The sequence below is a fragment of the Chionomys nivalis genome, chromosome 22 (assembly GCF_950005125.1).
Source record: "Chionomys nivalis chromosome 22, mChiNiv1.1, whole genome shotgun sequence".
Lineage (NCBI taxonomy): Eukaryota > Metazoa > Chordata > Mammalia > Rodentia > Cricetidae > Chionomys > Chionomys nivalis.
In genome coordinates, this window is record NC_080107.1 from 44,936,498 (window position 1) to 45,497,179 (window position 560,682).

At 50.1% G+C, this 560,682-nt stretch overlaps 19 protein-coding genes across 42 annotated transcripts; 11 read left to right on the forward strand and 8 right to left on the reverse strand.

Annotated features, from left to right (window-relative positions):
* Positions 1–2,573: 2,573 nt before the first annotated feature.
* Positions 2,574–13,602, forward strand: Set (SET nuclear proto-oncogene). Of its 2 annotated transcripts, XM_057754770.1 has the most exons (9): positions 2,574–2,682; positions 3,105–3,229; positions 9,288–9,345; positions 9,915–10,057; positions 10,212–10,315; positions 10,410–10,523; positions 11,075–11,245; positions 11,343–11,489; positions 11,900–13,602. In XM_057754770.1, exons 2-9 carry the CDS (start codon positions 3,121–3,123, stop codon positions 11,921–11,923), a joined length of 870 nt encoding a protein of 289 aa, XP_057610753.1. In that variant the 5' UTR covers positions 2,574–2,682; positions 3,105–3,120; the 3' UTR covers positions 11,924–13,602. The 2 variants fall into 2 exon arrangements, with proteins under 2 accessions (XP_057610753.1, XP_057610754.1); XM_057754771.1 differs by lacking the exons at positions 2,574–2,682; positions 3,105–3,229 and adding an exon at positions 7,517–7,960.
* Positions 13,603–20,906: 7,304 nt separating this feature from the next.
* Positions 20,907–36,762, forward strand: Pkn3 (protein kinase N3). Of its 4 annotated transcripts, none has more exons than XM_057754768.1 (22): positions 20,907–20,953; positions 22,898–23,126; positions 23,338–23,483; positions 23,723–23,834; positions 23,904–24,031; positions 24,214–24,397; positions 27,517–27,663; positions 27,741–27,850; positions 27,961–28,104; positions 29,445–29,520; positions 29,603–29,765; positions 29,854–29,953; positions 30,032–30,099; positions 31,054–31,117; positions 31,346–31,437; positions 32,250–32,426; positions 33,632–33,694; positions 33,816–33,892; positions 35,634–35,776; positions 35,858–35,965; positions 36,096–36,176; positions 36,278–36,762. In XM_057754768.1, exons 1-22 carry the CDS (start codon positions 20,927–20,929, stop codon positions 36,488–36,490), a joined length of 2,652 nt encoding a protein of 883 aa, XP_057610751.1. In that variant the 5' UTR covers positions 20,907–20,926; the 3' UTR covers positions 36,491–36,762. The 4 variants fall into 4 exon arrangements, with proteins under 4 accessions (XP_057610751.1, XP_057610748.1, XP_057610752.1 ...); XM_057754769.1 differs by lacking the exon at positions 20,907–20,953 and adding an exon at positions 22,025–22,136; XM_057754765.1 differs by having other exon boundaries at positions 23,723–24,031.
* Positions 36,609–39,216, reverse strand: Zdhhc12 (zinc finger DHHC-type palmitoyltransferase 12). The gene is made up of 5 exons (XM_057754772.1): positions 39,091–39,216; positions 38,185–38,315; positions 37,750–37,827; positions 37,415–37,581; positions 36,609–37,300 (listed from the first exon to the last, which is right to left on the reverse strand). The coding sequence occupies exons 1-5, from the start codon at positions 39,188–39,190 to the stop codon at positions 36,979–36,981; spliced, it is 798 nt and encodes a 265-aa protein (XP_057610755.1). The 5' UTR covers positions 39,191–39,216; the 3' UTR covers positions 36,609–36,978.
* A 3,596-nt stretch (positions 39,217–42,812) lies between these two features.
* Zer1 (zyg-11 related cell cycle regulator) lies at positions 42,813–83,901 on the reverse strand. 5 transcript variants are annotated; one of them, XM_057754493.1, is made up of 17 exons: positions 83,703–83,901; positions 78,252–78,312; positions 57,734–57,982; positions 55,904–56,054; positions 55,360–55,796; positions 54,914–55,090; positions 53,457–53,571; positions 53,163–53,309; positions 52,717–52,890; positions 51,561–51,776; positions 49,210–49,251; positions 48,982–49,101; positions 48,345–48,460; positions 47,499–47,702; positions 46,500–46,597; positions 45,719–45,821; positions 42,813–44,339 (listed from the first exon to the last, which is right to left on the reverse strand). In XM_057754493.1, the coding sequence occupies exons 3-17, from the start codon at positions 57,889–57,891 to the stop codon at positions 44,282–44,284; spliced, it is 2,316 nt and encodes a 771-aa protein (XP_057610476.1). In that variant the 5' UTR covers positions 57,892–57,982; positions 78,252–78,312; positions 83,703–83,901; the 3' UTR covers positions 42,813–44,281. The 5 variants fall into 5 exon arrangements, with proteins under 5 accessions (XP_057610476.1, XP_057610477.1, XP_057610478.1 ...); XM_057754494.1 differs by lacking the exon at positions 78,252–78,312; XM_057754495.1 differs by lacking the exons at positions 78,252–78,312; positions 83,703–83,901 and adding an exon at positions 69,102–69,543.
* A 91-nt stretch (positions 83,902–83,992) lies between these two features.
* Tbc1d13 (TBC1 domain family member 13) lies at positions 83,993–101,600 on the forward strand. Its single transcript, XM_057754497.1, has 12 exons — positions 83,993–84,128; positions 84,975–85,048; positions 86,987–87,027; positions 87,550–87,611; positions 87,698–87,797; positions 89,672–89,754; positions 91,816–91,975; positions 94,908–95,118; positions 95,544–95,707; positions 97,850–98,010; positions 98,212–98,269; positions 99,010–101,600. Exons 1-12 carry the CDS (start codon positions 84,106–84,108, stop codon positions 99,073–99,075), a joined length of 1,203 nt encoding a protein of 400 aa, XP_057610480.1. The 5' UTR covers positions 83,993–84,105; the 3' UTR covers positions 99,076–101,600.
* A 6,956-nt stretch (positions 101,601–108,556) lies between these two features.
* Positions 108,557–110,877, forward strand: Endog (endonuclease G). Its single transcript, XM_057755207.1, has 3 exons — positions 108,557–109,174; positions 109,836–109,945; positions 110,549–110,877. The coding sequence occupies exons 1-3, from the start codon at positions 108,683–108,685 to the stop codon at positions 110,829–110,831; spliced, it is 885 nt and encodes a 294-aa protein (XP_057611190.1). The 5' UTR covers positions 108,557–108,682; the 3' UTR covers positions 110,832–110,877.
* On the reverse strand, positions 110,735–118,056 carry Spout1 (SPOUT domain containing methyltransferase 1). The gene is made up of 12 exons (XM_057755206.1): positions 117,994–118,056; positions 117,527–117,572; positions 117,277–117,402; positions 115,052–115,211; positions 114,192–114,281; positions 114,055–114,104; positions 113,840–113,970; positions 112,823–112,895; positions 112,627–112,725; positions 111,980–112,082; positions 111,729–111,876; positions 110,735–111,017 (listed from the first exon to the last, which is right to left on the reverse strand). The coding sequence occupies exons 1-12, from the start codon at positions 118,027–118,029 to the stop codon at positions 110,949–110,951; spliced, it is 1,131 nt and encodes a 376-aa protein (XP_057611189.1). The 5' UTR covers positions 118,030–118,056; the 3' UTR covers positions 110,735–110,948.
* A 3,245-nt stretch (positions 118,057–121,301) lies between these two features.
* Positions 121,302–154,132, reverse strand: Kyat1 (kynurenine aminotransferase 1). 5 transcript variants are annotated; one of them, XM_057755203.1, is made up of 15 exons: positions 154,023–154,132; positions 141,468–141,554; positions 140,194–140,406; positions 136,541–136,599; positions 132,930–133,077; positions 124,847–124,996; positions 124,678–124,764; positions 124,255–124,383; positions 123,785–123,905; positions 123,393–123,469; positions 122,960–123,049; positions 122,692–122,878; positions 122,527–122,606; positions 121,799–121,885; positions 121,302–121,717 (listed from the first exon to the last, which is right to left on the reverse strand). In XM_057755203.1, exons 3-15 carry the CDS (start codon positions 140,293–140,295, stop codon positions 121,652–121,654), a joined length of 1,383 nt encoding a protein of 460 aa, XP_057611186.1. In that variant the 5' UTR covers positions 140,296–140,406; positions 141,468–141,554; positions 154,023–154,132; the 3' UTR covers positions 121,302–121,651. The 5 variants fall into 5 exon arrangements, with proteins under 5 accessions (XP_057611186.1, XP_057611184.1, XP_057611183.1 ...); XM_057755201.1 differs by lacking the exon at positions 154,023–154,132 and adding an exon at positions 153,595–153,740; XM_057755200.1 differs by lacking the exons at positions 141,468–141,554; positions 154,023–154,132 and adding an exon at positions 153,595–153,740.
* A 12,600-nt stretch (positions 154,133–166,732) lies between these two features.
* Positions 166,733–195,775, forward strand: Lrrc8a (leucine rich repeat containing 8 VRAC subunit A). Of its 3 annotated transcripts, none has more exons than XM_057755093.1 (4): positions 166,733–166,862; positions 169,720–169,828; positions 186,537–188,689; positions 193,916–195,775. In XM_057755093.1, the coding sequence occupies exons 3-4, from the start codon at positions 186,545–186,547 to the stop codon at positions 194,189–194,191; spliced, it is 2,421 nt and encodes an 806-aa protein (XP_057611076.1). In that variant the 5' UTR covers positions 166,733–166,862; positions 169,720–169,828; positions 186,537–186,544; the 3' UTR covers positions 194,192–195,775. The 3 variants fall into 3 exon arrangements, with proteins under 3 accessions (XP_057611076.1, XP_057611078.1, XP_057611077.1); XM_057755095.1 differs by lacking the exon at positions 166,733–166,862 and adding an exon at positions 167,329–167,471; XM_057755094.1 differs by lacking the exon at positions 166,733–166,862 and adding an exon at positions 167,413–167,540.
* Positions 171,560–171,838, forward strand: LOC130864542 (small nuclear ribonucleoprotein E-like). Its single transcript, XM_057755096.1, has one exon. The coding sequence runs from the start codon at positions 171,560–171,562 to the stop codon at positions 171,836–171,838; it is 279 nt and encodes a 92-aa protein (XP_057611079.1).
* Positions 195,776–198,938: 3,163 nt separating the features above from the next.
* Positions 198,939–222,882, forward strand: Phyhd1 (phytanoyl-CoA dioxygenase domain containing 1). Of its 3 annotated transcripts, none has more exons than XM_057755090.1 (11): positions 198,939–199,093; positions 201,655–201,813; positions 214,782–214,857; positions 215,000–215,047; positions 216,693–216,748; positions 217,589–217,651; positions 218,206–218,227; positions 221,041–221,184; positions 221,266–221,370; positions 222,310–222,439; positions 222,540–222,882. In XM_057755090.1, exons 1-11 carry the CDS (start codon positions 199,061–199,063, stop codon positions 222,583–222,585), a joined length of 882 nt encoding a protein of 293 aa, XP_057611073.1. In that variant the 5' UTR covers positions 198,939–199,060; the 3' UTR covers positions 222,586–222,882. The 3 variants fall into 3 exon arrangements, with proteins under 3 accessions (XP_057611073.1, XP_057611074.1, XP_057611072.1); XM_057755091.1 differs by having other exon boundaries at positions 221,056–221,184; XM_057755089.1 differs by lacking the exon at positions 221,041–221,184 and having other exon boundaries at positions 198,940–199,093.
* A 2,920-nt stretch (positions 222,883–225,802) lies between these two features.
* On the reverse strand, positions 225,803–227,844 carry Dolk (dolichol kinase). Its single transcript, XM_057755258.1, has one exon. It carries the CDS (start codon positions 227,554–227,556, stop codon positions 225,946–225,948), a length of 1,611 nt encoding a protein of 536 aa, XP_057611241.1. The 5' UTR covers positions 227,557–227,844; the 3' UTR covers positions 225,803–225,945.
* A 100-nt stretch (positions 227,845–227,944) lies between these two features.
* On the forward strand, positions 227,945–286,640 carry Nup188 (nucleoporin 188). The gene is made up of 44 exons (XM_057755310.1): positions 227,945–227,991; positions 240,412–240,466; positions 242,173–242,246; positions 244,135–244,219; positions 244,346–244,426; positions 245,306–245,350; positions 247,235–247,327; positions 247,642–247,761; positions 253,458–253,669; positions 255,026–255,140; positions 255,850–256,050; positions 258,041–258,130; positions 259,596–259,661; positions 261,617–261,736; positions 262,334–262,460; positions 265,533–265,685; positions 265,881–266,007; positions 266,207–266,294; positions 266,392–266,468; positions 267,313–267,427; positions 268,199–268,319; positions 268,416–268,482; positions 269,629–269,757; positions 270,946–271,085; positions 272,514–272,620; positions 274,629–274,835; positions 274,920–275,089; positions 275,823–275,892; positions 276,252–276,319; positions 276,818–277,013; positions 278,901–278,978; positions 279,419–279,504; positions 279,632–279,777; positions 279,988–280,169; positions 282,574–282,774; positions 282,890–282,982; positions 283,692–283,850; positions 284,096–284,233; positions 284,718–284,792; positions 284,912–285,157; positions 285,286–285,417; positions 285,639–285,712; positions 285,814–285,943; positions 286,051–286,640. Exons 1-44 carry the CDS (start codon positions 227,960–227,962, stop codon positions 286,225–286,227), a joined length of 5,268 nt encoding a protein of 1,755 aa, XP_057611293.1. The 5' UTR covers positions 227,945–227,959; the 3' UTR covers positions 286,228–286,640.
* A 667-nt stretch (positions 286,641–287,307) lies between these two features.
* Positions 287,308–302,297, reverse strand: Sh3glb2 (SH3 domain containing GRB2 like, endophilin B2). Of its 6 annotated transcripts, XM_057755135.1 has the most exons (13): positions 302,149–302,297; positions 298,442–298,583; positions 297,784–297,912; positions 293,204–293,337; positions 292,964–293,056; positions 291,811–291,822; positions 291,124–291,186; positions 289,677–289,700; positions 289,040–289,129; positions 288,828–288,928; positions 288,502–288,516; positions 288,150–288,390; positions 287,308–287,865 (listed from the first exon to the last, which is right to left on the reverse strand). In XM_057755135.1, exons 1-13 carry the CDS (start codon positions 302,209–302,211, stop codon positions 287,758–287,760), a joined length of 1,215 nt encoding a protein of 404 aa, XP_057611118.1. In that variant the 5' UTR covers positions 302,212–302,297; the 3' UTR covers positions 287,308–287,757. The 6 variants fall into 6 exon arrangements, with proteins under 6 accessions (XP_057611118.1, XP_057611119.1, XP_057611120.1 ...); XM_057755136.1 differs by lacking the exon at positions 291,811–291,822; XM_057755137.1 differs by lacking the exon at positions 288,502–288,516.
* An 8,705-nt stretch (positions 302,298–311,002) lies between these two features.
* On the forward strand, positions 311,003–340,712 carry Miga2 (mitoguardin 2). Of its 2 annotated transcripts, XM_057755164.1 has the most exons (16): positions 311,003–311,105; positions 315,571–315,806; positions 316,866–317,076; positions 319,467–319,579; positions 320,292–320,409; positions 320,606–320,742; positions 327,922–328,039; positions 329,050–329,150; positions 329,646–329,761; positions 331,523–331,595; positions 331,709–331,795; positions 335,179–335,277; positions 335,494–335,628; positions 337,134–337,187; positions 337,741–337,857; positions 338,076–340,712. In XM_057755164.1, the coding sequence occupies exons 2-16, from the start codon at positions 315,711–315,713 to the stop codon at positions 338,280–338,282; spliced, it is 1,782 nt and encodes a 593-aa protein (XP_057611147.1). In that variant the 5' UTR covers positions 311,003–311,105; positions 315,571–315,710; the 3' UTR covers positions 338,283–340,712. The 2 variants fall into 2 exon arrangements, with proteins under 2 accessions (XP_057611147.1, XP_057611148.1); XM_057755165.1 differs by lacking the exons at positions 311,003–311,105; positions 315,571–315,806; positions 316,866–317,076; positions 319,467–319,579 and having other exon boundaries at positions 320,293–320,409; positions 327,926–328,039.
* A 4,275-nt stretch (positions 340,713–344,987) lies between these two features.
* Positions 344,988–352,854, forward strand: Dolpp1 (dolichyldiphosphatase 1). Its single transcript, XM_057755148.1, has 8 exons — positions 344,988–345,149; positions 348,282–348,382; positions 348,581–348,665; positions 348,762–348,861; positions 348,960–349,058; positions 349,487–349,615; positions 349,970–350,059; positions 351,465–352,854. Exons 1-8 carry the CDS (start codon positions 345,074–345,076, stop codon positions 351,499–351,501), a joined length of 717 nt encoding a protein of 238 aa, XP_057611131.1. The 5' UTR covers positions 344,988–345,073; the 3' UTR covers positions 351,502–352,854.
* A 936-nt stretch (positions 352,855–353,790) lies between these two features.
* On the reverse strand, positions 353,791–369,427 carry Crat (carnitine O-acetyltransferase). 2 transcript variants are annotated; one of them, XM_057755508.1, is made up of 14 exons: positions 368,895–369,427; positions 366,445–366,648; positions 362,678–362,796; positions 361,475–361,528; positions 360,827–360,992; positions 360,511–360,685; positions 359,822–360,000; positions 359,327–359,427; positions 357,884–358,003; positions 357,669–357,791; positions 357,425–357,560; positions 356,988–357,050; positions 355,818–355,955; positions 353,791–355,108 (listed from the first exon to the last, which is right to left on the reverse strand). In XM_057755508.1, exons 1-14 carry the CDS (start codon positions 368,919–368,921, stop codon positions 354,893–354,895), a joined length of 1,821 nt encoding a protein of 606 aa, XP_057611491.1. In that variant the 5' UTR covers positions 368,922–369,427; the 3' UTR covers positions 353,791–354,892. The 2 variants fall into 2 exon arrangements, with proteins under 2 accessions (XP_057611491.1, XP_057611490.1); XM_057755507.1 differs by having other exon boundaries at positions 353,792–355,108; positions 366,445–366,708; positions 368,895–369,426.
* Positions 369,428–369,602: 175 nt separating this feature from the next.
* On the forward strand, positions 369,603–403,265 carry Ptpa (protein phosphatase 2 phosphatase activator). The gene is made up of 10 exons (XM_057755126.1): positions 369,603–369,873; positions 375,802–375,899; positions 378,132–378,218; positions 386,429–386,554; positions 389,134–389,251; positions 390,967–391,066; positions 392,113–392,237; positions 394,120–394,220; positions 398,082–398,189; positions 401,881–403,265. The coding sequence occupies exons 1-10, from the start codon at positions 369,843–369,845 to the stop codon at positions 401,956–401,958; spliced, it is 972 nt and encodes a 323-aa protein (XP_057611109.1). The 5' UTR covers positions 369,603–369,842; the 3' UTR covers positions 401,959–403,265.
* Positions 403,266–424,763: 21,498 nt separating this feature from the next.
* On the reverse strand, positions 424,764–427,440 carry Ier5l (immediate early response 5 like). The gene has a single exon (XM_057755222.1). It carries the CDS (start codon positions 427,249–427,251, stop codon positions 426,031–426,033), a length of 1,221 nt encoding a protein of 406 aa, XP_057611205.1. The 5' UTR covers positions 427,252–427,440; the 3' UTR covers positions 424,764–426,030.
* Positions 427,441–560,682: the final 133,242 nt, after the last annotated feature.

Sequence of the window (560,682 nt, forward strand, 5' to 3'; positions counted from 1 at the left end):
CGGGAATTGAACTCAGGACCTTTGGAAGAGCAGGCAATGCTCTTAACCTCTGAGCCATCTCTCCAGCCCTGTTTTATATTTATTTATCATGTATATGTGAATGTGCACATGAGCCACACCTTGCATCTTTGGTGTGGTTTCCTCCACCATGTAGGTCCTGTGGATCAAACCCGCCGAGCCATCCTGCCTTTGAGACAAGGTCTCACTCTGTAAACCAGCTGTCCTCTATGCTGCATCAGTTCTGTTTCAGCCTCCTGGGCAGGTGGATTACAAATGCGGTCCACCAAGTCTGGCCTGATTCTGTAAGTTATGCAAATAAGACCCCACTATTTACTATTTGTGTCTCTTGTCCTCCATCCAGCATTGTTTCTAAGCTTCATTCTTGTCTTTTGGCAAAAGCTTTCTTTACAGGTTGGGTGCGCAATTATGAATCCTAATGCATGAGCCTTCGCAAGCATTTGGGCATCTCTGCAGGTACTTCTGTTGGAGGCAAAGCGGGAGTGGTTGCTAGGACTGTGTTCATCTCCAGCCTCTGTGACCCAGCGCAGTTTCCCAGAGTGGTTCCACCAACCTCCCATTGGCTGAGAACTCCTTGCCTGCCCTTCAGCTGAGAACCTTCAGGATTGTTGCTAGTTTTTTCCTCTGTGTGTGTGTGAATGTGTGTGTGTGTGTGTAAGAAAGCTTTCTGTAGCCCAGGCTGCTGGCCTCAAATTTGTGAGGCACACGTACTCAAGGATGACCTTGAGCTCCTGTTCCTCCTGCTCCAGTTCCAAGTGCTGAGATTACTGGCCTTGGCTACTACTTTTTTTTGAAAGTATTTATTTTTTTTTTATATGTATGGGTGTCCTGTTTGAATGAATGTCTGTGTACCTCTTGCGTGTCTATTGCCCTGGGAGGCCAGAAAAGGCAGTCAGCTTCCCTAAAAGTGGAGTTAAAGACAGTTGTGGGTGCTGGGAAAGAAATTTGCCATCTCTGCAAGAGCAAGGAATGCTTTTAATCTCTGAGCCACCTTCAGCCCCTTCTCTTCCTCCTCTTCTTTTGAGACTGGATCTCACTGTGTTCCCTCGGCTAGCCTGGAACTCAGAGATCCACCTGCCTGTGCTTTTTTGAGGGCTTGGGTTAAAGGTCTGTGCCATCATGCCTAGCTTGAACTATATTTTAAAGATTTACTTTGAGCCGGGGTTTGGTGGCACAGGAATTTAATCTCAGTACTCCAGAGGCAGGTAGATATCTTGAGTTCAAGGCCAGCCTAGTCTACAGAGTAAGCTCCAGGCCAGCCTATATTGTGAAACTGTGTCTCAGAAAAATTAAAAAAACAAACTGTGTGATTGTGTGTGTGTGTGGTGTGTGCACAATCGGTGTGTGATGAGGAAGTAATAGGACTACTTGTGGGAATAGAATTCAGTTCCTCAGGCCTGACAGAAAGCACCTGGAACTGCGACCCAACTTCCTTGCTTCTTGCTGTTTAGTGTGCTTTTCAATTGGTAGACACAAACTCTACTGCTGAGCGGCACGCTCCTCATTTGTTTGCTTTTTTATTTACTTTTCTACTCTTTTTTTCTTTTTTTTTTTTTGGTTTTTCGAGACAGGGTTTCTCTGTGGCTTTACTCTTTTTTTTTGTTTTGTTTTTTGTTTTTTGGAGACAGGGTTTCTCTGTGGCTTTGGAGCCTGTCCTGGAACTAGCTCTTGTAGACCAGGCTGGTCTCGAACTCACAGAGATCCGCCTGCCTCTGCCTCCCGAGTGCTGGGATTAAAGGCGTGTGCCACCACTTGCCCAGCTTTATTTACTTTTCTAAATAAAATAGTTTCTTTTTTTTTTTTTTTTTTGTTTTTCGAGACAGGGTTTCTCTGTGCTTTGGAGCCTAAAATATTGTTTCTTTTTTTATTTACTTTTTGCTTTTTTAGGATAGGGTTTCTCTGTAACAGCCCTGGCTGTCCTGGAACTCACTCTGTAGACCAGACTGGTCTCGAACTCAGAAATCTTCCTGCCTCTGCCTCCTGAGTGTTGGGATTAAAGGCCTGTGCCACCACGGCCCGTCCACGTTTGTTTTTTATTACCTGGGTATGTGGCACCCAAGGTAGATGCTCTGGAATCCTCCCTGCAGGAGCAAGGTGTAGCTGAGCGGTAGTGTGTGTGCTCGCTGGAGGCCTTGGTTCCATCCCCAGCACCACACACACACACTTTTTTTTCTTTTAGTTTTTTTTGAGGCAGGGTTTTGCACTCTAGTTCAGGCTGGTCTGAAATCTGCGAACCTCCTCAACTTCTGAGTGCCAATATTAGAACCTAAAAGGCTGTGGTAGTGCACGCCTTTAAATCAGCACTCCGAAGGCAAAGGCAGGCGGGTCTCTAGTTTGAGGACAGACTGGTCTAAAAAAATGAGTTCCAGGACAGCCAGGGCTACATAGAGAAACTCTGTCCTGAAAATTCAAAAAACAAAAAGACGACAGACTGAGCCAGCGCATTTTACTTCTCTGATTCAATCCCTTTTGGATAGATGGAATAGGTGCGCCAAGTCTTTCCTCCCCTCCCCCGCCGCAATTTTTGTAATTCTCTCCCGGGAATCCCTTTTCTTCCAACACTCATCTGTCCCTCCAAGCGGCGATCTGCAGGCTCGGAAGGAGTCTAGCCAGACGCACGAGTAGGGGAGTTGGGAAGCGTGAAGAAGAATGTTCCAGGCCGAGGTGAGGCAACAGAACGCATCTAAGTCTGCTGGAGACCAAACTGGGGAGTGAAGGGAAAGAGGAAGAACTCTCATGGGGGCCGGGCGCATAGCGCAGGGGCTCTTTGGGCGGGCAGGGCCACCGGCCGCGGCCTTCCCAGTGCAATCCGGGGTTCAAAGGCGGCGGGGCGCTGCTCTCGCTGAAGCCGCCCCCTCCTCCAACGCCGGGAAGCCCCCGCCGAGAGTAACTCAAAGAAGTTTCTGCTGATTGGAGGGAGGGCGAGGAGGCTGGGAGAAGGGGCGTGGGGGTGTGTGTCCCACTGTCATGTAAATATCCCCCGCGGGCAGGGCGGCTGCGAGGCCGACTTAAATCTCCCGCACCTGAAACCGCCTCAGTTCCTGCGAGTTTCTTCCTGCTCTCTGTTTCTGTCCTCTGGCCTCTAGCCACTTCCCTCGTGTCATGGCCCCGAAACGGCAATCTGCGCTTCTGCCTCAGTCCAAGAAACCCAAATCGGCTCCTTCCCCGAAACTGGAGGACAAGTCTGCCTCTCCCGGCCTGCCGAAGGGAGGTAAGTTCCTCCATCGCTTCCTTGCTGATCGACTCTGTGATTGGCTTTTCCCCGATCCTTCTGGAGATGGGACCCCCCACAAACTCTCCCGAAGGGCTCTCAGCTCGGGGCGGCGGGGAATGAGGCGGATGTGAGAGAAGGAGCGGAAAGCGCGGGACTGGGGAACCCGTGCACGGGGGACTTCCTCCGGCCCGCGACACCACGTGGGACCCAGCTTGCTCTTCCCAACCCCCAAACTCTTATTTGGAGCTTCTGCGCGGGTCGATGCACCACCAACCATTTTGAGGCTTCCCCATCCCTCCAATTCCGAGGCTTGGAGGTTCAAGCCCTCTTAGGTTGGTCTCCCTGTTGCTGCAGCCGCCACCCACAACTCTGGCCTGAATAACTGCCACCTCGTGTTGCTCCCAGCTTCCTTCTCCCATCCTGCCCGAGCAAAGCTCGTCACGTGACTGGCTCCCAGACTTGTGAGACAACCTCTCGGTTGCCCTCCAGGTACAAACTAAGACTTCCGGTACCGAGGACCCTGCCCACTTGGTCCCCACCCACTTCTCCGGGTTCCCCACGTGGTGGTCTTCCTCTAGCATTTTGAATGCTAACCACCTAGACGCTTGGATGTTGCTTTCTCTCATCCCCGGCCCTGGATACCGACTTGTCCTCTTCAGGGAAACCGGTGTCTCCCCCACCCTGGGGTGGGGGGAGTAGATCGCTCTCCAGCTTCTCCCTCAGCCTAAGCTCCTATCAGAAGCTACTGTTGGCCGCGTCCAGTGACACCCCTCATTTTTTCATTCAGATCGTCTTTTTTTGTGTTCGTCTTCCTCTGTGACCGTGAGGGCTGCGTTTCCTAGATGCGACCCCGAGTCGTAGTATGGTGGAGTCCCCGCGCGCTTTGGGTCTGGTATAGGGTGGGGAAGCCGAGGGAAAGTGTTTGGCTGAAGTTTCGTGCCACGGGTGGAAGGAACACTAGGCACCGAATGAAGCGGACATCTCAGTACTTCTGTGGTCCTGTTTCCCTTTGCTGTGGTTCAGTCCGTCGCCTTTCAAATGGCAGAGAACTGCCCTATGGCACAGGAGTGATAAAGACACGGGGGTCTCCGTGTGCAGCCCTCCTTGGCCTGGCACTCAGCCTGCCTCTGCCATGCTGGGATTAAAGGCAGCATCATACCTGGCGTTTTTCCTTTTTTTTTTTTTTTCTTTTTTTTTTTTTTGGTTTTTTCGAGACAGGGTTTCTCTGTGGTTTTGGAGCCTGTCCTGGAACTAGCTCTTGTAGACCAGGCTGGTCTCGAACTCACAGAGATCCGCCTGCCTCTGCCTCCCGAGTGCTGGCGTTTTCCCTTTTTTTAAAAGAGGAAATCTCAAGTTGGTCTCAAATTTGTCAGTGAGGGTGACCTTGAACTTTCTGATCCAGAGGGGTTACTTACACAGGCGAGCACCTTAATGCCCAGGTCCAAACTTGCTGCATGGTCTTCCATTTAGTTTACTGGCAAGGGATGGGAGGGTGCAGCCCCCAGTCCTCCGGAGTGTGCTTAGTGGACACTAGTGGCCTGCCAGGCCCTGTACCCAGAGTCAGATCACAACAGCCCTTGGGTGCTTGGTGACTTCCTGATAGCGTCCATGCCAGGCCTCTCCCATATTTATCTCTCACCGTTCTGCGTTGTTTTCCATTTCCTAGTGAACTTGCATTCATCTTGAAGGCCAGTGCCTGATAAGGCCCCTAGAGCCCCTTCTGTAGAACAGGTACTTCATTGATACCTGCTGTGTGGGGAACAGTACCAACCCACCGGCTAGTCTTTGTGGTTAAAAACATTGGTTTTTCAGACCAAAGTTCTTCCTACGAGTGGCTCATTAAGTCTGTGTAATGAGGTATATAGCTTGTAGTTAAAAAAGGAACGATTGGGCACAGCTTTAATCCCAGCACTCGGGAGTCAGAGTTATAATACAGAGGGAAAGAAACTGATCTATCGTTCTTAGTAGGGTTGTATTTTGTGCGTGTGCCAAGTACTGCTGTCAGTTGTGTCTTTTAGGCCACATTTAAAACATTGATGGTTTGGGGTGGGAAGAACTCAAGGGCAAGACCGTGCTGGTCTACATAGCTAGGTTCATTCCCCCCTCAAAGAAAAATTTTGATCCCGTTTCTTGTAAACTTCAGTTAGGGGTGAGGCTTTGTGAATGGGAGGCAGACAGAAGCTCAGCAGGCACCAGGACTGGGGTTCCAGTTCCATTACCTTGAGTTTGAGTAAAATGTACTTTGTATCTTGTTCTATATATGTGTTCAGTTTGAGGCTGGGACATGGTTGGGTGATAGGGGCTGGTCTAGTAGGCACCAGGGCCTAGGTTTAACTCCCAGAACTTAATATCTATAAAACCTACTTTATATTGAGTGAGGGTTGCATGAAGATATAGCTAACTAATCCCAGCCATGACCCATAAAAATGCCCTAGTGAGGTGGCCGTCAACATTTTTCCCTTTTGAGACGCTGTTGCACACTATCCCAGGCTGATGCTAAGTCCTGCCACGGTCTCCTAAGTCTCCCTACTTGCCTGGTTTTGTTTGTGTAATCCCCCCCCACCCCAAGTCAGGGCTTTTCTGCAACAAACCTTAGCTGTCCCAGAACTTGCTCTGTAGACAAGGCTGGCCTCGAACTCTGAAATCGGCCTTCCTCTGCCTCCCGAGTGCTGGGTGGGATTAATGACAGGTCACCACCAACCAGCTGTGTGGAATTTCTTGCAACTGTGCCAGGACCTCACAGGACTATCTTGAAGTTACCCATGCATGGTAAAAGTGTTACCAGAGATTTAGCAAATGTCACAGATCACAAATTTTATCCCTCTGCTTTTTATTTCATTGTTAGGTATTATTTCCCTTTTTAAGGAACCTGTCCATAGTTGTATGTGCTGGAGGTCTCTGTGTTTGGGAGCTGTGGGAGTCTTTAGTGGATGTTGACAGGTTTTTTGTTTGGTTTGGTTTTTTGAGACACGGTTTCTCTGTTGCTTTGATGGTTGTCCTGGAACCAGCGCTGTACACCAGGCTGGCCTCGAACTCAAAGAGGGCCACCTATCTTCCCAGTGCTGGGATTAAAGGTTTGCGCCACCACCGCCATGCTTCCTTAGTGGCTGTTGACAGGTTTAAGTTTACCAATTGCAATAGATGAATGGAATTCATTGAGCATAAGGTACGCCAGAAGGCTTAGATGAATCTCTTGTAGTTTGTGAAGACTGTATATGGTGTATCTTTTTATTTTTACATTTATTGATCACTCGCCATGAATGTCTTGACTATTAAAGCCACACTGCTTTATCTTTAAGAGCTGATAATAAGACGGGGATGCTGGAAGGTGGGTGAATAACTCAAGCAGAGCACCCGGGTAGAAAGAGGGCTTTTCCAAAACCACGTGTTGAAGTACAGGTAGACAGAAGAGAGCTGCTGTCTTTTCAAGTCGTGGAAAATGGTTTAAGCAGAAAAGCCTCCTCCCGACATAGTACTTAAGGGCTTTTTAATCTAAAACTGGCTTTTGCTGTTTGTTTACCCTTTAAGAGCCTATGAACATTTCTCCGTTTGTCGCCTCCAAAACTCATCTCCTCTGAGATGGGCTAAGTCGAGCCGAAGGGCCTGTGGCAGAATGCCGCTTCCTACATTCGGAGGACTCAAACTTCAGTGTGAACCTTTTTAAGTAGGACGTGTGACAGCTTTTCAAATTTGAGAGCCGAGTGCAGAGACGCTTGACTTGGCCCAAGGGTACAGCAGGGCCCTGGGAGTAGACTGGATAGATGAGCGTTTAAGTTAGGTCCGCAGCTTCTCCATCTAGAGAAAAGGATGGAGGTGTCTTTCCCACTAAGAGGAAGATCCGACCGTGCCCGGGGTGCAGGAGTCAGGCGGGTGTGTATAGTCTGTGAGTTCCCAAGGCCTGAACTTCTGAGGGGCTGCGCTCGCCCCCTCTCCGGCGCCCCCCGGCCGCCCCGCGAAGGGAAGCCGCTCAGCCACCACGTGATGCGCGGGTATTGGGGAGAGGAGGCCCCGCCCCTCAAGTCACCGCGCGCCCGCCGCCGCGCGCAAACGTCCCGGGTCGGCTGGAGAAGGGGAAAGCGGGGGAGGGGAGCGCCGCGCGGGGGACGAACCATGCGTCGCGGAGCCGCTTCCTCCCGCCTCTCGTCCAGGCCCCAGTGTCCCCACCACCGCCACCACCACCCGCCACGGCCCCGCCCCCTGGCCCGCGGCCCCAGCCAATAGCTGAGCGGCGCGAGCGTCTCCGGCCGGGGGCGGGACTTGCGCAGGCCTGGCGCGCCTGCGCTCTGCCGACTGCCCCTCGCCGCGAAGAGGAGGAGGAGGAGGTGGAGGAGGAGGAGGTGGAGGCGGCTCGGGGCAATCGAGAAGCGAGCCGGAGCGCGGGGCGCGAGTCGGAGTCCAGCCGAGCCGCCGCCGCCTCCCCGCCTTCAGCGAGAGCCCCGGCCGGGGGCCCGCCACAGCGCGCCCGGGCCTGCCTCGGCGTCAGGCCCCGCGGGCAGCGCCAGGCAGCCAGGGGAGGGCGAGCAAGTGAGCGCCGGGAGGAGGCGGCCGGAGCGAGCGGGCGCCGCGCGTGTGGCGTGAGGGGAAGCCGCTGGCCGCCCCCTTGGCCGTCCCTTCGCTCCCCCTCCCCGCTCCCTGCCCCGACCGCGGAGGGCACCATGTCGGCGCCGACGGCCAAAGCCAGTAAAAAGGAGCTCAACTCCAACCACGACGGGGCCGACGAGACCTCAGGTGAGGACCGGGCGCGGCGGGGGCCCGGCCGCGCCGCCATCTTTCGGCCCGGGCCGCGGGACTGCGGGGGGCGCGCGGGGGCCCGCGGAGCCGGCGCCCTTTTTTTGTGCGGCGCGGGACCGGGGGACCGGGGTGGCGCCGTGGCGGCGGGCGAGGCGGGGGCGCTGCGGCCTGCGCGGCGGGCGGAGACCCCCCCCTTCCCCCGCCCGCGCTCTCCTCCCCCTCCCTCCCTCCCGAGAAGCCTCTCTTTATTGTGCTCCGCCATGATGCCTCGCTCCCATCAGCCGCCGCCGCCGCCACATGGTGCGGCCGGACGCAGCCCTGCGGCCCGGCCTCTCCCGCCGTCCTGCTTCCCGCCCGGAGCCGGCGCCCTGGCGGGACCGGGAGCCTGGGTCTGGGGCGGGGTAGCAACGCGGAGCCGGCGCGAGGATGCTCCGGGCTGCGCGGCTCGCACGCCCCACGTGGGGCAGCCACACTCGGCCGCGCCGGGCGCGCGAGGGATCTGGCTCGGAGGCCGAGACTCGCAGGGCCTTCCACGGACCCTCAGGGCGCCCAGCCCTCGCCGGGAGGCTCGTTCTTAGCGTAGGGCAGCTGTGGAGCCCGGGGCTGGTTACCGGAAATGGACCGCGCGAGCGGGGCCCCCTCACGCCCACTTGGCTTTGTAAAGGCCCTTGCAGTGCTCACCGGACAAAAGGGCACGAATCTGGAGCACACCCCCTTTCCTCCCGGTGCTTGCTAGTTTGGGGGACGGCCTTTTCCCAGTAAGTGCGTTCAGAAATCGCGCACGGCCGCGTGTGATGACCAGTCTTCTCGGGATTGGGTTGAAGGAGTTGGAATCGGGTCCCCGATCTCCCACTGCAGAGGCGGCTCCGCTGGACTGGTGGCTGGCTAGTCTTTGTTGGTATATGTTGATAACCGGAATAGGCGGTGGTATTCTGTTTTAAAGCCGTTGTACCAGTTGGTAGTATCTGAATTTGTCATGGATTAGTTTCCACATTCAGTTAGCAGCTGGCACATTCTACTGCAAGTGTATAATGTGATTAGTAATAAACACGAAGTATTTCTGAATGAGCCTTAGCCTCTCCCTCACCTTTCATAATGAAGGTCGATGATTGAAGCCTTAAACTCTTAAAGTGATCCAGTAATGAAGCATTTTCCTGAGTAGGCTAGCAGATACTTTAATTTAGGGTCAAGTAACGAGAAAGTAATTTGTCAACTGCATGCCTGAACACGTGGGGAGCGTGCTTTGCAGTAAGCACATTTCTAGCACATGTCGGGAAGTGTAGCTTGTAATTTTATTGAGTCTCGTTCCTTTTTTGTTTTGCAGAAAAAGAACAGCAAGAAGCAATTGAACACATTGACGAAGTACAAAATGAAATAGACAGGTAAATTTATTTAATTCACTTTATGGAAGTTTTCTTGAGGATCTGATTGGCCTGCAGTCAGTCAAGGAAGGTTTTGGTGAATGTGTCCTGTTTCTTGGTCTAGTGATAACTCCTGGTTAAAGTAAACATACCTCAACCTCCCAGATTCAGGGAGACTGTGGGTTGGGTTTGATTTTGGAGGCTACAAAATTGCCTGGCTACCTGGATTTTCATGGATAGTGTGGCACCTTCACTTAATACTTTCTGTTACTGGGAGGCCCAGTCTCAATAGCCTGGAAATGAACTGTGCTGAAATACAATGTTGCCAGGACTGGAGATGCCCAGTTGGTTCTGTGGATTTGGTTCTCAGAGAGGCCTGGGGGCTGTCCTGCCACATACTAGGCCCCTACGGGAGAATAATGTTGCTAAGATGTGTCCGTTTGGATATTTAGCATTACTGTCTTCCGGGATAAACTGGGGAGTCTGCTTCTATATATTGTTGTATGCAGTCCTGAAGCCAGTAGAAATTTTGTGGTTGTAAACAGTTGTATCTGTCAGCCATCACAGTCAATGTGCCTTCGTTGTTTCAGACTTAATGAACAAGCAAGTGAGGAAATACTAAAAGTAGAACAAAAATATAACAAACTCCGCCAACCATTTTTTCAGAAGAGGTCAGAATTGATCGCTAAAATCCCAAATTTTTGGGTAACCACATTTGTCAATCATCCACAAGGTATGTGGGGGGTTAGCAATAATGAAGGTTATTGGGGGGCATTTGTCCAGGAATTGGGGCATTCTGGGGGCACAGTCAGGACAAAGTCAGTGGGTTTGTCAGCAAAGCTGTTACTGGACTTGTAAAGTGGTCATTAAGTGAGTTGCTTCTCTAGTGTCTGCACTGCTTGGGGAGGAAGACGAAGAGGCTCTGCATTATTTAACCAGAGTTGAAGTAACAGAATTTGAAGACATTAAATCAGGTTACAGAATAGATTTTGTAAGTATCAAACATCCAGTTTGCCACTGAGAATGAATGTATACTTTGGCTATGAGAGTTGTTTATTGATTGCTAATCTTTTGATTTATTACAGTATTTTGATGAAAATCCCTACTTCGAAAATAAAGTTCTCTCCAAAGAATTTCATCTGAATGAGAGTGGTGACCCATCCTCAAAGTCCACTGAAATCAAATGGAAATCTGGAAAGGTATTTGGTAGATTGTAGTTTAGCTGAATCTGATAGTGCTCAGTGCCTTAGATCACTGGGTGAAAAGTGCAGAAATTCTGGTGTGTAGAGGTCAGATACAATACTAGTTGTACAAAGTTTGCATAGTGTAGCCAGGCGGTGGTGGCGCACGCCTTTAATCCCAGCACTCAGGAGGCAGAGGCAGGCGAATCTCTGAGTTCGAGATGCCTGGTCTACAAGAGCTAGTTCCAGGACAGGCTCCAAAACCACAGAGAAACCCTGTCTCAAAAAACCAAAAAAAAATAAAAATAAAAAAGTTTGCATAATGTACTATATCTTCCTCACAGAGATTTGTTTTTCAATATTCTTTTGGAGACACGGGTCTGACTTCTAGGTCTATAGTGGAAATGATTTTTATAAAATCAGATAGGCACATAACTTCTGTGAAAGCACACTTGACATGCACATTTTATAATTGTTCTTAGTAATTGCTCTATAGTGATCTTTAGTGCTTTGGGGGATTTGGGTGTGGTAGAAAGCTAATAATGGGACATATTGATGTTTTCATTTAGGATTTGACAAAACGCTCGAGTCAAACACAGAATAAGGCCAGCAGGAAGAGACAACACGAAGAGCCAGAGAGCTTCTTTACCTGGTTTACTGACCACTCTGATGCAGGTGCAGATGAGTTAGGAGAAGTCATCAAAGATGACATTTGGCCAAACCCCTTGCAGTACTATTTGGTGAGTTGGTTGATGTTCATTCACTTGACTTGAGGGTGTTAATATGTCCTACAAAATGAGTTCAGTCCATAAAGGAACATTGCCTGGTTTTTTTAAGGTTCCTGATATGGACGATGAAGAGGGAGAGGCAGAAGATGATGATGATGATGATGAAGAAGAAGAAGGCTTAGAAGATATTGATGAGGAAGGAGATGACGGCGAAGAAGATGAAGATGAAGATGATGATGAAGGGGAAGAAGGAGAGGTAAGGAAACTTGTTAAACCCCTTAGTGACTTTGGAAATTATATAAAGAATATAGTAATAAATAATAAAACTGCAGAATATAATTAGAATGGGGAGATGAGGTATTAACATGTGAGACTTTTTCTCTGTTTAAAGTTTAGTCTACATGTCTGTACTACATGTGATTTATCTGCAAAGATCAAAAGAGGACACAGGATCCCCTAGTACTGAAGTTATGAGTGATTGTGAGCTGCTGTGTGGGTGCTGGGGTCCTAAAGTGCTCTTAATCCAGGAACATACAGACTCTTCCTGCCAGTGTTTGCTTAATGAAGATTCATACTTCACCTAGGAGAACTAGGTTCTCTGTGGAGTGTTGTGTGTGAAAAGTCTTAGAATCTGCCCCGTGGTTGACTGGTCCCTTACTCTTTCAGGAGGATGACGGCGAGGATGACTAGCACAGAAGACTGATGGATTCCGACTCTTTTTTATTTTCTTTTTATTTTTTAAATTTCTCCAGTCCCTGGGAGCAAGTTGCAGTCATTTCCCTCCTGTCCCCAATCCCTCTTGTGCTCAGTCGCCCTGTTTCTGAGGTCTCGCTTCTCAATACCATGGTTCTCAACTTATTTTTGGGGAAATGTCTTGAGCAAAATACAATGGGAAAAGAATCTCCACTACTCTGTTCTACATTCATTTTTATCTTTTCTTGTCTTGAACTGTGGATTCAACACCACCACCACCGTGCTCTGTGGGAAAAAAGAAAAGCCCTCCAGCCCCTTTGGCTCTGCTGGAGGCTGGGGGGTGCTAGGCCCCTGTGTAGTAGTGCATAGAATTCTAGCTTTTTTCCTTTCTCTGTATATTGGGCTCAGAGATTACACTGTGTCTATGTGAATACAGACAGTTAGCATTTACCAACATGTATCTGTCTACTTTCTCTTGTTTAATAAAAAAAAAAAAAGAAAAAAAGGGGGGGTTAGAAGGTCAGCAAGGGTGGGTTTGAAGTGTCTGGGGGGGTAAGTGGGCATTGTGACAACATGGCTTCTCCTTTGGCATGTTTAATTGTGATGTTTAACAGACATCCTTGCAGTTTAAGATGACACTTTTAAAATAAAATTCTCTCCTAACGATGACTCGAGCCCTACCACTCAATGGGAGAATCAGCAGAACCTGTAGGGGTTTATTTGGAGTTCACATTCTCTGTTGTAACTTTATTTTTAATTTTTTTTTTATTTTTAGTTTTTTGGTTTTCACTGGAAGGAAAAGATGCTCATTTTAAATGTTGAAGTGTACAAGTTGCTTTGTTACAATAAAACCAATGTGTACACAAAGGACCGGATGCTTTTCTATCAGAACAGATGCTCAACATGACCTTCCAAGTTTGACCTGCATAATGACATCATGTCAAACTTTGTCTCCCTAACTTCATATTTTTTGATACGCACTTTGCAGGATGACCTCAGGGCTATGCAGATTGAGTTAAAGGGATGTGAATCATGTCTTAATGTCTCCGTAACTGGGTGATGTGGGTACAGTTTGCTGCAATGGACTTGTACCCATGATTTTTATCTCAATTTGGCATTTTTTAAACGGGCCTTTAGTTGCCTGGATATTATGGCAGCACCTGCTCCCACCATGTCACAGACCTGTTGCTCTAATGCCATCTGTACGAAAGACAGCTGCTAGCGGGTCTTCATTGGCAATTTGAACTGACCAAGGAAATGGGCTTTCAGAGTCAGCAGTCTTTGGGGTGGTTGGGAGTGCACTGTCCCAGGTATGTAGCAAAGCTCTCAGACTCTGTGAATCTGGGTGGATAAAGAAGTTTTGTCTGCTCAACGCCATTGTGCAGAGAATAATGTTTTGGAAAGCTACCTGATACATAAGCTTTTTAATGCTGTAAAATAGAGCTAAAATTAAATGCCACTTTTTCAGAGATGATTAATGGACAGCCTGGTCAAATTCAAAGCTTTTTGATGTATAAAACTTTATAAATGGAACTACTCCATCAATAGGCAAAGTGTAACCAAATCTGTCTAGATGGATAGTGTGTAATTTCTGCACAGGACTCTGTTTAGTAAATACATCACTGTATACGTCAGGAATCTTGCTCCAATAAAGGAACATAAAGATTTTTTTTGGACTGGGGTCATTCTCCTTGTTTTGTAGAGATTTAGAAGATGTACTAGTGGTTGGGGTATTGGGGCTATTCATTTGGTGGTGATTATGGCCCAGGTACAAGTAAAAAGTCGAGGTGTCTACCAGATACATATACACTTGGTTGTAACACTGGGCGGTGTGGTGATTGAGGGAGGGTGCTGGCCTGGAATTCAGTGAATCTGACTTCAGGAATCAAAGTGCTGGGGCTTGTGTGCTGATTTAATTAAGATTGTAGCACTAAGTCTATGTCCCTTACCCCCTTCTTACTTTGTTTTACTTTTTTCACTTTTCGAGACAGGGTTTCTCTGTAGCTTTGGAGCCTGTCCTGGAATTTGCTCTGAACCAGGCTTTGCAGGTGCTGGAACCACTGCCCTCCCGCCTTTTTTTTATTATTGATAATTGAGCTCTAAGTTTTTCTCTGTTCCCCTCCCTGCCTCCCCTCCCCCCAATCCTTCCCCATGCTCCCAATTTACTCAGGAGATCTTGTCTTTTCCTACTTTCTACTTCCCATGTAGATTAGATCTATGTAAGTCTCTCTTAGTGTCCACATTGTTGTCTAAGTCCTCTGTGATTGTGGTTTGTAGGCTGGCTTTCTTTGCTTTATTTATTTATTTATTTATTTATTTATTTATTTATTTATTTATTGGTTTTTCGAGACAGGGTTTCTCTGTGGCTTTGGAGCCTGTCCTGGAACTAGCTCTTGTACACCAGGCTGGTCTCGAACTCACAGAGATCCGCCTGCCTCTGCCTCCCGAGTGCTGGGATTAAAGGCATGCGCCACCACCGCCCGGCTCTTTGCTTTATTTTTAAAAAACACCCGTGAGTGAGTACATGTGATAATTGTCTTTCTGTGTCTGGGTTACCACACTCAAAATGATGTTTTCTAGCTCCACTTTCCTGCAAAATTCAAGCTGTCTTTTTTTCTGCTGTGTAGTACTCCATTGTGTAAATATACCACATTTTCCTTATCCATTCTTCGGTCAGGGGCATTTATTTAGGTTGTTTCCAGGTTCTGGCTGTGACAAACAAAGCTGCTATAAACATAGCTGAGCACATGTCCTTGTGTCACGGTTGAGCGTCCTTTGGCTATATACCTAAAAGTGGTATTAGTGGGTTTTGAGGAAGGTTTCCTAATTTTCTGAGAAATTGCCACACTGACATCCAAAGGGGCTGTGCCAGCTTGCATTCCCACCAGGAATGCAGGAGTGTTCCCTTTTCCCCACAACCTCTCCAGCATAAGTTGTCATCAGTGTTTTTGATCTTAACCATTCTTACAGGTGTAAGATGGAATCTCAGAGTTGTTTTGATTTGCATTTTGGAGATCCTCTGTCTGATGTCCCACCTACTTTTTAAAATTAGTATGGTGTACCTTAGTTTTACATTTGTACCATGTGATTTTTTAATTTTATTATATTAAAAATTTCAGCTTCCCGCCTCCCTTTTCCCTCCCACGCCCCACTCCCCTCCTCCTCCCCCTCCCCATGTGATTTTTTGTAAAGTCACTTTACAATAGCTAGCTCTGGGCATTTCCTTTTTGCGAAGTATCGCTGAGTTGCCCTGGAACTCTAGTCCTAGAACTTTTGCATACTCCAGTCTGAGTTTCCCCAGTATCTAGGATTATTGCACTTCTTGAGGGGATAGATAGTCCTATATAGAGAGAAGAGTTATGGCAAGGTACCAAGCCTGTGACTCCAGCATTCGGGAAGGCGAGGTGCTACATGTGAGACCTTGTAACACATTTTGCTTGCCTTTATGTCTGCACCAGTAGTTCTCTGGAAGGCCAGCAGAGGGTCCCTGGACCTGGAGTTCCTTGGTCCTCTGGAAAGGTAGCCAGTTTTTTACCTTTCCAGTTCGTTGAACTTGACCAGTGATTCTGCCTTCTAGGTGGGACTACAGGTATCGGTTACAATATGTAGTTAGTTCTTTGACTAACTGGGGGCTGTTCTTGTTTTGGGATCTTTGAAGATAATTTGACCTTAAGTTATTTTTGTCACTGTATTCTTTGAACATAGGACTCTTGGACTGGGATGAGAAAGCCTAACAGCTTCCTGGGCTGGCCTGACGGGGGTATGAGGCACAAGTGGGCCATACCATACTGTTTAACAAGGACTGGGCTGGAAAACCTTTAGGAACCTCAATAGATCATCCTGTAGTTAGGGTTTCCTAATTATCTAACGTAAAATACTGGGTGTGGAGACCTATGGCTTTAATTCCAGCATTCTGAAGATGGGCATGTTGAATTTGAGGCCAGTTTAGCACACAAAATGAGTTCCAGGAGGGTGCACCTGTCTCAAAAAACAAGGGGAAATGTTGGGTTGTGAATCAATGATAGGGTGCTTGCCTAGCATGTGTTATGCGCACTGTGCCAGTACAGAGATACATATCTTCTGTCTGCATCAATTCAGAGTCCCACAGGACAGTCGGACTACTGACCACAGTGGCGCTCCCTTTAGCGCATAGCCATCCTGGGAGACAGGCAGACTAGCCTACATGCACAGACCCTGTCTCAACTGCTTTATCTGGTAGAAGACAGCCTGTCTACAGAGAGTTCCAGGTCTACCAGAATGTAGCCCGTGGATGTGAAAGGTTAAGAGCACTTGTTATTCTTGCGGAGGACGAGATTAGTTCTCTACCTACAGAACCACTGGTGTCCACCAGCAACTCCAGTGCTGAAGCCTCACGTGTGACGCTGCCACGGAAGCAAAACATCCATAACAAAATAGTTTAAAATTATTCTGGCTGGGCAGTGGTGGTGCACGCCTTTAACCCCAGCACTTGGGAGGCAGAGGCAGGTGGATCTTTGTATGCGTGTTGTGTTTTTAAATATACTTAATGTGTATGATATCCATATGTGTATACAAACCTTTGGAGGCCAGAAAAGGGCACTGCGTACTCTGGACCCGGATTTACTGGATGTTAGCCATCTGACGTGGTGGACTCAAGTCTGAACCTCTGCTACACAAATGCTTATAAGCAACACATTGGCTTTATTTTTAGGCAGGGTCTAATAGACCTGGCTGACTGTTCCTAGAATTTGGTACGTAGACCAGGCTAGTATGGAATTTAGAGATCCGTCTTCTGAGTGCTGTGGTTAAAGGCATGTTCTACCATCCCCCAACTCCAATTTAAAATCAGGTGTAATGGATTGTGCTTAGTTCAAGTGAGAACTAGTGATTGCAGGATGTTTGCCAGCTAGTGGGGAAATGTCCTGTGAGGAAGCTGGGGTACCTTCAGGTTGCCTTAGGTAAGTCCTGAAGTTAACTGTGGAGCTGCATGTTGGAAGTTGGACATATGCAGTGTCTGCCTAAGGATTTGAGCAAAGTTTCATCAGCAGGTGCAGCTGGGCTTTCTCCTTCCAGATGCCTTAGTGGATAATACAACCTGGGCTCCTTTTCCTCCATGTGAGGTACTGACTGGCTCATTCTGCTTCCTGGTGCAGGGAGTAGACCAAGGGTTCTGAAGCAGTATTACATGCTAGGGCTGGGGATTTGCCTCATTGGTGGAGGGCTTGCTGAACACATGCAAGATTCAGCATTTGGCCACAAGGTGGTGGCACATGCCTGTCTTTAATCACAACACTCGGGAGGCAGAGGGTCTCTGAGTTTGAGGTCAGCCTGGTCTACAGAGCGAGTTTCAGGACAAGCCCCATAGCTATTGAGAAATGCTGTCTCAAAAACAAAACAAAAAACCAGAAAAAGCAGCATTTGGCTTCAAGCACTGCAGAAGAAAGCAAAGAGCACCTAGGTACTGAAGCCACCTGCAACTACTTCAGGGGATCCAGTCAATGCCTTGGAGTGGGAATGGGGAGACTGCAGACACACGTACAAACACTTTGTTGATTATTTTCCGAGACACAGGGTTACTCTCTGGCCTTGGCTCTAAACATTAAGCTTAGGGCCCCACCTGTTTCTGTCCCCCAAGTGCCGGGATTAAGGGAATGTGCTGCCATGCCTGGCTCTTTTTTTTTTTTTTTTTTTTTTTTTTGGTTTTTCGAGACAGGGTTTCTCTGTGGTTTTCTCTGTGGTTTTTGAACCTGTCCTGGAACTAGCTCTTGTAGACCAGGCTGGTCTCAAACTCACAGAGATCCGCCTGCTTCTGCCTCCCGAGTGCTGGGATTAAAGGCGTGCGCCACCACCGCCCAGCCCAGCTCTGGCTCTTCTTTTTTTTTTTTTTGGTTTTTCGAGACAGGGTTTCTCTGTGGTTTTGGAGCCTGTCCTGGAACTAGCTCTTGTAGACCAGGCTGGTCTCGAACTCACAGAGATCCGCCTACCTCTGCCTCCCAAGTGCTGGGATTAAAGGCGTGCGCCACCACCGCCCGGCAGCTCTGGCTCTTCTTGAGATGGTGTTTTACACTGCATCTCTGGTTAGCATAGAACTCCCATTAGATCAGCCAGCGCAGGATGTCCCATCTCCACACCACACTTCTTTGTCTTTTATTTTTTTTCTCAGTTTTGTGATAGGGTCTCCTATCCCTGGCTATCTTGGAACTCTGTGACCAGACTGGCCACAAGCTCAGAGATCCGCCTGCCTCTGCCTCCCCAGTACTGGCCTAAAGGCTTGTGTATTACAATTTTCAAGAATGTGGAAGAAAGCTGGGCAGTGGTAGCAGGCACCTGTGAGCCCAGCCCTCGGGAGGCAGAGGCAGGTCTTCACTCTTACGTGTGAGAGCTGAAGAGGGGATTTGGATGTAGTATAGTGCTTACAAAAGGATGTGAAGGAAGGGTGTATAAAAGAAAAAACTGAATTTGATTATTACATGTTGTGCATATGTTTTGAACTATCCCAATGAACTACATTAATATGAAGCAAGCCTGGACTACAGAGCAAGTTCCAGGACAGCCAGCACTAGCTAAAAAAGCAAACAGAAAGTGACTAAAAAAGTTTGTGCAGGCATGAGGCTCAGTGGGCTGCTGTGTGAGTTGGTTCTCCATCTGTCTTCATCATTACCAACAGCAAAACTCCTTTACACACGGAACCATTGGTCCAAAGGAGAGTTCTGAATCAGATTATCTGTTACCTTCTAGGGGCAGCAGTAGGAGTTCTGATTTTTTTTTTTTCCTTTTTTTGAGATGGAAGCCCAAGAGCTACCTGAATGCTGGAATTACAGGCATGTGCCACCACACCCTCTTAACCGGTGAACTGTAACACTGGGCAACTTGAAGGGAAAAATTTACTAGTCTGATTCATGGGTTTTTTTTTCAAAGATTTATTTATTTATTTATTTATTTTTTGGTTTTTCGAGACAGGGTTTCTCTGTGGCTTTGGAGCCTGTCCTGGAACTAGCTCTGTAGACCAGGCTGGTCTCGAACTCACAGAGATCCGCCTGCCTCTGCCTCCCGAGTGCTGGGATTAAAGGCTATTTATTTATTTATTACACATACAGTGTTCTGCTTGCATGTATATTTACAGGCCAGAAGAGGGCACCAGATCTCATTACAGATGGTTGTGAGCCACCATGTGGTTGCTGGGAATTGAACTGAGGACCTCTTAACCAGTGCTCTTAACCTCTGAGCCATCTCTCCAGCCCCATATATATATATAAACTTGTAACCTGGTGTTGAAATGGAAGATGAAACTATGTATGGTAATATTTATATCCAGGGCTGTGTATTAAGACCTTGGCTGAGCCTGGCAGTGATGGCACACACCTTCAATTCCAGTATTTGGGAGGCAGAGGCAGGCGGATCTCAGTGTGTTTGAGGCCAGCCTGGTCTACAAAGTGAGTTCTAGGACGGCCAGGACTGTTACACAGAGAAAACCTGTCTCAAAAAAACCTTGGCTGAGTTGGGATGAACCCTCAAAACACACATAGAAGAAACCCCGGCTAAACAGTGCTGAGCACCTGTAATCCACAGGATGATGGAGTGGTCAGGGCCTCATCATCCTGAGGCCATCCTGGGCTGCAGGTGATCCTGTCTGAAAAGTAATCAAGTGGGGGTTGCAGAGATGGGTCAGAGGTTTGTACTTGATGCTCCTGAGAAGGACTAAGGGTTTGATTCCCAGCACCCCCGTAATGTTCATGATTGCAGTTCCAGGAGAGCTGATGCTTTCTGATCTCCAAGGATACCAGGCATGCACAATGGTGCAAGTAAAGAAATCCTAGCCAGGAGCCAGGCTGGTCTACAGAGCTAGTTCCAGGACAGCCACAGCTGTGACACAGAAAAACCCTGTCTTGAAAAACCAGAAAAAAAGAAATCCTAGCCGGGTGGTGTCGCACACCTTTAATCCCAGCACTCAGGAGGCAGAGGCAGATGGGTCTGAGTTTGAAGCCAGCCTGGTCTACATAGTGAGTTCTATAGAACAGCAAGGGTTACACAGAGAAACCCCGTCTCAAAAATAAACCAAAAAAAAAAAAAAAAGACAGCAAAATCCTAATTAAAAAATAAAAGTAGCCCCCTACCTGGGTGTGTTGTGCCACACACTTTTTTGTTGGATTTGTTTTTGATTTTTCAGGACAGGGTTTCCCTGTGTAGCCCTGGCTGTCCTGGAACTCGTAGACTAGGCTGGCCTCGTACTCAGAGATCTGCCTGCCCCTGCCTTCTGAGAGCCGGAATTGAAAGCGTGGGTATGGTAAGCTCTGACAATGCCAACCAGTTCAGTCTGGCCCTCTCTACCAGGCTTACAAGGTCTTCACCGCCCCTCTCCCCCTCATTTCTTTAGCAAGCACCGCAATCGCTATGTTCCGGGCAAAACCCATCTTCCTGAGAAGTCAACGTCTCCTGGCCTCTAAAAAAAAAAAAAAAAAAAAAAAAAAAAAAAGGAAAATTATGGGGATTGATCCTTGACCTTGCCTTGCAGCATTTTATTGAACTCCCTCCCCAGCCCCTTCGGACTTCCTCATGGTAAAGTAAGAACCTTGGCTCCGGTTGAGTCAGCAAACTCATTTCGTAACGAGCCTGAGTTTGTTCAGACTTTATTTGTATCTGACCATCATTTGGATCAAGATTTATTTATTCCGCACCCGGCCCAGGCCCGCGGCGCATGCTGCGGGCAAAGCTGGAGCAGAAAGAGACCCGGCCTTCCTATCTCCAGGAAGATCAGCTGTGATTCAGAGCTGGAGCCACAAAGTCAAGAAAGGGAACCCGGGATCCGCCGAGCTGAACTCGGAGTCGGTCCGGGGCGCTGCTCCGTGCAGCCGGGAGGGGGCGCTGCTCCCCAGCACCTGCCGGGTGCGCGGGTCTCGGGAGGGGGCGCCCGATCCCGCGTGTCCCGCGTCGCTTCCCGGGAAGTTTCAAGTTTGAAAGTCCTGCGCAGAGGCCGGGGCTTCCGGAACCGTAGCGAAGGAGAGAACTGGCCGGCGCGGCGCCATGGAGCCGAATGGGGCGGCGCTCCAGGTGAACGGAGCGCGCGCAGCGGCCGCGTTGGCAGCTCAGGGCACCCCATGCTCGGGTCTCCACCCTACTCCGGCCTCTCTGCTGGTGACCCCTGCGCGGGGCGGGACCTGAGCCCTGGGTTAAGACGTCTGGTCCCCGGAGTGACGGAGATCCAGCCAGGCAGCATGCCTGAAACCGTGGAATGTACCTTCAGGCTGGGTCTCGAGTTCCTTAAAAAATCAGTCTTCTAGAGACTTTCAGGCAGGTGGGCATTTGCCGGGAGCGCAGAGGTTGGAATGCCGGCTAAGAGGAGTCTGGGGGTAGCGGGGGTGGGGGGTGAAGACTGTGCGGAGAGTTGGGAGGGAAGGACTGAGCTCTTGGTGGGCGTTGTCCACACCACACCACACCCACGGGCAGGAACACTTTGGCCACTAGAGGCACCTGGCCCAACAATGCGCCGGGAATCCTCCGGTCCACCGAGAGGTCCACGATGTTGAGGGATTCCAGTGTCACTTAAGAGCCGAGAGAGGTAGTGTTCTACCTCAGGGCAGTTAGAGGTGGGGCAGGACATTTCTGTACAAGATAGCGTCCAGGCCGGGCGGTGGTGGCGCACGCCTTTAATCCCAGCACTCGGGAGGCAGAGGCAGGCGGATCTCTGTGAGTTCGAGGCCAGCCTGGTCTACAAGAGCTAGTTCCAGGACAGGCACCAAAGCTACAGAGAAACCCTGTCTCGAAAAACCAAAAAAAAAAAAAAAAAAGATAGCGTCCAGTGCCAAGTCAAGACACGAGGTGTGGGTGAAAAGCAGTAGATACGGGCATCTCAATGGGTCAGGCAGCCTGCAAGGCTGGATCTCACTCCTCCCAGTACCCTTCCTCCAGAGATCCCTCTTGGCCTGGCTAGCAGCGGCTTGTACACATTTTCCGATTTCCTGTGAGCCTCCGCCCTGTGGCAGCAGCGGGGTGACTCAGGACCCTGGTGGCCAGCAGGCCCCCAGCTCTGGAAGAGCTTTGTTTTCTCAGGTCTTTGGCTCTGGCCTTCTTGCCTGGGGCGGTCAAAGGATTTCCTGAACCTCGCCCTCACCCTCACCCTCTGACAGCTAAGGCACAGACAGCCAGCCTAGCTGAGGCCTGGAGTTGGGGGGTTAGGGGCCCCTAAACTGAGTAGCCATTCTTTTATGGGTCTCAGGAGATGGAACACAGAGAGGTAAGAGGGATAAGATAGGATGGTTGCCTCGATCCTTGGGACGGGAGGCGTGTCAGCAGGGGTTCCCCGGGGCTGAGGTCAGCCTCTGAGAGGGAAGGTTCCTCTCCCTGCCTCTAAACTGGTAAGCAGTTTGGGGGTCTCCTACTTCCTGCTAGAGCTGAGCTGTCAGAGCTCCTCAGCTAATTGGTTGCCTCTGCTTCTCACCTGTCTACCACACTGTGTAAGGTAGAAGAAGCAAGTTTTAGTGGCTTGGGCCACTGGCTGCCTCCTGCATGTGACCTTGAGTAAATTCTTTGCTGTTTTACCTCCCAGATTGCACTTGGTTCTCACACCTAGAGAAAGCTGTGTAGTGTCTGGGAGACAATGGGGGTCGCTGTCCCTCAGTACATGATGGTCACTCCTCTGTGTTGCCTCTGTGAGCAAGCCGCCTAACCTCTCTTTGTTCTTTGCTCCTATATAAAATGAGAATGAGAAGTAAGCGTGAGGCTCTGTGCTCTACCTTAGCATGTTCTGTGCCATGGGGTCTTTCCCCAGTACCGCAAAAAACCAATTGCACCGCAGGCGAAGGGAATTCAGTGTGTTGTTAGAACTCATCACCCAGCAAGCACCATGGGAACCTGATCTGTCACCTCTCCCTTCTCGGCAAGGAAGACGGAAGAGCGAGAGCTAGCCACTGCAGAGTTCCGAGACACCCCAGCTCCGCCTGTTGTGTCTGTTCCCCGTTGGAGGGGGATGGGCTATGACTTCTCTGTCCTTTGCAGCCTGGGACCAGCCAGAGGCCCCCTGAGGATGAGAAAGAGATGATCCGTCGAGCTATCCAGAAGGAACTGAAGATCAAGGAGGGCGTGGAGAACATGCGGCGCGCGGCCACAGACCGCCGCCACCTGGGCCATGTGCAGCAGCTGCTGAGGGCCTCCAACCGCCGCCTGGAGCAGCTGCATGGCGAGCTTCGGGAGCTGCATGCCCAGGTCTTGCTGCCAACCTCGGCTGGTGAGTGAGGAGTCTGAGGAGACCCCCAGGTGACAGGAGATTCATGGACACCCTGATCCTGGCCTTGGCTCTGACCACTGGGCAAGACCATCTGCCCTCCCTGTATCCACCATGTTGCTGCTATGGCCAGGAAGGAAGGGAAGAGAGAGCCCCTTTACGGAGGCCTGGGCTCTGGTGGCAGGCTCATGCATCCCTTGCCTTCTCTCCACAGAACCAGTGGCGTCAGGACCCATGCCGCGGGCAGAGCAGTCGAGGGCTCGGCACTTGGAGGTTTTACAGAGGCAGCTGCAGGTCGAGCTGAAGGTAAAGCAAGGAGCTGAGAACATGATTCACACGTGTGCCAGTGGCACCCCCAAGGTGAGTGTTGGTGCCTGACTGGAGGCATAGGCCTGGCATCTGATGTGGTGGGAGAGATCGAGTTCTCCGGTGTCAGGAGTGCAGCGCCAGGCCCTGCGCCAAGAGGGGGATGCTACCCAGCCCCAGCCCTTCGTCTAATGATGAAAGTAGAGCACGGAATCTGAGTTGGGGAGCTCAATTCCCAGTCTGGTGGTCGGCCATAGCCCTGATCTGACGGGGCAAATGTCACGTCCCTACAGGAGAGGAAGCTCTTAGTGGCTGCCCAGCAGATGCTGAAGGACAGTCAACTGAAGGTTGCCCTGCTCCGGATGAAGATAAGCAGCCTGGAGGCCAGTGGGTCTCCAGAGCCAGGTGAGTCCTCTGAAGGCAGGGAGGGTGGCACCCCATGGCCAGGGCTAAGGCTCTACCCCCTCCCTGCAGGCCCTGACTTGCTGGCAGAGGAGCTGCAGCACCGACTGCGAATTGAGGCCGCTGTGGCTGCAGGGGCCAAGAACGTGGTGAAGCTTCTTGGTGGCCAGAGAATACAGGACCGCAAGGCACTGGCCGAGGTCAGGCTGTGTCCGCCGGCCCACGGCTCTTCTTACAGCTCTGCCTGTCTCTCTCCACCCTGCAGTGGTGCCCAGCGCTAACGGCTTGCTGCCTGTGTGGGGTGGCAGTGAGGAAGCCTACGGCATAACCTGTGCCTTCCACCCGTACCTCATGGCTGTCCCTGCCTGCATCTCCTCTGTAGGCCCAGGCCCAGCTCCAGGAATCCTCCCAGAAGCTGGACCTCCTCCGCCTGGCCCTGGAATCGCTGCTGGAGAGGCTGCCACCCACCCATGCCCTGCGCAGCAGGGTGACCCAAGAGCTGCGGATGGCCGTGCTCCGGAACCCCCAGCCTCCGGCGACACTTGTGAAACCCATCGCCTTGACAGGTCTGTAGAAATGACCCCCTCTTGCTTCAGGGGCCTCATCCTTCGGGGAGGATCCCGAAGAACTCTGGGAAAGCGTTGGGTCCCGACCTTGGATAGCTGACACTCCCATTCTGATTCTCAGTTTATCCATCTGTAACATAGGAATGACAGTGGACGGTCATGGTGGTCATGGCTTTAACTCCAGAACCCAGGAGGCAGAGGCAGGAGGATCTCTGTGAGTTCTAGGCTAGCCTGGTCTACAGAGTGAGTTCCAGGCCAGCCAGAGCTACATAGTGAGACCCTGTTTCGAAGTAAATAAATAAACGAAGGATAGAAACACTAGCAGCACTGACTCAGGGATTGCTTTGTGAATCCAGTAACTTGTGCTCCTTCAGCATTGAGCACAGCCAGGGTTTGGCCAGTGTGATGTAGTTTAAACAAGTAACCGGAAGTAGGGAGTAACGCGGTAAGCAGCTTTCTGCCCCGCCAGCCTAGGAGCCAGCCATTGGCAGCATGGGCTGCCATGAAGTTTTCTTTCTTTCTGTTTTTTGTTTCTTTGTTTTCCAGCCAGGGTTTCTCCATGTAGCTTTGGCTCTCCTGGAACTCACTCTGCAGACCAGGTTGGCCTCAAACTCAAGAGATCTGTTTGCCTCTGTCTGCCTCCTGAGTGCTGGGATTAAAGGTGTGCACCATCACCATCTGGCCAGAAAAGTCTTTCATATCCTGAGCTGCAAGCCAGAGCCCACTGGTGCCTGCTGCAGGGCAGTGGACGGGGCTGGAGGTGCAGAGCAGTGGACGGGGCTGGAGGTGCAGAGCAGTGGACGGGGCTGGAGGTGCAGAGCAGTGGACGGGGCTGGAGGTGCAGAGCAGTGGACCGGGATGGAGGTGCAGAGCAGTGGACGGGGCTGGAGCTTCAGAGCAGTGGACGGGGCTGGAGGTGCAGAGCAGTGGACGGGATGGAACTGCAGAGCAGTGGACGGGGATGGAGCTGCAGAGCAGTGGACGGGGATGGAGCTGCAGAGCAGTGGATGGGGCTGGAGCTGCAGAGCAGTGGACGGGGCTGGACAGGGCCCTGCTTCCTGGGGGCCTCTACTTCGTGTATCATCAGGGTTCCCAGGAGGAAGTGGAGGCTGAGCCGAGAGGTCTCCTGGGAGTGCTGGTGTTTGAGTCAGCAGGTCTGGGAAGGCAGAGGGACTTCTTGCTTAAAGGCAAAGAATTTAAGATTAAGGATATAGCCGGGCGATGGTGGCGCACGCCTTTAATCCCAGCACTCGGGAGGCAGAGGCAGGCGGATCTCTGTGAGTTCGAGACCAGCCTGGTCTACAGAGTAGTTCCAGGACGGGCTCCAAAGCCACAGAGAAACCCTGTCTCGAAAAACCAAAAAAAAAAAAAAAAAGATTAAGGATATAGCCGTGGAAGGCAGCTGGTAGAGTCCGTGTCTAGCAAACACAAAGCTCTGGTTTCGATCCCCAGCACCTTATAAACTGGGTATGGTAACACACACCTAAAATCCAAGCCCTAGGGAAGTGAGCAGGAAGATCAGGAGTTTAAGGGCTTCTTTAGCTGTGTGCAAGTTTGAGGCCAACTTGGGCTAATGAGATCTTATCTAAAAACAAAACCAAGGCTGGGCAGTGGTGGCTCATGCTTTTAATCCCAGCACTCGGGAGGCAGAGGTAGGCGGATCTCTTGTAGTAATAGGAGCGGCGGGGCTGTGTTCCGCCACCCGGCTGCCCGCACGATTAGCTTATGTCCCAAAATAATTACACGGAAACTGTATTCTTTTTTTTTTTTAATTTATTTATTTATTATGTGTACAATATTCTGTCTGTGTGTATGCCTGCTAGCCAGAAGAGGGCACCATTACAGATGGTTGTGAGCCACCATGTGGTTGCTGGGAATTGAACTCAGGACCTTTGGAAGAGCAGGCAATGCTCTTAACAGCTGAGCCATTTCTCCAGCCCCGGAAACTGTATTCTTTTGAACATTGTCTACCCCATTAGTTTTAGCCTCTTATTGGCTAGCTCTTATATATTGATCTAACCCATTTTTAATATTCTGTGTAGCACCATGAGCTGGCTTACCAGGAAAGATCTTAACCTGCGTCTGTCTGGAGTGGGAGAATCATGGTGACTCATTGACTCGGCTTCTTTCTCCCAGCATTTTGTTCTGTTTACTCCACCCACCTAAGGGTTGGCCTATCAAATGGGCCTAGGCAGTTTCTTTATTAATTAACCAATGAAAGCAACAGATTAATACAAGACCCACCTCCATCACTCTCTGTGAGTTTTTTTTTTTTTTTTTTTTTTTTTTTTGGTTTTTTCGAGACAGGGTTTCTCTGTAGCTTTGGAGCCTGTCCTGGAACTATTCTGTAGACCAGGCTGGCCTCGAACTCCCAGAGATCCACCTGCCTCTGCCTCCCGAGTGCTGGGATTAAAGGCGTGAGCCACCACCGCCCGGCTATCTCTGTGAGTTTGAGACCAGCCTGGTCTACAGAGCTAGTTCTAGGACAGGCTCCAAAGCTACAGAGAAACCTTGTCTCAAAACAAAACAAACAAAAAAAACAAAACCAAAAACACCATATCCTAAGATGAGTACCCTGCTGGATGCCACCCTTGGGATCTCTGTAAGATCTCTACATATTACCTGCAGACCCAGCCTAGCAAGAAAGTCTTCCAAGACTCATCTTATAGCCTCAGGGGCTGCAGGGTCCCTGCTTCCTCTACCCTTTGAGACAAAAACCCCAGTGGTCTCAGACAAAGCATGTTTCTTTCCTATTAAATGGGGCAGGCAACCGTGGGGCTGCTTGTGGCCCAGGCTCCTGTGCCTGCCCATGTGCCCTTGAGGCCATGGTGCCCTCCAGGCCTTGTGCTCAGGGCAGCAGCCTCCCTATCCTCTGGCTCCATGCAGCTCCGGGGGAGGTCCTGCTCAGTGGCACTGCTGTGTCTGCCACTGCCCAGGCGCCCGGGAGGAAGAGCTGGCAGGGCTGCTGAGGATGAAGGGTGGCTTCCAAGGCCTAGCGTGGGCAGGGTCTGGTCAGCTGATCCTAACTCTGACCCTCGTAGAGCAAGTGGCATCCCTCAGGGGTTCCACGGCCAAATGGCGGTGGCTTCTGACTAAGTGCCCTCCCAACTCCCGACCAGGGACTCTGCAGGTTCGCCTCCTGGGCTGTGAACAGCTGCTGATGGCCGTGCCTGGGCGTTCTCCCATGGCTGTCCTGGCAGGTAGCCCCTCTGAGGGCTGGCTGCGAACCAGGTCTAGGCAGCAGCGTGGTGGCAGAGAGCTGGCCAGTGAGTAAGGAGGAGCTGTGGGAGGGGGTGGGGTCCCTGCTCTGGACACGCTCTGAGTCCCAACGTTGGCACCGCAGGTGAGGTGCTGGCTGTACTGAAGGTTGACAACCGTGTTGTGGGCCAGACAGCATGGGGACAGGTGGCTGAGAAATCCTGGGACCAGGCTTTTACCATCTCCTTGGATCGAGTAAGCCCGACCTTTGTATGGTCAGGGTTAGCTGCGGGCTGCGTGGGGGAGGCCACTTGGGTGGAGGCTGATGCCAAACCCAATTCATCAGCCTGGTCGTCCCCACATAGGCCCGTGAGCTGGAGATCGGGGTTCACTGGCGGGACTGGCGGCAGTTGTGCGGTGTGGCCTTCCTGAAGCTTGAAGACTTCCTGGACAATGCCTGTCACCAGCTTTCTCTCAGCCTGGTGCCGCAAGGAAGGCTCTTTGCCCAGGTTCCCACTGACACTTTGGCTGGGGAGATCAATGGATAAAGTGTGCTTGCTCTGCACAGTCCCTAGCATCCATGTAAAAACTAGGTGTGGAGGTGCTCGTCGTAACTTCACTGCCGGTGTACAGAGACAGTTGGATCCCCAGACGTTGCTGGCCATTGTTTCTAGCTGAAACAGAGATCCTGTCCCAAAAACTAAGGTGGAAATGCGGACACCCCGTGTCAACCTCCGCCTGCATATATATGTGCATACAGAAAGACTGGCACCCCGTCTAAGTGTGGGAGCTGAGTGTGAGGCAGTTCCACAAACGGCCAGAGAGAGGCTCGCATCTCCTCCTTGACTTTGCCCTGCCTCATCTCATGTCACTTTGAATAAGTGCCTCTTCTCTGGGCCTCAGTTTCCCCACTGGTGCCAGTGAGGATGTGTAATCATCTCTGGATTTTTTTAGGGTTTTTTTTTTTGTTTGTTTGTTTGGTTTTTGTATTGTTTTGGTTTGGTTTGGTTTGGTTTTTCGAATCAGGATTTCTCTGTGTAACTGCCCTGTCCTAGAACTATCTCCTAGACCAGCCTAACCTTGACCTCACAGAGATCCTCCCCGCCCCTGCTTCTGACTCCCCAGTGCTGGGATTAAAGGCATGGCCACCGCCCTGCAGGTCCTTTGAGTTCTGCCTCTCCTACTAGTGCATTCTGTGATAAACACGGACCAAAAGTTACTTATGCGAGAAACAGATTTATTTCAATTTACAGCCAGTCTTGAAGGAAGTCAGGGCAGTAATTTACGCAGAAACCATGGAGGAGCCCTGCTTGCTGGCTTGCTCCCTGCCTCCCTCCCAAGCTCGGGGTTGGCTAGCTTTTTTAGAGAGCCCAGTACCAACTGCCTAGGGATGGCACCACCCACAGTAGGCTAGACCCGCCTATCTTTTTTTTTTTTTTTTTTTGGTTTTTCAAGACAGGATTTCATTGTAGCTTGTAGTTCTGGAGCCTGTCCTGGAACTAGCTCTTGTAGACCAGGTTGGCCTTGAACTCACAGATCCGCCTACCTCTGCCTCCCGGGTGCTGGGATTGAAGGCGTGCACTACCACCACCACCCCACAACCCGCCTATCTTAATTAACAATCAAGACAATCCCCCCATACACACACACACACACACACACACACACACGCCCACAAGCCGTGTTTTCTAGGCAGTTCTCAGATGATTCTGGCTGTGTTGTGTGGACTGACAGAGCTCATTAGGATGCCTGCACTAGTTGAGATTGAGAGCTGGAACTTGGGGCGTAAGTAGCTGGTAAGACGGAAGGTGGCCAGTCCAGGTCTTCAGCCCTGTTCATGTTCCTTCAGGTAACCTTCTGTGACCCTGTCATTGAAAGGAGGCCTCGGCTGCAGAGGCAGAGACGCATTTTCTCTAAGCGTAGAGGTATGCGGGAGGGGACTGTGTGAGGAGGGGGCCGGGGCTGACCACTGGGATGCTGGGACTGAACCCCATCTGCCTCCTCTAGGCCAGGACTTCCTGAGGGCTTCCCAGATGAACCTCAGCATGGCAGCCTGGGGACGCCTGGTCATGAGCCTGCTGCCCCCCTGCAGCTCCCCAAGCACAGTCAGTCCCCCTAAAGGGTGCCCCCCAACTGCAGCCTGTGGGACCTCCAGGTCTGCTTCCCCCAGGTGAGCCGCCTGGCCCTCTGTCCTCTGCTGTAGCTGTGCCCCTCCCACCGCCACCTGTCCTGGCTCAGACATCTCCTTCTTCTTACAGTCATTTCCTGCCCACGAAGACCCTCTCAGGAGAAGACATGAAGCCTCCACCCAAGCCCCCTCGTCTCTATCTGCCCCAAGAACCAGCCCCGGACACTCCTGTGAGGGATTCAGGGATGGGGCAGGCGGGAAAGTGGGCTAACATGTTGGCTCTCCCCTGAACCCCTCTGTCCTCACAGTGTACCAAACGCCCCCACATGGATCCTAGAACTGGAGTGGCGCCCACCCTGGCAGCATCACCCACCAGGTACTCACTGGCTTGCATTGATTTAGAAACTTTTATTTGTATTTTAAAGATTTGTGCCTGTGTGTGTCTGCACATGCATAGGGACCCAGGCAGAAGGCGGAGCACAACCTTTTGGGAGGCAGCTCTCCCAGTCCACTTCATTCTTTTGTTTTGTTTTGGTTTTTTGAGACAGGGTTTCTCTGTGTAGCCCTGGCTGTCCTGGAGCTCACTCTATAGACCAGGCTGGCCTCAAACTCATTGAGATCCACCTGCCCCTGCCTCCCGAGAGCTGGGATTAAAGGCATGGGCCACTATCTCCCGGCTCCCACTTCCTTCTTGAGGCCGTGTCTCACTGTTTCTGCTACTGTGCTTGCTGCTCATATACTTGAACTTCTCTCCACCTCCCATCTCATCTCAGGAGTGCTGGGGCTGGAGCTTTAGACCTGAGCCAGCCACTGAGTCTGGCTTTTTTTTTTTTAATTTTTATGGTTTATTTAACTTTATTTTATGTGCATTGGTGTGAAGGTGTCAGATCCCCTGGAACTGGATTTTCAGACAGTTGTGAGCTGCCATGTGGGTGCTGGGAATTGAATCCGGGTCCTTGAGAAGAGCAGTCAGTGCTCTTAACCACTGAGCCATCTCTCCAGCCCCGAGTCTGGCTTTTTTAAAGTGGGTATGGGCATGGAACTTAACCTGCCTGAGACTTTACTGTATAGCCCGGGCTGGCCTTGAACTTGTGATTCTCCTGCCTCTGATCTGAGTGCTGGGATTACCAGTGTGCACCGCCACTCCCTCATTGTACACATTGATTGCTACCTCATTCCCTGGCTCCTTGAGGACACAAGCTGGCTTGCTCAGTGCTTTCCTTATGTGCCGAATGCAGTTGTTAAATTTCAGCCTTGGGGACAGCCTAGGCTGCAACAGAAGGCCTGATCTTGGTTCTCTTCAGCCCCTTGTGCCCTTTCTGTCTTGCAGGAAATCCCCCCGACTGCAGGACTTTCGATGCTTGGCTGTGCTGGGCAGGGGACACTTCGGGAAGGTAGTGGGTTGAGGATGGTGCAGTGGAGTTAGTGGGTGGGTGAGCCTCGGCACACTAGCTGGGAGATGCTGGGATGCGGGAGATGCTGGGATGCGGGAGATGCTGGGTGGAGAGATGCTGGGATGCTGGAGATGCTTAGTGGGGAGATGCTGGGTGGGGAGATGCTGGGATGCAGGAGATGCTGGGTGGGGAGGTGAAGAAGTCCTGTCCTGCCCATCTGGTTCCCAGGTTCTTCTGGTTCAGTACAAAGGAACAGGAAAATACTATGCCATCAAGGCACTGAAGAAGCAGGAAGTGCTGGGCCGGGACGAGATTGACAGGTATGTATGATTGAGAATTATCTGACCCCGGAGGAACCTCTGGGTGACTAGCCTGGACTCTAGAAGGCAACTCAAGAGCCCAGAAGCCAGATTCAGGTTTTCTTTTTGGCACTGGGAAAGCTCTGGTCTTTTAGAACCTCAGGTTGCTCTCCTATAAATAGGACCGTGGTAGTTCTTGCAGGTTTTGTTGTTAGTTTTGTTTTGTTTTTGTGAGACTGGGTTTTCCTATGTAACAGTTTAGCTGTCCTAGAACTTGCTCTGTAGACCTGGCTGCCCTCAAACTCATAGAGACTCCCTTGCCTCTCCCTCACAAATGCTGGGATTAAAAGCATGCACCACCATCGCCCGGCTTTTTGTTTCTTTTTTCTTTTTGGTTTTTCAAGACAGGGTTTCTCTGTGGCTTTGGAGCCTGTCCTGGAACTAGCTCTTGTAGACCAGGCTGGTCTGGAACTCACAGAGATCCGCCTGCCTCTGCCTCCCGAGTGCTGGGATTAAAGGCGTGCGCCACCACCGCCCGGTGGCTTTTTGTTTCTTGAAGACAGGGTTTCTTTGTGCAGCTCTGGATGTCTGGAACTAGCTCAGTAGACCAGATTGGTTTAGAACTCAGAGATCTGCCTGCCTCTGCCTTCTGAGTGGTGGGATTAAAGGCGTGTGCCACCACACGTCTAGTTTGCAGGTTTAACCGTTCCCTGTGTACAAACCACCAGCTTGACTTGTTAGCTCTTTGAGCACCCATGCAGCCAGAGGTGCTGTGTGGGTGGGTGTCAAGGCACAGCCCATGGAGGTTCCATCCCGTCCATCCTCCCTTGCAGCCTGTACTGTGAGAAGCGGATCCTGGAGGCTGTGGGTCGCACAGGGCACCCCTTCCTGCTGTCTCTCCTTGCTTGCTTCCAGACCGCTAGCCACGCCTGCTTTGTTACTGAGTTTGTGCCTGGAGGAGACCTCATGATGCAGATCCACGAGGATGTCTTTCCCGAGCCACAGGCCTGGTGGGTTCCGTGGTTACTCGGTGCTTGCTCCCTTCGGGTAGGGGGTACCCGGCAGACAAATAGCACAGGGTTCAGGAGCCTTGGTGGAGCTCTTCCAGCATGTGGGGATTCTGTCTGCGTAGTTGCGGGTGGGTGGGATTTACTATCACAGTTTTGTAAGATGTTGCAAGGATGAGAGCGAGCGCAGTGTGGCAGCTGGAGATTCAAGTCTCAGATCCTCATTTGATTGTATGTGTGGCTGTGCTTGGCCATGTGCATGTGAGTGCAGGAGCCCTCAGAGGCCAGAAGAGGGCACTAAAGCTCCAGGAGCTAGAAAGACAGGCAGTTGTGAACCTGATTCTAGGAACCAAATTCAGGTCATTTTCAAGAGTAAGGCTCTCTTAAATGCTGGGCCATCTCATCATCCTCTCAGGTGCTGATTTGAGTAAAAGTCATGGTTATCCCCACAGGCTGCTGGGGAGATAGTCATACAGAGTACTGACCCCAGGGCTCTACCATAGCTGCATCACCAGCCCTTTGTTTTTTTCTTTTCTTTTCTTTTTTTTTTTTTTTTTTTTTTTTTGGTTTTTCGAGACAGGGTTTCTCTGTAGTTTTTTTGGAGCCTGTCCTGGAACTAGGTCTTATAGACCAAGCTGGCCTCAAACTCACAGGGATCCACCTGCCTCTGCCTTCTGAGTGCTGGAATTTTTTTTAATGTTTTCTTTATTATTTATTATGTGTACGGTGTTCTGCCTGCATGTACACCTGCAGGCCAGAAGAGGGCACCAGATCTCATTACAGATGATTGTGAGCCACCATGTGGTTACTGGGACTTGAAGTCAAGACCTTTGGAAGAGCAGTCAGTGATGTTAACCTCTGAGCCATCTCTCCAGCCCATCGTGGGTGCTGGAATTGAAGGCATGCGCCACCACTGCCTGGCTGGGTTTTTTTTGTTTGTTTTTTTGTTTTTTGAAAGAAGGTTCTAGTGGTATAGACCAGGTTGGCCTCAGCCTCCCAAGTAGCTGGGGTTACAGGTCTCCACCACTAGACCCTGCGGTCCTACCACAGCTGCTCGCTGGAAGGTCATTCATAGACCACAACACTGGGATATATGGGGACTCCCAGCACCATATTCATTTGTCCGGTATCATCCATGCCTGACTCCGGCCAGGACCTTCTGGCACCTCCTGGTGCCTGGCCTGACTTCTCCCTGTGCCACCCCTCAGCTTCTACCTGGCCTGCGTGGTCCTGGGGCTGCAGTTTCTGCATGAGAAGAGGATCATTTACAGGTAGGCTGCCTGAGAGAAGCGGGGTGGGCCTTGGTAGGCCTTGCCCTTTCCCTGTGCTGTTGCTGTGCCCTGGGCCTGAGCCCCTTCCAGCCCTTTTGACCCTGCACCCCTCTGCCATCAGGGATCTGAAGCTGGATAATCTCCTGTTGGATGCACAGGGTTTCCTGAAGATTGCGGACTTTGGACTATGCAAGGAAGGTAGGGCCCCTCTCCTGGGATCACATCCTCTTGCTTTGCCCAGGCCAATAAGAAAGCAACTCACTCATGGGCACCTGGGCTCCCTAACCACTGGAGAGGGCTCCCCAGCCTTAATTCCTGACCAGGACCCTTGTTTAGGAGGACAGCTGAGGAGAATACTGGCTCTTCCTAATTTGTAGTTGATCGGAGAATCTATAGTTAGGACTACAGAGGACATTGTTCTGCACGTGAGTTCGCAGGTTTAGCTTTCTTATAGACACTGCTGTATGATGGCCTGGGCCAAGAGTCTACAGCACGACACTGCAGACCTTGCTAATGGGTACCATAAAGGCTGCCACATTAGGGCGGTGGTGGCGCACGCCTTTAATCCCAGCACTTGGGAGGCAGAGGCAGGCGGATCTCTGTGAGTTCGAGACCAGCCTGGTCCACAAGAGCTAGTTTCAGGACAGGCTCCAAAACCACAGAGAAACCCTGTCTCGAAAAACCAAAAAATAAAATAAAATAAAGGCTGGAACAGATTAATAAATATGAATCTACATACGTATGCTACGTATTATGTATGCATGGATTTGCATTGCTGGGTTTTGACCCCTGGTCTCACAGTCCATCACTCTCCACCACTGGCCTAAGAGCTCTGGCTGGCCTTGAACTCACAAGAGATCTGCCTGCCTCTGCCTCCTGAGTGTCCCAGCTCAGGATTAAAGACGCGTGCCACCACCACCTGGTGATTTTTTAATTTTTTAAAAAATATGTATTTATTATGTATACAGTATTCTGTCTGTGTGTCTGCCTACAGACCAGAAGAGGGCATCAGATCTCATTACAGATGGTTGTGAGCCACCATGTGGTTGCTGGGAATTGAACTCAGGACCTTGGAAGAGCAGGCAATGCTCTTAACCACTGAGCCATTTCTCCAGCCCCTTAATTTTTTTTTATATTTAAAATTTTTGTGCCGGGCGGTGGTGGCGCACGCCTTTAATCCCAGCACTTGGGAGGCAGAGGCAGGCGGATCTCTGTGAGTTCGAGACCAGCCTGGTCTACAGAGCTAGTTCCAGGACAGGCTCCAAAACCACAGAGAAACCCTGTCTTGAAAAACCAAAAAAAAAAAAATTTGTGTGTTCCTCCCCCTATGCACTCCCCCCTCCCCTGTCCACTCCCTCTCCCTTCCTTTCAGAACAGTGCAGGCCTTCCCCGATATCAGCCAGCCAGGGATAGGAGGGGAAACTGTGATTGAGCTAGAAAAAAAAAGAAAAATACAAAAAACATTTGTGGGGCTGGAGAGATGGCTCAGAGGTTAAGAGCAGTGCCTGTTCTTCCAAAGGTCCTGAGTTCAATTCCCAGCAACCACATGGTGGCTCACAACCATCTGTAATGGGGTCTGGTGCCCTCTTCTGGCCTGCAGACATACACACAGACAGAATATTGTATACATAATAAATAAATAAATAAATATTTAAAAAAAAAAAAAAACATTTGTGACATGGGTGTTTTGCATGCATGTGTGCCTATTCACCAGATGTGTGTCTAGTGCCTGTGGAGGCCGTAAGAGGGCTTCAGGTCCCTGAAACTGGATTTACAGACAGCTGCAAGCCACCATGTGGGTACTAGGAATCCAAGCTGGGTCCTTTCTTAGCCACTGAGCCATCTCTCCAGGCCCCTTCCCCCACTGATTGTTATAACCACAGAGGCTAAGTGAGTGAGCCATACCCAAGTAGGCATTGGTGTGGATGTTGGTTTGCAGGGATTGGCTTTGGGGACCGGACCAGCACCTTCTGTGGCACCCCAGAATTCCTGGCCCCTGAAGTTTTGACTCAGGAGGCTTACACTCGGGCTGTGGACTGGTGGGGGCTTGGAGTGTTACTTTATGAGATGCTAGTGGGTGAGGTAAGTACGAGGGGGCCTCTAGGTCTTCGGGGTGGGAACGGTGGGATGACACACACAGCCGCTGAGCCCCCATCTTCACAGTGCCCATTCCCGGGGGACACAGAAGAGGAGGTATTCGATTGCATCGTTAATGCAGACGCCCCGTTCCCTCACTTTCTGTCGGCTCAAGGGCTTGAGCTCATTCAGAAGGTAAGTCCAAGGTCCAGGGCTTGGCCGAAGCTGCTTGTGTGCTCCCTGACACCACCTTGTAGGGTACCTGTGGGGCAGCCAGCACCTGGAGTGGTCACCCTAAGTTCCCACCTGCCCTGCTTTCTGCCAGCTCCTCCAGAAGTGCCCAGAGAAGCGTCTAGGGGCAGGAGAGCAGGACGCAGAGGAGATCAAGGTCCAGCCATTTTTCAGGGTAAGGGATCCAGCAGTCCCCATTGCCTGTGAAGTTGGAGGGCTGAGTGTCCCCTGGGGTCTGCTGTCCCACCTTCTCAGACTCTCCATCCTTGTCCTCAGACCACCAACTGGCAGGCCTTGCTTGCTCGCACTGTCCGGCCTCCCTTTGTGCCCACTCTCTGTGGCCCTGCAGACCTTCGCTACTTCGAGGGGGAGTTCACCAGCCTGCCTCCAACCCTGACCCCACCGGCACCCCAGAGTCCCCTCACCGCTCGCCAACAGGCTGCCTTCCGGGACTTCGACTTTGTGTCTCAGCAGTTCCTGGAGTCCTGAGGGTCTCCTGGCCCTCTGCCTCCCTCTGCCAGGCTGTGAGAACTGTCCTTGTCCATGTGCCCAGGGCCAAGGTATTTAATGAGGATGTGGGTTCCAGGGAGAGGCCATGGGGCTGCTGGAAGCTTTCCTCAGGGTTACTGGGTGAGCTGTGTCTCTAACCCTTCTGCTTCCTGGCAGTGCCCAGATCAGGAAAGGCCCCATGGCAGGACGGTTTGTCTTTTTAATACTTGTCTTTATAGAGTATTAAATTAATAAAACTGTACATTTGAGGTAGCCTGGCCAGGGGTCATGGAGTCTGGGTTCTCTTGGTGTCCAGTGCCCTCTCCCCTCACTCATGTCCTTTTCCTCTGTGTCTTCCTTGTGTGGGGTTCTATCTGCTGAGGGTGGGAGCCCCGGGATGGAGTAAAGAGCTCAGGCTAACTGGGCTGACCCCTAGCGGCACAGCCTCCGGTTTTTAGGCACCAATGGCAGCCTTCTCTCCAGCAGCCCTAGACAGCCTGGCTGCTGCCTTCCTCCTCTTCTTCAGCCCAGAGGGTCTCCCAGGGTCCAGAGGGCCACCCACAGAAAAAGTGGGCCAGGTTTCGAGTCAGACCTCGGTCAAAGGGGTTGCTGGTGCGCTGACGGAGGTAGGCGATTCGGTGAGAGGATATGAACTCCCAGGTAGTGGTGTTGCTGGCCACCAGGTAGAGGTGTGAGGCCAGCAGCAGGCTGACCACCAATGAGAAGAAGGAAAGCAGCAGGAAGGTGGCAAACAGGAGCCCAGTAGACCGTAGCCACAGCCCCCAGGGCCGGAAGAATTGGAGGCCGGACCTAGAGGGACAGGGATGGAGGAGCTGGGGGGTGGGGGTGCTGCGAGTCCCACAGAGTCCTCTTTGTAAGCGCCTATTCGGTGTGCATGCTGCCCACACCCCCCGATTCACCTACCATGCCAGGCACAGGCCCCATAGGAGAACCACCAGCTGCAGAGCCAGGTAGGCCACAAAGAGGGGGTGGTTACGTTCACCCACACAGTTCTCCATCCAGGGACAGTGGTGGTCATAGCGGCGAACACAGCGGCGGCAGTCCCGACAGTGGCGGGCTCGCAGGGGTTGCTGTAGGCACAGAAGGGAGTCCAGGCTCAGTGCAGGTTCCCCCAGTGGGTGGAGAGGGCCGAAGGCCACAGTCTGGTCCCGAATTTGGGAGACCTTCCTGGAGGAGAGGCAAGGAGTCTTAATTTGGTCCCAATTCTTCCTACAAGAGGATGTGTGTATATCACCTACCAGCACTAGGCAGTGTCTGCACCGCCGCAGTGGGATTGCCTGAGGAACCATGGCTGTCTGTTCCTCCTTGGGCTCCTCCTGAAAATGAAACAAGGCGTATAAGATGGGGGGAGGGGTCCCCTTGGGAGGCAGATGACACTGGGGGCACCTCTCTTAGGAGCCACCTGGTTCTGGCTTTGCAGGATTTGGGGCCCCTCCCATGTACAGGGGTGGTAAGTACACGGTAGAGCACTGGACACTGTGCCTTTGCAAGGTGCTTGTCCTCTCTTGGGCCTTGGTGATTTCCTCAATGTGGGAGCAAAAACATAGGGTAGGAAAGAGGCCTCACCAAGACGCCCCACAATGTAAGCGGCTCACAGCTTCACACGGACAGTTCTGAGGGCTCATTTCCCTGTTGGCGCAAGGAGGGGTTTGGATCCCAGGGTCCCTGTTTACCTGAGGTTGAGTAGCCACATAGCCCGGGTCCATGAGTGACACAGCCAGGTAGAGCAACAGGGAGCCCAGAACCAGGAGCAGGAAGGTGAGGGGCAGGAACAGCTCCCCTTGCTCTTCCCACTGGCGTAGCTCTGGAGAGGCCAGAGAACAGTGAGGCCCATGGCAAGAGGATGGGGTAAAGAGGCTAGCCTGCTGAATGCGGAAGGGGAAGGGTTCCCTACGGAAGGGTCAGCCCTCAAAGAGGGAGGCCTAGGGAGCCCAGGCCAGGAAGGGCCCAGCATGTTGAAGCCCTTGGTGGTGAAGATCTGGAGAGGTGGGGGAGCTGAGAAGTGAGAGAACGCGGAGACACAGGCCAAGCTGAGTGCAGACAGCTCTAGTACCCTTGGTTGGAAGAGCAGCAAAGGTTTGGAAGGGAGTTGCTGATTGCTGGTGGGGAGCCTGACGATAACGACAGTGGAGGAGGCTGAGCCTCGGTGGGGGCTGTGTCTTTGGGCGGGGAAACCTGGGAAGGGGGTCGCTGAGTGGTCTCATAGGATTTGGGGAGCTGAGCAGAAAGCCAGTTTTTCAATCTAGTCGATTTCTTAACCTAATTCAGGGAGAGGCTGGGAGGCAATTTCTGGAAGGATGGGGTGGAGCCCAGGATCAGGGGACTTGGCGCCTCTAATAGGTCCTCGGATTTGGATGAATTTCCTGTCGGTGACAGGAAAATCCCGGGATTAATTAGGGACCAACTTGGGTATCAAGGAGTGGATGGCTCTAGAACCAGCAGATGAGAAGGACGCTTGAGGAACTGGCGGAGATGAGGGTGAATCTCAATGTAACTGAGGATTAGGGGGACCGGGTGAGACCCACTCGAAGGGAATCAAGGGATCGGGTGGGCTCGGGGTCGCGCGGTGTCCGGCTCACCGGTGTCGTGCAGGAAGAGCACCAGCGTTATTCCCCAGGTCAGCACGGTGTGCCCGGTCCGCACCAGGACCCCCGGGCTGAGCAGCGCCCAGAGAACCATGGCCTTGGCCCCTGTTCCAGCCCACCCGGAAGAAGCGCGCGGAAGGAGGGGCCATGGAGCAGAGGGGCTGCGGCAACGCGGGGATTGGTGGTTCCGCATTGGGGGCGGGGCCCATGCGGCTCAGGGAGGCTGTCTATTGGGTGACAGGCGCGGCCCCTCAGGCCAACAGGTGCCAGAGTAGGCCAGGGGCGGGGCCGGCGCGCACACAGACCGTAACTCCCTAACTCCGCCCCTACCCCACCCCACCCCCGTGGGCCAGGTAACTTTGCAAAGGCCAGGAGGCGGAAACCTCGGAAAGCGCCCCCTCGCCCCTCCTTTCCCCCCTTTCCTCATGCGCGAACTCGTGCCTGTTTTTGCTCCCCCACCCCCACCCACCGCCCACACAGAGATGTGGTCTGTAATGCCCGGAGACCACGCAGTGCTTGCTGCCAGGGGGTGATTGGCAGGGCTTGCTCGAGGGTGCGCCTTGATGACACACTTGCCTCCTATTCGTTTTTCGATATTGCAAACGAATGATGGGAAAGAGGAGGGTTCTGGTGCGGATTCTGGACGCGCTTGGCACTGCTTGGAGTCAGAGACATCCCATGCCTTCCGAGGCAAGTCGCTGAACTCTGATCTCTCTGCCTCTCAGTAGGGTTGGCGACAATACCCGTCTCTAATACAGGTGCCTGTCACTCGGGCTACCACCACTGCCCAGCTAGACTTTCTTTCCTTGTGTCCTAGGACCCTCCCCATTCAGCTGACCTTCCTCTGATTGCCCGCTTCCAGCTCCATGCTGTTGGTGATTTGTTTTAGTCAACTAGATATTTTCTTTTTCTGTAGAACTGACTTTCCAAGGCCAGAGTGGTTTGTATGTGTATGTGTGTGTGCGCGCTAATCAGAACCATTTTATGGTATTACTAAATAGGGCCTGGGGATTAGCACGATTGGCAGAGTGCTTGCTGGATTCAGTTCCCAGAATGGTATAATAATAGTATGGTGGTACATGCCTGCAGTCTCAACATACAGGAGGTACAGGTAGGAAAATCACAAGTTCAAGGCCATCCTCTGCTATATATATATATATATATATGGAGAGGATTCAAAGCCAACTTGTGTGGTATTTTTGTCTCAAAAACAAAACAAAAAACCCAAAAAGGGTTTGGAAGCCAGGCAGTGGTGGCCCACTCCTTTAATCCCAACACTCAGGAGGCAGAGGCAGGCAGACTCTAAAGAGTTCCAGGACTGCCAAGGCTACACAGAGAACCCCTATCTTAAAAAAAGATGGTGGTGGTGGTGGTTGGGTCGCCCACATCTTTAACCCCAGCACTGGGACAGAGGCACACCTTTAATTCCAGTGTTTGGAACACATAGACCGGCTGATGGCTAGCCTGGTCTACAGGGCTGCATCTGCGTAGTGAGGCTCTGTCTCAGGGGGGAAAAAAAGACAAAAACAAACAACATACACACACCCCATTTGTGAGTCTGTGTGTTCAAGCACACACTTGCGTGCACATATGATGTCCATGGTGTGTCCATGAAAAAAAAGGTTAATCCTACCTGTTGGTTCTCTCCTTCAGCTATGTGGGTTACAGGGACTGAAATCAGGTCGTCAGGCTTAGAGCCTGGTGACTATTTTTGTGTGTGTGTGAATGTTTTGCCTGGATGTATATCTGTGCACCATGTGCGTGCCTGGTGTCTGCAGAGGTCATAGGAGGGTATCAGATCCTCCGGAACTGGAGTTACAGATGGCTATAAGTACCATCTGCTTGCTGAAAACCAAACTCTAGCCCTATGCAAGAACCACACTGCAACTGGGTGTGGTGGCCACGCCTTTAGTCCCAGCATTAAGCGGGTGCAACCTAGTCTACACAATTTCAGGCAGGTCAAAAACTACACAGGACAGGCTCCAAAACCACAGAGAAACCCTGTCTCGAAAAACCAAAAAAAAAAAAAAAAAAAAAAAAAAACTACACAGGGAGACCCCATCTTGAAGGAAAAAAAAAGGTAGCCCAGTGGTGGTGGCCACACCTTTAATTCCAGCAATCCTGAGGCAGAGACAGGCGGAGGGAGACCAGCCTGGTCTACAGAGAGAGTTCCAGGACAGTCAGGGCTCCACAAAGAAACCCTGTCTCGAAAAACAACAACAAAGATTAAGGGTATTTATTTGTTTTGGGGGTGGGAGAGGTTGGGGTTGCAGTATCTGATACCATCTTTCACTGTGTGGGTCCTGAGAATGGAACTGGTAGTCAGCCTGGGAGGAAAGACCCCTTTCCTGCTAAGCCACATGTCTGGCTCAGCCAGTAAGTTTTTAGTAAGAGCCCTGGATGGGCAGGCTGGAGAGATGGCTGAGTGGCCAATGCTCACTACTCTTCAATGAGGTTTGGCTCTCAGCACCCATGCAACACAGCTATGAGTTGTTGCCATCTTCTGGCCACCATGGGCACCACACACAAGTAGCGTACACTCTTATGAAGTAACTAAAATGAATCTAAAAAGAGCCCTGGATGTTGGGTGCTGTGTGTGGAGCCTCGGCACAGCCCTGATGTGGTGTTCACATTTCCACAGGAATGGAGCCAGGCACTGTGACGGGCTGAGCAGGAGGCAGTGTTCTAGACACCCGGAGCAGCAGGTACCCGGGCTAGGAGTGTGTACTGTACTAGGGAGCCTGCGCCCCTCCTTTGCTGTGGTAACTTGGGGTGTAAGAAGGCATCTCACCTTTTGAGTCCGGGTTCTGTGGGTTGTTCTAAGGACTATGAGGACTCGGAGTGCACACAAGCCACGCCTAACCCCTCCAGGACTTGGCTGATACACTTGGCTGACCTCCTCCGAGTTCAAGGGCAAACCACGGTGTGTGCTCACCCAGGGAAGAGCCTAGTATGGGCTCTGCTGAAGAGGAAGAGGAGACCCCTGCTCCACTTAGAAGTGTGCAGACAACAGGCCGGCTCCCAGACTGTTAAATGTGACCCTGGCACTCTGCCTACACCCTCCGCATGGTCTGGAGAGCATCAACTACTCCGGCACACCAGGACCCAGCTGTTCCACGGGCTGGTCATTTCAGTCTGTTCCAGCTGTTTAGCTGGGTCATGTTCCTTTACAGGACCGCTCCCCATGGAACTCTCCCAGTCCGTCATGGCAAGGCCTGTTGTCAGAGCTGCTAGCCCTAGCAGGCTCCACTTTCCCACTGGGTTCAGCTTAGCCTTACCTGGAGGACCCTTTGCTGACTCCTCCCTCTCTTCCCTCCTCGGGCAGTCATATAACGCTGCTTAGCAGCCACCAGACTTTCCGAGCCACTTCCACCATTCCCAGCAGTGGCAGGGGGCTTCTTTCCTATCTTTACTGCAGAGTGATGAGGCTATATTTACCGTGTGTCCCTCCCAGCAGGCTATGCTCCCAGCAGAGTTCCTACCAGTCTAGTGACCAGCCATGACCTCAGTGTCTAGGCACAGATGTGGAAAGAATGTCACAGATACTCACCTCAGTGTGACCCCTGTCTACAGCCTGCAGGCGCATAAACCCACAGCAAAACCACTTGCCCTCCAGGGTCTTCCTGGGAGACCCCGACCAACCTTCCTGATCACCCATCCCCAGACCAGTATCCCCCAATCTCCTCTGAAAAAAGAAAAAGACCACTCTTCTGCACTTTGCACAAAAATGTATTTCTGTGACACCCCAAAGTACAGACATTTACGCAGACCCCAGGTGGTAAGCGATGGGCTATGAACTCTGCTCATGGTCTGGCTGCTGCCAGAAGGGCTGGGGTGGAAAGGAGGGGCTGGGGTTGCCCAAGTGCTGCATGGGAGAAGCACATGATTAAGCCCTCTAGCCTGGCTGGGGAGACAGTCTCCTCAGGAGAGGTCAGTTACCTCTCCCTGAGTTTTGGGAACAGCCGGGCCACTTCTGCCTGGAAGCAGGCATGCCAGGCCAGAAGAATCAAAGAACAGGCCCAGAGAAGCAAGAGGGGAGAAAAAGTCACAGCAAAAGCTGCCTCCCGGGTGAGCTGTGCTCTCTGTGAGCACAGGCCTCCTCAGCAGTCCTGTGTCAACAAGAAGCAATGCTGAGATACAGTGGGAGGGTGTAGGAGACACCTGGAGCAAGGCCTGTCACACAACACAGCAGCTTCTCAGGGACAGCCTGAGTGGGCTGGAGGGACAGAGAATGGCCCAGTGCTGGTCTGTAGGCGGCTGTCCGCTGCCACTGTGAAGGGCTGGAGTAGGGACCTCCTGCCTTCTACCTTCTGGGCAGGGGGTGGGCTCAGCTCTGCTGGTGGGAATACCTGGGCACTGGGGTGCTGTGGGCAGATGAGGGCTACAGAAAAAGAAGCAAGACCCTGGTCCTGGAAAGTGCCAGCTACCAGAGCTGGGGTGGGCTGGGGCATGTTTGGCAGAAGGGGCAGTGGAATTGCCCCTGAGTTCTGAGCATCTTGGGGCTGGGGCCTGAGGGAGACGTGAGACAGTCTCCATAGCAGCATGGCCACAGGCAGGCCTGGCCAGAAAGCAGGGGGCCAACACAGCCCGGCTTCTCCAGGGTTCTCTGGACAGGAACTGCTTAGCCTGAGGCCTGGGAACAGCTTCCTCTCTGACCCCCATGGCTCACAGCCTGGAGCACCAAGGCTTCTGCGAGACTCAGCAGAGCTGGTCTTAATCCCCAAACCCCATCAACTTCACCTGGGAGCCCAGACAGGGCACTCAGGCAGACACCAGGGATGCTGAGCAGCCTGGTAAGGCCAGCTCCTCCCACGACAGACAGAAGCCAGGCCAGGGTCTGAGCTCACTGGGAAGGGACTGGACACTCACAGCATTTGAGGCAAGCCTGGCTGGGGCAGGAGTGAACATGGCAGCAATGAAAGTTTGGAGGCGGGCTGAGGGTGGCAAGGAGCTGCGGAGACTTAGGAGAAGTCATACACACAAAACTTCACACTTCCTAACCAAAAAGAAAAAAAAATATATATATATAATATATATCTCACTACCATTAAGGAAAAGCGTCAGCTGTGCAAAAGTCCTCACTGTCTCTTCATCCAGTGGGAGGCTCTGCAAGGGACCTGCCCACTGGACTCCAGCGCTTCCTCCGGTCCTGTGGTCCAGGCTGTGTGGCCATGGGTGGAGGCCTCTATCTGGACGTGTCCATGTTCTCCTCTCTAAAGTTACTGCAGTGATCAATCACCTTGCTGGACACAACAGGGGAAAGCATTGGATGGTGAGCGAGAGAGCTGGGAAATAGCGCCTGTGGTCATGCACACCGCCACTGTCCTACAAGCAGCCAGGCCTGAGCTTCCAAACCTGCTGCTCTCCCCGCCATTTTCCCTGTACCCCAGCCCACTCTCTCGGCAGAAGTCCACTAGGGGGTCCCAAACAAGCACCGGACTGGAGATCTGCACAGGCAGCCATGCTGGCTCCAGGCCTTAGTGTCCCAGTCACCCTGCTCCCTGAGAAAACTGTCACCCATTGCTGGCGTCGTTGCCTTTGACCCTGCACTGTTTGCCTGCAGGTTTGGGGGTTCACTGCAGCCTGAATTTGCTAAGAGGGTGCATCAAGGCCTTTTGAGATGGAAATGCCCAAGGCCATTCTTTCCCTGGTGCCAGAAGGCCCTGCGGGCTCAGACACATCTCAGGTCGGTGCCTAGAGGGCTGATAAGTCCCACCTAGGGCCTGGCAAGTCCTAGATCCTTGTTTAACATGGTCAGCCCCAGGCCTACTGGTAAAAAGTCTGCAGGTGAGGCCCATTCCATTCTAACACTTTCCAGGAGACTCCGAAGACTGAGCTAGAGGACAAGTCCGCCAGTTAATACTGAAACAGTGCCTTCACCAAAAATAATGAACGGCAGAGCCAGCTGGTGCCCCTATCCAGAAGGGCATATTCTGAGGGTGGGGGTTGTCTGAGCCTCAGGCTACACTGTGCTCAGAATTATGATAAAGGACGACCCTCCCAACTAGAACAGATCGGGAAGAGGAAGCCAATCCAACTGATACTAACATGTTACGTGTGTATTCTTGTGTCCACATCAGAGCTTACGCTTGACACTCAACAAAGAATCCCACGGCCACAGAAGTTCAGTGAGGACTCTGGCATACCCCACCCCTCACACTGGTAATTTGTGTGTGTGTGTGTGTGTAGGTACGGATGGATGTGCGTGCACGTGCACACATGTGTATGTGCTATGGACGCTAGGCATGTGCTGTACCACTGAGCTTCATTCTAGCCCATCGAAGGGCACTTTTCCCCCTGGGGACTTTCGCCTTCATAGTCGTGTTCAGAGAAACTAGCACTGTGCACGCGGCCTCTAGAATATGCCTCAGCACACAGAGTCCTTTCTCATTGGAACTGTGGTCAAAATAATGCAGAGCTCTTGCTGGCGCTGAGCAACAAGGAGGTGAGAGTCACAGGAAGCCAACCGAGCCGCTGAGAGCAGAAGAGCTCTGCTAACGGTCAGGCTCTTGTCCACTCCACATTCAACCCTGAGTGGCTCCTGGGAACTCTGGCCATTCCCACTGTGCCCTTGCCATCCAAATCAAGGTACCCAGCCAGGAATACAAAATTTGTTTCTTACCGGGCCATCTCCTTGGTTTCCTGTCGGGCAGTGGCCATCTTGATCAAGCCCCTCAGCAGGGGCATCCCACCTTCTTTGATCAGCAGGGGGCAGTATTTGTCAGCTACAAAGCAGGAGCAGGTAGCTGAGGATGGGTGGCCTTCTACAGGTCTGTGCCCCAGATACCACCCAGAACTGCTCTACAAAGGACACTGCTGGGCAGGGACAAGCCATGTCCACCCCGGCCTCCTGGGCCCACCTGGACGGGGAAATGGGGCAAGCCCTTGAGAAAGGCACTTCCCTATTGTGGTCCAAAGTTGTTAGTTTCCCTAGAGTTTGTCCTAACAAATAAATTAAGAAAATACCATCCCAAGCACAGGCCTCAGAGAGGCATCACAAGGATGATACCCTCCTGAGAGGTTTGTAGGATGACACAGGTTCCCAGAGAGTTCTGGAACTGGAATCCCCTGGGCAGCAGCTTGCATTTCTGATATTGTTAGTAAGATACCCCCAGGTACTGTGTAACAACCCAGGCTGGGGACGCAGGTGACAAAGACTGGAGAAAGCTCACTCACAGCTGGGGTAGGAAGTGTGAGGAAAGGCACACTGGTGCAGGCTGGGATGCTTCTAATGGTACAGTGGGGTTACCATCACACCAGCATGTCACTAATGCCAAAGTGCCCAGGACTGCTCTGAGACACAAGGCCAGCAGTAACTCTAGGTGTCCCCTCCTGCATGCCAGCTCCCTGTGGACATGCTGTGCTCTGCTGAGTGTCTGAACTAAGGGAGGGGAGGCACTCACGGTAGACAGACACAAGATTGTATAGGGCCCAGGTGGCCCAGTGCTGGCTGACTGGAGAGATGCCCTGAGGAAGGAGACGGAGAATGGGCTCAAAGGACCTGGAGAGAAAGAGATTGCTATTATGCCCCACCCTCAGACCTGGACCGAGACCAAGACCACCAAGACAAGAAGGATGTGAACCAAGACAGGGAGGATGTGAGCCTTTTCTCCTCCCTGAGTTCTCCTTGCAGGGTCCCACATGGGCAAGCCTGTGGGATGCCAGGGGCCCTGCTCGGGCTCCGCCCAGGAGCTCACTCTGGAGAAGGTCAGAGTAGAGGAAAAGGGCAGAAGTCTGGGGGTCTCAGCAACCCCCGAGAGAGAGGCAAGGGGAATCACTTACAGGTCAGGCTGAAGTTCCAGCCCCCAAACCGAAAAATCAGATCAGCAAAACCTCAGGGGGCCCCGAGACTCACTTACCTGAAGGACCTCTCCACCTTCCAGCAGAGCGATGGCCTGCCGACACCCACTCTTTGTGTGCAGGGTAGAGGGCACAACGTGGGAGCAGGCCCATGGCCTGGGGTGAACGGGAACTTGGGCGGGGGAGGGGGACGACACACAAGGACACAGGAACAGGGAGGGCTAGCATCCTGTCTCCCAGGGACTGGGGCGTGAGAAAAGCCCCACAGCTTCACCCCCTTTCAAAGGGGTATTCAATGAATGACCAGCTGCACACTCAGCACAGCAGGAAGAAGGGGATTGACTGGGGACAGCAATCCACTCACAGTACAGTAAGAACTGAGTCAGCCTGATGGGGACAGGATGACAGGTGACTTGTGTTTTAGTGTGGGTTTAGTTCTGTATCAAGCATGCATAGAACACAGGCCTTGGATACACACAGGTGTTAGTAAGTGGGAAATGTGCCCATCACACACTGGATGCTTTTGGAGGACAGGAGCGGGGCGGAAAGCTCTCATCACAGCATGCTGGGACAAGCAGCTTCTGACTCTTCATGGTGTGTACCTTCCCATCTCAAACCTGTAGTTGATATTCCTCCGGGAGTTGATGTCCCAGCTCTGGATGGCTGCCCACATACGCTCTTCCACCTCGGCCCTCTGGGGCTCACAGACACCCCAGGCCTCAGGCCCATCGTACATGATGTGGGACAGGACACCACAAGCATTGTAAGAAACCTCAATGCCATCAGCCTTGCTTTCCAGCAGGTTGCTACCAGGAGGAAAAAGGAAAAATCCATCATGTAAATCAAGGATGATAACCGAGACACACGATGCCAGAGACGCGATTACTGTGACTGTTGGCTGAGCCTCCTGAGCCCTAGGATTGCAGGAGTGAACTACTGGGGCTCGGCTGTAAGGACGAGGCTTCTGATTGTTTCTGAGTCAGGATCTCATGCAGTTCAGCTGGCCTGGAACTTGCTATGTCTTCAAGATTCCTGCTTTGACACCATGTGCTGGGACTATAAGCTTGTGAAACCACATCTAGCCACCTGGTATTCAGAGTCCTTCCAAACTGGATATGACTGGATTACTGCCACCTGTGGCAGGTTGAAAGAGTAAGAAAGCACTAGGGGCTTGAGAAATGGCTCAGTGGCTCAAAGCACAAACTGTTTTTTCAGTTTTTGAGTTAGGTTCCAGCACACATGGAGGCTTGCATCTGCCATACCCTGCAACTCCAGGAAAACCCAAAGCCTCTGGCCTCATGGGCACATACCCATCCCTTCACACACAAAATTAAAACAAAATCAACTGGAAACAAAAGCCACATACTAGAAAGAAAGCAGTACCAACCACAAACCGGGAACACACACTACTGTATTCTGAGGGTCCTGGCGACTGAGGCAGCACCCACCTGAAGACGCTGATGAACTGAGAGGTCATCAGCTGAGGCCGCAGCTCCTTCACCTCTGCCACATTCCCCAAGAGTCCCAGCATGTTCCGGTGCAGCTCCTGCTTCTCTGGGAACTCCTGGGCAATGAGAACCAGCAAGGCCTTCCTACTCAACCATTTTATGTCTGCTACTGCTGCCCTCAAGGCTTTGTGGGCACCTGTCTGATCGGCCTTCTAGACATAGGACAGGTACAGTAGGGACCCCAACTTCCCAGTGCTCCCAAGACCTGTGGGACAAGTGGGGCTCCATTTGCCACAGCTTGGAAGAGTCCTTTGGGGAGCCCCTTGGACGCTAAAGCAGGAAAGAGAGACCTACTACCCTCTGGGCAGACCTGTATCCAGTGGGAAGGGAATGGTCTGTGGGTAGTCAGAGCAGACTGCTGTGAACACAGGCTGGGCTCCCTGGCAGAAGGGATCTCAGGAGGCCCAGCTTGGTGGCATGGCTGGGGTGGGGGGGTCCCCTGACACTTCTCTTAGCGGCAAACACTGTGTGTATGTGTGGCCCTGAGATTCTCATGCCACGTGTGTCCATGGGAAGCTTGCATGGGATGGAGCCGGTGGAGGGGCAGCCTGTGGGGTGGTGGCAGCCTGGCTCCTACCTTGAGGCAGTCAAGGAAGAGCTTCATGCCATTGAAGCTGAGGAACATCTCGCAGTTGTCGGGTGTCTCGTCTGTGATGTTCCACAGGGCACTCCATGAGAACTCCATGACCTGGTCACACTGCGGGGGGGGGGGGGTGCAGCTCAGCTGTGTCCTCTTGAGGACACATGGCCAGCTCCTGGCACAGATGCCTCTGGGATGAGGCAAAGTATGTGAGGCTCTCCTTACCGTCTTGTCCAGCAGCTTCTTCTGGATCAGCTTCAACATGGTCTGTGGGCAGAGGAGACAGGCTGCCTGAGGCCAGGGCTCCCACAGCCCGGGAGCTCAGCAGAGGGAGTCACTGGCTGCTCCAGGTGACACAGCCTGACAGTGCCCAATGCTACAGACTTTTATGGAGGCTGTTTGAAGGTAGTCAAGTATATACCCTGCCCTCCCCTGCTATGGTCTGCACGTCCCCAGGGATAAGTGAGGGTGGCAATGGATCCATCTAGTTCCTGCCTTTTCCTTTCTTTCCATATTTATCCTGTTCTGTGCTAGGCTAAAAATTTCTTCAGACTAGGCCGGGAAGGCACAGTGATAGAAGGGCCAACCCTGGTCTTTTCCACAGGGATTACTGCATGGAACTAGAGGAAGCAGTTTAAAAACAGAGGCCAAACAATCATAAGCAATAGTCACATTAAGAAATTCTTCTGGGGGCTGGAGAGATGGCTCAGAGGTTAAGAGTACTAACTGCTCTTCCAGAGGACCTGAGTTCAGTTCCCAGCAACCACATGGTGGCTCACAACCATCTGTAATGAGATCTGGTGCCCTCTTCTGGCCAGCAAACATACAGACAGACAGAACACTGTATACATAACAAATAAATAAATCTTTAAAAAAAAAAAAAAGAAAGAAATTCTTCTGGACCTTTTGGGTACCCACAGAAAAACCACCAGCCTGCCCAGGGCACGCACGCTCTCTCTCTCTCTCTCTCTCTCTCTCTCTCTGTCTCTCTCTCTCTCGTTCCTGTGTTACACACCTGAGGTTGGACTTCTCGTTAATGTTCCATGAGTTTTCCCCTTATAATAAAGAAATATAATTGGAAAAAGGGGCGGGGGGGCTGGAGAGATGGCTCAGTGGTTAAGAGCACTGGCTGCTCTTCCAGAGGTCCTGAGTTCAATTTCCAGCAACCACATGGTGGTTCACAACCATCTGTAATGAGATCTGGCACCCTCTTCTGGCGTGCTGGCATACATGAAGGCAGAATATTGTATACATAATAAATAAATAAATAAATCTAAATTAAAAAAAAATTCTTCTGGGGGGCTGGAGAGATGGTTCAGCAGCTAAAAGCACTATCTGGTCTTCCAGAGGACCCAGGTTCAATTCCCAGTGCCCACATGGCAGCTCACAACTGTCTGTAACTCCAGTTCCAAGGGATCTGACATCCTCACATAAACATACACTCAGGCAAAACACCAATGCACATTAAATAAAGTTTAAAAAAAACTGTTTAGAATTAAAAAAACACACACACAAAAAAAAAAAAGAAAGAAAAGAAATTCTTCTGATTGTCGGGCATGGTGGTACAGGCCTTTAATCCCAGTCCCAGCACTTGGAAGGCAGAGGCAGGCAGATCTCTGTGAGTTAGAAGCCAGCCTGGTCTACAGAGCAAGTTCTAGGACACAGGGCTACACAGAGATACCCTGTCTTGAAAAATAAAACAAAACAAAATTTGCCTGAAGTGGTCATGGTGGTGCATGCCTTTAGTATCAGCACTCAGGGGGAGGTAGGTGGATCTTTCTGAGTTTGAGACCAGCTTGGTTTACATATCAAGTTCCAGGTCAGCCAGGACTACACAAAGACCTTGTCTCCAAATAAAACAAACAAACAAACAAACAACTCTTCTGCAGAGATGGCTCTGTGGTCAGGAGAGCACACTACTCTTGCAGAGGCCCCATGCGAGACTGCTATGTCCACCTACTGCTGTGGAATAATGCTTTTGTACACTATAAAGATCTGTCACTCATACTGGTTTAACAAAATGCTATGGGCCAGTAGTCAGGCAGGAAGTATAGGTGGGACAACCAGACTAGGAGAATTCTGGAAAGAGGAAAGGCAGAGATTCAGTCACCAGCCAGATGCAAAGCAAGTAAGATGAGAGTGCCTTGCTGAGAAAAGGTACCAAGCTATGTGGCTAAACAGAGACAAGAATTATGGGTTAAGTTGTAAGATCTAGTTAATAACAGTTTATAATTAATATAAGCCTCAGTGTGTTTATTTAGGACTGAATGGCTGTGGGACCGGGTGGGACAGAAACTTCCATTTATAACCTGTAACTCCAGCTCCAGATGGGTCAAACAATTCTGGCCTCTACTAGCACCCACTGACACACATGACTAAAAATAAGCAAAGGGGAAGAAAGAAAGTCTTCAAAGGGCTGGGCACTTGCCTAGCGCATGCCAGACCCTGCACTCAATCCTTAGCAATCATCTCCTCCACCCCACCCAGGGTCTCCCCTCCCCCTCCTACCCCAGTCCAGGTCTCCTGAGGCCTTGCTCACAGAGGACAGTCTGACAAGGGCAGACAAGCACACGTACCACGACGAAGCCCATCTTGCCCACGGCTTCCTTGTGGTCATTGTCCACCTGACAGACCAGGGCATTACACAGGTGCACAGCAATGCGCTGGATGGACTCGTCCTGCCGGGTGGGGCTGAGGATGCTAAGCAGAAGCTCATTCACCCGGCGGTACTGGAACTCCAGTTCCTCGGGGATGCTGAAGTTGCAAAGGGTCAGACAGCAGTTCCGCTGCACCTGGGCCGGGTGGGGAGACAAGCGGAGCCGGTTCAGGCACAGATTTAGAATAAGGCTCCAGGCCAAGGCCACCCAGAGCTGCGGAGGCCCTCCAGAGGAGCAGGCTACCAGGCTTTCTTGTTTGGAGTTTTTTGAGATGGAGATGGGGGTCCACATGACCCAGGCTGAATTCAAACTCACTAGCTTCGGCTCCTACCCTCCCTGTCTCAGTCTCCCAAGACCTAGGATTACAAGTGCGTACCACTAGGCTCAGCTAAGGCTTGTTGTCTTGCTTTTCATTTTTAATTTTATTTATTTAGGTTTTTTGAGACAGGGTTTCTCTGTGTATCAGCCGTAGCTGTCCTGGAACTCATACTGTAGACTAGGCTGGCCTTGAACTCACATAGATCCACCTGCCTCTCTTCATTTTTATTAAAGTTATTCTAAAAAAGCTTTTAAAAAAATGAAATTTTAGTATAGCATATAATTATAACAAAATAGCCAGGTGGTGGCGGTGCACACCTTTAATCCCAGCACGTGGGAGGCAGAGGCAGGCGCAGGCAGATCTCTCTGAGTTCGAGACCAGCTTGGGCTACAAGAGCTAGTTCTGGGACAGGAACCACAGCTACAGAGAAAACCAGTCTCAAAAAAAAAAAAAAAGTATTAGAAACAACCTCCCCATCAGTGATAGGGACAGGGCAGAGGAGGTGGCCCATCTGGATAGAAGTCAGAGGGCAGAGGGGGCAGAGGTGGGGTGGCCATGGCAGTGGGCTACACTTGAAGCTAGCTTCTGGGGCCCTTATATACCAGGGACAGAATTCTGGGACAGTGGATATGCCAAGGAAAATGGAAAAGGTCACCTAAGTTCAGGTAAGCCTGGGCGACATACGTGTCTGGTACCCTGGGAAGCAAGAAGGGTTACTGGGCCAAAGCGTGCTGGCCACAGTAGGCAGGAGCTCACCGTCACCTCCTGGTAGGACTCCATGCCATTCAGCACCACCTGGATGACCTGTCGGCGCAGTCTGACACTCTGCTCTGAGCGGTACTCAGAGTTGGTCAGGTAGAAGAGGGCGGCACTGCCAGTCACTTGAATGTTCTTGTCATACTTGTGGCACTTGAGGGCTGTGATGACCAGCTGTGTGAAGACAGGGTGGGGGCTGGGGCTCAAAGTCCTGCCTGAGGCAGGCAGGGACAGTCTAGATTCTTAGTCACCATGGCTCCTCTGGGGAAAGGCCGATCCTAGCCCTGCACTCCTGGGTAGACGTGGGGAGAGCAAGAACTAAGGCAGGGCCTGAACAAGTTGGCAGAGAAGTCAGGTACTGCCAAAGGGATCAGGAGTGAGTGAAGAGGGACAGAGAAGGAGGGCAGGGCTGCCTGGGACCCTGAGGGCTCGGGATTTGAGCTGACCTTCAGGGCCCGCAGAAGCTGGTTGCAGCGCTCAATACGTGCGATGTCAAACAGCAGGTTGATGGCCCTGGAAGTGATCTCAGGCCGGTGTTCTGTGTAGGCCTCGATGGCATTCAGCACTTGTTCTTCATTCTTGTCACCGCTTACCTAAGATGGAACATGTTGAGGACAACCCAGAAGAGGCCAGGTAATGGAATCCCCAGGCTCAGCCGTACCTGGCCACTTCCTTTCTTCCCCATTTCCCCTTCCCCCCTGCCCCCCTCCCCCATCTCCCTCTAACCCCCCACCTCTTACTTTGTAGGCTGGAATGTGTGTGAGGCGACACAAGGAGGTCTCAAAGAGCCCAAGGAACTGCAGTGGCCTCTTCAGAGCCCGGAAAGGCATGATGCTGCTCTTGGAAGGCTCAGTGCTGGGGAGAACACGCCAGGGTTGGCAACCTGGGCAGACCTAGCCAGGGCTCCCCTACAGACTAGGTATTTCCTTGATGAAGAAACAAGGCTTCTAGCCTCATCCTGCCCTACCCAACTCACTAAGCAGCTAAGACTGGCCTTGAACTCCTGATCCTCCTATCCCCCCACCCACCTCCCAAGTGCTGGGATTACAGGTACGTGCTACCACGCCTGTTCTATGTTGTGTTGGGGATGCAGCCCAAGGCTTTGAACATGGTAGGCAAGCACTCCAGCACTGAGCTACATTCCCAGCCCCAACCTCTTGATGGAGGAGTAGGAAGGGCAAAATGTGGAAGGAAGAACACGGGATGGGAGCTGCTACCATTGCCACCACTGAGAGGTGTCCTTCTAACAGGGACACGTTTCACATGCCACTAAATATGGCTGAAGGAGGGCAGGAGGCCAATTATAGTGGCTGGACTGGAATTAGATCTCACCACAAGCCCAGAGGCACACATCGGCCATGTACACACCTGAGGAACAGCAGTCCAATGTCTGGCCTTCCCGCCATCCCATCGTGCCTGTGCTGTTTCCCAGACACACTACCTGTGGTCCCCAAGCCTTGTGCATGCTGACCCCACGCTGCAATATGATCTGTTCAACAGACCCAGAATGGCTTAGGGCAGCCCCAAGTGTGCATTTCCCAGGCCAGTGCCCAGCAGCTCACATGGGCCATAGTGGGCAAGGCCTGACTTGCTTCTTTTTGTAATTTATTCAGTGTGTGTGTATGTGTGTGCTTGTGCATGCTCACATGTGAGCACTCATGTGGAAATCAGCAGGCAGTTTGTAGGACTGGGTCCAGAGACTAAACTTAGGTTGTCAGGTTTAGTGTCAAGCACCTTTACCATCTTGCTGGCCCTTGACTTTTTTTAAAAAAATTATTTTAATTTTATGGGTATGGGTGTTTTGCTTGCATATATGTTGTACTCTATGTGTGCCTGAGGCATACAGAGGCCAGAGGAAGATGTTAGTCCCTTAGAAGCAGACTTACAAATAGGCTGTGAGCCATCATGCGGATGTTGGGACTCACACCCAGGTCCTCTAGAAACGCAACAAATACTTTAAACTGCTCAGCCATCTCTAGTCACCCCAGCCCCTTTCTGAAGCTATGTAGCCCAGGCTGGCCTTAAACTTGGAGATGAGCCTGCCCTGTCTCTGTGTGCTGGGACTAAAGGCATACATTAGCATGCCGGCCTCACGAACCTGTTTCTTATCTCCAGCACCAGCATGGTCCTTGGCACAGGGTTCTTAGCTGGGGCTTAGTGAATGACAGCCTGCCAGCAGCCATAGCCAGGCACTCACCTGGTCTGCCCTGCCTCCTCCTCCATCTTAGAGATGCTGCAGTTCTCTAGGATCATGTGGCCAGAGATGTCTAGGGACATCAGGTTCCCCAGCTTCTGCACCAAGAGGCTGAGAACCTTCCGCGTCAGCTTGAACTTGTAGTAGCTGGAGAGGCGGTCTCGGGAGATGTCCAGGTGGCTGGAGGTCAGACAGGGGCCAGAGGTCAGGATCTGACTCCTTCAGGTCACAGCAGGGGAGGACCCATGCCTGCCACAACTTCTCCAGGGAATTCTGGCGAAAAGCCCTGTGGGACTTAGGTGCCTTAAATTGCTCTAATCCAGCAAGAAATGTGGTCTAGGGAGTGGGGTCTCTCTCTCTCTGTTCCATGCAAGGGTTCCCTCTCTCTCCCACACCTCTCTCCTACCCTCTGCCCTCTCCTCCTGCCAAGGGCAGAGTGAGCAGCTCACCGCAGCTTGTGCAGCTGGACGATCACACGGATGTGCTCATCCGAAAGATCCATGTTGTAGAGCACAAGGGACATCAGACTGTCCTTCCACTGTGTTAGGAAGGTGGCATCACTTGTCTGGATGCCTGAGAGGTCCAAGGCAGCCAGTGAGTTGAGTGGCCGCAGCAGTGACTCCACAGGGACACCATCAATCATGCGGCCCAGGTTGAGGAAACGCAGGCGGCTGAAGCCTTCAAAGGTGAAGTCCTTGACCAGCACCTGGCAGGTGGGGTTGACGAGACACTCGTCCTCGCAGCCCCCTGGGTTGTCCTCCTCATAGAAGATGTTGGAGCAGCCAAAGAGGCTCAGCGACACCAGACTGTGGCTGAAGCTCCGCAGCGTCTGCAGGCTCTTGGCAGACAGCTTCTCGCAGTTGGTCAGGTACAGCTCCACCAGGTCCTGAAGTAGCACAGCAGCCTCAGTTCCTCTGCCTGCCCTGTGCCACCCCAGGCCTGGCTTCTGGGAACGAATGGGCGGGGGCTGCACAGTAGGGAGCGCGGCCTCACCTGCTTGCGAATGGCCTCTAGGTCCTGGTCCTGCACCAGGTCCTCACGGAGGTGGATCCGAGTGAGGCGGGTGCTGCGGGGGTCTGAGAAGAGGCTGAAGAAAGTCTCGTGGGGCTCAAAGGTGCAGGCAGCACTGACCAGCTCCACGTACCTGAGAGAGAAGCAAGCCTAGCTCAGGGAGTGCCTAGGAGCCTGAGCTGCCTTCTGTGCCCACATCAGGTGCCTGAGGGCTGATATCACCCAACAGCCAGCCTAAACACAGCATGGACACCTCTCTTCACGGGCACAGCCCATCTGCAGATCTGCACTACCTCAGCCACAGCATCACCATGGTCCAGTCACGTCTTTGCTTTTTTCTTTTTTGTTTTTGTTTTTCGAGACAGGGTTTCTCTGTAGCTGTGGAGCCTGTCCTGGCACTAGCTCTTGTAGACCAGGCTGGCCTCGAACTCACAGAGATCCACCTGCCTCTGCCTCCCGATTGCTGGGATTAAAGGTGTGCACCACCACCACCCAGCTCAGACGTGTCTTTTCTTAGCAGCCTTCTGGCATCTTATCAGCCCCTTCCAGAGCAAGCAAATTAGGTAAAATGGTTTTGAGCCTTCAGTGTAACCCTACCTAGCTAGGACACGAGTTTGTGCATAATCTGGGCTAGGGGTTTGGAGAGATGGCTCAGCTGTTAAGAGCACTTGTTCTTAGGGACTGAGAGGAGTGGAGGGAGGGGAAACTGAGATCAGGATCTAATGTATGAGAGAAGAATAAAAAAAAGTACTTGTGCCGGGCGGTGGTGGCGCACGCCTTTAATCCCAGCACTCGGGAGGCAGAGGCAGGCGGATCTCTGTGAGTTCGAGACCAGCCTGGTCTACAAGAGCTAGTTCCAGGACAGGCTCCAAAACCACAGAGAAACCCTGTCTCGAAAAACCCAAAAAAAAAAAAAAAAAAAATACTTGTTCTTGTAGAGGACAGGTATTAAGTTCCCAGCACCTACATGGTGGCCCCTTTAAAAATGGAAAGAGCCAGACACAGGTGGCTCTCCGAGTTTGAGGCCAGTTCAGTCCACAGAGTGAGTTCCAGGTCAGAAGAGGCTACACAGAGAAACCGTGTTTGGCTCAACTGCTCGCAGCTGGGAAGCTCACATGTAACTGACCCTCCTAGATGTCAGTGTCTTCACCTGGGAAATGCACTTAGCTCTGGTGCTGAGCTGACAGTGTTCAGCATCCTGCCTGGCCCATGTCAAATGCTGAGAGCACCATTCCGAGCTCAGTCCTTGGTTCCCATGTGGCTATGAAACTCCCTGATCTAACGGTTTCCCTTTGGGATAACTGGAATATACCTCAGTGTTCTGGGAGTGCAGACACATGTGCTGTAGGCACCCAAAGCAGTGGTGGAGGGGGACACCAGAAGGCTGCATAAAGATCATCTGGGTGATTCAGTCTCTGAGCAGGTCTGTTGTTCTGGTCTTAGCACACATGTAAACACACATGTCCATGTGTCCTTAGTTCAGAAGTGCAGGCACAGGTGTGAGCACATACACAGGCAGCACACAATGTCCTGACTTAGATGTGGGATTTTATACTAACTCATCCTAAACACACATGTTCTGTGCTGCATAATCCTGTAATTCCTATTCTTTCACGTGTCCCACCTGTGCACACACACCAGCGCCTACAACCGTTAACTCTATGGTAACATACATGCATGACTCTTGTCCCTCACTGTCACACTCACAGGCGTTTCCCCTTGTGGGGTCTGAACAGAGCCTGGATCATCAGCTCACACTTCATCCCCCACACTTGACTTCAACCCTGCCCCCGTCCTGGGTCCCTTGCTCACTCATTGACCAGCTGGTCACAGATTTCGCTGGGCAAGAAGATGTCTGGATGCAGCCGCAGGGTCTCCTTGTCCAGCAGGTAGCCCAGGGTGCCATCAAGATTCCGGAGACAGAAGTCAGTACAGAGGGCCATCAGGGACTCAGGTGTGTCGGACGCCATGCTGGGAGAAGGCAGGTGGCCACTCTAGGGTGGACCCACAAGGGCAACTATAAATTCTCAACACTCACAAGATCATTGGCAGAGCCACAACCTGGGAAGAAGAGAAGGAGAAAAGAAGCCAAATGAGCTGCAGAGAAGAGTGTACTCTCTGTGTGGGGAAAGGGAAGCCCCACCATCGCACTCAAATCATCACCTTAACATGTAGCATGAAGCCAGGGGTGGTGGTGCACGCCTTTAACCCCAGCACTCAGGAGAGAGGCAGGCAGATCTCTTTGAGTTCAAGGCCAGCCTGGTCTACAAAGTGAGTTCCAGTGCAAACCTGTAACCCCAGCACCTCGGAGAAAGGCAGAAGCAAAGGATCCAGACCAGCCTGAACTACAGCGAGTCTGTGACTCACACAAAAGCTGCATGTTATCCAGTCACAGAAGTTCTTATATAACACGGGGCCACGCTAACCGAAGAAACCAATTATGAAGGCTACAGCACAGTCTGTGGAAGGTGCAGCCACAAAAGGTAATTCTACACAGAGACGGGAATGGGAGCGATTGCTTCTGGAGCTGGGGTTTCCTTTGAGGGATGACAATGATGGGTGGACACTGTGGACACCTGGATACTTTAAGGGGTTGGAACACACGGCCTGTGAACTATACTCAAATTGTTACTTTACAAAGGGTTGGAGAGATGGCTTAGCGGTTAGGAACATTTACTTCTCTTGCAAAGGCCGTGGATTGAGTTCCCAGAACCGACATGGTAGTTCACAACTAACCAGAATTCTAGCTCCAGTTGCATGTAGTGCCCACAGAGCTCAGGAAAGAAATCAGATCTTCTAGAACAGGAATTACAGACGGTTGTGAGCTGCCATGTGGGTGCTGGGAACCAAACCCAGGTCCTCTGCAAGAGCAAGTAAGTGCTCCTAACCACTGAGCCAGTTCTTTAGCCACTCTCCTAAGATTTCTTTTTTTTTTGTTTTGGTTTTTCGAGACAGGGTTTCTCTGTGGTTTTGGAGCCTGTCCTGGAACTAGCTCTTGTAGACCAGGCTGGTCTCGAACTCACAGAGATCCGCCTGCCTCTGCCTCCCAAGTGCTGGGATTAAAGGCGTGCACCACCACCGCCCGGCCTTCTCCTAAGATTTCTTTTCTTTTTTTTTTTTTTTTTTTTTTTTTTTTTTTTTGGTTTTTCGAGACAGGGTTTCTCTGTGGCTTTGGAGCCTGTCCTGGAACTAGCTCTGTAGACCAGGCTGGTCTCGAACTCACAGAGATCCGCCTGCCTCTGCCTCCCGAGTGCTGGGATTAAAGGCGTGCGCCACCATCGCCCGGCTCTAAGATTTCTCAACAGGCCTTAAAAATGTCAACCATAATGCAGGGCTTGGTGGTGCGCACCGTTAACCTGAGCACTCTGGAGGCAGATACAGGTGGATCTCTGAGTTTCGAGGCCAGCCTGGTCTACAAAGGCCAGGGCTGTTACACAGAGAAATCCTGTCTCGAAAATCAAAAAAATCCCAAACAAAGCAAAAATGCCAATCATGAGAGAAAAAAGGTTAAACTGATATGCACTGGAGTGAAGAAATTTCTGTCACACATACACAGAAGTTAATTCCACTCCAGGTCTAAAGGAAAGCAAAGGGTGGGAGGACACTAAGGGAGAGGATGACGAAGCTCCATTCAAGTCTAGACAATTAATGGAGATTCAGGAGGGAGGAAGGAGGTGGAAGAGAAGGAGAACACAGACTACAATGCATATCTGGTCCTTCCTCTAAGTGGACCCACAGGTGTCTTCACTATGAACATTCACAGGTATGCTGTAATTCAGTAGAGATTAAAAATGGTTGGCACCAGTCAGGTATGGTGGTGCACACCTTTAGTTTCAGCACTTAGAAGGCAGAGTTAGGAGGATCTTTGTGAGTCCAAGGCCAGCCTGGTCTATATAGCAAGTTCCAAGTCAGCAAACAAAAACAGGATTGGCAGCTGGGCAGTGGTGGCACACACCTTTAATCCCAGCACCCCGCACTCAGGAGGCAGTGGTGGGTAGATCTTTGTGAGTTCAAGGGCAGCCTGGTTGAGTCCAGCCTGGTCTACCAAGTGTGTTCCAGGACCGGCTCCAAAGCTACAGAGAAGCCCTGTCTCAATAAAAACAAAAAACAAAAACAAACAAACAAAAACCCACAATTGGCACCAATGAAAGAGGCCCACACTTGCACGAAATCTGGACACATCCTGGTGACAAGTCAGTTCATAGAGACTCAACACTGGCTGCAACAACTGCAAACTGAACCTTCATATTATACTTAGGCGAACAAGAAACAGTTCCTGGTTTCAAGCGTTTCTGTAGGGAACCTGCGTTTGCTTCGCTGTGTAGCTGTGTAGGCTCTGTACAAGTACTACACTGGGCACACAGACAACCTGTGCATTCGTGGATTCTGGTACCCAACCCAGGAATCAATCCCCTGTGGATACTGAACTTCAGAAGTCTCAGTGTTCTGGAGACGTAGTGCGGTGGGAGAGCCCATCTTACTATGTATGAGACTTTGGGCTCAATCCCTGACATCCCCCCAAAAGCACAGGTGCTGTGGCCAGACAGAGAGATCTCTGCTTCGACTTCATTCTGTAAGTCACTGGGAAACAATGTCACCTCTCCAGACCACAGTGTCCTCATCTGGAAAGATGAGGATGACAATCTCCTGCCAGGGCTGGGGGAGACAGTGCTGGGGAACGCTTTCCAGGGCACACAACAAACAAGGCTTGGGTTATGCCTGACAGACAGGGCAACTCAAGCTCAAAGACTCAAGGCTACCCTGTACAAACTAGTCTCTTTGGCTCCATCACATCATCTGTGAGAACAGTGGATCTTAACCTATAGGTCACGACCCTTTTGGGGGTCAAACAACCCTTACACAGGGGTCACCTAAGACCATCTGTAAACACAGATGTTTACATTAACAGTAGCAAAACTATAGTTATGAAGTAGAAATGAAAATAATTTTCTGGTTGGGGGTCACTGTAACACGAGTAGCTATATTAAAGGTGGGCTCAGCACTGCCCAGTTTCGGGGCATCCCGGGTCCACTCCTAAACCTTCTAAGTTATTCAGGACATGGAGCAAGAGGCAACACTGCCTGCACTAGGGAGGCTGAGGTAGGAGGATCACAGGTTTAGGACCAGCCCGAGACACTTAGCAAAACCCTGTGTTAATAAAATAAAAACGTGGGGTAGCTCAGTGGTAGAGCACTTGCCTAGCATGTATGAGACAGTGGGTTTCATCTTCAGGAGGAAAAAATTTAAAATCAGCTATTCTTTTGCTGTTGAAGGTTTTTTTTTTTAAGATTTCAAAGATTTCTTTTTTTTTTTTTTTTTTTTTTGGTTTTTCGAGACAGGGTTTCTCTGTGGTTTTGGAGCCTGTCCTGGAACTAGCTCTTGTAGACCAGGCTGGTCTCGAACTCACAGAGATCCGCCTGCCTCTGCCTCCCGAGTGCTGGGATTAAAAGATTTCTTTTTTTAAAAAAAAAAACATTTATTTATTATGTATACAATATTCTGTCTGTGTGTATGTCTGCAGGCCAGAAGAGGGCACCAGATCTCATTACAGATGGTTGTGAGCCACCATGTGGTTGCTGGGAATTGAACTCAGGACCTTTGGAAGAGCAGGCAATGCTCTTAACCACTGAACCATCTCTCCAGCCCGATTTCAAAGATTTCTTTCTCTTTTTTTGGCGGGGGAGACAAGGTTTCTCTGTAACTTTGGGGTCTGTCCTGGAACTAGCTCTTGTAGACCAGGCTGGCCTCGAACTCATAGAGATCCGCCTGTCCACCTGCCTCTGCCTCCAGAGTGCTGGGATTAAAGGTGTGCACTACCACAGTCTGGCTTCGTTTTATTTTATAGACAGAATCTCACTACATAGACCTGACTGGCCTGGAACTCTCTAGGTAAACCAAGATAGCCTTGAGCTCACAGAGATCTTCCTGTCTCTCCTGGAATTACAGGCATGTGCCACTATGCCCACCTCTAATATTAACTTATGTATATGTATGTGGAGGGAGGGCATATGCACGAGTCCAGGTACACATGGACCTAGAAGAGAATGACAGAGCGTCCCTGTGAGCTGCTTGATACAGGTGCTAGGAATTGAATTCTGGTCTCTAAGAATAGCATGCACGTGCTGGAGAGATGGCTCAGAGGTTAAGAGCACCGGTTGCTCTTCCAAAGGTCCTCAGTTCAATTCCCAGCAACCACATGGTGGTTCACAACCATCAGTAATTTGATCACGTTCCCTCTTCTGGCCTGCAGACAGAATACTATATACATAATAAATAAACTAAAAAAAAAATAGAGTCCACTTTTTTTTAAAATCAGTTAAACTTTTTTTCTTAGATTTACTTATTTTAGACATATAAGTGGTTTGCCTGCATGTATATCCATGCGCCACAAGCATACCTGGTGCCCTTGAAAGTCAGAAGAGGGCAATGGATCTCCTGGAACTAGAGTTATGGATGTTTGTGAGCTACCATGTGGGTGCTGGGACTCAAACAAGGGCTCCTAACTGCAGAGCCGCCTCTGTGACTGTACCTCGCTTTCAGCTATCATGATTCTCACCCTACCTTCTGCCAAGCTGCCCTCACTTCTCTGTCAAGCAGGCTCCCCATAAGGCCCATGTTTCAGCAGTCCTAGTGACAATGGCACAAATGGTGGGGCTGCCTGGACCTCGGCACGACCTTCTTCACTTTCAGGCCTGCCAGACTCAGGAAGGAGCCTGGCCTTCTCCCTGCTGGGGACCAGTTTTCTGGTCTCCTCAGTTCTGTCTGACCCCTCTAGCCTACCTCATCCACTAGATGGCAGGAAGCCGTAGGCCTAGTTACCTGTAGCCCTTCTCGTCTACTAGAGCTGTCCCATTTCAGCCGATGATGTCTTTACCTCAAGAGTGCTCCTCTGTACTACCCAGCCACACTTGTGTCCTGTCTTCACAAGGCAGCTCCTGGCCACTCAACACACTCTACCATCCCAGCGTCCAGGAGGCATTGCTGCCCTGTTAGGATATTCCTGCTGAGGGTCCCATGGGTTCAATCCAGATTCCAGTTTATCCCTCCTGATTCCATGGAAGACAGAGGGCAGATGCCAGGCTGGCTTTTTTTTCCTTTTTCTTTTCTTTTTTTTTTTTTTTTTTTTTGGTATTTTAGGACAGGGTTTCTCTGTGTAACAGTCCTAGTTGTTCTGGAACTAGCTCAGGCTGACCTCAAACTCACAGAGATCCCCCTGCCTCTGCCTCCCAAGTGCTGGGATTAAAGGCATGCGCCACCACTACCCAGTTCTTCTCTCTCTCTCTCTCTCTCTCTCTCTCTCTCTCTCTCTCTAAAGATTTCTTTATTTATTATGTATACAACATTCCTTCCATGTATGCTTGCATGCCAGAAGAGGGCATCAGATCTCATTATAGATGGTTGTGAGCCACCATGTGGTTGCTGAGAACTGAACTCAGGACCTCTGGAAGAGCAGTCAGTGCTCTTAACCTCTGAGCCATCTCTCCAGTCCCATTCTCTCTCTTTTTAATTTTTTTCTTTTTCGGAGACAAGAGTTTCTCTGTGTAGCCCTGGCTGTCTTGGAACTTGCAGACCAGACAGGCCTCAAACTCAGAGATCCGCCCGCCTCTGCTGCCCGAGTGCTGGGACTAAAGAGAGTGCCCCCACCGCCTGCAGGCTGTTTCTGCAGTGCTGCCCTGTAACTATGAACCTAGCCCTGGACTCCTGAGGATATGCCAGGTGTGAAACAGAACTCTCAGAACATACCCAAGTCCTGCCTGTATGAAACATCCTGGAGACGGCCACGTAAGAAGAACACAGATACAGTCACATGGCTGGGACAGTACTCTGAAGGACAGGGAAGGGCCTGTGTCCACTCTGAGCTGCAGTGTCGGGGCAGGTCCGACGTAGCTAAGACCCCAGAGAGGAGCCCTAGCTAGCCCTGGAGGCGGGAGGAAGGAAGAATGTAAAGTGGCTGAGAGGATGGGGTGAAGGGCGTGTGGGCACCAAGAGCCCAGACCCATGGCTACAGGTAATGAGCCGAGGTGGGTACAGAATACCAAGTGCAGGGCCTGAGGGAAGGGAAGGCTCAGCAAATGCCATGGCAGGAGCCACAGAGGACTTGCAGGGCATGAGTCTCATGAGGCTGAGCGTGAGTTCACTGTCCCCAGAACACTGCTGAATCCCTATGTGGCTGGCTGAGAGAAAGCCACCTTTTCTGCACGGCTGACCCTGTTCTAGCTGGGCTGCATACATGGAAAGGACACCGCAATATCTGTTGCCCAGGTCGCCCTGTTTGTCCTCTTTGAGGAGCTGACCCTGCACTGTGGGGGAAGGGGTGTCCTGGGTGAACTGGGGCGGAAGGAGCTGCCCTCACCTGGCACAAAGCCTGAAGGGCTCAGAACACCCTACCTCTCCACTCCTTGGAACCTTAAGGATCTCCACTCTCGTGATAGGTTCCAGCCATCTGGAATTCTGGCAACTGGGGACTCTGATGCTGATAGACTACCAGAGGAGAACCCTGTGTCTCTTTTCTCACAGGCTCTTTAGGAGGTGCAGGGGAGAGGCGGTGGAGAAAGACAGCAGCAGCCTAGGCAGCCGCCCCGCTACACCAGCTCCACGCTGGGTGCTTCCAGAGGGACCCAGTTCCTTCCAGGATTTACTTCCTACAGTTTCTTACTTAACCAGCCAAACATCACAGCGCAGTACCCTGTACCAATAGAGAGCTATTCATTTGCATAACAATTTGTCTATGACCCTCCCCCCCAGCTGCCAGCTCTGGAGGACCGACTGGCGGCTTGCACCCACACCCACATCCTTGGTGCCTACTAGTGCCTGGCATTTAGGCGGAACAAAGGTTTGCTGTTGCCAGGATTACCTCACGATGGTACTCTGAGGTAGAGACTGCCAATCATTTGCGGATGAAGACACCGAGGTCCACAACTAAGACAAAAGTAGTCTGAGATAGCAACTGACTCTGGGGAAGGGGGTAAAATCTAAACTCACCACCACACCCTTCCATTCATCCAGTCAACCAGCTAGAGAAAGAGTGACCAATGTCCCCAGGAAGGAGCAAGGCACTCCGCAACATCCTGACACCTAGAGGACAGAGAGTCTGGGGAGCAGTACCCACCCTGTGACATGTCAACTCATGAGCTCCCCAAACAAATGCCCTTTCCAGGAAGGGGTGGCTCCTCGGCTGGAGATTAGGGCAGAAGGCTGCTGTGAAGACAGTCCAGACATGAGCCAGGAGACTCCAGCGGGCAGAGGTGCAGGTGAGGACTGGGGATAGGAGCTACAGAGACTAAGTCCGCGGGTGATTGTGCTGGGAACACAGGATGAGGGAGGGATGCACATTCCCACTGGGCTGCTGGTATCTCTCTTGATAAAGAAACAATGAACAAATCCTGAGGTGGAGGCAGGGGTGCGGGGGCATTGGGACAAGCTGAGGACCACACTGCTTGGGTTGTCTGTGCAATCAAATTTACTAATGCCCGCCGGGCAGTGGTGGCGCACGCCTTTAATCCCAGCACTTGGGAGGCAGAGGCAGGCGGATCTCTGTGAGTTCGAGACCAGCCTGGTCTACAAGAGCTAATTCCAGGACAGGCTCCAAAACCACAGAGAAACCCTGTCTCGAAAAACCAAAAAAAAAAAAAAAAATTTACTAATGCCCACACTGCTCAGCACTAGATATGCACCAGCTCCCTTTATCCTCACAGGAGGTGGGGGTCCTATCTACAGCCTGCAAGTGGGCAGCTGAGGCTGGGTGCCAAGCCGTCTGCACGGCTGCTCTGTAGATAGATAGCTCTCCACTCATTGGGTCAAGACCGAGTGTTTCAAGCTTCCCAGCTATGTTCTCAGTGGTGCCGCCCACGATGTCTTATGCAAGCCTCACCTTCCTTTCTGTGCTATCGCTACTTCCTTACAACTCCATGCATCCTTGCACACCGACCACAGATGATCTGGTTGTGTGACAGTGATTCCACGGGCACCGTGGACCAGAGCTAGAAGCTTCAAGTAGGCACCCTGTATGCATCTCAGGACCTTCATCACAACAAGTGAACCACAGGCTAGCTGGACCTCCTGTCTCTGTCTCTGCATCTCTGGGTTTACAAGTGCATGTTACAATACTGCTTTTTTTTTTTTTTTTTTCCTTTCCTTTGGCTTTTCAAGACAGGATTTCTGTGTAACAGCCCTGGCTGTCCTGGAACTAGCTCTGTAGACCAGGCTGGCCTCAAACTCGCAGAGATCCACCTGCCTCTGCCTCCTGAGTGTTGGGATTAAAGGCGTGCCCCACCATCATTCAGCTACTATATTGTTTCTTATGTGGGTGCTGGGGACAGAACTCAGGTCCTCATGCTTGCAAGGTAAGCATTTTTACTGTTTGAGTCATATCACCAGCTTTTTGTTCACTTCTGAAGCCAGAACACAGCTGCAGTGAGTGGTTTGATGTTAATCCCGAATAGCTGACTCCACAGGGGTCTCCGAACTTCATTTCTGGGGTCAAGAACAGTTAAAGCAGCGAGGCTAAACAAAAAACAGTGAAAGCAGAGGCCATCGAGATGGCTAAGTGGTTAAGTGGTGTCAGCTACCAAGGTTGAAAACCTGAGTTTGAACCCCAGGTTCTTCATGATAGAAAGAGAGAGCTGGCTCTCCTACGTTGTCCTCTGACCTCCATACGTGTGCTGGAGTACTTCAATAAGTAAATGTTAGAAACAAGCACACACCTGGAGGCGAGGAGCGGCCCTGTGCCTAGTGGGCCCTAGCTGCCCCTGGACTCTGACAGGAAGTGCTTTTCACTGCGAGTCTTAGCCAAGGACCTCTACGTCTCCAACCTTTGTCTCAGTTCATCCTCCCACTCTCCAGAGTCAGCAGGGCAAGAAGACACCTTTCTCAGTGGAAGATGGGAAAATCGAGGTCCACGGGGAACAAAGGATTCACGAAAGTATATACAGTGAGCATCTGGCATGATTGTGCTAGACCCTGGTTTACCAGCTTGCTGTTTTGGGGCTCTGGTCATAGATGCCTTCTGTCATCTAGGCTCTAGTCTTCTGAGTGTTTGAACTTTACACATTTACATTTTATTTTGTAGAGCACAGGATGGACTTTATGGCAGGTAAGGATTCTATCACTGAGTCACACCCCCTGTCCCTTGCATTTTCAAATCCTCGGTCCTGCTCAGCCTATGACCCAGGCCTGATGATGGAGTCACGCTCGCCTGAAACCTGACCACATGCTCGATGCCACAGCAGACTCAACACACAGCGCCCTTCCCAGGCTGGCTGCAGGTTGGCAAGCAGCACTCACACCTTACATTATGAGACGGATGGGAATCTTAGAGCTTGACTTTAAAAGTCCTCACTGGGCTGGGCGGTGATGGCACACACCTTTAATCCCAGCACTCTGGAGGCAGTGGCAAGTGGATCTCTGTGAGTTCAAGACCAGCATGGTCTACATAGTGAGTTTGAAGTCAGCCTTGTCTACATGCAACTGCCTCAAAATAAACAAACAAATAGAAAGGTAAGGGGCACCAGTTACAGTTGGTGGCCCACGTCTGCAGTCCCAGCATTTGGGAGGCTGAGGACTGCTGTGAATTCAAGGTCAGCCTGGGCTACACACGAGTCAGTCTAGCTACAGAATGAGACCTTGTTTAAAAAAAAAAAAAAAAAAGGCCAAGCTCTCAGGCACCCTGAAGGACACACCATTACTTTTACCAGTGAGGGGTGTCATAAGATTCTATGTAGCCTCCTCCAGTATTCTACAAATTCTATGAGCTGGAGAGCCAGGCAGAGAGGGCGATACACCAATTGGTGGTAGAAAGCAGGGCTGTGGGGTAGACAAACCTTACTGTCATACACCCCCCCACACTGCCCCCCCCACACCCACACTACCTTAGCAGTCCTATTCCACAGATGAGAAGAATGAGGCACAAGGCCACTTGCTCACATTCTAACAGGCAGGAAACAGTAGGGTGACATGACTTGCCTGCAGAGCTGTCCTTCGAAAGATTTCTGTCACTGATGGTCAGCACAGATGGCAAAAGAGCACTCAGAACACAAGGCCAAAGTACAACGGCCATTTGTCACCTCAGATCAGTCTGCATTTTCTCCAACATTTTAACGATTACAAGTCAACCCTGCATCACAGGCAGCCCCTAACATGCTCCCTATGTTTTCTGTTCCCAGTTGACTCCCTCGCCGCCCACTCTAGCCCATGTAGGTTCTCCTTAGGACCTTTGCACCTGCTCCTGAATGTTGTGCCCTAGATAGCTGTAATGGTTTCCTACCTCCCTCATCTCTGCTCAGACTGCAACCCTATTAAATACCTTCTCTGACCATTCCCAGTCTCTGTTCTCCACGATCCTCCCTGCTTTCTCTTTCTCCGTGACAGCTATTACTATTTTACATGTTGCGCGTTCATTTGCTGAATAAGTCCAAGTGCACAGACCCTTTCATCTGACAGCCCCCTCTGGGTCCAAGTATAGCTTCCTGTGACCCTTTTCAACGCTAGCTCCCATGGTCACTCTAACTCGAAACCTAAAAGAGAAGCATTCTGTCAGAAACATCACTGAGTCGGCTTTCCCCAGGCATTAGGTGCGCCCCCCCCCCATATTCTCTCACAAGGCACAAACAAACAAGGTAAACCTCTGACTCTGGTTAAAGAGCAGCCAAATCAAGTTCCACCCAGAGCTGGGTTGGCCAGACCAGTCAGCTTCGCTTTCACCTCACCTATGGGCGCCCGTGGTCTTCAGCTTGAGAGCCCACCCGCCCTTTTTCTCCCCTGTTGCACCCTCTCGCATCTTGCCATCCCATTTTGGGAGCTGGTCCAGAAGCCAAGCCATCCTTAAGCTTTTAAGTAGCACGGCTTGGGTTTTGGAAGGAGACCTAAGCTCATCCAACAGGTAGGAGGGGCAGAGGCCGGCCTTGTAAACCCTACACAGATTCCCCCATCTTGCACAATCGAGCGTCGTTCTCCTTGTGGAGAGAGCTCAATTTTCAAGGCACGTTTCTCAGACCTGGGCGGGAGGCGACGAGAGCCCTCCCAGCCTTGGTCGAGGTGGTCCTGCAGGGGGTCGCCGAGGCACTGCTAAGATCCTGAGGCGGGGGAGGAGGAGGATGCAGGTACGTCTGTTGGCTCGGCAGCTCGGACATACCCTGGGAGGGGGCGGCCCTCAGCGGGGAGACGGGATGCTTCGCAGGCTTACAAGCAGAGGCCGCGGCCCTGGGGAATCCGCTGCCAGAGCGACGCAGGAGGTCGGATCCGGTCCGGGTCCGGTCGGTGGGGCGGGGCGGGGCAGGGCGGGAATGCAGCGGCCTGAGTCGCGGACGGAGGCCGTTCCCTTGCCCTCGGGCCGCTAAGGGCCGCCGGCTGCTGGCTCCGGGCCCAGCCCCTCCCCCCGGTCCGCTTCGACCGCTTCGAGAGCCTGTGGCTGTCGGTGTGCTGTCAACAAAGCGTCACTTCCGGGCCGCCCCTTAGCAACAGAGGAGGGGTTCCCCGGTCGTGTCCCGCCGCGAATGTGGGCGGCGGCGGCTTAAGGTTCCGGGCCCTGTGGGCTGCTCCTGCCCGTGCTGAGGCCTGCGTCCCCCAAGTTAGCCCCCAGGGTCCCTTCCAGAGAAGGGCTGTCTCGCAGGAACAGGGCTCAGGACGGGACTGACTCCACCTTCCCTCGTCAGCGCTGACTCACGCGGTGTCCAATCCGACGCCTTTTGGGCTGTCTCCATGCAGCCACCACACTGCCCCTCAAGTCTGCTCCTCCCTCCCCTTCATGACAAGGGCCACTCACCCAGGAGCTGTCAGACAGCAAGCTTGAGGCCTTCCTTGGCCCCTGCATTTCCTTCTAGTCACCAATAATCTCTCTTTTTTTGTTTTTTTTTTTTTTGTTTTGTTTTGTTTTTGTTTTTCGAGACAGGGTTTCTCTGTGGTTTTGGAGCCTGTCCTGGAACTAGCTCTTGTAGACCAGGCTGGTCTCGAACTCACAGAGATCCGCCTGCCTCTGCCTCCCAAGTGCTGGGATTAAAGGCGTGCGCCACCACTGCCCGGCACCAATAATCTCTTGCTTCTCTTCCTTCAATAGTGCCCAACTTCTGTCCATCATTTTATTTTTCAAAAATGCTTATTATTTTTAATAGTGTGTATATGTGAGTGGGGTGTATGCACGGGACTGCAGGTGCCTGTGGAGCTGAAGTTACGGGTGGCCTTAAGTTCTCCAGCGTGCTGGGAACAGAACTATCTCTCCTGTTTATCCTTTTCATTCTTTCTAAGATAATTTTTTTTCCATTTATTTACATTTGTGCACGTGTGTGTGCATATGTAGGGGTCAGAGGACTGTTTACTAGAGATGGTTCTCTTTAAGTCCATCATGTGGGTTCCAGGAATCGAACCCTGGTCGTCTAGCTTGGTGCCAAGCACCCCTATCTGCTGAGTCATCTCACTGGCGCCCATCACCATTTCTCTTAACTTCTGCCATGGCCTCCTTCCACAATCCCCCTCATTCCCTCTGCAGTCCCACAATCCAAGAGTGGGTTTCCCAAAAACATAAATCTCATCAGGGCATCCAGACTTTCTTGACCTACCCTCTCTCCTTACCCAGTCTCTCAGTCAGTTGCTTCCTTCAGCTCTCCCGTTCAGATAGTTCACAGCTTAAATCAGTTTTTGTTGTTTGTTTGTTCTTTACTCTTTGGCTCTGCCACCCAGCTCCCAAGTAAATCATACATGGAGGCTATTCTTAGTTATAAACGCCCAGCCTTAGTTTGGCTTGTTTTTAGCCAGCTTTTCTCATCTTACCCCTACTACTTTTTGCCTCTGGGCCCTTTCCTTTTCTTAACTTCTGTGTATCTTACTTTCACGCTCTCGGTGGCGGGTTGAGTGACTGGGCGGCTGGCCCCTAGCTGCCTCCTCTCCTCCTTTTCTTTCTCCTTCTTCTCTCCTCCCAGATTTCTCCTCTCCCTGCCAGCCCCACCTATCCTTTCTTCTGCCTCGTCATAGGCTGTTGAGCTCTTTATTAGACCATCAGGTGTTTTAGACACAGCTTCATGGAGTTAAAGAAATGCAACATAGCCAGGCAGTGGTGGCGCATGCCTTTAATCCTAGCACACAGGTGAATCTCTGTGAGTTCGAGGTCAGCCTGATCTACAAGAGCTAGTTCCAGGACAGGTTCCAAAGCTACAGAGAAACCCTGTCTTGAAAAAACAAACAAAAATGCAATATAAAAAAATGCAACACATCTTTGCATCATTAAATGTTCCACAGCATAAACAAATGTAACACATCTTAAAATAATATTCTACAACAAGTTTTTGTTCTTTTCATCTCTCTCTCTCTCTCTGGGCTCAAACAATAAGTTGGTGAAATTAAACTTTTTTAAAAAAAATTGGTTTTTGCCGGGCGGTGGTGGCGCACGCCTTTAATCCCAGCACTCGGGAGGCAGAGGCAGGCGGATCTCTGTGAGTTCGAGACCAGCCTGGTCTACAAGAGCTAGTTCCAGGACAGGCTCCAAAACCACAGAGAAACTCTGTCTCAAAAAAAAAAAAAAATTGGTTTTTGACACAGGGTTTCTCTGTGTGTAGTCCTGGCTGTCCTGGAACTCACTCTGTATATCAGGCCGGCCTTGAACTCAGAGATCTACTTGCTTCTGCCTTCCGAGTGCTGGGATTAAAAGCATGCGCCACCACCACCTGGCTGAAAAACATTTTTCTAACTGCTATCCATATCTGATGTACAATACTTTTTTCTTGAGGAACTCTGGGGGATGGGAGTGGGGAGGAAGGTCCAGGTCCTGAGGCATACAAGAATTCTACCACTAAGCTATAAGCTTTCTTGTCAAAACATAAAAAGGATGCATATGCCTGGCAGTAGTGGAGCATACCTTTGCTCCTAGAACTTGGGAGGCAGAGACAGGCTGATCTCTGTGAGTTCAAGCCCAGCCTGGTCTACAGACTGAGTTCCAGGACAGCACAGACAGCACAGAGAAACCCTGTCTAGATACCTTAAGCAGGATGGTAAACAACTCAAAATATTTTCAGGAAGCCCCTGAAACTAACCAGCTTCACTAAGCCCCTCCCTGCCAGAGTAAACAATAAAAAGCTGAGAGTTCCTGTCTGAGCTGCAAAGGTTCTCAGAGAAGAAAACAAGACTCAGACCAGATCAGACCAGCTGCCTGGAAGAGTTTTGGAGCAAGGGAAACACTTGGACACCTGCCTGTTGAGGGCGTGCAGACTACACAGTGTGCTCCAGGTTCCCAGCTTTGTCAGCTGTCACCCCATGCATGGGTGGGCCTTGGTGATGCAGCTGTCACTGAGTCATTTCTGTTCCTGTGAGTAACCCCTCACCCATATTCCTTTAACCCCAATAAAACTCAACAGTTCGGTTGGACCGTGGTGGTGTCTGCACTTTGGTTTGGCACCAGTTCCCTATCTGGAGTGGGTAGACGTGTGTGTCGTATCTTCCCAGAAAAATTTTGTCACACAACATGCTTGCCTATGGCAAACCTAACACAACAGCATATTGAAACAATTCTACATCCATGAGTGTCTTAGTTATGGTTACGATTGCTGTGCTGAAACACCATAACCAAAGGCAAGTTGGGGAGGAAAGGGTTTATTTGGGCTCACACTTCCACATCATAGTCCATCACTGGAGGAAGTCAGAACATGAACCCAAACAGGGCAGGAGACTGGAGGCAGGAGCTGATGCAGAGGCATGAAAGGTGCTCCTCATGGCTTACTTAGCTCTCTTCTTTTGTTATTTAATTTTTGTATTTTGAGACAGGATTTTCCTGTGTAGTCCTAGCTATTCTGGAACTCACTCTGTAGACCAGGCTGGCCTCAAACTCAGAGATCTGCCTGTTTCTGCTGGGATTAAAGGCATCTGGATTTGCTGGGCAGTGATGGTGCACGTCTTTAATCCCAGCACTCGGAAGGCAGAGGCAGGTGGATCTCTGTGAGTTTGAGGCCAGCCTGGTCTACAGAGCGAGTTCCAGAACATATAGGGCTACACAGAGAAACACTGTCTCGAAAAACAACAACAACAACAAACAAAAACAAAAACAAACAAACAACAAAAGCTTCCTTCCTTACCTGAGGATCATCATGATTAAAGTAGGAATGTATTTTGTTTTTGTTTTTCCAAGACAGGGTGTCTCTGTGTATCCCTGTTTGTCCTGGACCTCACTCTGTATCCCAGGCTGGTCTTGAACTCACAGAGATCCGCCTGCCTCTGCTTTCCGAGTGCTGGAATTAAAGGTGTGCAACACCACTGCCCGGCTCAATACCCCTCTTTTGTGATGAACCAATTCAGGCTGTAGGTTCTCACCCTGTAAATGCCTCTGATCACAGTGCTTGGCTAAATCAGAGATTGATCTAGGCGACCTGAGATCCTGTTCCCACAAACAAACACTCTGAATTTGAGGCCTACCTGGCCTACCCAGAGAGTTCCAGGCCAGCCATGGTTACGTGGTAAGACACTGTTTCAAAAACCAAGCTGAGCCGGGCAGTGGTGGCGCACGCCTTTAATCCCAGCACTTGGGAGGCAGAGGCAGGTGGATCTCTGTGAGTTCGAGACCAGCCTGGTCTACAGAGTTAGTTCCAGGACAGGCTCCAAAGCCACAGAGAAACCCTGTCTCGAAAAACCAAAAAAAAAAAAACAAAAAAAAAACAAAAAAAAACCAAGCTGAACAAACAAAAACTCTCCATTAAGTTAGGACAGGAGAAAACTTTTCAATACCATGAAGGCCAAATGAAAACTCAAGTTGACATCATACTTGTGAAAAACTGAAAGTTTTTACTCCAAGATCAGGAAAAAGGCAAAGATGCTCATCACTTCTTTCTACTCAGCACAGGACTAGACATCTTCACCAGAGATTTAAAAAAAAAAAAAAAAAAGCGTGGCTAGAGCACTGGCTGCTCTCCCAGAGGACCTGAGTTCAATTCCCAACACCCACATGGTGAAAGACCCCCCGGAGTGGGGAGACTCACTCAAGTCTTGGGATAACACGACCCCACAGGAACTCATGAGAGACCCTCCTTGCTGCAATCACACAAGGTTTATTGACAGGTCAGGAACCAGTACGCTGGGGCCGAAACTCATTTCCCACGCTGGGGTAGAGGAGTTTGACCCCAAGTAGCTGGGAGAGGGGGAAGAAACCACAGCCCAAAGGGGGTAGGGAGGGTGTCATTGAAAAATTCGGAAAATGCCAGTGATCATTGGAAAATTTCGAAAATACCAGTGATAATCACAAGAGAGTAACTCCCCGTTTCTCAAGATTATTCTCAAGATTATAATCTAACTTTATGGTCAGCTAGTTCCTGGAACAGAGTCACTGAACCAGCTAACCTAGATTTTTGGTTCTTCTCTCCCTGCTAGATTTTTGGCTCTACTCTTTCTGCTAGAGGGGTCTGGATTTATCTGGGTCTTTCAATGGCAGCTCACAACTGTCTGTAACTCCAAGATCTGACACCCTCACACAGACATATATGCAGGCAGAACACCAATGCACATAAAGTGAAAATAAACTTTTTAAAAAGTACAATATAAAACACAAAATCTGTTGATTGTTCCATACACTTGAACAACCTGAAAATATTTAAAAGTATGATAGGCTTATTGGTACATGCTTTTCACCCAAGAGGCAGAGGCAGGAGGATCTTTGTGAGTTTGAGACCATCCTGGCATACATAACCAGTTCCAGTCCAGCCAGGGCTACATAGTGAGATTCTGTCTAAATAAACAAATACATTTTGTAAAATGAATTGTTGTGGGCCAGGCATAGTGCCACATGCCTTTAATCCCTACACTCCTAAAGCAGAAGCAGGCAGATCTCTGTAGGTGCAAGGCCAGTCTGGTCTACACAACAAATTCTAGGACTGGAGAGAGAGAGAGAGAGAGAGAGAGAGAGAGAGAGAGAGAGAGAGAGAGAGAGAGAGCACGCGAAGTGTCTGCTCAGATGCCAGAGGCTGATGCTGAGTATCTTCATCAATCACTCTATTTTTGGAGACCCTGGAAGTTCATCAGTTTGCCACAATTCTAGATTTTTCCAAAGGTGCTAGGGATCTTAACTGCAGTCTTCAGTTTGTGTGGCAGGCACTTCTCTCAGTGAGCTACCTCTCTAGCTGGCCACACCAAGCATGGTCCTGGAAACCTAACGGGGCAGCAAACCAGGTGGCAAAGGAATGAAGAAAGGGCAGAAATACATTCAGAAAAGCTAGGATTGTTTGGGATGTACTCAGTCTGATGGAGCAGCAGCTGGGCACAAACCCAGAACCTCAGCTCTTCTGTTATGTATGGCACACAGGAAGGGAGTAACATTAGCTCTTCTGTTCCATACAACACAGGAAGGGGGTAACCTCAGCTCTTCTGTTAAGTACAGCACACAGGAAGGGGGTAACCTCAGCTCTTCTGTTCCATACAACACAGGAAGGGGGTAACCTCAGCTCTTCTGTTATGTACAACACATGGGAAGGGGGTAGCCTCAGCTCTTCTGTGTAGTGAGGAGCAGCGGGCCGCTTCCCGCCGCCAGGCTCCCGACTAGCTTTACCCAAAATAATTACATGGAAATTGTATTCTTTTAAACACTGCCTGGCCCATTAGTTCCAGCCTCTTATTGGCTAATTCTCACATCTTGATTAACCGATTTTCTAATAATCTGTGTAGCACCATGAAGTGGTGGCTTACCGAGAAAGATTCTAGCCTACATCCCTCTCGGGTTGGAGAATCACGGCAACTGCCTCACTTCTGTTATGTACAACACATGGAAAGGGGGTAACCTCAGCTCTTCTGTTATGTACAACACACGGGATGGGGGTAACCTCAGCTCTTCTGTTATGTATGGCACACTGGAAGGGGCTAATTGTCTGGTAGGAGGTCTCTGTAGTCCAACAAGTTTCTCTGTGTCCCGGTAGCTACTCCTAAATAACCACTCAGATATTTATTAATTATAAATGCTCAGCTGATAGCTCAGGCTGGTTACTAGCTAACTCTTACATTTTAAATTAACCCATATTTGGGGGCTGAAGAGATGGCTCAGAGGTTAAGAGCACTTATTCTTCTTCCAGAGGTCCTGAGTTCAATTCCCAGCAACCACATAGTGGCTCACAACCATCTATAATGAAATCTGGTGCTCTCTTCTGGTGTGCAGGTACACATGCAGGCAAAATACTGTATACATAATAAACAAATCATTAAAAAAATTAATCCGTATTTTATTCTTTCTCTCCCTTTTAAAATAGGATTTTCCTGTGTAGCAGCCCTAGCTGTCCTGGAACTAGCTCTTGTAGACCTGGCTGGCCTCGAACTCACAGAGATTCGCCTGCTTCTGCCTCCCGAGTGCTGGGATTAAAGGCGTGCGCCACCACCGCCCGGTCCCGTATTTCTTTTTTTTTTTTTTTTTTTTTTTTTTTTTTTGGTTTTTCAAGACAGGGTTTCTCTGTGGCTTTGGAGCCTGTCCTGGAACTAGCTCTGTAGACCAGGCTGGTCTCGAACTCACAGAGATTCACCTGCCTCTGCCTCCCAAGTGCTGGGATTAAAGGCGTGCGCCACCACCGCCCGGCTTTTTTTTTGGTTTTTTGAGACAGGGTTTCTCTGTGGCTTTGGAGCCTGTCCTGGAACTAGCTCTTGTAGACCAGGCTGGTCTCGAACTCACAGAGATCCGCCTGCCTCTGCCTCCCGAGTGCTGGGATTAAGGGCGTGCGTCACCACCGCCGGGCTCGGGTCCCGTATTTCTTATCCTCTCCCACCTGGCCACACGACACATTTATCTTGCTTTTCCCAGCATCCTCTCAGTTTTACTCTCCTGCCTAACCACTGCCTGTCCAGCAATTGGCCAGTCAGCTTTTTTATTAACCAATGAGAGTACTATCTATTTCCAGAGTTCAGAGTTTGTTCCACATCTGTCCAGTTTTTGCACACACTGCCAGCACCCCCCATGGACAGGAGGAAGGGCATTTCTGAGCCTGACGTGCTGGGAAGGCTTTCCTCCTCCCAAGGTCTGAGCATTGGGTCCTTGATGTGACTCATGCGCATGTCAACAACACGCAGTCACTCAGGGCTTCCGCAGCATTCCACAACAGTCCAGAAAGAAGAAAAAAAAAACGTAGTTTAAAATTTTACTTTGTGGGTGTGTGAGTGGGTGGATGCCATAGTTCATTTGGGAGATCAAAGGACAACTCTCAGGGGTGAATTCTCTCCTTCCACTGTGGGATTCATAGACGGAACCCAGGTTGTCAGGCTTGCGTGGCAACAGGTTTTACCTACCTAGCCACCTCACCAGCTTCCCAAGGAGAAAAAATTCACACACACTAGCACTGGAAAGAACGGAACATGTAAGAATAAAGCTAGGACCTGGAGAGATGGGTCAACAGTTGTTCTTACTGAGCACCAGGGTTAGCTCAGTTCCCAGCGCACACATGGCAGCTCACAACCATACATGAACCAGTGCCCTCCTCTGACTTCCTTGGGCACCAGGCAATGTATGCGATGCACAGACTCACACGAAGGCAAAACACTCATACAAATTAAATAAATAAATAAAAACTAGCCAAAGAAGTGAAAAAAAACATACATTGAAAACTACAGCCAGGCGGTGGTGGCTCACACCTTTAATCCCAGCATCTGGGAGGCAGAGACAGGTGAATCTCTGTGAGTTTGAGGCCAGCATGGTCTACAGAGCAAGTTCCAGGACAGCTAGGACTGTTACACAGAGAAACACTCTCTCAAAAAACAAGAACAAACAAACAACAAAAAAAAGCCAACACCCCCAAAAGTACAAAAGAGTGCTCATTACAGAGAAATAGATAGAAATGTACCCCATGTTCATAGGCAGGAAGTATAGCACCGTTAGGATTCCAGTATTACCCAGATTGATCCACAAAGTAAGTATAAACGCTTTCAAACTCCTAATAACAGTTTTAAAAAACTGCAAAACTCATCAGGCATTGTGAGGTGTGCTTGTAATACCAGAACATGGGAGGCAGACACAAGTATCCGAATTGCAAGCTATCCTTGGCTGTATAGTGAGTTTGAAGTCTCCTGAGCTACAAGAGATCCTGTCTCAAAATAACCAAGAAAAGAAGGGAGGAAAGGAGGGAGGGAGCAAAGGAAAGATTCACCTTAAGGTGGTGGCATACGCTTTAACATCAGCAATCAGACGGCAGAGGCAGGCAAATCTCTGAGTTCGAGGCCAGCCTGGTCTACAAAGTGAGTTCCAGGACAGCCAGGGCTACACAGAGAAATGGGGGGGGCATTCATAGAAACAAACAAACAAACTTGAAAAGATGAACCAAGTTGGTGGATACACATGCAAATAAAATCACAATGAGAGCAGGAAAATGAGGAAAATGAGGAGAGGCAGCTCAGCACTTACATGGCAGCTCCCAACAGTCTGTAACTTCAGATCCAACACTGTCCTCTGGTCTTTTTCAGCACTGCACACATGAGGAGCACAAACATGAATGTAGGCAAAACACCCACCCATCCACATAAACAAACTCATAATGAGACACCGCTTCTCCTGTAAGGATATGATTTCTTTTTAACACACCAGTCAGCCATTCTACTTCTCAAAGTCGGGACGAAGAACTGTACGTTGCTGTCTATTACAACAGCCAGAAGGCAGAAACGGTTGTCCTTCCTGGTGTGGTTGTCTCTGCTAAACATGCTGGATGTCTCTAATGACTCCTGCAGTGTCAGCAGCCAGGATCTAACACCTACCTCAGTCCACTGATAAACAGCAATTCCTCGGCCACAAATAATGACATTCTTTTACATGCTCTAACAAGTGTGAACTTCCAAGTCATTACACTATGCAACATGAGCCAGTCACACAAGCAGAAGCTCACAGCTTGAGTCCACTTGAACAATGATGTAAGAATAGCCCAGCTTCAGGAGGGGGAGAGGTGGCTCAGTGGTTAAGACCACATATTACGCTAGGCAGTGGTGGCGCACGCCTTTAACCCCAGCACTTGGGAGGCAGAGGCAGGCGGATCTCTGTGAGTTCGAGACCAGCCTGGTCTACAAGAGCTAGTTCCAGGACAGGCTCCAAAACCACAGAGAAACCCTGTCTCGAAAAACCAAAAAAAAAAAAAAAACACATATTACTCTTCCAGAACACTCAAGTTCCATTCCCAGAATCCACACTTGTTGGCTTACAACCTTCCCTATAGTTCAAGCTCCAGGGGTCCAGTGCCTCTGTTCTCCACTGGTCCCTGCAGTCATATCCACCCCCCCACATAATTAAAATAATAATAAAAACATAAAAAGAAGATTGAGTTAATTATTACCAGGAAACATTTTACCCATTTAACTTAGGCTAATAGAACATGAAAATAGCATAGATGTTACTAGAGTCTGTGGGAGACAGGGGATGGCATTTTTGTATAATGGACTGTGAGCCTCTGAGGGGAGGACGAGGTTGGAAAACAGTGCTGACTGCTGCATGCTATTACAAAGTAACCAATGTTGCTGAAACAATCTGAAATCATTCAGATGGAAAGTTTAGGTTACACGAATTTGGCTACAGTTTGAATACAATCTACCCTGCTGGGCTCTCTGACACCATGGCCAGCCAAGTAACGTCCCAGGGAGACAAGAAGGCAGTTTGGTTCAACAGGACTCAGTAGCAGTGCTTGTTCAGACTTCAAGCGTCTGACCTCGAGTAGCTTATCTTAGGTATATTCAGTCACAGCACAATTTGGTAAAATGTTTCCTGGTAATAATTAACTCAATCCCATGTGTACAAGCTTAAGACAGGACTACACCCAAACTCTTGGTAAAGCAGAAGGCACATCTTCCATAAAGTTAAAGTCTATAGACGACAGAGAAAACAAGCTCAGAGAAAGGGTCTGGGGAAGGAGCCGGTGTGGTTTCAGCCACACAGACAGTGCAAAGGTCATCAGCCTATAAAAGTACATCTGCTCCCAGCCTTCTGGGTTTTTGTTTTGTGTTTTAATTAATTAATTTTTTTTCTTCAGCTTTTCAAGATAGTGTTTCTCTCTAGCTTTGGAGCCTGTCCTGGAAGTAGCTCTTATAGACCAGGCTGGCCTCTGGCCTCAAACTCAGAGACCTGCCTGCCTCTACCTCCCCAGTGCTGGAATTAAAGGCCTGTGCCACCACTACCACCCAGCCCCTTCCCAGGTTTCTTTTTTTTTTTTCCCCCGAGACAGGGTTTCTCTGTGGTTTTGGAGCCTGTCCTGGAACTAGCTCTTGTAGACCAGGCTGGTCTCGAACTCACAGAGATCCGCCTGCCTCTGCCTCCCAAGTGCTGGGATTAAAGGCATGTGCCACCGCCCGGCCCTCTTTTTTTTAAAATATTTATTTATTATTATGTGTATAGCATTCCTTCCATGTGTGCCTGCAAGCCAGAAGGTGGTGCCAGGTCTCATTATAGATAGCTGTAAGCCACCATGTGGTTGCTGGGAATTGAACTCAGAACCTCTGAAAGAGCAGTCAGTGCTCTTAACCTCTGAGCCATCTCTCCAGCCCCCCTTCCCAGGTTTCTGAGTGAAAAACAGCTTATACATCCCCCTTCCCTTTGAAGAGACAACCCTGTGTGTTTAATATTCCTGGTTCCTGTATTTATCTATGAGTACAGGACCCCCATGCCTATTACACTACCCAAATAATTTTTAGTACACTTGAAAATTTTATTTTTCTTTTTTTTATTTGTGTGTGTGTGTGTGTGTGTGTATCTATGTGCCCTTGCCCTCCAGTACCAGAACAGGGCACCAGATCCCCTAGTTACAAGCAATTGTGAACTGCCCAATTGGGTGCTGGAGCCATCCAAACTCAGGTCCTCTAGAGGAACAGAAAGTATTGTTAACTCCTGAGCCATCTCTGCAGCCCCAGATTCATACAAATCTTTTTTTTTTTTCTTTTTGATTTTTTGATACAGGATTTCTCTGCAAAGCCCTGGCTATTCTGAAACTCACTCTATAGACCAGGCTGGCCTCAAACTCACAGAGATCTGCCTGCCTCTGCCTCCTGAGAGCTGGGATTAAAGGCGTATGCTAACACTGTCCAACTGGAGTCATACAGTTTAAAGGAGGGAATTCTTATACTATATGAATTTATCTCAATGAAACTCTTTAAATATAGTCAAAGATTGGCAACATTAATTATCAGTTAAATGCCTCTAAGAGTCAACTTTACTAGCCATTCATTCTCAGAAAATAAATCTTTGTGGGGGTGAGAGTGGGGAGAGAGCTCAGAGGATAAAAGCTCTGGTTGCTCTTACAGAGGATGGGCATTCAGTTCCCAACACCCACATGATGACTCAGATCATCTGTAATTCCAGTTCCAGGGATCTGATGCCCTCTTCTGGCCTCTGCAGGTTCTGCATGTGGTGCACATACACAGGCAAAACACATTTATAAAATTTAAAAGCCTTGGGGCTGGAGAGATGGCTCAGAGGTTAAGAGCATTGCCTGCTCTACCAAAGGTCCTGAGTTCAATTCCCAGCAACCACATGGTGGCTCACAACCATCTGTAATGAGGTCTGGTGCCCTCTTCTGGCCAGTAGGCATACACACAGACAGAATATTGTATACATAATAAATAAATAAATAAAAAAAATTTAAAAGCCTTGAGAAAAAGTTTGCATCCTTTAAATATTTGTTTCTGCATGTTACAGAAATGATTTGAAGTGTTCTGCTTGGGGGCTGGAGGGATGGCTCAGTAGTTACGAGCACTGGCTACTCTTAGAACTAGGGTCTAGTTCTCAGCTCCTACAGCGGCTCACAACCACCTGTAACTCCAGCTGCAGGGACCCAGTGTCCGCTTCTGGCTTCTGCAAGCACTAGCTATGCACATGATGTACAGATATACATGAAAGCAATAATAAAGTAAAATAAAGGTGATATGTTTGGGTGTCAAATTAACAAAGGGTGATCTTGGGTTGCTTAACTTTGATGAACTAATTGATTAGATTAAGAAACTCCAAGGCAGTGTAGAGAGATGGTTCAGTGGTTAAAAGCACTTGCTGTAGCAGAGGTTCCCATTTTGATTCTCAGAACCCCATGTTGGGCAGCTCACAACATCTGAAACTCCAGTTCCAGGGGATCCCACACCATCTTCTGGCCTCTGCAGGAACCTGCAAACCTGTGGTATACATTTATACAGGTGCGCGCGCACACACACACTCCTAAGTAAAAATAAAAAAATATTAAAAACGCAGCTCATAAGCATTTCTAAGACATATTTCTGGGTGCGTCTGTGAAGATGCTTCCAGAATTGGCTAAATGACAAGAGGAATACCCACCCTGACTCTGGGCAGCGGCATCCCATGAGCTGGACACTCAGAACAAAGGGGAAACGGAGGAAGCTACCTGAGCCCCATCATCCCACCTGCTTCCTCCCTGCTCTGAGCTCCTTGCCATGCTGGACCGGACCGAACCCTCTGACTCCCTGAGCTGAAATAAACAAAGGTTGTCTGTGTCAGGTATTTTTATCTCATTGACAAAAAGAAATGAATGCAGGTCTGGAGACGTGGCTCAGTCAGGAAGGACACTTGCTCTATGGGCATGACAACTGGTGTTCAAACACCCACCACCCATCCACAAAGCCATGCATGGTTGCATGGGCCTGCAACTGCAGCACTGCAGACACAGGTGGACCCTGAGTGTTCATTGTCTGCCTGGGCGAAACAGCAGGGTTCTTGTTAAGGGAGGCAGCATCTCAAGGCAGTAAGACAAATAGTGATCGTGGTGATTTAAAAGAGAATATCTCCCAAAGGCTCGTGTATTTGAAAACTTGGTTTCAGTCCATGGTGCTGTTTGGGGAGGCTTAGGAGGTGTGGCCTTGCTGGTGGAAGGGAGTCGCGAGGGGCAGGCTCTGAGAGTTTAACCATTTCAGCCGCCTTTAGTTTGAGCTCTCTCTCTTAATTTTCTCTTTCTTTTTTTGTTTTTTGAGGCAGGATTTCTTTGTGTAGTCCTGGCTGTCCTAGAACTCAGGTTTGTAGACCAGGCTGGCTTTGAACTCCCTGAGATCCACCTGCCTCTGCCTCTGGAGTGTTGGGATTAAAGGTGTGCACCACCACACCTCGCTCTCTTTACTAAAAAATATTGTATGTGGACTGGAGAGATAGCTCAGCAGGTAAGAGCACTAGCACTGGCTGACCTTACAGAGGTCCTAGTTCAGTTCCCAGCACCCACATGATGGTTCACAACTGTCTACAGCTCTGGGTCCAGGGGATCCAACACCCACTTCTGCCCTCCAGGTAGGTAGAGCTACATAGACATAGACATAAATGCAGACAAAGCACCCATCTACATTCTTAAAAAAATTGTGTGCATGTGTGTGCAAATATGCGTGGGAGCATGTATGTGTGTGTGTGTGTGTGTGTGTGTTGGGGATCCCTGATGGTCAGTTGTCTTCCTTGATTGTCTATTTTATTCTTTGTGGGCAGTCTAGGAAGCCAGTTTTCCTGTCACCATCCCCGCCCTTCCTGTCAACTCTTAGGTGAGTTCTGTGAATCCAAACTCCAGTGCTCACGCTCGCGTATATCGATCGCATACAAGCGCGTTATCCCCTGAAATAAGTGCGAATTCACTTTAGCAGAGGATGACCTTGAACGTCTGATCTTCCTGTCTCTACGTCTCAAAAGCTGGGCCAAAGCATGCATCCCCCGCCCCCATATCCAACAAGTGCTGCTGGATCAGAAACGCAGGCACGCTAGGCAAGCGCTCTACCAACTGAACTACACCCTCAGCTCCTGTTTTTTCTTTTCTATTGCTTTGGAATTGTGAAATTACAGAAATTCTACAGTTTATAAACTCCCAAAGGCAAGGAAACAACGAGCTGTACTCCAAGCGGTACTTACTGAGCCACACGGTCATTTCCATAAGGACTCAGTATTGAACAAGACCACACCCGGGGACTGGATCCAGTTCACCAAACATCTGGGCCGCGGTAATGGCGGGGAGCGAGGGAGATTGACAAGAGTATCGGGTAGCTGAGGCACTGAGGCAGAGGGATTCGCAGCCAGGAGCTCACGGGCTGCCCTGGCGCACGGCGCAGGGGTTTGCCTGACCTTAAAGAAGTCCCGCGTCACGTGATCCCGGGGCGGAACCAGCGCGGTCCGGCTCCTGCGGAACGTGCACACTCTCGGATTTTGCTTCCCGCCGGAGACTTTTGCGGAGCTCCCCGGGTCCCCGGAGGGGGAGGGGGGCCAGTGGCGGCAGCTGGGGCTACAGAAGCAGCCCGGGGGTCCGGAAGTCAACATCATGTCGAGTCTGCACAAGAGCCGGTAAGGAGACCCGAGGGCAGGACTGTGTCTAGACCGCTCCGGCCGGGCCGCGCCTTCTCCCTGACCGAGCCTCTCAGCGCATGTGCGGCCAAGAATAGCCCCCACCGCCGGCGGAGGGTCCTCTGTGCCCACTTCTCAGCATCATTGCCTGTGTGGCAGTGAAGAGAAGCAGAGATGCTTCTCTAACGTTGGTGTCACCTTTTTCTCTCTCTCACTCTGGAACCCCATTCTCTAGTGTCTTCCTCGTCCAGACCTATATTACCCTCCCCACTTCCTGGCTCCAGGATCCTCTTCCCCAAATACTCCTGTCCCTGTGCTCCTTGCTTATGGGAAACACTGGAGAGAACCCGGGGTCCCTAGTCTAGCCTCTTAATCGTGTCTCCCCCCCACACACACACACACCGCAAGGCTACATCTTGCAGCGTCGGCTAAATTTTGCTCACTCCAGGACTAAGTTTTAGTCTTTTGTCCTTGCCTGAGGACAGGCCCAAGAAGTCTGTGCCCCCTCCCCCTTTCCCAGCCAAGAGAGCTGTGGGAATGGTGGAGAAACTGTTCAGGGCCCCTGTCTGTAGATCAAATTACTCCTGGTTGCGAAGCTTGGTTGTGTGAATTCAGGTAGTGCTGTGATGTGGACTGGGCTTGGCCACAGCAAGTGCCTAGGAAATGCCAGCTCACCAACAGTAGAAAGTGCTTAATGTTAAGGTTTCATACCTTTTTGACTAGAACACCTTTTGCTCTTTGTTGACTTTGCAAATGTTAGAGGATTGTCCACCTCCCTAAGCTTGGGGTAAGGGATGTGTGAGCTGCCTGTTTGTTACCTTGGGGTTTCCTTTGCTGCCCTTGAAGGATTGCCGATTTCCAGGATGTCCTGAAGGAGCCTTCCATTGTGCTGGAGAAGCTTCGAGAACTCAGCTTTAGTGGTAAGGCACAATTTTCCTCGCCGTTTCCTTGGAATGCGTTATGGCCAAGATGAAGGGGAGAGCATCAAGACGATACCCAGAGAGAGAGACTGATTTCATAGAGCTGCCTGGATGTCGTAGGAGTGGTAACCACCCTTTGGCCATAGATAGGACGCATCTGATTCCCCAGACTCCCTGATGTAGCCTGCAGATTGAAATAGGGGTGACCTTTTGAGCCTAGGCGAAACGTTTGTCATTTCTCAACTAGTTTCCTGAGTTCCAGAAGTTGCAGGGTGGTTCCTGATTCCTCTACCTGGCTTTGAAGCAGAGCTGAGAGTGACCTTTGGTTAATGCTAAAACTCAAGCCTTAGAACACCAACTCTAAGGAGCTGAACATCAGCCCCATTTGACTTTGCCCTTCCTCACATGGTCAATGTTCCAGCACAGAGATAACTGGGATTTTACTCTGTCTGTAAAAACACCCCAAGGTGTTTGTATAGCTCTTTGTGGCACTGCTCTGCCGATAACTGCCAGGAAGGAGTTGAAGTTGCCTGGTCACGTAGATTCTGAGGTCACGGTGCCAGGGAAACCCTCATCAGAACTGTTCCTGGGAGATTGGGGCAGCACTGCAGAAGTTGCCTTTTCTTTTCTGGAGCAGTCTGTGGTGCTTATGCCAAGCTGGGGCTGCTCAATACACCTTGGCCACTCTGTTTACAGATGAGTTTCTCTATCTGTGAGCGAGGCTGCGGGAGCTAATCTTCCTACTGACTGGAACTAAAGTGGGAATTAAGTGAAGTCACGGCTATCTGGCACAGGGCTTGTAACCTGACAGCTTGGTTTGCATTTCACAAATGTGGATGCCGTTTGTGACCTGTGTCCTGCGCTAGGCCTAGGTGTGTCAACAGACAAACGTGCTTCCTGTCTGTCTGCGCCTCTCCATTCATAGACGCTACACACATTGCATTCATACTCAAGGTTTCGTATGTTTCCAGTTGTGATGGGTGTCATAGAGAGCCATAGAGCCATTGTTCATAAGCAGAGACACCGATGCCCAGCATAGTGGTTCACAATTTTTTTTTTTTTTTTTTTGGTTTTTCGAGACAGGGTTTCTCTGTGGCTTTGAAGCCTGTCCTGGAACTAGCTCTGTAGACCAGGCTGGTCTCGAACTCACAGAGATCCGCCTGCCTCTGCCTCCCGAGTGCTGGGATTAAAGGCGTGCGCCACCACGCCCGGCAGTGGTTCACAATTTTAATGCCAGAACAGGAGGCAGAGGCAGGCGGATCTCTGTGAGTTTGAGGCCAGCCTGGTCTACAGAGTTACAGGACAGGCTCCAAAGCTCCAAAGCTACACAGAGAAACCCTGTCTTGAAAACAAAACAAAAGAAAACAAAAAAACAGCCTTCTACATAGTGAGTTTCCACGCAGCCAGAGCTATGTAGTGAGACCCTATCTGAGGCTGGGCATATTGTTTGGTTCATAGAGTATCTGCCTAGCATGAACAGAGCCCCGCCCGCTTTTGATTCTTAGCACCCATAAACTAGACATGGTGGCCAAACACACCTGTAATTCTGCTACTTAGAGGATGGAGACAAGAGGAACAGAAGCTCCTCCATGGCTCCATAGTAAATTGGAGGCCAGCCTGGGCTGCATGAAACTCTGCTCCCTCTCCCTGAGTAAGAACTGGGCTTTGACTAAGACTTGGTGGTTGATGATGGCCTCCTTGAAGAAGAAAAATCAAAGACGAGAAGGTTCAGAGAACATTCAGATAGATGAGGTTCTGGGCTGGGGGACAGAACTGTAGACAGAAATTAGTTAGCATCCTGCTTAGACGTTTCTTTGGTGAAGAGTGGTCCCCGAAGTGCTTCCTGCTCACTCCACTTCCTGCCAACTGGCTCAAGGTGTAGGGCTGGGGGGTTCTGAAACTCTGGCTTGGGGTGACCTTTGCCTGCTGTGTCCACAGGCATTCCCTGTGAGGGCGGACTGCGGTGCCTCTGCTGGAAGGTGGGTGTGCCTGGGGTGGGGCTTCTTGGTTTTGAGGTCTCCTGGGTCTTGCATGGTCCTCCCCAGCCCCTCTTCTCTGCTCCTTTCCTTGCTTGTCTGAGGAAGGGTTTCTGGAAGTTGAGGGGTGCTGTGTTCTCTTGGCATCCTCTCCAGGATTCATTTGGGGATGGACCAATTCATAATGCCAGCGAAGAGTTCCACTTCCTGGTGCATATGTGCATTGGAAGGGATGCTGATTGGGACAAGGCTAGTTTCCCTGAAGCCACAGCGTCTGTTCCTGGTTCCCAGCCCTTCGATGCCACCACTTTCTCTTCTCATTTAGAAGAGTCTGTGTGGAAAACAGAGGGAGGGACCAGCTAGGGCTAGGAGAAGGGGGGCCACTCTTCAGACCCGAGCTCCTGGGTCGCAGCCACCTCGCCTGTTGAGGGTCTCATGAAGCCTTTCTTCTGAGGCCTGCATGCCTCCACTGCTGTCTGGGATGGGCAGAGGGATGTCGCCAGAGCTGTGCTGTTCTCTGTGCAGATCCTCCTGAACTACCTCCCTTTGGAGAGAGCCTCATGGACTTCCATCCTGGCCAAGCAGAGGTGAGACCTGTGCACTCCTACAACCTGTCTGCTTCCTGGGGGTGCGTCTCTGGACTCATCATTCTCTCTGCTCTCCTCTCCGGCAGAGGGCTCTATTCTCAGTTCCTGAGGGAAATGATCATCCAGCCTGGCATCGCCAAGGCCAACATGGGTGTATCCAGGGAGGACGTGACCTTTGAAGATCATGTAAGTAAGGTTGGCTTCTAGGGCTGAGGGTGCACAGAGAGAGGGCAGAGGCTTGGGCCCAAGCGCGGACCCCTTGCTGAAGGACAGTCCTGGCAGGTCTTCCCGCTTCATTGGGTCGCCCGCTCCTTGGACACAGCAGGGTCTCCCCGCTGTTTCTAGGCACATGGTAACCACAGCAGCCCTACGCCTAGTTGGGAACATAAGTGATGGCCATTGTCCTGAGGGTGCTGTGAGAGTCACCCTGCTCCAGGAGCTCTTTGGTCATGGCCTCTGGAACCCTCACCCCAGTGCGTTATTATTATTATTATTATTATTATTATTATTATTATTATTATTATTATTTTAATAAAAGATTGATCTGGGTGCCAGTGGCACACATCTTTAATCCCAGCAGAGGCAGGCAAATCTCTTGAGTTTGAGGCCAGGCTGGTCTACAAAGTGAGTTCCAGGACAGCCAGGACTACACAGAGAAACCCTGTCCTTAAAAAAGACAGTCTTGTGTATTTCAGGCTGGCCTGGAACTCAATTTATAGCCAAGAGTGACCCTGAACTTAACATTTAAAATTCATTCTTTTTTTTGTTGTTGTTTGTTTGTTTGTTTATTATGTGTGCATACCTGCACCCCAGAAGAGAGCACCAGATCTCATTACAGATGGTTGTGAGCCACCATGTGGTTGCTGGGACTTGAACTCAGGACCTCCGGAAGAACAGTCCATGTTCTTAACCGCTGAGCCATCTCTCCAGCCCTAAAATTCATTCTTAGTATGTCTTATTGGTATGTGTATGGATGCCGGTGAGGGTTGTGTCAAGGCGCAGAGGGAAGAGGATAGTTTAGAGTCAGTTTCTGCCGTTCCTGTGTATTTTGGGGACTGAACTTAGGTCTTCAAGCTCATGCGGCAAGCACCTGTACACACTAAGCCAGTTTGCAGACCCAGAGTAGATTTTTTGGTGTATTTATTTATTTTTTTGAGGTAGGACCTTGCTATGTAGCTGAAGCTTGCCTCAAACTTGGACTCCTGCTTCAGCTTTCCTAAGATCTGGGATTTATCCCTGGCTAAATGTTCATTTGTTTGCCTTCTTACGGGCTTGGAGGTTGAGCAGAGGGTCTCAACTGTGGTAAGCAATCACTCTGCCACTGAACTACACGCCTCTCCTCACCCTGGGTCCTTGAAGGAGGTAGCAGGATTGTATAGTTGAGGAAAGCTGGGCCGAAGTTAGGCTGAAGCAAGTGCCTGTCTGAGACCTGGAGAAAAATCCCGTTTTTTTTTTTTTGTTTTTTTTTTTGTTTTTTTTTTGGGGTTTTTCGAGACAGGGTTTCTCTGTGGCTTTGGAGCCTGTCCTGGAACTAGCTCTGTAGACCAGGCTGGTCTCGAACTCACAGAGATCCGCCTGCCTCTGCCTCCCGAGTGCTGGGATTAAAGGCGTGCGCCACCATCGCCCGGCGAAAAATCCCGTTTTTATCTCCTGTCCTGAGCTTCTTCATGTATACTTGACAGGGCAGGAAGTGTAGCCGGGCTGGCCTCAGACCCATCCTCCCAGACAGGAGTTGACTGCTCAAAGAAAGCCCTGGTAGATAATGAGATGACATTCTTCGTCTGCCCTTTCCACGGTGCTCAGTGACTGCTGTGCGCACACTTTGTCTGGGGCACTGCCGAGAACACTGCCTGCCATACAGGATGTGCTCAGAGCAGACTGTGGTGTGGAGTGCCTCTGCAGAGCCTGGGAAGCCTTGGGAAGCCTGGGCAAGCCTGCGCTTGCTGGGTGGACTGAGCCTGTCTGTAGGCCAGAGCTAGGTCTGTGGGCATTGGGTGTGAGGCTGCTGAGTTGCAGCCCTGGCTGGTCCCTGCACATAGCATCTGCTTCTCTCTTCACAGCCCCTCAACCCGAACCCTGATAGCAGGTGGAACACGTATTTTAAGGACAACGAGGTGCTACTGCAGATTGACAAAGATGTCCGGTAAGAAGCCCACAGGGGCTTTTTTCTACCGGGGGCCCTCACAGTCGGGTACCAGAGGGCACTGGAGCTTGGCTGGCTGGCTGGCTGGCTGGCTTCAGGACAGCTTCACCACTTGGCTGTTTGATCCTGGGCAAGCGACTCAGGCTCTCTGAACTCGACTTCTGTAGAAGTAGAAGTGAGATGGCTCAGATTGAGGGCATGTGCAGCGTGGGTCTTCACATGGAATCTGGATTGTTGTGCTGGCTTCAGCCTACTACAGAGGCTTTTGAAATGATCAGTTGCCTTTGGAGAAGGACCCTGGGAGCTGAACCCTCTCACTTGGAGCAGCCTGACTGTGTCCTCTCTGACACCCACTCCTCGTTTAGACAGGAAACTCATGCAGAGCTACTCAGTGGCATTCCCAAGGAATCCTGGGGCCAGTACTGCCGGCAACAGCACAGGCCAGTTGCACCCATGTGAGGAGGGCTGGAGGTTTCCCTGAGGAGACAGATACAGATGCTCAACCTGTCAAAATGTATGCGATTGCAGAAGTTGTGAGCGCCGTGAGGGAGGAAAAGCTGGTGCTGAGGGAAGAGGGGCCTTATGGGCGGTGACTCAGCATGAGCTGCCAGGCGAGGGGAGGATGGGAGGCGTGGGGCTGTGTGGGAAATCTTCCTAGCCTCAGGAACCAGTGCAGGAATGCCCTGAGGCTTGCTTGGGCTAAAGTCTGTAGGAAGATCCTCTTCCTCCCCAAGTGCTGTGGCTCTGCCCAGACCCCTCTCCAGACTCCTCTGGATGCCTGAATGGGGTGGTACACCAGACCCTTGGTGCCTTTCTTCTCAAACTGGCATTGGAACAGCACTACCTGTGAGATGCTGTCCTAACCAGGTTTAGGTCGAGAGTGTCATCCTGTAGTAGTTTCGGGGAGGGATTAGGGGCTCAGGCTCTCTCTCCCACTGGTGTTGGCAGTAGGGTGTCAGTGTTTGCCGAGGGCCAGTACGCAGTGTGCTGTGTCTAGGCGGTCTGAGACGTATACATGTCGTGCTCCAGATGGTCCTGCGCGCCGTTCCTTGCATATCCCTTCATGTCAGCAAAGGGTGTTCTTTCCTGTGGTAAATGACCATGTTAATCCTTGTGCACATCCATGCATCTGCAGACAGATGCGTGTAAATATATATAATGTTCTGTTGGGGAGTGAGCTCAGGACTTGACTCCTTATGAATATCAGATGTACTTTTATATACATGTATACATAGTGCTTACTAGGCACATACTCTATCACTAAGCTAGATCCATAGTTCCTAGACAAGTAGACAAGTGCTTTTGTCATGGAAACATGTTTGTGGTTTACGAGAATTAGCGTTTTTGGTTTTTGTTTTGTTTTTTGGTTTTTTTTTTTTTGTTTTTTCGAGACAGGTTTTCTTCTGAAACCATTCTAGCTGCCTGGATTTCACTCTGTAGACCAGGCTGGCCTTGAACTCACAGAGATCCACCTGTCTCTGTCGAGTGTGACCTAAAGACACTTAAAAAATGCACACATGAGCTGGGCGATGGTGGTGCAGGTGGTGGTGCAGCACTTGGGAGGCAGAGGCAGGGGCAGGCGGATCTCTGAGTCTACCATAGCTAGTTCCAGGACAGGCTCCAAAGCTACAGAAAAACCCTGTCTTGAAAAACAAAAAAAAAATTAAATATAAAAAATGTACACATGTTCCTCTTCATAAACACTTATGAAATGAGCATGTATTTGTAATTTCTACTGCCTTTATAAAAACTGTATTTTGGGGGTTAAATATTTTAGTTTTTGATACAAAGTTTTGCACTGGTCAAGGCTGCTCAGGTGCTCACTTTGTAGCTGAAGCTGGCCTTGAACTCCAAGTAGTTGATTACAGGGTGAGCCACCATTCCCAGCTGAAATGTTATGATTACAAACAAGCAAACAGTTGAAGAGTAGCTCAGGTGTAGGGCACTTGTCTAGCGTGGACCTCGGTTAGACCCCAGCACTGTAAGATAAATAAAATTAACCACTTGTAAGGATACCCAGGGCTGCCACCCTGAGTGACAGCGTTCTTTCCATTCCAACAGGAGGCTGTGCCCAGATATATCCTTCTTCCAGCGAGCGACCGAATACCCCTGCCTCCTCATCCTGGACCCGCAGAATGAGTTCGAGACCCTTCGGAAACGGGTGGAGCAGACAACACTGAAATCTCAGACAGTGGCCCGGAACCGGAGCGGGGTCACAAATGTAAGAGCTAGCCTGGGATCTTTTTCTTTTTAAGACTTGTTTATTTTATCTGAGTGTTTGTCTGCCTGTGTGTGTGTTCCTAGACCTAGAGCCGCACTGAAAGCTCCATTTGCCATTTGTATCATGGGAAAAAAATGAGGGTCCCTATGGCTAGGAGCAGCGAGATAGCAGAGGGGAGGTGCCAGCGGGTCCTGTAAGAGCTGGTGCGGGGAGGTCCGACAGGGCCCTTGTGCAGACTGCTGGTGGGCTCTTGGAGGATTCTGAGCAGGCAGCAACTTTTCGTTCAGGTGTCCTTGGGCTATCAAAACAGATGGCTGCATTTGCCAAGGTCAGAATTTGCTGTTTGGTTAGATCTGGAACACATAGAAGAGGGTAAACTCTAAGGGTTTTCGAGCTCCAGAAAAAATAGCAGACCTTGCCACTGTGGCAGCTGCTATGCCCCCCAAAAGGTGTATGACCTTATATCTCCATTTAGACCCACTGCTTTGGGAGTTGTAGTGGTTACTTGTTCCTACTTGTCTTGGGCTTTCACCAGCCGGAGAGCCCTCCTCTGCAGCCTCCCCAGCAGGGAGTGGAGGATCACACAACTCTTCTCCCTGAGTTGTTGATGGGCAGTCAGGCAGATGCAGTCACTCCTGGTCTCGTGTACCTGCCACGAGGGTAGGGTCCACCAAAGTTGTGAATAGCCCAGGCGTGGTAGTGAGGGAACCGTGGCTTGGTTTTTGTGCACCCCTCTTGGCATGGATGCTGATAGCCTTGAAGGCCCAACAGTGCTAACCCTTTGACTGTAGTGTTGCACGGGAGGGTCAAGCTCTACCCGTTTTACCTTTGGATCTGATCCTGACAGCCCAGGATCCAACTGAAGCTTCATCCCCAGGATTCTGGACCTGTGGTAGGGTGGCTCAGTCAAGTCAGTCTTTGTCTTCTGTGTGAGTCTGGGCAAGGGATACCGAGCTGCTGTTTCTGGGCTTTTCCTCCTCCATATCTGGACATGATCACTCCTGCCCTACCTGGCTGTGGAACAGCCAGAAGGAAATGAGGTCATGGAAGGCAGGTTCTTGGAAAGCTAGAGGCACTGGGCTATCATGGGAGAAAGCCTGCTGCAGCCACTTGGCGCACAGCCTCTGGGCTAGTCAGTCCAGGTTCAAGTCTACGTGAGCCTATTTCCTCATCTTGAACTGTTCAAAGGTGGTACTGTGGCTCAAAGCCTGTAATCTGAGGCAGGAGGATCAACTCAGGGCCATCCTCAGCTATCTGATGAGGACCAGCTCAGGGCCATCCTAGGCTATCTGGTGAGGACCAGCTCAGGGCCATCCTAGGCTATCTGGTGAGGACCAGCTCAGGGCCATCGTAGGCTATCTGGTGAGGACCAGCTCAGGGCCATCCTCGGCTATCTGGTGAGGACCAGCTCAGGGCCATCCTTGGCTATCTGGTGAGGACCAGCTCAGGGCCATCCTCGGCTATCTGGTGAGGACCAGCTCAGGGCCATCCTTGGCTATCTGGTGAGGACCAGCTCAGGGCCATCCTCGGCTATCTGGTGAGGACCAGCTCAGGGCCATCCTAGGCTATCTGGTGAGGACCAGCTTAGGGCCATCCTCAGCTATCTGGTGAGGACCAGCTCAGGGCCATCCTGAGCTGTATGATATGTTTGGAGTTCAGTCTGAATACATGAAGCTCTGTTGTGAAAGAGAATGGCTTTGAGAGCAGACTGGAGGAGTGTGGTCTGCTCCTGGGGTGCACGTGTGTGAAAGGTATGTGGAAATACCCTGGGCTACCTGGACTCCTAAGAAAAGAAAGTCTTGTGTAATCCATTGGGGTCTCTTCTTTTTTTTTTTTTTTTTTTTTTTTTGGTTTTTCGAGACAGGGTTTCTCTGTAGTTTTTGGAGCCTGTCCTGGAACTAGCTCTTGTAGACCAGGCTGGTCTCGAACTCACAGAGATCTGCCTGCCTCTGCCTCCCGAGTGCTGGGATTAAAGGCGTGCGCCACCACCGCACGGCTTGCATGGGGGTCTCTTCTACAAGTCCCCCAGCTCTGCAGCCACTGCTGGAGCAGGCTGAGGGCAGAGCCCAGGCACCCAAATCCCCTAAATTTCCTGAGGTTCTGCAGAGCAGCTGATATTGTGGACACCTTTTCTTGTTTTGAACTGGTTTTATGTAGTCCAGGTCAGCCGAGAACTCTATATGTAGCTGAGGCTGGTATTGAACTCCTGATCCTCCCGATTCTACCTCTAAGTGCTGGTATTTACAGCCTACATCATCACCCGCAGCCAAGTCTTTATTTTCAGTTGAAGTGCGTGTACTTACAAATGCACACATTTTTATGCGTGTTGCTAGATCTGTTCTTCACGTGAGTGCACCTGTGAGCTGCCCGTCACCATCAGGACTTCTTACTGTGCAGGAGGGCCCTTCTTCCTTTCCCCATCAGGTCCTTACCACAGAATCTACCTCTTTTGTTTCATTGGTTTTGATTTTTTTGTTTGTTTGGTTTTGTTTTGTTGTTGTTTATTTTTCAAGACACGGTTTCTCTGTAGCTTTAGAGCCTGTCCTGGAACTCGCTCTGTAGATCAGGCTGGTCTTGAACTCACAGAGATCCGCCTGTCTCTGCCTCCCAAGTGCTGGGATTAAACGCATGCGCCGTCACCACCTGGCTTCTTCTTTTTTTTTTTTTTAAGACAGGGTCTCACTATGTAACCTTGGCTGGCCTCAACCTCACAGAGATCTGCCTGCCTCTGCCTCTCAAGTGCTAGGACTAAAGGAAGTGTGACCTCTTTTTTAACCTGGTTGTCACTCAGTGTCTTCCTACAGCATCCACCTCCTCTTCCTCGTCTGACATGTTCCTCCATATCATGTCTTGGTCATAAACTAGGATGTTAAGGCATGTTGGGCTTCATGGGAACATTTGACCTGCTAACAGGTTCTCATCTTCTCCCCAGATGAGCTCCCCGCACAAGAACAATGCACCACCAGCCCTGAATGAGTATGAGGTTCTACCCAATGGCTGTGAAGCCCACTGGGAGGTGGTGGAGCGGATCCTGTTCATCTATGCCAAGCTCAACCCTGGCATCGCTTACGTGCAGGGCATGAATGAGATCGTGGGTCCCCTGTACTACACTTTTGCCACTGACCCGAACAGCGAGTGGAAAGGTAGACAGGCTCTTGGCTGCCCGAGCCTCCCATTGCTGGCTCCCTAGAGAAAGAGAATGGGGCTCCGGAGCCTCATCTATTTCAGATGTCTGTGGCCATGTCAGAGCAGGTGCTGTCTAGCTCTGCCTCGTAGAATACTGCTCTTCACTGATCTATTGACCCTTGGAACTTTCTGTGGGATAGATGTTCATGGCCAGCTGAGAGATGAGACCCATTAGCATAGGGCACGAAAGCTGCTGAGCGGGCTGTGTGTCTAGAAGATGAGGTAGAAGTGAGGGGTAGACGGGGCCAAGGTGGGGGACCCATTCCAGCCTCTGCAGGGGTATTAGGTGACACATTGAAATGGGGCATATGTCCTGTGGGTGAGGTGGGACTCAAGAACACCTCACTCCCTGCGTCCACCCACACCTCATTCTCTGTCCCAGAGCACGCTGAAGCTGACACCTTTTTCTGCTTCACCAACCTCATGGCTGAGATCCGGGACAACTTCATCAAGAGCCTGGATGACTCCCAGTGCGGCATCACCTACAAGATGGAAAAGGTGTATTCCACCTTGAAGGATAAGGATGTAGAACTCTACCTGAAACTGGTGAGGACCAGGCTCACAGCTACTGCCTGAGTCTGGGGGCTGAAAGTGGCTGCAGTTGAGCAGCTCAGAATGCTGGCCCACCAACACATGGGAAGCAAAGGCAGAAGGCTCTCCTTGTTTGAGGCTAGCCTGGTAGCCTGGTCTGTCTCAAAATACAGAGAGAGACAGAGAGAGAAAGAGAGAGAGAGAGGGAGGGAGGGAGGGAGGGAGAGAGAGAGAGAGAGAGAGAGAGAGAGCGAGAGAGAGAGAGAGAATAATGCTGCTAGTAGATGGCAGGTGAAAGTGTTTAACACCAAGCCCGGCCACCTTACCTCGTTCAGCCCCGACCCACATGGTAGAGAAGAGAACTGACTCTCACAAGCTATTCTTTAACTCTATGTACTTCCCTCCAGCAGATACATTAAAAATGCAATTTCAGCTTATTGTAAAGCCATCAGTGTGTATTTCATAAAATAGTTCAGTTTAAGCTAGACAAGGAAGTGCATCCTAAGAGGATATTCAAGCCAGTCTGGCCTACATAGTGAGTTTAAGGTCAGTTTACATGAAAACCTATTTTAAGAATAAATTAAGGGGCTGGACGGTGGTGGTGCACACCTTTAATCCCAGCACTTGAGAAGCAGAGGCAGGTGAATCTCTGTGAGTTCAAGTCCAGCCTGGTCTACAAAGCAAGTTCCAGCACAGCCAGAGCTACATAGAGAAACCCAGCCTCAAAAATATAGATGATACACTTGGGAGGCAGAGGCAGGCGGATCTCTGTGAGTTCGAGACCAGCCTGGTCTACAAGAGCTAGTTCCAGGACAGGCTCCAAAACCACAGGGAAACCCTGTCTCGAAAAAAACCAAAAAAAAAAAAAAAAAAAAAAAAAAATATATATATATATATATATATATATATATATATATATATATATATGATAGGTAGATAGAGAAGAGAAGATACATGTTTCTATATAAATTGCGAGTGCTGTGGGATGGGGACGTGGCTCAGTTGATAGAAGGTTTGCCTAACACGTGTGAAGGCCTGGACTCCATCTGGGATCCATTCTCTGTGTCGTAGCCACTGCAACCTCGGCTCTCAGGAGGTAAAGGCCAGGGTATGAGGGTTTAAAGTTATACTTGGCTTCATGGTGACTTTGACTCTAACCTGGGCTATTAAAAAAAAAAGAAAGAAACTGTGTGGCCTTTATTCCCAGCACTCAGGAGGCAGAAGCAGGCAGATTTCTGTGAGTTTGAAGCTATCCTGATGTAATAGTTCAAGACCAACCAGGGTTATATAGGATATATGGTGAGACTCTGTCTCAGAAACAAGTTTTTTTTTTTTTTTTTTAAAGATTTATTTATTTGTTATGTATACAACTTTCTGCCTCCATTAATACCCATACGCCAGAGGAGGACTCCAGATCTCATTACAGATGATTTGGAGCCACCATGTGGTTGCTGGGAATTGAACTCAGGACCTCTGGAAGAGCAGACAGTGCTCTTAACCACTGAGCCATCTCTCCAGACCCAGAAACAAGTTTTTAAAATGTTTTGTGGGAAAAAAAAAATATACAGACACATTTATTCTTACTTTATTTTCATTTTTTTGTTTTTGTTTTTTTGTTTGTTTGTTTTAGACCTGTTTTTTCCTGGCTCTCCTGGAACTCACTCTGTAGACCAGGCTGGCCTTGAACTCAAGAGATCTGCCTGCCTCTGCCTTCCCAGTGTGGGATTAAAGGTGTGCACCACCACCATTCCTAGCTTAAAGCATCCAATTTTAAATGAATACGGAATGCTGTTTTTACTTAGTGATGCATATTCTTTCTGTTAATAGCCTCTGTGACTCCCCAAAGTGTTCATTTCCTGGGGATTCCTGCCTGTGGGGTTGTTCATGGGTTCGTAAGCTGAGCACAGGTGCCGTGCCCGGGGCTGGTCCTTGTACACGTCTCCAGACAGGGAAGTTCATGTGCTGAGCCATCTTCAAGTCTGAAGGGCTGATGTAAAATCCAGGGCTTCTAGTGTGCCTTGAAGAAATCAAAATTAACATTGATTGGACTGCAGCAGCGGCTGCCCTCTTAGTGGCCCCTTTGAGGCCTGAGCATGGTTTGCTTCTAGGCTACATTTTCTTTCTGCCGCTGACACTCATTCCCTGCTGTCTCCCCAGCAAGAGCAGAATATCAAGCCCCAGTTCTTTGCCTTCCGCTGGCTGACACTCCTGCTGTCTCAGGAGTTCTTGCTGCCTGATGTCATCCGGATCTGGGACTCACTCTTTGCCGATGACAACCGCTTTGACTTCCTCCTCCTGGTCTGCTGTGCCATGCTCATGTAAGTGGGGCCATGATTTGCCCTGTCCATAAAGAAAGCTGGGGTGGGAGGGGGCAGTCCTGGAAGGCGGCCAGAGCAAGCCTCTGGAACTGACCTCCAAGCGGGCCTTGCTGAGGGTGGAGGAATCAGCGGAGAGCCTGCCTGCAGGCCTGCTCCTGGAACATCCAGGTTCCAGCGCTAAGGCTGCTTGTTTCTCTGCAGACTGATCCGGGAGCAGTTGCTGGAGGGGGATTTCACCGTCAACATGCGGCTTCTGCAGGTAATGGGCACTGGGCACTGGAGGGAAGGCCAGTTGGTCTCAGCAGCAGGGCAGACACTTCACCCTGCACCAGCCACTGTTGCAGACTGGCACCAGAAACAGGAGCACATGCTGTGGGGTCAGGGTGCAGACTCTGGGTTTGAATCTGAGTTGAATCCTGGTCTTCACAGACCTTGAGTGTTATCCTTGGCCCTCCAGGACTCTGGGCCACAAGATCAAGGCAGTGAATGTTGCTGCTTTTGCTCTGGTAGGGAGTTATGTGTCGCGTGGGTCTGTCAGCCGTCCTGAGGTTCATGTATGTTCTGTTCTTTTCCTCATGTAACTTGAGCCAAGTGACATTCTCCGGGCCTCAGTGTCTACCAACACCTGGCTTTGGGTTTGTTTTCATTAACCTCACTAGCCAGGTCTGTGAGATGGATGTAATCACAGCACCCCTTCTCGGGGTTCCTCGGGGGACTGGAAGACTTAGGGCTATACCAGCAGAGCTAGTTCCAGGTTTTTCATGGGTGTGCCTCCAGATTCCACGGCCGGAGCTGGGAGGGCTGAGGCCACGGGCACTATGGTCCTAAGACGGGCTGTGAGACCCTTTGGACCTTAGTGACATGCAGTGTTTGGGGCGGGATACTTGGAGTGTCTGGTATACCAGGTCCCTGCTGCTGGTGCCATGCCATGGTGACAGAGCTGTGTGGAAAGGCAGTGGGCGCTGCTCCAAGAACACATGTGATTTCCTTGGTGTCCAGGATTACCCCAGCACAGACGTCTGCCAGATCCTACAGAAAGCCAAGGAGCTCCAAGACTCGAAGTAACCTGGTGGCAAGAGGCCCAGGGTTGGAAGAGCAGCCACCTGCACCCTACATCTGGTTTGTGGGACACAGAGGAGTCAGTGGGAAAGCAGTGAGGACAAGCCACAGACCTGGCCAGCTCCAGGCTTCCCAACCTGGCTCCCGCGGTCCAGGCTACTCCTGGAGCACACTGTGCTGTGCTCCTTCCCAGTGCTTGGCCCTGCTGCCCTCCCTGCACTTGAGTCCTGAGGCCTCCACCCAGACGGCTGAGCAGCGCGGGAGCTCCTGAATGGGGTTCCTGGGACTGGGGCCATTTGAGGCACAGGCGGCTGGCAAGGGTCCTGCCATGCCTCTGCCCAGTAGCTCCTTACCCTTTGTGCTCTCATCTTCCCCTGGGTCCTGGTCAGGGGAGGTAATTGGCTAATGGGCCAGAAACCATTTCTGAGCATTGGTGCTCAAGCCACTTGGGGAAGGGACCCCAGAAGAGCTGAGAGACTGCCAGTTCCAGGTTCACCTTTTGTCTCCCCTGTCTGGTGCATTTGCTCATGGTCGGGGTGTCACCCAGGTGTCTCTGCTCCAGTGTGTGTATGTACATGTGTGTTCACACATGCCCTGGAAGTGGAGTAGGCATGTTGGAATCCCTCTGAGGTCCTGCTTCCTCTCTTCTGTGTCTCTACCTCTGCTGTCTCCTTCTTCTTCTGCCAGAGGTGTGTGTGGCTCCTGCCATTCCTTCCTCTCCATGTCTCTCTACCCTTCGCCTGGAGCACCTTACCCCAAACCTCTTCCTCTCTCCTCTCTGCTTCCTGAGGCCAGCAGTCAGAATGAGGAGTGTGGCTTAGTAAGACCCCTGTAGGCCATCCTTGGCTTATGCACCCTGTTCCCATCCCCAACCCAAGGTTCAAGGTCCCCTCACCAGAGAGGGAATCACAGTGGTTCTTCAGAGGGCCTGCTCTGCTTGAGGAAGCCAAGTGCTGCTGGCATGGTGGCCTGCGACACTTGGGGCCTCTTGCCCGTTGTTTGCCCAACTGTGGAGAAAGGAGGGAGGAGGAGTCTTGTAAGGGCCTCCCTGGAGACTCATCATCTCAGAGACCAAGGACATCCCGCTGGGCTGTGCCTGGGAGCTGGAATCTGAGCATCTCAGCAGAGCTGGCATCCCTTGGCTTCCATGTTCCTGCCAGGGTAAGTCTCATCAAGGGCAAGGGACCAAAGGATGCCTCTCTGTGGCCAGCGTTGGCTAAACTCGAGGGCCTGGAGCTTCTCAGTGCCAGGAGAGCTACATCTGTAGCTGTGCTCCTGCAGGGGCTGCAGAGGTGCTTGGGCTGTCTCCTGGCTTTGGGGACACAGTGCCTGAGCTGCACCCTGTTCAGCAAGTAGACTTTTCCTAACCTTGCCCCTCCCTCCTTTTCTGTGGAGGCCAGGTGGTTTGAGTCCTGAAGGCAGGTCGACAGCAAGGGAGGGGGGTCCTCACCCTCTCAGACTGGCCAGCAGGAACTAGGCTCCAGCAGCTGCCACCCGAAGCCTCCTGAGACCAGTTGCAGGGCTCCCTGCCTTCCCAAGCCGCTGCTCTAGTAAACTTCCTTGGGTGCTGCTGGGACTCTCTCTGTCTGCCTTTTTGCTACCATCTCCCCCAACATACAATATTTGGGTGATTTTTTTGTTTTTGTTTTTGTTTTTCGAGACAGGGTTTCTCTGTGGCTTTGGAGCCTGTCCTGGAACTAGCTCTGTAGACCAGGCTGGTCTGGAACTCACAGAGATCCGCCTGCCTCTGCCTCCCGAGTGCTGGGATTAAAGGCGTGCGCCACCATCGCCCAGCTGGGTGATTTTTTTTTTTTAACTATTTATTTAGACATGGGCTATTTATTGCAGATTGGCAAGTTAGTTGGGCTGTGGGCGGGTGGTAGTGACTGGGGTGATAGAATTGGAGGCATGGATTGTCTTAATTTCCCAAGATTAACCCTGGCACCCTCTCCCGTTCCTGGCTGGGAAGGCTGCCAGCTCTACTAGAACTGAGTACAGGGGAGGCCCGAGCTGGTGCATTTGCTGTACTCAGAGATACAGGGCATACACTCCCACCATCTTGGCCTCCCCTTAATGTAGGGCTTGTCAGCAGGTAGTTCAGCCCCAGCATTGACCTCTTCATTGCCTGGAAGCCAGCAGACACTGCCTGGGACACCTACTGCATTCATTCCCTCTTGCCAATCCTCCCTCCCTCTCTTCCTGGGACCATGCTACTGGAATCACTGTATCTGATTTGTTTCTGTGGGAGACCTGCATCCTGTGCCCACTCCTTGACCCTGGAGATGAAGGCCAAGGGCACGGAGGCTGTCTGGATAGAGTGGCTCCCCCAGTCGGGTGCTGCCTGAGGAAAGGACTTGCCTGTGGTGATTCTTAAGGGAGAACCAGAGTCTGAATTCAGCAGCTTCCACGTGGGGTGGCCCCAGGAGCTTGGCAGGTCACCCCGGGGGACCGGACAGCAGTGGCTTTTGTGTTCTCGTCCGTTCTCTGAATCAGTGCTGTTGATGAGTTGTCTTTAATAAACCGTGTGCTCTTTACCATGTGTATGTATTGGTGCTTCCATGGCTGGACCTGAGACTTTGGAGCGAGGAGAAAGTCAAAGTCCCTTATCCTGGTCTAAGGAAGACCAAGAACTGCTTGCCAGGAAAGCCTGACTCCTCCAGTTCAGCTGCCTCGCCCAGTAGGAGGCAGGTGGGCTAACCCAGTACCCACCGCTTTGTTACTCGCTTCAAGTTGTATTTATCTGTGTGCGTCCTGCAGGTTGAGAGGTCCTGCCGGAGGGAGTGCAGTCAGGTGGCGAGCACCTCCACCCACTGAGCTGCCTCACCTGCAGCTACTTTAGTTGGTACTTAGTTTAGACGTAAGAGTTTGCTATGTAGTCCAGGCTAGCCTCAATCTCTGTTCATATACTCTTAGCCTCTGAGGCAGGACCTTCTGCCTCCTGAGTGTTGGGATTAAAGATGTGCCAACACACCTGGCTAAAAGCCAGGTCTTTTCTTTTTTGTCTTCCTCCCTCCCTCCCTCCCTCCCTCCCTCCCTCCCTCCCTCCCTCCCTTTTCCTTGAGACAGGGTTTCTCTGTCTCAGAGTAAGTCCTGGAACTCACTCTGTAGACCAGGCTGACCTCAAACTCAACAGAGATTCCCCCTGCCTCTGCTTCCCGAATGCTGGGATTAAAGGTGTGCACCACCACGCCCGGCTTCAGGAGTGTTCTATATGCTAACTGTAAATCCTGAAAATAATAAAATGCTGCTTGCAATACCTAGCAGAAATTACTTAGGAATTTTGTGCTGGTCATTGAGCCCAGGCCCTCACACACATCAAGCAAGCACTGAACCCCTGAGCCAGAACCACAGCCCCAAGAATACTGAACATTGTGAAGCCTTGGGAAAGTTGAAGGAGGTGCAAAGAAACAAGGCTCTGCAGTTCCAGGTTGGAAGAATTTATCTCCATTCCCAGTATCTAGAATACACCATAGGTTCTAGTATGTATAGCTGAGTGGATGACCCTTCTCCAGCTGGTGAGAAAATTAAAATTCCCCTCCAGCTTAAGCAGCTCTCAGCTAAACAAGTCCAGCACTGGGAGTGTAGGAGGAAGGTGGCATAGGCTGCCTCCTCGGGGATTATGGGATGGGAGGAAGGGTTCCAGCTCACTGCAATTTAATAGTGAATGAACTGGGGGTCCATGAATAAATGTAGTCCCTATCAAAATTCCAGGATGGCCAAGTGTGGTGGCACATGCCTGTGATCTCAGCACTCCACAAAGAGGTTCCTGGCAAATTTGAGACCAGCCTGATCTGTGTAGTGGGTTTCAGTCTCCCTGGGGCTACATACTGAGGCCCTGCCTGAAACAAAATTGCTATGACATGGAGATATAGCTCAGTGGCAGTGTATGCTCTCTGCTTGCCCGAGACTGGGTCCTAACACACTCTAATACTCTAACACACACACACACACTATATATATATATATATATATATATATATGTATGTATGTATATACATACATATATATATATATATATATATTTTTTTTTTCCCCACAGAAAAAGGAAAGAATCTGAAAATGTGTTAGGGAACCATAAAAGATCCCAGGTGCCTGACATAACTGAGTAAAAAGGACAAAGCTGGAGGCCTTACTTTAAAACACCAGCTAGTGGTGATCACAGCAGCATGGTGCTAGCAGAAATACATCACATCTGCATTTATTCCCCCCAGCTCTCAGGAGGCAGAGGCAGGAGGATCTCTGAGCTCGAGGCCAGCCTGGTCTACAGAGTGAGCTCCAGGACAGCCTGAGCTGTTACACAGAGAAACCCTGTCTTGAAAGAAGAAAAAGAAAAAGAAATATATGACATCAACCAATAGAGTTAGACAAAAACCCAGAAACAGGCAGAAATCTTACAAATGATTTTTTTTTTAAAAGAAAAAAAGATTTTTTGTGGTTGTCGGTTTTTTTTTTGTTGGTTTTTCGAGACAGGGTTTCTCTGTGGTTTTGGAGCCTGTCCTGGAACTAGCTCTTGTAGACCAGGCTGGTCTCGAACTCACAGAGATCCGCCTGCCTCTGCCTCCCAAGTGCTGGGATTAAAGGCGTGCGCCACCACCGCCCGGCTGTCGTTGTTTTTTGAGACAGGAATTCTCAAAAGCTTGTATGTAACCTTGGTTGTTATGGAATTTGCTTTGTAGACCAGGCTGGCCTCAAACTCACGGAGATCACCTACCTCTGCCTCCAGAGTACTGGAATTAAAGGCCTATGCCGCCACCACCTGGCAAGAAACCATTTTTTCTTAACTTATTTTATGTGCATGAGTGCTTGCCTGCTTTATGAGTGCCTGGTCCCAATGGAGGCCAGAGGAAGGCACCAGATCCCCTGGAACTGGAGTTACTGATGCTTGTGAACCACCTTGTGGATGCCGGGAACTGAACCCAGGTCTTCTGCAGGAGCAGCCAGTGCTCCTAACTGCTGAGCCAGCTCTCCAGCCCCTGGAATCAGTTGCCTTTGACAAAGGAGGCAAGAACACACTGGAGAAAAGACAGTCTTCGGTAAATGGTGCCGAGAGAACTGATTCCACACACAGAAAAGTTAAATGAGACTTTTACACCACACCACATCAAGGAATCAGCTGCCAAATGGATTGCAGGCGTAGTCCTAAAGCCTGGGACTGTAGCTATCAGAAGACGGGTGCCTTTTAGACATGGCGCCCAAAGCACTCTCACAGTTACGATAGTCACATTCACAGGAGCCAAAAAGTCTAATGTCCATTAGTGGATGAAGGGACAGAGGACACGGTATAGACACACATGGAATGCGAGGGTTGTGTGTGTGTGTAAGGCAGTCACCGCAGCTGGCCTCAGGCTCCCTAGTGCCACGATGACAGTCACTATGCTCAGTCATCATCCACTAGCCTTTATATGATGGTGTGTGTGTGTGCGCGTGCACATGCTTAAGCTCATGCCATCCATGCACAGGGACATACATGTTGAGGTACGGGCTCATGAGGCAGCTCCCTCCTTCCACTCTGTTTCAAGGCAAGGTCTTATTTCGTCCACTGCAGTGCAGTGTAGGCTCCTGCCTCAGCCTCAAATCTCAGTTTGGGGATGCCGGGATTACAGATGTGAGCTGTTGTCTCTGGCTCCTATGTGAGTTCCAGGGATGGAAATCATGTCACCAGGCATTGCTTTTCCCACGGAGATGGCTCCCCACCACCAAAAATGTTTTTTCCTCCTTTTTAACATTGATTTATGGGTTGGAGAGATGGCTCAGCCATTAAAGGCTAGGCTCACAACCAAAAATGTAATATTTAGTTTTGTGTGCGCCATGGCACCTGTGTGGTGGTCAGTGGGCAACCATAAACCAAATTGCACAAGAGACTGAACTCAGACCATCTTGCTGTCCCCTCGTTTTTTTATTTATATTTTTTATTTCAGGGCAGGATTCCATAGTCCAGGCTGGGACTCACTATGTAGTGCATGGCCTTGAACTCCTGACCCTCCTCTCCTACCCCTCCAGAGCTAGGGAGTTACCAGCACAGACTACAGACATAATTCTGCTTTTCTTCTCTCTCTTTCTCTTCCTTCCTTTCTCGCCCCCTCTCTCCCTTGTTCCCTCCCCCACTCTTTTTTTTTTTTTTTTGGTTTTTCAAGACAGGGTTTCTCTGTGGTTTTGGAGCCTGTCCTGGAACTAGCTCTTGTAGACCAGGCTGGTCTCGAACTCACAGAGATCCGCCTGCCTCTGCCTCCCGAGTGCTGGGATTAAAGGCGTGCGCCACCACCGCCCGGCTTCCCCCACTCTTTCTTTCTTCTTCCTTCCTTCCTTCCTTCCTTCCTTCCTTCCTTCCTTCCTTCCTTTCTTTCTTTCTTTCTTTCTTTTTCTTCTTTCTTTTGAGACAGGGTTTCTGTGTGGCCCTAGCAGTCTTGCAACTCGCTCTGTATACCAGGCTGGCCTTGAACTCCCAGAGATCTGCCCGCTCTGCCTCTCGAGTTCTGGGATTAAAGGTGTATGCTACCAACCCCCGGCTCATATTCTGCTTTTCAAATGAAGGAGATTCATGCCAGGCACAGTGTTAACAGTGGTATGGTAAACATGTCTCCTATACCTACAATCTACAGAAAAAATACTGATGTCAGTCTTTTCTTGTATCACAGGTTAGCTTTGAACTTACTATATAGCTGAGGATGACTTTGCAATCCCAGTCTTCCTCCACAGCCTCAGTGCTGCATGCACCATCACATCTGATTTGTATAATATTGCAGATCAGATACAGGGCTCTGAATATAACAGGCACGCACTTGGTCAGCTGCGCGGAATCCCTCACCATAAACTCAGCTTTATCATTTTTACTTAATATGTGTGTGTGTGTTTCTGTGTTCTGGAATATTATTTCAAGAGTGTTACATTTGGGGGCTGGAGAGATGGCTCAGTGGTTAAGAGCACTGACTGCTCTTCCAAAGGACCCAGGTTCAATTTCCAGCACGCATATGTCAGCTCATAATTGCCTATAACTCCAGTTTCAGAGGATCTGAGCTTCAACAGACATATATAGCCAAAATCCCACTGTATGCCAAATAAATAATCTTTTTTTAAAAAAAGGAGTGTTACATTTGTTTATGCTGTGAACATTTGTTTAATGATGCAAAGATATGTTTCATTTGTTTAACTCTGTGAAGTTGTGTTACTTTGCCAGTCTAAAACACCTGATTAGTCTAATAAAGAGATGAATGACTAATAGCAAGGTAGGAGAAAAGATAGGCGGGGCTTGCAGACAAAGAGAATAAACAGAAGGACATAAAGAGAGATCTGGAGCCGGGCAGTGGTGGCGCATGCCTTTAATCCCAGCACTCAGGAGGCAGAGGCAGGCGGATCTCTGTGAGTTCGAGGCCAGCCTGGTCTACAAGAGCTAGTTCCAGGACAGGAACCAAAAACTACGGAGAAACCCTGTCTGGAAAAAAATCCAAAAAAAAAAAAAAACAAAAAAAAAACAGAGAGATCTGGGAGGAAAGGAAAGAGAAGACACCAGGGGCCATCCAGCCACACAGGAAGACATGGAGTAAAAAATAAAGAAAGGTATATAGAATAGAGAAAGGGAAAAGCCCAGATGTAGGAGTTCCTTCTGTTTGTGTGTTGCTTTCATAGGATAATGAATAAAGAAATTGCCTTGGCCTAGAGGCAAAGGCAAATGGGATAATTAGTTAAGAAAATCTGGCTAGCTGGGTGGTGGAACACTTGGGAGCCAGAGGCAGGCAGATCTCTGTGAGTTAAGGTCAGCCTGGCCTACAGAGCAAGTGTCAGGACAGACTCCAAAGCTATACAGAGAAACCACCTGGAAAAACAAAACAAACATGTAGTAGGAGCTACGGGCTGTGTTCCGCCGCCCAGTTCCTGGCCACCGGCTAGCTTTATACCTGAAATAACAACACACAAATTGTATTCATTTAAACATTGCTTGGCCCATTAGCTCTAGCCTCTTACTGGCTAACTCTCACATCTTGACTAACCCATCTTACCAGGAAGATTCTAGCGAATGTCCGTCCTGGGCTGGAGCTTCATCGCGGCTGCCCCAGAGAGAAGAGGCATGGCAATTAACTAACTTCCCTTCTGCCCAGCATTCTGTTCTGTCTACTCCACCTATCTAAATCCTGCCCTATCAAAAAGCCAAGGCAGTTTCTTTATTAACAAATGAGAGTCCTCCATCACAAACAAAACAAAGAAAATGAAAAGATGGCTAGAAATAAGCCAAACTAAGACCAGGCATTCATAAGTAAGAATAAGAGCCGGGCAGTGGTGGCGCACGCCTTTAATCCCAGCACTTGGGAGGCAGAGGCAGGCGGATCTCTGTGAGTTCGAGACCAGCCTGGTCTACAAGAGCTAGTTCCAGGACAGGCTCCAAAACCACAGAGAAACCCTGTCTCGAAAAACAAAAACCAAAAAAAAAAAAAAAAAAAAAAGAATAAGACCCCATGTATTTATTTGGGAGCTGAATAGTAAGTCCACCAAAGAACCAGAATAAAACAACAACAGAAAAAAACAAACCAACTACATTTCTGTGTGTGGGAACACCCATGTATGAGTGCAGATGGCTGAATAGTCTAGAAAGTATTGGATCCCCTAGAGCTAAAGTTATAGGAGGTTGTGAATTGCCTGTAATTGTAGGAATTGAACCTGGGTCTATTAACAAGAGCAACAAATGTTCTCAATCACTGAGCCAGGCCTCCAGGACCTGTTAATTGCTGAACCCTGTCTCCAGTCCACAACGTTGACTTTTTTATATTTTTTTCCTTTTTAAATAAAATTTCACATGCCAGTGCGGTAGGCAGGTTGCTGTCTTAAAATAGTCATAGGTTAAATACTGTTCCATGTGCAGGAAATATCCTTATCTACCCCTTAGTTTTGAGGATTTTGTGTATTCCAGCTTCTATGGGCAGGAAACACTGTCTTACACAACATACTTCCCAGGCTCATCCCTTTAAAAGCAGGTTGAAAGGAGCGGGCAGTGGTGGTGCAAGCCCTTAGTCCCAGCACTCGGGAGGCAGAGGCAGGGGGGTATCGGTGAGTTCGAGGCCAGAGTGAGTTCCAGTACAGCCAGGGCTACACAGAGAAACCCTGCCTTAAGGGGGAAAAAAAAAAAAAAAAAGGAAAAAGAGGTTGGAACGAATGACCATGACCATGACTCTAGTGTAGGCATTTCAAGCCGCTTTCTATAGCCTTACTAGCAAGCTTCAGCCCCGGGATGCTGTCAGCAGCTATAGCCTGCAGTTGGGTCCTTTTGCCAGTCAATCTAGAGGAGTCTTTGGCTCATTTGGTGGCTCAATTATGGGTGGACAGGAGGGGTCTGACAGACCTGGGCTTCTGTCCTGTTCAAGCAACTCGATTTCCCGGGCCTGTGTAAAGGTTAAATTCGCAGTCCCTAGGGCGGCGCTACAGGCCTTGCAGGAGGCCAGGTTTCCGGAGGCTCACGGGGCGAGGCGGAGCCAGACTTGGCAGCGACCAATGACAAGCGGGTACGGCGGTGTCAAGCCCAGGCCGTGTCTCAAAAGGGCAGAAGAAAGACTTGGAGGACACTCGCACGGGCCGGTCCGAGGCTCCTGCTCCTAGCACCTCGATCGCGCTCGCCCTCCTGGAGGCCATGCGTGCGCTGCGGGTTGGCCTGACCCTGGCGCTAGGCGCGGGACTGGGCGCCGCGGCAGAGCACTGGCGGCGTCGGGCGGGGGGAGCGCCGGGGCTGCTAAGCCGGGTGCCAGTGTTGCCCGTGGTGGCGGCCGATCTGCCCGTGCTGCCGGGAGGGCCGGCGGGCGGCACCGGGGAGCTGGCCAAGTACGGGCTGCCTGGCGTGGCGCAGCTCCGGAGCCGCGAGTCCTATGTGCTGAGCTACGACCCGCGCACGCGCGGTGCGCTGTGGGTGTTAGAGCAGCTGCGGCCCGAACGACTCCGCGGCGACGGCGACCGCAGCGCCTGTGACTTCCGAGAGGACGACTCTGTGCATGCGTACCACCGTGCCACCAACGCGGACTACCGCGGTAGCGGCTTTGACCGCGGCCACTTGGCCGCCGCCGCCAACCATCGCTGGAGCCAGCGGGCGATGAACGACACCTTCTACCTGAGCAACGTGGCCCCGCAGGTAGACGTGGTCCCTGGTCACCTGCCTGACTTCAACGCCTAATTCTGACTTTATGTGTGCACCGTTGCGGGAGGGAAGAGCCCAATAGTCAGACAGGGTTTGAGTTTACACGAAGTACTTACTGGGAGCATCCCTCTCTCCAGCCTCCTGTGGGAAACTGGCTGCAGCAATGCCAGTCAGTAAGATACCCGGTGTACTTCCCGAGGGAACCCAGGAGGTTGCCTACTCTGTACCATCTGGCCTGCAGCAGCTGCCAGGAAAACAGCTGGCACAAAGTTGAGCTGTTGGCATGTCACATCACTCTGAACACATTGTTAACACTGCACCTGCTCCCAGTAGGATCTTGATATGTGAACCAGGATGGACGGGCATGGGGCATAGCCCCCCCCCCCCAGCGCTTGTTCTGAGGCCTGGCAGGCTCAAGGGGCCTAGGGGATCTCTAAAGGATTAATCCTCTGTCCTTGGTTCTTTAGCCTAGGAAAGGATGGTGTGGCTAGTAGTGGTCCGCTCTATGACACACAACCTCTGAAATCACAGAGCCTCAAGGAGCGACCCCTTTGAGCCTCTGTCCTCCACTTGCTTGGCCACCTCCTTAAGATCCAGGGCATTCCTAAAGGAAGAAGGTCCCAGTTATCGTCCTGAGCCTTGCTGCTTCCACCAGGTGCCGCACCTCAACCAGAATGCCTGGAACAACCTGGAGAAGTACAGCCGCAGCTTGACTCGCACTTACCAAAACGTCTATGTCTGCACGGGCCCTCTTTTCCTGCCCAGGTAAGCCTGGGCCTCCCACTTACTCTCCGCCCTTGGGCTTTCTGTTTCATGGTGGCCAGAGACCTTTGGGTGGCCTACAATGGCCTTGTGCCCACAGTTGCTAGGCCCCAAATCTGCCTTTGCCACCGTCTTTTGACACCGTGGCACCTCTCTAACCCACGTTGTACCAGGCTCTCACCTTTGCCTTCCTGTGCTGGAGGCATTCCTTCCCATGTCAGTCCTGCCAGGACATGAGAAAACCTTGAGATGGGCACAGGCTGGGCAAGGCAGCTGCTGAGTCCCAGGCCCTGCCCTGGGACTATGCCACTGTCACAGCCCTCACACCTCGCTTGCTTGGTGTCCTGCCTATGGGGACAGGTAGTAGTCACATGTCCACATGGGTGCTCTAGCAGCATTTATTGCCACCCATTCTGTCTGAAGCAGCAATGGACAGAAAAGCGTAGGATTAAGCATTGGTCCCCACCTTACGGAGTTCCTAGACCCAAAGAGACAACCAGGCATGGCACATAAATTTCTTGTTGAAAATCAGGGAGAGCTTCCTGGAAGGGGTGGCCTTGTGTCTAACCATGCCCCCTGGCCACATGTGCCTGGGTCTTTCCACAGGACGGAGGCTGATGGGAAGTCCTATGTAAAGTACCAGGTTATTGGGAAGAACCACGTGGCAGTGCCCACACACTTCTTCAAGGTGCTCATCCTGGAGGCCACCAGCGGGCAGATTGAGCTGCGTTCCTATGTGATGCCCAATGCCCCTGTGGATGAGACCATCCCTTTGGAGCGTTTCCTGGTGCCCATCGAGAGCATTGAGCGGGCTTCAGGACTGCTCTTTGTGCCCAATATCCTGGCTCGAGCTGGGAACCTCAAGGCCATCACTGCTGGCAGCAAGTGAGGGAGACTGGGCTGGCTCATATTAAAGGTGGTTATTTTTGTAGACACGTCTTGACCATGTTTGTTCCTCGTGATCCTCCATTCTCTGCTGCTTCTACATCCTGGATCCACAAGGCTGTCAGGTGGTCTGGGAACCTGCCTGGGTGAGACCAGGTTGCAGGGCAGCCAGGGAGATGAGTATGGCTTCCTGGAAGAAAAGAAGTTGGCTGTCCAGCTCTTCCTTGTCTTCACAGCCAGCTGCCCAAGACCCAGGAAGGATAAGAGGATGGGCGGGGCCTCAGGAACAGGCAGAGGGGTTGTCAACCTGCAGTCACCATCCCTGAGGCTGGTGGAGAAACAGCCGCTGCCTCCCTCCCCTCATAGTAACCCATAGGAACAGCAGTCCATGGTGGCCTCAGGGACGGTTACACAAATCCCATGGATGTTATGGTCTTGTGGGACATTTTTCCCCAGCACAGAAATGTTGACATCCGGAGGGACCTAAGATACCACTAAGGAAGCAGAGGCCCTGAATGGGCACAGGCAGGTAAACTGGGAACATAAGACTACTACAGGCCCAGGACTTGCAACCCTATGGCTCTTGTATCTTGTGCCTGCCAACAGTTTGCTGTGTAAGGGCCCCATCTTCAGAAAAGGTATTTAGGCTGAGGCTGGGGAGATGGCTCAGTGGTTAAAAGCACTGGCTACTTTTCCAGAGGTCCTGAGTTCAATTCCCAGCACCCACACGGTGGCTCACAGCTGTCTATACCCTGTAGTCTCATGGGATCTGATGCCCTCTTCTGATGTGCAGAAGTACACACAGACAAAACATCCATATATAAAACACATAAATAAATCTTCAGAAAAGATACCTAGGGTGGGTTACCAGGAGAACTGAATATCTGTGGCTGTGGCTCACCTCAGTGCGGATAGTACGGCTGCCCTGGCTGGGGCATGTGTTGACATAAAAGTCAAAGAGGACACTGGGTTCAGACACTTCCAGGTTGGGGTCAGCATCCACTCCAGCTTCCAGCCCTTGGAGGCCCCCGAACACCACAAGAGCATGCCTGGTACCAGAGAAAGGGAGTCACTGACTTCAAGGCTCCACAGGAGATACAGTCCCCACCCCGTGTACAGTAGGGCCCAGTCCCTGCCCTAAGCAGCACGCACCTGAAGCTGGGCAGCTGGGCAGAGGCCACGTCAGAGCCACGTTCTGATGTCCCAATGGTCAAATCATACCCATCCTGGAAGGGAGCCTCAGCAAACACAGCACCTGGGGGTGGGGCCAGCTCAGTGGGGTCCTGCTCTTGGCTGTGTGTCTAGCACATCACAAGGGCAGGTAGAGAGAGCTCAGTAAAGGAAGTCCTCTACTGCTCTTGGGAAGCTGAGGGCAGGGAATGGTGGAGTTGAAGCCTGGCTGGGGAGCACAGGGTGGGCAGGAAGAGCTCCCAAACCCTAGACAATGTTCAGCGGCCTCACACTTGCTTCAGAGGGCTTTCTTGGTCTGGTGTTTGAGACAAGGTCTTACTGTCTCCTGAGCTAGCCTCAGGTTTACACTGAGATTCCTGTGTAGGCCTCCTGGTGCTGGGAACCAATCACATCCTGCTCTGGGATGGAGGCTGGGAACCAATCACATCCTGCTCTGGGATGGAGGCTGGGAACCAATCACATCCTGCTCTGGGATGGAGGCAGGGAACCAATCACATTCTGCTCTTAGGTGTTTCTTAGCATTCACCGGAGATGAGACCAGAGACGGCACCACCTAAACATACCACCTACTACAGAGGGACATTCAGGGAAGGAGCTTCTGTCCTTACTGAGACAGGAGGCCAGGCGGACGGTGTAGCCCCAGTAGAGACCGGCTTTGGTGCGGGGGTCCTGTGAAGACACGACTGTTCCCTTGTATGTCTTGCATTCTGAGGAACAGAACAGGCTATGAACACCAAGGAGACAGGGAGGCAGGAGGAGGCTCTGAGCCAGGCAACTGTAAGGGCCGAGGAAGCTTCCAGATACCCGGGAGCTGCTTTTGGTTCAGTCGCACGGTCACCCGAAGTCCGGGCTCCAGTTTCTTGTCAATCTTCACCTCCTGCAGAGAAGCTAGAGGAAATGAGTACCACACCTCAAAGGAGCCAACGTTCTCAGAGACCCAGTGGAGGAATCTGGTGCCAGGCCAACCTGCCACCCTGCTACTGGCACTGAGTGGGGCCTGCTAAGAGGGACTGTTCATGCAGAATAATTATCACAGGGCACTGGTCAGAAAGAGAAGCCTGAGGCTAGGACATGCAGTCAGTGTCTACAAAGAGATGAAGTCGCAGGTTTCCTCCACGTGGTGGCTTTGCCACTTATGAGCTGTAGGAGTCTGAGGGCAGTTAACTCCTACGAGCCTCGGTTTCCTCATCTGTGGAATAGCAGACTATAAACGGGCTGCCGGATCTACAAGATGGCTCACACGCCATCCCAGGCCTGATGACTAGAGGTTACTCCCCACAATTCCTCCTTGGCACGTGCACGCTTACCCACACATTCACACCCACATAAAAAGGAAAAATTTAAAGAATCACCTAACCCCAAACCAGCAAAGCTGAGAATGTACTTCAATTATAGAGCAAATTAGATCTCCCCAACAAAAGTAAATAATAGACAAACCGCCCGACAACACTGGGTTTGGTCCTGGCTTCTCTCTATCATTTCTATTTCATGGGTATTTCGCCTGCATGTTTGTTTGTGTATCATGTTCACGCCTGGGGCCCATGGAGGCCAGAAGAGGGCACCAGAGCCCGTGGAACAGGTGCTGGGACCTGAACCAGGGTCCTCTGCAGGAGCAGCCCCTGCTCTTAACTGGTGAGCCAGCTCTCCAGCTTCTTTGGGTTCATCTCTCGAGCCCTGCTTTGGGTACTTCTCTGGTCCAGTTAGCAATAACTGGTGTTTCACGGCAGGCTAGAGGCCAGGTCTCCCTATTCTTATGTCCCTGCCTGTCCTCCACAGCTAGTGGGTGTCCTCAAGGTGTACTCAGCCCGCCTCCATTCCTACCTTCTTCATCCCACAGTTGACCAGAGAGCCGTGGCCCGCCTTGGTGGGCCGGTCCACCACCACGCCTTCTCGGAACTCCGATTCCTCGTCCTGCCGCATGTGGTGAGGGCTGTCCAAGGGGTTGAGGATCCCTGAGCAGGGAATGGGAGGGGGGTGATGTCAGGTCCAGACCCCACTCTCAGTGCCTAGGGATGAGCCAGGCACACCAGCCATACCTGCGAACTGCAGATCCTGGTGTTTGGGGAAGAACGCCTTTCTCAGGTACCTGGGGAAGAACGCAGTTGTCAGGCCTTCCCTGGGGAGCTGCTTCCCCACTACATCCAAGGGGACACCACCCTCACCCCACACTTACTGTGGACACTCCAGGTACTGCAGGATGCGGGCCAGCTGTACACATGCCTGCCCCTTCTTGCCAATTCCCCTGAATTCCCCTTCCACAGTCCTGGAAAGATAAAGACAGGGCTTAGGATGCAAGAGCTGGGCTGGAGAGGTGGCGTATCCAGTTGAGGGCTCTTGTTCCCAACCCTGAAAACTTAAGTTCCATGTCCAGAACCCCCATGAGGAAAGAACTGACGACCTGACTCCACAAGTTGTCTTCCTTATGGTTTCTCTATGTAGACCAGCCTGTCCTCCAACTCAGAGATCCGCCTGCTTCTGCCTCCCCAGTGCTGGGATTAAAGGCGTGCGCCACCACCGCCTGGCCTAAATTGTCATTTGATCTCCACAACCACACTAGTGTGCGTATACAAGCACCATAAATAAATATTAAACAGGCACAAAACGAGGTCTTAGAGCTGAATGATATGCAGCTTCAGTGATAGAACATGCGCAAATCCCAGAGTTAAATCTCTAGCACCACGGGAGAAAAAGATGCAACTGCAGCTGCCTCTGAGAGTTCCTCCCACCCAGTGTGAGTGTCCTTGCCTCTGAGAGCTCCTCCCACCCAGTGTGAGTGTCCTTGCCTCTGAGAGCTCCTCCCACCCAGTGTGCGCATCCTTGCCTCTGAGAGCTCCTCCCACCCAGTGTGCACATCCTTGCCTCTGAGAGCTCCTCCCACCCAGTGTGAGTGTCCTTGCCTCTACAAAGTAAGGATTATAATGTGGGTACTTTGAAAGAGCCAGGCAGGTGACAAGGGACAGGACAAAGTCACAGCCAAGTCTGGCGGCCCTCCCCTCCCCTCCCCTTTTCTCCCCCCTCCCCATGAAGACTCACTTGATATCTTGGCCCTCTTCATCAAACACCACAATCTCGTCCACACAGAAGATGGTGCAGGCTCTGGCAATCTGGCCAGCCAGGTAGGTGCGAAGCTCAGGTGACTGGGCGTTGTCCAGGATGGAGCCTGGCAGGGCCACACTCAGAGTGTAAGGCCGTCCTAGCAGGGGCAAGGGGTGCACCTGGTCAGCCTGACATGGCTCAGAGTAAGAGGACTGTCTAAACAGGAGTTTCAGTCTCTTCAGGAAGAACTGGACCCAAGTCTCCAAGGCTTCTCAGAGTAAGGCAGCCCGGAGAGCAAGGTCAAGCAGTGGTCAGCAGCACTGGCCTACGTCCAGATCCTGGCTCAGCTCTGAGATACCTTATTTACCAGCTATCAGATGTAGATGAGACCCATTAAAATCTGGCTGTTCTCACACAGGCCCTAAGATCGATTCCCAACACAACTGTCTGTAACTACAGTCCCATGGGATCCGAAACCTTCTTGTTTTCAGAAGTACATGCAGACAAAACACCCATATATGTAAAATGAATAAATCTTTAAAAGACAGCAAAAATATAAAAAGCATCTGATGTAAGCTCCAGGAAGCATCGTCTGTCCTCTACCTGTAGGTTCCATACCTACGGATTCAATCAACCCAGACTGGAAACAAATATATACACATATTTGTGCACACGCATACACAACATGTATAAATCACCGGCTTGTTGTAGGCTAATCTTTTTGTACACTGTGAAGATGTGTCTTTGCCAAGGCGCCTTCTGATTGGTTTTAAAAAAAGAGCTGACTGGCCAATAGTTGGGCAGGAGAGGCTAGGTGGGATGGGGAGTGGGAAGAGGCAATGAGTCTGGACTCTCAGGAGACGCCTGTGAGCCACAGACCAAGTCGGATATCCAGAATGGAGGAGAGATAAAAATGCCACGTGGAAGAACGCAGATTAACAGAAGCAGGTTAATTTAACTTACAATAGCTAGTTAGGGACAAGTCTAAGCTAAGGCTGAGCTTCCATAATTAATAACAAGTCTCAGGGCTGAGAGATGGCTCAGGGGTTAACTTCACCAACTGAAGGGCAGGAGCATCTACAGACTGTGTTATGAAGACCAGCGGAAAGCTCCTGAAATCACTGTCCTTCATTTACCTGAGTGTGCTCTGTCACCCAGGAAAGTCGGCTAAGTGTTCTGCCTGCAGGGACTAAGGTAGGGGAGCTGAGATATGAGCTAGGTCGCCTTGCTGTAGACGAGCCTCGTTTTCTGTCCCTCCCGGGCTTCTTTATCTGAACGAGGTGACACATAGAACAGAGGACTTCTCAGCACCACCCAGGCCAGCAGCTGAGCTCTACAAGGGTACAATGTTACCACTCCCACACACCCACCACTGAAAGAGGATACTTTTGGTTTTGTTTGTTTTAGACACGGCTGCACTACTTGCCCTGGACTAGCTCTTAACTCTCTCTCTATCCTCCTGCCTCAGAGCCCCAGGTATTGAGATTCTGGTATCACAACAACCAGAAAAAGGTAGTCTGTTGGGGGAATGCACTACCCCGGGACGCTCAGGGAAGTAACGTGAGAGGAAGAAAGAAAACCAGGTCCGGAAGCATATAAGCAGGACTCCTGGCTGTTACACCGTACACTGTCCGGCCACACCACTAGTCATAATGTCAGAACAAGCCACAGCCACAGCCTGCTCAGTTTGTCTTTTCTTTCTTTTTTAAAATTTATTTAACTTTATTTTATATGCCTTGCCATCAGATCCCCTGGAACTGGACTTACAGAGAGTTGCCAGCTACCAAGTGGGGGCTGGGAAGCGCAGCCAGTGCTCTTAACCACTGAGCGATCTTTCCAGTCCCCAGTTTTTCTTTTTTCATAATTTTCTGGACCATTTTCAGCGTGTATTAGATACAATGGGAAGATAAATATTATGAAATTAAATTAAAAATATAACCAAAGCACTCAGAACGTGCTCAAGAGGTCTGAGCCAAGAGTAGGCTGGCGAGTGAATACTCGCCTACTATGAATAAAGGCTCTGGCTTTAATCTTTAGCCCCTCACTTAAAGGGGAAAAAAAAAAGAGAGAGGGAGGGAGGGAGAAAAATGAAGGGAAAGAGAGAAAGAGGAGGAGAAAGCAAAGGAGGGACAGAGGATAGAGGCGCAAGAGAGGGCAGCAGATTAGGTGTGAGGGTCGGCCGCAGGCCACGACCTATGTCCTCCCCAGGATCCAGCGCTTACCCTGGTCGCTACTTTGGGCAGCAGCCTCCTCCTCCTCCTGGCGCTTAGCCTGTTCCTCCTGCGCCCGCTGCCGCTCCAGTTTTTTCATCATTTTGAGGTCTTTCCACTTCTTTTTCTCCTCCTTCTCTGGAGAAGAATTGGTGGGGGAAGAGGGCCCCATAGTGAGATTTCCCTCTCACTGAAGCAGCCTGGGCTCGGCCTGCAGGGCATTAGGTGATCTGGGGAAAGGGAGGGCTCAGCCCTTACTTACTCTGCTGCTTCCATTTTCGCCATTCAACCCTTTGGCCGTGTTCGCCCTGGAAGAGCAGGAGGGAGAATGACAGCCTAAACGGTCACACATCGGCGGGGAGCATCGTTGCCGGGCTCCAGCCATCTGAATTCCCCAAACCAGGCAGGAGCACAGGGATTCGCTGTGCTCAGAGCCTGGGGTTAGCCTTGGCACAGTAACCAGCCGGAAAGTTCAGAAATAAATTCCCATAGGACAAAAGAAGAAACTGAGGCAAGGGAGGAGCGGTCGGGCCACAACCTAGGAATCAGAAGCAAGTCAGGAAAGGGCTCGGCAGCGTGAGCACCGCCGCCCTGCGGAATGTAGCCCGGGCCAGCTAACCTCGCAAGCTCAGGCCCCGGGCGAGCGGCAAGGAGGGAGCCCCCAGACTGACACCGGCGAGACGCCGCGGCGCCCCGGCCTTGTCCGGAACCCAACCCGCTGCCACTTACTGGGCCACACGGACGCTTCCTCGGGTGCTCCGCCATGCTTCCGGAACACCACGCGCTTCCCAATCAGCCCCGCCTCTTCCAGCCACACCTCCGCGGAGCTGCCCAATCGAAGGCCCCGAGACGCGTGGGCGCGCAGCCTGGGAGTCATTGGGAGGTGGAGCGCGGACACTCGTGGTGCAGGGGCGCGGGCCGCGGTGTTGGTGCCTCTGCAGGACAAATGGGTTTCCAGCAGTGTGGTCACTTAGGGCCCTCCCAATCGGTAACAGGACGACATTCAGCTTCCATGTTGTACGTAAGGAGACCCTACTGGAAAATTACTTTAGGAGTAGTTTAATCCAGTTCTACAATTAGTTCATTTGCACTTTCTTTGTGTTTATAACGTTCATTCATTTTCCTGGGACTCCAACTGAGGGCCTGACTCCTGCTAAATCAACCTGTGACCAACAGTCCCGCTAAAACAAGTGCTCCACCTGTGACCTACATTCTCAACCCTGCCCAGACTTTATTCTTTATGACTTTTAATTTTTTAGTTTGTGTGGGGGTCTTCAAACTGAAAAAACAAAAAATTGAGATGGGTTTTACTATGTAGCCTGGACTGACTTCAAATTCAAGATCACCTTCCATCAACATCCTGAGTGCTAGTACTGATTAATTTTTGGCAGTCTTGGGGATCAAATCCAAGGTCTCCAGCATACAAGCCCTCTACCACCGAGCGACATTCCTTGTCCCTTTTAAAACAGTATCAGAGATCCTTCTGTCTCTGCCTCCCAAGGACTGAGAGTAAAAGGGTATACCACCACGCAGAGCTTGTCACAAGATCTGGTACTTAGTCACAGTTACAGTCAGAAGATACTGACACATGATCAACCAAACAACATTCTCCTTTGACTTTTATTTTCTTTTTGTCTGTTTTGCTTGCTTTGGTTTTGTTTGGTGAGATAAGTGTCCATCCTCCTGCCTCATCCTCCCAAGTACTGAAATTGAAGGTGTGCAGCGCCATGCGCTCTGGGATTTGACGTCACTTATTTTGTTTTTATGAGTGTTTTGTCAGGATGTATGTCCGCACCACAAGCTTACCTGGTGTCTGAGGAGGCCAGAAGAGATCCCTGGATCCCGTGGGACTGAAGTTACAGGAGGTTGTGCCTAACCTTGTGTCTCCTGGGAACTGAACCCAGGTCCTCTGGAAGGACCTCTTAACTGCTGAGCCATCTCTCCAGCTCCCAGATCACTTCTTTGAAGTGGGAAGAGGGGCAACTCAGAGGCTCACTGTGTATCTCATACAGGCCACTTGACTCAAGATCCTCTTGCCTCAGCCTCCCTGGAGTGCTGAGATTAAAGACGTGTACCACCACTGCCCCGCTAGAATTTTTTTAAAAAATATTTTTTTATGTTTGATTTAACTTTATTTTATGTGCATTAGTGCAAAGGTGTCAGATCCCCTGGAACTGGATCTTCAGACAGTTGTGAGCTGCCATGTGGGTGCTGGGAATTGAACCCGGGTCCTCTGGAAAAACAACCAGTGCTCTTAACCACTGAGCCATCTCCCTGCTAGATTATTTTTTAAGGTTTATTTATTATGTATACAGTGTTCTGCCTGCACACCAGAAGAGGGCACCAGATCGCATTATAGGTAGTTGTGAACCACCATGTGGTTGCTGGGAATTGAATGCAGGACCTCTGGAAGAGCAGCCAGTGCTCTTAACTACTGAGCCATCTCTTTAGGCCTGGATTTTTTTTTTTTGGTTGTTTGTTTGTTTTTTAAATATTTTTATGGTTTATTTAACTTTATTTTATGTGCATTGGTGTGAAGGTGTCAGATCCCTGGAACTAGAGCTTCAGACAGTTGTGAGCTGTCATGTGGGTGCTGGGAATTGAACCCGGGTCCTCTGGAAGAGCAGCCAGTGCTCTTAACTGCTGAGCCATCTCTTCAGGCCTGGATTTTTGTTTTGGAGACAGTCTCATGTATCAGAGTTGGCCTTGAACTCACAACGTAGCAGAGCCAAACCTTGAATTTCTGATCCTTCCTATCCCACCTCTGGAGTAAAATAATGGGGTATGCCATCCTGCCTGGCCTTGGTTGCGGTGTTTGAAATGAAGGATTCTGAGTTTACCCTATACAAGACTCTATCATCCTGCCATGTGGTGCAGCGAGCTGCTTCAAGCCTGAACCCTTGAGGTTGAATTTGGTTCACAATCCTCCCTCTGCATCAGCAGCAGTATTGTGTGGCTTGAAAGGAAAAGAAAGGGAGACACCGTATGTTTTCTCTGACACCAAGTATGTTTCAGTGACGACTCTTGGCTGGGATACAGCTCGAGTTAATAATGCTTGCCTAGCATGTGCGAGACCCTGGTGTGAGCCCCAGAATCATGTGTACGCAAAGCTCACAGAGCCCAGAAGACAGCGCTGGGTCCCTCGGAGCTGGAATTACAGGTGGTTGTGACCTGCTATATGTGGGTGTTGGGAACTGACCCTCATGTCCTCTGTTAGAGCAGCAAGTGCTCTTAACCACTGAGATGTCTCTGGCCCATCAAACTCCTCCCCCCTTATATCTGATTCTAGAACTGCAGATAAAAGTCAATTAAACCTTTTAACTAAATGTGTCTTTTGACAGGTTTATTACCTATGCACATCTGATTCAATCACTGGCTATGGCTGGGGATGTAGCTCAGTGGGATAGTGTGGGCAAAGCCATGAGTTCAAGTCCTTAGCACTGCCAACAAAATAAAACACAAAATCAAGCCAGGACTGATGGCTTAGGTTTATAATCCTAATACTCAGGAGGCAGAAACAGGAGGATTGCCATGAGTTTGAAGCCAACCTTGGCTACAGTGTGACACTGACCTCTCCTGGTGACCTCCAAGAAGAAAAATATCATTGGCCTTGTGATTGAGCTGAAAATCCAGTCCTACCCCCATTCCCTGAGGAACCTCGAAACTCTTACGCTGACCCCAGGTCCAAAGGAGCGTTTTATGATTAGCCAAAATCACTCCTATCTATCACAAAACTTCATGTTTTAGGAATTCTGTTTCAGGAGAAAACATTTTTTGAAGGTCTTAAACCTTACGTCCCCATCATTTCTCTAGGTTCAAGAGAGGCTGTGAGTGAAAGTCCCGAGGTGGCTCTACCGGTGGCCAGGCACCTAGTGTGGCCCTGTGACTTCAGATGAGTCCCTGGTTCCCAGTGTTCACATGCAGACACACTCTCTCCTCTCTGTCTCTCTCTTCATAGGGAAGGTGAGGGGTCTGAGGTTCTCTGGGGTCCCTTCCAAATGGTTTAGCAGGCAGTCCAGAGGAAGAGAGAAGCTGCCTTGAGGGCTCTAATAACAACTTTATTAGGAACAAAAACAATCAAGCCCGAAGCAATATCTTGAGGTCACATGAGAAGAGGTGGGGAGCCCCTGGGCAGGGCTAAGTTAAGGCTGGGGCTCCAACCTGATACTCCATCCTTTACTGTCCCAGGCAGGGAGGCCAGAAATAACCACGACCCTAAAATAACCTACAGGGGAGTAGAACATGACCCAATCCAAGACAGCAGTCCAGATACTGTGAGAAAAGATTGCTGAAACCCCCAAGTCAATGGCCTCTTTCCTGGAGGTAAGTCCAGTCACAGAGCGGGGCCCTCCAGGGCATCCCTGTGACAGGGCCCAGCTGAGGAACCTCAGGGCTGGAGCTCCTTTTTCCACTTCTGTAGCCTCTTGTCCATGGCCTGGAGTGTGGCCTCATCCTGCAAGACACACACGGAGCCTTCTCTCGCCCTACCCGGTGGCTAGCCAGGCCCATCGAGGGTCTCCCAGCCTTTTCTCACCTTCACGAAACAGAAGCGGATGTAGTGGTCAAAGTCCTTCTGGTGAGGTTGACTGAAGAAGATGGAGACAGGGATGGCCACCAGGCCCTGGGGAGGAGGAAGCCATGTCTGCATATAGTCTTGAGACCCAAGACCTCAGCTTGGGGGGAGACAAGGAGTAAGGGTTCGGTGTGTCCCCTCCACCTGATGTAATGGCCAGGAGAGAGACCCCAGGACATTAAACTAGGTTCCTCCCAGGGTGCAGGGTGTGGGGAGAGAGGAGAGACAGTGCAGCGTGCCAAGGCAGAGCTGGGGAAGAACTAAGCTTGAGCTGGAGTGGTCTGAGCAGGGCAATAAGAGCAAACGGGCTGGATTCTCTGGTATAGGAGAGACAGTCAGGCTCAGAAAAGGGCAAGAGCTCCTGGAACCGGCATGGCTGCCTTGTGCAGGTGAAAAAGAGGCTGTGCAAGCCGGGCAGTGGTGGCGCACGCCTTTAATCCCAGCACTCGGGAGGCAGAGGCAGGCGGATCTCTGTGAGTTTGAGACCAGCCTGGTCTACAAGAGCTAGTTCCAGGACAGGCTCCAAAACCACAGAGAAACCCTGTCTTGAAAAAAAAAAAAGAAAGAAAGAAAGAAAGAAAGAAAGAAAAAAAGAAAAAGAAAAAGAAAAAGAGGCTGTGCAGTGAGCCCTGGAGCAGGAGTCTTGCGAAGGTCGGACATGTGCCGGCCCCACAAGAGCCCCAGCCTACCTTGTTTTTGATCATCCACTTGGCAAAGCGTCTGTCATAGGGCTCATCCTCAGCACCAGGTAGGTCGGGCATCTTGCTCTCTGGGGCAACAGAAGAGGTCCTGCTGAGTCCCGGCCAACTTTGGTGTCTCCCCAGATCCTGGGTGACATGGCCAGTGCCACTCACTGAAGTCCGAGATGTCTGCAATGAGGAAGTAGCTGCCCTGGGGGATCAAGGGCTTGAGGCCCACTGACTGCAGGTTGCGGATCATGTGGTCTCTGTTTGGCTTCATGGCCTGCGGGAGCTGCAAGAAGTAACTGCTGGGTTGTCCGAAGTGTTGTTGCTCCCGTTCAAAGCACTGGGCTACTGCGGCCTGGACAGGACAGATGAAAGGCCAGGTCAGCTGCCATCGGTCCCTGTCGCCTTCCCCACCTGGTTTTCATACCCTTCTCACCTGGGCCTGGGTGGGACAGTGAAAGATAGAGTTCTGGTGCACAGTCCGCAGGTGCTTCAGGATCCGATCTGGACCCATGACCCAGCCCACCTGGACGGGACACAGTCAGTGAGGGTCTCAGCCAGAGGAGCCTTTCTTTCTTTCTTTCTTTCTTTCTTTCTTTCTTTCTTTCTTTCTTTCTTTCTTTCTTTCTTTCTTTTTAATATTTATTTATTATGTATACAATATTCTGTCTGTGTGTATGCCTGCAGGCCACAAGAGGGCACCAGACTTCATTACAGATGGTTGTAAGCCACCATGTGGTTGCCGGGAATTGAACTCAGGACCTTCGGAAGAGCAGGCAATGCTCTTAACCTCTGAGTCATCTCTCCAGCCCCAGAGGAGCCTTTCTTAATCCTCCCGCTGCTGCCCCCTGCCTAGGGACCACACTTACCTTCCAGCCGGTGGCACTGAAGCTTTTGCCTGCACTGCCAATGGTCAGGGTCCGTTCCCACATGCCAGGAAGGCTGGCTGCCCGAGGACAAGAAGAACAAATGCTGAAACGGGGAAGGTATGGGGTGGCGGGGCAGGGACAAGCACAGCCTTTTAACTGAGGACTCGTATCTTCTAAGCTACTGATGGAACCATTCCATCGCCTGCTCCTGAGAGCCCCAGGAAGCAGATGCTACTGCATTTCCCAGACCTCAGGGAGGGGACATCCCTGCCCACGGTCACACCAGTGCACAGGTCTACAGCCCTGGGTCCTGATCACCAGGCCTAGGCTGCTCCCATTGGGCTCAAGCCCTGCTCAGGTGTCCAGGGGAAGCTGTGGCAGGCCCTGCTCACCGATGCTGACATGCTGGTACCCATCATAGACTAGCCACTGGTAGACCTCATCAGAGATACACAGGACATCGTGCTGCTGGCACAGGTCGGCCACCAGCTCCAGCTCCTTCTTAGAGAACACCTGTGGGATCCAAGGTCACAGGTGTGCAACTGGGACCGTCCCTAAGTGCAGAGCCTTCCTAGAGGTAGAGTGCAAGACCAGACCAGGTCCTGGGGCTTCTCTAGATCATCCCTTTGACCAGCTCGGCAATACTGGCCCTGTGGGATCGGTTATCTCTGGATCCCACTGGACAGGGAGGTAAAGACGCTGTTCCAAAGCCACCAGGAAGTGGTGAGGCGCTCAGCCCACGCACCTAGGCCTACATACCTCTGGGAGGGTTGGGCCCTCAGAGTTCAAGGCATACTGCCCTCCCACTTCACACAAGGAGGGAAACTCAGCTTGCGGAGGTCTCTGGATGGACCCCTGGTACCTTTCCCAGAGGGTTGTTGGGTGTGTTGAGGACCAGAGCCTTGGTACGAGATGTGAACTTGCTGGCCAGTTCTGTAGGGTCCAGTTGCCAGTCATTGCTGGATTCCAACTGTCCCTTAGCAGCAGGGCTCTGCAAGAGGAGGGGGAGAGGCAGCAGGAGCTGCTTTCCTGACAGCACCTCCTGTCCCGATATATCTGCCTCCATTTCTCTCCTTTCTGCTCTGGACTGTACCCCCACACGCTCTCAGCTCTGAAGAGTCCCTTCCCTTGTCCCATGTCCCAGGATCTGGTCCATCTCCTATCTTCATCCCTCAACCCACCCATAACCACCCAACCAGCATTGTTTACCAACCTTGACCAACCCATAACCACCAAGAATCCCTTACCGGCCTTGTCTGGCCCCTAACCACTCAGAATCCCTTACCGGCTTCAGGGACACAAACACAGGTCGACCTCCAGCCATGAGAGTCATGGGTTCATAACAATCAAAGGCAGGCTCGATGATGATGACCTGGTTCAATGGTCAGATTAGCTGGGGTCAGCACAGCCCTGGGCTAGCACTCAGCCCTCCCCGATTAGGTTTCACTTCTCACCTCATCTCCTTCGTCCACCAGGGCCTGGAAGGCTGTGAACAAGGCCCCATAGGCACCCACTGTCACCAGCACGTTCTTAAGTGGGTCCAGCTCCTGTCCCAGCAGCTTGCCAAAGAAACTCGCCAGGATCTTTGTCAGCGGTGGGTAACCCTGCCAGGACAGCACGCAGGATCAGCCGAGACTCCCAACTCAGTTGCACCCAGGCTATCTAGAACCTTCTAGCAAAATCCGCCTTCTTGGGCTGAATGTCTCATCTCCTCCAACAGCCTCGGCTATGGAGTCCTACCCGGAGCTGGGATGTAGGGACAAGAGAACAACAGGGCAGCAGGAACCTCACACTTCCCTATGTGACTATAAGGTACATTTCTGCCTACCTGACCCCCCTTTAGCAGCCCTGGAGCCACAGATTATTTATTTGGGTGCATTACTGATGTGGGAGTGTCATACATCAATCTGTTGCTTTTATTGGTTAATTAATAAAGAAACTGCTTGGCCTGATAGGTTAGAACATAGGTGGGTGGAGTAAACAGAACAGAATGCTGGGAGAAAGAGGAAGTGAGGCAGAGGCCAGATGCCATGCTGCTCCTCTCCAGGGCAGTCTCAGTGGAGCTCCAGCCCAAAATGGATCTAGGTTAGAATCTTTCTGGTAAGCCTCCTGGTGCCACACACATTAATAGAAATGGGCCAAGCAGTGTTTATATGAATACAGTTTGTGAGCCGGGCGATGGTGGCGCACGCCTTTAATCCCAGCACTCGGGAGGCAGAGGCAGGCGGATCTCTGTGAGTTCGAGAGTTCGAGACCAGCCTGGTCTACAGAGCTAGTTCCAGGACAGGCTCCAAAGCCACAGAGAAACCCTGTCTCGAAAAACCAAAAAAAAAAAAAAAAAAAAAATCCAGTAATGAATACAGTTTGTGTGTTGTTATTTCCGGTAAAGCTAGCCGGTGGCCGGGAGCCAGGCGGCAGGAATGCAGCCCACAGCTCCTATTACACATTACACAAGAGAATCCCCAAGAAACGAGCTGTCTCTTGCCCAAGGTATTAGAAAATGGTATACAGGAATAGCCTTTTTCTTTTCCTTAAAAAAAATTGCCTGGAAGTGGTGGTGCACACCTTTAATTCCAAAGCTTGGAAAACAGAAATCGTCTGATCTCTGTGAGTTCAAGTATAGCCTGGTTTACAAAGTGAGTTCCAGGATAATCAAGGCAGTAAACGGGAGAAACCCTGTCTCAAACAAAACAAAACAAAATTTGCCAGGTGGTGGTGGCCTTTAATCCCAGCACTTGGGAGGCAGAGGCAGGCAGATCTCTGTGATTTTGAGGCCAGCCTAGTCTACACAGTGAGTTCCAGAGCAGCCAGGGCTACATAGAGAGATCCTGCCTCAAGCAAAAATTATTTTGTGTGTGTGTACGCGCACGTGCCCACAGATACCATAGGTCAGAGGACAACATTTAGTTGGCTCTCTCCCTCTACCATGTGGGATACAGGGACCATGTTATCAGGCTTGGTGGCAAGTATCTTTACCACGGAGACATTTTACAGGCCCCTGCTTTGTTGTGGACTATTCCTGTACACTGTGTGAAGATGTGTCATTGTGACTGGTTTAATAAAGAGCTGAACAGCCATTAACTAGGCAGAAGGAGGTTAGGTGGGACTTCTAGGGACAGAGACATCTGGGAGAGAGAAAGGCGGAGTCGCTAGCCAGATGTGGGGGAGCAGGATGGGCAAAACGGAGATGAGGTAACAAGTGTATGGAAAAATTAGATTTAAAAATATGGGTTAATTTAAGTAATAAGAACTAGTTAGGAACAAGCCTAAGCTAAGGCTGAGCTTTTTTTTTTTTTTTTTTTGGTTTTTCGAGACAGGGTTTCTCTGTGGCTTTGGAGCCTGTCCTGGAACTAGCTCTTGTAGACCAGGCTGGTCTCGAACTCACAGAGATCCGCCTACCTCTGCCTCCCAAGTGCTGGGATTAAAGGCGTGCGCCACCACCGCCCGGCTAAGGCTGAGCTTTTATAATTAATAATAAGTCTCCAGGTCATTATTTGTGGGCTGGCAGCCCCCCCACCAAAGATCTGTTTATATATGGCACCCAATGTCCAGCCACATATGTCCGCATAAGGCCTGAGAAAGCTTTAAAAAGAAGCTTGGGACATGGAGTCAAATGCAGCTTCCTGGTGACCAGGTCACTCAATGCCGTACAGAGACGTGACTATCGGCTGTTCCTGCAGGATGGAACCAGCTGCTGGTGCCATGCACTAAGCTGAGCCACGTGGTGGCTGACCTAGCAGTTTAAGATTTGCCTTGCAAGCCGGGCGGTGGTGGCACACGCCTTTAATCCCAGCACTCGGGAGGCAGAGGCAGGCGGATCTCTGTGAGTTCGAGACCAGCCTGGTCTACAAGAGCTAGTTCCAGGACAGGCTCCAAAACCACAGAGAAACCCTGTCTCAAAAAACCAAAAAAAAAAAAAAGATTTGCCTTGCAGCTGGGTGGTGGTGGCACACGCCTTTAATCCCAGCACTCGGGAGGCAGAGGCAGGTGGATCTCTGTGAGTTCGAGACCAGCCTGGTCTACAGAGCTAATTCCAGGACAGGCACCAAAGCTACAGAGAAACCCTGTCTCGAAAAAACAAAAAACAAACAAACAAGGATTGGCCTCATGCAGTCAGAGGATGCTGCGGATGCACAGTAAAGACAGATCCAGATGGAAAAACCTCCACACAGGTTACAGTGTGTTTAAAAATGTGCATAGGCTCAAAAAAGAAGAGAAAATGGATAGAGACAGTCATAGAAAAAATAGTTCATAAATAATAAGATGAAGTCTTTAAATAGAGAATAAAATAATATAAAAATGATAAGCCATGTAAAAATGAGAAATGCACAGAGAGTCTGGATCTTTTATATGGTGTCTTGTTGACTAAATTTTTTGATTACTGATGAATGAACATTAGCTGATGGATTATGGAAACTACTAAATTAAATCAACCTATATATTTTAAAAATGTCTTAACTTGGGGGCTGGAAAGATGGCTCAGCGGTTAAGAGAATTGCCTGTTCTTCCAAAGGTCCTGAGTTCAATTCCCAGCAACCACATAGTGGCTCACAACCATCTGAAATGAGATCTGATGCCCTCTTCTGGCCTGCAGGCAGACACAAAGACAGAATATTGTATACATAATAAATAAATAAATATTTTAAAAAATGTCTTAACTTCAAAATGAAAGTCAAATAATATGTTGTATTGGAGAAGAGGTTATAATTTTGTTTCCACAGAAAATGAAAGGTTGTGGATTCATTCAAGGTTGATAAGAGATCAGCTTTGATAGGGGAGACCCCCTGAAAATCCTGGACCATCTCAGTCAACAGAGGCAGGTGGATCTTTGTGAGTTTGAAGTCAACCTGGTCTACAAGAGCTAGTTCCAGGACAGCCAAGGCTACACAGAGAAACCCTGTCTCAAAAAGAAAAAACAAACAAACAAAACAAAAATCCAGAAACAAAAACAAACAAAAAGCTGAAATTAGAAAGGAAATTAGATTCATGGACCTCTTTCTGAAGGGAAAAAAGGGGGAGTATGATATAGAAACAATAAGATCACAGGGTAGATTATTATTTTTTTTAAGATTTTTATTTATTATGTATATAGGTTTCTTCCTTCATGTATCCGGCAGTACAGAAGAGGACACCAGATCTTATTACAGATGGTTGTGAGTCACCATGTGGTTGCTGGGAATTGAACTCAGGACCTCTGGAAGAGCAGCCAGTGCTCTATTCCTCTGAGCCATCTCTCCAGCCACCCACAGGGTAGATTATTGAATCTACTTTCAAACTCAAAATCAACTACTAGTCTCAAATACTTTACATTGGTATATTTTTGTATATTGACACAAATTTAAGATTATTTGGTTATATTGTATATATGTTTCTATTTGTGTTTAAGGTATTATACCTATCCAGATCATTTAAAAATTTAATGTAAAGATTTTATTCTCGAAAACTATTTAGGGGGCTGGAGAGATGGCTCAGTGGTTAAGAGCATTGCCTGCTCTTCCAAAGGTCCTGAGTTCAATTCCCAGCAACCACATGGTGGCTCACAACCATCTGTAAAGAGGTCTGGCGCCCTCTTCTGGCCTTCAGGCATACACACAGACAGAATATTGTATACATAATAAATAAATAAATATTTTTTTTAAAAAAGAAAACTATTTAGGATAATAAAAAGATATAGGTTGAATGTTAGTCATCTATAACCATCAAACTAATAGTCATGTTAGGTATGTTTTTAAGGTCATACAGAGATACATTTTAGATAAGTGCTCTTCAAACATTTCAAAGACCTGCAGAATATAGCATTTAAAATGTTATAATAATATAAGGCTTTTTGTGACAGTAAGACACGTCTGCTCCTGGTTGCACTAATCTACTTCAAAAAAAGGATAATGAGCACCCTCCATATGAAGTTTGCTTTCTTTATGGCAAAAGCTTGTCATTTGGGCAAGAAACTGTCCTTGCCTCAACTGCTGACAGTATGCAGTCCAACCTGGACAAATGGGACACAAAAGAAGGCGACTGCTGAACTTTGCCAAGACAGGCAGGACAGTCCTTCAAAATTCCTGCTTCACAGAAAAGCCTGTAGGCCAAAGATGGACATCGAAACATTGTAGAGGAACTTTTGGTCATTATCCAAGCAATCAGATGTTGCTGTCATTTCTTAGATTTGGAAGTTGTTTGCTCTGCACTTCCTGTAATTTTTTTTTAAAGATTTATTTATTTACTATGTATACAGCATTCTGCCTCCATGTATGCCCGCACGCCAGAAGAGGGCACCAGATCTCATTATAGATGGTTGTGAACCACCATGTGGTTGCTGGGAAATGAACCCAGGTCCTCTGGAAGAGCAGCCAGTGCTCCTAACCACTGAGCCATCTTTCCAGCCCTGCACTTCCTGTAATTTAGGTAATATTATATCCTTCTGGGGTCTTTGATGCAGTTGAAGACTGGACAGTTATAGTTTTCTTTAGTTGTGATAGAGGGTAAATTAGGTACAAAACTTTGGATTCACCAAGATAGGATTCATAGTGGAATATTTTCTCTCAATTTGCCAAATACAAATGAAACGGATATTATAAATTCTTACCTGATTATTATTCTTATTGTTTATAGTTTTTATATGCTATACTTAAAACTTTTCTTTTTATTTAGATGGAAATGGGGAAATGTTGTGGAATGTTCCTTTACACTGTGTGAGGCTGTGTCACTGTGACTGGTTTAATAAAGAGCCGAATGGCCATTAGCTATACAGGAGTTGCCAGTCAGATGTGAAGGAAGTAGGATGGGCAAAAGGGACGCAAGGTAATGAGCACATGGAAGAACATAGATGAAAAAATATAGGTTAAGGGCTGGAGAGACGGCTCAGCAGTTGAGAGTACTGCCTGCTCTTCCAGAGGTCCTGAGTTCAATTCCCAGCAACCACATGGTGGCTCACAGTAATGAGGTCTGGAGCCCTCTTCTGGCCTGCAGGCATGCATGCAGACAAAATATTGTATACATAAATAAATTTTTTAAAAAATATAGGCTAATTTAAGTTATAAGAACTAGTTAGGCCTGGTCTACAAGAGCTAGTTCCAGGACAGGCTCCAAAACCACAGAGAAACCCTGTCTCGAAAAAACAAAAAAAAAACAAAAAAAAAAAAAACAAAAAAAAAGAACTAGTTAGGAACAAGCCTAAGCTAAGGCCAAGCTTCTATAATTAATGATAAGTCTCCATGTTGTTATTTGTGAGCTGGTAAAAGTCTGTCTACACTACTTCTCCCTCTGAGCTCTGATACAGGCCAACTGACTTGGTGCCTATGGTGCACAGTTAGGAATAATCATCCTAACTAGACTTGGAGGTAGAAGCATGGGGCAGGCAGGCAGTTAGAACAGTCAGGTGTGCACACAGTGTGAGCAGTCAGGTGTGCACACGGTGTCAGCAGTCAGGTGGGCACACGGTGTCAGCAGTCAGGTGTGCACACGGTGTCAGCAGTCAGGTGGGCAGGCAGTTAGAACAGTCAGGTGTGCACACAGTGCGAGCAGTGAGGTGGGCACACAGTGTCAGCAGTCAAGTAGCCACAGTGTGAGCAGTGAGGTGGGCACAGTGTGAGCAGTGAGGTGGGCACAGTGTGAGCAGTGAGGTGGGCACACAGTGCCAGCAGTCAGGTGGGCACACGGTGTGAGCAGGCAGGTGGGCACACGGTGTGAGCAAGCAGGCAGGCAGGCAGTTAGAACAGTCAGGTGTGCACACGGTATCAGCAGTCAGGTGGGCACACCGTGTCGGCAGGCAGGAACCATTGAGAGAGGGTGAAGACATGCACAAAACATTCAAGGTAAAGCCAAGTGGCTAACAGAGAGACTAGAACTTGAGTCAATAACTTATGTGCCTCCCGATGTAAGAACAGGAAGGTAAAGCTGAGCGTGGTGCTGCATATGGAAAGAGCACCGTATCTGTAAAGAATTAACCAGAACAAAACAGCCTAGAGACACTGAAGTGACATCATGGGAGCACAGTGCTAACACCCGCAGATACACGGGGCTCATGGGTCACAAAACAGCCTGTCCCCGCCTCTGCTGGCGATCAGACCCAGGGCCTTGTGCATCACACACAAATGCTCAGTCACCAGTGGAAGCCATCTTCATCTTCATTGTTAGTGGCTTTCTTTTGGTTTACACAAAGAACCTTCTGAATTTCTTTGAGAGCCTCTTGGTAGGATGTCAATGAGCAACCCTAACTTCTAGGGAGTTTACCAAGACATGTCAACCACGTTTAACTGTATACAGCCTTCATTAATGTTTTTAGACAGAGTCTCACTAGGTGGTGTTGGCTGGCCTGAAATGCCTTATGTAGGCCAGAGTGGCCTCAAACTCACAGACTCTGCCTCTGCTTCTTAGATGCTGGGATCAAAGGCATGTGCCACCACATCTGACTTTCAAGTCATTAATTTTACCTGAAAGTTTATCTTAAGGGGCTGGAGAAATGGCTCAGTGGTTAAGAGGTCCTTGCTCTTTCAGAGGACCTGGGTTCAATTCCCAGCACCCACACAAGGCAGATCACAACCACTTGTACCTCCAGCTCCTGGGAAATCTGCCACCTCTGACCTTTCAGGGTACCGGCACTCACGTGCACATACACATATACAGACACACACATAATTAAAAGTAACAAAAATAGATAGAAAGAATATATCTTAGAGAAATACACGCTTTTAAAGATAAAACAGTGATGTTTATAAAAGATGTGGAAAGCAGTCCACTAATGTGGACTAAGTAATGTGGACCACTAATGTGGTACATCTGGGCAATGAAATAGAACTAAATAGCCATTAAAAGGTGTGAGGGGGGCTGGAGCAATGGCTCAGAGGCTAAGAGCACCGGCTGCTCTTCCAGTGTTCCTGAGTTCAATTCCCAGCACCCACATGGTAACTCACAACCATCTGTAATGAGATCTGGCGTCCTCTTCTGGCCTGCAGGCATACATGCAGGCAGAACACTGTATACATAATAAATAAATAAATCTTTAAAAAATAAGTTAAAAGAGCTAATGGGACAAGCCTAAGCTAACACCAGGCATTCAAAATTAATAATAAGCCTCTGTCTTTATTTGAGAGCTGGTTTGTGGCCCAAAGAAAAATCCAAATACACCAGCCTCGTCTACAGAGTGAGTTCCACCCAGAAGGGCCCCACAGAGAAATCCTGTCTCGAAATCCCAGTCCCCGCCAAAGGCACTCTTCCACTCCTATGTTGGCAACTATATATATTGTGTGGCCCTTAAAGAGCAGATGGGGTTTAGTCTAATGCAACCAGCAGCCCATCTTTCAGGGGTTGGCTGAAGCATCGCCTCCTCCTAGAAGCTTCCCCTCCCTGGACCAAATGCTGTGGTCATAAAAGGTTTCCCGATCTGCCTTTTGCACTGGGATCTGAGGTACAGTACATAGGGGACTCTCAGTAACTGAAGGATGTGGAACTCAACCCACCGGGTTGTGCCCCATGAGCCTTCACACCTATGTGGTGTTAGTGCCTGTTCTCCAGGACCTTCGGGAGATGCGGGAGACTCACAAATGCCATGGTGTACTGGTTGAGCATGAAGTCCCCACTGGTGGCCTGTTGAAAAGCTTGCACAGCAAAGTCCGGAGGTGAGAAGTCGGGGAAGCCCTGGCCCAAGTTCACGACATCATATTCTTTGGCCAGTCTGGTAAACTCCACCCTGGCAACAAACAGAGAGTCAGCCCCAGGTCACCTTCCAGGAATACTTCTGCCTGTTTGTAGGGCAGGGTGAACATGCATGGGACGACTGTAGAAAGACCGACAACACACCCTACCCCCACCTGTGCGAGTCCCGTATTTTAAGGCGGTCAGGCCCTGTACCAATGATATGACTCAGCCCAGGAGACTTTAAACTTTGACCATGCCCCACAGTAATAAACATTTATATCCAAAACCATGTGAATGACAAGTAGGAGACTCTAGGGTGTCACATGCTCCAACCTGTCCTATCTGACCCTAACTCTCTCCCCTCTGTGCTGGAGAGCAAGCCAGGCAAAGCTCCACCCCGAGCTCCACCCTAGCTTCCCTTACACTGTAGAGGCACCTGTTGGACGGGATGTGGTGACGTGTGACTCAGGCCCCAGAGGGATTTCCTAGCCTGTGATGTACCTGTCCCCAGCATAGTGTGAAACACTTGGCTCACATCACCTCCTGGTGGCCTGTATGACTCACTGTGCTCTGGGCCACTCCGAGCACATAGAACTGAGTGTCAGCCAGTGCCAGGCTCCTCCTTTGTATCTTGGTAATGGCCTTCATAATAAGCTGGTGAGGTCAGTAGAGCACATTGGGTCCTGTGCACTACTCTCTCTCTCTCTCTCTCTCTCTCTCTCTCTCTCTCTCTCTCTCGTGCTTCTTGGTTGTCAACTTGGCTATATCTGGAATTAACTAAAACCCAAGTGGCTGGGCACCCCTGTGAGGGATTTTTCCTTAATTAGACCATTTGAAATAGGAAGACCCACTTTTTTTTTAAAGATTTATTTATTATGTATACAACATTCTGCCTCCATGTATGCCTGCATGCCAGAAGAGGGCGCCATATCTCATTACAGATGGTTGTGAGCCACCATGTGGTTGCTGGGAATTGAACTCAGGACCTCTGGAAGAGCAGCCAGTGCTCTTAACCACTGAGCCATCTCTCCAGTCCCTGGAAGACCCACTTTTAATCTGGATCTTTGGAGGTGGGAAGAGCCACCCTTAATCTGGGGCACACCCACCGCTATAGGCAGCCTATAGAAAGGACATAGAAGGAAGCTTTTGCTCTTTGCTTATTTGCTCTCGCTCTCCTTGGCAAATCCATTCCCTCACTACATTACCGTCTACTTCTTTGGGATTCTGGTGTATACTGAAGACATCCAGCCTCATGGACTAAAAAACTACAAAACTACTGGATTCTTGGACTTTCAGTTAGTAGGCAGCCATTGTTGGTTAACTGGACCAGAGTCTGTAAGCCGTTGTAATAAAGTGTGTGTGTGTGCGAGTGAGTGAGAGAGAGAGAGAGTGTGTGTGTGTGTGTTCATTCTACAGTTCTGTTCCTCTAGAGAGCTCTCTCATCCACCTCTGTAACTTTTCAAGTATATAGCTCTGTCCGTGCACCTGGCTTAATGTGCACAGGGAGAAGAGGCAAAGCTCTTTTGAATAACTTCCCACTGTATTTACTGTAACAGTGATAACAATACACAAACACACACAATCCTTCCATATCTAAGTGTATTAGAACACTAGCATGGAGCCCTGGGTCCCATCCCTAGCACCGAGGTGGAAATATTGGCTTGCATCATCCTTCCTTCTCTTTTCCCATTGTCATGTGTATGTGCGTGGTACGCACGTGTGTACATGCACGTCTGCATGTGTGGGTGTATATATGTGAACTCACGTGTGTGTGCAGGTGGAGGAATAAGATTGAAGTTGAGCATCAGACTCTGTTGTTCTTCCTCCTGATTCGAGAGAGACCGGCTCTCTCAGGGAAGCCGGAGCTTGCCAATAGGGCTAGTCTTGCTAGCCAGTTTGCTCTGGATTCCCTTATCTCTGTCTTTCAAGGCTGGAATTACAGCCAAGGAGCCATGTTTACCAGGCATTTACATGGGTTCCGGGGATCTGAACCCTGGTCCTCATGCTTGCATGGCAAACAGCTAACCACGGAGCCATCATCTCCCCAGCCTCTGTATCATACTTTCTTTTGTTTTTTTGTTTTTCGAGACAGGGTTTCTCTGTGGTTTTGGAGCCTGTCCTGGAACTAGCTCTGTAGACCAGGCTGGTCTCGAACTCACAGAGATCCGCCTGCCTCTGCCTCCCGAGTGCTGGGATTAAAGGCACGCGCCACCATCGCCCGGCTCATATCATACTTTCTTAACTTATCACATTTCAAAGCACCTGTGAAATAAAATGAAGGCTGACCCTTAATATTTGTGGAGATGGGAGGTGGGGAGGAGGCGGAAAATTTTTTTTTTCAATAAAAAAAAAAATATTTGTGGAGAAATGGGTTTCAGACCCCCCTCCATCCAGGATATCCACATTGGCCCAAATCAAGTCTTTCTCTCTGTATCCGTATCTCTCTCTTTTCGAGACAATGTTTCTCTTTGTAGCTTTGGTGCCTGTCCTGGAACTCACTCTGTAGACCAGGCTGGCCTCTGCCTCCTGAGTGCCGGGATTAAAGGTATGCGACACCAATCGCCCAGCTGCAAGTCTCTTACCATAGCATTTACACATGATCTGAGCCTCCTTCCCACATCCTTTTCTTTTTTTCCCCCATGATGGGCATGAAATCCAGAGCCTTGAACACACTACACAGTCACTGGAGTAGTGAGGTCCGTCCCAGCCCTTCCTGTACACCTCATCTCTAGATGATTAGCTTCCAGTCACCCTACGTGCCGTGTAAACAGCTGTTACACCGCATTGCTCAGTGACCGAGGGCAAGAGGAACCGTCTTTACATGTTCTGTAGGGGTGTCTTTCCTTTTCTGTGCATGTGTGTGTGTACAACATGTGTGTATGTGTGTATTTTTGTTGAATGTACTCATGGACATGCATGTGGAGCCCAGAGGAGGTGGGCAAGTGTTTTGATCTATGACTCTTTCCTATTCCCTTGAGATAAGATCTCTTACTGAACCTGGAGTTAAGGCACTTGACAACAAGCCCCAACAACCCTCCTGCCTTTGTTCCCCACAGCACTAGGGTTACAGACAGGCATGGCGATGCCCAACTTTTTAGAAATATGAGTGCCAGGATCTGAATCCAGGTACCCTGGCTTATACCACAAGCACTCATACCTGCTGTGAACCATCTTGCCAATCACAAGATGCATTTTTTAAGAAAATGCTTTTGGTCTCCTTTGGTTGAATCCCCAGGGTGTGGAAGCCATAGGTATGGAGCAGGGGATCAGTTACCACCCGTGGGAGCCATGGCCTGGTGCCCGATTTGGAGCAACTGTTGCTAGTTCACAAGGCCCTCCAAGGCGGTAAAATCTTCTCCATTTTGAACCAGTGTGTCTCTTGCTCAGCACCACAGCCACGCAGGGGAAGGTTGAGATTTGAGGCTAGCCTGCTACCTTGGGTCTTGCCTCTCCCATGCTGTGGCTGTCACTACCCATCCGGGACACCCAGACCGCGTCCCATCCCGCCAGCTCACCAGGGGTTGTGATCGATTCCATTCAGCCTTCGAGCCTGCAGTTGTTTGGCCATGATGAGCTGGAGAGACAGAAGGGAAGTCTACTGTGAGAATCTTGTGTGGCGTGGGAGCAACACCAGACAGTGGCTTTAAGGCTCCAGCCCCACCCTCTGCTTTTCTGGACTGGGTGGAGCCCCCCAGGCTCAGGAAGCCAGGCTCACTGGAACCTGCTCTCCCAGCCTACTCTTGCTGGCTTCCTGCAGGGCTTCATCACACTTCCATCCTCTCCCACACACTGGGGGGGGTCTGTGAGGGGGGGTACACCAGTGCTGACTCTGCATGTCCTGAGATACAGCCGTGATGGCCAGGTTACAGGTGACTCCCCAAGGGCTGAGGAGTAAGGAGCGGAGAAGGGTGGTACCAGCAACAATGTTCCCTCGCATCGGCAAAGGTCACCCTAGGCTTGTACATACACTTAGGACGATTGGGCTGGGTTCCCTGAGCAGAGGAGAGCTTGCAGTGGGCATAGGGGGTAGTGTATTCAAGGTCACACAACAAACTGACTGAGACTTCAAACTCTGGGGAGGGGGTTGCTCATTCAGGCCCAGGAGGGAGTGATGCTAGGTCACTCCCACGCTTGAAGGCCACCCACTGTGACCAGTAGAAAATCATGACTGTGGGTCAGGATCTGCTAAGTTCCCACAGCAGCCGCCAGAGGTGACCTGCTCATCTGTGCACAGCACATGAAGACACGAGGCACACAGGGGCCTCAGAGGAGAAGCTAACGTGGATCCTGTCACAGCGGTTGTGGCAATAATCTTGGCACCAGGCCCTGCCCTGGAGAAGCCTCAGCCCATGTGTGGCGTGTAAGGTTTCCCAGCAGCCTGAGCCTCGTGGGGATGGGAACAAGTTGGGGCCTGGTACACGGCATCTCGGCAGCCCTGTGCCCTGCCCTCCACTGACTCCTGGACGGTGTCACTGGGGCTGGTGCTCAGTGTCGAGCACCGAGCTGACAAGAGCATGTTCCTAAGGAGACGACCTCAGCACAGTCAAATGTCAGGGCTGACTCTCTTTAGTATGTTGGTTAGCAGACATGTGAATTTTTCTTCTTTGTAATTATTGCTTTTCAATTTATTTATTTATTTATTTGAGACAAGTTCTCACTATGTAGCCAGGGCTAGTCTAGAACTCTGTAGACAGGGCTAGCCTTGAACTCACAGAGATCTGCCTGCTTCTGCTGGGATTGAAGGCGTGCACCACCACAGTCTGGCATATTTTTTCAAATTTTATAAAACAAATTTTCTGCCGGGCGGTGGTGGCGCACGCCTTTAATCCCAGCACTTGGGAGGCAGAGGCAGGCGGATCTCTGTGAGTTCGAGACCAGCCTGGTCTACAAGAGCTAGTTCCAGGACAGGCTCCAAAACCACAGAGAAACCCTGTCTCGAAAAACCAAAAAAAAAAAAAAAAAAAAACAAATTTTCTTTGATTTTTTTTTTGTAAGGGGGAAGGTACAGGATTCTTACTCTATAGTTCAGGCTGACTCAGACTTGTGAGCCTCACTCTCCCAAGTACTAGGATTATAGGTATTTTTTTGTTTGTTTGTTTGTTTGTTTGTTTTTTCGAGACAGGGTTTCTCTGTGGTTTTGGAGCCTGTCCTGAAACTAGCTCTTGTAGACCAGGCTGATCTCGAACTCACAGAGATCCGCCTGCCTCTGCCTCCCAAGTGCTGGGATTAAAGGCGTGCGCCACCACCACCCGGCGGATTATAGGTATTGACCATCATGTTTGGCTATATATTTTATTATTCTTGTTGCTATTGTGTTCTGAGACAGGGTCTTACTTTGTAGTTCTGGTTGGCCTGGAATTTGTAAAGAAGTTCATGCTGGCCTTGAACTCACAGCAGTCCTCAAGTCTCAGCCTCCCGAGAGCTGGAATTACAGATGTGAACCACTATGTCCAGCTAAATATTTTATTTTTATGATTGAAAAATGTAGGAGACATCCATAATTTAGAAGAATGTTAGTGATACAATATACCAATACCAAAAACCCGAGGGCAGGGGCTGTAGCTCAGTGGCTGGGGTGTTTGCCTCCCACACAGGAAGCCCTGGTATGTTCCCCAACACTGCATAACCAAGCCTGGTGGCTGGGACCTGTCATCCCTGTACGTCAGCGAGGGAAGTAGTGAGTTTGAGGCCAGCCCGTGCCACAGGACACCATGTCTTTAAAAATAATAAATAACTAAGAATCCCTGAATACGCATGCATCTGTGAATGCATGTTCGGTTCTGCCATCACATGTAGGTAGGGTTAAAGCTGCGGGAAGGAAGTCACCGAGGGGCTCGCAGAGCCTTTCTTATGGGGGCTGTGGCTCTGCCCCCAGCTCGCTCTTTTTGCTTTTCTACTTCCCAGTTCATATCTGGTTTTCTATTTCATACAGAGATCACATTATTTGATTGACTGGGGTTTAGATTTCTTTTTGTTGTTGTTCTGTTTTTTTTTTTTAATTTTTATTTTTTTATTCGAGACAGGGTTTTTCTACGTAACAGCCCTAGCTGTCCTGGAACTAGCTCTTGTAGACCAGGCAGGCCTTGAACTCACAGAGATCTACCTGCCTCTGCCTCCTGAGTGCTGGGACTAAAGGTGTGCGCCACCATACCTGGCTTAGTATTTTTTAAAATTATAGTTTATTTTGGGGGGGCACACGTTACAGCATGTGTGCGGAGGTCAGAGGACAACCTGTGGGGGTCGATTCTTAGTTCCTACGACGTGAGCCCCAGGCATCAAAGTCCAGTCGTCAGGATTGGTGGCAGGCACCTTCAGCTGATGCGCCATCTCTCAGGCCTTGACTGTCTTATTTCGGGCTCTTTTGCTTGTTTGTTTGTTTTTTTTTTTTTGTTGTTGTTGTTGTTGTTTTTTCGAGACAGGGTTTCTCTGTGGCTTTGGAGCCTGTCCTGGAACTAGTGCTTGTTTGTTTTTGATTGATTCTAACAAGTGCATCCTTCACATTGCATCTCTTCTCAATTTGAGTCTGTCTATAACTTAGAGTTCTGATTTATTGGCGTTTTTCCAAGCCATATTTAGGAGCGGAACTTCTCCCTGTTGACAATGGCATAAACTGGGATGGAGCGGAGAGCGAGAGAACAAGGGTGATGTGAAGGACTGAGGAGGCCTGATAGTGCGGGTGTTGAGGGACAGAGGCTGGCCTGAGGGAAGTTAGGCTGGGGTGGGGAGGTGTGGAAGATGCAGGGGACAAGGGAACAAACTTACAGATGAACAGAAATGAGTGGAGTTGAATGGCTTTGAGAAGAAGAAAAAATTAATTGGAATTCCACAAACTTGGGGCTTCAAGAGGGGGTCTTTGCGAATGGCCGTCGGTACTGAGATCGGAGAGCAGTGCTGTTCTCAAGCTCTGCACAACGCAGTCAGCCAACCAAGATGTGCTGTGTGCCTACTGTGTGCTATCAGCTAGGCTGGGCGCTAGGATAATGGGGGGCAGGCAGCAGCTGACAAACCAAGTGTCCATGCAAAGCTGAGCCCCAGATGAGAGAAGCAGGCCCAGGGGAGGTGACAGGACAGATCGGCTCCTGGAAGAGCAGGCGCATGCACGGCTTTACAGGCAGGACCAAGCCAGCTCCCAGGACCCCCAGCCAGGAACGTGGTGGAGAGCACTTACAGTCTGGTGCAAACACCGGGCGAGGGTGAGCGAGGCTCCGGCCTTCCTTTCCCAGAGCGGCCACACCAGGGGAGCTGAGATGGCTGCTGCGCTCCTGAGCATGCCTCCCAGGTCCACAGGCACTGCAGACTTCCCCTCCAGGGTAGAGGAGAAAGGCAGACAGCCTAGGCCCGAAAACGGCTCCAAGCCAGGATTTGTGTCCCACACACAGGTCTAACAACAACAATAAAGTGTCACTGTGCACCAGGCTGCAGCCAGGTGCTTTACTGCCTGGCTCTTCCCCTTAGTCACCTCTATCCCACTCAGTGCCCTTTAAAATTCCCATCACCTCCAGGGGCAAAATGACCCAGGTGAAGGTCACCAACAGGAGACAACACAGAGACCAGCAACCCAGACTCCCGTTCATTCCAAATCAAGAAACATACATATGTGCGCACGCGCACACACACACACACACACACAAAAGCATTCCTGCTACCACAATAAACCTAGCCTGGAACCTAACCCCCCCCCCCCATTGGATTGCCACACATACCACTGAAGAACCTGGTAAATGACACCACAGAGTTACAGCTCACAAACCCAAACTGACAGAAGCTACACAGCCAGCAACTCCATGTCTTCCACAAATCAAATGTAAAGGAAGAGAAAGGCTGGGGGAGCTATATGGTGGTGCATACCCCCAGCACCTGAAAGGAGAGGCAAGAGGATGACCACCACCAAGTTCTAGGCCAGCTTGAGTTATAGAATAAAATCTGTCACCGGGCAGTGGTGGGCAGTGGTGGAGCACGCCTTTAATCCCAGCACTTGGGAAGCAGAGGCATGCGGATCTCTGCGAGTTTGAGGCCAGCCTGATCTACAGAGTGAGTTCCAGGACAGCCAGAGATACACAGAGAAATCCTGCCTCTAAAAACCAAACCAAACAAGCAAACAAATAAATAAATGTAAAAAACAAAAATAAAAAACCTAAAGCCAAAAATCCACCAGCAAACATAAAGCCTAACAGACAACTCTGGGAAGGTTGGATACATCACTCCACATCATTTCAAAGCTCACTACAGAGCAGAGCTGAATGACCAAATTCTAAAATAAAAATAGTAATAATAAAGCGAGAGGGGACTGCTGAAGAATAGGCATGCAGAGCGTCGCATCAGAACAATTCCCAAATCAACTCTCTCGTTCCTAGAGAGGTCAAGACCATTCAATGGGCAAAGATAGTCTTCAACTAGATCAGCTGGACATAAACACTGGCCTGAAATGACACCGAAGCTCACCCTCAGGCAAAAGGTGTTTACGTGGTCTGTTGATGATGCAACAGCAGCAGAGGAGGGCCCAGGAGGAACTGGACTGTGTTCTGAGCACTGGAGAAAAGGACAGGGTTTTAAAAGACAAAAAAAAAAAAAAAAAAGAAAAAAAAAGAAAAAGAAAAAAAAGACAGATGGTGCTGGCACACACCTTTAATCCTGGAACTCAGAGGCAGAGGCAGGCAATTATCTGTGAGTTTCAGGACAGCCAGGACTACACAGAGAAATCCTGTCTCAAAACACAGACACAAAACAAAACTGAACCAGGTGGGCTGGCATATACACATAACCCCAGCACATGGGTAAGTAAAGGCAGGGGGATTGCTACAAATTTGAGTCCACCTTGTCTACATAGCAAGTTTCAGGCCAGCCAGTACTATAGCAAAGTATGATCCTGTCGCACACACGCAAACACACACATGCACACACACGCATGCACGCACACACGCATGCACACGCCCACACTGGCACACACCCCGTCACACTACAAAGTGTTTTGCATAATTCTGACTGGAGAACTGAGGCTGTAGCCCCAGATCTACTGTGGACCGTGAGGCTGTTGCACGGGCGAGGCCTGAGAATCTGTAGTCTCTGTGGTTTGGCCCAGGTGGTGAATATTTAATGAAGACCATGCAGGGCTTTTTTTTTCCCTCAAAAGCTCCCCGGGTCCATGTGAGGAGGATGAACCAAAGAATTACCATTTCTGAGACTTCTCTTAGAATAGCTACACAGAAAAGAATGGCCGTGGTGTTGCAAGCCTGTGATCCCACCCCCTGGGAGACTAAGATGAGAAGATTGAAAGCCTGACACCAGCCTCGACTGTCAGCTTGGACTACGAGGTGAGACCCAGCCTCAAAGTTAAAAACAAACAAACCAAACCTTACTTGACATCATATATCAAAATGAACTCAGCAACTCATAGGAGCAAACGTATGAGCTAAAGCAGCAAAAATCTGAACCAGGAAGATTGCAAATGTATTTATGTTTTCTGTGAATGAGTATTTTGTCTACATGTAAGCCTGTGCACCACATGCACGCCGTGCCCAAGGAGGCCAGAAGAGGGCGTCAGATCCTCATCTTCTGTAACTGGAATTAGAGATAGATGGTTCTTAGCTCCCAGCTGAGTGCTGGGAACATAACCCCAATGCAAGTTTAGACAGTTCTCCTAACCACTGAGCCATCTCTCCTTCCCTGATTGCAAATTTGAAGTTGGTTTGGACTATATAGTGAGATCTGTAGAACATAGCTGGGAACAATACCGGTCTGGAATACCCGTATTCAGGGTGCAGAGAGACAAGAGGCCAGAAGGGCGTACACACTAACTTCTACTCCATCCTTGGCTACACAATAAGACACCATGTCTGCATTTATGGGCTTGTGGTGTGTCCCCACCTGATGCTGACATTTTTGGCCACTGTTTGGGTACAACAGGAGGAACACAGCTGACTGTGGAGTCAGGCGAGGCACCTTTTCTTCCTAAGCGCTCACCCAGATCAAAGCCCACGCGACCACGCACTTCATTAGAGTCTCTGTGAGACCACCTGTCCTGGCCCACGTCCTGCCACCGTCCCCCAGGCACACGCGTCCTCACGCGCATCTGCTAGCTCCTCCCGGGTGAGATTTGTCCTTCTCTAGTGGCATCAGACACCCAAAGGTTCATGATGAAGATTTCAGAATATACATATGTTTTTCTCTTCTCTTTCCTTCCCTCTTCCCTTTCTCTTTTCTGCTACCTCCACCTTTTTGTATTGAGCAGGGTCTTACTACTGCAGCCCAGGCTGGCCTCATACTCGTGATCTCTGATCACAGGCATGGACCGCCACACCCAGCTAAGCATTTCACGTTTATGGCTTCCAGACATAGATTTACTTGTGACCTGGCAATTCCACTCCTATAGCAAACTCTAAAGAACTGAAAACTGACATCCAAGTGAAGATCTATCAAGAGCCTTTCTTTTTTTTTTTTTTTTTTTTTTTTTTTGGTTTTTTCGAGACAGGGTTTCTCTGTGGTTTTGGAGCCTGTCCTGGAACTAGCTCTTGTAGACCAGGCTGGTCTCGAACTCACAGAGATCCGCCTGCCTCTGCCTCCCGAGTGCTGGGATTAAAGGCGTGCGCCACCACTGCCCGGCTCAAGAGCCTTTCTTAAAAAAAAAAAAAAAAGAATACACAAGCTTTTCTCAAAAGAGTGTATTAGTTACCATTAAAATTTTGTTTCATTATTGTATTGATTTGAATAAAAAGGAATAGTTTCTAAAAAAAAAAAAAAAAGCCTTTCTTAGCAGCGTTATTTCTACGCAGTACTGGTGACTGAAGACTTCATGTCACAGAAGCGTGAACTCTGCCACCGAGCTACACCTCTGCCCTAAGGCAGCATTATTCATTACAGTTAAAAGGTAGAAGAGGGGGCTGGAGAGATGGCTTAGTGGTTAAGAGCACTTGCTGCTCTTGCAGAGGGCCCCAGTTCAGTTCCCAGCACTCCTATGGTGGCTCCCAACCATCTGTAACTCCAGTACCACAGATACAAGCCCTCTTCTGGCCTCCACAGGCACTGCATGCAGATAAACAAAATAAAATACATCCTTTTTGTTTGAGTCAGGCTTTCTGTGTAGCCCTGGCTGTCCTGAAACTCAGTCTGTAAACCAGGCTGGCCTTGAATTTAAGAGATTCACCTGCCTCTACCTCCCGAGTGCTGGGATTAAAGGTGGTGGCTCCCAGCACTCGGGAGCCAGAGGCAGGCGGATCTCTGTGAGTTCGAGGCCAGCCTGGTCTACAAGAGCTAATTCCACGACAGGAACCAAAAGCTACGGAGAAACCCTGTCTCGAAAATCAAAAAAAAAAAAAAAAAAAAAAAAAAAAGGTGTGAGCCACCACTGCCTGGCAAATACATCTTTTTAGAGACATGTAGAAAATAAACCTCAAGGGCTGGAGAGATGGCTCAGAGGTTAAGAACACTGATTGTTCTTCCAGAGAACCTGAGTTCAATTCCTGGCAACCACATGGTGACTCACAGCCATCTGTAAAGAAATCTGGTGCCCTCTTCTGGCCTGCAGGCACTCATGCAGACAAAACACTGTAAACAAAATAAATAAATCTTAAAAAAAAAGAAAAGAAACCTCAAATGTTCATCAATGGCTGAGTAAACTACAGTGCAGCCACACAGTGAGATCTACTACTGTTGCTCTAACTGTATGAACCTATACTGTGCTGAGTTATTGTGAATGTTTGTTTACACTGGGAAGATGTCTTTGCCAAGGTGCCTTCTGATTGGTTTAATAAAGAGCTGAATGTCCAATAGCTAGGCAGGATGAGGTTAGGCAGGACTTCCAGGGACAGAGAGGACTTTGGGAAGAAGAAAGGCAGAGGAAGCAGCATGGGCAGTACGGAAAGAAAGGTAAAAAGCCATATGGTAAAATGTAGATTAAAAAAAAGTATGTTAATTTAAGTTATAAGAGCTAGTGGGGCCGGGCGGTGGTGGCGCACGCCTTTAATCCCAGCACTCGGGAGGCAGAGGCAGGCGGATCTCTGTGAGTTCGAGGCCAGCCTGGTCTACAAGAGCTAGTCCAGGACAGCCTCCAAAGCTACAGAGAAACCCTGTCTCAAAAAACAAAAACAAACAAACAAGAGCTAGTGGGACAAGCCTAAGCTGAGCTCCGTGTCGTTATCTGTAAGCTCACGACCCAGAGAAAAATCCGATTATACTGAGTGAAAGATACCAGTCACACAAGGCCACACACTGCCTGATCCCTTTTATATGATGACTCTAGAACCCAACCAATGTAGAGGTGGCTGCTCACCCGATGTGGACAGGGGGACAGGAAGTGATTACATGGTTCAGTGTAGGGCCCTTGACTGGCATGTTGCAGGCCCTTCTCTGGGACCTCTCCATCCTGAGAACAGCTTTCTCTCTGCTGTTAGTCGTGTCCATCTGGGAAGCTCCCCTCACTGCAGCCGGAAGTTTTGATAGAGACAGCTACAGTGCTCCTGTAGTGTCAGCTCTTCTTCCTTCCTTCATCCACTCGGTCCCATGCAAATGCGACTGCCACATCCTGGTCCCTCGCTTGTCCGTACTTGTGTCTCTGCTGGCTAACGCTCTTCCGATAACCCACTGCGTGAGACACTACGTGGGTTAGCTGGTTTCATCACTTGGTGACAGCACGCTTCGCTGGCTGTCCCTGAATGAATACAGTGACTAATCGGCAGCCGGCACGGGGGCAGGGGCATGAGAGGACTGGTTGCCACTTACACGCAACCTGTTATTCCACAACCTGTCATTCCTACTGAGATCCAAGGGGGAGGAACGAACTACAAAGTTCATGTTACACAACTGCCAGTGATTAACCCATGGCTACGGACATCTGAACTGTGTCGTTGAGAACAGCGCTGTTTAACTGCGTCTGGACCCCAGCAACCTGCTCTAGTCAGAGTGGGGCAGTGAGGGCTGCTTATGACGAAGGAATGGCTGTGCTGAAGAACGTCTCAAGAGACTACTGAATTATAAACACTGGCTTTGGAGACTCGTAGACTTGCATACAGTTTGATCTGTGAGTGTGTGTTCAGTGTGTTTGTTCATGTGGGCCCAGGAGCAGCGTGTGGCTGTGTGTGTGGGCTAGAGGATAGCTTTGGGTGTCAATCCTCAGGAACCCTCTTCCTTGTTTCCAGGAGGCACCACAGGTGTGCCAGGTTTATTCTCTCACCAGAACTGGGAATCAAACTCAAGTCCTCATGCTTATGCAGCGAACACTATGCCAACTGAGCTATCTTTTAAGTCTCCTGATTTTTTTGAAAAAAAAAAAAAAAAAATTAGACCATAGTGCCAGAGATAGGGTTTGTTCGTAGAACATTTGTGTGGCATGAGCGGATCCAGGCTCTGTCCACAGTAAGGGCTCCCAGACACTTGAAGAAGATGAATGGGGGCCTGAGGTTGGAGGGGGTAGGGTAGTGAGGCGTGAATGAGGAACGACAGCCACAGGCCGGGTGACTTTTGGCCACAACTGGATTGTGGTGACAATGGCAAAAGCGTGAGCATTTCCTCAGAACCATGAAGAATCTGATGGGAGGTAAAATCCACAGGGTAGGCGTGGGGCGGGAAGGGTGGGGTAGAGAGGGAGGCAGAGACAGCTCAGAGGTTAGGAGTGCATGGTGCTCTTTCAGAGGACCTAACTTTGGTTTCTTAGCACCCAAGCCAGATGACTCACAGATATCTGTAACTCCAGATCCAGGGGATCTGACACCTTCATCTGACCTCTGACCACACACACACACACACACACACACACACACACACACACAGAGAGAGAGAGAGAGAGAGAGAGAGAGAGAGAGAGAGAGAGAATTAAAAATTTTAAGTGGCCAGGTGGTGGTGGCTTATGTCTTTAATACCAGTTTGGGAAACAGAGGCAGGCAGAACTCTGTGAATTCGAGACCAGCCTGATCCACAAAGTGAACCTGTCTGAAAAAAAAAAAAAAGGAACAAACCCCCCAAATAAATAGAAAATAAAATAAGGGCTGGAGTGATGTCTTGGAAGTTAAGAGCATTGGCTGCTCTTTCAGAGGACCTGGGTTGGTTCCTAGCACCCACATGGTGTCTCACAATCGTCTATAACTCTAGTTCCTGGGCACTAGAGTCCTCTTCTGTTGTCTGTGGACACTGCATGCACATGGTGCACAGACATTTTTCTGGCTAATTTTATGTTAACTTGACACAAGCTAGAGTCACTGGAGAGGAGGAAGCCTCAATTGAGAAAATACCTCAATTTGATCAGTCTGCAGGCAGGCCTATAGGGGGCTTTTTTCTTTATTTCTAGACAAGGTTTCTCCAGGGCTGTCCTGGAACTCACTTTGTGGACCAGGTTGGCCTCTAACTCACAGAGGTCTGCTGTGGAATAATCTTTTTCTACACTGTAAATATGCATTACTCTCATTGGTTAACGAAGAGCTTACTAGTTGATAGCTGGGTAGGATTTTCAGGGCAGGGAGAACTCTTGGAAGAAGGAGGGTGGATTGGGAAAGGATGCCAGGAGATGCAGAGAGAAGAAAGATGAACATGCCATGCTAAAAGAGGCTAGATAAGAAATATGGGTTAATTTAAGTTGTAAGAGCTGACTGGAGGCAAGTCTAAGTTATTGGCTAAGCATTTATAATAAATAAGTCTGTGTGGTTATCTGGGAGCAGACTGGAGGGACAGAAAACTCTGCCTACAGAAATCCACCTGCCTGGGGCTGGAGAGATGGCTCAGTGGTTAAGAGCATTGCCTGCTCTTCCAAAGGTCCTGAGTTCAATTCCCAGCAACCACATGGTGGCTTACAACCATCTGTAAAGAGGTCTGGCGCCCTCTTCTGGCCTTCAGGCATACACACAGACAGAATATTGTATACATAATAAAATAAATAAATATTTAAAAAAAAAAAAAAAAAAAAAAAAAAAAAAAAAAAGAAATCCACCTGCCTGACTCCTGAGAGGGTGTTTGCTTAATCAGTGACTGATGGGGGAGGGCCCAGCCCATCGTGGGTAATGCCACCCCTTATCAGGCTGTTCTGGGTTCTATCAGAAAGTGGTCTGAGCAAGGCGTGAGGAGCAGGTCAGTAAGCAGCACCCCTCCAAGGCCTCTGCAACAGTTCCTGCCTCCAGGTTCCTGTCCGACTTCCCTCAATAATGAACAGCAATATGGAAATGTAATCCCAATAAACCCTTTCCTCCCCAACTTGTTTTTCATGGTGTTTCATCACAGCAACAGAAACCCTAAGATAGATATCTGATGTGAATTCCCCTCTGTATGCTGTGAATATGTTTTATTACCATTGGTTAATGAATATAGCTGTTTCAGCCAATGGCTTAGCAAAGCAAAGCCATGTGGGAAATCCAAACAGAGACACAGAAAGTAGGCGGAGTCAGAGAGATGCCATGTAGCTGCTGAAGGAGAAAGCCGCCAGTCCCTAGTCAGAACCTTACAGGCAGGCCACAGCCTCGTGGTGCTTCACAGATTAATAGAAATGGGTTAATTTAATATGTAAGAGCTAGCTAGAAATACACTTAAGCTATTGGCCAAACAGTGTTTTAATTAATATAGTTTCTGTGTGATTATTTGTGTCTGAGTGGCCAGTGGGGGGGAATAAAGAGCACAGATATCCTGCAGACAAAAACACTTAAACACACAAACTAGAAATATCTAAGTAAATAAAATAGAGCCAGGTGTGGGGGTGCACAGCTTTTTTTGTTTTGTTTTGTTTTGTTTTGTTTTTTTCGAGACTGAGTTTCTCTGTGTAACAGCCCTAGCTGTCCTGGAACTAGCTCTTGTAGAGTTGAGCCTGACCTCAAACTCACAGAGATTTGCCTGCCTCTGCCTCCCAAATTCTGGGATTAAAGATGTGTGCCACCATGGCCCGGCACATGGTATACACCTTTAATCCCAGCATTTGGGATGCTAAGCAAGTGGATCTCTGTGATCTTGAAGTCAACCTGGTCTACACAGCAAGTTCCAGGCTAGTCAGGGCTACACGGAGATACTCTGTCTCAAACAAACAATTCGCAGAGAAGTTTTGCTGTGGGGGCAGCTAAGGTGCTTAGGTACACTAAGGAGACAATTCCACCAGGGCAGGGATCAGAGGGGCACCATGTGACCTTTACAACACCTTTCTACAAACTGTGTCTCCTAAGCATCTACAATGTGAGACGTCAATGTCAGGCCAGGTGCTGGCAGCAGGTGCCCTCCCCCCTCCACACCTCCCTGAGCCTGGACAGCTAATGGCCAGAAGCCTCACCAGAAAGTATATGGGTGACCCTCGGACACCAGGCATGCTCCAAAAACTTGGTGCTGATGTCAGCTGTGCCCTGACTGCTGACCCCACTGGACATGCTTGGACGGTAGAGAGTGTTGACACTGGAATGTTGACACTGGTACAGAGCCACCTCAGCCGGCCTCGGGTTGGATGAGCCCTGGCTCTGCAGCCTCCATGTTCTCCTTTCGTTAGGACATACAGATTCTTTGCTTTAGGCATGACCTGACCCACAGGGGTGCCAGCTCTGCCCGATGCCTTTCATGCATCCCATGCCATTCACTTCGCTGGACTCTGCCCAGCTCTGCTTCTTCTTAAAGCCGCTGCCCAGACCTCCCTCTGAACTCACAAGGGACTAGCTATGCATTGGCACGGGTGTGCACTTGTGCCCTGGTGTGCATGGAAGCTGACTGTGAAGGGGTCTGGCAATCAGCAAGATGGCCTGGAGCAGCCGCCCACCTAACATGTCCATTGTGTAACATGCCAGAAACTGCACGTGGGCAATAGTACAACAGCAGCCCAGTGGACTAATGAGATTTGCAGCACTAAAGAGTCCCTCGTGACTAAGTGATCCTTAGGGGCATATGTGTACCTCTGGCACTACCCCTTACTGTGGGTCACCAGTCTGAAAACACATAGCACTCACCTATATGAGCCAACACTAAGTCTGCTCCCTGGCAACACAGACTTCGGACAAGAGCCCCCTCCCATCCTCTGTGGGGTTTTATTTATCTATTTAATTGGCTATTCTGAGACAGTCTCATTCAGCCTGTAGCCCAGGCCGGTCTGGAACTCACTGAATCCCCTTAGCTTCCCAAACATGATTGTGGGCATGAGTTTCCATGCCCAGCTTATAAGGCTGGCTTTGAAAAAATAAAGCCTCTTCAAAAACTAAAACAGCCGGGCGGTGGTGGCGCACGCCTTTAATCCCAGCACTCGGGAGGCAGAGGCAGGCGGATCTCTGTGAGTTCGAGACCAGCCTGGTCTACAAGAGCTAGTTCCAGGACAGGCTCCAAAACCACAGAGAAACCCTGTCTCGAAAAAAACCAAAAAAAAAAAAAAAAAAAACTAAAACAAACAAAATAAAACCCTGCCTTTTGCTGAGTGGTGGTGGTGGTGCATGCCTTAATCCCAGCACTCAGGAGGCAGAGGCAGGTGGATCTCTATGAGTTTGAGGCCAACCTGGCCTACAGAGCAAGTTCCAGAACAGGCTCCAAAGATTAAATGACTCAGCTCCACCATTAAATTAACTATGGAACATGGATCCCCAGGGCACAGCCTATAGGCTCAGTTTACCCATCTGGAGCATGATAAAGAATCAGCACAGCAAGGACAAAGGCCTGGACTTGATCCCCAGCACCACAGATAGTCTAACCCATGACACGTCATGCTCCTTATATGCATGCTGTAACCTGCAGTTAGCTAGCAAGAAACCAATTACCTCTGAAACCTACAAACTTTCCTCAGAAACCTATTCCACAGGACTAGGGAGACGGCTCAGTGGTTAAGAGCCACACTGCTTTTGCAGTAGACCTAAATTTGATCCTAGCACCCACACCCGGTGGCTCACAACTGCCTGTAACTACAGCTTCCAGGGAGATCTGATGCCTCCACAAGCATCTATACCCATGTACACACACACACACAAACAAAAACACACAGTGATACAATCACAAACTATTAAAATTAAAAATAAATCTTTAAAAAAATCTATTTCATAACACAAGATTTTTTTCCCCCACTATACCCCTCCCAAGACAGGGTATTTCTGTGTAGCCTTGGCTGTCCTGAAACTCACTCTGTAGACCAGGCTGGCCTAGAACTCACAGAGATTCGCCTGACTCTGTCTCCAAGTGCTGGGATTAAAGGTGTACACCACCAATGAATGCCTGGCCCAGCCTCCCCTTCCCCCGCCCCAGCTTTTAAACAATAAAAAAGAGCTCCCATAATATAGACATTCCCAAGGGAAATGCTGGCCTAAGAACTAAACAACACAAGAATGGAGACCCAGGCTCTTTGACCCTGGACTGGGCTGAGGAGAAAGCCATGACTTCTGCAGCTCTGACTAAAGGTTCCCAGCCCACAGGGACCTGTAGCAAAGCCAGGTGTGACAAACAGCAGGCAGTTTGTTTCTTGTTGTTTCTTGTTCCCTTTGTAAGGTTGCAGATCCAAAACTGAAATCTCACTCCCTGGGCAGTTCTACATAACAGGGAGGTAGGGGCCTGCCAATTGTGTAGGTAGAGAAGCTGAGGATTGAATCAGGTAAGGAATTTACCCAAAGTCAGAGTCCCAGCAAAGGACAGGAAGTTCCCAGCTCACGCTTCCACCCCTGGGTAAGGAGGTGGGAAACTTTCAGGGGCTCCCTGGGTCCTCCAGGAGTCCTTCAGGTCCAGCGTCTGCTGGGATAGGCCTAATGAACCCCTCTCCTGCTAAGCTGAGGTGACTTGGCCTGTTGGTCACAGAGGCAGGAGCAGGCCTTTTTTTTTTTAAAAAAAAAAAGCTTAAGGGGGCTGGAGAGATGGCTCAGCGGTTAAGAGCATTGCCTGCTCTTCCAAAGGTCCTGAGTTCAATTCCCAGCAACCACATGGTGGCCCACAACCATCTGTAATGAGGTCTGGTACCCTCTTCTGGCTAACTGTATAAATAATAAATAAATAAATATTTAAAAAAAAAAAAAAAAAAAAAAGCTTAAGTGTCCCTGTTCTTTGGAAATTTGAAAACTCAGCCAGTAACAACAACCAGGAAGCCAAGAGCCCCTCCTCCTGAGATGTGACACCTTTATTTGTTGCTCTGGGGACAGACTGCAAAGACCTTGCAGGTGGGCAAGGTAGAGAACATGTCATTGCTCTGAAGCCTCCTATGGTCTTCTGTCACCCCCATCCGGACTGGTAATCAGGAGCCAGGTCCTGAGGTTAGGGAGGTGAAGTGGAGTGCACCTGAGGCTTGTCCATAAAGGAAGGTGTGCATTGAGGCCAGCCTGCAGGTCTCCAACCTGCACTTGCTCTGATGACAGGCACTTTTCCAGTCACGTGGGACCCTCAGGGAATGCTGGGCAGTCATTCTATAGACTTCTCTATCACAGATGAAAGGTCACTAGAAGTCCCCTCTGACTCCACCCAGTCTGGTTCTTTGTCCTCTGCATGGGTTTTCGACACAGGAGCTGACTGCTCTCATAGAATCATGGGATGGGAACAGTACATGTCTGTTCAGCCCTAGACTAGTGTGCAGACTTTGATGCTCCCAGGAAGCGGACGGAGGGATGTGGTGTTCTCCATGCCTCCTGTGGATGGGTGGGAAGGGAGTGAGGGCCTGTGTAGATCTGCTTTCCAAACTCGGTGCCTCGCCCACCGGAAAATAGGGCTGAGGTGTACGAAAATGTGGAAGTGTGGGGCGACTTGGTGTCTACCGCAGTGGTCATATCTGTTAATGGACGATGGCCCAGGTCTACCGACTCCAGGGTGGAAAATGACCAGGACTTTATCGTGGGCTCTGTCGCTGTTCTGTTCATCCTCTCCCTTGGCTAGTCAAATGGCTCTTCCTGTCAGACCCCTTTGTCCAACAATTCACGCTGCATGTCTGTGCTATGTCTGGAGGTATGTGGGTTGTGCACATCTGACCAAAGCAGGTTAAAAGCCCCTGTATTCAAATTCCAGTTCCTTCTTCCCTAATACCCTAGCTAAATCCTTTAACTTCCCCTATCCTGTCGCCTCCTTTATTAGAGGGAAACAAGACCGTTAAGAGGAGCCCCGAACCTGGGCATTGGCTCAGCAGATAATTTCACCTCTTCCTTTTGAAGAATCAAACCGCGCACACAGTCGTTAAATTCCTAGCCTTGTTAAATTAACAACGTGTGCATATTAGTAGAAAGCTGGCGTGTACGCGAACACTCGAACGGCAGCAGGACTGAAGGCTACACTTTCTGTCCCTAAGTATCTTGGAAGTTGTCTCACATTAGTACTTTAACCCAATTGCCATGACTACTGTCAGCCTGGGAATCGTCAGAAGAACGCACGGAGACTGTTATTGGCGCCAGCTCTGCCGGGAATTCTCCGTAACCGCAGTCTTCATCTTCTTGGCCAGGGCTACCTTGGGCGAGTGGATGCGGATGCAGAGAGAGCTAGCTAGACTGGTCCCACGGCAGTGCAGAGCTGCCAACCGCGCGCGTAAGTGTTTCCCGGGGGACCAAGCCTTCTTTCAGCGAAGCTACACATCACACACAAACAGCAGCACATGCATCTAGGCTCACAGCACTCAGAACCCTCTGGAGAACCTGCCGGCTTCAACACACGATCTCGGTAAAACCTCGCACCGCGACCAGGTACTGACCTGCTTCAGCGAAGAACTGCGACCCCAAATGTAGTCCCAAGGTTGCAAACGTCTGTTCCTTTAAAGAGGCGGAGCCCTAAATGCTCTACTTCTGCCCAGAAGCAACATGGCGCCAAGAACACCCTCAGAAGCTGCGGGAAACTCTACGTTCCCTTTAAAAACAGGGTGACACCCTCCCCACCCCCGGCGGCCCCCGTTTGCGCCCGGTGACATCACTTCCGGGGCGGATACCTAGGAAGCGGTACAGTGACGGGCAAACAAAACAAGGCGCCAAAGACCTACCGCGTGAGCGGCTATGAGAAGCGGGAATCAGGACGTGCGGCCGGGAGCGGCGGGCCCAGGCGAGTGGGTCCGGTGGGGAAAGCGACGCGCGCTGTCACCTCACGGAACCCACTCACTTGCGCTCGGCCTCCGCACGCGCCTCTCACCCGAGTTTCCGCTGCGCTTCCCACATCCCACTTGCTGCCCTGGTCCACACAGACACGCGCCCGCGTCTGCTTCCCTGTGGGTCCCGCTGGGCGTTCTCTGGACAGCACCCCCATCAGCAGCTCTCCCGGTTCTCAGCCTTGGGCTTCCCGGCGCCAGTCTCTTTCCTTGGACCCCTCCCTCTTCCTGATCTGCGGGACACTTCTCTGCCGTGGGGGCAGGATCACCCGCTTTAGGGACTTCGGTCTTTGGACTGGGGTTCCCCGAACTACCGGTTCTTGATGTGAAACTCCAGTTGGTTCTGCCCGTCTTGTGCATCCAGCAGCGGGAAGGAGTATCAGATCCGTGAAGATGTGCCGGAGGTCGGCAAAGATGCTCCCAGTCTGAAAAAACACAATGAAATTGGAAGCTAAATTGTGAAAAACGGGATGTAAGACCTGAAAGTTTTAAAAGACCTTCCACCTTGGAAAGGGGGCGATGATCCCTTTAACCCCAGTTGACTGTGTTCTGTTCTCAGGAGCACACAGAGTAGCAGACAGCACTGGAGGAAGGGAAGCAGAATTTAAGTGTGGTCATAGGTTTGGGACAGTGAAAATGATCGAGACACACTTATCAGTGAGGTTAAGTTCTCCTGTGGCAGCCCAGGGGAAGGAAGCAAGGACTGTGGAGGAGATACTGGGGTGATGGTGACTTGACTCCCTGTCTTCCCAGTCTTCCCAGTCCTATAGCTTGTTGGGGTTGAGGGGTGTTGATACTCAGGACCTTCTTGCCTCCTAGGGTCTGTAGGGCATAGGATAGGAGATCAAGAAACGTTGTGATGGCCCTCCTCCCTCCCAGTGTTGCTTTTGTCTGCTGAGGACACAGGTTAGAAGGCGGGTTGTAGAGAGTGGGGGCTTCGAGGGATTGCCCTGTGAGTCAGGATGTGGGCAGGTAGTGGGTTTACTTGCTGCTTGAAGGAGCTTCAAGGGAGGAACCAAAAGTGATTCCAGGTTTTCATGTGGGGACACCGAGGCACAGCCTAATAGGCAAAGACCCCAGAAGGACCCAGATGGGCTCCACATGGGTACCTGGAGTCTCGCTCGCCACCTCTCCATCCCTGGCCTCACTCACCTGCCCTGCCATAATGTTCTGCCTTGGACTGGCATTTATGCTAGGAAATGTGTCCCTGGCCTCCTCAGCACCGCAGTCTGAGGGGAGACAGACATCAGGCCATAGAAGCTGAGGACTGAACACTGTTAGGACAGAAAGAGCCCCATGGTAGTCCAGAGGAGAGGATGCATGGATGCATGGACAGGGTTGCCGAGGGACACTTCCAGGAAGAGGGGCACTGGAGGAGCATGTGAGTCTGGAGCCTCAGTTCTGGTCCCTCTACTGTGAGCAAGTGATTGCACGGCCTCAGCAGGTGTCCCAGTCCTGACTGAGGAGGAGGCAGTGCAGAGGTGGCCTGGACAGCTTCTGTATCTTTCTGGCTCTAGGTGCTTTGCCGCTGGCCACTCATATCAACTTCTGGGTGCTTGCACTGCCCCCCAGCCACAAACTGGATCCCCCAGTTACCGCATGTTCTATAATCCCTCTTGGACCCATGCAGGCCCCAGAATGTGTCACCCCCTTTGTGGCTATCTCCTGTCAGTACTTTGGCCTTTCCTGTGGCTGGGCCACACTCCCAACTCCGGCTGTTTCTGCTGTCCTTCCCAGGTCTACAGAAGCATCTATTTTACACTTTACATCAGAAGTGGACAGTTCAGAAGGAAAGGGATCCTGGCAGTCGGGGGCCAGGGAATAGCAGAGGTCATAGTAAGTATAGCAGTTTACAGCCCTGCTCTAGGGAAGGTTTCCCCGCGGTGACAGCTCTGCTCCTGCAGGAGAGGGCTTCCCAGCCAAGTTGCTACAACTTGGCTCTGCTCTGCTAGGGGAAATTTCCCCCATGAAAACTATTACAGTCCTGCTCCATTAGACTGTGCTTCTGACTTCCCTGCTAGGGGAGGGCTTCTCCAGAGAAAATGTTACAATCCCGCTGTGCTATGCTCCAGCAAAAGGTCTTCAACCAAACCTTGTTCAAGAGATTTATTGGGAGGGAAGAATCCATGAGAGTGACTGCCTCTACCAAGGTGGAAGAAGAGCAGCCAGAACCTGAAGAGGCAGAGGGACTTATATAGGACTTCTTAGGGGTGGAGTTTTTCCAGAGAGAGGAGGGATTGGTTAGTTTAGTTTATCAGGGCCAGAAATGGCTGATTTTAGGGCCAAACTGTGTTTCTTTCACTGGCCTTTTGAGGTTTTTGGCTCTAGTTTTGGGGCCAGGGCATATTTCTTTCACAGACTCTAAGTCTAGGGACAAAGTATGTTTCTTTGGCACTGGTTTCAGAGACAGGGTGCATTTCTTTGGGTCTGGGTTCGGGGCTAAAGCATTTCTTTCACTGGCGCGGGTCTCAGAACCAGGGTGTGTTTCTTTGGCTGGCCCTTTTACCCTACATTACCACCTTGTCTCTGGGCAAAGTGCAGAACAGAGTGCTCCCTGTGTGGTGATCCTGGAGCACTTACTCATTGTGGAGAGTGTGTCCTTGGTTTTAAGTGGAAGTCCTTGTCCCAGCACTGTTACTCCTCCCTTGCCACTTCCCACCTCCAGGGGCAGCATTCTTTGGATGGCTCGTCTGCCTCATGCTGAGATCACTCCTCCCACTGTTTGTGCCCCAGGGACACTTACTCTCCAGAAGCCTCCACTAACTCCACAAAGACCATTAACTGGTCTGGGTCTAAGGTTGGTTCCTAGATCCCCAGCAGGGTCTGGCTTCAAGACTGCAAAAGTTGCCTTCTAGTATTGCAGCATCCATGATGTCAAGGGAGATATCAACTCTGCACAGATGGTCAGGGTCAGCCTTAGCAGGACAGCCAACATGCAGGTAGCAGAGCAGAGTCTCAGCCTTACTCAGCAGCCTTCCCCAAGAGGAGCAAAGGTCAGAACCATATCCTTTGGGTCCTTAACGCAGGGACAGAGGATATTCTGCAGTGTGTTGGGCAGTTGAGTGGCATCTGCTGGCTGTGCTCTTTCAGTCCAAGGATTTTATTTGGAAACTGTTTATTTTTCTCTCAGGTCTTCTCAGTGCCTGCTGCTGACACACTGCTAAGCAGTCTCTGGTCGTGTTGGTCAGAAAATTCTGGTCGAATGGTATCTTTGTTTTGGTGTTGTTTTTCTTTGTTCTTTTCAGTTTTGTGAGACAGGGTCTCCCTGTAAGCCCAGGCAGGCCTGGACCTAGTCTCCCACTCAGACCTCTATGTGCTGGGACTTTACGTGTGTGCTACCACCGTGTCTTCTTGTGCTGCAGGCCTTCTCGGAGCTTGGGTGCTGACCTGGGTGTGGTGAGTGTGAGAAGCTGGCAAGGCAGGATGCTTCCCAAGCACTGACCATGTGCACATGTGTAGGCCGAGGTTCTTTGCCTGCCCTTGGAAAAGGAGACAACAGTCAGTAAGTGCACAATTGAAGATCTGAGTCTCAGCCGGGCGGTGGTGACATTCAGGAGGCAGAGGCAGGAGGATCTCTGTGAGTTCGAGGAGCGAGTTCCAGAAGAGCCAGGGCTAAATAGTGAAACTCTGGTTTGAAAAACAAAAACTAAACCAAGCAAGCAAGCAAAAATAATAAATAAACAAATGAATAAATAAAGACTTGATCTCTATTCAGATCTGGGCTAGAATCATAGCTGCCACACGCTCACTTACCAACAGTAAATTTCTTTGAACTTCAGGTTACTCATCTCTTTTTTTTAAAAAAAGAGTTTTTTTAGGTTTTCATATTTTTTTTATTTATTGAGAGGATCCTACCACATAGCCTCGGCTGATCTTGGACTCCCAAGTGCTGTGATAAAAGCCAACATTGCTCACCTTTAGAGGTTCAGTTTAATACCCAGCTCCCTGTAGGATGTTTTGAGGATACATTGGTGTGGGGAAGGCCCTTAGAGTTCTTGCCCCAGGTTCCAAACCCAAAACTGGCTTATTTAGAGACCGTCATGTAATCTGCAAAACAAACCCATGATGTTGATCTCATGACCCGAATCTTGGCAATGGCCTTTCTCCCCTGTTGACGAAGACTCAGCGTGAGCAACATGTTGCAACCAGCACCTTAGGAAAGAAGGTGAGGTTGTGAACTTGAACATGTACACTGCAGTCCTGGGGCTAGATCCTTTGCTTTCCCTGAACCTTCCCTGCCTCTACCTCCTCCTCAGTTCTCCCCAAAAGCAGGCAGGAAACTCCAGCTCCAACCTTTGAACAAACTGTTATCATGGGGTTCTTTCTTTCTTCCTTCTTTTTTTCTTTTTTTGAGACAGGGTTTCTCTGTATAGCCCCAGCTGTCATAGAACTCACTCTGTAGGCTGGCCTCTAACTCACTGCCACCTGGTGACTTTTTCTTTAATACACAAGGTGATGCATGTTTGCTACTGGTTTCATACTATTTGGATTCCGGATATCAAAAGTAAAGGCTTCCCTGGCCTGCTCGTCACACGTGGAATAGGGGATCAATTCTCTGTTGTGCTATGCTATCCTCCAGGCACGACCTGGGATGACCATCTTGAAATCAGGGCAGCTGTGGGTATCCAGAGGTGTCCCCCACAAGACTGACTGTACATTCCCTGGTAGAAGTGAGGGGCGACCAGACCTTCATCTGATAGTCCAGTCACTCACTCCCCTCCGTCCACACCATACAGCCCTGCTGTGGCTGTAGGCTACTTTTCTCTCCCACCCACCAGTTCCCAAATAACTGACACGCAGACTTAATATTAATTATGAAGGGTCACCTGATTGCTCAGGCTTATTACTAGCTTTTACAACATAAATCAACCCATTTATATTAATCTGCATTCTGCCACATGGCATTACCTCTCTTTCATCTCGTACCTCCTGTTTCTGTGTGTCTAGCTGGTGACTCCTCTGACTCCACCCTTCTTCCCAGTGTCCTTAGTCTGGTTCTCCCACCTAACCTTATCCTGTCCTGCTATTGGCCAGTCAGCTTCTTTAGTAAACCAATCACAGCAACATATGTTCACAGAGTGTAAAGGAATATTCCACATGTGGCAACCTGTGATCTCAAGAGGCGCTGCATTTGACAGGATGTGTAAGGGGACACTCCACAGCTTTCAGGCCAGCAGCCATGCTGCGATGCAAGAGCTCGCTCATGAGCCAGTAAGCAGTCTCAGTAAACTCACCAGTTCGCCATGCTGGACTCAGTGGAAGTTTCTTTGGTCTGTTATTGCCCTTTTCTATCTGGCCTGAGTAGAAACTTTCCCCAAGTGGGGCTGGAAAGAGTATCAGGCCTTCTTGGACCACCAGCGCCAAATCATAACATGGAGACTTATTACTTATGCTCAGCTTTATCTTATATCTTATGCTTGTCTGCTTGTCCCACTAGCTCCGCCTCCCACACAGAGATCTGCCTGCCTCTGCCTCCCAAGTGCTGGGATTAAAAAAGGCATGTACCACCGCTTGGCCTTCACTTGCTCTTATAATTTATATTAACCTGTTTCTCTTCATCTGCGTTTTGCCTTGGGGCTTTTTACCTTTTATTTCATTCTGTATGCCCTACTTTCCTGCTTCCTCCATGTCTGCCTGGCAGGCAGCTGGCTGGACCCCAGCGTATCTCTCTTTCTCCCTCAAGCCTAGACTCCTCCTCCTCCTTACTCTCTGCCTGCCAGCCCCACCCAACCCTTTACTGCCCAGCTATTGGCCATTCAGCTTTTTATTAAACCAGTCGGGTGCCTTAGGCAGGCAAGGTGAAACAAAAGTAACATATCTTTACGAAGTTAAACAAATGCAGCACATCTTTACATAGTTAAAGTAGGATTCCACAACAGGAAAGATTGTTCAGTGGTAAAGATCTTACACTGCTCTCCTGGTCCATGAGTTCAGTTCCCAGCTCCCATGTCATGTGGCCTGTAACTTTAGCTCCAGGGCATCTGACACCTCTTTTGGTCTCTACAGGCAACTATACATATCACTCATGCATGCTAACACGTACACATACATTGACAAGTATAAATCTTAAAATCTGTCAACCTGAGCATGAACTCAGAAGTCAGAGATAGTTGTACCCTTAAGTTTTAGGCCAGCCTGGTCTACAGAGCCAGTTCCAGCACAGTCAGGGATACACAGAGAAACCTTGTTTCAGAAAAAAAAAAAAAAAAAAAAAAAAGTCTCCCCAGAAGAGTCCCACATCCCTGTCCCCATCTATTCCCTCTCTGCCTGTGTGCCTGCTTCACAAAAGTCAGGTGACCTGGGAGCTGCCAACCACAGAACAGTAGCATCTGGAGCCCTTTCCCAGGCCAGGGGCAGACAGAAGGCACATGCCGGCTTCAGGGCTGCAGCCCCCACCTTACCCCCAGAGTGGGCCTCACCCACTCAGCTGTGTGGAGGAAGTGGGAAAGGCCTGGCTGTGGCGCTATCCTGCTCTTGTTTACGAGAACGGGGTCAGCAGTGGTGGCCCCGCCTGTGGGAATTTCCTGTTGATCTCCAGGAGCTGTTCCTGGGAAGAGGAAGCCTGAGTCTGCCCTGCTGGTGCCTGTGAAGAGCAAGCAGCTAAAGCCTGTGTGTGACAGGACACAGTATACAGTGCCACCAAGTGCTGTCCTGCGGTGTGGCCTGGTGGTGGCTACAGGGACAGAAACCAGTTGGGTGACCTGTGGGTCACTCCATGTGCCCAAGTGTGATCATTCCTGGACCTTCAGTAACATGTTGTCTGACTCAGTGTACTCTTGGCAGTGCCTGAAGGAAGGTTTGAGACCCATTTTTGTTTTGTTTCATTTTGATTTTTCCAGACTGGGTTTCTTTGTGTAGTGTAGCTGTCCTGGAACTTGCTCTGTAGACCAGATTGGCCTCAAACTCACAGAGTTCGACCTGCCTCTGAGTGCTGGGATTAAAGGTGTGTGCCACCACTGCTCAGCTCTCTCTCTCTCTCTCTCTCTCTCTCTCTCTCTCTCTCTCTTTTGTGCATTGGTGTTTTGCCTGCATGTATATCTGTGTGAGGCTGTCAGATCCCCTGAAACTAGAGCTATAGACAGTTGTGAGTTGCCATGTGCATGCTGGGGATTGAACCCTGGTCCTCTGGAAGAGCTGCCAGTGCTCTTAACTTGGTCCTTATTGTTTTGGAATATTTGTGCTTTTAATTTTGAAGCTGAACAGGCAAGAAGGGGGAATGTCCTTGTGTCTGTCCCCTCCCCCATCCTCCTCACCTGTGGCCTGGGTGCACACTTGATCTTGCAGAGTAGGTGACTACAGGCTCTACAATGGCATGGCTGTCAGCAGTCCAGAGAAAGGCTCTCTCCCCTGTACCTGCCTGTCTCTGCAGGTAGGCCGGCTGCTTAGAGCAATGGCCAGACATGCACCATGCACTCAGGTCCAGAAGCTGCCTCTGACTAGTGGAGATGGGCAGAAGCTTCTCTCGGAGCCTCAAGGTGGGTATGTGTGTGCGGGTTTTTTTTTTGTTTTTGTTTTTTTTTGAACTGGGTACACTGAGTATTGATTAGCATTTAAAAAGAAGAAGGGCGCCGGGCGGTGGTGGCGCACGCCTTTAATCCCAGCACTCGGGAGGCAGAGGCAGGCGGATCTCTGTGAGTTCGAGACCAGCCTGGTCTACAAGAGCTAGTTCCAGGACAGGCTCCAAAACCACAGAGAAACCCTGTCTCGAAAAACAAAAAAACAAAACAAAAACAAAAATAAATAAATAAATAAATAAATCTTTTTTTAAAAAGCCTAACTTCTGAAATACATTACAGATAGGAAACATTTTATATATATTTCACAGTAGCATAAAGCCTTCTGGGAGTGGGACAAGGGACTGGCTGTAACCAGGATAGAGAGGGTGCGGCAAGGGCAAAGCCAACCTCGGGGCCTGAGCTCTGCCTTCACCTGGAGCGTCTCATCTCTGGTCCAGGTGTGGATTTATCCTGCACCAAACACACCAGTTCTCCCATCTGCACCTCTCAGCCCAGCCTCCCCTTCATAAAACAGACGCCGTTCTTTGGATGGTACAGCTGAGGAAGGTGGAGTCTGGAATGGCCACTAGGCCTTGGGGAGGCAGAAGTTCATTTCGGGAAGTTCATGAGGACCATGGTCTCAGCTTCCCATAGGGTGCAGGTGCAGTGTGTCAGTGCATCATGTGACCAAATCGCCCCAGGAACAGCGACTAGGAGACCAGTTGGACTCTCGGGATCAGGAGTGGTGATCCAGCAAGTGGGGAAGGCTCTGTCAACTGTGGAGCTGTGGTGGGGGCAGCATGGGGAGGAAGCTGTCCACACTATGGCCAATAAAGAAGCAGTGAGCTGACTCTATGCATTTAGGTCAGCCTGGTCTACTAGTGAGTTCTAGGACAGCCAGGTCTATGTAGAGAGACCCTGTCTGTTTCATAAAGAAAAGCCACACAAAACAAAACAAAACAAAACAAAAAGCATCAAGCTAGGCTGGAGAGAGATGGCTCAGCAGTTAAATGTCTTTGCTACTGTTGCAGAGGACACAGGTTTGGTTCCCAACACCCAAGTGGCTGCTCATAACCGTCTGCACCTTAGTTCTAGGGGATCTGATGTCCACCTCTGGTGTCGCTACACATCCATGCATGCAAGCAAAACAAGCATACACACAAAGAAAAAATAGATCTTTGGAGTTGGGTGGAGGTGGCACACACCTCTAATCCCAGCACTCAGGAGGCAGAGGCAGGTGGATCTCTGAGTTAGAGGCCAGCCTGATCTACAGGACAGCCAGAGCTACACAGAGAACCCCGTCTTGAAAAAAATTAAAAACAAATGTATAATAAGTAAATCAATCAATCAGTCTTTGGGCTGGGCATGGTGGTACATACCTTTATGCCAGCACTCCCTTTCTGCTCAGACTGTACTGTCTTCAAATCCCATTTCACTTCACCTTCCAATTCTTATAAACCTGGCTAAAGCCGGAACTATCTTGAACTTTCCTCTGTCAAACAAATTAGTCTATCCTTTTAGTCTAATCTTAACCCAATATTCAGAACATGGGCAGAATGGAGACAAATTCTTTGCCAGACCATAACCCAAGTACCTCTTGTGTGCTTCCCAGTGAAGTGACTGTTAAGTGTTTCTAGAAGCGTTCCCACCAGACTACGCTAGGTGGCACTCCTGCCATCCCAGAGTGTAGCCCACAGCTTCAACTGTTCCACACTGCTCACTCCCTCAGACCAGTTCCAAAGGTCAGTTTATCACGGCACAGTTCTGCAGACAGTACTCGTCCTCTGTGTTGGTTGTTGGTGTTGTTGGGACTAATATAACACACAGAAACAACGGAGGGGTGGTGCGGTTATTGTGGTTCAGGGTTTCTTCAGGGTTTCACAGCAGAAAAGCACAGTGGAGCCGCAGGAGCCCTGATGCGAAGACATTTCCCACTGTGACAGATGAGGAAGTGGGGGTGCGTGTGCACGCGTGCGGGGTGTGAGGGTGGGATGTAGATGCGGGTGCATGGGACACATGGCAAAGCTACAGAGAAACCCTGTCTTGAAAGACCAAAAAAAAAAACCCTTTCCTGTATAGCCGTGATGGCACACCACTTTAATTCTAGCACTCTGGAGGTAGAGGCAGGAGGATCTCTGTGAGACCCTAAATCACAAAACTAACAAATACCTTCTAGAACGTCTCAAACAACTCTAGCAACTGGGAAAGCAGCGTGACAAGCATGAGTCTGTGGAGGGCACTTCAGACCCAGAGTGACAGGCAGCGGGAACGCCGGCCATCGTGCCCGGCCCTGCCAGTGTGCAGAGACAGATGGGAGGAAATGAGAGGGCAGTCTGTACAGCAAGCCAGGACAGAGCCAGAGGGAAATAAACCACAGAATCCAGGATCTACATGCAGTGACTTAGAGATAATGGGCCAGCTCTTCACTGAATGGACAGAAGTGTGGTAAGTCTTTCTGACCCACCAGACAGCTCCCAAATAAGGACACGAGGAGACTTATTATTAACTACGAAAGATTGGCCTTAGCATAGGCTTTTTAAAACTAGCCTAACTTATAACTTAAGACATTTCTATTATTGTACATTCCTGCTTCTTCTGTGTCTCCTGGAGTCTCTGGTACGCCTAGATTCCTCTCCTACTTCCTCCCTCTCTGCCTGGAAGGCCTGCCTTACCTCCTGCCTAGATGGGTCAGTCAGCTCTTTATGAAACCAATCACAGCAGTATATCTTCACACAGTGTACAAGTATCCCACAGCATAAAAAGGCCAGACCTAGAGAGGCTAGAATTCCTGCCAGCAAGCATCAGTCATCTTGGCATCTGTTAGCAAAGTAGAAATGGGCTCCTCCCACCCGAAGCCTGGCTGTCTCAAAAAGGAAACAAAATGTAACAGTAATGCTAAAAGTTGGAGAGATGGCACCTGACCAGTTAAGAGCCCTGGTTGCTTTTCTCAAGGGCCATGGTTCAATTCCCAGCACCCACATAGCCATCTGTAGCTCCAGTTCCAGGGGATCCAGCATCCTCTGCTGGTCTCCATAGGCAATCGGGTACATAAACATAAATTCAGGCAAAATGTCCATACACAAAAAATAAAACAATAAGCCGGGCGGTGGTGGCGCACGCCTTTAATCCCAGCACTTGGGAGGCAGAGGCAGGCGGATCTCTGTGAGTTCGAGACCAGCCTGGTCTATAAGAGCTAGTTCCAGGACAGGCTCCAAAACCACAGAGAAACCCTGTCTCGAAAAACCAAAAAAAAAAAAAAAAAAAAAAAAAAAAAAAAAAAAAAAAAAAAAAAAAAACAAAAAAAAAAATAAATAAATAAAATAAAACAATAAAGCTAAGCTGGGCTGTGGTGGCATATGACTTTAATCCCGGCACTTGGGAGGCAGTGGCAAGAGGATCTCTGTGAGTTGGAGGTCAGCCTGATCTACAGGACAGCCAGAGCTGTTACATGGAGAAACCCTGTCTTGAAAAACCACAAAAAACAAACAAACAAAAAATAGTAAAACTAACTGGAAGATAATTTACCAGTATATCTACTATAAATTTGTTTGTTTATTTATTTATTTATTTGAGACAAGGTTTCTCTATGTAGTCCTGACTGGCCTGGAACTCTGGGCAGACCAGGCCTTAAACCCACAGAACCCACCTGCCTCTGTCTTTCAAGTACCAGGGGTAACCTACTATACACTTAAATGTGTACAGCCATGCACTAGCTTCACTTGTAGGAACTCATGGTATAGAAACACACATGTGTACAAAGATGGCATCACTTGTGATAGGAGACATGGGAAGTGGTCCAGTAGTTAGGACTGCATCAGTAAACCATGGCACACATGGAATATAAACAATCATTACGTCAGGCGGTGGTGGCGTGTGCCTTTAATCTTAGTACTTGGAAGGCAGAGGCAGGCGGATCTCTGTGAGTTCGAGGCCAGCCTGGTCTACAGAGTGAGTTCCAGGACAGGCTCCAAAGCTACAAAGAAACCCTGTCTCGAAAAAAAAAAAAAAAAAAAAAAAAACATTAAAAGCTGTGAGGGGCTGCAGTGTGGCTCTGTGGATGTGTAGGCAGACTTTTCTGTCTCACCTGCCAGATCCACACTGGCAACTCTCTACTGTGTGTTCCTTACCAAACAACTTGGTTCAGCATCTAGTGCTGCCTGCAGCCCATCTTTCAGGGCTTGAGGTGTCATCTTCTCCATGCAGCTTCCCTAGTTTACCCCGTCCCAGGTCTTATTTGGTTCTTTTTGTTTGTTTGTTTACTTTGTTGTTTTTTGTTTTTGTTTCCTTCTCAAAGCAAAAAGAGTCAATGTCTGGAAAGGAAGAAAAGGCTGAAAGCTTCACTACGTAGTTTTAAAGTTGATTAAAATATCGATGTGACTAGCTGAAGGGTAGGTGCATAGATTCAGCGAACAGTTGACAGCCCAGAAACTCTCATACTGATGGTCAATTGTCACAGCAAAAGGGGACGGAGATTATTCAGGGAGGGAAGAATAATATGTACAGCTGTGTATCTTATCAGTCAGCTGGTGCACAAACCACTGATACCCACGTCCACATCCACAGCCACAAAAACGGCCGGTACTCATTGCTGTCCTCCCTGACTTTCTTCTTTCGAGTAAGGATGTACTCGGGAACACGGAACACTTCGCTTTAAAGGCTAAACAATTTACCAACTTATGGATCATTACAGTTAGTTACACTCCTGGGAACTATAAGGACCCAGGAGTACCCACACAGATGAAGAGCTGGAGCGGATGACCTGGAGACGTAGATCACCCGCAGCTCAGCTCAGAATTCACTGTCAGCTCGGCTTCCATTGCTTTTACCGGACGACCATCGCAGTCGGGATGAGTGTGGAAAAGGAGTGAGCGCGGGTCGGTTAGCAGCAGCCCGCAAGTTACATTCGCGGGCACCTGCACCTTTTGGGGCAGCTACTCAGCAAACGAACAGGAATAAAGGGTTGAAGACTCTGGCCCAATGTCTATCGGAACCTGAACAACGATAGTGAGCCGCTACTTATGTCCTCATGTCCTCTCAGGTTATTTCGCCGTTCTTGCAGTAGCAGCACACCCCTCAGGTTGCAGGGATCCCTGTTTCTTTAAGAGGGCTGAACTTCGCTCCGTTACTTCCGCCCCGAAGTGGCTTGGCGCAGGCGCGTTGGCAGGAGTAGGGCGAAGCCGTGGGACGCTTTCCCCTTTACAGACATGGTAACGCCCTGGCGGCCGCGGGCTCGCCCGGCCGTGACGTCACTTCCGGGGCGGAGGACGGTGAGTGGTGCAGTGAGGGACAAACAAAAGGAGGGCGCCGGAGGAACGCGGCGTCCGGCGGCGGGACTGTGTGGCGGAGGGTCGGGGCTGCCTGCTGGGCGGCTGCGAGCGTCGAGCTCAGGTGAGTGGGTCGGGTGGGGGATGAGACACGCGCTGTCACCTCACGGAACCCACCCCGACGTGCGCCCCGCCTCCGCAAGTCCTGGGCGGTTCTCGCTGCCCGCGGGCGCCGGCCAGCCAGGCCCTGCGCCGCCGCTGCCCTCCGCTTCGCCCGGCCTCCCGTGGGCGCCGCTCCCGACCCCACCCTCCTGGCCGTGCCGCGGCACGCGAACCCCCTCCCGGGCACCCTGTGCCCCGCGCGCCTCTCACCCGAGTTTCCACCGCGCTTCCCACATCCCACTTGCTGCGCTGGTCCCCGCAGACTCGCGCCCCTCCGCTCCCGCGTCCGCTTCCCTGTGGGTCCCGCTGGGCGTTCTCTGGACAGCACCCCCATCAGCAGCTCTCCCGGTTCTCAGTCTTGGGCTTCCCGGCGCCAGTCTCTTTCCTTGGACCCCTCCCTCTTCCTGATCTGCGGGACAGTTCTCTGCCATGAGGGCAGGATCACCCGCTTTAGGGACCTCGGTCTTTGGACTGGGGTTTCCCGAACGACCGGTTCTTGATGTGAAACTCCAGTTGGTTCTGCCGCTGTCTTGTGCATCCAGCAGCGGGAAGGAGTATCAGATCCTTGAAGGTGTGGTGAGCCGGAGGTCGGCAAAGATGCTCCTAGGCTGAAGGAACAACTCAGAGAGCTGTTTTTTGGGTTTGTTGTTGTTGTTGTTATTGCTTGTATTTTGAAACAGGATCTCACTATGTAGCCTTGACTGTCCTTTAACTCTATGTAGACCAGGGTAGCATCAAACTCACAAATTAGTCTGCCTCTGCCTCCTGAGTGCTGGGTAAAGACGTGGGCCATCCAGCTCTGCTTGAACCCTGGGTTCTTGAACCTGCTTTGGTGAGGATTCCTCCCCTTCCTCAGGACAGGAGTGAACCAAGCTGGGCTGGTTCTCTTCTGATGCAATCACTGCCTTTTCTGGGAAGGACACGCGAATTGAATGAGGGATGAGTGTTAGCCTTTTCCTGATGGGAACCGGGCTGACATAGTGGTAGTTGTAGGGCAGCCGCACTTACACTGCCTCCTCTTCCCCTGTCCACTAGGGTACCTTTAAGAATGAGGTGTGGAAGGGGGAGAGGGTGTGTGAGGACAGGGGACCTTGTGTGCTGAATCTTGGAGACAGAAATGAGTAGCCAGAGGCTCCAAGGTCCTTTCCTACCTTGCAAGTGTGTCAGTGGTACCGTTAATCCTGCCATTTGTGTTCTGCCCTCTGGAGCAGGCACACCAGCAGACAGACAGACAGACAGACAGACTGTTGGGGGTAGGAGAGTGGGAGTGTATTCAGAAGCCCAGGGATGGTGCCTGTGGGCTAGGCCATTCACGCTGTTTCCTTGATGAAGGTCATGCTCTCTGTGCCTGTCTGGAGCAGGCAAGGACAGAGGAGTAGCGTTGGAGGACGACTTTCTGGAGCGTGTGTGTGATGGGGTCCAGTGCTCCACTTTGTTTTGAGGATGGTATACAAGAGCAGAGACCAGAGAAGCATTTGACATCCTCCCATCTACTCCCCCCGAAGTCAGCCTCACACATTTGTTCTCTGTGCCAAAGGCATACTTGCTAGGATGAAGTTTCTTTGCAAATTTGGGTGGCCTTTGTGGATGGTGTGGGCTCCCGAGAATCATCCTAACGGGGGCGGAACCCCAGCTTGCTGCCTGGAAGACCTGGAACCAGCCAGTTCCCAGCTCACTCACCTGAGACTGTAAATGATTCCAGGTTTTTACGTAGAGACACCGAGGCACAGGTTGACCAGCATAACTGATAACTCAGGAGGAATAAATGCAGACATTGAACATAAACTGTAGTGGTCCTGATACAGCCCAGAGGAAGGAGGAGGGAACCTGCACTTAGTGAGCAGGCTTCCCGGGGTACATGTCCTTCAAGAAGGGATTAGAAATGTCAGTGAGTCCAGAGTCCTACTTTAGTCATGACCGGGAAGTGGGCAAGCTACTGTCCAGCAGTGTCCCAGCCCTGTCTGAGACAGAGGGTGGGGCACAGGTGGCCTGGGTGGCCTCTGCTCCTTCCTGGCTCTGGGTGCTTTACTGCATGGTCACATGTAGGTTGCTGGGTGCTTGCCTGTCTTGTCTTCTTGTGGCTTGGAAGACTGTTGACAGGTACTCCCCAACCCCTTAGACCTATCTAGGTCCTGCTGTCTGCTGTTTCCTTCCTGGATAACTCCTACTAATGATTTAACTCCCTCACAGCTGGGCCACACTTCCGTCCTGGGCTGCTTTTGCTGTCTTTTCTGGAGTGGCGCCCACACTCCTCTCTCACACTGCCACCTTGTCTCTGGTAAGCCGTGCAGAGCACAGTGTCCCGTGGGTAGTTGAGCGCTTGCTCACTGTGGAGAGCTAAGTCCTTACGTTTAAGTGGCAATCCTTGTCTGGCCTGGCTCACTTGTCTGGCCCTTGCCACTCCTCTCTCCGCTTCCCACTTCAGGGCTAGTTGTGACCAAAGACTAGCTTGTAGCATCTTGCCCACCTCTTCTCTCCTGCCAGTGAGTACATGCTCTGCCTCCAGCCTGGATCATTCTTCTACTCCTCATGCCCGGGGTCACCAGAAACCTGCTCTTCTAGGAGTCTGTACCAACCAACCCCTCAGGGTTGGGCTGGGCTGGGCCTGATCTCCAGCAAGGGCCTTGCCTCCAGATTGAAATTGCTGCCTTGGGGGCTCTTTGGAGACCAGGGTCTGTGCAGCAGGTACTCCTGTTGCCTTGGAGCCTCTTATAGGCCCTGGCAGTATCTCCGGGCTCTCTAAAAACAGTGGTCTGGTGAAAGTATTTCTGAGACCTACAGATAGACCTATTTATTGACTGTAGATTTTAACTTCCTAGGGCAGCAGCAGCGTCCATGGAGCAAAAGGAATGCCAGGACCCTGTGCATCCAGACAGGGACCAGCCTCAGCACCAACAGCCAACACGAAGATAGCAGAGCCACCTCAGGGTAAGGCCCTCTTCTGACTTTCTATACTGCCTCTCCCAGGCAGATAGCATGGCCCATGCCTCCATTTTCATAGTCCTTAGTCCTATAGGACCCAGGGCATCTGAGTGATCCCTGCTTGCTCTGCCTTGGTGTTTTGTTTTTGTTTCAGTAGTGGGAATTGAATCCAGGGCCTCAGACGGGTTAGATAGTGCTCTATCTTTAAGTGACTTCCTAGACTCAACGTGTCTGAGGTTGACCTTGAACTCCTGATCTTCTGTCTCTATCTCCCAGTACTGGGATTAGAGGCACACACCACCAGTCTGGGGTAATGCAGTGCTGGGATAGGACCTGGCTCTGTGTGCAAGGCAAGCACTGCTAGCCCTCGCCCCCAAACTTTATCCCCAGTCCTTGTTTTACTTTTATGTTCAGGCAGGGTCTTGCTAACTTGCCAGGTCAGACCTTGAACTCGCAGTTCTGCTTCAGCTCCTGTGAGAGGCCCAGCTGGTGTATTCTTTGAACCCAGTGCTATTGCACTGAGCCTTTGATTGTCTTCCTCCCCACAGATCTTATTAGTGTGGATAGCTAGTGACACATTTCCCAAGATGTGTTCCTTTGGACACGACCCTTTTGGTCCCAGAAGTTAGACAATTCTGCAGCTGCTGCAGGACTTTGAGAGCCTTGAGCATGATGGGCTGAGCAGTCCTCGTACTAAAGTGGTCACATACCTATCTGTTGGAGGTGGAGGTCCCTTCTAAGTAGACAGTTTTTCTTTTTTCTTTTCTCTTTCTTTGTTTTCTCTCTCTCTCTTTTTTTTTTTTTGCTTTTTGAGGCAAGGTGTTTGCATAGCTCAGACTTGGTAGGTAGCTGAGGATGGTCTCCTGCCTCCTGAGTGCCAGGATTACAGACCTGTCTTGCACAATAATAAAAACCCAGAGACAAATTGTTCAACTTGAAGTTTGCAAGTTTCAGGACAGCCAGGGCTACGTAGAGAGACGTGGTCTCAAAAATAGCAACAAAAGCAGAAAGCAACTGAAAAAAGGGTGCAGGGAGCTCATTAACATTGTTAGCATAAAGATTAGATTCCTAGCAGTCCTCCCAAACAGGTGGTGATGACAGTAACATGTCCCTCCCTTTCGAACCTTTTCGAGAACTTAGCAGAGTGTGTCTCAGAAAGTATTCTGTGCTTAGAGCTGGCCTGTGCTGAGACTGCTGTGCAGCCTGCAGAACGCTCTGTGTGTGACAGGATCTCGGGATTTTTTTACCACAGTGGTCTCTGTCAGTGTTAACCCACATAGAAACTGAGGCTCAGAGCCAGGAAGCAACCTGCTGAAACTACCCATGAAGAATGGTGACGTGAATTTGAACTCAGATCCTATAACTCTGGGTCTGGTCCTTTGTTCTTGTCTCAGTCTTCCAACTTCTGTCTATGCCTCTGCTTCTCCTAGAGGAATGCAAGAGCCTTTTACCCCAGCCCTAGCCTGGACTTTAAGGAAATAGTCATCTTGGGGGGGGGGGGGGTTGGGGGTTGATGCTGCTTTCAACATCTAGTAGCCCAGGCTGGCTTCAAACTTTTTTTTTATTATGTGTATGAATGATGAATATTTTGCCCGCACATATGTCTGCACCATGAAACCCTTGAAGGTCAGAAGAGGGCTTCAGATTCCCCTGAACTGGAGTTAGAGACAGTTGTAAGTTGCCAGTGTGTGTATTGGGGATCGAACATGGGTCTTCTGCAAGAGAAACAAGTGCACCATGGCGTACCGCGGCCAGGGCCAGAAGGTGCAGAAAGTGATGGTGCAGCCCATCAACCTCATCTCCAGATACTTGCAAAACAGGAATCGGATTCAGGTCTGGCTGTATGAGCAAGTGAATATGCGGATAGAAGATTGTATTATTGGCTTTGATGAGTACATGAACCTCGTATTAGATGATGCAGAAGAGATTCATTCTAAAACAAAGTCAAGGAAACAATTGGGTCGGATCATGCTGAAAGGAGATATTATTACTCTGCTCCAAAGTGTTTCCAACTAGAGACCGTCAGGCGCTTGAGAAGTTGAAGAGGAAGTGTAGTGTTTTTAAAGGTGTCTTCTGTTGGGAGCATAGTCCAAAACATTTATTCCTGTTGTTTTAGTGGCCCGTATGTTATTATCAGGTGACAATACATGCTGTGAGATTGTTTTTATTACAGAGAAAGAGAGAGGGAGAGGGGGAGAGGGAGAGAAACGAACAAACAAACAAGTGATCCTGACTCCTGAGCCATCTCTCCGGTCCTTGCTCGATTCTTTTACCTCAGCCTCTAGAGGGCTGGAATTGTAGATGGGCTCCATCATGTTGTTTAGATTTTAGTGTCATAGAAGGTGAGGTCCTCTGCCGGGCGATGGTGGCGCACGCCTTTAATCCCAGCACTCGGGAGGCAGAGGCAGGCGGATCTCTGTGAGTTCGAGATGAGTCTGGTCTACAGAGCTAGTTCCAGGACAGGCTCCAAAACCACAGAGAAACCCTGTCTCAAAAAAAAAAAAGACCGGGGACCGGGATAATCGGGAGAGACCCCTCCACATCTCCTCTCTGGTGCCTACTTCATCAACGTCAGGTCACTGTGGGGCTGCCTGCTATAGCTCTCTTGTTTCTTGGAAGAGAAGCCGGCGTCTAGAGCCCTTTCACAGGACAGATTCAGACAGGCTGCTGAGCCCGGCAGACAGAAAGCACATTCCTGCTGCAGCGCCCCTGGGGCCCTGCTCTGGCCCTGCTGGCTGTGTGGTTTCTTGACTTCAGAGAAGAAGGTGGAAAAGGCCTGCTGTGTGGTGCTGTTGTACTCTTTTGTTTATGGGAACAAGGTCAGCAGTGACTGCCTTGCCCTGTGGGAGCTTCCTGTTGGTTGTTGAGGAACTCTGTCCCGGGAGAGAGGAGGCTGTGCTGGGCAGTGGGCAGTGCCTGTGTGAGATGGGAATCCCTTCTCTGCTTGGAAACAGTTTGCAGACACGCCGACACATGCTGGCTTCTGCTGTCTGCCTGAGCTGGGGCCCATGCAGGTTGGGGAGAAGTGTCACATTTGAGTAGAATTGGGTTGCTGGATGTGCCTGTCTCCCCGTACAGACGCTTGAGTCATGAGTTAGCCATGACTATCCTTACAGCCCTCAAGCCACTTTTGTCCTGTTGCAGAGCCTTCCTTCCAGACATAAATCCCAACGGTCGGAAGGGAAGGGGTAAGGGTTTCCCAGTGTTTGGGTCTGGAGATCCTCTGTTGGGCACAACTGACATCAAAATTTTTTTTTTCTCTTTTTGAAATGGGATCTCATGTAGCATAGCCCAGGCTGGCCTTGAACTCCTGCTCTTCCTGCCTCTACCTCCCAAGTGCTATGATTACAGGTGTGCACCTCCATACCCAGCATCAGCAGGGATTTTATAGTGGGGCACGGCAAGCCTGGCAGCTGGAATATGTGGGGTGCTGTTTGGCAGGTTCTGAGTTCCTTACCGAGCTCCTGGTGCCCACTTGACCTGATGGTTTTCCTAGGTCTTCCCCAGCCTTGCACTCCGTTTCTTCCTCTGCTCTCCCCTTGCAGTTGCCCTGCTTCTCAGAGAGACATGAGCTGGGCCCTGCGGAGCTGGTGGCTCAGCTTCCCCCACCTTCCCAACCCCTGATCCTCCATGAACATCCTTAGTGCTAGGAAGTCTACCAGGTCGCTGCATTCGCTCCCACCCCAGCCTGTGTGCTAACCAGACCAGGCTCACAGGGACGTGGTCACGTGCCTGAATTGTAAGTGGCGGCACAGCACCAGGACTGAAACTGAAGTCAGCGGCATGCCGACCCGTGCTCCGTCTACTACACCTTGCCGCTGCTTCTCTGCCTCTTTACTCCGAGGGCTCTTTCAGTGTGTGACCCTGACCCCAACCTAGAGTCAGTCCTGAGCGTACACGCGACAGAAGCTTCCTGTGTGCTCAGGCTTGGTGAAGCCTGAAGACTATGCTGGGGACACTGACCAGAAGGGCACCCGTAGCTCCAGCTCAGTCTCCATCTTTGGTAAAGAAAGCCAGGGGACAGTGGAACTGATTTATTGGGAGCCCACCAAGGCCAGCTGGTCTGGGACTGAATAAGCATGGGTTGAAACTGGACTCTCTGAGCATGGCGGACAATGAAGGCTGATGAGAAGCCAAGGACAATGGCACTAGGTTTCGATCCTAATACATGAACTGGCTTTGTGGGAGCTGAGCTTGTTTAGGCGCTCACCTTCCTGGACATAGATAGAAGACCTTTGTCTTCCCGCAGGGCAGAGAATTTGGACTGCTCTTCAGTATCGAGAGGGAGGGGGAATGGTGTGGGGGGAGGAGAAGAGGAGTGGGGATAGGGGGAGGGGAGTGGGGGGAGGGGGCAATATTTGGGAGGAGGGGAGGGAAATGGGAAACGGGGAGCAGGTGGAAATTTTAATTAAAAAAGAATAAAAAAACAATAATAAAAAAAAGAAAGCCAGAGGAGTGGAGTAGAGCTCCCTCCAAAACCAAGGTGGATATTTGTCTTTTAGTGTTTCTGTCTGTCAGTCTGTCGAATCTGTGTGTGTGTGTGTGTGTGTGTGTGTGTGTGTGTTGGACTTCACCTTCCTTCTCTTGTGAAAGAGTCATGGGATGGATGTTTCTGGAAGGGCTGTGACCCCGCCGCAGATGTCTTGGGCTCTCCTGGTGCATTTCAGCTGCACCTCTGCTTTGCAGAAAGTTCTCTTCTGTCTCTTTACACCTTGCATCAACTAGCTGCCTCCCTGGCTTCTGATTTGGGGCAAGACAGCTTGCCTTTGCTGGGTCCCCTTCGCCGCCTGGGCAAGGCCAGACCCTCGTTCCCCTGGATCCACAGCAGATTGTCTGCAACTGGGGCTTACACCTCCATTTCTTAAGACAGCGGGTGTTCATGGCAGATCGTGACCAGTCTTCAAGGCTGTTTTGCCCCCAGGTATGCATACCTAAAACTGGGCTCCAGTATTTTCTTAGCACCTGAAATAGTAGAGGCTTCTGAGTATGACCTGCCAGGGGTGCTTGCGAAAGGAGTCTTTTCCTAAGAGGTGTCTTGAAAGACCTGTGGATGCAGTGAGGCCCAGGAGACCTGTTGTCTTAGGGAGTGCTTGGCATAGAGGCAAGTCATATCGGGGTCCATCTTCCCACCAGGTCCCATAACATCAAGTCACATCAGCTCCCTGGACCTCCCTCCACGTTATAAAGGGATTTTTCAGGCCTTCTGTTCTGAGAGCAGCATCAGTAGTGACGTGCACCTGTAGTCCAGGGGGAGGTCATGAGTTCACCAATTCAAAGGCAGCCTGGGCAAGATCCCAAGCAACCCCCCCCCCATAGTAACTCTAATAAACATTTTTACTGCATAGGCACGACCCAGAAGCTTTTTAGGGACCGCTTTATTCAGTTCTCACTGCAGCCTTCCAAGGAAATAGACATTATAGCCCATTTTACGGATGAGGTGGAATTCTTTTCCCAGGTCACTCACTGGTGAGGTTGGGAGCCACCGAGTCATTTGCCTGGCTGTTGTTGAAAGCTAACGTGCAAGAAGTGCTGGGCACAGAGGAGGGCAGGTAGTGGCCAGTGGGGGTAGTCCAGGAGGTGGCCCCTGCCCGGCACCCTTTATCAGAATGCAAGCCACACCCCTAGAGGTTTGCAGAGGACAGACCTGTTTGGGAAGCCCTGCCTTAAAGTGAGAGCAGTTCAGATACTTCTAACCCTATTGTTCCAGCCTGCTGTCTTTCCTAGGCTCTTTCTCAAGAAGTGGGGGAGTGCCCTCCTGTGCAGGGTAAGTCCCACAGTCTTTGACTCATTCCAGTTGGATGTGGGGTCTGGCCAGAATGGGGGGCTGTGTGGCACAGAAGTGGGAGATCTCTTCTCACCTCCTGGCATGCTACATGAGGAAGCATAAACCCTGGGGCAGATTCACAGGCCTGAGTCCATGGGCACAGCCACTGAGTGTCTGACAGACCCTCTGAGGACCAGCCCTTCCCCCTCCCTGGGAGCATTTTAGAGGGACAGTGGCCCATCTGTGTTGCAGGGAGGGGTGCCAGCTTCCCTCTGCCTACAGGGAAGTTTTCTCTTAGGCTCTGTTTGTGTTCAACAAAAGGCTCTTTGTGCTCTGCTGGCTTGCCAGCTCCTGAGGGCCTGCTGCCCAGGTATAGGAGCTGTCTGAATCTCTGCAGGGTCTGGGCATATTTGGGTGGTCTCTTTCCAAATGGAAGGAAGGGGCAGCATATAGTATCTCGTGTGTGTGTGTGTGTAAGTGTGTAAGAAGCATCCACAGGAAATTAGGTGCATCGTAGTGCACTGTTGTAGTTCAGCCGTTCAGGTAGCTGAGGCAGGAGGATCGTCCATACGAGGGCTTTGGGGCCAGTCTAGGCGACATAGACTCCTTGAGGAAAAGGAAGAGGTACGAGGGTGAGAAGTGAGGAACAGAGGAAGAAGGATGGGAAAGGGGGCTCTGAGTGAAGATGGAGCCCGATGCCTGAGGGCTGGCTCTCTGGGCCTTTCCTGGGTCCTAAAACCAACAAGCCACTCCACTCTCACCTAGACTGAAATAGCATATGGGAACTATGGGAAGTTCTGTAGGGATGGCAGGTTGGGTTGTGGGCCCATGCTCTCTCACCTGTGCCAGGTTTTAAACAGGTACAGCGCACTATCTTGTCTTTAGTTACCACTCTGGTGCTCTGGACAGCTGTGGTCCTCCTCAGTTCCCACAGTGGTGCTCTGGACAGCCGTGGTCCTCCTCAGTTCCTACAGTGGTGCTCTGGACAACCACAATCCTCCTCAGTTCCCACAGTGGTGCTCTGGACAACCACAGTCCTCTTCAGTTCCCACAGAGGTGCTCTTGACAGCTGTAGTCCTCAGTTCCCACAGTGGTGCTCTGAATGTGGTCCCACCTTACAGTTGAGACAGCAGAGGGGACATGGCTAAATGGCTCTCCCCTCTCCAAGTTCTTCCTGGCCTGTGTGTTGCCCCTTAGAGTGAGGGCTGCAGTGGCTATGGTGAGTCACAGGGTGCTGGGGCGCAGGACTGACCTTTCCTCACTTGGTTCAGTTATAGTCTCCAGCAGGCACCCAAGGCTAAAGGCAACTTGTTCCCAAGTGTGTTTCCTACTTACAGATACAACATATTTAAATAGTAAGATATGAAAGAGATCGCCTTCCCCAGCCTCTGACTTAAACTCATACTTGCCATCATGAAGGTTTTTTGTTTTGTTTTAAACTGATGAACACTTTTCAAATAAGAACAGGTATGTGGTAGGTTGCCACACTCATGCAGGCAGCCCTATGTTCTTTTTTTTTTTTTTTTTTAAAGATTTATTTATTTATTATGTATACAACATTCTGCCTCGATGTATGCCCGCACGCCAGAAGAGGGCACCAGATCTCATTACAGATGGTTGTGAGCCACCATGTGGTTGTTGGGAATTGAACTCAGGACCTCTGGAAGAGCAGCCAGTGCTCTTAACCTCTGAGCCATCTCTCCAGCCCAGTCCTATGCTCTTGAGTGGTTCTCAATCTTCCTAATGCTGTGACCCTTTAATACAGTTTTTCATGTGGTGACCCCACCATAAAATTATTCCATTGCTACTTCATAACTGTAGTTTTGCTACCGTTATGAACTGTAATATAAATACGATATGCAGGATATCTGATCTGTGACTCCTGGGAAAGGGTTGTTTGACCTCCAAAGGGGTTGTGACAGCCTGAGAACCCCTGCTTTAGTGGATCTTTTGAGTAAGGGTGCCTCTAAGCATCTGAACTCATTCCTCGGTTGCTGCATGGTGGAAGGAGAAAGCTGACTCCTCGAGCTGTTCCCTGAGCTCCACTGCACTGGGTATGTGCTCTTGCATATGCGCAGCTGCACACACACATTCAATAAATGTAATTAGTTAATTACAACAAGAAAGATTGGGCAACTCATTTTTGAGTCATCTTCTAGCTGCAGAGCTTTTTTAAAAAATAAACTGTGTGCTCTCTCATTCTCTCTACCCCCCCCCCTTTAAGACTCTAAGACAGGATTTCTCTGTGTAGCCCTGACTACCCTGGAACTCACTCTCTAGACCAGGCTGGCTTTGAACTCACAGAGATCCACTTGCCTCTGTCTCCCTAATGCTGGGATTAAAGATGTGTTCCACCACCATCCTGCTAAATTCAGTCTTTCTCTCTCTTTTTTTCCAAACAGGATTTCTTTATGTAGCCTGAGCTGTCCTGAAGCTCACTCTGTAGACCAGGGTGTTCTTGACGCAGAAATCTGCCTGCTTCTGCTTTCTAAAGGTGTGTGCCACCATACTTGCCTCTTGCCTTTCTCTAAATAAATAAATAAACAAATAACAAAATTTGCTTGCTTATTTAGTTAGTTAGTTTTTCGAGACAAGGTTTCTCTGTGTAAAAGTCCTGGCTGTCTTGGAACTCGCTCTGTAGACCAGGCTGCCCTCAAACTCACAGAGATCTGCCTGTCTCTGCCCTCCTGAGCGCTGAAATTAAAAAATTAAAGGTGTGTGCCACCACTGCTTGGCATAAACAAAAAAATTTTAAAGGCTTAAGAAAAAGTAGAGTGGGCTCATACTTTTTCTTTGTTTTTTCTGTTTTTTTTTAAACAGGTTTGTGTGTGTGCGTGCGTGCATGTATGTTTATTTGTGTAGTTCTTGGCTGTCCTGAAACTCAATCTGTAGGCTAAGCTGGCCTCAAACTTAGAGATTTACCTACCTCTTGCCTCCTGAGTGCTAGGATTAGAGACATGTGCCAGCACCGCGGAACTTTTTTTGTTTTTATTGTATGATGCATGTAACATAAAATCCTTGTTTTTACTCATTTGGGTATAGGCTGGTGGCTCAGGTCAGGGTGTTAGACAGGTGGGGTGGGGTGGTGGTGGTTCACGTCAGGGTGTTGGACAGGCGGGGTTGAGGTGGTAGTGACTCAGGCCGGGTGTTGGACAGGCAGTAGTGTAGGCTGGTGGCTCCTGTTGGGTGTTGGACAGGCGGGGTGGGTGGTGGTGGCTGCATTCCTTTCTGTGCCGTATTCATCACCTCTATCTCAGAAAAATTCATCTTGCAAACTGGAAACTGTCCTCAGTAGACATCCCCACTCCCTGGGAGACTTGTTTCTCTTTGAATTTGACCTCTTGGCATCACCCAACAGCAATAATGCTATCCTGACTGGATGCTTTGGGGGCTCACACCTCTCGTGTCCTTGTCAGCAGGTTCTCTTTTAGGCTGGTATCTCTGGGGCATCATGTGGGTCATTGCACATGGGCTTGTGAAGAGGGAACATTCCTGTTTCAGAGTTACAACACATATGTTTGGGCTAAATGATGTGCATGGGGCCACAAGACTGTTTCATGCTAGAGATAAATTTCAACTCATTTGTCTCCATCTGCCTGCCACCTAGGAGAGAGCAGTGACTGTCTGGGTGACTTATTTTGACCCTTCTGCTCCCATGTGTAGCTTGTTTAGAATACATTCTGTGACTCTGAGGATGGGGCAGGATCTGGCATGGATGGGGCTGCCCTGAGTTAAGCTCAGGACAGTGTCCTTTGGCAGAGAGAGTCCAGGCTGGAAGGAGGGACTGTGTTCATCTCTGTGGTAACCTGCGTAGCAGCTGCTGCAGCCTGCTGGACCTTCACAGTGTGTGGATGAGGAGAGGACCAGCCCCTGGGAAGGCACCTTTTATAGAATGAAATAGCTTAGGCACGTAGGAAAGTGGCAAAAGTCAGTCTTCTTTGCCATGTGGGTCCTAGAGACTGACAGGACAGATGGACAGAGCAGAAGAAAGTGCAGACAGATCTGGGAGCATCAGCCATGACAAGGGTTACCTCTGCAGCTCAGGGGAAAGAATGAGGCCAGAAATTATGTCAGCTTCAAGTTTCCCATGGTTAGAGCCTATCCCTTCCAACTACACCAATAAATTCCAGTGAGTTAAAGACCTGAAGCAAGGGGCTGGAGAGATGGCTCAGAGGTTAAGAGCACAGGCTACTCTTCCAGAGGACCTGAGTTTAGTCCCCAGTAATCACATGGTGGCTCACAGTCAGCTGTAATGGGATCTGATTCTCTCTCTAGTGTGCATGAAGACAGACCACTCCTCTACATAAAATATGTACATAAGTAAATCTTAAAAAGACCGAAGCAAAGTTTGGAAACGCTGAGGGAGGCAGCTCAGCAGCAGGCTGCTCACCAAGCCCATGTGAGTGCTGGGTCCGACTCCCAGTACCAGAGACACAGTCTCTGTTTTGTTGTTTAGTTCCCACAGTCTCCTCTTCTGCCTTCCTCTTCCACCTCTCTCTCTGCAGTGGAATAAGAGTAGCCCCCATAGGCCTGGTGGTGATGGTGTATGCCTTAATCCCAGCACCTGGGAGGCAGAAGCAGGTGGATCTCTGAGTTCTGAGTTCAGTGCCAGTCTGTTCTACAGAGTGAGTTCCAAGACAGTCAGGGCTACACAGAGAAATCCTGTCTTGAAAAACAAAAAACAGACAGGTTACAACATGGTGAACCCTGAGGAGTTCCAGTTAAGGAAGCAATAGCATAATGCTAGCAGGGGTGCTGCATGACCTCCAGAGAGACTCAGCACCATGAACATCAGGCTCATGGAGATGGATAGACACAGTAGCTGCCAGTGTCTGGGGGACTGGAGGGGTTAGTGACTCATGATCAGAGTTTCTGTTTTGCAAGATGAAGAGGCTGTGCCAGCAGATGGTGGGGACAGCTGAGCCACTGTTCTACTGCATCGCACCACTGGCCAGACACAGGCCAGTGGCTAATTTTGTGGTAGTTGTATCTTTTCACCTCCCAAAGCCAGCTGAGAGAAGCCATGGGCACCACAGTGGATTCTGGGCTGGGCTCCATCGCTAGCCTCTACGTGGAGAGCTGCTTCCAGTGTGGGTGCTTACTCATCTGGCTCCCTGGGCTGCTGGAGGGTACTGCACCTCACCACTCCCTATAGCTCCAGTCCCTCCCTGAGGCAGGAAGTAGGAGGGGCCACCCCTTGCTGGCCCTACCCAAGCCACATCCACCTGAAACTGCTTGCCTACCACACCCAGGTCCACACCCAGCCTGGCCCACTCCCACCCTGTCTCTTTTTAAGAGTGCTGTGGGTATGGACTGCTGTGCATACATCTGGCCTGGCCCAGTGGTATAGGGCGGTAGCTGATCATGCCAGCTCAAACTGCAGAAGTAATAGGACTGCCTGTGGGAGGTAACCCTCTACTCAGTTCACCGTCACCAGGCCGAGGCCGCCTCCAGGCTCTAGTTCTGTGATTAGCCTACACTCTAGCCTAAGGTGGGGGCACTTTGGATGTGTTCTTATCCCCACAGAGCCTAGCCAAGGGCTGAATTGAATCCAGGATGTGCTTTGAGATGGGGGCAGGGGCAGGTGGATGAGCATGAATTGGATTGGGGTGTCTCCTTCCTCAGGCAGCTTGCTGGTCTGACCTTTCAGGGCCTAGGCTGCCTCCCCTGCATCTGGAACCTTACTGCTGCCTTGCTGGGCAACACAGGTGAGCTTGTCTTTCATAAGAAGCCTGGATATTCCCTATGAACTGACAGGCCCAGCTTCTTTATCAGAAATCAAAGGAAGTATTATGGAATGGAAGCCACAGCCAGAAGCTGCTCCTACCCCAAATGGCTGACTCTGTCTCCTGGATGAGTGGCACAGGGTGCATCACTCCCTCAAGCCTCAGTCTTTACCCCTCCCCTTCTCCAATCTTCTGCTGCCCTGGATGAGGCCTTGGAGCCAGGAAAGGTACCCTGTGTGGTTCCCAGCTGGAGGTCAGCAGTGCGATTCAGCCGGCCCTCCCCAGCCTACTCCGTGTCCTTCTCTCCAAGGAGTGTGGGTGGTGTACAAAGCCAGCTGGTCATTAGAGGGCTAGGGCCTTCCTGTGGGATAGGCACTCGTCCTGGCCCAAGAGTCTAGGCCTCACCAGGAGAGCTGTCTCGGGGTGGCTGCCAGTATTGTCTGCTGGCCCTGAGGTGACCTAAACAATGGGAACCCGGTGGGGGGGACATGACCAGACACCTTTGAAGGTGTCTTCAACACCATGTATGTCAGGCACTTTCTGTACGTGGGGCCCTAGGCAAGAGGAGAGCAAGCTCCATAGAGCCATGAAGCCTAAGCTCAGCCAGGAGAAATGGCCTGTGTTGTGCTTGGTAAAAAGAAAAACTCCACTGGGCTGATGTTTACTTCCTAGAAACTACTTTCCCCATCAGTGGAATGGACTAAAGAGGACAGGGTGGAGAGATTCCACCAGAGCCCATGGGAGGAACCTTCTTTGTACTCTAGCTATTGCTACCCCTGCTAAGAGCCCCAATGCCTTCATCCTCGGGTGCCCTCAAAAGATTGGTGGGGAGCACTTGGCATTTGTGGAGAGGATTCGGCAGATTGAAGGATTTGTTACGGCTGTCATGATCAGCATCAGTATGAAAATACAGTAGCTTGGATTCCTCCCCAGGGTGTCTCACTCCTCTTCCGAGAGAATGAGACCAACCTAACGGTATTTAAAATTGGTGTAAGGTCTAGATTCTAAGATCAAGAAAATATGGTATTAAGTAAAAGCACATTTTTAAAAAATAATTATTAGTTTTTTTTTTTTTTTTTAAAAATACCAATCCAAGTTCCCACTCCTTCCCTCTTCCCATTCCCTCACACACCCTCCCACACCACCCCCATCCAATCCTCAGAGAGGGTAAGGCACATTGCTTTGTGGAAGGTCCAAGACCCTCCCTACTTTATCTAGGCTGAGCAAGGTATCCATCCAAAGAGAACAGGTTCCCAAAAAGCCAGTACAAGTTTGGTCCTATGCTTGTTCCTTCCCAGTCTAGATAGAGTTGGTGAGCTCCCATTAGCTCAGGTGAACTGTTTCATTGGGTGTCCCCATCATGGTCCTGACCTCTTTGCTCATATTCTCACTCCTCTTACTCTTCAACTGGACTTTGGGAGCTCAGTCCAGTCTCCGATGTGAGTTTCTGCCTCTGTTTCCATCAGTTGCTGGAAGGTTCAATGGTGACATTTAAGATATTCATCAGTCTGACTACAGGGCAAGGCCAGTTAGAGCACCCTCTCCTCTTGCTTAGGATCTTAGCTGGGGTCATCCTTGTGGATTCCTGGGACTTTCTCTAGAGCCAGGTTTCTGCTAACCCTATAATGGTTCCCTCAAGATACCTCCTTCCTTGTTCTCATCTGTTTTTCCTCCATCTCGACTATCCCATTCCCTCAAGTTCTCCTCAACCCTCCCCTTCTCCCCTCCTCTTTCCTTTCCATCCTCCCTTCTCCCCCCCACCCGTATGCTCCCAATTTTGTCAGGCGATCTTGACTGTTTCCAATTCCCAGGTGGATCTATATATGGTTTTCTTTGGGTTCATCTAATTAGCTTCTCTAGGATCATGAACTATATATAGGCTCAATGTCCTTTGTTTATATGAGTGAGTACATACCATATTCATCTTTTTGGGTATGGGTTACTTCACTCAGGATAGTGTTTTCTATCCATTTGCATGCAAAATTCAGGATGTCATTGTTTTTTTACCTCTGAGTAGTACTCTAATGTGTAAATGTGCCACATTTTTTTTATTCATTCTTCAGTTGAGGGGCATTTAGGTTGTTTCTAGGTTTTGGCTATTACATATGCTATGAACATAGTTGAACAAATGCTTTTGTAGTATGATTGAGCAATTTTGGGTATATGCCCAAGAATTGTATTGCTGGATCCTGAGGTAGATTGATTCCCAATTTTCTGAGAAACTGCCATACTGATTTCCAAAGTGGTTGTATAAGTTTGCATCGAACCAGCAATGGATGAGTGTTTCCCTTACTCCACATCCTCTCCAACATAAGCTATCATTGGTGTTTTTGATCTTAGCCATTCTGACAGGTGTAAGATGGTATCTCAGAGTTGTTTTTTATTTGCATTTCCCTGATGGCTATGAATGTTGAACATTTTCTTAAGTATCTTTTGGTCATTTGAGATTCTTCTGTTGAGAATTCTCTGTTTAGTTCTATACCCCATTTTTTTGTTTTGTTTTGTGTTTTTTTGTTTTTCGAGACAAGGTTTCTCTGTAGCTTTGGTGCCTGTCCTAGAACTAGCTCTTGTAGACCAGGCTGGCCTCGAACTCCCAGAGATCCGCCTGCCTCTACCTCCCGAGTACTGGGATTAAAGGCGTGCACCACTACCGCCCGGCTTCTATACCCCATTTTTAAATTGGGTTGTTTAGAATTTTAATGTCTAATTTATTGAGTTCTTTATATATTTTGGAGATTCGTCCTTTGTCTGATGAGGGGTTGGGGAAGATCTTCTCCTATTCAGTAGGCTGCCTTTTTGTCTTATTGACTGTGTCCTTTGCTTTGCAGAAGCTTCTCAGTTTCAGGAGGTTCCATTTATTTATTATTGCTCTCAGTGTCTGTGCTACTGGGGTTATATTTAGGAAGTGGTCTCCCATGCCCATGCATTGCAGGCTACTTCCCACTTTCTCTTCTATCAGGTTCAATGTAATCGGATTTATATTGAGGTCTTTAATCCATTTGGACTTGAGTTTTGTGCATTGGGATAGATATGAATCTATTTTCATTCTTCTACATGTTGACATCCAGTTATGCCAGCACCATTTGTTGAAGATACTTTTTTTTTTCCATTGTATAATTTTAGCTTCTTTGTCAAAAATCAGGGGTTCGTAGGTGTGTGTATTAATATCCGCGTCTTCAATTCAATTCCATTGGTCAACGTCTCTGTTTTTATGCCAATACCAATACTGTTTTCGTTACTATAGCTCTGTAATAGAGCTTAATGTCAGGGATGGTGATGCCTCCGGAAGCTCCTTTATTGTACAGGATTGTTTTGGCTATCCTGGGTTTTTTGTTTTTCCAAATGAAGTTGATTATTGTTCTTTCGAGGTCTGTGAAGAATTGTGTTGGGATTTTGATGGGGATTCATTGAATCTATAGATTGGTTTTGGTAGGATTGCAATTTTTCCTATGTTGATCCTATCTATCCAAGAGCATGGGAGATCTTTCCATTTTCTGGTATCTTCTTCGGTTTCTTTCTTCAAAGACTTAAAGTTCTTGTCAAATAAGTCTTTCACTTCTTTGGTTAGTGTTACTCCGAGATATTTTATGTTGTTTGTGGCTACTGTGAAAGGTGATGATTCTCTGATTTCCCTCTCAGCTTCTTTATCATTTGTGTACAGGAGGACTGCTGATTGTAAAAGCACAATTTTACTTTTTTAAAATGTGGGTGGTGGTATAGCTCTTGAATAGCATGCAGGAAGTTGTGGGTTTGGTCCTTTACAACTCATACCCTGGGTGTGGTGGTTTAGGGAGTAGACAGGGTCAGAAATTCAAGGTCATCATTGGCTTTGTCCTGGGTGAGCCTGAGGCCAGCATAAGGCCCTGTAAGACCGTGTCTCACATAAATCCACACCGGAAGTCAGGGGAGTTGTCAGTCAGTGTGTGCACTGAGTACAGTCTCAGCAGCCGAGAGAGCAGGGCCTTTTCTTCCCATCGCGTGCTTTTTATATTTTTTCTGATGCCCCCTAGTGAACTTCCAGGGGTAGATACTTCCTTTGCCCCGCTCATTACAGTTTTGTAGACCAGAGTAAGATCAGCCTCCTTTCCAAGGACTGACTTCCCTTCCAGCCATGTTTGTGGCACAGGCTGGGTCTCCCTAAAGCAGCTTCTGGTTCAGCATTTCCCGACAGACTAACCGCTTGAGTCAGAGAAACCATTGTTAGAGTCCCAGGCTGCCTGAATCCGACCAGATGGAGCTCTCAGGGAGACCTCCCTTCACTTGCTGTTTACAGCTCCCTTCCCCACACCACAGATTATCCACAGGAAGTTACAACCTCCCACGAGTATGCCCCCTCCAGAGTCCCTCACTAGACCTACTGTCTGTTCCCACAATCCTGTCTACACCTGCTGTGTACAAACTTGTAGATATGTCTTGGTTCTTTTGTTTCAAGACAGTCTCACTGTGTAGCCCTGGCTGGCCTAGACTCACTCTGTAGACCAGGCTGGCCTCAAACTCACAGAGATCTGCCTGCTTTGGAATTAAGGATATATACCACCACACCTGACTACATTTGTAGATTTTTAAGCTTCAAGGTTTGTTTTACAAGACTGAGTTCTTGTGGGTTGGAGTAGGTAAGAATGCTGGCTGCAGTTGGGTAGGTGGTAGCCGTGGCACATGCCTTAAATCACAGCACTGATCCAAGTGGTCTACAGGACAGCCAAGACGTTACACAGAAAAACCCTGTCTTGAAAAGACTTCACAAATGAATGAGTTCTTGGTAAGCTTCCTCTGCTGTCCTCACTTGCAGAAATCCCTCCAGATCATTTTTTTAAAGATTTATTTATTTGTTATGTATACAGGATTCTGTCTGCATATATACCTACAGATCAGAAGAGGGCATCAGATCTCATTACAGATGGCTGTGAGCCACCATGTGGGTGCTGGGGATTGAACTGAGGACCTCTGGAAGAACAGCCAGTGCTCTCAACCACTGAGCCATCTCTCCAGTCCCCGGGTTTGTTCTGTTTGTCTCTGTGTAGCCCTGGCTGTTCTAGAACTTGCTTTGTGGACCAGGCTGGCCATGAACTCACAGAGATCCTCCTGCCTCTGCTTCTCAAATGCTGGGATTAAAGGTGTGCACCACCACTGAGCTCAAGTGGTGGACTATTTATATTCCTCCTTCCTCCTTGGGGTTCAGAATCGTGACTCTGCCTTGTGCTAACTCCTTACGGGTCCCTTTCAGGTTAAACCATGATCCCGGTGACAGAGCTCCGCTACTTTGCGGACACGCAGCCAGCTTACCGGATCCTGAAGCCATGGTGGGATGTGTTCACTGACTACATCTCCATCGTCATGCTGATGATTGCTGTCTTTGGGGGGACGCTGCAAGTCACCCAGGATAAAATGATCTGCCTACCTTGTAAGTGGGTCACCAAAGACTCTTGCAACGATTCCTTTCGAGGCTGGGCGGAGCCTACTTACCCCAACTCCACAGTCGCGCCGACTCCCGACACAGGCCCCACAGGGATCAAGTACGACTTAGACCGCCACCAGTACAACTATGTGGATGCTGTGTGCTATGAGAACCGCCTACACTGGTTTGCCAAGTACTTCCCCTACCTCGTGCTCCTGCACACCCTCATCTTCCTGGCCTGTAGCAACTTCTGGTTCAAGTTTCCACGCACCAGTTCAAAGTTGGAGCACTTTGTGTCTATCCTGCTAAAGTGCTTTGATTCGCCGTGGACCACAAGGGCCCTGTCAGAGACGGTGGTGGAGGAGAGTGACCCCAAGCCCGCATTCAGCAAGATGAATGGCTCCATGGACAAGAAGTCATCCACAGTCAGTGAGGATGTGGAGGCCACTGTGCCCATGCTGCAGCGGACCAAGTCACGGATTGAGCAGGGCATCGTGGACCGATCAGAGACAGGAGTGCTGGACAAGAAGGAAGGGGAGCAGGCAAAGGCACTGTTTGAGAAGGTGAAGAAGTTTCGGACCCACGTGGAGGAGGGGGACATCGTGTACCGCCTCTATATGCGGCAGACCATCATCAAGGTGATCAAGTTCATCCTCATCATCTGCTACACTGTCTACTATGTGCACAATATCAAGTTCGATGTGGACTGCACTGTGGACATCGAGAGCCTGACCGGTTACCGCACCTACCGGTGTGCCCACCCTCTGGCCACACTCTTCAAGATCTTGGCATCCTTCTACATCAGCCTGGTCATCTTCTACGGTCTCATCTGCATGTACACACTGTGGTGGATGTTGCGGCGCTCCCTCAAGAAGTACTCGTTTGAGTCCATTCGAGAGGAGAGCAGCTACAGCGACATCCCAGATGTCAAGAACGACTTCGCCTTCATGCTGCACCTCATTGACCAATATGACCCGCTCTACTCAAAGCGCTTTGCTGTCTTCCTGTCTGAAGTGAGTGAGAACAAGCTGCGGCAGCTTAACCTCAACAACGAGTGGACGCTGGAGAAGCTGCGCCAGCGGCTCACCAAAAATGCCCAGGACAAGCTGGAGCTACACCTGTTCATGCTCAGTGGCATCCCTGACACCGTGTTTGACCTGGTTGAGCTAGAGGTCCTGAAGCTGGAACTGATCCCTGATGTGACCATCCCACCCAGCATTGCCCAGCTCACAGGCCTTAAGGAACTGTGGCTGTACCACACAGCAGCCAAGATCGAGGCTCCTGCTCTGGCCTTCCTGCGTGAGAACCTCCGGGCACTGCACATCAAGTTCACCGACATCAAGGAGATCCCACTGTGGATCTACAGCCTGAAGACACTGGAGGAGCTGCACTTGACGGGCAACCTGAGTGCAGAGAACAACCGCTACATTGTCATTGATGGGCTTCGGGAGCTCAAGCGCCTCAAGGTGCTGCGGCTCAAAAGCAACCTGAGCAAGCTACCACAGGTGGTCACGGATGTGGGCGTGCACCTGCAGAAGCTTTCCATCAACAACGAGGGCACCAAGCTCATTGTCCTCAACAGCCTCAAGAAGATGGTGAACCTGACGGAGCTGGAACTGATCCGCTGTGACCTGGAGCGCATCCCTCACTCCATCTTCAGCCTCCACAACCTGCAGGAGATTGACCTAAAGGACAACAACCTCAAGACCATTGAGGAGATCATTAGCTTCCAGCATCTGCACCGCCTCACCTGCCTTAAGCTGTGGTACAACCACATCGCCTACATCCCCATCCAGATCGGCAACCTCACCAATCTCGAGCGCCTCTACCTGAACCGCAACAAGATCGAGAAGATTCCTACCCAGCTCTTCTACTGCCGCAAGCTACGCTACCTGGACCTCAGCCACAACAACCTGACCTTCCTTCCTGCTGACATCGGCCTCCTGCAGAACCTCCAGAACCTGGCTGTCACGGCCAATAGGGTGAGTGGCCTGCCACAGGGTGACCGGCTAGGTGGCTCAGAGAACTAGTGTCTCAGGACAGTCGATGCTTCTGGGGTTGAGGTCCTTACTTGTTTCTAGAAACACTGGTGCTTGTTCAGGAGCCAGACTCCCAGACTTCATTGTAGATCTGCTGAATCAGAATCTCAGGCTAGGACTCTATCCTTGTCATATAAGCTTAGAGTTCTGCCCCAATGGTGGTGTGGTCAGGTAGGACCCGTGTTTCAGGGGTGTGTACAACATAGGAATCCCAAGACCAAGGTTTTCTTGGAGTGGGATGGTGGGAGGTAGGTCTTAACCTGGAGTTTGAGGTATCTGTCTCCCTCAGCTTGACTCCAACAAGATTTTGTGGCTAGGGGCCAGCCTGGGTTCCCTCCGTGGGTAGCTTTGCTGGCTGAGGTGAAGCCAATGTCTCTAGCTCCAACATTACTCGTGTCCTTCTCCTCTCTGCATTGGGGTGGTGGAGGGAAAAGTTGGGCTTAGGCGGAACAGCTTGTCCCCTACCTGCTTTTCTAGAAAAGAAATTGTGCAAACCACTGGGGCCTGGCATTGAAACTGTAGGTGGCCCCTGTGTACCAACTCTTTGTATGACTGGAAAGCCCCACCAAAAGGTAATGGGCCAGATAGATAGGGGTTAAAGGCAGGGCACTTCTGTAGCTTGTGGTCTGACCTCCTAGGGGAAACCAAGCTGTAGCCACTGGATGTTGGGTGAGAGGTTCCTTGTACTCAGGGCCTTCAGGATGTCTTCCTGTAAAAGATGGGGAGCCTGAGGCTAGGGATCAGGAGACTGAGCATTGATTCAGCCACCACCTCAGTGCCTCCATTACAAGGGTCCTTTAAGTGAGTTCTGCTGGCTCTCGCGTGGAGTTGTGACCTTGAGCAGGTGTGACACTGCAGCCTTCTGCTCCCAGGAGCTCTGTCTACCAGCCTCAGACATGGAGGTCAGTAGATCTGGTGAGGACTCGCCTCTGCACGGCACAGACTGCTGATAGCTTAGGTCCCTAGGCACCTCTAGTGCAGGTCCTCCTGATCCTCCATGTCAGAGGGATTGGGACGATCTTTATTTCCCTACCCCAGCCATGGCTTATGTATATTGGAGAGTCAAGGATGACGAGTCCACTTCTGGTTGTTTTCACTATAGTGAGACCCATTGAAAAGAGGAATTAGAGACTCATGAAGGGGGAAAAACAGAAACAAAACAAAAACCAAACAGGCCAATCCCTTCTTTAATGTGTGTGTGTGGGGGTACCAAGTGGCTCCCTGTGGCATAATGTTGGAGTCTGGTTACTCCAGGACGTTGGGGTGGACTCTCCATCCCTCACTCTGAAGTGTCTGCTGGGCCAGACTCCTACAGGAAGGTGTGAGCCAGCTTTCAGCCTTGCCTTATCTCGACCCCCACCCCAGATTCTCACGTAGGCTTGCCTGTTAGTGTCGTGCCTATTAGCTGAGGTCACCCCAGAACGGAGCTGGCGGAGGCATGTTGTCCTGTACTAGAGGAAGGAGACCCTCTGACACCCTGCTTAGCACATTGCTTAATCACATCCTGTCTTCACCCCCGGGAGTACCCAGAGAGAGGCCTTTTATAGGAAAAAAATGTGCTTGGACCAATTGCAGGCAGGCAGGGTCCTCCTGGACTTGAGACTACAGCAGGGTAGGCAGTGAGGTAAAAGGCTTGGATTGGACAAGGCTGCTAGGGACAGGAGTAAGAGTGAGTCCTCCGTTGGGGCTGGGGTGTGAGGGAGGTCTCAGGACCTGAAAGGAACGATTGAGTATGCATCCTGTGCTGGACCCTGAATGAATTGTCCTGAGACTTTCAGAGTCATCCTTGCGGTGCTCCTGCGAGGTGAAAAGTAAGGTCAGGTCGGAGCACATGGCTCCATGTCCATGGGGAGTCAGTGAAAGGACAGATGTAAATCTGGCGTGTGACTGGGCAGCAGGGCAGAGGCTGGCTTATGTGAGCTCAGAGTAGTGACTTTCCAGGGGCGTTGAGGGAGGGTTGAGGAGCCATGCAGGAGGGAGCAGACCGGAAGCTTCTGAGGGCCATCTTGGCTGAAGACCAAGTGGACCTGAGGCCATTTCTACGCTAATCAGGCAGCCACTGAGGTCTCTGAAAAGGTAGGATAGATGGGATTCAGGGTGATTGGAAAGAACTTTAAGCCTTCAGTGAGCTAGGGACAGCTCTGAAGGTTAGGTGTGGCTGTGGCCAAGCTACTGTAAGTACCTGCACTTTTCTCTGAGGCCTACAGAATGCTTGATGGCAGGGTGGTAGTGGTGAGGTTCTGGGGAGGGGACGTTGAAGAAGGGATCTCAGGAAGCACCGACTAACTCTGAGTGTCCCTGTCTGTACAACTCACTGGCCAGAACCATTTCTACTGCCCTTGACTGTATCATTAGAGGAGATCACAGGATGTATGTGGTGGTGGTGGTGGTGATGGGGGCAGGAAGGCACTGTGGCTATTCTGGGAAGGCTCTGGTCCCTGGGTCCTGCAGGGCCCACTTCCCATCTACCCTTGACTTTCGTATCCCTGCACTTCAGATCCTTACCCCATCCCTGACCCTGACCATAGCAGAGGAAGGGTTGGATACCCAGGTCAGACGTCTCCTTGAATAAGTCACTGTAACCCCCCTGTTACGGTGACTCTGAGGCTGTGGCCTCACTCATTTTCCTGCTGAGAAAACTGAGTTGTTGATTAGGAACCAAAACCTCAGAGGTTTAGCTCCAAAACTGAGAAACGGTCCAGAGTTAGGGATACTGGAGGTGAGAAGCTTTATGTTAAAAAATGGGGAAACTTGGCCAGGTAGCAGTGGCACACACCTTTAATACCAACGCTACCTACCAGTATAGGTAGGCAGATAGATCTTTGTGATTTTGAAGTCAGCTTGGTCTACAGAGTGAGTTCCAGGACAGCTGGGCTACACAGAGAAACCCTGCCTCAAAAACCAAAAATTAGCCAACCAAACAACAACAAAAAGAATGGGGAAACTGAGGCTCAAGAGAGCAAGAGGCTTCCCTGCTGGTATGGCATAACAGAGCGTTGTGTTTGACAAAATGAGAATGTGGTTCCTGTGTGAGTGGTGACAAAAAGCAAAGCTTGTATACTCTCACAGAAGTGGCCATGCACCCTCTGACAGGGTAGGGTATGTGTCACCTCTTCTTTGCAGGAAAATAGGAACAGTGGCGAAGTCCCTGAAAGTGGGGAGTCCCTGCTTGGGAGTACGGCCTAACTCCCCACCTGCCCATTCTTCTGAAGGTGGCAGTTTTCAGTCAGGTGTGGTAAGGACCCTTGTCTCTAGCTGATTGCCACAGAAGGGCAGGGGAGAAGCTGGCAGTCCTTAGGCTCTTCCTGCATGCCCAGGACACCTGGGATTGCTCTAATGTAGCTCTGTGGTTTGCCCCTTGCTCAGCCATTGCTGTGTATAGTCAACAGCTTTACTATTTTTTTTAAGACTTATTTATTTAGGGGGCTGGAGAGATGGTTCAGTGTTTAAGAGCACTGGCTGCTCTTCCAAAAGTCCTGAGTTCAATTCCCAACAACTACATGGTGGCTCACAGCCATTTGCAATGAGATCTGGTGCCCTCTTCTGGTGTGCAGGTATACACGCAGACAGAATGTTGTATACATAATAAATAAATAATTAAACAAACAAACAAATAAGTAAGTAAATCTTTATGTATACAGTGTTCTACCTGCATAGCCTACAGGCCAGAGGAGGGCATCAGATCTCATTACAGATGGTTGTGAGCCACCATGTGGGTGCTGGGAATTGAACTCAGGACCTCTGGAAGAACAGCCTGTATTCTTTACCTCAGAGCCATCTCTCTAGTCCTAGCATCGCTATTGCACATTGTACCAGGTTCAAATCGTGGCACCACCTCTTACCTGCTGAACTTCAGGACAAGTTCTTATCGTCAGTCTTCTGTTGTCTGTCTGTAAAATAGAAACATTCTCAGAGCATTAGCTGGTGGTTTCGAACACTGAGTGGGAAAGCAAGTGCCTGTGCTGAGAGCTAGAGATGCTCAGAGGTCAGGAGTGTCTGAGAGAACATGAGTTCAGTTGGCAGGATTTTTCATCTCATATAATATCCCACCAACACACATCAGACAACTCAACACCCCCATAACTATAGTTCTAGGGAACCCAGCACCCTATTCTGATCTTCTCAGGCATCACCCAGTGTAAATAAATCTTTTTTTAAAGGTGGGGTGGTGACTGGAGAGATAGCTCAGAGGTTAAGAGCACTGACTGCCCTTCCTGAGGTTCTGAGTTCAGTTCCCAGAAACCACCTGGTGGCTCATAGCCATCTATAAGGAGATCTGGTGCCCTCTTCTGGCATGCACAGGCACTAGGCATACACATGGGTGTACATAATGCATGCATGCAGGCAAGGACTCAAACATAAAAATAAGGATATCTTGAAATAAAAGATGGCTCTGATGTTAAGAGCACTTGATGCTCTTCAGAGGACGCAGGTTCAATTCTCAGCATCCACATGATGGCTAATAACTGTTTGTAACTCCAAATCTAGGGAACCTGATGCCCTCTTCTGGCTCCTGTGGTCACTGCACTCATGTGGTATACAGACATACATGCTGGCAAAACAGCCACACACATGAAAACAAATTAAAAAGATAGCTCAGTGAGAACAGCATCTTCTATCAAACCTGATACCTGAACTTGATCCCAGGGATCCACACAGTGGGAAAGAGAACTGACTCCCACAAGTGTCTTCACATACACACCAAACAAAAAGAAGGTAATCTTTAAAAAAAATAAAACAGTATCTGTGCTGCGTGAGCTCATATTATGGTAAGCTGCAAACAGGAGTGCCAAATGCTCACTACTGGGCCCCTGCACTCCTGTTACCCTGGGACCTGACAGGTAAGGAAGGTGTGTCCTGGGAGAAGCAGTGGTCTAGCTCTAATTGCCCTGGAATGTGAAAGTGAGTGGGGTAGGCAGTAACTGCCTGCTTGATAGGCCTGGCTAGACCTACCCTGCACACTTAGAGCCCGCAGTTCAGGAGATGACGGACAAAAGGATTAGCATTATGAATGTTGTAGGACTCAGGAAGCCAGGATAGCTTCCTGGAGGAAGTCACTGCAAAGGTAATACCTGTGTATGGGTAGCTGTTGACCAGGTTTGTATGTGGAAAGCCCAAAGACACTGTCCAGCCATACACCTCACCCTGGCCCTTTGCTCCCTCCTGCAGATCGAGGCGCTCCCCCCAGAACTCTTCCAGTGCCGGAAGCTGCGGGCTCTGCACCTGGGCAACAATGTACTGCAGTCGCTGCCCTCAAGAGTGGGTGAGCTGACCAACCTGACGCAGATTGAGCTTCGGGGCAACCGGCTGGAGTGCCTACCCGTGGAGCTGGGCGAGTGCCCACTGCTCAAACGCAGTGGCCTGGTGGTGGAGGAGGACTTGTTCAGCACGCTGCCACCCGAGGTGAAGGACCGGCTCTGGAGAGCTGATAAGGAGCAGGCCTGAGCAGAGCCTGGAGGAGCAGCAAGGACCCTCAGCATGCCCTCAGGCCAAGTGGGCAGTTCAGTTCTCCCAGAACTGCTGGACAGCGAGCCGGGTCCAGCCAGGCAGAACCTGGGCCAGGCATAAGCTGGGCCAGGACAGAAGACAGGAACTGAGGGGCTGGCCCCTTTTCTTCCTCTGGGACTCATACACCCAGGGCAGGCACTTGCTGGGGACCAGAAACTCTGAGACTAGTCTCCGAGTACAGTATTTGGACAATCAGGGTCTTCACCCTGGAGGCCATCTCTGCCTCAGGGGCTGAGCTGGCACCATAGGCACAGGGACAGTAACTTAGATTTGGGTATTTATTTTTGCCACTTCCCATCTCCTCCCTCCAGATAACTTATACATTCCCAAGAAGGTCTGGCTCTGGGAAGTTTTTAAGAGACCTGCAGGGTTTGCCTTTCCTTTCAGGTGATGCTGACAGAAACAATGCCCACCCAGACTTAGGCAGAGCCAACCGCAGGACGGTCACCTTATTGGCACGGGGCTAGGATCTGGCAGCGAAGCTTGTGGGAGACCAGGCCTCCAGGTGGAAGGGTCAGGCCTGGGGCTTGCCCCATCAGTTTTTGAAGCAATTTTAGGGTTTTTTGTTGTTGTTGTTTTGATTTTTTTTTTTTAAGCTTTGAAAATGATGGTTTGGGTATTAAAAAAAAAAAAACTAAAAATAAAAAAAGACACTAAAGGCCAGTGAGTTGAAGTCTCAGGATGGGTGGTATTTCCCCTTGAGCAAAGCAGCAAGACATTGAAGGAAACTTCCTGTCCCTGTGGTGTGGGCCAGGATGTTTTTCCTGTCTGTCCTGACCTTGGTCCAGTGGAGCTGTTTGTTCTTCTCTTCTCCTGGGCAGACAGGGCTTTTATTTTTGTTTGCTTTTAGGTTTTTTTTTTTTTTGTGTGTGTGTGTCTTGTTATTTTTCTTTTCCTCCATGGGTCTTGGCAGACACCCTTTTTGTGACTGTCAGCCAAAAGGAAGGCTCTGGAACTGCCAAGAAGGGAGGAGACTTGGGCTGGCTGATCCCCAGGGGACCGGTGCTCCATCCCTTCCTCCCCACCCCCATGATGCCACTCATGCACAGTGTTAAGGAGCCTCGAGCAGCTGCTTCCCCCAGACTCTGTCCCCACATCGTGTGTCGTGGGTTTGCTCAGTGCCACCACTCGCCTCTGCTGCTGCGTACATTGGCTGTCACCATCTGGTCCTGATTGGGTGCAGAGAGGTCACCTCTGGGAGGGCAGCTTCCATGGGCACCTGGTTTGCACACAGTACAGTTAGCACCTAGTGGCAGTAAGCCACTCAGCTTTAGATCAGTCACTAGGGTTCCCACTTTAGAAGGGTCCTTGCCTTAGATCAATCACATGGACACTAAGGCACGTTTTAGCGTCTCTTGTCTTAACAATTATGTCTGTCTCTGTCACTTTGTGTTTTCTGCGTCGTGTCATTGGATGTAACCCTTGGAAATACTGCACACTAGCCTCTGACAACCATGAAGCAATCCGTTACACGTGGGTCTGATTTGTGGACTCGGTTCAAATATCAAATAAATCTATAACAAAGTTGCCTTTGCAGGTCTCTGTGCATAGGACTCGATTTGCCCCTTGACTTCTGAGGTGTCTTGGTCCTGGTTGACTAGTCTGCTGAGGGACCGTTTATTGGGCATCTACATACAGTGGTGCTCTCTGCTCACCCCTCTGCCCTGAGAAACTTAGAGTACCTTTGAGGCAGTTGCTGGATGCTCCAAGCATGGTTCCTGACCGGAGGTCTTGTGACCAATTCATTTTCTGTTGTCCCAGGCACCTGTTTGGGCCCTCATGAGCTTTGATTGTTTGGGACTGGGAGTCATCTGGAATGGGAGCCAGTAGCCAGAAGTTCTTGTTCCATCCAGCCCAGTTGTTCTGTGCATGAAGCTAAGCCCATCTCCTCACTGTGTGGCCTCCATATCCCCATCTGTGCCGAGGGCCTGTCCATCTTTCAGAAGATTCCTCGGGTTGTGATACCCAAGTCTGCATGGTTCTGCAGAGTAAGGCTGGCAGTGACCAAGGGGAGGCCTGCCTGGATTCCATCCCCTTTGGGGTCAAGGACAGACGCTCTGAGAAGTAGAACTGCCTTCACATCTCAACTCTACTGAGACCCTAGTTCCCTTAATTTTTTGTTTGTCCCCCCCATTTCTTCTTCTTTTTTTTTTTTTTCTCATTTGTAAAATTGGAGTAATATTGGCACGGACAGGGTTGTTTAAAGGAGCCATGGTTATATAATGTCCACTTCTATTCTCCGTGGCTGTAGTACCTAACAGTGGTATATGGATTGGGGGAGGACAGGGGAGGCGTTGCTAGGAATGGAACCCAAGGCCTTGAACATGAGAAGCAAGTGTTCTTTTCATCCACTGAGCTATATTCCTCTCTCCTGGGTGATCTGTAGAGGAGTGCTTACCTGGGTTCACAGTTGCAGAGACTAGACCAGGATCTGATGGCTGTACCAGTGAGGGCTGCATGCTGCTTCCTAACATCACAGGAGTTGGGAGCTGCAGGGCTAGCCTGTTCCCAGGAGAGGCATTAACCCATTCATGAGGCTGGACCCAGACACTTCCTCCCCGTGGTTGTTGGATGCAGCCATGACCGCAGCCACAGCTGCAATCTCAGAGGTTTGGAAACTGAATCAGATTGCAGAGGACGAAGCCAGTGCAGGCTGTAGAGTGGCCAGCCAGACCTATGGAACAAGCAGAGAGGGCCATTTGACCAAAACTCAAAGTAAGTGAAGTTAAGTTTCTAATAGATGAATTTAGGAGTTACAAGCTCAAGCCCGGTGATCATTCTCCTACCTTCTGAACCGTGTGCATGTCAAGAGATGACCAAGAGATGACGCCAGGAGTCTTTAGGTGAGGAAGAGAGACCAAAGTGTGATCTTAGGAGGCCTGAGTTGCTTGGGCAGTTCTTCTGGAACTGACTAGAGCCTGTCTCCCTTGCTCCACAGGGGACTGACCCCTCAGACCTGAGCCAGAACCCCCTCTACCCCTGCCCTTGTGGACTGTTGGCAGACAGTGGGCTCCACTCACAGAAAGACCCTCTTTCATACCTTCAGGTAGGGAACTTCCCTTCCTATCTGGTTTGACCTAATCTGGTCCCTGCCCCACCCTGTTAACACCCTGGGGTAGGGATGGGGGTTGAGAGACTTTCAGGTCAGTGCCCCAGACCCAGAGAATTCAGTCTGGAACTGGTTAGTTTCTGGGGAAAAATGATGTGGAAATACCACCCACCCTCCCCTCAAGGCCAGCGGAATGAAAAGAGTGCAGCTTCCTTACCACCCCCCACCCCCTCCCCCACACTCTACCTAAAACCACAGCGGTGGCCTAATCCCTACTTACAAAACTTGGAGGCCAGGTGATGGTGGCTGCTGGGCCGGTGGCGCACGCCTTTAATCCCAGCACTCGGGAGGCAGAGGGAGGCGGATCTCTGTGAGTTCGAGGCCAGCCTGGTCTACAGAGCTAGTTCCAGGACAGGCTCCAAAGCCACAGAGAAACCCTGTCTCGAAAAACCAAAAAAAAAAAAAAAAGAAAAGCAGAGGGAGAAGCAGTTGGGAGGTACTTCCTAGGTGTTAGCCCCAGGCCAGCCTGGCTCCTTATCAGCCATGATTAGTACTTGCTATTCACTGGGTCCTGTTATCACCAACCTCAGAAAGTAAGGGCTGGACCCCCACTGCCTGCCTGGCCAGCCCCTGCCCCCAGCCTTTCATGAGGCCCTCAGGCCACTGCTGGCTCAGCGGTAGGGGCCCTCTCTGCTCCTTGTTCCAGGAACTGGGTGTCTGTTTTTGCTCAGCGATTGCATCAGAAAGGACTAGTTCTGTGTGCCTTGCCCTGTGACTCCCAGTTCTGTCTCCAGGGCCTTCCCCAGCCTGACCCGAGAGAATTCCCATCAGCCCTAAGGTCCACTGGGCACAGCCCTCTCTGGCTTTCTTGAGGCCTGTACAGCCTAGACAACTGTAGCTCCCAGTGTTATGGTCCAGAAAACACTTGATGTGGAGCCAGAGCTCGCTCTCTCCGCTGAGCAGTGCCCCCCTCCTTGCTCCTGAGACTTTCTGTCCCTTGGCTGTTCAAAGCACCATTTCTGGGAAGGCCAGTGGACCGCTTTTTAGAGCCCAATGTCCCTGCCAGCTGCAGAGCCAGCAGGTGGTTCTGACTTTCCTGCCAGCCCCTCTGTAGACTAGTCGTCCCTCATTCTGAGGCCCAGTACCCCCTCATCTGCCTTCCCTCAGCACCGCTCCGGTCTTCCAGCATCTAGAGGGCTTCAAATCAAAGCTGAACGCCCTCCCCCCCCCCCCAAGTTATTTTCCTAGGATCTCTTAGGCCTTCACAATGCGAAGCCACTCAGTCCCACAAACCCTGCCTCAGGGTAAACTTAGATCCTGTGACTAGGGACTTTCCAGCCTTTGCTCAGCAGACTAGCAGTGCAGCCTTCTGCCTGCCTCACACGAAAGAGCCATTCCTCGTGCCACCCAGGAGTGCATTCTAGACGGAAACCTGAGGGACCAAGGGAGCATGCGCTGTGAGGGGAAATAGGTGAAGGCCAGTCGCGGATTAACTGGAGGCTGGTCTGGGGCAAAGACCAGGCCTACTTCCCTGTTCAGAAATGGTGGGGGAGGGGTAAGGGGCGGGACTGGACCTCGAGTGGAAGGCACAGACTGGACTGTGTGTTCGGGAGGGCGGAGCTGTGGGATGGGCTGTTTTCCGGGTAGGTGAGAATTCAGCCCTTCTGAGCTTCCTCACCGGGCTCTCTCCCTGGAACTTTTCCCTATCCAGCCCTGGAGTCAGCACCCTGGGCCAGCGGTGTCCTGCAGTAATCCCCATGGCCTGCCTGAGTCCCTCACAGCTCAAAAAGGTAGGGGTCTGGGGCTGGGAGAGTCAGACAAGGGAGGGGGTGCAGAACCCTAGTGACCCTCACACCTCACAAAGGAGAGAAGGTTCCCCATGCATAAACCCTAACTCTGTGTTCATAGCCTGAAGCTGACAGACCATTGACCCCACCCCCCAGATGGGATATGGTAGGAGTTGGGGGTGGAGAAACCAGAATTGAGATTAGCCAATCCAGCCAGCCCCGGGGGCCTGTTGATGAAGGCAGAGAAACTAGATGTGGACAGGCCAGTAGATAGGTCAGACCCATTGTGAAAGCCTACCATATAGGGGTTAGGAGTTGGAGTGCACACACTTCAGAATATCTACCCATGCCTTCATATGCCAAGACTGTTACTGTTTTCCATCAAGTCCCGCCTGGAGCTATGGTTGGAGCTTAGTAGCCGAGTCCATGCTGATAGCCCTGATAGATTCCAAACACACACACACACACACACACACACACACACACACACACACCCCACACGTCTCATGACAGCTGCCACTGTTGCCCCAGTGCCTAAATACACACTGGAAGTCAGTCCTTTTCTCCCGTCTCACAGAATATCCAGAGACATAGCCCTCCCCAGAGTTTTTCTGTGTCTCCCTGGCTGCCCTGGAACTAGCTCTGTATCTAGCTAGTTCAGGCTAGCCTCAATCTCATAGACATCTATCTGCCCCTACTTCCTGAGTGCTGGAATTGAAAGTGGGACAGGTCATCATGCCAGGCCCTATTTACATCTCTGCTTTCTGTTTTTTGTTTGGTTTTGTTTTTTGGAGATAGGTTTTCTCTGTGTAGCTCTGGCTGTGGACCAGGCTGGCCTTTAACTCGAGATCTGCCTCCTCTGTTAGGATTAAAGGCCTGGGTCACCACAGCCAGCTCACCTTTGCTTTCTGACCTCGAGTTTTGTTTTCTTTTTCAGTGCTGGGGACGGAGGCCAGGGTCTTCCTTGTAACATGATGGGAAAGCAGCCGACTTTGAGCGGCACCCCAGCCCTGAAGATGCTCTTCCTCACCTTACCTCTCTCAACAGTCCCCAAACAAAAATACCTGGGCTACGTGGGGTGGGAATAAGCCCTCACCCCCACCAGCTCCTTCCCGCCTGCTCTCCAGCCCACCTCTCACCCTGGGTTCTTCCAGTGCCCAGAGGCTTTGCAATTCTATTTTCTGTCCGCAGTGATCTTTCCTATCTCTTTACTTCCCAGTATCCTGTGCTTTCCTTTAAATGCAGTTCAGCAGAGCTGCTCTTTGACCCTTCACCTCATTAGGCTCCACCTTTAATTCTCACAGCCTGCCCCTCTCCCCCGTACTTAACATAATGTGAGATGGGGTGTTTGCATGACATTAGTGATGTGTTGTCTCTGTCATGTGAGGGTGGCTTGTTCGTAACCACATGTCTCTCCTAAACCTGTCTCATATGCGCACATGTTTACTTAAGAATCGAATAGTCAGACATGGTGCACACCTCTAATGCCAGCTTTCAGGAGGCTGAGGCAGGAGGATCTTGAGTTTGAGGCCTCGCTGGACTGCACAGAAAGCCCCTGTCTTCAAACAAACAAGCATTAAATGAGCAAACAAAAGAAGAGGGCCAGAGAGGTGACTGGGTGGCTAAGAGCATTTGTGCAGTCATGGGGACAGTGTTCGACTTTCGGCACCCACTTAGCCCACCTCTGGGTGGAGACAGGGCTGCTAGGGCTTACAGGCTAACAGTCTCCTGAAGAAAGCATGAGCCCAGGCTCAAGGAGAGCACCTGCCTCAGGGACAGAGAAAGCAGTAGGGAGGACACCCATTGTCCTCTTCTGGTGTCCCTGCACATGCACAAGTGTGCACACCTTCAAGTACACACACACATTATACTCAAATTGACATGTTTACACATAAATAAGCAAAAAAAAAAAGTTCTATTTCCATATGTCCCTAACCCATTGGAGGCCAACAGTAGAGACAACGTCCCCTTTCCTTTCATCGCTAAGATCCAAGCAGCCAACATTTGTTAGGAATAATCCTAAGAGGAGCCGCACAAACAATTCCAATCAGACCAGATTAGACCCAATCAAAAGATGCCCACTTTTAGTGCATGCAGCGCTCTCCCGGGTGGCCGGGACAGCATGGAGGGGAGAGAGAAGGGGAGAGGAGCCCACACAAACCCAGGAGACCACCACGTGTCCCCTTTCTAGGCACAGCCTAAATAGCTTGTGGGAGTGGTCCTAACCCTCCCTGGGGAGGAGTCAGCGCTTGGTGGGTTTTTCCAGAGGTGAAGTCCGAACCAAGGCAACTCCCAGGGGGAGGGGACTTAGGATGGATGCCAGGGGCTGGGGTGATGCTTCCAATCATCCCAGACTTTTTGGATATAGGGGTGTCAGAGGGCTGGGGTTTCACTTTCAATCAAACAATATTGACTGTCCCTTCCCTGAATACCAGACACCCATGTCCAGGACAGGTGACCTAACAGCAGCAGGACAATGCGCTTGGTTCAGGTTTGAGGTCAGACAGGGGTCATAAGGCATGGGAGAGGGCAGAGGGAATCCTGCGTCTTGTTTCTGCCTGCAGTTCCAGGAGGATGGGTTTCTGCTCTTGGAAGGATTCCTGACAGAAGATGAGTGTGCGGCCATGCAACAGAGGATTCGTGAGATTGTGGCTGAGATGGACGTCCCTCTGCACTGCCGGACAGAGTTTTCCACCCAGGAAGATGAGCAGCTTCGGAATCAGGTAGGTGCCTGAGTCCGTGAGGATGGTAATCTGGCTTTTGGCTTTTGTTTTTTTCTTTCTTTTTTTTTTTTTTAAATATTTATTTATTTATTATGTACACAATATTCTGTCTGTGTGTATGCCTGCAGGCCAGAAGAGGGCACCAGACCCCATTATAGATGGTTGTGAGCCACCATGTGGTTGCTGGGAATTGAACTCAGGACCTTTGGAAGAGCAGGCAATGCTCTTAACCTCTGAGCCATCTCTCCAGTCCCCTGTTTTTGTTTTTTTCAAGACAGAGTTTCTCTGTAGCTTTAGTGCCTGTCCTGAAACTAGCTCTTGTAGACCAGGCTGACTTCAAACTCACAGAAATCCCCCTGCCTCTGCCTCCCGAGTACTGGGTTAAAGGCATGCGCAACCACCGCCACCCAGATGAGCATCTGGTGTTTGCTGGGAACTCAGTACTCTTCTGAGGCAGGGGTCTGCATGAGAGGACCCCAGACCACAGGCTTCTTCTGAAAAGGGATCAGGCGTCAGCCGTCTGCATGCCAGGCACCAGGCTAAGGAGCTATGTATGCTGTATCCCTGTTCACTTGGCAAATGGGAAAAGCAGGGCTTTTCCATGCGCAATACTGGGGCAATACTGTGTTGCTCCAGCCACACGGTTTGTAACTGATAGAGCCAGGACTTGAATCCAGTTCTCTGATAGCAAGTGGTGTTGGGCATTGACCTGCTGTGGTTTCTCAAGTTCCCTGGTCACAAAGAACCTTCTGTGACCAGAGTGAGCCCTGAGATTCTGATGGGCCACTCTGGGGTTAGTCATCCTGCACTAGGAAGGTCAGTTGCTTCCTCAGACCCAACACCCTTTGACCGGATAGGTGGTTCTTCCAGCCAGTTCCTTTAACCCTTCTTAGTATGGATTTCTGAGTGGTCCAGGCAACAGGGTTCACTGATACTGATGCCAGTGAGCTTCTGCCATCTGGTGCTTATAAATAGAATTACAGCAGCCAGAAGCTGCCTTCCCCAGAAGAGGGAGGGAAGGGTGGAGTCTTCAGAAAACACATCACAAGTGTTTTTGTTTTTTTCCCAAGTAGAAGGGCACACACACTCTAAGGAGTGAGGGCGCTGAATCTTGTCCCCTCTCCCAACTATCTTCTGAGAAGACTCCAACAATCAGTAGAGAGCAGAGGTAGGAAGAATGGAAGAAGAAAGGGTGTGTTGGAGAGATAGCTTGGTGGGTTCTACCGGGTTCAATTCCAGTTCCTACATGGCAGCTCACAACAACTGTACCTCCACTTCTCGGGGACCCAATATCCTCTGCAGACACACATGTGGGCAAAACACCAGTGTACATAAAATATTTTTTTTTTAATCTTAGGAATTTTTTTTTTTTAATGTTAGAAGCGGGATGGGGGAAGGGGGAGAGAGCACTGGCCAGGGTGGCCTTTAGTTCCAGCAATCAGGAGGCAGAAGTTGGTGGATCTCTGAGTTCGAGGCTAGCCTACTCTACAAAGTGAGTTCCAGGACAGTCAGGGCTACATAGGGAAACCCAGTCTTGAAAAACAACAAAACAGGCCGGGCAGTGGTGGCGCACGCCTTTAATCCCAGCACTTGGGAGGCAGAGGCAGGCGGATCTCTGTGAGTTCGAGACCAGCCTGGTCTACAAAGGGAGTTCCAGGATAGGGTCCAAAACCACAGAGAAACCCTGTCTCGAAAAACCAAAAAAAAAAAAAAAAAAAAAAAAAAAAAGGAAGAAAAAGAAGGGTACTGTGGCTGGGCAGTGGTGGCATGTGCCTTTAATCCCAGCACTGGGGAGGCAGAGGCAGACTGATCTCTATGAGTTCGAGGCCAGCCTGGTCTACAGATTGAGTTCCAAGACAGCTAGGGCTGTTACACAAAGAACACAGAGAAACCTGGTCTAGAATAAACAAAACAAAACAAAAGATCTCTAGATCCTTTTCTTTCCATGCGTATGGGTTTTGCTTGCATGCATGCATGTACACCATGCGTGCAGCGTGAGAGGAATCCCCTGAGAGTGGAACTGCAGAAAGTGAGCTGTTACAGCCGGGCGGTGGTGGCGCACGCCTTTAATCCCAGCACTCGGGAGGCAGAGGTAGGCGGATCTCTGTAAGTTCGAGGCCAGCCTGGTCTACAAAGGGAGTTCCAGGACAGGTTACAACGGATCCAGAATTGATCTTGGTCTTGGGGAGAGCAGCCACTGCTCTTCATCACCGAGCCACCTTTTTTTCCCCAACAAGCCTTACAGTTTCAGCAAAACTGTGCATTTTTTTTCCAAGACAGGGTTTCTCTGTAGCTTTGGAGCCTGCCCTGGGACTCACTCTGTAGACCAGACTGGCCTTGAACTCCCAGAGATCTGCCTGCCACAACCATCTGTCACTTTGAGCTCAGTGCTCCACAGGTCATATTAGATACTAAACAGATAAAATAGGCTGAACCCCTGTTAATGTGACATTCAAGCTAGGTAAAGATGTTCAATTGTGCGGGGTGACAGTGACTTCTTGCTGTGGCCAAACCTGGCAAGCAGAAGGAGGATGGATTTACTGAGCTTGCTGTTCCAGATGGTTCAATCCATGGTCACTTGGCTTTGTGGCAGGGAGGTCATGATGGGCAGAGCTGCTCACCTCAGGGCAGCTGGGAAGCAGAGAACACCGAAGAAGGGTCTGTGTCAAGATGTACCCTTCCTTCAAAGCCTCACCCTGTGACCTACTTCCTCCATCAAGGTCAGACTCCTTAGAGCCCACCCAGCCATGAGCTCCCCTTCCCGCCCACTGACGCCCCAGCTGGGAACCAGGCCTCCAACACGAGCCCATTTGGGAGGACAATTTTGCTATATACGCTGTAGGAACTGATGCCAATGGTGGTGGTGCCACCTTTAATCCCAGCACTTGGGCAGCAGAGACAGGCGGATCTCTGAGTTCGAGGCCAGCCTGGTCTATGGTGGGAGTTCCAGGACAGCCAGGGCTACACATTTTTTTTTTTTTTTTTGAGAGCTGTGTGAGATGGCTCAGTTGCTAAGTTGCTTGCCAAACAAGAGTGAGGACTTGTGTTCGGTCCCTAAGACCTACATAGAAAAGGTGGGGTGCACACTCGTCCCAGTGCTGGAGAGCTGGAAACAGGTGGATCCTTAGGGCTTGCTGGCCTGTAGGCAGATTTTTTGTTTAATTATAAATGTTCAGCTGATAGCTCAGGCCGGTTGCTGATTACTAGGTAACTCTTACATTTTAAATTAATCCATATTTCTTATCTAAGTTCTACCATGAGGCTCATGGCTTTTTATCTTATTTTCCCCAAGGTTTTTTTTTTGTTTGTTTGTTTTTTGTTTTGTTTTTGTTTTTGTTTTTTTTGAGACAGGGTTTCCCTGTAGCTTTGGAGCCTGTTCTGGAACTAGCTCTTGTAGACCAGGCAGGCCTCGGACTCACAGAGATCCACCTACTTCTGCCTCCCGAGTGCTGGGATTAAAGTCGTGCGCCACCACTGCCTGGCTGGCTTTTTCAATGTATAAGATTGTCAGCTTATGCCGGGCGGTGGTGGCGCACGCCTTTAATCCCAGCACTCGGGAGGCAGAGGCAGGTGAATCTCTGTGAGTTCGAGGCCAGCCTGGTCTACAAGAGCTAGTTCCAGGACCGGCACCAAAGCTACAGAGAAACCCTGTCTCGAAAAACCAAAAAAAAAAAAAAAAAAAAAAAGATTGTCAGCTTATACAGATTTACCTGCCAAAACTCCATAGTAAATCAAGGAGCATTTGTAATAAGAGGTGACCAGGAAATCTCAGTTTGTAGCTGTAACGTGAATCCTAATTGGTCTTAAAAATAAAACCTGGAGCCGGGCGGTGGTGGCGCACGCCTTTAATCCCAGCACTTGGGAGGCAGAGGCAGGTGAATCTCTGTGAGTTCGAGACCAGCCTGGTCTACAAGAGCTAGTTCCAGGACAGGCTCCAAAGCCACAGAGAAACCCTGTCTCGAAAAACCAAAAAAAAAAAAAAAACAAACAAACAAAAAAAAACAAGCAAACAAAAAGAATCCAACATTCACACAGACATACCTGCACTGCAGACAAAATACCAATGCACATAATATAAAGTAAGAATAATGAGCCGGGCGGTGGTGGCGCACGCCTTTAATCCCAGCACTTGGGAGGCAGAGGCAGGTGAATCTCTGTGAGTTCGAGACCAGCCTGGTCTACAAGAGCTAGTTCCAGGACAGGCTCCAAAACCACAGAGAAACCCTGTCTCGGAAAAAAAAAAAAAATAAATAAATAAAAAATAAAATAAAACCTGGAGTTAGACATTGGGGTAAATTCTGGAAGATCAGAGAGACAAAGGAGCAAGCCACAGCTACCTCTTACCTCTATGAAATCCTCAGACTAAAAGAGCTTGAGCTCCTGTCTCTTCCCGCTGCATAGCCCTCTCTCCACCCAGGCATAGCACTTCCTGTCTGCCTGTACAGACCTCCAGACCTCTATGGTCAGCTAGTGGCTGGCTCCATCTTCTGATCTTCAGGCAAGCTTTGTTAGAGTACAAACAAGACATCACCACACTGTCCCCTTTTTGTCTAAAATTAAAAAAGGTTATAATTAATATAAGAAAAACTATATATGATAAATATAGTAACTATATGCAATATATACAGGCAATAAATACATCAACAATGTCTGCTCCATTAGCAATTGACAAATTGAGAAAAAATACTCTATATACCTCTTATCTTAGTGAGTCTAAAAGGTTGTACCTAATTCACTTTCTATTCTAACTTGCATTATCAAAACTATTTTCTAATGTCTTTCAACCTTATATACTTTATACCTCTTTAGTGAACTTCTTTTCTGAATCTGGTAAGAAGGAAAACTATAACTATAAAGTCTTCAACTCCATCAGAGACCAGAGAAGGAAATAATATTACCTGAGTAATCAGGAAGTGCAAGCAAACAACTTCCAAAAAATGTGAGAAATGACAGAAACAGCTGGCTGCCTGGACAGCCACCTCTGCAGCATTGGGGCATCCATCTTCAGCCTACAGGCCTAGCATATCGGACAGACTTTTCTTTGAAGCGGGACATTCTGAAGGCTGTTCTACCTTGTCTTGGCAGTTTGGCAGTCACTTTCTTTTGTGTCCTGCTTGTATTTAGGCAGCATATAGTCAGCAGTCGAAGCGAGGCAGTTTCTTGCCCAGTGGCTTACCTTTGCCACAAAGAAAGTAAACTCCATGTGGAGTTTTTTTGATGCCAAGAACAGACATGTCTCATTGTCATAAAAAAAAAAACCCATATGTTATTAAAATATCCTAAATACCATATCCTGCAGATCTCTGAAGTGTTTGAAGATGACCTGTCTATCTAAAATATATCTCTGTTTGATCTTGAAAACATACCTAATATGACTACAAGTTTGACTGCAATAATTAACTACTAACTTGCATTTCTTTATATCTGAATTAGTTGGTAATGATACTTTAAAAGACTAGAAATTTGCATTACATTGCTAAATGAGTTGTATAGGTACAGTACCTTGAACAAGATTAGAAATGTATGTACAGGTGGCTGGAGAGATGGCTCAGAGGAATAGAGCACTGGCTGCTCTTCCAGAGGTCCTGAGTTCAATTCCCAGCAACCACATGGTTGCTCACAACCATCTGTAATAAGATCTGGTGTCCTCTTCTGTACTGCAGGATACATGAAGGAAGAAACCTATATACATAATAAATAAAAATCTTTAAAAAAAAATGTATGTACAGTTCTAACAAAAATCATCTTAAATTTGTATCAATTTACAAAAATCCATATCAATGTAAAATGTTTAAAACAAGTAGTTGCTTTTTTAAAAAAATATTTATTTATTATGTATACAATATTCTGTCTGTGTGTATGTCTGCAGGCCAGAAGAGGGCACCAGATCTCATTACAGATGGTTGTGAGCCACCATGTGGTTGCTGGGAATTGAACTCAGGACCTTTGGAAGAGCAGGCAATGCTCTTAACCGCTGAGCCATCTCTCCAGCCCAAGTAGTTGCTTTTTTTTTTTTTTTTTTTTTGGTTTTTTGAGACAGGGTTTCTCTGTGGTTTTGGAGTCTGTCCTGGAACTAGCTCTTGTAGACCAGGCTGGTCTCGAACTCACAGAGATCCGCCTGTCTCTGCCTCCCGAGTGCTGGGATTAAAGGCGTGCGCCACCACCGCCCGGCAGTAGTTGCTTTTTTGATTTAAAAGTAGATTCAACCTTTTTATCCTATTTCTGTATCCCCTTTTTCTTTTCACAGTAGATTCAGTAATCTACCTTTATACCCTATCATATCTATACAGTAATCTACCTTTATACCCTATCATATCTATACAGTAATCTACCTTTGTACCCTATCATATCTATACAGTAATCTACCTTTATACCCTATCATATCTATACAGTAATCTACCTTTGTACCCTATCATATCTATACAGTAATCTACCTTTGTACCCTATCATATCTATACAGTAATCTACCTTTGTACCCTATCATATCTATACAGTAATCTACCTTTGTACCCTATCATATCTATACAGTAATCTACCTTTATACCCTATCATATCTATATCACCCTTTTTTCTTTTCAGAACAAGAACCCTGAATCTAATCTCCTTTGTTTAGCTTTTTCCTTGACCATAACCAATAATAATTTGTTACCAACCCCCCTAAGCAATGACAAATATCCATAGCCCATTAAACAACCAAAACCCTCCCACCCCACCTCTTGGGAATGTGGGTATCATTATCTTAAAATTACTCTCCCCTGTCTAGGGATGATGGCATCTTTAGGGGATTCTGAAAAGAAAACTTTGGGTTAATTGTCAAGTCCTGGGAGAGGTTGCCATATCATTTGTTGTCCAGTCTCTGCCTCGAGCTAGAGTGGTCTGTGAGGCTGGATCATCTCAGCTAGCCACCTCGAAATTGTCTTGAGCAGTTTGTAGTCCAAAGTCAATCTTTAGGTGTTGTTTTCCAGCTTAGTGGTATTGTCATAGTCCTGGTGGAATCATCGTTGTATGGTCCCATAATCCTATTCAAGACTTCAAAGTTCACTGCTAAGCATGGTCTTGATTCACTGCAGAAAACTTAAACGTTTTAAATGTTATGTGCAGAAGATCTCAAAGAGTTTATAGGATCAATATTTGTTATGTATATCCAGAGTACAAAAATTTAATTCCTAGTTACCTGATAGAGGCTCAGACCTAAAATCATGTACAGGAACCTAGTAAGGCTTATTCTAGGATTAGTTAGTATTCTATATGACCATTAATATCATGACAAAAAATTTAAAAAATATATTATCTTATAAGTTTTGATATAATATTTTTTTTTTTTTTGGTTTTTCGAGTTGAGATAATATTTATACCTTTAGGGGGCTGGAGAGATGGCTCAGTGGTTAAGAGCATTGCCTGCTCTTCCAAAGGTCCTGAGTTCAATTCCCAGCAACCACATGGTGGCTCACAACCATCTGTAATGAGGTCTGGTGCCCTCTTCTGTCCTGCAGGCATACATGTCAGATAGAATATTGTATACATAATAAATAAATAAAAATTTAAAAAAAAATATTTATACCTTTAGAAAAGCTTTAAAGAGTCAAAATAAGGGACTGGAAAGATGGCTTAGTGGCTAAGAGCATTGACTGATCTTCTAGAGGTCCTAAATTCAATTCCCAGCTACCACATGGTGGCTCACAACCACCTACACGGGGTTCTGATGCCCTCTTCTGGCATAATGGTGTACATGCAGACAGAGCACTCATACATAAATAAATAAACCTTGCTGGGCGGTGGTGGCGCACGCCTTTAATCCCAGCACTCGGGAGGCAGAGGCAGGCGGATCTCTGTGCGTTTGAGACCAGCCTGGTCTACAAGAGCTAGTTCCAGGACAGGCTCCAAAACCACAGAGAAACCCTGTCTCGAAAAACCAAAATAAATAAATAAATAAATAAATAAAACAGGAAAATAAATAAATAAACCTTAAAGAGATGGCTCAACAGTTAAGTGTAGTAGTTGTTCTTGTGGGGGACCAGGGTTCCCAGCACTCACATGGTGGCTTACAACCATCACTAACTCTAGTTCCAGGGAATCCTGCGCCTTCTTCTGGCGTCTGAAGGCACCAGGGATGCAACTGGTGCACACATATACATGCAGACAAAACACTCATACACATAAAAACAAAAGAGTCAAAATAAAACTAAGGGATTATGAGGTTAGTGGCAGTATAATAGCCCTTAAATTTTGGTTTTTCTTCTGTCCCATATCAGCTGACTCTTCTGAACATGAAGCAGAGATTTTGGATTTTATTTTAATAAGTAAGCATGCTTGGGTTTAGAGAAGGAGAGAGCCACACTCCAACTCCAAAGTTAGCTTTAATTTCAATTAGACTGGGACTACAAAAAGAACATTTGCATTATATGTCTATAGAGAACAGCAGAAACAAATATTTGGGAAGATTTATAAAATTTTATCCTGTTGGAAATATGATAGACTAATAGGCCAATTTACTCTTTTTCTTGTGAATTTTTTTTTTTTTTTCCGAGACAGGGTTTCTCTGTGGTTTTGGTTCCTGTCCTGGAACTAGCTCTTGTAGACCAGGCTGGTCTCGAACTCACAGATATCCGCCTGCCTCTGCCTCCCAAGTGCTGGGATTAAAGGCGTGCGCCACCACCGCCCGGCCTCTTGTGAATTTTTTTCTGGATGATTTTCCCTTTTTCTTCAGGTTTCTCATTTGTCCAGTGGTCTTCAGATTCTTTAGCTGGATGCCTTCACTCTCCTGAAAAGACAAGAACAAAGCCCTTCTCCAACCTTAATTTTGGGGAGGTTCCCTTCTCACGAGTTGTATCTGATCAAATAAAGAGCATTTGTTAGTTTCACAGGATAGTTTAGCTGGAGAGGTGGCTCAGCGGTTAAGAGCACTGCCTGGCTCAGCGGTTAAGAGCACTGCCTGTTTTTTCAAGGGTCCTGAGTTCAGTTCCCAGCAACCACATGGTGGCTCACAGCCATCTATAATGAGATCTGGTGCCCTCTTGAGGAAGAGACCTGGTCAATCATCCTCATCAATTTAGACCATGAAACCCAATATGGACAAGTTCAACAGAACTGCCATATACAGGCTGCCCAGCATTGCCAGGGCATAAACTTCATTCATTTTTCAGATCATTTAGATTAAACAAGTGTTTAATCTAATTTAATCATTTAGATTAAAATGTTGTTTGATGAACCATCAACTCTTCTAATTAAGAGGTCTTTCTTGTCCAAATCTAATCTTTATCAGTTTTGATGGTATCCATTGCTTTTCTTCTCCTGTGGAAACAAAAGTAACCCCTTCCCCAGTGTTGTAACACATGCCCTGGTTTCTGAGGTCAGCACATTTTTATATTGACTGATTTAATTCTTAGCTTTTATCCTGCTATCCAATATTTCTCCACAGCTGTTGTTCCTTTCTCATTAACATTTAGAAAATTCAGAGGTAATAAAGCATTATACAATCTGTTCCTGGGGCCGGGCGGTGGTGGCGCATGCCTTTAATCCCAGCACTCGGGAGGCAGAGGCAGGCGGATCTCTGTGAGTTCGAGACCAGCCTGGTCTACAAGAGCTAGTTCCAGGACAGGCTCCAAAACCACAGAGAAACCTTGACTCGAAAAACCAAAAAAAAAAAAAAAAAAAAAGAAAAAAAGCCGGGCGGTGGTGGCGCACGCCTTTAATCCCAGCACTCGGGAGGCAGAGGCAGGCGGATCTCTGTGAGTTCGAGACCAGCCTGGTCTACAAGAGCTAGTTCCAGGACAGGCTCCAAAACCACAGAGAAACCCTGTCTCGAAAAACCAAAAAAAAAAAAAACCCAATCTGTTCCTGGGGTATTTATCATCCCTTTCTGTTTATTTAACATATCCTTTGATGTTGATCTTTCTATAACTTTCTGTCCTATAGGAATATGTGGTATACCTGTAATATAATAAGCAAAAAACTGCCTCATTTTACTAAAGGCATATGCTGGATCATTGTCTGTCTTTATTTGTACAGATATATCCATGATGTCTATAATTTCTAGCAAATGTGTGATTATTGAGTCAGCCTTTAGAGAACCACAGCAGTCACCCATTGAAATCCTGAGTAGGCTGGGCGATGGTGGTGCACGCCTTTAATCCCAGCACTCGGGAGGCAGAGGCAGGCGGATCTCTGTGAGTTCGAGACCAGCCTGGTCTACAGAGCTAGTTCCAGGACAGGCTCCAAAGCCACAGAGAAACCCTGTCTCGAAAAACCAAAAAAAAAAAAAAACCAATCTGTTCCTGGGGTATTTATCATCCCTTTCTGTTTATTTAACATATCCTTTGATGTTGATCTTTCTATAACTTTCTGTCCTATAGGAATATGTGGTATACCTGTAATATAATAAGCAAAAAACTGCCTCATTTTACTAAAGGCATATGCTGGATCATTGTCTGTCTTTATTTGTACAGATATATCCATGATGTCTATAATTTCTAGCAAATGTGTGATTATTGAGTCAGCCTTTAGAGAACCACAGCAGTCACCCATTGAAATCCTGAGTAGGCTGGGCGATGGTGGTGCACGCCTTTAATCCCAGCACTCGGGAGGCAGAGGCAGGCGGATCTCTGTGAGTTCGAGACCAGCCTGGTCTACAGAGCTAGTTCCAGGACAGGCTCCAAAGCCACAGAGAAACCCTGTCTCGAAAAACCAAAAAAAAAAAAAAAAAAAAGAAATCCTGAGTAGGTATCAATGGTGTGATGTACATATTTTAGCTTCCCAAATTCTATAAAAAGGAACACCTATCTACCATATTCCATTTCTTTAAGTACCCTTTGGGTTACTTCCTGCAGGTAGTGGTATTTAGTTGTATAAAGAACATGTAGGACATGTCCTTATAATTTCCTTGGCTTGTTGCCAAGTGATAGAAAAATCTTTTTTTAGACCTTTGCTATTGACATGATTTTTTTAAAATGAAATTCTGAGGCCTCCAGCACATTTTCTATCAACAGTTGATCAATTTCTTCATTGCCTTGTGTAGCGGGCCTGGCAAATCTGTATGGGATTGGATGTGTGTTATGTATATGGGATGATTCCTATTCCTGATTATTTCTTGTAACTGAATAAATAATAAAGCCAAGTCTGTATCATCTGGTATAAATTCAGCAGTTTCAATATGCGAAATAGCTCTTTCTGCATATTGCAAATCAGTAACAATGTTGAGAGGTTCTATAAAATCCATTAATATCATGAGAATAGCATTAATTCTGATTTTTGGATAGAGTCATAAGGGCTTTGAGCCACTCTACTTAAATTTTCTGATTTGTGCAGTGGTGGCACACACCTTTAATCCCAGCACTTGGGAGGCAGAGGCAGACGGATCTCCGTGAGTTCCAGGCCAGCCTGGTCTACAAGAACTAGTTCTAGGATAGGCACCAAAAACTACAGAGAAACCTTGTCTTGAAAATAAAAAAATATATAGATTCTGATTTGTAACCTGCCTTTCCTGATTTATTTGCATCAGTTTAGAATGTAGGGACAATATCCTGAGATATTGGGGTTCCCCATACAATGTGAGGAAGGATCCAGTTAGTTCTCTATAAATTGACTTCTTTTGCTTTTGAGATATTTGTTGTGAATCTCACCCAAAAAATTACTGCACGCTCTTTGCCAAGGTTAATTTTCTGCCCACAATTTGTCAATTTCATCATTAGTAAAGGGTACTGCAATTTCTGCTGGGTCTATTTCTGCTATCTGATAAGGTCTCAATTTTTTTTTTTTTTTTTTTTTTTTTTTTTTTTTTTTTTTTTTTTTTTTTTGAGACAGGGTTTCTCTGTGGCTTTTGGAGCCTGTCCTGGAACTAGCTCTTGTAGACCAGGCTGGCCTTGAACTCACAGAGATGCGCCTGCCTCTGCCTCCTGAGTGCTGGGATTAAAGGCGTGCGCCACCACCGCCCGTCCTCAATTTTTCTTTTAGAATCAACTCAGAGACCTTTTCCACATAAGTTTTAATTCTTTTACTCTGTTTATGATCCTTTCTAAGAGAATATCTTTGCTGTACATTAGTATTCCTGTAGGAGATTCTTAGAGGATAAAATGCAATCCAACCAAAATGCAACCACATAGGCATTTTGTAAATTTTTTTCCACCAAAGCCAATTCTCACTGAGCTTCAGCTCATAATTCTTTTGAACTATTTAAGTCCTTGTCACCATCTAAGGCTTTGAATAAACTACTCATTTCATCAGGTTTTTTTTTCCCCAATAGTGGGCTGTAGGTAGGAAATGTCTTTTTCAATCTCTGAAAGTCATTATGAGTCTGGAATCCATTGTCTGTACCTCAGTGGTCGTGTTTGAGAAGCCCCCCACTCTGGGTGGCATCTGTAGTCCTGTGGGAGTGGGCAGCACCTGCATTCACGCTTCTCTTTGTCACACCCATCTCTGTCCCCAGCCATTATCTAGTCCTCCTCATGTCCCCTCCACAGGGCAGCACAGAGTCCTCCTCATTTCCCCTCCACAGGGAACAGAGTCCTCCTCATGTCCCCCCCACAGGGAACACAGAGTCCTCCTCATGTCCCCTCCACAGGGAACACAGAGTCCTCCTCATGTCCCCTCCACAGGGAACACAGAGTCCTCCTCATGTCCCCTCCACAGGGAACACAGAGTCCTCCTCATGTCCCCTCCACAGGGCAGCACAGAGTCCTCCTCATGTCCCCTCCACAGGGCAGCACAGAGTCCTCCTCATGTCCCCTCCACAGGGCAGCACAGAGTCCTCCTCATGTCCCCTCCACAGGGCAGCACAGAGTCCTCCTCATGTCCCCTCCACAGGGAACACAGAGTCCTCCTCATGTCCCCTCCACAGGGAACACAGAGTCCTCCTCATGTCCCCTCCACAGGGAACACAGAGTCCTCCTCATGTCCACTCCACAAGGGAACACAGAGTCCTCCTCATGTCCCCTCCACAGGGAACACAGAGTCCTTTCCTGTCTCCCCCACAGGGCAGCACAGAGTACTTCTTGAGCAGTGGTGACAAGATTCGATTCTTCTTTGAGAAAGGAGTTTTTGACAAGAAAGGTTTGGAGTGGGCTCTAGACGCGTGAGGGCTGGTGGGGCTGGATGAGGGGGGTTACCTCTTGGGTCTGGGAGGAAGTCAAGACCATCTGCCAAGGAAGCTGGACTCCAGGTCTTCACCTTTGTCTGTTTTTTTGTATGACAGGAAATTTCTTGGTCCCTCCAGAGAAATCTATCAACAAAATTGGCCATGGTGAGCAGGAATCTGGGAGTACGGAACAGAAAATAGGCCATCTGAGGTCCAAAGAGTTTGAGCCAGCTGGGCGGTGGTGGCGCATGCCTTTAATCCCAGCACTTGGGAGGCAGAGGCAGGCGAATCTCTGTGAGTTCGAGACCAGCCTGGTCTACAAGAGCTAGTTCCAGGACAGGCTCCAAAACCACAGAGAAACCCTGTCTCGAAAAAACCAAAAAAAAAAAAAAAGAGTTTGAGCCAAGGGCTGGAGAGATGGCGCAGAGCCACTGCACTCCAGAGGTCCTGAGTTCAATTCCCAGCAAACCACATGATGGCTCACAACCATCTGTAATGAGATCTGGTGCCCTCTTCTAGCTTGTAGGCATACATGCAGACAGAACACTGTATACATAATAAATAAATCTTTATTTTTTAAAAAAGAGTTTAAGACAAGACCAAAGCCCACTATAGATGGTAGTTGACTGCAGGGCAGTGGTGGTGCTCACTGTTAATCAGAACTCGGAAGGGAGGCAGAGGCAGAGTTTGAGGCCAACCTGGTCTACACAGGACCTGTTCTATCCAGGACAGCCAAGGCTACAGAGAAAAAAACATGAACTTTGGTTGTCAGGATTGGTAGGAGGTACATTTACCCACAGAGCCCTCTTTTTTGATTTGTTTTGTTTTTTCTTCCTTCTTTTCTTCCTCCCTCCTTCCCTCCCTCCCTTCCTCCCTCCCTCTCTCTCTCGCCCTCTCTCTTTCTTTCTTTTTGACAAGGTTTCCCTGTATACTCCATGCTGCCCCAGAACTCCTGAACCCCCCGCCTCAGCCTCCAGCACTGGGTCACAGGCCCCGCACCGCCATTTCTTGTTCGTTGTTACCATGTTAAAGTTCAGGGTCGTTAAGAACGGGCAGCCCTTGCTGCTGCTTATAACGAGGGATTGTCTCTGGCTAGGATCTGGGCTGCCGTGCATCCCTGGGGGACACAGCTCTTCTTCTCACCCCCGTGTTGTAGAGGAGGAGCCTTCCAGGAGAGGGCTGTCATCTGAGCTCGTACAGGAGTGGCCGTTCTGAGACTGCGACCAAGAGAAGCAAAATAAAACAGAAAGGAGTAAGGCCCTGGATGGAGTAGGGTCAAGGTGTCTGTGGCCATTTACTAACAAGCATTTATAAACAAGCATAAAGTTTAAAATAGCTGAGAATTTCAGAGCAAGGCCTGCGTCTGGTGTCCAAGGTGTGGGAGGGATACACAGGGCCTGCCTGAGCCCAGCCCTGTTGTGGGAGCTGCGGGCTGTGTTCCTGCTGCCCCAGCTCCTGGTCGCCTGGCTAGCTTATGCCCTGAAATAACAACACACAAACTGTATTCATTTAAACACTGCCTGGCCCATTTCTATTAATGTGTGTAGCACCGAGGTGCACTTACCGGGAAGATTCTAGCCTACGTCCATCCTGGGTCGGAGCTTCATCGCGTCTGCCCGGGAGAGGGGAACATGGCATCTGTCTCTGAGAGGAGCTGCCCTGCATCTGAGCTCACTTCCTCTTCCTCCCAGCATTCTGTTCTGTTTACTCTACCCACTATGTTCTAACCTATGAGGGCCAAGCAGTTTCTTTATTATTTAACCAATGGCCTTCCTCCATCATAGCCCACCTGTCCCTCTCTGACCCATAGCTCTGCATACCCATGACCCTGTCTTCAGAGGCGTGACACACTCTCCCAAGGTGCAGGTGAGTGGGGGCTGGAGGTGAGGATGGGAGAATGTGAAGGACAAATGTGTGTGAACAGGCCAGTGGTGTGCGTGTGTGCGTGTGTATAAACAGGCCGGCAGTGTGCGTGTGTGTGTATAAACAGGCCAGCGGTGTGCGTGTGTGTGTGAACAGGCCGGCAGTGTGTGTATGTATGTGAACAGGCCCTGATGGTGAGTGTGAACAGGCTGTGTGTGTGAACAGGCTCCAGAGGTGTGTGTGTGAACAGGGTGTGTGTGTGTGTGAGAACAGGCCCTGGTGGTGTGTGTAAACAGACCAGCAGTGTGTGTGTGTGTGTGTTTGAACAGGCTGGCAGTGTGCACGTGTGTGTAAACAGGCTGTGTGTGTGAACAGGCTGGCAGTGTGTGTGTGTGTGTGAACAGGCCCCAGTGGTGTGTGTAAACAGGCTCTGTGTGTGTGTGTGTGTGTGAACAGGCTCCGATGGTGTGTGTTAACGGTCTGTGTATGTATGTGTGTGTGTGTGAACAGGCCCCGGTGGTGTGTGTGAACAGGCTGTGTGTGTGCGTGTGTAGGCTTCGATGGTGAGTGTGAACAGGCTGTGTGTGTGGTGTGCGCACGTGTGTGTGTGTGTGAGAGAGAGAGAGAACACAGAGAGAGAGAGAGAGAGAGAGAACAGAGAGAGAGAGAGAGAGAGAGAGAACAGAGAGAGAGAGAGAGAGAGAGAGAGAGAACAGAGAGAGAGAGAGAACAGAGAGAGAGAGAGAGAGAGAGAGAGAGAGAGAGAGAGAACAGAGAGAGAGAGAGAGAACAGGCCCCGGTGGTGTGTGTGAACGGGCTGGCAGCGTGGCTTTCATCTTCCAGGCTCTGGTCAGAAGCGTGGGCCTCCAGATGCCAGTGGTGGTGCAGAGCATGTATATCTTTAAGGTGAGCTCCGCAGCCTCTCCACACCTCAGTGTACCCTCTAAAAGATGACAGGCCGCACACTCAGCCTGTTACAGACTGTAACGGACTGTTACACTAGGCCAGGAACTGCTGGAAGTGTGGTTAGGTTGCTGGGAGAGCATGCAGAGGCAGCCTTTGGCTAAGGTGCTTGGCACCACATAGATGCTCAGTTAAAACCAGTTTTCCTTGTTCTATTGACTGCTCTGAGCTCTCACGGTCCAGCTCAGTGCTACCTTCCCTCCCAAAGAAGCCGTCCAAATCCCCTGGGGAGAGAGCTGCCCGTACACAAAGGCTTCAACCTCAAGCCTGTGGAAGCAAGCGTGTTCTGTTTTGTGGTCTTGCATGCTGGGTGCATGCTGCCTCCGAGTAGATCTCAACCCCTGCTGGGTGGGGTGGTTTCCCTTTGCAGCCCTCCTAGACTAAGCATAGCAGTTGCTCAGTAGATGGGGCTAATGGGGGCTGCAGGACCTACAAGACTCAAGTCAAGCCCCTCTCTGCTGTCCTCTGCCTTACCAGCCCCTTGCCCTCTCTTGCAGCAACCTCACTTTGGCGGCGAAGGTGAGCTGAGACTGGGCTGCTGTGGGGGCCAGCAAAGGCCTCAGGGTGGAGAGGGGACATCAGTGGCCACTGGGTGTATGAAGAGAGGAAAAGCTCTTTCTGCAATGTCTGTGGAATGGGCAAGAATTTGGGCCAGGGCAGCCACCTCCCATCCCTGCCTGGAACAGTAGACTGGAAGGGGTCTCTAGAGCCCGTGAGAAGAGAATCCTTGGTCATTCTCTCTGAGATTTTATTTTATTTTATTTGCTAAAGACTAGCTTTGTCAGGGGTTCAGGTCCCAAAGAGGAGGTGTGGAATCGACGGTGGGGGAGAAGGAGGAGAAGTAGATCCAGCAGTGTTTAGAGTACACCTTCTATACTCTAGTTGCACATAGGATTAAATGAGAGAAAGGGGCTGTGAGCCGGGCTGTGGTTTGAGATCAGGGTTTGAGGAGTCCAGCATTGACCTTGACAGTAGGCACCAGTTAACCGAAGACCACCAGTTCCTCTTGCCGGAGACTGCTTTAGGGAGTGGGAACTCTCCTCAAGGCCCCAAGCGAATGGAGGACCTTATCCAAGTGCCTGACCTCAGAGAAGGACTTTTGGGGACCAGAGACTATACTTTAAGAGCAGTTCTCATTCCTCAAGGGGATAAGCACTGGGCTGTTTTCTAAATGTTTTAGTCTTACTCCAGGCCTGTTCCCACATACCATTCCCCAAAGGGAAGGTCCTGACGTCTGGCTCCTTTCCTATTATATGCTTATTAACGGAACTCTTGCCCTTAATGACCTCAGGCTCTGGATCTGAATTGGAGGCATTTCATCTTGGGATCAGGCCTGTCTAGTAAATCTCTAACTTTCCTGTTCTCATTGTGATAGGAGGGCACAATGGGATTCCTGGTTCCGAGGTGGCAGGGATTTTTTTCCAAAGAATTATTTTATTTTATTTATTTATTTTAAATATTTATTTATTATGTATACAATAGTCTATCTGTGTGTATGCCTGCAGTCCGGAAGAGGGCACCAGATCTCATTACAGATGGTTGTAAGCCACCATATGGTTGCTGGGAATTGAACTCAGGACCTCTGGAAGAGCAGCCAGTGCTCTTAACTGCTGAGCCATCTCTCCAATGCCAAATTATTTTATTTAAAGAAGCTGCTGGGGGCTGGAGAGATGGCTCAGAGGTTCTTAACCATCTCTCCGCCCCTCAGTGCTGTTCTTTTCACCTCTACTGCTACCCAGGCAGACTGCTGCAGACCTGCTCGCGGGCAGCTTTCCTTCTTGTCTGAGACCCGGGCTGACTCCTTGTGGACAGCCTCCTCCTTCACATAGCCCCTCCTCTCCCTCTACCTGCCCTGCCCAAGTCCTGCACATCCAGTTACATTGGCCATTTTTTCCCCTCAAAGACTTTGAAGCCCCCATGATTGGACATACTTCTCTGGATAACATTGGGGTTTTTAAAGGTCTTCTCAAACTTGGGTGTTTAGAATGTACAGTGACCCAGGAATGAAGGTGAGTCTGGCACCCCATTACTTGACGCTGGATACTAAGCTCCTCTGTCCAGTGGCTTCTCCATCCTGGGCATGCCTGACACCAACATGGGGATGCAAATGGGCTGGAGTTGTGTCTCCTGACTAGTAAAACAAGAAACTAGCACTGGAACACAGCCCTGTAATCCTTGCTGCTCTGGAGGACTGAGCCTCAGGAACTTACTGAGATCAGAAACAGAAAGAAAAGGAGGGCTGGGAGCAGGGCGGCGGTGGTGTATACCTTTAATCCCAGTATTTGGGAGCGAGAGGCAGTGTGAGTTTGAGGCCAGAATGATCTACAGAGCTAATTCTAGAACAGCTAGGGCTGTTACACAGAGAAACCCTGTCTCAAAAAGCAAAAACCAAAACAAAAAACCAGGGCTGGGACTACAGGTCAGTGGGAGAACACTTGCCTAGTATGCAAATATGGAATGCTATCTTGTACTTGGAGACAGGAGGATTGAAAGTACCAGGCTACATAGCTAGGCCCTGTCAAAAAATGAACACAACAAAGAAATATAGTGGCTTGGTCATGCATGGTCAGTGCCTTGCTCGGCTTATATGTCTAGCTTATGCTACTGGCAGGCCACTTGGTGGTTCGAGTATGCTTGCCCCTGGTCAAGAGGGATGGCTTCAGTGATGGGCTGGGATTAAACAGCTACTTCTTAGCATTACAAGGTTGGGTGAAATGTTTTTTTTTTTTTTTTGGTTTTTTGAGACAGGGTTTCTCTGTGGTTTTGGAGTCTGTCCTGGAACTAGCTCTTGTAGACCAGGCTGGTCTCGAACTCACAGAGATCCGCCTGTCTCTGCCTCCCGAGTGCTGGGATTAAAGGCGTGCGCCACCACCGCCCGGCCATGAAGCAATGTTTTAAAAGGTTTATATGTTTTATGTATATGGTGCCCTGTCTGCATGTATGTCTGCAGGCCAGAAGAGGGTATTGGATCCCATTTTAGATGGTTGTGAGCCACATGTGGTTGCTGGGAATTGAACTACAGGAGCCCTGGAAGAAGTCAGTGCTCTTAACCAGAGTCATCTCTCTAGCTGTCTCTCCCATACTAGGCAATTTTAATAGGTTGTCTTAAAGAAGCCTTTAGCAGACCTTTGAGGCAGGCTGTGGTTGGAACCACTCTAGAGTTGAAGAGATAGAAACTTTCAGGGGTGTAATCTTTTTCCCAGAGCTTGTAGGCCAGGCAGTAGTGAGACTCTTCACCGGTGATAGATAGGTTGGCCCTGGGAAGATTATGGAATGAGAACCTGGCCAAGGTGAGGTGGGCCCTGGCCAAGGGCCTTGTACCTCACCCCCAGGTGGGTCTATTACAGTATCCCCTCACCAAGATGCTACCTTTCTGTACACGGAGCCCCTGGGCCGCGTGCTGGGTGTGTGGATTGCTGTGGAAGACGCCTTGCTGGAGAATGGCTGCCTCTGGTTCATCCCTGGCTCCCATACCAGTGAGGATCTATCCCTGCCCAGCCTACCCCCAGGGAGAGGGACATATGAGCATAGACTAAAGGCTCCATGTTGGTTCACAGGAGGGGTGTCAAGAAGAATGATCAGAGCCCCTGCAGGTACCAGCTTCCTTGGGTCAGAGCCAGCCTGGGATAACAACCTCTTTGTGCCTTTGCCAGTACGGAGAGGTAGGTGGGCTGCCGAGCAGAGAGCCAGATGGCCATGCCTAGAGGTCTGTGTTTGTCCCACCCTTGGCATCCAAAAGACTCATTGGTGCCTGCCACCTGAGGGCTATGAAATTGCAGAATGGGCAGGGCGGTGGTGGCGCACGCCTTTAATCCCAGCACTCGGGAGGCAGAGGCAGGCGGATCTCTGTGAGTTCGAGGCCAGCCTGGTCTACAAGAGCTTGTTCCAGGACAGGAACCAAAAAGCTACGGAGAAACCTTGTCTCGAAAATCCAAAAAAAAAAAAAAAAAAAGAAATTCCAGAATGGGAGGTGGGGTGCTGGTACCCAGCTTGGATGTCAGCAAGCAGTGTGCTTCCAGCAGTCCTTCGAGGTCAGGCTAAAACCCAAACCGTTCAGGGGCCATTTCTTGGGGTAGACGATTAAATCTCTGAGCCTCTGTTCTCCCAGGTGGAAGGCAGTGTGTGCAGGATGTTTACAGGGAATCTGAGGCACACAAACACTCAGTGTGTGTTGCCAGGGACTGTCTGCTTTTTCTGATGGAAAGGGAACACTGGGTTCCAAGTCATTGTCACCAGGTCCCCGCTGACTGATTCCCCACTCAGGGAAGGGAGGGCCCTTATTATTATTGCAAAAACAGGCTTTCTCTGTTTTTGGCTGTCCTGAAAAAGCAAGGCTTTGTAGCCCAGACTGGCCTCAAATTCATTGAGACCCTCCTGCCTCTGCCTCCTAAGTACTGGGTTTAAAGGCGTCAGCTACCATGCCTGGCAGGTCACAGTAGAGGAGAAGCCTCAATCCCAGGGGAACCTCATCTTGTAGCAGGCGTGAGAGCCTGAGCTTCTGTAGATGCGAACAGAAAGGGTGGGGGCACTTCCCCCTTTGATGGAGGAGGGCTGTGCTGTGGGGCTGCTGGTGATTGCTGGTAACTGGATGGAACCCCAAGGGGGTCTGGTCCTGATCCACGGAGAAGTGGAGCACAAGAGTGAGCAGAACCTCTCCAACCACTCGCGCCAAGCCTATACTTTCCACCTCATGGAGGCCACAGCCGGCACTGTCTGGAGCCCAGAGAACTGGTAGGTGGCATAGTTGGTAAGTGACTCAGAGACCCTCCCAAGAGGACCCTTAAGGCTAGACACAGTGGTTCCTTAAGGCCACCTCTTGCACTCTCTGCAGGCTCCAGCCCACGACTGAGCTGCCCTTCCCACCACTCTACGTCTAGAGGCCCTGGCAGGACCTGGTTCCCCCCAGAGTGAAGCTGTCAACGCCAGGGCCTCTGGGGCTGCAACCCAAGGGTACATCTTCCTGTGTGGGCTTTCTTTCTGATGATGTCTATGACCCTTGGTCCAGCACACAGGGAGCCAAGAAGCAGAAGCAAAAGGGCAGCAACCCAGGCTGGATGCAGGACTTCCTCCAAAATTTTGTCTCTGTCACCTTTCTATCCTAACCTAGCCTTCTGAAGTGGAATGATTCTGGTTGAGTTCAGTGTTCTCTTTGGTAAAGCACTGAGTAAAATGACTTCACAAATGTTTCATGTGTATGAGTGTTCTGTGTGTATATATGTCTGTAGCGCCCGTGAGAGCCAGAAGAGGTGTTGGACCCCCTAGAACTGGAGTTGCAGATGGCTGATGCTGTCACGGTCTGCAAGAGCAGCCATCTTTTCAGCCCCGACAAATGCCTTTGAACACAGCTTCTCCATCTGTCCTTCTCTGACCAGCAGCCCTGCAGAAAGCCATCAAGGCACTCCACCCTGCCTGGAGTGGTCACACAGCAGCAACTCACTGTGCACAGGCTTCTTCTGAGTCCTTACAAGGAGAGAAAAGTGTTATCTGTGTTTAGGGACCCAGGACTTGACCAGAAAAGGGCAAATGACCTGTGCAAGTCGCACAAATGCTTAGCTCTCCTGTGCCCTCCAGGCCTGAGCATTTAACCTCCAACCCTTTGTACTCTGCTGGGAAGGAGAAAGAACCCTGGGGCTAAGAACCCAGTCTTGATGGTTGTGTGTCTGAGGTCAGCTTGTTCTCCAGTCTAGGGCCAGGTCTTTCCTCTCTCAGGGCCCTTTCATTCCTGTGTAACGAAGAGGTCAGTGAGAGCTTCCCAGGGCCGCTCTTGTGCATATGCTTAGCAGCACCTTCTAGAACAACTACTAGATCCCGATCCTGCTTAGCTGAAGACTGACCAGATACTGGGGATGGAGAGGACAGAGAGGAGTTGGCTGCTGCAACCAGTAACTCCTGCCTCCCTTTTTTAAAGCAAAAAACTTCCTTTTGAGCTCAGCTGTGGGATACTTACACAAGGCCCTGGGCTCCATCCCCAGTGTCACAGGTTTTTTTTTTTTTTTTTTGTGATGGTTTGTGTACCCTTGGTTGTCCTGGAACTCACTCTGTAGACCTCAAGCTCAGAGATCTACTGGCCTCTACCTCTTGAGTTCTAAATTTAAAGGCATGTAACACCACCATCTGGCTTGAAGACTTCTTTCTTTTTTTCTTTTGGATAAGTGTTTTTGCCTGCATGCATGCCTGTGCATCACATGTGTGCTCAGTGTCTAGAAGAGGGTGTCAATCCCCCTGGAACTGGAGTTTCAGGATATTGTTTGCTGCCAGCTGGGTTCTGGCAACTGTCTTAGCAGCTAAGCCATCTCTCCAGCTCTAACATGGAACCAGTACTTTTATCCACTGAGCTATCTTAACACCTTTTAAGAGGAGTATTTTGAGCAGGGTATCATAGTGCATGCCTTTGATCCTAGAGGGGAGGCACGGCAGGCAGTAGTTGGAGGCTAGCTTATTACCAAATTCCAGGCCAGCAAAAGCTATGTAAGACTATCCTCTATATATATTGAGACAGCTTTTCATGTAGCCCAAGCTGACCCTGAACTTACTTTGTAGCTCAAAATAACCTTAAACTTGTAATCCTCCAGCTTCTACTCCTGAACACCAGGATTGTAAACTTGCCTCCCTCTCTCCTCTCTCTCTCTCTCTCTCTCTCTCTCTCTCTCTCTCTCGCTATTTGAGAGGCTCGGCACAGTCCTATGTTCTCATTCATCAATTCATCGTGGCCTTGGCAGCTATGTTGGTAGCTGGGTCTAGTCCTCTACCAACTGGAAAGCCCAGCAGAATGCTTGCAAGGCCAGCCAGGGAGTTGGTGAGCAAGCTGGTGCCCTTTCTCCAACTTTGGGCCACCTCCTTTGACACAGAGGAGAGAGAATGAAGATAGGGCTAGTACTTCCCATTGGCTTCAGAGGAATGGCCCAGTGCTCTAAGGGAAAGGGCTTGGCTGTGATTCCCAGGAAGAGACTTCAGCTTGCTAGAGTCCCATTTCTAGGTTCTGGCCTTGTCTCCCTCCTCTTGCCATGCTGGGGGAAGGCCTTGGGAATCCTGCTGTTATCTTCTTATGGCAACTGTCCATTTTAGTCAGTGTCTACCAAGTTCTTGCCACAGGGTCAGGCTCTGTGCAAACCCTGGGAAACTTGGAGACTCAGGTATGGAACTAGACAGCCTGCACCCACACCTACAGAGGAACTGTTAGGAATTCTGCTGTAATTTCCCAGCCTCTGTGGATCTGGACTCTGCACCAGAAGAGATGGATCCAGGTTTGGACAGGTCTGGAGTGTAAGGACTGTTGGGTTTATCCTTCTAGACATCAGTTCCTCTCCTCTAGGCAGCAGAGGCAGGGTGGGACCTTTCGTCAGCCTTTCTATGCACACAAGCTGGCTATGGCTCTCTTCGGTTCTTCCTAGTCCAAGCAGGAGACACTGCATGTATTCAGCTCTTTGCTCTTGGGTTTCCTCTGAGTGAAGCCAGGAGATGAAAGGTCATTCCTGCTTCCAAGTACAACCTATCTTCCTCCTATCTTGCCTGATTTTTTTTTTTTTTCTGAGGCAAGTTTACTCTTGGGCAATAATGACACTTCCCTAACTGATTTCTGGTCATAGGTGGGTCACAGGCTGAATATTTTAAAAGTATGTGACATCCGTGGAGGCATGCATGGGCCAGCACACACGTGGAGGTCAGAGAGCAACTCTGGGGAAGCAGTACTCCCCTTTCACCTTTATGTGGGTTCTAGGGACTGATCTCAGGTCCTCAGCCTTGGGTTGCAAGTACCTTTACCCACTGAGCCATCTTGCTGGCCCCCAGACAGAATACTTTGGATACCTCATATACCTCCTCTTAGTAGAGAATAGTATCCATTATTCCCATCTTACAGGTAGAACAATTGAGGCTCAGACTCACCTAGGGCTGAATGGCCAAGGATTCTGACCATATGTGTTGGACACCTGACACCTAAGCATTAGGCTTTCTGTTCTGCTGCCTTCAGGGTCCACTCCAACAATGCCCTCCCCAGACTACAAGATGGGGGCTTTGCAGCATATTCAACTTCCCTGAATGGGTGTATGCCTTTAAGCCTTTTTGCATTCTAATTATCAGCAAAATAAAACCAAGAGAGCTTTGCTTGTTTATTTTAAGTCTGAATCAATTGAAAAAGAAATCTGCTCTTCACCCCTAGGTTCTTGGCGTTCAAGTGGCTAGCTGCTGTGAGGACCATTCATTGTTTCTCCCTGTTTCCACCATCCCAGCTACCACCACTATGCCATCAGCAAGATCAGTAGGTAGAGAGGCAAAAGGAGATTGTCTATCTGAGTAGTGTACGCTTCCAGGAGGGACACTGTACTGATGGACCCCAAAATCCAAGCATAACTGTAGTTCAGGTCTACTCCACTGTCAAAGACTAAGATCAGAGCTACAGAGATGATCTGTGCGAATATAGACGTCATAGTCCCCTCGAGTGTTTTCTTAGTCCCAGGCCAGCGGATCTCTCCCATGGTGCTGCCAAATATGGAGGCCACAGTATCACCCACACCCACAGCCAGGACTCCAGCATAGGGGACCAGGGCTCTTGCTCCTCCCAGGCTGTCCTTCTGTGCACAGGGTCTGGGAATCAGCCAAATGGGAAGAGACATGCCCAGAAGCAGATAGATGTGTGTTAGGATAAGGGGTCCACTGTCTCGTTCATCCAGGAAGAGGGACAGAAGGCTCCGCAGAGTGTGACCCAAGGGCTTGATTCGGAAATAGCGCACATACTCCAGGAAGATGAAGACCGCCAGACATATAGTGGCGGCCACATACAGCAGTGGCCGGTCAAAGACGATCCCTGGGATGTAAGTGGCTACCACAATGAAGTGAAAATACTTTCTGGTAATGGTAGGAGCCCTGTGCTTCTTGGACTCAGAAGATGATCGCTTGGTATTCTGGTACAGCACCACCAGGCAGGCCATGGCGGCCAGCAAAGACCAATAAGCTAGGAGGTAGACGCGAGTTTCTGTGTAGAAGAGGAACTGAAGAAGCCAAAGCAGAGGGTTCCTGCGAATGAGCCAGTGCAGCCAGGGCAGAACCACACCAAGGCCTAGCACACAGGTCATGAGGTGGAAGAAGATGGAAGAGGCCCAAGTGCCTGAGTCCATGAAGACAAAGAGGGTGCTGAAGAAGACACCCATGAGCACCATCCCTACCACCACCACCAACAGGAAGAAGTCCACTGGGTCCCCTTGGCTTTCAGTCAGAGAGCGCTTGATGAGTTGGTTGAGGACGAAGCTAATGGCACCCAGTACCAGCAGTGCCTCTCCAGGAGTGAAGCACCGGGGCAGCAGGTACAGCAGGATCATGTTGAGATAAACAAATATCAGCAGGACTTCCAGGACCTCGATCACCTCGCCCACACTGAGGGAGTGCTTCATAATATAAATGATAATGCCTCCGGCCAAACCCGAGATGGCACAAGTATTGGTGGGCACAGGGCGAGTGATGCCCAGGGCCAACACAGAGGAGAAGAGGGCCACTGCCATGCCAGTGGCTGCAACCACAATGCCGAAGCGCTCGAAGTACGGGTTCCCCGCAGTTTGGCAGCGCTCCTTCATGACCAGCCCAAACAAGGGCATGACCATGGAGGCCGGCAGTAAGCCACTGTTCGCGGACATTCGGAACTGGAAAACGGCATTCCCCTGCTGGAGCAGCCGGTCCCACTTGTACTGGACGTAGAAGGCCTGCACTGCGAGGGCCACGGCGCACCACGAGTATCGGTCCCACACCACAGCGTGGATGCTCAGCACCACTGCGAACACCACTGCAGCCTCCGCCAGGACCAACCCGCTCAGCGGAAACCCAGACTCCGGGACTGGGGGAGGGCACTGTCGGGTCATGTCTCTAGGTCTGGGGCTCTTGGGGAAGCTTGGTGTCTAGGGACGCTTTGGCCTCTGAGGCCCTCAAGCAGCCAAGCAGAGGGCAGCAACTTCACCCAGCCAGCAACCTTCTCCAGCTTCCAAAAGGGTGCTCCACTACGGGCCACTGTGAGGCCTGGGAGCCGGCGCCCAGTCACCCTCCACCGCTTCCAACCTACGGTGTAGCAGACGTTTGAACTCTTCACCTCTCACAGGCTCCACCGCCTCCACCGCGCACACAACTCAGCCATGGGCAGCGCCATCTTGACAGCCCCATCCTGGGCCCGTCCCGCCGTCACGTGACGGAAAGCACCGCCCCTCGTCGTACGGTGCGCGGTCACGTGGGCCTGGCGTCTGGGGGCGGGGCTGGGACTCGCGCGCGAAGATGGCGGCTGCCGCCGGTGGGCCGTGTGTGAGGTGCGGAGTGGGGCTCGGCGGCGGCGGGGGTGGCCGTGCGGTGCTGGGTGGGCGCAGGGCGGGAGTTGGGAACGGGATTCGGCGGCAGTGGAGGAAACGAGCTCAGGCTGGGTGGACGGACACCCGCCGGGGCGGCAGTTAGGTCCAAACCGTCCCCTCTCGCGGGGCTGAAGTCACTTCTGGAGCGGGCCGATCGCTCGCCCTTCCTTTTCCGCGATTCCTATGCCTCATGTCTCCCCACGCTCCCGCGCTTCCTCCACCACGCTCCCCGTAGGCACTGCTGGACATCTCGGGGTCGCCTGGAAGACACCCCCACTCCCGGGCCCCGCCGTAGTGTCCCCGCGCCCAGCCCCGCCTCGGGTGTGCCTTGCCCACGCCGCGGGTTCTTCCCGCGGGCATCCTTAGTTCCCGCCTTCTTGTATTTTTGGCTGATGCCGGTATTGATTAAATCAGCAGACATGCCTTTATCTTCCAAGCGATTCCGGGTGCTGTGCCAGCCTTCGGACACAAGATGGATTGTTACCAAACAAGCTCACGGTTCTCACACTTAGGAGTGCTTGTTTTGTTTTGAGGCTAGGTCTCTGGTACCACGCACAGGCCTTGAACTCCTATCCTCTTGCCTTTGCCTTCTTAGTGCGGAAATTACGGACATGAATTCCGAGCCTTGCTTGTCTTTCTTTAAAGAGCGCTTACTAGCGCCAGATCCTGGGAAAGTGCATTGCATGCCTTATCTCATTCATTCCTCACAAGTAGGCGAGAGGCGCCTCCTGTTACACACGACATAGAAGTTCGATTCAAAAGGTAATTCCCTGTCTGCCCTCGTGATAATCCTCAGGAGGATTCCGATGCAAGGTTATCAGACTAAAACCTCAGTACATCTTCCACATTGTAGAGGAGACAACCCACTCCTAAAACTTAAACAAAGCTCTCACCTGGAACTGACTCTGCTAGCTTTATTTGGTCTTGTTTCCTGAGGAACTCTTAAACACGCAGACAACCATGTAAACATCTCCCACACTGCCTGTCTTTCTCTCCATCAGCCTCTTGGCCTTCCAGTGGTAAGATTTCCTTTGAAGAGTCCTGTGGAGAAGATGCGATCCTTGGGAGGGCCATTTTCCTTTCCTTCCCTCTGCTGTTTCGTCCTAGCCCTTGTAGCCACAGCTATGGGTATATACTTGTATGAAACTTTGAAAAAAATGATTTTTTTCTAAAGGAAAGGAAAATTTTGGCTTGTGGACAGACTTTCATCATGTTGAGGAACATACCAAACCCTTCCTTGAGGACGGACTTTGACTGATCTTAGGGTATTTATGTTTATTTTGGGGTCCTAGGAGGTCACACCCAGGGCCTCAGGAATGCTAGGCAAGCACTCTGCTACTGAGCCACAGCCTGGGGCACCTGATGGTGTTAGGAGAGTAACTTTTAGCTTTGGAAAGCACGCTCCCTAGCCATTGGGAATAGTGGTCTCTCTTTGAAAGCCTGAATCTGGCTCAGGGAAACGTCCCTTCTGTTCCTTTTGCATATTGTTTTGGAGTTGACCTTAGAAGTCACCTTTCCATTTCAAGCTCCGGCTTTTCCAAGTGAGAATCTTCGAATCTTTTGTGTGTGCAGGTGTGTGCCTGTGGAGGCTGTTGGGTGTCTTTCTTAGATCTGTTTTACCGAGGCAGAGTCTCCTGGATCTGGAGCCTGCTGCTTCAGCTTGTCTAGGAAGCCATTTTAGACTCGGCTTCCCCAGTCTCCTTGTGAGCATTAGAATTACTGGGCTCTCACCCATGTCTGGTTTTCATGTGGTGCTGGGGATCTGAGTCGTTTGCACTGGAGTGCCTTATGGAGCCATCTCAGTGCTGTGCTGTTCTTTTAGAGGCTTATTGAAGTGAGTGCAGCCTGTGTTCTGTGTGTGACCTAGGCCTGGTCTGGCACTGTAACCCGCCTGCCTCAGCCTTTCTGCTGCTGCAGCTGCAGGTGTGTGTGGAGGATGTGGCCCTGGGCAACCACTCAGGAGCTTATGACAGTCGCTCAGAAAGTTGGTTTGAATATTGCAGTCTCTTGTGTTTGTGGAAGTCTGAGTGGTACAAGTGTGAAGAAAGTAAAGCCACTATTTGAAAAGCCCTCACTACTGCTATTGCTGGGCCCAGTGTAGTGATGCACACATTTAATCCCAGCAAAGGCGGGCTAGAGCTAAACAGTAAAACTCTCTCAAAAAAGTTAAAAGCTGGGGCTCAAGAGATGGTTCTCAAAAAAGTTAAAAGCTGGGGCTCAAGAGATGGTGCAGAGGTTAAGAGTGCTGACTGCTCTTCCAGAGGTCCTGAGTTCAATTCCCAGTAACCACATGGTGACTCACAGCCATCTGTAATGAGATCTGGTGCCCTCCTCTGGCGTTCAGGCATGCATGCAGGCAGAACACTATACTTTTTTTTTTTTTAAAGTTAAAAGTTATTGCTGCTAAGCTCATTCCTAGCTTACAAGAGAACTGTGCAGCTCCTCTGGAGTCGGGTAGACAGCAGCTGCATTTCTTTGTATGTGCAGTGTAACTTTCTCAAAGGGACTGTTTTCATTAGAGTAACTTGGCTGGCTCAGTGTTCTCCAGTTGGACTCTGATTATTCTTGGTGTTTCATCCAAAAGTTTTCTTTAAAGATTTTTTCTTGGGCATTTTATTTATTGTTTCTACGAGCATTTGCGTGCATGTTTGTCTGTGCATCACTCTGTGTAGTGCCTTGGAATTACAAAGAGTTGTGAGTCACTTTATGGTGCTGGGAATTTTTTTTGTTTTGTTTTGTTTTTTGTTTTGTTTTGTTTTTCGAGACAGGGTTCCTCTGTGGTTTTGGAGCCTGTCCTGGAACTAGCTCTTGTAGACCAGGCTGGTCTCGAACTCCCAGAGATCCGCCTGCCTCTGCCTCCCGAGTGCTGGGATTAAAGGCGTGCGCCACCACCGCCCGGCTGGGAATTTAACCTGCGTTCTCTAAGAGCAGCCAAGTGCAGCCTAAGTTTTTATGCACCAGGTGTGATAGCCCACAGAGGCTGAAGAAGGCATTGATTCATCTAGAACTGGAGTTCCAGGCAGTTGTTGTTGTGCCGAATATAACTGGACTGTTTTTGAACTGCCAGCTTATGGAGGATTTTTATTTTTTAAAGGTTTGTTTGTTTGTTTGTTTGTTTGTTTATTTATTGTGTGTATAGTGTTCTGTCTGCATGTGTGTCTACAGACCAGAAGAGGGCATCAGATCTCATTATAGATGGTAGTGAGCCACCATGTGGTTGCTGGGAATTGAACTCAGGACCTCTAGAAAAATAGTCAGTGCTCTTAACCTCTGAGCCATCTCTCTAGCCCGGCTTTTTTTAATTTTTTTTCTGGTTTTTTTGAGACAGGGTTTCTCTGTAGCTTTGGAGCCTGTCCTGGAACTAGCTCTTGTAGACCAGGCTGGCCTCGAACTCACAGAGATCTGCCTGTCTCTGCCTCCCAAGTGCTGGGATTAAAGATGTGCACCTGAGGCTTTTTATTAATTATGAAAGCTCGGCCTTATCTTAGGCTTGTTCCCAACTAGCTCTTAAAACTTAAATTAACCGATTTATATTAATCTACATTCTGCCATGTGGCTTGTTACCTCTCCTCATTACAATATGTCCGGCTTCGTCCACATCTGACTGGCAATTCACCTGCACCTCCAGTTCTTTCTATTTCTCTCCAGAAGTTCCACCTGTCCTCTCCTGCCTAGCTACTTAGCTTTTTATTAAACTGATCGTAACGTGCCAGGCAGGTGAGGGAGGACAAAGACACATCTTTATACAATGTACAAAAAGATTATCAGATTATCTCAACAAGTTGTGAGTTGCTTTATGTGGTTGTTGGAAACTAAACCCAGGTCCTCTGCAAGAGCAGTAATTGCTCTTAACTGAGCCATTTCTCCTGTTGTTATTTACTATTTTATTATAGTGTATATTCTATGGTGTGTGTGTGCAGGTCAAAGGACAACTCTGGAAAGTTGGTTCTCTCCTTCCATCTTAATGTGGATTCCAGGGTTGACAAAGTCAGGTCTCCAGGCTTGTGTGGCAAGTGTTTTTGCCCACTGAGCCACCTGCTGGTCCTCTGCCTCTTAGAAATGAAATTCTGTGTTGTCTCTTTGAATTTTAGATTAATGGCCTATATGTTTGCTTATTTTTACATTTATTTATTTATTGTATATATGTGGGTGTCTGTTTGCTAAGGAGTGCGTGTTGTCAGGGGACAACTTGTCAGAATCAGTTTCTTCCTTTCACCATGTGGGAGGGTCTTGGGGATTCAATTTATCAGGTTTAGTGATAGGCACATTGACCTACTGAGCCGTCTTGTTGGCTCATCAATGTATTAAAAAAAAAGCAAACTTCTTGTGTGTGTGTGTGTGTGTGTGTGTGTGTAGTTGAGAGCATGAGTGTGGCACCATGGCAGGTGGCCAGAGGACACTTGAGTCAGTTCTCTTCCACTGTGGGGTCTAGGGGTTGAGCACAGGTCACAAGGCTTTTGCAGCAAGAGCTGTACTTTGCCAGCCCAGACAGTACATTTTTAAATCCCCCTGCCTCCAGACAGGGTTTCTCTCTAGCTTTGGATTTGGAGGCTGTCCTGGAACTGGATCTGTAGACCAGGCTGGCCTTGAACTCAGAGATCCTCCTGTCTTTGCGTCCCTACTGCTGGGATTAAAGGTGAGCACCACAGCCTGGCTGTTTTTAAAAATCTTATCTTTGAAGCTAGATACTTGATTTCAGTGACTTAGTTTCTCCCCTGTAGGATATAGGTAGAAGCTGTTCTTTTCCTGATCCCTTAATTTGGATGTGCCAGTACCAGCCTCCTCTGGTGTGTCTGCACATTCCTTCACTTACCAGTGGGAGATAGTCTTCCTTCCTGGGCCAGTGTTTGTGCCTTCTCTGATTCTGTGTGTGCGTTCTCCTTCAGAGTCTCTCATTGTTAGCTATCTTCCCTATAGTACTTCCTTCTTGTAGATTGTGTAATGTGATGTTCTGTGACAGACTTCCTGGGAAGAGGCTTCTCATACATCTCTACTCACCCTGGGAAGGGAACCACAGCAGACCAAAGTGATGATTGCACCAATAAATGAGTTTTTATTGACATTACTTAGCAGGAGTGTGGGTGAGGGATTACTTACAAGGATTAGGGATAATGCAAAATCATCTGAAAAGCCAGATGGTAGTGGTGCACATCTTAAATCCAAGCACTTGGGAGGCAGAGGAGGCAGATATTTGAATTCAAGGCCAGCCTGGTCTACAGAGGGAATTCCAGGACAGCCAGGGCTACACAGAGAAACATTGTATCCAACCAAAAACACACAAAACGTTAAAGCAGCTGTATCACCAGAAAGTCCACCCATCATGGGTGACAACTGAAAAGCTGCAGCCCAGGAGCTCTCTGCAGCTTTACTAGGCCTTGCAGGCAGATGACAGTTCTTCTTAGGGCAGTGTGGCTGGTCAGGGTCTCCACCCATCAGCTGTTTACTCACCTTTATACTGATGGGTAGGGTCACTGACAAGTGACCCCTGGTGGTGTTTGTTTTCCTCTTGTGCCTTCTGAGCCTCCCCTCCCATCCTGGAAGGTTTCAAGCTGGAGGGCATGTTGTACCTGGGGGAACTTGCCTCCAACAGCGCTTTCCAGGCTTGTCAGCAGCATCAAGTTTCAGACTAGTCTAAATCTTCATCATTCACAGACAAGAGCAGTGTGTAGACCATTCAACAAAGATTCTTCTATACCTCATAAAGTACCATTTTCGCTTCCATTCTACCTCTTAACACTTTACCAATTTTTTTTCTTTTCCAAGTAGATTAAAGTCTAGACTGGACTTATATCATTCTCTTCTTTCAGACATTCAGCTCATGTTGTTTTTTTTTTTTTTTTTAAATATTTATTTATTAAGTATACAATATTCTGTCTGCATATATGCCTGCAGGCCAGAAGAGGGCACCAGATCTCATTACAGATGGCTGTGAGCCACCATGTGGTTGCTGGGAATTGAACTCAGGACCTTTGGAAGAGCAGGCAATGCTCTTAACCTCTGAGCCATCTCGCCAGCCCCTCATGTTGTTTTTAAAGCTCATTTTATCTGTGGGTGCATGTGCATGTACTACAGCATGTGTGGAGGTCAGAGGACAACCTGAGGGCACTGGTTCTCTCTTCCACCATGTAGATGCCATGGCTAGAACTCAAGTCTCCAGGTTTAATGACAAGTGCCTCTACCCACTGAGTGATCATCTCAACGCCCCTTCAAGCTGTATTCATTATGGCCTCTTGATGTCTTGTATCAAGATTGTGGTTGGCTTGAAGCTGGAGAGATGTGTTTAGTACTATCTTGTCAGGACTACCAGCTTGCAAGTAATGACATCGAAACTTATTAATTATAAAAGCTCATTTTTAGCTTAAGTTTGTTCCTAACTAGTTCTTTTTTTCCAAAGATTTTATTTATTATGTATACAGTGTTCTGCACTCCTTAAGAAGGTACCAAATCTCATTATAGATGTTTGTGAGCCACCATATGGTTGCTGGGAATTGAACTCAGGACCTCTGGAAGAGCAGCCAATGCTCTTAAACTCTGAGCTATCTTTCCAGCTCCTAACTAGTTCTTATAACTTAAATTAACCCATTTTTTTGTTGTTTTTGTTTTTGTTTTTTTGAGGCAGGGTTTTTCTGTAGCTTTGGAGCCTGTCCTGGAACTATCTCTGTAGACCAGGCTGGCCTCGAACTCACAGAGATCAGCCTCCAAATGCTGGGATTAAAGGCAAAAACTTTAAATTTTTAAATGGGCTACATAGGTATAATGCCTTAAACAAGAATAGAAGCATATATACAGTAAGTATAACAATAATCTTTTTTTTTTTTTTTTTTTTTTTTTGGTTTTTTGAGACAGGGTTTCTCTGTGGTTTTGGAGTCTGTCCTGGAACTAGCTCTTGTAGACCAGGCTGGTCTCAGAGATCCGCCTGTCTCTGCCTCCCGAGTGCTGGGATTAAAGGCGTGCGCCACCACCGCCCGGCAACAATAATCTTAAATTTGTATCAGTATACAGAAATTCATACCAATGTAAAGTATTTGAGATTAGTGGTTGTTTTTTTAGTTTAAAAGTAAATTTAATAATCTACCCTTTATACTGCCATTTATATAGTTCCCTTTTTCTTATAGGAGATCCTGTATCTAATTTCCTTTGTTTAGCTTTTTTCCTGACCATTACTAATAACAACTTGTAACCAAGTCCCTTAAACAATGACAAGCATCCATAACCCAACAAATGACCAAAAACCCACCCACTCTCCCTCTTGAGAATGCAGGTGTCGTGTTCTCTAGACTGCTTCCTGCTGTCTGGGAATGACAGCATCTTTAGGGGACCCTGAGAAAATTGGAATAATGGTCATGTCCTGGGAGAGCTAGCTGTGTTATTTTTTGTTTAGTCTCCGTGTGATGGGGCAGTGGAGAGCTCACCTGCAGTCCTGGCTGGAGAAGTCTGTGAGGCTGGACCATCCCAGCCAGCAGCTTTGAAGTTGTCCTGGATGCAGAATTTTGAAGAAATTATAGCAGAGGCATTTTTAGAGGCTGGATCACCTGAGCTACTTGACTTTTAGTGTCTCTGGTTCTCATTTTCTGAAAACACAAACTTTTAAAGGTGACATATATCTTCATTAACACAAATATGGAGTGTGTGGTGTGCACAGGTCAGCTAAAGATGATGTTCTGTTCTATTTGAGTAGGTAAAAGGCATCTGTCAACGCTTTAAGTCTGTTTGGACTGCACCTCCAAACTGTAATATAATAAATCATGAGGACTTTGACCAACAAGATTTATCATGTCTCATCCAGTCTTAGAGCTGTTCCCATGGGGAGGGATCAGCATGCACATCGCCTGTCTTTACTGTCTTCCTCCCTCATGTCTGTAGCCAAGATCCTCAGGAGGTCTCCCCCAGTCAAATGTGATCTTTATTAATTTTGAAGAATCCATAGGTTTTCATTTCCTATGGAAACAAAGGCATAACCTCTCCTAAAGCAACACATTTTTTGACTTCCATTTTAAAGTTAAGACATCTCTAAAGTATATAGGCTGGTTTAATTCAGCAGTCCCTTCCACAATTCATTTGTCTCTAGCAGATATTGTTTTTTTTTTCATTATCATTTAAAAAATTGAAAATCAATGAGGCACCATACTGGATCCAGGCACCCTAATTATTTCCCATCTTTATGTGCCTTTTAAAATTTTTTTATATTAAAGACTTTATTTTTTAATTATTTTTTTATTTTATGCATGTGGGTGTTTTGCCTGTATGTAGTATGTCTGTGTGAGGATGCCAGATGAAACCTGAGTAAAAGACAGCTATGAGCTGCAATGTGGGTGCTAGAGTTTGAACCTGGGTCCTCTGGAAGAGCAACCAGTGCTTCCAGCTACTGAGCCGTCTCCTCAGCCTGAGACTTTATTGTTTTTAAACTTTTTTTCTATAGCTGTTAATACTCATTTTCTTTGCTTTCTTCGGCACCTAAGCACCTTTTAAAGCATACTGTGTACCTTTTTAGAGGTTTTCTGGTCTGGACCTGGCTTTACTAAGTGCCTGTGTGAGACAAATCTTAAATTGTTGGCAGTAGTTAATTCTGGATCTGTGGGTGCCTAGCCTCTGGTTGGTGGGTACTGTCCGGAGCTGTGTTTACCGTCCAGCTCCGGGAAGTTGCTGAGCCCACATTTTGGAATCTTTGCAAGCAGCAGCCATAGGAGCCATTGGAGAGGCTGCAAGCCCAACTGGCATGACTTCTCAGTCTGTGTGGACATACCACACATTGGATGCCAAATATTGTAGTACTTTCTCATCGGGGCTGCCAACTCTCAAGTAATGACATGGAGAGTTATAATTAATTATAAAAGCTCAGTTTTAGCTTAGGCTTGTCCCTAAGTAGTTCTTATAACTTAAATTAACCCATATTTTTAATCTGTATTCTTCCACAAGGCTTGTTACCTTACCTCATACTGCCCATCCATCCTTCTTCTGCATCTGGTGACCTCACATTTTTCCTCTCAGAGTTCTCTAGCTGCCTGGAAGTCTCATCTATACTCTTCCTGCCTAGCTATTGGCCAGTCAGCTTTTTATTTTATCAATCACAGCAATATATCTTCACACAGAGTATAAATATCCCACAACAGAGATGGCTCAGTGGTTAAGAGTACTGGCTACTCTTACAGAGGACCAGAGTTTGATTGTCAGTATCTACACTGATAACTCCGGTTCCATGGGATCCAACACCTGTTTCTGGCCTCCTTGGGTATTACATACAATGGTGCATATATATACATGGTGGGTAGATAAACATGCAGACTAAACACCCATACATGTCAATAAAAATAAAAATCACACACACACAAAAGAAATGATAGAATGCAACATTGTTTCATTTGTTTGAATACGTAAAGAAGAAAGTTTATTAAACATTCTTATTTTTGAGACCAGCTCTCACTCTCCTAACTCTTCCTCCCAAGTGCTGGAATCACAGGTGTGCCTGCCCAGCCAAAACATAATTTTTGACACCTAACAAAATGATCATAATATGTTTTTATCTATCTGTCTGTCTGTCTGTCTGTCTATCTGTCTATCTATCTATGTGTTTTGGAACAGGGTTTCTCTGTGTAAACTTTGGAGCCTGTCTTGAAATTTGCTCTGTAGACCAGGCTGGCCTCTGCCTCCTAAGTGCTGGGATTAAGGTGTGTACCACCACGCCTGGCTATAATATGGTTTTTATAATTGAGAATGTTTTGTTCTGTTTTTCTTTTCCTGTTTTCTAACTTATTTTTTATTTAACTTTACTTAAGGAATAATTAACAGAAATTATAAATACTTAGAACATACAATATATTTTTATATCTCTATAGTGTCAAGCAGAACAATATATCTCACTGAGAATTTTTTTTTAAATATTTATTTATTTATTATGTATATAATATTCTTTCTGCGTGTATGCCTGAAGGCCAGAAGAGGGCACCAGACCTCATTACAGATGGTTGTGAGCCACCATGTGGTTGCTGGGAATTGAACTCAGGACCTTTGGAAGAACAGGCAATGCTCTTAACTGCTGAGCCATCTCTCCAGCCCCTCAATGAGAATTTTTATTTCTGTTCCCTTCCCTCTTCTATCTCGTCAGTAGAGTTTCAGTTTGTAGCCTAGGCTAGACTTGAACTTGTCTCAGCTTGCTGAGTGTTGGAATTATGCACATTTGCTATTGTGCTTAGCCTGAGAATTAAAAAAATTCTTGCCGGGCGGTGGTGGCGCACGCCTTTAATCCCAGCACTCGGGAGGTAGAGGCAGGCGGATCTCTGTAAGTTCGAGGCCAGCCTGGTCTAGTTCCAGCTAGTTCCAGGACAGGAACCAAAAGCTACGGAGAAACCCTGTCTCGAAAATCACAAAAAAACAAACAAAAAAAAATTCTTAAGTCGGGCAGTGGTGGTGCATGTCTTTAATTCCATCCAGCACTTGGGAGGCAGAGACAAGTGGGTCTCTGAGTTTGAAGTCAGCCTGGTTTGCAGAGCAAGTTCCAGGATAACCAGGGATACACAGAGAATTCTTTACTCGAACCGCCCCCACCAAAAAAATTTTAAAGAAATTAACATGTATATGTGTATGCCTATGTATATCATCATGTAATGGGTATCCATGGAAGCCAGAAGACAGGGTCGAATCTCCTGAATTTAGAGTTATAGGCAGTTGTAGGCTGCTTGACATGGGTGTAAACCATCTCAGGCCCTCTGGAAGAGCTGTAAATACTCTTAACCATCTCTCCAGCTCCTCTTTTTTTTTTTTTTTTTTTTTTTTTTTTGGTTTTTTTGGTTTTTCGAGACAGGGTTTCTCTGTGGTTTTGGAGCCTGTCCTGGAACTAGCTCTTGTAGACCAGGCTGGTCTCGAACTCACAGAGATCCGCCTGCCTCTGCCTCCCGAGTGCTGGGATTAAAGGCGTGCGCCACCACTGCCCGGCTCCAGCTCCTCTTTTTATCTATTACAGGGTTATTGTACCAGGCTGTTCTTGAACTTGTGTGGCTGAGAATGTCCTAAGAACTCCTTGATCTCTCTGCCTCCAGTGCTAGGATCACAGGCATGGTGCCCTCTGGTCTGGTTATGTGGTCGTGGGGATGGATAGAGTCAAGGGTTTGTGATTGCTGAACAAGTACTCCGTTCATTGAGCTACAATTCCTGCCACCGAGATTTAGAATTTTCAGAGAAACACTGAACCCACAGCCTCATGTGTAGCATGTCTTTTTCCTGCTAGCCAGCTTCCAAATAATGACACAGAAACTTATATTAATTAGGAAAGCTTGGCCTTTAGCTTAGACTTATCTCAACTAGCTCTTATAACTTAACCCATTTATATTAATCTACATTCTATCATATGGACTGCTCTTCTGTCTCGTACTTACTGTTTCCTCTCTGTGGCTCCTGGCTTCTCTTCTTTTCTTCTTCTCAGAGTTCTCTCTGCCCATAAGTCCTGCCTATAACTCCTACCTAGCTATTGGCTATTCAGCTTTTTATTACACTAATCACAGAAAATACATCTTCACATAGAGTACAAATACCCTACAACACTCGTGCATGCTAGACATACCAGTTTTAAAGAAAGCCCTGACTTTTCACATTGCTAGTTCAGGCTTGTCAAGTAAGTGAGCCAAAGATAACGATGCTGTGTCGAAAGGCATGATAACTTTCAAAACATCACTAAATTTCTTCAGTGACCTTGTCTTTGTGTTATTATTTGAGGCTGGCTTGTTATCAGCATAAAGAGAAACATTTGCTCCAATAACTGGATCTAATCTCCTGATTACTTTTGAATTGTGAATGTTATCCTGTTATCAGAGAAAGATTATAGTGATTGCAGTGTGCTGGTGTGGGAGTTGGCAGCTATGGATTCTTTAGACGCATTAACTGTTAGGAAAGATTTATAATTTTTTGGACGTGTTTAAGCCTCTTTGATGGGACAATCCTGAATGATAGCTTCGACATACATGGCTCTAATACTTTGTGTTTTGTTTTAGTTTGGGATTTTTTTTTTTTTTTTTTTTTTTTTTTGAGACAGGGTTTCCCTAGCTTTGGAGACTATCCTGGAACTCATTTTTATATACTGTCTGTGATTTGAAATTTGAAATACGAGACCTTGTCTCAAAAAGCCTATTAATAATTTCAAATAATATTAATTTTAAAATCCTTTGTTCTTACATTTTAAGTTTACTTTGAATATCAAATTTCTTTTTCTTTCTTTTTTTTTTTTTTTTTTTCTGAGAGGGTTTCTTTATATAGCCTTGGCTGTCTTGGAACTCTGCCTCCTGAGTGCTTGGATTAAAGATATGTGCTACCACTGTTTGACTGAATATCAGATTCCTTTAACTTATTTTTTCCTTAAAAGAACAAAATTGTCTCTGCTTTCTCATTTTTCAGGAGCAGTAGAGAACTCTGGACAATCCTACTTGGAAGGTCAGCTCTTAGAGAATTGGTGAGTGACTTGAGGGATTTTTAGGGTTGTTTTTTTTTAATAGTGTTTATTACAAAAAACAAAAACAGAAAAACCCAAAATGGAGAGTTGTCTTCTTCTGTAGCTACTGAAATTTTCTAAGTCTGCCTCTGTACCGCATCAGTTGCTCTTCTGTAAAATGCCCATGCTGTCGGTGAGGGTGCCTCCAGAGAGCTGCAGAGTCTCTACTGCTCAGGCCTCCAGTCTCTTGCTCTTTGTTCTCTGTTTGCCGTTAGCTTCCAAATCATAGAGACTGGGAATTCTAAAATGTTTTCAAGTATATGATCAGCGACAGGTAGCCATTCATGGTGGTCCTTCAGCTTCTCGTCCTTTGAGGAATATTTTGATCTTACATTATGCCTTCATCTGATAATTCTGCTTCTAGAATGAATCCTTAGAGAAGACCATCTTAGAAAATGTTTTGTGCTCCAAGTACTCTGGTATAGACAGCATTCTACTATATACCTGGGCATTGTGCATACTCTGCTTACCTCCAGCCCACCAGAGGCTGAGGGGATGGTCTCAAATTAGGACCAGCTTAGACTACATAGTAAGACTGTCTCAAAAAAACAAAAACCAAATAATTAGAATTGGGCAAATGTTTGAGTGGCTACCTTTTAAAAAAGGATGCACTTTATTTTATGTGTGTGTTTTGCTTGCATGTATGTATTTATATAACATGCATGTCTAGTGTCCAAGGAGGTCAGGAGATGGTGTTTGATACCTTGGAACTGGCGTTACAGACAGTTGTTGGTTGCCATGTGGGTATTGGCATCTGACCTTAGTCTTCTACAACAGTAGTAAGTTCTTATAGCTATCTCTCCTGCCCCTGGAGTGGCTACTTTAATATAGTTGAATGATATTCTTATTTGTAAGTTCATTACAAGAAAGTGATTTTACTTATTTGTTGTTTGTTCGTTTATTTTGATGCATGGTTTCTTTGTGTAGCAGCCCTAGCTGTCCTGAAACTTGATTTGTAGAATGCTTTATTTTTATGTGCGTTGGTGTTTTGCCTTCATGTATGTCTGTATGAGGGTATCAGATTCCCTGAAACTGGAGTTACAAACAATTGTGAGCTGCCATGTGGGTGCTGGGAATTGAACCCAAGTTCTCTGGAAGAGCAGCCAGTGCTTCTAACTGCTGAGCCAACTCTCCAGTTCCAAGAAGTGATTTTATTAAAGATGAGGAAAAAAGACTTGCTGAGTGTCTTTTTAAAAGAATGACAAATATGATCTGTTATTTAGTAAAATATGCAATCATTAGAAAGCCCCTTTATAAAGATTTCCATAAATGATGCTACAGTATTAGTAAAAAAGAAAAATTACAGATTTCTGTATTTACAATACTTTAAATCAGTGATTCTCAACCTTTCTAATGCTGCTACCCTTTAGCACAGTTCTTCATGTTATGGTGACCCCCAGTCATAAAATTATTTTTGTTGCTACATTATAACTAATTTTGCTACTGTTATGAATCGTATTGTAAATAGCTATGTTTTCCAGTGGTCTTAGGCAACCCCTATGAAAGGGTCGTTTGAACCCCAAAGGGATCGTGAACTGTAGTTTGGGAACCCCTGCTTTAAGCTGTGGTGGAAACATTTCAAAGAGACACAAAGGAAAACACAATGTGTAGTGTGACCTTAAATCTGATTTAGGTTGCATTTGTGTAATTGCCTTGTTCTTTTGCAGAATCAGATTGAGGCAGAACTGAATAAATATTGGCAGCGATTATTGGAAGGGCTTTCTTACTACAAACCTCCCAGGTATGGCTGTTCTGTGTTTCTGGTGATGCCATTCCCCAAGAAACTGCACATAAATAAACAAACTGCCCTGTGTGCTTTTAAATTGCTAGGCTAGTGAATGAGCGAGAATGCTGTTTGGATATGAGTAGATGAGTCAGCACATGTTTTCCTGTCTGTTGAAGGAAAGGGTAATTTCCTTCACAATAATCATGTTGTCCTTTTTTCTTTTTCATTCAAGACAGCATTTCTCTGTGTAGTCCTGGCTGTCCTGGGACTCACTCTGTATGTAGACCAGGCTGGCCTCGAACTCAAGAGCTTTGCCTGTCTCTGCCTCCTGAGTGCTGGGACTAAAGACGTGCACCACCACTGCTCTCTTCAACTTGACCCTTTTTACTGCTTGTCTTATCCACTGTCCCCTGGAGAAAATGATATATTCACCCATAGAGCACTATGCCCCAGTATCAGCAAGCTCCTAGTTTCAGGGGATCTAATGCCCTCTTCTGGCCTTAGGTGGCAACAGATACACATGCAGGCAAAACACCCAGACATATAAATAAAGCAAAATAAAGGAAAGAATTTGAAAGAAGAGACAGAAATGACTTTATGCAATAACATGGGATTTGAAATCTAGTAAAAAAAAAAATTTTGTTTTTGGATACAGGGTCTCACCTTTATGGCTTATCCTGAACTCACTATATAGATAAGACTGCCCTTGAACTTAAATGTATCTGCTTGACTCTGTCTCACAAGTGCTGGGATTAAAGGCATACACCACCACACCCAGCTAAAGCTAAACCTTTATTTTTTTTTTTTTAAGTAAACTCTAGACTTTACTGAAATTTTTTTATTTGCATTCTGGGATTGAACTGAAGAGCTTTTCCCATGTACTCTACCAGTGGCCTACATCTACCACCCAAATGTTCACTCCTTGTTCTGTAATCCAGTCCAGGGTGATGTGTAGCATTTACTTGTCTCCTTTGGGCTCAACTGTGACTGTGTCTCAGTTTTTCCTGGGTTTCAGGACTTTGAACAGTTTTGAGAAAACTAGGAGTATTTTATATAATGTCCTCCACTTGCACTTGTGTGATGTTCTTCTCGTTATGGACTTGAGGGTTTTTCAGAGGTGAAATACCATTCTTTGGGTGACTGGAGAGATGGCTCAGTGGTTAAGAGCATTGCCTGTTCTTCCTAAAGGTTCTGAGTTCAATTCCCAGCAACCACATGGTGGCTCACAACCATCTGTAATGAGGTCTGATGCCCTCTTCTGGCCTACAGGCATACACGCAGACAGAATAGTGTATACATTAAAAATAAATATTAAAGAAATACCATTCTTTGTTCTTTTTAGATTTATTTATTATGTATACAGTTTTCTGCATGTATGCCTGTAGAAGACAGCACCAGATCTCATTACAGATGGTTGTGAGCTACCATGTGGTTTCTGGGAACTGAACTCAGGACCTCTGGAAGTACAGCTAGTGCTCTTAACCTCTGAGCCATCTCTCCAGCCCGAAATACCATTCTTATTACATCATTTCAGAGTGTATGTGCTAAACCCATAGAACATGTGATGTTACCTTGGTCACTTTACTGAAGAGTTTGAAGAAGCATAGGATATCTGATATCAACTTCTGTCCTCCACATATCCTGCCTCCAACATGTTTAATTAAAAAAATTAATGTAACTTAATAGAGCTACAAATAACAAATAACATTGTGACCAGTTTATAATGGGCTTACATGATTTTGTTACATAGGCAAAGCTAGCTCTGCTTTATACAATCTAGATGTGAATGTGTGTGTGTGTATTTTATAGACACTAAAGGAAAAAGAAGGCCACTAAGTATTTTTATTTTATACCCTTGGGGGGTCATTGTGAATTAGGACCTCACTCACTGCTTTTCTCATAGTTCAAGTTCAGCTGAAAGAGTGAAAGCTAATAAAGATGTAGCGTCACCACTGAAGGAACTGGGCCTAAGAGTCAGCAAGTTCTTGGTGAGTGTACGTTAGTACGGGGTCAGTGTATGCTACGTGTGGGTGCCTGTAGCTTCATTATTAATGATGTTAGTAAAAATTCTAAGCTTCAGTAGCCATTGCTGACTTAAGACTTCTGTGCTTTAGGGTCTTGATGAAGAGCAGAGTGTACAGTTACTGCAGTGTTACCTTCAGGAGGACTACAGGGGGACTCGGGACTCACTAAAGGTTTGTGGTTCTGCCTAGCTCCCATCCACCTGTCTTCTTGGAGAGTTTGGGCCTTGGCCCTTTCCAGAAGAGATTATGAGATACACAGGTGGTAGGCTAGACTTCATCTGTCTGTCTGTCTGTCTGTCTGTCTGTCTGTCTGTCTGTCTATCTATCTATCTATCTATCTATCTATCTATCTATCTATCTATTGTTTTTTCAAGAAAGGGTTTCTATGTGAAACAGTCCTGGCTGTCCTAGAACTCCCTCTTTATACCAGTCTGGCCTGGAACTCACGGAGATCCGCCTGCCTCTGCCTCCTGAGTGCTGGGATTAAAGGTGCTGCCACCGCCACCCAGCTGAGGCAAGACTTGTAATGATTTATTTTTATTTTATGTGTATGGTGTTTTGCCTGCCTTCATGTCTGTGTGAGATTGTTTGAGCCTCTGGAACTGAACTACAGACAATTGTGAGCCGCCATGTGCATGCTGGGAATTGAACCAGGTCTTCTGGAAGAGCAGCCAGTGCTCTTAACCACTGAGCTGTCTCTCCAGTCCCAAGGCAAGGCTTTTATTGAAGGCTGGAAAAAGAGCCCAATCTGTGTTTAAACCGACACCTATCTTCGTTCTTGCAGTGCTTGAAATGGCAAAGAATTGAATATAAATGAGAGATCTAAGAGAGCACCCAGGCTGCTAAGCTTTAATTTTATGTAGAAAGAAACAGACCAGAGAAGAGGGAAGGGATTTAAGCATCTGTTAGGTTAGACTTGACTTAAACATAAGATAGAAATGTGTACAGAAATGAAATAGGTGGGTCGTCATGAAGGGGTGCTGCATCTTTTTCTGTGCCAGTTGAACTCTGCCTATAAGACAGCCTCTTGACTGTTCTGTTTTCCTTCAGACTGTTCTGCAAGACGAGAGGCAGAGCCAGGCCTTAACCCTGAAGGTAAGCAGTAATTGCTGTTTCATTCTTTGGTAGACAGTTGTGTGACAGATCCTAGACCCGTTCTTTTCTTTTCTTTTTCTTTTTTTCTTTCTTTTTTTTTTTTCAGGCAGGGTCTTAGTCTTACTGTGTATTCCTGGTTTGCCTGGAATTCACTACGTAGGCCAGGCTGGCATAGAACTTAATTAGATTCACCTACTTCTGTCTCCTCAGTACTGGATAGTAAAGGCATATGCCAACACATCCACCTTCTTGGCTGTTTTTAGATCTTAGCTGACGCTTGTTAGCCATAGGACCCAACTGAGTTTTTCCCAGAGTTGCCTCTGCTGCTAACACTTGTTCATAGTGGCTATTCTCTGAGACTCAGCTAACTTGGTATTTTGGTGGGAGGGATGTACTTGTGATTCACTCAGCTTCAAGGATGCTAGGCAAGTATTCCATCACTGAACCCCACTCTCAATCCTTTCAGATGAAATTGAGCAAGGTTAGTTTGTATTCCTGTACTCCTTACCTTTCCTACAGCCTGCTCACTGTGGGTCTGTCCTATGGATTTGACTTCTGAAGTGGTTTGGTGTTGATACTCAGTGCAACTTAAGTCCTTTAGTTGCATGTGGTTAGAGCATGGAGCCCTGGCACATTTGCTTCTTGTATTTGACCTGCCAGTTTGTAACTTTGATGTTATTTGGGCCTCTGAGAACTCATGATAGAAAATTGTTTTAGAAATAATGTTTAGATTATTAAGTCATAATAATTCCTTTTATCTTCCATGACTTATTTCTTGACTTATTACTTATTTTTCCCCCAGTGGAGGGATGTTGTAGAATATTACTTTAACTATGTAATGATGTGTTATATTTGTTTATGTTGCAGAATATTACTTTAACTATGGAAAGCTGTGTTACATTTTTTAATGCTGCATTTGTTTAATTATCTGAAGATGTGCTGCTCTTTGCCTTGCCTGCCTAAGGCACCTGATTGGTCTAATATAAACCTGAAAAGCCAGTGGCTGAGCAGTAGAGGAATAGGCAGGGCTGGTGGGCAGAGAGAACAAGCAGGAGGAAGAATCTAGGCTGCAGAGAGAAAAGAGAATGAGGGAGGAGAGGGAGTTGCCCGGTGTTAGTCAGCCTTGGAAGAAGCAAGAAAGTAGGACATAGAGAAAGAAAAAGAAAAAGCTTCAAGGCAAAATGTAGATGAAGAGAAAAAGGTTAAATTAAGTTATAAGAGCTAATGGGACAAGCATAAGATAAGGCTGAGCATTCATAACTAATATGTCTCCGGGTCATGATATGAGGGTCTAGCAGTATGAGAAATCGTGCCATGGAGGGGTATTGCTTAGTTCAATTGTTTACATTTTTGTGATTGCTGATATTCATTAGATTTTTCTGTTCAGGTTTTTAAATGTTTTTTTAGGACCTGAAGGTGGCTCAGTGGTTAGGAACATTTGCTGCTTTTCCAGAGGACCCAAGATGGGTTCCTTGAACTCATAGGTCAACTCACAAATGCCTATTGTTCCAGCTCTAGACATTCATTGCCCTCCTTTTTCCTCTGACCTTGGTAGGCACCTGTACATATACAATATATACATATGTGCACACAATACAAATAGAATGAAAGGAATTTAAAGTATTTATTGTGTATGCCTTCATAGCAAGCATGCAGAGGTCAGAGGACCACTTGTGAGACTTGGTTCTCCTCTTCCACCATGTGGATCCACTCAGTTTGGTGATGATCAGGACCTTTACCCACGGAGCCATCTTTACCCACGGAGCCATCTTTCTTGCCCTCCTTGCACATTTTTGAAGGATCTGGTTGTCAGGAGTTGTAAACTTGAGTCTCTTTGCAAGAGTGAGATACTGATTTTGAAACTTTGTGGGTTTTGCCTCCTAGATTGCAGATTATTATTATGAAGAAAGAACCTGCATTCTTCGTTGTGTCTTACATCTTCTGACTTATTTCCAGGATGAACGGCATCCCTATAGGGTAAGCTTGCTCGGTTTGCTTTGTTCTCTCTACTCTTGTTCTTCAGGTTTAAATAATTTCATATCAGCCGGGCGGTAGTGGCGCACGCCTTTAATCCCAGCACTCGGGAGGCAGAGGCAGGCGGATCTCTGGGAGTTCGAGACCAGCCTGGTCTACAAGAGCTAGTTCCAGGACAGGCTCCAAAACCACAGAGAAACCCTGTCTCGAAAAACCAAAAAAAAAACCCAAAATAAATAAATAATTTCATATCCCTTGTATTCACCTGAATGTTTACCTTTTATTCTACATGTGTGTTACGCATTCTGGGGTTTAAGGCGGAATATGCAGACTGTGTTGACAAACTGGAGAAGGAACTAGTTGTAAAATACAGACAGCAATTTGAAGATCTGTACCGAATGGAAGCACCGACCTGGGAGACGCATGGCAATCTAATGGTACGTAGTACTTATGCTCATCTCTAGCTCGGAGAGTAACAGGCTATGTTCAGGGATCCATAGCTGGGTTACAGAGCTGAGTACAAGTGTGGTTCGTCAGACCAGAGGGAATGTGTCAGAACAAAACACTGATTAATGCTCCCTAATTCTGAACCTTTTCCTTGGTCCATCTCCCCCCCCTTTTTTTCGTTTCTTTTTCTTTCCTCATGTTAGAATTATAGTGTTAAAACCCACCCCACCCCCTTTGGTTTTTATTCTGTTACCTAAAATATTCTCTTAGTAGTTAATAGAATTCTAAACCCAAGATTTGATCTTCTCTTTTTTGGGGGTCAGAGAGAGGACAGGATTGAGACAAGGTCTTTTACTCTGTAGCCCAATCCAGGCTGATCTGGACCTCTTAGTATCTCCCTGCCTTCGGCCTCCCAGGTAGATAAAATTGTTTTGTTTTGTTTTTTTAAGACAGGGTTTTTCAGAATTGCCCTGCCTGTCCTGAAGCTTGCTCTATAGACCATGCTGACCTCAAACCTCACAGCCTGCCTTTGCCTCCAGTGCTGGGATTAAAGGGGTGTGCCACCATTGCCTGGCTAGCTTTAATTTCTTTATGATCATTTTCTGTATAATATTAGTATATATGTACAATATTAGTTGGATCTTTTTTTTTTTTTTTAATTTGTTTATTTATTATGTATACAATATTCTGTCTGTGTGTATCCTTGCAGGCCAGAAGAGGGCACCAGACCCCATTACAGATGGTTGTGAGCCACCATGTGGTTGCTGGGAATTGAACTCAGGACCTTTGGAAGAGCAGGCAATGCTCTTAACCTCTGAGCCATCTCTCCAGCCCTTTTTTTTTTTTTTTTTTTTTTTTTTTTTTTTTTTTTTTTTTTTTTGAGACAGGGTTTTTCTGTGGTTTTGGAGCCTGTCCTGGAACTAGCTCTTGTAGACCAGGCTGGTCTTGAACTCACAGCGATCCGCCTGCCTCTGCCTCCCAAGTGCTGGGATTAAAGGCGTGTGCCACCACCGCCCGGCTAGTCGGATCATTTTATCCTAAATTTCCAGCCAGTGCTTGTCTTGAACTCCTAATCTTTCAGTTTCCACCACCCAAGTGCTGGGATTATAGGCAGCACCTACCACATCAAGATACTGTTTTTTTAGTTGTTTGGAAAACAATACATTAACATTTAAAACATGTCTCGCTGAGGGTGCTATTCAGTGGTAGAAAACTTTCCAACATGGTTGAGGTCCTAGTTTCAATATCTAGCACAGCAAAACAAAGAAAAACATCAACAAAAACAGATGCTAATGGTTATGATGTGCTGGCCTGTCACCTGGGTACCCTGTCATTTTGAGAGACAAGCCCTGCCCACTCCCAACCCCCTTTACTTCCACCAAGACAAGCTGATCTCCCGCCTCCTCCTTCCAGTACTCTCTTACTGTCCTTCTGAAGAGGTGGCTGCTACCTGTCTCCTTCCCTCTCTGTCTCCCACTGTTCTCTCCTTCCCTCTTTCCCTGTGCCCTCCATAATCCACTAAATAAACTATACCCAAACTCCCTCTGCATGGTGTATCTGTCTGTCTCTCACCGGCTACGGCCCCACTGAGGTCTCAGGTGACCTGCTACGGTCCCTCGTGTCACTGGCCTTCCCCTCCACCCCAATATCTGTAAAAAGAATAACACTAATTATTTAAAATATCTGATATAAGAAAAGTGCTCAGGCCTGACTTGGTAGTATAGGTCTGAAATACAATGTGTTTAGAAGGCAGAAGTATTGTTCTTTCAAGGACTGGTCTGGGCTGCAGACTGAGTTACTTAAATAACTTAACAAGACCCCGTTTCAATGGTATAGCACTTGGCAAGCAGGTACATGAGGACTTGATTTGATGCCGAACACTTCCCCCAAAAAAGATTTAATACAGGTCCATGTCAAGTCGGAGAGTGGCTTTGCAGTCAGCAACACTTGTTGCTCTTCCAGGGGACCCGATTTCAGTTCCCAGCACCATGTTGTGTGGCTCATAACCATCTCTTAATTCCAGCTATAAGGAATCCAACATTCTTTTTATCCTCCAAGCGCACTTACACATACGTAGAATATAAACACAGACATATATGCATAAGTAAAAATCTAAAAACAGACCCATTTACAACAAAATTAGAGAATTTTTCTGTGCCCTTAGGAAACTTGTTTTGATATGTTTTTGCTCTTTTGGCTTTTGGGGGAGTCTGGCATTACTTTTTCTCTATGGTTTGCTGTGTAGCTGGGTGAGCTGGGCCCTGGTATCCTCCTCTCTCATTTACTCCTCCTCCTCCTTGTTTCTCCTATTTCTACTCGCTGCCTGCCAGCCCCACCTGTCTTTGCTCCTGCCTTGCTATTGGCCGTACTTTACTAGACCATCAGGTGTTTTAGACAGGCACAGAAACACAGCTTCACAGAGTTAAACAAATGTAGAGAGATGGCTCAGGTGGTTAAGAGTACTGGCTGCTCTTCCGGAGGTCCTGAGTTCAATTCCCAGGAACCACATGGTGACTCACAACCATCTGTAAAGAGATCTAGCGCCCTCTTCTGGCGTGCGGGCATACATGGAGGCAGAATGTTGTATACTATATATACAGTACAATGATTTAATATTGCAGTGTGCCCCAGTCTCTGACAGTACAATGATTTAACATTGCAGTGTGCCCCAGTCCCTAACAGTACAATGATTTAACATTGCAGTGTGCCCCAGTCTCTAACAGTACAATGATTTAACTGCAACTAGGAAAGAATAGTAATGTAAAGCTAGAAGTTGGCATGGGAATAGACACAAAACCAATGGGAAATTAGTGTGGAACACCTGACATTTGGGGGCTGGAGAGATGGCTCTGTGGCTGTTTTTCCAGAGGACTCTGGGTTCAATTCCCAGTACCCACATAGTGGCTCACAGTCATCTTTAACTTCAGTTTCTGGGTAGTCAAAACTGTCCCGGCCTCTGCAGATTCTGCACAAATGCAGTACACAGACATACAAAGAGCCAAAACTTTAATATACGTAACTTGTTTGTTTGTTTTTTTGAGACAGGGTTTCTCTGTAGCTTTGGAGCCTGTCCTGGAACTTGCTCTGTAGACCAGGCTGGCTTTGAACTCACAGAGATCCTCCTGCCTCTGCCTCCCAAGTACTGGGATTAAAGGCGTGTGCCACCACCAGTAGCAGATCCATATACATAAAATAGTATATGTAAGAAAAAGAAAGTGACATTTCAGTAGTGGGAATTAAGATCATGCAGTTAAGTGGTACTAGAGCCAATGTGTAACCAACCAAGCACCACCTCTACTCTAGACTTTTTCCTAAAAACTAAGTTAAAAAAAAAAAGGAAATAAGCTGGGCGGTGGTGGTGCACGCCTTTAATCCCAGCACTCGGGAGGCAGAGGCAGGCGGATCTCTGTGAGTTCGAGGCCAGCCTGGTCTACAAAGGGAGTTCCAGGACAGGCTCCAAAGCTACAGAGAAACCCTGTCTCGAAAAAAAAAAAACAAAAAAAAACAAAAAAAAGAAAAGAAGTACCTAATATTTAGAAGAGACATCTAGCTAGGGCGTTGTTAGCTCAATTGTAGAGTGCTTGTCTCACATGCATGAGGCCCTCGCTTCACTGCCCCATTCTACTACCAATACAAAAGTAAAAACCCTAGTGTTTAATTTTTAGGCATTAGATATTTTCTTAAAATGAAAAAGTGTGTCTCTGTATGTTGATATATATAGGTCATGCATATATAGGTCATATATAGGTCATATATAGGTCAGAGGAAATGTTGGAGTTGTTCTCTCCTGAAGTTCTGGGGATTGAATTCAGGTCATTCAACTTGATAGCAAGTATCCTTGTCCACTGAGCCATCTTGTCAGTTTTTGAGATAGGGTCTCATTCTGTAGTTTGGACTGACCTGAAACTCATAGTGATCCTCTGCCTTAGCTTCCTGTGTGTTAGGATTAGAAACATTACACCATCATGCCTAGCTGATTATGTTAAATTTAATTATGTTATGATCAGCATTCATTCATTCATTCATTCATTCATTCATTCATTTATTATCTGGGACAGGCTTTCCTATAACTAGTTGGCCCGGAGCTGAATATGTAGTTGAGGATATCCTTGGATTCTTGTTCCTCCTGCCTCTTGAGTTCTGGGATAATGAGTGTGTGCCATTGATGCCAGATTTTTTTTTTTAAGATGGGTCTCACTCTGTAGTTTAGGCTAGTCTAAAATTCATGAAATAGCCCTGACTGTCCTTGAACTCAAATTAATCCTACTGTTTTAGTCTCTTGAGTCCTGGGATTGCAGGTGTGAGCCACACCCAGCAGCTCCTTGTAGTGTTTTATAAGGTGCTGTCCCTCCAGCTGTTAATGGCATGTTCCAGTCACAGAGCTTGAGCAGCTAAGGTAATATCTCTAATTATTTTTCCATGGTTTATTGCCCACCATGGGATCTTTATTGGTGATACTATGTTCATGTCTTCTTGACTGCTGTCGTGTAGTGATCTATAAATACCATCTGCTTGAAGTTGTCCAGATCGTTTGTTTGCCGACTGTTCTTGCCAAATTGTTCTGTAGGTTTTGTAGCATGATTGTGTTAGCAAAGATTGGTAAGAGACTGGATGTGGCGCACACTCGTAATCTTAGCACTTGGGAAGCAGAGTACACGAATTGGGGGTTCAGGATCAGCCTCAGCTCAAGGCTAGCCTGGACAACATGGAACTGTTAAACATACCCCAAAGTATTCTTCCAAGTAGACTCTGAAATTACATTTATATGCAGGGAATTCTATGTAACATTAAAAAGAAGTGACTAGTTAAATACTATGTAGCAAATCTGCTAAATGCATCTATGAAAAGGAGTGAAAAATATACTGTCATAGGAAGTTTTCCTTGAGGAATTGTTAAATAAAAAAGGTAAGTTGTGGAGTTATTTGTGTAATGTGTTACTTGGTTTAGAGGGAGAATAGGCCATTACATTTGACACACTGCTTATTGAAGGAGACTAGAATCTAAGACTGGTTGCTTTGTACAGAAGTGTAGATGACTGGGCAATGGAAATCACAGGGACATCTACACTCCCCCCCCCCCCCCTTTTTTTTCCCTGAGACAGGATCTTTAACAGTCCTGACTGTCCTGGTACTCTCTGTAGACCAGACTGGCCTTGAACTCACAGAGATTTTACCTGCCTCTGCCTCCTGAGTGCTGGGATTAAAGGTGTGCACCACCACTGCCCAGCACAGAGACATCATTTTTATACTTTATTCTTGTAATTTAAAATCTTCTATTATGCATATATTTAATAAAAGAATAACATTTTTTAGGCCGGGTGGTAGTGGTGCACGCCATTGATCCCAGCAATCAGGAAGCAGAGGCAGGTGGATCTCTGTGAGTTCGAGGCCAGCCTGGTGTACCAAGAGCTATTTCCAGGACCATGCACCGAAGCTACAGAGAAATCTGTCTCGAAAAAAAAAAATAGCATTTTTAGAGATTGATGTTGTGGTACATTCCTCTTTAATTCCAGCACTTGGAGTGTGAGTTGGAGGTCAGCCTAGTCTACAAAACCAGTTCCAGGCTAGCCAGGGATACTTAGTCAGACCTTTTCTATATTTAAAAAAAGAAAAAAATGGAAAGAAAGAAAAAGGTAATTTGTTTTCTAGTCTTAACTTTGTCTTCCATGTTCTCTATATTGGTGCAGACTGAGCGCCAGGTGTCTCGATGGTTTGTTCAGTGCCTCCGGGAGCAGTCCATGCTGCTAGAAATTATTTTCCTCTATTACGCGTACTTCGAGATGGCACCTAGTGACCTACTGGTACTAACCAAGATGTTCAAGGAGCAAGGATTTGGTAGTAGGCAGACCAATAGACACCTGGTGGATGAAACCATGGATCCTTTTGTAGATCGGATTGGGTGAGTCTGCTTGAGTTGTGGTTTGTGAAACTTGCAGTGTTTAGACCATTGGTATTGGAGTGGCTCTGTCAAGATGGAGACAACCTTTTGTCTCTTTCATTGAGTGGTAGGGAGGGGGTGCATGTGCTGACGTCCTGTCCATGGTCTGTCATTAAGGGACTTGTTCTCTCAAAACTCTCCTATTCTTTTTTTAAATTTTGCTTTTGTAAAAAGAATGTGTGTTTTGTGTATGAGTGTTTTACTTTCATGTATGTATGTGTACTATTTGTGTGGCTGGTGCCTGTGGAAGCAACAAGAAGGCATTGAATCCCCTGAAATTTGTGTTCAATTGGTTGTGAGCCACCACATGAGTGCTGGGAGCTGAACAGGATCCTCTGGAAGAGCAGCAAGTGCTCTTAGCTGCTGAGCCATCTCGTTACCCCAAAAACATCCTTTTTGTTGGTTTGTTTTTCAAGACACAATTTCTCAGTGTAGCCCACGCTGTTCTAGAACACGCTCTGTAGAACAGTCTGGCCTTGAACACAGGAATCTACTTGTCTCTGCCTCCCAAGTGCTGGGATTAAGTGTGCACCTCCATGCCCAACAAAGACATTCTGTTTTAATCAAGATTTTTTTTTTTAAAGATTTTATTTATTATGTATACAGTGTTCTGCCTGCATGTACACCTGCAGGCCAGAAGAGGGCACCAGATCTTATCACAGATGGTTGTGAGCCACCATGTGGTTGCTGGGACTTGAACTCAGGACCTCTGGAAGAGCAGTCAGTGCTCTTAACCTCTGAGCCATCTTTCCAACCCCATTCTGTTTTAATCTAAGAGGGTCATTCATCCATTCAATAGGAGTACCTTCTGAGCAGCTCCTGGAGGCACAGTGCAAGTGCCTTGATAACACTGATAAGCAAGATGCGTATTCTTTGTCTTCTGTGAAGTCACTGTCTGTAGTCTTTGAATTTATTTTTTCTATACTGCCTTGGATATATCCATACGTTGAGACCTATTTTCTCAGTGAGTGAGAGCTGGGTCAGGTGTAGGTTGTAGCTATGGAAACCTTCAGTGCTAGTTCTGAGCTGCCCTGAATAATAGACACAACCACAGGTCAGTGTCAAGTCCTTGAGATTGAGATATGCTGGAAACAAGAGCATAAAGTACATTCCAAGGGTCTGAGATGCAGCTTGAGTCGTGGAATGCATGCTTGGCACACACAGGCCCTGGGTTTGGTCCTCTGTCTTTAAAAGCTAGTGGTAACAAAGAATGTGAAAAGACTCATTAATAACTATTGATATTAAGTGTCTTACATCTTCAGTTCAGCAGATTCAGAAAACTCTGAGTGAGACTGTGGTGTGGTTTGTCCTTTCCAGGTACTTCAGTGCCCTCATTCTGGTGGAAGGCATGGATATCGAGTCCTTGCACAAGTACGCCTTGGATGACAGGAGAGAGCTGCACCAGTTTGCTCAAGATGGGCTTATTTGTCAGGTGAACTTGGAATAACATTTTTTTTCGGGTGGTTTATAGTTTTTTTTGTTGTTGTTGTTTGTTTTGTTTTGTTTTGTTTTGTGGGTAGTTAGAGATAGGGTTTCTCTGTGTAACAGCCCTAACTGTCTCGGAATTAGCTCTGTAGACCAGGCTGGTCTCGAACTCACAGAGATCCGCCTGCCTCCGCCTCCCGAGTGCTGGGATTAAAGGCGTGCGCCACCACTGCCCAGCAGTTTATAGTTAATCTTTAGCTACTGAACTATCCTGATACACAGCATTTTTAGTTCTGTATTTGTAATCAGGTGTGGGAGAAGTCAAGAGTTATTGTACAGAGATGATAATTGATTCTGCAATAGGGAGTAGAGTTGCTAACAGGTAGCCCCAGGGCAAAGCCGTTGGCATTATGGGCATTTGTGGGGTTTGTGCAAAAGAAAAAGATGAATACTGACTTAGAATGAGTAGAAAGATAGAAAGTGGAAAGTTCAAGAAGTATCGGGTTGATAACTTCTAATTCTGTATTTGAACATGGATTATAACAAAATCAGAGGGTTGTGGATGAAGTAGGAGTGATCGGGTGTATCAGCAAGGTGGTTGGGGTGAAGTTGTGTGCAGTGTTGGTGCAGGAGAGGCTTGCTGAGATTGACAGCATGCCTGACTGGATCTGGACCTCTCTTTTTCATAGACACCACATGTTTTCTACCCTCATTAGGATATGGATCGTGTGATGTTGACCTTGGGAGACATTCCACATCATGCCCCTGTACTTTTGGCCTGGGCTCTCCTCCGTCACACACTGAACCCTGAAGAGACCAGCAGTGTGATCAGGAAGATAGGCGGCACAGCCATCCAGCTGAACGTGTTTCAGTACTTGACTCGACTGCTTCGATCACTGGCCAGTGGGGGAAATGACGTGAGTTGTTTATAAAGACGGAAGGCCTGGAGAACAATGGCAACTGTGACTTGGGTTGTTATGATTTTTATTCTTTATTGAGATAGAATCTCAGTATATTGCCCTGGCTGGCCTTGAACTCACGGCCTCCTGCTGTCGCCTCTCATGGGCTGGAATTGCAGGCATGCACCACTGTGCCAGCTTTGTAACAAAGTTTTCACTGGCATTTGTAGGTGGTCGACAGTGTACTCGGCACTCCCCAGTGGCATCTTAGTCTTTATAGCATAGCTCTGCTTGGAGTACCATCTGACTTACACATTAAAAAACCCAGGAAGGTGTAATTTCTCCCAAGCAGTAATACTAAGCAAGTAGTAAACAGTTTGAATTGATGATGAATTAATTTGACTCTTGACCTGTGGGTCCTGAACTCTTTAGGGGGTTCAACGACCCTTTCACAGGGGTCATCATCGACCACCAGAAAGCACAGATATCTACACTATGATTCATTACAGTAGCAAAATTACAGTTATGAAAATAGCAATGAAATAATTTTATGGCTGGGGGTCATCACAACCTCAGGAACTATATTAAAGGGCTGCACATTAGGAAGCTGAGAACCACTGTTCTAGAGTGTGACTGGGGACTCTGAGAATGAGTGAGAAACTTCTGAGACTTGATTGGGGTTCAGATAGAGTTCGCCTGGTTTATTGAGTCAGTTCATATGGATGTGCTAAAATGAGACATGAGGAACAGGCTCAGTGGTCAGATGCTTACCTAGCATGCATCTGGCCTGGAGTTAATCCGCACCAATAAATAAATAAATAAATAAATAAATAAATAAATAAATAAATAAATTTATTTATTTATTTATTTTAAGAAAGCAAAATGAAAATGGAGTTTTGAAGGTTGTAATTATTGGCTTTTTCTCCCTACTGAGTAGAAGACTGTTCATGGAAGAGCTTCTTCACAGATGTTTTAACATCACTGTCACAATTGCCTGCATAGTGGCCAGAATTTAGAACTAGAGAAATGCCCTCTAGTTCTCTAGGACAGTGGACAGCTCTTCACTGTTAAGAAGGAGCCATGAGAAAACATAGAATAGGGCTGTAGATACCGCTCAGTTATACAACACTCATCTAGCATATGTGAAGCCCTGGGTTTGAGTCCCAGTCATCCTGGCCCATGCCCCACTGAAAAATAGATGGAGAATTCTGATGCATACATATTCCTAAGTTTAAAAAAAAGTATATTTGAGGAAGCCACATAGTGTATGTCTCTAGCAGTGTGACATGCTGGGAACTGTCATATGAGCAACTACTGCCAAGGATGAGTTGGGAGGAAGGAGATGAATAAGCCACATGGGATTTTTAGGACAGTATGACAGCTCTGTCTGATGTCAGCCTGTAGTCGCTCTGAAAGCTACTCTTTGGGGCTGGGGACTAAGCTTAGTACAGTACGAGCCCAGTCATTGTTCCATGAGACCTTAGGTTCAAACCCTGGACCACAAGAAATTTGTGTGCCAGGTGGTGGTGGTACACACCCTTGATCCCAGCATGTAGAAGGCAGGGGCAGGCAAATCTCTTGAGTTTGAGGCCAGCTGTTCTATAGAGTGATTTCCAGGACAGCCATGGCTACACAGAGAAACCCCGTCTCAAAACACAAACAAGACCAAAAAAAAAAAAAAAAAAAAAAAATTGGTTGTAAAACAGAAACCAGCCATTTGGCAGCTCTCAGTACTGCAGGTTGGTAGATAGTGGTGTCTCATTGGATTAATTCATAGAGACTCTAGTAGGTAGCTAGTCTCTTGGCTAGATGTGGTTTTCTTTTTAATCCACAAAAACCTTGAGTTTGGTTTTATTCCTGTGTCCTAATCTCGTAACTAAATTAGAAAAATTATTAAAGTTTATGATTCTTTTTACATTTGTTTTCAAGGCCTCTATTGCTGTTAAGGCTGAGTCTTGGAAAGAGTTGTGTTCCTCAGATTTAGTCACTCACTCCTTTGTCATTCCAGTGCACCACGAGCACCGCTTGCATGTGTGTCTACGGCCTCCTCTCCTTCGCTCTGACCTCACTGGAGCTCCACACGCTGGGCAATCAACAGGTCAGTAATTGGCTTTCCTTAGGCTTCCTGACTGCCCCACTTACAGTCCAGTCGTGATACTGCCCCCTCAGATCTCATACATCTTGTTTCGTTCCTTACTATTTGTTTTCTTTTATTATTGTATGAATGAGATGTAAATTGTAGCAAGTTCAGAAAGTGATAGAAAAGATATAATCCTATCACACAGGATGAAATTATATTATTACATATATTTATATATTGTGTGTATAATACACACACACATATTCTGTTCGCAGTTGGATTTGTCTTTTCCATTTTACACACAGATACTCTAAATTCTAATATAATTCTGTATTGGAATCATGGTATGTATATATGAAATTAGCTCAGGTTACTGATTATACCTAGTATGTAAATAGTTATGCTATCATGTACAGAGAATAACTATAGAGGAAAGTGTGCGTGTTTGATACACAGACATGATTCTTTGTCCTGTCTCCTTGTATTTTGAGATGAAGTCTCATTTTATAGTCAGGTGGGACCAAGGCTGGGTAGCCCAGACTGCTCTCAACCTCCCACATGTTGCAGACATTTTCCTCAATGGTTTTGGTTCATGGTTGGCTGAGACTGTGGATGTACAGCCTGACAATTTAAGAAACCACTGACAGGCGAGCTGACACTGCCTGCTTGCGTATGTATTTTGGTGTTTTTGTTTTCTTTGTTTTGGAACTGGTTCTCACTATATCGCTGTATGGTCTGGAACTTGGTTTGTAGACCAGACTGGCTCTGCACTCAGAGATTTGCTTGTCTCTGCCTCCTGAGTGCTGGGATTCAAAGTAGGCACTACCTCTCCTGTCCACTGTGTCTGACATGGCTCGAGGGGTTCAGAGGTCAGTAATAACTACTGAGAGTATAGGTTGCACACCATTTCTAGCTTTACTCTTTGAAAATTTTTAAATTTAAAATTATAAAAAATGATTTTAAAATAATTTTATTGTATGTAGATATATGGTATATGTGTGCATGCATATGCGTGAGCAATTGTTTCAGTGTGGTGGTCAGAGGGCAACTTTTCAGTCAGTTCTCCCTCCCACCATTACATGAATTCTGGTGACTAACCCTGGGATGTCAGGCTTGTGGAGCAGTGTTTCCCTCTCAACTGCATCTGTGGCTCCCTAAAGCTTTTTTTTGAATGTGTATTGGTATTTTGTCTGTGTGAGGCTGTCAGATTCCCTGGAACTGGAGTTGTAGACAGTTGTGAACTCCCATGTGGGTGCTGGAAATTGCACTGGAGTCCTCTGGATTCCAGGACTGTCAAGGCTACACAGAGAAACCCTGTCTCAGAAAAAAAAAGGAAGGTCAATTTGTGAATCTGTTTGCAGATAAGATGTGCATGCCTCAGCCTCTCAAGTAGTGCGTAGCTCATAGGCATGCAGCACCGTGCCATAACTGTAAGTCAGCAACAAAGAAACTGGTTCATGCAACCATTTCCTCCTCTTCACAGGATGTGATTGACACAGCGTGTGAAGTCCTGGCAGACCCTTCTCTTCCGGAGCTCTTCTGGGGAACAGTAAGTATGTTGTAGGGACTTGTGCTGTGACAGTGTGTAGACCGGTGGTTCTCAGCCCTCTAATACAGCTCCTCCTGTTGTGCTGGTCTACAACTGGATTAGGTTGTTCTCGTCAGACTTTCTTTGGATTGCCAGTCCCCAAATAATGAAAGAGACTTTTTAATTATGAAAGCTTGACCTTAACTTAGGCTTATTTTTAACTAGCTCTTATAGCTTAAATTAACCCATTTCTATATTCCACATTTGCCACATGGCTCTTGACTGCTCCTCAGTTCTGTACCTGACTCTATCCATCTCTCCCTGGTGAAATCACCCCTGTTCCTTCCCAAGTTCCTCTGTCTGGGGGTCCCACCTTTTCTCTCCTGCCTAGCTATTGACTGTTCAGCTTTTTATTAAATCAGTCAGGGAGCGATGACTCAGCCATTAGGAGCACTGACTGCTCTTCCAGAGGACATGGGTTCAATTCCCAGCATCCACCTGCTGGCTCACAACTGTCTGTAACTACAGTTTCAAGAGAACCAACACCTGTACACAGGCATACACACAGACAAAACACCAGTGCACATAAAAATAAAATTAACCAGTCAGATGCTTTAGGCAAGGTAAAACAGCAACACGTCTTCACACAGTAAGATCAAAATATCCTGCAATATCCAATCATAAAATTATTTTCATTGTTACTTTATAATTAATTTTGTTACTGTTATAAATTGTAATGTGAAATATCTGTTTCTTTTTTTTTTTTTTTTTGAGGGGTGCAATGAACTTTATTGATGGTATTCAAGAGAGTAGGGCTCCCTAAGCCCCTCCTGCTATTCTGGGGTCTGGGATGGAAACTGTGAGGGAGATGCTCAGTGTCAAGGGTTGAGTTAGGACAGGGACTGCTCAGCAGCCGAGGGCCTCTCTCTTGCTGTGTCTTTGCTGGGATGGGTGGTCCAGGGTGGGCTTCTTACTCCTTGGAGGCCATGTAGGCCATGAGGTCCACCACTCTGTTGCTGTAGCCAAATTCATTGTCGTACCAGGAAATGAGCTTTACAAAGTTGTTATTGAGAGCAATGCCAGCCCCAGCATCGAAGGTGGAAGAGTGGGAGTCACTGTTAAAGTCACAGGAGACAACGTGGTCCTCAGTGTAGCCCAGGGTCCAGCTGCTAAATTTCTTTTCATTTGTTTCCCAGCTAGGTTGATCTGTTTATATGGCTTATGCCCTCCTTCCAGAGACACTGCTAACTCCTTGAGATGCTGTTACAAACCATGTTAAATCGGGCATCTGTGTTGTTGCTTGTGTGTTCTGGCTAAGCGTTGACATGGCTTGAGGTAGTTCTAACTTTAATAGAAGCATAGCAGGAAGGAGTTACGTTGTCTGCCTAGAGAAGAGGTGGCCAGGAGGAGGGAACTGGATAGACAAGGAATTTCGTCAGGTCATGGATACTTTGATATCTTTTTTCAGTGGAATATGAAGGTCTTATGTTATTAAGAAATTGTTGTATATCTATGTAAAGGAAAGGTTATTACTAGATTTTTTTTTGTGAACTTAAAAATAATTTTTTTTTTGTCAGGTGGTGGTGGTGCACACCTTTATTCCCAGTACTGGGGAAGCAGAGGCAAGCAGATCTCTGAGGCCAACCAGTTCTATAGAGCAAGTTCTAGGACAGTCAAGGCTACACAGAGAAACCCTGTCTCAAAAACCAAAAGAAAAAGAAAAAATAATTTTTAAAATTTTGTTTCGTTTGTGTGGATGTTATGTATGTACACATCATGCAGCCTGTAGAGACCAGAAGAGGATGTTGGGTACTGGGATGGAGTTAGAGACCACTGAGCTGCCATGTCGGAGCTGGGTCTGCTGGAAGAGCAGTCAGTTTCTAACTGCCGAGCCATCCCTGCAGCCTCTCTTTCTAGATTTTGTTAGGATTGCTGGGCACTTGTGAAGAGGGATGACTTCTTCCTTTCCACCTCAGGAACCAACCTCTGGTCTTGGCATCATTCTGGACAGCGTGTGTGGGATGTTCCCCCATCTCCTTTCCCCACTTCTACAATTGCTGCGAGCCCTTGTGTCAGGAAAGTCCACCGCCAAAAAGGTGAGTGCTTTAGTCAGATCTCTGAAGGGGAGCTAGAGGTCCACTGTGACTCCTGCATTGGAGTCCACTGCCAGGAAAAACGTTGTCTGAAACTGAATGAAAGATGCCAGTTCATGGTGTCACCTCAGCTCCGTGCTTACAAAATACCTTTTCACTAAGTCCTATTGGAGGTGCCATGAGAATAAGTGTGCAGTTGCCTGATACCTGCTTGGGAGAGGACAGTAGATTTAGGAAATGCATAATAAATGTGAGGAAGTGCTTTGTGCTTAGTGCTCCCCATCTTCTGTAAGCCCTGATTTTGATTCCCAGCATTGGAGTGGGTAGATGAAAGAGAAAGGAGATGCAAGCAGAGAGAGACAACTGTGTGTGCGTGTGTGTGTGGGGGGGGGTGTAGGTAGAAAGGAGAGCTTGAGTTAGTTAAAGAATGGCAAGGCTTAACTGAGAAGAGCAGGAGGCAGTTCCAAGAAGAGCCTGAGTAGGGTCTGGGAGAAGTAGTTTAGGGGACAAGCAGATGAAGTCTGGCTTTAAAAAACTGACATGGAACCCTTTTGTCTCATGAATGATTGTATGACTGTGTTTCTTCCTGGGTGTTGGCAGGTATACAGTTTCCTGGATAAAATGTCCTTCTACAATGAACTTCATAAGCACAAGCCCCACGATGTGCTCTCTCATGAAGATGGAACTCTCTGGCGGAGGCAAACACCTAAACTCCTGTACCCTCTAGGTAAGACAGAGATGCTCTGCAGTAGCCCTGCTTCAGGGCATCCAGTCAGACCTAATGTTGGCTGGATCCTTTCATGTGAAGTGCCATTCCTTCTCTTCCCACTCCTGTCATGTGTGACAAAAAAGTTCGGCTTACAGTGCTGAGCTTGTTTATATGGTGGATTACATTGACAGATTTTTGTATGTTGAACCATCCCTGCATCTGTAGGATGAAGCCAACTTGGTCATGGTGGATGATGGTTCTGATGTGTTCTTGGATTCGATTTGCTAGTATTTTTTTAGTATTTTTGCATCAGTGTTCATGAGTGAGATTGGTCTGTAATTCTCTTTCTTAGTATTGTCTTTCTGTGGTTTGGGTATCAGGGTAATTGTAGCCTCATAAAAAGAGTTTGGCAATGTTCCCTCTGTTCCTGTTGTGTGGAATAATTTGAGGAGTATTGGTATTAATTCTTCTTTGAAAGTCTTGTAGAATTCTGAGCTGAAACCATTTGGTCCTGGGCTTTTTTTGGTTGGGAGACTTTTGATGACTGGTGTTAAGATTTTAAATTGGGCTGATTGTGGTGGAGGTAGAGTGAGTTTGAGACCAGTTTGTGACATTCTACAGAGCTAGTTATAGGATAGCTGGGACATAGACCCTGCCTCAACAGGAAAAAGAAAGACTGGATTAGCAAACTGCATGGAAGAGATTGGCATCCTAGAATTTCTGCCTCCAGTTGAATGGGGAATTTTGGGAGATAGTGTAAGTTCTTCGCTGACCCAGCAACATCATATGTATTAAGACTCAGGCGTTAACACTTGCTTTTCCTTTACTACTGGACACCGAGGTAGTTATTGTTTTGAAGGGATTCCTGCCTCTCCTCTGCAGTCACTGAAATAGTATTATGTCTGTCCTGTACTTGGACATACCCTACAGCTATAGTAATTACAGTCTCCACTGCCTTTTACTAAGCCAGTGAGCCTCCCAATTTCCTGGCGTGAGGCCCAGTATGCAGGTAGAGTGAGAACAGCTTGTACAACAATGTACAAGGCTAGTACTTGGAAAGACTCAAAGCATTATTTTGGCAATTTAGTTCTTAATTTTTTTTTAAGATTTAATTTCCTAAAAATATTTATTTATTTATTTATTATGCAATGTTCTGTCTGTGTGTATATCTGCAGGCCAGAAGAGGGCACCAGACCTCATTACAGATGGTTGTGAGCCACCATATGGTTGCTGGGAATCGAACTCAGGACCTCTGGAAGAACAGCCAGTGCTCTTAACCTCTGAGCCATCTCTCCAGCCCTGGTGGTTTAGTTCTTGCTTTTAGAGTATTCCATGGAAGTTAGTCAAAATGGTGGTCTTTAGGTACGGCCTTAAAATATTTAGAGATCGCTTCTTTTGTAAACCTTCCTGGTACTGGAGAGGTGATTCATTGATTAAACAAGAATTGTGCTCTTCCAGAGAATGCCTCGGTACATGTAGAGGGGATGATAAAATGGTTTCTGTGTGACTTGTCTTGGTTGTATGCCCTCTGCTGTGATCTTCTTTAAGGACCAGCCGCTGTCTCAGGCATCATCTTTGTCCTCATCTATGGTTCTGTTCATTGTTTTGCCATTACACATAATATTGCATTGGATATGTGGACACACAGATGTTGGTGTTTCATTTTCAGTAAACAGTAACAGAATCCTCAACATGAGATGGTTAGGTGAAAGGGATGTTTATAAAAGTTTTTAAATAGATGCTTGAAAGGTAAACGTGCTATATGCATACGGTTGAATTTTGTCATAGAGTAACTCAGCGGTAGCACATGTGCTGACACGTAGTCTGATATAGGCTGCAAAATATGTAAACCCTGAAGGTGGCTTCTTAAGAGAAATACACCAGTCACAAAAGCACAAATTGTGGGTGGTTTTATCAATATTTACATATATGGTTTTTTGTTTTGAGACTAGGTCTTATTTTGTAGCCCAAACTAGATTCCACCTTGAGGTGCTCTGCCTGCCTCAGCCTCCTGAGCGAGTACTGGGATTAAAGTAGCACCTGCCACATCCGTGTTGTGTCATTCTTCTGTTTTGAGGTCCTTCAGGATAGACAAACCAAGACAGAAAATACAGCTCTGATTGCAGAACTGAGAGCTAGAGAGAATAGCGAATTACTGGTGAGTGAGAGCAGAAGGGGAAGCCATACCCAGTGTGAGTGTGCTCACTGCTGCTTTGGTGGACTCTTGATGCGTACGATGAGAAATTTGATGGTAAGTGTATTTTACCACAACTTAAAATTTTTTGGCACAGTTGCAGACCCAGCAACTTGAAAGATTTGAGACTAAAGTAAATTGAGTTCAATACCAGCCTGAGTAGGATTGTGAGAGCTTGGCTCAGTGGTTAAGAGCACTGGCTACTCTTCCAAAGGACCTAAGTTCAATTCCCAGCAACTACATGGTTGCTCACAGCCATCTATAATGAGATCTGGTGCCCTCTTCTGGCCTGCAGGCTCACATGGAAGCAATGTTATATACATAATAAATAAATAAATCTAAAAAAATTATTTAGTTTGTGTGCATACACATAAGCATGTTTGTGGATGTCAGAGGACAGCGTTGGGAATTGGTTCTCTCTTTCCACCATGTGGGTTCCCAGATGTCAAATTTGGATCATTATACTTGGCAGCCAGTATGTTTATCTGTTGCCCTGGTTTTTTAAGATTTGAGACAAGCCAGGGGTGGGGACACAGAGTTTCCTTTAATCCCAGCACTCAAGAGGCAGAGGTGGATGAATCTTTGTGAGTTTGAGACCAGCCTGGTCTATATAGTGACACCCTGTCTCGAAAAAAGAAAAAAAAAATGGGTAAAAATTTGGGGGTGAGATGTCAGTTCCCAGGATGGTCTTAAAAGTATTGCATTCCTTCTGCTTCAGCCTCAAAAGTCTGAGATTCAGGCGTGTGGTTAGCACTGCCATCTTTTATCATTTGAATGTAAAAATCGTAGGAGTGTTGTCTGCTAGAGTTCCTATCTGCGTGTGCTGAGTAGTGTTGTCTTGTGGAAGAGTCACCTCTCACATTTGTATTTGGAGTACAGTAATTTCTCTTCCATAGGGGGTCAGACAAACCTTCGAATTCCTCAGGGCACCGTGGGCCAAGTCATGCTGGATGATAGGGCTTACCTTGTACGCTGGGAATATTCCTACAGTAGCTGGACTCTGTTCACCTGTGAGATTGAAATGCTACTTCACGTTGTCTCCACGGCAGGTAAGTTCAGCTTTTTGTGAGTGAGTGATGGGAAGAGTGTGTTTGCTTGCAAGATTTGAAGACTTCACAATAAAATTTAAAGCTGTCTATCTGGCTTGGGGTCTGTGGGATTTGTTTATCTGGGTCTTAAACTGCACTCAGTGATCTTTTTATAGAGTTCTGTGCCAAGAAGTCACAGGCCATCTTTCCCCACAGATGTGATCCAGCATTGCCAGCGGGTGAAACCTATCATTGACTTGGTTCACAAGGTCATTAGCACAGACTTGTCCATAGCGGACTGTCTGCTGCCCATCACATCTCGTATCTACATGCTACTGCAGCGGTGAGTCCCTGTGGTTGGCAGAACTTGCAGCAGTGATTCTCTTGCTTTCTAGGAACCTGGCTGTGAGCTCTTCTGTGAGAGGCCTTTAGGGGTAACTCTCCAGCTGCAGGCTTTCCTGGTCCTTCAAGAGGCACGTGGAGAGAACTGCAAACTGCTTGTTATTTGTTTTACTGAATGCAGTGCTTTGTTCTCCAACTAGGTTGACAACAGTAATCTCCCCTCCTGTGAATGTCATTGCTTCTTGCGTCAATTGCTTAACTGTCTTGGCTGCTCGGAATCCAGCAAAGGTGCGATGCCAAGTCTTTCTAACAACTAAGGAGTATCACATTTGGAGTATGCGTCTTGAGGCATGTGGACACCGAATTTCTTCTTTTGCCTTCTCAGGTCTGGACTGATCTTCGTCACACAGGCTTTTTGCCATTTGTGGCCCACCCTGTCTCCAACATGACTCAGATGATTAGGTGAGCAGGTCCTGAGTGGGTAGACTTAATTCCCTACTGTGAATCATTCCTAGTCAGGCCTAGCCTGGCTTTATTCATTTTAAAGAAGCTTCTATCCTCTTGACCTTGAGGGTGAGTGAGCGTAAGGGAAAACAGCCTGGGTTACAGAACTGCTCTTCTCACAGGACACACTGGTGACTCACAGTTTTTGTTTTGTTTTGTTTCTGAGGTAGAGTTTCACTGTGTACCCTTGACTGACCTGGAACTTGCTGTGTAGACCAGGCTATCCTTGAATTCACAGAGATCTGCCTGCCTCTGCCTCCCGAGTACTGGGTGGTTCAGTTTTAACCTTTGAGAAATAGAATGAGGCTTTCCTCATTCAACTGCAGCTGCTTTAGCTATGCGGGCATCTACTTTTCAGCTGAGACACTCCAGGGGTCTTTGGATCCGGAGACTTGGTGTCCTATTCTCAAGTGCAGTCAGTGTGCTTTTCCTCCAGCCTGAGGGTATGTGAGCAAGGCCCGTCACTGAGACACAGGCACCACTTACTACTGAGCATGCTCACCTCACTCTCTGCCTAGATGACCGGTGTTTCCCTAATGACTCATTTGATTTTTCATTCTAAACCTCTTGGAGTTGGACATCAATAAAATGTGATCTTAATTACTCCCTGGCTATAAAATTGCCTACATTTGATTATTTCCCTTTGAGAGCTTTTATGTTTTATACTGGAGCTGCCTAGACAATAACAAGAATGCTGTATAATCAGTTTCCTTTTTTAGAATTTATTTTATTTTTATAATTAATTTCTTAACCTTGACCATTGCTCATTATTTTATCTGCCTCTGCCTCTGTCTGTTCCTAGTGCGGAGGGAATGAATGCTGGAGGATATGGCAACCTTCTGATGAATAGTGAACAGCCCCAGGGCGAGTATGGAGTCACAGTTGCCTTTCTGCGCTTGGTCACCACTCTTGTCAAGGTACCATCTGACCGTATAATTCTGGAACAGCTCCCTGTTACCTGCTGCTGTAGCCTTCTTATCTGTATATAGGATAGCTGTTTTGAAGTTACGGAGCCTCAGCTTCTGTGGATTGAGAGTCTGTGCCCTGTGTTCCTTGGTACATGCTTGATGGTGTGGGTTTGTTTAGTAATCAGAAGCTTGTAGTGAAACCACGGCGGTGCATGTTAAGCTATTTTAACTGTCATCTATGTACACTTATATCTTGTCCTATTGTATGCCTATATGCACGCTTCACAAGTCTAGATTTATGGCAGGATACTGTATACATAATAAATAAATCTTTAAGAAAAAATGATTAATTCCAGAAACTGGAATTAATCAGCACTATTAGAAGAGAGAATTGGGGGCATCAGTGCTCCACTCTAGTGTTTCATAATAGTTGAGCTTTGGGTGTGGGTGACAAATCATTGGCAATCTGGCTTTCTTTGTTGTTGACTGTTCTGCATCTTTGGGTTTTAGAGTACCTCTGTCTTTTCAGACTAAACTCTCTTCCTGCTCCTTCAGGTCAGCCAGCGCCTTTGGTGATATTGTCACCTTGCCTAAAATAGTTGTTTTCTCTGTTCACGGTGTAGGTTCAGTTGAAGGAGGTATTTCTGATGTCTCCTTCTCTTGTTGATCAGTGTGTTCCTAGTTCTCTTTTGGACCTGCCTGTGTTTTTGACATTAAATCTTGAGTAATAAAGGATCCTTTCTTACATGGCCAAGGCCCTCACAGAATGCTTTCCCATAGGGACAGCTTGGTAGTACCCAGAGCCAAGGCCTAGTGCCATGTGTGATGTTCGTGCTGAAGGAGATGCTTCCCAGCTACCACAAATGGCGCTACAACTCCCATGGTGTGCGGGAACTGATTGGTAAGGACAGTGTGGGTGTTCTGAAGATCTTTCCCTCCCTTTGATGAGGATCATCAACACAAGGCTGCATCATTGCATGTTTTTTTTGGAGTCTAGGTTGCCTAATTCTGGAGCTGATTCATGCAATTCTGAACCTGTGCCAAGAGACAGACCTGCATAGCAGGTAATGGTGATTGTGGACTCAGGGAAAACACTGTGTTGTTGTTTCAAGCCCCCTCATTTCTTTCCAACATCTCACCTTAGTTGAATCCTGTCTTAGCTAGGATTTCTACCACTGTGATAAAACACCAAGTCCAGAAGCACCTTGGAGAGGAAAGACTCCACATTCTAGTTCATTACTGAGGAAAGTCAGGGCTAGAACGTGGGGGCAGGAGCTGATGGAAAGTCTATGAAGGAACACTGCTTACTAGCTTGTTCATCCTTCTTTCTTATACACCCAGTACCACCTGCCCAGAGATGCTCCCATCCATAATGGGCTAGGCTCTCCCACAGTAACCACTAATTAAGAAAATGCCCCATGGTCCAATCTGGTGGGGCCATTTTCTCAGTTGAAGTTCCCTCTTCTCAAATGACTAGCCTTCATCAAGTTGACATAAAAATTAACTAACACAAAAAAAAAATTAACTAACACAAATCCAGTGCTCATTAGTCTTCTCTTATGATTTACTGTCCATTGACTCAGTTGCCAATTCCTCCCTATGGACAGAAAAGGACAGATGAAGGTGCATGTATGGAAACACATAATCATTGGCTATGATCAATATAAAAATGATTCATAAGCCGGACAGTGGTGATACACACCTTTAATCCAGCCCTTGGGAGCAGCCTGGTCTATGAAGTGAGTTCCAGGACAGTCAGAGGTGTTACACAGAGAGACCCTGTCTTGAAGAGAGAGAGAGAGAGAGAGAGAGAGAGAGAGAGAGAGAGAGAGAGAGAGAGAGAGAGAGAGAGAGAGAGAGAGAGAGAGAGAGAGAGAGAGAGAAAGTCTTATGTGGTACGATGTGCCGCCTCCGAGATGCCTATTACTAAGTCTGTACAGATTGCAGGCTTTTCTGCTCTATAATTTGTTTCTGTGTCCTCCCTTGTCTCTCGTACTTAATTATTCCTGAATTATTTCAGTAAACACATCCATTAATTGATGGGTGTTTAGTTCACTTTTCAGGTAGTCTTTAGGATCAAGTCTGAGGAAAGTGTTCAGAATATTTCCTTTTGCCAATCCCTAATCTGCCTCAGCTGTGTCCAGTTGGCTAGGACCCTTCTGGTTAAGAGCGCCGAAGCTCCTAGTAACTGAGAACCCTCTGTCTTGCAGCCACACGCCCAGCCTGCCATCCCTCTGCATCTGCAGCCTGGCATATACAGAAGCTGGACAGACAGTCATCAGTATTATGGGGATTGGTGTGGACACCATAGATATGGTGATGGCTGCTCAGCCCCGCAGGTAGGGCTCCTCTGTGCCTCTCCTGTTGGTCTTCAAGGTACCCTGCGTTTTCTAAGAGCTCCATCTGAGCTTAGCTTATAGTTTGTTTTCCTCATTTTCTTCTCAGACTAAAGTATGATTACATCATTTTCCTCTTTCTCTTTGCTCCAATTCCTTTCATGCCCTCTCCTTGCACTCCTTCAAACTGATGGTCTGTTTTTCTTTGTTGTTACATGCACACACACAAAGCATGTGCATAAACATATAAATACAACTTGCTCAGTATGTTTGGTGTTGCTTATACGATTTCAAGGCTTACCAGTTGGTGTTGGATAATCAGTTAAGGGGCTAATCTCGGGGAAAGACTATGTCTCCTGCTCTTAGCATTCCTTACTTACCTGTAGTTCTTTGTTTAAGCCTGGAGCCCTATGAGATTTCCTCCTTCCCTTCCTTACCCTGTCTATTGGTGTTGTATCCCTTCAGGTCTTGTTTAGACAGCCATATTGTTGGAATATCAGGAGTGAGGTGTCATTTCATTTCTTTTTTTTTTTTAATAAAGATTTATTTATTTATTATGTATACAACATTCTGCCTCGATGTATGCCCGCATGCCAGAGCAGGGCGCCAGATCTCAATACAGATGGTTGTGAGCCACCATGTGGCTGCTGGGAATTGAACTCAGGACCTCTGGAAGAGCAGCCAGTGCTCTTTACCTCTGAGCCATCTCTCCAGCCTGTCATTTCATTTCTTGAAGACACACTCTCATAACAGCTTTTCTTAAAAACTGCTGTTTCATAACAGCAGTTTCTTTTTCACAATAACTTTGTGGGCTGGAGAGATGGCTTATCGTTAAGAACACTGGCTGCTCTTCCAGAGACCCTGAGTTCAATTCCCAGCAACCACATGGTGGCTCACAACCATCTGTAATGAGATCTGGTGCCCTCTTCTGGCCTGCAGGCAGATGTGCAGGCAGCATACTGCATACATAATAAATAAATAAAATGTTTTTTTGTTTTGTTTTGTTTCGTTTTTTGTTTTTAAAGCACTTTGTATTTCTTAGGCTGTAGCTAGTGGCTGCTGCATAGCCTCTTCTCTTTCCTATTCTGGACTGGGGCCCCTAGAAGCTGATGTCGTGTCTGATTCTTGGAAATACACATGCCGTGAGTGAAATCATGTCTCAGTTATCTATGATTTCCATTTGCACCCTAGTGATGGGCCAGAAGGTCAGGGCCAGGGTCAACTGCTGATCAAGACAGTGAAGCTGGCGTTCTCTGTCACCAACAATGTTATTCGACTGAAACCTCCTTCTAATGTGGTGTCCCCCCTGGAACAGGCTCTGACACAACATGGTATGTATTTCTCTTCCTCAGCTACATTGTATACCCTAGTTTTGGACATCAGAAGTTGTTCTCAGCTCATTTCCTTAGACTTGGAAACAAGGGAACTGTACCATACTTTATTCTGCCTTCCTGTTGATGACATAGTGATGCTTCAGGATGAAGCATAGACATTGAAGTCAGATTTCCTTGGTTCAAATTTAGGTTTCAGCCAGCTGTGAAAACCTCAGGCATATGTATGTTCTGCCTCAGACTTCTCATCCAGCATGGCATAGTGGTAAATTCCTGCAATTTCAGCGTCCTTGGGAGATGAAGGCAGGAATATAAGGCCAGCTAGGGCTACCTAACGAGTTGAGTTCTGGGCCGCACTGATAACTAGACTGTGAGACCGTATCTAAAGAAACGATTTCTTACCTGGCACAGCCCTGACAGGAGAGGATGGAGGTGAGTAGATGATGAACAGCATCGCTGACTGCGCTCCTGCCTGTGCTCCCAGCACTCCAGAGCCAACTGCTGGCCAAGGCAGTGAGGCTGGTGTTCTCTGTCACCAGTTCCTGACCACCTGGTTTGTACAACAAGACCTCTCAAAAGAAACAAAAGCCATGAAAAAACAAGCGCACACACACACAAACCTTTAGAACACATTGGCTCATATCACAGTGTGACTTTAAATTGTTTAATCTGTGGATCAGTGTCATTTTTAGTGATGTTTTATATCATGGCTGAGACCGTTCACAACTTTGACTTTTTTTCACTTCCTGAACTTACCTCAGGTCCTTATGCACATTAGCAGGTACTCCACTTGAGTTACTGCTCTGACCCAATTTTATTTTCTTTTGAGACATAGGCTGGCCTTAAACTGTCTATGTAGCTAAAGGGGTTCTTGAACTCTTTTTGCTTTGTTTTTTTGTTATTTGTTTTTTTTTAATATTTGTGTGTATTATGTCTGATGTCACTCTTTCTTTCCACTACATGGGTCCTGGGGTTGAACTCTGGTCACTGGGCTCTGCGCCATCTCGCTGGCCCTGGCAGCATCCTTCAGTTCTTGGTCCTACTTAGTTCACCTCCCAAGTACTGAGATCACAAGCTTGTGCTACCTTGTCCAACCAGAGAGGTTTTCTCTGTGTGTATGTGCATGCGTGTGCATATGAACACATATTTGTGTGCTACTTGGTTTTCTCCCTCCACCTTAATGTGTTTTGGAAATTGAATCAGGTTGACAGGCTTGGCACCCTTTACCCACTGAGCTATCTTACTGACCTTCCTGCTTAGGGTTTGAGGCTTAAAGATTTTTTTCTTTTTCTTTCTTTTTTTAAATTTCAGTATAGTGACTTTTGTAAATTATTAATGAGTATTTCTTTAGACATTTATTTTTGTCATTAATGCGTTCGCCACCTGGACTTCTAATAGGCATCCTGCTGTCTGTTTTCTTTGCTTCAGGTGCCCACGGGAACAACCTCATTGCTGTCCTAGCCAAGTACATCTACCACAGACATGACCCAGCTTTGCCTCGCCTGGCCATCCAGCTGCTGAAACGTCTGGCCACGGTAGGACCCATGGAGCCAGCTGAGTACTGGGACCTGGATACTCCTTGTTGCTCTCTGGCTCTCCACCACTTTTTCTTAAATCTCCTTATAGTGCTTGATGTGGAACCCAAGACTTTATACATGCTAGGCAAGCACACTACCACTTAGTTCTATGTCTCTATCCTCATTGGGAACAGTTAAGTGCACTGAGGACTGTGCAGTACCTATCACCCTCTTCTAGCTTACATGGGCACCAGGCACACATATGGTGGTGCACAGACATAAACGCAGCCAATATACCCATACACATAAAAAATAGAAATGTTACCAGGGAGTGGTGGCGCACGCCTTTAATTCCAGCACTCAGGAACAGAGATAGACAGGTCTCTGTGAGTTCGAGGCTAGCCTGGTCTGCAGAGCAAGTTCCAAGACAGGCTGCAAAGCTACACAGAGAAACCCTGCCTGGAGGGGAAAAAAATAGAAATATTAAAAAGGTAAAAGATTTAGGTATTTGCTGTACTCTGATGTGCTCTTTGTTGTTTACATACTCTTGACTGAAAAGCTTGTAATAGTCTCCTTTTTTCCTTTTTAAATGTAATTTAATTTTATTATTGCAATTATGTGTATGTATGTATGTGTTTGGGTATGTGCACTTGAGTGCAGGTGCCCACTGAGGCTAGATCCATTAGGATCCCCAGAACTGGAGTTACCGGTGGTTGTGAGCTGCCTGATGTTGGTGCTAGGAATCAAACTCAGTTCCTTTGTTAGAGTGGTGCTTGCTCTCACCACTGAGTCACCTCTCCAGCCCCAATTTTTCTTTTTATTTATTTTTATGTGTATGAGTGTTTTGTCTGCATGTGTATATGTATATATGCACACCACCTTTGTGCTTGGTGCCCAAAGAGTTTAGGAGAGGGCATGGGATCCCTGGAACTAGAGTTACAGATGAATGTAAGCTACTCTGTGGGTTCTGAGAACTGAACCTGGGTTCTCTGCAAGAAAAGGTGTTCTTGTTTGGTGGGTTGGTTTTGGAAACTGAGTCCTAACTATGTAGTCCATACTGATCTCAAACTCAGAGAGCTCCACCTGCCTCCGCCTCTTGAGTCTGAGAAGAGAGTTGTGCGGCACAATGCCCAGCTAAGAGCAAGTGTTTATACCCACTGAACTGTCTCTCCAGCCCCTGCCTGCACTTTGTACTCTTTCAGTTTTTTGAGACAGGGCTTTTCTGTGTGCCTTGGCTGTTCTGGAACTCACAGAGATCTGCCTGCCTCTGTCTCCCGAGTGCTGGGATTAAAGGCATGAGCCACGCTGCCCTGCCCACTTTGTAGTCTTAACACCAAATTTTATATCAGTCTAATAGGTAGACAGATACTTAGTGTTTTAATTCAGCTGTGAGAAATGTTTAACAGCCATGTGTGCATATGCACATAGGTGTGTAGGTTTGTATGGGCCAGAGGTCAACATTGGGTGTCTTCCTCCATTACTGTCCATCTTACATTTTAAGAGTGTCTCACTGAGCCGGGCGGTGGTGGCGCACGCCTTTAATCCCAGCACTCGGGAGGCAGAGGCAGGCGGATCTCTGAGTTCGAGGCCAGCCTGGTCTACAGAGGGAGTTCCAGGACAGGCTCCAAAGCTACAGAGAAACCCTGTCTCGAAAAACCAAAAAAAAAAAAAAGAGTGTCTCACTGAATCTGGAGCTTGTTTGTCGGTTACACTTGCTCATCAGCAAACCCAGAGGTCCTCTGCTTTCTGCTTCCCAGTACTAGAGGTAGAAGGCTCCTCGGCCTCAGTCTTTACATGGAGGCTAAGGATCTGAACTCATGTTTTTATGCTTGTGCAGCAAACACTTAACTGACCCATCTCCCCAGCCCTTATTCTTTGTTTCTTCTGTACATTTGTTTCACTCCAGAAATTTAAGTTTGGGTTGTTTTCTTATTTTCAATTTCCTGGAATTTCTCATTGCCTTTCTGCAGAACTCCTGGAGTTTTTCGGGGCACAGAGCCCTAAACCTGTGTGTTCTGGTCTCCAGGTGGCCCCAATGTCAGTATATGCCTGCCTGGGCAGTGATGCAGCTGCCATTCGTGATGCCTTCCTGACCCGCCTTCAGAGCAAGATTGAGGACATGCGCATCAAAGTCATGATTCTGGAGTTCCTTACGGTCGCTGTGGAGACGCAGCCAGGTCTCATCGAGCTCTTTCTGAATCTGGAAGTGAAGGATGGCAGCAATGGCTCCAAGGTGAGCCTGTTCCTTGGGAGGAGCTGAGCGTACTTCTTGGAAGTGCAGTTAAGGAACTTGAATGCCTGCCTGTTCCTCTTGCAGGAATTCAGCCTTGGTGTATGGAGCTGTCTCCATGTGGTGCTGGAGCTGATTGATTCCCAGCAACAAGATCGATACTGGTGCCCACCCCTCTTGCATCGTGCAGCCATTGCCTTCCTTCATGCCCTGTGGCAAGATCGTAGGGACAGTGCTATGCTTGTCCTCAGAACCAAGTAAGTCTCCTCTGGGTGGTAGCTGATTCATGAGTGTGCTTCTTCATATTTGTAAAATGGAAGTAGGTTTGTTAGGAGTTCACCAGTTAGCATACAGTTAAGCACCCGGGACTCTAACTTTTTTTTTTCTTTCTTGTTTGCTTTTTTTGGAACGGGCTCTTATTGTTTAGCTCTGATTTACCAGAAGCTTGCTTTATATACCTGGCTGACCTCAAACTCAGAGCAGTTCTGTAACCCTCTGCACTCTTCCCAAGTGCAGAGATTAAAGGCTTCTAGCACCTCATCTCACGGGGGTTTTTGTTTTGTTTGAGGTTTTTTTATTTTATTATTATTTAATGTGCACTGGTTTTGCCTATATATACTCTATGTGAGTGAGGGTGTTGGATTCCCCCAGAACTAGAGTTACAGAATTGTGAGCTGCCGTGTGGGCGCTGGGAATTGAACCTGGTTCCGGACTGTTCGAGACAGGGATTCTCAGTGTATCTTTGGCTGTCTTGGAACTCACTCTGTAGACCAGGCTGGCCTCGAACTCACAGAGATTCCCCTGCCTCTGCCTCCCGAGTGCTGCCCGGCTTATTAATGGACTTTTTACATTTATATAAGAACAGTTAATTTATGAAAAATATTTTAGGATTTGGACATTAAAACTTGAAAAAAATATTAGCAAGGGGACTAGAGAGAAGGAGACTATGGGGAAGAAAAAGTGTCATTTTAACAAGTGTTTTTGTTCTAGACCCAAGTTTTGGGAGAATTTAACCAGCCCGCTGTTTGGAACTCTTTCTCCTCCCTCAGAGACATCTGAGGTGAGCCATGGTGGAGGGTAGGACGGTGCCTGGGAGCTCCTGGGGGGAAGGGTTGGTCTGTAATATGGAGAAGAAGATCGTGCCTTGAACATACAGAATGTTTCACAAGACGCTCCTTCTGCAGAGCAGTGCCTGCTTCCTGTCCTCTGGGAAGCAGAGTGGCATGCCTGCTCGGGTGGAAGGCTCTGATGTCTCCACATTGTGCACACAGTGCCCTGCCCAGTGGTGGGTGCCAGTTTGTATTCCATAAAGGTGTGTTTACTTGTTTTCTAAGTGTGAGGTCTTTGCTCTCAGCAGGGGTGGGATGGAGATGTGTTTTTTCCATGTAATTATTGTGTTTTGCTCTCTCCCCTCCACAGCCCAGCATTCTGGAGACCTGTGCCCTAATCATGAAGATAATATGTTTGGAGATATACTACGTAGTTAAGTGAGTCCCTTCCCCTGTGAGGTGGTTTTGTTGTTGTTCGTGTTGTTTGTGTAGTACTAGACGTCAAACTTGGGCCTCTTGCATGCTAAACAAATGTCCTACCAATGAGCAGTGTTTCCAGCACTCTCCCATGAACTTTTAGTCAGAGATGCAGTGGGAGATGGCGGAGGCCTATCATTGAGTTAGGTTGCTAAGCAGGACAGACAAAAGAGATGGTTTGACCCATTTTTATGGAGGACCAGTGAATTTTCCCTGGCCAGTCCACTGATGCTATTTATGGTTGTCAGAGTTAGTGTTAAGACAATTCTGTGTACCTGGAATTTGATGGAGGAGGAGGCATTCCTGAAAGAACCTCAGCCCTCCTCATTACGTTGGAGCTGATTCTAGAGCTGGTTGCTGTATGAGCTGGTTTCCTCTGCCTCAACAAGGGCCTATTTTCATCTCATTCCCATCTACTTTTGAATTCTGACTAGGGTTTGTGTTTTCTTGACACCATAGGGGTTCATTAGACCAGTCATTAAAAGATACACTCAAGAAGTTTTCCAGCGAGAAACGCTTTGCCTACTGGTCAGGATATGTCAAGTCTTTGGCCGTTTACATGGCTGAAACAGAGGGCAGCAGCTGCACGTCCTTGCTGGAGTATCAGATGCTGGTCTCTGCCTGGAGGATGCTTCTCATCATTGCCACCAGTCATGTAAGCACCTCTGGGCATCTGGCTTTTGTTTTAAGGAGGCAGTGATATCCAAGCACATGCAGCTCCTTGGGATAAAAGGAAACCGGGTTTGTCCCTGAGAACTAAAATGCAACAGATTTTATGCCAAGAGATGAGGGTGGGCAGGTGCTTGGGGCTGAGTTTTAATAGGACATTTTGGGGATAGGACGGAGAAGTTTCAAATCCATCAGACATCCTGAAGGCTTGTGTTGTGTTGGGCCTGGCTAGGTCTGGGGTGCGCCTCTCATGGGATGTATAGTTGCCTCTGGTGCTGTGCCTCCTGGACACGGCACCTGTGACTCTTCTGCAGCTGTGTGTTTTCCAGTGGTTCTAGGGAAGGATGGAGGCCGCTGTCTCTTCGCTGTATTGTGAGTTTAAAACTTTATTTATCATTAGTGTGTGCACAAATCTGTGGAGTCAGATCCACCTTTATGTGAGCTCTGGGGACTGAACTCAGGGCCTCAGGCTTGTGCAGCAGGTGTCTTTACTCACTGATCGTCTCACCATTGAGAGAGAGAGGGAGGGAGGGGGAGAGAGAGAGTGAGTGCTGGTGTTGGGGAAGGGTTTACCCCATTCTTGGCATTTTCATAGTTTGATACTGTCACACTATGCCATAGCACATGGTGTTGAACTTCTCTTTCCAGGGCATCTGGGCAATCTCTTTACTGATTTACAGCCTGACCTTGGCTGCTGCTCCTTGTTCCCAAACCTTGTACATCTCTCTGCCTTGTTTTCCAGTATAGACTACTGGTGCGGCTGGAGTTTTAAGCACAGAATAGGTCTGTGCATACTCTTGCTATGATGTGATAGCCATAGACTCTATAGGCCTGCTGCAGGGCTTGGCTGCCTGCATCTCTGCTTCCGTGTCGATGCCTTTTAAAATCCAGCCAGACAGCAGTCTTTAAGTTGTGCCTCTGCTGTCCTCTGCTTTCTGGGAAACGGACCTGGTGGGCCTTGGTTGGTTCCTTCCTTCCTTCCTTCCTTCCTTCCTTCCTTCCTTCCTTCCTTCCTTTCTTCCTTCCTCTTTCTTCCTCCCCTTTCTCTCTCATTCTTCCCTCACATCCACACATCCACCCATCTACCCATCCACAGCTGTTAGAATATTTGTTCTACACCTGTAGCACCAGGGCTACTGCAATGTATAAGTCTGCTCTCATGGAGAGTGACCTTAAGAGAGGTAAGTTATAAAATTTATAAAATTCACAGCTGAAAAAGTTAAAAAGTTAACTTGAGATTGTTACTTTGCTGTAATGGTTGAGGTGCTGTGGTGCTTAACACATGAGGTAAGCGTGGTCAGAGTGGTCTCTCTGAGGTGATGCCCCAGCTACCTTAAGTATGTGAAGAAGCCTCAGGTGGCGAGCCTGTGGAGCAAGACGTCTAGGCAGATGGAATCGCAGGTGCCAAGTCCAGAAATAGAAAGCACTTGCTATGGTCGGAAGGATGGAAGAGCCTGGTGTGGTTGGCTCATGCTGGTGGGCAGGCTAAGTCAGCATCATGAGTTAGGAGCAGCCTGCATAACAACATGGTGAAACCAGTCTCAAAAAACTAGAAAGGGAGCTTATGGGGAGGGCTGGGCTAGAGTGCGCATAGGTGGGGGTTGAAGGCCTTGTGGCTGGTGTGGCTTGAATTTCCTGACCCCTGGGAAGCCTTTGAAAACAGATGAGCAGAGAAAGGATGTGGTTTTGAGGAAAAGGCAAATCTGGGCTTGATTCTGACCAGATCCAAGGATAAACCAAAAAAACTAGGGATTGAAGCTTCATTTTAATCAGGGATACAATGACTTTCCAATTAGTCATTGCCTCATCGGGCCCTTGGCTCCTAAAGTCTGAGAAATGTCTCAGACATAATCCTTTTCCTGTGCACTTGCAGGCCGACATCATGCACTTGACTGATGTGGCAGTGCGGCGCCAGCTTTTTCTTGACGTGCTTGATGGGACCAAGGCATTAGTAAGTATGTCTGGGAGGTCTCCTTTCCCTGAGGTCACACAGGGACCTCATGATCTGGTCGTTGCATAGAGGCTAGGTCGGTGCTGGGGTCTAGGAGGTGAGACTGCAGTGGTAAAGAGGTACCCCAGTTCCTTGCACCTGATTGCACCTGTGAGATGCTAGGTGAGGCCGGGCGATGGTGGCGCACGCCTTTAATCCCAGCACTTGGGAGGCAGAGGCAGGCGGATCTCTGTGAGTTTGAGACCAGCCTGTTCTACAGAGCTAGTTCCAGGACAGGCTCCAAAGCCACAGAGAAACCCTGTCTCGAAAAACCAAAAAAAGAAAAAAGAGATGCTAGGTGAGGAGGGCACAAGGCCAGGGAAACACTGACTAGAAGCCAAGGGATGTGCCTGCCTGCTTATAAGAAGCCAGATCCTGACTGCTGCTCTTCCTCCTGTCAGCTCCTCGTTGCAACATCGGTGAACTGCCTCCGGCTCGGCTCCATGATGTGTACACTGCTGCTCGTCCTCCTGCGGCAGTGGAAGCGGTGAGTGCTATGACAAGAGAGATGGTCAGGGCCTGCCCACCCTTCCTGCGTGCCTTCCTTTCTTGGAGCACAGTCGGGCAAACTGCCTGTGGCTTCCGGTGCAGTGCTTCCACTTGTGTCCTTTCAGAGAGCTGGGTGCTGTGGATAAAATCCTTGGGCCCTTGACAGAGGTCCTGGAAGGGGTGCTGCAGGCAGACCAGCAGCTCATGGAGAAAACCAAGGCCAAGGTGTTCTCTGCCTTCATTACAGTATTACAGATGAAGGAGATGCGAGGTGAGCGGGCAGCCTAGCTAATAGTTCCTAACATAGGGCCACACATGCTTCCTGTGAGTCTCAAGGTGTCAGCCTTAGAATTTTTACCCTAGTGTGACACCCTCCCTCTTAGTACTTAACTGCCTTTCCAGCCCCGGCCTAGGAAGACAGCCTTGGTGTGCAGTGAGAGTGGCCTGCCTTGTGACGCACCCCTTCCCATCTGTTCTGCAGTAAGTGATATCCCGCAGTACTCCCAGCTGGTGCTGAATGTCTGCGAGACTCTCCAAGAAGAGGTGATTGCACTCTTTGATCAGACCCGCCACAGCCTGGCATCAGGCAGTGCTGCAGAGGACAAGGACAGCATGGAAACAGATGACTGCCCTCGGCCTCGGCATAAGGACCAGCGTGATGGGGTGAGGGCGGATTACAGCAGGTGTTCTGTCACAGACGACCATACTGGCAGCTGTCACTCCCTAGGGGGAATGAGAAGGTGAAGCCCTGTGAAGTCAGGGCTTTGAGAAGCCCATGGAGAAGCTCCATCCTCCCTACCGTTTCAGCCACAACTAGTCACGGGCAGCAGCCAGGAAGATTAGACCATGAGAAGTGTGTGTGACCAGCCTCAGGGCAGCATCTTCTGTCTGTCTGTCTGTCTGTCTGTCTGCCTGTCTACCTGCCTGTCTATGGATTAATCGATTGTGTGTACACAATACAACATATACAATGTTTCCTTTCTTGAGGTAGTGTGTTTCAAGACAGGGTTTCTCTGTAACTTGATTTGTACACCAGGCTGGCTTTTGCTTTTTTTTTTTTTTTTTTTTTTTTTTTTTTCCTAGACAGGGTTTCTCTGTGGTTTTTGGAGCCTGTCCTGGAACTGGCTCTTGTAGACCAGGCTGGTCTCGAACTCACAGAGATCCGCCTGCCTCTGCCTCCCGAGTGCTGGGATTAAAGGCGTTCGCCACCACCGCCCGGCTTACCAGCCTGGCTTTAAACTCACAGAGATCCACCTGCCTCTGCCTCCCAAGTGCTGGGACTAAAGGCGTGTGCTACCACCGCCCGGCTAGAACAGTGATTTTTAAACTGTAAGCTCACAACCTATTAGGTTATTTAGTTACTACCAGCATTTTTTTTTAAGTATGCCCAAACTAGCCTCAAACTTACTGTTTACTCCTTTGAAGCAGGGACCTGGGGCTCATATTTTCTCATCTCAGCTAGAAGTCAGTAAGCCCTACTGATTCACCTGTCTACAGCACCCACATTCCAGTCCTCAGGACTGGACAGCAAATGCTCCTCAATACTGAGCCATCTCTCCAGCCCCATTGTTTTTCTTTTTTCATTAAAAGTTTTAAAAATATTTGTTTTATAAACACGAGTGTTTTGTCTGCATGTATGTTTGTGTACTACCTGCATGCATCCTTGATGTCCCCAGCAGTCAGAAGGGGCTAGTGGATCCCCTGGAACTGGTGGTAGAGATGGTTTTGAACACAATATGGTTGCTGGAAACCAAAGCTGTGTCGTCTGCAAGAGCAACAAGTGCTCTTACCTCTCAACTGTCTCTCCAGCCCTACCCTACTCGTTTTTTTTTTGTTGTTTTTTTTTTTGTTTGTTTGTTTGTTTTTTGGTTTTTCGAGACAGGGTTTCTCTGTGGTTTTGGAGCCTGTCCTGGAACTAGCTCTTGTAGACCAGGCTGGTCTCGAACTCACAGAGATCCACCTGCCTCTGCCTCCCAAGTGCTGGGATTAAAGGCGTGCACCACCACCGCCCGGCTACCCTACTCGTTTTTAACATAAGATGTTCTGAGTGTAGATCATAGCACTTCTGGATCTCAGAATGTTGATCCCTTTTTAAAGTAAGGAAAGGTATTTCACGGTTATGTGGGTCAAATTGCATACTACAAAAAGACATTCCTTTTGTGTTCTGTAACTTAGTGTTTTGACATGTGTCACAGAAAGGTTCTTTTCTGGTCCTGTCTATTTAGTGTTCAAAGTTCCACCCACAGCTGTGGTACTATTGGCAGCTGATGGCTGCTGAGATGTATATCTGAACAGCATAATTGGACTCAATGTATTTCTTATTGGTGGTTTTCGTTTTGTTTTAGACAGGGTCTCACTATGTAGCCCTGGCTGGCCAGAGACTCATTTATGTAGACCAGATTGGCCTCAAACAGAGATCTGGCTGCCTCTGCCTCCCCAAGGCATGTACCACCATGTTTGGTGCTTAAGAAAGGAAGATGGGCCAGGAGGTGGTGGCGCACACCCTTAATCCCAGCACTTGGGAGGCAGAGGCAGGCGGATCTCTGTGAGTTCGAGGCCAGCCTGGTCTACAAGAGCTAGTTCCAGGACAGGCTCCAAAGCTACAGAGAAACCCTGTCTCGAAAACAACAACAACGACGACCAAAAAGAAGAATAAGGAGAAGGAGAAAGAGAAAGATGGGTGGGTGGTAGAAAGGTGTAGGTGGATCTAAGAGAAGTTGAAGGGGTAAATATGATCAGTATACACTATAGGAAATTCTCAAGTAATAACGATATTAAAACTAAGTGTGTAAAACACTGGTGTTTGGATAAAACCTAAGATTGGAGATGAAGGTGAATGCTGTGGTCAGCAAGAGGTTAGGCCACTCAGACTGCCAGTGACAGAGCTGCTGGACTTGCCCTTCCTGGAGAAGCAAGCACGGGAGACTAGCAGGGCAAAAAGCAAAAGTGACATCAGCCGCACTCCTGAGAGCAGCATGGGTAGCGAGGCCCAGGACTGGCGTTCTTCCTCTCCTATCCCTCAACTGCTCTTTTCCACCTTTCCTTCTCTGTCTTTGGCTACCAGCAGGTATGTGTCCTGGGACTGCATCTGGCTAAGGAGCTTTGTGAAGTGGATGAGGATGGGGACTCATGGCTACAGGTGACCCGAAGGCTCCCCATTCTGCCCACACTCCTCACCACCCTGGAGGTGAGCCTCCGCATGAAGCAGAACCTGCATTTTACCGAGGCTGCATTGCACCTGCTCCTCACCCTGGCTCGTACCCAACAGGTAGGAGGCTGCTTAGGGTGGAAAAGACATCCTGCTTGTGCTGAGTGATTCCCATGCTCCCCGAAGCCAGTCAGGTCTTTTAAGGTTCCATCTTAATTATGGGTTTCTTCTTCAGGGCGCAACAGCAGTGGCTGGAGCTGGCATCACCCAGAGCATCTGTTTGCCCCTCTTGAGTGTGTACCAACTTAGCAGCAATGGCACAGGACAGGTGAGTGCTAGGATCTTGCCTCTTGTAGCTCTCAGGTTACAGGTGCCCCCATCTTGCTGCTCGTTCCGTTCCGTATATTATCCCAGCTCTCTGGTAGAACAAAGCCTCCTACCCCTGGCACCATGCCTAATATCAGGAATGCAGCCACCAGAAGCACTAAAGTGTGTGCTTAGCATGAACCTGGCTCCAGTCTAGTCCCAAACACCAAACAAAAAAGTGTCACCAGTGCCAGGAGAGTAGGACAGTTGTCATCCCTTCAGAAATCAGCATGTGACTGCAGTCGTGTATGTGATTGCCCGTGTCATCCATCCATCCCATCCCGTGCTCCCCGCCCCCTTTAGGGACTTCAGTTAACTCTGGCTGGCAGCAGTCGTGTCCTGGTCTAGAGTCATCTTCACAGCACCTCTTGTCTGAATTGTTCGGTCTGCTAAATCTTCTTCCTCTAGCCCAGCCTCCCTAAATTTAGAGGGAGCATATTGAGAGCCAGAGTGGGGCAGGGGACATGGCCAAGCTGATATAGCTGATTAGTGGCAGGTACAGGTTTGGAATGCTCTACTCTTGCTGAATCTGGTAGTGTTACCCCTTGTCCTAGTGATAATTGTCCACTCCAAGAGATTTTTTTCTTTCCAGTAGCTGGACCACAGAGACTCTGCTGCTCTCAGTGGGTTCCTGAGGCTTCAATCCTGAGCATGTGTGCCATTTGTTACAGACACCCAGCACCTCTCGAAAGTCCCTGGATGCCCCATCCTGGCCAGGGGTCTACCGCCTGTCTATATCCTTGATGGAGCGGTTGCTTAAGACTCTACGCTACAATTTTCTGACTGAGGCTCTAGACTTTGTGGGTGTCCATCAGGAGCGGACATTGCAGGTAAGGGCTGTCTGCCTCACAGAAGGAGATACCCAGAGCCACTTGGGACATATGACTGTAGGACTTGTGGTATCAATGCCCTCATCTTTGAGATACTAGAAGAAATCTGACTGAGTCACCTAATAAGAAGCCTTCATTGTAATGCCAGCCACCTCAGCATATGTGGGCCCAAGACCTGATCTCCATAGGTGGGTAGATATGGTGTGCCGGGTCCCTGAGCATTCTCTGCTGTCCTCCCCTCACAGTGTCTCAATGCAGTGAGGACGGTACAGAGTCTAGCCTGCCTGGAAGAAGCAGATCACACCGTGGGCTTCATCCTACAACTGTCCCATTTCAGGAGGGAGTGGCACTTCCACCTGCCTCAGCTTATGCGTGATGTCCAGGTGGGCCTAGAACACTACTTCTTGGAAAGGTCTGGGGAAATGTTGGGCTGTTTCTGAGTGTGGTTTGCTTGCTTGGGGACACAGGATCGGCGCAGTCTGCTTCCATAGGCCAGTTCTTCCCTTTACAGTGAAGTGAGACTTGGATAGGTTGAGAACTTGGGCTCTGTGAGGGAGGCTGAGGTTCAAAACCCTCAGAAGGCCTGGAAGCTGGAGGAGTCCATGGGCTTCTGTCTATATGACCTTAACTACGTCACATCACCTCTGTTCTTCTGCAGTGTGGAAACGCTAATCCCCATCTCTTTAATGTATTGAGAACCATGTAATGTGCCAGAAATGCAGCTGAAACATGCCAGGCCTGAGCCCTCCTGTTGGCTCCTAATTTAGAGCATCAGTCAGTGCGAGGGGAGGCCTGCTGGTGTCCTGGAGAGTAATCTGTTTGGGGTTGCTCCATGAGTTTTTCCTGTCCCTCCCTCCTATGTCTCAGGTGAACCTGGGTTATTTGTGCCAGGCCTGTACCTCCCTCCTACACAGCCGCAAGATGCTGCAGCACTACCTACAGGTAACTAAAGCCCTTGGCTTGTCCCCGCAGGCAGTGCCACTCTTACCTGCCCCATCACGGATAGCAGGACCACCTTTGATCTCCCGCAACTTAGGCTCCATTTCTTGACTCTTCCTCAGAACAAAAATGGGGATGGCCTCCCCTCAGCTGTCACTCCTCGAGTTCAGAGGCCAGCCACTACCACAGCCACCACCACAGTTGCTGCCCCATCTGGCTGCTCCTCCAAGCAGCCTGTTGCTGACACTGAGGCCTCAGAGCAGCAAGCCTTACACACAGTCCAGTATGGCCTTCTCAAGATTCTCAGCAGGACCCTGGCAGCCCTGCGCCACTTCACTCCAGATGTCTGCCAGATTCTGCTGGACCAGGTACTAACTACCACCTCATAATGATACTAGTTCTCAACAACTAGCCTTGAACCTGGGCTCTGCAGTACACTGTGCTGTGCTCTGGAGAGCTCCCTGCAAATTCCAGAGTGCTCTTTTCTGTCTTTCAGTCCCTGGATCTCGCGGAATACAACTTCCTATTTGCCCTGAGTTTCACCACTCCCACTTTTGACTCTGAAGTGGCCCCCTCCTTTGGAACCCTCTTGGCCACAGTGAACGTGGCCCTCAACATGCTTGGAGAGGTAGGGCCCTTCCTCCTCCCCACATAACTTTCCAGTTGGTCTGTCACTTCTGAGTAATATGGGACATATCCAGCCCCTGGAGCCTAGGCCTCTCCTACAGTGGCATGCTAGGAGTTCCCATGAATACCCTGGGAGGTACCAGAGGAACTGGTATGCAAGACCTTAACTGGCCATTGTTATGGTTGGTTTGATTTTTTTATTGCTTGCTTCTATTCTTTTAGCTGGACAAGAAAAAAGAATCCCTTACTCAGGCTGTGGGACTCAGCACACAAGCAGAAGGAACCCGAACATTAAAGTGAGACCTGAGTCTTAAGGGCCTGGGACAATTATGGGCTGCTATTCTCTGGGCTGTGGTTCAGCTGTGTTTGTGAGGTATGCTCACAACTGCCTTCCCAGGTCCCTCCTGATGTTCACCATGGAGAACTGCTTCTATCTGCTCATCTCCCAAGCGGTACGCTACCTCAGGGATCCGGCTGTGCACCCGCGGGACAAGCAGCGGATGAAACAGGAGCTGAGCTCAGAGCTGGTATGGTTGTTGGGCTGGTCAGCAGGGAAAGCTATTTGGGGGCTGCCTGTCCTTTGGGGTCAGGAACAGTGGTCCTGTACCTCATTAAACTGCTGCTTTTCTTGTAGAGCACGCTGCTTTCCAGTCTCTCAAGATACTTCAGAAGGGGAACCCCCAGCTCCCCTGCTGCTGGAGTCCTGCCCTCGCCACAGGGCAAGGCCACCTCTCTCTCTAAAGCCAGTCCAGAGTCTCAGGAGCCTCTGATCCAGCTTGTGCAAGCCTTTGTCCGGCATGTGCAGAGATAGGGAGTGGAGCGCCATCTACTTGCTGCTCCTTGCCAACCTGCACTGCAGCCTGGGCAGAGGGTGCTGCCACCACAGAGCCGGCCACTGAGCAAGCAGCCCCCTTCCTTCTCTTCCCGCCCACCCGCTGACATTATTTTTGTAATAGATCAAGAGGTCAACAGCATGGGCAGGGAGCCAAGGGTCTGGGTGCTCAGACTCTTTACAATACCCACAAGATGGCCCTTTTCCTTCGAGCATTCCCATGGCATGTCACCAGCCAGGGAGGCCCTGGGTGCTCGCAGCACAGGAGAGGCCTGTGTGTAGTGAGAATTTTCCATGATCTATTCTTGCAGGGTTTATTTTTTTGTTGTTTTGTTTTTGTTTTTGGTAATACTGTGGTCTATTTATACAAATATTAAAGTACTGTTTATAGACTGGGCCTTCAGAGCCTGAGTCATGCGGCAGCTCTCAAAGGCCCCAGACACGAGTGGGTAGCCTGGAGATGGAAGACTCCTGCCGATGGCTGACTTACTTGTACCTATTGATTTAGTCCTGGGTAGATTGCTGGGTTCTGGGCTTCCTTAGCACTTAGGGACCTCAGTTTATAGCTCTTCCCCATGCGAAGCCCCAGCATGCCCACTGGGACCATGTTAAAAAAAAAAAAAAAATACGGCCATATTGGAAGTTCCCAGAATCAGACTGATGTAGGTTTAAGAGCCTGGCTGCCACTTGCCCACTTACAAGCTATAGTACCTTGAAGAGGTAGGTGACTACTGATGTCTTATCCCTCATAGCTCCAGACCGAGCCCACAGCTATCGGCTACTAACGCTTTCCTCTTGACAGGAAAGCCACTGCAGTTCAGTGGGTCCAAATTTAGCCAAGTTTTCCTTAAGCACAAAGTACTGTGCAGCTTCAGATATGCGGCCCTGGGAATTGTTTCACAATATGACCTTTCCTCTGATCTGCACTCTGGGAAGAAGCTTGTGCCATGGCTCCACACAGTCCCTATTCAGAAAAGGGGAGACCAACAAAGTCTAACCATTACGCTTTCAGGACGGCTCATGCACACTGAGACCCTGACAAGAATCCAGGCAGTTTGCACACAAAGGATTTATTTGCCAGAGAACAAGCAGACAGGCAGAAGTAAGAATGCCAGTTAGAAACTGAGTGAGTGTGATGGCTGCAACCACTGTACTCAGCCAGAGCTGTGAGTGAAGGCGGGGAGGGCAGCACTCCGCGCTGCTGGTCTCCTGCCAGACTGTCTAATCCCTGACTGTTAGCCCTGCCTGTTTGCTGCTGTCCCCCTCAACCTTCTACAGCTAGAAGGCAGATGTTCTTTTCATGCCAAGAGCATCCCAGCATATCATGGAGCTGGGAAGCCTTGAGTATGCAGGGGTGCAGGTCAGAAGCAGGGCTAGCAGAGGGACCTGGAGCCATTCTGTCATGTGGGGTCCTTCCTAGCTCGATGACAGGGCCACAGCTAGAACAGGGTTAGGTCCCCTATCCTAAACAGCTATGTCACCAGCGGACAGGACCTGGAAGGGGGCTGCTTAGCTGAGAAGTTCCAAGTAGGTGACAGGGACCTTGCCCTTCTTGTTGCCTCTCTCACCAATGAGCCAGTCAGGGTCCATGCCAGGCAGGCTGTAGACAGTGATGAGCTGTGGGGAGCAGAGAGGGAATTTGTGCCCTGGAAATGGGTGGGATGTCCCAAGACTAAGCAGGCGTAAAGCTGCTCCATCCCTTGAGGGGTGTCCCTATAGTGCTCTACTGAGCCATAGCAGCTAGGGGCTGCTTGAGACCGCAGTCACTGACTCCTACAGCTCTTCCCAAGATCCAGAGAGTCCAGGAGAATGGCCAGGGTTGTGCAGACCCAGTGTTCCTGGCCTCCAGTCTAGTAGTTCCTGTCCAGCTCTTGCCTGCCCCCTCAGAACCCCAGACCCACCTCATCAGCCAGCAGGGCCAGCTCGCTGCTGTCAGCTGCCTCGTAGTCGTAGAGCACCCGGGCCTTACGGGTCCCACTGGCCGGGGGAGCCACCTCCTCTAGACAGAGTGCTGCCTCTTCTGGAGGGGCCAAGCCAGTCGCCGTGGGTACCACAGGCATGGTGGCTGCAGTAGTGGTAGGTGAGGTGCTGCTCAGGGGTGGGGAGGCGGGTTCTATAGTGCCCACAAAGGTGCCTGGAAATCTAGAAGATGAGGGTGTCTCAGCAGGCAGTGCTAGCCTTATGGTTCCACATGCTCCACAAGAGACATCAGCCCACTTTATACACAAGGAAGCCCTACCCCCAGTAACTTACATGGTGCCCTGGGAGCTAGCAGCACAAAGAAAGGGAAAAAAAAACGAAGCTGAGACCATCCCACCTGCTTGTCCCCTACTCACCTCCACAGCCCAAACACTAGAAACTGCTGAGAGCCCCTGTCCCAGGGACTCTGGCTACTGATGGTAGCCCCCTGAGGCTCACCATAAGAAGTACCCAGGTAGGGTTCTAGGCAGAGCCAACAGTCCAATCTCATGTGTCGTGGGGTTTTCTGAGCTCTGAAGAGAAGGCCCTTGGCCAGAAGCGTTGGGCCACTCACTGGGTCTAGGAGATAGGGGGCCTCAGAGACCTGGGTCCAGCCACACCTGCCTAGTTGTTTCTGCAGATCCAGCATGTGGCGGTAGCATTGTGCATAGTAGGTTGTCTGAGACTTGACGAATTCATGGAGGCAGCGAAGGTGGTTCACCTGGAAGAAAGAGGTCGGACTTCCTCTAGCCTCTGGGACACCCAGTCTACAGGCTGGCTCTGTGGCCCGTGCTTGTGGTAAAACTCAGGAGGACATGAATGCAGGACTCACGTGGGTGCTGCTGATCCCCTCCAGTAAGAGACGAGTCACTTCTGCCTGCCGGTCAAACTCTGTCTGTGCCACTCGAAGCTCTTGCTCGGCCTAGGTGGGGCAAGCAGTAATGAGAGTAGCCCCCATTCTGCATCCCTTCCACCAGCCTTCCCTGTGCCCTGAGGCCTCCTGGGAACGTAGATGGCCTGGCATTGCACCTAGAGCTGACTTCCAGAGGAGCCAGAGCCAACTTAGGATCTGTGGGTAACTTTAGTGACAGGCCTCTGCCACCAAACAGGAGGATCTATCCAGGAGGTAGGACCTCATGTGCTGTAGAGTGGGATTTAGTATCGCCAACCAGTACCCAAGTGAGTGTAAGACAGAGTCCTGAGCTTCAGACACCCTCTTTACAGCAGTAGCTGTGTCTGGACCTCTACCCTTAACCTTCTAGACTTTGCCTCCCAAAGTCCCCCAGGCCCTGCCAGACAGTGCTGCACACGCCTTTAATCCCAGCATTCAGGAGGCAGAGGCAGGCGGATCTCTGAGTTCAAGTCCAGCCTGGTCTATAAGAGCTAGTTCTAGGACAGGCTCCAAAGCTACAGAGAAACCTTGTCTCCAAAAATAAGCTTTAAAACCAAAGACCCCAGACCCAACTCACCTTGTCTACTTCATCGTTCCAAAGCTGTGGAGACCACAACAGCACCAGTAGGCAGGGAAGGGAAGGTGGGCATCATGAGTGGAGGGGGAGGGGCAGCCAGATACCAGAGCCTGTGCCTGTCCCAGCTCCCAAGGACCCTGCACAACCCATCCCAACCCAACCAGGAGCTGAGGCTGGAACAAGGTTTGCTCTAAGGGCAGGGAAATGACACCACATCTAGCATGCTGCATGCAGGGCCAGCCAGCTGGGAACTCTTGCTTGTACTTTTCCTACAGCCGCCCCCAACTCTAAGTGGGTCTTAGAGACCAAGTGTCCCCACCCCACCCTGACTCCTGCTAGGAGGCAGGACAGGACAAGTGACCCTGGGCCAGTCACTAAACCTTTCTGTCCTCCGGCAGAGAAAGGCAGCCTCGGGCCAGAGTCACACTGGGGGCCAGTGGCAAAAGAAAAAACCAGGGCAGCCTCCACCCTCCGGGATGTTTCTCCTTCAACTCGGCCCAGGGAGGGGAGCAGGATGTGTCATCCAGAGTCTAGGGAAGAAAGACACCCCCTCCCCCCATCGTGACTTAGGCGACCCAATTTATGGCCACTTATGGAAATCTGGCCTAGGATAACACCCTGGCACATGGATGGACAATTGAACTGGGCCCGCAGAGTGCACAGCCCACAGTGGGAGCATCGTCGTCATGTGCCGTGTTGGAGGCCATCTAACAGACCTCAGCGTGAACAGGAGTCGACATTTCAAAGACAGTTGCCAGCCATGGAATGATGAAGAGCACAGATCACACAGTAGCATGCTCAGAACACGAGCAGAGGGCCAGACGGCGGGGACAGGAGAGAGCTTGCTACAGGAGTGGAGGAATGTGGCTGGCCTAGCCCACCCAAGTCACTGTATACCAGCTAACTAACCAGGCGACAGTAGCAGCCTCACCTGCCTCCCTCCCTCCATCTTGCCTCCATCCTGCTCCTCCAGCTGGCCTTCCCCCTGCTTTCTAGCCATCTAGCTTGTGAGCTACAGTGGAGCTAAGGCAAACAGTTGTCTAGTAGTCTGAGACAGGAAGTCAGCCCAGGCAGCCTCCTCCCTAACCCCAGTGTCCACCCGGAGCAATGAGGAGGTTGGGGCAGTGTTCCCTTGTAGGAGAAAGCATAGAATGCAAAGTCCCTTGGGTTCCCTAGAGGTGGTATAGTGTGCTGTCCTAAGGACATGGAGTGGTTCCCTGCAGCTGGACAAGACTGCATAGGATCCCACCTTGCATAGGGAGAAACCAGCTCAGCCTCCCTGCTGGGCCAGATAGAGTTGTAACTTCCCTGTTGCGAGTTGTCCTTAGCCTCTCAGGGCAACCTGCCACATGAGCAGGGGGGCCCTTTGCCTCACCTGCTGGCTTCTTGTGGAACTGTGGGCAGAGGAGGCCAGGGTGGGGCAGGGCATGGTAGGAAGGGTGCTTACCGCGGAGGCGCTGGCCGAGAGAATGTAATTACGAGGTCTAGTCTCCTGAAAGTCAGGCACCGTCTGGCGGGGAACAGAGTTCACGGGGGAGGGGGGTCACCCTGGGCCAGGACCAGTGTTGAGGCCAGGAGGTGGCCCCGGAGTCTCCTATATAAGGAGACACAAGAAACCCTGGCCCCAGGGACAGATAGGAGGACACAGATAACAACATAGACCCTCTGTGTCCACTCCAACCATCTGGAAAGGAGACGGGCTTAGGGGCTCAATGGGTCCAACACGAAGACCCAGTGGACAGATTGCTGAGGCCCAAGTGAATCACAGGCTGGGCCTGCCCTTCTTTTGGGGCTCAGGCACACAAGGAAGCCCCCCGGATCCACAACCCTCCCCAGCACAGCTTTCTCCAGCTCAGAATTTCACCACACTGTCTCTGCCTCTTCCCTTGAGGTCAGATCCCTCCCCACAAGAGTAGATGGATGGATGCATGAATGGACAGAGTGACAGGATTTGACATTTGCAAGAAGCTGCCTCATAGGCCTTGATGCCTGCATCCCCACAAAGCAGAGACTGCATGGAGGCCAGCCGATTGCAAAAGCCTAAAGGCATGGCCTGGGCTGGCCACAACACCCGGGCCTTCGGACAGGATGGGTGGACCAGAAGCAGCACAGCACATGGGACAGGTATACTCACATCTCCCTCACACTGAGCCAAGTTACCCAAAGCAGAACGGAAAGGAACAAAAACAGAGAGTTAGTTAAGTTCACAGCAAGCGAAAGCAGGCATAGCCAGCCCGGCGCGAGGTGAGCAGAGAAGGACTGGAAGGCCACTCACAAGCCACCCTCAGGAGTCCTGGGCAGCATGTGTGCCCAAGAGAGAGCTGCTGAGCTTGAGCCCCTAGGGACACCGCTCCTGCCTCACTTGACTCACAGGCCCAAGGCTCTCTGGGCCCCAAGGGGAGACGCAATCACTCTGCGGTGGACTAGGAAAAGACAGAAGTAACAGGAAGTGGGGCTGTTCTGCCCAGGTGATTGACAAAGTAATCCCAATGGCCACAGGCCATTCCCTGCACACTTGGTTGACTTGGGACCTTGCTGTGGCTCTTGCTGGAGGCAATGTAGGCCCCAGCGGTCACACTGTACATCATGCTGTAGGGAGAACATGATGAAGGAGAATTATGGGAAGTGGAGAACCACCAGCTGAGCATTGGAGAAACACAGAGGAGATTCCTAACATGCCCTGGGCCTAGGAGTTTCTCAGAACCTGAGGTGGCTGTTAACACCCTTACACCACCGAGCAGCCCGCATGCCGAGCCACTGCTCAGCCCTCTTGGCCTAGCCCTGTTGAATCAGCTCAGCCTGTCCTGTTCTGGCTGAGCAGGCCCCGGTGGGCTGTGAGGTGAAGGAGCTCCTCGAACAGTCCCTGCATGGGGTCGGGATGGGCAGCTCTAGTGTTGTCCACAGCCTCCAGCCTAGGGCAGCCTATGCACAGGACACGTGCTCACATTCAGGCAGCAGGTGCAGAGTTAACAGGGGAGCCATGCCCAGACAGGGCCAGGCTGAGCATCCACAGAGGCAGGAGAGGCATGCAAGAATTCTATCTGACACCTAAGAGACTTGCAAGATGCCCTGCCCAGTGAACGGTACCATGAGCCTGCCTATCTCATAAATGTCTGCCCCGGAACCACCAGGATTCCCTGGGGTGGGGACAGAAACCATGGCCTGACCAGTGAGCAATCTAGCCCCAGCCAGGGAAGAAGAGCATGCCAAACACTAGGTCCCTTGTGTGCCCCATCTCTGGACCCCCAGTAGAGCTTGGGGGCACAGGGAGAGGCAGGGGCACTTACCGTGGCCTTGGCTTCCGCCGCCTTGGCCTTCTTCAGCCGTGCTTTGCAGGCGTCCAGGTCAAGGCGCCGGTTCTGCAGGAGGCGCCTCTCCTTCTGCAGGGTGGGTGACAGGAGAGTGAGCAGCCGAGACCTGGCCAAAGACCCCTGGGCAACAGGAGCCACCTCGGGAGAGGCTCGGGTTCCCTGCCTAGGATGATAACCTGGGCACAGAGCTCAGAGGAGGGGTCCCAGTCTCCTCACCGAAATCGTTTTCCAGTCCCCTTCCAGAAAGTTGCGCAAGGGTGTGAGGAAGCTGAGGGAGGCAGTGTGAATGAAATCCCGTTCTGCTGCTCCCAGGCGCTTTTCAGCTTCTGACACCTTGATTAGGGTCTTCCCTAGGAAGACAGAGTTGGAGGGTGAGGGACGGCAGGCCTCAAGTCCTCCGCCCCCGGGAGGTCTGCCAGGCAAGTGAAGGAAGGCACTGTGACCCTAAAAAGATGGACGGGGCTCCTGGCAGGCAGGGGATGAGGCCTGGTGTCTCAAGAGCAAACAAGATTGGGGAGTTCCAGAACGAGAAAAAGGAGTTTGACAAATCTCCCCCAGAAGTCAAGGACATCAACTTCCAAAGTCAGGAAATTGATCAAAGACACAAAAACCAGTGGAGAAACACTGGAAAACAGCCACTGGACCCTAGTACAAACAATGGAGGGTACTATCCTGGAGACAGACGTGCGGTCTCCTCCTGGCTGGCGGCTATCCACCCAGGAGACAGGGTCACCCCCCACTGCAGCTGCTGGGTGAGTGGAGAAGAAAGAGGATCCTAGGGGACACTCCCAACAGCAGCAGCCACTGGCCAAAGCCAGGAGCAGCCAGAGGCCTGCTGGGAAGAGCGGGTACTCCTGCCAGAATCTAGCGTGATCTAGAGAAGCCCCAGTACATCCTGAACGGCTCCCAGCAAGCACACCTGTGGCATGTCTGAGACAGGCTGAAGAGCGCACCAGCATGTCCCACCCTGGGCTGAACGGAAGCCGTGTACCTACAAGGCAAAAGCTGGCTAGACTTGTAAACTGCTCGACCTTGAGACGAGTGTCCCAACCACATACACACTTACCAATAAAGTCTCAGTGGCTGGAGATTTGAAAAACAACCACTGAGCCGGGCGGTGGTGGCGCACGCCTTTAATCCCAGCACTCGGGAGGCAGAGGCAGGTGGATCTCTGTGAGTTCGAGACCAGCCTGGTCTACAAGAGCTAGTTCCAGGACAGGCTCCAAAACCACAGAGAAACCCTGTCTCGAAAAACCAAAAAAAAAAAAAAAAAAAAAAAAAAAAAACAACCACTGAGCTGGGCGGTGGTGGTGCACGCCTTTAATCCCAGCACTTGGGAGGCAGAGGCAGACGGATCTCTGTGAGTTCGAGACCAACCTCCAGGCTCCAAAACCACAGAGAAACCCTGTCTTGAAAAACAAAAACAAAAAAAAAAACAAAGAAAAAAAAAACAACCACTGACCAATATTGGCTGACATGTACTGACCCCACGATAGCTCCTTGGGAGCTAGCTTGAAAAAGTATACTGGGAACGATGGGCACTCTCATCTGCTCGTCTGCTGGTCCAGAGGCAGAGGCCACTCCGAGCAAATCAGTAAGACATGGTTTCAAAAAAAAAAAAAAATAGGGATCTGGGATGTAGCTCAATGGTAAATTACTTGCTGAGACACACAGGCTCAGGGTTATCCTCAGTACTGACCAAATATATATTTATGTAAAATAGAAAATACCTATAATATAAAAGGAGCCATATAAGACAAGAAAAATTACCCAAGACCTAAATGAAAAATAATCTAACACATCAATAATTACATTAAATGTATATAGATTAAGCACTCTAATGAAAAGGCAATGACTATTGTCTATACTGAATACCATTGATTAGACCTATGCTTGCGATTTTATGATATAAAAACAGGTTGAGAAGAAAAGGGCACAGGCAGCTACTATGCAAGTGCTGGTGTCGGTGCTAAGGAGCCATACAGTCACCAGACAATGGGCTTTCAGGCAAGAAGTCTCACTAGAGACAACGAATAGCATCTTAATTTTAGCTTCTGGGATGGAGTGGTGCTCTGCTGGCCAGGCAGATAACAACATTGAACCTCTGTGTCCAGGCAGAGTATCTGGATGACTGCAGTGGCATCGAGCAGAGACAACAGAGTCAGCCCAGGGCTGGGGCATCACTGGGGACTGCTGAACAAGCATGGGACCTGAATTCAGATCCCGGCACTCACATAAAAGTCGTGCAGCGGCACCATGTCTATAACCTTTGCCACAGATGGCAGCGGGGCAGGTGCATCAGCACCGGCTACCACAATAGCAGAATAAATGAGCTACAGGTTCAGCGACAGGGCAGGGGAGGACAACATCCAAATCTGACTTCTGGCCTACACATGTGCACAGACACACACACACACACACACCAATCCATCAGGCTCTAAAATACACACACCAAACACTGGCAAACCATAAAGATAGACAATGAAAAAAACAGCTGGAAAATTCCATGCTCTTTCTCAATAAGCAGGGAGAAACGGGCAGCAAGAACACAGAATGACACCATCAACAGCCAGCCTTCCTGAACAGTGCTGGGCCAAGCAACACACGACTTAAGGTCCTGTTCTCCACCTGTGGGCTGCCCCAATGACCCTTTTCACAGAGGCCGCCTAAGACCACAGGGAAACACAGATTGCGTTCTGATTCACAACACTAGCAAAAAAACAGTTATGAAGTAGCAACAAATATGTTATGGTTGGGGTCACCACAGCATGAGGAGCTAGGAAGGCTGGGAACCACTGCTCTAGGCCATGAGAAAGCCAGGACCTTTATTTATTTATTTATTTATTTATTTTGGTTTTTCGAGACAGGGTTTCAAGCCAGGACCTTTAAAATCCAGACAGCTGAAGCTCAAGCTCCCTGCTAGCGGGGTACAAAAAGCCACTTGGGGAAAACACTTTGGCAATTTCTTTCCCTTTGCCCTCATACAGGTGCTGGCGATCGAGCCGCAGACCTCATCAACTAACTGAGCTAGATCCCCAGCCCGGCAGTTTCCCAGCAGGTTAAATATGGGGCAGGAGCAATGGAAGACAGACCACAAAACATGTTACTGGTAGCCTGAGCTGGGAACCAGGTCTGGCTATATAAAGGGGAGATTTTTGGGTCCGAGGTGGAGGGATTTTTCGTTTAAATTGATCTGTGGAGATATTTTTTCAACTCTAAATTCAATGGAGTATATAATAGAAACCAGGTATATTTTATGGCACATAAGGTATATTTGAATAAAATTCAGAAGTCAAGGAAGAGAGAATAAGGATGCATGCAAGACAATGGCTAAATACGAGCTGGAGAAATGGTTCAATAGTTAAGACCACCGGATGCTCTTCTGGAGGACCACTGGTCCCCCACTGTGCAATTCCCAGCACCATGTCAGGAAGTTCACACCCCTATAACTCCAGCTCCAGGGGTACACAGGCAGTGCAATGCACGCATGTAAAACACACATATTACAATAAAAAAAAATATTTTCTTGTTATTTATTTATTAATTAATTTATTTATTTTTAATTTCTCAAGACAGGGTTTCTCTGTAGCTTTGGAGCCTGTCCTGGAACTAGCTCTTGTAGACCAGGCTGGACTCAAACTCACAGAGATCCACCTGCCTCTGCCTCCCGAGTGCTGGGATTAAAGGTGTGCACCACCACGGCCTGGCAAATAAATCTTTTGTAAAAGTTAGGTTTACTCAGTCAGCCAAGTGCACTGTGCACAAACATGACCTGAGCTCGGTCCCCAGAACACACATGAACAGCAGGTTCTCAGTGTTCAGGAAGTAGAAACAAGGTAGAGACTCAGAGGCTTGCGGCCATCGGCCTAGCCTAACCAGTGAGCAAGCACCAGGTCCTAGTGCGCCCTGTCTCACAAAAGATGGTGAAAAATGCCTGAAGTTGGACCTTTGCCCCCTCACACACGTATGTGCACTGCACACACATAACCTAGGGCTGGGGTGTGGGTCAGTGGAAGAGTGCTTGCCAACCATTCACAGGACCCCAGGTTCCAACTCCAGCACTACAGAAACAACACAGAAACAACACATACACACATATACCCATACATACACACTTCACAGATACACCACACACACACCACACACACACATATACCCATACACACACACTTCACAGATACACCACACACACACCACATACACACATATGCCCATACATACACACTTCACAGATACACCACACACACACACACAGTACACATACCACACCGCATTTACACATTCATCACACATACATACTCACACCACACACTCATATACAAACTCTACAGACACACCACACCACACACACTCCACATATTATACACATACCACACCACACACATACAACCCACACACATCACGTACACACATACATACTCACACCACACACACATATACACACTCTACAGACACACCACACCACACACACACTCCACATACTATACACATACTACACATGTGCGCACACACAAAAACACACACCCCTAAACTGGCTAAAGGAGGGTCTGTTCCTTTATTCTCATCTTATAACTCATGTTATCTCTGTAATTTTTAAACAGGAGGGAGCTGACCTGACGGCTATACCTCCAATCCCAGCATTCAGGGGACAAAGCCAGGTGGAGCTCTGTGATTTTAAGGCCTACCTTAAATAGAGAACTTAGTCAGAAATAAAATTTTAAAAAAAGAGGGAGAAGGGAGGCAGGAAGAAGGAGCTAGAGACAATGCCCCTCACCCTAGCTCTGTGGTCGCCTCACCATAGGGGGTGTCGGGACCCAACTCGCTGGCTGCTTCTGCCATGTACTGAGCCAGTAGTTCCCCGTTGGTGACCCTTGAGGGCACCTTTCTGTCCAGCTTCTCATATAGGAACTCTTCCACTCGGGCACCTGTAGGGAGACAACAGCCAAAAACACAGGGCTCTCGGGGCTAAGCCACGGAGAGAGAGCAAACCCTGGCCACCCCCAGACAGCATCCATACTGAAGGCTTGCAGGCACATCTCATACCCACACCCACCCTGTGAGACCCGAGAGAACAAGGCTTGGAGACGTGACACCACTGTCCCACAGCACTGAGTCAGCACCTCCCATGTCTCCCCGACTTAATTAGCGTTTACAGTGTGTGACACGCTTGCACCGTGCCCTGGCCCGGGTCCTGGGTCTCTGTGGACACTTCAGAGACACTGCAGGTTTACAGGTGACATGCAGGCTGCCCCCTTCTGCTCATGCAGTCAGCACGCTGTATGACTTCGGCCAGGCCCTTGCTCGTGGCTGGCTGCAAGCCCAAGCTGACATTTGTAGTTCGTGAGTCCCTCCCCACACGTGTTTCAGTTCAGGCTTCGTCTCCCATGCATTTCGGAGCCCCGCACTCACAGCCCCATGTCGGCCCGCGTGCCCTCCTGCCCCGCACCCACTCACTGGGGTTGGGTTGTAGCAGCACCTCAGTCTGCCTCAGGATCCGCTCTGTCCAGTTCTTGGTGCTGTCTGCCCGAGCCAGGAGGTTTTCAAAGTGAGCATCAAGCTCAGTCTTCTCCGCCTGGCCGAATTTCTCCTCTGTGAACTGGGAAGGAAGCGGCAGGGGAGGCCCTGGGGTCAAGCCTTTGGAGGGTGGCCTATTGCACCCCACCCTGGGGCTTGGTTGCTTCTTTCTAGGATGAGGGGGTTGGGTGAGTCAGAACCATGGCTCCTAGAAGCCCCATAGTTCCCCAGTCCCTCTCTCCACAGAAGCATGTATGCTCCTAGTGAGATGGACCCTGAGGAGGTGGCCACCAGGGCTGAGGGACAGAACTTGGTAGCAAGTCCTTAGGGAACAGATGAGGCCCAGAGGAGCCTCCATGGGATTCCAACAAGGATTCAGGTTCCGGAATGAAATGGACCCTACCCATATCTGTTCTACTCCCGATGAGCTATGTGACACTGGGGAAGGGGCTTTAGGGGCTTTGCCTCTCTGGGCCTCAGAGTCCCCTGGAAACAGATAGTAAGAATGTTTCTCACAGACCACACAGGGTAAAATGGGAAGACGTGGGTTAGACACGAGAGGGCTGGCAACCGAGCCCGTGCCCAGCGTGAAGTGCCCACGCTACTGCTGCTGGAGCTGACGGGCAGTATGTCTAAGGACCAAGTGTGGGAGGGAGGGAGGCTGGCCAAATGTTTGGCTTCTGGGTGTGGTAAACAGAGAACATTGCCAGCCCATCGGAGCCAGCTGCTGGGTGTACCCAGAACCCAGGAGGTCACATGGGTCCCCAGTCAGAGCTGGCTGGAATCATGCGGGCTACCTAGGAATACTGGGGAACTGGTCCAAGTCCTCACCAGATAATCTAGAAAAGCCCAGGAACAGATGTCCCCAGGCACAAGCCTTTTCCAGCCAGGTGACCAGGTTTGCCCAAGGGCATCACCAACAGCAAAAGGTAAAATCTGCTCCAGGTATAAGATAAGGAATAAGGACCACGACCGCGTCCTGGGGCACTCAGGCTTCCCGCTGCACGGTCAGAGCCACTGAGGCCAAGCAAAGGGCTGTGCTGCAGTCAGGGTCTAGGGGGCTGGAGCCCTGCGGAGCCACTGCCTCTGATGAATCATCAGGCTGAGCCAAGGAGCCACCAGATCTCACTGCAGCCATCAATTATGCAGCAGGCCTCGGGCTTCTCCCTTAAAGCCTCCTCCTCAGCTGCCCTGTCCAGCTCAGCATCTCCCGGGGCCTCAGTTTCTCCCTGGAAAATGGTGAAAACCCATCTCACAGAATATCTGGCCAGCATAAAGTAACAGTTTTCTTTTTAGAAACACTGCGTATGGAACCTGGGACCTCTAATACCCTACCAGCCCCAGGGCACTATTAGCTGGGTTATCACTTGGAAAGCCTCCCCGTGGTGTCACTGGGGGCATGGGGATGCTGCCAAACATACGGGTTCCCATGCTTATTGGGCTTTCGCGAGCCCCAGGCATCCTCCCTTGGTCATTGCTGCCTGCCTGTTTGGACGAGGGCAAAGCCCCTGTAGGAGCTTGGTCTGTGATTACCGGGAGGAGTCTCAGCAGAGCGGCTGCCCACGCCCACCCACAGGCACTTATCATCCTATTCTAATGTGCTGCACGAGGCAGGCTTCCCTCGCCTCACCTCACTGCCCTGATGGGGCCGCTCCGCCCCTCCACCTGCTTCAGAGACTCTGGCTGATACCTAGGGCCCATGGTGAGGGACACCACCCCAAAAAATCACTCTTGTAGAAGAAATCCTGCCTCCAGGTTTCAAGCTGGGGAGGCCTTGCTCCCTTTGGGATAGGGGTGGGGTGAGTCCCTCAACACTGTCCTTGGGCCTTGCACAGTAACACTGGCCCATAGGAGCTGTGTACACACTGGTAATTAAGAATGGCTCCGAGCCGGGCGGTGGTGGCGCACGCCTTTAATCCCAGCACTTGGGAGGCAGAGGTAGGTGGATCTCTGTGAGTTCGAGACCAGCCTGGTCTACAAGAGCTAGTTCCAGGACAGGCTCCAAAGCCACAGAGAAACCCTGTCTCGAAAAAAAAGAATGGCTCCGTCTTTCTGACGGCTCCCATGGCAGCCGCCTCTCCGCCCTCTAGGTCACACTGCAGGTGCCTTCCTCCTCTGCTACCTAGTCCCTTTCCAAAGGAGGGGAAAGGGATCACGCCTGAACCAGTCCAAGGCAGTTCCCAGCAGGACGGCATCAGCAGGAGGGTGGGTGTGTGGAGCACAGAAAGCCTCTATTTATAACACGCTCAGCTCCCTCCTCCACCCCAGCCTGGGCCTGGGCACTGGCTCCAGCCCAAGAGTGAGTGAGTGACCCTGTGGGCCTGGCCCCATCAGTGAGGCCAGGAAGCCCAAGACACCACTACCCCCAGCCCTTTCTGTGGGCCTGGCCAGGTCAGGTGGCAGGACCCAGCAGATCAGGTTCTTTCCAGATGTGTGAGATAGTGTGGTTGCCATGCCAACGTTGGGACAGGATTTTCCCCCTCCTGCAGAGGCTGGGGTTCTGAGGGTCTAGCACCCTCTCCGGTGTTGGGGTTGCCCACCAAGCTTGGAACCGGGAACCAGAATGGCAATCCTCACTGGGACGCTAAGTCTCATGGGAACCCTGCGCTTTCTAGTAAACATGGCCACATGGGCCCCTGAGGGGGAGGAGGGGCTGTACCCAGAAGAGTCAACAAGTACCACAAGGGCAGCATACAGAACCTGTTCCTGGTGTACAGAGATGGACCAGCCCTGGGGCACAGGAGTCCCAGATACCCACAGCCACCCTTGAAGCAGACAGGGCCTCCAACACGAGCCTTACACCTGCTTTACAGAAAGGCACGGTAAGGCTGAGGTGATCGTGCAAGGTCGGACGCTCCACAGGTGCAGTTTAACCGTGGCAACTGCAGTTACAGCCATCCCATTTCTCAGACTGAGAAACAGAGGCCCAGTGAGGTGAAGTCCCGGTTCCCAAGGTCACAAGAGAAGGATTTACATCCACATCTGACTCTAGCCCTTCGCTGTGACATCAATTCGCCTAAGTTTCTCTTTTCTAATCCCATATGTTTTGGACTTGTTCCAATATCAGCATTACCGGCCTGAACAGAACCCAAAAAGGGCACCCAGCCAGATCCTAGCCTTCTCGCCATCCTTTAGGCCTGGGAAGCAAAGGGAAACAGGCCTCCTGCAGAACAGAAAGGAAATTACTCCTGGCTTCCGGCCTGATTATCCAAGCGTGTCAAAGGGACTGAGTAGCACCAAGCTGTCCATTGTACGGGTATGGAGACTGAGGTCCGCAGAAGGGATTGGGACATTTTTGTGTAGCCCAGGACCTCCCAGCCAGGAATCGCTGGGCTAAGCCAGGGAAGTAGGAACCACCCAGTGGTCATTCATCTCCAGAGCTGTGCAGGAGCCAGCGCAGTGGGCAAACCTGTCAGTGTAAACCGGCACTGCTGGGCGCCCAGCAGCCCAGGCCCCAACCCCGGGCCATCTGGGAGCTGCAGCTGACCCCGCTGGGAGCTTCCCTGGGCAGCTCGAGGACAGGGGAGCAGGGGACCGAGCTGTCCCCAGCACGCACCGCCGCAGCAGCAGGGAAGGGGATCCTGCTGCAGGGTGCTCGGACGCGCTCCACATCCGGGACCTGCGAGCGGCATCACGCCAAGCCTCACCTGTACCGCCCGGGTGAAGAAGATGCCCGCGTCCGACGCAAGCTTCTTCATGTTGAAGTCCATGGCACGCCCGTACGCAGGGCCGCCGCGCCGGCCCCAGCACAGCCGGCAGCCCCCTGCCCCGCCTCGCGCACCCTGCCCGCACCCCGCCCACCTGCTGCCAGCGCCCGCCCTCTGCGCGCGCGCGGAAGGAGGCCAGTCGAGCGCGGGGCGGGGCCAGACAGATTAGGGCGGGGCCAGGGGCGGGGCTTTGCTGGTAGCGCTGCTGCCTCCTGCCGGCCGCTCGCTCTAATGGACATTTTACTAAAGCAGAAGTTCAACATTGCTAATACTTTGTGCAAATTTTGTTTTTGAAATTCTGGAGATTTATTTGTTTGAAACAGGGTCCCTCTAGGCCCCGACCGGCCTACAACTTCTTATGTAGATCAGGCTGCCTCTGGCTCACAGAAACTGACAACGATCCACCTGTCTGCATGGCAGTGGTGGCACAGCCCTCAGGAGGCAGAGGCAGGCAGATCTTGATGAGTTCGAGGCCAGCCTGGTCTACAGAGCGAGTTCCAGGACATCCAGGGCTACACGGAGAAAACCTGTCTGGAAAAACAAAACAACAACAAAGAACACTGATTAAAGGCATGCGCCACCACTTCTGCCCAATTTGCTTTTGTTTACTGTTTAATTTTTTTTCTTTGTGTGTGGTTGTATGTTTGTATCAGTGTCTGTGTGTACATTTCCACATGAGACATGTACATACAGCAGAGGATAGCCTCAGGCGTTGGTCTGCCCCACGGCATGCCAAGGATCTCTGTTCTCGGCCTCATTTCTCACTGGCCATAGGAGCCCAGGAACTGCGATCCTGGATTTGACGTGGTTTCCTTTACCTGGGTTCTCAAGGCTATGCGGTAAGTTCTTTACCCATGGAGTCATTTTACCTAACGTGTTTTTTGCTTTGAAATGTTGTGTATTGTGTGTGTGATAGGGGGACGCAAGAAAGCTGTAGCACATATGTGGAGGTCAGAGAACAACTTTACTTTTACAAAGGTTCCCTGATCTTCAAGGCCACACTTTGGCAAGCTCCACCCCTGCTGAGCTACCTCTCCGACTCTGGTTATCTTGTTAATTTAAACGATTTCTTTATGTGTGTGGTTATTTTGTCTGCATATGGCTATGTACCCTGTGTGCAACGCCCAGAGAGGCCAGATGAAGGTGATGGATCTCTGGAAAGCCGCCAAGTGGGTGCTGGAGGTGAGTGGTCCTGGGAAGTCAGGACCTCTGAAGAGCAGCCAGGGCTCTGCTGAGCCATCTCTCCAGTCCCACTCCCCTTCTAAGACTGTTGTTGTTGTTGTTGTTTGTGTATGTGGGGACATATGTCACATGTGTATGAGCACCCATGGAGACCAAAAGAGGGTGTCAGACCTGAAGCTGGAATGAGAGGCAGTTGGGCAGCCTCGTATGGAAGCTGGGAACCAAACCCTGGTCCTATGGAAAGCAGTGGCTGCTCTCACCCGCTGAGACACTCCTCCTGTCTGGGTTTTTTTTTTTTTTTTTTTTTTTTTGGTTTTTCGAGACAGGGTTTCTCTGTGGCTTTGGAGCCTGTCCTGGAACTAGCTCGAACTCACAGAGATCCGCCTGCCTCTGCCTCCCGAGTGCTGGGATTAAAGGCGTGCGCCACCATCGCCCGGCTCCTGTCTGGGTTTTTGTTGTTGTTGTTTTTTTTTTTTTAAATATTTATTTATTTATTATGTATACAATATTCTGTCTGTGTGCATGTCTGTAGGCCAGAAGAGGACACCAGACCTCACCACAGATGGTTGTGAGCCACCATGTGGTTGCCGGGAACTGAACCCAGGACCTTTGGAAGAGCAGGCAGTGCTCTTAACCTCTGAGCCATCTCTCCAGCCCTGTTGTTGTTTTTTTGATTGGTTTATTTTGCTTTTATTTATTTGTTTTTTTTTTTTTTTCATTCAAGATCTCATGCAGTCCAGGCTGGTCTCAGGTTTACTCCACAGTCGGAGATGGCTGTGGCTCTCAGGGTTGCCACTCCCAGCTGCAGACGGTGTGTGCTGTGGGCACAGAGGGACTGGAGGGAGGATGGATGTTTACTCAGTGGGATGATGAAATTGGCCTCATTTGTCATCGCCGAGTTTCCGCCTACAGGAGAACATTCCGGATCCACCTCTTTAGGGGACTGATCTATTTATTTACTTTTGTTTTTTTGAGACAGGGATTCCCCTGTGTAGTCCTGGCTATCACTCTGTAGACCAGGCTGGCCTGGAATTCACAGAGGCCTGGCAAGAGGTGGGGTCTTTTTTTGGGGGGAGGGGTCTTTAAAATATGCAAAGTTGCAGGATGGTGGCAGTGCCATCAACACCTTGTTGAATGGTTGTTGTCACCCTGCCACCTTGCCATAGACCCCTATTGATAGATAAGCCGTTGTCCCTGCTGGTTCCCATGTCCCCTTGTTCCACAGCTGCTCCTATTACATCACTCTTTCTCTGTATTTGAACTCTGTCTCTATTTCTGTATCCGTTTCTGGCTGTTCTTGTTCCTAATTCAAAGCTTCGTCTTTTTTAAAAGGGTTAATTTTTACTAGTTTTTATTATTCTCTTATGTTTATAGGTGTTTTGCCTGCATGTATGTCTGTGTGTGTGCAATGCCTGAGGTGGCCAGAATTGGGTGTCTGTCTGATTCTCTGGGACTCGAGTCCAGATCATTGTGAGCTGAGCGATGAAGATGCTGGGAACCAAACCTATCCACGTTGTTTAAAAAAGTGCCAAGTGCTTTTTGCTACTGAGCCATCTCTCCAATCCTTCCTTCTGTCCTTCTTCTTTTCTTTTTTCTTATTTTTTGGAGGGTCTTACTATGTATCTCTAACTGGCCTGGAGCTTGCTATGTAGACCAAGTGGGACTTGAATTCACAGAGATTCTCCTGCCTCTGACTTCCCAGTGCTGGGATTAAAGATGTGAGCACCAAGTCCAGCAAAGCTGATCTCTCACCCAGAATTGTTCCTCAGCTGGTACCTTCTGGCTTGTCCATCTGTCTGTGCAGGGGTGAACCTGAGTCACCTGGGCATTGATTCAGGCATCTGGGTGTTGTTCTAAAAGCAGGTGGGCCCAGGCATGTGGAGTCTGGAAAACACTCTGGGAGAGTGGCAGTGCAGTAACTTGCTCCATATGTGGCACCTGCTATCCACACACAGCTGTAACCCACAGGCCACAGGTGTCTGTGTTCACTGTCTTGCATAAAAACTTGTTCACCTTGATTATTCACTTACCAGTATCTATCTGTAGCTGGCAACAGTGATCATTAGACAGAATCCAGCCCTGTAATTTACAATTACATATTCATTCTTTCATTCCGTAACTGGAGGCTGGAGAGACGGCTCAGCTGTTAAGCCCAGTATATTACTCTTGCAGAGAGCTGAGTTCAATCCCCAGCACCTACATAATGCCTCACAAACAGCAGTAACTCCAGTTCCAGTGGATAGGGGAATCGGGAGGATGGGGACTTCTTCTGGCCTATGCAGCACTACCTGCACCTTTTACACTCAGTTGTTTCCTTCTTGATATTAAAACAATAAATATTGCCGGGCGGTGGTGGCGCACGCCTTTAATCCCAGCACTTGGGAGGCAGAGGCAGGCAGATCTCTGTGAGTTCGAGACCAGCCTGGTCTACAAGAGCTAGTTCCAGGACAGGCTCCAAAACCACAGAGAAACCCTGTCTCGAAAAACCAAAATAAATAAATAAATAAATAAATAAATAAATAAATAAATAAATAAATAAATAAATATTTACTATAGAGAACTTGAACGTAGCTGGGTGAGGCTTCACATACTTGTAATCCCGGCACTTTGGGAGATTGGTGGCAGGAGGATTGAGAATTCAAGGTCAAGCAGGGCTGTGGTAGCACACGCCTTTAATTCCAGCACTTGGGAGGCAGCGGCTGTCAGAACTCTGTGAATTCAAAGCCAGCCTGGTCTACAGAGCAAGTTCAAGGATAGCCAGGGCTATACAAAGAAGCCTGTCTCAAAAACAAAAACAAAAAAAAATCAAGGTCATTGCTGGCTACACAGAGGTAGACTGGTCTACACAAAACTGTCTCAAAACAAAAACAAAAATAAAACAAGGTCCTAGACTATAGCTCAATTCGGTAGAGTGCTTCCCTTCCATTCACGAAGCTCAGGGTTCCATTCCTAGCACCTATAAAACTGCTTAGTTTCATACACCTGTAACCCTGAAGAGTCCAGGAATAGAATATAGAAATAAAGGGTGTAGGGTAAAGGACCAGCCAAAGAAACCCACCCTGGCTCTGAAACCAGAGCCAGTGTAAAAAACCCATCCTCTGGGACCCAAGCCAGTGAAACAAATGCTTTAGCCCTGAAACAAGAACCGAAGAAACGCACTTTGTCCTAAAATAAGAGCCAGTGAAAGAAATATGCCCTGGCCCCAAAACTAGAGCCAAAAAGCTTTAGGCCAGTGACATAAACACAGTTTGGCCCTGAAACCAGAGCCAAACCTGGCCCTGATAAACTAAACAGAACACTAGCCAATTCCTATGCAGGGAAACCAACCAATCCCTGAGCAGAAAACCAACCAATAGCTGAGCAGAGATCTAGCCAATCTGAGCTCAAGGGACTGAAATCTGACCAGTTTTCACCCTGAAAATCTTCCTGGAAAAACTCCACTCCTAAGAAATCATATAGGCCTGGCAGTGGTGGCGCACGCCTTTAATCCCAGCACTCGGGAGGCAGAGACAGGCGGATCTTTGTGAGTTCGAGGCTAGCCTGGTCTACTACCCACTTCTCAGTTTATAAACGGGGAAACAGGCAACGTGTTCTCGTAACCTTTATTTCGTGAAGGACTACTTTTTTGTTTCTAACTATAGACTTGGATCGCCTATGTTAAAACCTTATTTTCACATTCCGCATCATTAGAACTTCTTTTCAAAGGGGAATAGTATTCATGTGGGCTTTTTTCTCCCCCCTCATTCTTTGAAGAACTGCTTACTATTCAATCTCTTGTGAAGAACCTGATTTGCACTCTGTAGTGTTTAAAGAAACAAAGAAACTCTAATACTGAATCTCTTAAATTTAGTGTATGTAAACAGCTTTCAATATGTATTGTCTAGGGGCTGGAGAGATGGCTCAGCGGTTAAGAGCATTGCCTGCTCTTCCAAAGGTCCTGAGTTCAATTCCCAGCAACCACATGGTGGCTCACAACCATCTGTAAAGAGGTCTGGCGCCCTCTTCTGGCCTGCAGGCATACACGCAGACAGAATATTGTATACATAATAAATAAAAAAAATATGTATTGTCTAAATGCATTTAAATCTCTTTTATTCAAAGAAAAGCTAAAGTGAAAATACTGGTATGTGACCATGCAAGACTGTCAATGCCAACAAAGACAACACTAATCAGCATATGCTACATTGGATCACAGCGCTCTCCAAATTATTTGAAAAATGCATACAGACAACTTGCCTGATGATTTTTTTTTTTTTAAAGATTTTTATTATGTATACAACATTCTGCCTCCATGTTCACCCGCATGCCAGAAGAGGGCACCAGATCTCCTTACAGATGGTTGTGAGCCACCATGTGGTTGCTGGGAATTGAACTCAGGACCTCTGGAAGAGCAGTCAGTGCTCTTAACCACTGAGCCATCTCTCCAGCCCTTGCCTGATGATTTTTAAATGAGCATAAAAGGCCCTTTAACCTATGCAGGTTTCCCCATTGCGCATATAGAAATGCTAGTGTGGGGGCTGGAGAGATGGCTCAGTGGTTAAGAGCACTGCCTGCTCTTCCAAAGGTCCTGAGTTCAATTCCCAGCAACCACATGGTGGCTCACAACCATCTGTAATAAGGTCTGGTGCCCTCTTCTGGCCTGTAGACATACATACAGACAGAATATAGTATACATAATAAATAAATATTAAAAAAAAAAAAGAAATGCTAGTGTGTTTTGCTCACTTCATGTGTAACAGGTGCCCTCATGTTGTGCTGTATCCTGTGCTTTTTCTGTGGGACCATTCCATTCAGGAACAAAGAGCACCATGATTCCACACGTGTGTATTTACTAACCCTTCCCTGAGGTTTGTGTATGTTGGATATTGTGGTGTTTTAGATCACTGAGTGTACAGAAGAGAGAATTCAAACAAAATATTGTTGTTCTTCAGTTTTGTTTGTGGAATTTGAAATTACTCCAATTTAAAATAAATTACTGGACTGTGGAAAAAAAAAAAAGAGCTAGTTCCAGGACAGGCTCCAAAGCTACAGAGAAACCCTGTCTCGAAAAAAACCAAAAAAAAAAAAAAAAAAAAAAAGTCCTATATAAGCCCTGCACCTGTTTAGTTTGCTGCTGCCCTTTTTCCATCCTGGGAGAGGGCAGAGGCAGCCACTCTCCTGGACTCTTCCCTCCCAATAAATCTCTTGAATGAGGTTTGGGTGAGACCTTCTTTTGCTGGAATGCAGCAGAAGAAAGAAGTAATAACTCTTAGCTAGAGTGGAAGAGATCTGTAACACTTTCAATTGGAAAACCTTCCCCTAGCTGAGTAGAGTTGATTACAATTCAGGGCACCTGAACCAAACTGTAACAATTTCGCTGGGGACGTTCTCTCCTGCTGGGGCAGAGCTGTTACACTGGGGAAACCTTTTCCTAGAGCAGGGCTGTAAACTAAGCTTACTGTAACCTGTGATGTTCCCTGGCCCTGGACTGTCAGAATACTCTTCCACCCGAGATGAGATGTAACACTCAGTATTCCCTGGCCCCAACTGCCAGAACACTCGTCCACCCGAGCTGGAACACTCAGTATTCCTTGGCTCCCAAATGCCAGGATTCCTTTCTATCTTAATAGCATTTACAAAAGGCCCAGTCCAAGAATATAGATATAAAGTAGTAAGCCCAAACACATTTTGGGAGAAAAAAAATAAACCTGGCAGCTACTGTTAACTTTAACAAACACTTTCTGCCTTAAGAGCAGACATCCTGACAGCCACTGTGTACAGGAAACTTTTTTTTTTTTTTTAAGATTTATTTATTATCGGAGGCTATTATGTATACAGTGTTCTGCCTGCTTGTATGCCTGTATGCCAGAAGAGGGCACCAGATCTCATTATAGGTACCTGGGAGGTGCCATGTGGTTGCTGGGAACTGAACTCAGGACCTCTGGAAGAATAGCTAGTGCTCTTAACCTCTGAGCCATCTCTGCAGCCCAGGGAACTTTTAATAATTGTTTCCTGCCTTCCATCTTCCCAGCTAGGCAGGTCCTGCAGACAAAGGTTACTCCTAACTATTGCCTCTATGGGACCCTCTGCTTGTATTCCCTTAATTTTTAATTGTCCCCCTATGTGACTCTACTCTCTGTCTTGCAGTCTTTCAGGGACAGTGAAAAGCAGCTATGTCGGCCACAGACTTTTACAAACATCCTGAGTTAACATCCTAACTTCCTATAACCAAAAGCTGTAAAACTTAAAATGTAATGTGGCTTTACATCTGACCTCAAGGTTGTAAACACTCTTTGACCAACACCCAGTGCTTGGTTTTAATATAAGAAGAGGCCCAAAGCCGGGCGGTGGTGGCACACGCCTTTAATCCCAGCACTCGGGAGGCAGAGGCAGGCGGATCTCTGTGAGTTCGAGACCAGCCTGGTCTACAAGAGCTAGTTCCAGGATAGGCTCCAAAACCACAGAGAAACCCTGTCTCGAAAAACCAAAAAAAAAAAAAAAAAAAAAGAAGAGGCCCAAACCAGCCCCCATTGTCACAGCTACAGTGGCCACAGCTATAGCTGATAAGCTTTGTGCGTTCCATGGAGATCTTTTTTTCGCTTTTTCTGGAATAAATTTTGCTTCTGGTTTAATAGACTTTGGTGGTCTGTCCCCCATCACTGCGTGATCCCAGACCCAACAACTCTAGTACTTACTTGGGAGACATAGGCAGGAGGATCAGGAGATTCAAGGATGTCCTCAGCTACAAAATGAATTCAAGGCCAGCCTGAACTGTATGAGACCAGGATCTTTTTTAACAGGGTTTTCTCCGTAGCTTCTTGGTTCTTGTCCTGGAACTAGCTCTTGTAGACCAGGCTGGCCTCGAACTCCCAGAGATCCGCCTGCCTCTGCCTCCCGAGTGCTGGGATTAAAGGCGTGCGCCACCACCCCGGCAAGAGACAAGGATCTTAAAGCAAATAAATAGGGGCTGTTGGCAATGGCACACACCCTTGACTCCAACACTTAGGAGGCAGAAGCAGGCAGATCTCTTGAGTTTTTGAGGCCAGTCTGGTCTACACAGTGAGTTCCTGGACAGCCAGGGCTATACACAGAAACCTTGTCTTGAAAAACAAAAATAGAAAAAAAAAAAAAGAAAAAAAAAAGTAGGGGGAGCGTTATCAGTCAGTCTCTGAAGCACGGATCCTTTAGAAACCCTTTCCGGAGAGTTTGGTAAACAGAGACCATTCCAGAGATGACGACGCTAGGGATGCGGTGTACAGATCAGGGCAGAGACTGGCAAGGGATGAAGGGGAATGCCAGGAAAGCCTGAAACGCTGGCATTTGAAAACTCGCTCTCAAGTACAGAAGGGACTAGTCGCTGAGCGAGGCGACTACACCCGCAGTCTTCCAGAAAGCCCCCAAGCAGCCACTAGCTCCACCTCCTTCTGAGTAGCTCCGCCCCATTTTCCTGCGGCCCTCTAATCCTGGTAGCCAATCGGAAGAGAGAACAGGCCATTCCACACCGCAACCACACTTAGGGGGCGTGGCGGAAAGCGGGGGAGGCGGGGTCGACGTGGGCACGTAGCCCGCCCCATTGGCCAAAGGCCACGGCGGCGCGGAGCGATCTGGAGACGTTCGTTGGTCCTAGCAGTGTCGGGCCGCATTGAGGCCACGCCCCCGCTCCCCCACAGGGCCTGGTTTGGTTGTGTTGTCGCCGGGAAAGGAGACGCTGCCCTTCCGCAGCGATGGGATCCTGGGTGAGTGGCGGCCACTGCGCGGGCGAGCAGCGCAGCAGGGGTCAGGAGTGAGGCTTGCAGAGCATGGAGCCCAGCTCACGCAGGGGTCTGCGGCCCAGCTTGTCCTCTGAAGTGTCCAGGGTGGGATGAGTGGGCCCCCTGGACCAGGCGCGCGAGAGGATGCCTGGCTCTGGGGGTGGAACGAGAAGGGAGCTGGGTCAGAGAGGAGACTCCTGGGCCTGGAACGCCGTGGGTACTTGCCGGCCTGAAAGGAGCAGGTGTGCCGGCTGTAGGCAGAACCTCAAGGATGTTCTAGGGAGGTCGAGGCCAGAGAGAAAGATCCCTGCTCTGGCTCCGCAAGGAGCAGATGCTGAAGCTAGGGATATTGCCGATGTCTACTCTGGGGATGCCTAGTCTCCACAGAGATCCCACAGAGATGTCCCGGGATGGAAAAAACAGGATATGAGGCAGAGGGTGGCTTAGGGCTGACTGGTCTGGGACCATAGCTGGGTCAAGGTGGAGCGAGAGAGAATGTTCAGGCCAGAGTCATTAGTAGGGGTGTCTTGCACAAGAGAGGAGGGCCTGGGATGGAAACCCGGGATATCAGGTCTAGCGTGCCATGGTGGAGGAGCAGACGAGGTAGCTGGCATTAGAAGTGAGAGGCAGGCAGGATACGGTGGTGTTGAGCTTGGACCCTTCTTTTCTGTGAAGTGACCTTTCTCTTGATGGGCACAGCCAACACTAACTGGGCTTTCCTGCAAACCTGACAGGCCTCTCTCCCCACCTCCACCTGCCTCAGCCCTAGCACAGGCTCTCCTCAAATTCCATGTGGCCTTCTCAGAAGTTCAAGGCCCCGAAGCCCTTCATCAGGTTTGGAATGGGCAAGCAGCAGACAGGAGCTAGGATGCTCACCTACAGCCTTGGGACCCTCATCTCTCAAAGCCTCCCTTTGTGTATCTTTGTGGTAAACGGTGGCTACCTCAGGGGTCCTGAGAGCAACTGCACGCTCTTGCTCAGAGTTGTCACAGCGAACTGGCCTGTTGAAAAGCACAGGCAAGAATATCTCCTGTCAGCAGATGCCCTTGACTCCCACCCACGGCCAAGCCAGGCTGGAGTTTGGAGGAGGACCTGTGAAGGTTGTAGCTCACCTCACAGCCTCCAGGCAGCACATCTGCCCTTGACATGGGGTAATTTCTTCAGCCACACTCACTCTTGCCCGCCCTCTGCTCCACTCCACCCCTCAGCCTCAGGGCCAGCATGATTGGGCTGTGTGCCTTCCCCACTCACCAAGTGATAAGCTGTTCCTTGTTCATCTTTTGTGCTGGCCGCCATCCTAGGAAGACGGGCTGCCCTAGCCTGGACGTTCCTTCCTCTGGAGAACCCCGGAGTCATCCTTGAACTTGACCATAGCAGTGGGCGCCCCCTGTAGGGTCTTGGGGTCTCAGTTATATGTGATCAAACCACTGCTCTGGCCTCGGGATAGGATGGTGGGGAGTCCCTGAGGTGGGTTTAAGGGACCCAGAGGAGGCTGTCTTCGCCCTCTGGCCCTGCTGGGACTGCACCGCCTGCCCCTGCTGTGTTTAGCGGTATCTAGACCTTGCACCTAACAAACGAATTGCTTTGGACTCCTGGCTTAGTCTCTGGAGACTCAGTTTCTTCCTCAGAAGGTGGGAGAGGCAGGGAGAAACATCTGCCCGTATAGTTGGCTCTTGACAGTAAACTCAGCACTCGTGAGACCAAAGGGAGAGAAGTATCTTGAATTCAAGGCGAGGCTGTGCTGCAGTTTGAGACTGTTTCAAAAATAAATATGAATAAAAACAAACAAAAACCCATCGCCACCTCCAGATCAGCACAGACTTTTAGGCCGCAGAAAGTGAAGCCTTCCTAGCTTTGTGAAAAGAACGCCATGCTTCTCAGCTGGGAGCCCGAGAGAACTTTATTTAGAAAATGGCCCATGTGTTTAAAAAGGCTGAGAAAGTGCAGAAGGCCCGAAGTTAGAGGGCGACCTATTTATCTTCCAGTCTCTGGGTTCTTTCTGTAACCAGCCTGCCACACACGCTGCCTTCTGCTCCCAGGCAGGTAGGTGTCTGTATATGGTTGTTGCCTGCCTGCAGGGGCAGCGTGGGGCCTGGGATTCTAGATGTACCCTTGGTGTCCATCCCACTCAATGAAGGCAGCCCCCCCCCCCCAACTGCTACATGCTAGATAAGTGCTTTAAAAAAAATTGAGGCAGGGTTGGCCTAAATTGCCCAGTCATTCTTGGAACTTTGATCCTCCTGCCTCAGAGTCCTGAGCAGCTGGGATCAGAAGCCTATAGTGAGGTGCCCAACTCCTGAGAACATGCTTGTTTACATCTCTTTATTTTTGCTCATGTGTATACCTTTTTTTTTTTTTCAAATATTTATTTATTATGTATACAATATTCTGTCTGTGTGTATGCCTGATAGCCAGAAGAGGGCACCAGACCCCGTTACAGATGGTTGTGAGCCACCATGTGGTTGCTGGGAATTGAACTCAGGACCTTTGGAAGAGCAGGCAATGCTCTTAACCTCTGAGCCATCTCTCCAGCCCCTGTGTATACCTTTTTTTTTTTTTATTCTTTTTTAATTAAAATTTCCACCTGCTCCCCGTTTCCCATTTCCCTCCCCTCCTCCCAAATATTGCCCCTCCCCCCACTTCCCTCCCCCTATCCCCACTCCTCTTCTCCTCCCCCCACTCCATTCCCCCTCCCTCTCGATACTGAAGAGCAGTCTAAATTCCCTGTCCTTCAGGAAGACCAAGGTCCTTCTATCTACGTCCAGAAAGGTGAGCGTCCAAACAGGCTAAGCTCCCACAAAGCCAGTTCATGTATTAGGATCAAAACCTAGTGCCATTGTCCTTGGCTTCTCATCAGTCTTCATTGACCGCCTTGCTCAGAGAGTCCGGAATCAACCCATGCTTATTCAGTCCCAGACCAGCTGGCCTTGGTAGGCTCCCAATAAATCAGTTCCACTGTCACAGTGGGTGGGTGCATCCCTCGTGGTCCTGATTTTTTGCTCATGTTCTCCCTCCTTCTGCTCCTCATTTGGACCTTAAGAGCTCAGACCGTTGCTCCAAATTGAGACTCTGTCTCTACCTCGATCCATCGCCACTGTGTATACCTTTTTAAAAAAGAAATTAAATGTGTATGTGTGTGCACCATACATGTACCTAGTACCTTCAGAGGGCAGAAGAGGCCATCAGATCCCCTTGAGCTGGAGTTAGAGACAGTTGTGAGTCACCATGTGGGTGCTGGGATTCAATTGAACATGAACTTTCTGGAAGAATAGCCAATGCTTTCAACTGCTGAGCCAACCCTCTAAACCCCAGGTTTTTTTTTTTTTTTTTTTGGTTTTTCGAGACAGGGTTTCTCTGTGGCTTTGGAGCCTATCCTGGAACTAGCTCTGTAGACCAGGCTGGTCTCGAACTCACAGAGATCCACCTACCTCTGCCTCCCGAGTGCTGGGATTAAAGGCGTGCGCCACCATCGCCCGGCTACCCCAGGTTTTTTTTTTGTTGGGTTTTTGTTTTTGTTTTTTTGAGACAGGGTTACTCTATATAGCCCTGGCTGTCCTAGAACTTGCTTTGTCGACCAAGTCTGGCCTCAAACTCACAAAGATCCTCCTACCTCTGCCTCCAAAGTGCTGGGATTAAAGGCATGGATCACCAATGCCCAGTTTAAAACATTTTTTATTGGGGCTGGAAAGATGGCTCAGTGGTTAAGCATGCTTGCTTCTTTTCCAGAAGACCTGGGTTCACTTCTCAACACTTATCACAACTGCCTATAATTCCAGTTCCAGGTATCCGGTGCCATCTTCTGACCTCTGCAAGCATCTGAACCCACGTGGCATCTACACACACATAAACAAAATAAATTGTGTATTTGAGTGTGGAGCACCGGCCGGAGGCGCACGTGGAGGTCGGAGAGGAGCAACAGGGTCGGGTCTCTTCTTCGTGTCTAGGCTCATTTCTGTCGCTCACATAAAATACCTTAGCAGAAGCAACTCGGCAGAAAGGGTTTGTTTGGCTTGTTATTCCAGGTGACAGTCCATCACTGGGAGGAAGTCACAGTGACAGAATCTCATGACACCTGCTTGCATTACATACGCAGTTAAGAGGCAGAGAGCAAAGAACACAGTCCATGGCTCTAGCCCAGAGAGTGGTGCCACGCTGTGGATGGGTCTTTCATCTTAATTAGCATAGTTACTCACTCATGGATATGCTCAGAAGCCCGTCACCCCGAGTAACTTTAGATTTTTGTCAAGCTAGCAGCACATTGGACCTGGAGAACATTCTGGAGAATTCGGTTGTCAGGCTGGCTCAGCAAGTTCTTTAAGCTGCTTGGCTATCTCACTGACCTGAAGCTTTTTGGCAGGATTGGGTATTGAACATGGGGAGGGAGCCTCCACCATTCAACCCCAGCCCTGTTTGCCCCTTCCTGTGTCTCATCCGGTCATCTGCTCCTCAGCTCTGTGGAAGGACCTTCTGTTATGTGTGCCCCGGCTCTGCTGACGTGTGGGTGGTGCCCAGGACCCGGCCAGAGACCAGTTGAAGACCTTCTCGGAAGCTCTTACCCCAAGAGTTCCCGCCTCGGGTGCTTGGTCTGCCATGGCGTTCCGTCGTACTGAGGGTATGTCCATGATCCAGGCTCTAGCCATGACTGTGGCTGAGATACCCGTGTTCCTGTACACGACATTTGGTCAGGTAAGATGGGTGTGGTCCTACCCAGGGGGTCCTCAGCACCTGGGAGAGCTGAATACGTATCATGGCTATACTGTGTGTCTTCAGTTAATTTCTCATTGCTGTGATGAAATACCTTAGCGGAGGAAGAGAGCATTTGGGCTCACAGTTCCAGTGGGCTATAGTCCATTGTGTGGGAGGCTTGGCAGCAGAAGCAGGAAGCAAACAGGCTGACAGGTGCAAGCTTACCAGTGCTTAGCTCCCTTTCTCCACTTTCCACAGGGGACCTTGCCCTGCCCAGTAGTGGTCCCCTCCACAGTTAGGATGGAGAGTCCCTGGTGCTGGAGAGATGGCTTAGGAGTTAAAAGCACTGGCTGTTCTTCCAGAGGTCCTGAGTTCAGTTCCCAGCAACCACATGGTGGCTCACAGCTGTCTATAATGAGATCTGGCACCCTCTTCTAGCATGTAGGCATACACGCAGACAGAGCATTGTATACATAATAAATAAATGTTTAAAAGAACAAAGACAGAGTCAGGGCTTTCAGCTCAGCCTTCACCCTAAGGCTAGATAACCTCTTGACTTCAGTTTGTCTATGGGCATGCTGACTAAATTCCTTGACGCCCCCTAAAACTTTGTTTTGTGGGACAGAGTTCCACCTGGGCCAGCAGCAGAGAGTGGCCAGGATGAGCCTGTGTGAATGGAGTGGTCTGGAATAGTGTGGCATTAGCTCCAGATGTCATTGGGAAATGGAGCTGTCAGGTCTGGGTTTGAATTGTGTGTTGGTCATTTGGAAGGTGGCAGAGACTCTGACAGATGGCACAGGTCAGGCCCTGGTGCAGTGCCTGGTGCTGTGCCCCTGCAGGCACGGAATTGTGACCAGCAGTGTGCAGGGCACAGCGGGCCCCAGGTCCTAGATTCATCTCCTCAGCAGTGTACTATGCTGTCTTTATATTTCTGGTTCACATTTGAGAAATACTGGCCTGATTTACTTTTTAGTGTCCCTTGTCACTCTTGTGATCGGCAGAGGAACACTGTGCCCACACCTCGGTGACATAACCAGGCCACTTGTCTCTTTCCTCCAGTCTGCATTCTCCCAGCTGCGGTTGACACCAGGCCTGAGGAAGGTTCTTTTTGCCACAGCCCTTGGGACTGTGGCCTTGGCCCTGGCTGCCCACCAGCTGAAGAGGCGCCGGCGGAAGAAGAAGCAGGTGGGCCCTGAGCTGGGAGGTGAGCAGCTGGGTACAGTACCCCTACCCATCCTCATGGCCCGCAAGGTCCCTTCAGTGAAGAAAGGTAGGTGTGTGGTAGGGGAGTCCTGGCGTCCCTTCTCTGTGGGGTCTTGGGCTAGTGCCTTTCCTCCTCACAGCCATGCTCCCTGAAGTAGGAGGGCTAGAATCATTCCTTAAGACCCTAGGCTCAGTCTTGGTGGGTGGCGTCGGTCCTAGATGTCTTCATCTCCTCAGGGGACACAGGTCAGGGCCCAGGGGTGCCAGTTTCCTCCTGCTCAGGACTAGGAGGAGCCATGGGCTTCAGGAGCCCAATCATATTTCTCGTCTTCCCCTTTTTAGGTGAAAAGGGGTTTGCATGTGGTAATGCACCCTTTTAGTGTATCCTTCTGAGCTGGAGACAGGGCCACCAGAGAAGCCACTACGGGGAAAAAAACTTTTTTTTTTTTTTTTAATTTATTTTCGCCAGGCAGTGGTGGCGCACACCTTTAATCCCAGCACTTGGGAGGCAGAGGCAGGTGGATCTCAGTGAGTTTGAGGCCAGCCTGGTCTATAGAGTGAATTCCAGGACAGCCAGGGATACACAGAGAAACCCTATCTTGAAAAACAAAACAAAATTATTCTGGTGTTTATATGTACACGTGTGTAGGTGTGTACTGTGGTGTCCTTGTGGAGGTCAGAGGACAGCTAGAAGAGTACTTCTCTCCGCCTTGTGGGTTCTGGGGTCAAGCTGAGGTTATCAGGCTCAGCAGCAAGTGCCCTGCCTATTGTGCACCATCTTGCTGGCCCTAGAAGACTCTTAGCAGCCCCTGGAAATCTTGCCACATGTCATTGTCATTTTGTTCTCCTCCCAAGGCAGAGTGTTCCCGTAGGTTCTCAGCTTGGGAGAGTCAGTTTCTCACCTTGCAAAGTAGATTTTAAAGCCAGGTATGATAGTGTGCCTGTAATTCTAGTTCTGGAGGCCAAAGCACGAGGGTGGACAGTTCAAGACTGCCGTGGGCTGCAGACTGAGACTTCGTCTCAACAACCAAAATCCATATGAAAAGTCAAGAAAGATAAGGAAAATGAGGTTTCAAAATTGCTTTATTCATGTATTTCTGTGTTTATTTACTGTGCACATACCATGGAGTACACGAGGCGATCAGAGGAGGCTTGTGGGACTTGGTTCTCTTCTGCCACCACATGGGTCCTAAGGATCAATGTCAGGTCGTCAGGCTTGGTGGCAAGCCCCTTCCCTGCTGAGCCCTCTTCCCAATCCTGTTGTTTAAGATATGATGTGTTTATTTTGTGTGTATGAGTGTATGAGTGCTTTGTCTGCCTGTGTGTATGTCCACTGTGTGCCTGTGGAGGGCGGAAGAGGGCACTGAGCCACCTGTGACTGGAGTTAGGGATGGTGTGAGCCACCAGTGAGGCCTGGGCATTGCCTTCACCTTGCACCTTGTCTGAGATGTAGTCCTTGGTTTTCCGCAGCCAAATGCACAGGCTAGCTGGCCTTCAGCTTCTGGGAGTCTCTGGTTTTTGCCTCCCATCTCTCTCTAGGAATGCTGGGATAACAGACATGGACCACTACATCTGACTTTACATGGGGTCTGGGGATTTGAACTCAGTTCCTCAGGCTTGTGTGGCAAATGCCATTGAGCCATCTCCCAGGCTCTCATTCTCCCACCTGCACCCCCCCGAGTCAGGGATCACAGTGCCTGTGCCCACCGTGCCCAGTTTACGTAGTGCTGGAGGTCAAACTCAGTGCTCCTCTATTTGAGCCAGAGCCTGGCCCTTTCATGTTTTTATGTTGTCTATTCTTGCAGGGTAGGGTGAGTGTGTGTGTGTGTGCATGTGTGTGCGCGTGTGTGCACGTGTGCGTGTGTGTGCGCACGTGTGCATGTGTGCCGGGGTAGGTGTGAGTGTGTGTGAGTGTGTGTGTGTGCTGGGGTAGGTGTGTGTGCCAGGGTGTGTGTGTGCACGTGTGAGTGTGTATGTGTGTGCCGGGGTGTGTATGTGCGTCCGGGTGGATGTGTGTGTGCCGTGGAGTGTGTGTGTGCTGGGGTGGGTGGGTGCAGGTCAGAGAACAACTTTTAGGAGTTGGTTCTTCCTTCATCGAGGATTGAACCAGGTTGTTCGGCCTGGCAGCAAGGGTCCTTACCTGCTGAGCCACCTGGAAAAGAGAATTCTTTATCAGTCACTCAATCAAGCACACAGGCAAACCAAGCAAGAGGTAGGGAAGTGACCCTGCGTTGCTCTCAGCTTGTCCCAGCATTTGGAGCCCGCCAATGGGCCTGGCCCTGTGTTAAATCAACAGGCCATAGGAAGGGCCCCGTTCCTCTGCCTCTCCCTACAACAGTACACTCTCAGGGCCATCTGCTGGTGTTTTGCCTTAGGGGGTGAGGCCATCAGAAAGATGAGGATGGGCTGGATGGTCCTGGTGGAGGATGTGTGCAGGGTCCACCCTTCTCCCTACAGGCTACTCCAGCCGGAGGGTTCAGAGCCCCAGCAGCAAGAGCAATGACACTCTCAGCGGCATCTCCTCCATCGAGCCCAGCAAACACTCAGGCTCCTCCCACAGCCTGGCCTCGGTGAGGAGCCAGGGCGGGATCGGTGTGGGGCAGGTACCACCAGGACACTCCTGGACTCTGCCCCGGAGCAAGCTTCTGGACTGTTAGATGAGAGAGAGGCCCCCTTCATTCTTCACATCCTCATTCCTGAAGTCGGCCTTCAGAGGCTGGGGGTGACGGTTGGATGCACCAGTTTGAGATAAGTGTGTAAGCGCCAAACAGGAGCTTATCCGGAGGCTTGGGCTGCAGACACTGAGCAAGTGCCTGGGAGCTGTCCAGGATGGGGCTGGGCACTGAGGGTCTAGAGATAAGGATACAAAGGTGAACACTGTTGCGCTGGAACTCAGCTTTGTGAGTCCATTCAGCAAGGACCCAGCTGTAGCTCTAAGCCCGGCTCTGGCTCTGCCCTTGCCCTCAAGTCTCCTGTGGTAAGGTAGAGGCCACTCTTGTGGTTGGGAGGCTCAGAAACAAGGTGGCAGCTGTCCATCCTTGTCTGACTGGTAGAACTGGGACTGGGGCCCAGGCTGGATTCATACATGGCTGTTGGTATCAGCCTGTGTTTCTTTACACTGGCAGTTTCTGTGGTGCATCGTCAAGCTGTTCTGAGGTTGTGGGTGCTGGCCGAGCCCACGGGAGATATCTAGGAGGGCGTATGGCTTGTGGTCAGCCTGTGGGTGGGCTTAAAGGGGGCCCACAAAGGGCCTCACTTCTTATCTGTATCCTTGGTCCCCAGATGGTAGTGGTCAATTCATCCAGCCCCACAGCCGCGTGCTCAGGTTCATGGGAAACCAGGGGGATGGAGGAGTCTGTGCCCACCACCGATGGCAGTGCTGAGAGCCTCTATGTACAAGGTTTGACTTGGGGGGAGAGCCCAGGGTCTCGAGTAGGGTACCAGTGTGCCTGGGGGGAATGGCCTAAGAATCTGAACAAAGCAAGTCACTTCTTCAGTTACTGCCTCACCCCACATTAGCCTTGGCCTCCCTGCCGTGGTGCGCCCCTGTAGGCTGAGACCGGGAGCTGACCCTCTCTTCTCTCACCTGTTCTCAGGTATGGAGCTCTTTGAGGAGGCCCTGCAGAAATGGGAGCAGGCCCTGAGTGTGGGGCAGAGAGGGGATGGAGGCAGCACCCCCACACCAGGGGACAGCTTCCAGAATCCAGATACCTCGTCAGAGGCACTGTCAGAGGTAGGTGGTCTTCCACAGCCACTGTGCAGGGAAGTTGGCGGGGTGGACAGACTGGCTCCCGGGTGACCTCTCCCGCAGGCATTTACTCTGTCAAGTCTCCAGTCCCTGAAAGCTCCACCCGAATAGCAAGCTACGTGCTGTGTCGACCTGGTGGTAGCCCGGTGGACAAGTCGCACATTGATAATGATCAGATGCTTCTCAGCTCTGTTTGGGAGAGGGTGGATATGCTGGTGCAAGACCATAGGAAATGGGGCTCTTGTTAATAGCAGACTGGATTCTGCGGCGTTTGGGTTTTGGGAACACCACTCAAGTTGTTTAGTATAATTTCTATATTTTTATTTGTAAGATTTTATTATTTTTATTTTTTTAATGCATGTTTCCCTGCATGTATATCTTAGTACCATGTTGGTGCCTAGAGTCCAGAAGAGGGTGTTGGATTCCCTGGAACTGGAGTTAGGGTTGTGAGCCACTCAAATGGTGCTGGGAACCAAACCCAGGTCCTCTAGAAAAACAGCAAGTGCTGTTAACTGCTGAGCCATCTCTCCGGCCCCCCACCCCCTTTTTTTCTGGTATTTTTGAGATACGGTCTTTTTTTTTTTTTTTTTTTTTGGTTTTTTTGAGACAGGGTTTCTCTGTGGCTTTGGAGCCTGTCCTGGAACTAGCTCTGTAGACCAGGCTGGTCTCGAACTCACAGAGATCCGCCTGCCTCTGCCTCCCGAGTGCTGGGATTAAAGGCGTGCGCCACCACCGCCCGGCGAGATACGGTCTTTCTATGTTGCTCTGGCTGTCCTGGAACTCACCCTGTAGACCAGGCTGGCCTCAAACTCACAGAGATCCGCCTGCCTCTGCCTCCCCAGTGCTGGAATTAAAGGTGTGCGCCCCCACTTCCAGCATTCTCTCATTCATTCGTTCATTCATGTTTGCATATGTGAATGTGCACGCCCAGGTGCATGTGTGGCCCCTGCCTGCTGCCCTGTCTACAATGGGGGATCTTGTTCACTGTATTCCATGCAGCCTCAGGGGATTCTCCCTGTCTGCCCCTCGGATGCACACACCACATCCAGCTTGACATTAGTTCTGGGGATTCAACACTGGTCCTCATGCTTGTATGGCCAATGCTCCATCTATTGCACGTGTCCCTAGGCAGTGGGCTACACAGTGTTCAGGCAGATGGAGTGCAAGACCGGGCTGACGGTCACCCGTGGTAAGTTCTGGAGAGAAGGTGAGAGGCTCTCATCTTACATTGTCAGTGCCCTTCTCTTCTGTTTGTTTAAACAGAATTAAACTGAGTGGAATTAAACTGAGAATCTTGCATGGGCCAACTGCAGAAGGGCTACACCCCAGCCCTGTGTTTGATGACTTTGAGCACATGTGCTTGGCCTTGTCTTGTGTGGGTGTCCGTACTGTGTGGGCTATTGCTGTTTTATCCTTTACACAGCCCCAGAGCCCCGGGCTCCTGTTCTTTGACCGCATAAGGTCAGGTGGGGACCTGCAGCACGATATATAAAAACCCAGTGACAGATAGTAGGGTTGAACCTGAAGACCAGAAAAACAAAGCAGCCGGCCACTGGCTCTTTCTTCTACCTCAGTCTGAAAATGGCGATCTTGCCCCCAGGAATATCAGAATGAGACTGTCTGAGAGCCGTCTCCTCTGTAGGCTGGGATTAGAGGGTGCACCACTACCGCCCGATTTCTGTGGCAAGCTAATGTGAATGCTGGGATTAAAGGTGTGTGTTAGCACTGCCTGGTCTGTAAGGCTGACCAGTGCAGCTCTTTTACTCTCTGATCTTCAGGCAGGCTTTATTTATTAAAATACAAATGAAGTATCTACAGGGACTCCTCTTGGGGAGCAGCAAGATGTCTGGGAACCAGCCAGGAAATGGCAGCAGCCTTAGACATTAGAAATTTGGGGGAGCCTGGGTGTGGCAGCTCTCACCCAATGCTGGGGAGGCAATGAGAAGGTCACAGAAAGTTCCAGGCACTTGGGCTACAGAGTGAGTTCCAGGTCAACTTGGATTTCAGAATGAGACCTGTCTCAAACCAAATAAACCAACCCAGGGACTTGGCTGCTCAGATATCTGGGATATCGGGATATCACCGAGCGCAGGCCCCAGGACCACGTTGTGAGTCTGGCCAGTAGGGTTGTGTCTCCTCTCTTCCAGCCCTGTGTGTGCACCTCCACAGAATGGGACTAGATCGATCGGGTGCCTGGTAAACAATGTGCAGGGCAAGCGTGGGTGGTACCTGCAGTGCTGGGCTGCGTGGTGCCTGGCACAGGCAGTTACAGGTAAAGGTGCACTTCTGTTGCCCACGTGGAAAGCTGAGCTCAGAAACCTGTCACTCAGAAGTCATGGAGATAGTGGGGTGCAAAGATGAGAACCCCACATGCCATAGACCCTTACTGTTCGTGTGTGGGCAGATGATGGCACCCACAGGTGTTTTGTTAGGGAGGAGCATTGAAGGACATGGCATTGGTTCCCCACTGTATTTACTACGCTGGTTATATCTGTGTGTACATAGACGGGGCATCTCTGTGTAGTCCTAGCTGGGTTAGAACTCTTAATGTGGATCAGCCTGGCCTCAGACTCACAGAGGTATAGCTACATCTGCCTCCCAAGTACTAGGATTAAAGATGTGAGCCACCATACCCGTGTGTGTGTGTGTATATGTATGTATGTATACTTTTTCATTATTTATTTGTGTGTATGTATGTGCCATCACACTGTGATGTGCGTGGAGAGATCATGTGGGAGTTGCTTCTCCCAATTTGTGGATCCTGGGAATCAAACTTTGGTCATCGAGGCATGGTGACATGTGATACAGAGCCATCTTGCCATCTGTTTTAGTTAGGGTTTCTATTGCTGTGAGGAGAAAGGGTTTTCTTTTTTTCTTTCTTTCTTTTTTTTTTTTGGATTTTTGAGACAGGGTTTCTCTGTAGCTTTTTGGTTCCTGTCCTGGAACTAGCTCTTCTAGACCAGGCTGGCCTCGAACTCACAGAGATCCACATGCCTCTGCCTCCCGAGTCCTGGGATTAAAGGCGTGCACCACCACCGCCCGGCTGGCTTTTCTTGACTTACATTTCCATATTGCTTTTCATCAATGAAAGAAGTCAGGACAGGAACTCAAACAAGGCAGGAGCCTGGAGGCAGGGGCTGATACAGAGGCCATGGAGGGTGCTGCTTACTATCTTGTTCTTCATGACTTGCTCAGCCTGCTTTCTTTTTTTTTTTTTTTTTTTTTTTTTTGGTTTTTCGAGACAGGGTTTCTCTGTGGTTTTGGAGCCTGTCCTGGAACTAGCTCTTGTAGACCAGGCTGGTCTCGAACTCACAGAGATCCGCCTGCCTCTGCCTCCCAAGTGCTGGGATTAAAGGCGTGCGCCACCACCGCCCGGCTCAGCCTGCTTTCTTGTAGAACCCAGGACCACCAGCCCAAGGATGGTCCCACCCACCATGGGATGGGCCCTCCCCCATTGATCACTAACTGAGGAAATTTTGCCATAAATTTGGATCTCATGGAGGCCTTTCCTCAGCTGAGGCTCCTTCCTCTCAGACTCTAGCTTATGACAGGCTGACTAACAGAATCAGCCGGTACACTAGCCTTTGTTTTTCAGATAGTGTCTGACTGTGGAGCCCTGAGTGGCCTGGAACTGGCTGTGTAGAACAGGCTGACCTCGAACTCACAGAGGCCTGCCATTGCCTCCCAAGTGGTGAGGCTGAAGGTGTGCACTACCACACCTGGTTTGCCAGACCTTAAATTACATTGTGTGCGTGCGCGTGTATGTGTGTGTGTGTATGTGTGTGTGTGTGTGTGTGTGTGTGAGAGAGAGAGAGAGAGAGAGAGATATGCATGGATGATAGCCTTGGTAGCAAACACTTTGACCTGTTGATGATGTATCTCACTGGCTCACCATCCTCTTCGTTGTTATTTTAGATTTATTTAGTTTACTTAATGTGTGTGAGTATTTTGCCTGTGTGTATGTATGTTCAGCACATGTGTGCCTGGTATAAACCAAGGTCAGAAAGGGGTCAGATCCCCTGGAACAGGTTCCAGATGGTGGTGAGCCACCATGTGGTGCTGGGAACAAATAGAGCCCGGGTCCTCTATACGAGCAGCCAGAGGTCTGAGCTCCTAAGTCATCACTCCAACCCCGTGTTAACATTTTTGTTTATTTTGTTTTTTGAGACTGGGTTTCTGGCTGTCCTGGAACTTGGTCTGTAGACCAGGCTGGCCTTGAGCCCACAGAGCTCTGCCTGCCCCTGCCTGTTAGGTGAGTGCTAGGATTAGAGGTGTGCGCCACCCCCAGCTCCTGTGCTGCATCTTTAACAGCTGTGTTGGGCAGTGTTCCTGTTTTGGGGGGTTGTGGCTATCAGTCGGTCTTCTCATAAGTCCCTGCATATGTTAACACTCACCCCCACATTCTCTCGCCTCCTCCCGCAGCCCTGTATGCTCTGGCCGTGACTGGCGTTGCGTTCCTTTGCTGATGCTGCCTGGCTTTTCCCGTGCTGCTTGCCATCTGTGCATATGTGCTAAAACTTTTATTCCTTTTGTGGTTGTTTTGTGGGGAGGCGTGGTGCACACATGGAGGTCGGCAGACAACTTGTAGGAGTTGATTCTCCACCTGTGTCATGTGGGTCCTGGGGCGTGAGCTCAGGTTCGTTGGCAAGCACCTTTATCTGCTGAGCCATGCTGCTAGCCCTCATCTGTGTGTTCCTCTGGAGAAATGTCTGTTTTAGTCCCCGTATGTGGGATTACAACACACCGGTTGTTTTCAATCTTACGATGCTGCCATTGAATGTGCATGTCCCTTTGTATATGCTACAGGCACACCTGTTGTTTCTAATCTTTTGATGGTGCTGTTGAGCGTCCCTGGTATGTTCTAGGCTCAGTTCTGTTTTCAGATCTATGACTTACAGGATCTTCTGTCCTGGGAGTTTTCACCTTTTTGCTTTGTTTTCTTTGAGACATGTCTCTCCACATATCTCTGACTACTGTGCTGGTGCTCACTCTGTAGACCAAATTCACTCTGGCCTCAAACTCACAGAGATTTACCTGCCTGTGCCTCCTAAGTGCTGGGATTAAAGGTGTGTGCCACCTTGCCCATAGAGTTTTCCCATTGTTGTTGGCATCCATTGAAACACACAAGACAATTTTAAATTTTGGGCTAGAGGTGAAGCTTAGCTGGTAGAGTGCTTGTTTACCATGCACCAAGCCTGTTGTGGGACATTTGTACCCTGTGTGAAGATGTATTTGCGGTGATTGGTGTAATAAAAAGCTGAACAGCCAGTAGCTAGGCAGGAGGTATAGGTGGGATATCCAAGAAGAGAAAGGAAGAGGAGGAGTCAAGGTGCACAAGAGATGCCAGGAGACACGGAGAGGAAAGAGGAGGTGCAAGATGGAAGAGGTGACACCACGGGATAGCACAGACTAATATAAATTGGTAAAATTATAAGAGCTAATTAGGAACAAGCCTAAGCTATAGGCTAAGGTTTCATAATTAATAAAAAGTCTTCGTGTTATTATTTGGGAGCTGGCTGGTGGGACAGAGAAACTCACTACACAAGACCTGGGTTCCATCCCCAGCACCATATAGGCCAGGAATAGGCCAGCAATCCCAGCACTTGGGAAGTGGAGGCAGGAGGATCAGAAGTTTAAGGTTATATAGTGAGTTTGAGCTCAGCCTGGGCTACCTGAGACATTGTCTCAAAACAGAAGCTTTTTTTCTTTAATTCTGAGGTTCACGGTGTCTGCTTTTCTCAAGTCGGTTGGGCTTCTGTGCCGTGTGCGCAGCTTTGACCCACAGTTATTGCCAGAGAGCTGACAGACATCTTCGGGAGCTGCCAGGCAGGCTCTGCTGGCCATGCTAGGAATCCGGCAGAGTGTGCCCTGTGGCCCAGAATCCTGTTGGTCTGGTCCAGGTCTCTCTCCTGTCGTATTTTAGTAAACACCCTGGGCCATTTAACCACCTTCTTCTCTCTGTAGTATCCTTGCTCCAGAGAGATGCTTTGAGGCTAAGCCTCGCAGCTCTTATGGCCCTTGCTCAGGCCTCCTGATTGGCCTTCATCTGTCTCCTCTCTAGGCTCTGGTTACTGTAGCAACAGGCTCCACTCTGGTTGCCTCCACCTCCATGGAGAGAGTAGTTAGGTTAACTCTCGTCTCACCCTGGGACCCAAGCCCAGGAGCCTGAGGGTGAGAGGGAGCAGCACCCCACTACAGAGCTCACAGACTCTGTCCTCACACCAGCTCCCACCCTCGGCCTTAGGCCCAGGCCCTGCTTGTGCCTCCTTGGAAGCATTCTCCTGCCACCTGCATCCTGCCTGGACAGCCAGCCAGGCCTTTGCTGCTTAGCTTGTCACCTGCAGGCCATAACGCTCACGTGTCCCTTGCTTAGTGACACCCCAGGAACAACTCTGCACCTGTCTCTCGAGTCCTCAGAACCCTCTTCACAAGCCAGCCCCTTTTCAGTCCCTTCTGTAGAGAAGGTATTGGAAGAGGCCACCTTGAAGGGCTTGCCCAGGTACATAGGATCTGAACTCTGAGTGTGGGTGGCGGGGGGAAGGGTGGGGCTTCAATCCAGCAACAGTTTTGGGTCATCTAGAGACACTGTGTTCTAAGAAATATGTTCCACCAGCCAACCAACAAGAAAGCAAGAGGGGCTGAGGGTACGGCTCAGCTGACAGAGCGCTTACCTAGCATGTAGGAAGCCTGAACTTGGTCCCCAGAACCATGTAAAACCAGGTGTTGGGGAGCAGACTTGGGTCGCCTGCAAGCCCAGTATGCTATCTAACTGAACCACTGGACCATCTCTCAACCCTGGTTGATAAGATTTTCTTTTTTTCTTCTTCTTCTTCTTTTCTGAGACAGGATCTTGCTGTGTAGTCCTGGCTGCCTGGAACTCACTAATGTCCCACATTGGTCTCAAACCCGAGATTTTCCTGTTTTTGCCTGTAGGGTTCTAGGACTACAGGTGTACACCATGATGCCATTCCTGCTGAGATCCTTTGCCCGTCTTTCTGGCATCAGAGTGTGTGTGTTTACACCATGATGGCTGGTGCCTCCTGGAGTGGCAGGCAGCACGATTCTAGAGTTTCTTCTGGACCCAGAGCCAGCTCATTTCCTTGGGGCCCTGTCTGAACGGGGAGCTTAGCAGTTGTAGGTTGAAGGTCATTGTTTGTGTCATAGCCAGAGTCGCAACGGAGGGAGTTTGCTGAGAAGCTGGAGTCCCTGTTGCACCGGGCCTATCACCTGCAGGAAGAATTTGGTTCCACCTTCCCCTCTGACAGCATGCTGCTGGATCTCGGTGAGCAGGACCGTGCAGGCTGCTGCAGGCCTGAGGTGCCAAGACAGAGGTTGGGGACAAAGCAAAAGAACCAGAGCTTGGTCTCCCAGTGCCGCAAACAAATCACAGTTCCCTGGACCTCATTGAACAAATAGGGAAACTGAGGTATCCCTTAAAGATGGTAGACAGACACTGAAGCAGGACGAGGCTCACAGAGTCCATAGGTGGTATGCCCTGGCCTCTTGGGAGTGCCCTTGGACTGTGAGACATCTCTGGGCAGGTCTTCAGCCCTTTGCACTCACGTGGTAGTTAGCCCAAGCAGACCGGGGAGGTAAAGGGTGTGAACCACAGGGAGGGAACCAACTTGATCAGCCCAGTGTCCAAAATCCCCATGTCTGTTATGTGTCTGGCCTTGCCCAGAGAGCCTTGTGGGAACAACTGGGGTCCAGAAAGGGCTGGCCAATTCTGCATGCCACATCTTCCCTGGCTTCTTGGTATTGACCTCAGTGTGGCTTTGCCTACTGGAAAAGTCCTGTTCCCATGGATCTTCCTATATAACTGAAGTTGATAGGGGCTTCAAGGTGAGCACCATCAAGTCTACAACCTCTACGTGAAAGTCCAGACCAGTACTCCAGAGCAAGCAGACTAGGGAATGCTGGGTAATTGCCCTTGAATGCCCTTAAGGCAGTTTCCGCCTTTTAGAAAGGGAAATAATAGATTGGCTGGTGATAGTGCCCAGTTTACTAATTCCACAGGGAGGCAGAAACAGGAGGATCTCTGAGTTTGAGACCAGCCTACTGCAGGGTGAGTTCTAGGACAGCCAGGGATGTGCAGGAAAACCCTGTCTTGAAAAACCAAAACCAAAAAAAGGAAGCGCTCACTATGCAGGGACATAGAGCAACAGATGGGTGTTGAGATGGCCCCATTGTTATCACACAGCATCTGCCCGTCTGAGTCTGGGGGTCACTGCTGTGGGCGGGCCGTGATTCCTGCAGCAGCATGGGTCTCAGCCCAGTCCTACTCCCTTGCAGAGAGGACCCTCATGCTGCCCCTGACTGAGGGCTCACTGCATCTACGGGCCGATGACGAGGACAGCCTGACCTCGGAAGACTCCTTTTTCTCAGCCACTGAGGTGATTTCCTGGGGGACCGAGTTGGGTCGGGCCAGGCCTTCTGGGCCAGCACTACGTTGTGTGGAAGTAGGTTATTTTCTTGGGTGGGGACCAAGCTCTGCCTCCTAGAGACTCTGAAGTGCCAGGTCAGAGCAGGGGTGCCCCTGTCCCCAGGACTCTAAACCACGCCCAGCTCTAGCGTCTCTGATCCACTCAGTCCTTTGGTTAGCATTAGTTTGCTACTAGACTGGGACAAGGGACATGGTGTCTGTGCTTGGGACAGGGAGATGGGAGTGTGTGTCCAGTAGACTGTTCCTTTGGGCAGAGAACCTAGACATAGGAGTGCTAAGATCTAGGGCTGGACATGACCTAGGCCTCCTGTCTCCCAGGGCTAGTGTATCTTTGGCATCTCCATGATGGGCCATAGGCAGGCTCCTTGGGAGGTCACTATTGGTGTGGCCCAGAGCTCTGGCGTCTGTGGGGTGCTGCTCACTGGCCTCCTTCGCCCCTCTCCAGCTCTTTGAGTCCCTGCAGGTCGGAGATTACCCGCTCCCTCTCTCCAGGCCTGCTGCTGCCTACGAGGAAGCTCTGCAGCTGGTGAAGGAGGGCAAAGTGCCCTGCCGGACACTCAGGTGAGAGTAAGCGGGGGCTGTGGGTGGGCTCCAGCCCTGGGGAAGAGGCACAGAGGCCCATGGTGCCTGGCAAGGACTCAGCTGAGCGAGTGCCTCACACTGCGCATGCCTGGGCCATCCCTCTGCAGCAGAGGTCCAGCAGGCCAGCTGTGCTGCACGCACCTTTAATCCCAGCCCTCGGGAGGCAGAGGCAGGCGGATCTCAGAGATTGAGACCAACCTGGTCTACAGAGTGAGTTCCAGGACAGCCAGGGCTGTTATACAGAGAATGCTGTGTTGAAAAACAAAATAAAAATACCCACAAACCAAGAGTCAAGGAAGTATCTCCATGGTAGAATGCTTACCTCGGCTCACAGGACCTGAGTTGTGTTCCTGAGACAGTTGGAGGCTGAGAAAGACAGCCATACTTTTAGAAAGAGCTAGGTCTGTGGAGCCTGCCAAGTCCTAGACAAACAGGCCAACAGCAAGCTGGGGTTCAAGGTTGGGCGGCTCAAGGTCGAGTGGCCTAACACACCCTCTCCTGAAAACTTTGAAAATAAAAGTAGTTTGTGACCTTGACAGAAGTCCTCTGGTCTCTTGCCCTCCCTGTCCTGTGCTTACAGTGGATCTCTTAACCCTCTCTTTTAGGTAGGGCACTTGACAATCTTGTAAATCCCAAATTGGCCTTGAACTGGAACTACTGTGTGACCAAGAATGGCCTTGAACTCCTGATCCTCCCGCCACTAGCCCCCCCCCCCCCCCCCCCCCCCGTGCTGGGAGGCACCCAGTTTGTTTTGTTTTTTTGAGACAGAGTTTCTCTGTGAAGCTCTGGCTGTCCTGGAACTAGCTCTGTAGCCCAGGCTGGCCTCAGACTCAGAGGTCCATCTGCCTCTGCCTTCCTGAGTGCTGGGATTAAAGGTGTGTGCAACCACAACCCAGTAAGAAAATGTTATTAGCATATATTAATTATATATAATAGTTTCATTGTGACATTATAATGCATGAACATGTGTTTTGATCATGTTCAAGCCCTGTCCTCCTCCCCTTCCCACTAATCCTTCTTTCCAACTATCTTCACCTTCTGTTTTTATGTCATCGTGTGTGTGCGTGTGTAAAAGAGCATGAACAGGAAGCGAGGGTATGTGTGTGTGTGTAAGAGAGAGAGCATGAACAGAGCGAGTGAGCTGGTGTGTTTTCCTTAGGGCTGCCTCCAGCAGCACAGAGCATGGCTGATGGTTGTTTAGGAGCATGGACACCTTGTCAGAGGCTGCACTACTCAAGAGAATGTCTCTCCCATCGGCATTAACTACATAGATATCGTAATCTTCAGGGAGAGTGGCACTCTGCCCTCTGAAGTAAACCTGCTGTCCCGTGTCCTGCATTTTGTTTTCCCATCGTGGCTTGTCATGGTTTAAAAGTCCACTGCCTGAAATCTGTCGAGGGCTCTAGTAACTGGGAGAGAGACGCCATATGGAACCGGTTGGCCATTTTAGTACTTTTCCAGGGAGCAGTGATGGCTGATTGTGGTCTAAAGGAGGCTAAGGTCAGGCTAGGCACCATAGCCATAACTGCTACTTGTGCCCAGGGCCAGAGGGGCCAATGAGGCCCCAGAGAACATCCAGTCAGCCTGTGCCTTTGAGTGGGGCGAGACTGGATGTAGACGAGGTCATACTGCCAGGCTGAGGCGGGCCTGGTTGGATCCTTGCCCAGAGTACACCCTACCTCCATTGGACCTTGGCTAGGCAGGACCAGGTGGCATGACACCATCTGTCCCTCTCCTCAGGACAGAGCTGCTGGGCTGCTACAGTGACCAGGACTTCTTGGCCAAGTTGCATTGTGTACGACAGGCCTTTGAGGTGGGTGTGGTGCGGGGGTCACTGGGGAGGGCACTGGGCCTGCCCCACACAGGGTCACTCTGCCCTCTCCATGGGCTCTGGGAGGCCAACAGCTCATCTCCTTCTTTCTTCAGGGGCTTCTGGAAGAAAGGGACAACCAGGTCTTCTTTGGGGAGGTCGGCCGGCAGATGGTGACAGGCCTGATGACCAGAGCTGAGAAGGTAGCCGGGGTGGGACTGTTTCAGATTTTCTTGCCCATGATCTTTCCCTCCGAGACCTTATTTCTGACTGGTGTTTGCTTTGTTTTGCTAACTGTTGATTGGCTCTTTAAAAACAACAAACTGGGACCTATGAGATGGCTCAGTGGGTAAAACTGTGCCCTATAGGACTGGTGACCTGAGGAAGATCCCCAAAACCCATGATGAAAAGGGAGACCAAGTCCCAAAAGCTGTCCTCTGACCTCCTCATGCGGCCTGTGGTATGGGTGTCTGCACTCCTGTGAACACAGTATTAATTAAGGCAGCGGTTCTTGGGGCTGAGCTGATGGCTCAGTTGTTAAGTGCTGGCCGGGCGAGCATGAGGACCTGAATTCAGAGCCCGTCTGCTAAATACCACGTGCGGTAGAGTGTGTTGTAATCCTAGTACTGTGAGCTCCTGCCAGTCAGTCTCATTGAGCCCCTGTGTGGCCCGCACATGCATACATAGAGTCCTGGCGTCTTCATATGGCCATGGGGTGCTGGGAAAGGGTTGCCAGTCCCTCCCAAACTGGAAACCCTCCCTGCTCCAACTAAGAAGGCTAGAGACTTGAACTCTTTCTTACTTGTGATTCAAACAGTACAGCTTTATAAAAATGACCAGTTATAAAATGTAAACCACAAGGTGTGGGGAGGGGGTGGCACACTCCTTTAATCCCAGCACTCGGGAAACAGAGGCAGGCGGAAATTTGTGAGTTTGAGGCCAGCCTGGTCCACAGAGTAAGTTCCAGGACTGGCTCCAAAGCTACAGAAAAACGCTGTCTTGAAAAACAAAACAAAATAATAAAAATAAAAAACCAGCCGGGCGGTGGTGGCACACGCCTTTAATCCCAGCACTCGGGAGGCAGAGGCAGGCGGATCTCTGTGAGTTCGAGGCCAGCCTGGTCTACAAAGGGAGTTCCAGGACAGGCTCCAAAGCTACAGAGAAACCCTGTCTCAAAAAACCAAAAAAATAAAAAAATAAAAAATAAAAAAAATAAAAAAATAAAAAACCAACGAAAGAAATGCATACTGCAGAAAGTCCCCGCATCTGTCCAAGGTGACCCTTGCTGAAGTCCCAGATCTGCTCTGTGGATGTTCTGACTGCGGGTGCCATTGCCCACCTCACCAGCTGTGCCCCGCCAGCATCATGCAGTTTTTACTTAGTGACGTCACGGGGTATCTCTTCCTGTTCCACTCTAACTTGCTGGTGTGGGAATTACTGCCTGCAAAGCCCTCCAGCTTGTGGGCAGGCATCTTGGTGGCATCTGCTGTTGTTCAGGTGTTGATGGCTGCATTCATCCCCACACAGACTCCATGGGGACCTGTGAGGTCTCTCTCAGGCCCTGGCAGGACTTCCAAAGGCTCTCACTGCTCCCTGTTGTCAGCAGAAGAGTTTGTGTGCTCAGTCTTGGCTGGTACTGGGCTTCTGTAACCTTAACCTTTGCCACTCTGTCCACTGCTCCACGGCTCTTTGCTTACGGGAGAGATTGCACGGCTCTCCATATTTATCACCCGCTTGTGCTTTTGTCGGATTGGAGCAAGTCTCTTGAGAGAGAGGGTCTTGTGTAACAGGCTGGCTCTGTGGCTGAGGATGACCTTGAACTCCTGATCCTCCTGCCTCCTCCCAAGTGGTACAGTCAATCACAAGCATGCACAACCATGCCCAGCTTCTTTTAAATTTTTGTTTTGTGTACATGAGTCTGGGGGCCTGTGCACTACACCTGTTGCATGTGGAGGACGGCGGACCGCTTGTGGGAATTGGCTCTCTTCTGTATGGGTTCAGGACTGAACTCTAGGTGTCAGCACGTGGTAGGTGCCTTTGCCACTGCAGAATCATGCTGGCTCTCTCTTACTCATGCCAATGCTCCTGCCTCAGCGTCCTGGGGCTCTGCTGGAGCGAAGCTGTTATAGGCTGTCCTCTTAGTCCTTGCTCTCCTGATCTAGACCCTGCGACCACACTTGTCTCCCACCGCTCCAGACGTGTGGAGACCAGGCTCTGCCTGCTTTGGACCTTCCTCTGTGCTGCCCCTGTGCATAGCACATCTTCCTTGATTACTTTTTTTTTTCGAGGCAGGGTTTCTCTGTGGCTTTGGAGCCTGTCCTGGAACTAGCTCTGTAGACCAGGCTGGTCTTGAACTCACAGAGATCCTCCTTCCTCTGCCTCCCGAGTGCTGGGATTAAAGGCATGCGCCACCATCGCCCGGCTCCTTTATTACTCTTTATTTAGACAGTTATGAAGTCCATATAGAAGAGAGTATGGGAAGTGTGTATGATATATAATGGCAAAGAAAATGAACCCGGAGGGTTCTCAACTCTGGCCTTCTCACCCTGCATCCTACATAGGATGCCCCTTGTCCTTCCCACCATGCAGTGAAGCCCCCAGGGGCCAGGATTATAAGCCTGGCATGGGTGTGTGTGCAGTTGAACCCCTGACATTGAAGGCTCTGATGGGTGCTGTGTTTGCCTTAGCCAGGCGACTGTCCCCAGTGCCTGCAATCTGCCCCCAAGTGAGCTCCAGGCTGCTCTTTCTTCTGTCTCTCCAGCAGCCGTCAGCTCTGTCACAGTCTTCGAGTAGCAGATGAGGAAACTGAGACTGGAGAGGGAGAGGAGGTGTTCCAGGCCCCCAAGCAAGTGAAGTGTAGAGCCATGCCCTGTAGTCACGAATGCCGGGTCCAGCCTATGCCTTAGTTGGCTCTCCTTGGCCTCCCAGGAATAGGAGGGGGAACAGAAAACCAGTGGCCTAGGGCCCGGCTGTTCTGAGCAGGCCTCTGCTGCCTCTGCCCCAGTCAGTCTTCGGCTTTGTTTTCCACTACAAAAGGCCCTGCGCCCCAGCACAGGCGCTCTCAGAGCCCTGTCTGCAGTTGTAGCATCGGCCATTTTGTAACCTTGCCGCCTTTGGCCAAGACTTGGGTCTTTCTCTTTCCATTTGTAAGTGAATGTATCCTGTGTCAGCCACCGTCCATGCTAAGCAAGCCTGTGCTACTGAGCCCTATGCCCTGGCTCTGCAATAGTCTGCTCCAGTGCTCAGGGAGTGCTTCTGTGCCAGGGGCTGGCCTATGGTTCCCACCCCTGAAAACCGCACCTCCCGGGCCTCTCCAAGGACAGGTCATGTAATGGAGCTGTGCCTGGCTCCCAGAAGGCCACAGGTGTTTAGTCATGAGCCAAACAGACATGGCTGGGTGCTCTGGTGTGGATTCTGCCCCAGACACACCCTGGTTGTCGGAAGGTTCAGGCAAAAGACGCCTCCTCCTTGGAGTAAGGCCCAGCCCTGCTGGCACATTCTGTCCACAGCCCAGCCTGCCTGTGAATCTTACCCTGCTGGGTCTCAGGGCCTCTCCCCCAACCAGAACTGGCTGTGCTTCTCACAGAGTCCCAAAGGCTTCCTGGAGAGCTATGAGGAGATGCTGAGCTACGCCCTGCGGCCTGAGACCTGGGCCACCACCCGACTGGAGCTGGAGGGCCGAGGGGTGAGTTGGCTCGTGTCAAGCTTCTCGGGTCCTACAGAACTGAGATCCTTTTGGTGGGAGCTTGTGCCCAGCTCTACATGTATACTAAGCAGCTGAGGTGGCTCACCACTGCACACACACAGCCTGGGTTCCAGCCATTTCCTCACGCGTGCTGCACAGCCCCCACAGCCACAGCTGTCTGCGCAGCAGCTCTAGACCCAGCATCCCCTCTTGCAGGTGGCATGCATGAGCTTCTTTGACATTGTGCTGGACTTCATCCTCATGGATGCTTTCGAGGACTTGGAGAACCCCCCATCTTCGGTGCTCGCTGTCCTGCGGAACCGCTGGCTGTCCGACAGCTTCAAGGAAACGGTGGGCCACTGTCCCTTTCCTATGTGTTCATGGCACATAACTTGGGTACTAGTCTCTTGTTCCTGGAGTTCATTTATCTTCCAACTCCAGGGCCAGTCCCTGTTCACTGAGATCTGGGGTGACAGACTCAGGGCATTCCAGAGTTTCCTGATGTCCTGGTCTGGCAGAAGTGCACATTTCCCTTTGCATTGTACTTCATGTGGTTCAGACTCTTACCCTGGGTTGACATCTTTGTTTTTTTTTTTTTTGTTTTTTTTTTTGTTTTTTTTTTTTTTATTTTTTCGAGACAGGGTTTCTCTGTGGCTTTGGAGCCTGTCCTGGAACTAGCTCTTGTAGACCAGGCTGGACTCGAACTCACAGAGATCTGCCTGCCTCTGCCTTCCGAGTGCTGGGATTAAAGGCGTGCGCCACCATCGCCCGGCCTGGGTTGACATCTTAGTGCATCACCTTAGTTTAAAATAGAAGTAATCCCCCTCCCCCAACACCTCTACCCCCCAAACAAACAATCAAAAATCAAACTAGCCAGGCAGTGGTGGTGCACACCTTTAATCCCAGTATTTGGGAGGTGGAGGCAGGCATATCTCTGAGTTTGAGGCCAGCCTGGTTTATAGAACTATTTCCAGGACTGCCAGGCTATGTAGTGAGACCTTGGCTTGAAAAATCAAAACCAAGGGCTGGAGAGATGACTCAGAGGTTAAGAGCACTGACTGTTCTTCCAGAAGTCCTGAGTTCAAGTCCCAGCAACCATGTGGTGGCTCACAGCCACCTGTAATAGGATCTGATGCCCCCTTCTAGGATGCAGGCACACACGCAGACAGAGCACTCATACATAAAATATAAGCAAAGTTTTTAAGAAAAGAGAAAAAAACAAAACCAAAGAAAAAACCCAAGGCTGCCAGTGATAACTCTAGTAACATTGTGGTGCTGCTGCCCATGACTGATCTCCAAGCAGGCCATTTATAGATGCTCATAGTGGCTCCCCACAGCCAGCAGGTGAGGTGGGCAGGGTTTCGCAGAGGAGGGAATAGCCTGGGAAGCCTCAGCACCTAACTGCAGTTCCGAAGCGGTAAGTGTTGGAGCCTAGATTCAAAACTAGGTGTATGGGGCTAAAGAGATAGCTCTGTAGGGAGGAGTGTTGGCTGCTCTTGAAAAGAACCCAGGTTTGTTTCATGATGCTTACATGGTCACTCACAACCACCTGTAACTCCATTTCTGAGGGATCCAGCATCCCCTGGCCTGGGGACTCTGTAGGCTCCTGGATACACACAGTGCACAAACTCACACAGGTACACTCACAGAGTGAAAACTAGGCATGTTGTCAAATTTAGGGTATAAACACACACATATAAAGTGATAAGTCATCTGTTGTCAAACTTAGGGTAAAGGAAAGGCAAGGTCCAGGCATGGTTGAGTGTGAGTGAGTTGTGGGAAGGGCTCGTCCTGGGCCAGGACAGGGCTGTGGGTGAAAGTGCTCTAACTCTAGACTGGGCTCTTACCTCTTACAGGCCTTGGCCACTGCGTGCTGGTCTGTCCTGAAAGCCAAGAGGAGGCTCCTGATGGTGAGTGATTAGTGAGACCCCTTGGGAATGCTGCTGAGTCCTAAGCGGCCAGGACTCCCCGACTAGAAGGGATAGGTGCAGCCGAGCCCCCCACTCCTCACCAACCACCCATCCTGCAACTGTACCCCGCTTGGCCAAGTGCCCCAGAAGGCATGTAGCTCTACCTTGTCTCTTCCCTTGGGAGCAGCCGTCATATCCCAGGACTGAGCAGAGGAGGACACTGGCAGGGGTGGGGGGTGCACATGAGTGGCCAGTGCCCACAGGAGTCAGGGAGCAGGCAGATGGCATCTGCACCCTGGATGGAGTAGCTGATTGGTCCCCGTGGCTACCAGGTTCTACTGCCCAGTCAGCACCAGTTACCATGGCTAGTGCTTTCTTTCGGGAGACTTGGCCCATTAAGGCCTGCATGGGGCAGCTCTCAGAAATGTCTGCTAGCCCTTTCTGTAGATCTGAAAACCAGGGCTATACAGGACCCCCGCTTACCTAGGGTCAGCTAACCAGGACCCAGGGCCTTTAAATGATCCTTGATCCCCAACCCTGCCACTCACCATAGGTGCCTGATGGCTTCATCTCCCATTTCTACTCCGTATCGGAGCATGTCAGTCCTGTGCTGGCATTTGGCTTCCTCGGACCCAAGCCCCAGCTCGCGGAAGTCTGTGCTTTCTTCAAGGTACATGACCACAACCCCTGCTTCCCTGCTCCTGATACAGGCACCCTCGGTGCCAGAAGAGGGGTGGGGCGCTGGACTGTTCTAGTTGAGGATGTAGGAGCCCCAGGAAGGCAGGGCCTGAGACCGGGAGGGTGGGCTGGGGCTTCGTCACTGAGAAAGGACTTTGTAGGACGTAGAAAATGTCACAGGACCAGGCCCAACACCAGTCTCTACCGCAGCACCAGATTGTGCAGTACCTGAGGGATATGTTCGACCTGGACAACGTGCGCTACACATCGGTGCCAGCCCTAGCAGACGACATCCTGCAGTTATCCCGACGCCGCAGCGAGATCCTGTTGGGCTACCTGGGGGCGCCAGTGGCTAGTAGCACTGGGCTGAACGGGCCGGTACCTCAAGAGAATGGGCCCCTGGAAGAGTTGCAGTAATGGGGACACAGCCTGAGGGGAGAGGTGGCTGCTTGAGCCTCATTCACAAGGGTGATGGGAGAGAAAAGGCTGCCCTTCCCTTCCTTCGGGTTGGCATCCAAGGGTTAGGGTGGCCAAGGGCCATTGTCCCTGAGCCTGCTATACCTGCTCATCTGGGAATCCCAACACCTGGAGGACAAATTTCCATGGAGAGGAACCACTAGGAGCCTATCCAGATGCCCTTGGGGTTGCCTGGGCAGCAGGGGCAGGCCAGGGACAGCAAGGTGTGACAAGGGGAAGACTTGAGAAGAAGGTGTAGAGATATGGACCACAGAGCCCCAGTACCCTCCGGGCTGCAGACAGAGGGCAAGGAGGTGTCGGTGAGGGATAAGACATGAGGGCTATGTGGTGACAGTCACAGGGTCCTGGAGTAGGAGCCAGCACCAAGGCTTCTGGTCGGGATGGAAAGCCCCGTCTGGGCCATCCAGAGGTGAGCTCGCCCCACCCATGCTCCCTTCAGAAACCCAGGCACCAACCCAGGACCCTGTCCTCCCACATTCCCATGCCCTGCCAAAGACTCAGTTTTTATCCCACCTCTGCCACCATCAAAGATGGAGGAGGTGGGACTGGGCACATCCCACCTCCCTGTGAGCCTGGAACTCCCTGGGCAGTGCTAGGCTCCAGCTGAGGGCTCTAAGCAGAGCTCACAAAGGCTTACCATCTGCTGCTCTAGAAGTGAGGGCCTGGGAACCATGGCAGGGAGGGCAGGGTCAGCCCCCCCAACAAGAAGCGGACTCAGCATTTTGCCTTTAACTCCATGCACACGGACTTTGGGGCTGCCCAGCAGCATAGCGCCCACCTCAGGGCTGCTGCCACCCAGGGCCCTGCAGACAGCTCTGCAAGCATTGTCATGGCAGCTGCAGGGGTCCTGGGAGCCCTCTCCTTTATCCCGAGCTGGGAAATTTTTATTTATTGCCTTAACACTTTATTTGGATGCTCTGCTCCTTTCAGGCTGTGAGACCTACAGGGGACGAGACTCCTGGTCTGGTCTGGGGTTGAGCATGGGCTCCTGGGACCCAGTCCCTCCCAGGGTCGGGAGGACACAGTGAGGAGAGGGTGGGAGGGTGACCGAGGCCCTGTGCTCAGGAGCAGCCCTCCCTCTGCGCTCAGTCTGACATTCCGTTCATTTGCACTTACTGAGCTGTGAGTGAGCCCTGGCCCAGGCCCACCCTTATTTGCCCCTGAACCTCACAGCGGTGGCATTTTCATCTGTCCTTGTTCACGTGTCCCGCACTGCCCTCCAGCACTCGATCTGTCAACTTCTAAACCCCATGAAGAGCGTGTGCAATGACTGTGCGTCAGATAAATGACAGAAACGGCCTCTCCTGCGTCTTGCTGGGTGTAGGGCCGGGCTGGGGTGGAGCAGTGACTGGAGAGCTGCCCTTTGGTGCGGTAATTGTGATGTGGGCTGTGAACACTCTTGCAGCCATGTGACAGCATGACAGGGTCTCTGGGTCCCCAAGATGGCAAGGTACAGATGTGAGGTAGGTGGCCTGCACTTCTGCATTGCACCCAGCCAGGGGTTGAGAAGTTGGCCCAGGTGACCACAGCCCATCAGATCTTCACGTGTCTTCATGGGCATCTGTCTGAGGGTGACTGTAGCTGTGAGGAAGCACCATGACCAAAAGTAGTGAGGGCGGGAACCTGGAGGCAGGAGCTGATGCAGGGACCATTGGTGAATACTCTAGATGCTCCTTATAGGCTTGCTCAGCCTGCCTTTGTATGGAACCAAGAACTACCAGCCCGGGGATGGCCCCACCAACAATGGGCTGGGCCCTTCAAGCCCATCAATCACTAAGAAAATGCCCTAACGGCTCACCTACAGCTCCATCTTATGGAGGCGTTTTCTCAGCTGAGCTCCCTCCTCTCTGATGACTGCAGCTTGTGTCAAGTTGACAAAACCCGCCAATAGGTGATGAACGCTCATGCTTTTAATCCTAGCACTCAGGCAGATGCAGGAGGATCTCTATGGGTTTGAGGCCAGCCTGGTCTACACAGTAAGTTCAGGCCAGCCAGGGCTACACAGTGAGACCCTGTAAGGGCTAGGGACTGGGCGTGGACTAGATGGCTCAAGCAGGTCAAGTGCTAGCAGTGGGCGTTCAGTCCCCAGCACCCGGAAAAGGCAGGCACCGTGGCAGCATAATTGTAACGGGGGTAGAGACGGGAGGATCCTTAGGGCCTTGAAGACCAGCCAGTTTAGCTGAATCACAAATTTGGGTTCAGTGAGCAATCCTGCATTAAAACAAGTCAAGATTGATGATAAAGGAAGACATTCGGAGCCGGGCAGTGGTGGCGCACGCCTTTAATCCCAGCACTCGAGGCAGAGGCAGGTGTATCTCTGTGAGTTCAAGACCAGCCTGGTCTACGAGAGGTAGTTCCAGGACAGGCTCCAAAAACTACGGGGAAACCCTGTCTCGAAAAATAAAAAAAAAAAAGACATTTGGTATTGACCTTTGGCCTCATCTGTACAACGTACACACGGGGAACTTAGGGTCTCTGTACAGAAGTTAGTTAGTTGGTTTTCCTTTTTCTCTCTCTCTCTCTTTTTTTTTTTTTTTTTTTTTAGGCAGGATCTATGTAGCCCTGAATGTTCTAGTCCTTGCTATGTAGACCAGGTTGATCTTGAACTCAGGGAGATCTGCTTGGCTCTGCATCTGAAGGGGTGTGTGTGGCAGAGCACCTGTCCAGCATTCACAGAATCCTGAATTCAATCCCCAGCACTGCACCAGTGTATTGTTCAAAACCAACAAAGTACACTGCAAAACCAACACCTTTAGCTGGCATCAACATTCCTCTACATTCGCTTTCTGTTTCCTCTCTGGGATATATAGAGCAAGCTTCAGGCATGAACTTCTTTCATAAGCACTTCAGCCAGCAGATCTTTAAGGCAATGTTCCTGTAAGAGTGTTAGCGTCACAGTTGTCCCTAAAGCCCAGCAATTCTGTTGTGCCCGCACTGGCGCCCTGGCATGGCTTGACTCTAGCCTTATTTGAAAATGATGTGGGTCTGGTCGCACAGTTTGCAATCCTGGGGATCAGAAGGGCAAAACCATCTCTGGCTACACAGAGTTCAAGGCCAGCCTGAGCTTCAAGAGACCCTGTCTCAAAAAGGGACAGGTGAAGTGTGCACACACTTAGAATCCTAGCACTCAGGTAGAGATGAGGACAATCAGGAGTCCAAGGTCACCCTGGGCTACAGAATTGTAGGCTTGTCTGGCTCTACATGAGACCCTCTCTCAAAAGGGAGAAGCAGAACAGGGCAGGGGATGTGGCTCGGCTGGTGGAATCGAGCACGCAGGAAGCCTGGGTTCAGTCTCGATAGAGCCACCTAAGCTGGGTATGGTGGCACACATCTGTGAGGTCGGCTGTGGAGGTGGGAACAGGAGGGTCACAAGGACAAGGTTGTCCTTAGCACCATAGCTCTTGTAGACCAGGCTGGTCTCGAACTCACAGAGATCCGCCCGCCTCTGCCTCCCAAGTGCTGGGATTAAAGGCGTGCGCCACCACCGCCCGGCTATCTGGGGGATTCTTACACAATTATGTTTAGCTTCTGAAACACAATGACCTATATCCATCTGGTTTCTGGAACTTTCTGTAAGAATGTCATATATGCTCATATATATGGCTGATTTTGCATTCTGACTCCTCCAGCGTTAGCTTCCCAGGTGAAGGGATTATGAGTGTATACCACAAGGACTAGCATCAAAGTCATATTCACACACAAGTTGGTTTTCAGTTTGTATTTTTTTCCTTCTATTTTTGATGCGGATTCTCATGTATCCCAAGACCTCACTATGTGGCCTGAGAATGACCTTGAACTCCCAGTCCTCCTGCCTCCTGGGATTACAGGATACTCCATCTGACCCATCCTTTCTTTTCTGAGACAAAGTCTCATTCTGTAGATCAAGTCTTTGGACCTTTCTATGCAGCATGGCCTGGAATTCCATCCTCCTTCCTCTGCCTCTCAGGCACTATACTTTTAGGACAAGTCAACCAGTTAAGTACTTTCATAAAGAATTAGCAAAAGGCTGGAGAGATGGCTCAGAGGAATAGAGCACTGGCTGCTCTTCCAGAGGTCCTGAGTTCAATTCCCAGCAACCACATGGTGGCTCACAACCATCTGTAATAAGATCTGGTGCCCTCTTCTGTACTACAGGATACATGAAGGAAGAAACCTATATACATAATAAAAATCTTAAAAAAAAAAAAAAAGAGAGAAAAAAAAAAAAGAATTAGCAAAAGTGGGGGCTGGAGAGATGGCTCAGAGGGTAAGAACACTGGCTGTTCTTTCAGAGGTCCTGAGTTCCCAGTAACCACATGGTGGCTCACAAACATCTCTAGTGGGATCTGGTGCCCTCTTCTGGTGTGTAGGAATATACTGTATACATAATACATAAATAAATTCTTAAAAAAATTAGCAAAAGCAGGCTGGGTGTGGTGGCACACACCTTTAGCTTCAACACTTGGGAGGCAGAGGCAGGCAGGTCTCCGAGTTCAAGATCAGCCTACATATCATCTACATAATGAGTTCGAGTTCCAGGCCAGCCAAGATTACATAGTAAGACCCTGCCTTTAAAAAAAAAAGGAAGAGAGCCGGACAATGGTGGCGCACGCCTTTAATCCCAGCACTCAGGAGGCAGAGGCAGGCGGATCTCTGTGAGTTCGAGACCAGCCTGGTCTACAGAGCTAGTTCCAGGACAGGCTCCAAAGCCACAGAGAAACCCTGTCTCGAAAAACAAAAACAAAAAACAAAAAACAAAAAACAAAAAAGGAAGAAAAAAAAAGGAAGAAAAAAAAGCAAAGCAACTTACCTAGAGTTCCCTATCTTCAGCACCATGCCGGCCTTCAGCGCCTCAGTGGTCCAGCTCACCTCCCCCAGCATCCTGGTTCTTCTGCACAGCCAGGCTGGGCCACAAGACAGTGATATGTGCTCTCTTCTGCCAGAAACTCACCCCATAACTCCCACACTTCTTCAGTTCCTCACTCGTCACTTCCTCAGGACCAGAGGCTCTCCGTGTGTGTTAGGGACTTTGCCTCTGTGGGCCTGTGGAGGAGGGGCTAGGCAGCCTGATCGCCTAAGGCTGCCGTGTCTCAGAGAACTATTCTAGGAAGCCCGTGGCCATTCTTCACACCTCTTTCTATCAGAGGCTAAAAATGGCAGCGCCTGAGAGAGCTAAGGGCAGGTGACAAAGAGGTGAGGCCAGCTGACCCAGACAAGTTCAGGCTGGGCTGTGGAGGTGGAGGGTAAGCTGAAACAGCTGGGGGCAGGGGTTTCCTGATCTCAGGCTGGATTCTGGGTCCCCAGCAGGTCCCCAGCCTACTCAGACTAACCTCGGGCCTGGCTTCTGCAGTCTGCCAAACTACACCACTCTAGCGAATGACCGCTTTGCTCTATTCCCATTCCACCTCCCAAGTACCATCTTATTCACTGAATATGTTTTCTAGGTCATCTATCAGGTACTATGATGTTTATCAAATACGCGACAGGTCTGTCTGGGTTAGGTCAGGGTTTGGATGTATGTTGCCTATTTTTTTCAGGTGGAGTTACAATCACTTGTATCAGATCTACTGGGTTGACCCAGGCCCCAGACAGATCCAGGAACCTGCCTTTTTATTGTACGTGCTGAGATGCTCAGGTCAGGGAACCATTGTCTTCTGGCAGAAACAGACAAGGAAATAATTACCGTGTCGTGTAATGCAGCCAGAGATGAGGCAGGCAAAGCCGGTTCAACTGTAGGAGAGCAATGGAGACCCCCTCTGGTTTTTTGTGGGCAGCCCACAGTGGTCTCGAATTCACAGAGATCTGGCTTCTCTTAACCTTGGGAACCTGTAAGTATGAACAGACTGAGCCAAGAAATGGGGCAGGAATGTGTGTGCCCATCCTAGGCAGAGGAACGGCATAGGTAAACGCCTGGAGACAGAATAACTGGCCTAGACTGTGGGTGGGAGGTGTGGCTGCTTCCTCAAGAATGTTTTGGGAAAACAGAGACGGGTACATGGAACATCTGGACTTACTAAAAATATTCCCAAGTGGCCTTACTTACTACATAGCGTAATTGATGGAACCAGTAGCATTCCATCTAAGACGCCTCGCATGTGCTCGTCTCAGGAGTTAACAAAAAGGCTCCTTTGCAGACCTGTGCCTCCTGTATGTCAGTTAAAGGCAAAAAAAAAAAAAAATTCGCTCTAGGTCTTTTGCCTCAATTTACGTTTATGGGCTGGGATGGTGAGGGAAACAATGCTAAGAGAAGCCTGGGCTTCACAGTGACTCACTTTTGTTTTCAAAATGGGTCGATTCAGACCCGGTGGTGCTGAGGCTCCTTTTCTACCGGGATCAGGGTTGCGCGAAGCCTTTACTCTGGGAACAGGTGCCAGCAGAACCAAAGCTCCCACCAAAGCACAACACGCCCCCCGAGATAGCGCCTGATTGGCTAGTCCTGTGCACACTCCGACCCAGGCTTACCTTTTGATTGGCTGTTCTGCACTCTGTCCTGCGATGGACCCCTCCGTCCTCCTGATTGGCTAGATAACTACCTGCGCTCGCCCAGGATTGGACACTGGCAAAGCTGCGAGGGTCCCCGCTCTCTGATTCGCCGCGCGGCCCAGCCTCACGGCCTGCACCCTGAATGGCTGCGCCACTACCTGCACTCGGCCTCGGATTGGGTGCGTGGCGCCTCCCCGGCGTGATAGGTCAGGACCACCGCCCCCCTTGCTCCCCATTGGTTGCTCGGCCAAGCCCGGTCTCCGGGTAAGATGGCAGCGGACGGACAGTGCTCGCTCCCCGCTTCATGGCTGCCGGTGACCCTCACCCACGTCGAATACCCTGCAGGTAAGAAGCGGCCCCGGGCCCGAGGACGATCTCCGGGAGCCGGCGCCTCAGCCCGGGGCGCTCTGGGCCGCGTGGGCCGGCCTGGGGGCGCAGGAGGACCGCGATGGGAACTGTCAAACAGCGAGCCATGGAGGGGTTCGGCCGGCGCGCGCGCCGCGCAGGCGCAGTGAAGCAGCGATGAGCTGGGCGAAATTGTGAGCGCCTGGCTTGTGCACTCTGCGGCTGCGCAGCCAAGTCGCTCTCCGGGGTCCCGGGGTGCTAGTGGACTGTCCTGGGCCAGAGGTCTGGGTGGGGCGGGCAAGGATCTGGTCCTGGATCTTGTCCCTTGTGCCCCGCCCTCTCCTGAGCCAGAGAGGCCGCACTCCTGCTCGGGCGTGCAGGGAGTTGCCAGTTTCCTTCACTGTGCTGAGGGCTGCTTGCTGGAGAAAGCTCGCTGGTTCAGGGAGCCTACAAAACTAGGCCAGGTTTGGGAGGGTTTTTGGCGCCACGCCCTGAGCAGCGGGGCAGAGGCTAGCCACCCAGGGGCCACAGAGCCCCCGGAGCTTGACTTGTCTGAGCTTCCATCCGACACGCCTCTGGGAGTGCCCGCCTCTCTGGTGGGAAGGTCCATTAGCCACGGTTCTGAAGTTCCGGCTCTGTAGAGTGGTACGGAGCTTAGGCCTTGGCTGAGACGTTTCCCTCGGGGGGTGGAGGCACCACCACTCAGATCACCTCATCTTCTAAGTGGCTCAAGAACTGTGTCTCCTTTCTGTAATGCCGTGTGCCTCAATGAGCACAGACCTGAGAGGTGCTGGCACAGGGCCTAGCCTGTTCGCTGTGGCGAGCACTCAGCAAATTACCTGTAGTTGCTATCTAGCTTGGTAGCACCCTCCCTGGGTAGATGTTGGTTGCTGAGCTGCTGGGGGCCCCTTGCTGACCTCTGACTCGGGGAAAGGAGAGCACAGGGCCACAAGCAGGGAGAACTTTGGCTCTGGGTGTGCTGGCTATACTTAAGGTGTGGCAGTTTCACCCAGGGTCAGACCTGTTCATCCATCCATCCATCCACTCATTCATTCATTCTGCATCACCTCGCATCTCCCAAGGGGTAGGCCTTGAGCTGGCTCTGGTTTTGGAATGGCGAAGGCCTTGCACTCTTGCTCTGTGGAAAGTCTCTCCTCCAGAGGAGGGAAACCAGGCCTGGAGAAGGGGAGAGACTTGGTTGAGGCCTCCACACCTTCCTGACTTTCCCTCCCTGGCTTCAGAGTAGCTTCTTGGAGGGCTCATGACCTTACAGGTGAGAAGGCAGCTGCCACTGAGAACACCATGACATGTGCAGGCCTTGTGTGATGCCCGTGGTTGAGCCTGGCACATCTGGTGAAGTCCAGCCTCTGGACACCCCCGGGAACCCCTGCTCTACGTACCCACCCCTCTATATACTGAACACACTCCCTTTACCTGTTTAACGTGGTGTCTGATCCTCGTGGGATGTCATACATTGCTCCACTCAGAGGATAGTGGGGTGCAGATACGTGGTCACTACCCTCATGAGACCTGAAGTGTAAGCATGCAGAGAGAGGCACCCACCCCACAGCTACCGATCCTAACTAGTGGCTCATGAGCCTTGGCCCAGTCGCAGGCCTGCCTCAGGCTGAGGGCTTTGTGGGGTCTGGGGCTGTGCTGGGTCTTCGCTTGGTTTGTTGAGTTCCCCTAGGCCGAAGCCCAGGTGGAGGAGCCCCATGTGTGCATTGGTGCAGAAGTAGGACAGCACAGTGCGCTCGGGGACCTGGAGTTCCGTCCTACAACTGGAGCAGAGGCTGGGGGGAAGTGGGCCAGGACTGTGCAGAGCCCGGTAGGTGGGGCCTAAGAAAACGCTTCCCGAGGACAGGGGAAGGGTGACCAGGGTCCCTAGCAGTGGGTACAGGGAGCCTGAAGGTCTTGCTTGCTGTAAGGCAACCTGAGGATTTAGTCAGAGGTTCAGGGGCCCTCGCATGCCCTGTTCTCATGGCCCAGCCATTACCATTTGAGTTGTGAGTGTCAGAACCTCAGGCCTGGGGAGACATGGGCTCAGAGAAGGGTGGGCACTCACTCAGTATTCCCTAGTGGGACCATGGCAACATGAGCCTTTGAACCTGGGTTACTGGCCAACTCTAAGTCAGGTAAGGAATATGTGCATCTATCTCTTAAGGCCTGGAATCTTCTCTCTGCCCTCCGTGGGAACCTGCCTGCTTGTATAAGGCCAGGCTGCTGCTATGGGCCATTTCCCATACTGGGTTCCCCCAGCCTCTGTGAGCCCCACTGTGGGAGTGCCCTGTGCGACAGAGACCATGCTAGGCATTTTTACACCACTTCTTCACAGCTGTGGGGAAGATGCCACCCCCGCCCCCCACACAGGAGAGACTGTGGTGGTCTAGGGAGGTAAAGTCCTTACCTGAGTTCCTGCAGGCAGCTCAGGCTGCTACAGGAAGTGAACGATGGTTCCTTAGTCAGCCACTTTGTCTCCATGGTGAGTGGCCTTTGGAGCCTTGCCTGTGAGCAAGGGACCATGACTGTAATCTTAGCATCAGCCTCTGTCTCTCAGAGAGGCCAGTGGTCCTCACCTGGTCCATCCAGTCTTTAGCGGGAGTGGAAAAACCAATGTCTTACTGCGGCAAGGCTCTGAGAATCTGCTGACTTTGTGGGTGGCCACTTTGAGCTGGCTCCACTGGAGTGGCTCTCTCTGTATCTGGTGTCTGGAAGAGCACAGACTTTTCCAGAAGACCCAGCCCCACCTGCAGCCCAGACATGTACAGCATGTCGGACCTTGGGGTTCAGACTCCCCCTCTGACAGAGTGATGTGTACGGTCTCTAGACCAGGCCAGAGACTGGGGTTCATCCAGGTTCCATCTCTCTCAGGTTATGCTGCTTGAGCAAGGCACATAGCCATGCTGAGACTTAGTTCCTTCTGTAAGATGGGGGCAAAGAGGCACCTTCTCAAAACTCATGGCGTGTGGGCTTTCCTGGTTGGTGATACACCCCTTCCATCAACTAGGTATCCATGGCTGTGGCCCTGCACTCTGGGACCTCCTCTTTTGTTTAGGCCCTGCTGACTTTCAGAGAACTGGCCCTTCTTCTGATATCCATGTCCTGTCTCATCCTGTTCCTCTGTCCCTACAGGTGATCTCTTTGGCCACATCCTTGCCTACCTGAGCCTCAGCCCTGTCTTTGTTATTGTTGGTTTTTTGACCCTCATCATATTCAAGCGGGAGCTACACACGGTGAGTTCCGGCCCCACCCTCTTTCAGTCTTTTTGCCCAGAACCCTCTTTTGGTCTGCAAAGGCTATAGGGTCTCCTAGTTGGGTCCAGATTGTTTACTCATGGTTTGAACTGTCCAGTCAGAGGCCGTGATCATGGGGATTGGGTGGCAGCCAGAAGGTATGCAGAGGCCCAACTGAGTGCCCATTTTTCCCAGCAGATTTCATTCCTCGGGGGCCTGGGACTCAATGAAGGTGTCAACTGGTTGATCAAACACGTCATCCAGGAGCCTCGGCCCTGTGGAGGTAGGGCTGGGAGTTCGAGGGCCCAGGGCTTCATGTTGGACATTATGAGGAAGCCCATGTCCTCCCATGATGCCCTGTTCTTTTCTTCTCCCCCAGGCCCACACACGGCAGTGGGCACTAAGTACGGGATGCCCTCCAGCCATTCCCAGTTTATGTGGTTCTTCTCTGTCTATTCCTTCCTGTTCCTGTATTTAAGGTGAGCTTCTTGCCCCACCCCCACCCCTGCCCAGGGGCTGTTGGGAGGCCCTTGTTCACGCTGTGGGCTGAGACTCTCTGATGTACCTCTTTTTCCAGAATGCACCAGACAAATAACGCCAGGTTCTTGGACTTGCTGTGGAGGCACCTGCTCTCCCTGGGGCTCCTCACTGCCGCCTTTCTTGTCTCCTATAGCAGGTATGAAGGGAGGAGCCCCATCCTGCAGCCTGCCCACTGGGGTCCTGCTAGGATCTTGGTCTCTTTTGAACAGTCTCTGTGGGCCCCTGGGCCCAGAGGCTCCAGCTGCCCTGTCTAACAGCAGGGTAAGCCCAGGATTGCAACAGCAGCTTCTTGTATTAGCCATTTGTCCTCAGCTTCCTGGTGGGGCAGGGGTAAGAGGGGTGCACCCTTATAGACAGGCTCCAGTTTAAGAACTGGCCGGGAAGGAGGCAGGTCTGGAGATGTATGAGCTGCTCCTATGTCCCTGCTGCCCTCTGAAGTGCCTCTTCCATTTGAGTCTTCACATCTGCACACCCAGGGGCCGAGGAACTGGCCCTTGAGCAGGAGTATTGTGCAAGCCCATCCCTGGTTGGTTCTCATGAATTTCCCTTCTGGCCTTGTCACAGGGTCTACCTGCTGTACCACACCTGGAGCCAGGTACTCTATGGGGGTATTGCTGGAAGCCTCATGGCCATCGCTTGGTTCATCTTCACCCAAGAAGTCCTCACCCCACTGTTCCCCAGGATAGCAGCCTGGTAACCAATTCCCCATCCCTTCCCAGCACCTTGTCCCTGCCCCTCCTGCAGGTGTGACCGTCTTTGGAGAGCCTGGTGTGCGGGATGGCCCAGTGCCTGGACCGCTGGTGGCATGAGGCTGTAACACCCACTCTCCTGCTGTTGCCTGCCCCGGGGGCTTCTGGGCCTCTCAGGCTCAGCAGCCAGAGTGCCATCTTCTGTCCTTGTTTCTGCACTTAGAGACTCAGGAGGCAGCAAGAGTCTCATGGAGCAGTAGAGGAGGCTGGAGGGCTCCAGGAACTGTTGGGATATCTGGCTTGGTGGTAGGCTCATGCCCTCACCATGGCCCTGGCTTTTGGGTATCTGTCTCTCCAGGCCCATCTCCGAGTTTTTACTCATCCGGGACACGAGCCTCATTCCCAATGTGCTCTGGTTTGAGTACACAGTAACCAGGGCAGAAGCCAGGTGAGTTCAGGGGACAGCAGTCACTCCACACTGTCCTCCATTTGGAAGGTTCCTCCAAAGCTAGATACTTGCTTCCATTCTGACCCAGAATTCCTCTATGCTCCATTTTTTTTTTTCAAATGGAAAAAGTGAGGCCCAGAGAGGAGGTAGCCACTTGCCTGGGCTCTGTCTGTGAGTGGGTGGGGAGCTGGTTACACTGGCCCAATGTGAGCGTTCATCCTCCACAGCACAGATACAGAGCTGGGCCTCGGGGTTTTCAGGGCACACAAGTGTGGCCATCCTAGAACTCTTCAGCTCTGTTATCTGGGTAGGCTGGGGTACACTGGGCTATCTGGAAGCTGAGCACAAGTCAGGGCAAAGCTGCACTTCGGTGTCTCCTGACTCATACTCTTCCCCAGTCTGGGGTGGAGTTCAAGGGTGGAGGCCAGCCACTCCCTAAACTCTGAGCAGAGCTGAGGCAGGTCAGGCTCCGGAGGATGCCACTGGGCAGTGCGGGCAGTGTGGGTGTCTGGCAGCTAGGAGAAGTGTTAGGACATCAAGGTCCGCATTATCCTAATGAGCTTGAGGGCAAAGCCTGGGATCCATGAGGAAAGGGGATTTGAGGGTTAGGGCAGGGCAATCCCATTAGTGACAGAAAGGCCCCAGATGCCTCACACTCAGCTCCCCACCTGGCTCCAGAATAGCCAGCCCTGCCCGGCCCTGCTCAGCCTGCTGCCACCTGCCTTCATCCTCTGCTCCCCCTGGTACCTGCTCAGTGTCAGGCTGTGTGCAGGGGCTGAGCACAGTGAGACAGCCATGTTTCCACCCTCCTGGGGGTCAAAGCAGCAGGGATCCGTGAGGATGGAAGGGCTGGGGCCACATCACAGCAGGGCCCTGTAGGCCACAGTTAACTTTCTAGTTGTGCAGGTACCTTACCTGAGCACTGTTAGTTCTGAGCCTCAGCTAGCCCCTCCAGAGCACAGCGGTGATTCTTCCTGTGTCCCTCCAAGTAGATGCTTCCTCCCAGGCAGCCCCCTTGAGTATACCTTCCTCTGCTTGCATACCTACCTCCGGAAGAGTATATCACCTTTTTGTAGCTGCTTTGGGGGTAGCAGCAGAACTCCCCACAAATAGACAGACCCAGACAAGTATCACTGACCTTTCTCGTCTTGACCCAGCCCTGTCTTGCCATCCCCTTACTCAATTCCTGAGTTCCAAACCTGGGCCATCATGATACAGCCCAGCCTAATGCTGGCCCTCTTCAGGTTCCAGCCCATGGCAGGAGCTGATTGCCCTGGCCCTGGCCAGAGTGGGTATGGTTGGGCATTGACCTGTCTCGTTGAGACTGAGCAGGGAGGGAGAATATCTGTGGGGCTTGCCACTCAATACCAGGCATCCCCACATCTAAGCCAGCCCCATTTTGCAGGAACAGACAACGCAAGCTGGGAACAAAATTGCAGTGACTGGTGGGTGTTGCTGGGTCAAGCCGCCGAATCTGGCCTGTACCATGCCTTGCATGATGGATGGACATGATGATGGACGGAGGGGTGAAGCAGAGAACTCTACAGACCCAAGTCACCAAGTGGAGCCTTTTTCTTTCTTACTTTAATTTTAATGGACATGGTGGACCAAAGGGCTGAGTCGGGCCCTCAGCGAGGACCCTGGGAGGGCCTGCTCCCTGTGGGTCACATGGCCAGAGACCCTGGCTCTGCTGCTGTTCGCTCCTGACTGGGTGGAAAGTGCTCTTGGCATGGGCCCTGGGTTGGATAGAGCACGGGGGCTCGGGCCTCTGGTCTTGAGACCAGGAACTCCAGGTGGTGGAGTGCACACTATTTATTTTTTGGGATTATGGAGTCTGGGCTGAAGAGGATGCTCTGCGGTGGCTGCCCTGTGTACAAAGGGGCCCAGGTCAGCTCCCAGGCCGTGCCCTGAGCCACAGGTTGGACAACCTGCCTCCTGTTGGACCTGAGTGGGGCCCTGGGGCCTGGAACCCATGAGTGAGCATCCCCTGCTCTCCCTGCCACCATTGCCATTCCGGAACCTTGTCAGTGTTTCCTTGTCTGGGGGCAGGGCCCAGAGTGAGCACCCGTCTGTCGGCTGCTGTCATTGTGTTCTTCCCTATATCAACCCAACATCACAAGGGCTTTCTCTGGTCCTCTATCCCCAAGACAGTAATCCCTTCCCGACAAAAGAGCCTGCACATATGGGTAAGTACACCCAAGCGTTTACAGCTCCTTTTGTCTGGCCATCCAGTAGCATCTGTCTTCATTCCCACTTGAACAAAACAGGAACCAGGAGCTAGGATTCTGGCAGTGTTGCCGTGCTGACACCCTCCCCCATCAGCTGCCCTGTGTGCTCTGGATTTCTGCCTGCCCTGGAGGCTAGAAACCTGTGTGGGTTGACCCTGGAAGCTGCCTGGGTGTGGGCTCTCTGATCCCCACCTGCCCAGCTGCAAGGGGTCCCTCTTCGGGCCTCTCTCTGAGTTGCCCTGCCACGGTTGTGGAGATGCTTCCAGAACTGAAGCAGCCCCTGGGGACTGTGTTTGACACCCCCCCCCCTTTTCTTTGTGGAGGTTCCTAACCTGCTGCTGAAGCACAAGTTTTTGGTGCTTTCCTTTCGTGTTTGTTAAAGGCTGTGTCCAAGCCCCTCGAGATGCCAGGGCCAGGGCTGGTTTCTAGGGAGGTAGGTCAGTCACGTTCCCTCTTCTTCCCCTAGGATTTTTATTTTTTACTTTTTGCCTGAGACAAGCCAAGTGTGAGGTGGTTTAAGAAAATAAATGAAATTGTTTACTATTGTTTTAAAATAAAATCTGAAACTCTGGAAACTGAGTACACATTAACTGAGCTCATGGAGTGGGGCTGGGACAGCTGGGGCACGGGTGGCCCTCTGGGACAGGGATGTGGTAAGGCCCTGAAGCCATAAGCATTTCCAGGATACTCAATCCCCTCTAGCCCCGAAAGTGAGGGTTTGAATGGCCTCAATATCTGCCACAGGGGCTTGGTGCCTCTGGTGCCTATGCCACCGCAGTCTGTCACCCAGAATAATCATGGCTGTGCTCCCGTCAGACGCCCTCCCTGCCTGGTAGAGGCTAGCCCTGGCCAGGTGTTCCTCCACAGAACAGTTCTGAGGACTGGGGAGTATCTGCCCTTCACAGCGGTTCCACGGTCAGCATCGCTTGTGCTGTCTGCTTCAGTGTGTACAGGTGGCCAGACACCTTGCAGGACCGAGTGAGCACAGGCTGTCCTGAAGCAGGTGGTTTCCTTTCCTGGCAGGTTATGCCAAGGTGCACAGCCGCACCTTCTGGGTGAGGGGGTATGGGAGGTCACCATGGTCCTCACATAGTGGAGGAGGGTAGAATCTTAACAATTAGGACTTCTGACTAGTAGTGATCCCAGGAAAAAGGATGTATCTTGGACCTGAAATTGTTGTCACAGTCTTTAAGTTACAGTGAGCCCTGCCTGGGCTTCAGCTTTTCTCTGGGGCCACACCCTGAGAGCTCCTTTCTGCACACCTGCTGCCCTGGAACAGCTCATGGGTGTGGTGTGGGACTGGGCTGAGCCATTAGCTCCTCTGAGCAGGTTTCATTGGAAAACTGGTCCATGCCACAGGTCAGGTGACACACACAAGTCAGGCCATGAAACACTTTTTTTTTTTTTTGGTTTTTCGAGACAGGGTTTCTCTGTGGTTTTGGAGCCTGTCCTGGAACTCCCTTTGTAGACCAGGCTGGTCTTGAACTCACAGAGATCCACCTGCCTCTGCCTCCCAAGTGCTGGGATTAAAGGTGTGCGCCACCACCGCCCGGCCATGAAACACTTTCTTCACAGATGTGACAGCCTCCCAGGCCTGCATTCCAAGCACATGTGTACCCAGGGTCGTGGGCAGGATATGTACCCTCTAGCAGGTTATCAGGGCTGGGGACAATCCATGGCTCTGAGCTGGTGGCTGACTCCCTAGGCTTTTGCCTCCAGTGATGGGGGCCCTGCTTCACTACCCCTCCTGATGAGTTCAGAGCAGGAGCTGCACTGGCTTTCAGGTCTGTAGCACCCCACTAGCTATGGACTTGGGAAGCCAGGAGGAGGATGCTGTAGAAATAGACCCACTAGAGACCCACTAGGGTCTGGCACCACCCCTGGCTCGGCACCACCCCTGGCTCGGCACCAAAGTTGAGCCCAGTGAGGACTTCTCCTGGTTTCCCTGGGAGTGTGCTGGCCCACTGGCTATTTGGACAGCAGCTCTCAGAACCAGAGACAGCTAGGGTGGCAAGGCCAGGTCTTTGGCCTCTACTTCCCCCCAGCTGAAGCTCGTCTTCACCAGCACTTCTCTTTATTGATCACCTGGAATATTCACATATGAACCATGAATGTAGTTCTGGACAAGCTGATGGAAGCAAAAAGGCTGGGGCAGGAGTCACCAGAAAGAGCGCAGCAACTGGGAGATGGCACCTCGAGGTGGGTGATGGAGGCAAGGCCTCGGGGCCGAGAGCCTCAGCGCAAGATAGTTCTCTGAGTCCTGGTCCTTGGGTGTTCATAGGTGACAGATCTCAGCTTGGCTGTGGAGACGGTAGTGACTGGCCAGGGCTGAGGAAAGGGGCTCTTCACAGCCCCAGCTCTAAGAGATGGGCTAGCCTGGTTCCCTTCCCTGGGGCTCATGGTGGTGAGCTTAACTCAACCCTGGCACTTGGACTATGGCAGATGATGAGGACAGGACCTGGAAGGCACTTGGCTTGGACCTTGGGGCCCTGCTAGAGATTTTCCCTGGCTCAGTCAAATTGGAGGGCACAGGAACCAAGGAACTGAGCCATGGCAGGTGTCCATCCCAAAGAAGGCGCAGTCGTAGCACTGGCATGGCCTGGGCTCAGAGCTTGGCCCTAGGGTGGTTCTGTAGTAGGCTACGCATGTCCAGCAGAGCTTTCTCCAAGTAGTGAGCCATGCGGGCAGCATTGGTCTCAGCACAACTGTTGTAGGCCGACACGGAAAAGTTTATATGGGCCTCCATGGGGTTATAGCAGACGCCGTACCCATCTGGGACCACAGGGCCGAAGAACATGACGCAGTCTGTCTTGGCAGGCACCTGGGGACAGCAGGTTCAAGGTCATGGCCAGGCCTGCAGTGGCCCTCCTGCCCCTTGGTGTACCAGTCTGCCTCTGTATCCACTCCCCCCAGCTCTTTCCTTTTCTCCATGGGGTGAGCTTTCCTTCACGTTCCTAGAGAGAGTAGTGGTGCCCCTCTGCTCCTCTGGCCCCCAGCACTGCCTCCCCGCCTGTGTTCCACAGATCCGGGGAGTTTCCTGGGACTATGGCTCGTCCCCAGCTGTCCCAGCACTCAGCACGTGTTAGTTGGTATTGATCAGGGAGTCATTTACAAATGGAACCGATTCTCTGAGAGGCCTTAGCCTTCCCATCCTTGTCACAGCAGTATCCCCACGCTGAGCTCCTGCTTGGGAACTCAGTTGCTTTGGCAATGAGCCTATGGTGACCTGTGTGGGCCACATTACCCCTAAGGTCCAGCTGCCAGTGGGTTCTAAAGGTTATTCGTATTTTATATATGTGTATGCCTGAGTGTAGGTATGTGTGCCACATGTATGTGTGTGCCCATAGGGGCCAGAAGACATCAGCTAACCTGGAACTGAAGTTATAGGTGGTGGTAAATAACCTGATGAGGGTACTAGGAACTGAACCTGGGTCATCTGGAAGAACAACAAGTGCTCTTAGCCGTCACTCCAGCCCCTGCCAGTGGGTTCTACTAACTCTACCCTGGGGGCACCTAAGGCGGTGGCCTACCTGACTGGTAGAAAGGTTGAAGTGCATAGCAATGGCATAGGAGGTATCCATGAAGATGTCGGGCATGCTCACGAGGTCCTCAATGGCTTGCAGCTTCAGACCCAGGAGGTGCCGGTCAAAGGCCTCCCCTCGGATTGCCTGTGGGAGGGGGAACTGTAAGGGGCAGGTGCTGCAGGGTCACATCCCTGCTCTCCTCAGGAGTCTGTGGCACTGGTCTCTCAGAAACATGAGGTCAAGGTGTCCAGGTAGAAGAGCCCTCACCTCCCAGATGGGGGAACTAGGACCATAGAGGAATAGACAACTGGCCAGGGAGGCAGAACAGTGCAGGACTTAAGACATAAGCTTTTACCAAGTGGTGGTGGCGCACACCTTTAATCCCAGCACTTGGGAGACAGAGGCAGGGGGATCTCTCAGTTTGAGGCCAGCCTGGTCTCCAGAGTGAGTTCCAGGTCAGCCAGGGCTACACAGAGAAACCCTGTCTTGAAAACAACAAACCAAACATGAGCTCTGGTAATGAGCGGTTGGTTCGGTGAGAGCTAGACAGTGTCTGCGTGTAAGATGAGCAGTGTCCGTGTATGCCATGGAACAAGGTCAGGTGGGGTCTGCACTGCGTTTAACAGGGCAGCGTCTGTGCATGTGGAGTAACGTGGGGCAGTGTGCCCTTCGTATGACAGGCAGTGTCTACGTGTGCCTTGCTTGTAGCATGGACACACTGTACCTACTAATGCTCGGACCACCACCTGTCGAGCTGCAGCCTCAGCTGCTGGGCCATCAGGGAGCATGCACAACACGAGACCGGAGGGGAGGGCATGTGCTCAATGCTATCATGGAACTGGGACAGGGCAGTGGCTAGGTTGACCCTGGTTTCACCAACTTTGAAATGGTAGTATTAATTACTTTTTAAATTTATTTTGCATGCATTGGTGTTTTATCTGCATGTATGTCTGTGTGACAGGTGTTGGATCCCGGTTACTGACAGTTGTGAGCTGCCATGTGCTGGGAATTGAACACAGATCCTCTGGAAGAGCAGTCAGTGCTCTTAATCACCAAGACATCTCTCCAGCCCAGCGATATTAATTTAAAATAGTGAGAGTCCCAGGGGCTCCAGAGAACAGACAGACAAGTAGGGGTGGTAATGGACAGTAAGGAAGGAGAGCAGGGCTCACTCACTCGGTCAGTGTAGGCTCGGTGGGCCTGCACGGCCTTCCGAAGCAGCTCCACCTTCTGCTGCTCCTGAGGGTGTGGGGGGGGAAACAGGAAGCTGAAGTGCTGTCCTTCCTCTCCCTTGTTAGCAGCTCGCTCTGCACCCAACACCACAGCAAGTACTGAACCACTATGGCCTCGTTCTCCAGAGTCCAGCACTCGCTGCTGATGTGAGTGGACAGAGGGCTGGCCAGCTTCTCTTATGAACAGATGGAGAGATGGTTTCACCTTGGGTGCCAGGAAGCTCAGAACTAACTAAATTCATGGCTCCATCTTCTGTTAAGTTCCCTTTGCCCACCTTGGGGCTGGAATACCATCGGGGTGCAATCCATTTGCACAGAAAGGGTGAAGAGAAAAGGAAGGATGACCAGCACGGCCTACCCACCCTGCCCCAGACTGCTCACCGGCACATTGGTGTCATCCATGTTTTTGACAAAGGCCAGTGAGTCTGCGGACGCTGAGCGGATGGTGTCAGTGCGGCCCAGGTGGAACATACGCAGAGAGGCGCTCTCATATGTGGCACATGCCTGTCCATAGATCCTGGATGGGAGGTGGATCTCAGTATGGCCCCTCTCTACATGGCTGCCTGCAACTCCCCTCCCCTCCCCTCCCCTCCCCTCCCCTCCGTGGGGCAGGTGACCGGGTGACCTGTAGTATGCCAGCTGCAGGGCTATCTGGATGAAGGCGTCAGGGCTTAGCTTCTCTGACTTGGGGAAGTCCTTTCCAAAGTGATGGAACACTAGTATGGTCATGTCCAGGTCCTGGATCATGCTAGGGTGGAGGTGCACGAGGCAGGGGTGAGAAGCAGGCACCTGGCAGCCTTGTGGCTGGCCCTCCCCGACAGGACGCAGCCATGCACTCACATGCTGATGTTCTGCTTGGCTTTCTCGATGTCGTTCTTGATCTCAGGGGTTATGTTGAACCGCAGCTTCTTGGGCATGGGCAGGGGCACCATAGGAGACCGCACAAGCTCAGGCTTTTTTCTGCATGGGACGGGGGGGGGGGCTTTAGGCTCAAGCCAGTGTCAGTGAAGCCCCAGTGTCCCTAGGACTGAGGAGGGGAAGATGAGTTCCTGAAGCTAGGGGTAGGAGGTTCAGAAATCCTGGGTTAGCTCTTGTGAAGACTGACTTCACCCCAGCTTTCAAGATGCCTGGTGGAAGCCAGGTGTGGCAGCATATGTAGTGTCCTGGCTTGGGGGCAGAGGTGGGTGGATCTCTGTGAGTTTGAGGTTAGCCTGGATCACTTAGCAAGTTCAAGGACAACCAGGCTATAGTGAGACCCTGTTTCTTTCTTCTTCTGTTTTTTGTTTTTTGAGATAGGTTTTCTCTGTGTAAAGCCCTAGCTGTCCTGGAATTTACTCTGTATACCAGGCTGCCTTAAACTCAGATATCCACCTGCCTCTGCCTCCCGAGTGCTGGAATTAAAGGCGTGCATCACCACGGCCTGGCTGAGACTCTGTTTCAAAACAAAATATAGACCAAGGGTCTGGGGAAAACAAGAACCCTGTCTAAGGCCACAACGCTGGGATATACAGAGCCAGAGGTAAATTCAAAGCCAGGTGTGACTAGAAACTACAGCCTCTGCAGCAGCAATTAAGGTTACTGGCTGCTCTCCTCTTTACTTTTTGTTTGTTTGTTTGTTTTGTGAGACAAGGTTTCTCTGTGTAGCCCTGGCTGTCCTGTCCTGGAACATGTCCTGGCTTGCTCTGCTCTTCCAGAGGTCCTGAGTTAAATTCACAGCAGTTTCCTGGTGTCTCACAACCATCTATATAGTGGGATCCAATGCCCTTTTCTGGTGTGCAGGCATACATGCAGACAAAGCACCCATGTACATAGAATACATAAACAAAATTAAAAAAAATCATCTGAACTAGGTGGTAGTGGTTCACACCTTTAATCCCAGCACTCCAGAGGCAGGCAAATCTCTGTGAGTTTGAGGCTAGCCTGGCCTACAGAGCAAGTTCCAGGACAGGCCCCAAACTACAGAGAAACCCTGTCTCGAAAAACAAACAAAACAAAATCTTCTAAAAGAAAGAGAGAAAGAGATCGACTGACTCTTCGGTGAAAATGAGAGTGAAGTATCTCCACAGGCTAGGTCTGTCACCTGCACACCGCCAAGAGAGTGAAGTATCTCCACAGGCTAGGTCTGTCACCTGCACACCGCCAAGAGAGTGAAGTATCTCCACAGGCTAGGTCTGTCATCTGCACACGCCTGCCATGAGAGTCAAGTATCTCCACAGGCTAGGTCTGTCATCTGCACACTGCCTGCCATCGGGAACTGGGGAGTGACGCTGTAAGCAGACTCACGTGTACTCAATGACATGGTCCACAAGAGCGACAATGGGGGGCCCCTCTGCAGCTGCATGCTCATAAACCATCCCACAGGATCCATCTTCTGCCACAATGAACTGTGGAGAGAAAGGGCCCATCCTATCAGATCCTTTGGAGGGTGGCTCTCTGGGTGGGTCTCACAGGAAGGGTTCCCGAAGCCATCTCCTGTCCCTGCGCTGACTGCAGGTCCTCAGAAGCACACCACCGCAGCAGCGCTGCTGCACCTGCGCTATGAGGAAGGCATTCCCAGAGTGTACCACTCTGTCTCTGACATGCTGAAGGGTTATGCTGGGGGTGTCAGTGGCATGCAGGCCAGGTAATAACAGGCTGGTTGCCCGGTAATTACAGCAGCGTCCCCAGCCTCTTTTACAAGCAGGAGGCTGGGGACGCTGGGCCGAAGGAGGGGACCGAAAGCCGAGAGCCTCAGTGAACCAAGCTTTGGGGTTGTGGCCCTGCCAGGTCCTCACTTGCCTGCAGTGTCTTGTCGAACCAGCGGTTGCCACTGTTGAGCTTGCTGCCACCACCATGCAGCATCTGGCCTGCTACATGGTTGCGGTAGACATCATCTGAGACTCTGGGAACTGGCTTGTCCAGGCACACAGTGAAGATGCTCTTCTGGATGGAGTTCACCGACTCCCGGTTTACTTTGTCTGTAGGAGTTGGGACAAGCATAGAGAGCCTCAGAGCCTGCTGTCTCCTGCCCTGAGCAGGATGGGGAGTCCCCACCTTTGGGGCCACTAGGGCATGCCTGGAGTTTGGGATGTATGCTCAGAGCTTTGCCCTCAGCAAAGTCCTACCAGTACCCCGCATACCCACAAAGGGCAGGGCCCAGCTCCTGGCATACTAAAGACACAGAAGCCTAGGGTCACATGGAGAGCTGGTATGGAAGCCTATGCCCATGACCAGTATGGGATTTGATGAGGGTGGTGCTGGGAGTAGAGGGAGTATGGAGAAGGGCACCTCAGCCACAACACTTGTCTAAATCCAACTTGCTACTTCATGGGAAGAAACTGGCCTCACCAACCTGAGCCTTGGTTTTCTCATCTATAAAATGGGCCAGTAACATCAGCTCCAAATTGAGCGGGTCAATGAAACAGTGGCTGCCCCAGCCTCATGTTGGATCTATTTGGCACGTAAGGAAGCCCCTGCCTGGGAGGCACCTTTGATGAGGGTGTTGTAGGCCTTGGCCCAGGTGTTGCGGTGGTTAGAGGTGAGGATGCCAACAGGCTCTTTGTTGGTTTGCAGTGATGAGTTCCAAATTTTCTCCAGCTGCACAAAGATCTGATCCGAGGTGAGGGGCGTCCCGTCACTGTGGTACACGTCCAGCTCGAAGAACTGTGAAGCCAGGTGTGGGGGAGGAGCTGGGTGATCTCAGGCGGAGAATGCCCACCAGCCTCTCCTGGCCTCGGCTGCAGCGGAGGAGCTGAAGTTGGGCTGGGAGGGGCTGTGGCTCCTCAGAAGGGCAGTGGTGCCCACCTGGTAGTTGTGCACCACGGTTATGTGCATGGGGGGCTTCTTCGTCTTTAAGAAATTCACCACGGAGTCCTGCTTGGGGCCCGGCACACGGCAGGAGGACAGGATCTGATAGTACTGGTTCATGCACAGCGGCTTTCCCCCCAGGAACTCAGCTGGCAGGGTCTCGCTGTGGGAGGACACAGGGAGGGGCCGCTGGGCAAGGGGATGGGGAAGAGGTTGGGACAGACAGACACCTGCTAGTACTACTTGGAACTGGGTGAGGGGCTTTCTCTTTAGCATGAGCAGGAGCCAGTAGGGTATAAGGGTGTTTTGAGGCCTAAACTTTCTAAGGACTAGGGCCCTGTTTATGAGTCACTCACAAACTCCCCCACCCTTTCTGAGCTTCAGATTACAGGCATCTGTGATCAGTTTGGCTGGGATGACAAGGTCACCAGAAGTCCCAGGAGCAAGAGCAGAAGACTTAAATGTCCTCACACTGACCACTGTCTTCAACCCTTTCCAAGGCTGGGCAATAGGAAATGAAAATGACATGTGCCGGCTCAGTGCCCGGGCTGACACAATGAAGTCCAGAGCCAGAGCGAGTCAGGGGTGGCTATGGTATTAGTCAGGTGTGGGCAAGGTGGTCAGGGTGGGGGCGAGGCTGCTCACTTGTCAATCATGGACTTGAAATCCAGCACACCCTCGATGAGTTTGGCAGCGAACCTAGGGGATGAAGTGGAGATGTGAAACTGTGTGGCCATCCAGTGGAGAACCTGAGTAGGAGGAGGATCAGCCAAGGGCGGGACCTACGGAATCACTCCTCCACCCCAGTGTACTGAGGCCTGCCGAGTTCAAGGTGCCCATAGCAGTGGGAGGCCCTTCTGAGCTTCTTTTCATCATCTCAGGCGGCAGTGCTGAATCTGCCTGGGAGAGGACCTGGAGAGGACCTGGAGGGACCTGGGTGCTCATCAACAGTGGCACACACTATGGCTAGATAAGGGGCCAGTAACTGACATCCACCAAGGACCTGAACCACGGTCTCAAGTAGTCATTATGTGGATTTGCTACCTTAGTGAGATAGAGAAGGGTCCCCTCCAGAGTCCACGTGTCCTGCTGCTGACTCTTCTCTTTCTGAGTCTATATTCCCAGGTCACCGCTGTCAACCCTTCCTCCTTGGATTGTCTGGGTTTAGGAAGAGGGCTCTTCTAGCTCATACCAACTATTCCCCAATGCCTGAGGTCATCTCTGGTTCCACGATGAGCTGGCTGGAGTTCCCGGGCTGAATCCCATCCATAACCAGCAGGCACTGGTTCCTTTATCATTTGTGTGTGTGCACTGCTAGGGATGGGACCTAAGACCTGACACATGCTAGGCCATCATGCAGTCACCCACCACTGAGCCACACTCTTTCTTCCTCTCCCTCTTGGCTTCTCTCTATTCTTGCCCCGGTCTCTTTAAGAGAAGCTGGTGGCAGTAATGAGTGGCAGGCTCCTGGAGATCCCTGCTGCTAGTATTTTTATCTTGGGTAGAACTGGAACAAGGGCCAGGGCAGGTGACATGGCTGAATGTGGAAAAGGGGACTGTGTATAAAGGTCACGGTATGGTCAGCTGAGCAGAGTGGGAGGGACTCAGGGCAAGGTTGGAGGGTGAATGGCTCCAAAGCCTTTAACTCTTAACTGAGTTGTGCTCATGGGAGAGGGTCCCCTCATTGTTCTGAGCTTCAGTTTCCATCTGTAAGATGGGACTGTGGGCAGGGTAAAAGCACAGGGCCAAGGCCTTTCCAGTTTCCTAGGGAGAGGACTTGATGGCTCTAGAAACCCACAGGGCCCTGACCATTGGCACGACCCAGCCTTGTGCCAGTCTGACACTCACCGGAGCTGCCCCTGCAGATCCACGAAGTCCTGCTTGGGCAGCATCACTCCTGGGCTGGAGCAGATGACCACGGGCTGGCGGTACTGGAGATAGGCTGTCTTGAGCCACCACTCAGACAGCTGGAAAAGGACCAGGGCTGATCAGTAGAGCACAGGTACCTGGTTCCCCTTCTTCCCCAGGTCTAGGAACCTAGCTGGCCCTGCTGTCCTTTGGCCTTTCTGCAGGAAGTCTCCTAGCAAATGCTCAAGTTCACAGTACCCTTCCCTGCCTCCTACCCATCATCTTCCCCTGAGCCTGAGCAAACAGCACTGGCAAACAGAATGACCTGGGAGAAAAGACTGGAAGCAAACCTGGCAAGGGAATAAATGAGTGAGAAGTTTTTCTCGTTTCTTTCTGTGTGCATGTGTGCTGGTGAGTTTTTTTTTTTTTTAAATATTTATTTATTTATTATTTATACAGTATTCTGTCTGATTGTATGCCTGAAGGCCAGAAGAGGGCACCAGACCTCATTACAGATGGTTGTGAGCCACCATGTGGTTGCTGGGAATTGAACTCAGGACCTTTGGAAGAGCAGGCAGTGCTCTTAACCGCTGAGCCATCTCTCCAGCCCGAGTTTTTTTTTTTTTTTTTTTTTTTGGTTTTTTTCGAGACAGGGTTTCTCTGTGGTTTTGGAGCCTGTCCTGGAACTAGCTCTTGTAGACCAGGCTGGTCTCGAACTCACAGAGATCCGCCTGCCTCTGCCTCCCAAGTGCTGGGATTAAAGGCGTGCGCCACCACCGCCCGGCTGGTGAGTCTTGAACCCAAGACCTCAAGTACATGCTAGCAATCACGTTTGGTCACTGAACTATAACCTTCCTTTATCTTACAAATTTCCCGCCAATGGCTATAATACACTTGTAAATAAAAATGCATCCCTAGATATGCAGACTAAAACAGAAGGAATGGCATATAATAGTAATAATGATGATGATGCCCAGCAAGTGGGTTTTCAACCACCTCTAGTTGGTAGTTGTCCAAGGAACCAGCACCCAGTGTCGGGTCACCCACAGGAACTGGTCCTTCTCGGTGGCCTTAGACTAGGAGCTGGACACTGGCAGTTGTCAGGGTAATTCTAAGTAGGGAACTCATGGAGAGGGTAAGTTTTCTGCCCCATGGACAGGGTCTCTCGGCGGATGACCGCAGGCATGGCATTAGCAGTGCCCTTTAGCCTTCTGTGCTGATACAACTCACAGTAGGTGTTTGTCCCTTGTCCCCAGCAACTCCCACCCACCCTCCCTTCATTTTTTAATTTTTTTGAGACAGGGATCTCACCATGTACCCTGGCTGGCCTAGGGCTGTGCAGATTAGGCTGATCTGGGCCTGTCTCCCAGTGCTAGGCGTGTGCCACCATGCTACACCTCTCTCTTGCAGGTTCCTAAACCTCCTGAGACCTAGGCATCTCGGTGTGCTCCCTGCCATCCTAAACAGCAGCAGAATCTGTCTACACAGTACACAGCCCATCTTTATGGAGTGGCCAGCCTGTGGCATCAGGCCACTCGCCCTGGGCCCTTGGCAAGAGGGAAGGGAAGGCGACTTGCCACAGGTTGGGTAATGTGACTGCGTATCTCAGGGTCTTCCTGGGAGCGGCGATGAGGACCTGCCTCTGGTCTACCTCTCTAGGTCACAGTTTCTTCATCTGTAGGAAGGAGTTAGACAAGGGCTACCTCTTGGCCAGGGGCCTTCACACCACAGGGATTGCAAGGCCCTGGCTACAGTTTAGAACTTGGGGAGAAGGTGCCCTTTGGCAGTAGCAGCAATCTTCAAGGGTGCTGTGAGTGGAGAGTGGGAAGCCTAGCTCTAGTCAGTCTTTGGTTGCAAAGATTCTGTGGCTCAACAAACTCAGAAAGCCACTAGACCCCAAATCTCTAAGGTCCTTTCAGAGCCAGCATCCTGACTTCAACAGTCCACGACCCTGGCCTGTTAAGGTTCAGCAAGTTCTTGCCCCTGCCAACTTTCACCTACTTTCTACTTTCTACCTGGGGCTCCAGACTCCGCTGAGGCCCACCCATCCAAGGTACTTCCCAATTCCTACCCCAGTCAGCCCAGATCTGGGGTTCTCCCTCCATATATTCTGTATCTACAGATCCATCCAGCCTAGATGGAGAATTTGAAAAACAAAAAAATGCATCTATACAGAACACATAGGCCTTTATTTTTTGACAATTATCCTTTAAACTATTTACCAGCATTTATGGTGTTTTAGATATACACCAGATGACTTAGGGTCCACGGGGGCAGTTATTTAGTGACACAGAAACACTGAACGACCTAAAGGACTTGAACATCTGTAGATCTTGGTATCTGCAGGGCCATGGAACCAATGCCCCAGGGATACTGAGGGTGACTTCCACCCAGCTCAGGCTATCCCTCCCCTATAGCCAGCTTCTTCCTTGGGCTTCATATTGGGACCTTCTTCTCCCAGTTGCTTTGAAAGGGAACTTCCCACCCACCAGTCCCACTACATCAGCAAATGCTGTTGAGTCTTGGGCCTCATGACTCCCTACCTCCGTGTGCTAGGCCATCAACATCTCCCTCTAGGGGAAGACATTGGCCTCTTCATAGCCTCTGGCTCCTGCTCTTGCTTTCTTCCTGGCAGTTGGAGCTACCTTTTTTTTTTTTTTATTTTTTTATTTATTTATTTTTTTAGACTTTTGTGTACAATGTGATTATAAAAATATGTACCATATACCAGTGTAGCTGTGTTTTGAAAATTGAACTAATCTGACTGACTAGACACAGAACCAGGAGCTTGTACAGCAACCTCAGGTGACACAAATTCCTTGCTCAGGCTGTCCCACCAAGCTCAAGTCTACATTCCTTCCCCCTTTCTGTCCATCCTGCTCTGAACACTCTGGCCCAGGCTCTGACCCAAAGCAGGCCATACTGTTGCTACCTATGCCCTCAAATCCATCACCCTCTCCCCTTGTCTTCCCTTGACAGACAGTGCTCTCCATATCTCTAGCTCTTCTCTCTTCAGGCCTGGGACGGAAACCCAGGCTCTCATACATGCTAGGCAAGTGCTATGCCACAGAGCCGCAACCCCAGCCAGCATGACCTTTAAACTCCATGTACCGGGCGGTGGTGGTGGCGCAGGCCTTTAATCCCAGCACTCGGGAGGCAAAGGCAGGCAGATCTCTGTGAGTTTCAGGCCAGCCTGGTCTACAGAGCAAGTTCTAGGACAAGTTCCAAAGCCACACAGAGAAACCCTGTCTTGAAAACCACAAACAGCCGGGCGGTGGTGGCGCTCGCCTTTAATCCCAGCACTCGGGAGGCAGAGGCAGGCAGATCTGTGAGTTCGAGGCCAGCCTGGTCTAGAAGAGCTAATTCCAAGACAGGAACCAAAAGCCATGGAGAAACCCTGTCTCAAAAAATCCAAAAAAAAAAAAAAAAAAAAGAAAACCACAAACAAACAAAACAAACAAAAACCAAAAAAAAAAAAAACCCCAAAACCAACCCATGATGTCACCTACTGATTTACAATCCTGTTTCTACTCTTCTTCTCCCCCTCCCCCATGACTGAATATCAGCTCTGAGAGGCTGCAGCCTGGTCTTTCTTGCCCACCCTGCATTTGCTGATGGTAATTACTCTGCCAAACAAACAAATAAAAATGCCAGAACAACTGGTATGGGGAGACCGTGGGCATGAAGCCAGCAACAAACAAGCTGAGGGGTGCGCTGGAGGACCCGGGGCCCCTGGGAGACCATCAAGATGCTGCCATCTCACTTACCCAGTTCTCCATTTTCTTGGCCCTGCGCTCCAGTCCCTTCTGCAGGCGTTCCCCTACACCCCCTGAGGTCTGAAATTCTTCCACCAGTTGCTTGGTGTGGGCCCACTCTTCCTCACTCACGATGGGCTGCAGTGCCTTGAGGTAATGGTCCAGAGACTGCTGCAGTGGGGGCACGGGCAGTCTTGGCAGTGCATCCTGGTGGGCCTTGAAGCGACCAGAAACCTTCATCAGGGAGGAGGGCTTGAGGAGGCCCAGGGGCTTCACCTGAGGGAAGCAGAACAGCTTATTCATTCTCTCAGAGTGAAGCACAGCTCTCCCGAAACTACAGTCCTAGGTGCTTATATGCCATCCCTGGGGCAAAGACAGCTGAATGGGTGGTGTCTTCCCTGATGCCCAGTCCTCCAGGTATAGGAGTCCCACCTCTCAGGAGCCTAGGGGTACAGGGAGGCTAGGAAAGGGCGGGGGCGGGGATGAATGACATTGTTGGGGTGGCAGAGATAAGGGGGCCTCACACCTATCAGGATGCACAAGACCCATTATCCTTCCTACCCTGGGCAGATAAGTTAGTCAGCAGAGAGGTGGCTGCTGGCTCTCTAAGCAGAGGTCCCCAACTTTCCCCCCTCCCACCCATTCCAGTTTGAGAAATAGGAAGGAATCGGAAACAGGAGACTCAGACAGTGACAGCACTTCTGGGTGAAGCTTTAGGCTCTGGGCTTTCTCTTCACTGTGGGGTGATGATAAGGGGTATGGGGTGGTGATGCAGCAAGAGAGCTGAGTAGCCTGGCATGGAGGGTGAGAGGTGGCAGAGAGAGAAGGGAGAGTCCAGGAGCCTCCGGAGGTGGCAGGAAGCGAGGCAGGAAGGTCCCAGGCTGCTGGCACAGTGGCAGGCAAGCGGCAGAAGCTCCGTTCCATACCTTCTCTCTCTGCTGCTCGTCCTCCATGGCAGGACTGAGGATGTGAGCCCTGTCTGTCTGCCTTGGCCGGATCTCTAAGCCTAACTGCACTACCAACTGGATGAGCGGAAATTAGCAAGAGGCAGCCACCTGCCCGGGCTGGAAAGAGAAGACAAGATCCACACTTCAGGGCTGAGGAGCAGCGAGGCAGCAGCCAGGGACGTGGTGGCATCTAAGGCTGCAGCCGTGTGGCTACAGGGTTGCAGCAGCTACTCCTTCACTTCTCCGTAGCTGGTGAGTGGGCTGGAAGTGGGCACTGGAGTAGGAGGAAACCTGGGACTTTCTCCTTTCTTCTTTGGATGGGCCCAGTGCCAGGGAGACAAGCCAAAAGGTATTAAAAATCCACCTGTCAAAATCTCCGTAGATCTTTTTGATGTGGGAAAACTTGGCTGGAGGGTGGAAACAGCCTGGCTGCTAACCCGTGGCCCTGAAATCGGTCCTGTTTGGGACTATGCAAGGCAGAAGACGGCAGGAAAGGGCGACTAGTGGACAATGATTGCTACAAACCTGTTTCCCTTCTAGGCCCAGGGGCTTTTAGTGGCCACCCTCTACCAAAATCTGTTTTTTGTGTTTGTTTTTTCTGAGCTCTAGATCATTCAAGTTGCGATCACAAGTGTGGGTGTGGGTGTGGTGGGGGCTGGAGTACTTTTGGTATGAATAATAAACCAAAGGACCCTCGTCTGGATATTGGGCTAAATTGATTAGCAGAGCCGTGGGATGTGATTGTCGTCTTCTTGCTACAGTTTCGCTAGCATTGAAGTGATTGTACCAGTACGGTGGTCCCAGAGGATGATGTAAAAGCAGTCTGTTGGGATGGTGTACAGCTTTTGAAAAGGGCGAGGCAGTTCTCAGGTGCTACCAGGACTCCTAGAAGAGCCTTGGTCTGAACTGTTATGGGTACCTTTAGTTGCCAATCCAGTGTTTGAGATGGAGACACAGCTTGCAGCCATACAGATAGTTTGAATTGGAGAGAAAAGGAGTTCACACCAGGATAGCAGCATTGGGGATGGAAGGCGAAAGGCTGCCTGCCAGCTCCTTGCCGTTCTGTTCCGGGGACTTTCAGTACAAGTCTCCACCTTAGTTCTCTTAGTCACATACAGTGGGGGAGGGTGAGCACCTGATGAACTCAAGGAGAATGACCAACTGGGTAGGCTTGGAAAAGTGGCTCTGGTGGGGGCAAGGGCAACCGGGCCTGAGGCTGAGTCCTAGCCAGGAGCTCCCGACGGATGTCTGAATCAGAATACCCAAAAGCATGAAGGAGGAGCGGGATGGGGTGTAAAGATGCAAAAGATTTGAACCTAGGCTTTTCTTGGGTCGTTGACAATGAGCACCAGAGGTCTCGGGTTCGATCCCGCCCCTCACCTGGTCGCTCTACTCTGCCCACCTTGCAGATCGTACCCTATCAGCCGGTGTGGGGATTCTGGACTGTCATCTCCCTACGGCCCGCGGCCCGCCCGCCTTCCCCTGTCCCGAACCTTCCTGGGCATACTCACTCACCACGGTCCTGGCAGCAAAGGCCAACATCGTCCCAGCCTGTGTGCGGACACAAGGTCCGCTCCGCCCCTCGTGCTGGGCAAAGTCTGCGCCTTTATGGGGTCAGTGGGTTCCCCTCTCGGGCTCTAGGTTCAAGGTCACCGAGTCACCGCTGCCAGCCAGGAGAGGCGGCCCCGCGCCCACCGGGCCGGGCGGGCGGCCGGTGGAGCAGGACTCACGGGGCGGAGCCTCAGCGGGTCGCGGTCCCGGGCCGCTATCCGCGAGCCGGGGGCGGGGCCAAGCCTGGACGTGGTCGCGGGGGCGGGGCCTGCGGCGCCGGGGTCTCCGGGTCAGCCGTTAGCTGCCAGGCCCCGGGTCGCCGTCTCGGGTCCCAACGGTGGCCAGAGTCCAGCTCGCGCTCTCCGCCTCCGAACGCCACCTAGGCTGTCGAGGCGGTTGCGGACGTCCAGCAAGTCCGACTGGTGTCCTGCAACGTCACTCCTCGAGTTGCAGGAAAACATAACTGTGTTAACAGGGGACTGTCTCAGGTTCTTTGGGCCAGGCTCAGTGCCATTCACAAAGATGACAGGTGGCCTTGCCCCGCAAAAATATGGCTGCCATACCCACCCACCCTACCCCGAAACCGGACGCCCCGCACAAATATGGCGGCAGCACCTGCAGTTGGCCCGCGGCCGGCAGCCGTTACTGCGCATGCTCCCGGCGCCCCGCACTAAAATGGCCGCTGCCGCCGGTCGGTGGGGCGACCGCGAGACGGCAGTTGCTGAGCATGCTCCCTGAGTGCCCCGCACTGGCATGGCTGCCGCCTTCACCAGAGTGACTCTAATTCTCGGCTTCCGGTCGTAGCCGGCCGGCGCTCATTTCCCTTCTGGAAGCTTAGTGGAGCCGGGGAAAGGTGCGGGGTGAACGCTGAGCGGGAACTGCAAGCATCCGCGCCGGCTCCTAAAGGAGAAGATGGCTGAGGGCGAGCGGCAGCCGCCGCCAGGTAGGGCGGTTGGAGGGCCCCGGCCTGCGGGTAGGAGAGGGGTGTGGCTGGGGGGGTTCTCAGGAGCGTGAGGAGATGCGGAGGCGTTAGAGGCGAAGCTGCCGGCCTCCGGGGCCGAGGCGGGTGGCGGGGAGGGCGACCGGACTTGGAGAGCCCGGGGTGTCCGAGGGCCGGGCAGGGCAGAGCGTGCTGGGGTGAAAGATGCCTGGGGCCGGGGGCGAGGCGGGGTCTAGGAGGCTGCCCTCTTTATGAGACTTTGCTCTAGTGGGCCTGGGCCTCGCTCGCACGCCGGCTTCGTCCATGCCCTGCCCACCCAGCATCACCCTCCGTCCCTCCCTCCCCCCCTCCCCCTCCTCCCCTCCCCGGGTTTCAGTATCTGCGGAGTCGAGAGAAACTACCTTTGGTGTCTAAACCACTAATTTAAAAAGGCTGTTTGTGTAAGATGAGCGGGTGGGTGTCATCACCGTCTGTGACTTTTATTTACGCGGTGCCTCATTGTAGTTTATCGCAAGGAACTAGGGCAGAGGCACAGGCCGGCGCTTCCTGGAGAGGAAAGCTGTTTGCAGACCCTGTGCAGTTAAGAAGGCCTGGAAAATTCTTAGAGATTGAATAGTTTGGCTAAACACAACTCACGTTTTGAAAGCGTTTCATGACCCTTCGGCCACGCTTCATATTTTGTAGTCCCAAAGAAAGTCTCAGTCGAGAGAAAGCGATGAGCACAGTGGTCCTCAAAAGCAGACATTTATGCCCAAATCTCTGTGGATGTGTCCCTAATGAGTTGGGGGGGATGACGGCAGGAGCTGGGAGCTACAGGCAGGGGGACTCATGTTGGAATGAGGGTCCCTGAAGACAGGGAAGCGCTGTGGGGACCAGAACCTGTGCAATGAAACAAACAAAACGAAAACCTTGGAGGGGAGATCTGTGACTTCTGGAAAGACACAGTCTCTGGAAGCAGCCCCTTTTGAAGTCTGAAATAGTATTTATGTATTTGAAGGCAGAGTCTCACTCTATATGTGTAGCCTTGGCTGTAGACCAGATTGACATCACTTTTACAGGGATCTGCTGCTTCTGCCTCTGAGTGCTGGGATTAAAGGTGTGTGCCATCATGCCCAGAGGAGTTATTTAACTTTTAAAATCAATTTTATCAGTTTTAACTTATGTTTTAGAAATGAAATAGATTTGAGTACCTATGAAGGGCAGCCATAAAGCTACGAGAGTACCACCTGCAGCCCAAACAGGAGTTTTTACATTATTAGCTGGTGAGAAATTCTGGAAAGTTTTGGAAAGTTTGGAGTTACACAGACTAAAATGGCAAGTCACAATCTCTGTGTCCTTTAGTAGACTGAAAATAAGGATATCTGGCCCAGCAAGTAAAGGTGTTTGCTGCCAAGCCTGGCGACCTGAATTCTGTCCCTGGAACCCACAAGGTAGAAGGATAGAACTAACTCTTGCTCGTTCGCCTCTGACATCCACACACGTGCATGCACACACACACGCTCACACTCTAGAAATGTAATTTTAAAGGAGGTAATCCAACTTTCCTCATGGAATATGTGGGCAGTCAGATGTGAGCAGCGTGGGGTGTGGCGGTAAACAGTGGAGGTAAACATGTCACATCCAAATGGGAGGAGATAGTCCAGGCACACTCTTGGGGGGCATTGCGGGCATTTTTGTTTGTTTTGATACAGGTATCACTGTGTATCTCCAAATTTCTCCAGGAAGATTGTGTTCTCTGCACATGCCACACACATAGAACTTTTCCAGGACTAGAACTCACAGTGTAGACCAGACTGGAACAGAACTCACCCAGCACGTGCTTTTGATACAAGGCCACTGGCCCTGGCTGCCCTGGAAATCATCCTACAGTCAAGAATGACTTTGAGCTGGGCAGTGGTGGCGCACGCCTTTAATCCCAGCACTCGGGAGGCAGAGGCAGGCGGATCTCTGTGAGTTCGAGACCAGCCTGGTCTACAAGAGCTAGTTCCAGGACAGGCTCCAAAACCACAGAGAAACCCTGTCTCGAAAAACCAAAAAAAAAAAAAAAAAAAAGAATGACTTTGAGTACCTGATCCTCTTCTCTTCCCCTCCCGAGAGTTGGGGTTAGAGGTGTGGGCCACAGTGCTCAGCTCTTAGGCTTTTGAGGCAGGGTTTTACTATGTGGCCAAGGCTGGCTAGAATTGGGGGTCCTCCTGCCTCCATCCACTGAATGCTGGAACTGCAGTGATGTATTACTGCACCTGGGCTACTTTTGGGATTTTTCAAGGAACATCTGTAAAACTCTTCATGTTTTGATCTTAAACTGTCCATTGTCTCTGAATCCTTTGTCAGAGACAACCTGTGGCCAGAGAAGCTGTGGAGAAGCTGTGGGTGTGCTCTCTCTTGTCTCTGAAGCCTTATTAGTTTTTGTTTGCTTTTGCTTTTGTTTGATTTGGAAATGTGTTTTCTGTCGACCGTGTTTCTTCAAGGACTTACTGTTCTGCTTCATATAACATGGCCTCTGCTCTTGGGGTTGTAGCCAGGCCTGGAGGCCTTCTCCTCTGAAATAGTGTCTGGAGGGCAGTTTGTTGCAGGGAATAGATAGGTCTCTTTCAAGAGGCCTGGGTCCCAAAGATGATATGTGCAGGCTGTTTATTTGCAATAGGAAGACATTCCTCGTAAAATGTGCCCCATAAACTGTGGTTGGCTCCTCACCAGATTGGCGTCAAAGCTTTTTATTTAGCATCTGACTTGGAGTAGCAATTTACTATTAGGAAGGGCTGGGGTGGAGCCCTGGGAACAGTATATGTGTGGGGTGGGAGGAGTAGGGGGCAGAGGGGAGCTTGTGGACTTCCTGCGTGACCTTTTCCCTTCCTTCACCTTCTACAGTCCAGAAAGTTTATCATGTTCTTTTTTTTTGTTTGTTTATCATGCTCTTATCTCACTTTCTAACTTTCCCCCGAGGCCTCCAAGTCCTCTGGTACTTTTAGTTTCCTCACAGCATCTCCTGGAAGACTCTGTCCTTGCCGCAGCTACTTTTACTGCCTGCAGGTTTTAGAGGAAGGCGGCAGGGCAGGTGTCTGCATGTGGAGCCTTGTTCACCTTCCTAGGAGCTGCAGTATTAATTGCGGCTTACTGACCCACCATGTCTCCAATTGCAGACTCGGGCTTGAGCTCACGCTCTAAAACCCACCCGCGGCAGGTGTGTTTAAAGAGGTACAATCCTAACCAAGCAAAAATATTTCAGCAATATATAAACGCCTTCACTAAGCAGGAGACACAAAGCCTATGAATATCTACATATTAGTCTATGAACTTATTTTGGGACCACACAATGATGGCACATGCCATTAATCCCAGCACTGGGAGGCAGAGGCAGGTGGATCTCTGAGTTTGAGACCAACAGAGCGAGTTTCAAGACAGCCAGGGCTACACAGAGAAAGTCTATCTCAAAAAAAACAAATAAGCAAAAAAAGAAAAAAACAACAATTTAGGATTTTTTTTTAGACTTTTGGGGATTTTGGGAAGCATAAATCTTTTATGACCATCAGGAACTTTGCTGTTTAACCCAGCAAAGTGTGAGCTGTTTGTACAAGAATGAGATTATACTACAAACTGTGACTGTTCTTCACTTGTTTCTATGCCTGTGATACAGGTATCCTTTTAAAAGCTATGAAGAAGGCAGGCCGTAGGTGGTGGTGGCGTACTTGGGAGACAGAGGCAGGCGGATCGCTGTGAGTCGAAGCTAGTTGTGTTGGACTACAGAGAAAGTTCCAGGACAGCCACGACTGTTACACAGAGAAACCATGTCTCCAAAAACAAAAACAAAAGCTGGGCGATGGTGGCACACGCTTTTAATCTGAGCACTCGGGAGGCAGAGGCAGGCGGATCTCTGAGTTCGAGGCCAGCCTGGTCTACAAAAGCTAGTTCCAGGACAGGCTCCAAAACTACAGAGAAACCCTGTCTCAAAAAGCCAAAAAAAAAAAAAAAAAAAACCAAAAAACAAAAAACAAACAAAAAAAAAAACCCAGGGGGTCAGAAAGATGACTCAGAGGTTAAGAGCACTGGCTGCTCTTCCAAAGGTCCTGAGTTCAATTCCCAGCAACCATTGTGGCTCACAACCATCTGTAATGAGGTCTGGTGCCCTCTTTTGGCCTGCAGGAGTACATGCAGGCAGAACACTGTATACATAATAAATAAATAAATCTTAAAAAAAAAAGAAAAGCCAAAACCAAAAAAATCCAAACAAAATTCTATCAAGTATAAAGGTCAAGGTCAACTTGATTTCCTTTTCTTTCTTTTCTTTTCTTTTTTTTTTTTGACAGACCCAGGCTGCCCGAGAATTTACTATATATGATTATCCTACTGCTTCAGCCTCCCATATCTTGAGACTATAGACAAGTGCAGTGATTACAGGTGCATACACCACCACCTGGCTTGCTTTTATTGTGTTAAGTGTCTTGTCCAGTTAGAGGTTGGTTTTGGGTTGTTGTCCTCATGTTTTTTTGAGACAGGGTATCTCACTGAACCAGGAACTATGTGTAGAGGGAGCTACGGGCTGTGTTCCTGCCACCCAGCTCCCGGCCGCCTGGATAGCTTATGCCCCGAAATAACAACACACAAACTGTATTCTTTTTTTAAAAAAAAATATTTATTTATTTGTTTATTTGTTTATTATGTATACAATATTCTGTCTGTGTGTATGTCTGCAGGCCAGAAGAGGGCACCAGACCTCATTACAGATGGTTGTGAGCCACCATGTGGTTGCCAGGAATTGAACTCAGGACCTTTGGAAGAGCAGGCAATTCTCTTAACCACTGAGCCATCTCCCCAGCCCCAAACTGTATTCTTTTAAACACTGCCTGGCCCATTATATCTAGCCTCTTCTAGGCTAATTCTCACGTATTAATTTAGCCCATTTTTAATAATCTGCGTAGCACCACTAGATGCGCTTACCGGGAAAGATTCAGCATATCTGACCTGGTGGCTGGCTGCATTGCATCTGGCTCTGAGAGGAGCTGCTCTGCATCTGAGCTCACTTCCTCTTCCTCCCGGCATTCTGTTCTGTTTACTCCACCCATAGGTTATGTTCTAACCTATGAGGCCAAGCAGTTTCTTTATTAATTAAACAATGACCTTCCTCCATCAACTATGGATTAAGCTAGGCTCTGGCCAGTGGGTTCCATGGATCCCCCTGAATGCCTCCCCAGCATTGGCCTGCTCTGTTTTCACTCCTTGTAAAACGAAAGGCTGGAAGCTGGTGGGTTTGACTTGGCCCCAAAGGCTGGAATCTTGTTTCAAAAATGAGAGAGAAGTGTGCAGTGGTGGCTCACACCTTTATACACAGCAGTCAGGAGGCAGAGACAGGCAGATAGATCTCTGAGTTTGAGACCAGCGTGGTCTACAGAGTGAGTTCAGGACAGCCAGGTCTACACAGAGAAACCCTGTCTTGAAAACATTAAAAACAAAACAAAAAAACAACAACTTGGCATTAGTTAGTTTGGAAGAATGGTTTGGGGGAAGAAGGAGAAACAGAATAGTAAAAGGAGAAGCCCATTGATGGTGGTGGCACACGTCTTTATTCTTGGACAGCAGAGGCTGGCAGATCCCTGTGAGCTTAAGGCTAACCTGGTCTACAAGTCGAGTTCCAGAACAGCCAGGGCTACACAGAGAAACCCTCTATCTAAAACTAAAAAACAAAGCAAAAATCAATTAAAACAAAAAAGAAAGAAAAAAGGGGGGGAGTGGTCCAGGTGTGATGTCCTACTCCTTGATCCATGCCCTGAAAGACAAGACAGGTAGAGCTCTCTGAGTTTGTGGCCAGGCTGATTTACAAAGTGAGGTCTAGGCTAACCTGGGCTATACAGAGAGACCTTGCCTCCAAAAAGAGAGGAGGCATTGGAGGGAAAAGGAACTATTGATTACTTTGCCCCTTCTATTTTCTTTGTCCAGATTCTTCAGAAGAGACCCCTCCAGCTACTCAGAACTTTATCATTCCAAAAAAGGAGATCCACACCGTTCCAGATATGGGCAAATGGAAGCGGTCTCAGGTACGACTGATGCCTGCACTTGAGGGTTGGAGCTGGGGGAGAATCTAAGGCTCTTCTCTGTAACTTTGGAGCCTGTCCTGGAACTCACAGAGATCCTCCTGCCTCTGCCTCCCAAGTGCTGGGATTAAAGGCGTGCGCCACCACCGCCTGGCAGAATCTAAGGCTCTTTAATCGGTAGCTTTCCATACAGCCCAGGGTTATATGCCCCTCGACTTTCCTACTCTTGGCACCCAAGCTGTCAGTTCTAAGGAGGGAAATGAGAAGGTAGCTGTCTCCCTCCCTCCCACTCAGTGCACAGAGTTGCTTTATCAAGAAGGCCTGGCTGGGGCCCTGGTAAGTCTGGAGCGTCCCACTCTGGTTAAATCACATTCATCGCTCCTTTAATGTTATACTGAATGAACATGAATCTCCGAACCTACACACATAGGAGCCAGTGCAAAGGAGGAGAAGAAACTATACCTTGGCTAGGAAGATGACTGCCCTAAAAATAGCTGGGAATTGAGATCCAGTTCCCTGGCAGTAGGCTGGCCTTCTCTGCTGCATAGCCCGGGAGGTGGGCAGAAGAAAGCTAATTGTGCCTCTTAGTCTTCCAGTCCAGAGCTGCGGAAAAGAAAGACCACTTGGAATTCTTAGAGAGGGCCTTGGGCCCAGCTCCAGTCAGCACTAATGCCAGTCTGTAGCAGCCGTGGAGAGCGTCATCTACATAGACGGCAGGCACAAGGGTCCATGCCAAGTCTGCCAGACTTACAATGAGCAGCCGTATGCCTTGCTCCATTGGGTAGGAAAGGTCACAGGAACCTGTCCTTCCCTTCTTTCACAAGCCTGTCCCCTGACAGTTGCAGATGGATATCACGTTCTTTTCTGTGTTTTCACCAGGATAAGCACCATAGTCCCTTCAGCTGCTCAGAGGCCATGAATGGACCCCATTCATCATCCTAGTTGCTCTGTGGCTGAGTTTCTCAGCTCAGCACTATTGAGTCTTGTGGGGGCAGTCCTTGAATGGCAGGCTCTAACACTGACTCTACCTGCTAAATGTCACCAGATGCTGTCCATACCCTCCCAGTTGAGAGACTGTTCTTATCTGGAACTAGCTATTTGTCTGAACGTCTGTGACACCACCTTTTGCAGTCCATGGCAAACACTGGCTCTGGTTAGAACAAGGGATTGGTTTTGTCCTGTGGGGAAAGTTTCTGTGTGTGATCCCCCTGGTCTGCTGGAAGCCATCTTGCAAGCTTATGGGGGGCTCTAGTATAGACTCACCCAATCTAGATGCCAAATATTTGTTCTGATGTTTTATCATGGGTGTCCCAGAGGAAGAAAGTAAGATAAAGAAGAAACAAGATGGGCCGGGCGGTGGTGGCGCACGCCTTTAATCCCAGCACTCGGGAGGCAGAGGCAGGCAGATCTCTGAGAGTTCGAGGCCAGCCTGGTGTACAAGAGCTAGTGCCAGGACAGGCTCCAAAGCTACAGAGAAACCCTACCTCGAAAAACTTAAAAAAAAAAAAAAAAAAAGAAGAAGAAGAAGAAGAAGAAGAAGAAGAAGAAGAAGAAGAAGAAGAAGAAGAAGAAGAAACAAGATGGAATGGAGACACTTGCTCTCAGAAGCTGCTTCCCCAGGGGCCCGCATCTCAGTGTTTTTGCTCCCTGTGCTAGCCTAACCTGCAACAAAGTAGGAAGAAAATCCAACTGATGGTGGCCCTAGTATGCCAGCTGGCAGACTATGGGCAGGAAACGGCTGGCGGCAGAGATTCTGCATTGTAGCTGCTACCCTGACCTGGGGAGATAGTTGGAAGATGACCTGGGGAAGGGAGTGTTGGGGCATTCTTTGAATGTCTGCTGGTACAGGGTAGTGGTCAGACATTTACTGGTTACTCAGCTGTAGAGTTAGGCTGGCATACTAGCTCTGTATCTAATGAAATCTTGGTCCTGGAAAACCATGGGCTAATTACTTCTTAAAGTAATTTGTTTCTTTGTTAGTAAGGTGGTGACAATAGTGTCTTCCTGTGGGACTGTCTAAAGAAACTACCTACAGCAATTGTGAGCACTCGGTAGACCTTGGCTAGGAATTGGCTGTGGTTGTGATCACTGAATGGCTGGCTTTATTGATGGAGCAGCCTGTGTATTTGGTGCTGTCTACTTCTGGTACTGAGTTGGGAGTGGCAGCTGGGGCAGCTGGGTGGAGCTACCATCTTCTGACACCATCTTCCTTCCCCCCCTCTTTCCATTTGGCAGGCTTATGCTGACTACATCGGCTTTATCCTCACCCTCAATGAAGGTGTGAAAGGGAAGAAGCTGACCTTTGACTACAAAGTCTCTGAGGTAGGCACAGGCAAGGAGTCCCGCTACAGCCCACACAGGGTGATATCCATGGCAGGCTGATGCAGATGATGATTTGCCCAGCACAGTGCCGGAAGATTTGTGGCCCATACTCCTAATGTTTTAAATCTATGAATAAAATCACATTTATAACTAAAATCAAGGTAAATATGCAATTTTATAGTCTGTATTTTTTCTAATTGGTATTTTTTATTAAGCTTGAAATTAAAGATGACAAGGGGCTGGAGATGTGGCCAAGTGCTTGCCTAGCATACGCACAGCCCTGGGTTCCATGCCTACAGCTGGAAAAAAAAAAATTAAGGTAGTAGATGAATTCTCTGCAGAGATCTCTAGCAGAAGGACGCATGGCATCAATCTCTAGCGGAAGGTCGCATAGCATCAATCTCTAGCAGAAGCATGCATGGCATCAATCTCTAGCGGAAGCATGCATGGCATCAATGGAGACCAAAATAGGGTTAGTTCTAGTTCTGTAGTAGATCCAACACATACTTGACATGTATTAGGCCTTGAGTTCAAACCCCAGCACCACACCTTCCCAGGACAATCCTGGTGATAGTGCACAGGCACACCTTCTGTCTGTTGGTACAACTGGTCACCCTGCTGAGACGTTCCCTCATTTGTTTTAACAGTCCTGACTGCAGCTGTGTCCCTGGGCACTGTTGCTCTGAGCATTTGACAAGGAGATCTGTGGGCCATTTCCTCACCTTCATTCCTAGCCAAAATGCTGAGCAGAGAACACGGGCAGGCTCTTGCTTTGGGGATCCCCCTGTCTAATAGGTACTCTGGTCCTTTTAGAGACAGACTTGATTCCAGGAAAGGCATGGACTGGGAACAGATGGCCAGCCACCTCTTCCACTGGAGGGTGTAGTCTTCCTTGTACATGCTGTTGCAATGCCATCTCCCAGAACTGGGTCCCAGGTTTCCAGTGGCCTCTTAGGTTCATGTCCCAGTTGGCCCAGGGCCACCCTGAGCCTCTTATCTCAGACACCAGTGGCTGAGTAGCCTCTTAGCACTTTGGCTCTCTGCCCTCTAGTTACAGCTGGGGCCTATTGAGTAAGGTCTGGCCTTGTCCTGGCCTAGTTTCTTCATATGTCCTAGGCTAACATTGCCCTCTTTTAGCCCTCGTACCAGGTCAACTGCTGGGTGCTATAGTCTTGCTCTTTCTACTAGATAGGAACTAGGATTGCACTGAGGAGAGACAGCTGGCCCTTGAGAGCTAACCCATAAGTGACTTCCTGGATTGGCTCTTTTTGGGCTGTGACTTTGGGTATAGACTGACAGGGAGCATGAACTCAGCAGTGCCCAGTATGCTGGAAACATCAAGGGGAGCTAATTAAAGGAGAATTCATAATTACCCCAGCCAGGACTGAGCTGCCAATCCCCTTGGGTCCTCAGTTGCTCCAGAGTTTCTATGGGAGCAGTCCTCACTGATCAGGTGTTGCCTTGACTGAAGGGCTGCTCTTTTGGCAGTATCATACTGTGTTTCAGGGTTTGCCAGCACACCGCCTCCCAGTTGAGTGGCTTTGCTCTCCCCACCCCAGCTTTTGTTAGTGCTGGGGACAGAACCTAACACTCTGCACACACTAGGCAAGAGCGCTACACTAAATCGTATCTCTATCTCCAATTCACTGGGTAACCTAGGCTGCCTTCAAACTTGTGATCTTCCTGCCTCTGCTTTCCAAGTACCAGGATTATAGGTTTTCATCACCTATAATCCTTCCTTCTTGTCCTTTCTTGCCCTCTGTAGAGTGGCTGGGCCCCCAGGGTGTAGAACATGAGGTGGGGAGCCACTAGGATCCCATGTGCAGAGGTTATCGTGTGCTGAGAGCCTCTGCTGTTCTTAGCTCCCTGTCAGCAGGTTCACTCAGGCTCACTCAGCTCTAACTTTCTTTTCTTTTTTTTTTTTTGTTTTAAAGATTTATTTATAAGCCAGGCGGTGGTGGTGCATGCCTTTAATCCCAGCACTCAGGAGGCAGAGGCAGGCGGATCTCTGTGAGTTCGAGGCCAGCCTGGTCTACAAGAGCTAGTTCCAGGACAGGAACCAAAAGCTACGGAGAAACCCTGTCTCAAAAATTCAAAAAAAAAAAAAAAAAGATTTATTCACTATGTATACAGTATTCTGACTGCAGGCCAGATCTTATTACAGATGGTTGTGAGCCACCATGTGGTTGCTGGGAATTGAACTTAGGACCTCTGGAACAGTAGGCAGTGCTCTTAACCTCTGAGCCGTCTGTCTCTCCAGTTCCCTCAGCTCTAACTTTCCACCAGATGTTCTTGCTTTAGCTGGGGCACTGCCTAAGCTGGATCCATCCCTGTGCCTACCTCAGTGGGTGTACGGCCATAGCCAATTTGGTCCCCAGAAGTCTCCTGTGTTGTCGGGCAGCAGAAGGTACCAATCATAGCATGTAGCCATGGCTGTGTATAAGGCTTTCCTTGTCACACTCAGCACAGCAGCCAGAGCTCCTATGTCCTCTTAAGTACAGCACAGATAGCTCTCAAAAGAGAGTGGAGGTGTTGGACTCTAGCATCCAAACACCGAGGAGGAGTCGCCCCCAGAGACCATCTCATACACCACAGCCGATGCAAAAGCATGAGGATTTTATTAATTCTGTCATGACAGGGCCCCCCAGCATTCGGGAAGCCGAGGGACCTCGAATAGCTGGTACAGTCTACTTTTAAAGGGGCCACAAGGGGGGTTGTTCTTTGACTATTCTGATTGGCTTATTCGAAAGGGCTATTACCAATAATTGACTGGAGAGCTGTTGCCAGATCAGGTGAGGTAAGAGGTTATTTTGACCTCGTTTCCCAGGGGACTGAACCAAAGCATACGTATTTGGGTAATTGTTCAGGAACTGAGTACGTGCGAGTGTAGTTGTTAGGTCCTTGGTTCCCAGGGGAGGAGGGGAAGCACTATGGCACAGAGGCTGAGAGGATTCAGAATTGTCAAAATGGCTTTAGAATTGTCTTAAAGTCTTACATTCCCTCCTCTTATTTGGTCAAATATCTCAATCTTGAGATATTAGTAAATTTGGGGGACTAATTGGATCTGTACACAGGAATTAGCAAACCAGTGTTGTAGGCCCATTATCAGATTAAACAGTAGCTGGCCTGTATTAGAGCTTGCCATCAGTGAAGCAGGGGTTGCAGAAGGGTTCTTAGCACTAGGAGTGGGGCCTAGGGCCCTGGCAAGGGGGGCTACCTCAGCAGGGCTAGCTGGCCCTGGTCAGGAATACCGGGTTGGGCCCTCGTACTATGGCCATTGGAGGTGTTACAGCAACTCACAGGGCGAACAGAATCCCTATGTCTTTTTCTTCCTTGATCATACATCCATAAACCTCAAATATTGCCTGTTAGCTCTTTTTTTGAAAGTGATTGTGATTTTAGATTTTTTTCTGGTGTGGTATGGGTGAAATAGACTAAGTTTTTTTTGGTTAACCCTCAACCAGGAGACATTGACATTGGTTTTACATTTCCAGGCAGCACAATAAAATACTTTAGCTCCCCCCCATACTGCTTTTCCTCTGTGGTTAGGAGCACCTGTAAGAGCTGCTGGCAATCACCCAAGTGGGCTGATGGGTAACCAGAACAGATTCTATAAGCCCAGTCACGGCCTGAGGGTCCCAAGAAAAGGAAGGGTTACAAGTAAAGATTAGAGGCAGAAAAAGGCAGTATTGTAATTGGCCTGCTACTGAGCGAAGGGGAAATGCTTGGGAGGTCACTCTCATCCTTCCCCTGTCCCAGCGTAGACGCTGAATATTGAAATTTTCAGGGCTAGGGCCCGACCAGCGGGCTCCTCAGGAACGAAGTGTTTCCTCCGGGGGAGGAGGAGGGAGAAGTCTGCCATGCTCGGCTGGATATCAAGAAGAACCAGAGGTGCCTGGATTCTGGGTTTCTTTCACTCCTGTACAGGAAAGAGAGAAGACAAAGGGCTTGGGGAGGGGCAGCCATTGCCTCCTCCAGTGGTGGGGCTGCTTTCAGAATCAGGGAAACTGATGATGGCCAGGGGGCCGGTGTCAGGTTCTGAATTCCTGCAGGTGGATTTTAACAAAGACAAACCAACATACAAAAACAAAAATACAAAGAGACAGACATAAACTCAAAACCAGAAGCTGGTGCTCTCACCACCACTCTGATGTAGAACTGAAAATACACAAGAACAAAAAGACAGACATAGCAGAAGCCGTGCGGTAGCAAATCCAAAAATACAAATGGAGATCACATCTCCCCTGGAGATTAGGGCGACCTGGTCGCCCCTCCCTCCCACAGATGCCCAGGAAACGTCTTTCAGGGCTAGGGCAAGAGATCTCAGGACACGTCTGCCTCCTCCCTGAGCCCCGTTTCAATACAGACCCTGCGCAAGTACAATTCTCAGATTACTAATTCACAATTACACAGAAACAGAAATACAATATATAGACAGACAGACATAAAAATGAGCTCGTTTCTTTATACCTCCAACTGGGTCTAGAGCGTGTCTGGGAGCGACTCGTTTCCCGGTCAGGGAACCAAATGTTGGACCCTAGTATCCAAACACCGAGGAGGAGTCGCCCCCAGAGACCATCTCATACACCACAGCCGATGTAAAAGCATGAGGATTTTATTAATTCTGTCATGACAGGGCCCCCCAGCATTCGGGAAGCCGAGGGACCCCGAATAGATGGCACAGGCTACTTTTAAAGGGTCCACAGAAGCAAGGGGGGTTGTTCTTTGACTATTCTGATTGGCTTATTCGAAAGGGCTATTACCAATAATTGACTGGAGAGCTGTTGCCAGATCAGGTGAGGTAAGAGGTTATTTTGACCTCGTTTCCCAGGGGACTGAACCAAAGCATACGTATTTGGGTAATTGTTCAGGAACTGAGTACGTGCGAGTGTAGTTGTTAGGTCCTTGGTTCCCAGGGGAGGAGGGTAAGCACTATGGCACAGAGGCTGAGAGGATTCAGAATTGTCAAAATGGCTTTAGAATTGTCTTAAAGTCTTACAGAGGGACCTAGGCTAGTGATTTCCATACAACCAGAAGCAGCGTACAAACCACAGCAAGGTAGAGAGTTTGTCTAGACTCATGACAACAAGTTGTTCTTTAGATTATACCTATGCTAGTACTGGAGAGGGTTTCTATTTTGTATTGTTTGTTGTTTGCTTGTTTTTTTGTTTGTTTGTTTTTTAAAGAAAGGGTGATGGGTCGGGAAAGCTTTTGTTTGTTTTTGAAACAGGGTCCCTCTATATAGCCTTACCTGGCCTGGATCTTACTGTGTAGACCAGACTGAACTTGAACTCACAGAGATCCTCTTATCTTTGCCTCCTGAGTTCTGGAATGAAAGGCATTTGATACCACACCTTATTTTGTTGTTTCTTTTGCCTTTGTGGGTTTCTTTTTGGGTGGGGGAGCAGGGAGTTTTGAGACGGGGAGACAGGGCTTCTCTGTAGCCCTGACTGTCCTGACTTTGAACTCAGAGTGCTTCTACCACCAGGGCAGAATGAGAAGTTGCCAAGTATAATCAAGAGACACTGCTATAGGGATGGGAGGGCACAGTTATTCTTTGTGCCTTGGGGTGGGGTGGGGTGGTTCCAGCCTAGGATTACTTCTCTCTAGCCCTTCTCTCCCAGCAGGCCAGACAGTGGATGCAGAAGGAGGAGCTATGAGTAGTCTCTTAATTATTTATTAACCCAGCTGAGCTAGCTTCTGGGTCCAGGCTCCTGCTGGCCTTAGGAGCCACATTCTTTATCTGTCCCCTTTAGTGCCTTGTCTGGGCTGCAAGCAGAGATCTCCAGGGAGCCTGGTGCTTCCTGGGGCTAAGATGCCCCACCCTCCTGCAAGGCCCAGTTGCTTTGGTTTGTACTCGGCAGCAGTTCCTGTGACCTGCTTCTCACAGAGCCTGGCTCTGGCAGCACTTGCGCTTTACGCCACTCTAGCCACCACCTCAGTGACAGGCCACTCCTTCCTCCATGCCCCAAGCATAGGTGAGGAGGTGGGAAGAGCAGCCTTCGGGGCCAGTGTAATGCTGTACAGCTAGAGTACTTGCAGCTGGGGTCACTGGAGCCCTAGTCCTCACTGCAGGTGCACAGCCTCGGCCCTACCCAGTTCCAGGATCTCCCGGAGATTTCCCTTTATGCTGAGCATTCCCATTGGCACAGACATAATCTGCCTCCTAGCAGGGACCCTCTTCCCAAGGCTTGCTGGCCTGAGTTGCCACACAGTCTTACAGCCCTTAATCCTGTCTTGTTTCTCCAAGCTACACCTGTGCCTGAAGGAATGTGTGGATGGACGCCTGACCTGATTCCTCTGTAAACAGCATTTGATATGCTGGTGTCTCCCATGCCTGTGACTCTGCTTCCTGGTGCTGGGGCGGGGGTGGGAGGCATGGAGAGATGGGTTCTTAGGCTTCCAGCTCTCAAAGCTTTGTACAGTAATCCCAGATTGGCACCAAGACAGCACTTCAGAATTGTGAACCAGTATTGTGTCTGGTAGTGAAATATGAAGAAAGCCTAGACATTTAACAATGAGGACCATTAAGGGGGTCACAGCATTCTGTGTATACACTGGTGTCAAATGAGGTTCGGGGGAAAGGAACAGGCTAAGGCACTTGTCCATTGTCCAGTTTCAGGGTCTGCAGGCATTATGTATATAGCCCATTGCTTTGTGGCAGGCTCTTTCCCTCATGTTTGGAAGAAAAAGACAAGCTTAGGTCTCTAAGTAGCTCAGTGCTGTTTTAGTAGTGTTGGAGGCAGGCTGTCTGCCTGTGGAGTTAGTTCTTGGAGTGTTGAGCAGAGGAGCACTAGAGAAAACAAGCCAGGGTGTTCAGATGTGGGTGGTGTTGGTTTGGGGAGGTCAGGGTTACTGGCTGTATTAGTTACTTCTATTGCTGTGATCAGTACCCGACAAGAAGCAGCTTAAGGGAGAGGGTTATTCTGGCTTGCAGTTGAGGTCCAGTTCATCATGGCAGGGAAGGTAGAACCAGCTGAAGGGATGTGGGGTGGCTGTTCGCATGGCATCCCCAGTCAGGAAGTAGAGATGAAGACTGGTGCTCTGCTGGATTTCTCTTTTTATCCTAATTATTCAGTCTGGGATCCCACCTGTAGAGTGATGCTACCCACATTCAGTTAAAGCACTTAGAAAATGCCCTAGAGACATATACAGAAGGATGCTTCTACAGGGGTTCTGAATGGGTCATGGTGACAATGAAGATTGTCTTAGTGTTTCTATGGCTGTGATAAAGCACCATAACCAGCAGGGTGCGGTGTTGCACACCTTTAATCACAGCACTCAGGAGGCCGAGGCAGGTGGATCTCTGTGAGTTTGAGACTAGCCTGGTCTACAGAGCAAGTTCCAGGACAGCCAGGGTTGTTATACAAAGAAACCCTATCTTGGAAAAAGCCTTTAAAAAAAAAAAAAAGGCACCGTAACCAAAAGCAGCTTTGGAGAGGAAAGATTTTATTTCCTCTTGCAGCTCTCATGGTGTAGCTCTGAGGGGAGTCAGGGCAGGCGCTTGAGTGGAGGCCTGGAGGAGTACGTACCGCTTACTGGTTTATTCTTCAAGGCTTGCTCAGCCAGGCTGGCCTTGAACTCAGAGATCCGACTGCCTCTGTCTCATCCCAAATGCTAGGATTAAAGGATTGCACCACCGCTGCCCAGCTTCAGCCTGTTTCTTATAGAACCCAGGCCACCTGTCCAGGATTAGCACCACCCACAGTAAGCTGGGCCCTCCTATATCAATCATCAATCAAGAAAATGCCACACACTTGCCCAATAGGCCAGTCTAGTGGAACATTTCCTCAACTAAGGTTCCCTTTTCCCAAATGGTGCTAACTTTGTCTAACCAGCACAGAGATGACGTACCACACTGCATTTCTCTTCTCTTCTGTCATACGTCTGTGCTGTTCAGTGAAAGACTTTAGTCACATCTGCTTTAACAAAGGTCGGGGCTTGGGTTTGTACCTATCTAGCAGCCGCTCCTGGATAGCCTGGCTGAAGAAACAGTTGGAGCTACCATGACACTGGTCTGTCAGCTGAGTGTAATTTCCTCTCTGAAGGGAAGGTTACTCCCTGACCCTCCTTCATATTCAGGACAGTTAAGAATGAGAGTAACAGCTAGGCCAGCCTAGGGGCCACCTCCTACAGCAATTGAGACTTCCTTCTGTGGCTCTAGCAGGGCTGCCAGTCACTGGTGTGGTTCCTCTATCTCACCTTCACAGGCCATTGAGAAGCTGGTGGCTCTTCTCGATACGCTGGATAGGTGGATTGATGAAACCCCACCGGTGGACCAGCCCTCCCGGTTTGGAAACAAGGCCTACAGGACCTGGTATGCCAAACTTGATCAGGTGAGACTCGTCAGAGCACAGGGTGGGCCGGGCCAGTGGCAGGACTATTATGGCTCCAGATGGGGCAAGGTAATTTGTCAGAATGGCAGTTTTATTTACCTAACTGCAGGTGTGGCTATCCTATCCCCTGTATGAGGCTGCTTATTATATCATTTTATTAGCCTCAGATTGGAAATGACATGTCAACTATCGTACTGTGAAGTACTATACAGCTGTGAAAAGGAATAGGAAGCTGGGAGGTGGTGGCGCATGCCTTTAATCCCTGCTCCTGGGAGACAGAGGCAGGCAGAAAAAAAATCCCCCAAAAAGAATAAGGAAAAGCTGGGTATGAGTGCACCCCCCGAATCCCTGTTTTTGGGTGACAGAAGCCAGTGGATTCCTGTGAGTTTGAGGCCAGCCTGATCTCTATAACAAGTTGTAAGCCAGCAGGGCTACATAATGAGACCCTATCTTAAAAAAACAAAACAAGCAATATGACTTTTTTTTTTTTTTTTGGTTTTTTTTTTTTTTTTTTTTTTTTTTTTGAGACAGGGTTTCTCTGTGGTTTTGGAGCCTGTCCTGGAACTAGCTCTTGTAGACCAGGCTGGTCTCGAACTCACAGAGATCCGCCTGCCTCTGCCTCCCGAGTGCTGGGATTAAAGGCGTGCGCCACCACCGCCCGGCCAAGCAATATGACTTTTAAAAAGCTCCAGTCTTTAAAAAACTCTTTACACCTAAAAGGTCCCACTTCTCTTTAAAATCTGAGTCTTAACTAGGCTCTTATAATATAGAAAATAAGGGGGGGGATGATCAAGGTATAGTTATGATCAAATCAAAGCAGAACCAAAATTCAGTGGTATTTAAAAAAAAACCCTCAGCTTCTCACATGTAGAATTCACACATGATCTTCTAGGCTCCAAAGGGCTTGGCTAGCCTGTGTCTCCTGCTCTGTCATCTGCAGCACACATAGCTTGTCTTGTAGGCTCAGCTCTACTCCACTCTTTCCATGATCCTCGTGCCTTCAGTGTCCTGTAGTTTCTATTGCAGTGGAGGCTGCACCATCACTAATGCCCCCACACCCCAGCCTCTCTTCAGGGACTCTGACCTTGCCACTTGATGTCAAGCCCCAGCTTCTCCATGACTCTTCATGCCTTCAAAATCAAATCACGTGGAGACTCTTACGTGTTGCCCAGTTTAGCTTCCAGCTGGAGAAGCCTTGCCCAGAGCAGCTTGTCTACACAGGTTATCTGGTGAAATATTTCCCAGAAGACTTCTCCTTAATGATGCTGATCTCGTATTAATTGCAGCCGATTTCTCAGCACCAGCTGACCAGAAACCATCACATGAGCAGCCTCTGTAGAATCTGCTTCTTTGTGAAACTTGACAAGCCAGGCCTCCGTTGTCTGCATTTTTCTCAATACTCTGCCAAGCTTCCACAGAACAGCCCATTAAGCTCTGAGGACTTGATACTTTTTCCAGCTGTGTGTGTCAAACCACAACCTTCCAACAAAACATGGTCAGATCCACTGATACAACACCCCACTCCTGGTACCAGTTTTTGTTCTGTTACTTTGTTCATGGTGTATATTGGCAGTAACAAATAATCAGAAATTGTTTGAATCCAAAGCCAGAATTCATTCACTGTTTTTGTTTGTTTTTGTTTTTTGAGACAGGGTTTCGCTGTAGCTTTGGAGCCTGTCCAGGAACTAGCTCTTGTAGACCAGGCTGGCCTCGAACTCATAGAAATCCGCCTGCCTCTGCCACCTAAGTGCTGGAATTAAAAGCGTGTGCCACCACTGCCTGGCAAATCTTTGTAATGCACCCTCCATCCAGTCAAGCTGTAGAACATTTCAGCATTCCAGGAGGGCCCCTCAGACTGGAGAGAGTTGATGTCCACCAACTCTCCCATACATGGATTTTATTTGCATGTTCTTGAATTTCATGTTTTTGTAGCCTCCTTTCCTTGATGATGTTATTTGTAGGTCAGATCTGTCACTTGTGGCTTATCTTTTTCTTTGTTGTGCAGTAGTTTGCTGCAGAAGTGTGCACAGGTTTATTCATTGTGCTATTTGGGTACATTCTAGTTGATTTTTTGTTTTGTTTTGTTTGTTTTTTGAGACAGGGTTTTTCTGTGTAGCCCTGGCTGTCCTGGAACTGGCTCTGTAGACCAGGTTGGCCACGAACTCAGTGATCTACTTGCCTCTGCCTCCTGAGTGCTGGGATTAAAGGTGTGCACCACCACCCACCTGACTGCTAGTGGTATTTTTATGTTTTGGCTACCATAAACAATACTGTTAGGAACATTTCATGTGTCTGTCATGGCAGTCTTACTGTGCTGGGAATGGAACCAACAACTAGGGACACAAAGACTTGATGTCCCATAATCTCTGTGGGCCTTTGGTGAACTACCGCATAGGAGACTTGATCTTTTGTCTTGCTCCCAGTGTCACTCCAGGTGTCTCCCTGTTATGTTCCCTCCCCATTTCTCTGGCTGGTCAGAACTGGGAAGCAGGCCAGGCTAGCAGATGCTGCCCCTGGGTGCCTGCTCCTCAGATACTGCCTAATCTACTGCCACCACTGTATGTCTCTTATATTATCAGGAAGCAGAGAACTTGGTGGCCTCAGTGGTCCCCACCCACCTGGCGGCTGCTGTACCTGAAGTGGCAGTTTACTTGAAGGAGGCTGTGGGGAACTCCACGCGCATTGACTATGGCACAGGTATCTGCTGCTGAGGGCTTTGAGTGACTGGGGGCCTTGCTGCTTTCTGTATGTTGCTTGGGCTGCTTTCTTCGTGTTCCGTGTGTGTGTGTGTGTGTGTGTCCGTGTGTCCGTGTGTCCGTGTCCCCATGTGTCTGTGTCTGTCCAGGGGGTGGGGGTGGGCGGGCGCTGTGCTCAATTTTATTCCACCAGATGGCGCTACTGACACAGGCATGGCACCTACTGAGACTTGGTTTTGGTATTTCTTTGTGGAGCTGGCATCTGATTAAGGTCTTCATTCTAGTAGCAGTTTATTGAGCACTTACTCAAGGTAGCTGCCTGTAGAAGTCCACTCTCCCTGCCATCTCTTGTCTCTTAGCCCTTTTCTTTGTGCTGCTGGTTTTTGGTTCTGTTATCCATTTCAGCCAGACTGTTGTGGGTACCTTAGATAGTGTTCTCTAGGTCAGGGATGACCCCTGCTGTGGTACAGTCTACCTTTGTTCTTTCCCCTAAAGCCGGCATGTGAGAGCTATGTTGCCTCCCACTTGGTTGGGAAGGGAGTACCAGAGGGAGCCTGATTCCAGAGCAGGCCCTGGAGAACATTTCTTTGGAGCCAGAACCTGAGAGAACTTCATCCTTGGCTCACCCTCTTGCTGGGAGCAGTTCCGAGACCCTGGATGTGGACAGTTTTAGTTAAAACCCACATAGGAGGAGGTGGGTTTTTATTTTTTTTTGTTTTTTTGAGACAGGGTTTCTCTGTGGCTTTGGAGCCTGTCCTGGAACTAGCTCTGTAGACCAGGCTGGTCTCGAACTCACAGAGATCCGCCTGCCTCTGCCTCCCGAGTGCTGGGATTAAAGGCGTGCGCCACCATCGCCCGGCCCTGGAACTCACTCTTGTAGACCAGGCTGGCCTCGAACTCACAGAGATCCGCCTGCCTCTGCCTCCCGAGTGCTGGGATTAAAGGCGTGCGCCACCACCGCCGGGCTCCTTCCAGATTCTTACCACATAAGGAATGGGGCCAAGATCCAGCCAGTGCCTTTTACAGAACTGTTGCTGGTGGGTGTGACAGGGAGCGAAAAGAGGGTACCTTAGCCTTGTAATCCGTCCACATGTTCCCAGTGCTCATGGGACCCTGTCCAAGCTTCTTACCATGGCTGTTCTGGTGAGAGGCTTTCCCTGTCCTCTGCAGAGGACACGCTGCTTACTTGCCTTGGGCCTTTGCATGTGCTGTTGCTCCTGCCTGTTTCCTACTGTGCCCTTTCCCTAGCTATTTGTTACCCATTCCTCTTTTACTCCAAACATTTCCTTAGGGGAAAACCTTGAACTCTGAAATCAGGGTTCCCCTGGGATGTGCCTCAGGTACCCACCTGACTCCTGCATAGCTAGATTCACAATAGTAACTGTATATTTAATGTCTGTGGTTTCTGGCAGACCATGAGCTCTTTGAGGCAAGGACTCCTTTGTCATAGGCACCCAGCATGGACAGTGACTGCCCACATAGTAGGTCCTCAATAAGTGTGGGTTGCTAAGGTGTCAAACCCATAAAGTAAGATGCAAGTACCTGTGCAGGATTGACACCGAGGCCCATCAGGACACGCGCCAGTGCTTGTGGCTGGTGAAAGGTCCAGGGCTTTGGGACGGGGACGGGGATGGGGGGGGGGCTTCTTCCTCAACTGAGCCGGATGATGGGGACTTCTACTGCAAGATGTCAGCTTGAGCTGTGTTTCTTCCCCAGGGCACGAGGCTGCCTTTGCTGCTTTCCTCTGTTGTCTCTGCAAGATCGGGGTGCTCCGGGTGGACGATCAAGTGGCTATTGTCTTCAAGGTGTTTGATAGGTGAGAGTTGACTTGGTGGGAAGAGATAGTGTTCCCCATACCTGGTGCTCACCATGCGGAAGAACTGTTCTGAGGCGGCTCCTGTGATGTAGCAGCTGCCTCCCTCTCATAGAAGAGGAATCAGACAGGTCTCTGCTGAGGTCACAGTCCACCAAAGGTAGGAGGCGGATTCTTCTGGGCAGCACAAGTGTGCAGTGTAGTTGGAATTTTCTCTAGGTCACCAACCAGCTCCCAAATACAGACAGAGACTTAGCTTATTATGAGTGCTCGTCCTTAACCTAGGCTTGTCTCACTAGGTCTTTTAACTTAATTTAACCTATTTCTAGTCGTCTATGTTTTACCTTGGGCCTTTTCTCTTTCATTCTGTATGTCCTACTTTCCTGCTTCTTCCATGTCTTGCTGGCCTCTGGCATCTCCTTTTCTTTCTTATTGAGCCTAAATTTCTCCTTCCACTTAACTCTCCCTGCCCCAAAATCCCACCTATATCTCCTTCCTCACTATTGGCCATTCAGCTTTTTATTAGACCAACCAGGTACCTTAGGCAGGCAAGGTGAAACAGCAACACTTCTTTACATTGTTAAACAAATATTGCACAACACAAACAAATGCAACATCTCTTTACAGAGTTAAACAAATGCAGTACATCATTGCGTAGCTAACAAATACTCTACAACAGTACAGAGACCTGTTCTGAGCTGCAGGGGTCCCAGGGGCATACTGGTGTGCTGGTGTTGAGGCAAAGTATAGCCGTGCAAGTTACCCAGAAACACAGCTTCTGATACCTGACTTCTTGGATTTCACTTACTTTCCAGTGGTGCCTGAGGTTAGAGAAAAGGACTTCTGCCTAAGGTCTTGCAAGTTTCCAGGGTTGATGACACTAAGCCTGGTGTGTGGGTCTTTTGTCTTTCCCTGACAGAAGTATGAGGGGAAAGAAAAAGCTCTGTTGGCTCTCTCCGCCTCACCACTGTCCCTACCCTTCCTGTGCTGAAGTGCATCATGTCTTACCTGTCTCTCTTTTCTCCCTGCTCCCCCTCACCCCGGCACAGGTACCTTGAGGTTATGCGGAAGTTGCAGAAGACGTACAGGATGGAACCTGCAGGCAGCCAGGGTGTGTGGGGTCTGGATGACTTCCAGTTCCTGCCCTTCATCTGGGGCAGCTCACAGCTCATAGGTACTAGTGGATGGTCATGTCTCTCTACCTTGAACCCCAAGTCCTTTCTTTTTCCTTCCTCCTGCCCAGTGCACATAATGATAGCTTGTAGAGCAGGACATTATTAGATCTGCTATTGATGGAGGGTGATTTGCTGTTCACTTAGTGCTTTTAGCCAATGTGACCAGCTGGAGGATGTGAAGGTGGAGTACCACCAAAGTCATGGATAGTGACATAGACTGAAGCAGGGCATTTTGCCTGGTGCATAATGGACTGGTGTGAATGCATGCATCCCCTGCAACAGCTGTGGAGTTTAAGTTGAAAATTAGGGCCTCTTTTGATTTGGCAATCATCCATCTCATCCACTGTTGTTATGGAACTCTATGCAGTGGGCATATGGGAAGTTGCTGCCAAATGATGTTTCCTATGTGCTTCCCAGTTCTGCTCTGCCATGCTCCTCACTTTGAAATGATTATCCAGGCATGTCAGCATCTTGGGATCCACCATTGGGTGGAGTTAGTGATCATCTTTAGTTTTATGGAGAATGAGTTGCCACTAATCGATACTCACAAATGCCTAATGCCTGAGAACTTGCCATTTTAGATACCTCTACCACAGTCTTCTCAGGGACGCCAGGAAGATTTAAGGGCAGGCACCATACCTAGTGTGGCCTTAGCATCTGGCAGGGTAGAGGGGCATGCTATTCTAGTCTTGTTATGTAGATGCAGAGCCTAGAAGGCTGGAGTCTTCCATCTAAGGTCTCGCTGCCATGTGCTGAGTTGAGTTTGGTTTGCTAGGACACATTCCTGCATCACCTGGTATAGCTGCATGGTTTCATTGCATGAGTACTGTAGTGTGTGCTTCTTGACACAGTGAGTGTGTACTGTTAACTCCACTGTGGACACTTTTTTTTCCTGGCTAGCCAAGAACTCACCTGTCTCTGAGTGCTGGGACTAAAGGTGTATACTACCATATCCAGCTGAGGTAACTTTTAAGGGAGATGTGCACGCTAATGGTGCTTAAAAAGCAGAGGCCGGTACTGACAAACGAGGGACAGAATTGTTGTCATGGTTAAGTGGGTACAGAGCACTTAACTCAGCTGTGTCTATCACCTCTGCTGATTGGTAGCACAGCAGGTTTGTGTGCGCCAGTGTCACCACAGGTACGTGCATGGTGACTGACTGTGTGCAGCGGGCACCTCACTAGGTGGCAGGGATTTCTGAGTCCCATTAAGACCATTGTTGTAATAAGAGCTGCGGGGCTGCGTCCCCGGCACCCGGCCGCCCACATGGCTAGCTTATGCCCCGAAATAATTACACGGAAACTGTATTTTTTAATCACTGCCTGGCCCATTAGTTCCAACCTCTTATTGGCTAGCTCTTACATATTGATCTAACCCATTTTTAATATTCTGTGTAGCCCATGAGCTGGCTTCCCAGGGAAGATCTTAACCTGCGTCTGTCTGGAGAGGGAGAATCATGGCGACTCCTCACTCAGCTTCTTTCTCCCAGCCTTCTGTCTGTTTACTCCACCCACCTAAGGGCTGGCCTATAAATGGGCCAAGGCAGTTTCTTTATTAAATGAAAATAACTCCTCCATCATTAAGATCTTTTGTTTGTTTGTTTGTTTGTTTGTTGACACAGGGTTTCTCTGTAGCTTTGGAGCCTGTCCTTGAACTAGTTCTTGTAGACCAGGCTGGCCTTGAACACACAGAGATCCACCTGCCTCTAGCTCCAGAGTGCTGGGATTAAAAGTGTGTGCCACCACTGGGCTCACGTTAAGATCTTTATGTACTAGGCAAGCACTCCACTACAGCTCTGCCCCAGCACACCATCTCAGGGGTTGTTGATCTGTGGTGGGCACCTAGTGCTCAGGCTCAATCAGAGGCCTCTGCTCTCTTCAGACCACCCCCACTTGGAACCCAGACATTTTGTGGATGAGAAGGCGGTGAGTGAGAACCACAAGGACTACATGTTCCTCCAGTGCATCCTGTTCATTACTGAGGTGAGAGCCACAGCAGCCTCTGTTAGCCTGCCTCGGCTACCAGGGCCTGCTTGCCCAGCTGCCAGCCTTCTCCCAGACCCAGAAGGACTCTTTCATTGTTTGGTTTGAGTTAGAGCTGCACTCTGCTGCCCCCTCAACAATCTTCCTGCCTCAACCTACTGACTGCTGAGGATTACAAAATAAATAGCACACTCAGTTCCCACAGGGCTCTTGAGCTGATGGATTAAAGTTGTAGGTATTAGCTAGACTTGATGACCTGCAAAAGGCCTGAAAGGATGGCAGGCATCGTCCATCAGTCCACCAACGAGTCTGTAGAGCCATGTGCTCTGGACTCAGGCTGGAATCCCTAGACGAGCTGGAGTGATGGGAGTAGTTAGCTCTGTTTGTCTGTGCTTGAGCAGTGTGCTGGGGGTGACAGCAGGCAGCCTGTGGTGACAGTCCCTGGGCCCCATACCACCTGGCAGATTCCGTAACTGGAAGGAAGCCCTTGTTTCACTAAGGCAGAATTCCCTATGGTGTGGTGCTGGAACATTCCCAAGGTGGCCCCGGGACCTTGAACATTCACAGCCTTGGGTATATGCCAGCTTTCTGGTCACCGAGGCACCCACAGTGTCAGGGCCTTGCTTCTTGGAGTTGTTGGAACTTTTCATCCTTCCACCTATACCTGTAAACTCTCATCCTAAATTTACAAAATCCTGTCTTCCTTCTCTTCCTGTGGCCACCTGCTGTCTGCTCTGTGGAAGTACACACAACAACTCCTGCCCATGGACGCTACTCTTGGCTTCCTGGTCCTAGCTTCTGAGTAGGGAAGAACCTGATTAGCAGTCTCCACTCTTTTAAGTTTCTTCTGGTCAGCATTTGCCTCAGGCTTCTGCCAAGCTCCAAGGGCCAGAGGGGAATGACACATTTTTTCCAAGTCAGCAAATGGAGCCTGGAGTGATGGCTGAATGGCCATTACTTGGTTCTTGGAGATGTGCTGCCTTCAGCAGAGTGGCAGGCTCAAGGTCAGGAGGACTTGGGGGCAGCCTAACTCACTGCCTTGAAAACCAGCTTTGCAGGACTCCTTAAGAGTGAAGTGTAGGGTTGGGAGCTCTAGGATGAGGTGGAAGAACTAGATGGGGAAAAACCACACATTCTCCAGAGCTTGCTGCTTGTGTCCAAAAGCCTAAAAGCTGCTCTGCTTCCCTTGGCGGCCTGCCAAGCCCCTTGCGTCCTTGTCAATAATTCTAACAAGGAGACTAGCCAGGATGGGCTTTGGGGACTGGCAATCGATCCCATGCTAAGACTTAGTGTGTTTGTTTGTTTCTGCTGGTATAAAACCTCAAAAGCTTTCCCAAAGTTTGGGAGAGAGGACGCTGTAGAAGGTAGCCCAAAGTGGCCACGAGGTGGCGCTAAAACTGCATTGAACGCGGGTGGCTTCAGGAACAGAGGTAGGAAGTGGGAGGGGAAGCTCTTTGGCTGTTGTGCACCTTCTCTGCAAGGCTTGGTTTTCTCTTGGTTCGAGGCTCTCTGGTCAGGCTCTGGTTGGTTGCTAGGCACTGTGGTAGCCAAGGGCCCTTTTGCCTTTGCTAGGTTGTCTGGTTGCTGTTGCAGCACCCTGCTTTTCACAGATATTCCCCCGCCTGCCCCGTGCACTTGAGAGGAGTGTGCAGCAGCATGATCAGTGAGGGAGTGAGTGGCTTGGTTAGGACCACCAGACCCTGGGGTACAGCATCCTGGAAGTCTAGGAGGTGCTCAGGGCTCTGTTGCCACTGTAGATCTGCAATATCTACTGGTCAAATAAACATAAGGAAGTTGGGAAGGAAACCATTTTTCTTTGCTGGGCCTGCTTTGATAGCTCTGGGCATGGCGGCGGAGGAAGCCCACCTTGCAGGGCTCATACTGCTTCAGGAAATGAAGCCCTGGCGCCTTTAAGAGTCCAGGGCAGGCAGGAAAAGAATTTCAGTTTCAATCTGGCTTCTAAATTTGGAGTTTTGGGAAGGGAGGGATCAGATTTCAGCTGGAAGGGAAGGAGCTGACAGGAAGGCGCTGTGCTGAGCCTCCCCCACCCCGCCCATCCCCCTCAGTTACTGACAGAGGAACCATTTACAAAAGGCCGATTCTCTGGGGAGTGGAGAGGCAGGAACGCAGCGTCTGTGAGTAATTTCCTGCTCAATATGGCTGCTCTGACTCACACGATTCCCCGGGGGTCACTGCGGGACTGCAGTTGCTTGCTTGTTCTTGCTCTTTCTCTTCTCCCTTTGTGGCTAGAATGAGCTAATTTTTTTTTTCTTGTCTTCTCACCCCCGACTCCTTTTTTCCCCTCATCCGTTTTTTTCTTTCTCTGAGTTGCAGAGCCTCCTTCTGAAGGACTTGTGAGACCTGAGGCTCTCATTGAATGCCTGGGGGGTGGGGTGCCTCTCTAGAAGATGTGCTGGGCCTCACAACTCTTGCAGCCTGGTAGACATCCTTTTCTGAATGTCCCTTGCTGGTGAGCAAGGCTGGTCCCCCAGGCAGGACTCAGTATCCCTCTGTCTGTCTTGCCCCAGAGCCCTGGCTGAGTAGGCCTTGAGCACCTGCTGTGAGACTTGGCAGTTGGCACCCTGATCCACAGCCCCCCAGTCTGATGTCTCTGGCTTGCAGGTGTGCAAGATGAGGGTGGAGGACTGGAGAGACCGAAGGGGGAGTCTTTGCTGGAGAGTTGGGGTAAATCTCAGGAAGCTCAGGGCCCTGTAAACATTGTTCCTGGTCAAGGAGACTCCACAAATGCCTGGCAGAGAGTAGGGCTGGCTGGTGACCTCACCACTGGGAAGGGACCATTGAGACAGACTCTCACTGGGGACTTTTGCCAGGGAAGGGAGAAATGGGGAAAATGGCAATGTTTCTAATTTAAATCTAGAAGTTGCTCTTACTGAGGTAGAGACCTGGGAGAGTGGACCGGCACTAAAGTAGCCTGTGATGTCCCATTACAAAGAATGTTTGAGTTTATCCTTTCTGCTTGGACTACCCTGTACCTCACCCCTTCCATGTAGAGCCTTCCATGAAGGTTCTGGAACCTTCCACTCACTAAAGTCCAGGTCTCTGCTTCTTGCCAAACTTAGTCGCTTCGCTTTTTAGAGTCTTTCTCTGTAGCCTGGGGCTGGATGCTGAGCCCTGTTCCCAACATAAATGCTGCCTGTAAACTGGGAAGGCAGTGAGGAGGGCGTGCTGAGCTACATGGTTAATAACTACAAGTATACTGGCCTTGCACTCTCAGTGGCAGACTCCACTCAGGACACAGGCTTCCCTTTCCTGGTGCTGCGGATCTGATGTCACAGGAACTGCTCTGGACTGACTGCAGTGCTCTGCCTTCCTGGGGTCAGGTTCTTGAACAAGAAGGACCACAGAGATGGACTCTGTTCCTGCTGACCTTGTCGCTCTGCTTCTGTCTGCCCTCCTCTTGACCTGTGCTGCTCTGGAGCTGTAGCCTCCCTCCTGTCTTCTATGTGGAGCCTCTCAGCAAGGCCCTCCACAGCCCCTTCCCCACCCTCTGAGGCCTGCCTGGCACTGTACAGTGTGGGGAAGGGAACCTGGCCGCTGTCTAAGTGGAAACACATCTTCCTCTCCCAGGGTGGAGATTTTGTCTTCCTAGGGTTGCAAAACTTGATAGGTATTGGGAATGGAGCTTCAGTTTTACAGTCTGAGGGAAAGAAAGGTAAGTGGAGGATGTGGGCGAGAGAGGTTCCTTTTTTTTTCAGCAGTTACAGGCCAAGCCCCCTTCCCTTATCAGTGTACCTGCTCCCCCCCCCCCATCTTATGTGTGTCCTTGCTGCAGGAGAGCAGGGGCAGACCCCCGGGCAGCCTCTGCTTTCTGCTTCTCTAGTTCTGGACTTTCTTTTCCAGATGAAGACCGGCCCCTTTGCAGAGCACTCCAACCAGCTGTGGAACATCAGTGCTGTCCCCTCATGGTCCAAAGTGAACCAGGGCCTCATCCGCATGTATAAGGCAGAGGTGAGTCGGGTCTGGCCATCACTCCTGCCCCTGCTGTCTCTTAGTCCTGGGGTGAGTTCAGGACTGCTAGTTCTCTCTGAACTTGGGGACCTCAGAACCTAATGGGCAGTCCCAAGGCACTGAGCAGAAACCTGCCTCAGCCTTGCATAGCATAGGGATTGAAATGGCCCCTGCTGCTAGGGAAGTTGGGGACTCTCTTTCTACCTGTCAAATGGCCCGAAGCCCCTCAAAGCTCTGGTAACCTGAGCATCTCTCCCAAAGTGACGTAGGATGGGTGTGATCCTATAGCTACCCAAAGCAAGCTGTCCTACTATAGGAGGTAACTGGGAAGAGGTAGAGTCGGGTAGTCAGTAACATTCTTTAGTGGGAAGGATATAGGTGTTTCCCCCTGCTCTCGGCTCACAAATCTGCTGCTGGGACCCTTTCCCTGCTGAAAGGTGCCTGCCCTTCCTAGTGCCTCCCACACTCTCCTCCACAAAAAGGCAGAGAGGACACCTTCTACCTGTCTCCAGTGGCTCCTCCCACAGCTCAAACATTCTAATCATTGGAAATACTTGTCTTGTGCAACCCTTCTCCTCCCCCCACTCTCTAACAGCTTCAGTATTTTCCTGCAGCTGCAGCTCTGATTCTTGACATTGTCCCTTCTCTTCTGTAAATTCAGCTCATTGAACTCAGAGCTCACCCCATCCATCAGAGACAGGACAACGGGGAAGGGTCTGAGGCTAGCCAGATTTGTAGTGTAAATGTTTCCCACTGGCCTGACACCCTTGGATTGGTCCTGAAGGGGCTAATAGAACATGGTCTGAGCTGGGCCGTGGTGGTGCACACCTTTAATCCTAGCACTCAGGAGGCAGAGGCAGGCGGATCTCTGTGAGTTTGAGGCCAGCCTGGTCTACAGAGTTCCAGGACAGGAACCAAAGCTACAGAGAAACCCTGTCTCGAAAAAACAAACAACAACAACAACAACAACAACAACAAAAGAGTGTTAGAACCTGGTTAGAACGTGGTCTGGCCCAACAACAGAAGAGTGTTAGAACCTGGTTAGAACGTGGTCTGGCCCAACAACAGAAGAGTGTTAGAACCTGGTTAGAACATGGTCTGGCCAGGTCTGGGTCTAGGCAGCTTTCTTCTGTTCTTCCCTCTTTGACCCTCTTTTTTTTAGACGCCACATCCTATGTTTAGGCTTCAGCCCACGTGCCTCTCACCTGAGAGATCATTCCTGGAGCTGCCCAGACTTCTTCCTGTTCAGCATGTCAGCTCCAGCACTGGACACTACCCTTTGTCCTATCTCCACAACCTTACTTCTCTGATTCCCAGTAGGAAATACAGAAAAGACCGCCCTGCTGCTGGCCCCCACTGCTGGGGAAGTGTCAGCATGGAGGGTGTGTATAGCTTCCCTCTTATCAAAGATAGAACTCCAGCTGCCTCCTTGCTTAGAATCCCAAATGCTGGCTTTGTGTGTCTTCAGACCTGTGTTAATTCAGCTCCCAAGGGGAGGGCCAGCAACCAGGCAGATCTGCAAGCTGAGAGAGGAGCCAACAGAAACAAGAGGAGGGCTGGACAACAGGCCTTGGCGGCCTTGACCGGATTTAAGTCCTAAGGGGCTGCTAGGTGTCTGTAGTTGTTAATGAAAGGTCAGTGGGACTGAAGACTGGACGTTTCACCTGGTGTACGAGGCAAGTGGGAGCTGGCTCCTGCCCTGGCTCAGGCCCCTATGCCAAGACTGGATTTGTAGTGTAATACACAGCTTGCTGAAGCAATGAGGATCCCAAGGCTTTGTAGGACCCACTTCTTTTTGGTGATTTTTTTTGGGGGGGGGGGAAGCAGGGATCAAGACAGGGTTTCTCTGTGTAGCCCTGGCTGTCCTGGGAAACGCTCTTTAGACCTCAGAGATTCTCCTACTTCTGCCTCCCAGTTCTGGGATTAAAGGTGTACGCCACCACTGCCCCAGAGTACCCAGTTCTTTTTTGTTTTTGTTTTTTGATTTTCTGAGACAGGGTTTCTCTGTGTAACAGTTCTGACTGTCCAAGAACTTGCTCTGTAGACCAGGCTGACCTTGAACTCACTGAGTTTCGCCTGCCTCTGCCTCCCCAGTTCTAGGATTAAAGGTGTGTGCCACCAGTTCTTATTGGTGCTTTTATCTCTGGTCCCTGAGAATGGGGGCTGTAAGCCGCTGCCCAGAGGGCCCAGGAAAGGACCTACTTTTCAGAGGCTCACTAGACTGGAAGTACAAGGCTGTGGCGCCCTGAGCTGCCAACAGAGGCCTGCTCAGACCTGGCATTAGACAGTTAGTTGCCTGAAGTGGTTATTTTCTTTTAAGAGAGGTATTGGGCTTTCTGGGCCTTGTATGCTGGTGGTCTTTCTGTCCTGAAGGCTGCCACTGTGCCTGGAGAGCCCTACCTCTTCTTGAATCACAGACCCCCCAGCCTGGACTCCTGGGGTCAGGAGGTGGTAGACTTCAGCCGCCCAGGCACAGTAGCTGGCCAGTATTGCTGGAAGAAAGGCCCTCTTTAGATGCTTCTGCCCTGCTTTCTTGTCCTTCCTCTAGCCCTGTAGCTTCTTTCCAGCTCAGGTTCCGCAGTCCTCTGGTCAGAATGCGACTATTTCTGCCCTTCCCCCACTTGCCTTTCTGGCTTCTCTTCTTTGAGAGCTTGAGGCAGGTTGACCTTTGACCCTTTCTGGAATTCCAGGCCCTGAAGGAGGGGGGGGGGTGACTTCTAAACTCCCACCACTTCCTGATGACTTAAGCACCATGGCAGCTGCCTTGCCTCAGGCCTGGACATGTTGCTCCTCCCCCAGGGACAGGCTGCACTCCCCTTCTCCCCACTGTCTTGGCTCAGGCCTGACTCCATATTGGAGCTCAGTCTCTGTCCTACTTGTCCTATATGCGCTCCTTTCAGTTCTGAAGCTGCTTCCTGGGGTACGGGAAGGTGAGCCAATCAGGTTACTCCTTTGACCACAGACAGAAGCCCTTACCTCCTATGAGTCTTTAAGTCTTATTCTCCAACAACCTAGAGGTCCCTAGTGCACGGAGGGTTGTTTCTGAGGCCAAAGTGTAGACCTACCAGCCTGGTAGATATAGCTGGGGTTACTGTGACAGCCTGTGGCAGGCTAGGGATATAGGGGTATGAGCCTGGGGTCAGGCTGCCTGTAGGTCTTCACTTCTTCTTACCACGAGTCTGAACTGGGCTCAGGGAGTCCCCATCCTTTTGCCTACCATCAGTGCCTTCGCCCTGACCTCCACAGAGGCTGCTGCCAAGGTGGGACAGAGGTATCAGGTCTCATTCTAAGAGTGAAGATGTCTTTTCAAGCCAGACGCCCAAAGATTACAGAAAATAGGCTCTAACCTCCTCAGCTGTGCTCAGATGACCCCACACCTCTAAGGGCCAGGACTGGGATGGGGGTTGTGGGAGGATCTTTTCTATTTCTTATGGCCAGCTTCCCCTCTGGGTCAAGTAATGTCTCTCAGATGCCTGTCTTGACTTCTACTGTGTGTATCTTTGGAGGGGAAGAATAAGGACAGGATGAAAAAGTGTCATCCTTCTGTGTATAGGCCAGGGGCTGCTCTGACTGGGTGGTTTCTTGAGCATTAATGGATACCCCATAGTTTGAGCCTTCATGTTTGTCTGGGTCCCTGGGGATGCAAGAGACCAGCCAGGCCTCACCTCCTGGTCTCCCCCTCCTTTCTCAGTGCCTGGAGAAGTTCCCTGTGATCCAACACTTCAAGTTCGGGAGTCTGCTGCCCATCCATCCTGTCACATCAGGCTAGGAGAGGCTGAGCCACCAGAGCCACCTGGCCAGTTCTCCTGTGCCCTCTGACCCGGCACCCCTCCCACCCACCTTTGTTCATTCTGTTTGATGAGAGGCTGTTTACTGAGATGGGTGCTGAACAGGGCCTGAGTTGGAGGAATTGACCAAAGTGTGGCCAGTCTTTGACTGTTCGTCTGGGGGGCAAGCAAGAAGAGAGAGGCTGTGACCTGGTCCCGGGGCCCCTGCCCACCCCTGTCCTTCCTGCTTCCTTTCTCTCCGCCCAGTCCAATGTGGAGAAAGGGCATCCTGCTCTTCCCATTGCTTTCCCGTCCTATGACAAGACTCCTCATTGAGAGAGGGACACTGCGCCTTCGGGGGCTGGCTGGTCAGCTTCCCGAGCTGTGTTCCACTGGGTATCTGCTGTGGGGCTGAAGGGTGAGGCTGTCAGCAGCTGTGGGGAGGCTTGGGATTGGGGAGATGGTGGGTAGAGGGGCTTTGGATGATGAGGATGGCTTTCTCAGGGTAGCCTTCTAGGCCCTGAGGTTACCTGTGCCCATCCTCATTTTGGCTTTTGCTCCCTGGCCCTTGGATTTGCCGGGTGTCGTGACTATTAGTAACGTTCCCCTTCCTGGGGGTAGCTTAGCTATGGAAACTGCTCCAGGCTCCTGGGAAAGCCTGTTGATTGGGTGAGGCCTCTTTCCAGAACTGTCTCTGCCAGGGAGAGAATGGTAGAGACTCAGGGAGACTAGAGCTGCTGTGTTTGTGAGAATCTGGCCTCCTCCAGTCACTCTTAGGCCTGATCAGTTCTGCTACCTCCTTCCTGCTTTGAGTGATCTTGAGCTTCACCTGAGGCCCTTGCTTACTGCTCTGCTTGCTTGGGTAGGTCTGTGGCTGGCGTGAGATGTCAGGGGAGGCAGCAGCCCTCTCTTTCTCCCTCTCCCCTTATGAAAAGAGGCAAGCAGTGCCCTGGATATGGACTGCAGCAGGGGACCTAGTCAGAGTCACAAGTTTCTCCCAGCGCTGTGACTGAACTGGTACCTGTAGGCTTCCCTGCCATATGCACCCTGTTTTGCACTGCCCATCCTGTGTCTGTGTCCATAGACCCCTTGGGGAGTGGACACTGAGGAGCACAACCCAGGGGCTTGGCCAGGGCTTAGTGATGATCTGAACAGAGCTGGGGCTCAAGCCATCACTGTCACAGGCAGTGTCCTAGGAAAGGCCCGGTGCCAGCCTCCCTTCCAGGGCCAGGCCATCGCCTTCCTGGCTCCTTCCCCTAGTCCTGCGCCTCCCTTGCTGTTTGGATTAAAGCCTCTGTTTTACACCTGTCCCCCGTGTGAGACATCTTTTCCTGACATGTCTGAGTGACTGTTCCCTAGCAGGTCTCCTCCCCATCGGCTGACTTTCTGAGAATGGAATGTGTGATAGAGATTCAAGCAGACAGGAGGGTTCAAATCCCAGCTATCCCTCTGCTTGCTCCCAATGACAAGGTTGTAGGTAGGTCTCTGAGCTGCTCTGAACCCCAACCCCTTCATCTGGAAGATGGGTGTGCCTCCTGCAGCTGCTCTGGACTCCTGTCAGCCCTACCTGTAGTTCTTAGTTAGCCCTTTCTTCTGAGCTCACCTTCTGATCCATTAGTGCTAAGGCCGAGGATGGCTGTACGTGGACTCCTTAGCCACCATGCTCTCCTGAGATTGCCTGTCCTGAGAATAAGCCTTTCTACTGGCCCTGGAGGCTTTGCACAAAGGCAGGGAGAGAGCCTGAGCCCAGTGCCTTTGCTCTTCCTCTGGACACCCTTGGTTGCCCAAAGCCTTGTTGTGGAGTCCAGCACACTGGAGTTCAGACTGAAGGCCAACTGTTTACAATGGAGGAAATCCGTGATGCTTGACCTCACCTCTGGGAACTTCAGTTTCTTGGTCCAAAAAACAGGTATAAGCCGGGCGGTGGTGGCGCACGCCTTTAATCCCAGCACTTGGGAGGCAGAGGCAGGTGGATCTCTGTGAGTTCGAGACCAGCCTGGTCTACAAGAGCTAGTTCCAGGAAAGGCTCCAAAACCACAGAGAAACCCTGTCTCGAAAAACCAAAAAAAAAAAAAAAAAAACAGGTATAATAATGCATTGTGGTCTAGAGCAGTGGTGCTCAACCTTCCTAATGATGTTGCCCTTTAATAGAGTTCATGTTGTGGCGACCCTATCCATAAAATTATAACTAATTTTACTGTTATGAATTATAATGTAATACCTGTGTTTTCTGGTGGTCTTAGGTGACCCTGTGAAAGGGTCGTCCAGCCCCAAAGGTGTTGTGACCCACAGGGTGAGAACCACTGGTCTAATAGCTTATTTGTTTCCCAGGCAATGGCTGTGTGTTTGTGACCACAGCATACCAGAAAAGAACAGCATTAGTTAGTGGATTGTAATTAAGAAATTAATGGGGGATGATGATGCTTTTTGTTACACACAAGCATGTCCAGCTGTGCATTGGGTTAGGGTTTCTGTTGTGAAAAGGCACCATGACCACGGCAGCTCTTAGAAAGGGAAACACTTACTGGGGCTGGCTTACAGTTCAGAGGTTTAGTTTATTATCATTGTGGCGGGAAGCAGGATGGTGTGCAGGCAGACATGGTGCTGGAGAAGGAGCCGAGAGTTCTACAGCTGGATTGGCAGGCAACAGGAAGAGAAGAGACACTGGGCCTGACTAGCTTCTGCAACCTCAAAGCCCATCCACAGTGACACACTTTCTCCAAGAAGGCCATAGAGCTCCAACAAGGCTACATCTCCTAATAGTGCCACTGCCTATGGGCCTATGGGGGCCATTTTCATGCAAACTGCCACATTGTGACATACGTTATCTGTCATATATGGAAGCTTGTATATTATCCAGTCATATATGACTCGAAAGCTGTGCAGTCACATTTAAAAAAGCATATCTTGGGCTGGAGCAATCTTCTCTCTATCTTTGGGCCCCTGTACTTAGGGGGCACAGGGGCACATAGCCACACGGATGCACACATATACATGTAATTAAAAATAAGGGCTGGGAGGTGGGAGGTGGTTCTGTGGTTGAGAACACTGACTGCTCTTCCAGAGGAGCCAGGTTCAGTTCCCAGCACCCACATGGCAGCTCACAACTGTCTGTAACTGCGGGTCCAGGGGATTCAACACTGTCATACAAACATACATGCAGGCAAAATGTTAATGTACAATAAATAAATAAATAAAAGGGCTAGGCCTGGAGAAGGCTCAGGTTAAAGACCAGAAGCTCCAGATTTGGGGGCTCACAACCATCTGTAACTCCAATTCCAGGGGCTCTGATGCCCTCTTTGGCCTCTATGTGCATGGCATGCACATGGCACACAAACATACATGCAGGCAAAGTACTCACACATATAGAATAAATCTTTTTAAATAAAAGTAAGGGAGCAGAGAGATGGCTCAGTGTTTAAGATCATGCTGATCTTGCAGAGAACCCATATTCAGTTCTTGGCACCCACATGGTGGCTCACAACTTTCTATAGCTTAAGTTCCAGAGGATCCAGTGCCCTCTTCTGGCCTCCATTGGTACTGCACATGTGTGCATACATGCAAACAAAGCACTTTTTTTTTTTTTTTTTTTTGACACAGGGTTTCTACATAGCCCTGGCTGGCCTCCCACTCACTACATAGACCAAGGTGTCCTCAAATTCACTGAGATTTACTTGCCTCTTGAGTGCTGGATTAAAGCTGTGCACCATCATGCTAGCTAATAAAAACAAAATCTTTTGGTGTTGGGAATTTAGCTCAGTGGTAAAGGCCTAACAAGTGCAAGGCCTTTGGTTTGGTCCTTAGCTCAATAATAATAATAATAATAATAATAATAATAATAATAATAATAATACAAAATCTTTTAGCTGGGTGGTGGTAGTGCACACCTTTAATCCCAGCACTCAGGAGTAGAAGCAGGCAGATCTCTGAGTTCCAGGACAGCCTGATCTACAGTTCCAGAACATCCAGGATAGCACAGAGGAAAAAACTGAACAAAACAAAAGCCTCTATTGAATAACAAAAACAAAAGAAAAAAATTAAAAAATAAAATCTTGCATTAGAGAAAAAAAAAATTTCCCTTTCTTTGAGACATGTCTCATGTATCCCAAGCTGCCTCGGATTTGATGATTGACTGAAGAAAACTTTGATGAACTGTTGATCTCTTGTGTCTGCCCACTCAGACTCAGTGCTGGCATTAGAGACATGCACCACCATACCCAGTTTGGGAAGTGCAGCAAATTAAACCTAGGGTTTTGTGCATGCTAGGCAAGCTCTCTAACAACTGAGCCATCCCATTGCCAGTCAAAAACCTCATACTTGTATGTTTATAGTTGAATATGCCTTGAAGGAAATGGCTGGGAACCTCCAGGGGAGGTGGTGTAACCCTGGAGTTGCTGCAGGCGCCAGGAACCCCAGCAGGGGATATGGGTGGCATTTTAGAAAGGTGAGGAGTTTGGGGTTTGGTTTTAGTTTGGAGCATGAGAATCTTGGGGTGAGCTAAGTGGGTAGACAGCTTGCTTTGGAGACTGCAGCTATTTTTGGCACAAGGATAGGGACTGGTGAGATGTAGTCCAATCAGGTGTGTGAAGATGTCACTCAGAGGAAGGAAGATGGCGGGGAGAGGGGGCCAAGTGTGCAGAAAGACTCACAGTTCTTGGCTAGCGTAGCTTGGCTGCTGCTGCTGGGGAGTGCTCCAGGGTACTGAAAACCTAAGAGTGGGAGGAGGTACTGTGTCCCAGTCTGGCATTGGCTGAGGTGGTCAGGGAGCAGTTGGCATAGATAGACCCTTGCCAAGTATGAAGAGTGCCTGAGGAGAGGAAGGGCAGGAGACTCTGGTGGTGGAGCTCTGGCCTTCACCCTTGCTTAGGACTGCTTTGCTTCCCTGCAGCGAAGGGAAGTACTGGGGTGGGAGCATGGGGAATGGAAGCAGGGAGCTAAGTGGTGCACACAGGAGCTACCTGGCTCTGGACATTACCTCACAACTCTGTTTACTAGTGTGGTTTGAGGTCTTCCCAAATCAGATTAGCCAGCCCCTCCAGAGGAAGGGGGAATGCACAGTGGTGCAGTGTGTATTCCATGTACTCTGAACCCCCAAACCTGCCTGCCTGTGAGTGGGTGAGACTGAAGGTCGTGGGAAGGTTTTGGAATGTGGGCCATGCTGCTTTCTGCAGGTTAGAAAGAGCATAGGAAATGGTACATAGATGATGATAGAGAACAGAGGAGAGCTGGAAGAGTCAGCCAAGTGCAGCCTTCCCTGGGCAGCCAGAGGGTACTTGTCCTGTCCTACAAGAGGGCACTTTCCAGTGCATTGTACCAGGTTTATCTGAGCAAGGAATAGTGAGGCAGGAACATTAGCTACCCTGGGGCTTAAGGGTAGTGGAGGGGCCTGTAGGGCAGTGGGAGCATTGAGGACATGGGTAGGTGGGAGGTACACCTTAGAGATGGGTGAGAGGCTTCCCACTGCCAGTCCATGCTGTGTCCATGAAGGATGACCACTCCGCTGACGTCTGGGTCTAGGGAAACTTGGTGTATGTGCATGTCTCTGCCCACTATCCTGAGCCAGGTGGACCTGGAGAACAAGCCGGACCTTGCAGCTTGTGTTTGAGGGTCTGTGTGTCAGCCCGGTTGCTTCATGGAGGTAAGAGGAAAGAGCCTTTCCTAGGAGAGGGACACAAAGCTGGGGGCTTGGGGACCCCCAGCATAGGTTGTGTTTTCTTTCTTTTTTTTCTTTTTTTCTCTTTGTTTGCTTGCCTGTTTGTTTGTTTGATACAGGGTTTTTCTGTGTATCTTTGGCTGTCCTAGAACTCACTGTGTAGACCAGGCTGGCCTCAGACTTACAGAGATCCTCCTGCCTCTGCCTCTCGAGTGCTGGAATTAAAGGTGTGACCAATGTGTTTTTCTTTCTTTTTTTTTTTTTTTTTTTTTTTTCCAATGTGTTTTTCTTGAATCCACCTCACATCAAGCACTTTCATAAAGATACTCTGAGTGTGGCCGTGAGAGTGTTTCCTGTTTCCGGGAAACTTACAAGTGGGGAAAACACACGGTGGGTCAGCATGGAAGAAGGCGGCTAGGTATAAAGGCAGCTGGCGCCAGGGCTCCCTCAGAAGGCTCAAGAGCTGCCCGGAGCTGAGTCCTGAGCAAGGACCGCAGACCATGGGCATCAGGTAGAGCCTGTGACAGCAGAGGTGGCAGGAGACGAGTGAGGGTGGTGGTAGTGGTGGCCTCCTGGAGCTTTAAGTCAGGCTTGAGGACACCCATAGCACTGTGTAATTCACTGCGACTCAACACAGCTACATTTCACTCTGCACAGCGTGTGTGCTCACTGTTTCTGGTAGGCAAGCTGCAGGATGTGGGGCGCTGACCAGAGCATAGCACAGTGCGTGTGCTCACTTTCTGGTAGGCAAGCTGCAGGGTGTGGGGCGCTGACCAGAGCCTAGCACACAGCAGTCACTGAGTTTACACTCAGTGTAAATCAGTGGTTGACAGCAGAGCTGTGTAAGAATGTATGAGGGACCTGGGTAGGGAGTGGGGAAGCTCCCTGGCATCTGGGAAAGTACTGGCCTGGAAGCTGGTATGAGTTAGTGCCATGGTCAGGGAGGCCTGGAATGCTGGGAAGAGGTGGGGAGATTAGGAGGTGAAGAAGAGAGAAATTGAGCCTGGGTCCCATCACCTTTGTCTTCAAGGATAAACAACAGGCTGTGCTCAGCCATGGGTGCTGAGTTTGAGAAGCTTCTTGGACCTGGCCCATAAGAAGCCTGCTGGAGGGAGGGAGAGCCAGGCCACAGAGCCTCAGGCCCCTTGGCCTCCCTCTTGTCCTCTGAGTTCTAGCTATACTGGCCACTTGGTTCCTCAAACTCTAACCTACTAATTAATTTGACCATTTTATCCCATTGGGGACCCCCTGGTTTTTTTAGGGCTCAGCTGAGACCTCACTTGATCGACAGGCCTCATGTGGCCTTGTAAACCAGGCTGCCTCTCCAGGCACCAGGCACACTGAGCTGTGGAGGCTGTGCTTAACCGTCCCAGCAGAAGCTCTACCAGCTTTCTGAGCAAGAGGGAAAGGCAGCCATATGCTCGACCTGGACTGGAGGATGGTTGGCACTGCAGATGCAGCTTTCCTGAGCCCTATTCTCAGCACCACTGTTGCTGCTCCTGGGAGCAGGGATGGCCTGCTGTTTTCTCCTATCTCTAGCAGTACGCCTTATGCTGCAGGCACTTGGGTTATACTTGGGAATGGCCATATTAGAGTCAGAACCTTCCTGTGCAGGGGAGTAGAGATACAGGAGACGGAGGCTGAGCCAGTGACAGAGCTGGAGATGGGGGGCCTCGCACAGCAGAGTTTCAAGAGTCCTGAAGTGGAAGTGCTGTGTGCTGGAGAGAAACAGGACCCTGTGTGTCTGCAGGCCAGTGACTAACAGAATGTAGGCCAGGCCTGAGCTCCTTCCCTCCCTCAGTGTGGGTGGAGCCTCTGCTCCCAGGTCTTTGCAGAGGCTGGGATGCTGCAGTGAAGCAAGCAGACAAGGCCCACCCTCTACTCAGAAAAGGCTGGGAATACCCAAGCGTTCAGCGGTTGGGGACTGTTAGGGGCTGATGGAGCAGTCACAGTGGTAAGTAGTCCAAGCAGTGAAGGAGAGAAGCAGGTCTGTGTCCATGGTGGACGTGGACATAGGTGGCACTCCACTAGTGCGACTGAGAGTTTGGGGAAATCGATTGCTTTTCCTGCTGTCAAGTCTGGCTGTGAAGAGGGGAAACACCACTGACCCAGCAAAGAAAAAAGGAGATTGCAGGCATTTGAATTGGCTTTCTTTTTGTTTTACTTGAGATAAAAATCTCACTGTGTACCCTGGCTGGCCCAGAACTTTGTATGTGGACTAGGTGGCTTCAGATTCACAGTGGTCCCCTGCTTCTGCCCTCTGTGTGCTGGGATTAGAGGTGAGCTTCCATACTGAGCTACTTTACATTTTGGGTTTTGAATTTTTAGTTCTGTCTACGTTGCCTATATACTACTTTAGTACTGAGACAGATGGAAACTGATTGGAACCTGAGGGGTGACATGCCTTTGACAAGGATGGAAATCTCTCTGTCTTGTGTGTCTGAAGCCTCCCTGGCCCGGCATGACTCTCCTGAGTCCTCTGATACGTTAGATACAAGTTCAGTCTTGAAGGTGAGGGCTCTTTTCCCTGTGAATGGCCTAGGGTCGAGGAAGTGTGGGTATAGGCTAAGATATGGTGATTCTGTGGGGGTGTTGGGAGCCCTAGCAAAGAGGGAGAGCCCCTGGTGGGTCCAGCCTTATCCACATCTCTGCACCAGAGACACATCTTCTCAGGACAACCCTCAGCAGCTCTTTGGTAAGGAGGGCCTGATACATGTGCAGACCTGGGTAACCCACACCTGCTGCGGTTGTAGCGAAGACAAGTTCTATCCTCGTTTCAGTATTGTCTCTTCTGTCTGTAGCAACCTGTCCAGCTGGACCTTTGCTGATCCCACAAAGTTCTCTTGGACTGGGTGGGTATAGACAAATCCTGTTATTTGCTTGAGACTTAAGTTGTGGTTTTTCAAAAGAGACACCAAAATCCCAACACTTGGGAAGCAGAGGCTGGCATATCTCTAAGTTTGATGCCAGCCAGTCTACATAGAGAGTTCAGGCTAGCCAGGGCTACATTGTAAAATGCTGCCCCGACCAAAAAAAAAAAAGTGTGTGTGTGGGGGGGACTGAAATAAAAATCACTCAAACCATGCCCATGCCCACTGTACTGTGGTGGTATACACCTTTAATCCCAGCACTTGCTGGGGGGACAGCCAGATCTCTGTGAATTCGAGGGCAGCCTGATCTACAAAGTGAGTTCAGGAACAACCAGAGCTACACAGAGAAACCCTGTCTCATAAAACCAAGAACCAAACAAAAATTGCCCAAACCAAAAGGCAGAGTTTGTGTGTCTTTCTCTTAGATGGGGCCCCTGGCTGGCTCTTCTGACTGGGCTTACAAGATGTGCCAACCCTTCTAGAGCCTGGAGTTGGTTCTTATATTTCCCAGTGTGTGATCCAGAGCCATCACACACTTAGAGCCTTGATTTCCTCATACAGAAGAGGGTAGGTAAGCATGACCTGTGGGTGTCTGTATGAACCATTGGAGGTACAGTCTCATTCCATGTCCCCCAGGCCTGAGGTAAACATGTCCTGTGAAGCTCTGGTGGACATGTGAAGATGTTTGAGAGCTGTGGACACATGAGTGGGAGGCTCTCTGTGCACAGGTACCCAACGAGGACCCTATGGAAAGGCTCTTGCTAACTGGATTACAGGCCTGCCATCCATTCTGGGCCAGGCTGGTTGGTGGCCCTCTGTGATGATCAACAAGCTGAACAAGCCCTTGTCTGAAGCAGCTCCTGGCCTGTGTTTGCACTGGTCCCAGAAGCTGTCTCATTCTGGTTTCGGGGGGGCTTCTTCTTTTGTTTGTCTTGTTATTTTGAAGACAGGTTCTCTGTAGCCTCGCCCTACCTAGAACTCAGGGAAATCTTACTTCCTCAGCCTTGATAGTGATTTTAGTCATGAACCTAGTACCTCTGGGTCCTTCTGCAGGAGCTGGTGTCTCCTGAGGCTGAGTGCTCAAAAGTGTATCATCTCATCTTCTAGCCAGTGTGTCTTCATGTCTCAGAAGAAAACAAAGAAAGTTGGCTCAGGGTGACCCAGCTACTAAATGCTGGCCTTCCCTGCCTGGCCAACAGCCCCTCCCTCTCCTCCACTTCAGAAGCAACCATCTTTATAAGCCTGGTCCTGGCCGAGAGCCACCAGGGAAGAGATGAGCCTCTCCAGGAGGAGGGATGCTGAGCTGCACAGACAACAGAGGCAAGACCGTGGCCATGTTGTGACCTATCTGGCTGATAGGTATTCTTGGTCTCCTCATGGATGTCTGTTTTAGGGGTGATGAGGATTTCAGTGGCTGTCCAGGGCCTCCAGCTGCTCCTGTCGTGCTGGGGTAAGGCCTGGCTCGTCTGTTCCTGCTAGTAGGAGAGACTTCTCTGCAGTAGAGGGGCTGTTAGCAAGACTGAATCCAGGTTATCACCCCCCATTCCTTCTACCCCAGGAATGTAGCCCCCAGCAGGTCTGATTTGCTCTCCCTCCAGATGTGCCTGCCTGTCCCTTACCTGCACCATGGCCAGCCCAGCCACACTGTCGGCTCTCACTTGCCACTCGCTGTGCACCCTGTCCATTCTGCTAACCCGATCCAGTTCTGCCTTCCTGCCCTGAGCTGCTGGAAGGAAGGTCTCCTAGGCCCCTAAGTCTCCAGCGTAGAGGTTTCTTTTCAGTTTACAGCTGAATGTGTGACGGAGTCGAGGGGAGACTGGGTTTGTGACTCTAGTCCCTTTTTTCTGAGCACAGAAGCCCCTTTCCTAGAGAACTATTAGAAGGGGTTGAGATGGGCTCATCAGCCTCCTAGCCTTAGGCTGGTCATATGCCCAGACCTACCATTCCGGGACCTGGCCTTCCCACCTATTGTGGTTGGTACAGGGTAAGAATGTGACCTGGGTTGTACCACTGAGTGCCATTGGGGATGCCAGGGGCAGGGGGATAATGTGTGGAGTCTAGTGCAAAGGAAAAGGAAAAGCCTGTTGCTCCAGAAGCAGGAAAATGCCACATGATTTCCTTCAAAACTTGTCACGACGCTTTTCTTGCTAAGAAGGCATTTATTGGGGACGAGGAAACACACACATGCTGCAGACACAGGAAAAAAGCCTCTGCAAAGCAGAGGGGTGATTCCAGAAGCCAAAATATTCTTTGGTGTTTCATTTAATATCACTTTACATAAGGGAAAAGGAGCGTCTCGAGAAAGCACTATGTAGTTTATTGCCTGCTATGTGCAGATCGCTTCACCTCGGAAGATTGGGGTCCAGTCCGCATGAATGTCTACATGGAGTCACAGAAATGATGCAGTTCTTACTTTGTGGCTTTCCCTTTTAAAGGGCATCTTCAGCTGACCAAAAACACCAGCCAGGTTACAGAAAGAAGAGCACCCCTAGGCTGATGTTCCAAGTCCTGGCATCTCCTCTTATATATACTCTACCAGCTTATCACAGGGAAGTGCTGCCACCAAGGACCTCAGTCTCCAGGATGGAGCGGGAGGGGAGTGGGGAGGTTCATCTCACATCTAGACAGAGCCCTGACTGGCTACCAGATGGGCTCTGTGGGTGCCTCAGGGCAGTGACCAGTGTCAAAGATAGCCCCCCTTTTTGTTTGTTTTGGTTTTTTTTTCGAGTCAGGGTTTCTCTGTAGCTCTAGCTGTCCTGGAACTTACTCTATAGACCAGGTTGACCTTCAACTCAGAGATTCACCTGCCTCTGCTTTCTGAGTACTGGGATTAAAGTACTGCCGCCACCACCAGCCTTGAGATAGGGTTTTATGTAGCCCAGGCTGACCTGAAAGTCACAATGTAGCCAAGACTTCCTGCCATCACCTCCTGAGTGCTGGGATCACAGGTATGCCCATCAAACCTCTTTTTATGTGGTGCTGGGAACCAGACCCAGGGCTTCATGCACTTTAGGCCAGTACTATACTGACTGAGCAACTTCTCCAACCCATCCTAGACTTAATGAGCGAAATACAAGTTCAAAGCTTGGCTCGATGATTGTAGACTGTGCAACTGTATTGCCTCTGGTGGAAAAACTTAGAAAAGGCTGAAGAGATACTGACGTGCTAAGAGAGAGCCATGAGCTTGGTCACGTGCCCAGCTACACTCAGCTGAAACACCTGTGGACCTTATTTCCCTGCCATGAGGCTGATTTTTCCTCCCTGGCCAGCACCAGACCAAAATGGGCCACAGAGGAGATACCCAGCCTGACTCAGCCTCTCAAGCCAGCCAGAAACTCATGATCCTCCTGCCTTGGCCTCCTGAGTGCTGGGGTGTATATACCTGACTCTGGGTTCCTTTCTTGGCATAAGGAATCTTAGAGCTGTCCATCACCTCTGCCAGAGGTCACTGAGAGTTCACTTCCCACAGCTCTGCCTGTCTTCAGGTCTCACGCATCATCTATCTTAGGCCAGGTTTATTTCTAGAACAAAGGAAAGCTCATTTCCCTCTCGTTCCCCAGGCTGTCTGATGTGTCGGTGGAGGGATGTGTGCATCTGTGTGTGTCTCTGTGTGTGACCCTGGAGGGTACTTAGGACTAAAGGACAGGAGCAAGGCAGGGAGTATTCAAGAAACATCAGATAGTGATCCTTGTAGCACAGTGCTGTAATCCTTGCCAGGTGAGAGGCAGAGGCAGGAGGAGTGCTGTGAATTCAAGGTCAGCCTGGGATATGAAAACAGCTTCACGAGCTGGAGAGACAGCTCAGTGACAAGTGTGCCGGCTGCTCTTCCAGAGAACCAGGTTCAATTCCCAGCACTAGTCTGGCAGTTCAAAACTAACTCCAGTTCCAGAGGATCTGATACCCACTTCTGGCTGAAGCCCACACTGCATGCACACATTGCACAGACATATATGTAGCCAAAACACACATTCACATAATAAAAATTTATAGGGTACTAAGAACAGCAGGACTGAGGAGAAGCCCAGAGGTAAGATGGTTGCCTATCATGTTCAGGCTGAGCTCAGCCTCCAGGCCAAGCACCAGGAAAGGCAGGCCTGGGGTGGGAGGGTTTGCATAGGGAACAGTGGGAGCATCTTTCTGTCTACAGAAAGCAGAGTTTCTCTACAGAGCCCTTGGCTGTACTGGAACTCACTATATAGACCAGGTTAGCCTTGGGCTCACAGAAATCCTTCTTCCTCTGAGTGCTGTGTAGAGAAACTGTGTCTCAAAAAACCAAAACCAGATGAGAGAGAGAAGACAGACAAACCAACCGACCAAGAAATACACAAAACTTCTAAAAATTAGGGCTGGCCAGTGGTGGCACACGCCTTTAATCCCAACACTTGGGAGGCAGAGGCAGATGCATCTCTGAATTTGAGGCCAGCCTGGTCTACAGAGTGAGTTCCAGGATAGCCTGGGCTTTTATACAGAGAAGCCCTGTCTTGAAAAACAACAAACCGTCTAAAAACCAAAATCTACAAAGTCCATCAGACAAAATAAAAATTAAAAATGCCTAAACAAAGCAATTTGAGACAAAAAGGTCTGCAAAAATACTACAGAGTTTGTTTTGTGTTGTATGTGCACACACATGCCTGCACGTGTTTACACCCGAGGAAGCCAAAGGCATTGGGGTCCCCTGGATCTGAAGTTAGAGGCCTTTATGCTATGCCCTGCACTGGGGCTAAGAACTAAACTTAGGTCCTTTGTGAGAACTATAGATGCTTTAAGCCCAGCTCCCTTTTAAACTTTTTACACGTGGGATTTTTTATTTGGTGTGTGCTTGTGAGCACATGCCTTTCAGGGCCTGTATGGAGGTTGGAAAAAATTCTCAGAATCAGGTCTCCCTTCACTCTTTAGGACCTGGGGATTGAACTCAGGTCATCCTGTTGATGGCAAGCACTGTTAAGCCTTCACATAAACCCTGAAATCCAACCTACCTCTCCCTGACAGGCCTGGAATTCACTATGGAGACCAGGCTGACCTAGTCTGGAGACCAGCTAGCTAGTCTTGGGTATTTGAGAAGCTGAGTTCTTTCCTTTTTGGTGGTGGTGGGGATTAGGGGTGGGGAGTCCTGCTCATAAGTGCAGTGCCCACAGAGGCCAGAAGAGGGCACGTCAACCCCCTCCCCAGCTGGCAGTTGTGAGCTCCCAATGTGGATGCTGGAAATTGAATCTGTGTCCTCTGAAAGAGCAGCAGCCAGTGCTCTTAACCACTGAATCATCTCTTTAGTTATTAATTCTGTCTTTAAAAAATGGAGGTGGTGGCGCAGGCCTTTAATCCCAGCACTCGGGAGGCAGAGGCAGGTGGATCTCTGTGAGTTTGAGGTGAACCTGGTCTTCATAGCCAAGGCAGACTCCAAAGTTACACAGAGAAACACTGTCTCCAAAAACAAAACAACCAACAAAAACAAAAAAGCAACTCAGCTTGCTGTATAACTGGTGATGGCCTTGAACTTCTAACCTTCTGTGTAAAAGGAGGGAGGCTGCTCAGCCCCGAAATAATCACACAGAAACTGTATTAATTAAATCACTGCTTGGCCCATTAGCTCTAGCTTCTTATTGGCTAGTTTATATCTTAACCCATTTCTAGTAATCTGTATATTGCCCCATGACTGTGGCTTACCTACAAAGTTCTGGCGTCTGTCTCAGGTGGGGCTACATGGCTTCTCTCTGACTCTGCCTCCTTTCTCCCAGCATTCAGTTTAGTCCCCTCAGCTCTGTTCCCCTATAACTCTGCTAAAGGTCCAAAGCAGTTCCTTTATTAACCAATGATATTCACAGCATGCAGGGGAGACTCCCACATCACTTCTGTCTCCAGCTCCCAAATTCTGGGATTACAGGTGTGCATCACCACACCCAGTTTGTGCAGTACTGGGGATCCGAACCTAGGGTCTTGTGCATGCTAGGCAAACACACTAACCACTGAGCTGCTACATCTCCAGTCACTGAGACAATGAATGCTGACTGTTAGTATGGACACGCTCCCAGAACTCCTAGATCTCTTGGGTGTTAGCCTTCTCATCTTTAGATTATAATCTGAAAATGAGTTTATTATTTGTGGTGTTGGAGTCACAGGGTTTTTTACTTGAACACCCCAATCTTAACCTATTTTAAATATGAATCCCAGGCCAGATATGGTGGTGCATACCTACAATCCTAGGACTTGGAGGTGGAGGCAGAAAGATCATGTGTTTGAGACTAGCTTGGGTTACATGGTGACAACTCTCCCAAAGCAAACTACAAATAAAAACAAAACAATCAGTCAAACTATGACAGTGAAAACTGACTGGCAGTCTAGTGTCTCTCCAGGGGGAGAGGGCAGGGCTGGCGCCTGGGGAAAAGATTCCTGATTCTTACCTAGGCTTTTAAGAGAGCAGCCTCAGCCGGGCGATGGTGGCTCACGCCTTTAATCCCAGCACTCGGGAGGCAGAGGCAGGCGGATCTCTGTGAGTTCGAGACCAGCCTGGTCTACAAGAGCTAGTTCCAGGACAGGCTCCAAAGCCACAGAGAAACCCTGTCTCGAAAAACCAAAAAAAAAAAAAAAAAAAAAAAAAAAAAAAAGAGAGCAGCCTCAGGGGAAGCTCTTGGCTTTTCAGGAGAGTTACAGCCTGGGAAGAGCCGGCCACCCAAATGGTAGTCTCCCTGACTGGTCACCCAGCTGTGTGTAAGGCCCTGCTGCAGGGCTCACTGCACACGTGCATACAACCCGATTTTGCGGTTGCAGGACTGGAGTCTGGGAAGGGAGATCACTCAATGTGCTGCAGAGCCTGGCGGGTACCCAGTGTGGCTCAGGGTTGACCTGGAACCACCTGCCTGGATTTGGGGCCCACACTTCAGAGGGCAGGGCTGGTAATCCACAGTTAGCTGTCTGCCATTGAACATACTTGAGTGTGGCTTTATGTAGCAGTCTTGCAGCGCATAGCCAGAGCCTCCCCCCCCCACACACCTCCCCATGCGCATGCGCGTTAATGATCCCTGGGTTGGGGGTATCTAGGCTCAGTCCAACAGGAAAGGCAACAGACAGGATTGCTCTGGAGCCTTAACCTGCCAGGTACAACCAGGAAAACTGGTTGGGGCAGCTGCCCAGACTGCTGGCTCCTCACCCAACCCTAGCCCCTCCCTTCCACTGGCCTAGGGGAAGGAAAGAGGCTCCTGTAACACCAAGAATTGTGGATGTTTTTGAGTGCTAGCTAGATGCCAGGTTCTGCTGAGTCCCTCCAGTGAGTTGATTCTCTCTAAAGAGACCAGTGTCAGAGCACTGGTCCTCCCCCCACCCCCCAGCTAGGCTTCCACGGTTTGATAGTCGACACCTCCAACTAGACCCATCCCTGACATCCCTCTTCCACCTGCCACTATCTCCTCCCTCTACCTGGGCCAGGGCAGCTCTGAGGGTCATCTTTTCCCTTGCTGTCTATCCGTCCTACTGCCTTGCATGTCCTTCCACTGTCTGCTGGTATGGTAGATTGCCAGCGCTCACCACAGACTGCCTCTCTCTGACCATTCCTGTCGGGGTGAGGCAGAGACACGAGCTTAATGCTGACCAGTGGCTGGGAGTGTAAGTGAGGTGGGTCACTGTCCAATGGAGGTGTACAAGGTCTTCACAGGACTCCAGCTCTCACTGCCTGTCTCTGTGGCAGCAGCGGGGCTGAGACAGAACTGCAGCCATGAAATGTGGTCTGATGTAGCTGGACTTTGCAGTCAACAAATAAACCTTAGTCCCGTTGCAGTGACTCATCGGGTAAAGGCTCCTGTCCCTGTCAATCTCCAGGATGCGCATGGTGGAAGGAGAGAACCTACTCTCTCAGGTTGCCCTCTGACCTCTGCACGTCTGCCGCAGCATATGCACCAATGTGTACACAAACACGCAAATAAATAAAATGATTAAGAAACAACCCTTTTCTTGTCAACTCTCTCAGGTTGGGGACTCATTTGTTAGGGCAGCATAGCCTGTCCAATTCTGACTAATCCTGGTCTGCTCAAGTTTCAAACATCATCGCAGGTCGCCAGACCTCAAGTGCTCCCCCACCTCCAAACAGCCAAAAGCTCTGATTTCGCTTTCCTGTAATGCATGCTTAACCGTTTCCTTGTTTGCTTGTCTTCGGTCTCCCCCATTAGATTGCAGGTTCTCTGAGGCAGAGCCAGCCACTGCCTGCCTCATGCTGGGTTCCTACTGTCGTGCCCAAGAAACACTTGAATGCATGAATGTTCATTAAATGTATGAGTGTGACAGTCATGTGACCGTGCCCCCACGTGTCATTGTGATTTACTATCGCTGCTTGTACGTTCCTAACTCCGAGTGGGCATGGATCCTGAGGTCATCGGAAAGTTAGACGCTGTGGTTATTTTCTGACGTCTGGAGCATCCGAGTCAAAGCTGACTGGGACCTTTCTCCTCTCTTCAGAGCTCTACAGATGAGGCAATGTGGACCTGTTAGGAAAAGGAAGTGCCTCCTAGCATCAAGGTTGATAGATGCTAGATAGACATGACTTTGCCAGACCTGCCCCGAGGTCTCTAGACACCTTGTCCATTGCTCCTCTTACTCAGCTTAGTGGTTTCCTCTGTAGCTTTTGCCATCTTCCTAAAAAATGCTCCTCCCCAACATCTGACTCATTGTACCAGGTAACAGTATTGGCAGCTGGGACTAGCGCAGGGTCAGAGATGGGGCTGGGGGATGGTTCCATTAGGGAGGTGCCTGCTTTGAACACCCATGGATCCCAGCACCCATATATACTTTGGGTGCTCAGCCTGTCACCCAACCACTGGGAGTGGGATGGGGTAGACAGGTGGATTTCTGTAACTCACTAGCAAGTCAGCCTAAATCAGTGGGTGAGGCCAGCTCCAGTGAGGGATACCCTTTCTTCAAAAATAAGGTGGAGAATAGTGGATGAGGACACTTAGTGTCTTTCTCATGGCAAGCTGCACACACGCGCACACACATACATATACTACCCAGAGACACAGAGAGGTGGGCCTGTAAGATAAGTGTGTGGGCTGGCTTGTTTTGTTTCTTCTTTGAGGGGCAGTTGTACAATGCCTGCTTCTGACCCCCGTGGGCATCAGCCACATATTTAGTACACAAATATACATGCAGGCAAAGCACTTCTATGCACAAAAATGTTTTATTTTGTGGGTTTGTGTATGTGTGTATCTGAGTGTATGTGTGTACCATGAGTGGGCAGTGCCAGTGGAAATCAGGAGGTCGGGTCCTCTGGAACTGGAGTTACAGAGGGTTGTGAGTCACCATGTGGGTGCTGGGAACCGAGCCTAGGTTCTCTGCAAGAGCCCTAAGTGCTCTTAACTGCTAAGCCATTTCTCCAGCCCCAAGATACATATATATGAGACAGATCTCATGTGTAACCCTTGGCTGGCCTGGGAACTTTTTAGGTAGACCATAGTGGCTTCAAATACACAAAGGTCCCACCGCCAGCTGGGTAGTGGTGGTATATGCCTTTAATCCCAGCACTCGGGGGACAGTGGCAGGAGGATCTCTGTGAGTTCAAGGCCAGCTGGGTCTACAGAGCAAGTTCCAGGACAGGCACCAAAGCTACACAGAGAAACCTTGTCTGGAAAAAAAAAAAAAAATCCTTCTGCCTTTCTGACCCTGCCCCTCAAGTCCTGGGATTAAAGGTTTCTATGCCTGGCTAGAAATAAATACTTTTTAAAAGTTGTTTTGTTTTTCTTTTTCTTTTCTCCTGGGATAGGGCCTCAGATGGACTGGCCTGGAGTTTGCTATATAGACCAAGCTGTCTAAAACCTGCCTTAGTCTCCTGAGTGCTGGAATTAAAGGTTACTTGGCCCAACTCAATTTGTTTATTTTTATTTTTTGTATGATTGTGTGACGTCATATATGTATGCATGTGCACTGTGTGTCTGGTACCCACAGTGGGCCTCAGATCTGGAACTGGAGTTAAAGACAGTTGTGAGTCATCATGATGGAGTCTGAACCCAGGTCCCCTGCGAGAGCAGCTAATGCTCAGAGTCCAAGCTCTGCTTGGTCAGGTGTTTCTGGGTGGTGCTTGCCCCAGAGAGGCTGGAAGTGCGCTGCCTCCTCTCTCCTGGACAGCTCATTCACATTTATGACAGTGCCTGCTACCCACAGGCTTCATCCTTTTCTTTTTCTAAATACAAAACATGCTTATTGTAGAAATTCATAGAAGATGCATAGGATCAAGGTCATCTGTGGCTCCCTGCCTATGGTGACCACCTCAACTCCTTAAGGGCATATTCGGCTTTGCTTATCTGAACAGGTGACTAGATCACGCTGCCTCTATCCCAGATGTCCCCGGGTTCCTCCAGGTGGCCATGTTGGCCTCACGTGGTCCCTCTTCGTTTTGGCTTGCTGGCTGACCCTCTTGGCTACTTGTTGAAACCCTTTTCAGTTCTACCCAAATTCCAGGAGGACCCACACAAGGAGTTCTTGCAAGTTATGTCCTTGTCCTCAGTCCTTGGGGAGTGGTCCACAGAGCCTATTGGGAGAACCCAGCCTCTGCCTGGGGTGTGCATCTTCCCTGCTCTTGGTCATTCCTGAGTAGCAAATCAGGGAAGTACCAGATGTCCCATATGGAGAGCAGACATCTTCTCCAGAGCTCTTCTGAGTATTTCTCATCACCCAGGTCTCCAAGTGGCCCTGCCCAAGCCCATCAGAAAATTTCTCTTCAGCCTAGAGTGCAGCCACCCCCCCCCCGCTACCTCCACCCCTCACTCCCCCCCACCCCGTCATTGGAGGCTATCTCTACTGCACTCACCAAGTACCACCCTTTGAGAAAAGAGTTCTCTGCTCCTGAGCTTCCAGTGACAGCCAGCATATTCTTGGGCTTGGCCACAGCTTTGGGAACCCAACAGTCTTTCCCTGGAATTTTCTGAGTTAGCAAAAAAGGTGGTCCTTTTTTGGGTGTGAGCTGGGAGGCCAGAGTTCTGTGCTAAGAAACTGGGGAGCTCCAGACACTGGGAGAGCATTTTGGAAATCTCTGACTGTATCCAGTTGTACCTGAAGCCAGTAGCACCCCTGCCTGCTGCTCAGTTTGGTGCTGCGATTCCAGAAGTCTCCCCTTTTGCCCAAATCACTCCATTGTCCCTTACAAAAAGTCTTTTTCTTTTATAAAATATTTATTTATTATGTGTACAGTGTTCTGCCTGCAGGACAGAAGAGGGCACCAGATCTCATTACAGATGGGTGTGAGTCACCATGTGGTTGTTAGGAACCGAACTCAGGACCTCCAGAAGAGCAGTCAGTGTCTTAACCTCTGAGCCATCACTCCAGCCCCCACTGAAAGTCTTAAAGGAATAGGACAGTCCAGGGCAGGTGGAACACAGACCCCTCTTCTGTGTCTCCTCTGCCTTCGTCCTGGACCCTGTAGAATGACACACTGAAGGATGGACATGTGCCAGCTCAGCCATGACTAGCTTCTGTAGTCCAGGGTAGACTCAATTGTGAATTCTCAACCTGGTCATTTAAGCCACGTCCAGATCGACTGCCAACGCCTATCACAAGGCTACAAGTTCCTCCCTACCAGACCGGGAGCTCCAACAGGTAGAGGCTGGCTACCGAGTGGTGTGACCTTGGATGTACGTTCTCCTTTCCAAAAGGTTGGGTCCACCTCCGAGGATGGCTGGCAGGTTGAAATGAGCATTCCACAGAGGCGCTTGCTGTTCTGGCTATTTATGACTTTGGTGGTGGTGAATGGAGAGAGCTTTCCAGGAGCCAAGCACCCAATGCACACTTTGCGGATGTGCCCTTGTGGACAGAGTCGGTAAGACGCAGCAGCACTTGGTGTCCATCCTCGTTCTCAGTGGCCCTCTCGGGAGTTTCGAACATCCCCAGCCCCAGTCTTCTCTAGAGGGTAGCTCAGCTGTTCTCCTGGCATCCAGCTCCAAACACAGCCTGGCTCAGCCCTTCCTCAGCATCAGAGGCAGCCTTGGGATGTGTTTTATGTTAGGGGAGAACCAATTAGCTGCGGAGGACCAGGGGCTGAAATTCTGTTCTCTGGGCGCTGTCTTTTGCCACCACGAGGAGCCCTCAGTCTTCCAATTGCCTTTCTACCTTGGTCTTGGTGGAGGGAGAGGGTCTATGAACCTGGCAGCTCCCACCCCTTCCCCCAGTGTTTCCGTGGTGCATCAGTCTCTCCAGGGGAGTTCTGGGCTGCCACACCGTGGGCTGCGCAGGAGTCTCCAGGGATTTTGAGTGGGGTGAGAAGGATGCTCGGAGATTCACGTGTTGGAGGCAGTTGTAGGGCGGCTATGGCCCTCAGTATGGTACTGTGGCTGCTGTTTCTGGGGGAAAATGTGTAGAGCAGGGCATTAACCTTTTGTGTCATTGTTCGAGGTACTTGGGCCCTGCAAAGACAAGTGTGGCTGAGGGTCCTCTCTGTTGTGGCTCCCTGAGTTCTTCCCCCAACCCCCAATTTCACTCTATCCCAATGTATCCAATATTTCCTGAGCTCAGAAAACCTGCGCGGGTGGGGAGGGGAGACCCTTAGTCTGTGGTTTTGCTAACCTCAGGACTTTTATTTTGCACGCAAACACCCACACGTCTTCACCACACGGATCCCAAGGACAGATGAAAAGATCCCAAGCTCCTCAGCGGGAGTCTTGCTGTACCCAGATCCACAATCCCAACAAAGGCGCCCAACCACGTGCCCTTCTCCACGCGGACCTGGAGTGGGGAAGTTCTATGCTCACGGTCCCTGCTCAGGCCAGGGCTGGGTGGGGATGTGATGCTAGGTCGCGGGTGCGCGTAGAGCCTCTCCTGGAAGCCCGGCTGCCCCCGGCTGCGCCTCGCCCACTCCCATCCGCACATGTTGCAGCGCTCTCCGATTTGCGCTAGGGGGAGCCGTGGCAACTGACTTGAACTGACAAAACTGTACATCCAACAGCTATTTCCTTCGACTTGCAGGGAGAAATGGGAGGGGGTTAAGATGCAGCCCCCCCCCCTTAGGCAGCTTCAGGCGCTTCCCATGGGAGGCCGATGACACAGGGGTGGGGTGGAATGAAGGTGTCTTTCCTCTCGGTAACTCACACCTCCAAAGCATCCCTTTCCCCAACCCAAATCGCTGACATTCGCAGCCCCCCCCGGCGTTTTAGAGTGTCCCCAAGAACTTCGCCACGCGCGACAGCGATATCTAGAGCCACGCAGCCCCCTGAGGATGGATAGCTTTCACCTCTGGGAGTCTGGGCTATGGGCCCTGGGCGACAGCGCCTCCTGTCGCCCAACGAGGCGTATTGGGTGGGGCGGCGTGAGCCGTCCGGCGGGTGGCTAGGAGCTTTTTTGCTCAGGGAAGGGGAGCGCGGGGGCGAGCCAATGAGAGCGGGAGATCTTTGGGGAGACAGCCTGAGACAGAGAGAGGCTACCACCCCCAAACAAGAGACCGCCGTTTTAGCCCCCCACCCCCACCGCGCCCCATGCCACCCGGGTTTGTTCTTCCTATCCCTTTAGCAAGGCTGGAACCACCCGTGTGCCCTGGGGCCAGAACCCCGGCTCCAGATGTGAATTTGGTTCCAGTGGGGAAGAACGCGAGCTTCCTCCGGGCCTTGGCACATTCTCCCACTCTGAGGTCATTCCGTAGGTGGTCAGAGTGGAGCGCGCGCCTAGAGCCTTCCTGCCTCGCCTCCATCCACTGAAGAGGAAGGAGAGGCGGGCGCGAGGGAGCAGAAAGGGAGAGGGGAGGGGCGCGAGGAGGGAGGGAGACGCCGCCAGCACACCACCAAGTGGCACTGAGCAGTGATAACAAACTCAACTTTAAAAAAAAAAAAGGAAAAAGAAAAAAGAAAAAGAAAAGGAAAAAAACTTCCCCAAGTTACAGCCTGAACGCGCGGACGTGCGGTCAGAGGTGCAGGGCGGGGAGTGTGGGTGGGTGGCCCAGAAGTCTCCAGGCTGCAGAGAGCTCAGACTAGGAGCCAAGTAGGCCCTTGCAATCCTGGTTGCATAGGGAGATGTGTTGGAGGCTGGCTCAGCTTCCTGCTGGAGACCCCGGGGCAACCGGTTCCCATGGGACCAGGACCCGTTGGAGGGGGGTGTGGAGTGGCAGGGACGACTGGGAGACGCGTAGCACAGGGTTCCTTCCCTAGAGCCCACATCACACACACACCCGGGACTCCCAACCCTGACCCTGCGACGTGGGCAGACCCCGCCCGCCGCAGCTCTGGAGAGCTGGGGTTTGCGTGTGTGTGTGTGTGTGTGTGTGTGTGTGTGTGTGTGCAGGTTCTCCCACCTCTAGGCCCACGTGAAAGCAAAGCACTACCATACACTCTACAGTCGACTTTTTATTAAGATTATAAATTTAAACAAATAATTTGAACAGTTTTACCCGGCGAGATTCAATTTAGTATGCACAAAAATACAGGAAGAAGGGCCGGGAAGGTAAGGTTGGCAACTTGGTTTGGAGTCCCTGGGACGGTGATGGCAAAGATCCAGAAGGGGTCTAGGCGAATCTCGCCTTCTCACAGCAAAAGGCTTTTAAATTAAACAAAATATATTGAGCTGAGGACGCAGACAGGGTTCTCACAGGCTGGAACAATGCTGGTTTCATGAGATGGAACCGAAGACTGAAGCAGGACAAGGTAACTTAGAAGTGCGCACACAAACACCACAGCTGACCAGGAGCTAAGTGAAGCAAAGCGAAAAGTCTCCAGCGCAGCCGGCGGTCCCGGCCCCTCCCTCCCCCGGGGCCGCCGGGGATCCAGGTGAAGGAATCGACTTCCTTTTTTGTTTAGTGAGGACCGCAGTGCTGGGCATGATGGGAAATGTAGTTCGCCCTGCTCGCCCCCCACCCCTTCCCCAACTGTGCTGAGTGTCGGGCGCCACCTTCCCCCTGGTCCGGGAGGCGGGTGGAGGAGGGGAGGAGGACGGAGCCAGAGGGGCGGGGAGAGGAGGGGTTCTAGACGCCCGCCCCGGCAAGAAAAGAAAAAAAAAGTTGAAGTGTTTTCATTTCTGCCTTCTCATTTTGAGAACTTTGGAGGCCGCCCCCAGAGAGGAAATGTGACCGAAACGTCCCTTTTGGAGATAGAGTTTGCTTTTGTTTTTTTGCTCAGAATTTCATAAGACCCATTCCTCACCCCAGAGAGGAACTCAGGAGAGCGGAACGTCGGGCTTCCAGGCTCTGACAACTGATTGGAGTCGGCGTCCCGGGCCCGCGCCCTCCTGCGTTGCGCCCCCGGCGTGCCCCGGCACCCAGCCTCGCCCCCGGCTGCCCGGCACCTCCTCCGGGCAGCAGTCCTGCCTCACGTGGCAGGCTCCTCGCTAAACACCACTGCAATCAGTACAATAAAAAGAAAAAAAAAAAGAGTAAGAGAAACACAAAGCATACTTAAATAGGCGCTTTTTCTCTCTGCAAAAATAAAGTCCAAGATTTTTTAGATTTTTTTTTTTTTATTTTACAATTTATAAAACATCAGCCTCTGCTTGCCCCCAGCTCGCACCGACTGGCCAGGACCCGCTCGCTCCCTATCGTCCTTTGGCCGAGTCTTTGTCTGGCCCCAGCCCCGCGGGGCCCAGGGTCCCCATGTCCTCGGGGGTCCCTAGAAGGCGACAATGGCTCGAGTCCAGGCGCCGAGGCTGGCGAGCGCTTGCTTGGCGCACAGCTGCCCGTTGAGCGGCGGCGGCTGCTCCGAGGAGTCCGGCTGTCGGCTCACCAGCCCCGAGAAGCCCGAGCCAAAGATGGAGATCAAGTTTGAGATGTTGGACGCGTCCGGGGACGAGTCCGGGCAGAAGTCCTCGAAGCGGGCGCGCTTACAGGGGGCGAACGGGGCGCCCCCGGGGGGCTCGGCTCCCAGGTCACCCGCGTCCTCCTCGTCGTCGTCCTCTTCCTCCTGGCCAGGGTAATACTTGCGTTTGCAACCAGCGGCGGACGCCAGGCCGGGTCCCGGAGCGCCCTGTCCACAGCAGGGGCAGTGGGCGGAGGCGCAGCAGTCCTGGTGCAAGTAGCCGTTTTCCACCGTGGTCACCACGTGAGTGTCCAGGTCCAGCACGGTGGTCTGGCTGCTGCAGTGCACACCGAAGTCCGAGGGGGCCGGGTACGCGCCCCGGTAGAAGCCAGGGGACGAGGAAGGGGCTGGAGAGGCGGGCGGAGAGGAAGCGGCGACGGTCGGTGGGGCAGCCCCCGGGGGCGCCGAGGGCGCAGAGCAGGCGGCCGGGACGCGAGGGTCCCGCGGGCAGAGCGCGGCGGGCGCGGGCGGCGGCAGCGGAGCAGGACCCGGCTGCAGCGGCTCCAAGTGCTGCCCGCGGTGGGGCGCGCCGTGCGGCGGCTGGAGCGCGGCGCACCCGGGCAGCTCTGAGAGCGCCCCCGCGCAGCCCGCGGGCGCCCCGGCCACCGCCACCGCCGCCGCGCAGCTCCTGGGCGCCGGGTGTTGGTGCTGGTGCAGCTGCTGCTGGAGGTGCAGCTGGTGGAGCTGGTGGAGCTGGTGCAGCTGGTGCCGGGCGACCGGCTCGCGCGCCTCCGCGTCCCCGCCGCCGCCAAGTTGGAGCGGGCCGAAGTCCGCCGCGTTGGCCGGCATCCCCGGCGCCGCGTACGCGAGGTGCTGGTGCTGGTGGTGGGGCGGCTGCTGTTGCTGCTGCTGCTGCTGTTGGCGCCGGTAGAGCTCGGCGTAACGCTCGCTCAGGTAGAGCTGGCGCGCGTTGCGGAGCACGTAGGACACTAGGAGGTTCTTGTGCAGCTTGATGCCGCCGCGCTGGGTCCGGGAGCTGTGGATCTTGCGCAGGGAGATGCTGATCAGGCTCTGGGCGTCCAGGGCGCACTCCATGCTCCCGCGGAGATGCGGGCGGCGGAGCAGCCGCCTTTGCTGCTGCTAATGCTGCTGTTGCGTGTATCTCCAGCAGGTCGCTGGGGCGCACCGGACACAGGGAACCGAGCCCGGGTCAGCGGGTCGGTGGCGCTCCGAGAGAAGCCGCCACCATGCGCTCCGTGCCACCCGCAGGCTCACGCTCCCCAGACGGCGCCAAAGCAATGAGCCTCGGCCGGCCCCGGCCCCAGCTATTTAGCCGGGTAGCAGCGCCCCGCCCCACTACAGATTACCCAATAGAATCGTGCGGAGCCTCCCGAATGACAGCCGCTTCCCGCCCCGGGGCCACTTGACTGACCAATCAGACCAAGGCGGTTCCTTTGTGCTATTCAAATACCGAACGGACCCCGGGCCTCCAACGCCGCCGCTGCCTCGAATGTTCTCTTGAGACCGCGGCACCGCGTGGGACACGGAGCCTCCTAGGTAGCGGTCCTTAGCGTGGGTCGTCTCTCGGGAGCCATGTTGAAGGCCGCGGCTACGCTGGACCTGGCTCCCACGAGTTGGGGGTCGGCTCACCTGAGAGCCGAGGAGATGGCTCCGCCCCCTTCCGCACAGTTGGGCCTCACCTGCAGCAGGTGCGCGCGCGGTTCCCCGCTCAGGGCCACGCGGTGCCTCTTCTTTCTCACCTGCCAAGGCCGGGGGTAACCTGGGGAATATGAGCCTTCTCTTGAGAAAAGCTGGTGTGTGTGTGTCCGGGGGCGCATCTGGGCACTAGGGTATCCTCATGGAAAATAGAGTTTGGGGCTTGATTCCCTGATGTTTTAGCCCAAGGACATCTGGGAATGGTCGGGGAAGGGCCTCCCCTCTGACTGCAAAATCCAGTGAATTTTGATCTATAGTAGAGAAACTTTGTCGTTGTGAGCCAGCCCGGAGGGGTGGGAGATTGGAGGTAGGGAGATAGGAACCCTCCCCAGCTTCCTCCTCACCTTTGGGTAACCTCTACTTTGCTGCCTCACTAATATCAATGACAATAGAAGCACTTACTGTGTGCCTAGCTTGGGGCCCTGAGCAGAAGGTCTGAATCTCTTCCTCTCTCTAAGGTTCCTTGGGGTAACCTGTTAAGATTTTGTCAGAGCTGGGCGGTGGTGGCGCTCGGTGGTGGCGCTGGCCTTTAATCCCAGCACTCAGGAGGCAGAGGCAGGCGGATCTCTGTGAGTTCGAGGCCAGCCTGGTCCAAAGCTTCAGAGAAATTCTATCTCGAAAAACAAAGGTTGGTGAGAACCCTGAGCCCCAGGAGTACCCAAGCCAAGGACTCATCGCCTTTTATGTCCTTATTCTGAGTTATCCACGGGCCAGTGGGACAGGCTATAGGATAGGGATTCCTGGGAGGCTGTACTGAGAAACTTACAGAGGAAGAGGGCTGCTGTGGGGAGGGGAAGGATCCAGGGCTGGACCCTTGAAGGACAAGCAGCGTCCACGGAGATGACTAGTGACAGATAGGACCTTGTGGGGCTGGGGACGTGGAGTCTCTTCTCTGACGATCCCTGTCTTCAGACCCTTCAGTACCTCTGTCTCTTGACTGGAGTTCAGACACCCCACCCTGTTGCCCACTTTTTAGGAGAGGACCCAGCAACTGTTTCTTCAAGTTTTTGCATTTTCTCAAGGTCAAGTATCAAAAGAGCTGGGAACAGTTTTCTTAGGTTTCCGTGTGAGGAAGTTTAGACACTAGCAATAAAGAGACCTTGTGCAAAACCACAGGACTCCAGGCACAGCTCTCTGGGTAGTCAGTGCACCTCTCCCCACTGACTCAAAGCAGCCAGGACTGCATTTGAGGAGGGGGGTTGTTCTCAGAGCAAGCACGCTTGACTGACATCCTATTGGCCATGTGGCAATGGAACATGCTTCCCAATGTGCCCTGGTGAATCCTGGGAGGAAGAGAGCCATACCTATCTCAAAGGTGTACAGGCTGGGGAGGGGGTGGAATCCTTTATCTCACCCCACAGCTGGGGAGACTGAGCTGGTCAAGGGAGTCTGTGGCCCACAATGTGCGCTATCCGTTCCCAGTAGTTACCGGGGAAACTTGAGACATGAGGTCACAGTGTCAGAAAGGGATGGTGGCAGGATTCGAACCCCATTCTGTGGGTGCCTAGAAATAATGCCAGTGGAGCCAAGTCCAGTTCTTTGGGTCTAGCTCCTGATAAAAGATAAATTTATAGATATGTCTATATCTATAGTTTATATATATTTTTGCCAAGTTCCTCAAGACCAGAAGTCTTCGGAGCCCCTAGGAAGGCAAAGATCATTCTTAATTCCATACACTCAGTCATTCTCAGAGCTGTGACCCAAACAATAGCTCCAGGGACCAGCTTGAGAATCATAGTGGGAACAGAAGGGGTGGTGGGCAAGGAGTTGGGCCCCTCCTTGGGTTTGGTGTCCCCCCCCTTTCCCAGCCACTGCTACAGGTAAAGCTCTCTTCAGTGCCTCCTGTGTGGTCCGAGTCTCTAGGGGGTGTGGGGACTTCTTTCTGCCACCTGTCCTCAGTCTTCCTTCTCAAGGGTGGATGAGTTGGCTTGGGGGTCAGCAAGCTGAGCAGTTGTCTGACTTCATAAAACCCCCTGATTTTTTTTTGGGGGGGTGACCCTGGGCAGGGGAATTGCCACAAATGTCATCAGAAAACTCCCACTGAAGGAGGCGCAAGGTCAGCTGAACTGTGCGGGTGTGTGTGTCCTGGGACAGGCATGACTGTGACTGGTGGCCTCGCACTGCCTCGCACTGCGGGGACTTTAAATGTGGACAGAGTGGGTGAGTTGCATGCAGACCTCGGCTTGGGCACGCAATGGGCACACAAGTGTGTGTGAGAGACTGTGTGTACCCGTGCATGCACTCGCAGTCACCTTGTGGAGGGGAACAGTGTACAAGGTAAGGGTTCTAGAGTTCACCTGAGTGAGGTTGGGGCACGAGCTTTTCTTCCCTGAGTTGGGGAGATTACATCTGGTCTGAGTCACCATTCCCTAGAGGAAGTTAATTAATACCTCAATATTTACCAAGTGTCTGCTGGGATGGAGGCTCTGAGCAGGGCACGGATCACTGGGGACCTGGTGATACCAGCCCTACATCAGAGCCCTTACGCATTGTAAGCACACGGGAAGCTGCATACACCAGACTTAGGGGTGTCTAGAGAGGTGCCTGGCCAGCGATAGGACTCACCCTTGGGGCGCTTAGGGTGGCTGAAGGAAAGAGTGCCCAGGCAAAGGCACCTTAGAGACAGTATGCTAGGAGGCAGGAGGAAGGTTTTGATTTCTTCAGTTTGTCCTCTCAGCTTTCAGAACTGTGATCTGGAGACCATGGAAGTCCATGGAAGAACAAGATAGAGCTTTGCCCTGCAGGTAGAGAAAGTAGATGGTGTCTCACAGAGCCGACAGGGGAGGCCCAGAAGCTCCCATGCTAACACTAAGACCTTAGACCAAGGAGGTTGAGGGACTTTCCGGTATAGATTGGGAAAGGGGTCCAGTGAGGACCTGGTATACAGTTGGTGCTCACTAAACATCCGTAGGCTAAGTAAATCAATGAATGTTATGTGCAGAAGGAATGACGACCAAGGCAAAGCACCCCTTCTCCCCATTTCCACATGGGTAAACTGAGGTCCAGGGAGCGGGGCTGTATGTTCTGGGGATTGGCCCAGATGCCCCTTCAACACCAGCCTCTTTCCCTGTGCTCCAGCCTCTGGTAATGCGGGGAGGAGGGAGGCAGATGTTTTTCTCAGCAACCTTCTCTAGTTTGATATGCAGCCTCCTCCATGGGGTCAGAGACCCTGGGCCTCATGTGGCAGCAGGGCAAGGCAGTGCAGGAGTTACAGCTGGGGCCTGTCTGAATCCAAGAGGTTTGTGATTCCCAGATTCAGGAGATCAGAGCTGTTCTCCAGGAAGGTTACTGTGTAACCTCAAGTGCTGGGGAGCAAGGCTGGAGTCCTGCAGCCCTGGCAGCAGCCATTTTCACCCCTAAAGGACTGCACCCAGCAGTGTCTGTCTGCCTCACATGGTCCTAGCCAGGGGCAAAGCACCTAGCAAGACCCGGAGCCCAGCTTCAGGAACTTCATGGACCTGCCAGGCAGTAAGAAAGACTGGCATTTCTTCAGTTTTGAACAGCTTGTTCTCTCGTTCGCCAGGTCAAGGCTGAACCAAGCACCGGTCTTTAAGGAAGGCTCCTTATACTCCATATCCCATGGAGGAGGCAAGGGGCACAGAGAGTAGGTGCCCTTCTCGAGGTCATACAGCCAGGAGGAGATGTGGTGGGGATCTGGAGGAGATGGGCACCGTTCCATGGGCGGGTGAAGGGGATACAGTCCCCCACTCTCACTCATGGTCCTCCAGGTGGACAGAATGTTATCTGTTGTATCTTGGGTTTCTGAGTCCTTGGGCAAGCCGGGTGTGCATTTGTTTATCCATTAACTCATTCATTCAGGCTGCAGGCTGGGCTATGGTACAGGCTCCACTAGGCTGTAGGAAGAATACGCAGCAGATCTCACTGCCTGAAGGCCGATTTGAAGTATCCTTTTCACCCCCCTCCCCCCCAGCCATCTGATTGATTGGTAATGTCTGCCTGGAGCTCTAGGTGAGAAGGGATTTGGTATATGCCTCACTTGATTAGTGATGTCTGCCAAGGGCTCAGCTGGAGCCTTCAAGACCAGTGTGCTAGGCAGTTTGGACACCTGGGTGTTCCAACAGATTGAGGTGGGGGTTGTGGGTCCAGCATCAAATGGCAGGAAAGTGCTTTGAGAAGCCGGGGGAGGGGAGGACAGAGCTGGGGAAGAATTATGTGCAGTTTTTCTTCTCTTCTTTCCCAGGGTCCTGCTGGACACTGTACTCTGTGTAGGCCAGGGTTAACTCTAGTTTGCCTGGGCTGGAAGAGTGGGTGGGTGAGTGACGGCGGCTAAACCTTCCTGATTGGGAGGTTTTTTTTAGAGCTCAGTACAGACTTTTTCCTGCATAGCTCTGCTGGGAGTTTCTAAGCTCTTAGAACAGAATCTGGAATTTTATTTGTATTTGGGTAGGGGAGGCTGCCCCCACAGAAGTAATTAAGTAATAACCCCAGACCCTATGTGCCAGGGTTGTGTTTGGCAGGAGCTACTTTTCAGTGATTCTCACGACAGTTGGACCAAGTGGGCAGTGCTGCTGCAGGTCCATTTGAGAGCCAAGTAGATTGAGGCCCAAGGAAGCAGAGCTCCAAGCTGGTGGCACAAGCCTGCCATCCCAACACTTGAGAGGGGAAGACAAGAGGATTCTGAAGTTCACGATCAGTCTGGGCTGCAGGGTGATTTCAAGGCCAGCATCAGAAAACAAAACCAAATCAAACAAAAAGACCCAAAGTGGTACTGGGTAGGGCGGCTCCTGCAGTAAATCCTGGTGCCTTGGGAGGCTGAGAGGAAGGATCTTGAATTTGAGGCTGGCCTGCGCTACATAACAAGTACCAGGTCAGCTGGGGTGACACAGCAGGACCTTAGATCAAAAGTCAGGAATGGGCCAGGAAGTGGTGGCATGTGGTGCACACCTTGAATCTCAGCACTCCAGAGGCAGAGGCAGGTGGATCTCTGAGTTCGGGTCAGCCTGATCTACAGAGTGAGTTCTAGGACAGCCAGGCTACACAGAGGAACCCGGTCTCAAAAAACAAAACAAAAAAACAAAAACAAAACAAACCAGCAGGAACAGGGCCGGGTAAATAGATGATGGGTGGACACAGATGGTGGACATAGATGAGTGGACATCTACCTTGACAGGACTTTTTGAGTAAAGGTACTTGATGATCCGAGATCAATCCAGAGCTCACACACAGGCAGAAGGAGCGAACGGTGCACAGAGTTGTTCTCTGACTTCCGCATGTGCACTGTGGCACACGTGCCCAGACAACTTCTGCCTGAGCTGGGGAGAGGTGGCCGTCTCTCACCCCTCACCTGCCTCCCTTCTGCCTTGGTGTGGCTTACACTGGTTGGTTCTTTCCTGTACTTTAAATGCCTACTGTTTACTGGGCTCTTGCTCAGCTCACAGAGCCAGAGGATTTCTGCTGTCAGGAACTTTCCTTACATTTCATATGAAACAAACGAGGAGTCCACAAACGGAGAAATGAACTGGAGGGCGCTGAGTGTGGTGGTCAGTGCCTGTGAACTGGGCTTGGGGAGCCGGGGAGGGCAAAGGAGGCCAGCTTGGCTTACGCAGCTAGAGCAGGACTGCCTTGAAGAATGCAGGAAGCAAGGGGGGCAGGAGGGAAGGACAGTGCCCATCCTCCCAGGCCACCAGGCAGAGGGTCAGGTCTCCTTCATGGGTGGGTAGTAACCCTACCTCTCACTTTTCAGGACCTGAAGCTGAGGCTGCTCCTCTCTCCCTCCCTTCTGCTCCCCCAGACTGGTGAATTTTTATTCTGGTTCCATAAAACAAAGAGGAGTTTCTGTTTTGAGAGCATTTCCTAAGAACCCATTTCTCGTGTGTGTGTGTGTGTGTGTGCGTGCGCACCTGTGTACACATGTGTGTGCATGTGTCTGCATGTATGAGGTGTGCATGTGTGTATGTATGTAGGTGTGTGTCTTTACAGCTCTGCATGTATGAGGAAGTGTGCATGTGTCTGTGCATGCACACGTGTGTGTTCACACCTCTGCATGTATGAGGAAAGTGTGCAAGGGAGCACGGTGACAGTGTTTCTAGCACCTTTGTCCTCAATTCATCTTCCAAACTCCTTTCTATTCTCAGTGAAAAACCAAAAAAAAAAAAAAAAAACCTGATGGTGCAGGCGGGGGATCCCAGCTACGCCAGAGCTGAGGCAGGAGGATCGTAAGTGCAAGGCCAGCCTGAGCTGCACAGAGAATTTAAGGCAAGTGTGGGGAACTTAGTAAGACCCTGTTTTAAAAAAATAAGGCGGGGGGGATATAGCTCTATAACAATGCTAGCGTGTGCCAAGCCCTAAATTCAATCCACACTGCTGAAAAAACAGAACAAAGCAAAACCAGAAAGGAGCTGGGGGTGTGGCTCAGTTGGTAGAATGCTTGCCCAGCACCTCAGAAACCAGGCATTGTGGCACACACCTGTAATCCTAGCACTTAGGAGATGCAGACAAGAGGATCTGGAGTTCAAAGCCAGCCTTGGCTGCATAACACTTTTGATTACCAAGCCAGCATGGGCTATCTGGTCTTGTCTCAAAACAAATAAAACAGAGAAAATCATAACAAAATGAAGAAACCAAAACTAAGGACCCTCTGTTTTCAGTTCTGGTCCTGGTACTGGGAGAGGGAACCAAGAGCCCCGAATGCACGTCCTCATTGAGCTCCCTGGCTCTGTGGGATTCAGTACTGTTGCCGTGCAGATGGGGCACAGAGACAGGAATTGGTTTAGGCTGTTCACCCTCCCTCTAGCCAGTGGTGGAGTAGGCGAGAAGTCAGGTTCTGCTGTCGTCTCCTGGTTTCTGTCCCTGGTCCCTCCTCTCAGGTGTGCTTCTCAAAGCTGCAGTTCTGCCCCAGGAAGACTGTAAAAGAGGGGACCTTACCTGTGACCTCAGAGACCTGACCTGTGACCTCAGAGGGCCCGAGAAGCAGGGAAGAGAAAGGAGACACGGATAGATGGGCCTGCAGAATCCAAGGCTTCTTTCCCTAGACCTGACCAGGGTGTAGCCTTGAGCCTGCTGTGGTGACTCTAGTGTCTTCCTCTTAGCTTATTCAGGGAGGGATCCCTGCACGTCACCAAGCTCTACATGTGAGTAGTTCATGGAATCCCTCAGGGACCTGGCTGAGTATTTTACTGTCATACCCATTTCACAGGTAGGGTGGCTATGACTCCAGAAGAGACCCTTCTTAATCCTGACCCTAGGGAGGCTCTTGCTGAGTGTAGGTGGCCTCTGGGACCCTGAGAGCTGGGGCTTGAGTGTGGTATGAGGGTGGCCCTCTCTCATCTCTGTTTCATCTCCTCAACCTGATTCCTTTGCATCCAGTGCCCTGCCTTGTGACTGTCCCTCTAGGGGCAGCTGCAACGGTCCAGCCTGGAGCCTCGGGGCCCCCTGTGCTTCTTTGCAGGGCCTTCCTTCAGTTCCCAGCTTTCCAGCCTGCCTCCTTCGTAGGAAGGTGGGGATGACTTTAAAAAGGGCACTTGTGACTCAGGCTGTGTTCTGCAGCAGCAACAATGACCTGGATGGCAGAGAGTTCTGAAACATGTGTTTTCATTTCAGCCACGTCTAATGTAGGCCAGACCAGTGTCCTCCAGGCTGTGACGTCCTCAGGCCCAGCAATCCCGCCATCCAAGGTTTAGCTGTAGAGCAGTGTGTGCGTGCATGTGTGTGTGTGCGCGCGCACATGCGTGTGTGTGTGTGTGTGTGTGCGTGCGTGTGTGTACATGTGTTTGGGTAGATAATGGAGTCAGGATAGTTTTCTGTTAAGTTTTATTTTATCATTTATTATGTGTCTGTGTGAGTGTAGAGGCCAGTAGAGGGCATTGGATCCTCTGGAGTTACCGGCAGTTGTGAATGCTGAGAACTGAATGGGTGCTAAAAACTGAACTTGGGTCTTCTCAAGAGGAGCAAGTGCCCTTTCCCTGAGCCATCTCTTCAACTGTTTTTTTTTTGTTGTTGTTGTTGTTTGTTTAAATATATTTTTTGTTAATTCTTTGAGAATTTCATACATGTGTATGATGTATTTTTATCATTTTTTCATATTTTATCATATTCATACTACCCCAACTTCATGTCTGCTTCTAAAAAATAATGAATATAATCCACTAAGTTCAATTTGTGCTGTCCATATACGCATGGGTGTAAGATCATCCAGGGGCATGTCTGAACTACCAGAAGCCACACCCATAAAGAAAACTCTCCATCCCCAACATCAACCAACAGTTAAAAACAAATCCTCTGCTGCAGGTGCAGTGGTGAGTGTCCCCATGCTAACGGCAGGTGCAGTGGAGAGTGTCCCCATGCTAAAGGACTTGGTTTTTGTGCAGGTCTTGTTCCGACAACCAAAGCTATTGGGAGTTCCTGAGTGCAGTCGCCCTACCATGTTCAGAAGACCTCCCCACCCCCTGGGTCTTCCATTCTCTTCGGCAATGTTTCCTGAGGGTGTGTGTGTGTGTGTGTGTGTGTGTGTGTGTGTGTGATATTTACTATGTGACTGTAGGATTTTGTTTTTGTTTTACTGCTTTTTTTTCTTTACTAGCCTAGACATTCTCTGAAGTCAAGGCCATAAATCTCCGTGCTTGCAGCTTCCTTAGTCCATGACAAAGAATAGATAGCCAATTAGCGCCTGCTCCACAAAGTTGTCTGGGTGACAGGTTTGGGATGAACAACTGTTTTGACTTTGCATACATGAAATGTATACAAAAATTTATTTTAGCATTAGTTGAGCATTGAAGTTCCTCTTTAATTAAACCAAATTAAATACCTTAAAAATGTGTGTGTGCCTATGTGCATGTTTGCCCATGTGCTTGTGTGCCATGTGCTTGTGTGCCCATGTGTGTGAGCCCATGTGTGTGCCCATGTGTGTGCCCATGTGTGCCCACGTGTGTGCCCATGTGTGTGTACCCATGTGTGTGCCCATGTGTGTGTGCCCATGTGTGTGTGCCCATGTCTGTGTGCCCATGTGTGTGCTGGGTGCAGAGGTCAGAGGACAGCCTCAGATGTCATCCTCAGGACCACTGTCTACCCCCTTTGAGACAGAGTCTCTGGCCTAGAGATCATTAGTTGGGCTAGACTGACAGGCCAGTGAGCCCCCAGGATCCTCCTGTCTCTGTCTCTCTGGTGCTGGGATTGTAAGTACAGAACCATAGCTGCCATTTTAACACAAGTCCTGGAGTTAAACCAGGGCTTTGTGTTTGTAAGGCAAGCACATTATTGACCATCCCCCTAGCTCTCTGAGACAGTTCTCCCAGGATGGCCTCCATCTTCCAATTGGTGGGTATTATAGGCATTGAGTCACTATAGATGGCTTGTCTTGGGGTGGAACCCAGGTCTTCACATGCTAGACCAACATTTTACTCTCTCTCTCTCTCTCTCTCTCTCTCTCTCTCTCTCTCTCTCTCTCTCACACACACACACACACACACACACACACATCAGCATCTCGCAATGTAGTCTTAACTGGTCTAGAACTCACTGCATAGAATAGGTTGGTTCAAGCTCACAGAGATCTGTCTGTCTCTCTCTCTCCCAAGTTCTAGGACTATAGCTGTGCCTCCATGTCTGAGTAATTTTGAGTGTTCAAATAGGGTTTCCATGTGTAGCTCAGGCTGGTTTCCAGCATGCAGTGACCCTCTTGCCACAGCCTTCCAAGTGTTAGAATTACAGGCATGTACTACCATACCTGGTTGGCTTTCTCTCTCTCTGTGTTTTTGTTTTTTGAGATAGGGTTTCTCTGTGTACCCTTGGCCATCTTGGAACTCTCTCTGTAGACCAGGCTGGCCTTGAACTCAGAGACCTGCCTCTGCCTCCTGAGTGCTGGGATTAAAGGCATACGCCACTTCTCCTGGCCTAGAACATGGTTTTTATCAACAGGCACCATTTTGGTTGATTTATTTATTGGTTCTTCAGTGAATGAAGGGATGGGCGAGCCATTGGTCAGGTATTTGCTGAGGTATCCCCTCTATTCCAGAATCCTCAGGACACGAAAGAAAGAGAAAAGATGGTGCCTCATGACTCAGCCGAGGCTTTTCCAAGGCACCAAAATCCGGGTTGGCAACTGTGTGTGCCCAGCATAGTTTCTGCCCTGTGACACCATGCACAGAGTGCCATTTATTCTAAGACGTGAGCTCCCTAACGTCTAGCATCTGAAAACAAAATGTTTTCCTCTCAGTGACACCTTGGATTTGAGAAAGGCTGACATGTCCCTCCTGGGACAGTTAGCATTAGCAAGGCAGCCATGTCCTATGACATGGCTCTGTCGCTGCCCCTTTAGGAACAAGTTCTGTTTCAGGCTCTTAAGGAAGCCCACTCAGAAGGGAAGGGCAGATCTTGCTGAGATCTGATTATTTACTGGGTGGGGCACCCATGCTCACTCTCAAACCAAGTATTGATATCATCATCATTCATACCCATTTTAAAGACAAGGAGAATAACCTTCAATAAGTCCCTCATGGGAGGCGCTTGCATTCCAAACCAGGGTTACCCTGCTCCACAGTCCATACCCCACAAATCCATGCTGCCTCCCCTGACAGGTGCGGTATTAGCTCGTTTCTCAGACAAGACTGAAATGCACAAAGCCACCCTGTTCTGTTTCTGACACTGTCAGGAAGGGCCAGGGCTAGGGTTGTCTGGGTGCCTCACAGATGGACTGGCATGGAGGCTCTTATTGCAAGCCCAGCCACCTTGGGTTCTGGTTGAGTACACTCCCCCTGTGAATTCTGGGCCAGATAGCTTCTGATGCTTACAGAGCTAACCCATAAGGTAGCTGATCAAACTCATTGTACCAGCCTTGCACACACCAGGGGATGGGACTGGGAAGGGGTATAATCCTTGTTGTAAACACTTTGGTGACCGGGTAGATGGATCTTTCAGTGAGGTGCTGAGCCAGTATCATGGCCCTGGTACAAGTTCAGAACCCCGGCATCCATGGGAAGGGCAGGCATAATCACACGTGTAACCCCAGTGGAGGAAGGGCCCAGACAGGTAGGCCCCTAGGGTTCCCAGCCAGTCAAGCTTAAATTGATGAGCTCCAGATTCAAGGAGAGAACATCTTGATATATAAAGTGGACAGTGGTTGGAAAATTCCTTACACTATCTTCTGCCTCCAGTCCTAGTGTGCACATGTATGTTTGTGCACTTCCACATAAGCGTGCGCATGCACGTGCACACACACACACACGTGCACACACAGACTTGTATGCATGTTTTCATGGGGCACCTTGTGCAGCTCCTGCTGGGCAACCACAGCTGTGAGCTCATGGGGGCGACACCCATGTCCAGAAGAGAGCATTTCCCAGCTCTCCTCCCTGCCCTCTGACTCTGACAATCGAGCCATTCTTTCTTCTACAGCAGTCCCTGAGTCTTGGAAGGGATGAAATAGATGCCCCATTTCTTAGATCTTGGAGAGGGTGATTTGGGCATCCTGTTTAGAACTGAGTACTTGAAATCACTCATGCTCAGCATTTTGACCAGTTCCAAGGCTCTGCCTTAATCACCACCCTCTGCAAGCGGATGCTTCTCCATCCAAGGCTGAGGGGCAGCAAAGATGCATGGATGCAAACAGTAATATTCAGAAGGTGGCTTGAGACTATGTTCATTTAGCAAAACAACAGGTATAGGTTTCCCCCAGGGCCTTTGCGTGCCCCAGTCGTGGGCTTTTTGACCTTATTTACAGTACCGGGCGTGGGTTCTCTCCTGTGTAGCAGGCCTCAAATCCCTATCAGAAAGCAGTTCGTGGCCATAAAGGTTATGCCCGTTTTGAACCAAGGGGCACATCTTGCCTGACAGGTTGGTGCTGTGGTTCTCAGGGTTCAATCAAGCTAAAACTGCTGATGACATTTCTCCCCCAGAAGCCTACATTAACACCTTTGGGTACTGACCTTGAACCTCTGCCTCTGCAGGCTGAGTAGTTGGGATTAGAAGAAGCCTATGTTGCCAGACTGGACAAGATTTTGACACCTTCAAGTAGCTGTGAACACTTTCATTCAAAGTCAGTGAAGCTGCTCCAATCTGGTCCCTGTTACTGTATCACATACTGGAATGGTTTGAATAAAAACAGCTCCCATAGGCCCGTGGGGAGCAGCACTATCAGGAGGTGTGGCCTTGTTGGAGGCAGTGTGTTACTAGGGGGAGCTTCGTTGTCTCAGATGTTCAAGCCTGGCCAGTGTGTCTCAGTCTCTTCCTGCTGCCTGAGGATCCAGATGTGGAACTCTTGGTTCCTTTTCCAGCACCATGTCTGCCTGCACACTGCCATGTCTCCTGCCTTGATGACAATGGACTAAACCTCTGAAACTATAAGTCAGCCCCAATTAAATGTTTTCCTTTATAAGAATTGCTGTGGCCATGGTATCTCTTCACAGCAATAGAAACCCTAAGACACATATAATATAAAGGGCTGAAAATCAGGCTGCATTTATTTGAAGAGAAAAGTCTAACTCTTCCTGGATCTGTTTCCACTGGTGGCTTTGGGCTCTTGTGAAGATCTAGGCCCCTGTTACAATGAACATGAGTAGATTCCGTATACAGGCTCCAAAAGGAAACCCCAAGTGAACCTTTTGGGGGTGAGTGAATGAGGGCGAGTTTGGAGTTTATTTGCTTTTTGCCCTCTCTTCTTTGTTGAGAAAATGTGCAAATGTGCCTTCCTGCCTTCCTTCCTGCCTGCCTTGCTTTCTTCCCTTCCCTTCCCTTCCCTTCCCTTCCCTTCCCTTCCCTTCCCTTCCCTTCCCTTCCCTTCCCTTCCCTTCCCTTCCCTTCCCTCCCTCCCTCCCTCCCCCTTCCTTCCTTCCTTCCTTCCTTCCTTCCTTCCTTCCTTCCTTCCTTCCTTCCTTTCCTTCTTTCTTTCTTCCTTTCTTTCATTTTGAGGCAGGGTTTCTCTGTGTAGCCCTGGCTGCCCTGGGACTCACCTTGTAGATGAGGCTGGCCTAGAACTCTCTGAGATCCGCCTGTCTCTGCCTCCCAAGTGCTGGGATTAAAGGTATGTGCCACTACCACCTGGCACATTTATTTCTTATGTTTATAGGTCTTTTGTTTGCATATCTGTCTGCCTGTGCATCATTTACATGCACGTAGAGACCAGAAAAGGATATCAGATACCTTGAGACTAGAGTTCAGATAGTTGTGGGAACTGGGAATAGAACTCAGGTCCTCTGGGTTCTTAGCCACTGAGCCATCTTCTCAGCCTGAAATTTTGCATTTTAGAATTGATCTAGGGAATACTGAGCCTTCTTGGTCAGGAGGAATGGCTCAGGAACAAAGCCATCCCCTGGTTCCTATGCATCCAGATCTTTCCCTGGTCTCTGTGGAGATCAAATCCACTGTCACAGTTCGGTGACTGAGGACTCCTGATTGAATCCCAGCCCTGCCAGCATCGGTGGAATCAATAGTCCACACCTGAACGAACAAGAAGGTCCCCTTCCCTGTCCATAGCCACATCTAGGGCTCCCCCATTTTCTACAGAATGAGTCAGATTACAGAAGTTTTGTGTGTGTGTGTGTGTGTGTGTGTGTGTGTGTGTGTGAGAGAGAGAGAGAGAGAGAGAGAGAGAGAGAGAGAGAGAGAGAGAGAGAGGAGAGGGAAAGGGGGGAATTTTGGGAAGGACCCACCATGAGACCCACCATACAGGCTAGAGAAAGAGGAAGGGAGAGGGAGGAGCTGTCTGCCTTCAGTTGTCTCTGGCCCTAGCCACCTCCCATTTCTTTCTTTTTCTTTTTTTGTTGTTTTGAAACTGTAGTTTTGGAGTCTGTCTTGGAATTAGCTCTTGTAGACCAGGCTGGCCTGGAACTCACAGAGATCCACCTACCTCTGCCTCCCGGGTGCTGGGATTAAAGGTGTGCGCCACCACCATCCAGCCTGCTGCTTCCCGTTTCTTGGCCTCTCAGCATCCATGTCATGTCTAGAGTCACAGCTAGTGTGTCCTGGGTACCCCAGCTCCTTCTCCCCTCTGCATTTGCCAAGCACAGAAGACTTCAGGGGAGTGCTCGGTCTGGTGGGGGAGGCAGTTAAGAGCAAGCTGCCTTTGTCATCCCCATCCAGGAGGACGCAATCTTCCTGAGGGATACATGTGTCAGGAAGCCAGTCACCCGGTTCCCACTTCTTCCTAATGTCCCCCGCCAGTGCTGCCTCCTCCAAGAAGCCTCCCCAACGTCCCCACTAGAACCGTATCCTGCTGTGCTCCGGTGGCTGACCAGTGCCGTTCCAAACACTCCCGGGGCTGGCTCTGCACTGGCATCTGTCCACCCTTGCAGATGTTGTCCCCTCAGTGGTCGGTGATGGGGCAATGTTTTCGGAGTGCCTACTTTATTGGTAAGAAGACTTGAGTCTTGGCCTGGACCTGCTTTTGTGTTTTTGGGGGGCAGCAGCTTTACCTCCTTTGGGTCTCTCCATAACTGGAAAGACAGCGAAGCCTGTTCCCGAACCCCAGATCTAGAGTTCTGCATGGGCTCAACCTATACAAACCCATTTCCTTGTTGACTACACAATGACATGCTATTTTATTTCATAATGTATGTTAACGTGAATTTGGGTGCACATGCCATGATGTGAAGGGCCAAGAGCAACGTTCAGAATTTGGCCTTCTCCAGCCACTGTAGGTTCTGGGGACTGAACTCAGATCGTTAGGCTCCTGTTGCAAGCCTTCATCCACTAAACCATCTTGTTGGCCCTTCCCACTGTACGTGTGTGTATGTATGTATGTGTGTGTGTATATGGTACGGGTATCCATGTTGGAATGTGGGTGGCTGCATACGTGTGTGCGTATGTGTTCATGTGCATGTGGAGGTTCAATGCTGACATTAGAAGTCTTCTTTGGTCACTGTCCAGCTTATTCATTTCAGAAGGGTCTCATGTGAACATGGTGCCCAAGGACTGGCTCATTCTAGCAGCCAACTTGCTCTAAGGACCCTTGTCTCTGTCACGCCCACCTGGCATTTACATGGACAGGAAGGATCTGAATGCCAGCACAGCAAGTGCTTTGACCCTAGCCTTCTCTTCATCCTCCTGACGAATGACTCTTGGCACCTAAGCTAAACCAGTGCCTGCCCTTCCTAGACCCTCTCCCACCGAACAGCTACTTCCTCACTGAATATGAGGGCAAAAGGAACACCCATTTCCCACCAGACTCCACCAAAGCCACCAAGTCCACACCGTAAGGGAAGCTGAAGCCCAGAGAGGGAAAGGAACTTGCTGGGGGCCACACAGTGTGGGCCTGCAGGCCCCCAGTCCCCCTAAGTCTCGAAGAGGCATTCAGCACTTCCCTTTCAGGGGCAATCTGCTGCTCAGGCCCCAGGGCCTCAGGACTGACTCATCCAGCTGTGCTCCTCCTCTCTTTAGGAGACAGCTGTCCTGGCTGATGTGCTGCCGAGCGTTCTGAAGGTCCCCAAGATGGCCTGGTGATGAGTCAGGATTCGCAGCGAGTCGCAAGCCGCAGAAACCCAAGCATGATGGCGTAAAGAGGAGACACAAAGCCTCGCAGGAGGCCGGCGGAGCTGGGCGGCCTCTCCAGATGCCTTTCTGGCTTCTCTAGCACGTGGCTCTCACACTGGCACAAAGTGGCTACTTCACCTCCACCAGACCAAAAAAACTGTGTGTGTGTGTGTCTGTCTGTCTCCGGGGGGTGGGGGAGGGACACAGCTTTCTAGGCAAGTTAATTTTTTGTTGTTTTTTGGTCGTTTGTTTTGCTTTTGAAGACATGGTTTCACTATGTAGCCCTGGCTGTCCTGGAACTTGTTCTGTAGACCAGGCTGGCCTTGATCTCATAGAATTCTACCTGCCTTTGTCTCCCAAATGGAGGAATTAAAGGCATGTACCATTACCACCCAGTGAGGCAAGTCTTTTTTTTTAAATCAGAAAGATATTTGATTGGCCATTCACAACAGTGATGTCATCTCATAGTCAGAATTTCATCCTGAGGTCTGGCTAGCTGCAAAGAAATCTGGGAGGTGAATGTTTTTATCTGGGCACATTATCTGGGGAAGGGAGTTGGGGATGGAATGACAACCCAGTGACAGGCCGGGTTTTCTACCTGTGTCATTGGTCTTAGCTGGCTGCCTTGGGGTCTTCTAGCTGAGATGTAACGTGGGAGGACCCTGGTCAGTGCCAGGCCCTTTGCCAGCACCTGGGATACACAGGGGGCTCAGTATCTGTGGGACTTGGGAGGTGTCTCCAAGTCCTAGCATCTCCCAGGTACTTACCAGAAACCACAGGACTTCTGGTGGCTTATCCAGGACTCTCAGCAGTAGCTGGGTTTGGGTGACCGTGCTGACTAGTTCCTCCTTCAGGGTTACCAGCCTCTTTCTGTCTCACAGGGATTCATAGATGCACACGGCTTCGTCCCTCCATGCATCCCCAGTCCCTTGTCGCCTCTGCAGAGATGCTGATTGTGCCTCGCCGAGGACCTGGTTGCTCTCCAGTGCCCTGTGCCTCCTGTCCATGTCCTGGCTGCTCATAGTCTGCCTGGCAGCCCCAAGGGATAGTTGGTCCAACCCACAGTCAACAGGCAAACAGTCTGCATCATTTACCCATGGACCCAGAGATTTCAAGTGGCAGATGTGGGACTTGAACCTTTGCTCGCCCATTTCCATAATAACGACCACTGCGCAGGCCAGTGGATACTGCTTTTCCTTTACAGGTTAGTGGTCACTCACTCACTGGGCTAATGGCTGTGTTGAAACCTGGAGAACTCGGAGGCACAGAGGCAGACTGGCTGAGGAGAGGGCAGGAGTTGGTAGCCAGTGTCGGGTGGCACACGGCATCTTTAGCAGGCAGAAGACTGCAGTCTGGCTCAGCCCTGAGGGCATTGGTGATACTGCCTGGACCCCCAAGGTCCCTGATTCCTCTAGTGCTTGAAGCTCTCCTGTCCTGGTATGGGCACTGTCAAAGCAGTCTGGACCCCTTGCTTGTTCTTCTGTGAAACAGAGAGCTTGGCCAACACTCTTTGTGGTCAGCTCTGTCACAGTGACTCAAAACACCTTGAGAGTGACCCCTGAGGTCAACTGCCTGCCGCTGGCAAGGGGTCCACATCTGTGAAGTGCTGTGGAAAAAAGAACATCCGTGGGCTGGGGGCTGCAGTGGACTCAGGGAGGGGCTGGGGAGGAGGCAACACCTGACTGACAGGTGGGCAATGAGGATGCCCTGAGCTGGGAGGGAGCCACCCCCTCTGCTGACTTCAGGGGATGCACTTCTCTGACTAATTGGATTTAGGTGCAGGGGGCTGGGGACAGGATGGGCGAGGGGGATGTTCCCCCCTTTTAGATTGACTTTATTTCTGTCTTGTTTTGAGACAGAGTCTCACCAAATAATTCTGCCTGGAAGTCACTAGGTATACCAGGCTGCTGTCAAACTTGAAAGACCTGCCTTCCTTTACCTCCAGAGTTCTGGGAATTAAAAGAGTGTACGGCATGCCTGCGGGGGAGGGTGCATGTGTGTATGTGTTCATGTACGTGAATGTATGTATTGCAGAGGCACATGCGTCCTTGTGCATGTGAGAGTCAGAGGTTCATATCAGGGATATTCCTCAATTTCTTGCCTCCTTTAATATTTTTCTTTTTGAGACAGGGTTTCACTGTGTAGCCTTGGCTGTCCTGGAACTAGCTCTTGTAGACTAGGCTGGCCTCGAACTCTCAGAGACCCGCCTGCCTCTGCCTCCCGAGTGCTGGGATTAAAGACATGTGCTACCACCACCAGTTTATTCTTTAATTTTTAATTTAAAAACCTTTATTTTTATTTCTATTAGCGTTTATAAACGATGCGTGTGTGAACATGGCTCCCACGTGTCAGGGACCTGCTCTCACTACTTTACCTGCTGAGCTGTGCTGCTGCTCAAGCCCATGCTCTGAGACAGGGCCTCTCACTGAAGTCGGAGCACATCCATTTATCCTGGCAGGCTGCCCAGTGAGTCCAGGGATCCACCTGTCTCCACCCTGCCTGTGCTGGGGTTACAGACCCCCCCAGCATGCTCAGCTTGTCTGTGGGGCTGGAGTCCATCTCAGGCCCTCATATTTCCAGGTCCAGCTAGCGTCTTCTAGGGTGGGGAAACAGACCAATCCTTACAGGAACCCCTGCCATTCCTTCACTCCTTAGGCATGCTGATGGTCCGGGCACTGTCTGTGGAGCGGGAAGCAGGAAGACAGTCCTGCTGTCTCGAAGTCTAACCTGGAGATGAGTGACAAGAAGTGGAGGAAGCCATTGGCCACCCCGCAGTAGGTGTGGCAAGTGAAGGACAGGCTCCTAGAATCAGGGGTGCTGCCCATAGCTGCTCCTGCCTGGGCATCAGAGTGTGGAATGTGAGGGGTTTCCACCTCCCCAGCGGAGAGTGACAGCGTGGTCCCAAGAGAATGACACTGACCGGTCCATAATGAACTAATCAGCAACCTCTATTGAGTGCCTACTGGGTGTCCTGGGCTAGGGCTACAGAGGCGGAATCCAGCTGAGGACTTTTGTCCTCTGTGTGGCCCACATCCAGTGCCATAGGAAAAGGAGGGGAGGTGTCAGGGAGTCATCAGGGGAGCAGTGAAAATAAGCAGGACTGTGGGGTACCGGAGCCCCGAGGGCTCTCTATACTGTGCACCAGGACTTTCTGCGGTAGAGGATTTAAGCTGAGGCCCCAAAGAGAAGGATCTACAGATGTGCAGAGACCCCGGCTGGGGCAGGAATGAGTTCAGAGAGTGGCCCCAGGATAGCAGTAGGCTCTGAGTTAGCAGCCACGGCTCAGGAAGGCTGAGGGTCGCTAGCATTGTTCATTCCTACTGTAAAATAAACTACTACAGCAGCTTAAACAGATGGAGATCTTGTCTTAGTCAACAGTGAGCCCGGAGTGGGTGCTCAGAGCTAAGGATGGCTTGTTGGTGTTGCCAGGTGTGTTGGCTCTGTCTTCCCTTCTCAGGGTCTTCAAGTGTGGTGGCCTCACCCCTTCACATTGGCTACCTCTGGGTCTCAATGCAGTTGGTGCTCCTTTGGGTCTCATGTTCACGTCCAGGCAAAAGCAAAAGGTGGAAGGGCAAAGGTTTCACAACTTTTTCTTTGCCAGACACCACCTCTTTATTCAGAACGGGAACTGCTTCCCAGAGACTACTGATTTATCTTCCTGGCTGGAAGTGGGTTCCATGGCTACCACGGTCTCCAGAAGATACTGAAGAATCAGTTTCTAGAGCAGAGGAAGAAAGGAAAGGAGGGCTTGGGATGGCTTTGTTGGTCCACAGTGTTGGTCATGGGCTTGCAAGACCTCTTGGAGAGAAGGTTTTGGTGAAGTCAAGGGTCAGAAAGATAAGGAGCGGGGAAAGATTTGGCTATAAAAGTGGGCTTCCGCCTGACAGTGGTGGTGCACATTTAATCCCAGCACTGGGAGGCAGAGGTAGGCAGATCTCTGTGAGTTCAAAGCCAGCCTGGACTACAAGAGCTAGTTCCAGGATAGCTAGTTACACAGAGAAACCCTGTCTCAAAAAACAAAACAAATAAAACCAAACCAAACCAAACCAAATAACAACAACAAAACAAAACAAAACAAAAAAACCAAAGTGGGCTTCCTCTGGTGGGGGGACAAGGGACAGGGACAAGGGACGTGCGGGTGACTATCACAGGGTGTGACAGGGTCAGGTGCAGATTTATGCTGGAGCTCTGCTATTTAAAACCAAGAACCTGTGACATATCGCTGAGGAGGACTTGGTCCATGCGCCCCTCAGGGAGAGTCCTCAGGGCCTTCCTAGAGAAAGCCTCCCAGTCTCAGGTCATACCCAGCAATGGCCCACAGAGGTCTCCTGGGAGTATGGTACCAGGACATGAACAGGTACCCCCCTGCCTGCAAAAGTCCATTCACGTCTGCTGTATTTAGGATTTTGGTCCAAAATGCCCTGCCAGTAGGTCTGTGAGACTCTTCCGAGTCTTCTGATGGGGAGGCCAGCTGGGGTACGGAAGGCGGCCACCTGAGTATGGCTGTATCCCCGGCAGGCCTGACAACACCCACACTGTACCAGGAAGAGGCCATGTGTCCAGCCCTTGCTGGCCCACACATCTGCCTGTCTGCTTGACTGAGGCCCACATTCCTGGAGGTGAGGTGAGGGTCGTGGAGATCTTACGTTGTGAACTTTGTTTTTCCCCCCCCGATGATCACAGCCCCCAGCTGTGATCTCACTGACTTAGGACTCTGGCCATGAGCTATGTTTGCCCCCACCCTCTCCTTATTAGGCACTGTGGTCATCAGGTTGCGTGGCGTTTTGGGAAGTCTCTGTCCTTTGGGGAGACTCAGCCTCTGGAGCTGCCTCCTTGGGCCAATTTTCTCTGGTGCCTTGTGTGACTTTGGGCAAATCCCGTCTTCTCTCTGTATCAATTATTTTTATGATGCTAAAGATCCAGTCCAGGGCTTCATGCCTGCTAAATAGTCACTTACCACCGAGTTGTTCTCTCTCATTCTTGAGACAAGGTCTTGCTGTGCAGCCCAGTCTGGTTTTAATCTGTGGCTCCTCTTGCCTTGGCTTCCTGAGTTCTAGAACTATAGGCCTGTGCTCTGCTATAGTTTTGATGGTGTATGTGTGTGTGTGCATGTATGTGTTTGTGTGTGCGTGTATCTACTTTTAAGTCTGTAATGTTTTCAGGAGGAGACCATAGGAAGATGTTGTCTTTTCTCAACCTTTATTTATTATTCTAAAAATATTTTTTTTTATCATGGATTCTGCATGAATTTATGTGCATCAGGTGACTGCAGGAGCTGGTGGAGTTGAGATGAGGGTGTTAGATTCCCCTGGAACTGGAGTTTCAGGCAGCTGAGAACCATCATGTGGGAACCGAACCTCTGTACTCTAGAGAGCAGCTGAGTGCTCATAACTGCTGAGCTGTCCCGCCAGCCTCCTTCCACCTTTAAGTTTTGAGGCAGAGTCTCTCGCAGGATCTGAAGCTCATCTATTCAGAGCGGCTGCTGGCTAATGTGCTTCGGATCCTGTCTCCACCTTCCCCCAGCTGGAGTTACAAACATCAGTGTGATGGCATTTTTATATGTTTCTTTACGTTTATCGGGAGGACGAGGCCTGTGCATGTCATGGAACATGTGTGGAGGTCAGAGGACACTTATGGGACTCAGTTCACTCCTTCTACCACGTGGATTCCAGGGATCAAACTCAGGTCTTCAGGCTCGGCGACAGGGGCTTTTGCTGGCTGTACTGTCTTGCTTTGGAATCCAGACAATGAAGTACCTGGCTTTTTACATGAGGTCTGGGGATCCACACTCAGGTCCTCATGGTTGCTTGGCAGGTAACTTTACTGGCTTGCAATCGTCTCAGCCCTAGTTGGGATTCTGTGCAGCTGGCCTTCTTGAGCTGCCAGCCCCCAAACTAGGATACGGGGACATAATTAATTATGAATTCTTGGCCTTAGCTTAGTCTTGTTTCTAGCTAATTTTTTTTTTAGCTCAAATTATCCCATTTCTATGAATTTATGTGCTGCTGCCCCAGGTTTGTTTATCTCATCATGTACTATTCATTCTTCTTTCCCTCTTCTTCTGTGTCTGTCTGTCTGTCTGTCTGGATAACTGGCTCCTCTTTTCTCTCTGCCTGCCAACCTCGCCTGTCTGTCCTCTGCCCAGCTATTGGCCATTCAGCTTTTTCTTAGGCCAGTCAGGTGCCTTAGGCAGGCAGGGTGAAACAGCAACACATGTTTACATAGTTAAACAAATGCAGCCTACACAAAAGCACCACTTCTTTACAGAGCTAAGCTAATATTCTGCAACAATCCCGAGTGTCTCTCCGGGTCCCTCATGCCCACAGACAGCTTCATCTCCATCCCTGACACTTTTGGGAGGTTTTGGAACCTAGTGGAAAGAAGTCAAGGTCCCTGGGGGTGTGCCCTTGAGAGGATTATGGGATTCTTTCTCTGTTTCCTGCCTGTTATAAGGTGGATAGTATAGCTTTCCTCTAGGGGCAAAGAACCTTGGACCAAAACCTATAAAACTCTGTGGGAGGGCCAGCAAAATTCCTTAAGGGCCAGAGTTCCACCCCTGGAGCCCACAGACAGGTGGGAGGAGAGAACCAGAGAACCAAGTCTCTTCCAATGTTCATATGTGGTACCATGGCGTGTTGGCCCACACATGCAGGGGGTCTTTCTCTGTCCTGCCAGCCAGTTCCCTAACCATAACACAGAGACTTATTAGTAATTATCAAAGCTTGGCCAATAGCTTAGGTTTGTTTCTAACTAGCTCTTATAACTTAAATTAATCCATTTTCAAATTTACTTGCTGACACAAGGCTCATGGCTTGTTTCTTCATCTCCTACATGTCATGCATCTTCTGTGTCTCCTCGTGACTCTGCTATCTTCTTCCCAGCATCCTCTGTGCCTGCAAATGCTGCCTAGCTATTGGCTGTTCAGCTTTTTTGTTTGTTTGTTTGTTTGTTTTGGTACCTGGAGGGACAGCCGTGGGTGCTGGGAACCCTTATATTTTTGGTTGTGAGCCTAGCCTTTAACAGCTGAGCCATCCCTCCAGGCCCCGTTCAGCTTTTTTTTTTTTTTTTTTTTTTTTTTGATTTTCAAGACAGGGTTTCTCCATAGTTTTTGGTTCCTGTCCTGGAACTAGCTCTTGTAGACCAGGCTGGCCTCGAACTCACAGAGATCCACCTGCCTCTGCCTCCTGAGTGCTGGGATTAAAGGCGTGCGCCACCATCGCCCGGCTTCGTTCAACTTTTTATTAAACTAATCTGAGAGACACATCTTCACATTCCACAATATACACACACACTACATACCACACATACACACTATACATTACACCACACACACTACATACCACACATACACACTATACATTACACCACACACTACATCCCACAATACACACTATACATGACACCACACACACTACACTACACACACTACACAACATTATGCTCCACACTATACACCACGCACATACACACACATGCACTAGCATGCACACACCAACACACACAACATCACACACACATGCACACACACACAAAATACAGTCCCATACTATATACCACACACACATTACACCACACATATACACACTACATCCCCACATTATACACCACATGCACACACATACACATTTAGGGCTGGCAAGATGGCCCAGCACTGTTGCTTTGCCGTCAAGCCTGACTCCCCATGTTCCATCCCTGGAACCCACATGGTGGAAGAAGAGAACTCCAGAGAGTTGTCTTTTGTTCTCCATGACTTCCAGGCCGTCTGTCTAAGCCAGGTCTATCTTGGCTAGCAGAAAGATCACTTCACCTTCTGTGTAACCCCGCTAATTCCCATTGCACCCACACAGTAAGGAAGTGTGGCAGGTAGCTGCCCCCAGCAGTTGTGTATAGCAAAGACAGGGCCGTGGCTTTCCTCCTCTTTCCAGAGAGCAGCTCCTGGCCTGACACAGCAGGTGCTCCGTAAACCTGAGTGCTGCTTCTCACTTTCACTGGGGAGCAATGCTGGGAGAGGATGCCCAGTGAAACAGCCCAGAGCCCAGGCTGTGCCCGCCCCCGGAACTACAGTCCCCAGGAGTCCCTGAGGGTGCAGAGCACAGGGACCTGGGAGTTGTAGTTCAACGCTGCTGGGAATGGGCGTGGCGGGGCGCGTTTGGCTGCGGGAGCGTCACTAGGATGCGGGGCGGAGCGGCCAGGTCCTAGTCTTATTGGTCTCCTGGGGATGCTCACCACCGCGGTCCCTACTAATTGAACCTGGTGACCTGGGGATCCTGGACAACCATCGTACACTCCTGATTTGGGGCTGCGGTCCCTTTAAAGGGGCGAGGCTGGGAGTGTTCCACCCTTGACTGCTCCACCTCAGGGCGTGTCCCACGTGGCGTTTTTGAAACCCGGGTCACTCTGAGACCTTTCTTGTCTAGGTTCTACTCCCTTTCCCAACACTGCTTGCCCCCCTGTGCATCTAGCCCTTCGGGGCACAGGGGTTGAGATAGGACTGTCAGGAGGGGACCACAGAGTTCTAGTTGACCCCAATAGAATAGAGAGCCTGACTGAGGCTGAGGGTATATACCAGAGGACTGGCATCCAGGTTGGCTGGGTGAGGTCAGGAGCAGGAGGGGGAAGTGTGGAAGGCTCACGTGGATGGATGTTCTGGGGCTTTGGGGAAACCAGAAGAATCTTTCTTGCCATCTTGGAGATGACTGGGAAGAGCCAGTGAGCTGGAAGCAGACTCAGGACAAGCGAGGCTGTGTTGGAGTCCAGGTGACTGTGATGTACGGGGTCCTCCTTGACACGGAGTCAAGGGTATCTGAATCTAGCCTCGCATCGTGCTTCACAGCCTGGATTGTCATTGGGGTGGACACTTCCGGGAGCAAGGTTGCTTGGAGGACTGCCACCTGCCACCTTGGGGTTGTCTACGGAATCAGGAGGCAAGAAATAGGGGATGAGGAGTGGGCTCAGCATCCCTACCTCTTGCCAGGGAAACGGAGACCCTCATGGATTTCTGCTGAGTGAGTCTCTCAGAGAGCCTCTCCCAGACAGACCCCAGCTGTCAGGAACTTGACATAAAAAGAAAGTTGGGGCTCCAAAGCCACAGAGAAACCCTGTCTTGAAAAAACAAAACAAAACAAAACAAAAAGAAAGTTGCGGGGAGGGTCATTCCCCAACCCTCCTTCGCCCCCAGATGTGGCCGAGGCAGGCAGTCAGGCTGGAGGCCCAGAAGTGAGAGCTGCGAGGTTGGAACTTGGGCTCTGATGGGCTGACTGTGCTGGGTGTTCCTGCTCTGCAGGCTGCAGATTCAGAAGGACACACTGGCTGGCTCTGGTCACCCTGGAGAGACAGGCAGCCTGGGCCTCAGGGCTATATAGCCTTGACAAATCTTCCCCGTGCCTCCCAGCTCTGCCCGGAACCGACGCTCTCTCCTCTCATGTCCTGGGGATTCTCATGTTCTGGCTTTTTGATCTTTGGGGTTTTTTTCAAGACAGATTTTTTTTTCTATGTAGCCCTGGCTGTCCTGAAACTCGCTATGCGTAGACCACGCTGGCCTTGAACTCACAGAGATCCACCTGCCTCTGCCTCCTGAGTGCTAGGATTAAAGGTGTGTTCCACCATTGCATGACCATTTTTTTTAAAAAAAGATTTATTAAAAAATTGTGCGTGTGTGTATGTGTGTGTGTGTGCGCGCGCGCGCGTGTGTGAGGCAGGTCCCTGCAGAGGTGGGAGTCAGACCTCCTGGAGCTTGAGTTACAGGCAGTTATGAGCTACCCAGTGTGGGCTGGGAACCAAACTGGGCTTCTCTGTAAGAGCTACAAACTCTCTTAACCCCTGAGCCATCTCTCTGGCTCCTACTTTCCAAACTCTCAGGAAAGCCCAGCAGAAGGAAGTTCTTCCCAGTCCTGTGTTGGCCCTGGCGAGTGGAATGCCATATTAGTGTGACATCATTACCTGGGTGGTAGGCCTGGCCCCCATGATGGTTTGTCTTTGATGAAAAAAAAAAACCAGTGAACATATCAAATAAGTTAAATGTCCTTTAATTAAAATGCAGGTCACGCTGTAGCAAGGTGGGGTGTCACTTCTGCATGAAGATGATGAATCACACAGAAGTTGGATGCTTGAGATGCTTCTGTCCCATGGGTGGTTATGCCACACTTGTCAGGGACAGACGAGAGGGGGCAAGTGGTCCAGGGGAGGGTGGGAGTCATACTGGTGTTTACTGAAATCTTGTCCCCGCTGGTGCCAGCTCCTGAGGACCTGGCACTACCTCTACTGTCTCTCACCACGTTCCTTGGGTTTCAGAATCGATGTTCTAGAAACCAAATGATTGCCCAGGTGCTGGCTGCTAGTCTTGGGAGACCGTGAGTTGTCCAAGGAGCCCCAGGGATGCTGGGAACACTGACTCTGAAGTTGTTCTGTGTTCAGAGCCAAAGCAGGCTCCTTTCCCAGGTCCCAGCCCAACTCCAAGTGGCAGAATCCTTATTGGTGAAGTAGGGCTGAAGTGTGCCCTGCTGTGGGCTGTGTGTGGTGTGCACAGGGCACACATGTGTTGGGGTGTGCACACATGTGTTGGGCAGCTGCTATGACACTACCCTTCCTTCCAGAACTGGAGACTGCTCAGAGCCGGGGGTCTGTGGTGTAGCTTGGGGTGCAGGAAAGATGGTAGGCTTTCTCCTCAGGAAGGTCAGGGGTGTGTGGCCAGTCTGGGCAAACAGGCCCTTGGTAATCTGCTCAGTCTCTGATTCTCCTGGAGCCCTCGACCCTGCGGCAGCCAGAGGCTGAGCCCTGCAGGCCTGGCTCCATGGGATGTGCACCTGCCTGCTTCCTCTCAGGATGGATTCCTAGGAGGCGTCTATGTCTAGTTTTCCCCTCTGGCCAAAGCAGGGGGGTATTTTTCTCCAAACCTGTCGGGCCAGCACCCTCCTGTGCCTCTAGGCTCTGGCTCTTGGGTTCCTGTCATCTTCCCTTAGAAATGAGCAGGACATCCTGGTCTGGCAACTCTGGTCAAAGAGGCTTAGGAGCCAGTGTCCTGCCCCCAGGCAAGCCAATGACGTGGACCCTCTTAGTGCATGGCCTCCTGGACCTAGCCTTGCCTGAGCCAGTCCGGCCTTCTTTGCTTGGGACAGTTTAGATTTGGGTTTCTGTATTTCCGACTAACACAGAGATCATGCTTCCCCATTTTGTCTGTCTGTCCTCACTGAACATGGCTGCCATATACAGACTGGCCCCAGCCTCAAATGTCTCCGAGTAGGGACAGGAGCAGCTGAGGTGAGGACTTAAGTGGCTGTTTGGGGGGACAGAGAAAACTGGTAGCTTTTGTGGAGGAGGTGACCTTTGTGGGGGTGGGGCCTTGAGGCATAGGTAGGATTTTTGGATTTGAGAATCAGGGAGAGCACCCTTGAGAGCAACAAGAGTAAGCAAGGTAGGTGGGACAAGTGGCAACATTTGAGTTTGGGGCCAGCGGAGCCAGGGCTGGGCTTGGTGGGCTCTTGAGTAAGCAGTAGTCATAGTCCTTAGTGCGACTGAGCCACGTGCACTTGTGGAGCCTGCACTGTTCACCTGTGGGCATCACCTCCCTCTGTAGACACTCACCCCTCCTGGCGTGGGCATCACCTCCCTCTGTAGAAGATGAGAACAGAGGCCCGGAGAGGAGCCGCGTCTGTCTAGGCCTTGCTTGTTTACACTTTTGTTCGTCTGTGTCTGGGCAGGCGCAGTGCGTGTGGACATCAGAGGACAACCTGTGTGAGCCGTTCTCTTTCTCCTGTGTGGATTTTGGGAATGGAACTCAGGTTGTTAGGCTCAACAGCGAGTGCCTTTACCTGCTGAGCCTTCTCGCTGGCCACCTGTCCAGGGTTTGCTGAGTGGCTCCACACCACCTCTCAGCACCACTCTGAGATCTCAGCCTCTAAGGCACACGTAGGTTCTGGGCAACCCTGTATCTTCACCTTAGAAGGAGGAGGGCATTACTGAAGGAACCTTGGGTGTGTCTGGCGTGCCAAGACGAGTGTGCAAGAAGAGGCAGCAGGCAGGCTGTCTGAATCTGGAGCGACAGCCCTGAAGGCAACTCCTGTTTCTCTGCTCTTCTCCCACCGCTGTCTCCTGTCTCCTGCCTTTGCCACAACTGCCAGAGCCGTGGGGCTTGGGAGGGCTATGTTGGCCTAGGTGCCTCTGCCGCTGAAGTCTTCAGTGGTACCCTGTTGCTCTTAGGTGAAGTCTGAACCCTTCCTGTGGGCCTACACCTTGTGTTCTCTGGATCTCTGGGGTCCTTCCTTATTGTCTAGTGGTCTGTCTAGCCTCGCTCTCTCCCAAGCCCCTCCTGTACCTGTCCAGCTCACAACCGTTTCTCCCTGCAGTTTCTTGGGGATGTGTCTAGCTCTATACTTGAACTTGGGCCTCTTGGGGTCCCTTTAGGCCAGCTTGGCCTTTGTTGGGAGGGCTCCGGTGGTGTGGGAGCTGGTCTGGTTTCTGAAGAGATTCCCTCACCACTGTAGACTCGGCCTTCCTTCCCTGGGCGCTAGTTAGAAAAACAAAGAGGACGACATCCCAGGAATTTGCCTATGGCTCCTCTTCTTATCAAGACAGAGGTGACTCTCTGGCTTCTGCTGGCCTGTTGGGCTACCTGGGGCTGTCAGGGAGGCTGCAGAGTTCAGAGGAGACTGCAGGGAAGGGGGGGCTGGGGGGAAGCAGAGGCTGGCTTTCTGGTGGGGTGGCTGGGCTGGCATCGAGGGATTGCCTGGAAAACTTGGTATTACTGGGCAAGTACCTTCACAGATATAATGTCACACCCATGTCCTGCCCCAGGTGGTCTGGGAGATTAGCAGGTGTGATTTCAGGTGAGGAAGCACAGGGATTCCTGGCTCAGGATCTCACTTGGAAAAAGTGGCCACTACAGCAGCTTATAGAGACCCAAACCTCCTGGTCCCGGCAGCTTGCTCACCAGTCCCTCAGCCTGTTCATCCACTGGTCATAGCAGGTTGTTCACCAGAGTGGAGACATGAAAGTATTCGGGTACCCCGTGTCTGTCATGCACAAGCTGTCAGTGTGTCACACCGGGATCAGAAGTGTTGGAGGCTTGGTCCCCAATGCAGCAGCGTTCAGAGACGGAGCCCTCAAGTGATGATGGAGTCATGGGGGCTGCGATCTCAATAAAGGGTTAATCCATCCATGGGATGCTTAGCTTTGTGGGATGCGGGGAATGGATCATTGTGGTTGTGCGGGTTAGTTTATGTTAGCTTGACACACACAAGTCAGTGGAGAAAATGCCTTCAGAAGACCTGAACATTCCTCCCCAAGTTGCTTTTGGTTATGGTGTTTTGTCATAGCAATAGGAACCTAAGACAATTGGGTTGGCCCATGGGTGTGTGTGTCTGGGATTTTTTTTTCTTCAGTTTTGTTTTTGTTTTGTTTTTGTTTTGTTTTTGAGACAGCATCTCTCTACAGAGCCCTGGCTATTCTGGAACTCTCTACATAGCCCAGGCTGGTGTTGAACTCACAGAGATCTGCCTGCTTCTACTTCTCAAGTGCTGGGATTAAAGGCGTGCATCACCACCTCCAGCCTGGATTGGCTTTTTAAAGTAAATTGATGTGGGAAGGACTTAGTCCACTGTGGGCGGCACCATTCCCTAGATAGAGGGTCCTGAACTAAAGTAGAAAAACCCAGCTGAACAGAGCAGGCAACATGCACGCATTCCTCTCTGCTCCTGTGACAGCACAGTCGTTTGAAGCTGGCTTTTCATGGGGCGTTTTTATCAGTGACGGAAATAACACTAGCGTCCCCTACTCTGGGCTTCTCTTTGCAGGGAGGCCAGTGGCTGAGTGGCTCCTCACCTGGACCCACTGATGTGTGAGTGACTGCAGCATGGAGATAATGTTGTTGTCCCTCCATCTATTGACCCGAATATTCCAGAAAGGAGTTACCTGCCTGGATATCGGGTGATGCCTGATCGTCTTGCTGCTTTTCCAGCATCGGAGGAAGCTGAGGTTCCCAGGCAGTGTGTGACTTGAGTTCTGGGTTACAAAGCTAAGGTTCAGATGGGTTCTTGCTGTAAAGAGCTAGAATCATGAGGCTTACAGGGTGTTGCCTGCAGTCTGGGGACAGAGGGCAGGCAGCCGACCGGAGCTGATGTTGAGTGGCAGACCTGACCTTCTCCTCCCAGTCCTTGCAGAACGCCTTACCCGGGGTACAAGTTTGCTTTTGTCTCCATCTTGGCTCAGGTGGGGTCTTCACGCAGGACTCGGACACAGACACATCATCCCACGAAGGGTGTGCTCTCCTCATTCCAGCTGTTTCTCTCAGACGCCAGGGCCTTCCTGTGAGTGGCAGCATCCTTGGTAGACTGGGCACTGCTGTCGAGTCCATTTTCTTGATTGTGAACTCGATGGCAATCCTCTGCTAAGCACGGTCTTGGGGTAGCGATGTGCTCAGTGGGAGGAGGCACTGATGGAAGGAGAGACTCCACCCTTGTCACTTGTCTGTTCACCTCCAAAGCGCACAGGGGCTGGACAGATTAACTACACCCTGCTTTTTATGTGAGTGCTGGGGACCCCAACTCAGACCCTCATGCCATTGTGACAGTCTGCCAGCCCCAGGGTTACTCAATTGCTTCAATGCCTTGTTTTGTACCCCCACCCAAAGTTCTCTTCTGGACGTGAGTTTCCCTGAGGTCTAGTTGACAGATCGTAGATTTCAAATGTGCATTTCATGAACTGATTTTTTTCTTTTTCTTTTTTAAGACGGTTTCTCTGTGTAGCCCTGACTGTCCTGGAACTTGCTCTGTTGACCAGGCTGGCCTCAGACTCACAGAGATCCACCTGCTTCTGCCTCCCAAGTGCTGGGATTAAAGGCGTGCGCCACTGCCGCCCAGTAATGAACTGATTACTTATGGGGCATCAGTGATGTGTCTGCTGTGTCTGGTGACTGTGGGAGACTGGGTGAGAACCTCAGTGGCAGTCACCCTGAGCAGCTACCTGCAACCCTGTGCAGGAACCCAGGTTCTCAACCGTGACCCCTTGTGGATATGTGAGTAGTTATTAGTGAGCCCTCCGTCCCCCTCCCTCATATTTAAACAGTATTTCTGTGGAGCGCCTGCTGGTTTTGGCTACATGCTCCCTCTGCAGCCTCACTCTTGAGTACTGGAATGACAGGTGTGAGCCAGTATCCTGTTGACAGGCAGAACACGGTCCTTGCCCCAACTGCGTTGTGGGTAGGGGTCATCGCAACTTAGAATATTTCCAGTCAGGGTAAATCAGAAAGCTGATGGGCCCAAGGGAGAGGCTCCTGGGGCTGGTCTCCACCCGCTCAAGAGCCCTCACAGAATAGAGCAGTGTCATGCCAGGAAGAACAGACCTCTGGGAAGAAGAGAGTGAGGAGAGGCCCTGGGTTGGTGGGGCTGTTTGTTCCATAGCATTAGCATGGCAGCTTAGCCCTGACTAAGCCACACGGAGGCTAACAGTGCTTCTCACACAAGCTTGTCTGAGTAAATGAGGTCATGTGTCTTAGCCCAGCGTGGAGTATGACTCAGCCCTGAGACTTCAAAGCCCCTTCCCGTCGCCATCCCGGCGTGTCCTCCCATCATGGGGAGCTCTCTGCTGCACATGCTAACTTGTTTCGTTCTAGAATCTTCCCCATGGTGAAGAGGGCTCTCTTTGGCCCAGTGTAGGATGGGTTCCCCAGTGGGGCTAGAGATTCTTTTTTTTTTTTTTTTGGATTTTTCGAGACAGGGTTTCTCTGTAGCTTTTTTGGTTCCTGTCCTGGAACTAGCTCTTGTAGACCAGGCTGGCCTCGAACTCACAGAGATCCGCCTGCCTCTGCCTCCTGAGTGCTGGGATTAAAGGCATGCGCCACCACCGCCTGGCTAGAGATTTTTTTTTAAAAATTTCCATTTTAATGTATGTGTGTTATCCGTGTGTGCATGTGTGTGTGTGTGTGTGGGGGGGTCACATGTATGTGCACGCACACACACATCTGGAGGCCCAAGGCTAATGTCAGGAATCTTCTGGGATGACTTTTGTACTTTATTCTTTGAGGGAGGGGCTCTCAAACCCAGAGCTCTGAGAATTACAGGCAGGTGGCTAGACCCACCTAGCATCTACATGGGGATTTGGGAATCTGAACTTTGATCTTGCATGGCAGGCGCTTTAAGCACTGAGTCATTTCCCTGGGGCCTAGGATTTCTTAACAACAGGGTACAGACTCTGGAGTCAGATTTGGATCAGAATTCTGGATCCTATACTCACTGCTGTGTGACCTTGGGCAAGTGTTCTTACCTCTCTGAGCCTCGGTATCATCTATACTGAGATGGGGAGATAATTAAAGAACAATATCCCGCTCCCAGGAAGCTTCAAAGATTAATCTAGAGACATGCAGGGGAGGCACACAGAGGTGCATGCTGGCGCCAGGGTAACCCAGGATGGGGAAAGTCCTGCCACGTCACACTTCCTGGTGGACTCCCTACTGCTTTTCTCTGGAGAAGGGTGAGCTCCCTGATTCTACATCCATGATACACCACATGGGGGAGACGGACACTGGGGGTACTTGTGCTTAAATCACCGTGTGGGGGTAGGAGGTGTGGGAGGAGTGTGGCGTCCTGTAGTGCCACTAGAAAAAGGAAACACCACCCCCACCTCCCCTACCCCCTCACCTCCCATCTCCCACCCGATGACTGGCTCCCAGGGCTTTGTGCTGGTCCTCTTAAGGAGTGGCACAGGCAAAGAGATTCAAGTCTAGAGATGCAGCCTGGCTGGCGGGGGTGGCGGGGTGGCGGGGGAGTGGCAGGCGGGGGCTGGGGGGAGGAACGGGAGACTACACCCCCTCCAACCCTGATGCTTTTACCTCGAGCTGGAGCAAGGTGGCTCCAGCACTAAACACGTGTGTCCTGAAGCCCTGCCCATCCACCTCTAATTCCCCAGGCTCTGAGGTAGAAGAGGCAGGACTTGAACCCGGGTCTCTGCGGCTCCACCAGAAGCTGGCGATGCCTCTGTTGCCAAGGAACGAGACAGATGCAGTGTTACCATCTGCAAGGGTAGCACACGGATAACCGAGCTGTTACCACTCTCAGAGTCAAGGGGGACAGAAGTGACAGGACCTGAGTCTGTGGAAGGGGGAGGAGCAGCCACGAGGGCGGGCCGGTGAGGGTGTCTGGCACCTGGGGTCCAGGCCAGTCTGTTCTGTAAAGACCGCAGTGCAGCCTGGCCCTGGGGACCCCGCATCAGCATCAATTCTCGGTGTGGGTGAGCTCGCCGGAAGGTGGCCCACGGGGATCCGCCCACGCCTGGTTGGAGTCCCAGCCCTGTCATTCATAAGCTGTGGCTAGGCAGGGTCGTCTGCCCCCTCAATAGGGGCCTCGGTTTCCCCTCGGCTCAGGCCCGCGCCTTCCCGCCTCGCCTTTCCTCCCAGCGAAGCTATTTAAAGTGGCCGTGGTTTGCTTCGTTCTTAAAAAAAAAATCATTCCCGTACTCAGCCGCGTTCCACAAGGCCAGCTGTCACCACTAAAAATGTCTGTCGTGAGACAGCCACCAGTGAGGAGGTGGGAGGAAGCAGGAGGCCCGGATGGGAACGCAGAGCCCTGTGGCTGGAATTTAAAAAAAATAAACACCCAAACACACACATGCACGCACACAGACACAAACAGGGACACTCAATGATACACACACACATGCACGCACACATGCACACACAAAGACACAGACGCACACAGATACACACATACACAAAGACAGACACATATACACACAGACACACACACATGCACACACAAAGACACAGACGCACACAGATACACACATACACAAAGACAGACACATATACACACAGACACACACACATACACACACAAAGACACAGACACACAGATACACACATACACAAAGACAGACACATATACACACAGACACACACACATGCACGCACAAGGACACAGACGCACACAGATACACACATACATATTCAAAGACACACAGACACATACACAGGCGCAGACACACACACACACACACACACACACACACACACACACACACGACAAGACTAGGAATGAAAAGAACCCAGAGAAGGCAGGAGCTGTCTTTTTATATTAACTGGTGGCCCGCTGGGCCCTGCGTTGACAAGTGGGCAGACCACCACCCAGTAAGCCAGCTTACCTCTGCCTCCCAACTCTACACCCCCAACTCCCTTTCCTGGGGGAACCCGAGGAAGGGATTTACCTGACCTCAGATCAAGGCTACTCTCCCAGCCAGGGGTGGACACAGGGCCTCCCAGGGGAGAGAGGGATCAATGTGGAGAACCAGCTGGAAAAGGAGGCCTTATCACCCACACCTTACAGGAAGGGAAACTGAGGGCCCAGACAGAAGGGGTGCCAAGCCTGATGCCACACACTCGTTTGCTGGTGGGAGCAGGAGAGTCCAGCCTCCCCCTGCTTGGCTGGGAAAAGGTCGGTCACAGAACCACTCTGGGAGCCAGCATGACCTAGCCCGGGGCACAGGAAGCAGAGGGCAGGTTAACTCAGAGTAGGTGCTAGAACGCCCCGCAGCTAGGGAAAGGCTAGGGAAAGACTGTCAGGCTCCTAGGCTTCTCAGGGTGGCAGGGAACAGGTTCTGGAGAACTCTGGGGGAAGGGAGAGGAGAGGCCAGCTCTCCTTGCCCTACCCCAGCCAAGCTGTTGACCTCTTGGGGGGCTGTGGGCTTCTCTGGCCCTGAATTGTTGAGAACTTCTCATATATGGAGGGTAGTCAAGAAAACACACACACACACACACACACACACACACACACACAAGCGTCTTCTGGAATTGAAGAAGGAAGTTACATAATCAATGCCAGAGTCCCAAGGAGGAATTCTGTTTCTAGAATTATGTCCTGCCAGGAGTAGTGACTCATGCCTGCAATCCCAGCATTTAAGAGGCAGAGGCAGGAGGATTGCTGCAAATTGGAGGCTGATCTGGTCTACATAGGGAGCTCCAGGCCAGACATGCCTACAGCATGGGAATTTCTTTAAAAACAAAACAAACAAAACAAGAAACTCACAAAATGTTCTTCTTTTCTTGTGAACCCCACTTGTCTGCATTCCTAGAAAGAGGCCCAGAAAAGTCACCCACACTTCAGTCAGGGCAAATATCCAGCAATCCCCACCTGCCCTGTGACTTTAACTCTAAGGTTAGAGCCGTCCATGGTTAAATTTGGTCTGAAAATATTAGGTGAAAAGTTCAGGAAGCAACTTGTGAAGCTGAGCTCGCAAGCCCTCTGAGGGATCTGGTCAGATTTCAAGCTGTCCTCTTCGTATCTCCCAGGACTTGAGTCCCCCGGGTGCCTGGTATATCCATGCCCTGTGTGGGTACACAGCATGCCTGTTTGCTGGCCACTCGGTCTCCCTGAGATTAGATGCTCTGGACCACTCGGTCTCCCTGAGATTAGATGCTCTGGACCACTCGGTCTCCCTGAGATTAGATGCTCTGGACCACTCGGTCTCCCTGAGATTAGATGCTCTGGACCACTCGGTCTCCCTGAGATTAGATGCTCTGGACCACTCGGTCTCCCTGAGATTAGATGCTCTGGACCACTCGGTCTCCCTGAGATTAGATGCTCTGGACCACTCGGTCTCCCTGAGATTAGATGCTCTGGACCACTCGGTCTCCCTGAGATTAGATGCTCTGGACCACTCGGTCTCCCTGAGATTAGATGCTCTGGACCACTCGGTCTCCCTGAGATTAGATGCTCTGGACCACTCGGTCTCCCTGAGATTAGATGCTCTGGACCACTTGGTCTCCCTGAGATTAGATGCTCTGGTTCGGTATCCTACTGTTTGTGTTTTAAGTATCCCTTAGATGACTTCCTGATGCCCCATAGTGCTGTGGGACGATGGTCTTGTACCCTGTAAAGATCTGTCTGTCGTATTGGTTTAATAAAATGCTGACTGGCCAGTAGCCAGGCAGGAAGTATAGGCGGGGCTACCAGAAGAGGAGAATTCTGGGAAGAGGAAAGGCTCAATTTGCAGTCTTCACAGAGGAAGTCAGACACAGAGGAAGCAAGATGAGAACACCTCACTGATAAAAGGTACCAAGCCATGTGGCTGACATAGACAAGAATAATGGGCTAATTTAAGATGAAAGAATTAGCTAATAAGAAGCCTGAGCTAATAGGCCAACCAGTTTATAATTAACCTCTGTGTGTTTCTTTGCGACTGAATGGCTATGGGACCAGGAGGGACAGAAACCTGTGTCAACACCACAATACTAGGGCAGTGTTGTTAGCCACCCAGACATGCCCATGACAGCTGCAAAGTGCACAGGTAGACTTCATCATACATGTGGGCGTCTGAAACAGTACTGTGTAGGCTGGGGACACGGCTCAGTTGGTAAACTGCTAGGACCTGTGATTCATTCTCAGCACTAGATAGAAGCTGGGCACGGGAGGGCTGGAGAGACGGCTAAGGGGTTAAGAGCGCCTGCTGTTCCTGCAGAGGACCCCAGTTCAGTTCCCGGCACTCGCGTGGTGGCTCACAGCTGTCTGTATAATTCTAGTCCCAGAGGATCAGATTCCCTCTTTCAGCTTCTGAGGGCACCACATCTGTTTGCATGCACACTCAAATACACATGCAAGAAAAGTAAAAAAAATCCTTAGAACAAATGCTAGGCATGTTACCCTAGTGCTGGCAAGGCCGGTAGAAACACCCCACGGGCTGCTGGACAGTGAACCCTGAATTCATGAGCTTCAGGGTCAGTGAGAGACCCTGTCTCAAAAAGAACAGGAATGCGCAGAGTGATTGAGGAAGATACCTCTAGTCTCCACATGCCAGCACACACAGCACACACACGGGCCCATGGTGGCCTTGGGATGTTGTCCTCAGTGATGTGACTGCGGGACTAATTACTGCCGCTGAGCATCTCCTGTATGCAGCTCCTGGCTGGGGGCTCTGGCCCCTCAAAGGAACGCATCCGTCTGGATGATCTTAGACACTCACTTTCTTCACCCGACAGACACGGAGCCCCTGTGGGGTGCAGGCTCCATCCTGGTACAGTACCAGAGAGGCCAGGTGTGCAGAGTGGTGCTGGGCTTCTCTCTTCCCTCGGGGTTCAGGCTCTCTGACTCAGTGGCAGGATTTAGCGCTCGGCGGTGGCGGCATAGTGACATTTTGGCGGGAAGAGTGCACACACTGCTCGGTTAAACACACACTTCCTGTGAGAGAAGTTGGGGGGGGCCTGGGTATAAAAACAAAGCAGAATTGCACTACACTTGGCAGGGAGGGCTCTCCTTGGAGGTAGCTTCAAAAATGACTCCGTCCCTCTCCCTTCTCCTCCCCTCCCTCTCCTTACTGGCTTTCCTTTAGTTTTCTTTTTTGTGTGTTCTTGTGTACACACACGTGTGTGTCCGTGCATACACGTGCACGCGGAGGCTAGAGGTGGACTGTGGGTGTCTTTGATCACTCTCCACCATATTTCTTCAGACATGGTCTCTCACCAAACTGAAACACAATGATTCCACTCGTGGAATTCATAGGCTGCTCAGTAAGCCCCAGGGACCTTCCTGTCTCTGCCTCGGCAGCAGTGGGGTTCCAGGGCTGTGATGTCACACCAGGTATTTTATTTGGTACTGAAATTTGAACTCAGATACCCAGGCCTATGCAGCAGGTGGTTTACGGCCTGCGCCGTCTCTCCAGTGCCCCGCCCCTTTGTTTTTGGAGGGTAGCCTAGCTCCCCTGCAGCTCACAATGCTCCCGGGTCAGCTGGGCTTCCAAGTGTGCACTACCATGCCCAGCTACGTTTATTTATCTCTGCATTTTTTGGTGCATTCACGTGATGCAAAGCACAGGGAAGTCAAGAGGCCATGCAGTGCCTCCTTCTGCAGTCCCCAACACTGTCACCACCGTTCTAGAAGTTTCTGGAACCATTCTTTTTCTTTTTGCTTTTTTTGGATTTTCGAGACAGGGTTTCTCCATAGCTTTTGGTTCCTGTCCTGGAACTAGCTCTTGTAGACCAGGCTGGCCTCAAACTCACAGAGATCCGCCTGCCTCTGCCTCCCGAGTGCTGGGATTAAAGGCGTGCACCACCACCACCGGGCTTCTGGAACCATTCTTGGTGTGGACACACTGACTGTAAATATTTCATCTATAAGAAGAAGGCACAGACCGGGTGCCAGGCTGTGCACTGAGGCCTGGCAGGGGAGAGGGAACCACACCAGGCAGTGAGGGTGTGGGTGGGGCCCGGTACTCAGGATGGGCAGCTGAGAGCTAACCAAGTCAGGACTGACGAGTTGGGGCCAGACTGTCACAGGATCCCATTGGCTGCTGAAGTGGGCAGGGGCGGGTGGTCACTGTGTCCTTGTAACTTCATTGGATGGCACCTTGTGCGGTGCAGGAACCAGCACGTAGAAGGTGAAGTGCAGAAGGTCACACAGGCAACAGCTGGAGGGGTGGGAGAGAAAATCGGGTCTGCCTGGGGCTCTAGCTGTGGACTTGTGCTGACTAGGTTAGTGTCAGCTTGACACACGCTAGAGCCATTTGCCGGGAGGGAACCTCAACTGAGAAAATGCCCTCACTTTCTGTGGGCTAGCCTTCAGTGCATTTTCTTGATTGATGATTGAAATGGGAGGGCCCAGCTCACTCTGGGCGATGCCACCCTGGGCTGGCGGTCTGGGGAGCTATAAGAAAGAAGGCTAAGCAAACTGTAGGAGCAAGTCAGTAAGCAGCACCCTCCACAGTCTCTGCATCAGCTCCTGCCTCCAGGTTCCTGCCCTGTTTGAGTTCCTGCCTTGACTTCCTGACTGTGATTGTATCTGTAAGCTGAAATAGACCCTTTCCTCCTAAGGCTGTTTTTCCTCATGGTGTTTATCACAGCAATTAGGACAGACTCCTTGTTCCTCTGCCTCACTGATGACTGAAGAGCCACCAGGAGAAAGAGAGAGGTGTTTCCTGGGCCACACAGCAGGGAAGGAGTGGAGCAGAACCTGCCACTACAGCTGCTCACCCCAAGCGGGGGTCACCCACCCAGAAGCACCTCTCACACTAGTTGTGGGGTCATCGGAGCAAATGCAGATTCCTGGGTCCAGCCAGAGCCTCTTTAGGAGGAATGAGGGGACCCACATTTAAACCAAGACACCCACATGCTAACCCTACTGTCTCTCACCCTGGAACATGAGGTTTCAAGATGACAGGAATGAGAAGCCACCTACTTACTCCCCTTCTGAGCCGTTCTCCCTTGGGTCCCGAGCCCAGCTCTGCCTTGCTGAGGTCTTGGAAAGCCCTCAAGGTATGAACTGCTTGAATGGGCTTTCTCTTCCCAGCACAGGGTCCTGAGGGTGGGCCAGTGTCCCCTGCAGGAGCCCAGCCTCCCTGGCCTCTGCGAAGTGTGTGACACACACAGCGTGTCACCAGCAGCTCTCTCCCGCCTCTGTTACCCAGTGTCCTCTTTTTTTTTCAAGGAAAGTGTGTATTCCAGCAGGCGCAGCAGGTACCACAGGGCACCCTGTCACCTCAGCCTAGCTTCTCCACACATGCTGGGGTCTCTGTCCTGTCTCTAGGTCTCCGGATCTCCGCCTGTCCCTATTCAGGGCCTGCTCTCCCAAACCCTCCTACCCCCCGAGTTTGCAGGAAGTGTCTGACATGGGTTGTCAGGCAATCCTTGGGGCTGGAGTTTTCCCAGACTTGGACCTCCCTGGTAGTCCAAGCCACCCACACCCCACATGTTCCCTCTCTGCCCCGTTGTATCTTCTGTGGAATCACAGGTATAGGAGATGGAAGGGGGCCCAGGCGGGAGTGGGGCCAGGGAGAGGTGGAGCCTCTGTCTTTTCAGGGAGCTCCAGGTTAACCTGACTGCCGAGAGTGTCACTTGTCACTCCTGCAGTCGTTCTCATGATGACGTGCTCCCCCACAAATATTCCCTGGCCTCCCATGCAGGCCCCACACTGAGTGTGAAAACCACACAGTCTGAGACAGCCCTGGTCTCTGGGCTTGTTAGGCAAAGCAGTGGCCAGACAGGACAGGACCACCGCAGGCTCAGGTAGCCCCCACGTTCCTTACCTTTCTTTGTAGAGGCAATGACATGGGACTCAAGCCTGGTCGGAAGGACGGGGTGGCCCTGGTGCCTGGTACTAGCTTGGTAAAAGTGCTGGGCCTGGGTCGTGTTTGTCTGGGCTAGTGGAGGAGGTGGGAGGAGCCTCTGGAGGACCTGAGGCAGGAAGTAAACTGAGGTAGGCTCAGAGATGTCTGAGCACCTTAGGGAGCCATGGAAGCTGTCTGAGGAGGGAGGGATCAGGTAGGGTTGGTGGCTGATCAGATTGGTGGAGGGCCAGGAGCTGGGGAGTGCCCGTGGCCTACCTGGTCTGGTAGGGGCAGCGGGAAAAGGGGATAGGAAGAGAGCCTTGTGCCTTAGGGCCAAGCACGCCTACATATGGCTTGTGGGACCCATCTCCTCTCCTCTCCCGAGCCTTGGAACTTGGGTAGACACCCAGGAGACACAGCAGGAAGAGGTTGGGAGTGTATGAGGGTCAAGCAGCCCCCTCCTGGTGCTTCCCTAAATCCCCAAGAGGCGAATCCAAATCAGGTTCTCTTCATCAGGAGAAAGGGCTGCTTTCCAATCTTTGTAGCTGCTTCAGCTGGAATGGAGCAAGACGAGGACTTGGAGGGATAATTGGGCCTTGTCTGAGTAAAGTCGGCACAGCCCTCTGCTTACCAAGCTGAAGCTATGTCCGCCAGCCTCTCCTTCCTTTGTGCTGGGTTCCCCCTCACCCCGGCCTGGCCACTTCCCCTCCTTACAGCTACCATCTTAATTTCATTCATTAAATCTACACATATTTGCTGAGAGCTTCATCCTGCCGGAATTAACGAACTTGGCTTGGAGACACAGCAGTGAGATGTTCCAGTCAGGACTGGACTTATACATTGGCCTGACCCTGGGTTGTGTGTGTGTGTTGGGGGGGGGGGGAGGTCGTGTATTCATAGGCAAGCATATGTGTGTGTGTTGGGTGTGTGCACATATCTGCACATCAGGAATCATTCTAGACCACTCTTCCACCTTAGCCTCTAACCAGGCCTAATCCTGTTTAGATCTGGCAGCTCAGTGTGCTATGGCCATACACCTGACAGGCTCTCTCAATCAAACCAGAGCTTACGGATTACAGCTTGTCTGGCTAGCCAGCTTGCTCCAAGCAGACAGGGTGTTCTGTCCTGACCTTCTGAAGCTGGATTTAGAGGTGGCTATTATGCCTGCCTGGCATTTACAGGGCCTCTGAGTATCTGGAGTCAGAACTTGGTCCTCATGTTTGTGTGGTGAGCATTTTAACCACAGAACCATTTCTTCAGTTCCTTTGGGTACAACTTTTTTTTTTTCTTCCGGTTTTTCGAGGCAGGGTTTCTCTGTGTAACAGTCCAGGCTATTTTGGAACTCATTCTGTAGACCAGGTTGGCCTCAAATTCATTGAGATCCATCTGCCTCCGCCTCCCAAGTGCTGGGATTAAAGGTGTGCGCCACTAGGTACAACTTCTTTATTTTATTTTGATTTTTTTAGGACTTGGGATCTCACTATGTAGCCCTGACTAGCCTGGAACTTGCTATGTAGACCAGGCTGGCCTTTAACTCACAGAGGTCCGCTTGCCTCTGCCTCCTGAGTGGGGGATTAAAGGTGTGTGCACCAAACCCTGCTGGGTGTGACTTTTTAATATTTGCTATTTGCAGAAGATTTTCCTACACTCTTTTTTTCTTCCTTCCTTCTCTGAGACAAGGTCTCACATATCCCAAGTTGGTCTCAAATGCCCTTCCTTATCCTCTGCTTCTCAAGCGCTGAGATTACAGGCACAGACCACCACGCATGGCCTTTCTACATTAAAAAAGAAGATGGTGGTGGTGGATCTTATATAACCTCTTCAGAGGCCTTCCCACGGGGCAGGTGAGGACATCGGGAGAGTTCCATCCCTCCCCTACCCCTTTCTCCTCCCCCTCCACAGCTTGTGGCTTCAGGCTGGGCAGTTTTTGATGAAAGTCAGGCTTGTCCGCTCTCCTCAGAGCCCTAGACCACTGCAGGAAGTTGCAGGCCTCTGGGATGTTCTGGGAGGATGGATGTGGGAATCTGTGAAAGAAGTCTCTAGGGTGCTGGCTCTACCAGTGACCGACTCTGCTCTGCCAACCAGTGTGTGTGTGCATGTGTGTATGCATGTGTGATGTGGTGTGTGTGTGCATGTGTGTGCATGTTCATGTGTGTATGCGTATGTAGGGGGTATGGTGTATGTGTGTGGTGTGTGTGTGTGTACATGCATGTGTATGGTGTGGTGTGTGTGTGAGGGTGTATGTGTGCATGTGTGTGAGGGTATTGTGTATGTGTGCGATGTGTGTGCATGTTCATGTGTGTGTATGTATGTATGTGTGTGGGGGTATGGTGTATGTGTATGGTGTGGTGTCTGTGTATGTGTGTGGGGTAATGTGTATGCATGTGTGTTCATGTCTGTGCAGAGCTCTGCTGGCCTCCTCTGGTGAGGAGTTTGTGTAACAGAGGAAGGATCAGGTTATGGAGCTCTGGACAGAGTACAAGGTGGGGCAAAGGGGTTGTTAGCCCCCGCCATGAGGAGTCTAGGAGCTGATATCCCTACTGAGGCATCAGCTCTTGTGCCCCTGTGACCCTGAGATCTCAGCTGAGAATTTTACTTGCTTATCCTCCCTTCTCTGCCCGGAGGGTTCACATTCAACCTCTGCCCCAGGGCCGTGGCATCTGCCGTTGCTGTCTTGGAACGATCTTCCTTGGCTTGCTGCTTGCAGCCATGGGGTCTCAGGTAGGTTGTCACAGTGATCGAGGGACTTGTAATATTTGACAGGCTGCTAGACCCATCCTGGTGGCAGAATGGGAGCTGGGGGTGGATGTCTTGGTCAGAGACAGGGTGTTTGCTTTGGACAGGTGGCAGTACTGTATCATAGCCATGACAGCCACCCCTGGATCTGCTGAGCCAGTTGGGGAGGATCTCGAGGCTCTGGCTTGTAAGGCTTTGCTGTGATAGAGGCTGACTGGAGCCTCGCCTTAGCTTCAGGCTGGCATTTCTCTTCTGCAGACCTGTTGAAAAGCAGATAGACTATCACTCCCACAGTGTGGGCTGATGGGGGGTGTCATTCCAATGGGGTGGGGGGGGGTCAGTGTGGGTTTTGTGGGAAGAGTGGCTCTGGGGCATGGACAGATATTGGCAGAAGTTTCTGACCTGCAAGCTGTTTCCAAGTAGCTACATAGAGGCTTAATATTAATTATAAATGCTTGGCCAATAGCTCTGGCTTGTTACTAGCTAAGTCTTACATTTCAGTTAACCCACATTTCTTATCTCTGCTTTGCCACATGCCTTGTATCTTTTCTCAGCACAGTATGCCCATCTTGCTTCTTTCTGTGTCTGCTTGAGTCTTCTCACTCTTCCCTTCTTCCCAGCATTCTCAGTTTGGCTCTCCCACCTAACCTTATTCTGTTCAGCTATTGGCCAGTCAGCTTCTTTATTAAACCAATCATAATGACATGTATTCATACAGTGTAAAGGACTATTCCACATTTCCCCCTTTTTGTCTAATTAAAAAGGAAGGTTTCAACTTTATCATAGTAAAATTATATAGAACAAAACAATCATCAAGTAAGAATTACAGTTATAACATCCAGTCTGTTTGCGTTTGGCAAATTTAGAGAAAATACTATTTATCTATCTTTGTGAGTCTAAAGTTTTATAACTAACTTACCTTTTATCATAACTAAGGAAAACTTTAAGTCTAATTATTTAGTTTTCAACTCCATCAAAGACCCCAGAAGGGTGAAATGTTACCTAACAACAGGGACATCTGGCTGCCTGGATAGTTCTTCTGTAATGTTAGGACAGCCATCTTTGGCCCACAAACCCTAGCGTATTTGACAGACTTTTCTGAGAAGCAGAGAATTTTTTTTTATTAAATTTATTTATTTATTTCTTTATTAAAGATTTCTGCCTCCTCCCCGCCACCGCCTCCCATTTCCCTTCCCCTCCCCCAATCAAGTCCCCCTCCCTCGTCAGCCCTAAGAGCAATCAGGGTTCCCTGCCCTGTGGGAAGTCCAAGGACCACCCACCTCCATCCAGGTCTAGTAAGGTGAGCATCCAAACTGCCTAGGCTCCCACAAAGCCAGTATGTGCAGTAGGATCAAAAACCCATTGCCATTGTTCTTGAGTTCTTAGTAGTCCTCATTGTCCGCTATGTTCAGCGAGTTCGGTTTTATCTCATGCTTTTTCAGACCCAGGCCAGCTGGCCTTGGTGAGTTCCCGATAGAACATCCCCATTGTCTCAGTGTGTGGGTGCACCCCTCGCGGTCCTGAGTTCCTTGCTCGTGCTCTCTCTCCTTCTGCTCCTGATTTGGACCTTGAGATTTCAGTCTGGAGCTCCAATGTGGGTCTCTGTCTCTGTCTCTGTCTCCTTTCATCGCCTGATGAAGTTTAATATTCAGGAGGATGCCTATATGTTTTTCTTTGGGTTCACCTTCTTATTTAGCTTCTCTAGGATCACGAATTATAGGCTCAATGTCCTTTATTTCTGGCTAGAAACCAAATATGAGTGAGTACATCCCATGTTCCTCTTTTTGGGTCTGGCTCACCTCACTCAGGATAGTGTTTTCTATTTCTGTCCATCTGCATGTAAAATTCAAGAAGTCATTGTTTTTTACTGAAGCAGAGAATTTTGAAAGATGGTCCTACCTTGTCTTGGCAAAGTTTGACAGTTACCTGTTTTGTGTCCTACTGGTTCAGTGAGTCATGACTGTCAGCAATTGAGGCAAGGGCAGTTTCTCTGCTCACATGGCTGCTTTTGCCATAAAGAAAACAAATTCTATACAGAGGTTCTTTGATGCCCATTATCTTTTCTTAAGTAGAATGGTGCTGCCAGGAGCAGACGTGTCTCACTGTCATGAAAGTCTTATGTTATTAAGCATATCAAATGCCATGTTCTGTAAGTCTTTGAAGTGTTTGAAGACCATCTATCTATCTAAATATATCTGTGTATGACCTGGAAAACATACCTTACATGACTATAAGTTTGACTATTATAGATGACTATTAATCTGTATTTCTTTTTTTCTTTTCTTTTTTAAAGATTTACTTATTTATTATGTATACAATGTTCTGTCTGCATGTATGCCTGCAGGCCAGAAGAGGGTATGAGATCTCATTGTGGATGGTTGTGAGCCTCCATGTGGTTGCTGGGTTGAACTCAAGACCTCTGGAAGAGCAGTCAGTGCACTTAACCTCTGAGCCATCTTTCCAGCCCTAATCTCTCTTTCTTGCTTGCTTGTTTGCTTGCTCTGTAGATCAGGCTGGCCTGAAACTCACAGAGATCTTCCTGTCTCTGTCTCCCAAGTGCTGGGATTAAAGGTGTGTGCCACCATGGCCTGGCTGTATTTCTTGATTTATTTAGATATATATACACAGATATATTTAGATAGATAGATGGTCTTCAAACTCTTCAAGAGATTTTTGAATTAACTCTTTTGTTTAGCTTTTTTTTTTTTACTAAGACCAATAACAACTTGTAACCAACCCCCCTAAACAAAGACAAACATCCATAATCCATTGAATAACCAAAACCCACCCTTACCTCATCTTGTGGGAATGTGGGTGTCATTCTCTAGACTACTTCCTGTTTTTTGTGGGCATTGGCATCTTTGGGAGAACCCTTAGAAAAGCAGGATAGCTGTGATGTCTTGCCTGGAGTATTCTGTGAGGCTAGAGCATCTCAGTCAGCAGCCTTAGGTTGTACTGGATGCTGGATCCCTTGGGCCATCTGTTTTTATTGGTGTTTGGTCCCTTGTTCTAAAATAACATTAACTTTTAGAGGTAACATACTTGTCTGTTTTAATACAAGTATAGACTGTGCATTGTACACAAGTGAGCCAAAGATAATTTTTTGTTTTAATGTTTGAGCAGGTAAAATATATGTTCCATGTTCTGTAGTTTTTTTAGGTTTATTTCTTTATATCTGTATCCAGGATTTCCCGGGGTCTTCCTTGATCAATCCTGATTATCTGTAACCTTGGACAAATCCATAGCCTCTCATTTACTGTGGAAATAAAAGCATAACCTCTTCCCCAAAGTAACATTTCTATTGACTTCCATTTTGAAGTCAAATGTTGAAAAGAGAGATCGCTTGTTTGTCCCGGCCACCCAGCTACCTTACACCTGAAATAACCACACAAAAACCATATTAATTAAAACACTGCTGGCCATTAGTTCTAACTTCTTATTGGCTAACTCTTACATGTTAGTTTAACCCATCTCCATTAATCTGTGTATCAGTGGCTTTCTAGAGATTCTAACTGGCGTCCATCTCCTGTGGAGGATCCATGGCTTCTCTGACTCTGCTTCCTCCCAGCATTCAGTTCTGTTTTCTCCGCCTACCTAAGTTCCGCTCTATCAACTAGGCCAAGGCAGTTTCTCTATTCATTAACCTATGAAAGCAGCACACAAACAGAAGGAACTCTTATACCAGTCTAGACATTTTAAAAATATATAGGTTGGTTTAATATAGTGGTTTTCATAATCCAATGTGTCTTAGTAGCTGTTGTTCCTTCATTAGCAATCAGAAAATCTAAAGACAAGCCGGGCGGTGGTGGTGCACGCCTTTAATCCCAGCCCTCGGGAGGCAGAGGCAGGTGGATCTCTGTGAGTTCAAGACCAGCCTGGTCTACAAGAGCTAGTTCCAGGACGGACTCCAAAACCACAGAGAAACCCTGTCTCAAAAAAAAAAAAAAAAAAAAAGAAAATCTAAAGACAACACAATAACATACAGAATCCAAACTCTGTATTTTCATTTTTTGTGTGTTTTCCATTTTTTAAAAATATTTTATTTATTTATTATGTATACAATATTCTGTCTGTGTGTCTGCCTGCAGGCCAGAAGAGGGCATCAGATCTCATTTCAGATGGTTGTGAGCCACCATGTGGTTGCTGGGAATTGAACTCAGGACCTTTGGAAGAGCAGGCAGTGCTCTTAACCACTGAGCCATCTCTCCAGCCCCTGTATTTTCCATTTTTATGTGGCTTATTGTATTTTATTTTTTTATTACTCTATTCCTTTTTTAAGAACTTTATTAAGTTAAAACTACATTTTAAATCTAAGGCTATATATATTCTTTCTCTTCTCTCTCCCAAGCCTATATGTATTTTTTATATATTTTTAAAAGCACTATAACACATTTAGAGGTTTTTTTTCATATAAATGTGTCTTTATTGCATATCTGCAGCATGAGCCTTTAGATGTTGAGTGGCATGACTAGGACCTCCACCTCTGTCAGCTGGCTCCCTCCCACAGGAAGCTGCAGCTGGTGTGAGAGATGGCAGGACTCTGCCATGTGGCTTAACTCATGGTGCACTGGTGGCTCAAGCCCACAGGCAGTGGACAAGAGATGCATCCTTGTTCCGCAGTGGCATGAGAGGCAGGAGACTAGGAAGTTGCTCTTAGCTCCGTCTCTGTGTGTCTAGAACACTTTCCAAGCTCTCTCAGGTTTTATGTGGATGTAATTGCTGAAAATTTGGGCACCATTTTGCTGGCAGAAGGTTGTCCCACAAGCCGTTCCCGAGTAACTAACTACACAGAGGCTTAATATTTATTATAAATGCTTGGCCAGTAGCTCAGGCTTGTTACTAGCAAACTCTTACAGTTAAATTAACCCATATTCCTTATCTATGTTTTGCCACAGGGCTTGGTACTTTTTCTCAGTACAGTGTGCCCATCTTGCTTCTCTCTGCTCAAGACTCCTGACTTCTCCCATCTTCTTCCAGCATTCTCAGTTTGGTTCTTCCACCTAACCTTATCCTGTCCAGCTGTTGACCAGTTATATTCTCTATTAAACCAACCACAATGACATATATTCATACAGTGTAAATGAATATTCCACAGAGAGTGGCTCTGGGGCACAGACAGACTTTGGGAATAGTGTGTGTGGGGTGAGCTGGAGGCCAGCCTGGCTGGTTGGTCTCATGGGAGGAACCTCTGGGAACTCTGAGAGTTCATAAGGAAGCGTCTCTCCTTTCCTTAGGACTTCTGGAATTTCTTACTACTTTCCAGCACAGCCAGAGGCCCTGGAGCTGGGAGCAGAGTGCCACAGAGAGAGAGGCCATCCGCTTGGGCAGATGAGGAGGCAGAAATGCCCGTGAGGAGGCAAGGGATGCCCGTGAGGGGGACAGTTGGCTGGGACACAGGGTGGACAAGGGAGGGGTGGATACACCCTGCCATTCTGTATGATGGTTTCTGCATGGGAGGAGGTGTCAGACTGTGGGTACCTGGCTCATTCAGAGTAGAGCTGGACAGGGATTCGAAGGCATCTCTGTCACCAACCACAATGTCTGCGGCCACCCAAACACCTTGCTGCTGGATAGCGGCCCTTGTGTCGTGGTCTCTGTGTTGTTTCCATAGCCCCACAGCCTCCCCTGGCATTCCCATTTTAGTCGCTTTATTTAATTATGCATATTTTGTGTGTGCAGAGGTATGGGGTGCGTTCACATGCCACAGTGCCCTTGGGGAGGTCAGAGGACTCCGTGTGAGAGTGGGCTCTTTCCGGGCACCACGTGGGTTCCGGGGACTGCACTCGGACTGTCGGGCTTGGCGGCATACCTGCTGAGACAGCAATCCCATTAAAAAATTACTTTCATTATTTGAAGTTAAGCGTATGTGCGTGCGTGGTGGGAGTAGGTGCCTGTGACCGCAGGTGCCCGCCCTAGAGCTAGAGTTACACGCAGCAGTGGGTTGCCGGCCACGGGGGCTGGGAACTGAGCTTGGGTCCTCTGCGAGAGCAGTACCTGCTCTTAGCTGCCCAGTCGTTTCTCCAGCCACATCAACACTCCCAGTTTAGACGGTAAGCCGGAGGCGTAGTTCAGCGTACCTGCTCACACTTAAAGTTGGTGAGTAGCAAAGCTGGGATTTCAACTCAGGGATATGGCTCACAGCGTCCAACCCTCACGGAGAAGCAGCTGCTTCCTTCGCCTCTGGTCACACAGGGCGAATATGTTCACGTTGCTGGTTCTCGGGTCTCTCAGAGGAGAGTCTGTCTGTGCTGCACTGTGTTACCTGAGCTACGGAGAGAGCGATTGTGCTGGCACCTGTGAGGTGAGATGGAAAAGAGCCGCAGTCTTGCTCACTTCCGCTTTTCTCTACTAAATCAGCCGAGAAAGATGTTAGGTGCCAGGTCCCAGCTCCTCCCCTAGCCCCAGGTGAGAGGTTGAGGAGAGGACCCAAGTGATAAAGAAGGGTTTTGGGGTTCCCTCTCAGGACTGGTGAGTGTGACTCTGGGAAGACTGTGGGTGGGAGCCTTCATCCTCCCTCCCATAGCCCCACCACCAGCATCCTGGGTGGCCTGAACATTGGGGTAGGGGGGGGAATGCAGTCATCCAGGCTAGGGCTCTGTGTCTGAGAGCCCTCTGTCTTCTTCCTCTCTCCACGTGAATGGCCACTCTGTGCCAGGCACAGTGCTACGCTCTGGGCCTTGGGGCCAGGCATGGAGGCTTCACACAGCATTGGCTTTTCCTTAATACTAGACCTCAGTCCATGGGAGAAGGTGACTTGACTACACAGCTTCTAAGATAAATAACTGCTGTGGACCAATCTCACTTGGGGCCCTGGTGAGGGAGGGTCACCTTAGAGTCTAAGCCAGTCAGTCACCAACTACCTCTCTTCAGCAGCCTGGCTTCAGATTCAATATGGCGCCAAGCCTGGCTTCAGATTCAATATGGCGCCAAGGACAATCTTGAGCGGGGCCTCCTACCTCCACATCCTCACTGCTGGATGCCTTCACACCCAGTTCTTGAGGTAGTGGAGCTTGAACCCGGGACTTTGTGCAGGCTAAGCTAGCCCACCGCCGACTGAGCCACACTCTTTGGGGCAAGCCTCAAACAAGAGCAAGTGAGTGTGAGCACACAGACAGCAGTGTTCCATATCAGCGTGCGGCTGAGCCTGCAGGCACAGGGCTTTGCCCTTTGTCGTTTGTCCTGAGGTCCAGGATGCTGGGATGCTGGGAGCCAAGGCTGGGTCCCAGCAAAATCTTGGGTATGCTCTGGGTTCTACAGCTTGGTGATAGGTCAACTAGAAGCACCCTGAAGATTTAGGGGTACTTTTGATCTGATGTCAAAAGTTTCCCACTCACAAAGAGGAGAAAGGGAGGAGGTAGAGATTCCTGAACAGGAGACAATGGACAGCAGGAAGGATGGCCCTGGGGAAAGTGTGACTTGGTTTTTGATCTCAGGGACCCACGTGATTGAAGTAGAGAGCCAACCTTTCCAAGTTATCCTCTGACCTCCACATATGCACTGTGGCATGGGCATGCACCCCACCCTGCCACACACATGTACACACAAGTACACACGCGTGCACACACATGCACGCACGCACAAACACGCGCGCGCGCACACACACACACACACACGTGCGTGTTCCATGCGGAAGCGTGTGGTGGGAATGGATAGGTTTAGAAGCAAGAGATTCCAGGAAAATCTAAGGGCAGCCACAGCCAGAGGGACCAGCTCTCAGCAGCTCTCTGACAGTGTAGGATCCTGTCACTGTGGATGAGATGAACAGGGACCTGGCAGCCCTCCATGTTAGGGTCAGTCCCAAGCCAAGGCCTTCTTGGAGCCCCTTACTCGCTGGTGAGCAGAGGAACCAGGCTGGGAATTTTTTCTCTATGGCTCCCTGTTGCCTCCAGAACACAGCAGTAGCCCCTCAGCGTGGTCTCATTCATTTTCCTGAAGAGGGCTTAGAGGCAGGGCCCTCACCATGTGGATCTCTGCAGTCCTAGGCTTTGGCCACGGCACTAGGGAGCTATAGATGTATCTTAAGGGAGGATATGACATAAGGAATTCCTTTTCTTGTAATGGGATTAGGCTTGTCACATAAAACACAAGACATACAGTTAAGCTGAGATCTCAGATAGACAATGAATAAGTGTTTTACACTAATCCTAACCCTAACCCATGTCTATCTCAATTTCAAATGTGACTAGGTGTCTTATGATTAATCTTATTTTTTTACATTTATTTATCATGTGTGTATAATGTTTAATATGTATGGTGTGAGGTAGGGCTTTGAACTCTCAACCCTTTAGTGATGTGCTTCCTCCAGCAAGACTGCATCATATCTACAAACAGCATCACCAACTGGGACCGAGTATTAAAATACCTGGGCCTAGGGAGGACATTTCTCATTCAAGTCCCCTGTTCATTCATTCACCTATCCATCCATCCATCTATGTATGTATGCATGCATCCACTCTTCCATCTATCTGCTTATCCATCCATCCATCCATCCATCCATCCATCCATCCATCCATCTGCCCATCCATCTATCCATCCATCTGCCCATCCATCCATCCATCCATCCATCCATCCATCCATCCATCCATCCACCTGCCCATCCATCTATCCATCCACCCATCCACCCATCTATCTATCCATCTGTCCATCCATCCATCCATCCATCCATCTGCCCATCCATTTGTCCATCCAGTTGTCCATCCATCCATTAATCCATCCATCCATCCATCCATCCATCCATCCATCCATCCATCCATCCATCCACCTGCCCATCCATCTATCCATCCACCCCATCCACCCATCTATCTATCCATCTGTCCATCCATCCATCCATCTGCCCATCCATTTGTCCATCCAGTTGTCCATCCATCCATTAATCCATCCATCCATCTGCCCATCCATCCATCTGCCCATCCATCCATCCATCCATCCATCCATCCATCCATCCATCCATCTGCCCATCTATCTGTCCATCCATCCATCCATCCATCCATCCATCCATCCATCCATCCACCTGCCCATCCATTTGTCCATCCATCCATTAATCCATCCATCTATCTGCCCATCCGTCTATCCATCCACCCATCCACCCATCTATCCATCCATCTGCCCATCCATCCATCCACCTGCCCATCCATCCAGCCAGCATCCATCCATCCACCCATCCATCCATCCATCCACCTGCCCATCCATCTATCCATCCACCCATCCACCCATCTATCCATCCATCTGCCCATTCATCCATCCATCCATCCATCCATCCATCCATCCATCCATCCACCTGCCCATCCAGCCAGCCAGCATACATCCATCCACCTGCCCATCCATCCATCCATCCACCTGCCCATCCATCTATCCATCCATCCATTCATCCATCCATCCATCCATCCATCCATCCATCCATCCATCCATCCATCCACCTGCCCATCCATCTGTCCATCCACCCATCCACCCATCTATCCATCCATCTGCCCATCCATCCGCCCATCCATCCGCCCATCCATCCATCCATCCAGCCAGCCACCTGCCCACCCATTCATTTGTCCACCCCTCTGTTGATCTGTCTCCTTTTCTTTTCTTTTCTTTTCTTTTTTTTTTTTTATTTTTGAGACAGGGTTTCTCCGTAGCTTTTGGTTCCTGTCCTGGAACTATCTCTGGTAGACCAGGCTGGCCTCGAACTCACAGAGATCCGCCTGCCTCTGCCTCCCGAGTGCTGGGATTAAAGGCATGCGCCACCACTGCCCGGCCTGTCTCCTTTTCTTTAACTAAGTTGGTGAGATCTTCTTTATGCTGGGTTATGAGCTGGAAGCAGTGTGTACGATTATGAGGCAAGGCCCATCCCTCTTTAGCAACTCAATGTAGTGCAGGAGTCATCTGTAGAAGCGCTGATGGTGATGAAGCCACCTGAGGGGTTATGGGGGAAGGGCCCCGTTCCCTAGGCTAGGAGTGCAAGGCAGAGGAAAATGACAGATGTCACACCTGGCCACAGCTTTGGAGAGAACCCCCAGATTTCTTCACTCTCAGCCTCCTCCAGGCTGGGCCCCTGTTACATGCTTTCCCTGCGTGTTCTTTGCATGCTGGAATGTGGCTTTCGTGAGGGATGTTGGGGAGTCTGTCTCCCTGCTAGCTGTGACATCAGGGTACATGAGTGTAGACAGTGCACACAGCCAGTACCTCCTGTGTTTTTAATGCCCTTGTCTCACTTTACTCTTTCCAACCCAGCCGTCCAGTGCCATGTCCAGAAGGTTCTGTTGCCATGCCCTTGGTGGGGCCTGTGATGGCTGCCATTGGGTCTATTGCATCAAGGAGCTCCACAAACCCCATCACCTTTAATGCTACAGTTCTGTGTCTTCTTCATCCTTTGTGTGCATGTGTTGTTGTGTACACATGAGCAGGGAGGCAGGGTCAATGTCTTGTACCTTGTTTAACCCTTTCTCCCCTCTCCTCTCTCTCATGCATGTGCATGTAGAAGTCAGAGGACAACTTGAGTGCTGGTCCTTACCTCTCACCTTGTTTGGACAGGGTCTCTTTGTTTCTCCTGTCTCCCACAGGAGTACTGATAGTATTTTAAGGATTGCAGATGCATATAACTTTTGCAGGGGTGCTGGGGATTTGAACTCAAGTCCTCATGCTTGTGTGATAAGCATCTTTCCAGCTGAGTAGTCTCCCAGCTCTTCCATTTTTCCATGCTCCTTTCCCCCGCCCTCCCTCTCTTATTCCTTCTATGAGTTTAGTTTTAGCACAGGATCTCCTATAGCACCATCTGGCTTTGAACTTGCAATGTAGCCAAGGTTGACCTCGAACTTGGCCCTTCTGCCTCCACCTCCAGAGTGCTGGGATTACAGGTGTGCACTGCCACACCTAGTCACTTGTTTCCTGTGGTGCTTTGGTCATGCTGGGGTGTGTCAGTTACTTGTCCTGTTGCCATGACCAAATCTCCAACAAAGGCAACTCAAGGAAGGGTTTATTTGATACCGTCCATCGTGGAAGGGAAGGCACGGTGGGCTGCCAGAGCTTGAGGCAGCTGTGGTGGGAAGAGGAGGAGTGAATGCTGCTACTTCTCCTTTTCATTCAGTCACCTCCGCCCATGGAATGGCTCCGCCCATGGAATGGCTCCGCCCATGAAGTGTGGGGTTTCCTGTTTCAGCTCAGCCTCAGCCTAGGCTTCCTCACCAAGCTGTCCAGATGTTTGTCTCCCAGGTGACTCTAGACCCTTCGTGGTTCACAGTCAACGCTAGCACTCACACTAGGCAGAGGCTCTCCCACCTCAGTGGCTTCAGCAGCTCTGCCTCTTCCTTATTTGACAAGTAAAAGGAAATGCAGTACACAGTCTGGATAGTTCCCCTGACAACAGCGGTGCAGTCAGGGACCAAAGAGGCAGAGGAGCTCAGAAGGCCAGCTGCTGCAGAGCCTACAAGGCAGGAAGTGTGTTCCCAATTCATCTCTGGGAATCCCATGATTGAGACTCCAAGAGGTTAAATCCCTCAGCCCAGGCTATCAGGTCCGGGGATACCCCATGTTCCCGCTGTACTTGTGTTCACCGGAGGAGCCATCGGAGGCTTCTCTGACCATGGCCCGGTGACCTAAGAGGTAATTGATGTGTGTCCTTTTGACGGAAGCAGAGAGGAGCCAGTGACAGCTTCTCTGGAAGCCCCTGCGTCTGTCTGTTACTTTTCTAAGAAGGCCATCTGCTCCAGTGAGGAGATGCAAGCTGCCCTGGCTTGGGTCCCAAGTGGCTGTGTGGCATTGGGGCAATGGCCACATGGTTTTACACAATTCACTTCTGTTGTGCTGAGCTCCTGAAGTTTAGGGGTTCCCTATGCCCACAGCAGAGCCAGCCTAACAGCTAACCCCACTCTCTCCCATTGTCAGGGCTCCACCCTTGCACGGAAAGCTGGGAGAGCTATAACAGCCCTGTCCTGTGGGGAGCCCCTGGCGCAGTCACTTCCTTCTGAAATGACTTGGGCTGTGCACGCTGAACAGAAGTGCACAGCTGCCGGCGACATGATGCCTCAGAGACAAGATGTCTTGTCCAAGCCTGGTTTTTGTCTGTGTTTGAGCTCTGGCCTGGTGTGGGGCAGCCCCGCTGCTCTGTGGAGTTTTTCTAAACCTGGCAGAACTACATGGAGCCTGGACACAGCTGAGGTCCTTCAAGTGAGCACCCTCTGGAGCCAGTCACAGCTACAAAGGCCCAGCTGCTGCTGGCAGGGTGGAGGGACATCTGTGCCTCTCTCTCAGGTGTTTCTGCCAGCTCAGAGGCCAGGTGACACCCTTGGGCCAAGGAAGGACTGGCTGGCTGCAGCTCGGTATGTGGGGACCTCCCAGCCCATGTTCATCTTCTCCCACCCAATTTCACTCCGTCTCAGGTGCCAGCTCCAGCTGGAAGGCCGTCCTGCCCAGCTGCCAGTGAATACCGCCTTCTTCCTTACATCTGACCACAGCCTCACTGCAGGGCTTGAAGCATGTCCTCACTCACTTTCTTCCTTTTTCCTATTGGATTCTGTGTGTGTGTGTGTGTGTGTGTGTGTGTGTGTGTGTGTGTGTGGTGTGTTTAGTATTTTGTTTTGAATCGGGGGTTTCGCTGTGTAGCCCAGGCTAGCCCAGAACTCACTATGTAGACCAGACAAGGAACTCTGGGCAACCCTTCCAAGCACTGGGGATTCAGGTGTGAGGCATTGTGCCTGGCTTAGGGTTTCCTCCTCTACCTCCTCCTCCTGTCCTCCACTCCCTTCTTTCCTTTCTTACACTGCTGGGGATTGGACCTCACACATGCTAGATGTATCAGTTACATCTCGTTGCTGTGACAAAATGCCTGGAGGTAGGAGCTGGAGGAAGGGAGGCCTTGTTCCGGCTCACAGTTTTAGGGTACAGTCCGTCACAGTGAGAAGGGCCTGGCGGTAGGAGCTGGAGGAAGGGAGGCCTCATTCTGGCTCACAGTTTTAGGGTACAGTCCGTCACAGTGAGAAGGGCCTGGCGGTAGGAGCTGGAGGCAGCTGGTGAGGTGTCCACTGTGAGGAAGGAGAGAGGAACACTGGTGCCCAGCTCACTAGCTCCTTCTCATCCAGTCTGGGTCTCCAGCCCATTGGGGTGGTCCCCAGCTTGTGGGATGGTGCCATTCACTTTATGGGGTGTCTTCCCACTTCAGTTAACCCAATCTAGACCCCCCATAAGTTTCCCCGGAAGTTTGTCTCCTAGGACTTGGGGTGCTGTGAGATGACAGTAGTAACTGTCACCCTCGGAAAGCGCACTACACCTGTGCTACATTCCTGCACATCCCGCCATGTTAGCGTGACCCCGGTTACTTGCTTGTGTATCCCATGGTTGACTTGTCCTGTGACAAAGTGGTCTTCATGGACAAGGATGGTGCCAGGACCTGGCTTGGCACAAGGGGGCTGCTTTCTGGCTGGTGCATGGACTCAGTAGTGTCCAGTCTGCTGCAGCTGTCTGCTCGTGCTCTGTCCTGGACCCATCACACACCTGCTACGCTCGGGCTCTTCTGAGGTCACCCTGAGTTCACATGGCCGTCAAGCACTTAGGGAACTACTGACTTGGCCGGGGTTGCTCTGAAAACAGAGCCAACAATGAGGTGAATGACTGGGAAGACTCTGGGGTTGTGTATGTTTGTGGAGGGTGTAGGGGATTGAGGGAGCAAGAAGGGAGAGAAACCTGGGCAAGGGGTTGGTAGTGGGTGGCTGGGGATCCATCCAAGCTGGTAGCTCATGAAGCCAGCCCCATCTCTTCCATCATCCCAGCCTCTACAGGTCAGGAGAAAGTCCTCTGGGAAAGCAGGCCCTGGGAAATGCTCCTACAGAACTCTTCTTGCTGTGTGGAGGCACACAGGGAGGAGGAGCCAGCTTGGGTCCCTGTCCTGCTTTGCTTCCCACTGTGATAAAGACCATGGCCCAAAGCAACTTGGGGAGGAAAAGGTTTACTTTTTTACGTATTCCACTCACAGTCCGTCATCAAGGGAAGTCAAGGCAGGAACTCAGAGGGCAGGAACCTGGAGGCAGGAACTGCAGTGAAGCAGAAGCCATGGAGGTATATAGCTGACCAGCCTTCTCCCCATGACCACCTGCCCACCACCCACAGCGGGCTGGGCCCTCTCATATCCATCTAGAACCAAGAAAATGCGCCCCAGACTTGCCTACAGGAAGGTCTGTTAGAGGCATTTTCTCGGTTGAAGTTTCCTCTTCCCGAATGACCTTAGCTTGTGTCAAGCTGACAGAACATGAATCAGCATAGTCCTCTGATCAGCCAGGGAAGCAGCCAGCAGGCCCCCAGTTTTATAAAGAAGTAAACTGAAGCCCAGAAGCCCAGAGAGGTCAACAGCTGGGGATGGAGCTGCGTGGGAGAGTATGCCTAGCATGTGCCCAGTCCTGGAGACAGAGACAGAGACAGAGATAGAGAGACAGGAAGAGAGAGAAAGGGAGACAGAGATCGACACAGAGAAACAGAGACAGAGATAGAGAGACAGGCAGGGAGAGACAGGGAGACAGAGAGAGACAGGGAGGGGCAGAGACAGAGACAGAGATAGAGAGACAGGCAGAGAGAGACAGGGAGGGACAGAGACAGAGATAGAGGCAGAGAGACAGGCAGAGAGAGACATGGAGACAGAGGTCGACACAGAGAAACAGAGACAGAGATAGAGAGACAGGCAGGGAGAGACAGGGATACAGAGAGAGACAGGGAGGGACAGAGACAGAGATAGAGACAGGGAGAGACAGAGACAGAAACAGAGACAGAGATAGAGAGACAGGCAGAGAGAGACAGGGATACAGAGAGAGACAGAGAGGGACAGAGATAGAGACAGAGAGACAGGGAGAGAGACAGGAAGAGACAGAGACAGAAAAACAGAGAGACACAGAGAGATAGAGACAGAGAGAGATAGAAACAGAGATATAGAGACAGGGAGAGACAGAGAGATAGAGACACAGAGAGACAGAGACAGGCAGAGAGAGAAATGAAAACAGAGAGAAACAGAGAGACTACGGCTACAGTTCCGGATCCAAGGGTCAGGCAGGACCAGGTCACATCCCAGCATGGGATGCCTGGTCCACTGTAGCCTTTCTGTCCCTCTGAGTCAGGTCACTGTCAGAAAGGGGGAGTCATGGCCCTCACCACCCAGAGCTGTCGGGGATGGTCTCAGGAGACAGGGCACAGATTCTTCAAGCGGAACAAGGGGCTTTCCAGTGGTTCAGTGTCAGTGGGGACCCATGTCTGCAAGTGTTCCATTGCTGAGGCTTGAGAGTGGCAGTGGGGAGTACAGACTGTCCCAGCCCGCATCTTCTCTCATTCTATCCATCCATGTCTGACCAGGTACATTACAGATGAACAGTAGGGCTGGCCTCTTGGTCACATAGGTAGTCGAAGTCCTGCTGGGTGACAGCCTTGACTGTTAATAAAAGGAGAACCATGGTGAGTACCCCGTTCTGGGACATAGTGGATGGTGAACGGAGCAGTCCCTCACTGGGGTCAGGGATCCGTCCAGCACCCCTGTGTATTCTGTGAGCCATCTAAGTAGCTGCTGGACCTTGAGTTTCACCGGGGAATGACCCCCCACCCCGATTTCCTGGCTTCCGCCTGGTCTGTCCTGGCTCACTTCCAGTCTTTCAGTGCCTCACCGTGGACCCCCATCCTGGTGGACCAGCAGAGGCTGCCTAGCTTCATACCTCCCGGTTCCCACAAAGACAGCCTAACCTGGGCCCAGGCTGGGGGCCCGCACGCGCACACACACACACCCACCACACACTCACATGCACATGCATGCACACACACACATGCGTGCACATACATGCACACACACTCACATGCACACACACGCGCACACACACATATACACACACATACACACACGCATGCACACCCTTCCCAAGGCAAGGGCAGCACCACCCGTGCCTGCCAGGGAATGGATGTGAAGCAGGGATGCAGCTGCCTGGATTTCATTAATTGAGTCTATGAGGGTTTCTGTTTTCTCCCAGAATATGGATTGATCTAGGTGAGGTAAACAGCACCGCCAAAATTGGGGGGGGATGCTGAGGGAAGTGGGGGTAACTGATGTGACTTGACATTTACTCAGAGAGGGGGGAGGGAGGAGGTGAGTCACACAGCGGAGGAGCTTCAGCCCACAGGTTCTGCAGAAGGAGCTGTGTGAGGGAGGCAGGGAGGCGGGCAGGAGGGAGCCAGCAAACCTCTGATCTGGTTTAGCGGACCCCAGGGAGTCCTGGGGGGGGGCTCTCCACACCAGGGGGGGCTGTCGCTGGGCTTCTTAATGGCTGTGTGCATAACTTTGGAGGTGGGAGTCCTAGAGGAGGTAGGACAGAGCCAATGGTATTCAGTGTGGGACTAAGCATCTCCCTCTCCTCCTCTCTCCCCCTTCCTCCTCTCTCCCTCTCTTCTCTCATCTTCCTTCCTGCTCTCCTGCTCCTTCCTCTCCCTCTCTCTCTCTCTCCCCTTCTCTCTCTCTCTCTCTCTCTCTCTCTCTCTCTCTCTCTCAGATCACCTTGGAAGGGAGAGGAAGTGAGCTGGTGGGGAGACAGGCAGGAGACATGGGGGGCTTGGTGTCCCATCTTCCTCCTCCAAAAACCCCAGCTCCACAATTTCTGCTCCTGGGTGACTCAGTTTCCCTGCTCAGTGCCCCTTGCATTAGCATCTGCAGAAGGCATGGTGACAATTAGGGATCCAGGAGAAGGCCATGGTTGGTTGGTAGGCATTGCTCCCCGAAAACTCTGGCCCCTTGTTACCCTTAGCTTTGGTCGCCTGCCACAGCTGGGGAAGTCCTCTCTATCCACTCCTCCAGAGTGTCCGCCAAGTCTGCTGGTGGCTCAGCTCGGAGAGAACTACCTGCCCACCCTCACTTCCCCTAGTGGTCTTTGTCCCTTCCTGCCAGTGTGGGGGGGGTGCATCTCTCTACTGCCCTGCCATAGTGTAGCTCATTTCCTATTGGTTAAGATTTGGCTGTCCTGACTCCCCTGGGGAGGTTCTTCTTCTGGGTACCAGAGGTGAGGGTTTTTTTTTTTTGGGGGGGGGTTGTTTGTTTCCAGTTTTCACACCAAACATATCCACCTCCCAAAACTTTCTTCTGGTCTCATATTCTCTGTGCTACCAGTCTCAGAGCCTGTGACACTGGAGCCTGGCCTTTCCCAGGTTTTTCCCTCACTGCAACCTCCCCAAGAGCAGTTCACATCCAGTGTGCCTGCTTGTGCTTCTTCAGGCCTCTGGAACGGCTTACACCCCAGCCTTGTCCTTTCCTGTGGCCCCGCCCAGCTCCAGGCTCCCGTGGGGTACTTGGTATACTCTGTAGCTTCTGCTTGGTGGCCAGAGGGCCCTCTTAGTGATGACCGCCCAGGTGAAGGGGTGGTTCATTCTGCAACTCCAGGCTTCTGGCTTCTGTGAAGTCTACTGTCCATCTAATTCGAGTTCCTTGGAGCTGGCATGGCTACCGGCTGTTTTCAGGGCCGGTTCCTGCTTACCCATGGTGCTCTTGCACGTCTGTGAGACAAGCTGAAGTCTGGATTATTTTCCTTTCTCCTAAGACCACAGTGTGTTCTAGAATCACTCACTGACTACCAGATTTCGTTCTGTGGTGCAGGGCATAGAACCCCGGATCTCATACATGCTAAGCAAGTGCTCTACCTGAGAGCCACACCCGCACCCCCAGAATCATCTCATAAATGTTCCTGTCTGCTTCCCCTCTCTCTGAGTTCCAATTAACCTCCATCTTTTCTAGCCTGTCTCTCCTATGCAGCCTCAACATTTTATGCTTCTGTGAAACACATTTTAGATATTTTGTTTTAAATTTTATCTTTTCCCCAACTTAAAATTTTTATTAATTATTTGGGAACTACATACAATGCACCCTGATCACACTTGCTGACCAGTCCTCCCAGATCTACCCTCCTACCCATGTGCCCCCACCTCAAAAAAAAAAAAACTCCCCAAGTCCAATATTTGTTGTCCATAGACTCACTGGATCATGGTCAAACTCCCAGTGGCCAGCCCCTTGGAGAAAACTGAGCCTCCCCCTGCTCCCAGAAGCCAGCAACTGCAAAGAACTAGCTAATATACTCCAGCATCTTTATCACAGTGTTTTGTGCGAACTCTTTTGTGTGGTTTATTTGGAGGGGAGGCTGTCACAGAAGCCTTCGGTGTCTCTCATTCTCAGTTATGAGTCTCCCGCCATCACTACCACTGCAAAAGAAGCTTCTTTGTCCATAACAGCCAGCAGCAACATGGATCATGGACTTCCACATGATCACCGGCAGCAGCACGGATCGCGGACATCAGCTTGGTTGCCGGTAGCAGCATGGACCACAGGCATCAACGCAGTCGCAGTCGGCAGTTCAGACCGTGGACATCAACACGGTCTCAGGCGGCAGCACGGACCCCGGGAGCCTTTCGAGGAGACTTAATCCAGAAAATGAACCAGGCTTTCTCTCCGATATCTTGTTGCTCAGAGTCAGGGTGACTGTGTGGTTGGGCATCGTGTTCAGGGTGGTGGTGGTGGGCAGACCGGTGCGTGTTCCAAGGCTGCTATACACCACCCTGCCCGCTTACCTGGCTGCCTTCCTAGTACTCTGGGGAGCAACCACCGAGTTAGCAGCTCAGGGGGACAGGCGCCTTTGTCCCCACCATGCATCCAGTTCGGCTTCTCTCCACTATGCGCACCCTCCCTTGCACCATCTTTCCATTTCTCTGTCACACATTCATTTACTAAGATGGTACTACGATTTGCCACGTGTCAGACAATGTATTATTTTGTCCAAACACCTTTACATGTAAATACTTATCACAACAAATCATTGATCTGGCTCAAGGTCTCGGAAGCACCATAAATACTGGAATATTGCTGAGACTCACCTCAGATATCCCGTTTGTTCCCCCGAGTTAGGGTGGGCAGTGTGCCCAGGGGCATGACTTGTGTGAGGCCTTCTGCTTTCCTCCCTTAGTGGTGGCAGCAGTGGCGGTGGTGGCTCCATGCCACAGGCCTTACATTTTATCTTGAAAGATTTATTTTATTTTATGCATATGAATGTTTTGTCTGAATGTATGTGTGTGTGTCTACCATGGTGTGTGCCTGGTGCCCACCTAGATCAGGAGAGAGCATCAGATCATTTAGAGCTGTGATTATAGGTCATTGTGAGCTGACATGTGGGTGCTGGGACCTCACCTGGGTCTGTGAGAGCAGCAAGTGCTCTTAACTGTTGAGCCATAAACATTTTAGGGGGCCAAAGGACAATTGTGGGGGTCAGTTCTCTCCTTTCATGGTTGTGTGATGTTTTGATCATGTTCTGACAAATGAAGCTTGCTTGGAGTCAGAGGGCAGAGTCAGCCTCTAGCCGACCAAAATTAACCACAGAGGTTTTGGAAGCCCAAGGACAGATGGGACAGTAAGGCGGGCAGAGAGGGATCTGGCTTTCTGTCCAGAGGACGGAACGGAGCAGGTAGAGAGGAATGGTGGCTTCTCTGATCGTCCAGGCAAGTTTTGGTTGTCAGAACATGATGGAAATATCACCCAGCATTTCACTGTGCAAGTTTCAGGGATGGAACTCAGGGGTCCAAGCTGGGCAGCAAGCATCTTTCTTGTATGAGCCTTCTTGCTGTACCTGGCTATTTCCTTTTGACCTATCTTCTTTTAACCTAATTCTTTCTTTGGCTGCATTGAATCCATTCTCCAACCATCCCTAGAATATCTCTTCATCCCTTGTCTTTAACCCTTATTACTCAGAGAGAGAGGAGGGCGGGAGGATGAGTCGTGTGGGGGATCCGCCCACAGATGACACCGGAACAGACAGCGCATTTAAGTTCTGGTGTCTAGTCATGAAACCGCAGAGAAGAATGCTTACAGTATCTGTTCTTTGTTATGCATCCATGGGTCTGTGTCCTATCTGCCTTCAAGGGTCTAGAGTCACACAACGCCACTTAAGAAATCAGGGACCTCCTCTCAGGATGAAGAACCATGGCTCCCTGTAGTCTGTGAAATGGGAGAACCAACGCCTTGGGGACACAGACCCGTGAATGCATCAGCGAAGAACAAATGTAAGCATTTTCCTCTGCGGTTTAACGATTAGACACCAGAATCCAAATGTGTACAGCACCATCACCAATGGGTCAGAGATAGAATCTTAGGTGTTTATTTATTTACATGTTGACTTATTGTATTGCTGGGGATCAGATGCAGCTACTTGGATATCCTAGGCCAGTGCTCTACCGTTGAGCTATAGCCTTGGCCTCTGAAGCTCTTCAGTTTTTTTGTTTCTTTGGGCTTCTTCTTCCTCCTTCTTCCTTCTTCTTCTTCTTCTTCTTCTTCTTCTTCTTCTTCTTCTTCTTCTTCTTCTTCTTCTTCTTCTTCCTCCTCCTCCTCCTCCTCCTCCTCCTCCTCCTCCTCCTTCTTCTTTTTGAGACAAGGTTTCTCTGTGTAGCTCTGGTTGTCCTTGATCTTGCTCTGTAGATGAGGCTGGCCTTGAACTCAGAGATCTACCTGCCTCTGCATCCCGAGTACTGGGATTAAAGGTATGTGCCACCACCGCCTGGTGAATGTCTTCGTTTTTAATTATAATTACTGTTACAATCATTTCTAACACTTTAATATTATTCTTTTTTATTTATTATTTTTCAAATTTTTTACTTTTATTGTATGACTGTTTCACCTTGCATGTATGTCTGTTTGCTGTGTGTGTGTCTGGAAGTCAGAAGAAGGTATCAGCCCCCTGGAACTGGAATTACAGAAGGTTGTGAGCCACAGTGTAGGTACTAGGATAAGGTTTCTCAAGACAGCTCAGGCTGGCCTTGGATGTGCAATCCTCCTGCCTCAGCCTCAAGTGCCGAGATTACAGGCGTGTGGATCGACCATATCTGGCCAATATTTAAACTTTCTGTCATTGTCGTTGTTTTTTTGTTTTTTGAGACAGGGTTTCTCTGTGTAGCCTGGCTGTCCTGGAACTCACTCTGTAGACCAGGCTGGCCTCGAACTCACAGAGATCTGCCTGCCTCTGCCCCCCGAGTGCTGAGATTAAAGGTGTGCATCACCACTACCCAGCCAATATTTTAACTTTTAAGGCTTTCTTCAGCTTGAAGGCTGGTCAGAATAACCCAGCATTGTCACAAGAACTCTGCAGTGACTTGAACAGGAAATACGGCTGCTCTTCCTCTGTGTGAGTAGCCCATCATCACATCATCTTCCGAGGTCCTGGCAGGTCTGGACTGCCTGCTTCTCTACAAGTCTGGCTCTGTTCCTCACACGCAGCCATCTTGCCCCATCTTGTTTCTGGGTGTAAGCAGCTGCTGAGGCTGTCGCAGCCTGGCTGAGGTCTGTTTGCATCCTTGGCTTGGTGACCACCTCCTCCAGGAAGCCCCTCTGGAAGAAGTCAGGGGAGGCACAGAGAGGGCACAGCCCAGAGCAACAGAGGTAGAGCCTGGGGAAAGGAGAGGCTGGGAAGCTGGCATGGGGCACAGCGTGGTGAGACTGGGCCCAGGCGGAGGCTGTAGACACAGACGGGAAGATTTTGGAAGGAGTCTGAAGTTGATGGATACCTGTGGGGCTGAGAGTGGGGAGGCACTAGCTGAGTTTCCTCACAGGCTGAGAGGGCTTCTGTGTAGATGAAGGAAGTCTGGAGGGGAGACCAGCCTGGGCTCGGCATCAAGAGTTCCAGTTTGGTCCAAGTTGTCTCTGGGTCAGCCACGTGGATATATTCAGCTTCCATGAGGGCGGCTGGGATTGATAGACCAGGCACGATGCAGTAGCCACATACATGCCCCAGCCTCCAGCTTCAGTGGGTTTGGGGGCTCTTCTCTGGGGATCCTTTCTGCTTGGGGTGACTAGGAAGACACTGGCACAGCCTCACCTGTTTATCTCCTTCGCCTTCCACCACGAGGTGAGCAGGGGCTCGGTTATCGCCTGTCTGGGCATGAGCAGCTTTCCTCATGCCGACCACTCAGTGATGCCATCACTCTGTGGTGAGGGGCCAAGACCCGTCTTGGTTTCCCTGCCTGTCTTTAAATCCAGTCATCTTCCTAGCAGGAGGGGAGAAGATGAACAGTCAGGGCTCACTGTGCTCCCACGTGCTCAGCCACAGAGCCAGATTCATCTTCCATAATGTGCTCGGGGTAGGATAAGAGGCTCACAGTGTCCCCTGACATGTCCCTAGTAGTGTTTGCTCCCTTTCTGTGTGCCCACCCCCAGGGACAGGAGCTTCCAGAGTAGGACTTTGTCATGCCTAGAGCAGTGCCTGGATAGGAAGCTTCTAGAACCTGCTGTTTCTTTGTGTTTCTAAAAACGGGCCGCTGGCCATTCTACGAGACAGCCAGTGACAACTAAGTCTTCAAGCAGATTTGCCATCTAAACCCACCACAGAGTAGGACCCTCTGTGTCACCTCACATGCCTGGTCCCAGGTGAGTCTAACACGGAGTCATCGGGGCTTCACTCCTGAAGATTTCCTTGAGCGTTTGGACCTAGCATGTCACCACAATCCCTTCATCAGGAGTTGTCAGGACCCCCACTGGAGGCTGAAAGAACCCTGAAGGCTCACAAAAGTCCCATTAATGAAATTCAGGCCTGGCAGGGAAACAGGCGTTTTCCTATTGGTGTTTGCAGGGATGACGGGGCACCCTTGCCCACTGAGAAAGTGCCTTAAAGTATAGAAAATGACTCCTGTGTCATATGTCCACCCGTACGGTGTGTAAGCCTCTGGGACCCTGACCTGACTACCCCTGGCAGGTCTGCCCTGCCCCCTACCACAGCACTCAGGCACACTGGCCTCCTGTCCTGATGTGCTCCCAATAGCCAAATCCTTCCTAACCTTCAGCTTTCAATTCAGACCAGACTCGGCATCTTAACTATTTCTACTCAGGAACCCTTCTCACCTGAAGGAAGCTCCTACAGCCCCAGGTGTATAAGTCTGTAAAATTGGCCTTTAAACCAAACATTAACTAATACATTTATAAGGGAATTATTTTAAAAACAATGCTTAATCACACACAAGCTTACCGTTTGTTAAAGGTGAAAGCAAGTTTGAGTATTGATGAGACGTCAGGCCTGACTGCTTCTTTCACACAGAGTTAAACGTTCCCTAACTGACGTTGCAGGACGGAAAGTACCTTTAATGCTTTTCAGAGTTGATCAAGATTTTTTAATAAATTTATTTTTATTATTTTGTAATTGTATGCATATGTGTGGGGGGGGCATGTGTGTGTCTGTACATGGGAGTGTAGACACCCGCAGAGACCAGGAGAGAGTGTCAGATTCTCTTGGAGCTGGAGTTATAGGTAGTTGTGCGCCATCCTCTGGTATCAGTTAATCTTCTTTCCTTCCTTCCTTCCTTCCTTCCTTCCTTCCTTCCTTCCTTCCTTCCTTCCTCCTTCCCTCCCTCCCTCCCTCCCCCTTCCTCCCCCCTCCCTCCCTCCCTCCCTCCCTCCTTCCCTCCTTCCTTCCTTCCTTCCTTCCTTCCTTCCTTCCTTCCTTCCTTCCTTCCTTCCTTCCTTCCTCCCCACTCCCCCTTCCCTTCCTCCCTTCCTCTCTCTTTCCCCCTCCCTCCCTTCCTCCCTCCCTCCCTTTCTTCCTTCCTAAGACAGGGTTTCTCTGTGTAGCCCTGGCTGTCCTGGAACTCACTATGTGGACCAGGCTGGCCTCGAACCCACAGAGATCTATTTCTGGCTCCTGAGTGAGCTACCACACCTGGGTCTGTGTTAAATTTCTGTTGTGGGGTCAAAACAAGCAGCTTACAGAAGGAAGGGTTTATTTGGACTTATGGTTCCAAAGGGATGAAAGTCCATCGTGAGACATGGGGGCAGCCAGCAGCCACACTGGCAGGAATAGCTGAGAGCTTACATCTTGAACAAAAAAAAAAAGGAAACAGAGAAAGTGAACTAAGAATGTTCAGGCCACAGTGACACGCCTCCTCTAGCAAGGTCACATCCCCTAGAAGTCACAAACAGCACCACCCACTAGGAATCAAGTATTCAACCATCTGAGCCCATGGGGATGTTCTCACTCAACCACCACCAAAAACCATGCATGCTGGGAAGTGAACCTTGTCCCCCTTCTGAGAGTTGTACACACTCTTAGCTGCTGAGCCGTCACTCCAGTGCCCATTGATCAACATTTTAATTTTATATTTGTCAGTGCTGAGAACATGGCAAAGCACCGTGTAAACACTTTGTACAGAATGGCAGAGATGCACTTAGAGCCATTTCAGAGACTGCTGGAAATTCTGTCTTAATCTCAAGTCAAAATTCATTTAACCATTTTTAAAAATGAAAGTCAAGCCAGCAGCTCAGTGTTTTGTTTCTAAACCAGGCTCTCTAACAATTACAAGACACAGGTATGCCGATGCACACTGAGAAACGATGGTAGGAAAAATAAAAGTTTTTGTTTTCTGTAATTAAACCGTGTTCCTATAAGAGCAGTAAACATGGCAGGAATAGTAAAAAACTGCGGCTGACAGCTTCAGAATTGGCTTGAATCTGGGTTGAGGTGTTTCAAACGGTGATCTCTGGCCCATGGTGGCGAGATGCAGGCACAGGGAATCATGTGTCTGCTGTGTGTTCAGACCTGGGCTGCAGGGAGGTCACACAATATCCCATGACTGCCAACCCCTCGCCTAGAATTCATGACCTGTTGATTTTGAGCTCCTTTTTGGTCATTCTGCATCCAGAAACTTCTACTGTGGCCAAGGTTTGTTTGTTTGTTTGTTTGTTTGTTTTTGACCCCCCATTTAATTTCAGAATCCCACGTGGGGTCACGTTGACTGTCTCCCACTGCGGTTCAGATGCCTCCTCCTTAAAGAGGACAGACCTATTTGAGGTCCAGACCTCTGTTCAATATTTTCATCCCATCCCTAGCACTTGAAACCCCTTTTCTCTCATCCTGCCTTTCTGTTTTCTGCCTCTCCGTACAGGAGCCTCTTCCAAAGAGCAGGAACCGGGGAGGCGAATCTGTACTGGGTGCTTCTCAGCCGTTTAGGGATTTGTTCATGAAGCCTTCGGGCTGTCTCTCCATGGGCTGGTGCCCGAGTCACCAGCACCAGCTCTGACTACAAAGTGGAGGCACAGAAAGGGCAGCTTGTTCCCCTGCCCCCACCATAGGACCCAGGACCCAGGTTTCTGTTGTGCAGGGCGCCATTTGGCAATACACTCCTGATGCTTTAACACATATTTAGGAGCCGGAAATAGGGCTCACTGCTATCCTCAGTCCTTGTCTGAGGCCCCTTGGAGCCCCTGTCCAGAGGTAACTGCTTAAGGGAAAACGAAAGAACTAGCCACCATTGGTCGAGGGTCTGCAGGGCAGGCAGAGGCAGCAGGGACCAGAGCAGACCTCCCAGTGTTCTGGAGCCCAGGTGGAGGGTGTCCTGGCTCCCCAGTTGGGCAGAAAGAGGGTGGGGGATATGTTGGAGTGTCGGGAGCGCTCAGAGCCCTAGGTTCAGGCTTAGGATGCTGTCCTAGTTAGATTTTAGTCAACCAGACACAAACCAGGGTCACCTGGGAAGTGGGAACCTCAACTGAGAAAATGCATCCTCCCCTCAAGATTGATCTGCCCATAAGACAGCCTATGGTGCGTTTTCTTGATTGAGAATTAATGTGGGTGGGTCCAGATCTCTGGATAGGGCGCCACCCCTGGGCTTGTGGTCCTGGGTGATTTACCAGAGTAGACTGAGCAAGTCATGAGGAGCAGGCCAGTAAGCAACACTCCTCCCTGGCCTCTGCATCAACCTCCAGGTTCCTGTCCTGACTTTCCTCTACCATGGGCTGTGATGGAGATGAAATAAACCCTCTCCTCCAAGTTGCTTTTGGTCACAGCAACAGAAACCAAACTAAGACACTGGGTGGGGGAGAAGGGAAAAGGAAAAGAAAAGTTTGTCAATGATATCCCCATTAGCATCGGTGAGAACAGAACACAGAGGAGTTGACGTAAGACAGAAGTGTGAGATGCACATGTGATACACACTGTACGCTCGCTGCAGAATGGGCTTGACGTTGTAGGCTGGAATGGCCTGTATGACTCCGGCTCCTGAATCCCCTCTGGGATTAGGCTCTGGCCTCGGCAGAAGTGGCCCTGCCCAGCAAACCAGGGTAAGGATGGGCAAACATCAGATCTCAGATGTCACCAGGCACAAGTTAAAGACTGAGAAAGGTTGGCCAGACGTGGTAGCACACACTTTAATCCCCAGCACTCGGGAGACAGAGGCAGGCAGATCGTGTGAGTTCAAGGAAGCCTGGTCTACATAGTGAATTCCAGAAAGAGAGGAGAGAGAGAGTGTGTGGGGGAATGGATACTCTGCCACACTAAACACTCGCTAGAACATGCCCTGACATCCTAACCAGGTCCCGGGGGTGACCCCATCCCATCTCTGTTTCACAGGTGGGGAAGCTCATGGCAGGGAGGTGAAGTGACCTGCCTAAGATCAGCCTGTGGTTCTCGGTAGTGGAGTGACAGACTGCGCCCCACCTCCTTCCTTTGCGCCCCTCTTTTCCCTCCTGAGCATGGCGTAGAGGCCCTCATGTTTCCCCTGCCTTTAAAAGTCTTTCTATGGCTTCAGGGTGGCAGGGACAACGAGAGCCCACAGTCTCTAGCTCCGTTCAGCTGCCTGACCCTCCCTCACAGTCTGATTCTAGGGGTGAGGCTGTCATTCTCTTTATGAACCATGTAACAGGCCTTGACTTTTTTTTTTTGTTGTTGTTTTTTTTTTTTTTTTTTTTTTTGTTTTTTCGAGACAGGGTTTCTCTGTGGTTTTGGAGCCTGTCCTGGAACTAGCTCTTGTAGACCAGGCTGGTCTCGAACTCACAGAGATCTGCCTGCCTCTGCCTCCCAAGTGCTGGGATTAAAGGCATGCGCCACCACCGCCCAGCCAGGCCTTGACTTTTGCATGTAGACCATTATGAGTGGAATCAAAATGGTCAACCAAGACTTCAGACGTGGGAATTGAGGTGGCTTCTGGGTTTCAGAGAGTCAGGGTAGCTTTCCCAGCAGTGGGAGATTTCTTGGCCTCCATGAAGTTATTTCTCAAGTCTGACAAAATATTCCATAATAAAAAAGCTTTCAAAAGAGCATTTCCTGTTTACCGTTCTCTCTCTCTCTCTCTTTCTCTCTCTCTCTCCCTCTCTCTCTCGATCCAGGGTCTTTTTTTTTTTTTTTTTAGCTCAAGTTTCCCTTGAACTCACTATGTAGCCAAAGCTGGCCTTGAACTGTTCATTCTCTTGCCTCTACCTCCCGAGTGCTGGTATTACAGTGTGCAGAACTATACCTGGTCAAGTCTTTTATTTAGATACTAAGGTGTTGGTCTGTGATTGAATTTGGGACTGATTCCTCCAGAGTTGTCTCTTCTCTAGTCTGGCTTTTTGGCCTATGTGGAGAGTTCCCCTAGCATCTCCTCTTTCTTGGCACCTTCAGTTGATCTGTGAGACCTTGGCAATCGTGTGTGTGTGTGTGTGTGTGTAACTCCCCAAGTGTGTGGAGATCATAGGGCAACCTCAAATATTCCTCAAGCACTGCATGTCTTTTTTATTTTTTGAAAGATCTCACTAGTCTGAAGTTCACCGAGTAGACCAGACTGGAGGCCATCAAGTCCCAGGGATCTGCCTCTCTTTGACTACCCTGTGCTGACATTACAAGTACATGCAATAATGTTTAGCTGTTTTTCATGGACACAGAGGATGCTTGTGTGGCAAGCACTGCACCAGCCGGGATGTCTCTCCAGCCCCCACTGCATGAGTCTTTATTATTTTTATCCTTTAATTGCTGACAGATTATGAAACTCTAGATTTTACTTTTTTCTTCCCTTCAATTCAATTCTTCAATCATCACAAAGTCCTCCTAGGCCTTCCCTTGTTGTGGTAGTATGAAGCTATCTACCAGTGGTAGGATATAGTGTGTTCTTGGGAACAAAATAAAAGAACTCCATCAACCCATGCAGGCAAGGCACCTGGTGTGAGCTGCGACCCGGCAGTTTTTAGAATGGCCACAGCTGTCCCCCTCAAGTGCCAGTGTGACCCTTCTTTGTACCTTCTTTTTGCATAGCCCCCTGACCAAGACACTGCTCTTGCTTCCCAGGGCTAGGAAAATAGAGTTTAAGTACCTGTTAGATCTGGTCAAAACTCTGCTTGGGTAATTTGACAAAATGATGGGGTTACTTTGAAAGTATGAAGTGGATCCCAGTATTAAACACAAGAGGCCAAGACTATTAAACCCTTGGAAGAGGGGCTGGCGAGATGGACAAGCTGGTTAAGGTACCAGTTACCAAGCCTGACAACCTGAGTTCATTTCTGGGACCCACGTGGTGGACAGAGAGAGCTGACTCTTGACTGTGACTCTCGTCCTCTGACTGCCGCATGGGTCTATGCATGAGTGTGTCCCCTCTAAATAAAATAAAATAAAACATTTACAAATGTTTAAAACGTGGATAAGACAATGTAAAAATGGGCAAAGTATTTGACTGGAAATTTCTCCAATATGCCCAGCCACCGGGGAAAGCAAATCAACATCATGTGGGATCGTGTCCTGGGTGACCAGCACAGGAGAGAGTAAGGAGTGTGTCAGTGAGACTCCATGAGTAAGTCCTGGTGTCTCAGGGTGGAACTGTAAAATGATGGTGTTGCTTTGAACAGCCTGGAGGTCCCCCAGAATGGTCCATGGGAAGTGAGCTATCCCAGTCTGGCCATCCCACTCCTGCGGATGGATCTCTATTCATCACTTTTCTCTCTGAGGTGAGAAATACTGACCAGAAGCCACTAAATGGAGGCAGAGTTTCTGTTGGCTCGCGGTTTCAGTCTGTCGTGCTGGGGAGGGCGTGGTTTCGGTCCATCCTGCTGGGGAGGGCACACGGCAAAAACATAGGACAGCTGGTCATGTTGTGTGCTCATTCAGGAGGTGGATGGCAAGTCCTGCCAGGCTGCGGACCCAAGAAAACCACAACCGCCTATTACTCAAGCTCCAGGGAATCTGACACCCTCTTCTGGCTTTCATGAGCGTGTGCACACGTGTATACACACACACACACACACACACACACACCTACAAATAAAATAAATCTTATAAAAAATAAAACAAGGTGGACAGCGCCTGAGGTACAACCCCAGAGGTTGAACTCTGACCTCCACACATACACCTACATGCACACCTACACATCGACATACGTACAACACACACAAGTGAGAGTTTTATGGTGTGTGAACCATATCAGTTAGGCGGCTGTTATGAAAGTAAGGTCTTGATGCTGGTCCTCAGGAAGCCTAGGGATGGAGGGACAAGGGAGGTGGACACACCACGCAGTCGTGGACACAAGTCTAGCTGTGGCTGTTCCCCACAGTCCACTGGCTTCTTCAATAAACCCAAAATGTGACCACAGATGTTTGAAAAGTAACAGGATACAACAGCAGCCTGTGACATACAGACGTTATATCCTAGTTTGAGTGACTTCTTTAGAATGGCATGTAGGAGATGCCCGAGAAATTATATCGTGTCTGAGCCTCAGATGGTACAAGGGGGACTCTGAGGCTGTGCTAGCACAGGCTTTCTGTGGCTGCTTGTCTCTATATCTGTCGTCTGTCTTTCTGTGTGTGTGTGTGTGTGCGTGCGTGCGTGCGAGAGAGAGAGAGAGAGAGAGAGAGAGAGAGAGAGAGAGAGAGAGAGAGAGAAAGCGGTGTACCCTGCCCCTCTCAGGCTATCCCAGCATCCCATCCCAAGGTGGAGTTATTTTTCTTCCTTTCAAGACCGCAGTGGACACTGGGCTGTCCTCACGTCAGCCAGCCTCACACAGGTCCACATTCAGCTCTCTACCTCTGCCCCAGGTCACCTTCTGCCCCCACTCCGGATATCCAGGAGTCAGACTCAGCAGGCTGGGGAGGCAGACAATGGAACTCTTGGAGGCCAGACTGGGGTCGGGCTCAGCAGTGGGCTGTGGCTGAGGCCACCACAGAAGGCTGCTTGTGGCTGGGCCTGGCAGTGGCTAGAGTAAGGTCCTGCTCAGGTCGGCTCCTGAGGACCCCACCCTGGGCTCAGTTTGGGCAGCGTTTCTGTGGAGCTGAGAGGAGATCTTCAGGAGGTTAGGTTTATTTTGAGGCCCAGGGAGGCAGGGAAGAAAATGAATCCCAGTTTTCAGCTTCTACCCTTAGCTGGGCCTTTACCCGGCTCTTTTGTTTTTATGTTTGTTTGCTTGCTTGTTTTTTTAAAACAGGGTTTCTTTGTGTAGCCCTGGCTGGTCTTGACCTTGCTCTGTAGACTAGGTCGGTTTTGAATTCACAGAGATCTGCCTCTGCCTTCCAAGTGTTAAAAGTGTGTGCTGAACACACCCGGTTCTTTTCCTAGCTCTGAAGTCCCCATGCTAGCTGAGGGGATCCTGGGGCCACACGGCTGTGTCTGCTCATCTGTACAATGGGGACATATGGTCCGAGGGGACCAGGAGACAAAGCACTCGGCACTAGATACACATATGGTGCCTGCTGTCTTCTCTTCCTTTCCTGCAGAAGGCTGGCCCTCTCTCTTTCTCTCTTTCTCTCTCTCTCTTTCTGACACACATATGCACACACACACACACACACTCATCCCTCAAACTGCAGGGCCTGGAAGATCATCTGTAGCACACTCAGGCCTCACCACCGACTGGGAAAGGAGACTGGCAGAACCCTGCACACCCTCTGCTTCTGGGCAACAGCCTCTGGGCTTCAGCCCACAATCCTCTCTCTGGTCCCTAGGAGGGCTCCTCACATGGCTCTGAACCCCAGGCTTCCCACCAGGGCCCTGCAGTCTCTAAGTGCCGGTGCCGGGTGTGGGAGGAGTCTCGGCCTCTCTCAGACTTTGTGCATCTGCCTCCCTTGGCCTGGAGCAGAGAGACGGGCTGTGACTAAGTTTGTGGTTCTGCCCGCAGTCTACAGGAAGGCACAGCCCTGGCTCAAGCCTGGAAACATATGAGTGCAGGGGACCCCAGGAAAGGGAGAGATGGGGGGTCTATCTACCTGCTTCTCCTGGAAGCTGAGGGACCAGGTCTCCCCCTTCCTGTCCCCTGGATGCCCTTGAAGCTATTTTTATATGTTGCTGGAAACCAGAATTACAGCCGGAGCCGAGGTGCTAGGAGGTTTCCCCAGCGTTCTGGGTCTTGCCTCAGGGAGCAAGGGCCTTTACGGGAAGATTGGTGGAGGTGGGCCAGGAATATACGGTGCGGGTGGGAAGCATGGGTCCCTGGTCAGCCGAGGAGGTCATTACTAGCAGGCCCCTGATTGGCACACAGGTGAGAAACAGTAATTCAGAAAGGCTGTGGCGCCTGTGACACTCAGCTGGTCGGTCACCTCTGGCCTATTTTCTCCCCTATTTTTTTAGACAGCATCACACTATGCAGAGCAGGGTGGCCTCAGGTTTACAGAAATCAGCTCGTCTCCTGCTTCCAGAGTGCTTGGATTAAAGGCCTCCTTTAAAAAATCACATTTATCTACCTATTTTGTTCAGGGGGTGACTTGAAAGTGCCCACTTGTGAAGGTCAGATGACAACTAGCAGGAACTGGTCCTCTTCTCCCACCATGTAGCTCCTAAGAATCAAACTCAGATTGCCAAGCTTGGTGGCAAGCACCTTTATCTACCAAGCCCTCTCGTCAGCTCCAACACCTTGCCTCCTTGGAAATTTAAGGAATCCTCCCAGGGACCAGAAAGCGGGCCCTGGAGTGGGGACAGTGTGACCCAGGAGCAGGAGGCTTGCTAGGCTCTGGTGATTTCGGTTCAGGATGAGGGTCATCCACAAAACATCCCTGTGTTCCAGGCGCACAGACTCGTGCTCTGCCTCAAACTCTCCTCATGGTTCCCCACTGCCCAGGACCACACACGTTTCCAGCTTCTCTAGAAGTTTGACCTTGCTTCTCAGTGCCACCTACCTGGCCTGCGCTTCTCAGCCTGGCCCGCACCTTCTGAGGAGCTGAGAGCGCATCCGGCGGAGGAAGGATCCCAGAACAGGAACACGTGCACCGGGTGGGTCAGCTCCGGGTTCCGCTCTGCTGGGACCTCTGGGAAAACAACGGAAGCAAAGTGCTAGAGCGGCAGACGTCCTGGACCGCACGCAGAGTGACCAGAAAGGCGCGTGTGGAGGTGGCAGGTCGTGGAAGGGGGTGTGGTCCAGGGCAGAAGCCAGGGTGCATAACTCAAACTCCCCTTAATACTGTTTGCGGACACAAAGACAAAATACTGGAAATTCCTACAGCGAGTTCTTGGCTGCGACCCTGAACTTTAAAGAGACCAGACAGCAAGAGCTTGTGGATGGCAGGAATTCCTGGGTTCAAGGTCAAGGGTGTTCATGATCTGAGATCTTTGGTTCTTCAGATTGTGCTTCCCTTCCCAGCTACTCTTCTGGGGCCTGCTTTCCCCTGTCCTGTTCCCCTATCTTGATGGCTGTCCCCAAGGTGCTTTGTTATCTGAGCTCCCAGTCCTGTCCTTGTCACCTGGCTTGTTCCTGCTTGGTGTGTGTATGTGTGCAGATGTGATGTGTATGGTGGTATGTGTGTGCTGTGTATGTATGGTATATGTATTGTGTGTGTGTGTGTGTGTGTGGTGTATTTGTGAGGGGATTTGGAGTGTGGAGTGTGTAGTGGTGTGTGATGTGTGTAGATGTGATGTGTATGGTGGTATGTGTGTGCTGTGTATGTATGGTGTATGTATTGTGTGTGTGTGTGTGGTGTGGTGTATTTGTGAGGGGATTTGGAGTGTGGAGTGTGTAGTGGTGTGTGATGTGTGTAGATGTGATGTGTATGGTGGTGAGTGCTCTGTGTGTATGGTGTATGTGGTGTGTGCATGTGTTGTGGTTGTGTGTGTATGTGGTGTTTGTGGGGGGATTGGGAGTGTGCGGTGTGTGATGTGTGTGATGTGTGTGATGGTATGTGGTTGTGGTTGTGTGTGTATGGTATATATGTTGTGTGTGTGTGTGGCATGTGTGTGTGGGGTGTGGTGTGTTTGAGGGGGATTGAGAATGTGCGGTGTGTGATTGTGTGATGTGTGTATGGTGTGTGTGGTGTGTTTGTGGGGGTGTTGGGGTGTTGGGTATGTGAGGTGTGTGGTATATGTATGTGTTAGTGTGTGTGTGCGCAGTATTTGTATGTGTGGTGTATGTCTGGTATATTTGAATGTGGTGTGTGGTATGTTTGTGTGTAGTGTGTATGTTGGGTTGTATGTGTGCATGTGGTGTGTATGTTGGTATATGTGGTCTGTATGTCGGGTTGTATGCATGGTATGTGTATTGTGTGTGTGGGATGTGTGTGTGGTGTGTTTGTGGGGGGGCTGGAGGTGTGGGGTGTGTGTGTAGTATATGCATGTGTGTGGTGTGTATCCAGTATGTCCGTGGTATGTGTGTGGTGAGTGCGGTGTGTGTACAGTGTGAGGTGTGTGTGTTGCATATGTTTTGTGTGTACGGTGTGTATGTCTGCCTTCCTAGTGCTGGGATTATAGATGTATGGCCCTATGCCTGGCTTTCTTTTTATCACAGGGGCTGTGGATCAACTCAGGCCCTTGTGCCTCTGTAGCAAACACTTTGCCAACCAAAGCTGTCTCCCCAGCCTCCAATTTCTGTTTCCTACCCTGATTTTAGATCCGTCTTAGAAGAATATAAAATGAGTGCGTGGGGAAGTTTTACCAGCATGTTTACTTTGAGAACAAAACAGATAAATAACCGCAATACCAGGGGAGTGGTTGCTGATCACTCTGTCTTGGGGTCACAATGAGATAGTAATTCATTAATTAAAAGAGAAAAAAGAATAATCACCAGGTGGTGGTGGCGCAGGTCTTTAATCTTAGCACTTGGGGGATGGGGTGAGCAGAAGCAGGTGAATCTTTGTGAGTTCAAAGCCAGGCTGATCTACAGAACAAGTTTCAGGACAGTCAGGGCTACACAGAGAAGCCCCGTCTCAAAAAACCAAACCAAACCAAACCAAACAAACAAATGAACACACCAAACTGGGTGCGGCAGTGCATACATCTGTAATTGTGGCACTTGCAATGAGGCAGGAGGATCCAGGAGTTTGAAAACAACCTGGAGTGCATAGAAGAACCCTATCTCAAAACAATAGGCAAAGTCCATCAGCTCCTATTTCATGCTTGATATTCTGTGGTGTCCCAGGGATACAGACGTATTCAATAGAACCCACATGTACAGTTCTGTCCCTGAACCCCAATCCTAACAACACCAAAGCAACCCCCAACTAATCCAGGCTCCAAAGCCAACTTTTAGCTACAGACTCAACCCTGCTTGTCCCCAGTCCAGGCTGACACATACCTGTGGTAGCACCGTATCTGTGGGTGCATCTTGGGCCTTTCTTAATGGAGTTGATTAAAATTCATTGTGTGTGAGGTACACATGTGCGTGTGTACATGCGTGGAGATTAGAGGGCAACCCTGAGTGTTGTTCCTCAGGCTCCATACACCTTTAGGGGAGAGCATGTCTTTGTGTGTGTACACATGTTTAAGTGTGTGTAGGTCCGTGTGGAGTCCAAGAGGCATACTCAGGTGTTCCTCGGGAGCTGTCTACCTTGGTTTTTGAGGCCGCTATCTCTTTGACCTGGGATTGCTGATTCAGCTAGGCAGGACGGCCAGTGAGCTCCAGGGTTCCTCCTGTCTCTGTCTTCCAAGGCTTGGTATTAGCAGCCCATGCTAGCACGCCTGCCTTTCTAACATATGGGCTCTGGAGGACTCTTGTCCTCAAGTTGCAAGGCAAGCACTTTACCGACTGAGCCATCTCCCCAGACCTGAAGCGCATTTCTGATTCCGGGCGTTCTGTGTCTCTTCAAGGGAAGGGCTGGAAGATGGGAAGATCACAGATCACGCTAGTTACCTGCCCCAGCCAGGGGACGGCGGGGAGAAAATGGCTGTAGGGGAGCATTTCAGCCTAGCTCTCTGCAGGCTGATCTGGGGGCCATTTTCTGGAATCTAGATTGCTGGCTGTTGCCTGCTGATGCATGTCCTTGCTGGCCTCTGGGCCTCTTCCCTACCACGCACAGTGCTGAGCTTCAGATTCCAGACTCTGAGATGCCTGCGCTAGATCTGAGGCTTTTCACCTCTCCCTGCTGCACTCTCCTGTAGTTTGTAGGTGTCTCTTTGTGGGTGTCACCTCCCCGAGAGGCCCTCCCTGCTTCCCTCCCTTTCTCCCTCCATTTGTCTCTCTCCCTGGCCTCTAGCTTACTTGCTGATTGCTAAAGATGCTACTCTTTCCAGGCTGAATGTTTGAGGCTGTGTATTTGTTTGCACATGGCCTCTTGCAGACACCAATTTCTTTGGTCACTTTTGCAGCCCAGTTCTTAGCAGTGAGTCCAGCACACAGCAGAAAACTTGGCTGGCCGCATGATGGATGGGCGGGTGGATGAACAGAAGAATGGATGGGACTTCCCACGTCTTCGTGGAAGTGACAGATTCCAGCTAACTGAAGCGCCTGCCTAGAGGATGTTTGTCCCTGGCCCTGTGCTGGACCCTGGGGACCAGACGCCAGCTCCCTCCTATGCTACTCAACATTCTTGGGCTTCCTTAGAAGCCAGGGCGGTGAAGAATCTCTATTACCTTGTTTCAAATCCAGGTATATTTTTGACCCGGAGGCAAAAGTCCTAGGTGGCTGATTGATGGGCAGTGATACCCACACTCTGTCTTGGCTCCCAGCTCTGAGCACTGGGACTCCATCCCCTGCACTGAGAGCTGCTATGCAGTGCACCTACCGCCAGGCCTCCAGCCTGACTGTTGAACCGGGAACGGATTGCATTGACTGGCAGGTCCTCTCCCCACTTTGTGGACAGACACACTGAGCAAAGGAGTTAGAAGTCAGAGTCCCAAGACCTGCCTCCTCCAGAGGAGATGGGTTCCCTGACCCAGAATGAGTAGCTACTTCCTGGAGGGAACAGCATCTGCCATGGGTCCCTCCCGTGCCAGGCTGGGGCTCTTTGGAACCTCACACCAACCCGGTTTACAGACAAGTAAGCTGAAGAACAGGAGGGTCTGGTCACATGCCCATGGCTCAGGGTGACTGGTGGCATGGAGCCTGGTTCTGCAGAATTCTTGAATCTTAACCTTAGAGTTTACAGGCGAAGCAATTCCCAGTACCAAAAAAGATGTCATCAAAGCCACGTGGTGCAGGATTCAGTCTGGTTGGCGTCCTCCGCACTGCGGATTGCCACAGGACCCATCCGCTTTTGAATGACGCACAAACCACACCCAAATCCCGCCCATTAGCCCCTGCCCCGCCCCACTCCACCCCCTCGCGCTATAGGCTCCGCCCCCGCGAGCAGCGCGGACCTCCCATTGGCCTCCGTTTCCATGGTTACACGGGGCCTGCAGCGCTGCTGGCTTTCCGACACGTGTCCCACGGAGCCGCCCGGAATTTGACAGGGGACCATGTGCGCGGCAGCGCGGGAGCCAGACAAAGGCCGTGGAGACGGTGGGGGACGAAGCTCGGCGGAGAGACGAAGCCAGGCAGAGAGGCTGGGAGTCGCACACCTCTCACCTGCTGGACACCTCCTCGCTTCCCTCTTTTTATTTTGAAGAGGGGATTAAGCAAAAAAGAATAATTAATGGGAGAGTGAGATGGGAAAGGCTCAGAACCAGCCCCACCTGCTATCTCTCCTCCAGGAAAAACCCATAGGCGAGCATCTGCGAACACTCAGTATCCAGACTTGCATCTTCTGGCCCTGTGCATCTCATCCCACCTTGACTTCAACCCTTAAAGTTCAAATTCTGTTGTTTTTGCCTGGCTAGTTCTAGTAAGGAGAGCTTTACCGGTGTGGTTGTTCTGAGACTTGAAAAACTCATTTTCTGAGCAATTGTGGGGACCCTCTCGCCATGACCTCCATGGTCCATCCATCCTCTGCTCTCCTACTGCATCCTTTCCCACGGAAGCTCCTGGGCTCTGCCCCAGGGCTGTGGGGTGTGGACCTGTGCCCTCTCACCGCTCTTCTCTTCTTGCAGTCCCTCATGGTTAGTGGCAAGTCTTTCCAGCCCCCACCCTAGAGACCCCCTTTCTTCAGCTAACTCCCACTTCCTCACCTTAACAAATCACCCTAGACTTAGTGTCATAAAACAACAGAGTTCTACAGGTCAGAGGTCAAACTGGCTGAATTTAAGTTGTGTCACAATACCGGGTTCCTTCTGCAGGCTGTGTGTGTGTGTATGTGTGAGCACTGGGTTCCTTCTGCAGGCTGTATGTGTGTGTGTGTGTGAGCACTGGGTTCCTTCTGCAGGCTGTGTGTGTGTGTGTGTGAGTGTGTGTGTGAGAGAGAGCATTGGGTTCCTTCTGCAGGCTCTGTGTGTGTGTGTGAGCATTGGGTTCCTTCTGCAGGCTGTGTGTGTGTGTGTGTGTGAGCACTGGGTTCCTTCTGCAGGCTGTGTGTGTGTGTGAGCACTGGGTTCCTTCTGCAGGCTGTGTGTGTGTGTGTGTGTGTGTGAGCACTGGGTTCCTTCTGCAGGCTGTATGTGTGTGTGTGTGAGCACTGGGTTCCTTCTGCAGGCTGTATGTGTGTGTGTGTGTGAGCACTGGGTTCCTTCTGCAGGCTGTATGTGTGTGTGTGTGAGCACTGGGTTCCTTCTGCAGGCTGTATGTGTGTGTGTGTGTGAGCACTGGGTTCCTTCTGCAGGCTGTATGTGTGTGTGTGTGAGCACTGGGTTCCTTCTGCAGGCTGTATGTGTGTGTGTGTGAGCACTGGGTTCCTTCTGCAGGCTGTGTGTGTGGCTGTATGTGTGTGTGTGTGAGCACTGGGTTCCTTCTGCAGGCTGTATGTGTGTGTGTGTGAGCACTGGGTTCCTTCTGCAGGCTGTGTGTGTGTGTGTGTGAGAGAGAGAGAGCATTGGGTTCCTTCTGCAGGCTCTGTGTGTGTGTGTGAGCATTGGGTTCCTTCTGCAGGCTCTGTGTGTGTGTGTGTGTGTGTGTGTGTGTGTGTGTGTGTGTGAGCACTGGGTTCCTTCTGCAGGCTGTGTGTGTATGTGAGAGAGAGAGAGAGAGAGAGAGAGAGAGAGCACACCGGGTTCCTTCTGCAGGCTGCGTGTGTGTTTGTGTGTGTGTTGTGTGAGCATTGGGTTCCTTCTGGAGGCTTGGGGTGTGTGTATATGTTGGAAGGGTCAGCTTTCTTGCCTTTCTCCAAGCGAAGAGCCCACCCACTGGCCCCTTCCAGTTTCAGGCCCGCAGCAACCTTACTCAGGTGCTGGCTCTTTGGTTGCCCATTTTCTCATTTTAGGGCCCTTCAATTACGCTGGCTTACTCAGATCATCTGCACTAATCTCCACCTCACAGGGATGAGCTGCCTCTGGAGCTCTCTGCCGTGAATCAAGCCATCTCTGTGCTCTAGGAGTTAGCTTGGGGATATTGTTCTGCTGACCGTTTACCTCTGGAGCCCCCTCCGTAACTCCCCCAGCCTCTTTCTATTTCATACCTTTCTCCCTGGTACCTGCAGTACTCCCAGACCACTTCGTGTCTCCTCTGACCAAGACCCCAGGGCCAGCACTCTGAATACATTCAGCCCCTTCCATGGCCCCTGTCACCTGCAAGGAGACTAAATGCCACGTGGACACACACAAACCTTGATATGCCCCACCCACTTAGCTCCCCAAGACCCTCCCCTCTCCTACTTTGTACCCTTTGCCCCCTGAATTTGAAACCACTTCCTGTTTTGTCTACCCCAGAATCTTTGCCACTTTTTGGCCTTTGCCTGGTGGTTCCACTCTGGACCTTTCTGCTCCTTCGTTCACCTCTCCTTGGAAGCCAGGAAACCTTCCCTGGCCCTGACCTGGTCCCCCCCCATTATTCTTCCCCAGCACCTAAATGTGCTTTATTATTTATTGACCTGGCACAGAGACCTTGCCTGTCTCCTCTTGTCCTTGAGAATCCTGCAGACTGGGCAGTGTCTTTTGTCCTTGGGAGTCCGGCAGACTGGGCAGTGTCTTGCTGGTTGGCCTCAGAGCCCATCATGAGCTGGTCTCAGACCCTTGGGAAAGCTGTGAGCATGTGCTGAAGCTCAAGGAATTGATCTGCGAATGCTGAAGAGACTCACTGGCTATAAGGGGGGAAAGCGCATGGACCGTCCCTTGACAGGACACGATGCCAAAACACCAGCGGTCACAGCACCAGCAGCTGCTGACAACAGAAGTATTAGCTCCATGCTTGCGCCACGTATGTCCTCAGAACGGCCTCGGGAGTCCAACTCCCACCCACTCCCCACTATGGATGAGGGCCGGAGGCTCTACAGGCTGGTCATACCTAGCTTTCAAATAGACTGGATTACAGGAAAATTCCTCCTGTTTTCTGCTTGGAGGGAGGGGTGCTGGGAGCTGGCCCCCCCGTTGTCAAGGTTAGGCAAGGTGGCCCTTCCTGGAGGAGGCTGAGGCTGGTCAGGACTTGGGTGGGGCTGGGCAGGCCTCTGGCCATGCAGTCTGCTCTTCCTGACATGCTCTTCCCCGGGACCGCTTCCTTCCTGACCCTAACCGTTTCCTTTCCTCCATTGTTCTCCCCCTCCCTGGGCCTGCCCGGGCAGGATGTTCAGGCAGGAGGTTCAGTTTTCAAAAGTCAAGTGTGGATGAAACACCTTGGGCTGCAGGCTCAATGAGGCTAAAACAGTAACTCTTGTGTGACATGAATTTTACTAAAACAAAAAGAATTGAAAGGCCAATGAGCCGCTGGGGTGGCTAAAGGTGCTTGCTGCTAAGTCCGAGGACCCGAGTTCAATCTCTGAAACACGCCCGGTGGAAGGAGAGAGCCCACTTACATGTTGTCCTCCGGCTTTCACACAGGGTCTGTGCTGTGCACACACCCTTCCCTCCAGGTATATCAATGATGATTGCTAAAGTTTAAAATGAATTATAAAAAGAAAGAAAAGCGATTCCTAGTCACTGAATGTGAGGCCCGTCACCTGAAGCACTCCTCACTATTTCCCACATGCCTCATTTTATTTCAGGAACAGATGACAGAGGTGCAAAGAGCTGGGGCTGGCAGTCCCATAGTGGGGGCCTCTGTCTCTAGGGAGGCACGGCAGGGGGATGCTGCGAGTTTGGTCCCAGATGCTTGCAGCCTCGAGAGTCACAGGTTGTTTCCTGCTGCCCACTTTTCTCTTAACAACCAGGGTTAGTAGTGATGCTCTCTCCGGCGGGTGGGAGGCCTCGCTGGCATATTTCACTACACCGTGGTTTGAGTATCGTGATAGATTCCTGGTTTTTAAAAGATTTTCTTTTCTCTTTTATGAATGTGTGTCTGCATGTATGTCTGTGCACCACGCAATTCCTGGTGTGCTCAGAGGGCAGAAGAGGGTGTTAGATTCCTTGGAACTGGAGTTGCAGGTGCTTGGGAGCTGCCACATGGGTGTTGAGAACCAAACCCAGGTCCTCTGCAAAAGCAGCAAGTGCTCTTAACCACTGAGTCGTTTTTCTGGCCTCCTGCATCTTGTCCTTGCCTCTTCACAATGCTCAGCAGACAAAGGGCTGGATGTGAGGCCAGGGGACCTCATGAGGGCTTCAGCTACTGACTTTCCCTGTGTCCTAAAGGACATCAACTCTCCTATCTGCATCCAGGTCCTTCTCCGTAAAGTTAGGCCAGCGGGACAGTGTGAGGCCTCTGCTCACCTCTAGCCAAGGGCTGTGTCTGTGTCTTGAGGTCCCCTTCACCCGCTCACCTCAAAAGCACCCAGTGCCCACCGGAGAGGAAGACAGAGAGGATGGCGAAGCCAGTGGAGTTCTTGGCTCCCAGGAGCTGAACCTTTGTAACTTTCTCAGACTCTGTTTTTGTTTTTTTTGTTTGTTTGTTTTTTTTTGTTTTTTGTTTTTTTTCGAGACAGGGTTTCTCTGTGGCTTTGGAGCCTGCCCTGGAACTAGCTCTTGTAGACCAGGCTGGTCTCGAACTCACAGAGATTCACCTGCCTCTGCCTCCCAAGTGCTGGGATTAAAGGCGTGCGCCACCACCGCCCGGCTTTCTCAGACTCTTACAGGCCCCACTCTGGCTTCTACTTACCCCTGCAGGTGACCAGACTTGGGCTACATCATTGCAGGGGTATTCTCCCCCCCCCATTCCATGTAAGTCATAAGGGCTGGGCCCAAGGGAATCTTCCCAGGAATCCAGAGTCCTAGGGCATGGTTTAGCTGCCACTGAGAGCAAGGAAAAAAGGAAGGCAGAGACTCCAAGCTCGGAGGAAGAGCTCTCAGGAGGCTGCGAGACTCTCGAATACTTCACAAGCAGGAACTGGGCTATGGTGTCACCACTGTGACTCATAAATAATAATATTGCTGTACTTGATGGGCCTCCCATTTAGCCACGACTGTAGAAAGGCAGGCACTTTGAGAAACCCTCTGCTTACGCGCGGCTACTGCTGGGCACACAGGGTCAAATCTCATTTGCCAGGGAGAAGGAGGTGGTGGCCATTAGTTTCTTCCCTTCGCAGATGGGGACAGTGAAAGCAAGGTTAGCCAGTGGTGACCCAGTGTGAGACCGGGGCCTTTGGGTGGTATGGGGGACAGCCAGCACTAGACCAGCTGTGACAGTTGGCGTTGTCAGCTTGACAGTCCAGACTCTCCAGGGAGATGGCCCCAGGGGATTGTCTTGATGATGTTAACTGGTGTGAGGAGAGCCATCTTGGTTGTGCGTGGGACCACTCCCTAGGTCAGGGGATCCCCGGCTGTCTGAAACAAAGAAAGCAAACAGTACTAGCATGCATTTATCTCTCCATTTCTTGATTATGGATTCCATATGACCAACTGCTCCCAGTTCCTGCTGCCTGCCCTCCCTGCCATGATGGACCGTACCCCAAACTGTGAGCCGAAATAAACCCTTGATCCTTTGAGTTGCTTCTGTCACAGTTGTTTGTGTTGGTTTGTTTGAAACAGGATCTTACTGTGCAGCGCTGGTTGGCCTGGAACTCGCAGAACAGAGATCCTCCTCGCCCTGGCTCTCCTGAGTGCTGGGATTAAAGGGGCGAGTCACCATGCTCGGCATGTCAGAGGGCTTTGTCATAGCGACTGGAAGAGAAATGAAGACACCGGGGACTGCACTAGGCAGGGATTTCTCACACTAGTGCCTCTTGGAGTTCAAAAGCAGTGAGCACAGTTTCATGGCTGTTATGGCTGCCATTTTCCCAAGACCTATTAAGCAAGGTCTCCCCTTTCTCCCCAACTTCTTGGAAGCCCCCATCTGCTTTCTGTCTGAATCTGATGGCTCTAAGAAGCATACAATGACATCTGTCCTTCGTGTGTCCAGATTATTTCATTTTGCATAATGTCCTTAAGGTTCATGATGTCTCGTGGAACAAAATGTCCTTTACAAAGCCTGAGTAATATTCCTAGACATTTTTTTAAGGACAGAATTCAGTGCAGAGTAGAGCCTGGGGATGAGTCTTGGTGACTGGAAGGAACTGACGAAGGGGCTGAGGAAGAGGCGGCGAGGCTGCGTGAAGTGGGTCGGTGTTTCTGGGTATGAAAAGTGCTGGCCTTTGCCAGGGGCTGCCCTGAGCCATCGAGGATGGAGTTTGATTTTTGGTCCCCAACTGACAGATGACTGTTGACCTTGGCATGAGTGACAGCAGGCATGGAGGAAGCCTGTGTGGAGCAGCTGGTCTGGTCTTGGGGGAGTCAGAGAAGTCACAGAGGTGGGAGTAGGTAGATGAGACTGCTGAGCATGAAAATGGAGGGAGCAGAGAGAGAGCTTGGAAGATGGTGATGCGGGGGTGGGGGGCAGCCCTGACCTGCCCATCTCATCTGTGATGATGCTCTGGTTAGAGGAGGGAACTGAGCAGGGTTGATGGCCGAAGGGCAGGGTGGGCAAAGAGCAGCAGTACCTCTGGGAAGCACCTAGATACCATTTGAGAGGCAGGGAGAGCCCCGGAGCAAGAGGGCAGGAGGTGGGGGGGCGTGTCCTCCCTAATGTCTGGTCTCTGTGAAATAGGAAGTAGGAACCTCAGGAGAGTGAGCGTGGTTGGGTCTGAGGAGCTGGGAGGAGGCACAGAAGGGCCACCCAGGGAGAGCACAGGACAGAGTTGATCAGGACAAGAAGAGTACGGTGATGGCCAAGGTTGCTGTGTGCTGCATAAGAGTGTGAGCATAAATTCTTCCTTACTCTCCAAAAGGCTCTGTGATGTCTGTCTTTTATTTTTATTTTTATTTTGTTTATTCTCTCTCTCTCTCTCCCTCCCTCTCTCTCTGTGTATGTGTGTGTGTGTGTGCAGCATTTGTGTGGAGACCAGAAGATAACTCAGGAAAGTTGGCTCTCTCCTTCCACTTTGGGATAGAGGAATCAAACTCAGGTCATCAGGTTTCTGTGACAAGTGTTTTTATCCACGGAGGCATTTAGCCATTCTCTATTTTTATCTTTCATTTTATTTGCTTATTTATTTAATTTATTTTTGAGACAGCCTCATGAGGCTTGGGCTGAGGATGCTCTGGAATTCCTGCCCCTCCTGCCTCCACCTCCACACGTGGTTTCATGCCATGCTAGGGGTGTTCACACACGCTGGTCAAACACTCTGCCAACTGTACTGCATCCTCAGTGGCAGGGACAGTAATCTGAAGGCATGTATGCTCCACCCCCAATGTTGAAACCACTCCCTCTAGCCTGTGTGGAGACCCCTTTGTGGATTAAATGACCCTCTCACAGGGTCACCTAAAACCATCGGAAAACACAGATATTTACATTAGGATCCAGTAGCAGACTACAGTTATGGAGTAGTGACGAAGATAGTTTTATGGTTGGGGGTCAGCACAGCATGAGGAACTGAGTGTTGGGAAGGGTGAGAACCGCTCACTGCTCTGGAGGATGCTGCTGAGAGGCAGAGCCTGTGGAAGATGATGAAAGCAGAGGCTGGGGCCCCACAGATGGCCCTATTGTCCTTATTGCTTCTAATGACGACCAAGTGCTCTGCCCTGAGCTCCACCCGCGCCCTGTCTAGAGGCCTTCTGAAGGAGGACCGGAGCTTACAAGGTCATCCACCACCACAAGGATGCAGGAAGAAGGCACATCTATGAGGCAGAGAAATCCACGCGCTAGGCGTGGAACTCACACTCCTGGATGGGGTCTGGACAGCAATGAGAAGAAAGCTTCAGTGTCTTTTCTTTCTCTGACTTTCCTGGTGCTGGGAATTGAACTTAGAACCTCCCACATGCAAGGCAAGCATTTTGCCACTGAGCTATTTCCCCAGCCTTGCTCTGGCTCTTTATAAACTCAGTGATCTACGGTATTTGTTGAAATCAGCTGAGCAGACTGAGAGGGAAGGAGTGTCTACTGTCCACCATGTGGCCTGCAGCTCTGGCCCCCAGAGCTGGGCTACTAAGAAGCCTGTCCAGGGTCTGGGGAGATGGCCTTGTTGGTAAAGAACCTTCTGGGTAAGTATGAGGACCTGAATTTGGATTTCCAGCAGGCACATAAAAAGTGGGGTGTGATGGTGCAGGCCTGCGGCCCCACCATTTGTGGGTGGAGACAGCTGGGTCCTAGGGGTTCACTGGTCAGCCAGTCTAGCGGATCCGTGAGATCTAGGTTCAGTGAAAGATCTTGTCACAAAAAAATAAGATGAAAGACAATAAAACGAAGGCACACAACTTCAACCTCTGGCCTCGTGACACATGCACACATGTCGACAGGTGTGCAAATACACACTCACACACACACATACACTTGAAGACTATTTAGTTAGTTTTTAAAACCCCGTTTCTTTTTCAGGAGATTTGGGAAATTCAAAGAAATTTAACTATGAAAATGCTTATGAACCCACTGCCCAAAGAGTGGGTTCTGTCAGCTTGCCTGTTCTGGGAGGTGGAGCTGCCTGCCTATCAGCAGATCTCCTGTCTCCGGGAGTCTTGCAAGCAGTTGGACTACATTTCCCAGCCTTCCCTGCGGAGAGTGACACGTGACTCGGCTCTCGCCAATGGGATATGGGAGAGAGTGAAGTCACCCTCTTCTGGGGCACAGCTCATAAGATTTAAGATTTATGAGGCTTTGAGGGATCCTAGGCCTGCTGGCACTTTGACCTCTGTCCTCTGCCCTCTAGGACTGTGAGGAAGTGTGTTCTTACTGTATTAAAGACCCATTGTTGTCGTGTTCCGTGTCATGTGTGGGTTTTTTGGAAGTAACCGCAGGACTCCAGCAGCATGGACCCGCCCTGTCTCCTGTTGTTCCACAGCGTCTGAAGGAAGCAAGGATGCTCTAGTTTTTGATCCTTTGAATCTGAGTTGAGAGACCCTCCCCCAGCAATGTCCCCTCTTGCACTGGCGTCTGCTATACACAGCCTCTTAGGTTGGCTTGCTGCTTGTTAGCCCCGTAGCATTCACTCTTCACAGCGGTCCCCGGACCCCAAAGCTCCAGAGGGTGCACTGAAGCCAGTCACAGCTACCTACAGTCCCACATGACTGGTCGCTAGGTTTGCTTCTACCCACGGTTTGCTTCTACCAACAGTGCCTCATGAGAAATACCTCCAGTAACAAATATCCTCACGAGAAAGTGGGTTACCCACCTCAGTTGGCAGCCTCAGCCTCACGGCAGCTCGTGGAAACATCCTGAAGACTAGGGTATTTGTTAGAGAGAGACCTGTTCTGCCCAGAATCACGGAGTCAATTTCTGACTGCGTCCCCCTCTTCCTGTTTGTACTTGACTTCACATCCACCACGTAGCCGAAGACGACCTTGAACTCCAAACCTTCCGGTCTGCAACTTCCAGGTGCTGGGATAACAGGCATGGCTCCTGCATGTTTGGCGGCTGCTCTGCCTTGAGCTATGTCCCTGCTCGTTTCGTGTGTTCTCTGATGTGGCACTGGCCCTTGCTTTGCCTAGCTTGAGGGAGTCTCTTACGGGTTGTCTCACTGCTTGAAGCTACAGGAATGAGGTATTGGAAACTGGTCTTTACTACAATAAGGAGGTACATCCTCAGAGAGCCCAGAGCTAAGGTGTCCACAGGCCTAGGAGTCCTCAAAGCTTCATACATATCCATACTGCCGCCCCCATTTATTTATTTTTATGGGGTTTCACTGTGTAGCCTTGTCTGGCCTGGAACTTGCCATGTAGACCAGGCTGACCTCACACTCACTGAGATCCACCTGCCTCTGCCTCCAGAGTGCTGGGACTAAAGGTGGTGCCCCCACACCCAGCAAAGCTCCCATTTCTAAATTAAGAAGGTCATGTTTACAGGTCCTAGGGATGAAACTCCAACTTTCTCTCTCTTGTGTGTGTGGTGCATGTATGAACAAGTGTGTACATGCATACATTGTACACATGCGCAAGGGTCAGAGGGCGATCTTGGTTCTTACTTTTTAGCTGCTTATACCCCTGGTTAGAGACAAGGTCTCTCATTGGCCTGGAACTCTACCAAATTAGTTAGATGAGCTGGCCAGCTAGCTCTGGGGCTCTGCCTTGTGTCCCATCTGTCTTAGCTGGGGTCCCTACTGCCATGAAGAGACACCATGACCATGGCAACTCTTATAAAGGAAAACATTTAATTGGGCTCCCTTACAGTTCTAGAGGTTCAATTCACTGTCATCATGGTGGAACATGGGAGCGTGCAGGCAGACATGGTGCTGGAGAGGTGGCTGTGAGATTACATCTTGTGCAGGCAACAGGAAGTGAACTGAGACACTGGGTGTGGCTTGAGCATGTATGAGAACTCAAAGCCCACCTCCAAAGTAACACACTTCCATCAACAAGGCCACACCTACTCCAACAAAGCCACACCTCCTAATAGTGCCATTCCCTGTGAGCTTCTGGGGACCAGTTCAAACTACCTCACTATCCAACATTCTTGGATCACAGGCATGTATTCCTATGTCCAGCTTCCTTTTCTACATGGATTCCAGTTCTTACATTTTTAAGGGAGGTGCTTTGCCAATCATGCCATCTCCCTGGCTCCATGAGGAGGCTGTTCAATCCATAATTCCAGCTCTAGACCCCTGGGCCCCTCATATCTGACCTGAAGCTTCCCTCCCTCTTTATTCCTGCCCTGTGAGGGTCTCCTATGCCTCTTAGCTGTCCCCAAAGGGCTCCTTTTTGACCCTGCCATTGTTTTCCCTAACTGTGGCCCAAGGTTTATCCTCCCAACTCTTCATAGAGCAGAAAGCCTTGTGTCTAAAGTTTCATTGATGGTGGTAGGAGGTGTTGGGGAGAGCTCCCGTGGCTCAACCAGCTGCTCTCCCGGCTCCATGCTCTGGGGAGTGAGCCCAATGCATCTTGTCTAGAGCAACTTGGAGGCTGAGCACTGTTGCAGCCATGCAGAACACCTCTAAGACCAACAGCCCTGAAGTCACACTGACCTGGGGGCGGGGCAGCTGGCGCGCGCGCGCACACACAGAGACACACACACACAGAGAGAGAGAGAGAGAGAGAGAGAGGGAGAGAGTTCCATAAGTGTTCCTGGAATCAAGGCAAAGAGGCAGAGCTTGGCACCTCAGCTCTGTCATCGAGTTCTACTGTCTGGGTCCCAGTTTCCTCACTACTCTGGGGTCCACATGTATACCTGACCAGGTCAATGAGGAGCTTGAGACCTAGACTTGCTTAGCCTAGGGCGGATGCGTGACAAAGCTTCACAGCAGCAGGAGGCAATGCATGGGAGCCTCTTTCCTTCCAGACTCTTCTGTGCTTCTCTTACCCTGCTCTCCAAACTCCCATTCTTCCTCTGCAGACACAGTGTCCCTGCCATGATTAGCCCATGTCCTGCTGTGGTCCTTGTGCTCTGCTCTCAGCCCTGCAGGGGTTCCTGCCACCTCTTGAGCTGTCTAGGGCCCTTCATGTCAGCCTCACCCAGCCATTTCCAGCTTCATAGTCTAGTACTCCTGTGCCTGCTCAATGAGCTGCTTGCAGTCTTTGCCCCTGGCTCAGCATCTTCCAAGTCCTCGTTCCTCTCAAGCTGCCCTTCCCGTGTGGAATATCCTTTCTCTGCCTGTGGGTGTGGGGCTGGGCATGGTGGTGTAATCCCGGCACCCCTTGAGCAAGATGGAAGGTCTGCTGCTTCAGCAGCAGCAGAAGCACACAGGCCTGCTACCCTGGAGCATACAGCACAGCAGAAACAAGAGAGACCCTGCTATGAAAACCCCCAAACCCCCAAGGTGAAAGGGGAAAACCAACTCCTCTGACTACCACAAGCGTGCTGTGGCATGTACTTGAGCACATACTGTGAGGGCCCGAGTTTGAACCTCAGGGCCCACGTAAAAAGCCAGGTGTGGTGGCACACGCCTTTGTAACCCCAGTGCCAGGGAGACAGAGAGTTGGGGATATGCCTGTGAACGTGATTCCAGAGGGGACTAAGTAAGGGCGCAAGACCCTTATTGCAAGCTGGGACCCCGGGTGAAGTAAGAGGAAATAATGAAAAGGCAGCTGGCATAGTCTCTCTCTGTCTCTTCTCCTCTGCTCCCCTCCCCTTCTCTTCCCTCCCCTCTCCCTCCCCCATTCCTCCTCCCTCTTCTCCCCTTTCTGTTTCCTGCCACCATGATGAACTAAACTTCTGAAACCACAACCCAAATAAATCCTCCCTCCCTCAAGACACTCTGCCAGGCATTTTGTTGCAACAATATACAATTTCACACACCTCATTCTGGGCATATCCTTAAAGAAAGTGAAATCTGGGTGGCAAAGATATCCCCTTCCCTCCGTGTTCACAGCAGCATGGTCCCTAAGAACCTTGAGTTAGAAACACCCAAGTACCTGTCACAGATGAAGGAGAGACAACGGACGCCCTTTTTGCAGTGGGACCTGGCCGGCTACCTGGACCCCTCCTAAGCCTTAGCACAGCCTCACCTCCCCAGCATTGCCAGTCGGCCGCTAGAACAACACCCCTAGACCGCAAGTCACCCCAGCTTCAGTACACTTTTCAGGCCACCCCACACTGGAAGACTCCTCTGCCCACTCTCTCTCCACTCCTGCCCTGGCCATTCCATCCAAACAGCTCTTGCAGGGCTCAGCACGACCAGTTCATGGAGAACCCTGAGGCTAACCTTGGCTCTTCCTTCTCTGTGCCTCCTTCCTCCTGTTCACCTGGCATGGGCACAGTGAGAGCCTCACCCGCTCTTGTCCTGCTTGCCTTGTCCCTGGAAGACTTCCTCAGTACCTGAGACTGAGTACCCCAACGCTGGCCACACAGTCCACAATCTCCCCAGTCCTTCACAAGATGGGGCTCCAGCTGTCTAACTTGACACTCCAGACTGAGTCCCTGCTACTGGTTGACCCCTGACCTGTTCTTTGCAGGGTAAGTGGAATCACCATGTTCTTATTTTCCCAGAGAGGCCCAGCTCTTCATCATGTGGGTGTGGATGCAGTGTTAACCTGGAAGTCCACCCCTGCCCCGGTACAACCGAGTTTTCATGGCTCTGTGGGAACATAATCCGCACACCTCCCTGCCTCAGCCTCTCTCCCCTCCAGTCCTTCCCCCAACAAAAACAACTCAACACTTTAAAAAATGCACGTCAGGACAAGCGGCATGGCTCAGTGGGTCACAGTACTTGCTGCCCGAACTGGCCACCTGGGTTTGAGCCCCAGAATCTGCATGGCAGAAGGAAAGAATGAACTCTTAGAAGTTGTCCTCTACCTCCACGTATGCACTGTGGCGCATGCACACACACATACACACTCTGTGTTATCTGACACACACACACACACAATAAACCGAAGGAATAGTTTTTTAAAAGGTAGCAGCTCTTGTCACTTGGGGACCCTCCAGCTTGTCACTGGTAGAGAGGAAGGTCCCCCACTGCAGCCCACCTGGCTGCCTGCACCCCATCTCCCTGTTACCTGGCTGAACCCATTGCAGGGCTATGCTCTGTCTGGTCTTGCCATCTCCCCTGGCGTGGTGACTGGCACTTATGCCGGCCTATATCTGACGAATGTGTGCTAGGTGGTGACTCCATCCCTGGCATTCCCCACCCTGCTCTGGAGCCCGGCCCAGTCTGCCTGTCCCAACCTCCTTTGCCTGCACCTGGCTGCCCCACCTCCCAGGTGTGTTGCCTCAGGGGTGGATGGTTCCTGTTGCAACTCTCCTGGTGTGTGTGTGTGTGTGTGTGTGTGTGTGTGTGTGTGGTCAGGGGCTCCAGGGACTGACAGGCTTCTAGGGACTGACAGGCTGTGTGTATATGTGTGGGGGGGGGTGTATATAGGGTGTGTGTGTGTGTGTGTGTGCACATACTTATGTGTTGATGGAGGTCAGATGTTCCAGAGACTGACAGGCTGTGTGTATGTGTGGGGTGTGTGTATCATGTGTGTGTTTGTATGTATAGTGTCTGTGTGTGCATGCACTTGTGTGTTGGTGAAAGTCAGGTTTTCCAGGAACTGACAGGCTGTGTGTATGTGTGGGGTGTGTGTACGGTGTGTCTGTGTGTGCACGTGTGCACACTTGTGTGCTGACAGAGGTCATGTGCCCCAGGGACTGACAGGCTGTGTATATGTGTGGGGTGTGTATGTAGGGTGTGTGTGTGTGTATAGGGTGTGTGTTTATATGGGATGTGTGTATGCATATATGGGGTATGTATGTAGGGTGTGTGTGTGTGCATATATGGGATGTGTATGTAGGGTGTGTATGTAGAGTGTGTGTAGAGTGTGTGTGTTTGTATGTATGGTATGTGTGCGTGTGTGTGCATGCATGCTCTTGTGTGTTGGCAGAAGTCAGGTTCTCCAGGGACTGACAGGCTATGTATGTTTGAGGTGTGTGTATGGTGTGTCTGTGTGTGCATACTTGTGTGTTGATGAAGGTCATGTGCCTCTATTCCTGCAGAATCTTCTCGTGCTGTCCTGGTTCCTGTGACAGATTCCTCTCTTTCTCTTCCCCCTCCCCTGACACTGGGGTGTAGAGACGCTGCCCTCAGCCTGACCATCACCCTCTTCTAGCCAACCCAACCCCAGGAAGCCCAGGCTGGCAGATCAGGTGACCTGGAGCAGTACCCTCAGGCTTCTCACTCACTGGGGGAAGGTATGGCCGCCTGTCCAGGCTGGAGTCAGACCCAGCTCCTGTGAGGGGTCCCAGATGGTCATAGGCTCCAGACAGCCCCACCTGAGTCAACACCTCTGATTAGGTCATGTGGCAAGGGCAGGGCTAAGTCTAAACCACTGGCCCTTTTCTGGGAACGTCCATGTCCTCTCTGGGAAAATGCTCTTAGTGCCAGGAGCGTCTTGGGTGAACCAGCTGCCAAAAGTCCTGGGTCTGGGACTGCAGCGCCTACTGTCCCCACCCTCGACACTGTTGTCTGCAGGTGTCCTGAAATTGAAACCTAACCTCCTGGAGGAAGGAGGGGCTCCTTGGGCTCAGCAAATGAAGCTTCTGAAGTTTCTAAGATCCCTCTGGTTATATAAGCAGTAACAGTGCTGCAGACCAGCCGTTCCTGCACATGTTCTCTGCAAGACAAGCGGGAGCCATCGCCCGTGGGCTTTGGGCGATGTGGATGCCTCTGGGCCAGACATACTCCTGCCAGCCACCTCCGCAAACACGCTGGCTAGCTGTTAGACCAGCTGATGGGTGAAGATGTCAGATCATGTCTGTTCACCCCAACTCCTCCCCAGGGGGCCACGATATTTCATGTCACATGCCTGCATGGGGTGTATTAGGGGGACCCAGGGAGATAGTGGGTATTCTGTCAGGAGTGATCCTGACGGCTGTGGCTTCCAGTCAGCAGAGGGGATCAGGAGTAAGGTCCACACCGCAGGACGACTCTCAAGGAAGAACGTATGTTCTACCAGGTACGGTCTCTCTTTCAGGCCTCAGAATAGCCCTGATTGTTTCTTTTGTTCAAGAGAGGGTGTCACTCCGTAGACCAGGCTGGCCTGGAACTCACAGACATCTGCTTACCTCTGCCTCCCGAGTGTTGGGGTTAAAGGCATCCTAAATTGTCCTCTCTTACAAAGGGGAAAGCAGGCCCAGAGAGGTCCAGACACTCTCCCAGGGTTGTACAACTACTCAGGGAGGCACACACATAACAAACACACAAAACACTTAAATAAAAAAATTCTTTTTCAAGTTTCCTTTCTTCAAGTATCCAGTCAGGTGTGTGGCTCATGCCTGTGATCCCAAAATTCCAGAGGTAAAGGCAGGAAGACCAGGAGTTCAGGGTTACCTTCAGCTACATAGTGAGTTTAAGGCTAGCCTGGACTACATGAGACTCTTTTCTCAAAAGAAAAAAGTGTGTGTGTCTATGTGTGTGTGTGTCTGTGTGTGTGCATGTGACCCCTGGTACACTCATGTGCCCACTGTGTTCACTAGTGCCATGGCCAGCACATATCCCTAGTTACCTGTGTAGCCTGAACACTGGGCACCTTCAGAAGAGTCACACAAAATCTATGCTTGGTGGCTGCTGCATCAGGCCAGAAGGCAGTCAACAGAGCTGAGACCCAGGGAAGGAAAGAGCCAAGCCTGACCCCAGTCTGGATGCCCTACACCAGCTCCCCGCTGCCTTCCCCTGACCCCAGTCTGTACGCCCTACACCAGCTCCCTGCTGCATTCCCCTGACTCCAGCCTGGACGCCCTACATCAGCTCCCTGATGCCTTCCCCTGGCTCCTATTAGTGCAGGCTTCACATCCTGGAGAAAGTCCTTCCTTCCATGTCCATCTGTGTATCCTGGTGATTGCTTTGCATTTCAGGCCCTGAGAACTCTTTGGGAGCAGAATGTGGGGGGTTGGGGTGGAGGTGGTCTTGTTTCTTTTGCCTGTTTGTGGCCTGGGGGCTCAGACCAAAGAATAAAGGAAGCCCCATGGGGCAGAGACTTAGCCCCAGCCAACCCCTCTTCTCTCACTCCCTCACCCCAAATCTCCTGGGGGTGAGATGCTGGGATCTTGTGCAATGTGTATGGTGAGGGGTCTGCACGCATGCCCGAGGTTACCTGGGCACTTGGCCAGGCCCTGTGCTGGGCTGTAAAGGGCTGCTTGCCTGACCCCCAGGGATAATAGTGTTATGATATCAATGGGTCGTGGCCAAGCTGGGGCCTGCGTAAACAGAGATTTCACTGCCCTGTGGGACACAGAGAGCCTTGTGGCTAAGTGACAGACCTGTGACATATGCCACCAGCCTATGCGTCTGTGCCCCAGGCATAGCCAGCTGGCCCAGGTGATGGGGAATCTATGCCTCTTCCCAGTTGGCCCGTCTGCGAGGGTCCTCAGGGACTGTCCGGATACCCAGTGAGCACCTCTCTTCTTTGAGCCTGCCTGTTTTATCTCACACATTCCTTTCTGAGTAAAATGATTGCACTTTAAATAAAGAAATCGCCTAGCATGGGTCTGGCTGGATCTGACTCAGCTGCTGTGTGAAGGCATCTTATTTGATTTGTTTATTGCACGCAAGAGTGTGGAGTTTGAGGGCAACCTGTAGGAGTCGGTTCTCTCCTTCCACCATGTGTGTGGGTTCCTGGAATCAAACTCAGGTCTTAAGGTTAGATGGCAAGTGCCGGTAATCCCCACCCCCACCCTGCCAGCCCTCTCACCAGCCAGGAGGGTCTGTTGGGGGGATTGGGTGTGGTCCTTAGCTCCATCCTCCTCAGTGTCTTGTGCTAGGCTTTGGGCTGCAACAAGAGGAAGAATAGTGCTTGCTGGGCCCTGCAGGCAGAGGCACCATCTCTGAATGGCAGAACAGCTTGGGGACACTGCAGTCATCAGTGAGGTCACTGCGGGCTGGTGGAGGTGGGCAGAGCTGGTTGTGGAATGGCAGGAGGGGAGCCCTGGAAAAAGTGTGAGCACTTACAGAGAACAGACAGTTGTTCGGGGAGCAGAGAGCAAAGGCAGCCTACGTCTAGAAGAGTCCATGGGCCACGGTTTAAACACCCTTATCTGCCATGCTGCCTCATGCCTGAGAGGTCTGGTCCCAGTCTGGGGGTTGGGTACTATCTGATCAGGGTTTCCTCAGTGTGACCAGGGACTTTAGGAGTCCTTCAAAGTCACACCCTCGGAAGCGTTGTCCTTTTCCCCTCAGTCCTCTGGTTCCCCGAGGTATGGGGGTGTACCTCCCCTGCTCATCCTATCAAAAACTGTCATGGGCAACAACATGTCAAGAGGCTTGAATAACATGTTTATTTTAACTGCAATTTATTTATTTATTTTTTTTTACCTTCCATTTATGGCTTGAGATTTAGTTTTCCTCTTAACAGAGGTCATGTAAAGCTCATGTCTGGATACATTTATTCAAGGAAAGGTAGTTGATTAGGAGAGAAAATTGTGAACCCAGCAACAGGAGGGGTAGGAGGCAGCAGTGGGGGCTTTTGGCACCCACCGGTGCAGGCCAGATGTTGCAACCCCAGGTTGACAGATGCACATTTGGGTAGGGCACGGACATCAGGGTGACCCCTGTGAACCTGTGGCTTAGGCTAAGTGTGTCTCCACACACATAACCACCCATCCCTAGTTGTGCCTCGCAGAGCTAATGATGTGACCTTACTGTTGTCGACCGCGAAGCCGAGGCTCACACAGCCAGGGAGTTCAGGGGCGGCGACTCTCGCCTAGAAGGGAAGTGTGCGGACAGACTTGAGTGTGCAGTGATGATGGTGGGAGACAGGGTCCCACATAGCCCAGGCTAGCCTGTCTCTTGATGTGTTACCAAGGATGGCCTTGAACTTCTGATCCTCCTGAGTGCTGAGATGACAGGTACGTGCCAGCATATCCATCTTACGCTGAACTGGGAATGGGGCACAATAGTCTTTCTAGCAGGATAGGCAAGCCTTCTAGCGGATGGGCAAGCTTTCTACCATGATAAACACATCCCAGCGCATGGTCCCCTCTTCCGAGGAGCCTCCCTCTGGGGTGTTCTTCCGGGGTGCTGTTTTCCCTGTGAGAATACATGAACCAGGAATCCCAAGACACTCTCTCTGTAACGCCGCCCACACATCTGCTGGGGTCTGCTAGGGGACATTCTCCTAACCTCTGCGGGCAAATGCACACTGTTCATGTCGGCTGCAAGGTCAGGCTAGTGAGGGTAAGCTGCCTGCCCTGGGAGGACAGGAGGGGCACCGTGAGCCCCAGCACCGTCTGCCTCAGAGGACCTCTTGCTCTCTTCAGACCCCACTGGACTGGGGTGTCAAGCTGGTCACCTCTGCTGTGCTCAGGAGGGGTTCCAGGCAGCCTCTGGAGGGCAGGTAGCAGAGGCACCCGTGATCACGAGCAAGAGCAGTGCCTCCCAGGGGGCCAGGAAGTGTTAGCTTTTCTCCTGGCTTTATGAACCTCTTGGTGTGGAGCCAACAGTTTCTGGATAGACTCTTAATAGCCTCACCCACTCATTCATTAGTTCGCCCACCAATTTAATAAAGTACCCTAATAAAATGAATAAATAATATAAGCCTTTTTGTTTTTTACTATAATGGACTACCAGAGGCAGACTGCTCTATAAAGAAAAAAAGGTGGGGTTTTTGTTTGTTTTGTTCGGGTTCTGAAGGAGCAGGGTTAAAGGGCAGCATCATGGGAGGAGACCCGAGGTATCCCTTGGTGAGAGAGAAAGGGTATGAGTGTGTCTGTGTGTCTGTCTGTTCTCTCTCCTCATGAAGACATCAGGGGTCTCCTTCCTCCTGGTTTATTGAATCTTAATTGTCTCCCGGCCTGTAAACACCCTAGATTCCACTTTACAACGCCCGGAGACTGAGTTGTCACAGGAGTTTGGGGGCAGCAACCATCCAGACAAGGCTCTTTCTGGGAGAATGCCTGCTTCTGTCGGGTTTGTCTGCAAAGTGTGACTGCACTTGCCCTGCGTGTGTGGAGCGCCGGTTAAATGCACAGCCAAATGGTCCAGTTAGGCGGCCAGCATTATGGCCGCCCTCTAGCCTGTTTTTGACCAGAAATGTGTGTCTCCTCATTGAATAAAGGCCCTTGTCAGGAGAACAGGGCACAGAGCACAGAGGCCATTGTCTGGGTGGCCAGAAAAAAGAGGCCATCTTCTCCCAAACTGGGGTGCTCTGGTTCCCCTGCTTTCTCCCAGCTGTCTTGCAGGGCTCTGAGCCAGGCTCAAATCTATCTCCTCTGTGAAGCCCTATTCTTTCCCCACCAGCCAGTGCCCTCCCTTCAATGGCAGGGATGCTGTGCCCTACCCGGCCCTGTCTCTTGCCCAATTCTCCACTCTCACAGGGTGTAACATCTCTTTTTCTTCCTTTCCATGTTTCAGATCTCAGCTCAGATAGCATCTTTTGGGGGCAGAGGAGATAGCGAACATGAAAAATGGGGTTTGGCAGTGCCTTAGGGTTTCTATCGCTGTGAAGAGACACCATGGCCATGGCAACTCTTACTGAGGAAATATTTAATTGAGGTGACTCATTATAGTTTCAGAAGTTTAGGTTATTATCATTATGATGAGACATGGTGGCAAGCAGGCAGATGTGGTGCTGGAGAAGGAGCTGGGAGTCCTATATCTTGATCAACAGGCAACAGGATGTGAACTGAGACACTGGGCATAGCTTGACCATACATGAGACCTCAAAGCCTGTCCCCACGGTGACACACTTCCTCCAAAAAGGCCACACCTCCTAATCATGCCACTCCTTTGGGGGCCATTTTCTATCAATCCACCACAGGCAGTTTGCATAACGTTTGCCCTGTGATGGCGCAGACAGGGAGGTCATTGGGGACACTGGCCAGCAGGGTTCATAAGTTTCAGGGAGAAACTCTGCTTCAGAACATCAGGTGGAACATGATGCCCTGACCTTTAACCCTGGTCTCTTCATACATATACCCCCAGAAACATGTACACACACAAACACATACATACGCACACAAGAGAGGAAACCTTCCCAAGGTAATCCTGACACAAGCCTAAGTGAGCATCCTATGGGCATGTTCCTCAGTTTACCCAGAATCCAGATCGGGCCATTCTAGAGAGGACCTTCTATAGAAAGTGCTAGGTACACACACCTAGTTTCAAACAGTTTCCAGACTACCAACCCTTGGGAGCCTGAGGTAGAAGGACTGTAGCCAAATCAGTCAAACCAAATTAAACAAAAAGTAAGCATACCTTGTTAAGTAGGTAGGAGGAATGAAGGGTCCTGTCCCATCCAGAGGAAGTACGATGTGGCAGCCTCTATTTGTAGATGGAAGTTTCTGTTCTGCCTGGTCCCACAGCTATTCAATCCCAAAGAAATACATAGGGGCTTATATTAATTATAAATGTTTTGGCCTATTAGCTCAGGCCTATTACTAACTAGCTCTTACAACTTAAATTAACCCATAATTCTTGTCTATGTTTAGGTACATGACTTGGTACCTTTTCTCAGTGCAGCATTTTCATCTTGCTTCCTCTGCGTCTGGGTGGAGACTGCAGACTGAGCCTTTCCTCTTCCCAGAATTCTCCTAGTCTGGTTGCCCTACCTATACTTCTTGCCTGGCTATTGGCCAATCAGCATTTTATTAAACCTATATGAGTGACAAATCTTTACAGGGTATAAGAGCATTATCCCACAGCATTTCCCCCTTTTTCTTTTCAAAACAAGAACTCTGAATCTAATCTCCTTTGTTTAGCTTTTTTCCTGACCATTATTTATAACAACTTGTAACCAACATTCTAAACAAAGACAAACATCCATAATCCATTTTTGGGATACATGGGCAAAGTTTTCTAGGCTACTTCCTGCTGATTTGGGATGCTAATAATCTTATGGCGACCTAAAGAAAATTTAGGATTATAGTGAAGTCCTGACTAGAGTATTCTGTGAGCCTGGATCATCTCAGCCAGTAGTCTTGAGGCTGTTCTGAATGTAGAACCCAGAGGAAACTGCACCAGAGGTGCTCTGAGGGGCCAGTGGGTTTTGAGCTGGACGTCACTCTGAGTCACAGGGTCCTGTGAAGTGGCTGATTTATTGGCTGCCCTGGTTAGCTTTAACTGTCAACCTGACAACTCCTGGGTCATCTGAGAGAAGAGCCTCAGCTGAGGACCTGCTAGGTCAGACTGGCCTGGGGCACGTACTAGGAGCGTAGGGGACCCAGGCTCACTATGGGCAGCACCATCCCTAGACAAATGGTTCTGTGCATATAAGGAAGCTAACTGAGTACAAGCCAGGCCGAGAGTCAGCCAGAAGCCTCCTCCATGGTTCGTACTGTACTGCTTTGTCTGTGAAGTGAGTTCCTTGGTCAGAGGTATTGCTGTGTGCAACAGGAAAGCGGGCCTGCCTTTAGTTCCTTCTTTGACTTTCACCATTATGGACGGAGATCTGGAATTGTAAGCTGGACAAATTGTCTCCTCCCCTTCCTTGATTTTGGTCAGAGTGCTTTATCACAGGAACCTGGACAGTGGCCTCACTCTGATTTATACAGGTCACCTCTCCCAGGAACAGTGTGGGCAAGGCATTCTTCCACAGGCCACAGGCAGGCCCTTCTCCCAGGCTGTGTGTGGTGCAGCCTCCTCCAGATGGGAACAGGCACCTTCAGGATGCTTCAGCCATCCTTTGAGTGGGTTGCTCAGGTTTGCAAGCACACTACAGTTGCTCCTCAGCTCTGTGTATCCAGCTAACCTCCCCAGTCAGCCCGGCTCCCTCCGCCCTCGGTACAGGGAGAATCCCCCACCCCACCTAGGAATCCCAACTGGAGGACAAGGAAGTTCTGAGATTGTTGAATCTGAACAGAGAGGCAGTCAACACTGAGTTGGTCTCTGGCTGGGAGGGTCAGGCAGGAGGAGGGTTCAAATCTCCACTGTTTCTTTCCTTTGTGACTTGGGGCAAGTGTCTTTCATTTTCTTGGCCATGTTGGGGATGGAAGCCAGTGCCTACATTTGTAAACCCCTCTCTCCTACCCTCTTGAATCCTATCTCTAAGGGGGGGCTTTGTGAACAAGGCACCCCAATGCCCCAGGAAGTGCCAGTCGGTAAATTTCTGCACCCTCAGGGCTTGTGACTCCTCCAAAGAGAGAAGAGGGAGCCACTTCTCAGGCCTGGGTCTCCTCTGTCCTTTCTCTCCTGCCTGCAGGCTGCTGCTGTGTGTGTGTGAGCATGTGTGTGCTCATGTGGTGTGCGTGCATTGTGTGTATGTGTTGGTGCACATGAGTGTGTTGTGTGTGCACCTAGGAATGCATGTGTGTGTCATGCATGGCTGTATGTGTTAGTGTGTGCTATATGTATAAGCATGTGTATGTTATGTGTGCTGCGTGTATGTATGTGCGTATGCACACGTGCATATATTGCATGCATGTGCTTGTGTGCATGTGTGCACGCGATGCATGCATGTGTTGGTGTGTTTTGTGGGGGGTGAATGCATATGTACATGCATGTGTCCCATGCATACACTGGTGTGTGATGAAGAGATGGAGCTGCACTCTTTGGTTGGGTATTTTAAGGTCATCACCTGCCTGGAGAAGAGTGCTTGTCCTTGCTCAAAAAGGTGGCGACATGGGCTGACATCCCTGTCCCTCACATGTGCTTGGAATAAAACTCAACGTCCCTCAAGGCTCTGGAGCCAAAGCTGTCTGCTGTTTGTGGTCCTTCTCCCCCAGCCAGGGCCTCCTTCCAACATCTCTGCTCTTCCTTGACAGTGCTATGGCCTCTAACTGACCTGTGTGCTCCCCCCGCCACCCAGTCTCCCAACCTCATCCCTGGCTCCCTCCCCAGCTTTTGTCCCCAAGCTGCCACGTCTCTCTGACATCCTTCAGATAGTGCTGCCCTCAAGAGTCTCCTCCCCTGAGTCCCACAGCCCACAGGGACTGTCCTCAGGCTGAGCCTTATCTCTTGCCGGCTGATTATTGGCACGGAGGAGGCACACTCCCCACCCCAGCCTGGGGCTTCTTTGAGCTTAAGAAAGTCACGTTTGTACAGAGCGCCGGTTAAATCTCACAGCCCTTGAAGCAGAGGCCCTGGGAGGTCCAGTGTCTACCCAGGAGCAGCCCTGTTAACCTTTGCAGTCCCCAGCTGCAGGTGTGTGGGAGGGGAGATGGGCCAGGCTACCCCACCACCGCCTGGCTCTCTTCGGTCTCCTAGATTCCAGGCTGTTTCTCCTACACTTCTCTCCTTCTTAAGTTAAGAGATTAATATGCAAACACCCTTTTCCTATGGCAGTGTCAGCCTGAACCCTGTGGATTAACTTACTTGATTTAAATACGTATTTGTCTCCCCCTCCCAGCATATATACGAATAAATCCTAAACGCTAAATAAAATCCCCTCGCTCCCCGCGTGCTGCGCAGCTTCTAATCCCGAGTCCGGCGGGCATCCAACAGTGAAGAGGCTCCGGGGCTGCGCTGCTTCATGCGGAATATCAAGTACCCGGGAGCCCAGGCTCCTGCGCGAGATTTGCTAGGGCTAGCTGAAGAGGTCCAGGCCTGGCAGGCGATGCATTGGGAGGGATCTCAGGAGGGACGGAGACCCACTGGCGAGGGACAAGGGAAGTGTCAAGATGAGGGGGACTTATTCATTGGACACTACAAAGTCCTTGTGAGGTCATGGCCCGCAGGGAACACCAGGGAACATTAGAAAGCAGGTAACCAGGACAGGTATTCCAAAACCCGCCAGGACTGTAGGTTACCGACACTGAGCAAAGCTAAGAGGTCCCGGTGTGGGGCAGGGCCAAGGGACGTGTGCCCTCCTGACCACCCACTACATTTGCCACAGCCCTGCCAAATTCTTGCCGGCTGCTACTGCCTCCTTGTGCAGAGAGGACCCAGTCTCCTGCACATCTGGAGAATGGGGGACAGCCTACATCTGGAACTTAAGGTCCAGTAACTGGCTCACTGTGGCCTCCCTGAGACTGGGTGGCCTGGGACTGCTCCCCCTTCATGAAGCATCTGGAACCTTCCTGCTCTCCTCTGCTCCCTTCTGTAAGTTAAGCCTTGGTTCAAAGGCACCTTGCTAATATGTCCCCTTAAGCCACCTGCCAGCCCTGCACCCACCCTCACTCCTCCACCAGCTTTGTTGCAAATGGCAGATCTCCTCCAGCACTTTGCAGTTCAGCGTTGGTTTTGCTTTACTTCTTTCTTCCTTTTTTAAACAGAGTCTTATGTAGCCCAGGCTGGCCTCAAACTCCCAATCTTCCTACCTCCACCTGTCAGATGCTGGGAGGACAGATGTGTGCTACGATGCTAGATTGTAATTTATTTTTTATTTGAGTTTTGATTTTTCTAGACAGGCTTTCTTTGTGTAAAGGCTCTGGCTTACTGGAACTCACTCTGTAGACCAGATTGGTTTTGAACTCACAGAGATCTGCCTGCTCTGCCTCCCAAGTGCTGGCATTAAAGGTGTGTGCCACCACCACCCAGCTGTAATTTATTTTTTTCATGCTGGTCACTGTTTGCTGTCTTCTTCTTCACCCATCTGAACTCTCAGCAGACAGAGCCCTGGGCAGAGGGCTGATTTGGGGTGCTGGCTGATGCTCTAAGGCACCTAGTAGGTGTTTGGGTAACACCTTGTCACATGGATGAATTCAGCCTGGACCCCAGTTAGACTCCCATGAGGAGCTGGGACAGAAGCCATCACAGCCCATGGATTGTGTAAGTCGCTCTGGGACCAGAGCAGTTTGGCAGATCTTAACTGAGCACCACTTGTATACATGACACAAGTCCTGTAGCTCCAAATGGGTTGAAGGAGACATACTTTGCTCTTTCCGCCTCTCCTCAGGGAGGTGACACCAGAGGGGATCCTTAAGGGGTGATCCCTGGGTCACATGATGGGGATGTAGGGGAGTATCTAGGGGTGATCCCTGGGTCACATGATGGGGATGTAGGAGAGTATCTAGGGGTGATCCCTGGGTCACATGATGGGGATGTAGGGAGTATCTAGGGGTGATCCCTGGGTCACATGATAGGGGCTATAGGGAGTATCTAGGCAGCTTTTGGGAGTTGGTTCTTTCCTTCTACCATACAGGACTGGACTCATGGTGTGAGGCTGAGCAGCAGGAACCCTTGCCAGGTGAGTCATGTCACTGGCCCAACACTGTAGTCTTTATGTTTAGTTTTCATGTGCTCATTGCTAGTAAATAGACTTAAAATTGAGTTTTGTGTGCTGATCTTGTGTCTTGTAAGTTTGCCGTTTTCATTTATAAATCCTGGGAGGTCTTGTTTTAATTTACTGTTACTACATGCTGTGAGCGTGGACCCTCAGCCACAGCGAGCACATAAATCTCACAAGTCTGTGCAGTTGTTTCTCTCTGCCTGTCGTTATGAGGACTTCAGGAGTCAAACTCAGGCTATAAGGCTGCTGTGCCTTCACCACTGAGCCATCTTACTGGCCTGTTTGTTTTCTTCCATGGTCTCTTTATGTAGTTGTACCTGGCCTGGGACTTAGTGTGCAGCCCAGGCTGGCCTCAAGCCAGATCCTCTTGCCTTGGTCTCCTCAGTGCTGAGGTGGCAGATGTCCCCACACCCAGGGTGTTAGGGAAGGAGGCTTTCTGTATCTGTTTGTCTGTATAATTGTATCCTTTGCCCAAGAAAAGAAAAGTAACATTTTTGTTTCTTCTTTTGTGATCTGCCTGGATTTTATTGACTTTTCTTGCCTTATTGCTATGGCAAGAACTCCCAGCCCTAGTTGTAAACTCAACATGCAGGAGTAGGAGACAGGGGATTCTCTAATTTGAGAGCAAACTGGGCTACAGGGTGAGTTGCCTGGACCAGTTAAAGACACCATGTCTCAAAATAAAACAGAAGGGACTGAGATAGAGCTCAGTAGTAGAGCCCTCACCTAACGCCTTCAAGGGTCTAGGTTCCATCTCTGGTACCGCTCAACATCAAACAGCTGAAAACGATCACTGGCAGCTGGCTTCTTACCTTGTTTCCCATCCTAGGGAGATAGGGAGATTTTCAGGTTTTCAGTACCGAGAATAAATTACAGATTTTTGAGTAGATATTCTTTTTGTTTTTGTTTTTGTTTTTCAAGACAGGGTTTCTCTGTGGCTTTTGGAGCCTGTCCTGGTTCTCACTCTGTAGACCAGGCTGGCCTCGAACTCACAGAGATCCACCTGCCTCTGCCTCCCGAGTGCTGGGATTAAAGGTGAGCACCAGCAGCACCCGGCTTTGAGTAGATATTCTTTATCCAGTAGAGGAGGTCTCCCACCTTCCTAGTTTTCTTAAAGATGTAAAAAGGTAATTAAGTAAATAATTAATCCATTGCCTATGTGTGTATACGTGAGTGTGTGAAGGAGTCCAAGGACGCCAGAGAGGAAGTCAGATCCCCTGGAACTGGAGTAGCAAATGCTTGTAAACCGCCATGTGGGTTCCGGGACTCGAACTCAGGTCCTTTGCAAGAGCAACCAGTCTTATCTGCTGACCCATCTCTCTAGCCCCTCCTGATTTCTGCCCTCTTGAAGTCTTCAGGGATCCCTGGAGATGTCTGCCCTCTACCCCTGTTGTGAATAACTGTCTTCTTTCTCATGTCCTCTTTCAGTCTTTCTAGATGTTTCTTTCTATTACTTTCTTCAAAGAGGGAGCTTTGCATTTCATTGATTTTTCTCCGTTTTGCAGATTTAAACTTTTATTGATTGTTGCTTTTCTATTGATTATGTCCTTCTGTTTGTTTTGCTTTATTCTGAACATTTTTTTCTTGTTTCCTAAGAAGGGTGATTAAGCTGACGGCTCAGATTTTGTGGTTCTGGAGTCAGCAGTGCTGCAGCTCCGTCTGGCAGTCTGCAACTGATGCCTCTGTTTCCTCTCCGTGCTGTTTTTAAAATGTCTTTGGAGGGGCCAACTGGCTGGCTCAGCTGGTAGGTAGAGCACTTGCTGTGCAACCCTGAGGACCTGAGTTCAATCCCTGGAACCTACATAGACTTGGAAGTCAAGAACATGCATTGTGACTCACGTGCCCACCATACATATACACTCACACACACACACAATGAAGATAACAATAAGTTGATTTTGCTGGTGTCAAACACCTTTAATCCTAGCACTTGGGAGGTAGAGGCAGGCAGATCTCTATGTGTACAAGGCTAGCCTGGTCTACACAGGGAGCTCCAAAGCAGCCAAGGCTGTGCAGTGAGACCCTGCCTCAAAAAGAACAGAAAAGTCAGAGCAAGATCAAGACCAAAAAATCGGGTTGTTCCATTTTTTTGCTTGTTTGTTTTTTAGATTTCCCTGACTCACAGATCATTTAGAAGCATGTTTAGTTTATGATTCTTGGGAAAGCCTCTGCTATTGTTTCCTACTTAGAATCTGTTATATCAAAGACCACACCCTGGATAGTTCCATTTCTTTCCCACTGATAGACTTACTTTAGGCCAGGATGTAGCTCCAAAGCTACAGAGAAAACCTGTCTTGGGGGTGGGGGTGGGAAGAAAAACCAAAAATGAATAAATAAAATAAAAATATTTATTTGTTTACTTGGGAACCTGCGTCAGAAGACAACCTGCAGGGGTCAGTTCTCTCCTACTGTGTAGGTCCCAGGGATCAAATTCGGGTGGTCAGGCTTAGCCACAGTCACTTCTGCCTGCAGAGCCATCTTGCCAGTCCAATATAAGCCTCTCTCAATGATTGTCCGGTGAGTCTTTAAAAACAGTGTTATTCCAAGGCCGATAGAAAGTCGCTAAAGAACAGCGAGATTGCAGCTGGCGGAAGCTTTGTGTCCCTGGCAGTGAGTGTCACTGAGCTAGGAGTCGGGTTTTGCAGCTGGACATTTACTCATTTCTCCTTTTTCCCGTTGACTTCTGCTGACATGTCTCAGGCGTGAGAGTTGCTGTCCTCTCGGTGGCCGAGCCCTGCCACCTCATTGTGATGTCCCTTTTCTGTCTCTGTAATCTCCTTGCTCCTCGGCCAGCTACTTCCTCCAGACCTACCCACACCCACGTCTTTTGGTTACATTTTGCAGTGTTATAGTTTGGATGGCAAATGTCCCCAGCAGGCATGTGTGTTTGAACACTTGCTCCCCAGCTGGTGAGGAAGGTCATGGACCTTATTCTGTTTCCTGGCTGCAGAGGCAGGGCGAGCAGCCAGCCCCCTGCTCCTGCCACCTTGTTTTCCTCTTTGGCTGCCAAATCTTCCTCACTATGTGAATGACCCCCTCGGACTGTGAGCCACAATGAGCCCTTTCCCATCGTTCTGTGTTTGCTGGGGTATTTATCTCAGCTTCAGGCAGGAACACTATCACACCTGGTATACATGTTTCCATCAGTGCTTTTACTTTCAACCCATCTGTTTTTCCTATGCCGGCAGTTCATTTACAGTGTTTTGTTTTTGTTTTTTATCTAATGGCACGAAAATATCCTGCGTCCCATAGAAACCACACTGTTAATCCCACCGGTCAAGAATAAGACCACTACCATGATTTACAAGCCAAATTTGAAGCAAGCTTTAATTAAATACTGGCCAGGTGGATGGGCACTGACCAGGTCCATCTCTGGGTTTTCAGAAAATGGCCTTGAGTCATGGTTTGCAGTGGCTCCAAGCGAGGGCACACATCCTGACGCGTTTCTTGCCTGTGAACCTCCCACCCACATATGGTCATGCTCATCCGGAACAGATGTGTCAAACAAACTTGTGTAGGGAGTGAAAACATGTGGCCTGTTATCTCCCAGGAACTCTCTGTCCTCGGGCAAGGGGCTTGCAGATCAGAGGCATTTTTGTTTGGCGGATCTCTCAGGCATAGTCCTCTTTTCCTGGGTTGGTGACATGCAGCATTACCGTGCCCCAGTCAGCTGCACAACCGCAGAGCAGACAGGCTGCGCTGGTCTCTGCAGTGCTTGCGCCGTGTTCCTCGGCAGTAACATTCAGTGGTTAGTCCAGTAGGTGTATTTTCAAATCATGTTATTTTCAGTTTATGGGTTGTAAACTGAGGCATGACTGTATTCAAATTCGTTATTATTATTATTACTATTATTATTCTCCCAAACAGTACATCCCAGCCTCAGTTTCCCCTCCTTCCACTCCTCCCAGTTCCCCATCCACCTCCCCTCTTTCCCAGATCCACAAGGCTATCAATGAACATGGCATAAGAAGTTACAATAAGACTAGGCACAAACTCAAGGTTGGATGAAGCAACCCAGTAGGAGGAAAAGGGTCCCAAGAGCAGGCAAAAGAGTCAGAGACAGCAAACACTCCCACTGTCAGGAGCCCCACAACAACATCAAGCTACACACCATAACATAGATGCAGAGGACCTAGTACAAACCCACGCAGGCTCCCTGACTGCCCCTTCAGTCTCTGTGAGCCTGTAGTGAGAGCCTGCTTAGTCAGTTCTGTGGGCTGTGTTCTTGTAGTGTCATTGACCCCTCTGGCTTCCTCCTCCTCTTGAGCAGGATTCCTCAAGATCTGCCTGGTGTTTGGCTGTGGGTCTCTGAATCTGCTCCCATCAGTTGCTTGGTGAAGTATCTCTGATGACCACTGGGCTAGGCACCAATCTATGAGTCTAGGAATCATTTCATTAATTTTTCTTTCTTTTCTTTTTTTTTTTTTTGGCCAATGTTGATTGGTTCTATCCTGTGTCTCTGGGCTATTCAGCCATCAGTTCCTAGTTGTAAATTGAGGCACATCTGTATTTAAATAGGTTTCCTTCTTTTTTGGACAGGGTCTCTCTATATGTTCCTGGCTGTCCTGGAACTCATTATGTAGACCACAGTGGCCTCAAACTCACAGAGATGCACCTGCCTCTGCTTTCATGGTGCTAGGAATGAAGAAATGAGCCACCATGTCTAGCTTAAGTGTGTTATATTTACATTTGAGTTTTGAGTCATTTAAAAAATCTACTATGAAGCCAGGTATGGTGGTGCATATCTTTAATCCCAGCACTCAGGAGGCAGAGGCAGATGGATTTCTGAGTTCAAGACCAACCTGGTCTACAGAGTGAGTTTCAGGATGGCCAGGGCTACACAGAGAAACCCTAACTCAAAAATACAAAAAAGGAAAAAAAGGAGAGGAAGGAAGGAAGAAGGAAGTCTACTCTGGAGACTAGGAGATGGCTTAGTAGGTGAGGACACTTGCTGCCACGTCGGACAGCCTAGAACTGATCTCTGGTCACATGGTGGAAGGAGAGAAATGACATCTGTAACTTGTCCTCTGACTCACATACAATTGCTATAACAGGCACATACATGAGATACACAGGCACAAAATATACACATGCACACACATGTATGATGCATGTGTAAAACAAACATGTATGATACACAAACACGATAAATAAATAAAAATGTAATAAAAATTTAAAGTCTAGTCTGCAGGAGCTGGAGAAATGGTTCAGTCGTCAAGAGCACTTGCTGCTGTTGCTTAGGACTCAGGCTCAGTTCACAGCACCCATATCAGGCAGCCTGTGACTGCCTACAACTCTAGCTCTGGGGATCTGATGCCCTCTTCTGTCTTCCAGGGGCACATCCATGCGTGTGGGACATATGCATACTCTCAGGTATATGCACATACACATAAAATAATTAACTCTTTATTTCAAGTCTGGGTATGGTAGCACAGCAAAAAGTACCAATACTCAGAGGCAGAGGCAGGAGGATCTCGTGGAGTCTGAGGCCAACCTGGTCTACGAAGCAAGTTCCAGACCAGCCAAAGCTACATAGAGAGACCTTGTCTTAAACAAACAAACAAAATCCACTCTATAAATCTCTGGGTTTTTAATTAGTAAATTTAGGCTATTTGTATTTAGTGTAACTGCTATTGTGTTAGGGTCTAAGACTGGCATTGATTTTGGTTTTCTATTTGTTCCCTCTGCTTCTCTTCGTTTTTACCTTGGCCAGAAGAGGGTGTTGGATTCCCTGGAACTAGAGCTACAGGTGGTTTTGAATCACCTGACATGGTCTTATGAACTGAACTTAGGTCATATATTGGTCTTAACTAGTAGGCTGTTTCTCCATCCCAAGCCTGTTGTTTCTATCCATTTTTATTTGTTTGTGTTTAATAATATTTTGGGGGCTATGGGGACTTGTACTCCCAGTCACAATCCACAATCAGACAGACACATCTATACATAATTTAAAATACTAAAAATAAATCTTTAAAAATAAAAAAAATTATTAATCCTTTGATTAATAAATCCATCTTCTGCAAGAAAAAGCTTCTCGGGTAAGCATTGGTAGAGACTCGGATCTGAAGTTCCCAGTCAGGCTTCACATCTTTCTTTCACACAGGCCTCACTCTGTAGCTCACACTAGCCTTGAACTCAGATCAATCGTCCTACCTCAAACTCTCGAGCGCTAGGATTGCCCGGTGTGAGGTGCTGCTCTAGGCACCTGTGTGAGGCACTGCGCCTTGCATCCGTGTGAGGCGCTGCACCCGGCACCCGGGTGAGGCTGTGCAGCGCTGCGCCCAGCAGCCATGAGAGGCTGTGCCTGGTACCCGTGTGAGGCACTGAGCCTGGCACCGTGTAAGGCGCTGCGCCCGGCACCCGTGTGAGGCTGTGCCCGGCACCCTTGTGAGGCACTGAGCCTGGCGCCCGTGTGAGGTGCTGCAACTTTTAATTATTTTTTTCCTTCCCTCCAATTGTAAAATTCCTTCTCTAAGAGAAATTTTATTTTACATTTTGTGTGATGTGGAGGGTTGGGTGGGGAGCTGTGTGTGCATGCCACAGTGTCCACATGTCAGTCAAGACAACTTTTGGGAATTGGTTCTCACCCTGTAGGTACCAGGGATAGAGTTCAGGCCATCAGGCACAGCAGCAAATTCCCACTGAGCCATCTTGCTGGCCCAAATCTTTTCTTGTTTCCTTTCCCTTTCAAGAGCTTCCTTTTGCCCATTTTCTCAAGACCAGCCTGCTAGTGACAAATTCTCAGTCTTCCTACATCTGAGAATGTCTTCACATCTCTCTCCTGTGGAGGTCTCTGAGTGGCGCTCTGTTTGATTGACAGGCATTGATATTCCTTCTTTCCTTTTCTTTTTTTTTTTTTTTTTTTTTTTTTTTGGTTTTTGAGACAGGTTTCTCCGTGTAGCCTTAGCTGTCCTGGACTCACTTTGCAGACCAGGCTGGCCTCAAACTGACAGAGATCCTCCTGCCTCCGCCTCCCCAGTGCTGGAATTGAAACCGTGCAAAACCGTGCCCGGCCACCACCACCTCGCAACATTCTTTCTTTTTTAATCTTGGCAAACTTGTGCCACTTCCTCCGACCACCATGGTTTCAGATAAAAAACCTACCAACCAGATCCCAAAGAACTAAGAAAATAGGGAGTGAATACGATGAAAATACATTGTATAAAAGTCTCACAGAACTAATAGCTAAAAATAGAAATTTATGCCAGGCAGTGGTGGCCCATCCACCTTTAGTCCCAGCACTCGTGAGGCTGAGGCAGGAGGATCTCTGTGAGTTTGAGGTCAGCCTGTTCTACAGAGCAAGTTCCAGGACAGCCAGAGCAACACAGAGAAACCCTGTCTCAAAAAAAAACAATAAAATTATTATTATCTAAGTGTTTCTATAGACAAGATCCAGTGCCTAAGTCAGAAGCCCCAGGGCTGTGGCTTAAAGGTGACCTGCGACCGTAGGAGGCAGCTCCTCCCCAGCAGCAGCTGAGAGGAACTTCAGAAGGAGCCAGTAATCCTCTGTTGTTGTTATGAGACAGGGCCACAAGCTGGCCTTTTACGCACTCCTGATTCTCCTGCCTCAGCTTCTCAAGTGCTAAGATAAGAAGCAAACACATCATATCAGGCTGACTCTAGCCCTCTTGAGTGGATACCGCTATCATGGGAGTGGGTTAGCTACCTGGGAGTGGGCTCCTGAGAGAAGGGTGAGCTGGGCCCCCTTCTAGCCCTTGGCCTCCCACCATGGGGCATCCAATGTATTAAAAATATCTTCACCATGTGTCCGTGTCAAGTCCTTAGATTTCATGAGCCAACAAACTCCTGTTCTTCCCCAGTCCCCCCAACTTAGACACTCTGTTATTGCAGAACAAGCCACTCATAAGACTTAAAAAATAAAGTACCCACGAAACTGGTGCATTTCTTAATTGCCTTTGTACAAGTCTTTTGGCTAAAATAAAAACAAACCCCAAACACCAGAAACTGGAGAGATGGCTCAGTGATTAGGAACACTGACTGTTCTTCCAGAGGACCCAGGTTTGAGTCCCAGCACTCACCAGGCAGCTCACCACTGGTACTCCAGTTCCAGGGGATCCTACACCTTTTTCTAGCCTCTGCGAGAGAGAGAGACTGGTGCCTAGGTTTCCTGCCTCACGGCTGGATCAGAACCCAGCTCTGCAGAGATCCCCAAGTTGGCTCCTTCTTGGCTTGGCCATCCTGCATCTCCATCTGGACAGAGCCCTTTGTCACCCTGACCACACACTGGCAGCACCACAGAGCTCTCTTCATCCCAGAAGTGGAAGGTCCCCTGCAGGGTCACCCATTGCTCAGGTACCCAATAGCTAGTCAGCAGCTCTCCTCGGCTCCTGTGATGGTCACGTGGCTCTCTGCATGTCTCCTGTAACTAATGTATCATCACAGGGCTACCTTCAACTGAACCAAGAAAATTGTTCTGTCTTGGTTCCCCTCCCTGGGGACTTTCAGGCCCAGTTGGTGAGAAGCCTCAGATTGCCCTCCTCAAAAGAGTACAGGGATGTGGCCCTATGTTCTTTTTTTTTTTTTGAGACATGGTTTATCTGCATAGCCATGGCCATCCTGGAACTTCTAGATAGTTCAGGCTGGCTTTGAACTCACAGATTCATCTGCCGCTGCCCCTTGAATACAGAATTCTTGAGGAAGTCTGTGACGTCAGGGTCACATTCGTCCCCAACTTCATGAACCACTAAGAGTTTACGGAATCTCTACTGTGCACCAGGCTATGCCTGGATAAACCCTTGCCTGGGGGCACCGAATGCAGGAGTCTGGAGACTGAAAACCTGCCTCTTTCCAAAGGTGCCCTCTGTCTAGTCCTTAGAGCCTGTGAGTTTGTTAGCGTAGGTTGCAGAAGGATTTGGCAGCTCTATGTGGCCTACCTAAGGGCCCTGAGCTGGCAGATATTGTAGGGTCTCCTGGGTGAGCCCCATGTGACCTCACTGGTCCTTCACAAAGGGAGGCAAGGTTGGGGGTACAGAAACAGAGGTGAGGCTGATGTGTTTGTGGGAGGAGCCATGAGGAATGTGTGTGACATTTGGGGGCTGGAGAGGAAATGGGCACACCAAGGAGCTTCCAGAGTTTGTGGTCTGCTGTTAGTGAAAAGCTGAGATAGCCTAACCCACCCTTTGCTGCGGTGGTTTGAATAAGATGCTCCCCAGTGGCTCATATATTTGAATTCTTAGTCTCCAGGGAGTTGCACTACTTGAGAAGGATTAGGAGGTGTGACCTTGTTGAGGTTGGTATGTCCTTGTTGGAGGAAGTGTGTCACTGGGGATGGGCTTTGAGGTTTTGAAAACCCAACCCTGGCCCAGTGTCTCTCTCTTCTTATTGCCCGTGACTCTGGATGTAGACTCTCAGCTCCTTCTCCAGTACTGTGTCTGCCTGCACACCGCCATGCTTCCCACCATGACAATAATGGACTAAACTCTGAAACTGTAAGTCAACCCCCATTAAATGCTTTCCTTTATAAGAGTTGCTATGGTTATAGTATCTCTCCACAGCAACAGAACATTGACTAAGACACAAAAGCATAAACCCCTCAGTGTGCCAAAGGCAATAAGTGCAGACCCTGAGTCACTTCAGGGACAAGTGGCCATGGAATGACATATCACATCAGGGCCTGGGTAATCTTAGGAGAATCAAGAGCTAGTGGATAAGAGCCAGGAACACAGCCGGGGGATTTCTTGCTTTTTGTGTGGATTCTCACTGGATTAAAATGGGGCAGTGTTTGTATGCAAGAAAATCCCATCTCCAAGATGGAGAAACTGACGCAGGAGAACAAAGGCCCTCAAAAAGTCTGGTCTAGAGAGCCGGATGGGCATCTGGCTATCAGGGCTGAGTGTCTGTTTGCAGAGCTTGACATAGAGAAACCTGAGTGCCCAAAATCCCCACCTGTACTTCAGAAACAAAACAGCCCATGGGGCTGCAGGGCACCTCGGTCGCCTGCCTTCACTTCACCTCTGAAGGTCATACTCTGAGAGCCTGGCTCCTCCTTCCTGCCTCTGAGAAGCTGGTGGCGGCTGGCTATGCGGCTGACACTGGCTTCGTCACAAATAACAACAACACTAAACACTGGACACCTCAGTGCCAGCTGGGCATAACACGACTCCATTGCTGTAACAAAATGCCAACAGCAGCATCCTGAACAGGGCGGCCAGTGCCAGTGAGCACGACAGAGTGTCGGTGGCCTGGGAATGTGCTCTTTTATTTAGTGGCCAAGGGCTCGGCAAAATAAATAAATAAATAAATAAATACATAAATAAATACATAAATACATAAATAATAAAAGATTTATTTGTGTGTGTGTGCATGTATGCATGTGTGCATGCAGCTAGGTGTGTGTGTGTGTGTGTGTGTGCATGGACGCAGGTACCAACAGAGAGGCCAGAGGCATCAAATCCCCACCGAGTCGGAGCTACAGGTGATTGCAATCCTCTCTTCATGGTGCTAGGAACCAAACTTGGGTCTTCTGCAAAGCCGTGTGCACTTTTAACTTCAGCCTCCAAGAATCTTTTGGAGACCAGGTCTCATGCATTGTAGGCTAAAAGCTGCTCTGTATCCAAGAATGACCTTGAATGTCAGATCCTTCTGCATCCTCCTTCTGCATGCTGGGACTACAGGTGGGCAACCACACCCAGTTTATGTGGTACTGGGGATCAAATGCTAGGCAGGCACTCTACCAACTAATCCATACCCTAGCCCAGAAATTTCTCACCGTCTGAGCTCCATGGAAACAGCCCAGGCTTTGTCAATCCACTTCCCTAGTGTCGCAAGAATTTTCTCCCTGGAGGGGGAACTAGGCAGTGTCTTCCTCCTTCCTTCTAAGACCCCCCCCCCCCATGGCAATCTAAGTTCAGTCCTACCGAAGTTCCCCTTGGGGTGCCAATGAGTTTATCAGGCTCAATTTACAGAACATGGGTGAGGGGTTGCTTACCAGAGCACGTGGGACCCCAGAGCAGCCACATCGAAAGCCTCCATCCAGCATGGATGATGGCCTCTCATGGCTGCATAGACGGTGCCCCCTCCCCTAGCCCTACCTGAATTATGTGCTCTAGCCCTTTCAAGAGGCCCCAAGGTGACAGGTAACTAAGGCAGAATTTCGCACAACCGGTTGAGGGGAGTGGCTAAGCACTCAGGACAGGGTCCTGCGGTCTACCCTGCCTCTGTGAGAGGTGCCGGTAGTCGGAGCATCCAGCTGTGAACAGCTGGTGGTTGCCTGGCCCAGAGGACAGTCCAGCACAGCAGACAGCTTTAAGCTGGTGTGTGGACCTCTTTGATTACAAACAGCACTCCAACCTCAAGGTCACCTCTGTGTGCTAGGTGACACCAACCACTGTCCGCTGTGCCCAGAGAATGCTGCTCCATGCAACCTCTCCACACCAAGGGATCAGAGTGCTGACCAACAACGCACAGCAGGCCTGGAGCCTTGGACAGGCCTCTGTGCACCCTGGGCTTCCCTGAGCCTCAGTTTGGTGGGGCTGGCCAGTGACTGGAGAGAATGAAGAGTGGGTGCTTGGTCAGGCACAGAACAGAGCTGGCATCTCCAAAGGACAGCCTGTGGTGGATGGTGAGGCATGGTCTCAGCTTGCTCTGGGCTGTCCACCCTGTGGCCCACAGTGAGGAGAGGGACACTGTATGGGTGCAGATGTATGAGGGCCTTAAGCCTTCCAAACTTTGCATAATGTGGGGTGGGGGTGTCTAAGGAGTCTAAAGACTCAGCCGCCAGAGGGTTGAGCACAGGGCCCTGGTGCTGTCAGGGGGGCAGTGTGGTGTTCGTGTGTGACTCTGGAGTATGGCCGGATTGTTTCCAGGCCTCAGGGAAGATGACGGAAGAGTGGGACTGAGCAGTGGGCTGAGCCATAACAGGGAAAGGGTGGATGTGGTTGAAAAATCCCTTGAGAGGGTGAGGCCAGACAGCACGAAAAATCCTCTGCCTCCACGGGAAGCTGTTGGTTATGTCATAGGCTTCCCATACCAAGAGCTACACCTTCCTTGCCTTGGTCTCCTGCTCTGTACAGTGATGTGGCGAGGTAAAAACCAGTTACCTGGTCACCAAAGGAGCCATCAGCTCTTGGAGCAGAGCATGGTACTGAGCAGACTCTATTCACACGGTCAGTAGGTCAGCGGGACTGTCCCTCCCTGTCCTGGGCGGACTCTATTCACACGGTCAGTAAGTCAGCGGGACTGTCCCACCCTGTCCTGGTGGACCATCCTGCCCATCCATGTGTGACTGGAGACCGCAGGTGGCTTCTTTAACGCTTTGACCACACCCATATCTCAGCTCCTGTGCCTTGTTCTTTTGTCCCCATGGAGAAGATTCTGAGCATATCTGACCTTGACTTGTGGGGACACTCAGGTAGACAGGGTACCCCCTGCAGCTCTGCCTGGGGATCCTGCGAGCAGGGCTGGCTTCTAGTCAGCATGGGGAAGAGACTGTAGGAGACCCTTGGTGATGGAGGAGAGAGGTTGAGAGCAATGGGCCCACGTCTGTCAGGTTCCTTCCCTGGAAGCAAGCTAAAGCCACCTTGTATCTGATTACCTCACATCCACGCTGTAGTCAGGATTCTGACAGCCCCATGGGCACTGGAGCCTCTGCTCACACTATGGAGCGATAAGCAATCCAGTCCCCTCATTCGTCCAAAGTGAGGGAGCTATGCTTCTGCCCATGTTCTGCAGAGTCAAAGTCTCTAGCTGGGGGCACGGTGATGGCACACTTTAATCCTGGCACTTAGGTGTTAATCCCACCGATGGAGAATAAGGCCACTATCACAGTTTAAAGTCAAATGTGAAGCAAGTTTTAATTAAATACTGGCCAGGCAGATGGGCTCTGGTCAGGTCCATACCCAGATTCCCTGGAAATGGCCCACAATCATGGTTTGCAGCTGATTAAGAAAGCCAGGTGGTGGTGGCGCACGCCTTTAATTCAAGCACTCAGAAGGCAGAGGCAGGCGGATCTCAATGAGTCTGAGGCCAGCCTGGTCTACAAGAGCTAGTTCTAGGACAGGCTCCAAAACTACAGCAAAACCCTGTCTCAGGGAAAAAGAAAATAAAAAAAGAACAAAAGAAAGAAAGGAAGGGAGGGAGGGAGGGAGGGAGGGAGGGAGGGAGGGAGGGAGGGAGGGAGGAAGGAAGGAAGGAAGGAAGGAAGGAAGGAAGGAAGGAAGGAAAAAAAAGAAACCCCATTGCATTTCCAATTAGGTCCAATCTGAGGCAAGCATATAGCCTCCTATTTCCTGCCTATGCACCTCCCACCCACATGTGGTCACACACATCTGGTGCAGATGGATCCAACAAACTTGTTTAGGGGAGTGAAAACATGTGGTTTGTTATCTCCCATAAACAGCAGCCTCCAGCATTTCAGGAACTCTCTGTCCTTGGGCAAGGGGCTTGCAGATCAGAGGCATTTTTGTTTCGTGGATCTCTCAGGCATAGTCATTAAAACTTAAAATGTAACTTTGGCTCTCACAGGGAGGCAGAGGCAGGTGGATCTCTGTGAGTTCCAGGACTGCCAGGGCTATTTAGTGAAAACTCTGTCTGAAAATTAAAATACACACACACACACACAAGTATGTATATATATAATTTTTTTTTTTAAGAAGAGAGAGAGAGCGATATTGCAGCCCACAACTCCACAGATGTACCCGCTGCTACAATGGCAGCAGGGATCATGTGGATGAGGTAGGGGAAGTCCTGCCCTAGAGCTTTGAACTAACTTCCCTGGGTGGTGAAGTCCTTGCGTCCCAGTTGCGTAAGCACACGCATGTTTGACCTGGCCAGAGCACGTCTGTAAAGTTTCCTCTCCCCAAGGCTTCAAACCTTCTTCCATCACATCCCTGCACTCCCTCCTCTCCCAGAGACTGGCCTGTACTTGGGACTCTTGGGAAGGGGCTGGCTAGGCAAGTTTAGCCTCTGAAGGAGGAAATGACAGCCTGGGTATCCAGCTGGCTGCTGTCTACCAGCAGGGAAGCTCAGACCCTTCCCCAGGCCTCACACCCAACCCAGTCTGGCCCACACAGGTTGTCCAGAGTGACATCCAACCTCAGGTACGTAGAACCACTCATGTGGATTTTTTTTTTTTTTGGTTTTTTTTTTTTTTTTGGTTTTTCGAGACAGGGTTTCTCTGTGGTTTTGGAGCCTGTCCTGGAACTAGCTCTTGTAGACCAGGCTGGTCTCGAACTCACAGAGATCCGCCTGCCTCTGCCAAGTGCTGGGATTAAAGGCGTGTGCCACCACCGCCTGGCACTCATGTGGATTTTAAACACATTTACAGAGGGCCATCAGAGCAACATGGAGGCTAGGGGTTGGCTGGAGAGCTGGGTGCTGTAGCCGCCCCAGGTTGCCACAGGAGACTGACCATGACCAGCTCCTCTTCCCTGGACATATGGAGTCAGTCTTGTCCCTTTGCCCTTGCAGGCTTTGGAGAAGCTCCCAGTTCCCAGGCCCCACTGTGTTTGCTCACTCCCAGCCCCATGCTTTCCAGCAGGAACTCTCGCCAGGACCCTCTGCTCTTGGCTCAGTGCCTCCTCCAGCTGTGTATCTCTGGCCTGTGACACTGTAAACTGACCTGGATAGCGCCATACAAACCCAGCGTCGGCTGAAGTGGCCAGCCTGCCTTGCGGTCTCTGGGAGCACAGAGCTTCCCAGGCAGTTGTAGTGCCCAGAACCTGGGTTCTAGATTCTCAGGGGACATTAGCCACAGTCCTCTCTCCCTGCATCCCTGGCTGGGCTTCTTGGGTGGATTCTCTGCTTAGCTCAGGCCACAGCGGGAAAGAAGCCCATGGTTCTTTGGCTTTGATTGCACAACCCTGTGCAGGAGGCCAGAGCAGACAGCTGTTGTTGAGGCCAGCCCGGCACCCATACCACCTCCCCTTCCTGGCAAAAGCCCCCTGCTTACCCCAGGGGAAACTCCGCAGTGTGGACAGCCTAGGAGGGGTCCTGCCTATCCAGATGCTCTGGTCTTCCTTACTGAGGGACTATGCTCGGTCACCAGCCCTTGCCTGGGCATTCAGGAGCATCTTTGTCTTCATGGACGGTGCCTGGATCTCGTGCCCTATGCTGCCTCATTGGCTCTGCTTATAGCCCATGCCTGCTTTGACCATTGAGGCCACTTAGGCAGGAATGTTCACTGCCCAGGGCATTTCTTCCTTGACCCCAGAGGTCTGTGTGGTGTGGTCAGTGGATGAGAACAGCTGAGAGCACCTCAGTGATTTCCTGTCCTGTGCTGGTGTCAAGGGGATCAGAATACTGTCCCTCAGCCTGCCTAAGGCCAGCACAGCTGTGGTCTCCTCTAGAAGCCAGTGGACCTCATATTTGTTGACTTTTTATTTTTCTTTGCAAGACTCGTGTTGGAAGCCAGGGTCTTAAGCGTACTGGACAAGCAAGCACTCCACAGCTAGGTTACACCCGAGCTCTTTTTCCCTTTTCTTTGATTTTTTTTTACATTTATTTTTTGTTATTTATTTATTTAGTGTGTTTGTGTGTGTGTGTGAGTATTCATGTGTGTGTGTGAGAGTGTGTGTGTGTATCCCACTCAAGTACAGAGGTTACAGGACAACCCAGGGTAGTCTGCTCTCTTCTTCCACCAGCTGGGTCCTGGGAACTGGGCTCAAGCTTGGCAGCAAGAACCATTATCCATGGGCCACTTGGTTAGATGAAAGCCTTTTAGACAGGCTCTAAGTTGCCCAGACTGGCCTTGAACTCTTCGTATAACCCACACAGGCCTTGAAATTGTGAAGCTGGGGTTATAACCAGGTCTGGCTATGTTTTATAATTTTATTAAAAGTTTTAGATGTTTATTCAGACCTAAATACATCTTCTTTACCTCTCTTTCCCCTCCCAACACACACGTCAGTTATAAGGTAGAGGGCTAAAAAACAGCTTTTGCCTGACTTTGCCCACACCAAGGCCACCAGGTGTCTGGAATGGCAACTGGTCTCCACAGTTTCCACACCCTGGTGTGCTTCATTTGCGTTAACCCATTTCAGCTCATCCACCCCTAGAGGACAGTATCTATAATAGAGATCACAGTGTGTTTGTTCCCCAAGCGCTGGGTCATGGCTTTAGTGAACTACATTTCCCAGAACCCTTTGCATTTAGGCATGCCCACATGTCTGAGCTCTGGCCAATGGACTCGGTCAGGGAGGGAAGTGTCCCATCCCTCTCCCTTTTCCTGGAAATAAACATCCTTCCATGATATCCTCCACAGTCTCTTTCCCTCCTATCCAGCTGTTGCAGACAAGTCCCTAGGAGTGGGACGGTCACAGGAACTAGGCTCTCCCCCTCGCTCTGCCAGCTCACAGCTGCCTGTGACAGGAGCAATAGATGTGCTTTTGTTTGGGGTCCGTCTTAACTCCCTTTCCTGTTGCTGCAATAAAAGAAACTGACAGAGGGAACATGAACGTATGCCCAGTACTCTAAGCCTGGCCAAGGACCTTTAACCGGGAGTTTATAGGACTCGGTGAGACACCTACGCTGTTCAAAATGGACATGGGATCAAACTGCCTTCCTCAGCAAAGCTTCTTGCAGTAAATGACATTATTGAAACTCATGACTGGTCAAGGTGCAGGAACTGCCTGTCTCTAAATAGGATCTCGCTCTCTCTCACACGCATACGCACACATGTGCGCACACATGCGTACACGCAACATGAATGTTGGACGGGGACTTGTTGGAGAGAAATTTTTCATCAGGAAAATGTGGAAGGGAGGGTAATGGGGGTGAAAAAAATTGAAATTCATGATATACGTATATGAAACTGACTAAGAATTAAAAAAAACAAAAGTTCTCTCTGATGAAAGTGACTTAATGGTCCAGTTCGTCACAGCATGGGCCAGTCGAGGCGGGCGGCACTCCACAGTCAGGAGACTGAGAGCTGGGAACACAGCTGATATGCAAACTCCCTTTCTCATCTCATACAGTCCAGGATCTCAGGGAGGGCGTTCGTCCTCAAGGAAGGGATAGAGTCGGGATTATCAACCATGCCCAGTGGTTGGCAATGAGCACTAACCATTACAGGGTTGTTATAGCCATTGCCACTAGCAAGGTACCTGTCTTCACTGTCTCTATCCAAGGAGGGTTCTTTTTCTGCAGAAGGATCCCATTTTAGGTTCCCTGGAAGCTAGCAGACTGTTCTCCCTGCCTTCATCCTGGTGACCTGAAGCCGGAGGGTCCCTCTCTGGTCCTGGCCTCTTCTCCAGGGCTCAAGTCTCACGAGCTGGACTTCGCCCCCTACCCTCATCCCTACGCTCCAGCTTTTCGCACTGCGATATGCGGTCGCTCCTAGCTGTCTTTGGCCATTCTGCCATCTCTCATTTATTTAGTTGTTGACTGGGACCGAAAGACTGGTATTCAGGGGCCAGAGTTAGGACCGTTATTTCCTTCCCGACAAAGGATTGCCAGCCTGGGGCTGGCTCTCTCCCAAGTCCTCCTGCCCTGCTGTTGGAGGTGTCTAAGGACTGCCTCTGAGTGACCAGCCTGTGAAATCCTATAGAAGGCTCCAGCAGGGCTGTTCTCCTGGGACACCTGGACTCCAACGGGAGAGACTGGCTTCTGCCTTTCCCTTCCTGGAGCTGCAGGAGGCTCCAGGGTCATGGAGGCCATCCACAGAGGAGGTCCGCCTACCTCTGCACCCTGTTTTACAGCTGACAATTATTTGGACTGTAAATTTCTGTTATTTTGCAAAGTGAATACCCAACCTCAGAGCAGTGGCTTCGGCATTGAGAGCCACTTTCTAGATGGGGACTCTGGGGCCCTAAAAGGCTTGAGCTGTTCGTTCGGGGTCCCAGACACAGTAAGCGGCAGCTATGGGCATGAGCTGAGGATGGAGGTGGGTCTCTATCCCCAACATCTGACAAGCCGGGAAACCCTCTCACGACTGTGGGCACTCTGGCAGCACTGCCTCTCCCGGGAAGACCACTTTCTCTTTGAAGCGGGTTCTTATGTAGCAAATTTACTAAGTAACCCAGGGTGGCCTCAGCCTTGAACCACTGATCCTCCTGCCTCCACTGCCCAGGTGCTTGGGTGCCAGGTGTGTGTCACCACACCTGGTTTATTTGTCCCTAAGGATCAACCCCCAGGCCTCGTGCATGTTAGAGAAGCAGTCTACAGACTGAGCTGCACCCCCAGCACCTCCCTTCTTTAAATAGCTAAATTGGCCTCCCATCTGCCTGTTCCCAATCCCCCAGTCCACGGCTATCTTCCTAGTAATAACCATAACAGCAGCAACTGTGCTTGCTGCGTGCGCAGGGCCCCACTCAAACTGACCGCACCCTAGACTTCACTCACTGGCCCCAGAAAGAGGTGCTCTCAAGGCCCCATTCTAAGGATGGACATGTCGAGGTCCAATGGCCTCCTCTGAGCGAACCCCAGGAGCAGCAGTAAAAACCTGGCTTTACCACCCAGTAGCCTGGAGGAAAGAGCTGCTAGGGAGGGGCAGGAAGGCTGGCTCTCCCAAGAGCTCATGGGCTCTCTCCTCTCCTTCCCTCTGTGGGCTCTTGACCTCCACAGCATCCCCAACCTGCAGCTCATCCATCTCTGGTTCCCAGCACAGAAGGTAGTGGCAGCTTGCAGGGCTGCAGGCTCGGCTCCTCCGAGTCTCTCCCGTCCCTATCGGATCCCTGCTTCTCCAGGCTGTGTGCTCACTTTGCAAAACAGCAGAATTTATAGCCCAAGTAATTGATCAGGGTGTGCCTGCCTCCCTCCATCTCGCTGGGTCTCCTAATTCCCTTCTTGCTTTTCCTCGGGTTTCTTCTCAGCCATCTGTGGTGTCAGAGAATAGGAAGCCAAAATGGGAGGGGAGCGTTCTAGCCCTAGTTCTGCCAATTAAGAGTCAAATGAACCTCAGTTTCCCCATCCGCCAGACAAAGGGCCTAATGATACTAGCGCCTGTGTTAGGCTCCAGGGTGCTGGAGCCAAGGGTGGCCACTTACTTCCCAGAGCCACTCCAAGAGGTAAAGGCAGAACGGAGACCTACTTTCTGGACTGGGACATTGTGACCCTGAGAGCTTGTGGTGGTTAAGGATTCCAGAGTTATTAAAGGGTGACCTGGGGACTTAAATCCAGGCCTCTGTGTCTGGGATCCTAAACCTGGAAGCTACACTGCCCCTCTGCCCCTAGAAAGGGTCAGAAATAATGGAATCCTTGTCTTGCCCTGTCTGACCCTACTTCTCTCTATGCTGGGGTCAAGCATGGGCATGGGACAGAGTGTGTCGCTACAAGGAAAATTTTTATAAACTGTAGAGTGCTGGCCTCTCCAAAATCTGCTGAACTAACGGGGTTCCAGGAAGGCCTATAGAACCTTCTAGAATGATCCATAAGAGGACTCCAGGGGGCACATCACTGGCCCTTCCCAAAGCAGGTGAGGCGCTAACCTAGGAGGTCCAGCGTGCCTGACCTGGCCTGGCAGACACGGGCTGGGAGACCCTCCTGAGCCCTCAGGTTGGCAGTAGCTTCTGGGTGCCTTTCTGTTCAGTTTGTGGGGGTGATTGCTTTCCTGGGGCCACTGGTTTGAGTAACTCCCTCGACTATCAGTCTAGCCCTGTCCTTCAGTCCGTTTGTCTTTGCCTGTCTCCTAACCCCCGGGCGCCACCGACAGGATTTGATTCCCTTCTGTGCCACAGCCTCCTCAGGCCAAGGCCATCTTCTTTTCCTTAGTTGTGCGTCCAGGGACGCCTCGGCCCTGTGCAGCAGCCAGGACCTCCTCCTGGCCGGACTCTACGGTCCTCAGCTGGGGACAGAGGCCGTTTTGTCCTCGCTTTGGGGCAGGGATGGAGGCTCCGTCCTCGGTGGCCGCCCGCTCGCGCTTTGCTGGAGGAGAGATGAGAGCAGGCTGCAGGGCTGCAGGCAGCGGCTCGCAGAACAAACAGAATTTTTTTTTGCAACTAGAGGGGGAAGCACAGAGCTAAAAATAAAACGAAAAGATCAGTATCTGTCAGTCTGACAGCTGATTGGCTGCTCGGAGATGCATATAATTACCAGCAACTGGCGCTGGGTAGGCAAAGCCCGGAGAAACTGCTGAGATGAGGTTAGGATTTAACCTTTAAATTCTGGAGCCACCGGAAAGCTAGGGGAGACGACGGGCGTCGGTGCTAATGAGGCTGGGGGGCGGGGGCCGGGGACACCGAGTCGGGGTCAGGTCCCCGGGCTCGCCCGAAGGCCCGGGGAACCCTCAGCCCGTGCCTCCGCCATCAGACTGGGAGTGCCTCTGATTGGGTGGCTCGGGGGGCGGTGGGCCTTCTTCCCGCCCAGCTGGGGGTGTTGTCTTCCGGGAAGTTGGGGGGGTGTTCGCACCTGGTAGGGAGGGGGAAGTACCCGGTGCTCTGGGGGTCCCAGGCCTCTCCCCGACTGACCCCATCCCCACGCACATTCCTCGGTCTCTCTGCCTGGTACTAGTAGGGTTTTGTTTTCACTGCCCACCTCTTCAGCTCCTCCTCACCCAGTCTTCTTCCCGACCTGGCCAGGGCACACTCAGGCTGGTCCCAGATTTCCCCAGAGATAGATCAGAGGGGTGTTGCAGCCCTCCCTGAACCTCAGTTTGTTCATATGTAAAATGGGGGTGGCAATGGTAAAAACCTGCTGGTTGCCTCACGGGTGCCAGGGAATTTTGCACCCAATGGTTCCCTTTGACTATCCACCCCAATCCAGGGACCAGAAGATACTAGTCTCCCCATGTGTGAGCTGGAAGTAAGGACCTGACCTGCCCCCAGGGTGACCTTGGGGACCCAGTGAGCTCCTACACTTCTTGGGGGTGGTGGGAGGAGCTCCCAGCAGCTCCTGGTACCTTCTCTCTTGTCTGCCCTTCCTCCGAGCATCTTGAAGCCCCTCAAGCCCCAGCCATCCCCTGTTTTCGCCTCACAGTTAGTCTGTGGTCCTGAGGAGGGCAGGAACCACAAAGCCAGCTGTTTGGCCCATACCCCTCAAAAGGAAAAGTCATTTCCCTTACTCTGTGACCTAAGAGGCCAGGCAGAGACCTAAAGCTAGCAGCGGCCTCAATGTCTAGGCAACCATCTATCCTCAGCACTCCTAGGAACACTGCTTCTCACTTGACACCTAGGAGGTGCCTTCCTTGGACTGGAAATGTGCGAAGTGTTTGGGATGAGGGAGGAAGGAGTGGCCTGGCTTGTGATGCCCCATAGGGACCCCTGCGGTGCCCACAGTAGCCCCTAGGAAGTTGCTGTTGATATTCTACCGATGCCTAAACTGAGCCTGGAGCTGAGCAAGGACAGTGAGTTCTGAGACTGGAGGCAGCCCGGGCCTCGCCTCCCTTGGATGCAGTGAAGATGAAAGGGAGGCCGAGGGATAGAGAAGGTTCTGGAACAGCTGCCCTAAGACCTTCCAGGCCTAGCAAGCCAGGGGGTCTTGCTTTAAACAGTTTCTCGGTGATTTCCAGTGTCATAACTTGTGACACAGTTCTATAACTGTGCCCCCCCTCCCCCGGCGCCCCAAAGCTCTCTTGACTTCTTACCCTGATGAGGACCTCAACAGCGGTGACAGTGGCAGCTCCTGACCGGGCATCTGGGCACCCAGGGCTGGCTTCATCTTTGACTTGGAAAGTCACCCTGAGCTGTTGTCGCCAGCCCCAGAGACCACCCTCAACCCTGTGTCATTCACTACTGCTCCATGTCAGCTCCAGCCCTGCCAGCCAACAAAGTTCCCTGCAGTAGCCCACCTTGTCAGGAGGCGGCCCTAGACTTTCCGTCCGGAGAGCCCCACTTCTGGCAGCTGTGTGGCACAGCTGCGTGGGACCACCCCTCCCATGTCCCTTTGACGGGTACCCACCGCAGTCGCCTTCCCGAGCCCACCCCAGTGGTTTCCTTGCTTACCTGGGAATTGGATGGAATTTGGCCACTGCACGTGCGTGTGTATGTGATATATATGTGTGTGTGTGTGCACACTTGTGTTTGAGCGTGCGCATGTGTATGTGATATATGTGTGTTTGCACACGTGTTTGAGTGTGCGCATGTGTATGTGGTATATGTGTGTACACATGTGTTTGAGTGTGCGCATGTGTATGTGACATATGTGTGTGCACATGTGTTTGAGTGTGTGCATGTCTATGTGATATATGTGTTGCACATGTGTTTGAGCATGCACATATGTATGTGATATATGCGTGTACACATGTGTTTGAGCATGCACATGTGTATGTGATATATGTGTTTACACATGTGTTTGAGCGTGCGCATGTGTATGTGATATATGTGTGTGCACATGTGTTTGAGAATGTACATGTGTATGTGATATGTGTGTGCGTGCACGTGTTTGAGCATGCACATGCGTATGTGATATATGTGTGCACACATGTGTTTGAGCGTACACATGTGTATGTGATATATGTGTATGCACATGTGTTTGAGCGTGCATATGTGTATGTGATATATGTGTGTGCACATGTGTTTGAGTGTGCATGCACACATGTGTTCACACCGACAGTAGAGATGTCTGCCTCACTTGCTGTCTGCCTCGTCTTTTCAGACAAGGGCTCTGAACCTGAAACTCACTGACTGGCTTGGGGGATCTGCGTGACTGTCACCTCCACGGCACTGGAGCTATTGACAAACGCTGCCCCTCCTGGCTTCCGTGTGGGTGCTGGGGAATCCAAACTCATGGTTGAACAGCAAACACCTTGCCCACTAAGCCTTCTCCCCAGCTCTGCCTTTTTTGTGTGACCCGATTTAAATTCTATCTTTGTCGCCGTGATTCCCATTTACAGAAATGTTGGCAGTGTGTGGCCTTGCTGTATGATGACCGGCCAGGGTCACTCACATGAACAAGCTATTGCTGTGGCTTGTCTCTGAAGGGTCTCCAGTTCTGGAGTGGGTGAGAGCTGGAGGAGGCCACAGAGTGACCTTGGAGCCCCACCTCACCTCTTGGAGTCCTGGCTTCTTGTTTTTCTGCATGGAGACAGGCTGATGAGAGTTGAGTTGAATTTCCCTGAAAAGTGTCCCGCTGGCTGCCTGGTTTGTCAGAGCCATGCTGGTATACATAGTACCTGGGGACAGGGGAAGGTTCTAAAGCCTTAGTTAGGTGTGTCACTGAAGAACCTCCTGGGGTGCGTGCATGAACTAGGACAGCTATGCCATCACTGGCTGAGCAGCGGTGTGATCCAGGCCTCTGCCATGTCATCCATCGCCGACCAAGACCCTCAACGTGGTGCATAGCTGACCAACGATGGCCCTGCTGCCAGGGACCAGCCCTCCTGGACTGTAGCTTTGCAAGTTGTTCTTTGTTCTAGGCAAGGGTATGAACAGTAGGCAGGGCTGTTGGAGGTGGGCTGCTGGGGTCTGGCTTCCAGGATTCTGGGCTGGGGCAGGGCGGGGACTTTGGCTGTCATTCCCCTCCTTTCTCTCTGTCCCAGTGCTGAGCTGTCCGCTGTAGTCTCTCTGTCCCAGTGCTGAGCTGTCCGCTGTAGTCTCTCTTGTCCCAGTGTTGAGCTGGACGCTGTAGTCTCTCTGTCCCAGTGCTGAGCTGGTCACTGTAGTCTCTCTGTCCCAGTGCTGAGCTGGTCACTGTAGTCTCTCTTGTCCCAGTGCTGAGCCGGCCGCTGTAGTCTCTCTTGTCCCAGTGCTGAGCCGGCCGCTGTAGTCTCTCTGTCCCAGTGCTGAGCTGGTCACTTTAGTCTTGCTTGGGAAGAAGGGGTTAGGAAGATGTCAGTCTCCAAAGTAGTCGTGCTCACCTCGACATGGTCCTTACCCTGACGCTCGTCAAGAAGAGGTGGCTGTGCAGGTGTGGTGGTGGTGGTGATGATGGTGGTGATGGTTGTGGTGGTGATGGTGGTGGTAGTGGTGATGGTGGTGGTGATGATGGTGGTGATGGTGGTGATGATGGTGGTGTTGATGATGGTGGTGTTGATGGTGGTGTTGATGGTGGTGTTGATGGTGGTGTTGATGGTGGTGATGATGGTGGTGATGATGGTGGTGGTGATGATGGTGGTGTTGATGATGGTGGTGTTGATGGTGGTGTTGATGGTGGTGATGATGGTGGTGATGATGGTGGTGATGATGGTGGTGGTGATGATGGTGGTGATGGTGGTGGTGGAGGTGATGATCATGGTGGTGATGATGATGATGGTGGTGGTGATGATGATGGTGGTGGTGATGGTGGAGGTGGTGGTGGTGGTGATGGTGGTGGTGATGGTGGTGGTGGTGATGATGATGGTGGTGGTGGAGGTGGTAGTGGTGATAGTGGTAATGATGGTGGTGGTGGTGGTGGTGTGTGTTTTAAGACAGGGTTTCACCATGTAGCCCAGCGTGGTCTTGAAGCCATCACCCCCTGCTGCTGTCATTCCCAGTGTTAGATAACAGGCATGTACCATTAAGCCTGACTCAAATTCTTTTTTCAAAAACCTTTCTAAAACCCACCCAGAGTCTGGATACTTGCTTTATACCCAGAGGTGTCCCTGGCCCCGAAAAGGACAGACAGGGTGGTGCACACTGTGGGCGGGTGAGGGTTCTGTCTCAGTTATTTTTCCGTTGCTGTGATAGAATACACTGACAAAAACCACTTAAGGAAGGAGTGTTCTCTTCGCCCACCACTACACCATGCTGGGGACAGACAGACACAGCAGCCGGCCACATCAAATCCGCAGTCAGGAAGGAAGCAGAGGGCCACGGATGCACAGTGTGCCTCAGTTCCCTTTCTCCACTCTACAACCAAGGAATGATGCTACCCACAGTGGGTGGGTCTTCCCATACCTGCCCAGTTTGGCCTCAGTGTCTCTGGGGAGTGTGGTGATGGAGACTCCGTGTCCTAGGCTGGGAGGACTAGCACTAAAGGTCCCTGGTGTGAGGTGCCGCTGGGCCTCAGGGCCTGTTCCGGGTCAGAGTAGAGCCTTGAGCTTGGCAGGGAAGGCAACACTGGGCTTTGAATTCCAGCAGTGGGTGCTAGGCAAGGTTTTAGGTGCAAACTAGTCATGCCTCTGCCCTAGAAGAGGAGCGGACCTGTGAAGGCAGTGGGGTTGGGAGTGGGGCAGAATATTGCACACACTGGAGTTGCTTGTAGACTTTGCTCGTAAGCAGCCCCCTAGCTGGAGCAGGGCTCAGTGACCTAGAGACTGCTCTGCTCTGAAAGATTTGGGTTCGGTTCCCAGCACCCACAGCTGGCAGCTCAACTGCCTGTGAATTAGAGAGCGTCTGACACCGTCTGGCTTCCACAAGCACCTGCGTGCACGTGGGATACATGAACTCATGTGACTCCTCACATACACACACAAAGTAAAAAATGAATCTGGACAGGACATGGTGGTGCGTGCCTGCAACCCTAGCACTCAGGAGGCAGAGGCGGCAGCAAACCTTCGAGTTCAAGGCCAACCTGGACTACATAGCAAGTTCCAGGACATCCAGGGCTACATAGTGAGACCTTTCTTAAAAAAAAAAAAAAAAAAAAAAAAAAAAAGTCCAGTCTGGCACACCAGCATTTCTCAGGTTACAGCAGGTGGACTATTGTTGTTTATTCCCAAAGTGGATCCAAAGAGTCCAGGTGACTCACCTTTCCTGTGGTCCCTAGACCAGAGCACATGAGAATCTGTGTGTATGCGTGTGTGTTGTTAGTGCATGTGTATACCTGTGTGTGTGCACCTGTGTATGCATGCATAAGGAGGTTAAAGGTCAACACTGGGTATCTTCCTCCATCAGTCTTCACCTTGACTGTGTGAGTATGTGTGTATCTCTGTGTTTGTGTTTGCATGTGTGTATGTATGTGTGTGTGCCTGTGTGTGTATATGTCTGTTTAAGTCTGTGTGTGTGTTTGTGTCTGTGTGTATTTGCATGTGTGTATGCATGTGTGTATGTCTGTTTGAGTCTGTGTGTGTATCTGTGTGTCTGTCTCTGTGTGTGTTTGTATGTATGTATATATGTGTGTATGTCTGTTTGAGTCTGTGTGTGTATCTGTGCATGTGTGTCTGTTTGTGTTTAGTCCTGGCTGGCCTGGAACTCACAAAGGTCCACCTGCCTTTGCCTCCAGAGAGCCACTCTGCCCATCCTTTACCCTATTTTTTGAGACAGGGTCTCTCATTGAACCTGGAGCTACCGGCTAACCAGATTGGCTGACCAGCCAACCAGGTATCCTCCTGCCTCAACCTTTCCAGAACTGAGATCATAGATGTGTATTCTGCTGCACTTGAATTTTTTTAACGTGGATCCAAGGGATTCCACTCAGTTCTTTAGACTTGTGTGGCAAGCGCTCCATTGAATCTCTCGCCAGCCAGTTATCATTTTAAATTACATTTGCTTATTTATTTGCCTGCATTTTATGTGCCCGTGTCACAGCAAGCATACAGAGATCAGAGGACAACTTGCTGGGGTCAGTTTTCTCCTTCCACCGTGTGGGTTCCAGGAATTGAACTCAGGTCATCAGGCTTGGTAGCAAGGTCCTCTACCCACTGATCCACCTTGCCTGCCCCTGAGAATCGTTCTTAAGAAGCTGCTGTGCCCTTCTCCCTAGTGGCTTCTAGGGTGCTCAGAGGTGACTTCCTGTTTGGAATGGAGAAATCATGTCCTCAGGATGGTGAGGTATGGAGAACTCTGTCATAGGTAGAGGAGATACAGGTTGAAAACTGGGAGAGAAGACTTTTGTCAGTCAGTGGCAGATACCCCATGTCCAGCATACTTCTGAGCTCACTTATGACCTCTGAACTCTTCTGGCAGGTGCATCCAAGGCTTGGAACTCCATATGTTGTGAGGTGAGGTTGAGGAGGGCAGAGTTCTTCTCTGTAACCATGTAATGCTCCCTGGCTGTCTGGTTCCTATCTTGTGCCATGTGTGCCTAGGCCTGGCCTGCTGGCCCCTCCTGCCAAGCTGCAGATGGGGTCCCCACGCCCTCCCAAAGGATTGCCAGGGTGGAGAATACAGGCAAGGGTCTGGTCCAGCCCCAGGGCCTGTGTACAAATCTGTCCCTTGCTGTACCTCCCAGTGAGCTGCGGCCATCAGCCCTGTCCTCTCCAATGTCTTGGCTACTTCCATGGTTGGTGGGGTGAGGTAGGGGTGGGGAAACCCTGACTCCCACCCTGCCCTGCACCCCATATCTGGCACTGTCAACCCAGCTGGTCTGAGAGACTTCGGTGGCAGTGCCTTCTGCGCACTTGTGAGCGCAGATTCTTGGCTGGTCCCTCTCTCCATTGCTGATATTCTGTCCAGCTGTGGTCTGCCCCCAGCAGCCCCAAGCAAGCTGGCTTGCTGCTTAGGAACACCCTCATTTGGACTGAGTGGCGGTGTTTGGCATTCCCAACTTAGCTCCCCCTAGGGAAGGCACACACCGTTGCTACCAATGCAAGAAAAATCAAAGTACATTATATGATGTCCATGTGGGCCAGCCCTCAGGGAACTCTGAGAGGATGTGACCGTCACAGAGCTCTTTCCAGAAAGCCACTGGAGATCCCAATAGCCCTAGAGCAGGTACTAAGCCACTGAATGGAGGAAGGCACAGCTTCTTGAGAGTCCCTGTGGCTTGTCCCTGCCACCCAACTTGGACATCTTCCCTTGGCAGGGTGCAGGGAGATCCTGCAGGGTCTTTCTGAATGCTGCTTGCTGCTGTGTGACCCTGATAAATGACTTACCCTCTCTGAATCCCTTTATCTCTTTCCTGGGTTTCAGGTGCCTTGTAAAAGGGCTGGCATCACTATCTCTTCCTCCTCTTCCTCTTCTCTCCTCTCCCCCTCCTCCTCCTGCTTTGGACAGGGTCTTCGTATCCCAGCCTCTGGCTCGCAGTGCAGCTGAGCCTCACCTTGTAGCTTGTCACTGAGCTCCTGATCCTCCTGCCTCCACCTCCCAGATGCTGAGAGTTCCCACGCCCAGGTAGGGCAGCAGTGTTAGTGTACCTCTAGTTTGAGCCTCTCCCTTTCTCTCCCTGCCTTACCCATGACCCTTCTGTGGCTTTCCATGATGAATGAAGGAGGCAGAGGAAAAGCAGAGGCATGGGGTGGGCTCAGGAATTTCAGCCGGGTGCCCCTGTGAGAGGCTAAGCCAGGACGCAGAACCTGGGGGGGAGCTTGATGCATCAGGATGAGGGGCACCTCGAGCCAGCCTTTTTAGGGTTCAGCCCAGCTCTCCCCAACATTTTTATATGCCTTAGATCAGCTGGGGCTTCTGCCCAGATTCTACAGCAACTGGCCTGCATGGGTCATAGGACTGAGTGGGAGACTCCGGGTGGGGGACACAAAAGCTGGGCTGGTTGTGTCTTGTTGAGCAGTAAGGGTTCAATATTTGTAGTCTCCTCACCTCTCATCTGCTTCTGCCCCAAGCCCACAGGGGGCTGTGGCCAACCTTTAGGGTCTGCAAGTGAAAGCTGGGGGGCTGGAGAACCCCAGGATGCTGTGTGAGGAGGGACGGAGCAGCTCCAGGGGAGAATTCTGCCTGTAACAGAAAAGAAAGATCTCTGCCTTCTAGTGCGCACACAGAGCTCCGTTCCCACCCCCACAAGGCCCCAGGGACCCGAAAGAATGTGGTTTGCTGAAGGCTGCCTTGCTTCCCTGAAGGGGGTGGATTCAGCCTGAAAAAGTTGTGTGCGAAATGAATTTTTCTAGATCCAATGCCATTTTCCAGCAGGTCGTGTTTTAAGGCCATGGCTGTATTCCCTCAGAGAAATGTCCCCGAGTGTTTCGGAAGCAGCTAGCTCACACAGGGACGAGGAGCCTCATCAAGGGAGCATGGTGGGGTACCAGGAAACACCTTCCTCCCTAAGGGTTCACAGAGGCAAGACCTCAGGGCTCATGTGACAGTTTGGTCCTATGTCCCAGAAGATTCTGATGGCGGAAGCCCAGAGCTTCGGAGAACTGCAGGGTTAGGGGAGCAGTTCCCCTGGCCAGAAGGGTCTGCTCAAACAAGCTACAGCCCCGAGAATCTGGACCAGGAAGCCGGCCATGGTCTGCCTGCATTCACTAAGAGTAGTTTCCAGAGCATGTCAT

Coding starts and splice junctions, on each gene's coding strand:
- Pkn3 (XM_057754765.1), top strand. CDS start 20,927: ATGGAGCCGAATGGGGCGGCGCTCCAG. Junction 20,954..22,897: donor CGAATGGGGCGGCGCTCCAG/GTGAACGGAGCG, acceptor TGTCCTTTGCAG/CCTGGGACCAGCCAGAGGCC. Junction 23,127..23,337: donor CTTGCTGCCAACCTCGGCTG/GTGAGTGAGGAG, acceptor TTCTCTCCACAG/AACCAGTGGCGTCAGGACCC.
- Tbc1d13 (XM_057754497.1), top strand. CDS start 84,106: ATGTCGAGTCTGCACAAGAGCCG. Junction 84,129..84,974: donor TCGAGTCTGCACAAGAGCCG/GTAAGGAGACCC, acceptor CTGCCCTTGAAG/GATTGCCGATTTCCAGGATG. Junction 98,011..98,211: donor GTCTGCTGTGCCATGCTCAT/GTAAGTGGGGCC, acceptor GTTTCTCTGCAG/ACTGATCCGGGAGCAGTTGC.
- LOC130864542 (XM_057755096.1), top strand. CDS start 171,560: ATGGCGTACCGCGGCCAGGGCCAGAAGGTGCAGAAAGTGATGGTGCAG.
- Dolpp1 (XM_057755148.1), top strand. CDS start 345,074: ATGGCAGCGGACGGACAGTGCTCGCTCCCCGCTTCATGGCTGCCGGTG. Junction 345,150..348,281: donor CCACGTCGAATACCCTGCAG/GTAAGAAGCGGC, acceptor CTGTCCCTACAG/GTGATCTCTTTGGCCACATC. Junction 350,060..351,464: donor GTAACCAGGGCAGAAGCCAG/GTGAGTTCAGGG, acceptor CCCATTTTGCAG/GAACAGACAACGCAAGCTGG.
- Nup188 (XM_057755310.1), top strand. CDS start 227,960: ATGGCGGCTGCCGCCGGTGGGCCGTGTGTGAG. Junction 247,762..253,457: donor AGACGCATGGCAATCTAATG/GTACGTAGTACT, acceptor ATATTGGTGCAG/ACTGAGCGCCAGGTGTCTCG. Junction 256,051..258,040: donor TGGCCAGTGGGGGAAATGAC/GTGAGTTGTTTA, acceptor TTGTCATTCCAG/TGCACCACGAGCACCGCTTG.
- Endog (XM_057755207.1), top strand. CDS start 108,683: ATGCGTGCGCTGCGGGTTGGCCTGACCCTGGCGCTAGGCGCGGGACTG. Junction 109,175..109,835: donor TGAGCAACGTGGCCCCGCAG/GTAGACGTGGTC, acceptor TGCTTCCACCAG/GTGCCGCACCTCAACCAGAA. Junction 109,946..110,548: donor GGCCCTCTTTTCCTGCCCAG/GTAAGCCTGGGC, acceptor GTCTTTCCACAG/GACGGAGGCTGATGGGAAGT.
- Spout1 (XM_057755206.1), bottom strand. CDS start 118,029: ATGGCGGAGCACCCGAGGAAGCGTCCGTGTGGCCCA. Junction 114,282..115,051: donor GAAGAGGGCCAAGATATCAA/GTGAGTCTTCAT, acceptor TTATCTTTCCAG/GACTGTGGAAGGGGAATTCA. Junction 112,726..112,822: donor GAACCAAAAGCAGCTCCCGG/GTATCTGGAAGC, acceptor TCTGTTCCTCAG/AATGCAAGACATACAAGGGA.
- Zer1 (XM_057754494.1), bottom strand. CDS start 57,891: ATGGCGTCCGACACACCTGAGTCCCTGATGGCCCTCTGTACTGACTTC. Junction 49,252..51,560: donor GCAAGATGGGCTTCGTCGTG/GTACGTGTGCTT, acceptor CTCTGCCCACAG/ACCATGTTGAAGCTGATCCA. Junction 48,461..48,981: donor TCTTCCTTGACTGCCTCAAG/GTAGGAGCCAGG, acceptor CTCATTGCCCAG/GAGTTCCCAGAGAAGCAGGA.
- Ptpa (XM_057755126.1), top strand. CDS start 369,843: ATGGCTGAGGGCGAGCGGCAGCCGCCGCCAG. Junction 369,874..375,801: donor CGAGCGGCAGCCGCCGCCAG/GTAGGGCGGTTG, acceptor TTCTTTGTCCAG/ATTCTTCAGAAGAGACCCCT. Junction 389,252..390,966: donor GCGCATTGACTATGGCACAG/GTATCTGCTGCT, acceptor TTTCTTCCCCAG/GGCACGAGGCTGCCTTTGCT.
- Set (XM_057754770.1), top strand. CDS start 3,121: ATGGCCCCGAAACGGCAATCTGCGCTTCTGCCTCAGTCCAAGAAACCC. Junction 3,230..9,287: donor TCCCGGCCTGCCGAAGGGAG/GTAAGTTCCTCC, acceptor TTTGTTTTGCAG/AAAAAGAACAGCAAGAAGCA. Junction 9,346..9,914: donor GTACAAAATGAAATAGACAG/GTAAATTTATTT, acceptor TCGTTGTTTCAG/ACTTAATGAACAAGCAAGTG.
- Phyhd1 (XM_057755090.1), top strand. CDS start 199,061: ATGGCCTGCCTGAGTCCCTCACAGCTCAAAAAG. Junction 201,814..214,781: donor ATGAGCAGCTTCGGAATCAG/GTAGGTGCCTGA, acceptor TCTCCCCCACAG/GGCAGCACAGAGTACTTCTT. Junction 221,185..221,265: donor CATCCCTGGCTCCCATACCA/GTGAGGATCTAT, acceptor GTTGGTTCACAG/GAGGGGTGTCAAGAAGAATG.
- Lrrc8a (XM_057755093.1), top strand. CDS start 186,545: ATGATCCCGGTGACAGAGCTCCGCTACTTTGCGGACACGCAGCCAGCT. Junction 188,690..193,915: donor TGGCTGTCACGGCCAATAGG/GTGAGTGGCCTG, acceptor TCCCTCCTGCAG/ATCGAGGCGCTCCCCCCAGA.
- Miga2 (XM_057755164.1), top strand. CDS start 315,711: ATGGCGTTCCGTCGTACTGAGGGTATGTCCATGATCCAGGCTCTAGCC. Junction 315,807..316,865: donor TGTACACGACATTTGGTCAG/GTAAGATGGGTG, acceptor TCTTTCCTCCAG/TCTGCATTCTCCCAGCTGCG. Junction 337,858..338,075: donor AAGTCTGTGCTTTCTTCAAG/GTACATGACCAC, acceptor TCTCTACCGCAG/CACCAGATTGTGCAGTACCT.
- Dolk (XM_057755258.1), bottom strand. CDS start 227,556: ATGACCCGACAGTGCCCTCCCCCAGTCCCGGAGTCTGGGTTTCCGCTG.
- Zdhhc12 (XM_057754772.1), bottom strand. CDS start 39,190: ATGGTTCTCTGGGCGCTGCTCAGCCCGGGGGTCCTGGTGCGGACCGGG. Junction 37,582..37,749: donor GCAGACACTGCCTAGTGCTG/GTAGGTGATATA, acceptor CTGTGCCTACAG/CAACCCCTGCGAGCCCGCCA. Junction 37,301..37,414: donor TGGGGCCTGTGCCTGGCATG/GTAGGTGAATCG, acceptor CTGTCCCTCTAG/GTCCGGCCTCCAATTCTTCC.
- Crat (XM_057755507.1), bottom strand. CDS start 368,921: ATGTTGGCCTTTGCTGCCAGGACCGTG. Junction 360,686..360,826: donor CCGTGGTGCACAACTACCAG/GTGGGCACCACT, acceptor CTGGCTTCACAG/TTCTTCGAGCTGGACGTGTA. Junction 360,001..360,510: donor CTACAACACCCTCATCAAAG/GTGCCTCCCAGG, acceptor CAACTCCTACAG/ACAAAGTAAACCGGGAGTCG.
- Sh3glb2 (XM_057755135.1), bottom strand. CDS start 302,211: ATGGACTTCAACATGAAGAAGCTTGCGTCGGACGCGGGCATCTTCTTC. Junction 298,584..302,148: donor TCTTCACCCGGGCGGTACAG/GTGAGGCTTGGC, acceptor CTTCCTTCCCAG/TTCACAGAGGAGAAATTCGG. Junction 287,866..288,149: donor TGGCCCTGCTGGCTGATGAG/GTGGGTCTGGGG, acceptor TGCTCCCCACAG/CTCATCACTGTCTACAGCCT.
- Ier5l (XM_057755222.1), bottom strand. CDS start 427,251: ATGGAGTGCGCCCTGGACGCCCAGAGCCTGATCAGCATCTCCCTGCGC.
- Kyat1 (XM_057755203.1), bottom strand. CDS start 140,295: ATGCTCAGGAGCGCAGCAGCCATCTCAGCTCCCCTGGTGTGGCCGCTC. Junction 124,997..132,929: donor ACCAGTACACCATGGCATTT/GTGAGTCTCCCG, acceptor CTGTCCTGGCAG/GGTTACCCACCGCTGACAAA. Junction 121,718..121,798: donor TCCGCTTCTGTTTCGTGAAG/GTGAGAAAAGGC, acceptor TGTGTCTTGCAG/GATGAGGCCACACTCCAGGC.